Consider the following 509,075-nt stretch of genomic DNA (forward strand, 5'->3'; position numbering starts at 1 on the left):
TTTAATATACTCCACATTTCACTGACACACATATGAGAAATATAGTCCTCATCCACAGCACAATTCAGGAATCATTAGGATGCAAAGGTCTGTACATGTAGACTGGGATCCTGTAAAGGACCTATGAATATGGAGGAACAGATGCTTCAGGGAATTACCATATGAATCCATGGCATACACAATACCATATTAAAAATGCCATTTATGATGATTATGTCATTTTTGTTGAAACAAAATCTGCAGCAAATGGCTAGAATACTGCTATTCAAACCCCTAAGAAAAGCAGAGCTTCCCTAGCATCGGTTGCTGGAAGTCTGACCTTTTTGCAATGCAAATACTCTCTGGGAGGATAAGAGGTACAAAATATGGCTCCAAGTCTCAAAGTTTGCATCGAGAGTCCCAGCTAGGATTAATTAACATTCCTGCAAATTGGATTCCAGTGACAGAGAAATGTTTAACATTCAGTGCTGTAGGTTACCTGTGCTAGATGTTATCCAGCGAATGTCTGCCCTACAGCAGGCTTCCTTACGAGTTTCCTGGCAGCCATGCTGTTTTCATTGCTCCTAAGAGCTCACCCCCCGCAAAAAAACTGAAAAGCTGTGTCAGGAGAAGAAGAAATCCTTCTTCCCCATCCTTCTCTGTGTGTTTGCCTCGCATTCAGGTTCTCACAAGCCCATCACTTTTCCATCCTGCTCAGCAGCGCGTGCTGTGGGTACTGAGTGCAGCCGGGCAGGTCCTACAACCCCATGGAGCATCCTACTGAGCTCACCTGCGACCGGACAAGTAGCCTCTATGGACACCAAGCAGCACACTGAAAATGAAGTGGTGATGTGGAATCCTGGCTTTTTGCCCTCCTTGGCAAAGCTCCAAGAGACTTCAAGAGCATTTGTTTCTCTGCAGTGAGGCAAGAATGCAGCGTCTTATCTAGCTTCCTGCCAAATGTACGGCAAGAAGGTAAATTCCTAGAAGACATTTCAAAACCAATTTTCAAGTGTATATTTTCCAATCAACCCTACAGGATTTATTTGCTGAGAGCAATTGTTTGCCATTCAGTGCAACATTTTTTTCAGGCTCCAGTGCCTTGGCTCTCCCACTCAGGGACTCTGTCTCAGGTATTTTCCTCTTCAGAGCAGGTCGGGCCTCACCTGCTGAGGGCTGGGCTGCTCCCTGCAGGATGCCTTCAGACTGAATCCCAAGTACATTCCTGAAATACTTGTTGGGTGGATCAAACTTATTCTGGGGTCTGTCCTGCTTGAATATGTAAAGGATTCCAGTGTTATCTGGTATATCTGATAGGGCACTGGCCTATGCTCTCCTCTTGTACCTTATCTTTCCTCTCTACGATCAGCCAGAAAATGCTGGTGCTGCTGTTACTGAGGGTAATTCCTCCCTCCACTGCTCCCCAGGGTGAGACGTGTCCACCAACACAGGCTCCTAACACAGCTCACCACATGCAGTCTGCCAAGGTTTTATTAGCCAAGTCCCTTTCCCACAAGAACAAGCTGTAAATATTATTTTTTCTAATGAATACTCAATATCAATAATTTATTTCTTTGCAGAGTATAGGAGAAATTATCCTTTTGGGGGCGTGGTGGGGGAGAGGGGAGTTTGTTGGTATGCACACTGTGGGAAGTCTGCACATACTCAGCACCTGCAGCAGACTCAGGTACCGTGTGACTGTGATTGCAGCCTGCTAGTAACCTGGGAAATCTTTACTTTTCCTGGGAAAACATAGATGCAAATAAAGTAAAAATGCATCCTAAGAGGGGGCGATTAAAGAATTAGTCATTTCAGACAAAAGTATTGAGGGAAAAAAAAAAGAAAAACAACTGTTTTTTTTGGTTGTTTTTACTTTTCCAGTTAAAAATCAACAACAAACAAAGCAAACAAACAGGATTCCCAGTTCCAAATAACCTTTGCTTTCACAAATCAGAGTTTGCTGGATCCTGGGTTGTTTTGTGCAACATTTGGGCTGGAAGCAGCCCTTAAAGATCAGGAGGCCCAGGTCTTCAGGAGCTCCAGGGCCCTCTTCCTTCTCCGCATTTTGGGCAATGTCTTGGCACTGAAGCTTCAGCAGAGACTTTCCAAGCTGGGGGACCTCTTTTAGAAATTGTGTTTGAAGGGAGAGAAAGAGAAGCATTTTGCATCCTCTTAGTGTGAAAAAAACTGTGAGTAAATGGGCAGTTGGTGTGGAGCTGGAGGAGGAGCAGAGGCAGGACTGACACTGGTGCCCTGCCACATTGAGCAGGACATCCCTGGGATGAAGGGTGAAGATGGGGTGAGGGATGGTGGGAATGGGCAGGCAGGACAGGAATCAGTGAACAATCAGCCTTGCAGCTGTGTTTGAAGGATGCTGGGACAAAAAACTAGACTGTGAGACAAGGAGATGGCCTTTATCAGATTAGTTGGCACATCTGGAAAAGGCAGAAGGTGCTTCTGGACTGCAAGCCCTTCTCCAGGCTACTTGCATGCCTACAGGTTGGTATGGTTTACCCATCTGCAGCAGGTGGAAATATCTCCTCTTCCTGCAGACTTCATATCACTTGCATTCAGAGACCTGAATGGATGTCACTTCTGAAATGACACTGACATTTGTAGCTAGCAGAACTTGTAAGAGCACTTTTCCTACCCAACATGAACACTCCAGCACAGCTACACATGAAGTGGTGCGCTTGCTTCCCATAGTCCTTTCTTGTTTATTTATTTATTTATCTCCTGAAATATGCCTGAAAACTCAAATGGCTTACAGTTGAAAACGTTAAGCATCTTTCTGCTGCTGCGTCTTTGTGGGAAGCCACAAAAGGGGTAATCCTCTGGAACCAAGGGATGACCCATCTGTCTGTACCAGCGATAATTCCTCTTTTGGAGGAATACAAAACCTGAAAGAGCTGCAACTGCAGCACTGCTGTCCTAGCTTTAGGGTTGTTCTTCAGAGGCAGTCAAACAATCAGTTCAGTAAATAAATCTTGTGACTTGCTTTCTCCCACTCACACTTGCCAGAGCCAACAAAAGATATAATAATATTCATTGTTTTCGTTAAAAATAACACGGGGGAAGTAATACTTCCCCTTAAATGAGTCAGCCTGAGGCAGCTTTTTTTAAAGAATGGTGAATCTTGTTACAGGACATTTCAGCTTCTGAGAAATGCCAGTGCAAGGTCTCCACAAATGTGTGTCCACTCCCAGCAGGCCCGTCAGCAAAGGTCAGTGGAAAGACCAAGCATCTGTCTAGGGTTTCAAAATGCTGGTGTCCTTCAGAAAAGGTTAACTTTGGTCAGATCCTGACAGTTTGAACAGGATGATGGAGCCCCTGTAGGCAGTGCTGTCCCAGTAGACAGTGCAGTTAAACAGTTCAGTTGAGTAAGCAGTGGGGGCTTTTGGCTACAAGCTGATGTTTATTTGCATTGTGGCATGGACACTGACCGATGCTGACCTGGCTTCTGCTCAGGCTGGAGAACATCTGACCTTGTTTCCTCCCTTCTCCCTTCCCAGATCAGGTCCTGGGGTGACAGGGCCAAGTTCCGGCACCAGTGGTTTGAATTCTAGCATTTAGAAATCCAAACTATTTTTTTTTTCTATCTTGCTCATCCTGCTCAGTGTTGTTATTGCACAACTGCGCATTTCAGCACTGAGCGACGTGCTCCCTGCCTACAGCTCTGTGCAGTAAGCTGGGTTCGTTGCTATTATGGCCATTATTAAAACACAAAGGAGAGATAAAGGCATGTGTTTCAAAATGAAAAAGCAACAGGATGGCAGATGCACACAAGTGGTTGAGTAGTTATCATGTTTCTGTATAGAACTTCTTATCTGAAGTGAAATTTTCATGTTACATTTTGAACTCTCATAAACACCTGCTGAACAGAAGGCAAAGCACAGTAAAGCAGTGCTTAACTTCAGGATGGCATTGACCAGGCTTCATCATATCCCTGGGTAAACAGCATCAAGAGTGCCCAACAGTTCCCTTAGCACAATAATCTATTTCAAATGATAACGAGAATTTAATCAATTAGTGATTTCCCGGGGGCGTTCATCAGGCATCGCAAATCACCACTGATCTTTGCTCAAGCACACGACTGGTCTGAATAAACATATGCAAGGAAGTGAGTCAAGGTGTGATAGTAGGCAAAGTCTCCTCAACAGGGGGTTGTTTCCTGGTTGGTATCAAGATGGATAAGTTTTATTTATCAAGCTCTATTTCTGGAGCTGTATAAGTAGAAATCAGCAGACATTGGGCTCAAAAGGATGATGCCCAAACTTGTGGTTAGTTTTGTCTCCATCACAAGTTCAGTCATGATCTCAGTCAATTCCTATTCCTTTTTGCACAGGTGATTTGAGATAAGGTTACAAACCAGAACCTCAAGAAAGAGAAACTTTCCTTCCTTAGAAGTAGATCTGGGTTTTGTCAGTTCTGTTGGTTTTCATCATTGATGCAAGTCTGGTTCCTCGTTTCCCTTGTTCAGTATTTTTTTTTTCTATAACCTACCGCTCTCCCCATGCTGCTTTTCCTAGCATTGCTCACCATAAACACGTAATGTTTATTCTGTCTCCCTTTTCAGCATGATGCAGTGGAAGAAGCAGCAAGTTGGGATCAAGGAGGCATGGAGAACTGCTGCAAGCAGCTTGAAGATGTAACCATATGTGAAAACACCACCGGTTCTGAAAATAGACCATGGATTTGCAATGATTAGTGGAGCAACCAGAACGGAATGGAGAGATACTGGAGAGCCCTCCCCACCATCTGCACACTGGAGCCCTTTGCACTGTTGGATTCCCTAGATTCTGGTATTACAAAAATAATCAACACCAAATGAAAAAGTATTTACTCTCACAAATCTCAAAATAAAAGGAACCTCATATATGTGACCCTTTCTCCCCCTACGTTTATATATACTTCCATAATGCTGAACTGATTTCTTCATTTCTTTGCCTTCCATTAAAACAAACAAACAAGCAAAAACAGTCCAGGTTTTATGTAAAGGACTTGCTGCATAAACTCCATGACTCACCATCTTGGTGGGCACTGCATTCCCAAATACTAGCCCCAATAGCAGGAATTCTGGTAAGCTGAATTAAATAACTCGCAATAATATCTTGCTACTGCATTTAAAACATCTCTTGCGTAACTGGCTCTTTTGGTGGGATCTTTACTTCAGAAAAGAAAACAAATGTATGCATACATATTCAATTAAGAGGTTGTAATGTGCTGCTACGTTTGTTTGGCCAAATGTGGGGTGCACTCCATCACGCTGAGTGTGACCAGAGTAAGAGGAGTCAGGAAAGAAGGGCTGCAGACCCACATTTGCATTACCAGCCCAACACTGCCCAAAAGCAGTCTGTGTCCCGGGTTTTCTTAGAGTCCCTCTTTGGAGCTTTAGAGCTGCTTCTATTTCATCTTCTCCAGACCTTTCTTTTTCTCTTATACAGCAAAGCCAGGAGAACACCCAGGCACCTTTGCCCTGTGTTTTACACATGCCAGCCATTCAGATGGAGGTCTCCTTTTTGGTTCTCTGAAGCCTTAAGACAGAATGGCTTTTATAGGACCGCCCTGTTTTGGTTTGCAAACCCATAGGGAAGAGTAAATTCTCAGGTTGCTGGGAGCAAAAGAGGGACAAGTGAGCAAGGCTGGTTGTTATTTGCCAAACCCTTATATTTCAGCTAATACTTCTGGCCTTGAAAGGACACTTGGAAAGGCACTGATATGGCCTCATGGGCTGGGGAAGGACCTTCCCCCCGGCTCTCCCATAGGGGTACAACTGCATCTTATCAGTATCTTGAAGGAACACTGCCCAGCCCATAACACTACAAATTATCTGACACATTGGGCCAGATCTTGCTCAGTTCAAACACTCACATAGCTCCTTATGCGAGCAGGAGTCCCCCATCAGCAGCCAGGTCATTACTGAAGCTATTTAAACACTTTCCACTCCCTTCCCCGCTCCTCCTCCTCCTTCTCCTCCTCTCGCCTGCCTCTCCACTCCCAAAACCAAACAATTCCCCCTTTCCCATGCTATATTAAGATCCTATGCAGAAAATCCAGTGCATTATCCTCAGGATTAAGTAGCATTAGAAGAACATATTAACACGTTGCTGCTGTGTTTTTATCAGCGGTATATTTATTCTCCACAGGCACTAAATGTTCTCAGAGATTCCCTGTGAAGGGAAGGTGGATAGCATTCCAAAACCATGTACTTAGAGGCTGTGGAACCGTTTAACTACAGATATATTAAGGAATTTGCCTCAGGAATGTAAACAGATCCAGAAGATTTTGTAAGCCAAGGCAATTAATTTTAAGAGTTACCTTGCATGCACACACGTGTACACACAGATACTTGCTCACACTCCTCTACCTGTACCCCTACATAAATAGACACCAAAACCAATATTTCTAAGGAACTAATAATAGTAAATGCTTCTGCCACAGAGACAGAAACTTCATACCTATTTGGGGTGGAGTGGAGGGTCATTCACTGGTCAGACAAGGATGTATCCATTCACGATACAATACTAACGGCTGACCTGGGTTTAGCTCCAGTGCATAGAAATTGTACATAAAATATATCTCTGAGGATGCTAATATGGTTAAATAAATTTGTCAGAACTAAGAACAGCTTGACCTCAGGAAAAGAAAAATAAAATCTAACCTTGTCAGGCATTTATTGGAGCCTTGGGTCATCTTAATCTTCCAGTGTAATTTGTTTACTCCCTATATTTTTGTGCAGCTCTCAGCCACTCAAATGAAATTCTTTTATACAGTTCAGTAAGTTAATTATAGCCTTAAACTCTTCCATACTCACCTTTTAGGACTGGACTGTTTCAAAGATACAATCAAAACCTAAAACTGCACCTAAAATTTTTGACAGACAGTTTTGCAAAAAAAGGATCAAGGCTTATAAAACAGCACTTCAGTAACTGGAGATGTTCAATAATCCCTGAGAGCCACCCTGTTAAGCAGTTGACTGCTCAGATTCTGCACATGCATGAACTGACCTGCCCAAGCAGTTACCTACTGCCCCATGTTTAGCCACAGTCTCGAAACTACATTGTGCACTAGCTCAGTGCCCTGAGGATCCTGCTCCAGCTTGTGCCAGGTTAGGTCTTTGTCCATCATCTTGGAAAAATCAGGTGCCTTTTAAAATCAAAATATGGCCACTTTCTTTAAAAAGAAAATTACTGGTGCTCTTGATGTCTATATTTACATAATACTTTGTGGCTAAAGTATTTGCCCAAGAAGGGCCACATTTTTGCCCAGCTGAGGTTCGATCTTGGATGGTACAAACCAGCAAATGCCAGGATGGCACAGGATGGCCAAAGCCTTAATGTGAAAGTTCAGAGCACTAGAGCACATCTAACTCCAGTGTGGTGAGAGAACTCCCACAGAGATCTTCCAGTCAAAACACAGAGATGCTTTTCGCTAGAACAGGTTGCCCAGAGAAACTGTGGATGCCTCATTCCTGAAGGTGTTCAAGACCAGGCTAGATGAGGCCTGGGCAACCTGGTCTAGTGGGGGGCATCCCTGCCCATGGCAGTGAGGTTGGAACTAGGTGATCTTTAAGGTCCCTTCTAACTCAACCCATCCTATGATTCTATCCATGATTTCAGTTCATGTCTATCTTAAATTTTAGTTTGGTCATTTGAATTCTTACCATGCTTTAATATTACTGTTTTTCTGTAGTAGACTAGGAAACTCACCATATTTAATATATTTTAAATATAACAAATTAGCTATTAAGACAAAATATACACAAAGGCTAAAACTATTAAAGAAAAAAATATTTTGTGATAAGAATTGTTTGAAGTCTGTTCCTAAAACATGACACATCACAAGTTACCAAACTGCCATTCTTTCTTGTTCAAATTTGTTCATCCTGTTAAAAGTATTGTCAGGAAAGTTCTTGTTAATTTACAAACTGGGATAACTTAGAGGAGTGTCTTCCTTTGATTTTGTACAAATAAAGATATATATTTGTTTTCTTTTTTAAACTTCATTGACATTTTAAGTAGTGTTGGGTGCGTTTCTTATCAGGATGACACCTAACAAAACCTTTATCTCAAGGATCCTTGCAGTGACCATAGAGAGAGAGTGAGAGGAAGAGAATTCTGTTCTCCCTGCAAAAAGAAGGAACAGAAAGATGCTTCTGCTCCAGAGCAGCAGCATCAGAAGGACTCTTAGCAGCCTCATCCTAGCCACTTATCTCAGTGTGAGTGATCCAGAAGTTTTGCATATGCAGACTTTTATCCTGTGGTGAATATGCAGAAGCTCATCTACTTTTCCCTGGGTGGTGGGTGGCTTTGCACTTAAAAGAACAATTAAAACAAGTTTAATTTTTTTTTTTTTGAAAGTAAGTTTCCATGCAGAAACCTACATACACAAAAATCCATGAAACTCCTTACTCCATAGGCAAAACAGTCCAACTTTTGGCAGCCTGTCAGGTAGATTCTGTTTTTTCTTGCCAGTAGCAATACATGCACAAACAGGTATTCGTATCATCACGGAGTTTTTTCTTTATTTTTCTAACTTTATAAAATAAACGTTTGGTTTCTGTGTGAGACACTTGGAACCTGTGGCTAATTAGATCCTGATTTGTAGTTTGTACTCAAGTCATGCTTCACCGTCCTGGTCACAACCCAAGAGCTGGCTTTCTAAGTTGTGACAGAAATGCAGAACAATGGGACCTGCAGGCTGGCACAATACGGCTCTTCACTACAAACATGCAGAGCAGGACCTGGTGGGCTTGACTCTGTTCTCCCCTTGTGGCATGGTCAGATTTTTTAGGCCAAAACATCCAAAGGGCTTCCACATACCTCTCATAAGCTATCTGCTAGGTCTCACTCTATCTGCTCTCATAAAAGGGGTTCAGATTATCTCCACCCATAATTTATAGGACTCTAAAGGATGGGATTATCCAATTTTTGCCTACCTAAACATGTGATATCTAATGCAAACAAATCTTTTACTCTCCCTCTATAATCAGTGGAGAAAGTAAACACCTGGGAGGACAGTTCAACCCCTCTTAGACACTCCTTCAAGGATGAGATGGATTATCTTGCATACGTGTCTCTGCACTGCCTGCAAATGACTGACCTCAGTCAGAGATTAATTCCACTTTTAAGCTACACAAAATGAAGTCCAAAAAAGAGACCATGCCCATCTCCCTTCATTTCTCCCAACATTGCACTGCAGCTCAGCTCTCCCAGCAGTACAGGGGAAAAATATCTGATCCTGTGTCAGTTGTCAACTTTACAGCTCCCCCATTGACTCTGCCCTGGTGAGAGCTAAGCCCTTTGCCTCTATGTGAAATTTTGCTGAGTGTATATCCATTGCTGTTATTCATTAAATGGATTCACCTGACCATAGGGCTGCCACAAACAGTTCATTCTTGGTACTGTTTTGTAAAGGGATGGTTGATAGCAAAGCTGTTTATTTCATCTACAGTAAAAACCTCCCTCCAGGATTGTGCAACCACAGGTTAGAGTGCCTACTGATGTTTTTTAAAGTTAAAATGTCCTTTCAACTTATTGATTATGAAGACAAAAGGAAACAACAGTCCAAGTGCCAACAGACACTCAAAATCTGCATCCGAAAGCACCTAGAACTACTGGCACTTTATGCTTTCTCCATGGGGTATCAGCTTCCACATTTAAATTTCTGCTCAGAAGAAGCTCAGTGTCATTTCAGATCTGAGTATCATCAGGATCCTCAATGTGGCCAACCATTTGCTGTGGGGTTTGACCATACAGGTGACAGGCATTCATTGGCAGGTTGCAATGGGTCTTGCCCAGCTGGTGTCCCTGGCCTCTCCACTGTTGATCCTGTTACTTTGCCCTGTGATATTTTTTTGGAACATTGCAGTTTCCTGTGGTTTTGCACTGTCCGTTTCCTGATGTCCATTCCACTTCTTGTTACCCTGTTTTGCTCTTCCCTCCCCCTCATTTTATCGCTCTGTTTCATTTCCTTAAAACCAAAAACAAACTAACCAATAATAATAATAAACACACATGCACACACACCGAAAAACCACTATGAATCATCACCTTGAAGTATCTTTCTCTTTTGTCCTGCTTAGACTCAATGCCAAAAGCTGGTGAAACTCAGCTGAAATGAATCACATCTGAGCTGCCATTGCTCTTTAACCAGTAGCACACTGATCAGTGTAATCTAGTCTTGGAAACTTAGGCTTTGTGACCCTGTTTTCTTTGTAAGAGTTCACCCCTGCCCAGAGAGTATTTTAATTAGTAGTCTACAGGATATTCAATTGTACAACAACTCCATTTATGTTTAATCGGTAACACTCTGGTAGAGCAAATCCAAAGATGATCAGGGGCTGGAGCACCTCTCCTGTGAAGGCAGGCTAAAGGAGATGGGGTTGTTCAGCCTGAAGAAGAGAAGGCTCCAGGGAGACCTTACAGCGGCCTTCCAGTACCTAAAGGGGGCCTACAGGAAAGCTGGGGAGGGACTCTTTGTCAGGGATTGGAGTGATAGGACAAGGGGAATGGCTTTAAACTAAAAGAGGAGAGGTTTAGATTAGATATTAAGAAGAAATTATTTACTCAGAGGGTGGCGAGGCACTGGCACATGTTGCCCAGAGAAGCTGTGGCTGCCCCATCCTTGGATATGTTCAAGGCCAGGCTGGATGGGGCTTTGGGCAACCTGGTGTGGTGGGAGGTGTCCCTGCCCATGGCAGGGGGTTGGGACTAGATGGGATTTGAGGCCCCTTCCAATCCAAGCCATTCTGTGATTCTATGATTCAATGATCCCATGATTCTATGATTCTACATGCAATAATTAGCATTAAAACAGAGAGAGCTTGACATGAGTTTAGCAGTCTTTGGTTCACTATCCCACTATTTTGACTTCTATATTCTATGGGTCAAATCTTTTTTGAGAAGCTGGTTCAGGATGTCAGGGAGCTTGAATTCTGTTCTAGTAATACCTGTACTTACTTTGATACCCAAGACCTCCATTTATCAGCACCCCAAGTCTGTTCTGAAGATCATCGGAGGCTGCAGAAGCCAAACGAGGAGCTTGTCCAGGGTAGAATGTGACATTTTGCAATGTGCTTAAACTGCTGAACAGCCAGAGGAGAGGTGGGGTTTGCCAGAGTGACCGTGTCATCAGTGCATGGAGAAGAAAATGAGGCACATCACAGGCTGTGCAAGCACCCGTCCTCTCCAAGAATGGCTTCTCATTTCCAGTGCAAAGAAAACCACAATAAACACACCCAAATATGAGCCAGTCACACAAGCATTACCACATCTCAGCCCAGCTTCGGGACGCTTCCTTGGCTGCTATCCACAAGTGCTGCTCCGCTGTTAAAAGCGGAACTGTCACTTGACGGGACGCAAGGTGAAGGACCTTGTCCTTTCATGCCTGGTCGAGAAGCCTCAGCATCACGTGCTAGACACAGTCCTTGCATAAAAAGTGAATTGTCCTTCATCATCCTATGAATGGACACGTGGAGAAGCATGAGGGAAAAGGTGAAGTATCACAAAGGAGTATACAAAACAATTTTTGTCTTGCTAATGAGAAGCAATGTATCAGCAGACAGTTTCATATCGTGAGACAGGAAAAAGGGGTCTAGGATACCTGAATATTGTTTTCTCCCTCAATTTTGTTGTGCTATAGCTCTTCTTTACCACCAGTACTCAGAATGTGCCAAGAAAGTAGAAGAGAATAATGGGCTTTTGACACCAACCTCCTCCTCCCCCTTCCCACACCCCCCCCCAAAAAAAAAGAAAAAAAAAAAGAAAAAAGAAAAGAAAAGAAAAAAAAGCAACAGGCTTTTTCCTTAAAAAAAAAAAAAAAGAGAGGGAGGAAAAAAAAGGAGAGGAAAGAAAAATTAAATCCAATTTTGCCAGCAAAAATAATTGCAAGCCTGTAGGGAGAACCATGATAAAAATAAGAATCTCATATTCCCTGTGGCCTGGCTAAAACAATATTCTTTCCTTAATCTTCATTATAAGCACTGTAAGGAACAAAATCCAAAAGAAACAGAATGACATATTGATGCTTCATGTAACAAATACGTCTGAGCGAGTTCTTCCAAGTCATGATATTGCTGTGCAGGAGTTGCTCTTCTGGTCAATGCTGGACATTGTCTGGCCAGCTCTGTTCCCTCTTCCAGCTATGTTATGATGATTGAGGTAATTTAAACCATTTACATCTTCAAAAACTGTAAGAGCAAAGTGCTCATAATGTTTCTTGTCCTGTTGTGCACATAATGCAGTCGTCAGAGCCTTGCAGCATTTGTTTCTGGTATGGAAAGAAATTGCCAGGAAATTCTTGGACCTGTTCTTGTTTGTATTTCACGGAGAGGTGAACACCTGACTCTCAAAACACAGGCAAACAACATGAAAATCTCATGCTCAGGGATCCCTTCTTTCCCCTAGCCCAGCAGCCTCTGTGCACAAGGAGAGCTCCATTTGAGACCCACTGAGCACAACCCAGCAAGGACTCAGCCAGCAGCAGCCTGGATCCATACAGCACAGTGAAATGCCATCTGAAACTGTCAGCACAAACCTACATGACATTTCAATATATTGGCTGAGAGATACACCCAGCCTCCAAAACCCTGGAAGTGAGGAGTTGAAGCAAAGCGCCTGCCCATCTCAGCTAAGGCCAGACCAGCCTGGCTTGCATCCAAGCACATCAGAAGACATCTCCACGCTCTCCAGCACTTCCAGGTTACAGCAGATCTAAAATACAAAGTTTTGCTGGCATGCTGTATTGATTTAGAGTGGGAGAGAATCATAATATGAACTAAAATAGCAATAAAGCCCTTAAAACTCTTCATGAAGAGGCAAGATATATAAGCAATAGGAGCTCGTTTATATATATTTTTATTGCTGATGTAATCTGGGAGGAGATTTGATCAACTTTTATTGTCAACATAAGCTGTGTCATCACTGGCTAAATGAACCGAGTCTGTGTGTGTAGGCTTTACTCCTGCTCTTCTTTAGAAATTATCAAGTATCTCAAAATCATGAGCTTTAAAGAAGCAGCTGTGAATCTTTGCAAGAGCATGTGGTGTGCTTTTCTAGGTTGAAAGTGTTTACTGTTTGGTGTCTGACTAACTGAGCTGTAAACAAATGTTATGGATTTGTTTCTACTCTCTTTGTACAATGATTGAATTGGGACATATAAGACAATGCAACTCCCATTGATATTACTATTTTTCCCCAGGGTGTCTGAAAACTGAGCTTAAAATGTATATTCTTTGTATTAATATTATTAGTTCTGCACAGAAAATGTATTATGTACTTTTCTATGTCCCTCTTTGGCTCCCTGAAGATGGTAGGAAGGTGGGTAACCACCCAAGGACTGCACAATTCAATCTGCCAGCAGCAGTCAGCCCCAGCTGCGCAGCTCTGGGTTATAGGGATCCACCATTTTTGCCCCATTTATCATGTAAATCCAACATTGCCGCCTGATTACCCTAAACAGCACTGGCAATAAACAGTAATCTGTGTCACATTGCTTTTTATGCTTTTTTTTTTTTTTTTTTCTCAAATACATATTGTTAGGTTAAATCTTACTATCCTACTTTCTGTGGCACCGCCATAGTCATCCATGAAAGATCCTAAGCGGACTGCCAGTGTCAGTCTTCAGCAGTTTCCTCAGGCTGATCACAAACGTGTTGCAGAACAGATACAACATAATGCTGATAAGCAGATCTGACCCCAAAATGCATACATACTTTCCGTTATATTTGCTTCAATAAAGTCATGAAAATTACTCTTTGGGATTCCGGAATTGAAAATGAAGTCTTTTGGTATTTAAGAAGACAAAAACACTGAAATTTTTTTAACCAAAGACATGTGAAGGAAGGGAAAGGAGGTTTTATGGGATTTTTTCATTGGAAAAAAATGCAGTCAGCTTTACTACTAATAATACCTCCGCACACATGTGATCCTTTTTCAGGAACCAGCACTGAGGGGAGAATGGAATAAGAGAGTAGGAGCCTAACCAGACCTCCCTGGCCTTAGAGGGAAGGTTTCCACGTGACGGCAGGTTTGCAGTGCCTGGATAAATCTTGCTATTACTTGGAGCAGGTCGAGGGAAGTGCCAGCAGGTCGAGGGAAGTGATTGTGCCCCTGTACTCGGCTCTGGTGAGGCCGCACCTCGAGTACTGTGTTCAGTTTTGGGCCCCTCGCTACAGGAAGGACATGGACGTGCTCGAGCGAGTCCAGAGAAGGGCGACCAAGCTGGTGAGGGGTCTGGAGAACAAGTCTTACGAGGAGCGGCTGAGGGAGCTGGGCTTGTTCAGCCTGGAGAAGAGGAGGCTCAGGGGCGACCTCATCGCTCTCTACAGCTACCTGAAAGGAGGCTGTAGAGAGGTGGGGGTTGGTCTATTCTCCCACGTGCCTAGTGACAGGACGAGGGGGAATGGGCTAAAGTTGCGACAGGGGAGTTTTAGGTTGGATGTTAGGAAGTACTTCTTTACCGAAAGGGTTATTAAGCATTGGAACGGGCTGCCCAGGGAGGTGGTGGAGTCACCATCCCTGGAGGTCTTTAAAAGACGTTTAGATGTAGAGCTTAGGGATATGGTTTAGTGGAGTACTTAGTGTTAGGTCGGAGGTTGGACTCGATGATCTTGAGGTCTCTTCCAACCTAGAGAAATCTGTGAATCTGTGAATCTGTGGAGCATCAGCTGCCTTCTCCCGAGTACATGGGGAGCCTGAGAAGAGGCAGTTTTACCACTCTTAGTGGCAGTTCAGCAAGAGGAGCCTGGCAGAGAATTGCAGAGGTTGAGTTGTGCTGTTTGCTCACAATCTGTTCAGCAACTTCCTGTCAGCCCTGGCTGAGCTGGCCATCCATGCCTTCCATGCCTGTGTTTGCAGTGGCCGTGGGGCTGTTTCCACTCAAATCTCAAGTAGAGCATCTCTAGACACCTTTGAGGACTGGTGGGTGTTGTCTGGTGTGCTCTGTTTGGCATCCCTCTGTGGTGCCCTTCCTACCTCCCTCCTGAGCCATCAGCCTGCACCCTCTTTGCATTTTCCTGGCGTTGCCCCCATAATCAGCAGTTTTTCTCTGCCTCAGTTTCCACGCAGAAAAGCTTGATGGAAAGTGCCAGTGGACCCACGGTGGTGTGTGGGACAGAGATACACATGAGAAGACAAGTGCATAGGGTTAGCTTGTGCAGTGGGAGAAGTTTTGGTATGAAGGATAGAGTCTGTGCAACTCCATGAGTGCATGGAAGGGGTGGGTCTCACCTGCAGCACACTGCCCCAGTCCCCCTCCGGCTCAAAGAGATGACACCCTGCATGTGACTCTCTAACCAATTAGTCATGTAAGGTGCCCTGGGGTAGCTGATGACCTGATTACAGGATTCATTAGCTTGGTTTAACAGGCTGAGAGCAGGGTGTGGTGCTGCAATGCTCTGTGGAGGCATGACAGCATGAGGAAGAATCCCATAATCTTGGATAATCTTGGAGCCCAGAATATGTGATTTGATCTTTTTGTTAGAAGGTGGGGAAGACTTGAGGACCACCAACATGCAAGCACTTTTACAGTACTTGCTGACAAAACTCTATGTGCATAGCCCGATTTTTACGTGTGTTGTGCATGGACACAGACATTTACTAACATACCACAGCTGCCTTTTTAGGCTGACAATTACTGGTCTGTGGCTCTAGACGTCTTCCACAGGATCAGTGTGTTTAGAAATGAGGTATTCCCAGAACTTCTTTTCCTCTTAGTAAATTTTGGTGAAAATATGCATTGGTAGGGAGGCTTGCAGAGGTGGTGCCTGTAAAAAGAAGTATTTGCTGTACTGCCTGGGCTTAGCAGGGTCTGCATTTCTGTTGCATGCATGCATTTGTGTATGCATGTGAAATGTGATCGCAATATATTTTCAAGATAAGAAACCAAGACACTGATGTCCAAATGATTAGCTTTAGTTAATAAGTGTCTACATGACAAACAGCAAAGTCTGATGGAAAAGACTGTTATACATGAAAAAAATCGAAGCAAGCAGTAAGCATAGGATAAGAATGATAAGGTGCAGAAATTAACTGTCATACTTTCTGCTTCACCTTCCCAAGTAAAAATTAGGCAGCTTGTGTGCCAGGTGACCAGACCCAGCAGAGCTGGCATTTCAATCATACCGCCTGGAAACAGTGATGGGTCGAGCTGGGGCCACTTCTGGATGTTCACATTGACCTGGCATCTTGGCTCTAAAACCTTCTTTCCAATTACTGTGAATGTTGCTAAATTTGAGGACTGGGCTGCAATTTTCCATGCTGTTTCCATGCCTTAAATGAGTCTGAACCTTGAGGTTTCAATCTTAAGACTTTTTGTTTGTTTATCTTGTGGTTTTAGGTTCCTCTGATTTTCTCGTAGAAATGTTCAGCCAAAACTATTCTCAAAGGCCTCAAAAAGGGAAGGAAGGAAGGAAAGGAACAGAAAGAGAACAGGGAGGGATAGGCCCGCCACACACAGAAAGGGAAGGGTCCATCAAAAACAGAAAACGAGGAAAGATCACTGCAGTGGATGGAGTACAAGGCTTGCTGCGAGAGGAGGCTGAGAAGAAAAATGCAGTGTGGTGAGGCAGAGAAATAGGAGTTCCTCCATCCTTTGGCTCTGCTAGAGGCACAGGGAAGATAAAGCACATGAAGTATAGAAATGACCTGTCTGATTTCTTTTAAACAGATCAATATCCAGTTGCAACATTCCCTTACAGTAAAGGTTGCATTAATGTTAGGAAATAAAGCTAACCTACTTAATACTGGAGGCAAAAGGATGTGTGTCCAGGGCCTGCAGTGGGAAGGAGAATGTGGGAATAATAAAACTTCTGTTGACTGCTTTAGCATGGGTGTGTAAGATGATCCTGAGAAAGTCATCTGCAAGAAATAAAAATTAAAAAAAAATGTACTTCGGTACCTCACAGGAGGTCTGTGAGGCCTTATGGTTACCAGTTTCAGTTACTACCATGTTAAACTCCCCAGGAAAGTTTAAAGCAACATTTCTCACATTTGTTCTATAGCTTCTTTTTTGCTTTGAAATCTTTCTGATCCCCTGGCCCTCACACTGCAGCTGCTGTAGGATGCTCTGCGGTCTGCTGGTATCTCTGGAGAAGATCTAAAAAGCTGAGGTGCCCTCACTGAAGCCCTCACGTGGTGCCTTTGTCACAGAGCACCCAGTCCTGACCCAGAAGATCTTATCAGCATGTGCAAACCTCTGCTTATTCTGCAGGAACAAAACCTGCCACAGCCCAGAGGTCCAGGCCGAGGCACTGAACAGCTCTGATCAGCTCTGGATCCTCTTTTGTTGGACCTGTGTGGTTTCCGACAGTGGCTCTTCACAAGCCCTTTCTCCTGGCTGTAAGGGGATCTAGCAAGCAGCCCTACCACACAAGTGAGAAGAACACACAAAGGCAGGATGACCTACTTGGGTTTCCTAAGGGTGTCCCCTAGCCTCCCTGGCTGCCCAGCATGCCCTGTCCCCCCAGAGAATAATCTGCCTTTGTCAGGTCACAGGTTCCTCATATTAGCACATGAAAGTTTTCATCTGGGGACACCCTCAGGCATCCTCAGGATGACATCTCCATCCAGACCTGGGGTTATGACACCAGTGGTGTAAAGAAACTTCTCACAGAGCCTCTGTATGGGAGTGGCTTTGACTTTCCTTCCCCAGAAGACTGCTGTATTCAAAGCCTTTCTGGGATGATTGCCTATTTTTTTTACCTCCCCCATCAGCGCAGGACCCAACCTTTCCTTCAAAAGGCATCCCTCGTGATGAGATTTCCAGCTGAAAGTGGGATTCGGTTCCTTTGCCGGAATTGGAAACAAAACATGCTTCATTGCACCTAATGAGTTCTTTCAACATACGCATCTTGGGTTACATGTTTATGTTGCTGGACATGTGTGTCTGTCACCACGGCAGGGGAGAAGAGAATTTCCACAGATGTAAAGTATGGTGCTCTCTTTTACCCCGATCTCATTGTTAAACAAATGAGCTGCCTTTAAAAGTACTACAACATTTATTTGTGCCACTGAAAGGGATTCTTTTCACTCTTCTCAGTTTACTCTTTAAGTAGAAACCTTTTTATGGGTACTGATAATTAAGCAAAATAACCTTAATTTCAGTTAGTAAAATTGCTTTGTGTATATGTGGGTGTGTGAAAATAATACAGTATCTTATTTCAGACCTCACGGGGTTTCAGCAATTATTCCTCTAACAGAAAATCACAAAAATCACCGGCCTTATAACGTCTGATTCTTGGGAACCAGAGTAAGGGTAAATTAAACATCCATCTTTGAGTTTAATGGCTCACAAATATGTCCGTAGATAACCTCAGTGCTGTGCAGAATTCCCCCCTGCTGAAGTACAGAACCCCAAAATCTCACCTTGCCCAGACAGGATAAAGCCAGATCCCACAGTCCCCACGTGCTTGCAGCAGCCTGCATGGGAACATCACACGTGGGGAGGAGAGTGGGCTGTGTGCCTGGGCAGACACTTCCAGGTGCAAAGCGGCACGTCCCCAGGGAGGAAAGCCTCACCCACTTCTGACTATGCCTTTCTTGGCTGCTGCCAGATCATCCCGCCCTTCTTCAGCTCCCAGTCACTTTTTTTTTTTTTTCTCTTTGATCAAGGATATGCAAATGCTGCTCTGAGTCAGGGCTGCTGCAAGAGTTTCATCCCTTCAGTAACGGCGCTGAAGGAGTGTGTGTATTTCTGCTTTACGTGATTGTCTGCACGTCCCTTGGCAGACAGTGAGCATGTCTCCCAAACCATGGCTCATATGTCTAATCACTTCCACTCCAAAATCTTGAGGCTGTGTTAGGGACAATATAATAACCAGTTTCTAGCAGGCTGTGTTCTCAGGCAACTGGGAAATGATCCAACCAAAAAGTACAGTGAATCTGCCATCTGACATCTAATACTTCTGACATTCAGGTCCACAAGCAACCTCCTACAGTCTCACGGAGAGGCAAGAGATTCAGAGAGACCCTACCTTCTCAGGCTCTTCTGCACTTGGCTTGGAAGGGAATCCAGCCACCCAGACTCTGAGGGAACAGTCCCTGCAGGGCTGGTTAGGTGCTAGGACAGAGGATCTGCCCACTTTTGGAGATGGAGAGCCTGTGACTGACCTGCAGTTGCCAACCAGACCACTGTCATTTGAAATTCACAGTCTGCTGTCAGCAGATAACCTTGCATTCAGGCTGACAGAGATATCAAACTCTTCTCATCCTGAATTGCTATCTGTCAGTGTTTGCACATAGCCCCATAATGGGATCTGGCCCTGATTAAGGCCAGTTGTATATAACATGTAAATATCAGCAGAGACCTTTTTAGAAGAGCTACTAAAAAGAACCAGCAGCGTGTAGACAACATGGACACAGGCACAGAGACCGGTCCCACAACCTAGTCCTTTATACAGCTGGAGGGTCACAAACCAGACAGTGAAGAGGATTAAAGTGAACTGAAAGAGAATCTTTCCTTCCTTCCCCATTCCCCATTTTCTGCTTTTGCTGAGTCCAGCAGAAGCCATAAGCAGACATTTATCCAAATTTAGCACATTGCATTCAGAAGGAGTTTATTTGAGCAGGTAATGCAGTACCAAGCCTAGAAAACCATTTTCACACTTCACCTCTCCCCAGCATTTCAAAATACCCATTCACCGCCAGGCAGCAGTGGCAGAGAGGGTGGGACAGGTATGGCCAGGTATGTGCTGCAATCTGATTTGGGACCTTTAGAGCCACCCAAAGCTGAGTGTTTTTAAAGTGAGGGTGTGGGGCAGCAACATTTCTGTAGAGTCAACATGATAAACCTTCCTCTAGTTCTCCACCACACCAAGTATTATTGTGTTTGCACAGTGTGCTCTAGGCTGCACTTCTCTACTAACCTTAAAAAAAGCTTATTGAGTCCATGTGATAGGAGGCCTTATATTAATATATTTTCACATAAATAACATTTTGGCTATTTTATACTATTCTAAAGTGGTTTAGTATTAAAGGTTTCATTCTTGTTTATCTATTTTCTTGTTTCCTTCATTTGAAAATTCTTCCCTGCTTAGGAGCAAGATCTTGTAACTTTTGTTAGAACTAGGAGAAACAGTCATGGCAGAATTGTGCTCTGTTGCTAGTGAGGGGATAGAGGAAGAAAGATTGGGAGTGCAGAATATTTTTCATTTGATTAGCTCACATATTACTTTGGCTTGCAATGCCCACTTGCAGGCAGAATTGGCCAGTTCGTTGGCACCTGAGTTGACTAGACTGCATCCACAGCTGTTAACCAGCACTTCACCTTAGCAGAGGGAAGAAGAGACAGGAATGGGAAAGTCTTGTTGGAATAAACCTAATGAATAAGCAAAAGTTTGTTTAAAAAATCAGTGGGAGATGTCTGTTATTCACCAGGTAGCTCAACACACAACTCAAGGACTTGGGTTGGTGCAACAGTAGGTCAGAAGGGCTACTTGCTCCAACTTCTCTTAAATGGGGGCAAAAAGAGCTACGTCTACCTAGTGGTCTTGCTGTTGGTACCCACTGCAGGCAGAGGCTGACAGGGCAGGACAAACGTGGGTTTAGAGAGGAAAGCATGGATGGTGTGCTGGCACTGGTCACCAAAAAAAGAAGATTCAAAATACAAAGGAAGAAAGAGAAAAAATCAGGACTAATTCACTAGTCATCTTACAGCAGGGAAGAAAAGAAAAGGAAAAAAAAAATAAAGAGGTGGAATAAGTCCAAAGATTCTACAAAAGATACTTGAATTTGCTGGTGTTCTGAATTGGGTAGGGAATGTTATCTGTGGAAGTCATTTTGCTTAAGGCATTGCTGGATGTCACAGGCAAGGAGGTTTCTTGTATGCGATTTTTTAAAGCATTCCTTACAGACTGAAGTTGGGACGCCTGTGAGATGCAGCAGAGAGTGAGAGTAAACTCAGTCAGGATTACAAGCATTTTTTGCTGAAAGCAGAACCAATATTCATCCATGGCAGCACATACAGATGTGGATCTGTGCATGCCTCCCTTGAACACCCCACCTTGGGTGGCCCTGCTTTGCTGTTTTGGCACAGATGTGTGTTATTGAACAGATGTCAGCTTGTAAGCTCCCCTAAGCAGCTCCATTTTCCAATCAGAATTGTAACTGGAATTATGTACAGCAGATAATTACAGCGTTTATAAAAGGGGAGTCTAAAAAACTGGCCTTGCAGCTCAGCGAATTGAGGTCACCCATCAAGCTGCTGCCCTCCCCTCCTGCTTTTTTCCAAAAAGCCAGATGACTTTATTAGAATCAGCCACTGAATAGATACCATTGATACAAGCCAGGAAAGACAGCTAGAATACTCCTTTGTCATTAACTTACTGTTTGAGCAGGGAACAAACCAATGCTTGCTGTATCGTCAAACAGGTAATGGTCTCTTGTGCAATCATAACAAATTATTATAATAGTTATTATAATAATTTGTCGATATTTGTCCCTTAAGCTAGCTCCATCATCATGTTTATCACTGTCTGCTCTGTGACTGTATTGTCGAGATCATAAGCATTTTGGGAGGGACTGTCTGTGTTGTATGCAGCACTGGTAACCTTACTCGTGCCTAATGAGCCAGGTTCTGCTTCTGGTAATTATATCGCATCTCTGAAGTCATTTAGTAGTAACAAGAGAAAAAGTTGTAGCATCTTGATCACTATATAATAACTGTAAGGAATCACAATATTATTTTCCCTGTCCTTGCTGTCAAGACTTGTACAAACATGTGAATACATTGGGACAGAATTCGCTATACAGCTGTCTAATGAGATGTTGGCAATTAGTTTAGGCCTCAGTTTGTTATATACAATGACCCTGCCTGTCAGCAGGTGTAAATCAACATAAAATAGCTGTTGAAAAACAGACCCATGATTAAAGACAGCTATATCTGAAGCCAAGAAATAATCTTTGGATATAGCATGCCTGGTTAAAAAATGCTTTTTGGATTTAGTCTTCAGTATACAATACTAATATAACTTCAGAAAAAGAAAGGATAAAACTTGTTAAATAAACATCTCTGGGACAGCAAGAACAGAACATTTAAATAAAACAAAATAAATCTTTGAGCCAAACAAAAATCTTCTAAAAGGCAATCCGGAGTACTTGTCTTCAGTTTTAAAGTTTCTTCATAGTTCCTCTTCCGTGTTCAAATCATTATAGGGAGATGACTGTCTGATACCAATATCAGAGCATGGCAGATAGAGGAGATATTACTCTCTAGATATGTTTGTGGTTTGGCTAAGGTCCACTGTTTTTGCAAGAGCTTCAGCTCTATGCATCTTGGTATGTACACTTGATTGCAAAAGGTCTGTAGATGCAAAAGCATGTACATAAAATTTGGTGTTAAGATCTAAAAGGGGCACCACAAACCCTTGGATAACAGGCCAAGAAACTAAAATGTGCAAATAGTCGCAGCTACCCAAAGAGCCTGCAATGGCAGAAATTACGTTCACACACACAAAGTTCACTGCAATAACCAGATCCGTGCCAATATAGAATGCCAGCAACGCTTCACGTTCAAGAAACAGATTTGTCTGTTGCAGACTACATAGTGCATATCATACATTAACATGTTTATGTGCTTACGAACTTGTGTATATAATCTATACACATGCACACGTAGAATATATATACAGTCTTAAGTAACAAATATGCATATTTTGAAAGCTGTTGTCTCCATCGTTTTAGTACGTTTTCAATTTCTCTTGTCTTTGATTTCATAGTGAATCATTCTGACACATTTAACCTTATAAGCAGTCAGACCAATGAAGTTAAACCAGCTGATTTTTGTTATTCTTTTTAAACAAGCTAGTAAAAGATGATGCTGGTAAAAAGGATAAATGTTATTCCAAAATATTAAATTTGGAAAGCCAGTGGTGGTGGGTGTGTTGTGAAAGCTGGATGCACCCAGCGGACACACACTGGCAAATGAGCAGGGCTCTGTTGATGCAGGTCTGCAGATTTGTGTGTGTCCATGGAGAGTTCATGGTGATGCTGTAGAGCTCTGTTGATTTGATTGAAAGGCAGACCTAAGGGATAAGTGTTCTTAAAGTCCTTGTGGAATGCTCTGAGATCTATAGGTGATAGGAGGCGTATTTTCCACCTGAGATCAGAGGGAACTAGGACCAGGATTTCACCCATGTCTGCTGCTGTCACTATGGGCAGCAAGCGGCTGTGTCCCTGCCCTGGAGCCAGCATGGGGCGGAATGGCTGCCCTGCACAGAGCTGGTTTCCTCCCTGCAGCATCCTGGGAAGATGAAGCCAGGACCATCAGCTCCATCGTCACAGCAGGAGACACGCAGGCTTTGTGAATACCCTGATGATGGAAACATGGAGGGTGATGGGGCAAGGGGAAAGATGAGGAGCGGTTTGGCAGAAGTTTGGGAAAGAGACAGGTGGAAATTACACAGCAGAGTCAGAGCAGAGCTCAGCTTTTAGTGGAAGAGGAAGGGAGGCCTATCTCCTAAGAGTGGAGGCCACCTTATTGCTGCCCAAAGGCTGTGTTGTGACTTGTTAAGACACAAAACAACTTTGGGGAAGGGAGCAGTTCTGCTGCTTGAAACAGAAGAGAAACCAGTCCCTCCCCTCCATGCCCTTCCCCACCCACACGGCCTGCCAAGCAACCTTCTGGAGGTGTAGGCCCACTGCCACTTCCCAAACCTGCGAGGCTGCTGAGGCAGTGGGAATTGAAACCCCCCTCTGTGTCCCGCTGTGTTTCCCTCCCCAGGGGGTGGTTTGGATTGGTGTGACATTGTAGGAAGGCCCTTGGGTGCATACGGCTCTGCAAGCCTGCTCTGTGAGGCAAGGAGGCTCAACAGCAAGCAAGACACAAGAAATAAAAGAGGAGTCAGTGCCAGGCTGGCCATCTGTGGTCAGTGAGAGAGCCCTGGCCTCAGCTGGCAGCCTTGAAATGTGTCAAAGCTTCCTTTTACCATCCCAAAGAGCCCTGGGAAGTACAGCCCCGGGGCTGGGGGATTTGTTGCCCTCCACAACAAGTCACCCCGGACACAATAAAGGCAACCTCCTCTCCATAGCAGCCAAGGCGATTGAGAAGAGCGAAGGAAGCTCTTAAACATTTGTTTTCTGGATTTTGCCAGCCAGATCTCTCAGGAGAGGCTGGATTCCTCACAAAAATGCTTGACGGGAAGAAACTCCCTAGGAAGGGATTGTTTTATTTTGTTTTAAACTTGAAGGCCTCCAGTTTGCTTGGGACACTGCCACCAGCCACCTAAGGAAAGCCTGAAATCCTTCAAACACAGGGTGGGGTGAAGTCCTCCGTGGGTGTACAAAAGGACTTCAGAAGCATGACTTTGCCTGGGACATAATCTTCTTGCCACACTATATTTTGTGGTGGAACATGAACTTAGTGGTTTGGTGCTTTTAATGACAAAATTCTACTGAGGTTTCTCTCTCTTTTTTTTTTTTTTTTTTTTTTTTTGTCCCCCTCAGAGGCTTTCACTCCAGGTTAAGATGAGGTTTTCCCTTAAAAATCACTTTCTATGGGTCCTACGTGCCTGCTATGATTTCTTTTGTCCAAAGACTTTTTAAAAAAATAAAAATAAAATAAAAAATGGAACACTGGTTTCCCTGCTCAGGGATGGGAGCCCTCCTCGTCTCATTCTCTCTCACACTCCCTCTTGTTCCCTGAATATTACATTTTAGGAAACACACCTTCAGGAGGACAGAAGCTGCTTTCCTCCCTTCACCTTATTTCCCCTGATCTGTGCTTTTAAATCCCTTCCCATGAACATATCCTCCCCGGTGGGGATGCTGGACTCCTCTGGGGCTAGAGAAGCAGTGAAGCCCACCAGTCCCTCTGCACTCACCATGACACTGGGACACGGGGCCAAACAGGGGCTCATACACATTCAGTTGGGTTTGGAAGGTTTGGAGTGCTCATGTCTGCAGCTGTCCCACTGGGGAGTTCAGCAGCCCTGGTGTGTGAGCAGCATGCAGGTTTTGGTGCTTACTGCCTGTTGCAGACACCCTCAGTGCCACAGTCATCAGCAGCAGCTCTGCAGAGAGAGCTGCTGCACCTAAGGTGCATGGTGACTGGAGGTGATTTCATGGAAATTCTGGGCTCAGAGTGATTTGGTGGTTCTTTTGTGGATACCTGCTTGGGCTTAGCACCTAATCTCTTTCTAAATTCCCTTTAGAGGAGCCAAGTGCTATTTTGGAATATTGCTGTTAGGCTTAAGTATATAATGGAAGTAGCAATATTTTCCAGCCTCTCCAGGTTATTGTGGTGATGCATAAATTTAAAACACTTAGCTCATAATGAGATGAAATGAATCTTCTACATATTTATGATAAATAACCAGGACCCCAGTCATTCTGCCTGTTTACTAAAAGACACTTCTGATCCAAACGCTGCAGCCTGAGTGGCAGCTGTAGGAGCTAGCTGTGTGGAGTGCAGTAAAGCAGAACAGGTACATTGCTGAGGCTGCTAAAACTCTGGTCTAAGTGCCAGTTTCTTTAAAAACATCTTCTTTAAAGATAAAATATATGACAATGTAAGAGATTCTATCCTGTAATGAAAATTTCCCCTCTCCATGGAAGGAATAGAGTTGATTTATTACCCCATTGACACACAATAAACACAGACTCGTCTACCATTTGCAACTCCCACAAGAAGGCCACAGCATGAATTTCCCTTAAAGTTGACTAGCACTATGAAATGAAAACACAGAAGTGTGCAGAAAACTTTTTTATTAATATATTTATTTATTTATTTATTTTTATTTTATCTGAGTAAGCAGATGCACCACAGTGATTCAACTTCACCGTAGGGCTGGGAGTTTGACCTCTCCAGGTCACAATGTACAAACTGTGCCCATGTCCTGTTTAATTGATGTTCTACTTACCACTCTATTGAACACCAGATCTGGAAAGTCCTTAGCTGGTATGGAGGAACAAATGCAGTTTGCCCTATTTACCCCTTACTGCTCACAGAAAATGGCAGAGTTTGGCTCTCTGTTGGGATTTTAATGATTACTTTTCAAAACGGGTGCAGAGCATTTATGATTTTCTTTCTGCCTGTCACGCATTCAATGACATTAGGACTGAACTATGAATGGAGTGAGGAAGTGGTGAACTGCTCTCATGCAGCCCTGGAGTTGGGCACTATCTTGTTTCTCATTTGGCACGCATGATGATGACAAGTTTTTAAATAACATGTTGAAACTTCTCAGTGAAAGATTTGGTTTATTCTGTGTCAAATACATCCTCCTTTTCAATCATAAATTAGTTTTTTTCTGTCCCCACTGTGCCTGAGAGAGATTAGCTTTATATTCTTTGACTACAGAGAAAATATATATAAATAAAATAATATATAATAACATATATGTGTGTGAGCTAGTCAGCCAAACTAGTTCTGGCTATCACAGTTTGCTTTAAACAACAAGAATTGGTAACCAGCATATGTAAGGTAATGTACTGACTGGTGATAATTCACATACAGAATCAGGTTGCTCACAAACAGCTTGTGAACAGAGGGAAAAGCTAAATTTGTTTAATGTGTTATTGGCCTGTAGATATTATCTCTATTTACAGGTAGACAAGCTGAAACCCATAAAGACTGAATTGATTGCCAAGAAAAGACAGAAAAAGGCAATGGCAGGTCTGGGAAAAGACCTTCGATCTGCTGTGACCAAATCATCAGCTCTATCAAACAACAGTACCTCCCTTTAAATAATTATTCATTGTTCAGTGTTAAGAAGCAGCTGAGCAACAAGCACATTACTTTAAAAGATATCTCAGTGGCATCTTTTTGGCCATGCAGGATGTGAGTTAATATTCCTCTGTTTTGGTGCTGAGAGCACCTGTGTATGGGTAAAGAGCAGCTGTGCCTAGTCTCCATGAATGATTGAAGGTGAACATTTGATTATTTTTGCCAAAGATCTCATTGGCAATCATGCAAGATGTGAATTGCCTACTTGTTTTTGTTGCAGTAAATGTAGTGTTTTCAGCAGGATAAATTATTTTATTCACATACTTGTCTCTCTGAAAACTTCTGCCTAGCCCTGTTGTGCTAAACCATCACATCTCGGTAGCACCGATTGCCAGATGTTTGTAAGGCCTCCATGTGGATCAAGGTGCCTTGTGCTTACGGTCACCCCTGAAGCAGCTCTTTAAGAAGGGCACAAGTAGTTCATGTCTTGCAAGCTCCTGCATTCTTGCCTGGTTTGTTTGTGTCTGCTTTACACACAACCACTGAACAAACTGCATCTGCCCACTGGACATTATAGGTTGCTTACATAGTAGTCTCGCTGCTTCAGCAAGACTATTTTGAGCATTTATTTGATCTAAGCATTATTTGTGTGCCACATCTCTATCCATTCTGAAATTACTGTCCATGAGTCCACTTCCTCTCAGCCATTCCAAAGTCCACACAACAAGAGAAAACAGAAAACATGTCCCCGTGTTGGCCACCAGTGTCAGCTGCCCAGATTCCTGCACTTGCAAAATATCTCTGGTGGTGTGCTCCCAGGTACACAGAGAAATTACATGCATCCTCAAATAATGGACAAAGTCCAAATGTTTCCTTCTTTTTAACCATCCTTCTGCCCCTGCTCTCAAGGCTTTTGCTCTAGTTAAGTTCATTGACCTTGTCAAAGTCTTTCCTGCATTTCCATCCTGTCTCAGCTCATGCTTTCCTTCTTTTCCTTCCTGTTCCACCCTTCAACTCCCAACAACACTGCTCTAGGACCCTTTTGGGAAGCTCCCTCATGTGGGACACTGACCAGTACTATGTCATGTAGGCTCTGTTTTCAGGTGGCCACCAAACCTGCCTTTTCTCCTTTACCTGGGCTTCTTCACCTGGCTGAGCTTCTTCACCTAAGTTTCATGCTTGGTAACTGCAGGCAATGTTTCACACTATAAGTCTGTGGCAAAGGGGATGAACCTCCTCTCACTGGAATAAATAAGACTAACTCTAAATTTGTTTATGTCCAAATGGAAAAAAAAAAAAAAAAAGGTATGTGCACAAATACTGCAGAGCATGAAAGTTCAGTGTGGCGTGTCACTGTGAAAATCACAACCTGTGCATGCCATGTGACAGCATTGCTAAATGAGCTTTGAAAAGAGAATGTTTTCTAGTGGCCTCTTAAAGAATGTGGGTGGTAAAACAGCTACAGTAATCAGCAATGTTAATTGCAGTCACACACCAGTTTTCATTGGTGTTTACCAACTTTCCATATAAAAGACATTGTTATACTTGAAAGCTGAGGTCAGGTTGGCTAATCATTCATAGCATGTTTACTTTCTCCCAGGATTGTCTAGTAGGAATTGTACCTTGTGTTTTAAAATGATTTCAAGCAAAGAGCCTAAAGTGAAATTGTTTAATTGATTTAAAGATGTTTATAGCTGACCTGCCAGTCAAACCGATCCAGATAACTGGCTGCTGTGCTGCATGGCGCGTTAGACTCAACTGTGCATTAAACTGATTGATGTGTGGAGTATCTCTGACAAATTGATTTGCTTTTTTTCTAAAACAACAACTTCGGTCAAACGGTGTTACTGCATATTTAAAACTGTCCACTATGCCTGTTGCTAACAATCATGGGACTGTGAGTCAGTCGTCTTGGATGACTTACGGTTCTGTCACTGATTCACTGAAAATGAATGTCTGTACTTCGCTTAACGTGAAGCAAATGAAAGCTTAGGCACAAGAAGCAATCTAACCAAATCACCAGAGGGTTTGTCACCAGGTAATTAAGGTGAATTAAACTGTTTTGTAAGACCGTAGTGTTTCCAGTTACTGTGCTTACACGTTCAGAATGGGCTAGTTCCTGTGCCCAAGGTTATCTAACCGTACAATGGGTGAATAATATCGTTTTCTAGCTGAGAAATGCACAAACATGTTTAAGTGTTTTGAAAGGAGTATTTTAATCATTAAGTTACTGTGAGTTTGTTATCTTCAAGTTATGGAACATGTCTTTAATAGATAAATGGGGGAAATTAGGCTGTCAGTTATAATATGTCTGTTTATAGAGCAAATAGAGAATGGCTTAAAAAAATGAACAATTACAATTTGTGTTTAACTATATGACCTGGTACAAAACTGTTGTGAAAACAATTGGTGGTTCAGCTTCATCACTAAATTATGCTTTTTCCAGCCTCATTAACAACCCAGACTAGCTAATGCCACCTTCTGCAGACAAAGGTAACTTTGTCCCAAATTTGTCAGCCAGTCATCAGAAGTCATCGAGCGTTGGAGAGCTCCTGCCCACAGGACACTTCCAGCAGCTTGGCACCAAGACTGGTTGTTTGCCTCTGTAGAGGAGAGAGCTTTAGCTCAGCCTGGATGTTCCCAATCATCAATGAGGCAAGGTAAACCTTTAGGGTCTGCTCTGCTCTCCTGTGCCACCCATTTCCAAAATGCCTGGTGCTGTCTCAGTGGAGCAAGAGGTACTCAGAGGAGCCGTGGGTGGCTGCAATAGTGGTGGCACTAAGGCAGCTCTGCAAAGAGGTGGGCAGCAAAGTACTGCCAGGAGCTCCTGCAGCTGCCCCTGCAGCTCCTCTGCATTGGGGGCACTTGTGTACTTGCTGCTGAAATTAAATTCTTAAGAGCTGCCTTGCTTTACCCTCCATATAACTTGCCATTAGGGAACTGGCTAGTTAGTTGAGGGGACTCCATACCTCATCATGCAACATCATGAAGTTGTAAGCACTCAGTGATGGGGTAGAATTTACACCAAATTTTGGAGAACTGTCTCTTGTCAGGACACAAATAAAGATGACCTTTCACGTCCCTTGCAAAGTTCTTATTACACACTGTGTCCTTTGCTCCCACAGCGATACCTACCTGCGACACTGTGCTGCCATCTTTTATGAATGTCCTATATGGACTGCCATGGTCATTGTAGCATCTCTTCTCATGCCACAGAGGAGCAGGGGGCTCTGTGCTAAAGGTTGTCTTTATGTAAAGTCATCAATGCAAAGGGAATAACCTTTGATTTTGGTCAGGTTGGAAGGGCTGACTTCCAGACAAGGTGCAAGGTGACTAAATGGGCATAGCTGAAATTTCACGTGCCTTCTTACTCAGTATTGTGATAAAAGCTTTCCTTATATGTTCGTGTTCAACCTTCATTGCCACTCTCAGGTTTTCCCAAGACAGCGTGTGTGTTGTTGCTGATATCACCGTAGTGCTGATAGGGCACTTGTTATTTACAGCTGCTGTGCTCTGCTGCTGTTTCGCAAGCACTTGTCACCGAACAAGTCCTGTGGTCAGGCTGACTCAGGAAGCAAAACATTGCTACTACACACATCTCTTTGTGTCTGTATTCGGTACAGCCTTCAGTCAACTCAGCCTCTCCAATTGTTTTTTCCCTGCACCTTATTTTTAATGCATTCTTCTCCTCCTGTCCTCCCCTCTCCCTCCCAAGCCTTTGTTCCTCTGTTTCTAGAGAAAAGAAATCATCACTCACATCTTGAATTGAAAAGATACTTTTGTAATGCTGGTATGTTTACTTTGTTCATTGCCAGAAGTCATCATGCAAATCATGGAGATGTTGGAGGTTCAAAGGGAAAACCAAAACACAGTGTTTATGTTACAGGAATCCTTTTTCACAGGTAGTGGAAGGAAATCTACAGTGCAACCACCTCTGGAGATTTGCAGAGAAAATAGTATGAATGTTCATCTCTGCTCCCAGATATTCCCTCAGGAATGCTCTAAAAAGAAAATTATACAGGAAAGTGACATGGCTTGTCCCCTCTGCTCATACTGGTCTCAGAAATGGACTCCAAATTGCAATGGGAGAGGTGCCGTGGGCTCTTAATGCCTTGTGGTTCCCCTTATTGAATCATTTTGGCCATGAGGATACAAAAGGCTTTGTTTTGCTCAAAAGAGAGAGGGGGGAGGAAAATTCTTGCAATAGGCAATTTTAAGCCAACAGTGCTAGTTTTAGTACCCGGTGCAGTGGACAATGCAGGGCTTTGTGCAGACTCCAAAGAGAAGAACATATGTGTATATTTAAATGGGATCTGAAAAGAAATGTTCTGTTAACTGCCTGGGAATTGGGATGTTTATGGATCAGTTTCCTAAGAGAGTGTAATAGCATGAGAGCAACTAGTAGACGGTTAAGATTAACATGCATATTAAAGCTCAAAAGATCTCTTTCTGAAGTAGATTTGGATAACTAAAACATAATTAGGAAAGGATCTCTTTTAGGCTTTGGTTCTCCTGGAAATACATCCTCGTAGGCAGAGGAAAGGTTAATAGGGAAAGTATAGAGGTGAGCCATGTATATATAGTAACAAAGGTGCATAAAAATTAAACCAGGTAGGCTCTGACCATGGCCCAAATCCAAGGAAAGGATTAACAAAGCTGACATGTCACTGACAGCCAGGATACCAGGGGAAAGAAGATGGGAACAGTAGAGTCCAGCAAGCAGATTTCAAGAAGATGTCAAACAACCAGCCTTAGAAACCCTATATTCCCTCACTTCACTCAGACACCGTAAGATCCCTGGAGCCTAGTGCCCCAACCTCTGAATTGCTACAGCAAGGTGAAAAAAATCCCCGGTGATCACTGGGATCTAGAAACTTGGTAGTTAGAGGGACACCCCAAGTTCAGCTTCGAATACAATGGAAAGAAAGATGGGATATGCAAGCAGAAACTCTTTTGTACAGTTTCATAACTCTTCTGCACAATTCTTGCCTGCACCAGCAGTACTGATATATCATGACTAATGGCAGAACATCTCTTATATACAGCACCTGTCTGGAAAGTGACAGACATTTCTGCGTAGACCACTGCTCCAGTCTTCCTCTTGAAGCTGGGTCATGGTATGGACAAGAGAAGAAGGTGCCTGGGCCAGAAGGACAGCCAGCACAAAGCAGTCATCTGGCTCCTGGGAGAAGGTTCTTCATCCCCAGCAGATAGTGGTAGTGATAACTCCATTTCTCTTCTGCTTCCAGCATATAAATACAAAGCAGGACAACTGTTCATCAAGCCCATGTGTCTAATGTTTCCTGTTGGGGAGCTCTAGGCACTACTTGTTCTGCATGTTTAGATCATGTTTATGCACTATTTAGGGAATCTTTTCTCTGGCCTTCATTGTGAGGACAGTGTATGTAAAGCCTAGGGCTTGGAGTTCCTGAGGGTTGGCCAAAGTCTGGCCACAGAGAGATTGGTTTGTTCTGTTGCAGGATCACTGCTCACTGCATGATGAAATGTGCTTTTGCTGCCATGTATTCAACACTGGAAGTTTTATATGCTGGTCGTACCATGGAGTGTCATGTTTTTGATGGGAAAAAAGAAGGGAATTGAACAGAAAGTAGAGCATATCTCAGCGGGTGATTACAGTCCATTACTTTTCACATTATTGTTGGTGTGCATGCAGCAGTCTTTGTCCCTGTGCAGCTGAAATATTAAACAGCCTAACGAGTGACTCCTGGCCTTTCCTTACATGTAGGCACTTCTGCCCACCACCTCTCCCAGCAGTTAGCCATTGTAAAGGAGGACTGGTTCCTTCACAGAGAGCCCACCAGCAGGGAGGCCAACCTCTCCCCAGCGCAGCTGAATGAAAGAACCTGCTCTTAATCCTCTTTGTAGCAGCAGGGGGTATGCATATTAAAAGAGAGATAAACTAAGCTGGCAGAAGCTGTCTTTCACAATTTCATAACTCTCCTGAGCAATTCTGCTTTCTTGCAGCCGTCACCAGATCAGTCGTGCCACTGTGATTGCTGAAGGAGCTGAATGAGAACAACCTCTCCTTCCATTTGCTGCTCACCTCAAAAAAGGGCTTAGCGGGTGAAAATAAAGCACTGATTGCCAGTGGTTGCTCCCACTTTGTCTTCACAGCTTTGAGCTCTTTAGGCCTCTGGGCCACAGTGATGTTGCAGTACTTACATACTCAGTAGCTACACCACCAGATAAGGTATACAAGGGAAAGGGTATTTTTAAACCCTCTACCAGCTGCTCTTTCTTCCCAGGCTAGCACATTACTGATTAAACTATCTTGAAGCAAAACTGAGAAAAACATGTGTTCTGCATGTGTATCTAACAAATAAACAAAACCATTCCTCTGCTCTGCTTTCTTCCCTGTCCCATTGGAAATCTGTCCCTGATTTCCCTTAGTTTTCTCACGAACATTTGGAAACATGATGGTGGGTCCTCTGAGATTTGTGGTCACCCAGTTTGGGTAACCTGAAGAGTTAATGTCAGTCCTGTAAACTTTGTTAACCTAACACATAAAGAAGTGTTTTATAAATTTAACACCCAGATTTGTGCTCAGGTGCTTTATGTAATTTTGTATTTTTGTCTGAATAGAAATTGTAGGTTATTCTTACAAGTCTGTGCACCTCAAAGGCATGTACACACAAAGCCCACCCTAGCTGCCTTCCCTTTCTTTACTTTTAGAGGACCTTCTTCCTTGCATGTCTCTTAGAAAACCCTCTGTCTGATATTAGATGGTCAAACTATTTGTTAGGATTTGTCTTTCTGCCCTTAAATTACCGCAGTTTCACTGAAATGTTCACCAGGCATCAGGTAACCAGCAGTATCGTCCCGTTGTATTTACACCACTAAATACTTATCCATTGTAGGAAGCGATCCCTTGGTCCTACCACAAGGTCCACCAGGGTGGTGATTTTATAGCTGGAAGCTGAGGTCACATATCTGGGGAAGAACATGGGGACTTGGGAGTTCAAAGTTGGTGTGAATGATGATAAAGGCACTGCAAGGCCTGAAGAGACAAATCTGGTTGGGCTGTGCCCTCATTGCTAGTGGGGAAAGCTACTTGGGGAAGTATCACCAACACCAGGTCAGGGCTTTGTCTTAGGTAGCACTGGCTGGATTGCTCCAAAACAGATCCCAGGAGAGGAAAAAGTGGTTTTGTATTATTGGCAATCAGGTGTTATTTGCCTCAATTTCTTCCCTGGATGTTTTTTATTTAACAAGGTAGAGATAAGGCCAGAGCACAGCCTATTCTACAGTTCTTTCTCTCAGGAACAGAGAAGACATAGTCATTAGTTTCTGAAAGAGGCTTTCCTGCTTACTCATCCTTTATGCTTTTCGGATGCAGAAAACAAGTGCCAGGCATTTTTGTTTGTTTGTTTGTTTTTTACTATAAAAAAGCCCACCCTGAATGTTGAAGATGCTCTTCACCAAAGGCTTTTCCCTTCCTCCCCCTTCTGCAGCTGGTAGACAGAAGGCCTTAGAGATTAGCTGCATTTCTGTGAGCTATTTATACTGAAATATTTTGTGTTGAAAGATGTAAGCCCTTTGTTTCCTCTGTATGTACACAGTGATCCCTGAGGGCAAGCAAATCCTGCTTTGTTTTGGATCAGATACATTATGAAATACTGTTGTAAAACAGCCTCTAGTGCTCTTTTATGAGTCAGTCTCACCTATACATATTCACATGTCACCAAGCACTCTCAGATGTGTGCCTTTTTTGATTCCAGATTACCCTAGTCGAAACAAGAATAATCCCCACTTGGGATGATGCTTCCAAAACATTTTCTCTGAAACAATATTTCTTGGTAATTTTTCCAGGCAGAGAGAATAGCTCCCTGGTTGAGAAAATTAGGATCATAGAATGAATCATAAAATCATAGAATGGTTTGGGTTGCAAGAGCCCTTGAAGATCATCCAATTCCAACCCTCCTGCCATGGGCAGGGACACCTTCCACCAGACCAGGTTGCTCAAAGCCCCACCCAACCTGGCTTTGAACATATCCAAGGATGGGGCCCTCCAGGAACAAGAAAACTCTCTGGTAACGTGGCTGGCCAATTTGGCTGGCTGATGTGCTGGTTTAGGAAATCTTCATACATAATGTACATTGATTCCTAAAAACAAAATGCATAGGGCCATATGGTATTCCCCACTTCCAAGAAAGTAAAAGGACTGTGCTTCCACGGATCTCAGCTGAGAGGATCTGAAAAGAAACACAGAGGTGCAAATACCTGGGCAGGTTAATAGACGGATAGGATTCACTGTAGATATCCTTTCCCTTCTTCCCTTCCCATAAGATAATAACTCATCTGCAGGAGTGTGTATAGTCAGGCTTATGTGGGATGAGCAGCCTCAAGGATGCGGCTTCACAGAGGAACCCTGGCACAAATGCCCAGGTGGGGATTTATGTCTGTCTCTGCATCGTGGAGAGCACCTGCAAAGATACGGATCTGAACAATCAGCCAGCTCCATACCAAGCCATCTTGGTGTGATGATGAGACTCTGACCAAAATGTCCACACTTTTTCCAGACCCATAAACAAGGACTTTGTTATAGAGAAACATCCAAAAGTATGGAGTGTGATAAGTAATAAGACAAGGGGAAATGGCCTCAAGTTGCACCAAAGGAGGATTAAGTTGGATATTAGGAGAAATTTCTTCACTGAAAGGGTTGTGTGGCATTGGAATAGGCTGCCAAGGGTAGTGGTTGAGTCACCATCCCTGGAGATCTTCAAGAAATATGTATATTGTGGACTTAGTAGCATGGTTTAGTGGTGGACTTCAGTACTAGGTTAAAAGTTGGACTAAACGATTTTAGTCTTTTCCAACCTGAATGATTCTTTCAGTTTAAGTCTGAATATTGGGTTTGGAACAGAAGTCAGTTAGCAATATGACACGGCCTTTCTTCTCTCCAAGCCAGGACACTTCTCATTATCCCCTCAACTCTGCAGCAAATCTGTCAATACAAGAGGCAATGGGCAAAGAGTGGAACACAGGAGGCTCCACCTGAACATCAGGAAACACTTCTTACTGTGGGGATGATGGAGCACTGGCACTGGTTTCCCAGGGAGTTTGTGGCATCAGCTTCCTTGGAGATCTTCAGGACCAACCTGGACATGGTCCTGGGCTCTGGATGTCCTTGCTTGAGGAGGGGGTTGGACCAGAGGGCCTCCAGAGGGCCCTGCCAGCCTCAGCCATTCAGGGATTCTGTGAATCCACTGGAAAGGTCCCTTCCTAGGATATCCAGCATGCTGTGTGGTATCAGGAAAGCTCAACATTAGCAGCAGCCCTCAGCTACAGTCTCTTACCAGGGAGCCAGTTTTATGTGATCCAGTATGAATCACTGGGCTTGTAGGTCAATGGCCAAATTCTTCTTTTTGTTACACCCATTTAGTCCTGTGGGCTTCGCTGAGTGGGAGGGTAATGGAACCAGTCCAGACGCATTTTATGAAGCAAAAATGCATTTTGGTCCAAGCTGTTTCAAAAGTGCTCAGTAAACAAAACACACTTCAATATGATGCCCTGAAAAGGTCACCCAAATCCCTTCCCTTTGGGAAAAGCAATAATTTAAACAAGACTTGATTAAGGAATAATACCATCCTGAAGGGGATTTTTCTTTTTCTTGCACAGTATAAAGGGCCATTACTTACTGAATCCTTCCTTGGTTGCACAATTTAGTGATACAAACACAGAATGCTGCTGTGTACTGGACACTGTTTACCACTGCTAATTCCCTTTAAATGAAGTTTTACACACTTCATTGGACTCTGTTTTTCAGAATTTAAATGTGAAGCTCTGAGTCAATGATTTTATTTTCTGCTATTTGCAAGTTATCAATACCGTATTTAATAGGTATGCTGCAAGGTTTCTACAGAGCAATTAAAAGTACCCTGAATATTTTTCCACTTTTTTATGATATCTTTTTGTGAACCTATGCTTATTATTTTCTGAATTTAGAGAGCAATATGTACCAAAACAAGCAAGTAAGTATACAAAAACAAACCAACAGATAAAAACAAAACCAAAAACCCTGTCTATAACTGAAGTTTTGTTATACTGTCTTTTTGAAATTTTCTAAGACCAATATCTATTAAGGCTAACAGCTGAATCAGGGCTTCAGTGTAGTGTTATTCTGGTCTGTAAAACAACAATAGTGTTGGAGGAAACATCACTATTTTTACAAATTTTTGTTCAATTTAACAAAAGTTAATTGTGATCAGTAGAATCATTAGAATTTATTTTTTTGTCACGTAGAACTCTCTTAGGGTATTGCTGTTTTTTTAAACCAAATATATTTGTGGAGAGTAAAGCAAAATATCATTTGCAATTTTTGTTTTATTAATTGGAATATTCACCCTCGTTAGATTTCTGATTTCTATTGCCAAAGGTAAATATTCCACTTTTAAACATAATAAAACATCTATCTGTATTTATCCAGAAACTAGACAACAATTCCGTATTTTTATCTTTGTTTTTCATCTAGCTTCTTCCTACCTCTTATGCTGCATAGTTTTCTCTGTCGATCAGCACTGATTGCTGGGATTGTGTCTGGCATTACACGCTTAACAGAGACCTTTTGTTTCTAACTGCATGGTTATGACAAATGGTAGATTGTTAAAGTAGGAACTGTGTTATCAAAAAGCAATCAAGAGTGTGTCAAAAACTCTGGCTCTTTGTGCAGAATTCAAATGTGGGATAGGCATTATCTCAGAAATATTTTAACCAAACTCTGGTTAAAATATCTAGACTGGAGGATGAGATAACATATATATCAACCAAACTAAAACCTTGGGAAGAAAGAGGGACACAGATGAACACAAGTGAAATCAACAAGTGTGCTATGAATTGTGTTCTTTACCTACATTTGCTAGAAAGATCTTTAAAAGAGAGAACCTTTACATGTTAACAGCAGTGAGGTGGGCTCTGAGGACTTGTGAAGGGGGAATGGCATATTTGCTTTTCAGGTGGTGGAAGTAAAGAAGAGGAACAAATCCAGGGAATTCAGCTGAACTCAGAAAGCTACTGGAACAAATTATTAAATAGCCTGTAAGCACTTGGAAGATAATAGATAATACTGTGCTAAGAAATGGCCAGTTCAGTTTTGTCAAGAATAAAGCATGTTAAGGAAATTTAGTTACTTCTTTGACATGAAAACGCATCCAACTGATGAGAGGGAAACAACAGACATAATTTATTGCATTTGTAATAAAACTTTGGGTACAATTTCACTATAACATTCTCATAAGGAAAGCAGCAATATACAGGCTAGATAAAGCTACTGTAAAGCAACCACAAAATTCAGAGGTGTGACTGAGAGCAGGTTGCAATAACTGCTACCCAACAGGGATGACACATTAAGTAGCCCCCTTCAGCTAGTGATATTTATCACTGTAAAGCAGAAATAGAACTTACAGTAAGCATTTGGTACCGACCTGTGGGACAAGTTCAACAATCAAAATGATCACATGAAATAGAAGGAATGACTTATATATATATATATATATTATTAACTTAGATAACTTAGATAACATATATATTATTAACTTAGAAGGAAAAAATCATAGCCCAAATGGGAAAAGCCAGAAAGGCAGCAAGAACATAGAAAAAGGTATACAAAGTGAACATGAAGTAAAAATGAAAATAAAATAAAAAAAAAAGTAAATTTTGCACTTCATTTAGCCCCTTTGAGTAATAAACCTATAGATAGACCCATCAGTAGTTCTAAGGTCTAAGGGTTCAGTGACAGCTTTGGATACTGCATGTTAAAAAACAATAACAACAAAACAGATGTAAAGAACACAGAGAAAACTTGAGAGGAAAACTATGATCCTGGCAAGCACTTCAGGAAACATGATTTATGAGGAAATGTTTTCAAAATTAAGCTTGTTTTGCTTTTCAAAAGGCTGCTGGGGAAGACGATCAGTAGAAACACCACAGAAATATAGAGAAGGAAAACCCCCAAACTGCTACCTCTCCTGTGCATGGAAATGTTTCCAAGAGTGTTAAATGCCAGAAGGAAAATTTGTGCCTGAGGTGCCCTCAGCCTATGATAAGAAAGAACTAATAAGAAAAAAATAATATTTTCAAATAATATGTCTCTGAAGACATTACCAAGAGAATCCTCAAACTGCATTGCTGGAGGATTTTAAAAGAGGTTAAATAAACTTCATAACGGGTGGCAACTTTTACATGATTCTTTTTCTAAATAGGAAAACATTTTCCCGTTTCAAGTCCCCTTCAACACTAATTTTCTACAATTTGATATGAAAATACAGGTTATGTTCTCTCCTCGGGAAGCTGCTTGGCCGCCTTCTCAATTTAAGGGGAAAAAAAATAAAAAACAGTAATATTTGGAAAATGCTGAGAATTTCTTTCCAACTTTGGTTTCCTATCAATAGAATAAATCCTTGATTTCTACTCAAAGACTTGAGGCTACTAGCCTGTTTTGTCTGTTTGTTTGTTTTGTTTTTAATGTATACAGTAAGTCTTTAGTACTTCCAGTAGTACCAACATCTAGTATCTTTTCTGAATCCCCTTTATGTTTCAGTGCAGTCCTTTAGGTCCACCATTTTGAAGACTTGTGCTGTTCAGTGGTTATAAATACAAAGAGCTGCCTGAATTTCTCTGACTCTCCTTCCACAGGAATTTGGCTCAAAACCCTTTTTTCCAGTCTCTTGCAGGGTCACATCCCTTGTTTTCCGGGATGCTTTAGTCTCTCTTCTCTACATGCTTCTGTGATGCTTATGCTGCTTTTCTTCTCCAAATATTTGCACTATCAGTAGATTGAGCACAAAGCAATAAACAGAAAAAGACATTGTTCAGTTTCCAGAGTTACTCAGTTTGTGTCTTTGCATTGTACAGTGATATATGACCATCTTGACCCCTTGTCTTCTTGTCTACTTGCTTCCTCAGCAGACTTTCCTAGACTTAAAACTATCTTAAAAGTAACTAAACTTTCTCAAAAGCAACATCTATCACTTCCATTTATCCTTTAAGTGAAAAACAGCCTGAATGACAAGAAGGCGAGTTTTATGCCAGCTACTACAGAATCACAGAATGGTTGAGGTTGGAAGGAACCTCTGGAGATCACCTAGTCCATACCCCCTGCTCAAGCAGGCTCAGGGATCTGTCTCCATTAAATAAATAAATAAACAAAGATTGAACGAAGCGCCCTTTACAATGCTTATTTTTTCCTTCTAACTGGAAGTACCATCTCAGTGGAAATAAATCAGGCCTGAATGGCATTTAATTCCTCTTCCACTTTTGTAAGCAAACCTCCAACATAAAGGGACTGATTTAAGTTTAATAATTTGTGAGTTAATACAGAATCAATAATGAGCAATTATTGTTATTTAACTCTGGGAAGGGTTTGGGGTGTCATAGAACATGTGAATATTTATCAGATGAAAGTGTTTTAAAATAGTGGCTAATCCTAATCTTAAATATTTACCAAATCTGCTGGCTCCACTTTTCTGCAATACCAGGGAATGTACTAACTGAGGCTCCTGAAGATTATTTCAGGGGGGTTTGATATTTAGCCAGGAAAACTCTTGAGTACATCATTGATGGGTGTTGGCAGTGGGCATGGAGACTATGTGGCTCTAAAAATGTCTAATTCAGTACCCTGCAGCTGCTGGAAAAGCACACTTCCCTTTTTGTTGAAAAAAATTATGTTCCAACAAACTTCTAAGAAGAGGCACTGGCAACTGCTGAATTCAGGATACTTTTGGTACCAGCAGTTACCATGAGCCACTTTTTCTTTCCCCTTGGGCTTTTAGTGTTTGGCTGGCTCTGCATTATCATCCACACAGGGAGTACAAATTACTCTGTAACACTCTAAGTGGTTATTCCCCTACAGCCAGCCACTCCTTTGAAGACACTTGGATATAGGTGAGGATGAATTTTCTGTAGCAGTTGCCCTAGACCAACAACTCTGACAATCTGTTCTGCAAATTAGCGTAAAAGAGGGTCTAAGCCAAGGCTGTGGATTCTCTCTTCCAGAAAGAAAGCCCTGAAGGATTTAACCTCATGGTGAGGCTGCTCTCCAGTAGCAGAGGTTACAAATCTCATCCATCTGGAGCAGAATCCACCTAATTCCCCCACCACCTGATCACAAATTTGTCATTACACAAAGTCTCTCCTGAGCTCAGGGAGAGCTGGTGGATCAGAACTAGGTGGGCTTCTTGCAGGTAGTTCAGAAGTCCTTGGGACCCATCCAAGAAAATCATCACACCCACTGAAGGAAGGGCTGAGGGCTTGGTTTTTATGTCTGCATCTGGAGCTTTCTGCTTGACCAAGACCAAGGGTTAAGCAAAGGACACCAACATAATGAAAGACAGTAGATAATGGGCCTCAGGCAGCTCAAGTCTTTCAGTCTCTGTCTTGAGTTTATAATAGAGACAGACAGAGAGAACCTCCAGAAACTTTTCACAGCTTCAAACAAGCTGCTGTAAACCAGCTCCTTAGCTGTTTGGGGCGGGCAAGAACTGTCACTTCTCCCAGTTTCTGAAAACCAGCTTCAGATGATGTAGATAGAATATCATATTAAATTAGGTTCCTGGGGAGTCTATGTTTTGAAGTTAATGAAAGTGATATGATAAGCCAGTGGGAAGAATCAGGTATGCCAATGGTTCTGCAGACAAAGAAACTAGTAAATAGTCTTCAGTTTTGTCCATGCTACATAATACTATTTTTAAGGCGTGTTTCCCAATGGACTATAACTCATACTGTTCTAAATACTGCAGCAAAGAGTTGTATGCTTTTCACAATGTGATATCTAGCTATGGTCAAGGTTTCCTTTCTGGGTTAAGAAAACTTTTCAGCATGTTATTTAAGATTCTACCAAAATGGCTTTGAAGTTCTGTCCAAATATTTCTGGAGATACCACATATAAAGATTGGTCATATAAAACGCAACAGATTTTTGTCCTCTTTTAAATTCTGATAATTTTTAAAAAGCTTCTTCTGAGAAGAAAATAAACTGTGATGTGTGGGACAAACAAAGCAATAAATGCATTCCAGCAGGGAAAGCACGCTAAACAGGAAATCTTACATTCAGAAACTAGTGTTCTTCATGTCATTCCTTATCAGTTTGCTCAGGGTCTTTCTGAGCTGAAGGGACACGAAGTGTTGTACAGGCAGTCTTTCCAGATACGGGGCCTCACAGATCAAAATGTTTTGTTTCAGTACATTCATATTATTCTCCCAGGATGAAGTCAGTATTATTCATGCTGTTAACAACAACGTGATCTTGTAGCTCAGATGTGTTCATCAACAAAGGTGAGGCAATCCAGTGAAAACTTCATGACACAAGGCGGTTTTCTGGTGTTTAGATTCTCCCCTTTTGCAAAGCTCCCTGGAACCACAGTAAGTGGATGAATACTTTCAGGTCTTTCTACAAAGTGTATCTACATGCACTCAAAATCCACTCATCCCACAATACTAATATTTGTGTTAGCATTAATACTTGTAATTACTAATAACCTGCAAGCATTCAAGGCTTAGATTCTGGCCCTAGTCCCCTATCTAGAAGATGATAGGGAACGTCCTCACCATTTCAATAATGAGCGATTTTGCCACGAACTTCTCTGAATATTTATTTTTACTAAACTGTAGCAAAGCAGGGTTCCTAACCTTAGCTCTATCCAGCAATGTAATAGCAATGCTAATGAATAATAATTAGACTTATTTGTAAAGCTTTGCTACCCTCTATTAAACACCTGTGGCCTTGCATCTCTAGATGTTGTATCTCAGTGCTGGGTGATGAAAACCTAAATTAAATCCTCAGTTATGCTGGCAGACGGAGAGTTCAGTAAGGGACCAGGGCTAAACACAGCCTTGCTGCCCAGCATTTTGAATAGCTGCTTTTTGAATTTGATAACACTGGTGATCAACTGACAGGCCAAAGGACACAGAAAGCAACAGCATCATGTCCATATTTCATGTGTACTTCACCACAGACAGAGGGAGATCATGCCCACAGAACTGTGATTGCTGCTGGCCATTACCAGCTACATAGTAAGCAATAAAGTAAAGAGACACGTGATATGCCTAAGTGCTGTATTTTCTAACAAGGTTATCTTAGGACAGAAACTGGAAGTGCTTATACATTCCAGCTAATAAACACAACTTACATATAAGATGCAATTTTTCCAGTGCTACTGTAAACAGTGGTTTTGGTTGTTCCTACAAAACCTGCTCTACTTGGCCTGTACTTTTGGTAAAATGACAAGCTTTGGGTATTATTGCTATCTCTGTTCATCGCATACCCCTCAAGACAGCCTGAAGACTCTTCAGTGACTGTGTCTTTCCTGTACTTCTCAGCATATTTAGCTCAATTCTTCCCTGTTCCAGTTAGTGTTCCGTGGTATGGTGTCTCAATCAAGTTCTATTCACTAGTGAGCTCCTGCCTGGAAATAGCCTATGCAGCCAATCCCTACTAATAATTTTAATCAGTTGTGTTTTTTTGTTGTTGTTGGTGGTGTTGTCTTTTTTTTTTTTTCCCATCTAAGACCACCACTGTAGCTCTGCCGGTGTTGTTCCACCATTCATTCAAATCAAAAAGCAATGTGTGCAGCTTTTAAGTGAGATTGACCTGCTCATATTAAACCTGAGGTGTCGGCTCTATTCGATACTTATTCTGAACTTTAAGACATGGGTCCACAATGACTAACGTTCTTCAGAAATTATCTTTGATGTTTAATTCTGAAAATTGTTTTCTGATTTATTATTAATATAAATATAAATATAAATATAATAATAATAATAATAAGGGCTTGTTTGTTCAGTTTTATAATGACATTAAACATCATATGTACTTGTTTCATGTAGATAAAATTCTGGACTTTTCCATACCCAGAGCCAAAACATTCTTCACTGTTACTACCAAAACTCTATTTGTGTTTACAAAATATATCTTTGATCCTTTTTTAGAAGAGCACAAAGTCAATCTGCCCTTTGGGCATGGAATATAGCCATTTACTGCTAATTGTCTTGTTACAGTGTCTCAGAACTTCTGCTTCTTCATTTTCTGTATTGAGCTTTTAAAATTGTTAGCCTGCATCCTATATCCAGATGACATGCTACACTGTAGCATTTCAGGCCAGTGACTGGTTATTTTGGCTAGTAAGATGAAGACATCAGAATACCCCTTTTTAAGCAGTCTTGGTACCACTCCTTGTTCACTCTCTGTTTTATGGTGGTAGTTCCAACCTCGCTGTGGTCTACCCTACCTATGCCTTCCGGTGACAACTTTCCTTTCAGCCTGGTAATTTCACTGAGCAGAACTTATTGTTGTTTTCTTAGCTTTATGTTGGTTTATTAAACTTAGAGCTGATCTCAACTTCCCAAAATGCGCTTGTGGCCTAATTATACTCTCTGCTACTACTGAAAGCTCTTTGCCAGGCTCCTTAAGGTTCTTGACATCCTGGTAGATTCATAACTGGCTTCACCAGAGATGAGTAAAGGAGGTAATAATTTCCCCTGATTTCCCGGGCATGCTTCTCCTGACGTAACCCGGTGTGCATTTTATACTATTTGCAATGAGAGCACACTCTTGGCTCATTTTCATTCTGACATCAACTAAAGTCTCCAGACCCCCTTTCATTAAGGCTCAGCAATTCATTTCCCAGCCTGTGCTGATGTGTGGGGTTATTCTACCCCAAGACACTGAACTTCTTCTCCCTGCTGGATATCATGAAGTTCTTAGCACAATCACGTTTCTCAAAGCCCTTCTGGGTTAAACCTTTGCTTCTTGGTATAACAATCACTTTCCTTGACTGAACATCATCTTGAATTTTCTGCAGGGTGCAGGAGATGATGGTGATCTCATCATCCAAATCATTGATGAAGATCTTGATCAATACTGGACCACCAAGACACTCTGCTTGTTACTGACCTTCTGTCATTGATTTTGAACGTGGCAGTACGTTCATTTTTAAGACACATTCATGCATCCCATAACTCCTCAATTCGAAAAGAATACTTTGGGTGATGATGCCAAAAGCCTTACAGAAGGCCAAGGTTTATTATATCCATCACTCTCCCTTCACTCACATAGTCTGCCTTGTGCTGACTTCCTCCTGACTGTTTCTTAAAAAATTTTAGAGTTGATTTTGAGTTAAAGCTGTTTAACACATCAAACTTTTCAGCTTTTGTAAGAAATAAGGTTGCTTTCATCCTTTTGGAAACTAATTTCAGAGAAATAGAGTGAAATACTTCTGAAATTTCCCAGTGTTTTCCACATGCACAGTTTGCCAGTGGAGGTGGTGCTTTACTTGCCATTCTTCATTAGTGAGACAATTTTGAGGAGCACTCAGAGAGGGTTTCAGGTGTTTGCAGGGACTGTGCTCTGTTCAGCAACACCCAGTGTCACCCTGTGTTCAGTGTACCCAACTGGAGTTTGGATGCATGTGATGGTAAAGCCTACAGAGGAGCCTGCCTAGTTTGTCTGGGTATGTCTAGGCTAAAAGAGAACAAGACATGAGCTCAACCCATACCTTTGACAGCCCACACCACTTAACTGCTGTTTGCTCCCTTGCTCTGGTCCAGCCTCATCCCAGAAGCTGTCACCAAGCAGTATAGATAAGATTGGCCTATGCAGTCCACCCCAGGGCTATTCCATGGGGCTCTGCATCCTCCAGTATACTCCTATGGTGTCATGCATACCCTGGGGTATGCAACACATCCCCTCAGCTTCATGCCATAGAAATTTCACTCTTGTGGGTTGGAATACCACCCTCAGATTATTTCAGATCTTTTGAACTGAAAAAACAACAAACAAACAAAAAAACACCAAACAAACAAACAAAACAAAACAACAACAAAAAAAAACATTAAAAATGATTATGTCTGAGGACTATTGGGACATCACTTACAGCACAGAAGAAACCCAGGGCCAAGTGCCATACAACGTATATGTGGTCAGACTGTCATAGAGGGCTTGTCGTAAGACATGATACTCGAGCCAGTTTGGGCCACTTAGAGTCAGGGCCAGAGTCTGGGTTTTGGCACTTCTATATTTAGCAATATGGACATAGCATCAGTTCAGGTTGAGATTTTGCTCATGAAGTCCAAAATTTAACACTGAAGTGGTGGTGGTGGTTTTTTTTTTTTTTTTTTTTCTGACTCATTCAATTTGCTAATCTGAAACAGATTTACCATGTCCTGTTTAATAGGGAACAGCCTTTAAAGTTATTAAATGAATGAACTGTTGATTTAGAGCTATCTTTTGATTCTGAGCAACTGCCTTGAAATGGCTGGGGAAAATAATAAAAAAAAAATAGTCCTGTTTTACTGAAAGAACTCCAATCAGCTTTTCTTTTGCTCTCTTCTCCTGTCCATACTCCATTATTTCCTCTTAAAACTGCATACCTGGTCTTTGTCAAATGATGCCTAAAGAGACCCTGTAAACCACATTGCAATCCGTAGTTGCTCTCTGTGTCCTATCTCCTCTGCAACACGCTTTTCTTACAACAAAGTCTCTTCCCTGTAAGAAGGGAACCAACTTCCATCTTCTCTACCTGAACACAGGACAGGGAAGAAACATGAGGTATTTGTTACACAGGTGATTGTGTTTTATGCCCAGAAGCCCAAAACTATGAACGTATAAAAGCATTTGGTCCCAGGCCTGTTGGTGTGGTCAGCTGTGAGGACATGGTGCCACAATAATACTTTGCCTCCTTGACCTTGGGTTTAAAGCTATAAGAACAGCATTTATAACCAAAAGAGAGCTGTAGTCATGTAACTGATTTCAAGTGATACATGCCATTTAGGAGATTGTCTTGCAGAACCAGGCTTTCTTTTAGTTAATTGCTTGGCTGTGTTATTGCTATGTAAATCTATGCACAGGCCAAAAGAGCATGTATTTTTAAGTGTATTTTCAAGCAGAGGGCATGTTACTACTGTGTTAGGAAGATTAGTCAATGATCAGGCCTTTTTACCAGTTCTTCCTTATCGGACCTAAATAAGGAGAGAATTCTGATTTGTACTTACTTAGGTGCTCCTTAAACTGATGGGCACCACCCAGCCTGTTTTGCTTGATTTCAAAACGTCTTGGGCCTGGTGGGTTCGAAAGTTCATCTGAGATATGTATTTGATATTACTTCAGAGAAGCTGTGAATAAGAAAGCATTCTGGTTACACACATGCATTTGTGCCTCTATATTTGTGTGTATAGCAACGCCCCAGCAAGACTGAGTGGGAGGTGAGGTGAAGGGGAGGGAATTATTTTCCAGATTTATAGCTAGTAAAAAAACTTCTTTCAAAAAATAATCATGAGAGATGGGGTCTAAAGGGAGAAAGGGGAGCACTGGCACTTCAGGTTTGGAACAATTCTTCTTAGCCAAATAACGATCACAGAGAATCAAAAAGACATCAAATCGCATTTAGTGTCTTCTGCCTGGGTCAGTAGAGGAGTTGTAGACTGATGTGACCAGCACCAATGTGTTTGGATTGAGGAGGTTTTCTGGTGGCTTCTAGGTCCTATGATCTCTTGGTCTGAATGGCCTAACTTACCATGTTACTTAACCTATCATGCTACTTAACTTATCATGTTACTTAACTTATCATGTCACTTAGCAGACACTTATACCCTGCATCTCCCAGGTCACGTCTCTACTGAAGAACAAGTCTCTGCAAAGTCTGTTTTACATAAATGCGTGGAAATCTCCAGGTTTGCCACATACTGCTTGCACTGACCACAAACGAGCACAGTTTGAACATCCTTAATTCTCTGCTTCTAGGGTGGATATGCACAGGGTTTTTCTCTAAATGCTCAAGTATATAGAATCCCTATTTCCTAATATGTGAAATCAGCTTTTCTGAAAAGGCATGTGCAACTTAAAAGTACATCTTTAAACTTGGCATTGAATTTGCAGCAGATGAGAGCAGTTGCAACTGATGTTCAAATTCTTCCTACTCAGTGAGTGGGGATAGAGGTTCCTGGCACTCCAAGACATTGGCCAGGTAGATTGAAGGTGGATTACTGATGCTATAAATTGTAGATGAGTAACCGTTGGCATCAGCTGGTCTCTGTTAAATTCTCTACTTATCCAGTGCTTCAGAAATTAGTGACCTGTGCAGCCTATCTTCTTGGAGATCATTTTTTTGGAAGAGAAGTAAAGACGCTACTTTTAGATAAAGAATGGAAAATGGTAGTTGTAAATGTTGAAGTGAGTACTTTCTAATTGGATTTTGTTAGCCAAAGTATACCCATTCTTATTAATGCAAAATTTCTTGCTGGCTATGGGATGGAGAAGATTATCTGCCTTTGAGAGATGAGAAGAATTTCTGCTCATTTATAACTTGCAGTATTTCATTCCTCCTACCTCTGACTGCTGTGTAGGGTTGCAGCACTGCTTTTAGTTCACAGTTAAAACAGACCTCTCTATTTCCTTGCCTGCTCATAGTTGGCCTGAAAACAATCAACATGAGTAAGAGAAGAATAACATGTCATGCCAGCTCAGTAAAGCTATACCTGCATCGGAACTAGTACATTCATCTGTGTACTTAGCCTAGATCCCTAAAGAAACAAATGCTATATGATTGTACTTACAGGTGTGTATGTTTAACACGTAGACAGGTCTTATGACTGCAATATTCCTTCAGCAGGCCTAAATAACCTCACAAAAAGGGCTATCAGGTACCCACAAAACCAATTTTTTAATCTCCAGAAGCCCCAGATAGCTTTCTGTTAAGCCCACTGGGCAAACAAGAGGGCAGTTGTATAGCTGGTCACCACACATTTCCTGCTGGGGCCATCAGCAAACAAACAGCTGCACAGAGGACCGTGTGAACAGCACTTTGCTGCTTCTTCAGTTCAGCGAGAAGCAGGTGACAAAGAAGAGAAACACAACAAACCTGCCTGAGTAGAAAACTCAAGATTAAATCAGGCAAGATAGTTAGTAGCAAAGAACCTGCCTGAGTAGAAAACTTGAGGTTAAATCAGGCAAGATAGTAGCACTGTATTGCACTCCAATTGTGGTAAACATGCAAGCTGAATTCATCTGAACCTCTTAAGTCCAAAACATAGGTATCACTGAAACCTTTAAATCCCTTATTGGACTACCACCAAATCCAGGAAATGCTGGTCTTTAATGCTTGATGTGTGTGAAACCATTGTCATCCTGGGAAGAGGAGTTGTTCTAGATGTTAACTGAAACCCCGGTTGGGATTTGCTCCCTTTTGTCTAACTGTGTACAAGTTTCAGAGAGTCCCTGCTGGCTTAATCTCTGCACAAAAGACAGCTTGGAAAAAGTTAACGCGTCCTTGGTGTGAGAGACATGCTTTAATGTGGACATTGCAATCTGAGCCCTATTTAAAGGAGGAGTGGAAGTATCAGCGTATTATGCAGCAAGTCTTTCTAACTGTAGTAGGGATATGGAGCAATCTCCCTGCCTTTGCAATGACATCTGTGAGCTGCAGAACAAAATATTTCTTTTTTTTTTTCCCCCATCTGGTTTGATGAATTTTTACAAAATGCATTAGCTTCAACAAGAGAAATTGCAAGGAAAATGTTATGCAATGGGTATATAACTACCAGTAGGCTGTGGTTAAGACTTTTTCCTGGTAAGCAGGAGAACTGTGCTCAAACCCAACTGGATGAGTATGGTATCTGAAACTGAGTCTCTCAGATGCCTGCGCTATCTGTAGGTTATGGACTATCCAGCAGTACTGGAGAAAGCACTGACTAACAGACTATAGGTATTTTTTTCTCAGAGACAACTCAGAGCCAAAAACCTTATGTGGAAATAAACACGAAGTCTATTTTAGATCTTGTCTTTCTTGGCACTTTCTTTTGGCTAGCTTTAATATTTAGCACTCATCATGTTTACTTCTCAGAAAACCAGTTCTTAGGCACTTAGTAGTTCCCATACATCGAGCTGAAAGCGCTGAGTGCTGAATGCAGAGCTAGGGAGCCCTGTCACTCCGCAGCTGAGTCCTGCTGTGAATTTTGCTCATAGGTCCCACCCCAATTCACAGAATATCCTGCAAAAAATGCTTCTCTTAGCAAAATGCTCCACTAGAAATCTCTTGAAGGTACATACCGATTGAAAACAAAACAAAACAAAAACCAAAGCCAGCCACTTCATTTATCACATTAATATGCAGAGAAAACTCTGGTCTTCTAAACAAATATACCCGCCCCCCCCCCCCCCAAAAAAAAATAAATTAAAAAAAATAATAATCTGCTACTTCCTTTGCAAATGGTAGGAAATTCATATTGCAAGACCAATGACTCACCCCACATCTATGCTCTTACTGAACCAGATAAACCTGCCAAAAGCTGTTTCCAAACTGGAAATAAGTACTTATGTGGGGATATGAATAATATCAGGGAAATCTGTGACAAGGGCATGTGAATCTGTGATCTGCTGTGATATTTATTTATAATTTTTATTGAGGTCAGTGCCCTGATTCAAAGCTGCATTGGATAATTTTTGGAGAACAACTGATCCATATGGCTACATGTCAACAACATCAAGGGATCCAAAGACAACAACAAAAGGCTGCAGTAGAATAAAATTCCCCCTGGATGAGGTGTGATATCTGATGGGTCACACAGGGAATTCTTTTGACATGAACCAGCAAACATCAAGTATATTTTTCATAAAACATGTAACTTAATCCAAAATTATCCCTGCTGTATTGTTAGTGAGAACAAGGGAACACCCAGTTACTCTTGCAGTGACTAATAATATTACCACTGCTTAAATGTAAATGGCGTGCAGAAATCTTTCTAAAGAAAAGGGCTTTAAAAAAAATAAATAATAACAATAATGTTGTGCTCCTACTTCATTCAACTCTTTTTCCTTCCTTGCTGTAGCAGCACAACCACTGAAATTTCCTGTGTTAATGTTGACATAGCAATAAATATAATGTCTAAGGAAAGAAGAACAGTCTCATAATTAAAATCTGTTTTCATAGCATTGAGACAGATTATATTGCTATCTTTCAGTGGCCTTTGGATTAGGTCTCTACTCTGGTCTTTCTTCATTTGCACCATCCTCTTTCTCCTGGAGCCTTGTAAGCATTGATTAGTAAATGGCTTTAAAGTGTTATCTGAATGCTAAAATATTGTTACTTCCAGGTATTGGAACACATAGGCAGATTTCTGCTTAGCGCATATGATTATGTACTGAACAGGAATCTTTCTCTAGCATGAAAGTATTAAATTTCCCTTCTTTGTGCATATGTGTCTTCAGGTGTGCAATAGCCCAGTTTAGTAAAACAGTAAATCAATGACTTGTTTACTTTACTTTTAAAAATCTTGGAGATTGGTGTGGCTATCTCAAGTGGAAGTCATAGACAGAACTGGAGAGCAGTGGTGCTTTCAGTCTAGTTTGAACAACCTGGTTGATCTGGTAAAGGAATGAACACCAGTGACTGGACAGCTGTCTCTTAAAGAGATGCTCATTTGAAAAGGGCAAGTACATGCCAGCTACATAAAGCTGTTTTATTAAATAAAATAACATTTATAGTAGAAGTGCTCATTAGCTTGCCAGTTGGCCCACGTGGGTGGCAGCTTGTCTGTCTCCCTAGCACAGTGGTTCCTAAAGTACATGTCTTTACATGTTCTGCTAATGGCACGCGAGCCATTCAGCCACTATGGGAATGCAGTGTGAGCAGTTATGCAGCCCAACACAGGGCGAAAGCTCACCCAGGCAGTGGCTACTGCATTGTCAGCAGTGCCACTCAAGCAAATTAAGCCTTGAAATTCCTTTTTTTCCCTACCTGTCTTCTAAGTAGACTGTCTGAAGCCAAGGGAAATGATGATCCCCAAGCTTTAGCTGTGCTCCTTTCTGGCACATTGCAGGATTTGGCTCTCTGAGTACAAACTTCAGCAATTACATCTTCACATAGTAAAATACTTCCTAACTTGGATTTTTGGAATGACTTCATTTTCTTTTGCAATCCACCAATCACCCTCAAAAGACATTGTGAATCACTGTGTTATTCTCAGTCTTATAACTAACAAAATAGATAGGAACAGTGCTTGAGCTAGTGAGGGCTCAGTCTGGATGCACGCATTCACAGGCTTTCCTACTCACCTGGGCTAGCAGCTACCAGTTCCTGGGGGCTTCTGCCTGTCTGTCTCCAATATTTTTGAGAGTCCAACACTACATCACTACATGTGTTCTAAATAACAAACTGCAAAGGTCAAAGCAAAATAAAACACTTTGTGCCAGTTCTCTCATTCATTCCAAGCTCAGTACTTGTTTTTACTGCAGAAATCTTCATTTACTGCCCATGGAATGGTTCATTCCATTTGAATCTCTGGAGCTTTTGGCCCCTTCCCTAAAAAGCAGCCAAGCACAGCAGATTGAAAAACTGCTTGAGGATAGGCCAGACCACATAGTTCAGACACTGACCCAGATCTGTTTTCTGAAGGACTGAATGCTTCTGAGCTAGGATTTTGTTTCATGATCAGATGAAGGAAGGATTAATCCCTTGGAAAATTAGTCAAGCCCATCTTCTTGTTCTAGCATTTGCACTTGTTCCACAACTTTAAGAGCCACTGAGCTAGACAGATCTTCCATAACAAACACAGGGAGCCAGTGATTAGATGACTTCATTCTGAAGATCTGACTTCAAACTTGGCTCAGTTATAAATTATTTTTCATGGTTTCATTGGATTCCTGGCCTTGTAGTTTAAAATGGGTATGAAAAAGGTTAGACCTTTTATGAAAAAAAAAAAAAACGCACAAAGCAGCTCTGTTTGTCTTAGAATGACAAATGCTTCTCTTTTGTTGTTTTAGAAATACTTTTAATCCTTGCATACATTAACTAATCAAAAGTAAGAAAAGCTGATAAGAAATTAGATTTATTAAACAATAATATTTCATAGTTTGAGCTGTACAACATGGTGAAATAGGAACCAGTTTTCCAGGGTTCTTTTTCCAAGGTCAGCACTTTTCACTCAGGTGCAGAAGCTGGGTTAGGAGGAGAGAAGCTAATATGCATTTGAACAGCAGCAAGCTTTTGTAGACTAGACTTAATAAGCTTATTGTGTAGCAATAAAACAAAGACAGAGTTTACCAGAGTTTCAGGAATTTCTGATTTTGTCTTCAAGCCACTACATGAGGGAGTATGATAACATTCTGTGGATTTCATCAGTTTGGGGCAGAGTAACCTGTCATAAAAGTGAGGCTGTTAAGTAAAATCACACACATGGAGTAAGTGTGCTTTACAGAAAGTCACAGAAAAAGCAGCCCAGGCTGTCACAGTTTAACCTGTCCCTTTGCGGGTAGTTACACACAGAACTGTGTATATGAAGATATTCTTTACTCAGCCCGCTAGGGCCCCTTTTTGGAATAAACGATTAGCTGCGCTTCTTGCCAAAGAGCTGTTCTCTGGGAAACTCACACAGCACTTGTTGCTCCCATTGTACCCTCTGAACTTCATCAGAAACATAGGAAGGCATTATTTTGTTTCTGCTGAGATCAGTGTTCATTCCTAGTGGTGATGGTAATGCACAAGCATAAGTTTTGCAATTCAGGATTTGGTAAACAGACTTATTTTTATATAGTATTACACACATCTGCATGATTTTGACCACCTGTGCCAGGACACCCCAGTTGTAGTCCTTTTCTCAGCTTTTCCCAGGAATGCTTCTCTTTGGGCCACTGGGAAAACCTCCTGTTTAAACTCCCGTCTCCTCATCAAACTGTGTGCAACACTTCACACCCTGCGCAGTAAACACTTCGTGAAGCAGGGCAGAAGGTCTCAGCCGTTCAGACATCAGCCTCCCCCCGCCTGGGCTGCATGACCCCGAGGAAAGGGGCAGACGTGGGGTTACGACAAGGGGGCAGCTGACATATAGAGACCCTGCGCGGAAGAGGCGTGCGGGCTGTAACCGCTGCAGGCATCGGCTGGCGGCGGGGGGAGCCCTGGGGCGCCGGGCCGGGCCGGGCGGAGCGGCGGATCGGGTGGCGGCCCGCCCCGTGCTCCCGGCGGGGAGGCGGAGGCGGCGGTGGCGGCGGGCAGCGCCGCCCGGCGGGCGGGGCGCGGGCTATAAATCCGACCCGCGGGGGAAGGCAGCGGCGGTCGGAGCGCGGCGGCGGCGGCGCACGGAGAGCAGCTGTTGCGGCAAGTACCGCGAGCATCTATCTATCTATCTATCTATCTATCTATCTATCTATCTATCTATCTATCTATCTATCTATCTATCTATCTATCTATCTATCCATCCATCCATCCATCCACTCAGTCACTCAACCTTTTTCTTTTTTTTCTCTTTCTCTTTTTCTATCATCTTTTTCTTTTCCTATCTTTCTCTTTTTGTATCATCTTTCTCGTTTTCTTTTTCTATCTTTCTCGTTTTCCTATCTCTTTCTTTCTATCTCTTTTTTTTTTTCCTATCTCTTTTTTTTTCCGTATCTTTTTTGTTTGTTTGTTTCTTCTTTTTCATTTTCTGTCTCTTTTCTTTTTCTTCCAAAGAGGACTTTGCTGGCTGCAGGCTGAGGAGGTGAAGGAGCGAGTGGCTCTTCGCAGAACAGGGGCTGTGCACTGGTGGGTGGGAGTGGCGACTGGGGCAGCTGCTGGATGCTGCTGCCTCCCGTGACAGCAGCGGGCTGGGCTGGAAAACAGCTGTGAAGCGAAGGCACATACTTTCTTACGGAAGTTGACTACTGGCGCTTGTTGCTTCTGTTTCTGTGCTGTCGCAGCTCCACGTTGGATTTGGAGCAGACGACAGACTTGATTGGTGTCCAGCCTTTACTAGTCAGTTGTTTCTGTGGGGTTATTGTCTTAATATGTGATGCTAGGTGCAGTTTACTGTGAGCACTTCCAGGCACTGCTAAGGTTCATAGCACTTCACTGCGGTGTTTGCAGCGGAGGCAAAGCCTATGTACTGGATCTCATGAAATATGAGATTTCACTTCTGCTAGTGAGGATGTTTTGGTTAGTGCTTTCCACTGTATTATGGTTTTCTTATGAAACGCTTGTATCACTCCATATCTTACTCACTGTTTTATGAAGCCCCCAGTGCCCAATTTTGTACCCCATCCCCAGAACTGGACTACTTTTACTTTCCAGATGGAGGTATTTACCAGCTATGTAATTTGGATTTTTTTTTTTTCTGAGTTGTCTATTTAAATATAAACTGTATTTTGAACCTGAAAAATGCAGTAGTAGAGGCATGGAAGAGGTCAAAGACCAAAGCTGTATGTCCAGATACTCTGTTAAGTGTTACACTGTTATGATTTCTTCTGAGTTTTTGTTTACTTTTTTATTATTATTTTATATACAACTGTGTCAAAGATACAGCTGCTGAAAAAACACCACTGGGGCAAGCAATAGAAATACTCTGTAAACAAGAGCTATCAAAGGCAAACATGTAAGCCTACCTTGCTGTTTTTAGTCTACTCTGTTACTGGCAACTTACAGCAAAACTTCACCTGTTAAGCTGGTGCAGTCTGAACTTGGCTCGGGGAGCATGCTTTTAAAAATCTCATGTTCTCTTAACTAAAGTCTAACAAAGTTTGACACACTGTTTTTATCACCAGTACTCATGTAAACAGCAGGTACTCTGTCTTGCACACAGCAAGAACTTAGTGATGGTGGATAAAATGGTAAAATAGGAGTAGATGCTACAAAACTAGTGTTCCTTAAACATTTGTACAATCTCCCGAGTACTAATAAGGTCTGTGGCCTTCAAGAATAATTCATGAATGGATTCAGGAGGAATTGGTATGTGATTTGACATATACAGGTTTCTGGATAATACTGGTGCAGTAAAAAGAGGCTTTAATACATTAATGAGAAACTACTTAGGATGTGTATGGTTTCCATACTTAATATTTTTCAGTATAAACAGAACAGATGCTATGTCATAAGTAGGGAACTAGAGGCCGCAAGTTCTGAATCTGAGTTGCTTGCACTGCAGTTACACAAACATCTGAACAGGCTGGACTTCAACTTTGGAAACTTTGAACCAAAATTTCAACAATAAGTGAACTGAGAGGTGCCCTTGAGAATGGGCATGCTCTAGACTAGCTGGCCTCAAACCAAGCTACTGGAGAGGGGTCTAGAAAGTCTTGAAAGCTGGGATTTTCATTTATTTCCTGTAGGAAAAAGGGTTTATATATCAATTCCCTTCGTTCATTGGTCACTTCACCCGAAGTGACAGTAGGCTAGAGATGTTAAAATGTGAGGTGCTCAAGGAATTTGACAATAGCAGAAGTGATGTGGGTGCCCCTGCTGAGGGTGTGCTGCCACATGTGCACACCTGTGTTTGAGAATCAGCATCCTCACCATGGAAAAACAGACTCCTTACGTTTTGTTGTTTCTCCCATGCACAATGCCTTTTTTGTTCTTGCCAAAATAAAAAAAAAAAACACTAAAATCATTGCAGATCATTTGGGTAGATCAAATGAATGCTCAGTAAAAACAGTAGGATTCCCCAATTTTCTTGACTCCGGTGGAAGATATTTTACTCTTTCAAGGTTCCTTTTTACACTATGACAATTACATGGGAAGTTCACAGCATATCTTGGGAAACAGTTTGGCATGGTAGCCTGGTCTTTAAGAACAGTTATAAGCAGTTGACTAATTTGCTCTAGTAGTTCATGTGGGGATATCAAAGAATCATAGAATGGTTTGGATTGGAAGGGACCTTAAAATCATCCAATTCCAACCCCACTGCTGTGGGCAGGAACACCTCCCACCAGACCAGGATGCCCAAAGCCCCATCCAACCTGGCCTTAAACACTGCTAGGGATGGGGCATTCACAACTTCTCTGGGCAACATGTGCCAGTGCCTCACCACCTTCACAGTAAGGAATTTCATCCTTATATCTCATCTAAATCAATTTTTTTTAGTTTAAAGCCATTCCCCCTTGCCTTATCACTCCAATCCCTGACAAAGAGTCCCTCCCCAGCTTTCCTGTAGGCCCCCTTTAGGCACTGGAAGGCCGCTGTAAGGTCTCCCCAGAGCCTTCTCCTCTCCAGGCTGAACAACCCTAACACCCTCAGCCTGTCTTCACAGGAGAGGTGCTCCAGCCCCCAGTCATCTTCATGGCCCTCCTCTGGACTCGTTCTACTAGGTCCATGTCCTTCTTGTGCTGGGAGCCCCAACGCTGAACACAGTACTCCAGTAAGAATCAGTTCAAAATAAGAATCAGAACACTGTTAATCGGTGAATTGATGTGAGAAAAATGTTTGATTCATATATTTAAACTGAAGTGATTAATTTCTTTGGCTGAAATGCAACATATATCTTCTCATGACCAGCTTAAAGGATTTTGGCAAACTTCTAACTTCCCACAGAGAATACTGTTCTTTCGCTTAACCTCATTAGAGCCTATGAACCTGTTGCACTAAATATGGAGCATATATGTAATGAGATATTTCCTGCTTTTATTGTCTCAAAATAGACAGAGTGAAAGAAATTATACAGATGGGTGAAACTGGCTTGAAGTTCTTCAGAAAAAAGACAACTAGAAACAATAAAATTCTCAAAAATACTAAAAACTAATTATACTGGATCAGCAATGTTTACATCATGCATATAGCTAGAAGTTTAGGGCAGCAAAACCGCTTTTGCCATCAGTAGAGAGAAAGCCTGTGAAACTGATGGTCTGTATTAGGTCAATCCCATCAGTATGCAGCAATGGTGACTTCTCTAGTTGCACTGATTTGTCCAATTGGAAGGTAAACTGCAGGAACTAGGAGATAATGACAGATGCAGTGACTGCTTGATATTAATAGTGATTATATATTGTTTCTTGAGACCAAATAAAACTTCCAGATGGCAGGTTTTTTTACATCTAATTTAGAAATTTCAAAGAAGTACAGAAGAGCACATTCTATACTGTCAATAATGCTGTTTGACCAAATAAATGGTATTGTATGTAGACTGCCCTTTAGCTTCGGCTTTTAGGTGTGCATTTGTAAGTTTACCAAATGCATGAAGGTGATGTCCCTGTAGCCTTCTTGGTGAAGAACTTTCTAGAATTTTGCACAGGGACCTCCAGCAGATTGAGGAAGCAATAGTTACCCCTGTGCTATATGTCAAAAGCTCTGTCTCAGAAGTTCCAAATAAATTGCTTTCTACTACTGGAAATACTACATGGGAAATACTCTGAAACTGTTTAAAAGGCTTAGAATAAGGAAGTCCTGATTTCAGATTTGGTAATGTGTGTTGCTATGGATTACTAAAATCTGGGTTAGGCCTCTTGGAAATCAATGGCTATGAATAAAATGGCTATTGAACTTGTTGTTTCTCTCAAATGGTGGTGTTTTTTTTTAATCTGTGTCACTTCCAGAGCCCTGGATAACTTCAGTGGGGCCAGTCAGCAGGAGGTAATCCCTATTGTTAATTCCCTTTGGCTGCAGAGTTGGAGTAGCAGTAAGAAACCATTCAGAGCTTCTCCTGGATATGTGAACATGTTTCATTTAAGTGTTATTATGACATAATTAAACCCAGTTCTGAGCATCCATGAGAATCAGTACCATTATCTGCCATTTAGTTCAGCACAGCAAGTGGTTAGAAAGTAAAGCCTGCAATTATCCAATTTTCAGACTCAAATGTGCAAGCTCCTTTGTTAACAATGAAGATGAGTTTTACTTCTAGCAAAGGGCTGATACAGGATCAGGCCTGTTTTGTTTCCCAACTGGCATGAGAAAGTTGTCTTTGGATAATACCCAGCAGTTTGTTGTCAAATGGGACATTCTCCATACAGAGGAGATCCACAGTGTTCTTGTGGATGCACAACTGGACTGCCCATGCTAATGAAATTTTCCACAGCTGTATCTGTTTGTACAAAGCAGGATGTATGTCAATTTTACTGCTCTAATTTTGTGTGGCTGATCACGTTTCCTGTGTTTCTTTTGGGTTTTGTGCTACTTCCTTTCAGTTAATTGTCACAATTTTAATATATCTTTTTCATCTGCCAGTCAGGTTTTTTTTCTCTTTATAGCTGGAAGTCGGTCCACGCAGATCTTCCTTTTCAAGCCCTGTTTTTAAAATTGGATAATCTCTACTTTTCCAAGCTTTTAACTGGCTACTTCCTGTCTGAACTAAGTATAGCTTCAAAAGTATAGCTCTTGTAGCTTCTTTTCTACCATGGATGTGTCAGACCAGTCTGCTAGTACCGTATGGATGATGTAAAAGTTAGTGGAAAGAGCAAACCTTAGAACCTAGTGCAGCATGAAAACCTAATTGACTAAAACAGTTTTTTCCATGTGCTTTTAAGGGTTTTTTTTTTTTTTTTGGGGGGGGGGGGGGGGTTGTTATTTATTTATTTCCTTGCCATTTGTCTTGGTTTCAGCTGGGATAGAGTTAATTTTCCTCCTAGTAGCTGGTATGATGCTGTGTTCTGGGTTTAGGATGAGAATAATGCTGATATCACACTGATGTTTTAGATGTTGCAGAGGAGTACTCGCACAGAGCCAAGGACTTTTCAGCTCCTTGTGCTGCCCTGCCAGTGCTGGGGGTGCATCAGGATCTGGGAGTGGACACAGCCAGGACAGCTGGCCCAGACTGGCCAAAGGGATGTCCCATACCGTGTGGCGTCATGCTGTGCAATAAATGTGGTTTGGCTGGCTAGAGTGGGGGGGGACTGCTGCTCAGAGATGGGCTGGGCATTGGTCAGAGGGTGGTGTACAATTGCATTGTGCATCACTTGGTTTGTACATGCTATTATTATTACCATTATTATTATTATTTCTCTTCCCTAAAAAAAAAAAAAGGCGATAGTTTTACATACTTAATCTGTACTGCACCTGAATAAGATTATGTAGATGGAGAACTGAACATAGCACTCCAGATGGGGTCTCGTGAGAGTGGGTCAATCCCTTCCCTTGACCTGCTGGCCATGCTGCTTTTGATGCAGCCTAGGATACGGCTGTCTTTCTGGGCTGCAAGCACACATTGCTGGTTCATGTTGACCTTCTTCATCAACCATCACCCCAGGTCCTTCTCAGGGCTGCTCTTAGTCCATACTCCGCCCAGCCTATATTTATGCTTGGGATTGCCCTGACCCACATGCAGGACCTTGCATTTGGCCTTGTTGAACTTCATGATGTTCGTACATGCCCACCTCTCAAGCCTGTCCAGGTCCCTCTGGATGTCATTCCTTCCCTCCAATGTGTCAGCTGCACCATACAGCTTGGTGTCATCAGCAAACTTGCTGAGGGTGCACTCGATTTCACGGTCCATGTCACTGACAAATATATTAAGTAGTGCTGGTCCCAATACTGATCCCTGAGTAACGAGTAACCACTCGTTACTGATCTCCACCTGGATATTGAGCCATTGACCACAACTTTCTGAGTGCAACCATCCAGCAAATTCCTTACCCACCAAATGATCCATCCATTAAATCCATGTCTCTCCAATTTAGAGACAAGGATATCATGGGTGACAACATCAAATGCTTTGCACAAGTCCAGGTAGATGTCAGTTGCTCTTCCCCTATCCACCAATGTTGTAAACCTGTTGTAGGTCACCAGGTTTCTCAGGCAGGATCTACCCTTAGTGAAGCTATGTTGGCTGTCACCAATAACCTGCTTATTTTCCGATGTCACATATGTATGAATGTATCAAATGGTAGGCAATGGAAAAGTAGTTAGGAAAGTAGAATAAAACTTTAAAAGGAAACCTTATTTGTTAACAGAGTAAGCAGACATCCAGACAGGAAACGTACTATTAGAGGAAGGAAGGATTGCTCTTGCTGTGGCTTTTTGGTTTGCTACCTTCAGGAAGCTCCGATGCACCTTGTCAAACTAATTTTGTCATTTTTTCTATTGCTAGAGTTCTAGAGTGCTCTAAATACATTTTGTATGTAACATATACCTATTAAATTTTAGGTTGCATTTGTATCCTTGTACAAAGTTGCACCATACTGGGGTATTCAGTGAAATAAAGGCAGCAATGAGCTTTATGATGACCCTTTATTTTTTAGCATATTACGAATAGATTTCTTCTTGTATTGTTTCATTTAAGAACATCACATATTTTTCTTCCATTCAGAATACCCTGTATTTTTTAAAGTTGCGTGTAAAATGCCAAATAGCAACATGTGCCTTGATAACTCCAGCCTCTCTTACAAACGTGTGAAAAGTGGTAACTTAAATTTCACTTCCTGACGTAGCAGATGCTGATAATAGAGCATAGATGGGTGAGATTTTTCAAAAAGTCTTCTAAGGAAGAAGAATTGCCTTTTGTCCATCTTGAAGGAATTTGGAAGTCTTTGTTTTGATAAGCAAGGAGTATTCTGGCACTGGATAGCACTAACTTAGACACTTATCTCACCAGTCTCTTATGTTGTGATACAGCGAGGAATGTGCTCAGCCTTTAGGAAGATTATATTGTATCTGTAGATGTTGAGGCTTGCAGGTAATATGACTGTTACCCAGGTCTAGCCTTGAGTAGTTCAGCATGTGCAGATGCTTAAATTTGAGTAACAATAATGGGAATTTCCTGGGAGGAATTAGAGATGTGTCCTTAACGCAATGGCCATTTGTGCAAAACCTGAGTCATGATGAAGTTCAAGAATACTAAAGTTCTTCCCAGAAAGGTGGACTGAAAGTTCAGAGGAACAAAACGATGTCCATCATTTAAACTTTTCTCCTGAAAATCAAACAAACCCCATCAAGACACTTGTCATGGAAAACTTCAGCCTAGACATTTTGGCAAGGGTTATAAAGAACAAGTAGTCTATGAACTCAGAAGCTGTAACCCATATAGTATGACCTAATGAGTAAACGTAAATAAAGATATATCATCAGCCTTAGTTTTGATGTTTTGCAACATGATTACTCATCTTTGCAACATCAAAATAAAAATGCAAAACAAATAAAAAGAAACCACTATGTACTTGCAAGGGTGCAGACTAGAGCTTGATAACATTCTTCATCTCTGAGTAGACTATGAGCCTGTCCCTTCTGGAATAATCTCAGTATGTTTTTGCCTCTAACTTGCACAGAACCACCCACTTTTTGAAGTAGTTGCAGCTGGGCAGAGGCTATGAACTGTTAAAGCATGGCAGATTAAAAATAGGAGGGGGTGGGGAGAATGGCCTGACATTGGTGAGCTGCAGGAACAATAGCTTGTTTCTTGTCTGTTTAGAGTGCAATCTTTGTGGCAGAAGCCGTCTCTTCCATGTTATGGAATGCTTAATGTGTCTTTGCGGTATTCATTATTTAAACTGCTCCCAAAATCCAGCCTAGTGCCCAGGTGCAGGGGGGTGTCAGGATTTGAGCCACTATATTGCCTTTAATCTTTGCTTAAGACCTTTATGTTTGCAGTCATTCAAAAAGGAGTAGAAAGGATATGAAGGATGTTGAGAGGATAGTAGGAGGGTGCTGGGGCAGTGAGAGGAGATGTGCTATCTTGGTGGTATAAGAAAAAGTCTAGGAAGACATCTGATTGCTCTTCGCTCTTTCCACCCTATGGTGCCACCACCCACAGCCTGGAGTTGTTTTTAAAGAAAAAAAAATGTGTAAAAGCACAATTTTGGCACCAGAACAAATGGGCATAATTAATCTTGAAGTAAACTTAGGCTGCTATTTAGATGTTGAATTTCTTCTCACAAAAGCCCTGGATTCTCCTACCAATACATTGGTTCATCACAGTCTGCAAGGACTTTTTGCAACCGTGTCAGCACTAAACAATGGTTGCTTGAGGAGGTGGGTTGGGATGACAGTGCTATTCATAGCTAAAAAGTCCTGGGCAGGCAATAGTATTTTTAATCTCCTTGAAAAAAATTCATATTATTGGAGATTTCACTTTCCACAAGTTTCCATCAGTTTCAAATGCCAGATGCTAAAGAACTGTGAATTTCAAGGTTTGTAGTCTGCCCCTTCTGGAGTTGTGCTGTTATACTCTAGGTAATATCAGGGACTGCTACAATGGAGAGAAAAAAAAAAAGGCATTAAAACATTGCAAACTCTCAATTTCTGTGCCAACTAGAACTATGGCAGAGGCCCATTATATTGTGGAAGAGGTAGGGGTGTCCAGCATAGGGGAGAGGGGGATGGAAGGCATGTCTTTTGGCTAGCACTGTGACCCTTCCCAGTGTCAGTTTTTACTCCCATGAAGCATGGGTGGACCTCAAGCTTTCCAAGGAACATTTTTCATTGCATCCCCCAGCAAGAGTATTGTGCAAACAGCACAGTTGCAACAGTTTTCTTCAGTTTTGCTCAACATCTGTGGAATAGAGAAAGGGGTTGCTTCCAGTTAACTTTGTTTTGATTCCCTTATCAGTGCTCAGCTGCTGGAGCGTATCGTGCATGTGAAGAGTAACCAATCCCTGGTCTGAGGAATTGGCAGTTCAAAGGCTCTGTCTGATCCTAGAGTGGTTGTAGCAGAACAGCTCTGTGCCTATACAGGTGCCTGTGCCAGCCACCACACAAGTGAAACAGCCAGAACAAAAGGATTAAAGAGTAGCCTGGAGTTTTCTAACCACTGGGGTATGATGAAGCCACAGGCAAGTGTTAGCTGCAGGGAGTGCCGTGGTCCTGCACCCAGGTGGTGCTCACAGAAGCCCATCAAAAGATCAGTTTTTGGCTCCATCATCACAGTTTTCTCCTTGTGGCTTAACTTGGCTATTACTTGGCACAGGACTCAAGCTCTTGGCTAAAGCATCTCAGTTTCCTAATCAGATTGATTAGCACACAGCATAAATCTAAATGTTAAAATGTCTAAAACTTTAAGCCCTACTTATTTTTGTCTTTGAAAACTGTTGTTATGCTCCATTATGCTATTAAGAACCTTCCTTTTTTTTTTTTCTGACATCATCTTGAGCTTTAATTTCCACTAAAATATGATTGTAGAGTAACTCACAAAAGGGTTTAAAAAAGAAATAAAATCAAATAGGCTAGAAACAACAAAAATAATTAAATTGAAGGCCAGCAGTGTGCTGTGCTTTAAGAAGGCTGGGTAACAGTGATGCGCAGGACATCTTTGAACCAGAGTGTACCCTGCCACCCTGAGGCAGCATAATTGGTTCAGTTTCCTGATATTAGTACATTTAAAAATATGCTTTAGTTCATCACCTTTTTTGATTTGAAAGTTTAAGTGTTGTAAGGGTTTCACTCCTAAGCTTCCTTTTTGTCAGGTTATTAACTTTTAGTTGCAAATCAAGAAGATCATGTAGTAACTAAAGGCTAAGGTGAAGCAGCGATTCCCAGGTAGCTGAGTAACTTCAACTTTTGACACTTGCTGTTCAAACTTCTTAGTCGGATGCTATGTAACCCTCAAAAGTCATGTTTTTTTTAAAGGGAGGATCTCTCTGTAAGAGTCATTTCCATTAAAACCTCTTTCATGATTTATTGTGTGAAACTATGTCAGAGAAAATCAGTAGTCAGACAGTACACAAAGGACCTCGTGACACCAGAGCCTGTAACAAAGAATAGCTTAAACAGGGCATAGTGTGGGCAGATGCTTATGCATGAACTGTTTTGGATGCTTGCAAGATGATTAATTTTCAAACAAATGATAAACAGGAAAATTAGATTTGTCAAGTTTATTATGAAATATCTGAAATGTAAACCATGCTTAATGAGAGCATGCATTGTGGAGCATAACCATACACTTGCTATTAAGTGAAGTCCACTTGTTCCTGTGCAGTGGAGACATTTTTTTTTCAAGTTCCTCTCCAATTTACAGTCAGACTAGTTTACAGCACTTAGTGTTAATCACTGGAAAAAGTCTAATTCAGCACATGTAAGGTTGCAAATGCTTTTTGAAAGTCACAGTAACTTTCTTTGCTTAGCTGTCAGAGGCCTGAGCTGCTTGGTTATTTTTCTGACCTGGACTCGATGGGTGTCGTTGCTAGTCACCTTTTTCAGAGCTCTGGAGATGTTAGTTTTCTACCTCCTGGCCCCAGTCCTGCTTGTTTAGTAAGGCTTTGAGCTGCTGCAGAATAACAGAGCCCCAGATTCCTACCTGCTTTAGTGCTTGAGGACTCTTTAGTGCCTCTTAGGACACTTGGAGCTTTTAGATGTTGAAGCACTGAGTGATGTTGCCAACCTGGAAATGCCTCCAGCATGTGGCCCTGGGTCCAAGTCTTACATTGTCCCTCTCTGTCAAAAGAGAGCAACGCCAGTGCTTGGGGGCCATCACCTTCAGAGCCCATGGCCTTCTCCCTCCTCTCTTTGCCATTAAAAGCTCATGAGTATTTAATCCTATGTGTAAAGTGATGTCCCTCCTGCTTGCTCAGCCTGTGGTCGAAATGGTGTCAGGCTGTTGTGGTGAGGTTAGCTTTTTGTACATCAGTATTATGTCTCAAAAGGAGAATAATATCTACTGCCAGTGTTTAAACAAGCTGCTTTGAGGAAATTGCCTTCTTTATGAAGCATTCAGGCAGGAGCCTTTTCCTGTTCTTTGTTTTCCACAATACCATGGAAAAAAACAAAAAGGTTGGATATCAGTGCAGAGGTAAGTCCTATAGTGCTTGTAGTGGTACCCTCAGTCTTCCATGGATGTGAGACCATCCTGCTGGTTGATGCACCTTGTGGCATGAACATCCCTGTGTTTGTCTTTAGCAGAGAAATGTTTGAAGTGAGGGATTTTTGAACTTGTTTGGTTTCTGTGCTTGGAATGAGATAAATCATGTATATTACGATTATCTAGTGTTTGGTACGTATGATTGCACCACTGATGGTGTCTGAGGATGGACGACCTGGCATGTGGCTTCTTAGCTCCTTTGTTGGGATCCCTGTTGTGAAAAGCCAGACTGCTCATCAATCCTGTATCCACTGCTGCCAAAACAAGGCTCCAGCAATGGTATGGAGGGACAGGGGGTATATTCTGAATTGTTAAGAGCAAAATAACCAGGCTCAGTAAAATTATTTCAGAGCTACTAGCCTTAGTTAGGACAGTCTGGCATTTTCGGAGCAGTGGGTTTGGGCTGGAATGGGTAAACATAAGTCTATTTGAATTAAATTAGTGAACACGGTATTGCACAGATGACTTCACCTTTCCCTATGCTCCCCTTGCTTCCTTAGGCTTGTTTGCTGCTCTTCCTGCTAGTTGGCAAAGTCAGATATGCGATCAGTTTTAAAGCAGTTTTCCAGTTGCAAAGGTGTCTTAAACCTTTATTTTTTCTTAGTCAGAAGAATGATTGCTTTAAAACTTAATCCTCTGAGCTGCATCTGTAATGGATTCAGCTGACAGCTGGGTACAAGGTAGTGGTAGTTCACTGGGTGGAGGTGGCTCATCCAGGAGGGGAGAACTCAGGGCTTCTTTGCAGGCTGAGTTGGCCAAGTGGAGTGAAAAAACTTGTTTTTCTCCAAGTTGGCAACTTTACACTAATGCTTGCAGATATAAATGAACTTTGTATTTTGAATACTTCTGTGAGACAAGTGCTTTTGACATGGGTATAAAGGAATGCTTGTATGGTTATCTATTTAGGAAAGTTATGCAGTTACAATAGCTTCAAGCTACCCTGTCACATAAGGGGGGAGCACAAAGCACCTATTTAGAGATTATAAAATTTGTGCTGAACATGGTTGGTATAAAAACCACTTCTCCAGCATCTTTCTCTTTGGAAAATAAGATGGTTTTTACAATGGTGTCAGATAGCGCAGAGCTTTGCTTGCCAGCTCTCATGGACAAATAATGTGCTGTTGTGCTGGCTTATCACAAAGTTGTTCCTTGGTGGGAATGTTTCAGGTATTCCTGATGCAGAGGGAGAATCCAGGGCTTGTAAATGCCTGATCTGAAAACATAATGTGGCTTGAATATCTGGTATCGTTCCAAAAGTGAGAACGTGGTGCACGTTGGGCTTTTGTTCAGCAGGCTTGATGGCAGTAGTGTAATCTGCTGGTCAGCACTTCCTAGTGCTGGTTCTTTCGGAAACATAGAGCAACAACTTTGAACTATTATGAAAACAGGATTGTTTTTTAAGGCTATAAAAGGCATCCATGTTGTTCTTTTTGGCACAGTTTTTTGGTCATTTGTAGTCAATGCTGTGACTCCCTGAAAATCTGAAGCTGTCCTGGGTAAACAACTTTCTTCCACAAACACTAGCTGTGGCTTTGTTCCTTGAGCCACTTCTTACTGGAAAACTGCAGGGAGCCTGGCTTCTTACTTTCCTCCTGCACAGAGAAAACATGAAAAATCTCTTGTACTTCTAGCCTGTATTGAAGAGTGAAGTGTAATCTTAAGGTGCTATTTCTATATTCACATAATTACCAATTCAGGGAAAAAAAAAAAAAAGGCAGCTAGTTGCATGTAAATATTTTTGAATATTTTTGACCTCAAAATACTGCAGCAACATTCATTTTCCTTTTCTGCCATACATAATTGCTTACTGTGTAGAATGCTACACTGCATAGATAGCTACAATTTTAAAAATATGTAACACTGTTTCTAAAGTGTCACTTTCAGTTGCTTGAAACTTTGGCAAACTTGGTTTTGCTTGTTCTTTATGATTAAAAGCTTTAACGGGCAAAACTTAATAGGAAACCTGGAGAAAAAGGGTGAACCAGAGTGAGTGCTGGGGAATTAACTCTGTCTTGAATTTCCTGACTGTTTAAGTAGCTCTGGTGCCTTGTTGTAAATTTGGATTACAAATTACTGGGGATGGGGACAGTTTTGCTTCTGCCCCCCAGGCCTCAGTTGGTGGAGTTAAATACCCATGAAGTATTTCTCTAAGCTTAAAATCCCCATCCTAATTCTTTGCCAAAAAATTCCTCCAGTTGTACAGCTTCCAAGAAGGTTTCCTAAAATCTGAAGCCATTTGTGCATTCATGGACACCAGTGTTTGTTCAGCATTCTCTCTTAATCAATGCCTGCTGCTGCATGGCTTCCTGCAGCATCCCAACATCCTGCAAACTTTCTCACTATAGCCCAGGAAAAAATGCATGGAGTAAACCCATAGGGCTGGGTAAAATGGTACTGCCAGCTCTTGAATCATAAAATCATAAAATCATAGAATGATTTGGGTTGGAATGGGCATTAAAGATCATCTAGTTCCAAGCCCCATGCCATTGACAGGGATCCCACCCACTAGATCAGGTCACCCAGGACCCCATCCAACCTGACCTACCACACCTCTAGAGGTGGGACATCCACAGCCTCTCTGAGCAGCCTGTTCCAGTGCCTCACCACCCTCATAATAAAGAATGCTCATAGTAGAATGCTCCTGGGAGCTTCACAGCCCTTCCTGAGCACTAGGTTGTTTATGCAAACAGGGTTGATTAACTTAAGTCAGTTTTAAATCAGGAGGTGGGAAATCATGGTTTAAAGAATCATTTTTATTATTCTGTATCCCTCTTGATAAAAATTGTTAATAATTGAAATGTTTACAGTTGCACTTAGTCAGTAATTCCTAAACATGTTAAAGACTTCCGCTTTGGTTTATGAGTACCCATTCGTACCCTTCGGTTGAGATGATTCTAAACTTTTCTTAAGAAATAACGACACAAAAATAAAACACACCAATATTTAATAAAATTACCATTGTATCTAAAGATGCACAAAAACAACATGGCATTAATTTCTCCAGCAGGCAAGAGGATATGTAACAAATATTCATCGACTTCTGTATTTGTCATTTTGCTGTTAAAACACTTTCAGTATCTCTTTTGAGAACTGCTTGTGGTCATTCATCTGAGCTTCACAGAGAACAGCCTTCTGCCTCTGCCCTTTATCTCTGTGAATGAAAACATGCCATTCTTCCTTAACTCCCTCTTTGGACTGATACATTCACTGGACTGAAGTACAGCTTGGTCAAAATGCAGAAAGTGTGCTACATCTGCAGAAGAGTTTGCTGCTCCGTTTGTCTCAGCAGTCGTCTGCTCTGGGGCTATAGTGGTTGTTTCCGCCCTTTGGCAGAAAATTTCCTAAGCACTTAAATATAAGCCTTGTTAAAACACGAATTTAGTTCAAACAGTTACATTTTAAGATTAAGGAGGCGTCTGGCCAAAAGCATGGAAGTGTGAGCTAGAACCTGAGGTCTGTCTGCACACTCAGGGTGGTGCAAGTGTGCTGGGAATGTGGGTGCAGTTTAGTCAAAAGATTTCTATTGGCAAAATATATTCAACATCTTACATCTGACTACATAAATGAAACTGTAAAAAAGAATTTCCTCGACTTCACAGTCCTTCAGGTTCTGCCACATCCATGTGCCCTGTTAAGCTTTCCACAGACAAGGCCTGGGTAGTGTGTTGCTGTTCCTTTCCTAGGGCAGGATACAGTAGTCTTGTTTCCTTCTTTGAGTTTGAAAATAGTGTTATTGCATACATCTTGTTGGTGTGTAATTAAAGGAATATTGGTTTTACTCAGTACTTGCTACTACTTGGTTTGTTTAGATTAAGGAGGATGTTTCTGTCCCAAAGAACGGAGCACACTGGTACAAGAGTAAAATTGTGCTAATGAACAACCAATTCAATTTGCTTAAAGTAGAGATCTTGGAGATGGAGTCTGCATCTAAGAAAAGAGTTGCAGAGATGAGTATTAAAGCTCAAGAGAAGGCGTTTGAGCAGATTTGGTTATGCCACCTTTCACCTGTGAAACAATAGTTGTCATGTGATTGTATGCTATGAGTTGTGCTGGTCCCTGCCCCATTTTCTTCAGCATCTTCAGTTCTGAAGCTGCCAAAGCTTTGTTTCGATCTTGCAGCGTTAACTTTTTTTAATCTCTTGTTCTGCAGGAGCATGTATATAAATAAACCAGGGAGGCATTTTACAACAGATTCATAACCTTCTTGCAAAGGTCTTTTAAACTATAACCTGAGATATCAGGTGGTAGTGGAGGTGGATGGAAATTTATTTGTTTCTATATTTAATCTTCGGTGCAAGCTGAAAACAAATCTTATTTCGTCTTAACAGATACCAGCTACTGACCATGTCAACAGAGTTCCAGGATGCCCACCTCGCAGAGGTGAAACCTCTGGTGGAGAAGGAAGAGGTAATTACTTTAAAGCTCTTTAGAGCATGTCTGTCTTATTTCAGGGTTACTGTTGGAACTGCACATGTATTCTTAGTTCTATCAAAAACTTTTTTTTCTATGGAAAAATAGACAAGAGAAACTGAAAATGCAAGGAGAGGGGTGTTTTAATAATAAGGCAAAATTAAGTTTTATTTATTGCTTTCTCAGTTTTTGGTTTTGTGTTTCTCTAATCAGATCTAGTGATTTTTTCTTTTTTTTTCTTTTTTTTTTTTTTCCGAATAATGACAGCTCTGAGTGTCTTTAACTATTTTGAACAATTCCAGCTGGCCAAACTCATCTATACATGTAGACACCTCAATGCAGAGATACAAGCTTTTCTCTATCTGCTGTCTGTCAAAGAGGTGCAGATACGCAGAGAGTGCCTTTACATTTCCTCTGGGTACCTCTGCCCCATCTAGTCTGCTCAGGTTGTCCTGAGCTATGAGTTGTTACAGACACACTCTTACCAGGTCTGCAGCCAGCTGGGGGTGCACAAGCTATGGCCATGCCTCTGGGACTGCAGCACAGAAATATCTGCAGGGGGTCTTTTTTTTTTTTTTTCTTTTTGTCATAACTCAATTTTGCATCTTTCCATTTGTTTTTTGCAATATTTTTCTCCAAATCTCTGCCCACAGTGTCTGGGGTCACTGGCCGTCTGACTCTGTTCAATGGTGGTCATACCCTGTGCATGTTCATTGCATATTAATTCAGTGGAATATTTGAAGGAAACTCTTAGCTTTTTTCTTGAATCAAAGCTAAGATATTTCTTTTGTTCTCAATGACTGTAATTCTCAACAATGTTGTATATAAATATGGTGAGGGTTTTTTTCGGATTTCTACACTTGGGTTGCTCATTGCTTTATCTACTACTTTCAGTTTTTATTTCCTGACTCTTTTTTGGGTAAACACTTCAGAAAATGATTTCTACTTATGAATGTAATGAAATGGAAAGAGAAACTTTAAACACAGTTTCTTTGCCAAGAACATTGCATGAAAGCAGAGCTTGTCTGGATAGCAGTGAAAGTACCACTCAAACTTCAGAAACTAAGACCCCTTTTTAATGCCAATGTTGTTCTGTAGCCACAACATAAGGGAGAAGTCCTAATATTAATGAAATGTCTTTGCTTCAAAGTTCAGAAATGTCTTAAAACACTGAAGAACTTTCTGGGTTTCTGTAGCATGTAGATGAAAACTTGGTATCTTGACAAGGAACCCTGTATGCTTTTATTCACAGTTGCCTTAATTTTTGTCTACGTGGAGAGACTAGCAGAGTTACTCTGGTTTGATCACCTGTGAGGCCATTCTTATCACAGAGTGAAGGAAGTTTGTTAACGTATTTTGAGGAAGTGGAGAAAAAATAATTGCCCTGAAGGACACTCAGCACGGGCTAGGGTTAGTCGTGGAGTTGGTGTTGAGTGCATGATGCTCTCTGAAGTTGCATCCTGGCTTATTGTGTACTAGGTTTCTGAATGGTGATGGATTCTTATTTCATACACTGTCTAGATGGATGCCATAAGTCAATACATTGTTCAAGATTAAAAACAGTCTGTAAAGAGTGAACTTCAAGTCTTGTGTTCAGGCTGTGTAAAATGACTTCCACAAGCTCAGTCAGCTCCTCAGATACCTGTTTGCATATACATGATGCTACTTAATTACCTAAATCTCATGGCTCTAGAGATGTGTCGTAATTGTGGGTTGTATTGCAATGCTTTGAAGTCCATCATCTGAGATGGTATTAACAGCAGTTACATTGCTTCTGACATCTTTTGTCCTTAATTTATGTGGGATTCTGGGACTGCATGATCTCCTTGCCAGGTTTCTAAACTTTTGTTTTTATCTCTGTACTACTTTCTCAGGCTTTGGCTTCCCTGCCATAGTCTGCAGCGTGAGAAGTGCTCTTCCTACTTTGTTCATACCCCCACTGAAGCTAACTAACTTCTTACTTGCCTTTTAATAGGTGGAGGTGACTTTAAGACATTTCTTCCTTGAGGTTATGGAGGTGGGGAGGATGTTGCGTTACTCCTTTTTTGGTGGAGATACAGGGCAGGCATAGGAGCTTCTCAATAACAGCAATGGCCACTCACAGGTTGGAATGGAATTCTTCTTGTCCAGCCAGCCTCCCGAGCATAAGAAGTTTTAATTTTGGCTGGGTAAAACCCTTCCAACCTTCCACATCACACAACCAAATCCCAGAAACAAGTGCATCTTGCAAGAACACAGGGCATGTTCAAAGACTTTCCATCCTAGACAGGACCTAAGTGAGCTGTTGGCAGTCATGTGGCTACCACAAGCAACAGAGAAATGTTCAATTTTTATTGTTATGACTTGTCCAGTGACTCCAGCAATAACTTCACCTGTACCAGTTTTTGTACTTTATTTTACTCTTCTACAGACTATTATTTTACTGCTTTCATAATCTGTGGTGATGAGTGGGTAAAGCTCTTGGGTGAATTTTGATATTTAGCAAGAAAACTATTCATTGAGTGAAGGGTATGTGACAGAACTCTCTGCTGCAGAACCAGTGGGTTAGAACATGTGTCAGATTGTATATGCAAGTGCAGATTTTTGTAACTGCAAAAGTTAAATGAATTAATGTTTTAAAATCTCTTCACAGGCTATCACTCGCCTCCTACCAGACTTTGACGTTCAGGCAAGTAAAGCTATTCTTTTTTGTTGTTGTTGTATAAAGGGAAACTGAATTGACATTTGAGAAAACGGCAAAATGTGAGCAGAAATAAGTGACTGCTCATCAAAAGTACTGTAGTTGTGAGACAGGGTCTGAATGGGGTTCTTACGCAATGATATGAAGGGGACTGCAGGAGGTCTTTTCAAACTAAAGCTGGGAAAGCCTCATCCAAAAGAGGTGAATGAGTTGCAAGCAGCTCTGTTCTTGCTAACAGAAAGATTCTTTAGCAATGACAGTGAAAGCAAAATATACTCCTCCCACATGAACACACAATTTCCCCAGTTAATTTGCTTTCATTAGTGGTGTGCTTGCATTTCCTCTGAGGAAATGTCCCTCTCAGTGTATCCCATTATGCCATTAAAAGTTTCCAAAAGATTCCTGAAACGTGGGGACTGGGGGAAGGCACTAAGCAATCAGTTTTGCCCATACCAAGAATGACGGCAGTTTCCGTATATTTATTTACAGCCAGCACATAAACATGCATAAAGTGCACTGCCAGGTCAAATGGTAGCTTTCCATTTTCCTCAGATGTCTTGTTTTTGAGAGGTGACTTTATAATTCTTTTAGCTCCCTCTTTGCATTATTTTATCTCTGTTTGGGATTACAACTGAGTTTTGTTCTTGATGGTTCTTAAACTGCGAATAAGGAAATGCATTGGTGTTGGAGTGAGGCTGGTTTGAACTGAGAGAGACAACAGTGAACATGTACCTGCCTTGACAAGAAGAGTGAGCACTGAATTCCCATCACTGGGGACAAGGAGTATGAGTTGAGCAATGAGGCTTGCTGGTTGTCTATCAAAGGGGTGTAAGGAGGGAGGTAGATCATGCAGGAATGAGGAAAGCTATTGAGTTTTTCTAGTCTCTTGTATGTGCAAGTGGAGGTCCTTTAAAAATAACCCTGTTGAACATTGTGACATGTTGCGCTTTATTAATACTTCTCTATTTGTTATTCAGTGCTGTGCAAATTGGTTAAAAATCTAGCAGAAATGCAACAGTCTTTTCCCTGGAAACCAGGAGAGGCAACTCTCTCAAACATCTCACCGTTTTTCAATGGCACTTACTTATGTAGCAAAAATACAGTTCATATTAGTCCTGCATTCATCCTTTCTAATGACGAAATCCACTGCCTGAAGTCTTGAAAAATGTAAGTTAAAATTCTCCTCATCAGACTTCCTGCAGGACTGATCACAGCTTGGGAGAAGCTCACTGTTTTGTCCCAGATTGACCACTTGTTCTAAATAAATCTGAATCACGGATTAAGTCTGTGAACAGGAATACTCCAACATTTTGATTAAAATCAAGAAGTGACCTGTATTTCATTTCTATTCTTGGAATAAATTTGCTTGGCTTGTAAACCATGTGTATATATAGATTTTTAACTTGCAAGATCAAATTCTCTAAGCCATTTTGTTTTTTTTCCCCATGTTTTGGATTAAATGTCGCTAATCCTGGCCTGTGGTTCTTGTCATTTAGCCTTGCTCTGCCAGCTCTTGCTTTTTTAATGATCTTTCTTTCTTAGACTTTAATCTTTGGTTGTTCTAGTTCAAGAAGGAAAAATGTGTGAGAACAGCCTCAATCTGTTATTTTAAGAACTACTACTGGAAAGGAGCCTTAGCTTTGGTGCTTAAAACCACAAAAACCCTACCTATGTGTCTTTAAGTTTCTTTGTGGTTGACCTATGAAAAAAGTGGTTTGAAGCTGTTGTGAGTGCTTTGAATGCTTAGTTCATTAGATAAGCTTTTGGGCGTCTCTGGAGGATCCAGGTAACTTAGGGCTGACACTGAAACTAACAAATGAGCTTAATGAACAACCTGTCTCATGAGCCATGTTTGGGAGAAGGAGGCACCTGGACAGGACAGGACATTCTCAGGACCTGGTAGAATGGAGTTTCTCATATAGTATCTATGTGTCTATATATGTATGTAGATGTCCACCGTATCACTTGCTTGGTCCTTTTGCAGAGAAGCTAAGTAATGTTCAAATAATTTTGTTTCTGCCACTAGTGAAAAGTAGTGGCTGTCCATCAGGTGGTTTTGTTCCAAGAATACATTTCATCTAGTTATTCAGATTTGGAAAGAAGTAGGCTCTTATTTCGCATGCTATTTTAGACAGACTTGAGTTAAAACATACTTTCTATTTTTGAAGTCACCCACTGTATAACAGAATATCATCCTCCAAATTGCAAGATATGTGTGCTTATTTTCTGGAGGAAAGCTTTCACAGAGTTACTAGGGGATGGCCAAGACAAGAGGTGAATGGAAGAACTGACAGCTCCGATGTACCACCAGTCCATACTCTCTGTCAGTATTTCTGTCTGTGGCACCTACCTAAAAATGTGAGTGAAGTTACTGCCTCCCAGGAAGGGGAGTGTTCCTCACCAAACCTGTTCTAGCACAATTCATGATCCATTAGTGCAGGGCAGCATGCCCTGTGCTGTTTTATGTTGGCTTAATGCCAAGTACATTTTTATTGTATTTGCATTTTAATATATTTGCCTGTTCTCTTACCTGGTAGTATTGGAGTCGATGGAGGACTGAGTCCTTATCAGTGTGTGCATTCCCTTGGCTTTATATTTTAGAAATGAGCAGTCAGTCAGGAGACTGCTTTCTAAATGACAAAGCAAAAGTTTGAGCTATGTGGCAGCTGTAGGTGGCAGAGATGAGTTTGTACCTTGTAGTTCAGGGCTCATGGTCATCTGTATTCATTGGCATGCAACAGCCATTTCTGCTTTCCCTTGTCCTCCTGCCTTCAAGGAGAGAAGGAAAGAGTCACCTTGCAATGGGAGACAAGTCGACTGGTCCTCATGGAATGATGGCTGTAGTTTTGGGGGCTTTTCAGTTTATTGGATGTGGGTTTCTTCATTGTTTCAGATCTCTGAAGGAAAGGAAGGGGGGACAGTGGAGGTTTTGCGTTTTGCAGTGTGACCCTGTGCTAAGTGGACTAGGAAGAATCCCTGTGCAGAACTATTACAATCATCTACTACAGTTCCTGTACCAAAAGTTTTTGTTGCTTGTGTAACAGGTACATATAGAAACAATCCAAAAAACAATCCAAAAAATGCCCTGGCTTCTACCTTAACAGAATTGCTTGCATTTAAACCTAAGGTCGTGATACTAAAGTACCCAAATCACAACCCAAACTGGAGAAACTTTTCATAATACTGTTAATTTAAAATAAGTTTTAATTAAGTGTAACGAATAAATAAGTACCTGGAAGGGTGGGCATTGGGATTTTAGCAGAATTAATTCAAATAATTGTTTTAGAGTAGAAAAAGCTAGAGAAAAAATAACTAGGATAAGGGGGATTTGAAATACAGCATTGTAATTCCACATTAAAAGCTCAAATGCTTTTCATCTTCAAGATATGAAGGGAAAAAAAAGTGAAAAATAGCATAAGCAGGTATTAGTATATTAAATTTCTCAAGTAAAATGCACTTAAAATACACTGTCTCCTACCAATTTTTAAAGAGCTCTGAAGCTTTTCTCTCAGTTCTGAGGTAAGACAAGGGAAATGTATTTAAAAGGCATAATATAATTTAAATTAAATAAAAGCATGAGACAATAATTGGGGATTAAGTATTTTTGAAAGCTTTAAAATAATCTTGGTGGAATACAGTATTTTATTTAAAATACAAAATACATTGTTTTAACAAAATGGGCCATGTGTGTGATTTTCCTTTTTAGAGAGCTAAAATGTTTTGTTTGAGTATCCCATGCTTTAGAAAATAGCAACCTGTTCATAAACGTGTTCCTCAATCCATGTTTTCCTTAGCCAGGATAAAGGGGAGAAGGAATAAATAAACTCTCTTGTACTATCAACGTTTAAATTGTTTCCCCCTTCTAATTGCATGACAAAATATCACTTCAAAAAGAGAAAATCCACTTTAGTAGGGAACAACTCCTTTCAAACTAAAATAACCCCTCTTAAACTGCATGTATCATGAGTATTTTTGTGTGCTTTTAGGGCACTAAGGAAAGGCTGCACCTCTGTTAAAGTGAGAGATGTGAACAGATGGCATGCTTGTCTTTATCCTTCTATCTGATTAGTGTACCTTGGATGTTTTTCTAAGACAGTGTTTTAATACAAATCAGTTGGTGAAGAGCTTCTTACTACAATGTTGACGTTGATTGGGATGTGCTGCCATCTGTTTTCAGTGCTCTGTGTTTTGAAAACATCCATCCCGACATCACGTAGACAAATCTCTTGATCTTTAATAGGATCAATAGGGACGTGGAGTTACTGTTTTGACATCACTGAAGAAACTGGCTTGAATTGTTTTTTAGGAGAACTTTCTGGGTATTTGTAGCTAAGAATTCATGCTAACGGAAAACAGCACAAGACTCTTGAATTACAGAAGCCTTATTGTGAAGATAATGAGGAATTAAACCAATTATTAAACTGACGGTGCCGGTAATTAGGAGTACGGTCTCCAGTTCATCTCTGAACTATTTTTAGTTGACACTGAATTTGAACTAGTCTCAGGTTTCTAGTTCCAGAATGATTAGCTGTGGAGGTCAGTGGGATGTGCAGGTTCAAGTGTCTGGCTTTATCTGGCATGAACAGATTGTTTTTCACATGCAAAGGATGAAGAACCCAAATCTTGAAAGCTGGGCTCTTCTCAGAAAAACTGTTCTAGGTTTTTCAGTGCTGGAAAGGCCTAGCATTCACAACAATAAAAACCTGACAACATGAAATGCTCATTAGACTCTGACTGAGGAGGAAATAATTTCAATGTTCCACATTTAGTAGAATGTGTGTTACTCTCCTTATTGGTGTTAAGGTTCCCAGCCGATCAATTCTTATGCTTTGTATTGAAATTACTAAATTACCTAGGTTGGACTAGATGATCTTTTGAGGTCTTTTTCCATCTGAAATGATTCTATTGTTCTATGATTAAATGCAGAAGGAAGGTAGAATGTTGAAAGTATTAATTGCTATTTTTATTAATTGCTGTCTGTTGCTACTGCAAATACATTCTGGAATATTAAATAATGAATATACCTACAATATGCTATTTTCTACTAAAAGTGAAACTTACATTAACTTTAGCATGACTGAAGTAGCAATGCTGTAGACTAAATATTGCTTATCTAGTTTGGAAAATACTAGATTTCAATTACTTAATGTCAGATTTTTTCTTCTTGTGCTGTTGTACAGAATCATTCTGACTTACAGTAAGCTTTTAAAGTCTGCACTTTTGTGTTCTCATTGGCAACTTTACTCTTGGCTTATAGGAAAGAACTTGCTACTGATTTAATTCAGAATATTTTTGATGTCTTTTAGTTTTTGAGTTAACAAAATCTGAAATGAATCTAAGCTTATCAAAGCGTAACTGAAACAACAGCAGGAAAACCAGTACTAATAACTAATTCCCAGGTTTGAAAGTTGGCAGTTTGTACATTATGTGGCAGAGACTTAGTTCATCTTTGATGTCTGAGCTCTGTTGAATAAGCACTTCTCGTGGTCAAACCTGACTCAAATCCTATTTAAGAATGACGTTGTCCTGAATTAGTCTGTTTTGGTTTTTCTAGCTAGGCATTATGGGAGTCATAAGCCTATGCAGAATAGCAGCTTGTCTATATAACCCAGTTTCCTGCTTGGGCAAATTAGAAACCAGCTACTGTCTTCTGTCTGACTTGCTGGATTTATCACCCTGTTTTGCTAAAGATGGTACTGGATATGGAAGATACAGCTTACTTGCTAAATAATGCAGTGAGTATGCAGAGAAATTAATTTCTAAGGAGACATAAAAGCCGAACATTAGTTATAGTATAGTTCAGCTAGCAGAGATACACAGCTCACCTGTTGTTCAAGAGAAGGGGGGAGTCTTTGTATATTTGCAACTCAAAACTGATTTGAATGTGTAATTGCAAGGAAAATAGGTGAAATGTGGTGTGGTGCTGCCTAGTATCCTTATTTTCAACAAAATGTATGGTATATTTCATGTATGAAATGACTGAGCCAAGATTTAGATTGAATCAATACTTCAGATCTTTGAAGAGCTTCTGGGTTTTCCTCTGTAAAGGCTTTTGCAGAGGCTGTATGCTGCTAATTTCTACAGCATAATTTGTAATAGATTTGAATTTAACTTGGACTTTGTCTCCTGGCATTGTTGCACAGAGCAAGTCAAGTAAGCACAGAGCAGACTGTATACTGTACTGTGTACTGTATACTGATGTCTGTATCCTATACAGAAAACATTCTTATGAAATGTTAAGGCTGGCTACTAACTACATACTGCTTTGATAACGTGAATGTGACAGTACTGTAAATGTGTCATGGCCAACTGTTGTTCTGTGATTCCCTTTAAACACATTGACAAGCTAACAAATTGTTTATACCTATCTTAAGAGCAAGTGTAAAAGAAACGAAAACTATTCCATATGTTGAGGATGTTAGTATGCACCAAGTCTCTCTAACCTACACAGACATCCAGTAAATAAAAGATGGTAGTGAGGGTGTCTCTGATTTGATACTAAATGTGTTATAATCTCATTAAATAGTACATAATCCAGTTATGTCAAATAATAGCACTGGGCTTTTAAAGGTTGTTTCTGTGCTAATCACCACATCAAAGGTGTAGCCATGCTATTCTGTAGCAAACTTTATTCATTTGGGTTTGTGCTTAGATCTAAACAATAGCAAGCCATAAAGCTAACACATGTAGCTGTCATGTTTACTGGGGAAGGCTACTATAACCACAAGGCCCCGGAGCATGATAAGTCTTTATGGTGAATACAGGCTATTTAATAGCCTGTTCTTTAGGGAAATAATAGTTGCTTGCTCAGTTAAAATCATTTTCCTAGAAAGCAGAAGTGTTTTCTTTTGGCAACCTGCACCTTTGCAAATGGTTGCTGCTGGCCATAGTTGTAAGCTGTTGTTATTTTAGGCATCATAGCACCGAACTGCCTTTTTTTTTTTTCCTCTCCGCCTTTTGCTGTGGTCAGAAAGTGTTTCCTCAGCATCTGGTTAGAGCTTGCAGCTTAAGTGCTTCTGTAGTTGTCTGCGGACTGCAGTAAATGACAGCCACGTGTAAAACGTCAGCAAAGAGCCCACACCGTGGAGAGGCATGGGGTGCGTTAGCACAGGAATTGCAGAGATCCTGGGGCAGAGGGGCTACAGACAACCCTGGGATAAGGCAGGAGCTCTACTGCTGTGGTGGGTGTTAATCAGAGCCCTTGGACAAGCTGCTGACAGATTCCCCTTGTTCTTTACCAGGAGCAAGATGTGGAGACTGTGCATGGCTCGGTCCATGTCACCATGTGTGGGACTCCCAGAGGGAACAGACCTGCTATCCTCACCTACCACGACATTGGGCTGAATCGTAAGTAGGCTTTTTATTTTATAGCACAGCAGTGGCCTGGTTACTTAACGCTACTACTGTAGTCAAAGGTATGGAAGCTGCAGAGGTTAGGAAACCTTTCCCAGGTCCTTGCTAACTTGCGTCCATTGCAACCTGTTAGATGGCACTATCCTTTATATACAAACGTGCCTAATCTAATATTTTTCTTACAGACAGCTTAATTCTCAGTTTCTGTCCTTCCAATGTAAATAATTGGAATCTTTCACTTAAGGGAGCAAAACAATCCCTAGTAGCGTGTAACAACTTTGTATAAATGCTGTAAAAATATCTGTAGAGAATGGCTGAGGCTATGTTAGCTCAGGGGAGGGACTCTGTCAGGAAGTGCAGTGATAGGACAAAGAGTAATGGTTTTAAACTAAAAGAGGGGAGATTTAGATTAGATACGAGGAGGAAATTCTTTACTCTGAGGGTGGTGAGGCAGTGGGACAAGTTATCCAGAGGAGCTGGGGATGTCTCATCTCTGGAAGTTTTCAGGGCCAGGCTGGAAGGGGCTTTGGCCAATCTGGTCTGGTGGGAGGTGTCCCTGCCCATGGCAGGGGGGTTGGAACTGGATGGGCTTTGAGGTCCCTTCCAACCCAAGCTGTTCTGTGATTCTATGTTGCCAGCAGGATTGATAAGGACATTGCCATTGCTTTGGCTTGTAGATTCCTGTCTGAAAACCAGTCTTATGCTGCTGTGCATTTATATGAATTGCATGTCAAATCAGTATTAATAAAATAACTTTGTGCCTTTTATCTTATCCAGCATATTTAAGAATATAATGACCTATATGTCCAGATCTGCTCAAGTTTGTTCTTTTCACAGTACTGTTTGCTTCATACAACTTGCTATTTCTTAATGAGATATGAATTTTAAAATTAAAAATGTCTGCAAATCCTTAAAGCCTGGATTGGAGAGGAGAGGGGATGATATTGCTAATAAGAAAAAGATCTTTTTCCCTGTTTTGAGTAGACCTGCCTTACTTTATTTTGGTTTTCCTGTGGATCACAGAAGAGCTTAATCTGGGTCTCATCTCTGAATAAGACATTTTTCTTTCTAGAGACACAAACTCTGTATGGTGAATAAACTTTCTCTCTTTCTAAAAGGCAAGGAAGCTTTATCCCTAACTCATATATTCTCCTAAAGCTGGATTTTAGCTAAAAATATTGTATGTTCTCTAATGATTTTGTTTGCATGTTGTGTAGTAAGAGGACATTCAGAAACACATACAAAATACTGAGCTGTTTTCTATGCATCTTAAAGATGGTGCTACAGAGTTCATGCTTTCCACTCCAGGAGGAAAGTATGCTAACCTTCTCCCTACATTCATATTCATTAAACATCAGAAATCAAATCATCTCAGAGTTGGGTCCTACAGCATTAAGTATCCCAAAAGGACACTTTTGTCCTGAGTTGCCTGCCTTGAGAGACATGAATATAATGTTTATCTTGTAATATTTGGGCAAAAGCACAAGTCACGATCTCAGAGTTGGATACCTTTTCTCTCCATCTGTTTTGACATAATCCAAAGAAAAATGACTGGACAAGTAAATGGATAATTTTACCTAAGCCAAAACCCAGGATGAATATTTCTGATGGCACTTTATGACTATTTTACCTTTGCATAAATAATGATTTCTTTAGATTTTGGGGTACCAAGCCAATACTTCTGGCAAGGACTAAAATAACATGGATAAACCTTAGCTAGCCATGAAGAGAGAGCTTTTCATTTTTTTTTCTTCAAGGAATTAAAACAACTTTGCAGAGGTTGCTTTGTAGCGGGGCTTTACTGTTTTTTCCTCCTTAGAAATTAAGGATTGTCACTTTTTCCAGGCTATAACATAGCTCAGCTGATTGAATAAACTTTTCTTAACTGCAGGCCAGGTTTCAACAGAGATAACGTTAATGAAATAAATGATTTTATTATAGATGCAGACTTACTATTGAACATATTTCCTCTCAGCACAAATATTCCATGTTTTCTTTTCCTTTTCAAGATAAAACTTGCTTCAATCCTCTGTTCAACTTTGAGGATATGCAGGAAATCACTCAGCACTTTGCGGTTTGCCATGTGGATGCACCTGGTCAGCAGGATGGCGCACCATCTTTCCAAACTGGGTGAGTTATCACAAAAACAGCCCATGTTTTCAGAGTTATCTTCTTTCAGTGGCTGGAAAAAGAGCATTGATCAGCAATTTAATTGAAAAGCAATTGGAGAAAGAAGAGTAGTTGGCTTTTGAACACTGACACATTCTATTTCTAATTTTCTGGAGCTCTGTTTTGTTTTATCAGTTCACAGTAAACTTTGGGGCTGTAATTTTGTGTTTTATTGCTGATAACGACACTGCTTATAAAGCAGTTCCGTGACAGATCTCTACATCTGTCAGTTTAAATATTGGGTTACCATGTTTTGTAATGACATCCTGAATGTAAATACAAAACTAAGTTGTTTCTATAAACAAGATAGGCATTAGTACTATATCATGTCTTTCCTAAGTCTGTGGCTTTTAGGAAATATCAGCATGGTAGATGTTGATAAACAGACTCAATAAGCTTACTGGAAAGTCCAAGTGGCTGGACAGTAACAAAGTGATGTAACCCTTGGGATATTGTAAATTACTGCATCCTCCTGACTATGTATCATATATGATGTTGTAACTCTTGGAAACTTGAATGTCGTTAAGTGCTGTCTTTGCCAAAATACTTGTCCCATTTAGTCAGATGAGATGGTTTGCCTGAAGATGCCTCTTGGACAGGAGTCAGCTTGAGGTTGAGGAAGGAAGCAGCCAACGTGCCAAGGGAGGGCAGAAGTCAAGAGACAGTTGTTCTGTAAGAACTAGGTATTAAGGAGCTTGTATGTACCCTAATGCATGAGCCAGTCTTTTTACCTTCTTAATTGTTAAGCTAGTCTGGCTGAGGAGGTTATCAAGGGCCAGGTGCTCAGCATGTGTTAACTGCAATGGCCCAGTTGTCTACCCAAGCAGGTGACAAAGCTATTTTAGTCACTTCCCTTTGTATTTGTTTGAACCAAAAGCTTTTAAGTGTCTTAACCCTCATGTCCTGAACAGGCGTTAACACTTCGGGGTTGTCAGCTGCATAGGGCAAAGATCATGGTCTATGCTAGTAAAGACCACTACTTAATCATCATGATGACAGCACAAGAAGCTGTACTATCTCTTAGCCCTCCAGCTGAAAGTCATGACAAGCTTTACTTTCCCAACAAGAAAATCTAAGAAAAAAATGTAAAGTAGTTTTGCAATGTTCTTTCTTTACTTTCTTTTTGTTTTTGGGAGTGGGGGGAGACTAGAGAATCATTAGGTATAGTCCTGATGGAAAGCAGAAATTTGTATGCATCCTAGGCAGATGTTCTGCAGCTTCTTAGGGTAGATTTTTTTTTCCATGTGCTGCTCAAAGTTTTGTTAAATATATCCTCTCAGACTTCTGTTGCCACTCTGCAGAAGACCAGAAGCATTAACTTACAGCTGTTTGTCAAACTTCTTCAACAGCTTCATAGACCTTTCTATGGCTTCATTTTCTCCATGAATATTAATAGAAAGTAATCCTAATTTTATAGCTGCAGAAATGCGTGTCCCTGAAAATATGCATGCAAACTATTTGCCAAAGATCTAGATTGCATTGCTGTAGTCTGTGATTCTGCAACATGGGGAAACCTTTTTGTGGTGAACCAAAAGTACAAATGTGGCGAATGTGGCTGGAAACTCACCTCTCAAGTTCAAACTCTTAAATAAATTTTTAATGTTAACTTTTATTGGAAGAGATTCATTATGGTCTGTTTTGCTTTTAGCTGGACCAGACTATCATCCTGTAACTCACATAAAGTACCATATTGAGTACATACATATTTCTGCTAAATCACTTACTTGTGCTTGCTCCTGATTTAAATTCAGTTCATGCTGTTGATGATCTGGTAATGGGCACATTTGTTATTAAATCTACAGTGACCACTGTGTCTCTAAATACACCAGCCTACTCTACTGAATGTGTGTAGTAACTCCACAAACACGTATTTGTTGTAGGTACGTATATCCCTCCATGGATCAGCTGGCTGAAATGCTTCCCGGAATCCTGAAACAGTTTGGGTGAGTGCAGAATTCCTGACTTATTTTCCTCATTCTTCTCTATGTGGCACAGTGAAAGAGCAGGGAAGATCAGGTATTCCTCTGTTCTGCCCCTGAAGCTTCAGCCTGGCTTCCTGGCATTTTGCTATAGTTAGGGTTGTGGTTATTTTTTTTAACTCTTCCATTACAGTTGGCTCTTTTGCCTTTGTTTCTGAAGAAGCCTATTTTTTGGCCTTTCAATTTTTGAAAAGTCTGTTTATTTTTAAACAGGAAGCAGCTTCGAGTGAAATCACATGTGCATAATTTAGGGGTTTCCTCCAGTACTTTTTGTGTGTAGCCCTGACAGAGATAGGACACAGACAATCTGTTCTTCCCACTGTAACAACCCACGTTTTCCTGTGTGGTTAGTAGAAAAAAATGTAGACCCATCTGAAGACACTTAATGTTTTGTTTCTGTGGCTTGAGTGTCTTTAGGGGTCATTCCTGCCTCTTCAAGCCTCTTGTACTACTAGTACAGATGCCAGACTGCTGATGCTGAGCAACCTGGTGGCAGTGTTCCTTTGCTGTGTACCTGCAGCAAGTTTAGTCACGTGTCCTCCTTCAAAGCTTAGTTTTAGCAGAAGTTATGCATGAGAAAGGTGCCTTCTCTGAGGAACTAATGCTCCTGATGTGTAGTGAAGACTGCAAGTAGGCACCTCCAGTGGGTTTTCAGACTAAGGAGAGAAAATCTGACATTCAGGGTTAGGCAGTCTTGGAGAACAGATAGGCTGGGCTGCTGGTGGAGCTTTTGTCTCGGACCAGCACATGAATTTAGACATTGTTCAGCATGCAAACTAGTTGTTACAATACTTTGGACCAGTTTACTTTTCTGGTCTCTCTAACTTTTTAAAACAAATGTATTGTTTGAAACATTTTTTTTTTCCTTAAACCAAGGCACATTATTGGCAATTCTGCTGTACTCTTAAAAAAATATGCTAACATAATGTCAATATCTTGAAAATCAATTAAGCTGGAGTGTACGTACAGAACCTCAATTTAATACTGTAATGAGAAGGAAACCTTTCTCCAGGCATTTTCCTAAAAGCATTGTATAACATTGTATAACCTGCTTTTCTGAGTGGTTTTGTCTAGTCTCCCCTTCCATGTATTTTCTAAGACCTTGAAGGTGGTGCTTTAAATCCAATTTCAGTGAATGCAAATATTTGGTTTGTCTCTGCCCTGCTTAGTTATGAAGTTTAAACTTGCTTGCCCCAGCAGCTGGATAGCATAAGAGGTTTCCCTGCCAGCTCCCTGCTAGAGAGGAATCAGCATCACAGTTTGATAGCTTTGTCGTGGAGGGCAGGGGAGCCTGGGGTGGGGGGCCTTGTGTTTTGACTGCAGACCTCAGGACTGTATCTTAGAAGTTTTTCAGGCAGAGAGTAGCCATTTCTTTCCAGAACCAGAACAATGCTGTGGTTGCTCAGTGTATTTACTTAAAGATAAGTGAGGATTGTTGCTGCACTGCGATATACGAGAACCATAGACCCAAGAATTTGCTGAAACCCAATTTGCTCTGCAAGCTCCTTACTGGGGCTAATGGCATTGCTGAGGGTCCACAGCTTGCCCAATGTGCAACCTGTCCTTTCATTGGCATGTGCAAGAGGAAGGCTGCCGACAGGGTTTTATTTATTTTCAGTGCACCCTTACTGATTTGTCTCTTCCATTTCATGACATGCGACTGCTGTGCAGGCTGAAGACTGTTATTGGAATGGGAACTGGAGCTGGTGCCTACATCCTGACCAGATTTGCTGTAAGTTTCATTCCATGGAGCTTTCTTAAAGGCTCAAACCTGATTTTCTAGATGTATCGCTGCCTCCATAGGGTCTGCAGAGACTTCCTGCTCTACTGTGTCTATCTAAGTAAGCAGCCAGGCTTTTAAGTGAAATACCATGGTCTGCGGGATAGCTAATCCAGAAGACCTAGATTTTCCATTTTAAGGCCTGTTAGTCTGCAGAAGGTTTTTTTAATGGGAGTTCTCTATTTAAACTGAGGGTGGAGAAGAAGTTAAATCTTAATATTCTCCAGCTGCTCCGTTGAATTGCTTTAATGATTTTTTTTCCATACATATGCTTGTTTTGTGCAAGATAAAAGTAGACCTACCACCTTCCTTCCCAGGAGATAATTTGCTAATTTAAATTTTATGCTGACTGTCAGCTTGCTAAGGACACAAGATAAATCTTAACTCAAAGGTGTTTTTTTCTTTCTTTCTTTTTTTTTTTTTTTTTCAGTTAAACCATGCAGACATGGTGGAGGGATTAGTTCTCATTAATGTAAATCCTTGTGCTGAAGGTTGGATGGACTGGGCAGCAACAAAGGTAAACGTTTTTAAGTTAGAAAAATAAATCATACTGTGAACCTGTCCAGCATGAGGAGCTGGGCAAGCTTGTGTGTCAAGGTTTGGCTGCAGACACAAAATATCACAGGCTAATTCCTTTTGGGTTTATTTTTTCCATTTACAAACATACCTCCTGTAGGGCCAGTGATTAAAAAATAAAAATAAAAATCGGTACTTCTAGGAAGTAGATACCTATGGTATAATGGAGCTACTGGGTACGGACAATTCTTAACAGTTGGTAATGAAAAAAATCTTTTATCTTGGACATGGAATAGTTTTGGAAACAATTTTCTTCCAATTAAACTTCAATCTTAGTGTAACATCTTTTTTCTTGTCTGTGGCTTTGTTTACAAGCATAGTCCAAGAAGTGAATTGGAGCACAGAAAAAAAAATTCAAAACAATATATTCCTGGTTTTAGTCATCTAGCTGAATCTTAGATGCTAAAAAGACTCAAAAGGGCATTAGCTACAGTAACAATGGTCAGATTGTCTGTACAATCAGACTTTTAAGTGATATTCACAAACAAAGGAGCCCCTGTACACTTTATTCTTTTGTAGTTGTAAGATTACAATGTGGGAAAACAGGTTAAGAGCTGGTTTCAAATGGCCTCCTGGAGCTAATGTAGAAATAGGTATAATTGATACATTACATGTCACTCACCCTGAAAAAAATGTTTTTGTAAGTTAAGCTGATGGAATACACTTATTGTATCATTCAGGGTCACGTTTTGATGAATGGAAGTTGTTATAAACACACAGAAGTTCAAAAATTGGTGTTTTGTCTTTTAACCACATACGATCAACCTACTCTAAGTGTCTTAAGGAGATATTAAGTGCAATGACAGCCTTGTAATACTAGGAGAAACTTTCCAAAGCAGGGATGTAACATTTTTCAATGTTGATTACTCTTTAAAAAAAAAATAGTTTAGCATACTAGTTTATTTTGGTAAGTTTGATCTGGAAGTTTATGTATTATCTCTGCCACAATGAGATACACCAGTTGACTCATTTTAGTTATCTCATCCAATATCTCACCATAATTAAATTCTTTCACATCTGTGTCACTGCTGTCCACCTCTCCTAGCTATTGGCAACCTTAGGTGTACAATGTGCCCCCTGTATCCTTCTGTCCTTCCAAATCAAGACCATGTGCTGTGTGAGCACCAGAGCTCCATGGTACTTAGGGACCAGCTCCAAAGTACTCTGTGTTGATTGCTAGGGACAAGATTGGTTAAATTACACGTATCTGGCTGATTTGCTTAATATTCTTTCAGGGAGTGATTCTGTATATACTCATGCCACTGGTAGTGTGTTCCCTACATAATCACATTAGTAAAGACGTCCTTGAAACTTAAACGATACCTGATGGTCTTATAGTAGGATTTGAGGGAAAAAAATCAGTCCAGGATATTGTACATAAGAGCAGCAGAGAAATATCTATTGGTCTACTTATGGGTAATTAAAAGGTTTGAATTGTTCAAAGATTGTTTTAATATCAGATACTTAGATAATCCTGCTGTTCAGATTTCAGGTTGGACAAATGCTTTACCAGACTTGGTCATTTCACATCTTTTTGGAAAGGTAAGCATGTTCAAAACATTCCTCTGACGTATTCAGTCATCTATATTTACCTCCTAGAGCTGGGAGGAGGGGAGAACGTTTTGCTTAAACAACAAAATACAAAATTAAACTGTGGGATAGGATGAATACTTGTGTTCCCAGCACTTTGGAGTGCGTATACTGCCGTGAGGCTTGTTGAGTCCCAAAGACTCAAGCACACTGCATTTATAACAACTCTAGAAGTGGCAGCTCCCTGTTTAGATAGTTGATACTTAAGCATGAGTAAAGCATCGTATGTGCTAACATTCTGAGAAGAATTTGCCCAAAGACTTTTGTACCGTAATATGCTTGTAACTCTGAGAAAAATGGTTACTAGGAGAAACGTTGCTCTTCAATGCAAACCTATTTCAACACTATTTTATAAGGCCATATTGCTGGGCTTGAAACTGTTAGTAAATGCAATGGAAAACTCCATCCCAGAAGAACAAGGAACTAATCTGTAAAGACTATAGAACCAAACAGTTTGAAAATGTTAGTGATTTAAGTCCTTGAAGCGTAGTTATTTATTATTGTGAAAATGAGTTCCACATTACATATGTTTGTAAGCTTTGAAAATCAGCTTTATCCTGGAAATATTTATGGAGCTTCTTACCCTGAATCTTTTAAAACCTCACACTTGTTTGACTGTAACCATCTGCACTACAACAACGTTTTGCAATTGTATGATTGTGATATTACAGCACACTGATAACTCAGATTGAAAACTGTAGAACTACAGTCAGAGGCTAATGTTAACTCTGGGTGAAACCACTGAGTGTTGCAAGTTGTCCCTTCCCTAAGGGTGCACTCCTGTTGTGTGGAGATGAGTCTGATACACGACTGCTGTGCCATGTCTTCAGATCCTTTCAGAAAACAGCCCCTATTCTGAATGATTCTGTCTCCCCTGTAGGAAGAGATTCACAGCAACCCTGACCTGATCCATACTTACCGTCAGCATATTATTAATGATATGAATCAAACCAACCTTCATCTCTTTGTCAACTCTTACAACAGGTAAATACATTTACCTGATTTCTAACTGGAAACTGTTTTAAGAGTCTGTCCAGCTCTTTTTTAGCCAATACTACTTGTGTGGTGGAGTTACTTGTTTTCCCCCAGTATAAAGTTGTGCTTGACAACACCTTTAGGGATCTCAGGTGGTTTGCTTATGGGAGAAGGTCCTTGTGTGTTTGTGGGGAGGAAGATGGTACACTTGGACTGAACAAAGATATTGATGTTTCAGTCTAAAAGTGGTTCTCCATCACTTATGGAGGTTACAGCATATATAAGATGAACATATGTGAGTGCCCATGCTTTCTGTAAATTAGAAGATGGACATATATGTTCAATTTCAGCGTATCAAAAATGTTTGTCCTCTCCATTTTTTTTCAGTCGGCGAGACCTAGAGATTGAACGCCCTGTTCCTGGAGTAAATGTTGTTACCCTTCAGTAAGTATTTTATTTGCAATCAGTTCACCTCTACATGATGTGAGCAAAGAGATGTGATCTGGGGGTTCAGTATACACGCATTACAAAGCTGTTGCTGAGTTGCCCTGCTTCCATGCTAGAAAAGGGTCTTGTAGCTTCACCTTGGACGTACATTGTTACCGTAGTCAGGGAAACCCATTAAGAAGACTTCTCCTCTGCAAAAACTTCAGACCTGTAGTAACCGAAATGTAAAGAGAAGCAGTGCCGGCCACTTACTGTGCACCGGAAACTTGGGCTTACAGACTAAGTACTTGAAAGTAGAGATACTTAGCTTAACCTGGGAGTTTGTCCTAATTAATGGAAACTATGGCTCTGGACGCATTGAAGCCATGCCTACGCAGCCAAAGAAACATGACCAGAACCAATTAAAAAAAATAAAATAAAAATTCAAGAAGATCACAGAATCACAGAATTGTAGGGGTTGGAAGGGATCTCAAGAGATCATTGGGACCACCCCCCCCGTCCCGCCAAAGGAGGTTCGATAGAGCAGGTTGCCCAGGTAGGCATCCAGATGGGCAGTTGGAGCAGTTATGGTGGAGAATGTTTATCTAACAGATTTTCTGCTGATGGCTTTTCACTCATGCTACAATTTGTAAACAAAATAGTTGTCCAGTCCATTGCTCAGCTGCTGATGTTTAAACACAGGAGACTTTGAGACTATTTTTCTGCCAAAGGTTAAAATTGGCTGACATTCCAAAAGTTGGAGCTGGGAGAGGAGCAAGGAGTAGGGTGAGACTTTGGTGCTGATGCCCACATTCAATTTCTTATAAAATAAGGAATAAGAGCAATGGGGAGGGCCGATTGCCACGAGGTGGGGAAAAGGACAGGTTCTAATGCAAGGTATTAGAGTATGTCATTTTATCTGTGCTTTTACTGTATGGGTGACTGGGCACTGCCATAGGTTGCCCAGAGAGGTTGTGGGGTCTGCATCCTTGGAGATCTTCAAAAGGCGTCTGGATGTGCTCCTGGGCGACCTGCTGTAGGTAGGCCCTTTTGAGCAGGGGGTTGGACCAGATGACCTCTAGAGGTCCCTTCCAACGCAACTATTCTGTGATTCTGTTATATGGGAGATTTAATGTATCCTTAAAGTGTCTGGAATACAAAACAAACAATTTACCCACACCTAACCATCTCATCCTTCCCTGGACACAAAGTAAGGCTGAGGGCAAGCCTGGGCTGGACCACAGAAATAACACAGCTTTTGTGTGCTTCCTTGCAGATGCCCTGTCCTCCTGGTGGTTGGCGACAGCTCCCCAGCGGTGGATGCTGTGGTGTGTATATCGAACCCTCCTCACCACTGTGCTAATGGGCAGGCAACCCGAGATGCTGAGTGAGCCCAGCAAATCTCGCCAGCTATCAGCCCAGCCCAGATGGCTATCCTCTTTCAGGCTGCAGGAGAGCTGCCATTATTTCTGGCTGTTTGTACCCTCTCTGCGCCACTATTTAATAGCTACTGTGTTAGGAACAATTGCCAGAGCAATTCCAGTGAACCACAAATATTTTCCTTCGGAGAGGAATCTGCTGCTGGCATTTTAACTTGTTCTGTGGTGTTGGAGTTCTGCCCTGGGCCACTATGGAACTGAAGAGCTGCTTTTTGACCATTATAACTCACCCCAGATGACTGGATGACTTGTGTTGTGCCTCAACAGGCATGCCCGCCTGCTGGCTGTCGGCCATGTGGCTGCTCACCACTTGGGACGCTACCAGATGACCCCAAATCACAAGATAAACAACCCTTGTTGCCACTAGAGTCCCAGAAACACATGAAAAAAATCTAATTCCCAGCGAATGGGTTTGTTTGTACATGGAAAAGAATAGCCATAAGTGTTAACTGACCTAATTGATCCCCTATAATGATGCATATATGCATACGTAAATAAAGTCCTTATACAGAAGACTAAGATACCCAATTTAGTCTGTATTAAGACAGAAGATTAGGTATTTAGTTTGTTTTCATCCAGCAGTTCATAATTAAAATCTTGCATACAATATCTTATGTTGCTCTTCTTTCATATAGGTTGAATGCAATTCAAAGCTGGACCCAACAAGGACAACGCTTCTGAAGGTAATAACAAAAGTTGTTTCTTTAAATAAACATTCGCCTCATGTAATATTATCTGTATTAACTATAGAAGCAGAACCAAACCAATGTGCTACAGTACTGGTAACATGGTCAAAATTCAGTTCTGATGTGGAAGAGCAGTGTCTTCATGATAAGAGCATTTTACTGGGATAAACCAAGCTGCGGGCTTTTTGTCAAAGTTAACAACAGGGAATTTCTCAGCTCCTCTATTTTGAAACATTAGAGGCGAGACTTGAAATGCTCAGTATTTTACATACCAATAATGAATTTGACCAGAGCCAACAAAGTTGATGTTGGTGTTTGGAAAGGTTTGAAAAAGCCTTCAGCAGTGTAGAATTGCAAAACCATTCTGTTTCTGTCCTTGTCTTTTCCTCAACAGCAGTGTAAGGTGAATAGACAACTAATCTATCCACCACGGTTCTGTCATCCTGCCTTTTATTTGGACACAGTCCAGGACAGCTTACATTTGGAAAAGACTTTTGTGTTTTCTAAAAAGTTGATAAAATGTACTGTCAAAACAGTAAAGAATAATGCAAAGTCTTTGGCTGTTTCTTGGCATTAAGTATGGGTGCAGTCTTCAGTTCATTAGTGCAGTGAGTGTAATAGCATACAAACGGTGACACAAATTTTGTCATGCTTCTACTGGGACCTTCTACTGTATCTCTGTTTACTGAACTGGCCAGTGATAATGATAATAAAGAATGAGTATTAAGTACTTTTTTCTCCTAATGGTGAGGCGGTTGAGTGCTGACCTATCACATGGCCATGGCAGACTTATTCTAAGGAAAAATCTGACGCTATCTCAAACGCTTATCAGTGGCCAACTTTTGCTCAATCAGGGTTACAGCTGATGCCAGACCTGTTACAGGCCTGTTTTGCTGCTAACTAATCCTTGATAGGATTTGGGGGTTTCCTGTAATTCACAACTTAACTGATTTCACCTTGTGGTGTTCCTTGGAACAGGACTGTTTTTGTTGGGTTGACTTTGAGGGGTGGAGTGGCAGGAAAAATGAAGTGCTCCAAAAATACTGCATGCACTGAAGATACCTTTTTTAATTTGGCTTTCCCTGTTTCCCTTGCCAAGTCAGGCTGATGCTTGCTATCCACAATCTCAGCAAAGCATTTTTCCCTCTCAGCCTTGAGGTTTAGGTGTTTGTTCTCTCTTTGTCATTCAGGTCAATACTGCATCACATTATTGTAATTCAGAGCTGAACCTGTAATGAAGACTAATGGGCTAGTTTCTAAGAAACTGGTAATCACTTTCTATCAAAAACATTTATTTGTAGCTCCAGCTGATGCTTTGCCAGGGGATCAAGACACTTTGGTGTTTTCTGAGGTGCAGTTGTAGCTTTTATAAATGCTGAGCTACTTCGATGCACTCATTTACATGAATGTTATTCATACAACAAAGTTTTTCTGTCAGATAGTTAAAAAGGTCATTTTAATATATCCTGAGCATAAATGTATTTCTCTGGCAATACACTAACTGGCTGTTCTCATCCCTGTTTCAGATGGCTGACTGCGGTGGGCTCCCCCAAGTTTCCCAGGTATGATTTGGCTGACAGAAATCCTACTAATCCTGTTCTGCAGCATCTCAGGCTGCAATAAATGGGTGTTTTCCTTCTGGGTACTTGCTGTTCCCAAATGTCAGCCAAAAGGACAGTTATGATTTCATGAGTAATGAAGTCAGTCGGTCATCTGAGCTTTCTTTTTTCTTTAAAGCCCAACGAAGCTCAAAATTAAGATTAGAAGGGGATATTATTTCCACTAATTAAGTCTTAACCAAGTAAAGGTCTGAGGTGGGAATGCAGAGATATTATTTTATGCCTGTCTACTAAGCTAACATGGATTAAAACTTCTGCACCAGCATTTTAAAACCGTATTTTTATTTGGACTATTTTTAGGATAGATCAGGAAAGTGGGAGGCAGGAAATAACTGTTCTGTGTTCTTACATATGCTGACCTGGCTTGACTGAGAATGAACTGGAGTTTCTGAAATATACTTAGGCATACATTCCAAGGCTGCTAGTAAAACCAGGCTGGGAAAGTTAAAAATTTACCTTTTGTTCTAGTCTTGCTTTACTTCAAGAGCTGACCCGTAAGTCAGCTTTAGGATGTGATGTTTTCTAAAGAGATTTCTAAGCAATATAATGTGGTGATAGGAACTTCTGAATTACTGATCCGGTGTAAAATGCCTTGTATCTTTATGAGGCTAGTTGTTTTACTTTAGCTCATCTTCCTAAGTAACTGCACTAGTAGAGTTTGGGCATGGCTTAGACCACTTGCAGTCATTTCTCCAAAAATCTCATTCTCAAATGCTGGTGACCGACCTTTTGTTAAAACAATGGGGGCAGGGGAATAGACCAGGGAGGGCAGTGGTGGAATTTTCTCATGTAAATGAAAATTTCAGACACATTTAGAAAAACCCAGAGAATATTTAAGATGTCCTTATTAAGATTGGACATCTATGGCATTACATTGTAATGAAACTAAATTGCTGATTATCATGTATAGTAATACTCTGTTTCTTTCGCAGCCTGCCAAGCTTGCAGAAGCTTTCAAATACTTTGTTCAAGGCATGGGATACAGTAAGTACTGGCATTATGGAATGGTTCATGCAGCTTCCAAAGTCTGTTGGGTATCTAAGCATGCAGAGAGCCTTCTGAACCCAGACGTGTTGTCTTTTCCCTGTTGGATATGCATTTGCAAGGGAAACAAAAACAAACCAAAACGACAAAAAAAAAACAAACTGTGGTGTTTGGAAGAGGATTTTTTACTCCAGATCATGTTACTAAATAGTAGACAGTTTTACAGATAGACTTCTATCACCAAGTAATTCTCCAAAATAAAGGTGAAGCTCTTTTGCCTTTTCTTTATTTTATTTAAGCAATTGTCTGTAATTCCCATGCATCTCATCTAAGCCATGTTTTCTAATACACATTACTCATGTTATTCTGTAAGTTCTTTAATGACCAGTAGGTCATGGAATGGGATGCCTCCATGCTTGAGAGAAGGCATAAAGGTATCCTTAAACAAAACTGCTTCATCTCAAGGAAAGCAGCAGGCAACACTTCATAAAATTGCATGTACTTCTGACAGCTGTTGTGTAGGTGCATTTCTAGCCTGGGCTGCCAGCAAAGATTAAACACCTGAAAGTAAAAGGAGGTCTAATGAATCTCCTCAGTTTTCCTCTGGCTTTTTGCAGCCACAAAAGCATGCCACAAAGCTGTCTTGAATCCCTCACTGCTGACCACCAATTTTGCCTTAGCAATTTGGGTTCATTAGCTGTATGTCTGGAGCAGTGCTACTACTTCCATACATGAAGTTACCATGAAAAGTATTTTCAACCCTGAAGGCTTCTCCAAGGGTGGTTAGGGCTGGAAGTAAGAAAGGGGTTTCTTCCAAGCCTACAAAACAAGGAGTTAATGCAAGTCTCTTCTTCCAGTGCCCTCTGCTAGCATGACCAGGCTGATGAGGTCCCGCACCGCTTCTGGCTCCAGTGTAACATCTTTGGAAGGACAGAGGAGCCGGTCTCACACTGGAGAAGGCACAAGAAGCCGGTCTCACACCGGGGAGGGAACTAGGAGCCGATCCCACACCGGGGAGGGTTCCAGGAACCGCTCCCACACAGACACGCGCATCGAGCTGACGCCGAATTCAGCAAGCAATGCTGAGCAATCAGGCCCCAAGTCCATGGAAGTGTCCTGTTAAGTGTGTGCAAGAGGTTTAAACTGGTCACAGTCTGGAAAAGTAAAGGATGCCCCCTGTGTACTACAAAAACATAACTGGTATTAATCTCAAGCTATTCTGTAAGATGAGCTCTGTTCACCAGGGTCTGACGGGGACCAAAGAAAAGAAGCATCTCATTTCCTCTATCGTTACTCTTGTAACTCAGACAGCTGCTGCTATTGTGCCCTCCTTCAATGGATGCCAAATTCTAAAGGAAACTTGCCAAAAGCTGATATGGTTGTAAACACTTCAGAGTCAAACCAGACATGCTTAATATCCTCCTTTAAAATCAAAACTATTCCACGTCCCTTTATCTCTAATTCTCTTGAAGTAAACTGGCACAATTTGAGATGAGTTTCAATGAGGGGGAGAAAAATTACTATTGTGGATGGCTTTTAAAAAAAGGAAATGAAATAAATGTGTTACGGCCTCATGTTGAAGCTGGAGTTGAATGCATTGTATATAGCTTGACTTCAAATGATAGAGAAGTTAATGTATCATGCATTTATAGATCTTCTAATTCATTAGTATTCAAGCCTGTTTTCCTATGTATAATAATATACTACTAAAATAGACAGATTTAATGTGACTTTAAGATGAACTAAATCTTTAAGCTTTTTTTTCACTTTTTTTGAGATTTATTTCCGGTCTTCCTTTCTTTCACCCCTCCTAGACCCTAAACCCTGCTTAGCCAAATGAGGACAAGATTTAAATTTTATAAGCCAGGTATCATCTCCTCTTTGGGATCTTGGGCCAAAGGGTTTACAATACTGCAAAAGTTGGTGTAGTTTGAACACGTAGGGTAGCCATACATGCCAAGCAAAGCAGAAGCAGCTTGATTTTTACTTCAGACGGCTTCTTATCTTTGCAGCTCAAGTTTTTGTGTCCAGCACAATTGTAAGAAATTCAGAATTCTGTAAGCAAAGTCAGATCCAGCTGTTCTTTGTCAAGAGAGATGAATAACTGTGGAATGGCATGTAATTAGATACTGTACATTCAACTGCCACTAATTACTAGAATTGAAACTGAGTTCTCACTGGTGCTGAGAAGTATATTCCACAAAGTGATGGAGCGGCAACACTGTAACTGAGAAATAGTGTTTAATGACTGCATAAATGTAATGATCTGCTGGTTCCGCATCTTTGCATAGCCACCTGATACCTAGGGTTACTTGTGTTGATGCTAGTGGTTTGATATCTTTCCACCAGTCAGATTTTCACAGTTGGGTGTTCTTAAGTTTGTCCTTCCATATGTAGTGGGATGGGATTTCCTGAGCTTCAATGCATACCTGCTGCATTGCAGTCCTTGCATAAACAAGAAAACAGTTAAATAGCAAATGTTAATACTTTGGGATTGCTTGTTCAGAAGAACACTGTCTAGGTTACTTTATATTGACTAACTTCAGCTCTTGTGTAGAATATCCATAGTGGTTTGTGGGAAGAACAGACAATTTCAAGAAAGAATAAAGCTATTGTGTAAAGTCTATCAAGAAAAGTTTCTTAATGAAGTATTTGTATTTATTACAAAACAAATAAATTTGTAACTTTGCAATGTCTTGTGTGTGCCTTCATCTTTTACCAGGAGTACAATGATCTTTCTCAATGGGGTTAGTATATTTCTTGTCATTGCTTTTTAGCAAAAAAATCTTTTTTCTTGTGCTCTTGTCCCTGCCCTTCCCTACATTCATGCTGTGAGATTATTTTTTTTCCACTTTTTTTTTCCACTCCAGCCTAGAATCATAGAATATCCTGAGTTGGAAGGGACCCATAAGGATCATCAAGTCCAACTCCTGGCACCGCACAGGTCTGCCCAAAAGTCTAGACCATGTGACTAAGCGCACAGTCCAATCTCTTCTTAAATTCAGACAGGCTTGGTGCAGTGCCTACTTCACTGGGGAGCCTGTTCCAGTGTGCAACCACCCTCTCGGTGAAGAACCTCTTCCTGATGTCTAGCCTAAACTTCCCCTGCCTCGGCTTCACACCGTTCCCACGGGTCCTGTCACTGGTGATAACGGAGAACAGGTCACCTGTCTCTCAACTCCCCCTCGCGAGGAAGTTGTAGACTGCGATGAGGTCCCCCCCCCAGCCTCCTCTTCTCCAGGCTGAAGAGGCCTAGTGACCTCAGCCGCTCCTCATATGTCTTCCCCTCTAGGCCCTTCACCATCTTCGTTGCCCTCCTCTGGACGCTCTCCAACAGTTTCATGTCCTTTTTGTACTGTGGTGCCCACAACTGCACACAGTACTCGAGGTGAGGCCGCACCAGCGCAGAGTAGAGCGGGACAATCACCTCCCTTGACCTACTAGCGATGCCGTGCTTGATGCACCCCAGGATACGGTTGGCCCTCGTGGCTGCCAGGGCACACTGCTGGCTCATATTCAACTTGCTGTCAACCACAACCCCCAGATCCCTCTCTGGGGCTGCTCTCCAGCGTCTCATCGCCCAGTCTGTACGTATAGCCAGGGTTGCCCCGTCCCAGGTGCAGGACCCGGCACTTGCCTTTGTTAAACTTCATGCGGTTGGTGATCGCCCAGCTCTCCAATCTGTCCAGATCTCTCTGCAAGGCCTTTCCACCCTCATCTGAGTCCGCAACTCCTCCAAGTTTGGTGTTGTCGGCAAATTTGCTCAAAACACCTTCTAGTCCTACGTCCAAAAGCCTACTTTTATATTAACAAAACACAATGTAGTTCAGTATCAAGTGTTACTGGCTATTCAAAAAATAATTTTGCTCTAACAAATGCATTAAAAAATTGAGCCTCAGTACAGAGTACTACTTATCTGAAGTTAGAAGTCTTCTTTGTATCCTTAGATACAATCCTGTCTAGCACATAGACCTGCAGTTTGTATTCTGACTTCCTCACAGGAACTGGATTTTACTTCTATCCTTAAAGCAGATGTACAGGTTTCCTTTCTTATGTTAGTCTGGGTTCTGGTAGACCACCCTGGTTGCCTTTTTACTTGGTGCTCTTACCTAGTGACTGATTTAACGTATTGGCAGTTTCAGGGGTAGGTGGGTTTTGTCACTTTGCTGAAATTATTTTGGTGGCTCCTTCCTTCTGTATTTAAAAAAAGAACAAAGAAACAAACAAATAAAAAAAACACAGCTGTGATAGGAAGAGGCAAAAGCAAATATTTGGCCTGTCAGAGCCCAGGTTCTGCTAAATGTGATTATTCAGCAGTTGTCACTGGACTGGTACCAGCAATTGGCTTGATTTGGTCATCCACAGCCCGTGCCACTGCCAGTGAAAATGCGAGGGATCTCTTCCAACTCATCTTACAAAAGAAGGGCAAAGTTTTGTTCTCTCTGAGCTTTTCTGGGAATGGCTAATCATTTCTTCCACAAGGACACCATGGTGTGCCTGTCAAGCCTAGGCAGTTTATTTTTGTTTAACAGGGAGGAATGCATCCAATCCTTGCAGCACAAAGGGATCTGCGAGCACTTCTGAGCAGCTAGGAGTTGCTAGGACCACTATAAATGTCAGCTTTGTAACAAAAAAGTATTCAATGGGCAAGGAACAGTATGTACCTGTACAGAAAAGCTGGAGGACAGTACAGAGGAGTAATGCCTTACCTTTTAAAAGGAGTTACGGCTCCTTTTTCCCCACAGTACTGGTCTTCTGGCATCTTTAATTGGTATTCAAACTGAAGAGATGTAAGTGGCTTCCAGTTTTATTAGAATTTATTTTTAAATAACTTCCTTCCTACACTTTGGAAATGCTCAGTTCCTTGTTCTTGGAGACTGTAGTGTCATTAAACTAGAGAAGATGAGTTGGATTTTCACCTTTTCCTGAAAGGATGAATGGCCACTAGGGAGCAAGGAGATCTTACGGCAGAGAGGAAATTCCAAGTGGCTAACAGGAGGCTTCCAGAAAAGAAACAGTTCACCTTTCACAGTGTTTTGGGGGTTACTAAGAGGAGAACGGGCTTCCCAGGACCAACAGATTTCCTGATGGCTCTTCAGAACCACTAGCACACAGGGTGTAATTGCTGAAATCGGTTCTTTCCACCTCTGCCTGGGTCTTAAGATCTACTATGCAAAAATCAACTGAACTTAAGTAGAGCTTTCCCTCTCCCTGTCCTTGCAGAGCAGGAGTGGAACTGGATGTGCCAATACCATGTCAACACAGCAGGACTTTTGTGCTGAAGGATGCTGCTTTTCTCTTTAAAAGTCTCTAGAAACTAAACAGCTGGAAACTTTAACCTAGATGTGTTTTGGGGGCTTATGATTAATGTCACGTGTTGCAAGTGATGGACTGAGCTGGAGAGAAAACAGTTTATAGAAAAGCTGCTTATTTTTCTCTCCAGTGCTGGAATCCTCTTCCTGTCTGTTTTTGCATCTTGGGCAGAGTATCTGTTGCAATCCATGGTGTGTCAGTAAAACGCTATTGTTTTCACCACAACAACACATCCAGCAGTGTCTCATGAGTAATTTGGCCCGCCCCCTTCCACATGCCAGCTGCTTTTTTTGCACTGTTTTTCACTGTGTTGCACTATCCCACATTCGCTGGACCTGTAAGTCTGTCTGGGTCTGTATATATCAGCAGCTGTTTTGATGTGTGGATTTAGTGTTTCCACAGAGCCAAATATAGGCTTTATGTTGATAGCTGATAACTGTTTTGTCTGATGTTTAAATAACCAAGAGAAAGGATGTCAGGGTATTTTAAGAGATCAACCCTTCCCCCTCAGCCCTTTGCAACAGACAAACACAGCCTCTCACTGTTTCTATCTATTCCTTCATTAAGGGCTCCATTCATTTTTTAAACAACACAGCTGCTGACCAGTGTTGGGGAAAGAAAGAAAAAAAAAAAAAGGCTTTTGATTGCAACTGCCAAACAGTCTGATGTCTGTTCCCTGCAATCCAGCGTGGGGATCTTTTGCTCACCCAGCACGTAAAGGGGGCTGGAGGAGAGCTGTTATTTGGGTGTAATTAAAGAGGCAACCCCCTACTCCTTACCCTGTGTATTTTTGACACTAGTGGCTGCATGATGCACATCAAACAGTGGACGCAAACATCACTGAGCATCTCCAGAAGAGCCCAAGGGTTGAGACAGGGGATATCAGGCAGCAATTCCTTCCCAAGCAGCACATAGCACAATCACTGCCACCGTGGTGGGCCCTGACCCACAGCAGAGCTGGAAAACTATCCTTGTTTGACCTGCCACTCTCTGCTATTGCTTATGGCTGAAGTGGATTATGGTATTCAGGTCAAGGTCAGCATGTGAGGAGAGCTGGGGGCAGGGAAGAGCTTTTTGCTGGGTGGTTGCACTCACAGAGACCCAGGGCAGCTCCATACAAAGCCTACGGCCATGACTGATGGCTCTTGAGAGAGCAAGAGCTGCAAGCATCCTGGTCTCTGTTCATGTGAGTGTACATCCCTGCGAGGCCCAGCACCCTGCATGCAGCAAGCTGTGAAGGGAAGGTGGGGCTGCTGAGCTGTGGTTTCATCCCATGGAGTGGTCCTGGCATGGAGCATGGCCAACCTGCCTGTAGGGCTTGGTAAGACTGCCCTGAGCAGTGGTGCCACCCAGACTGTCACACACCGGTGAGACTCATCTTGGCCTCTTTGCCTACACTTGCATCTCCTCACCTGCAGAATAGTCTTAACCAATTACCACGTGGTTTCATTTATTATTAGTGGTAGCTAAATAATAACTCCAAGAAGTCTTAGCTTTTTACCATCAGCTGCCAATAAACCTTGATCCCTCAGTTCTTCCCTCCCCACTGCTCAGAGGCTTCGGGTGGGGTTTCTTATGGGAGCAGAGCCCAGCTTGGCTGTCAGGACTTCATTTGGAAAGTGCAAAGTACTTAGGAGGTGATAGGTTTCCAGATGAGTCCAAATGCAGTGGCTGTGAAAGCATCCAAGACACTCTTCATGCAAGACAGTGTACTTAGAGGCTCCATATGTGCAAGCAGAAGAAGCATCAGCTAGATGGGACTTCTGATGCCTGTAGAGGCAGGAGGGAAGGGTGCTACCTTTGCTGAAATCTATTCTGGAGACATGGCTGGCCAGAAAGTGTTTACATTGCAGAGGACTTCCCAACCAAAGCAAGGCACAGAAGGCTGGAGAGGTGGTTGCTTTCTCACCTAATGCCCCAGCAGACATGAGCAAGCCCAGGACACAGACCCATCATTGCAGGAGGCCACAGAAAGTGTTTTAAGTTCCTACTGAGGTGAGTAAAACAGTTCAGGCTGAAAGACAAACCTGGTTTTTGGGAAAACTCTGAAAACCTCAAGATGACGATAATTTTCCTCTTCTAGAACTAAATGGTAGAATCCTTACTGGGGTTAGCCCTAAGGATTTGTACATGCTGGGGTACGGAATAATGAATTTGTAATTTAAATGTGTTTCCTCTTGTCATCAATATCCTTGTTTGAATAATTTCTGTCCATATGGTTGCTGCAAACAGGTTATTCTTGCAGACTCTCAAGAGAGATGACAAAAAAGACAGGTTTATGCAGGTTGAGTAACACACTCAACTTTGCTCTAACAGTCTAGACTCTTAGACTAATCTAGTAAGGATGCTGGGGGAAAAATGAAAGAAAAAAGAAAAGAGCTAGAGACAGACCATCACAAAAGGACACAAGTTGGAGAACACCTGGCATTCTCAAGCTGCCAAAATATTCACAGTAACAGAATTGCACTCAGAGCTTTTTTTTTTTTTTTTTTTTTTTTTCCTTCATACTACTGTGTCTTTGTTTTCATTTGTACGTGTTCTTCAGCTCAGGGCTTTGTCACACATTGCAAACCCACACTTGGACATTGGCCAGGTGAGGAGATTGGAAAAGGAAAAAGAAATGTCAGTGGTAAACATACTTCACCTTCTTTTGCTTGCCTAAGCCTCTACATGAGGTGTCAGTCATAGATGCATTAATCATTTACCACTTATGAGGTTATTTAATATATTTAAAGCATAGCAGCAGCATGCCACCTGCAAAACCTCACCATGATGCTGTATGAACAAGCTAAACACGTTACATTGTTGGTGTAACTCAGACTGACACTGCCAAACCAATCTGTTTTTCCCATTAATATTTCATATATTTCAGCATATGAAGCTTACAGAAATAGCTCTGCAGGACTGTTAAATTAGGAAAGTAACAGTTTGAAAAGATACGTGTATGGATATGTGCTTGTAGCTAATGAGAGAACTCTGCCTCCAACAGTTTAATAAACTGTCTTAAAACTTCAAAAAACTGGGGGAAAAAATCACAGGGTTTAATTTACTGGATGACTCAGAGTTTCTGAATGTTGCAGTCCTGCTGTATTACATATATACAGCACGATCCTTGTGAACACATCAAAAATAAAGCAACTGCACCACACCCTGTTTTCAATTGCATGCACATTGAAGTTGTTTTAAATTCTAGTCAGAGCTCCAGTAAAAGGCATCTTTATAAGCTACACGATTGCTTCTTTTCATCCTTCAGTGAGTAGACTCTTTTCTGGTGTTCCCAAACAAAGCAGCTTGAGCCACCATACTGACACTGGAAAGCCCCTGTGGAAAGCAAATACAGCAAATATATTTAACGTGAGCTGCCCCTCAAAATCCCATCCTCCATCTTTCTCCCAGCCTACTAGACCAACATGATGATCGGCATGAGTGGGGTGTGGGTCAAACAGTCTTAGCTTAGCCTGGACTGCAAAATCATCACTCTCATCCTTCCTCAAGTCCACCCTGGACTGCTGCACCAAAGGGATCTAGCACCAGCTCAGAGCCTATCTTCACAATAGGATTATTGTTGTTTTTTTTGGATGATGGTACCACTTTCAGGTCCCAGCAGAGACCTGGACCCATTGTATGAGGCACTGTACAATTGCACAGTGAGCAGCAGTTCCTGCTGATGGAGGAGTTTTCACTCTCACCAGAGGCGATGAACGCTAGGGCTTTGTTCTTCTGGCTCCACTGATAAAGAACTGAGGATAAGTGAAGCAGAGGGCTGGATCCATGAAAGTTTTTCAGGGTCTAGCTCCTCAGCACATTTAAATAGTAACCACAAAGGTATACTTGTAAAAATTCATGACTTGCTCAAGCTCACATGGAGACAAGGAATTGAATCTAAAGGCTAGTTTCTTGATGTAGACCTAGAGTTAGTCTTCCTGTAAATGTCATCCTTTAAAAGAAAGGAGCTCTAAAGCACCATAAATTGCAAGTCAAGTTCACTGGTTATAAAAGTGTTACTCATCCCCTTTCACTGTCACTAGAAAGACAAGCAGTTGCACTATCAGCAGAGCTAACAAGGCTTGATCTCCAATGGCTTTTTGTCCCATGTCCCCAGAAACTCCCTTACAGCACTCTAACAACAAATATTTCCTGTCCATGATGCCCTCAGCATTCCCTTCACCATGGCTGCTCATTTCCCAATGGTGCATCTGTTCAAAATGCCTTAATACTGCTGTTGTGGTTGGGCCACGCTGCAGCTGTTCTGGCTTTCTGGCAGAGGTGCATGGGCTTGGTATGAGCAATGTGCTGGGCCTTTCCTCTGTCCTGCTATTTTATTTATTTGTTTGCTTGTTTGTTTTTATTTCAGGAATCACAATGCTTCTGAGATCTTTACTTTTCTGCCTACTTTGCTTGAAATTTCCCACCAAGGGAGTGACTGACAGATAAACAAATGGACAGCATGATTGCATACGCCTTGTTCCCTAAGGAAACCAGGCGAGAAACAGAAACATCTTGGATGCGTGGGGGAAGATCTGTGGTTTCTAGGCATTCACTTCACTGAAAACCAACACACGCTGGAGCTGCTGGTCATGCATTAGCTTACAATAGGTTCTTTTATCTCTCAATGAAAGCTGTGTGTTTCAGCCACTGCAGCATTTGATTATGATGGTTACAGTGTTAGCTAATTGCAAAGCTACGCAAGCATATTAAGTGCCACAGCTTTGGGTCTGTATTTGTATCCTGTTTTCTCGCTTCTCAATGTGTACTTGTAGGAGTGACTTATTATACATATAAATACATGTTATATATGCACTCTACTTTATGCATCACAGACTTCACCATGGGAAATGTATATATAAATATACACGTATATATACATGGACATGTTCATGTGTTTTCTATATAACATTATAAAATATTTTATATACAATATTATATGCATGCATACATACAGTACATATATATATATTTACACATATATACATCTACATATATAGATATAAACAAACATATATGTATATACATGTGTGTATATATATATATATACACATTTTTTTTTAAGTGGTCCAAATCTAGAACACGATATTCCAAATCATATTTAGGGGTGATCTTATTGAATTCATGGGCTGGCCTCCCTACAAAGCACCTCAAAACAACTATTTCTTCTTTTGGAAAGCATTGTCAACTTCTCGGCTAAGGCCTCATTTTCTTATGTCTCCATGGACCTTTTTTTCCAGGTGATGGAGTTTAAAATGTGACATACTCAGTCTTGCAAGTGTTGAGCTACTGTCTGATTTGAGATGAATAGATCAGACGTGATCTATCCTCTCATATCATCACAGCCAAAGGCAGCTGGGAGGCTGAATATTGCAAAGTGGCAATGTCTTAATTTCTTGTCACCCGAGGAATGAGCAGAACAGGCATTTTGCATATATGCTGGAACATGCAGACAGGGATCACCATTCTTTTCTGCCACTGGGGAGTTCTGAGAAGCTTCAAAAGAATTAGTAAAGAGCTTTGGATTAAGGAATAACCCAGCTCTGTGAAAAATGTATGGGCCAAATCCTTGTATACAAACAAAGCTTCTCTTGAATTCCAGTTTTGAGGATTTACAGCATTTCTCCTACAAGTTTTACATAGGAATTGCATTATTTTCAGCCTACTCACAAGAAGCATTAATTTGTCATTAGCCAGAAAGATTTATGTCTCCTGGGAAGTAATCTAGCTTCCTCTGGTTTATCAAGATGAAGTCAGACTGGAACTAAAGCTAAATAAATGACTGATTTAAAAGCAGTTTGCATCATCTGAAGTTCAGCCCTGTGTGGGTCAATCTCCAGCCCATGTCTCACTCAGCAGTTCTCCTGTGCCCCAGGGAATTTGCAAACAGATATAGTACTTTCCCATGCAGAAACACATTTCTACTGCTCAGCTCTCCCAAGTGAAGCACTGGTGAACGTGCCCTGGTGCATGAGGGCTGTAGCTACAACTCAGTGGAGAAAAACTGTCTCCAGCAAGCTTCAGTGATGAAAAAGGTATTGCCTAAAATGTCAACAACTGCGTTTTTCTGCTCTTATATAATATTTGTGTGTGAAATCACTTCTGCAGAACACTTTACTCCAAGCAGCAGCCCATTTGTGACTGATGCACCAGAGGCTATGACCGCAGCTGTCCCCTCCTTTCACAGCCACTCACCCACAAAGCTGCTGGGAAGCCTAACACCTGCTTTCTCATTTAGCACGTGTCTCCCTTCCTCTACCTCAGCCATGTAAAACAAAGGTACGTGCCACTGACAAGGTGCCAGTAGGAAGCAGGACCTGCCTGCTGGTAACACCACAGGGTAGAAGAGGTGGTTTCCAGGCACAGACCACACCATTTCTATGTGAAGAAAGGAGCATGTGAGGCATTGTCCTTCATCTCTCCTCTGGCTCTCTACAGCTCCTCCTACAGACCTGCAGATCTGCATAGATAGCCTATGAGCAATGTGGAGTCCCTGGGCAAGAGGAATCCCCACAAATATGAGCTCTGAGGTGGGCATTTTGGATTCAGAGCATTCAGGCTGTAAGTGAAACTGAAAATATCCCAGGCATAATATACTCCAAGAGACTGAGAGACCAAGGAGAGCAGGACGCAGAGGATCTTTCACCCATCCTAGTGCAGTGAGGCAGGGACTCCTCCTCGGCAGAGATTTCAGGAGAAACCATCTTCGCTGCAGGGCTTTCCCATGAAATTCACCATGGCATGGAATCTGAATGAGAATGATAGAGGAGGATTTTCTAAGGACTATTGTCAGTGTGATAGAGAATGGGCCTAGTTCTGAGGGTCACCAGCATCAAAGACTGAAGTCTGCAGTGGGAGGTGAAGTATACGTCGATGCTAATTTTCCAGCTTAGAACACATTAGTCAAGAAATGATAGTAAGGATGTCAAAGCTACTGACAGCCATACTTTTGCCGTCATAGCAGTATAATATTTTTTCCTTTGGGCGATTAAACTGCTGACCTAATAAATGCTAGTGCCAACAGGACTGTCATTTAAGTCCTGGAGTCTGTGCATAGAGGAATTTCTGGCTGCCATTAATAGATGGAGGTCTGTTAGTGCTGAAAACCCTGTTTGTTCAAGGCCTCTCCAAGAACAGTGTGTCAAAACAAGGAGATTTAACATCCTAACTCAGGAAAAACAAATAAATAAATAAATAAATGAAATTGTACATTGGCACTGGATGAAAGATTCTCCTTTTATTTTAAAACCTCTGTAAAATCAGAGCAATGGGTCAATTCCAGCATTCAGCCAATTTAATTAGCAATTTCAGAGTAATCGTGATAATGAGCCAAGTCGGCAAAGATGTCATTGGGGTTCTTGCAGTTCAGGTTGCAAAAACAAGCATTGATCCACATGATTTTCCAGGAAATCTCAGTTCCATCTGGGCACTCAAACCTCACTTCAATAGTCTTGGACTTGTAGGGTGTGCAGCACCTGTTGTCTGTGCAGACGCCACAATATTTGGGTCTATAAGGACTTTTGCTCACACATCCTGAGATGGTGTAGTTCATTGGTTCGCTGGCCCTGTAGACAGCCAGGCATTTCTTCCCAGGCTAAATCAGAGAACACAAAAAGAGTCAGATTAATTTTCATTGCTTCATGCTGACACAGGTAGGTGGGACATGCAAACCACCTTCCTGATATTTAAATGTTGTGAAGCTGCTAGAAAGCATTTTACAGACCTGATCTAGAGGTGTGACAGACTGACACTCTTAGACCTACGAACCAAGAAGCTGCAGGTAGGATACTCGCATAATACAGTTTATAACTATGACCAGCAGTGCACCGTTGCTTTTCTGCTAGCTGAGTCACAGGTCTGTCTGCACAAGCAGCAAGCACAGTAGGCAGGCTTGGCTTGCCTTTCCTTGTACGGAGCATTTTTGGCTGGAATTAAAGCTCTCAGGGGAAGATTTTCATACCGGTGTGTGGAAGCACAGGGAGGAGACATTTTGACCTCTCTGCATCACAGTGAGTCCACATGCGTTTGCTAATGGCCTCCGAGTTCATAAGTGCAGCTCTCAGAGGCCAGAATGCTGCCAAACATGTCTGACCCTGTGTCCAGGCAAAGCTCAGGGGATGCACAGAGAAACAGCCCCCACCTTAATGTGCTTGGTTATGTCCACCTCGCAGGGCCGCATGTTGCACAGGCGACTTTCCTTCATGAGCCGGCACTGGTCATTGTCGTTGGAAATCCGGGTGGAGATGCCCAGCCCGCAGGTCTTTGAGCAGGGACTCCAGGGCGAGGTGTGAACAATGCAGTTCTTCTGCCAGGCTTCATCCTCCCCCTCGTACGCTGCAGAGACCAGATCAACCGCACATTATTCAGCTGGGCAACTTTCCTTATTAAACACCCTCGCCCCAGCTCATTACACATTCAGGCCACTAACCCAAATAATTAAATCACAGCGTAGTTGCTCAGCATCCCTGCGAACCTCCGCTTGCTTTGTTACCTCCCCATCCCACCCCCTTTGCCGCTGACCTACTTGTGTCAGACCCTCAAGTGCTCGGGGCTGGGGTTCATTTATTTTTTTCTCTTTATAGCCTCACATAAGGGGGTCCTTGTCTGGGGCCCCCAAGTGCAACCACAACGCAAACACTTCATTACAGAAGCCTGCACCAGTTGATGCAGAAAGAGATGAGATCTAATCTCACCATGAAGGGTTATTTAAGAGCCCGTTCAATTGATTCCCTCTAGCAGAAAGTGGTCAACAGTCTTTGATGGACGGCTGAGGGGTTTGGGAAGCAGCCACTGCCTTTCATTGGAAGGAAGAGCAGCTTGAATAGCTCACAGGGAGCTCGGGAATCACTTGAGAAAAGGGTGGGCTCTGTTATGAAAGCAGCCATCAACCCCAGGTCAGGTTCCTTCACAGCCTTGTCAAAAGTCCCCATTGGTCTGTACTCACAGCACAGCCCACAGGCACAGCTCTGGTAGAAACTGCTGGGCTGAGCTTGCTTGTTATAACGTTAATCATCAATATTAAATACTATATTTATAGTTATATTAAATACTGTAAAAACTATCTTCACTTCTACTTTTAAGAGAAAAAGTTAGGCAAGAGAAGATGTATTGTGCTCATTTGAGGCTATAGTTCATGAAGAGAAAAAGACAAATTCAGTAATAGATGTTTTGGATTTGGACTTATTTTCAAAAGCTACCAGAAATAGTAATGAGAACTAAACTCTGGTGGTTTTAACCCACAAAATGGATTTGTTTTTTACAACGTGCCCGTTGATGGAGAAAATCAAACAAACAAAACATACCATTAAGGAAACAAATCCTGGTTCCCTGTTCAAACACCCTACATCTCCTTCAGCTCTGCTTTTGTGAGGTATTCTGTAGAATGGGGCTAATGTGACTAGCATCACTACATTGCATCACAGTGCTTTGAAGATAAATTTATCATATATGGAAAAGCACGCACATCCTAAAGTTTAGGGACCATGTGTGAGGCAAATGGTACCACCTCTATGCAGACAGCTAAGTGATCCTCACTGTGAATATGGGTGTGGGGGAAGAAGATAACATATGACACGTAACATAGGTAGTTTAATAATGTCGTCAGTCCAGTTGAACGTAATTGCTAAAAAGCAATACAAACACAAAGACAATTTAGCCTAATTTTAAAATTGTCAGTGAAACTTCTACTACAATAACTGTTTGCAAGGTGTGTCTGAGTTTGGGATTATTAAGCTACAGGAGCTTTAAAATCATATGACTAGCACAAAACAACCCAGACAGAAAGCCCCAGTGCCAAATTAAAAAGAAATAATTTTGCTTTCCAGAGGAACTACACTGATGAAAAACTGGTGAAGTAAAAAGGACTGGTCACATCTTAAAAGTGTCAGCAGATGTGTGTTTCAGAGGGGCTTTTGTCACACAAGCATGTTTAATGCGTCTCATACTGTTGCACCACTGGTGTTTGCACCTTCTGTGCTTCACTACACTCTATATAAGAGTGTCTGTGCTTTGCTCACACAAAGACAAGACACTTGCCAAGTTTGACAGTGCAAGATGATGCTTTGGTTGCAGACACTGACTTCAGCTCCCTGATGGCCAAGGAGAGGTCCACCAAACTCCTGCCGTACCTGCAGAGGAGATGTGGCGTGGAGATGTCTTCCTGATTTTCTTGGAGTCATCGCAAACCCACTGCTCGCAGCACTTCCCCGCCATCTTAATCAGCTTTGGGTTTGGGCACCAGACAAGGGGAGGGCGTGAGTTTGTGCACATGGGAATGCAGCCCACAGCCCCATTAATGCATGTGCAGTTGTATTTGCAGTTAGGCTGAAATGTATCCCCATTATTATATCTGACTCCGTTGAGGACGCATCCTACACCGACAATCTCTGAAAGGAATGAAAAAAAAAAAAAAAAAAGAGAGAGAGAGAAAGACACACAGAGCACCATTAAAATAATGCTGTCAACAAACAGTGTTAAAGTGTTTCTTTACCAAGCTGCTCCCTGGGCTAATGGAGCCAACGTGGAGAAATGACAGTGCTGCAGTGATGTGTTCAGCATGACACTGAGCCAAATGTGATCACGCCATCTAGGAAACTGTTTTGGTTCTGAATCACAGCAAAAATGAATCTTCTAATGCATCATGGAAAAAAAAAAAGAGTTAGAAAATAAAACGTTTCATGCATAAACATGATAATTTCATGGCACGCTGTTAGAAGTTGTTTGCAACAGGAGCAATCCAAGTAATTTAAACTGACATCGAGTGAAATTTGACATTTTTAGGGATTTATGAGAGGACTACATGCAGTTGCAAATATGGCATAGTTCTGTGTGACATTTGTACCCTTCAGAAGCAGCAGTAGGAGGACAGCCAAGGTAGCAAAGGAGCACCTCAATTGGCACAGACTATATTTAGGTAACAAGAGCCCTACCACTTTATCATAAAACAGTTTCCTTAGAAAATGAAGAAAAACATAGTAATGCTATGAAAATTATTATTTGATGAATATTTGTAAATAAAAGCATGAAAGATCAAGCCTTTTCATTGCCCCTGAGAAGGAATCATATTGATCCAGGAAATAAGACAAAATTTGTATTAAAAAAAAAAAAAAAAAAAAACAAAAACAAAAAAACTTTTTTTTTTTTTTAAAAGTTATGAACAAGGATTTTGGAATCAGTGGCAGGAATCTAATGGAATTCAAGCTTCAGTTTCTCGTTTGGTCACATGGAGGCAGTGTGCACGCACTGATCGGGTTGCTCAAGTTTTATGTCTGGTCGGAAATGGAGCTGCAGTGCAGTTGTGCTTCAAGGCCAGCACAAATTGAACTGCTGGATTAAAATCCGCAAAAGCTGACTATTTTTATAATGAGCTGAATGAAAGTATCAAACACAAAACCCTTCATTTGCACAAAATAATTAAAAATAGGCTTCTTGGAACTTGAAGCACAGATCCAGATCTCCAGTTTGTGCTCAGCTCCAGTATTGATAATGCTTCAGCCTTTGTATTAAAAAGCTGTCACTCGGTTCTGGAGCCAGAGCAGAGGGCTCAGTTATGCTTCTAGGTGCACACATGAATTATGACAGTTCAAGAAAATGCTGGATTTCCTGTTGATTTCCTATTTGTTACAAGCATACCCCTCCAGGATTGTGCTAGCTCAGCCTCCTGAAGGCCTCACACATCAAGATGTTCACCGTGAGAACATCCCCAAACGTAGACATAGGCGTAGTAGAATGCCTTCATGCAGAATCACACTGAGTCTGCAGTAAATTAGGCAACAGGGGAGCACTTCAAAATTGCCATCCCCACGTGCACAAAGGCTACCTCCCCACCTGAATGTGTGCTCTGCACCCTGCTGTCTCTGCTTCCGGGCAGAGATAATCCAACAACATAAGGAGAGCTGTAGTGACTCCCAGCAGGTTCCTGTCTCATGTCTGGGCCATACTGCAACATGCCAGTCCACATACATTGTGTATTTCCCACAGTTTCACCCCATTTCGTTTCCTGACCCTGGTTTCTAGGTCTTTCAAGTTCTTTATTGTCCACAAATTATGTTGGTCCTGAAGTCCTGCATGCCTTGGATTCTCTAGAGCTAGAGTTTTTGGCATCCAGCTGCAAAGTAAATTCCTCAAAGCAGTTAGCTCCCAACTCCCAGTACAGGAGTCCCACACTTGCCTTCAGTCCCCCTGCGGTCAGGGCAATATCTGGTGTACTCAGAATGGAATGATGCAGCCTGTATACAGCCCAGGGTATGGGAAAGAACATGTCAGCACATCCTGTCATCTGCATCCACCCACATGCTGAAAGCAAGGGGAAGACCACAACTTTCTGTGGCAGCCAGAGATAAGCAGCTTCACCTTCTAACGTAGCTTCTCGTGTCCCTCAGCTGTGCACACCACAAGACCCTTCACCATACAACCAAATATGTCATATATGGAGGTACATTGTCATGACAGTAAGGATGTGAACATGCATGGGATTGGGAAACCTTCCAGACCTCACTAGGGAGGCTGGGGATCAACTCTCCTACATCACAGTGCTGTTGCCACAAGCGTACCAAATGTCTGGGATGTACTGGAGGACTACAGATTATGAAATCCATCTAAGAAAGCAAACATAAAAGTAAGTAAACATGATGCAGCATGAAGGTCTTTAAAGAAGCCTAGGAAGGCTGTGGTAGCTTTGAGACAACATACAGTTTATCTTTTTTGTTTTGTTTGTATCCTACAAAGTGTGCTCTTCTTCCTTTGAATCCACTATTGGGAATAAGCCATAAGACTCTCCTTAGTGGCATGCTTTTCATGTAGATGCCCATACTGCTTGTTGTTAAAGCCAGTTACACATCTATCCTTCCTACAGCCCCAGCCCACTACAGCACCTCCTCCTGTTACAGGAAATATAGAATAATCTACTTGCAGATCCAAAGACCTTCCAATGCTGGTTGCTCCTTGTTCTTGGCAACAGCTAACCCAAAGAGTAAGAATACAGATGCCATTTCTCATCCAGTCAACTGCCCTGAGAATGAAGACAGCTATAAGGACATGGAAGAAGAAGAATGAAGGAGCTGACGAATTTGCAGTCAGGTATTTAATGAGATAAATTTCAGCTCAGACCAAGGGGAGCTGCCAAGGTATATCTAAGTCAAAAATATATGTACATCACTTACGTGCACATACTCCTATTTCGTACCTAGGTCTGTCTCCACTGTAGTCACAGTACAGGCCCCTGTGAAAATCACAGGTATCGGCCTCAGTGCAACTTTCTCCACGCTGCTTGGCACACGTCTTGCAGCAATCGCAGCCGTCTGTGACCAGGCTGACTCCTACCGAGCACTGAGGTGGGGACTTCGGACACTCGCACGGCCACTTACAGTACTGAGTCCGTGTGTAGGCCTCTGTCGTGGCAGGGACGGTGGGGGTCATGGTGGTGGATGTCTTGGCAATGGCCTACAAACAAAGAAACACAGCTTGGAAACTGTTCCAGAGAAAAGGGGGCTGTGAACCCTGTGGTGATCTGTCCTTAATAAAAATCCCATCGGATTCAAAGAGACTACAAGGAAACCAAAGAAAAAAATTCAAAAAGCCATTGCTTTTCTGTATAACCCTTCTGATACCAGCCAGGGGCAAATACTCTGCAGCTTGGACTGACATTCAAACCACATAGGCCCAGTTTGGTGGTATTCAGCCTTTTCCAGACCTCTGCTCTCTGAACAGAGGTCTCTTTCCCCGTAGGAACATAGGCACACATGTCAAGACCCCTCTGATACAGAAGAAGAAATTGTGATATGTGCAGTTTGTTTTACCCTGGTTGTTTGGCTCTGGCAGAGGGGTATGCCACTCTGTAGCTGTTGTTGCCTGTTCATTGGCAGATGGCTCTAGGGCCTCTTTCCAGCTCAAAGGCTTCCTCAGGCACCAGTAGTTGCCTTTTGAGTCACCAAGCAAGATAAAGGTCATGGTGTTGCAGTGTGAAAGCACATGAGATGAGGCCCTTTTATGGCCTCCTCCTCCTCAGGCTTATCCACATTTGTGCGTGTCTTGTATCCAAAACAAGGCATCCCATAAATCCATGAGGAGACAGGGAGAAGGCCTGTGAGCCCACCATCTCCACGTGCACCCAGTCAGGACCCTCTGTGCTATGCGGATGATCACAGAATCACAGAATGGCTGAGGTTGGCAGGGACCTCTGAAGATCACCTAGTCCAACCCCCTTGCCGAGTAGGATTGCCTAGAGCACATTGCACAGGATGGCATCCAGGCTACTTTTGAGTATCTCCAGAGAAGGAGACTCCACAACCTCTCTGGGCAACCTGATCTGAAACCTGAAACCAATCCCCATCACGGACCTTGTTAGGATGGCTTCATCATTTTGTCTCTTCTTGCAATATCACTAATACCACAACTGACTTCTTACAATAACCCAGCCCTTCGACTTGAATAGGGACAAGGTTACAGAAAGGTGAGCAAACCTCTGAAATCAAAATCTGGCTAACTGGCTGTGAACATTTTGATGCACAAGGACACCCACCTCTATCTGAAAAATGTTTTGTTCATCTCCACACCTGTAATAAAACATGCATGCAGTTCAGCTCCCTGACAGATTCCCAGTGCTAAGCAATGAAGCTATACAATGTCTATAACAATTAAAAAAAAAAAAAAAAAAAAAAGACATGCATTTCCTCTAAGTACTGTGATGAACTTCCTTATCCATCCTTTGTAGCACCTAAACAACCACATACTAAGGTCGTCGTGAGGCTCTTAGGTCTTTCCTTTGTCTGTGATAGCTCTACAAAGTCTAACACTGTAATTCACATGATTTTGCCTTGGTCCACACAGCTAAGCAACTGAGATATTTCTACAGTGATTTACCACCTGCACCTTTTGGCACATTCTTTTGTTGTACATGGAGTCACTGTGGGCCATATAAGTTAGATGAGTGCAAATGAAGCTTTATAACTTTAGAGTTTCACCTGTTGGAAGTGCAAAAATTTTTACCATCATTGTGAGCATAGAAGAAAAAGTTTTATGGGAAGGATACTGCCAAAATTCCATTTTCTGATCTACATTTCCTCATCAAATTAGAAAAACAAAACCAAAAACTATAATATTAATGCAAAATATGAGAAGTTCTATAGTAAATTGAGGTATAAAAGGGATTTCATGTAATGAAATGCCACTCCAGGACACAGATTTAGGTCACTATTACTGAGAAAAAAAAAAAAAAAAAGAAAAAAAAAGAGAGAGAGAGTTCTGGGGTATCTTAGCTCATAGGAAAACATACAGAGGGCAAAAGTTAATTACCTTATGCACTCTGCTTTCTGCATGATATTTAACAGCACCAGCCATGCTCATGATGCAGGGAGGGTGCAAGTCAAATCAGTAACAAAGCAAATATATGTCTTTTCTACCAGGATTACTGCAGAGAAAACCTGAACTGCACATGGGCATCAAGCAGAGCACTCTGCCTGGACCCATGTGGTCCAGAAACTCTTTCCAGTTCTAAGATTTGAGGGCTGCAAAGAATGAGTGTATAACGCGACAAAGTGCAGACAAGGAAAGTCAGAGTCTAGAAACTGCTAAGGTATTGTCTTCTATTCCTGGCTAACGCATACTGTACTATATATTCCCTAGTTCCCCAGTGTTTTGTCTTATTTACAGTTCCAGATGAATGAAAAAAAAAAAAAAAGTGTTTTTTTTTGGTAGCTGTCCATGGAGAAAATACACCAACCAAAGTTTCTGTTGGGAAAAGCATCTTCAAGAATAACCATCCCACAGCCCATAAGCCATCCATCCATCCATCCATCCGTCTCTCTGTCCGTCAGGATACCTCTGCACAGTTCTTTGACTGTCTTCTACAGCTTCTTTGCTAGCTGTCTCAGGTTTTACTAAAAATAAATAAATAAATAAATAAAAATTCTAAACCTGCTACTGCTGCATTTGAAGATGTATTTAAGCGTCTCAGTAATTAGTTATCTTTTATTTAGAACACTAAATTGTTAACACATTGCTAATTGCTGCCAAATAGGCAATGTGTTTGCTCTGGGCATCATTCCCAATTCCATTAAGGCCTCCAGAACTGGCCTTAAAGTTAGCTTAAACCACATTTAAACTCATGTTTAAACTAAAACATACCAATATAATTTACTTCCACTTTAAAGCTCCTTGATGTTGCCAAAGTTGTTAAAAGACGAACATTTAGATCAATGAAAAGCTTTGGCTCTTTAATAGTAACATTTTTCATTCCACTCACAAAAATTTGAGTAGGTGCAATAATCTGTCACTTGAGAAGAGAGGCCTCTTCAAGTGCAATAAACCTATTTACTTTGTTGATGAGTAAAAAAGTGCTCAATAATCAAATCCAGATATACAGACAAAAGTCACACAAGTATTTAAATAGCCCATTGCCATGACCCAACCCCATAAGTAAATCCCTTCACAGTCCCTTGTTTCTATTGTTAATATGAGCAAGAAACAGTTCCCATCCTGTGAAGATATGAAAATGTCTGTGAATCAACACATGTAGCAAAGAGGAACCAGTAAGTCCTGACAGTCCAGTGATTATAGATAGTTTGTGAGGACTGAGACTGCATTCTTGCAAAGGTCTGGGTATCTGGGAGCCATTTGGTGGCTCATGATAAACAGGAATTAAAAGTAAATTATTTAACAGTCCTTCCACTATGGCTAAAGCCTCAGGTGACCAAGGAAGCTTTTCAAGGGTCCTTATAGCGACTTGTAGCTGTTGTGGCTGTTGGATATACTTAGATATCCAGTGGTGTTAGCTGAGTAAGCCATAGGAGGGAAACTTAGTGTAGGTTACATGAGCATCAGTGTGAATAGGTGTCAAAATAGGGTGACTCCCTTATTTTACAAATAGAGAAACCATGGAGAGATGGAAACAACATCCTGTCCTAGGCTCCATCACCACCAGATCTTCTTTGGAAAATGGTGTCCACCAGGTACCAGAACAAGTGTACAACATGCACAGCTTCAAGACCCTCTTCCTCTGCCCTCCGAAGTCCCTCAGAGCTTTGCTATAGAAGAGGCAATTGTGCAAATTTATAAAATTCTTGGCCTTTTCTCTTCTGTGTTCTGCTGTCACCACTGGGATATTTAAACCCCTTTGGAAAAGCCATCCAACACCACTACTACAGTATCTCAAAACATTTTGGAATACTATTACTTTTCTATTAATACACTGTAATGGTTCTCAGCAACAGCCATCCTTAGGAAGGAAAACAAACAAACAACAACAAAAAAAACAACAGCAACAACAACAACAAAAGTCACATATAAGTTAAGGTTTTGTGAATCACATCTTCAGTGTCATTATAATGCATAAGAGGACAATGGTTTTCTATGAAAATCAACATGAGAATGAAGAGAAAGTTCAACATGATAATAAAGGCCAACACCAACAAAACACAGTGCTGGGGATTTGACAAGTAAATTTTAAAATGTCAGAGAAAGTAAAAAAAGTGTCTACTGTGATTTTTTTTTCCAGATATTGGTAATTAACACGTTTTCTACAATTACTCTTCAAGCTTGGAGTCTGCAGATTTATGGTGTATTTATGCTCCTGATTTGTGCTGGACAAGTTCCCAAATTACTTTCTTTGTACATCTACAGATAATATTTCGGTAGCAACAATTCCCTGCAAATTTCTGTGTTCACATTCAAGAGGACAGAAGGAGAAAATAAAAAATGACTGACTGCCTGACATAGCCACAAAATCGGTATTTTTAGTAGCCATGAGTTTTATTACATAAGTCTTTGGGATATTAAATGAATAGCAGCATTTTTAGAGCAAGTTCTGCCTACTAGTAAGGTATATTTTTAATTTGTTGGAAAATACAATAATTGTAAGTTTCTTTTAGTTTTGAAAACTGGGAAGACCAAGTTACAGTGTTGAACTTAGTGTACACACTCCAAATTGCAAGCCAGCCAGAGATAAAGCACCACTCTTACATAATGCATGAGGAAATCTCAAGCTCTGTTTTTAAGCATTAAAGCCCTACATGCATTGCAATATATTCCTTCCCTTCCAGTTCATTAAGGTGTTTAAAAATACATTTCTGTGTATTCATTTCACTGTTTCAGTACTGTAAGATCTTACTCTTAAAACCTTTTTTTTTTTTTTTTCTTCCCCCCCCCCCCCCCTTCCCCCCAGGTATTTTTCTCATCAAGTTGAGGAGGCAAAAGATATGCATGTTCTTCTCCTCTGCTTTACCGATGGAAAAAAAAACTCAAAAGGATGGTGACTTCTAAATCCATTTCGCCTGGCTACTGGAATTGCAGGAGAAAGGGTTATGAGAAGATGGCCTGCAGAGCTCTGCTCAAACTATGCTGTGTTCTCCTTGACAGTAATTTGCTCTAAAAGGACTCTTGAGCCAATCCTTAGCTGCAAAAGTATGAGCTGTGGTTTTCAGGACACATACTGTTGAGTGGACTCCTTTTAATTTCTGACAGTAAACACTTTAAATGAGTATTTTTAAGCTACGTTTCTGATGCTGCCTTTCTGGGTGCATGCCAGATATTGTTGATGGAGGGATAAATGCAATCTGGATTATTTCCTGTCCTCCATCTCTGACACATTTATAAATAACAGTTGGTGAGAAAACCTTTATTAAATATCCTCCTTACTACAAAAAGGAGATTATGTGTTCAAATCAGCTGATTTGCAGACTGACCCAAACAGCCTTAACAGTGGGAGATCGTTCAGCAAGGCCTGCTAGCAGCAGCTAATCACTCTTTAGAAATGCCTCTAATTTTTGCAGATTGACTGTCCTAAATCTGGACACGGTGGCTAATTACAAATAAATAAATAAAATTTAAGTGGACACCTAGGGATGCACTTCCAGGAAAACGGTTGTAAATTTGTGCTCTTCCTCTGCCAGGCGATGCATCTGCTTTCTCCTGGTTACATTTATTGGCTGAACTATTTAGCCAGCCCAAGTAGATCTACACCTGTAGAGCAAACTCCAATACCATGTAACTCCAATTGTTCTCAAAAACAAAAATAATTTTAAAAAGCAGCCCAGGAAGTTCCCACTTACATTGACAGAGTTGCAAAGAACTTAATACCAACCTGATGCAGTGCTGTTCCCAAGGGAACTCAGGGATTGGAGCTTAATAATGAAGTTAAAATGAAAGAAAAAATGAAATATAAACAATGTATTGAATGAAGCCACATAACTTTCCATGTCTCCGTGTCATCTCTGGGCAAGCACATAGATTGCTTAGTGTAATCCCAGTAGAAAAAAAGAGTTTAACAACTCAGTGTATAATCCTGTCTTTTCACCTGCTTTAACCACATCTAAGGTCTAGATTTATCTTTCCAGTCTACGGTCAAAAAGGGAGAAGTGTTGTGTGGATATCTGAATGGGGGGCACAACCCCAGAGACAGGGAAGTACTTTATCAGCCTCTCTAAAACAAAGCTGTGAAACTCAGGCCTTCAGACACTGCAAACCAAAGCATTTTCACCCCATCCACAGAAAATGTGAATGCCCACTGTGCAACCACTCAAGAGAAGAGGCAAGTTTGCATTAACCTTGACAGAAAGGTAAGAGCACTGTTGAGGGTCCAATCTGAAAGCCTTGAGAATCTTGCTGCTCTCAAACATATGAAGAGCAAAATTTTGTAATATTTTTTCTGTCCAAATTAATTTTCCCCAAAATTACAAGACACTTTCCTGTTGAAAAAAATACTCCTAAGTCCAGTTAAGGTAAAGAAAAGTGAAGGCACAGAGGGACAAAGAAAAGGGATAGCTTTTATTTCTCTGTACAATAGGTAACATAGAATCATAGAAAGGCTCAGGTTGAAAGGGACCTTAAAGATCATCTAACTCGAACCCCCCTGCTATAGACAGGGATGCCACCCACTAGATCAGGTTGGCCAAGGCCCCATCCAGCCTAGTCTTGAACACCTCCAGGGATGGGGCATCCACAGCTTCTCTGGGCAACCTGTTCCAGTGCCTCACTGCCCTTACAGTGAAAAGTTTCTTCCTAATATCTAATTTAAATCTATCCTCTTTTAGTTTAAGACCATCGTCTCTTGTCCTATCATTGTCTACCTGAGTAAAGAGTCCCTCTCCACCCTTTTTATAAGACCCCTTCAAGTATTAAAATGTTGCAAGGTCTCCCTTATCCATTAAAATGTTAACGAGGTCTCCCCAGAGCCTTCTCTTCTCCAGGCTGAACACGCCCAGCTCTCTCAGCCTTTCTTCATAGGAGAGTTGTTCCAGCCCTCTGACCATCTTTGTAGCCCTCCTCTGGACCAGCTCTAACAGATCCACATCTTCCTTGTGCTGGAGGCCCCAAACCCAGGTGCAGTGCTCCAGGGTTGTACTCAGGAGGGAAGAGTAGAAGAGGACAATCACCTCCCTCGACCTGCTGGTCACATCTTTTTTGATTCAGCCCAGGACAGAATTGGCATTCTGGGCTAACATAAGAAAAATAATCTAAAAGGACAAACTGTTTGTGGTGTTTACACTGTAAAAGTTTTTTCTGGTACTTAGATCCCATTGCTACAGCAAAGGCACCAGTTTATGGAAACAACTGGTTATCTTGTCATGAAAAAGTACTGATTTCTAAATATTACACGATTTCCACACAAATGACATTACATCTGTCTACAGTCCTCTAAATGCCCTGAGATATAAATGAGAAGGGGAAAGAACAGGATATATCTGGAATTTGTGACTGTACATGTAAGACAGAAGCAGGCATGCCAAGGAAGGAATATTTTGAAGGCTAATGAGTTCCAAGGGACTGCAAGATAGATGCTGGGAGCAAGGAAATAACGTAGAACAACAGGAATTTAGGCGTAGCTCAATAGAGTTTGTATCTCACTATACATTGCTGGGGTGTGATAGCAGGAGCATTGTTCAATATAAGGTCAAGTCCTGAGTCTCTGATGGGCATTAGTAATGAAAAGCTTACATCAGTGGGCTTAAACCAGGCCATCAAGGTGGAAGTTTGTTTTTTGGTCTTGCCCACTTCGAACTTTGGAATTAATATTGCTGAATATTTGCATTATTATCACACACAAGACAGATGGGTTGACAAAGAGTCAGTTCTAACAGCAAGATCAGTAGTAATCACAGTACTATCAGGCCTTCCTCACTTTTACGCTCTTGCTGCAAATCTCAGAGTCCCCGTGAATTCTCAGAAACTCTATTACAAGATAATACTAGTGACAAGTGAGCTAGCATTAGGACAGAGATATAAGTCAGATTCTGCAGGACATGTAATGGTAAGTGGAAAATATGATTACTGGGGTCTCAGCTTCCATAGAGCAGAAATGAATTTCTAGATACATTATTAAAATTGATCTCAGACATGAAATCTCCATAACATATTGTAAAATAAGACTCTGAATCCAGAAAGTGTACAAAATAGTTTTATAGATGTCAAGTGCCACTCAGATTTATCCTTCCTGTGCACTGTAGGTGGAGAAGAAAGGAACATTCTGCATGAAGCATACCATTCAATATCTTAAGAAAATAAAAAATCCACAGTGAGTCAACTGTTAATATTTCTAGAATCTGAGAGTGATGAAAAATCAACTTCCCATAACATTATTTCATAAAATATATTTGTGGGAAGAATGTAGGCAGATGTTTGGAATAGCCTTTTTTAACTTAGTTTAGACAATTGCAGAGTAAAGATTACATATATTCACTGTTTTGCCAAAATATTGCTTATACTGGCAAACTCAGTGTGGTCTTTCATTTTCTTCACTTTTTTTTTTTTTTTTCATGGAGTGTTTAGAACAAAAGAACTTCCCTGTTAAAAAGTGACCTGATGATGTTTCATAAGTGTTCTTCTAGTTAGAGTAAGACTTTCTAAGAGTACAGTGACCTAAAAATATTTGGACATCCTTAAGAAATTGACACTGCCACTACATACTCCACTAATTAGGATATTAAACAACATATTTTCTGTGTTCTGAGAACATTTCAAAGTCTTGTGCTGCACATGTTCCATCTGTGCAGCTAATGAGCTCATCTGGTAAAAACAGATTGAACTAGAGTTAGAAAACCATCAGAGAACATCTGGAGAAGCAACAGAGTAGAGTCTCCAGAAGGGATGAATAGACAGACTTAAATTTTTGGAAAGTAGAGTGCAGGCAAAAAAAAAAAAAAAAAGAGAGAGAGAGGGAGAGAGAGAGAGAGAGATTGCATTTGGATCATCCAAGGTCATAAGGTTACAAATAACCCTAAAACTGTACAGAACAAGATGTTGACATATGAGTCATGGGTTGGGTGACAAAAGCAGTATCGTAGGTCCAGCTCCCAAATAAGATCATACTTCTTTGGCGTTTTACTTTGCAGTTACCCATGTTCTGCATTTGCTTATCTCGTACTTTTCAGTCATGACCTTGAAATCAAAGGGAAGATGCATTCTGTCCTCTAACTCTTACACTCTGTCCCAAGATGGACAAAAAGCAAAGTAAAACAAAGACTCTCCTTCCCCTCCCCTATTTCAAGCATAGTGCAAAAGATTTGGTGGCATTTTTCCAAATCATATTGGTTTTCATGATTATTCTATTCAAAATAGAAGTCTGCATTTTTAAATATCAGCAGTTTTCTACCAATATTTCCAATGGAGAACATCTTGACTTAAAACAACTTTTCATTTCAAAATTTCATCGTTATTTAAATTCTTAAATCTGTAACATTTTTCTTGACCTAATATATGCACTTTCCTTGAGCTGCTGATGAACTGATGAAGCTATGCATCCCTACTTTCTTTAAATAGAAATTTTCCTCTCAGGTCAAGCTTCCACTGCTGTCTCCCCTTAGATTTGGCTTTCCAAGTTGATCTTTTGTTCTTTTCAACTTTCAAAGTGTTTTTCTCCTTTAAATACATACTAAGGGCTAGAAACTTCTGCAAAGCTTTTGACACTGTCCCCCTTGGTATACTTGTCCCTAAATTGGAGACGCTTGGATTTGACAGGTGGACCACTCAGTTGGTAAGGAATTGGCTGGATGATTGCATTCAAAGTGTTGCAGTCTACAGCTCAATGTCCAAGTGGAGATCAGTAACGAGTGGTGTTCCTCAGGGGTCAGGATTGGGACCAGCACTATTTTACATCTTTGTCAGTGACATGAACAGTGAAATTGAATGCAGCCTCAGAAAGTTTGACGATGAAGCCAGGAGGAAGATGCTGAGGGAGGTGGGCTTCTGTAGTCTGGAAAAGAGACTAAATGGTATCGGCCCACAGCTACTTGAAGTTGAGATAAAAATGTCTGAGACAAATTCTTCTCAGTGGTAACAGAGGACATATAAATGGGCAGCAGCCACAAACCACAGTTAGGGAGGTTTAGTCTGAATACCAGGAGGGCAACTTCATAAGGAGATAAGTGCAACTCCGGGTCATTCTGAGTGTCTGAATTCTCCATCCTTGCTTGTTGGACTAGAGACCTCCAGAGGGCACTGACGACCAGTGTTTCTGGGAATGTATGACTGCATACCTTGTCAAAACCAAGCGTGGAATATGCCCATAAACCCAAACAACCAACAAGATATCTTCACCAGTTCAGTTCTGCGTTTAGCCAAATAAAGTCTGGGTCTGGCACAGATAAATAAATAAATAAATCCCTTTTTGTTATACAATGTATTTAATGCAGAATAAAAAAAAGATTCCTATTTTGTAGATCCATCTCCTCTTATATCATGAGCACAGCCAAAAATGCTATTTGGCAGCTAATTATTTTATCTGATAACAGGAAACCTTCCATACATCTGGTTTTATAGCAGGAGGACTTCAAGACAATAGAGAGAAAGAGAAGCTGCTACTACTGCTTTAATGGCCCCTTTGGAACACATGGCATGTGCAGATTCATCCAAAAAACCATAACTGCCATTTAATGTAGTGTCATATCATTATATCAAAGCCACCTCAAGACTTTCAATGAAAGATGAGCAGTAAGACTGCATTGCTAAATCCTTGTGGTTAAGTAAAAAACAGATGGAGTCTACAAGTTGTCTGAATAAACAGCAGCATTTCCAGGCAGAGTCTCACAGTGAAAGGATATTTTGTCTCCAAGAATGGCATATTCTGGCAGCTCTAGCTCATAGTATTTGATGAAATCTGTTAGACAGAAAATGAAGATGAAAGAAATCTGGGTCAGTAGCATTCTTAGGACCAACAGAAGATGCCAAGCTTTTGTACACTCTAGAAGGACCTGAAGCTATTTCCAATTGCAGAACAGAATCATCCAGCTTGAAATGTCTTATCTTGCCCTTTTCCAGGAAAAATCATGGCAAGAATCTTTTGTAGCATCTGAAGTGAATTAGCTCAGTGTGTGCAGAGAGATCAGTAAGGCAGCATTAGTAGGTTTGAAGCAAGGGCATCCGTAACAATGTCTGTCACAGCCTGATCATCTGAGCTGGATATAGTCTGATCATACTCCTGAGAAGAAAGAAGCATTTCTTGGCCAAGACAACATCCCATTAAAACCTAACAGAATGGGAACAAGGGATTAGGGGAAGGATGAGAGATGCAGAACCTCCCTTACATACCCTGGAAACCTCTCTGACCCTTGTTCAGCATGTATAATGATACCGCTATACTAGGAGGTCTCGTGATACATTCACATCTGTATTGTGAAACGTTCAGCTGAGATCACCCACCATGAGATCCCCTGAGAATAAACAGATACTTCCAGACACCAGGGACTGATGCTTATCGCACTGAACTTCCTATACCCAGGAACATCTGTGCAAGAATCTATGAAATCATCAGTGCTCATTGCTTGCAGGTAGAAATGAGTACATGGCTTATCAGAAAATGGAAAAACAAGTTCCTGTGATTGCTACAGATGATATGAGGTTACTGGCAAGTATAAGGATTTAGCTTTCTTTTATAAGGCTATGGCAGAGTAAAGCAACCTTAATCTCTGTGTAAAGAGCTTTAATGAAAAACTGACTCTTCTTTTAAAAACTGGGCTTATTAGGTAAATGGTTTTGATTACACTAATTTGGACATATATAAGGAAGACTGAAGAAATGTCAAGAGCTGCAACTCTCCCTAGCAGTGACTGCACACAGTGTGCAAAGACTGACAGAAGATTCAGGGCGATAAAGGAAGTATTTATGGTATTAAAAACGTATTTAGCTAGGAACAGCAGCATTTAAATTAAGGGATGGAAACAGGAGTTGAAGATGATGGGATGCGTCCAGACCACAAGAGGTTGGCCTTATGTTCTAAACAGGTGCCAGGCATCTGGAAGTCTCTGAAAACAGAACTATAGGTGTGCTAAGATGTGTGCTCAGGGGCAAAAAAGACTCACATTATCAGGAGATAAATCACAAACAGCAACTGCCATGTAAAGACATATGAAATGGTTAATAGAGTGGGGGGAGTTTGGCTGTGAACACAAAATAACAAGAGTGCCCATGTTGTCACAAAGAGGGAAAGGGAACTGAATAACTTCTACAGCCTCTGCTGACAACCCTTCAGACTCTCCTGGCACCTCATTACATTGGCAGTGGGCATAGCCAATGCTACTTCCAACAGTCAAATTTTCTGTCTTCATCATAAATCTAAGTCCTCTCCACCTACTGCAAAATCCTAGAAAGCATTCCCGTTACATTTCTCTGAGTGCTATAAAATGTTTCACACAAATAGACATATATCCAAGTAATCCACTTCAGGTTCAGGGATCTGAAAGAAAGTGTACAACAGTGCACAGCACAGAGCAGATGCTGCTTTTAATAAATTCCTCAAGGAAATGAAGTATTGAATTCCCTGAGGATGCATTATCTTCCTAATTGTTTTCTTCCTGAAGCTGATATCAAGCCTTTAGCTATATTACGGGCTACCAATGTCAAACAGCTGCCTCTTAAAATCTCCCTCAATGGATTTAATTAGGCATTTTGTCACTGTGTTTTAGAATGTGCCAAAAAGGAACTCTAAAAGGAACTCTGAAGACCTTTGCTACAGTGATGCCTGATGTTTACAGGAGGAGTAAGCAGCAGAATGTGAAGCACACACTTCTGAGCATTTCTTCTGCTGACTTAAAAAGTAAATATCTACAGAACAATAACAATAACAACAAAAGACTAAAGACCTTTAAATAAAAACAGAAAAATCAATAGAAATGTAGCTGCCAGCACTGGATGAGGTAACATGCACAGATCCACTCAGAGCAGAGCTGCAAGGGAGTCTGTGCACACGTACACCAGGTAGACATCAAACCAAAACCATGACAACCCACAGGCTAGAGAAATGATGAAATGCTGTATGCTCATATTAGAGGTTAAAGAGAGACTGTCATAAACAACCTTGCCAAATTAATGGTGAAATCTTTTAGCAGGAGTGCAGTGATCAGCTAAAGACCTCCTCCTCAAAAGCTTTGCTGATCTTATATGCCCTAAATCCCTGGAACAAGCCCAGTCTAAGAGAATTTACTGGCTCCACGTGTGGAGCAGAGACATTACTTGCCAAAACATGTGTACAAAGACCCTTCACACAGATGATATTAGAGATCATGAAGACTAATGCTACAAGGATGAAAGAAACCAGTAAACAAATCTGGAACTTGTTAACTTTTCTAGATGATAGTCAAGACCCTGAAGTAGATTGAAGTATGGGTTTTATAAGCAGAAGGGAGAAACTGCAAATTGAGTACACTCAACCTATTCATCGTAACACTCCTGTGCCCATTTTTTATCATCTGTTACGAGAGACAATAGCATACCCAAATAGTTTATGGTCTACCAAAAACACTGGTGGAATGAAGCATCCTATTTCTTTAACATCTGGGAAAGTGAAATCTATAGATATTCTCACCCAGCTCCTCAGGTCAGTCTGAGTGCTAGGTGGGTGTGCAAAGCTGTATGGTACCTGGGCCTAGGGGAGGTACACAAGGACATTGGGAGTCTACATAACTGAATGCCCCCTATTATGAAAATAACACTGGCATCAGTCTGGTAAAAATCTGCTCTTCAGGAGAGATAACCTATCTGGGAAGCATATCAGAAATCACACTCATCATTGTTTTCAGTCAAAACCCAAAATAATGAAACAATTCTTAACAGGGCATCTACTAAGACAAAGGTTTACTAGCAGGGAAAAACATTAAATACTTTAGTATAGAATCATAGAAGGGTTTGGATTGGAAGGGATCTTAAAAATCACCTATTTCCAACCTCCCTGCCGTGGGCAGAGATACCTCCCACCAGACCAGGTTGTCCAAAGCCCCATCCAGCCTGGCCTTGAGCACCTCCAGGGATGGGGTACCCACAGCTTCTCTGGGCAGACTGTGCCAGGGCCTCACCACCCTCTGAGTGAAGAATTTCTTCCTAATATCTAACCTAAATCTACCTTCTTTTAGTTTAAAGCCATTCCTTCTTGTCCTATCACTACACCCCCTGACAAAGAGTCCCTTCCGAGCTTTTCTGTAGGCCCCCTTTAGGCACTGGAAGGCTGCTGTAAGGTCTCCCCGGAACCTTCTCTTCTTCAGGCTGAACAACCCCAACTCCCTCAGCCTGTTTTTATAGGAGAGGTGCTCCAGCCCCCTGATCATCTTAATGACCCTCCTCTGGACTTGTTCTAATACTTCCATATCCTTCTTGTGCTGGAGGCCCCAGATCTGGATACTGTACTGCAGGTGGGGGTCATGAGAGTGGAGTAGAAGGGGAGAATCACCTTCCTCATGTTGCTAGCTACACTCCTTTTCACAGAATTGTATCACAGAATTGTAGGGACTGGAAGGGACCTCGAAAGATCATCGGGTCCAAACCCCCTTTTGATGCAGCCCAGGATATACAGTTGGCTTTGTGGTCTGCAAGCACACGTTGCTGTCTTATATTCTTTTTTTCATCCACCAATACCTCCGTATCATTATTCATTTTTTGAATGCTGCTATTAACTTAATCTGATCTACAGGCTCAAACAACAATCAATCTAACCTCCGCATATTTATTAAGAAAGAAACAATGTTGTTTTCAAGACAAGTCCATCAGGAGGGCAAAGCTTTGGCATGAGTAACAATATGAGCGTCAATTCATCCCATTAAAGGCACAAAAATAAACTTTTTCTTTCTGCGTGAGTGTAGAAGTTACTCAATTTTTAGAAAACCAAGAGGGTATCTGACCAGCTTTCTCTCAGAAAAGGCCAGAAAGAAACAAGCCCTCTCACAAGACACATGCAGTTCTGTTTATCTATGAACATAGCTGGAGAGCGAAGGCGAGTGGGAGGAAATCAGATTTGACTGTGACCTAGAGCTGCTAATACAATACGACATGGATACAAATAAGATTACTATAATGGGCCAATATAAGCAGCTAGCTTTTAAGAGCAGTTGCTTAAGAGAAGGGAGGTTCCTTTCTAATGCAGACCACATAGCCACTCTGTTATTGCACATGGATGTATCTTGTTTGGTTCTTGTTGTCATTGCAAAGGATAACTGGCAGTCAGGACAGCATGACTAAAATATGAATGCTTTAAAAGAATATCAACACTAATGAAAGTCAGATGATTTACACAGGAAAGTTAATTTAGAGCTAGTCAGAAAATAAAAAACACCGAGAATCAAATGCATATACACAACGGCTCCAGAATTGTCCCTGCACAACTCACCAGCTTATTGTTCTGCGTTGTAAAAGACTGTAGAGCTGGTCAGAAGCAGCTAACATATTTGTGCGACACTCACTCTTGCACTGGTAAGATTATGTGTAAAAGGTCCCACTCTCCTTGGCTTCTTTGTGCAATTAGCAGCACTCTCAGCTACAGAATGTGAACCCCAGGCCCCTTTCCTGAGGGCAGAGGAGGAGACCGTTGCAGTGACTACACAAGAGACTTGATAGCTGCTCTAGGCAAAATGCCTAACTTCAGGGCAGCTCAGGCTAGAGAAAGTGAACTCTAGATTGAAGGAGTAGGGCACAACTTCTCTATTTGAACTCATCTTTCAACCTCTCTGTGTCTGAAGAACAGGGGTGGCAGAACTTCTTTGGCTATAAGAAACAAACTCTGAAGGTTGTGAGCCACCCAGACCATGAAGGAACACACAGCTGCCATCAAACCGGATCACAACCAGAGAGTAAGGTCAAGGGAGACCCTAAGAGAGTTCCTCTATGAAGATGTCAGTGTTAATAGGAAGAGAAATGAAAGCCAGAGCTGCTAAAGGGGCTTTACACCTGTTATCAGGCCTAAAACAATCTTGGTTGTGTGTCTGGGAAGAACAAATCTCTATCGACTCACCCACAGAAAGATCAGGAGTTGGTAAATATTTGCTGAATGTGACTTACAGAGGTCTGGTGGATTTCGAGTGCAGGGGGGAGTATCTCAAACCCATTCATTTTAGCAAAAAGACAAGGTTTCAAAGTGAACCATTTTGTTCACTTGAGATGAATGACTATGTCATATCCAGCATGTTCCTCAACCTGGGTATACTTGCAGCCCACACCAGTTACAGAAAGGGTTTGCTCAGGTGGCTACAACAGGATTCAGCCAAGTCACCACCAACAAGTGGGATACCACTGATGTCATCAATTGAAGTACCCATTGCAACAAAAGAAGGAAAACAGAGACAGGTGTGATCTTGTTCTGATCTGAAGGGCTGAAATACCCTTATTATGTATTCTCTCCCAAGATGAAGTCCAACACACACTTTCTCAAAATGTACAGGCAAAATTCTCTTTATTAGGCTTGGTATCTTGGTTTTCGCCCATTTCCAGGGAATTTATTTATTGATTTATAATTACTTTAAAATAAAATAAAAAGTTGTAACTACTTTCCCCTTCACGAACACAACACCAGAAAGTGGGGGTTGCAAGGGAGAGAAGTGTTTTCACCAAAAGCAAGAGGAAATCCTGTTCTTTCTGAATAAAGTGTTAAACCACAACAGGATGTGAAATGTGTGGGACGTGTGAAGAAAAGAAAAAGCAAAAAAAGGCTGCCCTGGATAGCGAATAGAGGGGAAATTTGCTTTAAGGAGAGAATCCAGAGATGCTGAAGCAACACAACCACAAGATTTGAAGAGTTAAACTGTTCTCTGTTTACTGAACCATTGAGTAGGAAACATGCAGCTGAATCAACAGGAAAGTGGAACATGGAGTCAAAAGTGCATTTTTTAACTTGTCCTTTTCTTCCCTAAATCTACCAAGAAGATTAACAGTTGAGATTTAATAACAAAAAGAAAGACTTCAACTGCATATGTTCTGCAGCAACAAAGTGGAGAGCCTGCTCCAGTGTGCTGGCAGCTGGACAGTGCTTATCAGCAAGAGCATCCACTTCCCAGGCCACAGCCAAGAAATAAAGCCTATTCAAGGTTTAAGAAAGCTCACATGATGGCAATTTACTGTCTGGAGGATGACTGCCAGGCCCCGAGGTTGACCTGAGGCAGAAGCAGCCAAAGCTGCCTGGACTAGACCTCCCACGACTATCCATCTCTCAGCATACACCCCCACATTCTGCCTGGTCTCCCCTCTCCCCTAGTCTCCTAAGCTAATAACGCTAGAATGTTATAATTTTGATTTCCATTTTTCAGCCACGCTCGTAGCCTCAGAGGAGTGTACAAGTCTCATCATTTTGCATTTGGATTCAGATGCACAGTAAAGAAAAACAGAGAGATACTGAAATTTTAATGTGGATCCAGTCTCAGGTTCTTGACCCTACACAGAGTTCCCATTAGCTTTCCAGGAAAACAGTTGAAACTAGTATTTTGATTGTAACACACAAGGTTTAGATTTTTTGTGGGTTTTTGGTTTGGTTCCACCCCCCCCCATTACTTTTACAGAAACTATCAGTTAATGTCCTGTGCAAGCCTGAGAAGACATTCATTGTCTGAAATTCCTCTACATCATCAACAGGATTAAAAAATGCAAGAAGCACATTTGGCTTTTTCAAAAAATGAGCAAAAAAGGTATGAGTTTTGTCACTCACATGGTATTTGGGCTATCCTTCCTACTCGGCCTCTTTTATTGAGACAAAAACAAACAAACAAACAAACAAAACACAAACACACAGGCAAGTGAACATTTTACAAAGTCTAATGCAAAATGAGAAGGAACAATATTTTTTCCCACTAAATACATTCACTTTTTTTTATGCCTTTGACTAATAGTTTTAAGCCTGCTACAAACTGCAGTTTGGTTAAGGGCTGACCCTTGGGGACCAGGGTCTCATACCCCATATTTAGAGAGCCCACAACCATTAACTCTCCAAAATAGAAGGGAACAGATGCTGCTTGCTTTTTTAGTGGCACTTCAGTAAAGGATGACTGGGCTTTAAGCTAACTTTGCTACATTTTTGTCTTATGTTTTGTCTTTAAGAGTGATTTAGATCCATATCTGTTTGTTTTTTGTTTTTGTTTTTTTTTTTCCCCCTATACGATTACCCTATTCAGGGTAAATATTGATCTATCATTTCATCCAGTAGACCTTAATAGCATCAGATAAATGCTATAGGTATCAGTTTGGCAACAGATGAATGAAAATGATAAGGAATGTACAACACTGTAGTTTTAATAGGGTTAAAAGGAAATAATATGACCAGAAAAAATTTCAGAGATGAAAGGACTTTAAAAAGCACTGGGGCTTTCCACAGGCATAGTCTGAAAAGCCAGGGAAACTGTTAGGAAGCAGCGGGTACATTCATAACATTGAGATCATTCAGAATGATTATTATTAAAATACCTCATATATATTTACTTGATATGAATAAGGAGATAATAAAATAATGTTTTTGTTCCAAAACAGTGCTTCTTCAGCATGGAATGGGGGTTCACGCAGAAGTTCCCATCCGCAGATGTACTGAGATCTTCTTTGCAACTCTGAGTTTAAGAGAAGCTTCTTTTTAATAGTTTGGCCGTTTGATAGCATTCCTTAAAGAAAACCTTGATTTCAGTTCCAAAATATTCACCTTGGTGTTCTCTCACAGTCATCAATTTCCTTGCCCTCTGCACTCTTGCCATGGACAGTTTCTCTACTTCTTGTCTGTTTTGGCCCGGATTTCCACGGAGCTCCACATTTAAAATCCTGCAGACCTGGCAAGGGAAGGATTCTCCTTCCTTTGGCTCCTACCTCATGGCTAGAAGCACAATTGAAACACTGAAAATGAGCATGGCTTGGCCCAGAGCATTTGGCATATGAGACTTGCAGAAAGCTTGTAACACCCTTATGTAAGTTTGCAGGACCTTTGCATTGCAGCACACTTTTGCAGCAGGCATTTGCCCATTTCATGGTGTTACCTTTATCAGAAGGATGCCACCTGTCTTGTCTTGGTTCTACTGCCTTGGCCATCCCTGTGCTGTAGCAGTGGGAAGCAGTGTGCCCTCCATACTGACCAGATAACAACGTGGGGGCCTTTTACATGCTTTTTGAGTGCCTGTAGCAGTGGCTGAGCAGAGCATTGAGGCTGGGGAGCCCACAGGATTGCAGGGAGCAATAGCAAAGGCTGGCTTGGGGATAAGACATAAGTCACTATGAGAGGCTTGATGGCCAGGCTAATCCAAAAAACTTTAAAGGGGTACTTGCTTTTTTTTTTTTTTTTTTTTTTAGCAAGAACCGCAACAGAATAGCAGTCAGTAGAGCAATGGCTACAAACATCTTGTCCATGTGCTATGAAAAAGGAGGACGGGGTGGTGAGGGGAACAGGCTGTTCCTGAAGAGCTGGCTCAGAAACAGCAAAAGGAGCAAACAGGCAATGGGGAGGAGGGAGGCATGGGAGAGGACAGAGCCAGCTCTGAAATCAGCCTGGGCTTTGCATGACAAACGCTATTCCAGACACATTTGAAGGTCAGATCCTGTTTTAATATGCAACAGAAAGCCCCAAAAGGCAGCTGTACCTTCCCTCCAATCCCCAACAAATGAAAGCTGACACACTGCAAATGGGGAAAAAAAAAAAAAAAAAGAGGCCAGTAGATTTGCCCTTGGCTTGGACAAAGCTTTGGGGACAAAACTGTTGCTTTCAAATTAAATACAATGGAAACTACAAGTGGGGAAAATAGAATACCTCCTGGCATGAATTCATAAAGAGAAGAGAAGAGAAGAGAAGAGAAGAGAAGAGAAGAGAAGAGAAGAGAAGAGAAGAGAAGAGAAGAGAAGAGAAGAGAAGAGAAGAGAAGAGAAGAGAAGAGAAGTTATTAGTAAAGGGAAATTATGCATTGTGCTGGAGAATGAATCCTCTTGCCCCTTGAAGTTAGTGGAAACAGAACTGAAATACAGGGCTTTGGTAAAATAAAAAAGATGCCAGAAACAGAATGAGAAATAACTGGTGCAAGCAGTAAACGTGCACACTGATAGACTCAGAGGTCTCTGCTCTCTGGATGGGAATGCACGGACTGCACTTGCAAGGGCAAGAAGAGCAGGAGGGATTGCTTATGGTGGAAAGCAGCACCTTTTGCAAGGAAAAGAGTATCGAATAACCCTGTTTTAATCTGGGGCCCAAGAGATGAAGTGACTGTCCCAAAGGCAGACAGGATGTCTGTGGCAGAGCCAAAAATAGCAGCTAGATTTCTTGTTCCTACACTGTAACCATACCATGATCCTTCCTCCTACACACAGCTAATAAAATAAGTTGTTTAGTTCGTATAGGATAAAAAAAAAAAGAGAAAATAAAAAAATAAAATAAAAAAAAGAAATTGTTCCACTGAGCCAACTCTCAGATGCTGTCTGTTCAGCAAAATCAGTTGCTTTGTTTTTTATCTTTCAAACATCACATGCACCTGATGCCTGCAAAAGGGCAAGACTCTTTCACCTCTCCAATGCCTTCACATCCAACAAATCAGTGGTGATCAGCAGCTTCCAACTCACTGTGCTGGTGCAGAGCGATGTAAGGGGTCTTACACACTCTTGCTTGCTGTGATACCTGCTGGGGCTCAAGTCTAAACCAAGCAGATGATAAAATTTCCTTTTCTCATCCAGAGACCTCCTGAACTCAAATGATATCAAACCAAAAAAAAAAAAAAAAAAGAAAAAAAAAAGCCACAAAACCAATGAACCAATGAATGAACGAACAAACCCTTGCTCAGGGTACTGCTGCAGCTCCACTGCAACACACAGACGTGGGGGGGTCCTGCACCCCAGCAGTGAAGTTCCGTGGCAGGTCACGAGGAGAAAGTCGCTGAGATATTGTCATGTCCATCAGCACCCACCCATCTCCCCAAACCACTCCATGCAAACGTTGCCCCTTCCCCATCCTAAACAACCCCAAACTGATAAAAACATTTCAGCTCTTAAGCAGTTTGTGCTGCTGCTTTCCCACAGAGGAGAGGACATCAGCTAGGCGCTTTGTCTCCAGGGGGCAAAAGATGAATTGCTAGTTATATGGGTACTGACATTTTTGCTTGTCTCTGGAAAACTGACCTTGGTGTTGGCTGTGCGTTGCCTCCAGCAAGCCAAGAGGCTGCTGCGAGCAGAGCAGAGCAGGCACAGGGCTGGTCTCCCAGCTCCCCGACACGTGAGGGCAGTGTTGGTGCACAGATGACCGGGCTGTGGTGCTCCCCTGCATCCCTGCACAGCACCCTGCTGCTGAGGCTCAGCATCCTCCTGGGCCAAGGCTGCTCCACTTGCACAATTCGTGCCAGAAAAACAACCAAACAAAACAAAAAAACAAACAGGTTTGTGAAGTGTATGGGGAGGGGGGGTGTCAGGCCAAAACATTTGTATGCACACTGTTCCCATCGTGGAGGTTGTTTTTCTAAGAAAGCTTCCCCTCTGTATGACAGGATGAACAATAAAACCATGATCAGCACCTTTACAGGCATATAATGACATGGGGAATGGGACAGATGTAAGTCTTTAATGATGTCTCTATAGAATAGTGCAATCATCAAAGATGGAGAGGTTTTTAAATGATCTGAACTGTGCCGCTGTAATATCCATTTATTCCTCTAATCAAGTACTCCAGCCTCCCAGACGACACTCTGGAAAGCATTTTCATGCAGCTGGCATAGGGGGGTGGGGGATCAGTCAAAAATACGGCACGGTCGTCTCCTTGACTGAAAACAGATAGCTTATATGATACATATGGAACAAGTGACACAAACGACAAAAACGCAAGCGTGTAGGTTATATATGTGCGTGTTATATATATTTATGTGTACATAAATCACACAGAATTAAACATATCATCGAAAAGAAGCAGAAGCTTCTTATCTGAGCCTGAAAGCAGGCACGGAGTGCATCGTCCCACTGCAAGCTCAGGAGCCCACCCACACTCAGGCAACTCTGACGAGCGAGGAATTCACCAGCCTGCATGAGCACGGTCACACCACCTCCTGGGGGAACTCCAGCACACCAAGGAAGCTAAGCACAGGTTTTGATGCAAAATCTGGAAAAACAAGTCAAGTGACCCCCAGATATCCACCAGCTCATACGTGTCAGCTTCTCTGACCCCCTTCCGAGGCCCACAGAGAGCTGTGCCTCACAGAAACGTTCAGTTAAATGTAAGTTTTTTAATATGTGCAATTGGCACTCTAATAAAACAATGAGAATTAATAGTGAATGATCTCCATAGATTAACTTCAGTATTAAATATATAGTGACATCCCTGCTATTTAACTACAGTAACTGCACTATCTAGGGTCAAATGTGACAGAAAAGCTCATAGAAAGAAGGCAGCTGAATTTGCGCCCATATTCTTATATCAATATATATCAGCCCACACACAGCTGCTGTGGGCATGACCTAGTCCTCCAAGACCAAGATCCAACAGGAAATACTGCCAGCAGTGCTTATAAATAAACCACCTGATGAGTGGCCAAACTAGTTAATGGAACGTGGATATTTTCCTAATTAATTTTCCACCATTTTTTTTTCTCTCGTAAAAATGTAACCAAAGAGTTTTATAGTGCAATCCACTTGCAGATTCTCAGCACTGGCTGCAGTTTTTGTGGTTTGGTCCTTCCTTGCTAAACAGATAAAATAATCCAGCTGTTACTCTAAAACCAAGGACTTGGTTGCCTGCAGGCAGCCGAGTACATGTGCCAGCCATTTGGAAGAGAGTTTTATTCCCCCCATATGGATTTTAATGCCTCTGCCTTCTTATCAGCCCAAATGCAGAAGGTTCCCTCTGTCAGAGCGGATAAAATCTGGTGATCATAAATGTGAGATATAGACTGCTTGGTTATCACGCACGTCCAGGAATGTTTTGGTGGACTTCAAAACTCAGAAGGGAGGATCCACAAGTCAAAAACTAACAAACAAACAAACATATACAGAAACAAGAAAAAAATTAAAATAAATAAACAAAACGCTACAGAGTAACTTCTGGCACTACAAATATGGGAATGCTAAGAACACCATTTAGCAGTGACGATGACACAAGTGTTCAGAGCACAATCAGGAGATGCTTTAAGACAATGCTACACTTTTTGGGGTAGTCACCAGTTTCCTTACAGAGTCCTGGTACAAGGTGATCCTGAAGGTCTTTTCTAAATCAGACGATTTTATGATTCTCTGATTCTGTGAGTGTCTGCTCAGTGCAAGGCTGATCCCTTCAGTGAGATCACTGATTCAGGTGCTTAGTGTTGTCCCCAAAAGGCCCCAAATAGGTTTACAGTGAAACCATGCTTCCTTCTTTTCACTGGGCCTTTTCAGTATGCCCTGTTTCAGTATGCCCTGGCCAAGTAAAAGTTTATGGAGATGAAGAAACTTCAGCAAGAGAAAGAAACAATCACCCTCTCTTGCTGTCTGTCATTCCTTGAAAAACTTCAATGAGAAAACACAAAAAAAAACAAAAGGAGGAAGGTACTCTGGAAAGCTGCTAGAGCACAGAAAGGAATCAAAACTTTTAAGCAATTCAGAAACTAAAGTTTTAGTTGCATTTGTGGGTTCTAGAAAGGGGAAAGTGATATTGTGCACACAACACAAAAAATTGCTACCTTCTAACGGAGAAAAAAATCCCTATGTCACCCAGAGCAGTTTTGGTCAAAGAGTTGTTAAATCTATGTGGGTTGCACTGCTCCTGGTGGCAGCAGCAAGTTTTGTGTCAGGTATTGTACAAAACTTGTTTTCTATTCTTGACTTTACTATGTTCTTTCCATTATATGCAGGTGCTCCATATAGTAGTTGCAAGTTTCTGTATCTAACACTAATAACTCAGTCAAGTCAATGTTGTGTGCTAGAGATAGAATAATCCAACCAAGGCTTCATATACACTTGGAAGCATTTCACTGGAGGTGATTTCAGTAAGATCAGAAGGGAAAGAACAGATTCACCTTAAATATCAGTGATAATAAAGTGAATAGAAAGAGTTTGATCCAGCTCTGCAAAAAAGGTGTGAAAGCAACCAGTGCAGAACAGGTATTGTAGTTCCGTTCATCCAACCATTGATGAAATGCTGGACCAAGCTACTTTGCAGTGCTGCTCCATCACCAAGCACAAGCTGGTTTTTTTCGTTTGTTTTTGTTTTTTCTCCTTTTTCTTACAATTTCTTCCAAATATGCAAGAAGGCAAGCTCTTAGGAGAAGGTGCTTTTGCAGGGCTGGCATTGATCCATGGTAGCAAAGTCCTAACTGAACACATGTCCAGTAATGTCAGGACCCAGGTATGCTCCTCTGACTCACAGCCCTCTGTGGATGATGCATGAGCCCACATTTATTTCTGCAAATACTTCTCAGGTTTCCTCTTGGGCTCATTACAAGCCATCCTGGAGTTCATGAAACTTGGCCTTCCAACTTGCTCATCTCTCATTTGCTTTCTAGGTTAAGTAGAATGACAGACCCAGACTAATAAAACAGAACAACGTGGGAGCTATTGAGAAAGAGAAGAGGAACACAGCGATGACCACACAGTCCTGGAATGCATTACCAGCCCAAGTATTAGAAATTCATTGCTCAAGTTGTGCTGCAAAGCTTAGCCTAAATGTTATCTTCTTCACAGCTGTTTCAGCCTAATGGCTCTCCTTTCCTTTCCATCCACAAGAAGAACTACTCGTAGAGTAGAGCCAGCTGTTGGCATTCAGAGAGGTAAAAATGCCTTTTCTCCCTTCTGCTTTTCCACACCTGGTCCAGAAGCAAGGATTACAAATCAGAGGCCAGCAGCAGTCTATTGGAAGGTACAAGGGATTAAGAGGACTCCAGAAGCTCCACCCAGGATTCCAGAATAAGCAACAGCCAAGAGGGAAAAAGGTAAGTTTTTAGTATGGATGCACTGAATAGCAGAGACAGTGAGTAACAGAGGCACCAACAGAGGTACCTCCCAGAACCGAGAGATGAGATTACAGGAGAACCAGTGGTCCTCACCCACAGCTCGTAATCCCAGAGCAGCACTGGAGAACATCTGCACAGAGCTGCTAAAGCAGCAGACTTGGAGACCCTCGACCCAGGGACACATCTGTAAGGAGATCTGTGATCTCCTGGCCAACATGGAGCAATGGGAAGGGGAAGGTAACCCATCTCTGAAAGCAGCAGCTTCTGGGCAGGACAAAGCTTAGAAGAGGCACTGACAGGGAAATTTGGGTGCTGTGAGCCCAGGCCAAGGAGCTAGGGCTGACCTCTTGGTAAACACAGAAAGAAAAATAAATGGGTAGAGTTCATTTGGGCCCATCACCACCAAACTGATAGCTGTCAGTTAAAGTTTTTGCTTAATAGACACAGAAAATTCTGCTTTTAACATAAGTGCTCTAAGACTGACGATGATGGAGTTATATTAGAAGAAGCCAAAGGGGAATTCAAAAGGACATCTTAATCCAGGGAGCCTACCTTCTCCTTCTAGTGACAAACTCAAATTAAAAAAAAAAAAAAAAAAAAAGGAAACCTTATCTTGGTTTCTGGTCCCCAGCTTGAGCCACTGACAGGCTTGATACCATAAAGTATCTTCAGCTGAAGCCGTGCCGTGGCTGTGGCTGTTCAACTTTTGCCAGGTCACAGCTGCCAATGTTCACATGCATAATACTATTTCTTTGCCTTTTTTTTTTTTTTTAGACAGCTTCATATCCATTCACACATGAGAGCCAAGGCTGTCCAGACAGGAATGCTCAAGACCCCGCTGGGACACTGAGGCCATCCAAAAAGAGCAGTTCTCAGTAAGATGAGCATTGGCAAGATGCTAAGCAACTCCTAACTCCCCAACATGGGAAGCTAGAGCTTCCGAAGAAAGAAATCAAATGTTTCGTGTGGATGTGGAAGACTTCTGAATTTTTGGCCAGTGCCTTTTCCCAGCACCTCGGGAAGGCAGAAGAACCTAAACAAGTGTAACTCTTTCACAGGACAGACACCCAGCACAATCACATAAATCTCATGCTTTTGCTAAACCCCACAGCTATTATCTTTAAGTAATGACTTTCCCCAGAGAAGCCCTGCTAGAGGAGTACTTGCAGGGCTGCTGCAGAGGGAAACAGGTACAGGACCTACCCAAGGTGACACGAACAGGCACAGGCACAGCTGCGAGGGGAGCAAGGAGGCCAAGCCCTCTCCCTGGTTCTCTGTCTTGATTAGTGTTGGCAAAGACACTGTCACACATGGGCACCTCATGGCTGTCAAAGCAAATTTGGAGGCTCGATAGGAGAAGTTATAAAGAAAATGCATAAAAGCAGACATAGGGGGTATCTTATAAAAGATTTGGGTCTGGAGCTCTGATCCATCTGAAGCGCCATCCAGTGCTGCCTTCAGGATGTTGCCTCCAAAATGGCAATGATTTTGTTATGCCTGGGGATTTGTGAGGGGGTCTGCTGAATTAAGGACCAGCTTTGGGAGAGCCCACCCAGCCATACCCACAGGGATGCAGCTTTGAGCTGCAGGACGCTCACTTGTATGGCTCTTCAGCCGCTCTAATCAGGGTAATTTTAATTGTCATCCACAATTTAGGGAAGTGAAGGATAGAGACCCTCCTAAGGAGAATCATAGCCAAACTCTCTTTGGTAAGCAGCTTCTGTTAAGCAACAGGGAACAGTGGGAAGGTTAGAGGTACAAGAAATATCAACCTTAAACCTAGGCTGCCTAAGATTAGCCATGCACCATTATCAGTGTTGCAAGCCTGCAGTCTTCCATTATAAAGCACTCAGCAGACAAAACTCAGCTCACCTCCCTTGGAGGGCCACAGGATTTTTGCAGGTAAGGATAAAGTCTTTTGGAGCCTTTAATACTAAACTGTATGGGAGCTGCTAGCAAAACAAATAGATAAATTAATACATCAAACTGTAGATTTTATTTCATTCTTTTTGGTCAGAATGTGGTTTCTTCTGGAAAAAAACAGAGAAATGTAATCATTTTTTCCTGCCATCAAATCTAAATATTTTGCAAATGAAATTCTTGGCCTTGCATCTGTGCCAATATATAAAAGAGGGGAAGGAAAAAAACATATTACAGTTCTCAAACCACCTTCCACACAACCTGTGACAGCCCCGAACTCAGGTCATTATCAGTGACTATCTAACGAAATCAATGGTCAAGCAGAGAATGTGCCTAGGTAAAACTATCTTTGAACATCTCTCTTCTCCCTCCTGTCCAGTATAGCCAAAAGACCAGTGTTTGTGTGCCATGACTGCCAACACATCAAATAAAAGTGTCAAAACCTACCTACTAGTCACTCTATAGTGAATCAATAAGGTTGGAGAAGACCTCCAAGATCATCTGGTCCAACCGTCCCCCTCCCACCAATATTACCCACTAAACCACATCCCTGAGATCAACAACAACACCTCTCTTTCACATCTGACCTGCTGTTTACCAATGTCATTAAAGGAGAAGTCTGCAGGACTGCATTCACTTCTTACCTGATCACTGCTCATTTCCCCACTTCACATGTTTTAGAAACTCTCAATGCTGTTCTTCTTCCCATATAATCTCCTTTAATAATTTTCTACAAAATGCGGAATTGCGTTCCTAATCACCCTGGTCTGGGATATTTTGTCCCATCTGAATGACGAGTCTCATATCTGCAAAGTCGTGAGGGCTCGGACCAGGAGGTCCTGGCTCATAGCACTGAGAGGGGCCAAGGCACCCAGACTTACAGCCCTTGCTGCAGAAATGACTCAGGCACTGAGGAATCTCAGCCGAGCTCACAGGACTGGGGCTCCCATGGTATCTGCTCGTATATCTATGAAAAATATTTCAAGTCATTTGAAAACTTATGTATGAAATTACAACTATGCTCTGCTGTTTTTCTCTTTCCCAACCCTTTGCCTGTACCATTAGGCCCCACTACAAAACTTCATCAGTAAAGCTGTTTAAGAGCTCAGAAACTGCCTGTGGCTGAATACAGTTCTAGGGCTGATGGTCTGCCCTGCAGAACCTGAGAGCTGCCTTCTGAAACGCACATTAAGATATACCTCTTCTTCCCATATCCCCCATATCCCAGTGTAACATCTTTTTTTTTTTCCCTTTCTTCATATTCACATCACTCTTGAGGATGTCACAGGTCCCCAGGGATACCACTGAGCTCTGTATGTGCACAGTGGCTCATGTGGTGCTATCGCTCCATGGATGCATGCACAGTGTTGGGAAGATCTTTATTGCTGTTGGGATTGTGCTACCAAAGACTCAATGCACAGTGAGGTGTGGCTGTGTCGGGGTTTTATCAGCACTCATCTGTGATGACCTGGGTGACTTAGCAGGGTTATCTCTCCTGGGCAGGGTGGTCATGCTGGCTAAATACAACACCCCACACCACTTGCAACATCTCTTGCACCTTCAGACATCCTTCTCGTAAGCAGACCAGACCAAGCCTGGTCTTCTCTAGAAAGTCCTTTAAATATTACACAGGCTAATACTCCCTCCCAGTTGCTCTCCCCTACCTCTCTCATCCTTCCATCCCATCACAGGATTCAAGCACAGCCTTCTAGGGGCCAGCTCCTCAGGCCAGTTCAGGAGGTGACAGAGCTCCACCTGCACTTTTAGATGGAGGGCTTGACCTGAAAATGGTCCAGAACCAGGACTCTCTGTAGGCTATTTTTGACTCTTTCAAACTCTCTTAAATGATCGTCAGCCCAAACATACTGCCAGCAATATCTGGAGTGCACTTACTTACTCATCCCCACAGCAGGCGCATGTGTCTGCATGCACTCACACATACTTTCATGCTACAGCTGCTTTTTTGACAAGTGGCTTTGATATCAAAGGAGCCCAGGATAACCACGCTAAAATTTCCAGGGCTCACATACGTGTCCTGGAATAACACTTGTGGAGGGGTAGGGGCAGGAGTTGGGGTCCCCCTTCTCTTTGGGTGACTTTTTACTTGCTCAACAAAAATCAAAGTTGATTCTTACCTGGGAGAGATGCATTTTGTTTGTTTGTTGCTAGCTTTGTGGCATTTTTTTCTTTTTTTTTCTTTTTTTTTTTTTCTAGGAGGGCACCGTATCAGTCCATCTCCACATTCAAGCAGGACTTATCGCTCTGCCATCTGCTGTCACACAGGTGCATCTGGTATACCACACCACGCGTGCTACTTTCCTACTTTCTCGCTTTAAAGCCCCGCTTTATCTCTCTATAAGCAAGCCAACCCTGATGCCAGCAGCCCTGCAAAGCAAAATCCTCCCTGTGCGAAGCAGCTGATTTCCCCCACCCCTCCGAGCAGAAGAGATGCTCAGACACAGCCTCACAGCTCAGGGAATGCACAGCCTCGAGCTGGGCAGTCCAAGCATGTCCCTGGGATCCACCCTCTGCACCCCGGCGCTCCGGGGATGAGGATGAGGATGAAGATGTGGATGAGGATGAGGGGACACATGGCTGCTCAGTGGCTCTCCCGCTGGGGACAGGCACTCCCCGCACCCTCCGCCTCCCTGCCTTGATTTTCACCTTCTGAAACTCAACTGCTTTTACCCCCGGGGATTTTACACAAGCCGCAAGCATGCACTGGGAAAAGAAAAGCAAAACGCAAACACCTCCAGAAATGAGTGGCTCTCCCATACACTTTTTTTTTTTTTTCCTCCAAAGAGGAGGTGAAGGAAAGCAGCTACCGCTCTGCCCAAACCAGAAAACAGAGATCCAGCAGAGGCAGGAAAAATAAATAAATAAAATAATAATTTTCCTTCCCCGGCCCCGTGGCGGCTCCGGCAGCCACACACCTGTGGGGAGCGCCCGATGCCGGTCCCGGCTGTGGCATGGCTCGGCACGGCTCCAGCCCCGGTCCTGGTACCCCCGGGGAGCTGCACTTTCCTCCCCAAGCAGCTACCCTCGCAGCCTGACCCTGGCTGCTTCAGACAGCAGTGGGTGATCCTTCCCTCCTTGTTTCGTTCCACAGTAAGAATGACAGTGATAAAAGCAAGAAAGCAAACAAACAAACAAAAAAAACCACGGTTTTCTGTGCAGATCCACCTGGATGCTGAGTGGAGATGGACTCAGTTCAGAGACACTTCTGCGATTTTCCCTTTTTCCTTTCCTTTCATTTCCTTTTCCCTTCCCCTTCCCACCTTTCCCCCCTCTCCCATCTCCCACGCATTTACCCGTGCCCACGCTCTGCCCACCCCGCACCAAACCCGAGTGTGTTTGCAGAGGACGAGTCTCTCCTGCAGTTTCCAAACTCACCTGCAAAATGCTGCTTGTTGCTAGAATCCAGGGCAAAAGCCACCTCATCCCTGGAAGCCGGGATTAAATGCATTGATTGAACCCAGATTTAGAGCCGTTTTGAACAAAAACACCACTTTGGGGAACGCAGAGCAATCCTCAACTGGCAACCTAGCCGAGGCACTCTGCCTTTTTCTCTTGGCTCTTTGGGGATTTTATTAAAGACAGATCTGACGTCAGGGTGAAGGACAAGCCCTGCATTTTTCCTCTGGAGAAACTTTTCCTGCCTTCACTTCTTCATTTTTGTGTGTGGTGTTGTCCCACCTCCTGCATTTCAGAGCATCGCCTTAGCCAAAGGGCTCTTAAAGGGAAAGCTGCAGCGCAGTGGTCCAAGGCTCAGAGCCTGCCTGTGGCATTCAGGCTCTTGAAACTCAGCTAGGACAAGAAACATTCAACTAGGCTTTCCTGATTGTGATTAACGAGCTTAGATCTATACAAATATCCCCAGATGTTTGATGTGTGTAATTGCTCACAAGGAGTGGCCCCATTTGCAGTGCAGAAGGAGGTTAGCCCTGTGAGCACATCCCATGGAAAGCAGTCTGCTGGCTCCTTGGGGCACCCCATTTTTCCAAAAGGAAGGGCACACTGTCCCCTGCCATGCTTTGTATCCCCTCTGTGATTTTGGTGGTGTGTATTGGAGTCTGTGCCAGCTCCAGGGCCGTGATATTTCTATCCTGTGCCAGCAGCAGGGATAATGAATATTGCCCAGGTACAGGAGTGCGAACCCCACCATAAACAGAGCTAAACCCTGATCACTTGTATCCACCTTAGTGCATATCCTGGTCTGGTTAGAAGGATCTTACCTGTGTCATCTCTGATTTTTTTTTTCTCTTTTTACCTAGATGCAGGTACACTATTTTCTCCCACCCTTCTAAATCTGCATTTGAAAGAATTTAACATCTCTCCCTTAAACAGAAGTAGTTAGGGATAAGGAAAATGAGTGCTCCCAAAGGAAAGAAAAATCATATTAAACAGCATTACATATCTCAAACCCAAGACAAAAAATCAAGATCTAGGCTGAAAGAGGTATCAAGGAAATTTTAAAAGCAGACAAACCCTCCTACTTTGCATGGCAGGCTGGGCAGTGATGGGTGGGTGAGTGTTTTGGTGGCCAAACTAGAAATAAACCAGTGTCTAAACCTCTGCTCACCCTTGGCTACCCCCTGTGATTGAGGTGTGCCAGCTGTGATTGGGGTAAGCCCCCCACAGCCCCAGGCAGCCATCCCAACCCTGCGGGGGAGCTGGTGCTGTGGTGGGGTTTTCTACCCTGCGGAGCTCTGAGGGATATATGGTTGATGGTGGGTGGAGAGGGGAGAGCAAGGAATGCGTAAACTCCAGTAGCTTGCGCCCTCGCACCACCTTTCATGCTTCCCACTGTGATGGGCAGCTTAAAGGTTTTGCACCAGCCGGACCAGGGAGCTCTAGCAGGACCAAGTTTTCCTTGGGACAGTCTGGACATCTGGCTGCTCTGGGAAATGATCCAGCCAAAGCTTGGCTGCAAACCAGAGGAAGTGTCGCCTCCTCTCTTGCTCCTCCGGCATCTTCAAGCCCACCACAGCCCTCTCCCAGATGGCCATACCTCCCTGGAGGTCAGGTTCTGTCAGGTTCCTCCAGGGCTGTTTCTGTTCTCCTTCCTCTATAACCTTCTCCCTCTTTCCTCACTTTCCCCTCTGTTCATTCATTCCACATCTCTCCATTCCAGTAGTTCTCTCTCACCCCTCTCTGCCACCAGCACGCAGGGCAATAGGCTCAGATGCAAAGTGGATGACTGTTACCTCTTACAAGTGGTGCTTGCAGGCTTGGACCTCAGACTTTCCTTTCCTTTGCTAGCAGTCTTAGCAAAAGTAGCTCTGCTTTGCAAATGCAAAAGGAAAAAGAGTTCAAAGCTCCAAGGTTATCAGACAATCGAGGGAAAGGACACTTTATGAATGACACCAGAAATGGCAGTGTGTTGAAGATTTTTTTTTTCTGTGTGTGTGTGTGTGTGTTTGGGGTTTCTGTTTTCACAAAGCAGTTGGTTATGTCATTCTCTTCAGAGCACTTTCCCTTCATGTTTCATTCCCCTTAGAGAACGCCTTAGCTATTGCTGTGGTCAAGTGCTTCAGTGAGGATCGAGTCTTTGAGATGTGGACATCTGGCTTCTTGCAACTCCACAGCTCATCTTATGTTAGTTGTGGGATTTTGTCATGTGGTGACCATAAGCCAGATGCTCTGTCTCAGCTTGAACGAGACAGGGATTAAGGAGTGGACCTGCAGCTCCAGAGTAGGGTGCTGAGACATCCAGCTACCTCAGCAGCCTCTCTAATAGTGATTTCTGTATGCATATGGCAAATCAGCGCACTTACAGGTGTGACTGGGTGTACAGTTATGTCATTGTCTAATGTGCCAGGGACGTTTAGGTTTTTGTTTAACTCAAGGATAGCAGCAGTCCATCCTGGGCTCAGCTCCTTCCAAAGATGACAATGCTAAAAGAGATCTCTGCAGTCGTGTCTCACTCTGGTTTAATCTTGGGGAGATTTGCACTGACCCCCATAAATGTAGGTTCTAAAGACACTGCTCTACGTAGTTCAAAAATTAAAGCTTAATTTAAGATCTTCAAGTGGTGGAAAATCTACTTCATGTTTCAATAAGTTCAGCTTCATTTACTATTAAAAATTTGTCTTGCATTTTCAGTCTGTTTGCTAGTTTAATCTTTCTGCCAATGTCTGCTTGGCTGATGAGAATTCTGTGCCTCCTTCCAGCGAATACATTTGCAAAGGTGCAGTAAATCACTGCTGAATCTTCTCTTCAATAAAACAAAGATGACACATTGCTTTTCACTTGCAGTGTCTGATGGGTTTTCTGGCTTTTTAAGTAATTTTATAGTTTTAATGACTTTTGTCTCTTTACCTTTCACTTTCCATGGAGATTGTGTCTGTGAATGCAACTATTTGTCACTCTGCAGTCACAGCGAACATCCACAGTGAACTGGAAACAGGTAGCATGCCCCAGTGCAAAACAGCTCTGATTCTGTAAGCCCAGCACTTTAATATCACTCCTTCCTCAGTACGTCCCTCTTGGCCACATAAACATGCTTCTCAATTTGACTATGTTTTACAGTCTTTTTAGACTAAATAAACTAGGAAATGGATTGATTTATTTTATGCTGTGTGATGTGCCTGACACTTTTACTGAGGGCTGTAGTTGGCCAAAGAACACAGAACCTACTGAGAGTAGAAAGAGGGTTCAGGGAGGATGGATGCTGCTCTTGCTTGAAAATATGTGGCAGGAATAACTCCTTGCATGTAGTGGATTTACCCTGTAATAAATGAGATCAGAGTCTGCCTGTGAGTCCAAGGGAAAAAAAAAAAATATAAGAGTACCTTGGAATTTCCTGACTCATAAAAGGTAAAGGCTGAGTCATTGAGTCATGAATCTACATTTTAAACAAGCCAAATAAGTAGCTATGTTAGTCTTCTATCAGGGTACCCATGTTTCAGGCAGGGTAAGGGAGGAGGTTCCCCCCTCACACAGGATTTACCTGCAGGACAGCAGAGGCTCCACTGGGCCCGAGAACAGCAGCAAGGCTGGCAACACCACCACCTTCAAGACGGGTTATGGAATGGGAAACGAGATGCAGGAGTCAAACTGCACTTTCTATTATTGCTGTTGTCATTATTACTGAGGTGATAGGAAGGAGAGTTGCATCCTGTTGCATTCAAAGCCTGTGCCTTTGAAATATCAAAAGAGCTTGAGAAACAAGAATGTGAAAACATCTGGTTTAGCTGACTCCTGATAGCATCAAGCGTCTGAGCACTCAGCCAGCCCCACTTCAACACAGGTGAGCATCTCATTTCCACAGCCTTTGGAGATGATATGACACCACACAGTGCAAGAACCTGCAATACAGCAGCAGTATCACTCTTTGCTTTTTAAGCAGTCTTCCCAGAGATGAAAATGAACAGGAATCACAATACAGATAGAGATCCAAGAGCTCCTTTGGTCCCGTTCAGCCATGGTAACATGATGCAGAAGGTACCAGCTGGTATTTTGTGCGTAGAGATGAGCGAATGTGGTAAAGCCACTAGTGGATTCCCTCAGTCCCTTCAAAAATACCATGAAGTGAGATACCTTGAAATGTTATTCAACACAGGTTTCCATTTCTGAGCAAGCACACATAGTTCTGTGGTTTGCCTTCCCCACGCTGATGTACATTTAAGGCTGATAATAGACCCAACAGCTAATATATATATATAATTTGGTTCAGGTAAACCAGTCTGAGAGGCAGCACTTCAGGACTCCAGGACTGAATGATTATTTCTCCAAAGAGCCTGCAGCCAAATCTGAAAAATGGAACCCTCAATATTTAATTCACTCATGCAGCCAAAACCATTTATATTCAAGTGAGAATACTGCCTTGGGGGAGACATGACTGTGGTTTCAGCCCCCATAAATAGACTCAGACTATTAGGACTGCTCTTCAGCTGGTGTCAATCTGTGTGACTGTTGATTTCAGCAGTATTAATCTGGCTGACAGGGGTTGAGCTGTTCCACTGTGAGTGAAAACATCTAGGGTTTGAATGGCAGTAGTGAAAAAAAAAAAGAGCCATTGAAATATTACATTCTTTAAGTTCCTATTTAAAGACAGTGTAGAACATTTTATCAATTTATAAATATGAGTCATATCAGATCTTCAGTGATTGATGCAAGCAACTTCAAATTTTTTATTTTCTTCTATAATTCCATGGCTTTTTTTTTCCTCTTAGATTTTCCCCTCAAAATTAATGGCCTGACTATTTTGTTCATTTATTCTTAAATTTTCATAATTTCCTGTTGGACATTTATGTGGCCAATATGTGGGCAAAATTATATTTTGATGTTTTTGAACCAGTACCAGGCATTCATGAGAATGGCAATGGCACTTAAGGGCACCCAATGTTTTCCATGTGTCTCAATATCTGCTCTGAAATAAATATCGGTTTCTTAATTTAAACTTTTAAAAAAATAGAAGAAAAAAGAAAATAAACAAACAACCACAACATAATGAAAATGCCAATCACCAAGAATAATTAATAATCAAAATGAACAGGCCACAGAGAAACACAAACCTGCCAGAAATATGAACAAGCTCTGAGAAATCCTTGCTGTAGAAGAGTTGTTTTCTGGAAATAAAGATTAACATAATATTCACTAACCAATAAAAGAAGCTAGATTAATAGCATATATTGAGTCTGAGCCTCAGCTGGTATAAAAATGAAGTCCTTAGAGTTGATTTGTGGCATTCATGGGTGCAATGCATTATTCATAAATATTAGTTCAACTATTTGAACAAATGCGAGAAGTGCAGGGGAGGAATTAACCTTTTGGTTTGCCTCCTGCAGATGTTCTCCTTGAAGCACATGAAGAGAGAGGAAAATATATTGACTAATAAACTAAGAGAGGATAAAAGGATGAAGAATCCCAGCAAATACAGCACACATTCCTGAAGTGGCACAGTCTGCTCCCTCCATAGTTTGGCCTGCTTCATATCATGGTCTTGACAAGTAATTTTATGACTCACTCGAAGAAATGACTTCACCCACTGTGGATAATGTTTACACCCTGGTATTTCTATTCTCTAGATCAGCGACCACAAAATTACACAACTATTCATTCCTCTGGGGCTTTTTTTTTTTTTTCCTTCTGCTAACGCAGCAATATTCTCCAGTCCTTGGGATGGAGTTGGCCATATGAGGAGGGAAAGCTCTTCAGTCCTGCTGGAAATTCACTGTGACCAGTGTCGTTGCTCCCAATTGGGTTTAAGTAAGATTGGAATCAAATCTGACCTTTTCAATCACACACTGAGGCTTCCCAGCACTATAAACATGTCAGCATATTTCCAAGTTTGGGTTACATTTTAAGTATCTCTGGTTGGAAAAAAATAAAATAAAAGAATAAAACAAACCAATGAAATTGTATTAAGTGTAAAAGAATGAATGTTATAAAGCACAACAATCTCCTATCTCAGACGGGCTTGATTTTTCTGTTGGAATGCAGATCTAACCTTCTAGCCCATATGTCATTTTTTTTTTTTTTTAAATTTGTATGACTTGTCTCCATTTATTTACTTATCAAAAGTTATGATCAGACTCTTGAGAGATCCAGCCTACCTTAAACATGAAACATTCAAGTACTTGTTTTCCTTCTATGGTCTGAGTATCCAAATTCTATGTTCTAACTCTGGCAATATTTTATTCAAAGTTTCCTTTGGTATTTGGTTAGTAAATGTTTCTCTTTCAACACAGCGGCTTTCAGTCCTGGTTTCCTGGGGAAATGGAGCTTATGCAATCACTTCGTACGTGTTCATGTCTGTCTCTGTCCCCTCCCGGTAATTTTTGAGCCTCTTGGCCAAAATCAAGCCAAACTTGACAAAAAGATCAAAATCTCACAAATGATCACATTCCTGTGCATTTTGTGAAAAGAGGCACTGAGGAAGAGAGAGGCTGTAGGTAGGAACATCTCACCTTTGGGAAAAGCAGAGTGTTTATTCATGCTCTATTAGAAGTCAGAGAAGCCACACAGCTGAGACCTCTCAGACAACCAACAGCAGGAAAACAACTTCAGCTGGAGTTTGCAGTCAGCCATCAGACACAAATCTGCAGGGAAAGCGGCTTTATTGATGTAGTGCTCACAAAAATACTTTTACTTTAGGCACAGGCAGTCCGCATGCTCTCAGGTTCTTGTGTTTTTATTTTTTATTTTTGCAAGCAGCACTTTAAGTCTCCTCTCCTCCCAGCACACATCAATATTTTTTTCTGAATGCAGTCTTGGTTATAGAACCAAAACAGACGAAAACAAAGGTATCCACTTTCACAGTACCACCTTCAGAAGCAAAATATTATATCCCTCACAAATTCTCACCTGGACTCTTTCAAAATGTCAGGACTGAGTAACTTACCAGTGTATATATACAGGTTCTGCCTCAGGAAGGTGAATAAAAATGAGGTTCTGATATGGACTGTTTTAGAGGAGACCTGAGAAGAGACCTATGGTGAACATTCAGGATATATGTTTTCATTACCACTGATAATTGCATCTGAAGTATTTTACTGAGATGGTAATGAAGATAATAAACTACATTTCATGTCCCGGAGAGTGTTGACCGCAATTCCTGTTAGCATTAGTAATCAGTTTTACTAAATTGGAAGCATTGTGATTTTGTTTTCTGATTTCACTTGAAACATCATTCTTTGCCAACCCAAAAGGCAGTCCTGAGGTAAAGAAAAGGAATGGGACATAAGAGGTAATGTATCAGAGCAGGTCACTTCGCTCAGCTCTGTCCTTTGTGGTCAATGTCCACCTTGCTCCATCCCTGCCTTGTAAGATAAAACTTTCCACCCTCTTCTGAGGCAACCACAGAGAAGAATCACCATTTACTTCTAGCCTTCTTCATCCAACATCTTTCTCCTGTCAACATTTGGTGCAGACGGGATGATACAGGCTTGCTTTCAACCTGAGGAAAAGGAGCAGAACTGGCTGCCCTGGAAGAAGGCCCTGAGCCCACGCACTCAGAAAAAGGGTTGGTCAAGGCCCAACAGTTGATGTCTACCTTGATCCAAGAGCAGGAAGCGGGCAGTTCCCCTGTGGCTGCAAGTGGCTTTCTTGTGGGCCTGGGAACACTCAACCAAAGGAAACAGTAAATGTTTTTCTTCTTACATCAAGCAATAAAATGGTTCACAGGGTCTGGCAGTACTTCTTTCTCTTTAACATGGCTTTGGTCCATCTCCCTTTAATCACGCCTGAAATTGTTGAGTCCACGAGCAACTTCTGGCCTGCACACATTCAGCCAGGGCAGGCTTCCTGAAGGGAATCTGGAGGAGGAGGACTTGTTTCAGGACACTGAGGGAGACAGACACAGCAAAAGAATGGGGAAGGAATGAGGAGAAGATCCCCACGTTGGATCCATAGGACTGCTCCTGAGGCTGCATTAGTTATTCCTGGTTTTAAGCACCAAAATAAATAAATAAATAAATAAATAAATAAATAAAATAAAAATAGAGTGTAAAATCGGTACACTCCATAACTGGAAAAAAAAATGTAGCCAGCATGTTTGTTTGTTTGTTTGTTTTAAAGGAAAGCTGAAAATGAAACATACATCCATCTGCCTTGAAAAACATCCAGTTTTACTGAGATGGTTGCACCTATTATTCACAAGTAGGAATTCAGTTTGATGTTAGTAACACTGTGAGATGCCAAAAATGAAAACTCTTCACCATGTTCCACAAATTCATTTTCTTCCCTAATACTGTCATGATACCTACTCCTTACCTGACAAGGGAGAAGTTTGCTGTCTCACAGTCCAGAAGGGTCCAGCTTGACTTTGGGTATCATAGGCCAAGGACTTTGGGGACTGAATAGTGAATCAAAGGGCCTTTCTCACTCTGTTCCTACTCCAGTCCTACTTGAGACAGTTGTTCCTTTCTGCTGGGTCACCAGCTATAGTCGATAGGTTTGCAGAGCTAAGGACTGTTGTTTAGAGCCTATCATAACACAGTTTCAATCCCTTCAGTCTACAATACAGTAGGAACTATTTTAGCTTCAGTGAAGCTGTCCTCCCTCTTCCCACAGGGGTCTTCATCTCCATGGGGGCTGCTCTCCATCATTCTCACTCTCGCTACCTGACCTCCATTCTGTTTATCACAACGTGGCCCTCACATCTCATACTTGTCCTTTGGGGCACCTCACAGGAACACCTCTCAGAACAAGTGCAAGTGCTCAGCTTTAAAGGAAGAACCTGGAATTTCAAGCAACAGTGGTCATTTTTGACCATTAAATTCCAGCTTGATTTGGTAATATTTTTTTTCTGCTGCCTTTTTCAACCTGATCTGTTTACCTTTTCAGTCTCAAATGCATCTCTCTGCCATGACGTCCTTACCTCCTAGTGGCAGCCCACGAGTGACTGGCTGGCTGCACTCCCAGCACCTCACTGAGCAGGAATCAGCATGGAGCCAGGAAAATGCACAGCTCGCCCCCACACCTGAATACCCTTGTAGGTAGCTAGTTTTCTTTATTTTCAGTTACTTCAAGTTGTTGCTGGCCATGAAGGTGAGGGGTCTCCCAGGAAAGCCACCTTTCTCTTTGCAGAGAGGGGAGTGTTGTCCCCATCGTGTGTCAATTCCCAGAGGCACCTCAAGACAAAAATCTCTGATCCATTTCAGGCCTCAAGGTTGCTGCTGAGACCAGAAGTAAGGTGTCCAAATTAGGAAATCTTTAATGTGTTAAAAGTCTCTTAGCTTTATTCATTCACCACATGCTGGATCAGATGTACCTAGGGGATGTGTCCAGCCAGGTGATAGAGAGGGCTTGCATCCCATAGGGATCAGTGCAGTGCTGGAGTGCAGCTTCTGGCAAGGGACCTCCTTGGGTGGGAGTCACTACAACCCCTCTCCTTCTTCAGGACCCCAGGCTTGTCGGCTGTTGGAGCAGGGAAAGACCTGGGCTATTTGCAAGGCTAAGGCACTGAGCCTCTAGCAAGTGGACACAGAAGCTGAAGAAGGGTAATGTGAGAGGGAGGGAGGCAAGGGAATATGTCTGAGGCACAGTCAGAGGGAAAGAAGGGCTGGAAGAGACACATGGGGACCTCCTGTTCCTCCCTTGCTCCAAGGCACAAACCATATTAACTAAACTCTTCCTGACAGATGTTTGTCTAACCTTGTCTTAATAGCCTCCAGTGATCAAGGCTCTTCCTTCCAGCCACCCTCCAGCAAATTACTCCAGGCCTTCACTGTTCTCAGAGCTAGAACATTAAGTCTAATGTCTGACTTAAATGTCTCTTGCTGCAGCATAAGTCCACTATTCCTTGGACACAGGGGAAGAATTATTTCTTTCCTTTTTATTGAAGCATTTAACCTGTTTCAAGACAACAATCATTTTCTCTGCTGCAGCCTTCTCTCCTTTCCTGATTCTCCCACTCTTTGCTTGGGCATCACAATTTCCAGCTCCCTGATCATCTCTACTACCCTGCTTTAATTTATGAGCTGCCCAAAACCTGGAATATCACTGGGACTAGAAGGAGACCTCCTGTTTACACACATGCAAGACCTTACTTCTCTTCCCTGCTGTTATTTCCCTGTGTTAGTCTTCCTACGGTAAAGGCAGGTTAATCCTGTTTCCTTATCCTCAGAGGAAAAAAAAAAAGTCAGTGTTGCCAATACAACTGAGGATCCTGAGCCAACCCCATGCCTAGTATTGTCCTGAACTCCCCTGTGAAATGACTCTTTCACAGGCTATCTCCAGTTTCGTTTTGTTTTTAAACAGGTAGCCAAGAAGGCCAACGGCATCCTGGCCTGTATAAGAAGCAGTGTGGCCAGCAGGTCGAGGGAAGTGATTGTGCCCCTGTACTCGGCTCTGGTGAGGCCGCACCTCGAGTACTGTGTTCAGTTTTGGGCCCCTCGCTACAGGAAGGACATGGACGTGCTCGAGCGAGTCCAGAGAAGGGCGACCAAGCTTGTGAGGGGTCTGGAGAACAAGTCTTACGAGGAGCGGCTGAGGGAGCTGGGCTTGTTCAGCCTGGAGAAGAGGAGGCTCAGGGGCGACCTCATCGCTCTCTACAGTTACCTGAAAGGAGGCTGTAGAGAGGTGGGGGTTGGTCTATTCTCCCACGTGCCTAGTGACAGGACGAGGGGGAATGGGCTAAAGTTGCGACAGGGGAGTTTTAGGTTGGATGTTAGGAAGTACTTCTTTACCGAAAGGGTTATTAAGCATTGGAACGGGCTGCCCAGGGAGGTGGTGGAGTCACCATCCCTGGAGGTCTTTAAAAGACGTTTAGATGTAGAGCTTAGGGATATGGTTTAGTGGAGTACTTAGTGTTAGGTCGGAGGTTGGACTCGATGATCTTGAGGTCTCTTCCAACCTAGAGAAATCTGTGTGATCTGTGTGTGTGTGTGTAAACCCAGACTTGCATAATCAGCAGATGTAGCTCACAAAGGAAGATTTTGAAAGATCCCAGAAGCCCCACTCCAGATATTCTTCCAGAGCAAGAGAGCAGCATGGATATCACCTCACCTCCCCCCCGCCCCAGGATAACTCTCCTACCAGATAACCACCACACTAATGTATTTTAATCTGGCCTAAATTCCCAACTCATTTTGGCAAATTTCATGTAAGACAGTGCCAGAAGTTTTACCATGGTCAAATCACATCACAGCAACTTCATCATCTTTTGTGGTACATACTCTGTCTCCCATATCCTCAAGTTCTGTCACAGATCTAGCATTCTTCTAACCATGTTTTTTTTCAGAACAACATATGCTTGGTGTTGCCAAGCTCGTTCTGATCTTAAAGTATTTGGAAATGGTCTGTTCTACTTTTTGTATCAATATGTCTTTAGGCGTCAAAGGCAGACTGATAGGTTAATAATTTCTTAGCACTTTCTTTTTCCTCTGCATCAACAGTCCCATGTCTACCTTTTTCTCTCTTAAGCCTCACATATTCTTCAAGATGGTGGCTGGCTGGCTGTAGCCAGCTCTCTGATTTGAACAAAAATTCCATCTTTTCAAAGAACACCCTTATTCTGCCTTTTGCTTATTGTAGGCTGAATTCTTTCTTCCCACTCATGGGTGTTAGTGTATTAGTCATTGGCTCATAGCATGTTTTAGTGAAGGCTGAGATGTGAAGGGCATTAACCTCTTCAGCCCTCTAGGCATTATTAGGTTTCCTTTCTCACTAAGTGGAGGACCAGCTTCTCCCTTGGTCTTCCTCTCTGCTGAAATATTAATAGGACACTCTCTGTTACCTCTCATGTCCCTTGCCAGTTGTTCATTTTTTGCTTTAGGCTTTATGATTTTGTCCATACATGCTCCAGCAATTCTTTTATCTGCATCCTTAGTAAACTGACCTAGTTTCTACCTCTTGCATGTCCTCGTGGACCATCTGTCTGATGTATGTAATTGCCAGCCGTTACCAGCACAGGCTGTGTTTCACCTCCAGTCTGGAAACTGGGGGAACTGGGATCATTTACCAACTCATTCTCACTAGGATGAAGTTACAAAGAAGAAAATGTTGTAAGATCATTGTTTCTGTGAGGAAACTGGAGAGTAAACTCAGTGTTGCACTTGTCTGGAGAACCAGATGCCTAAGAAAGAGTTGTGCCATCAAATGGCAACAGCTATCAACCCGTTGTGTTCAATTATCCATGCCCCTTATTTACACACTCTTCTTGAAAACAGAAAGAGGAGAAATTCTGAAAAGGAATAAGATATTAAATATATTGATGTCCATGAATCCTCTCCTGGCTTTTCTTTAAAGGTCTGTTTTAGAAAAAGTCAAAATGGCAGCACACGTACCAAAAAGCCCAAAGCCTGCATTTCTTTTGCCATCTCCTCTTCAAGCATTCCTGGGAGCTGCATGTGGGATATGCTTACTGAGGGATAGCTGTTTCCACTGTACTTTCCTATGGAGAAGCACGGTGAAGGAAGTGCTGGAGAAAATTATCTGTTGTTTGAGTTATTGTCATGAATGATAAAACAGATGTTTCATATGCATGAACTTCTTGTGATCTTGGGCTGCAGGCTCAAGAAATGTGAAATCCTATTACAGCATGGAACAAGGAATTGTAGTGGGCATTTAAGTCCCAAATCTAGCTCCTGATGAAACAGTTTTTTCCACAGCTTATCCCTTAAACCACACACGTGCTAGTCCTCACACATCGAGTAGCATTTCTGTACCCATTCTTACCTAAAGTGAGACATTTGGCAAATTATTTGGAAAACTCCATAAAATATATATTCCTGCTTCCACAGCTAATACTATGCCCAGTGCCCATCAGTGCAATAGAAGCTTTCTGGGCATGATTGTTTCTGTTGCCTTCTCCCAGGAGAGAATATTTACTCTTACACCTACCATTAGTATGCCATAGGCTTTGCAAGAGAAAATGCGTCACATAATTTGCACTATCCCAGAGACACAAAGCAGCTACAAAGCAAGCTAAAGCAATTTATAATTGCTCTGCTTCCCCAGAGCAACATTAAGGATTTGGAGTGCCCTGAAGAATCTGCCATTTACAGAGTAGTTTTGTTGCATAAAAGACATCCTTAAAATCACAGACACAATACTGAAAGGGATTTTGGACATCACTGAGGTGGGCTCAAGGTTAGATATAGATCACAACAGATGATGTTCGCTTACGTGTTTTTTAAGACTGAAGTTGATTACCTAACCTATCTCTGGAGACAGAACTGCACATGCAGGAAGGCTAAGGTCTCAGAAGAGATTTACACACCAAATCCTCAGTCTATTCTTTCTGTTTGCTCTATGATTTTCATACCTACTGTAGAGTAGCTGACAGGAAACAGCACTGGAGACAGCAGCAAAACACTCTTTTCTCAGCAGTCCCTGGGACTTGAACCAGGACTCACAAACTTTTGGTCTTGTCCCCCTATTGTGACCTCACACTTGGGAACCAGGCAAAGCCTTCCTCCAGCTGCACTGGTGGAAAAGAATGATGCCTGATTGACAGAGGCCTCTCAGGTGGGTCTGAGCACATGTAGCAGAGCTAAATATCTAAGATCAACCACAGATTATGTGATTGCTGTATTCTCTCTTTGTAAACATGAATGAAATGTGATGCAGTTTTGCTATGACTGGCTCTGACTGAGAGTAGTTAGTCCCTTGAAGCACTCACTCATATTCACCCTACTAATCATGAGGTTAGGGAAATATTGCTTGAAAGATGTGGTAATGACATAGAGCCTGGCACAAGCAGAAAAATATTGCTTTGTTTTAGGAAATATTGTCACTATCCCATAAATACAGCTTATCTGCATAGTCTCTGCCTTAGCACATATGGGCCATGGAGAGGAAATTATATTACATCATCACATTGTCATGTGCATTTGGCAGGAATTCTGAGTGTAAATCCTTAACTTCATGATCAGACGAGTGGAGAAAGAAACAAGTGTCAGGTAGAGCTGTGTGAAGGTAGAAAGTTTAATTTTTAATAACTTCTTATCTGAAACAGATAGTGCAATGATTGAAATATAAGCCCTTCTTCCCCCAGCATGGCCAAAGTTTCTAATGTGATGAAGTCCTCTGCATGTGTTGAAATGGTTTGTTTGGCTGTGTCAGAGAGAGAGAGAGAGAGAGCTAATTTAATGAAGTAACAGACATAGCAACACATGCCACAGCACTACATTCAGTTTGGCTCTATATGCTACCTACAGCAAAGTCTTCAGCAATAGCATTAAGGGAAGATCTGTGAGACCACGAAAGGTAGGATTCATCAAATATGCCATTGTAGGAGGTAGACCTGAGCTGGCTGTCTGGCCTCCCATGATAGCCAGTTGAGTCAGTGGAGCTTATGGTTCAGTTTATCTACCCACATATAGGTGTGCTTCAGGAGGTGAAACCACTTCCTAAACTCCTACAGTACTGAATGGCTTTCCATTGACCATAAAGGGAGCCTGGGTTTGTTTGGTCATGGACTTCCTGCAGAGACGTACACTACATGATGACAAACCCACTCACTAAATTCTACAAGAATCTGCAGTAGTCATTCTTCCATAGAAGTGCATAGGGTTTTTCATTTGTTTGTTTTGTCTGTTTCTTTATATTATCTACTTATTTATTTATCTATCTGTTTTAGTAGGAAATTTGCTACGTGGTTCAAGTGCAGTGCTGATGGATATGCAATGTTAGATGCATACACTAAGGTCTGAGGGACCATCCTGGTTTGATATGCCGGACTGCCACCATTAGACTAAGACAGACAGACTGAAAAGAGAAGAGAAAAAAAATATGGAGGAGCTGTCATATACCTTTCTTCTTGCAGAAGCAGGCCCCGGGCCGGAGCTGCAGCCCGTGGAGAGGAGCCCACGCAGGAGCAGGGGGTCTGGGGGGAGCTGACACCCATGAGGGACCCGTGCTGGAGCAGTTTGCTCCTGGGGGATGGACCCCGTGGGACGGAGCCGTGTGGGAGCAGTTCCTGAAGAGCTGCTGCCTGTGGGCAGCCCCCGCAGGCTCAGTTCGGGCAGGACGGCATCCCGTGGGAGGGACCCCATGGAGCAGGGGCAGAGAGGGACCGTGAGGGAGCGGAGGAGACGAAGCGTCAGGGACTGACCGCAGCCCCCATTCTCCATTCCCCTGCAGAAGAGGATGGATGGGGGAACGTGTTTTTAGTTTGCTGTTGCTTTCTCACTGTTCTAGCTTGTTAGCAATAGTCGATAAATTATATTAATCTCCTTATGCTGAATTTGGTTTGCCCTTGATGACAATTACTGAGTGATCTCCCTGTCCTTATCTCAACCCTTGAGCCCTTTGCATCATATTTTCTCCCCTTTCATTTTGAGGAGGGGGGGTGAGAGAGTGGTGTGGTGGAGCTCAGCTGCCCAGCAGGGTAAAACCACCACAATGGTAACATAAATACCTTGTGCATTATCAGCAACAACAACAAAAAAATGACTACTTTTACAGGATTTAAGATGGCCTTCCTTGTTTCCTGTGAATTGCAAGCCACAAATATCACCCAGTTGTCTGCAATCAGTTCACGTTAAAGGGTCATCTTGAAAAGCATTCAGCCATGGCTAGATAATTTACTAGTCTGCCAAACTTTGTGTGATTTGGAAACTTTAAATTCAACCCCATTTTACTGAGAAATAAATTGGATTTTTTTTATTATTTTTTTTTTACAAATCTCTGTGAAAGAAGACCTATTGCTTGACAAAGTCCACTTATGGAAAAAAAAAAAAAAAAAGTTCAATAGCTGTCAGGAAAATGGTTCTTTGATCCATCCAAAAATGTACTTTGATATTGTAGAGAGCACATTTTATTTTATTTTATGTAGAATATTATGTGCTACTAAAAACCTTTGCAAACATTTCTTGAGTATATTCAAGCTATACAGTCTCTTTAATCAGTCAGTTTTCTGGCATATGCAAATGTCAGTTTTGTTAGATAAGAGCTGTTTCCGTATCAACATGTCATTAATTGTAGTCCTAGTGTTTAACCTCCATTGATTTACGGAGATGTCTCTTTTTGATACAAATGGCTGGTTACCTTTCAGCCTACCTTTGCATTGTCTTGTTTGTTCTCAGAAAATATTGGCACAGAATTAACATTTTCCCAGTCATCTGTAATTTCCCCATTATTGTAAAACTAAAAGGAAGCACCAGGAAACCAGAGACCGCATCAGCTTCACTTTAAGATGCCCTAGTCAAAGTTATCCAGGCCTGCTGATTTCAGAAAGAGTTGTTTCATGTCCTCCTGAACCACTAAAGGCTCAGAAAGTAGACTATCAACAACATGTGATCATGTATCATTCTGCTTGTTTCCAAACATAGATTAGAAGCACGCTACTACTATTGCTACTATCATTTAATTTGTTCCTGATATACTTAAAAAAACCTCTCTTCCTGTCTTTGGTCTTGCCAGCTCTGGATAGCGTCTGTTGTCTTCAGCTTCCCTTATCAATTGCTTAATTGCAGAGAAATCACAAAGCAGATTTCCATCCCTCTCATTTGTTACTCTTATTTTTAAATTATTTCCACTTGTTGCCTTTAGTTACCAAATGGACTTTTAACTAAAACCATCTGTTTTTTTTTCCTTTCTTATTTTTCTTTTTTTTTCTTTTTTTTTCCTTTTCCTTTTTTTTCCTTTCCCTTTTTCCTGATGTTCTGATGCAATCTTCATAAATAAGATCCAATGTTATTCCTGTTAACACTTAATGTTCTTTCTTTTAACTCATTTTAGTGCACTTATGGTTGCAAGCTACACATTTATAGGCAAACTTCACTGCTTCCATTTCAGGGTAATGCTGAACAAATGATTAAAAGAGTTTGAAACTTCAGTAGGAGAGTCCTAATGTACGGACAGACTTATCTGTGAATATCAATTAAGTAAATAGACAAATATAAAATAAAAACAAGTGCAGGTGATCAGGAGTAGTCAGCGTGGATTGAACAAGAGGAAATCATGTTTAACTAATTTGATAGCCTTCTATGATGAGATGACTAGCTGGGTAGATGAGGGGAGAGCGGTGGATGTGGTCTAATTTGACTTCAGCAAGGCATTCGACACTGTCTCCCATAGCATCCTCACAGACAAGCTCAGGAAGCGTGGCCTAGATGAGTGGATGGTGAGGTGGATAGGCAATTGGCTGGATGGAAGAGCTCAGAGGGTTGTGCTTAGTGGTGCAGAATCTAGCTGGAGGCCTGTAGCTAGTGGTGTTCCCCAGGGGTCAGTACTCAGTCCAGTGTTGTTCAACGTATGCATCAACAAACTGGACGATGGAACGGAGTGCACCCTCAGCAAGTTTGCTGATGACACAAAGCTGGGAGGAGTGACTGATATCCCAGAGGGCTGTGCTGCCATTCAGAGGGACCTCGACAGGCTGGAGAGATGGGCCGAGAGGAACCTCATGAAGTTCAACACGGGCAAGTGCAGGGTCCTGCACCTGGGTAGGAATAACCTCATGTACCAGTACAGGCTGGGGGCTGACCTGCCCTTGTGGCCAAGAAGGCCAACAGTATCCTGGGGTGCATTTGGAAGAGTGTTGCCAGCAGGTCAAGGGAGGTGATCCTGCCCCTCAGCTCTGGTGAGGCTATACCTGGAGTGTTGTGTCCAGTTCTAGGCTCCCCGGTATATGAGGGACATGGAACTACTGGAGCAAGTTCAGAAGAGTGCTACTAAGATGATTAGGGGACTGAAGCACCTGTTGTATGAGGACAGGCTGAGAGAGCTGAGCCTGTTTAGCCTGGAAGAGAGAAGACTGAGGGGAGACCTCATCAATGTGTATAAATATCTGAGGGGAGGGTGTCGAGGGGATGGAGCAGTTTCAGTTGTGCCAGTGACAGGACGAGAGGCAACGGACACAAACTGAAGCACAGGAGGTTCTGGCTCAATATGAGGGGGCACTTCTTTACTGTGAGGTGACAGAGCACTGGGACAGGTCATCCAAAGAGGTTGTGGAGTCTGCTTCTCTGGAGATATTGAAAACCCATGTGGATGCCATCCTGTGCAATGTGCTCTAGGTGATCCTGCTCGACAGGGGGGTTGGACTAGATGATTTTCAGAGGTCCCTTCCAACCTCAGCCATTCTGTAATTCTGCAATTAATATATCGACAATTTTGTTAAAGCACCTCCATGATGACATCAGAGCAGTAGACTAAGCACCAGCTCTATTACTGGGAGAATTATGGCATAGGTTGACCTCTACCACTGCCTGGCTAAGTGGCTGCTGTCAACATTTTTCCTCTCTATTTGTCCTTACAGGTAACAATAAGGAAAGAATAGGTAGCAATAAGAAAAATGTATAGTAAATATCTACACCCAAGAAGAATTCAGTGGAGGTTGCAGATGCAGTCATAAATCTGGTATTACTAACTCTTTAAAGACTTGATTTGCAACAAAGTAATTTGCTCCTATGAGTGTTGCCTCTTGTTTGTTTGTTGTTGTTTTTAATATGCTGTTTCCCATGGATTAGTGTTTTTTTACCGAGGGAAGAAAGTTGCTTTCTTTTCCTACATCTTTGTTTGTTTGCTTGGTTTTTTAATCTGCTGCTCCCATGGATTCCTCCTTTTTTGTGGGATGCCAAGAATCCCACAATGTATTGCATCAGTCTCTGTACTATGTACCAGCACCACAGCTTCAACCACGTCTTCAGCGCCGCAGCGGAGAGCAGAGCTAGAGCTAATATTAACCACTAGCAGGAAGTGTCTGTCGGCCACAGCCAGCCAGGTGTTGAGAAGCGCTCTGCTGCTGAGGCTGATGTGGTAGGCACAGGTGAGTTTACAGAGAGATCTTGTCTTTCCCCTTTTACCCACTCTTTTATGTCTCTGAACTACTGCCAGTGTGTTTTTACTGGCAGGGGCCCCGCTCTGTAAAGCATGAATACATATAGACGCAGATTCATACTCCAACACTGTAGAAGGCTCACAGTTTTCTTGAGAACCAGCCACGAAGGAAAAATGCTGATTTTGTTATGAATAAATGCAACTACAATATGGCTGGATTCCACACAACAAAGGAAAACAGGCAAATCTCTAGACTCTAGGCTTTCTTGCGGTGAAATTTCAAAGGCTACCAGACAGCAAGGCTTTTTTGCATTTCTCAGAAAGATGAGAATAATTCAGGAAGTCTGCCGTGTCTTTATATCTCTCTCTCCCTGTGTTTTGACAAGGTCAACATAAATATTTGTGTTGCTCAGTTCTTAAGCTGGTTCACAGTTATGGATATTTCTGAGCGTGCTGTGAGCTACCAGCTCTGAAGGCAATGCAGGAGACACAGGGACCAGAGGAGGAAAAATAATTTACCCCCTTGGAAGCTACTGAAATCTGTGGAGGATTCCTTTACGGATGATGGGATTGCTCCTGGCAGGTCACGCTCTTCTCTGTAGAGCAATCACTGGCTGATCTTTTGAGAGCTGAGTGACACCAGATGTGCTTTTCTACTCTGGAACACTTTTTAGGAAACTTAGAAATTGTGATCTCTGTAGTCATTCAAATTAATTGAAGATTGAACATTTGTATAGGAAACATGAACTCATGGCTGTATTTCATTACTGTCCTCAGCATTTTTATGAATAGTTTTTCTCCTGAAAATACCAGAAAATAAGTTTTTATTGCAAAATCTATTGAAAAGTTGCAAACAACATGTAATCAACTCAAAGTCCTGTTTCCAGGCCATTTATTAGTTCCAGATTTATTATCTTGTGTTGATGATTTCACGGAGCAAGATGCAAAATATGAAAGGGCACCAGCACAGGTCAGCATGATCTACTGGTTGACCCTAATCTCTGAGTGATGCGTTTGCCTATTTCTATACTTCTATAGCAAATCTTGGGAGATACAGCAAATCAGAGAGATACAATGTCAGATAACGTCCTCCAAAATTTAATTTTAAGTCTACTCCCTTATCATTAACATTGCCTAAATATTAATTCTTACTTGTGATTTTTTTTTTGGAGTGAACTAGCTCTTCATCCAACACAAAACCTGTCTTAATGGATAGTTCAGCTCAAGAATCCTTCCCAAAAAGCAGGATGGGTAAGACTCTAGGGTATGTGGCTGTCCCTGCCCTTGTCTTCTCCAACACAGGCAGTCCTCCAAGGCATGTCATGTATATCCTCAGATCCACGCCACCAAAACACCTCTGGGATTGTTATAGAGTGGTCCACAAATTGTTTTAGACAATTAAAACAAAAATAACTCACATAAATGGATAATGATGTCTTTCAGGCAACAGGCACACAATGCCTGTAGGAGACCAGTGCTAATTGCTACGCAGTGTGACATCTAGAAAGCACCAGACTGAATGATGTGGATACACATTCTCTGCACCATTTGGCTGTTGGCGCATGTTCACTCCCTGAATGGTTATAATACATACATTTAACAATACAAATGTTGCTTGAAGAGTCTTTGCCTTGGCTATGCAGCTTATAGTCTTTGTGCTTGACAGCTTTGTGTCCAATTCTTTAGGCCTAAGAAAGATTTTACCCTTCTGCTCTTCTTAAAATATTCAGAATAAACATTTTAAAGTTGAAATATCTAAACAACATGCTTCTATCCATCTCTAACACACACAAATAACCCACTTGACTTTTCGCTAAGCAGTCTTCCAGTGCTGTTGAATATACCAGTATCCATAAATGGCAAAAACACATTGGAATCCCCAGAAACTCTCCAAAAATAAAGAAATGATTGATACTATCACAATGTGTAATGGAAATGCTATTTGACATACATCATACGCCTTACACACTGCAAGAAGCATTCTCTGGTGCTTAAATCCCATTACTTCCCTTGGAAAAGGGTCATGGAATCAAACCCACAAACCTTATATTTAAATAACATTACAGGCCTGGCTATGACCCATGACTAGTAATGAGAATACTCAATTAAGGTTTCCAGTTTAACCCTAATTCACTCCACATTGCTTAACTATTACAGCATATGTCTCGTGTTGTGCTTACAGTGAGGTCTCTCAGGGATTGAAGAGTCTCTACACCCAAGCAGTTTGGATGAATTGAAAAGGTTTTACCTTAGTTCTTGAACTTTATTACTTCTGTGGCTTTCTGAGTTAACATTATTTAAATACTGCAATTTGATAGTATTATCTATTTTTTTGTTTTTCTGGCATTCAAATAATTCAAGGGGAACCTAACTAAAGCAACCTCTTTAGCAAAATTATGAGTCTGCTGCTTTCTTTTTCCTTCTATCACTATACATTTTTTTCAGCAAGATGAAAGTATTTGAAGATAAGGCACTACAAAAAGGTCTTAGGAGGCAAAGCTTTCTCACAAGGTTACTAGGTGACTTTGGACATTCACTTAGGTCCAGATTTAGCCCATGTAGCTTTGATTCTAAGTTTCCTATATTATCAAAGGATAAGAAAGATAAACAGAAAATGAGGAAGTAGGGAAGTAGAGACTTTCTAAGAGAAGTTCATCCCACGTTAATGAGGATTGTCCAGGTGAACTGACTTCCTTTTTTTTTTTTTTTTTTTTTTTGGAAATTGAGGAAACCGTGTCCAGCTGTCATCCTGACTGAGGTGCTTCAGTCATCCTGACTGAAGTTAAATAGGATACACATGTATACATATTTGGACATACATACCCAGGCAGCAGATCCTGAATTTGTAAATGGTTCACCAAATTCTGCATAGAAGTATGGCCTACCTTGAATTCCCATTGCAGGTTCTCTACTGCTTGTAACGCTATTCTGCAGGAAGTCTTGGGACATCGTGCAGAGGCACAGCAGAGTTCTGCAGAGTGGCTCCAAGACTTACCTGCCTGACTCCAGGTATTTCTGTGATGACTGCTATATCCCAGAGAAGCATAACAGATAGCTGAAGACAAACTGAAGCTTCACAGCTGCAGTCCCTGTTAGTGTCTGGTTCACCTGGTCTGCTCTAAGATTACAATTTATTAACTAGATTCCCCCTGTTCATTGTAAATTATTATTTACCTCATGCATAGTTCTTTAATAATTAGCCAAGTAAATTTAATACAGTCTAAATGTGAGACACGTTTGCCTTTGAAAAGTTATTTCAGTACAATGTTGACTTTTATTGACAACAGCATTTATTTTTATTGGGATATTGTTTATCCTGTTTTTCATATCTTGCAACCTGATTAGAAGAGAGGCAGAAGACTAACCTTTCAGGCAATTAACCCTTGTCAGGCAATTAACCTTATCAAGGCAATTAACCTTATCAAGGCAATTAACCCTTATCCAGGCAATTAAGATGCAAAGCATATCCAGCCAAGCTGCAGAGCCACACACTGACTCTACCAGCCTTTTGCTAGTAGAGCACCTGTTTGTCCCAACACCCATCACCAACAGAACTGGAAACAGAGAGGAATGAATTGCAGGTGTAATGCAAATCTAGATGAACATGTTTGAAAGACAGCAGGGTCTATTCAACCTGCTCCTTGGTAGAGGGCAGCCCACTGACAGTGAGGGGCAAGATGGCTTGGATGGGTAAATTTTATCCCCTTTCACTGCTGTGCCAATATCCCTTTCCCATCCCAAACTGTGCTGAAGGAATTCAGGAACACAATTTCATTTTTTTTTCCTCCACCTGCATATAAACAGACACTAGGAAGAGAGGGATTCTGCAACAAGCGAATTTAAAGATGTCAGATTGTCCATAACTGCAGAAATGACAGTCTTTCTTTTCCAACGTCTCTGTCAGTCAATAAACTCACTGCCCTTCTCCAGGAAAAAGAAAATAATAAAATAAAATAAAATAAAATAAAATAAAATAAAATAAAATAAAATAAAATAAAATAAAATAAAATAATGGATATTGCTCTGCAGCACACTTCCTACAAAACTGCCTCTATATCCTCCTAGGTATTTTCCATACCCAAGTTTTGTTACTCTCTGAACACTTATTTGCTCTCTAGGCACTATCATCTCATAGATTGGCTTTAGTAAAGGAAAAAATATCAAAATAATCCCCAAGAAAAAAAAACTAAACCAGAGGGGCTTCCCAAAACCAGGGGCATTTTTGCCTTTGCACAGGGAGGACACGCTTCAATAATAGAAGCTTGTTCCATTAGCAAGCACAACCTAGTGGACTACTGTTACACCCAAGATTATCATATCTTGGCTCTGGCAACTTCCTCGGTCAGCTGCTTGGCCTAACAGAGCCCTTTTGAGCCAAGAAACTAATTTCAAGTCTGAAGAGGTCTGTAAACCATGTCCACAGCAAGCAACAGACGTGTAGCATATAGTTGCCCACATATGTCTCAAACTGACTTGGATATGTATCAAGAACTTTAATGTGGATTTGTTTTCCACAGATGAACCCTTAGGCCATGGACAAGCTGATTCTAACATCTGAAGGGGAGTGCTGATTGGCATGGGCCAAAACTCTACCACCATTTGTGCTAGCAATTAAACTGTATGCATGATGATAGCATGGTTAAGTCCATCCCCTTATTTTAATACTACTCTTGTAGCTGTACAAACAAGTCTAAAATCTAGCTTGACGTTCCTAATGCTGATGAATGACTACAAGTTAGCACAGACACAAAGAAAGGCAGAGGGTCATACTTTATTGAGACCGCATATTTTTTGATTAGGCAGTATAATTTCATGACAGTGGAAGCTCACATTTTTATAAGACATAAGACAAAAAGAAGTCATTTTGCCAAGACTGGATGTGTTCATTACCACTCCATATATGTATCACAGATGTTTCACAAGATAAAAAGCTATGAGTGCTGCGCAGAGGCACTGAGAATTTACATTCCTTTTCCACAGCTAACTGTTCTTCCATGATTACAATATATTTCCTTCCCTTCTTCTAAAAAGAAGGGGGGGGGGGGGGGGAAGGGGGGGGGGGGAGGTTGCTCAGAGGCCTGGTAAGGATGCTTGGTGGAATGATGGAATGAATGTCTGTTATGTTGCAAAAGGAGACTGTGTTGCCTAAAAGTTGATGTGTGGAGTGTAACTTCTGCGTAACTTGTCATCTTTAAACATTTAACAGCTGCTCCTCACACAGGATGCCCTCTTTCCCTGCAGAACGAGCACACAATGAAGACAGTGGTACATTTCACATTCTGGAATGTGGTGGTTTTACCCTGCTGAGCAGCTGAGTTGCACCACAACAGCTCTCTCAGTCCCCCTCCTCAAAGAAAAAGGGGGAGAAAATATGATGGAAAGGGCTCAAGGGCTGAGATAAGGACAGGGAGATCACTCAGCAATTGTCATCATAGGCAAAACAGACTCAGCATAGGGAGATTAATATAATTTATTGCCTGTTACTAGCAAGCTAGATTAGTGAGAAACCAACAGCAAACTAAAAACACCTTATCCCCATCCATCCTCTTCTGCAGGGGAATGGAGAATGGGGGCTGTGGTCAGTCCCTGACTCTTCATCTCCGCCGCTCCTTCACGGTCCCTCTCTGCCCCTGCTCCATGGGGTCCCTCCCACGGGATGCCGTCCTGCCCGAACTGAGCCTGCGGGGGCTGCCCACAGGCAGCAGCTCTTCAGGAACTGCTCCCACACGGCTCCGTCCCACGGGGTCCATCCCCCAGGAGCAAACTGCTCCAGCACGGGTCCCCCACGGGCGGCAGCTCCCCCCAGACCCCCTGCTCCTGCGTGGGCTCCTCTCCACGGGCTGCAGCTCCGGCCCGGGGCCTGCTCCTGCGGGGGCTCTCCATGGGCCGCAGCCTCCTCCAGGCCACATCCACCTGCTCCACCGGGGGCTCCTCCACGGGCTGCAGCGTGGAGATCTGCTCCATGTGGGACCCGTGGGCTGCAGGGGGACAGCCTGCTCCACCAGGGGCCTCTCCACAGGCCGCAGGGGAACTGCTGCTGCCTGCCTGGAGCACCTCCTGCCCTCCTGCTGCACTCACCTTGGGGGCTGCAGGGCTGCTTCCCTCTCATTTCTCACTCCTCTCTCCCAGCTGCTGTTGTGCAGCAGGTTTATTTTCTTCCCTTTCTTAAATCTGCTCTCACAGAGGCACAAACAAGGTTGGTCACTGGCTCAGCTCTAACTAGCAGCGGGTCCCTTTTGGAGCTGTCTGGAGCTGGCTCTGATCTGACATGGGGCAGCTGCTGGGTTCTTCTCACAGAGGCTACCCTTGTAAACCCTCCACAACCAAAACCTTTCCACATAAACCCAACACATGAGATCTCTTCTCTTAGGACAGGATACAATAAAAAATTAACTCATGGCTTATTAGGAAGTGTTCAGCAATGATGGGAAGACAGGAAGCGTTTTTGTACTCAACTGCACTCCTGTTACATGACGGCTAACATGCTTTTGGCCTGAGATGAAATGCAGTCTCAAGGTTCAAAACAGGAACGCCTGATGCCAGCTTGCATTTCTGAGATAAAGCATTGGGGATTTACTGGGACTAAAGCAGGTAATGCCTTCCAAAATAAAGGACACGGAAACAGAGCAAAAGTACGAGCCTAGTCATAATGTGGAAAGTCCAATGTAGACTGAAACCATGAAAGGATCTAATCAGCCTCATATTCTAGCATTTTTTTCTCATGATAAGACCAGTTAAGGGCAAACCTTTTGTGCCCTCTTTTTTTTATTCTTGGTTCTGTGTCACTGTTTATGGGGAATGGGATGGAGAGGCTTTATTTTTCTTGGGTTTCAATTTATTTGGGCAAGTTATTCATCTGTAACTAATAATATTTGTTATGATGCCATGGACATAGTGTACTAGAAGATCTTTTCTCTATTTTTTATTTCTTTCCTGTGTGCTGAATATGATTTTTCCCTATAAAATCCTGGCTCGAATCTCACTGCTCTTATTTCTGAGTATTTGTTAATCACAGTAATTTGCCCAGGAACCATGGATAGAATTACTGTCAGCTAAATATCATATATACCCTGACATGAAAAAGATATGACTCCAAGAGATTGTTGTCTATGTGCCAGGTGCTGCTCTTTAACAACACGTTATCCTAGGGAAAGTATGGAGGATAGGCATGCTACAATAAATAGAGTCTTTCTCTGATCGTTCTTCACCAGCAATCCCAGTTCCACCAATGATGAAGAAAACACAGGACAAGGCCTGTATTAAAACTGCTCAGCACTTAGGATTTTTGACTGTTCTTATTTTCCTTCCACATTTTTATACAAACAGATTTTGCCTTTGCAACCCTTTTCAACCCTTTTCATGAGAGTTAGAAATGTACTTTTATTTAAAAAGAACAGGCAAACCTTGCAAAAGGTTTGTTTTTTGAAGAAAAATAAAACTCATGGTCTTTTTAATGAAATCATGCTCCTTCCATTTTTATTCTTACCAATTGCCAGTTATTTTAATCTTATGTCTCTTACAAAACACTCACAGGAGAGAGAGCGAGAGAGACAGAGCTCATCAGTGTGACCACAAAAATGTTAAGACATCCAGTCAGTGGAAAAAAAAAAAAAAAAAAGAAAAAAAGATAGGGATAGAGGATTGAGCCAATTTATTTTAAACACCTATCTTAGTATGAGAAAAATTTCCCTCTGCGATTGACCATGGAGGAAGCCTAGCTCGCTGTTTGGAATACATGCATAACAGATCCATAATCTACTTATTTTAGATGACCTTGATTCTACCCTAAGAGCCTTCAACAAAGCCCAAGAAGTCATGGATCACCTTGCAGTATAAACGTGTTATGGGAAAATCCCAACCTTTGCAAAAGGCCAGAGCAGCAAACATACATGAAAGAGGGCTTCAAAATAGCCTTGAGGTAGCCATAGGCAATCATAGGCAATGCATGTCCTCTGTGCAGGGTGAGTTCTGCTGTTGCGTTGCTGTTCTGCTGCCAAACTTTGGATATTGCAGCCCTCTAGAATCTGATAATGTGGCTCACATATTTCACTTATGAAGTTAATTCCTGTAACACATATCATCATCTTTAAAAAGCCCAAATCCTACGGAATGGTACTGGAGAGTCATTATACACAGGATAGAAATGTCTCTAAGATAGTGTATTGATTTTCTACCCTGTGCAGGTAATTCCCACTTACAGTATACAGATATATTTAGAAAACAGAAATACACCAAAACTCTGCAGAGGATCTTCAACTCCATCTTTACCACAAGTTTCTCCTGGTCTTGCTGAGGTATAATTAGAACATATGCTTTCTTTTGTCACATAAACCAAACCGCAACAATGTGCAGTAATGGGTACTTCCGATGTTATTATTACTGTGGGGCCAACAGGGTCTAGCACAGAAGCATCATGGTGAAAGAGTGCAACCCTAATTACCTTGAAATTGGGTCTAAAGGGATCAGTTTTCCTGTCTAAACCTGCAGTGCTAATTATAGTCCTCCGAAAAGAACATGAACTTTGACCCAAGTTTGCAGACATAGCTTGAAGACAGCCCTTGGACCAAAGCCAGTCACAACCTCCAGACGGACGGGTCCCGGCCCTCATGAATCATTACAAAAGCAGATCTTCCATGTGTACATTGAAATAGATTTAAAAAAAAAAAAAAAGAACCTGTTGAACAAAGAGATTATAAACATAATCCCTAATGCAAACAGGGAGGGTGGAAATGCACAGAGAGTAAAGATGGCAGATGGAACTTGTGAAAGTGTATTTGTCTAGCGAAGCCTGAAACATAAACATTTTTTAGAATGAAGATATTAAATTGAAGGGAATCCAAGTTCAAACTGTGTCTCTTCTAGACACCTGTTTTATATTTTTCATCAAGTCACTGATAAGATCCTTCAGAGCTAATGAAGACCTGGGCTCCAGATCTCCTTCTCTCTGCACAATGGAGATCTTGTATTTCCTCTCACTATGTCTTAATTTTTGCAGAAGCCCAGTCCCCCATTTTGTAATCCCTATGAAGAGTAGTTTAACTACCCATAGGAAGGCTAGTTAAAATATGTAGATGTAGCAATACACTTTGCATTCAGAACTTGTAAATAAAGACTGTCGTAACAACTAAGACTCCAAAATAAGAAAAAAAAATGTGAATAATACTTTAGAGAAGCCATTTAAATGTGTCAAAATTTTAAATTTCTGGGGATATTTCAGTATTAACAAAATGACCTGAGCCTTCTTGGATCTCAGTAATTATCAGACATTCTGTAATGGTAGTTCAGCCAATGTTTTAGATTCATCAGCATTTGCTGAAATTCTATATTTGGAGGAGAAATATGAATTATATACTAGAGAGAATGAATGAATGGATGAATGAATGCATGAATGAACGAATGAATGAACGAATTAGTGAATGAATGAATGAAGTGCACATTTTTTGTCTGGCAATGCATAAGAAATGTGGTTGTCATTTATGTCAGCAGTGATGTATGAAGTCACTGAAAGTATTCCATACATGAGTGAACAGACAGGCTAACATATGCATAAATACCGAGTGAGGGTTAACTGATCTTCTGATTCTTCCTCTAATGTACTCGTAGTTTACATCACCTCTTGTCATGTCAGTCCTGTCTCTGCAATGAAATTTATTGATGTGATTTGTGATAACGGTGTATTGCCATTGTGTTAACGGCAGCTACTCTGCATATGTAGTCCTATGATTAGCTAAACACTAGGGTAGGTTAGGAGACCAGGTAAACTGAAGACACTCAGAAGCTTTAGTGGCCATATCAAAAATGGAGGTTTTGATGAAACACATCTCCATTTTCATGGCCTAAAAGTCCAGGAGCTAAGGCCAACCTTTGTCAGATGTTGAACCGTGACGTTTGAATCTAGTAAGATAAACTGTCATTTGATTTCTCACTGTGCCTGAAACTCAGACAACCCTTTCAGAAATCAACAATACCACTGTGAGGTGATAAGACATATAAACAAAGAAAATGGGGAAAATAAGGTAAACTATCCTAAGCCATCTCCCCAAGGAAATAAATAGATAAACAAACAAAAATGAGTGCAACAGGGAAATCATCATTGGAATTGTTCGAGAGGATCTTGGGAAATGGAAGGATTTTTATAAAGGATCATTTGTAAACAGGTCTATTCATGCTCTGTAATCAATCATAAATCCCATTTAGTCTTCCTTCTAAGCCTGGCAGCTTGCAGGAGGTACTGTAACTGAGATTGCATGGTGAGCTCTTGAGTATTAGGGACACTAGGCTTTTCATTAAGTAAGGTTTTCAAAAGCATCCAATTTCAAACGTGTTCTTGAGCCTCTCTGGTACATCTAAAATGCCCACAACTTGCGTAGGATCACATATTATTGATTATTCAATTCCAGCCAGAAGTAACAAATGAAATGTGCTAAGTTAAAATGAGGGACTGCCTTAAAGTTTTCAGCCTTCAGTAGTGTCTGATCATTTGTTAGCAGCCTCAGAAGAGTAATTGGTATTCAGTTCCAAAATGGATAGCATCAGTAAAGTCTGAGTACTTAGTATTTATCAATGCACTGTATTAAATCAATCTGACAGTGGCACAAGATTTTGAAAAATACTTCAACCAGGGCGGGATTACTGTTACCCCCAGGTAATGGGGTGGAGTATTCAACACTAGCAATGTGATGACAAGGGGAAATGTCCAGAAGTGAATCTCTTTTAGAAGAAGGTTTCCTGAACCTGGCTGTGTAAAAACCGGAGTAGAGGGAACATTTGTTCAGATTACAGGATTCCAGGTTATGTTAGTCACACTGGGATGAATAACACTTAAAAACAAAATGTCTTCTTGCAGAAATACAAATTTAACTTAGTTAAAAAAAAATATTTTTTTTTTCACTGATGCAGGCACTAAACATACTCCAGAATAAATCTATGTTTCCCAAATGAGAAGAACACAAAGCACAAGTAGTCTCCAGTACCTGCATTTTCTGGGTTAGGGAGCAAAAGGAACATATTGCTATAGGCATGGTGGAATTTCCATCAGAGCAGACCAGAAACCCATGTTTTCTCATCTCAACGCAAAAGAAAAAATAATCACATGCCTTGGAATTATGAAACTGTGGTTGAATTTCCAAGAAAGCTTAGCAGCTGCAGCTGATCCAAATGCCTCAAGCCAGGAATCTTGGTGTGTGCACATTAGAGGAGAAGGCGAGAGTGTCTCAGAGGCTTATGGCAAGCAACATCTTCAGGCTCAGAGGTCAGAGGGGCTGCTCAGAGGGTGGGACAGGCTACTGTGCAATGCTGGTGCAAACTGTGGAACTGGGTCTCCTGCCAAAGGGACAACAGAGATGGATGTTTCACTAAACAAAACAAAGCCGCCATGACATTTCACACATTCAGAACTGAGTGATGCTGATGAGCTCTAGAGTAGTCAGACAAATCGGGAATCCTGAGAAAGAGGATTCTGAAGAAAAGGCCCTAAAATTGAAAGATGGCTGTGAAATGAAGCCTGACCTTCAAGAAAAAGATCAGGTTGGAAATATATCTTTCAACTGCCCTTTAATGCGTCTTCACTTCTTTATCTACCTCTCTGTCTCAGATGTAGACATAATGAATATTGCAAAAGATAAAATTAACATTTTTCATTTTTGCTATCCATATTAAAAAAAAAAAAAAAATAACATGCTGACATAACCCCAGAAGAATGGGTCCAGGCCATGTCTACAGCACCCATCTTGCATATTTATACACTTATTGCACACATTTATTTATTGTGCATCCATGATGATACATTATAGTAGCTCACCAGTCATCAATTATCTGTTTTGAGGATTTTAGGTAGCAAAACAAGCAATGTTTCCTATGTTTCCAGGCCTTGGATTATCACCATCACTTCACATCATCCTCCCTTTCAGAATGATTAGTTTTGAGGGACTGTAAACAACATAAGGCAACACAGGAAGAGGCAACAGAAATATTTTTCGAGAGGAGAAAACAATTCAAAACACTCTGTAGATGAAGACTATAAATGGTTGAAATCATCCAGACATTTGGAGTAATAATGTGGTGAAACACCTGGTCCCAGCTTGTCTCTGCTTTTGGGGGGAGGGTTGTTTTTTGCAGGAGGATTAAAAATGAAGACCGCTGGGCTGCTTGCAGAAGCACTCACTTAAGGAAAAAAGAAAAAAAGAAACTTGCATTTTCTATTGTTTGCTGCTCTTCAGAAACAAATAAAGTATTCTTCTATTCAAACTAAAGGTTTGTAGATCAAAACCTTCTGCCTCAGCCCTAATGGTTCAAATGTGTCTGGAGCCTCCACAACAAAATCTCCTCAAACAGCCAAGTGTTTATGCAAGAAGTACATTGCCATATCCTTTTTTTTTTTTTTTTATCGACATTTTATTTTTATTCATGGAGAAATAACCATTAATCCCAAAGGACCCCTGAATGGTAGCATTTCTGACCTTTAAATGTTTGGATTCCTTAAGCAGAGAAGAAAAGTGAAAGAAACCTTCATCTCTTCAACTGAAAGTACTGTCTGACTCACCAGCTACTGGATGACAATCTGGAAAGTTTTAAGCTCTCCTGACAGTTTCAACCATTAATAGCTGAGGTGACATACACTTTTCTGGATCTATCAGGAACCTCATTTGTCACAAGCCTTAGTCAGGACTCCGTAGGTGATTTTTACGTCACTTAATACTTTTTCTGCAGAGGATATTTTGCTTAATAAAGTTAGGACCCTGCAAAATGGTGTGGAAAAGTCGACAGGTGTCTGTGGAGAAATGCCTGGCTCCACAGCCCTTATCTGTGTTTTGGGATTTTAAAATAAGTTCTGTTGCAGCTCTCAGTGTCTGCAAGTTATTTCTGTGCTCATCCTACCTGCCGTCTGTCTGCAGGGATTTCCCCAAAGCTGTAATAAAAAATGACATCCCTAACATGCCACTAACTCCACAGGTTCAGATTACAGCTGAAGAAATTGTACCTAGTGAAGACTGCGGCCACTGGGGCAAAACAAATATATATGACTATATCTGATGCCTTCATGTTGTGAAGGATGCACTGCTGATGATGATGCACGAGAAAGCCCACAGAGCATTAGTGAGGTGTTAGCTGTGCATCTAAGAGTGGTGTGAACACTTCATCTGTCGTGGGGACGGATTTGTGCCGCATGTATCTTACTAGTGTTAGAAGATATTGTGTGTATGAGTTTATATATAAAATATACTTTCTTCTAAGAGAAACTAGCACACTGCTTCTGCCCAGGATTTGCTGGAAATGCTGTCTTGGGCTTTTGTTTAAATGACACGAGCAAGAGGCAAGAAACATGCACTGCAGTCGAACGTCGTACTTGCAGGGTGCCTTAGCAAATAGCTAATTATTTTTGTCCCCCGCTGTGATTATAGCAATGAGATCGTATTCATACCCTCAGTGGGAGGCTTGTTCTGACAAAGGGAGTCTCCGTGGTGCTGGGCAAGGCTGCACTCAGCTGAGCACCCCATGTAGCCCTAGTCCTGCTCCTCCTCCCCAGCACAGATGTCTGGTGCTGTGAAGAGTCCCCCTGTCTCCGCCTGGGGCAGTCTGTCCCCCTCTCATGGCCTCTGAGGATCTGCGGTCCCTCCTCTTGCAAGAAGCCATCACCTGATTTGGTTATCAAATATCACGATCTGGTACTTGATGCTTTTACCTCTTGCCCTGGCTCTGTCTGCAGTGCAGCCAGCAGGGTTTTGGGGGCTGTGGAGTTGAACCCCAGCCATTTCTAAATTAGCCATAGGGCATGCTTAGCCCTACCTCATGCCCCTCTTTATAGCTGGGGCTCAGTGGCCTTGCGGTGCCAGTACATTTATTTTCTTCCGTGTCTACTCATCAGGGAAGCCTTTGATTTGAAGTCAGAGAGCTTTGCTATTGATTTCAGTGGGAAGAGGCTTCAGATATGTTAGACCCTCTCTTTCAAAGTACTCAGCTTTCTTTCAAAGTACTCAGAACAGAAATTCAGGCTGCTTCCAGGGCCAGACACTTTTCTGGCCGATTGCAAGAAGACTTCCTGATCTGGCTGTGATACAAGTGGTGAGAATTTCACTTGGATAAATTGTTCTCAAACAATGTCTCCAATGTGTTAGACAAAAAAAAAAAAAAAAAAAAAGCTTTGCTTTTGATGTCAGCTGTGATGCAGGATTGCTTTGTTTTGTTGTTTTTGTTTGTTGATGCTTGTTTTTAAATCTCAGCATACTTTCTTCCACAGATTTATTTACTCTGGTGGATGGGTGAAAATGCTGAATGGGAATTAACCATATTTTGTCTCAGATGCCACTGCAATGAAGTTTTAATTTATTTTTTCACATACAATTACCACCAGATTTAATCTACTGCCCTTAAATGTTGCTCCCCGGGGCTGCGAATCAACCCATTTCTGCAAAATGCCACTCTTAATTAGCACTAAACTGAATCCCCAAGTACCTTTTAATAATATAAACACTATATTCTTTTTTATTTCTTTCTATATATTTTATTTTTCTATTTAAAGTCATCAGAAACCGCAAAGTAAATTTCATGAAAAATAGAAGTGGAATAGCTCCAAATTCCCCACCGTCCCAGCACAATGAGAAGCAACTGTTCAATTATAAAGCATAGTGGGTAAAAAAGTATTCTGTTACAGTTTGAGGTAGGTAAGGACAGCATCCCCTCACGAGTCAAAATAACCGGGCACTGAATTCCTTGCTAAGTGCCAGCCATCTGGAGAGAAGAGGGGTACCTTTCTGGGAGTTTGCAACACTTCCCCACTGTTGGCTTTGCACCATGGGCTCAGATTGCAGATAGGGCAAAAGACTTGCATGAAGTGAATACGGACAGTGAGAAGAAACAGGAGAGAGTGGACATAATAATTAGGGTTTTAAAAAAAAAAAAAAAGAGAGAGATAGAAAAAGAGTATAGGACAGGAAGAGGTGAGAGCAGGAAAGAAACTGTTCTCAAAAGCTAAGCCCCAGCAGGTCAAGGAAAGGCTGCAGATATAGAGCAGGACTCCTCCAGGAGAGCATTTCCCACTGACTGAGGGGCTGTGACTAAAGCAGAATCAGCTGGGGAATTTATTTTTTTTTTTAAAAAAAAAAACATTTCAGTACTGGCAAAAGCACCACTGTTATAGATGAAAACAGCCTTTTTTTTTTTTTTTGAGTCTCATGAGCAATAACAGTGCCTCTTCACTAGTACAAGCTGGTTTGTGTAGAAGGGTCTACAAGGACTAACTGCCCCTGTTCTAGTGATCTGGCAAACCTTTTCTACTATAGACCTAAGGCAGCACCAAGAGCAAGGTGGGAGTGCGGCTTTTTCTAACTTATCTTTTGTTTTCTTTTGTTTTGTTTCTTTATGAAAAGTAGATAAATGTTCTACAGTTACAGAAGTTCTGAAGACAGAGCATCCACCTTGCTTTACACACCATGGCATGTGTAGGCACCATGTTAACTGGATAATATATCTGATATTCCATGAGGCTTCATTTATCCCTGGCCTGTGACTTAACAGCCTTACCAAGAGCTAACTGTGGGCCAAGAGGTCTATTTTTAGCATGCTAAAATATTCCTTAAGGTGAAAAAAGGGTGTAAATCTGGACCTTGATTCCAGGGTGGAGGGCTATGTGTTGTTTGTTTGTGAAAAGAGTTCTTAGAGCAACTGCTGCTACAGGAGGAAGGAAGTTTATGGCATCTTGGCAAATAATTTGGTCCCTCATAAACACAGCCACTGCTCCAAGTGAACTGGTATAAATCAGTGTAGCTTACAGCCTCTGGCTATGCTGGCATGTCTTACTTTGGCTGCAAGGTAGGCCCACAACTTTTGATAGAAAGATCATTGCCAAATTTAAGACGTTCAGCCCTTGTTCAAATATTTATTATTGGGCATGAAAGGAGTGCAAAGCAACATGCAAGTGATGTGAAGCAAATACATCTGTCAAGAGTTTAACCTCTCTCAATCTGTCAGCCCTCTGCTGCCTTTGAAAGCAGTCAGGCTCGTGACTGTATGTTTGACTGTGTTGGAAACAATTTGTCAGGCTGACCCTTTAAAAGGGCTCCACAAGACTCTGTCTCCTGAGAGCATCTGTCTTCCAGGGCCCCCACACATCCAAGGGGCTTGGTACTTGGCTCACAGCACAAGTCCTCACAGCCCAGGAGGCTATAACAAAAACTGAAATAACAGCATTAGAGTCAAAGAAACAGAGCAGTCATCTACAACTCTGGATAACCCGGGAGGCCTCATTTAGTATCTCTGTCTTAAGTGGGCACTTAACAAAATATTCCTCTGTGAAATATTTCCCTATTAATTATTTCAGAATTAAAGACCGGACAACAGGTGTAGAAATGTGCAGTTCCTATTTATTTCACTCACTTCATCAGCCAATTCCTTCAGGACCCGGGGATGCATGTCATCGGTCCCCATAGACTTGTACCTGTTCGGTTTCATCAGGTGGTCTTGAACCTGCTCTTCATTTGCAGTGGGTAGGACTTTGCTCCCCTAGCAATAGTATAATATAATTAATATAATATAATGTAATGTAATGAAAACTATTATTATAATAATATATTAATATTATAATATAGTGATATTTCAAATCATTTTATCTGTTTGTTTTTGACCATATTTGATTTTTAGCCTTTCAGCCCAGTGGACTACATTTGCTTTGCTGTGAAAAGGCAATACTAGCTTATGTACATGATGTATTGATCTACGGGGGATGAACCGAGAAGCAATGGCAAGTTTCTTTGCTCTTCAGCTTAGGCTCTCGTTTCTCTTAAACTGCCTGACACACACAGACCAGTTTACTACCTTCAGTGGCACATATAAAATGGTGCTGTAAACTGATTGCAACCCCATTGACTCCTTTTATATTTTGGTTTCAAAAAAGGGTATGTAGGTTTGCATTATTCCTGTATGTGAGAGAGTATATATGTGTTAACAACTGTCATGAAAAGAGCTAGTTACCCCTGAAAACTGGCCAACTACTCACATGAAACAAAAATAATAGGCAAACTTCTTTTGATCTCTCTTGCTAAACATCTCAGTCTTCATCAGGGAAACCAAGCAAAAGGCTGAATTGTCCCTGTACAAGCCAGCAGGAATTCTAACAGCTGCCAGTTGCAATGGTGCTTTTCAACGTGGACATCCGCTCATTACAAAAGGGCCAAGACTCCTGAATAAGCACTGACCATTGCACAGATGTAGGGTGGGGTTTCCAAAGCCATAATGGGAACCGGGCATTCAAATTCCCTACAGGTTAGTGGGATCTGACTTAGAAAATTCCTTAGGCAGCTTTGAAAAACAGCTGTAATGTTTAAAAATATCCAGTCCAGTGGCCTACAAGATACTATCAGCTTCGCTGACTTTTCCTCACTGGCTTTTCTATAGAATGATTGTATGGGAAGCAGCCAAGATAAGCTACTGAGATGTTGGCTTTGGTAGCACGATAGCATAATACATGAGGAATAACAACTGTAAGGAAAGAGAAATCTCCTTAAAACAACAATGTAACAGCATTTGTAATGACTTAGAGCCTCTGCTGTGAAACGTGGCATTTTCCACACCATCAGCACAGCCAGCCTCCTAAAGTATGAGTAAATCGGGCAGGAATCCTGATGCGAAACTGTCTTAATTCTCCTTGACGGCACGAAGTGTGCTGAGTTTCGGTCACTGCTGGAATCAAAGCATCTTTCTTGGGCAGCTGGAAAACTGGGAGACGGAGCTCACATTATTGTGACCGAAGTCCACACTAGAGGATTCACATCTGCAGAGGCAGGAACTAGTGACCTCTCGGCCTTGGGCCAGACCAACATCATGGGAAGAGAAAAAGCTTAAAACACTGACTATCACACTTCCTATTAAACAAATTCTCTCACCACCTGAAACTTATATAAAATCTCTGCTAGGGGGTGTCTATGTTTCAAAGACCAAATGAGAACCATGTGGAGGAGGATCTTTGGCTTTGTGATCATGTTTATTTTTTTAGCTTCATGTGAGGAGGAGCAATGGTCCATAAATCTATAGTTACTACTGTATAAGCCACTGCTATATACTGTAACTGGAGCAAGTTAGAGATAATAGGAGCCTTTCAAACAATAAAGAGCATTGGCTGTGATGCTGCGGTGGCGAAAGACTGAATCAGTAAGTTTAGCCAAGAGAATTATACGATGTGGGTGCCTGCAACAGCAGGAAAACACCGTGATGTTCCAGCTGTATGTGTCAAATACTTATGAAAACAATTAATGTTCCAGTGTTGACATTTAGTCGGTTGTTTTCTTTTCAGCTCTGCACGGTAAAATATTTCTAATACAATACATTTTTTTTCCTGTTGCCTAATATCTCTTGAGCAAAAGGATCACATAAAATGTTGTAGGTTAGATAGCCAAGCCTTAAAATGTAACATAAATCAGCTCTGTACTGAAAGGTTCTGGTGGCTTGTCTTTGAATTAAAGTTTGAATTAAATGACTTAATTGGCATTAACTTAGTTTGTCTGTGTGTGTGCTCACAAGGAAGTTTCAAAGGATCCTTCACTTTCCATAAATAACAGCTTTTTCCAGCAGGAGGGAGGAAAGCATGGGTCTAGTCAGCATGCTTCTGTGCATTGTTTCACTACCAGATCACTGAAGACTTTGGTATTTCAGCTTTAAGCACCATGACCTAAATAGTCTGAGAATGTAATTTTCTTACTAAGAATTATATGTGGGAGCAGACTTGGCCTCTCAGTATCATTAAGACTAAAGTTGCATGACCTCTGTCAGTCAGCCCACCCTTATATTATAAGTCTCCCTATTGGATTTGACGGGGCTGTTTCCATTGGTGTGGTTCCCCATGAGAAACCATAATAAAAGCAGGAAGCAGATTTAAAACCAAAGACTGGATAACTTGTGCTGCTGCAAAAGTCACTTCAGATTTCAAAGAAGTTTGAGCTTATGGACCAAAGATGAAAGAATGGTGAAGTGTGAGATTAGATGAATATGTGCGATCATGAGATTGCATTTCCCTGCATCAACATTCACTGTGGCACAGGGGAGTTAAAAGAGATATGGAGAATGTAGGACTAGCATAGGGGAAAGAAAGGGTGCAGACAACAGGGAAAAAAATATTGCATTTTTAAAAGAGGAAACATATATTGCACCATAGAAAGGAGTGTGAGTGCATCTAGAAAGCTGGGAGAGAGACAATGGACCAAAGAGCTGCTTTCAGTACAACAGGGCGGATTTGGAGCAGGCAGCTACTAATGAAATGAAGAGGTTTTACAAAAAATCTGTACTTAAAAAGTTCTTTACCAAACTGAGAACCAAGCTGAATACCTTAGGAAGGGTGATCTAAGAGTCCGGTCATACATACCTAGCAAGCCTACCAGATGGGTAAGACTGTAATTAGGAGGCTATAAGGCCAAGCTGCTGAGCTGCTAGCTGAAAATTTTCTCAAATTCCAGAGGCATATCCATGTTCAGGCTGGAGTGAGTGAGGAAAGATTATATGTTTGGTTTTTTACAAACATGAGTCAGTAATGAAGTATTTTAAATCTGTCCTCTGTTTACCAGCTCCAGGGCAGCAGATTAATACTGGGGTTGCTGAGTTTAATAGTTAGTTCTCAATGGTATTCAGTTTTGTGTATATTATGCTTTAAGATATTCTGGTGCAGAAGACAGTGAGCTCACAGAATTATGAAAAGGACCCTAATGTTTAGTTGAGCATTTCCTGTTACAGTTATTAAATTTATTTTTTATTTTTATTTTTCTTTAGGATTTGATGGTTTAGAACTGAAATTAATTACTTTTTGCAAAACTGTCTTGTTTGGAATGATGCTACCAAAGCTGTTACACACAGAGAGGAAAAATAAATAAATAACAAAAACCTCACTTATTCATTTACAATTATATTTCTAAATATCCACCTACATTAGAAAAAATTATATATATATATGTGCTTACGGTTCATGGGGATTTGAATTATTTAAGTATTATATTTAGGACCCCGATGTCCATACAATAGCCTTTCAATGTCTCTTTAACAGTAGCTGTGGGATTTTGGGTTGATTGATCAAAACTGTTCGTCTGATGGCCCATTTTTCCCCAAAGTGCTTACTTGACTCAGTGTGACAAAACAGCCAGGCATATGGCAACGCCAATCCTATTCTCCACAAACAATACCCCATTGAATGTCACTAACTCACAGGGATTTGGCTGGTGTTCTGTAGAATTTGATTTTAGGGGACAGTACAGTGCAGGAACAAAGAACATTAGATGGGAGAAGTTGCCTCAGCATCTGGAATGAAAGACAGGAGGGGCATTATAGAGAGCAAACAGTGACCCAGAATACTTTTAGATGAGTTATAATGCATCTGTGTAATGGATGAAAAAGAAATTTTCATGTTTACTGAAGATTGAATATATATATATATATATCAATAAACATGATATGTATATCAGTAAATATTTACAGAACTGTTAGGGTTAAGCCAAGGGATGCTGGTGCTGTAGAAATTAGTTAAGAGCACTGGAGAGACCCACAGTTCTTTAACCCATGTTATTGTTAAATAAATATGAAAAACTGAAACTCAGCTCTGGGTCTTCCCGAGGCTGGAGACGTGTGCATGACGGCATATTTGAATGCATGCAAATTCATACCTTTTATTAATATAAGAAGTTTTGGCAAGGTATGGTAAGTTTTAAATAGAATCTGTCAGGCATCCATTTCCAGGAGCAGCCACAAAAGAGGAAAAAGTAAACCAGCCTTGGCCAAGGAATCACAACTGCAGCATCTATAGTTAGTGGAAAGAAAGCATGCTCTGTTGAGCTAGATGATTAAGATCTGGGATTTTTTAAAAGGCCTTAAATCTTTTATTTTTTCCTTGCCAGTTAGCTATCATATAAAAAGATAACAATGGGCAACATAGTTTAATTGCCACATCTTTACTTTTTTGTACTTAACAAGTTAGCAAGCTCCTTGATTCTTCCGTTCTTTTTAATGTTTATTGAACAGGGTGCAAGTATAAGAACTATAAGTGTTATAGAGTTTTTCTTCTAACTAGGTAAAATCCTTGGAAACCTGTGTTCATGGCAGACAGCAGTTAACAGTTCGTGCACTGGCACAGGTCCCAAGCACCAAACAAAACCTTATGAGTTGTTTTATTAAATCCTTTCAACACTGCAAAAGAAATTTGTGTCCTACTGAAATCAATGGGAATTTTGCTCTTAGATTTAGGGCAGACGTAACTTCATTTCTTCTCAAGTATCATGAACAAGTGTGTGATATACTGCCAATTAAGGATTATCTGTTGCCAAATGATCCCAGCAATGGATTAACAACCTAACCCAAACTACCTTCAGAGCTTTTAGAGATGCCCATCAATATGCTTTTCCTTTCACTTCCAAAACTATTCTGTATCTCACATTCCCTTTACAAAAGATAAATGTTCCAAGGGCAGGATATTCTAAACTTTAGTTGAAGCTTTGCTTTATCTCTGTTGTGTGCTGTGTTTTACCCAAATGGTCTTACACATATTTCCACAAGTGTTCGTGAGCTGAATATAGCACATGCATATACCTGATTTCATGTGAACACACTTAATTCACTCTCTCAAGTTCCTCTTAAAACCTTCTTCCTGGACCAACCCCTCCCTATTCTGAAGCTTTTTAATTTTCTCCAGAATGCCAAACCATGGTCCCACTCCTACCTGCGGCTTGTGATAAGGCAAGAAAAATGGAACAAGTCAGATATGACACAGATATGAGCAAATTCAATCCTTATCAACTGAGGGACTTCTCAGAGTTTCAAAGTTCATCCTTTTCTGGCTGGTGGTACTATAATGTATAGGCATTTGTCTGTTGGCAAGAAATAGAGTCCAAGAACTTTTACTTAATTTTTGAAGTTTTTATTGATATTCCACTTTGCAAATTTCAGTTTCTTTTGACCTAAAATAATATCCATTGTGCCATCTTCAAAAGTTTTCTTGAAAGACTACTTTCTTGAAAGCTCTACTTTATTTGTTCAGAGCGTTAACTAAAGGAAGAAGTTTGTTTATCTGGTGTGACACAGTTGTATGGATGTACAATCACATGGCAAACCCATCCAATAGGACAGTAACGTTCTATCTGCTGTAAGCCACCTTGTCTCCCACTGGCTGGCTCTCCTGGGAGGTAACTCCTTCACTAGGGGCTTGACTAGAGCTGTTTTCTGCAGATTGTTCTCCATTACTTGCACTTCCTGCAAAGACAATATAATTAAGATTAAAATATATGTAGCATCCTTTATGCAGCAAGCTAGAAGGTATATGCGTTATTAATGGCACTTTAATAAGAGCCTTTTTATACAGCTGTAAATGCTCAAGAAGCTATTTTTCTCAGTTGCAGTCCACTTGCAAAATGCTTTAGGGTAAAGACAGATCAACTAATGGTAATTAATTATCATGCTTCCAGCATGCTTTAAATAACTGCCACTGAAGATAGTTTGCACTACACCTGTGCAAGACTTGTTCTCTTCTTTTTGTTTGATCTGATACTTCCTTACCAGGCAGAAATTTTGGGGAGCTTTTTTTTTTTTTGTCTGTCTGGAATGCATAAAGCCCCAAGAACTCATCTCTAATAGACCTCTTCTTCCTTACTCTTTGCGTTCTGTGATTTTAGTCTTCCACCCTATTTCAGAAGTGCCGTTGCCTCTACAAGACCAAACTGTGCCAAGAAAGTGCACTGATGGTGTTTATTTAATGTAACCTAGCCAGAGTGCTCTCAGTGCTGCACAGATGTCCCTCAGACTAAAGGAATCTGTTTTCTAGAGGAGACTTCCAAAGAGAAGGTGTGAATAAAATGAGTAAAAGATGAATGCTAACCACAACATTCCTGATTCGGCCTTGACTGAAGTCTGAACTATGAATACTGTTGCTTTGTTTGGACTCTTGCATGGCTACACATAGTGTCTTAGAGTTAATGGAGAAGTCTTCAGTTTTGTTAACCTTTGATTTTTCTAAATGTACAGGTGGGGTCAAGTCTGGCTAATTTAGACACAGATGTCTACATTTAGGCACATGCATTAGGCAGACAAGATTTCACATCGGAGGCATTAAAGGTATCTCCTTCTCCACAGTGACATCACTGCTTACACAGGCACTTATTTTAGGAGGACTCGTTCTACTTAGATACTAGTTAGATGAGTAAGGGATATGGATTGGATCCCAGCTAACCTGTTTGGGATGCAGTGAAAGGCCCCTTGTAAAGTGACTCACTGTTATGCAGTGCAGTCCACCACACTATGCAAGGGGAATTTTTGCATTCAGACATACTGTCTGAGTATCCATAAACACTCTGGAGTTCCTGTTTTTAACTGAATTTCAAGTTGTTAACACATTCCCTGGAAAAAGACATCCACAGCTTTTTTCCACAATGGCCACTCTTCTTGTTTTTGGTTTTGATCATCCCCATGGAAACCATCGTGATTTAGAATATAAATCATGTCTTTGGATTCACGCTGAAATGCAACCATGGGAACTCCACTTACTAAATCCAAACCTTTTCAAGCACTATCTCTTTCATAATTCTCCAGGTGAACTGCCCCCCAAATTGCCAAATTTGCAAACTGGTTTCAGACAAAATTTCAACAGATTTATAAAACATCTGCAATGAAACAGATTCAAACTTTTCCCCATAACTTGTAAAGTCACTGCCAGGAAATACAATGAAGAATCATTGCATTTTTGAAATTACTTTTGGTAAATTACCTTCAATTACAACAACATCTATTTCAATTATAAGCCAGGAATAAATGACACATTCCATCATTAAATATTACAGTCTGATCACATAATGAAACACCTACTTAACCTTGAACAATATTTTTACATAATGGAAAGAAAATTACAGGTAACAGTTTAGCTGGATATATATATACAACAGAATCTAGATCTAGCAGTGAATAACCTAAAAACCATGTAACTTCATCTGTACAAGAGATTCTAAATAACAGAGGTTTTATTCCAAATACCTGAATTTAGGAGTTTGGGTGTAGCTCACTTTTCTATTGGACTGATACCTAGGGACTAAGGTATGGTGCTTTTAGCCTTTAGTCATCCCTAATTTGTCATTTTTAAGTCAAGGCATTTCACATGGTAGTAAATAAAGGATCAAGTTTTTGAAACATCAGTTGCAGTTATATTTTATGGCCACCGGCTCATCCAGTTCATCTCCATTTTACTGAAATATATTACTTTTTTTTTTTTATGCTTATAAATTACAGGCAATATATGAAGCTAGAAATATATTGATTTGAAGGAAGTGTTGAAATGGAAAAAACAGGAATCATCACAGTTGGTTGAGACTGTATCAGAACAGACTCTCTACAGCTTTGCACTTGGATGTGAAACCTGGCTTGTTTTATCAGCAGTGCCTCGTGCTGCCATGCTTGTGAACATCATCTATTTGGTGTGAGACCACAAACTGCAGCCTAAAACAACTGGGTCTCAGTGGTCAGACTGGACAGTGTATCATGCAGCCCAAAACACTATCACAGAGATTTATAATTATTGAAGGGCAGGAAACCGCTCATTTTTCCAGTAAATATTTGTTAGATTTGGTCTCATAGTATCTGACTGCCGAGTAGTCCCCCTTCAGGACAGAGTGCCAGGTGCCAGGTGCATCAGCCAAAAATGGTTTGCAGCATTGATGTCTGTAATCTATCATCCAACATAAAGCAAGGGTCCCGTATGATGGCTTGGCAGCACTCCAGGAACAGAAAGTCTGGAGCACTCATGTAAAGACAGAATGCAGTTCCTCCGCTCTGAAGGGAGGTAGAGCAAGCTACCCCTTGTACAGGAAAATGACGCATAGTGATTTAAAATAATTATAATAATAAAAATCTGAAGACCTTATTTCTCCTGACCGAACCGACTTGGACACATTTTACAATCCCATTTGTCCATTCCTGCTGAATGTGATTTATAGGATCAATGCAAGTGATCCCATACTTGCATACTGATGAGCTGACACACCTTTGACATGAATTTCAGCACAACCTCCTCTCAAAAAGAAGTTGAGGGCGTTCAGCAATCAGCATCTGAAGTTCATACAATTCTGCTAGCTGAACTGATGGACATTAGGAGTTGTTTTTTAATAGGGAATTGGGCTTGAAATATTACCCAGATGCCCACATCAGGAGTTTCTTTAAGTCCCCATCTTGTACTGAGGTCTTGAGCTGAAATGGACTTGATGAGATGCCTGTTTAAGTAGAACTCATAGGAGAAGTTTCAGTATTCCAGGGCAAGATAAGATTGAAGATGACCATAGAAGCAAAGTGACAAGCCAACGTTGCTATGAGATGGAATTTAATAGAAGTGAACTGTTGTAGCCGCATTACCATGGTGCTGAGGCCAAGCAAACACTGGCTTGAAGAGCAGGCAGGGCGTACTCACTTCTGCTTGCAGGATAACATGTTGACATGTACTTTCTAAACCTTCTCCTTGATAATATGTAGTACATAAATCTCACACTGTATGTGTTGTTTTCCAAAATTTGACTCATTTTTGTGAGCTCTTTCAGTGTGTTTTTTTTTCTCTCCATCTTTCAATATTTAAGTATTTGGCTTTGGTCACTGATGAGGGCAGGATATTGAGCCAGACAGACCTTTGGACTGACCCATACACAAATGTCTTTGTGTTCTCATGCCAGTTTGGACAGTTTAAAACCTTCTAGATCTCAAAAACAATCTTCCCTGGTAGATATTTTCCCACCTTTGGGGGATTTCCTGTAAGGGCTTGAGAGTAGCCTCTGTCCGTGGTGCTCAGGGACTTCAACTTGGCCTAGCATTACACAAGCAGAATGCTGGAAAATTAAGTCCCAAAAGATCTAGAAGCTCTACTCAGGGCATCAGAACAAGATTTCAACCTTGTTTAACGTTGAATAATCAGAGTGAAGGTTTACAACCTAGGAATATCTTGACCAGCAGAAAGCCATTGGAGAGATCAAAATGGCCCCTCTGAATTTGAAAGACACTGAAGGATACCAAGAAACTGATGAAAAGGCCTGCAGTAAAACGTTTAGTTCACTTTTGAAGAAAGACCACAAGTGATGATTTAGGCTGTCCCTTGAAAAAGAACATTTATTCTTTGTGTTTGTTTAGAAAGCACTAATTTGATGGTTCTGAGACATTATAGTTTTATGTCACTTAAACATCATTCTCAGTCCATTTGAGATGATTCAGAGATAGCCTGGGCAGCTCATTGTCTTGGAGAGAACATTTTGTTCACCAAAATGCAACTGCCCTTCCAAATCAGAAAGGATCTGGACTGTGTTCACTGTGAAGATGAGTCCTTAGGACATAAAAACACTTGTAAGCTTGCAGACCTTCAAGAACAGCTCAACAAATCTGAGCCTGCCAAAAAGGGATAGTTTTGTTTGCTTTTCTTGAGGCTATCCAAATTTATTAACAACACACACAGTCATGAAGAGAAGTTTAGTTACCAAAATAAATTGAGAGTTCAGTACAGGGCAGCAGACTGAAATCTCAACTGAGTCCTACTGTTCTGAGAAATAGGAAAAAAATGGAGGAAAAAATCTTACAGCTGCATGGAAATTTATGGATACAGAGGAGAACTACGAGGGGTGTAACCAGCACAACTATAACAAAAAATCCAAAGGAACTTATCTAGTGTGAAGGCAAGACATGCAGAATCCATATTAAGACATATCTAAAGCCTCAGTTACAACTTTGCAGTGTATAGAAGTTATTGTGCTCCCTCTCAGTTATCTAAATCTCACCACTCTTGTGTTACCTGCTTCTAGTGGACAAAAGAGGCCAGTCTTCTAGTTTAGGCAAAGTCTATATTATGACTGCAAATAGGGAGCAAACTATAAGAAGGTATGGCTTCATCATTTTAATCACTGCAGGAAGACTTCTCTAGCTCTAACTCCAGGACAATGTAACTTTATTACAGACTAACTACTGTGAAAGAAATATGTTCAATATTGCATGCTTTCCATGTTAGTATAGTCCCAAACATATACCCTGGACAGTGTAAGATGTTTCATCTATGAAAAGTCTTTTTCACGCTGACATAACTGTAGTGTTAATGGGAATACAGACAAAAGAAAACATTAAACAAATAATTTATCTTTATTTAATGATGGAAAACACTTTGCTCACCTGTGGATTCTTTCAGTCTTCTGATATAATCAGACCAAAAAGAACAGTCCTCTTTTTTTAATCCTTTAAGAGTTGGCAAGGAAGCGGTGAATTCTTTGTAGTTATCACCATCATCATTTGGCAGAAACATTGGCCAGAGTGGCATCAACCCTGACATTCTTCTTGAGAAACTGTGAGGGTAGTTTGGATTTCTAAGGGAAGGGGAGAAATGACTATTAGAAAACAATGATGTGAGCAGTAGAAGGCAGAAGGAGATCAGCTGGGTCAAGGAAATGTGTATCCAGTCTCTGGAAAAACCAACAGGCTTCAAATTCAGCCCTGACTGGTGAATTGTTCACGGTGTCTCATCTGACAGCCTTTTGTTAAGGCTGGTTCACTTCCTAAGGTACACAGAGCCTGTATAGACACAGGATCATCAGCACCCTCAACGGCCCTTGGTCACAGAGCATCCCAAGGTCATCGAAAGAGCATGTAAAGTTGTAGTTCCCACAGTAGCTTTCCAGAGATACTGCTTGCTCTCAAGTATGGCCACTACTCAGTAAAGCTGAGGGTTACTCTCAGGGTAGCTGCCAAAGTGGTCACTGTGTCTTCATGTGCTTTCCTCCTTCTTTTGGGAATAAGGGAACTCTCAGCCCAGATACTTCAGAACTGGGGTCCTAGAACTAGGCTCTGGAAACAACATTGAGGCCTTTGTGACCCTCATATATTTAGGCAGAATTTGCATGTGCTCCATGGAAATAAATTTCCTACTACTTCTAGCTACAAAACATACTGCTGATCTTCAGTATCTGCTTGACATCTTGGCCATGACTTTCCAACACTGTTGACCAAAGACTCCTCAGCTGGAGTACAAATTGCCAGAGGAAATGGAGACTACCTGAATAAGGGCAGGAGCTGACCTATATTCTCTCTACTCCTTTCCCCCTCCCCAACCATAGCAACTCTTAAATGTCACATACTTACCCAGAGTTTACAAAATTGGAGATGTACTGCATAATTTGCAAGGAAAGGCGCTTTTCATCCAGAGTAAATCGTTCGTCATACTTTGGGTAGAATGGCAGTCCAAATGCATACTGAACATCAAGCAAGAGCTCCAGACCTGAACTAAAAAAATATATTTATATAAAGATTATTAAAACCATAATTTATGTATTTGGGGGAGAAACAGAGCTAATTTAATTCAAGGAATAAAGCAAAGTTTTAAATAATTAATAACCATTAATTACTATGTTCTGAGCTGTGGGGCTTCTTCAAATCAGAACATAAAAGAAGAGCAATCAATAACATGGAGAATTTGCTGTAAAGGGTCTTTAACATATGTTATAAGAGGAAATTTTGGACAGCAGGGCACCTTTGCTGAATTAACTAGGCATCTAAGAGAAAGTGATAGAGCAAAACAGTCACTTAGTTATTCAGATTTTGGTTGTACTTGGTTATACAGATTTTCACTAAAATTAAATTCAAAAAGCAGAAGTAAATGGTGACATGGAATCTGGCAGCCATGATGGAAGGTTAATTATGGTTTATTTCACAAACTTGGAATAAAATCTTGGCCCTTCTTAATGGCAATTGGAGTTTTTCCATTGATTTCATTGGGGCCAGGATTCTGCCCCAAGTCTTTGGATAAGGAAAGATGTAATAGGAGATGTTTATGAAGATTTGTCTTAGAGGTACTTTTAATCTAATTTCTGTGGTGGCTGGGTGGGTGGTTTTGGTTCATGCAGTCTGTTCTTTCCAAGTTTTGTACGGCAGTCAAGTCAAACCCGCTTGAAATAATCGCCTAGTTCAGATTTAAGAAAGAACCATTGTTGTTTACTTCCAGCTAATGATTAACACAAAAAATAAGTAATATTTTAACAATTCAAATACAAGACTGGAAAAGCAAGACAACAACCTTTGCAGGACATAGTAGCAAAGGTTACACTACTCAATATACTGGAGTCCTGCAGAAAAAGAACAGACAACTTCTGTTAATAAAATTAAAACTACATTATGCTCAATATATAGCTTTGCACCACAACTTAGAGCAAGATATTTGTGGTCTGGAGTCCAGTTGTGTTTTCAGTATCATGCAATTAAACAAAGATCCAATTGACTTGGTTAAATGCTGCATGAAGGCAGACAGGGCCAGGGGACCTGGGAGAAGGAACAGATGTCTGTGAGGCAGATACAAACAAATCCCAGATCCACTCAAAAGGATTTCATCTGCAGTGGCTGCAGAGGTTGTTGTTGAAAGGTGGCACAACTGAAACTATTTTATCTTTGGACATGAAATGCAGCAGCACTGATATGACCCAGATAGTGCCTCTCACAGAACAAGCCTTGTATTTCAAGCCATCGTGGTCAGGTGGACTGGAACCAAGATGACTCCTTCACATTATGAGTGGTGGGACTACCCTTTCCTCAAAGCCTCTATTTTGAAAAACAAACACACAACCCTCTAAATGAAATACATCTTTGGTAGTATTTTCCTTAGTCTTATCATAATACCTCAGTAATACTTTGCATCTGGAAAGTGAATTATTCACAGATTATTCACCAAAAAAATGCAGAACTGAAACAAGATTAAAGCATATTTTTCTTCCCCAAATGTTTATAGAAGGATTAAGCAAGATCATAGTTTAATAATTTTTCTTTAAAAATAATTTGCTTGGCCCAATATATTACAGCAATATTTAACATCAGCATTGCAGCAAAGGTATTATGTACTTAAAGGAGCTATTATCTTTTCAATAAAAAGTCACTTTTGAATAGAAAGATGACATGAAACTAGTTAAGGTGGATGGAATGAAGGGACAAACCTACCCATTTAAGGAAGTCATATCAAGGGTGACTTTATCTCTAAATCTAAAACAAGTGAGCTGTGAGTGAGGGTGTCCACCCAAATGCATCTGTGTTCTCAGAGTTTCTAGAGGTATTCTCAGGTGTTTCTAGAGGTGAAATCTTATAAAGTTATGGCACAGATTAAAATTCTGTAAACTCCTGTACTGAGATCTTAATAGGAATAAAATTATTTGTACAACTGTAGTGGGTTTGATACAGAGCACAAAGTGGTACAGAACTCCACAGTTTGATGGGCTGCTTTCAATGTACCTGGTTGGTGGTACCATATCCTGTCCAGTATCAGTAGTAAGAGAATGAGAAAGAAAACAGAAGCCTAAGAGTGGAAAGAGGCACATGTATGCATGCACAGATCAGCAACAGAGTTAAGACAGCTGTGAAAGATCTAAACAGCAGCTAGACGGAAAATATCACGGGAACTTTTCTGATCATCATCTATTAGTACCAGAGGGGAGTGCAAAGTGGCCAGAGTAACCCAAACAAGGATTCTGGGTAGCATGTAGGATTTCTGAGCAGACAGAGAGATCTCAAGGTAGCACCAGCTAGTGACGGTGTTTTTGTTGGAGTGGGAGAAAGAGAAAAGTGACAAATAAGCATGTCTAGCTTAGCTGTGGTACCCTGCTAGCTCTGCATGGAGGCTGTTCTTTCCTGAGCTTCTCCAAACTGCACTCCCAATACTCCAGGGTGCCACATAGTTGACTCATCGGCATCAGCTCTAAATGGGGAAATGCAGAGCCCAATGACTGGTAGAGGACAGTTTGGTAAAGGGAAGGACTGCAAAGACAATGATAAAAGGGATTCTTAAAGTGTTTTTAAGGAAGAAAAACTAATATCAACTAAAAAAGTCACTTTTCAAGAAACAGATCTCTTTAATAAGAACAGTGAACGTAATTACATGTAAGGATTTAGTCTTGGCTTTGGTGACTTCATGGAACTAGTACTTAATGCAAAGGTATTGCTTCAAATCTTCTGTGTATATATATATATAAAGGGATGTCATAATTTTTAGAAACAGATTCACAGTTCTGATGTGCCCCAATGGCAGACTGGTAAGATAAACCATGGAGAAGCTGAGAGCCAGACCCTGCCATTTTGTTCACACTAAAGTGAGTTCCCTTTGAAGGAGAATTATTACTTCACTTCAGGATTCACTTCTGCAGGTCATTTATCCAGTACACAGCAAACAGGTGGCAAAATCCAAAACTGTGAAATCCATAGACAACGATTTAACATCAGACCCTGCTGTTGGGCTCATATAAATTCTCTTTGTATTAATACTAGCAGATTTGCAGATAGAGATCAAGTATCCAGAGCTTTTAACGGATACCATCTCAGCAATGTCAGGAGGAGCAGCCTGCCAACACTGCAGTGCATTTTGCCTGGACTGAAATGTTCATTTTGAAGATAAGCAAAAATATTAAAGAATAAATTATATATAACCACACATCTTAGAAAAGGAAATGGTACATGATTGCAGGGTGAAAAAATATATATCAAAGGATAGCTAGATATTTATAGAAATCTAATGAGCCAGTGTAAGGCCTGGTGTGAACTCTGCAGTTCTGGGGATACATTCGGTTCATTGTGTCTCCTCACATTACAAAGTCCTGCCAGACAAATGGGGGAAAGCATGTGAAAAACAGATGAACACTTTTCTTTCTTTCTTTCTTCTTTTCAGGAAAATCAGGGCATATGGAAAAAGCTTAATTCCTAGTGGTACTGAACTGCCAAGTTTATCCCCTTTTGTACCAAAAATGTCCTATAGATACGTGTGACTTGCAAAAGTATCCTGGAGTTTGCTGTGTCTTTTCCACTTGGTTTATTCCCAATACACGCAAAGTTCTACTTTGCACTATGGCTGTGCCAATGGAAGAAAATAAAACTGAGGCAGCAGACAATAAATTTAAGAACTTGAAATCTCACGCTAAATGAGAAAAATACACATAAATCATTGATCTTAATAAAGGAAGGAAGCGTTGTTATCATCTCAGAACTCCTAAATAACACATTACAGAATTTTGCCAGGGAATTACTGTATTAAAAAGCTAGCAATAGGCTTGCTGACACTGGAGTGTCTTTTGTGGTGGGGCAGTATGCTGAATGAATGGATGAATTTACTTAAAAAGTGGATGTGTTTATCTGAACCCCCAGAGCACCAAAGGTATCTCTACATATACAGACTCTGGATTTATCTGCTAGATTACATTTTCTGGAAAGATCCCATTCCATTGCAGCACATGCAGTTCCAAAAAGAGATTTGTACTTTTTTGAGTCTGAGCTGAATTTTGCTTAACGTAAAGCTGATTTCTGATGCTTCTGAGTTTGGTGCTTTGTACATTTACGTCTACCTTCCTAACTAAGATCAGATCCAAGTACTGAAAAATCTGCTGAATGATAAAGGCCACTAAGCCACTCTGTGGGAAGAAAAAACAAGTTGTCTAGACCTCAAAACTTCGGCAGCAGAGACACTGTCTACAGACATGAGAATGGCGTGATGTGTTTGATTTAGTGAGTGTTTTCATAGCTGCAGCAGTCACAATGCAACAGATAAAGCCAGAAGGATGAGAGGCAATTCCAACAAGAACAGCAAAACAATTTTTAGGAGATGAGAGGGAGGACAGCTTTATAGAGAACAGTGACAAGCTGTTGTTGCAGCAAGTGTACTACCTAAGGCCATTGTGTTGCCTGCCCAGCCATGGAAGCAACGGGCATCACATCTGTGCTTGTTACCACCTCTCTGGTGCCTCACCTGCCCTCTGTGGTTAGGTGAATTCCTTTGAAGCCTGAGACCTGATCTGTGCTTTTCTGTCTGCCTCCACAGCACCCTGCTCAATAGTGGTCCTCCATACTACGAGGTGTTGCTACTCATGGACTAATAGCCACAGTCATGGGGAGAGCCTCAAGTGGACAACACGTGGAGGGCAGATTAAAGGACTGCAGAGTAATCTGCACGGGTTATGTTTATTATGAAAGCAGAAGAGATCTCCTTCGATTAAAGTGATATTAAGAGCAGCCAGAACTAGTTCAGCATATCAGCACATAGAAAATGAAAATACTTCACATAGTTAATGGATTTATACACTTTTTTTTTTTTTTTTGTCAGTCAGGAGTTCTCATCTTCAGAATTACAGATTCATATAAAGTGTGACTGCAATCCAGCCAGTTATGTTCACCTTGGCATGGAGCAGTCTTTTAACAGCTCACAATAACATACATAAGAGTGCATAGTCAGGAGGTGAAGACAGCCCTAACCAAAATGACTCAAAATAGACAGCAGCTCATTAATGTTGGAGGAATCTGACCAGTGCACAACAGTTTAAGAGTTTTGTTAAAGCTTTCGTGTCAATCATGATGGTAATATTAATAAGATAGAGCCTCTTTAAGTCTCAGTTTAGACCCCTCCATTGATAATAATGATGCTTTGCCATCCTATGCAGCTGATGATCTGGTCTCCTCAGTGAGCAGAGCACTGAATTTTATCCATCATCATATTTAAGACAGCACATCTGGCACCACAGTGTGACTTGGAAACTATGCTGGCCCAGAAAACAGTGCTACTTCATATATCAGTAACATGCAAAAATCACCCAGAAACCTCTTCAAGGGTTAACAAGGCAAATCTTTGTACGGTTCATAATATTATCTCTCAAAACATACTTTCTTCTATCGCATATTTCTTTACTGTAACTAAAACTGTACTCCAGCCCTTCCCACTAATCCTAGGCAATGCTGAGCACTCACATTCCTCCTGCATTGTTTACAGTAAGTGTTTACTCCAAGGCCTAAGTGTTCTCAGAAAGAGAGTGACAAAATGGCATCTGGTCTACATATATTTTTGCCACAGATCATTAATGCAGGAGCTGGCGTTGCATCTCACTTCATTCAAACAGGAACTGAAGAGTAAAGCAGACACTGTGCCACGCCAAGCTTGGGAGAATGCTACCACGTGGAAGAGGATAGCTTGCTGTCTGCAAGATCAATTTATCTATACGACAACTGTCAGTTTATGGTTTTATGTGATTTTCCACATATGCCATAGACATCAGTCTAGAGTGGGATGTTTAGTCCTGCCCTTGCATCTGTGCATGTCTGAGTGTGTGTGTACATTTTAGAAACATCCAGTTGTCACACAGGCTTTTGCTAATTGATTTGTACTCCTAAAAGTTCCTCTGTGTTTAATAACTTTTTGTCTACTTTGTATCACTGCCGTTGGGTCTGTCTTTACTGGCTGACTTCTCCCTCCCTTTTGTTTATCTTGCTGTGAATTATTAAGGGACTGCTCCATGTGAAACAAGAGGAAATACCAGTACTTTTTCACCTCTGCATTTTAACCCTGTCTTCTGTTACACATTTAGGGTGACACACATAAAGAAGGAGAGAGGTGACAGAGTAGAAATGAGTCACTGTACTGTGCAGTAGCCTAATTAGAAAATGGCCATTTCCACAGTCAGGATATTTTATCTAACAATAAATAGTCTTCCATTGCTGTAATTACATTATTTTAGTGTAACCACTCCAAAACCCCTGTGAGGTGGTTAGTAGTAGTAGTCATTATAGATATAATAGATATTATTAACATTATCATCTTTATGATATAAGCAACACACACAAAGAAGAAAAGGCCCATATCCTGTGTAAACTGAGATCTTTGAAAGAAGTTAGGCTCCTAAGACGTCAGAAGTGTTATTTTATCTCTTATGTTGTCCCATGGACATAATGCTGTAGATGCTTATATTTATACAAACAGAGGTTATGGCAAACCTAGATGTGATTCAATATCAAACAGGTTGAGAAATTATTTTTCTACCAAATGCCTATGAGTGATCAGAATATCTAGTGAGGTGTTCCTCCAGCCACATTCACCAGTATATGTGCCCACAAAATATCCCATACATGCCTACTATGTGCAAAACGTACTATTGGTTATTGCATTCATTGACACAAAGAAATGGCTGTAATTGTGTTCTTTTATTCAGAAATGTAATATCTGAGTGTTTGCAGGGTCTCTGATTCAATTTTCACCTCTGCTGAGAGGTTCAAACCCACACATTGTACCTTCTAGCCTAAGCTGATGTCGCTCTGCAGAGTATCTGTTCCTCATCCTAAGGAGAGTCATAATTTTCAAGGAAGAACTTGATAACTGGCAGCACTAATTACTCTAGTGAATATGAAGGCCCCTTGGGAGTTGGTGACATGGTTGACAGATCTTTCTCTAAGATACCCATGTACATCATTGGTTTTAATCCCGTAGGGCACATCACCAATAATGTTGCCAAGCAGTTCATTTTTTTTGGTTTCAGATTACTAGCGGTTTCTTGCAAATTTTAGCCACTGTCCCATGTGAAGCTGCTGGCCCCCACAGTGCTGCTGCACCGGCTTGCAGGGAGGCTGCTGGGCAGCTTGCAATGCACGTATGCTGTATGGAGGGGGGAATGCCGTAGGGAGATTGAGGAAGGGAGGTCAAATGGCAGAAATGGGATGTAGAATAAGAAAGGATTCATTTAGAAATGAACAACAATAATGTTTAAACAAGAAACTTGGAGTATATTCAGCAACAGACCTAGTGGGAGGTTTTCAGGAAAGTTGTGAAAAAGGCCCTATGGAAAACTAGGGCATCACTTCATAAATAGTGGCTGTAGGTATATGAACAAAGTGAATTCTGCAATTTGTTTTTAAATGCTTGGATTTGCAACCTAAACTACATTATTTCAGCAATATTAAGCAATATTAAGCATTATTAAGCATTTTGGTCCATTTCTTCTTGCAAGTGGCCTAGCCTACAGCATCTTAACTTCTGCCTGGTGTTCCCACAACACATTTCAGACAGTGTACTGGTTTTATTGTTTGTTTGTTTGTTTGTTTGTTTTTAAAGAGGGTTATGTGAAAAAGTAAACCAGCAAGTTCCGTACCAAAATGTAAATTAGCTTGGAAGACCACTGACAACATAAATTTTACTGAAATGCATAGCTAAGTTTTATGTAAACTATTACTGTCCTGGAGAATGTGAGGAGAGGTAAATAACAGGAGCATAAGAAATATTTTTAATAGGACTAGATAGAAGAGGAAATTCTCATTAATTCAAAATCACTGCCTCAAAACCAGTGACTCTACATTGTAAAAGGACTATTTCATCTACATTCAAATAAGATGTTATCACAGATGACTCGGTCAGTATCATTCTCCAAAGCAAGAGAAAACTTGCTAGCTTTTTTTGTGAATACTTCTTTCTGTGTGGTTAGATGTTTGGCATACCATGGCTCGGCTCTTTTTGGAGCCTTGTAAAAGTCACTTATCTCAGCCTCTCGGTAGCCAAACAGAGCACTGTGAACATTCCCACTGGAGCTGCCAGCGAAATAATGGCTCCCAGAGGACTGAGTTCTTCTCCACTAAAAAGAAAGCCAGCCTGTGTTACCACAGCATAATAGCCTTCATCTGTAACCTAGATCTTGGCTGGCTTCTTTCAAATGCTTTTTCACTACACTATCAGGAAAGGAAAGAAATGCACAGTATACAGGCAACTTCTCAGTATCAAACGGTGCCAACAGGAGCATGCTGACCCCCACCTCCCCAAGGTCTTCCAAACAATCTTGGCCTCTCATCTCTCCAGAGAACGTCTCAGAAGACAGAAAGGGTCTCAAAAATAATCTTTTTTGGACAGAGAAATGGGGAAATACAGGGTGCAGAGGGCAAATACTGCTCCTTTGTAAGGAAACGGCAGATCCCCTGTGCCAAGCATCCCTGTGGGCTTTTTGCTGCCCTGATGTGTGGCTCTGGGGGACAGGAGGGGCTGCTGTCACTGCAGCTTCTGCACACTCAGGCTGCGAAAGGAAGGGACCAGGAGCTACTGTGTTGTGTCACATAGCAGCACAAAGTGCTAACCACTGCCCACAGACCTTGATGTCTCATCCGGACTTCTAGGAGGAGCTGGGTTTAAATAAAGCAGGAAAAGACCACCTTAATAGTCTCTGCCTACCAGCTTGTTTTAAGCCCAACAGAACAACTCATTTACACCTCTCACTAGCATTTAAACCTTTCCGTCTAAATCATGATACAACTTCTGAAAATTTTCCAAGCAAGCTGCTTGAAATGTGAAGGATGACATAGAGCATCAGTCTGCAAATGCTCGTGTTCAAAAATATTTTTCCTCCCACGAGACAGTCTGCCAGCTGATCAGAAGTCATGATGTTAGAGCGGGAAGGAATAAAACCCAGACCCTGACCACAACGAAGACCAGTCAGTGCATCTGTGATGCAACTGCATTGACCTCAAAAGGGGGCAGTGTTAAATTAATGTTCAGTCCTTAGAAAATTTTACCCCACTTACCTTGAAAACTGTGAACTCCATGTGACTTAGACAACATTCTGGTTTGTTGTGGAGGATTTATCAGATACAGAGAGGAAATCTAAAATGCTAACTAAAACCGGCAAAGGTATGTAAGTTGGAAAAGCGAAACCTAATTTAGACATCTTACTTGAAGTGCATCAGTTGAGAAAAGCTTTCCTATACAGTCAACAAAGAGGAATAATCTACCAGAGCCCGACACTTCCTTTGCAAATATAAATTGTTCATTTGAGGTATATGTATTTACCCATTTACTCCACAAGGTGCCGAAACAAGCAGCCATGTTTCTGCAAACTATAAATCTGAGAAAACCAATGACACATATCTCCTTACCTGCTCTGTGAGTAGCTTTCAGGTACGTGGTACATGAAGACATTTCCTCTGGAGTTAGCAGCCCAGTGATTTGCCATGTTTATGATGGGACACGTGATAAACTGGTCACTGATAAAAGAGGAGGAGTGGGGAACAGACAGTCACATAACAGAAAAAGAAGACTCAAAAATAAAAATAAAAACACAACTATCAGGCATCTCTCTGTACTGACAGCTTTCTTTAAATCTTCCAGAACAGCTTATATCTCTGTCTTCAAGTGAGCTGAAACAAACCACGTGTACTCTATGAGCCCTGTACAGTTTAGAATTCAGTACAGTTTATCCATGGTTGCAGTTTTATGGAGTGTTGAACAACGGTAATACTAAATACATAGAATCTGTCGTGAAAGGAGCGTCTGGCCAAAAGCAATCTCTTTTCAGTCTAGTTTATGGTTTGTAATAGTAGAAAATTCCTTCCTCTGGCACTGGTAGGTTGCAACCATATCCAGTAAAAAAGACTTAAATATTTTTGGGTTAAGGATCAGTGATAACACTTCAGCAATTAGTTCTGTGTGATTTTTTGCAAAGTTTCCAGAGCTGGCAGAGGGAGGTAAGAGACCACTTTTGGAGATGTCCTGCAGGGCTTCTGACAGGGCTCAGCAATATGGAATAGCTGCTGCAGCTGCATGTCTGGGAGATAAAGGTTAAACAAGAAGAGTGCAAGGAAATTGTTAAATGATCAGTTCATCACTATGCGTTGCAATACAAAGGTGTGAGTGAAGCAAATACATCCAAAACTTCCTAGCTGCCATTGAGTCAAAAAGAAGGGCTGGGTGTCTGGAAGGTGTGGGGAGCAGTAGCTGGAAAGAGCACAGGAGATTCAAGAGGGGCAGGAAGACAGCAAGGCACATTACTGCATGATATCTCATCATGACTCCTCAGGGCAACATCCTACATACAAAAATGTATCACCACTTCTCATTTTAAATGCACATCAGGACCCTCTTTGGATGTTTATATATCCATAACTACATGAGCACACAAACGTATCTGCTGCAGAAGTGGGAGGTTTCATTTCTCAGTTGAGTGACTCTGAAACACTAGCTGCTCGTTCAAACTTGGTGGGTAAAAAAAGAATGACTGGTGGCAAGAAGCACCAGAGAGGCATAAAAACATGTTGCTATATTTAACTAATACGATTCTGAAAGCCACTGTTTGGGTAGCTATCTTGGTTCAGCAGAGTTTATTTTAAGCCCATCTCTGAGACCACAAGCTATGGGCCGACTGACCACAATGTTCTTTGACGGTTATGGTTGACAACACCCATACGAAATGAAAATTACCATTCTTCGCATACCTAGCAGCATGAGGTTTTACAGGAGCAGATGGCCTTCGAATACTTGGGAATCTATGGAGAGCATTAGTTCTCAAGAAATGCTTTGAGATACATTCACTATTTTAAACTGTTTCTCATTTGGTGTTATGAAGGGAAAAAAAAAAAAATGGTCAGCTATTCTGGGCAAATTAAAAAAAAAAAGCACAAAAATGAAATGTCTGTTTCTTATAGGCATGGGATACCAGAGTTTAAAAAAAAAAAAAAAAAAGGAAAAAGGAAAAAGAAAGTGAAACTAATTTTATACCTGGGAAAAATATCAGAGAAATGTAGCTAAAAGTGGAAATGTTTTTAAACCATAAAATATGCATAATGTATGTAATTTATAACAACCACTTACGTTGCTTTCTTCTTAAACTTGTTAAACTTGCTAAAACCTGAGCAACTAATAACTTCTCAACATAGAACTTTTCTGAGATTAAATATCTATGCTGGTGGTAAGTTTTTTGTTAAAAAAAGAAACAAAACTATTTTCTCTATTCTGTACATGATACTGACGTAGGTGATTGTAATTCTGTAACTGCTGTCTCCCATTCTGCTGTAGCTGGAGTTATTTCCAAATCGTTTAAAGAAAAAAAAAAAAAGGGGGTTATCTTCAGATGTCGTGGTTTCACTTCTGGTCCTTGTGCTTGTTCAGGGTGATTCTTTAAGCCAATCACTTCTTTTCCTAGCAAAGCCTTTTCCTTCATGTTGTAAATAAGCAGGTAATTAGGTAATTCCTACATCCATGAGGCTGCTGTGGGGTGCTTACAGGCTGAGAGCCAGAAGAGCTCTTTGTATAGCACATCCCTGCTGCAAACAAGTGGTGTGCTACCTGCTGTAGCTTTGCAAAGGTCATCACTTGTACCACACTGAGCCCTGGGATGAACACGGATGACCAAATGTGACAGCCCTGGGTTGTAACAGCTCCTTATAGAGGTAAGCTCTGGATGGGAAGATCACACTGCAGAGACTGGTGTCCTGTCCCTGGGCGGACGTGGCACAGGGCAGGACTTGAGAAATGGCACACAGCTCAACCCACAGCCTCCTGGGCTTGTTTACTCTCTGACCACAGTCCACCAGCACACCTGGACCACCCAGAAGCCTTTCCCAAACAGATTTAGTCACTGCTGTCTTAGATCAGATGTTTCCAAGTGACTCTTGGCTCCTGTTCATCTTCCACTCCCTGAGGCTCCCCTGGAGAAACTGCCTGCGATTCTGGTGGAGGACAAAGACCTACTGAAAGGAAAGCCTCGTCTCTGAAGTCTTGTGGAGAGGCCCATGGTGTGGCAGAAGGCTGTAATGCTGAGAGGACAGCTACTAGGAGCTTGTAGTTGTGGTGCCTCAATTGAAAACAGAGGTGAAACAGATTGGGTTCAGATCACCAGATTATAAAATATACCACCTTAGAAATGGAAAGAGTTTTCGTAACTAATCTGCATGCGAAACAGAGAAAGGAATGAGGAAAGTGTTTTCTGTTTTTTTTTTTTTTTTTTCTGAAGATCTGTTCCAGTTAAACATTCAGCCCCAGAGTTTGCACAGAGGCAGGAAAAAGGGGGTAAGATTTCCTCTCAGTTTGCCTCCTTTCAGAGAAATGATCTGAGACTGCTTGGTAGCTCTCCACCTGCTACCGGGTAAAGCATATCAAAGCCACCATGTGACCCAATCTATTCTTCTGCTATGGGTAAAATGGAGATTAGCAATGCACAGAATTGTGCTGAGAGACAATTTTCTGAACATTCACAAAGTGCTTTATGTTGGAGACTCACCTGTAGAAAGCCTAACATTGTGAAGAAATGTATTTTCCAGGTTTCATAATATAAGGCTTCACACAATTGTTGAAATCAAAGTTTTCAAACTTGACCACCAAAAAAAAAAACTAGCACATACCTAAACAAGCACTTAAAATAATTAAAAAAAATACTGTTTTTCAACATTTGTTTTTTTCTGCCGTCTACAACAGCAGGTGTCATGTCTCCAAATTTCAAAAAAGTAGGAAAAAGCAGCAAAATGTATAATTGGGTGACTGTTTTTGAATAAAAGTCAGTTTGTAGAAGACTCAGGGAATAGTTGATGCAGAGTGTGCACACCACCAAGACATCTTTAATGTGAAAGAGTAAAAAAAAGAAGCACTAGTAACTTGAATCCAATATATAGTTCAGGAAAACCAACTCAAGCTTTTCACAAAGGATAAAAATCAATTCAGTTGCTGTTTAACAATGACTTTAACAATGGAAGCCTCATAGAAAATGAAGTCCTGTTCCCTATTTTCTGTGCATTTGATTAAGATTTTCTCAAATTATTCAGAATATAAATGCACACTGAAGATAACCAAAACAAACCTTTCTTAACCCTCATCATACAATTGTATGATTGCATATCATACAATCATACAGAGGATGAGTTTCTTACCGGGTTGCATTTTCCAAAGCTCTAGAAAAAGAAGAATAATCATCGGTTGAGTGTTCAAGGGAGTAATACCATGTAGCTGCATCTTCAATGAACTTATTGGAGTCTTCTCCTCCAAGAGAATTTTGCAGAGCTTGATAAAATGCTGTTTTGCTATTGGCTCTTCCTTGACTTTCTTCAAATTTCTGGGAACAAAACACATGGAATTTGCAAACAAAATAAACATTTTTTTATGGAAAAACGCAGGCTCAGATCTCCCTCTGCTGGAATGAGTCCTCTGTACCATGACCTCTGATTTAGGGGAGGAAATAGGTGACATTCCTACATTTGCTTTCCCAAGACTGTCATGAGACAGCAGGATTGGCGTCCTCAAAGCATACTATAAGACCGACTCCCTAAGCAGATAAACCCAAATTTTAGGTGCAGTGCTGTGATTATGTAGCTCTAATACTACAGAAACTCAACTGACTCTCACAGAAATAGTCCACAGAGATAGTTCCTTAGTGGGGATGCGCCCAATGTCATCTTTTTTGAGAGCTTGTGCAGGAAACCTAAAGGGAAGACAGGGAGATACTGCTCCTTTCCTTTGGAAATTCCAGAGTACTAACATATGGCTATATCACTCTGACTCTTCAGTAAGCACCTACAAAGAAATGTGTTATGTTTATTAGGGACATTATTTAGTTCTCTCCTGGAATAATATCTGCCTTAGCCTTGGAAGAGAAAACCCACTCCTCTAAAACCCATTGCAAGTAGCAGACATGATGTTCAAAAATCATAACCCCTATGCCTTTCAGTGAGTGAAATGCCCTATTCATGAGTCTGAGAGACTGAAACCGTTCTTGACATAAAGGCATTTCCCACAGAGCAGGACACGTCACTGCAGAATTATTGATAGCAGGGGGACCATCTCCTATGCCAAACTGTTTATCTGACCCTATTTTTACCAAAGTTAAAGACTGTGGGAAGTTTTCAACACATCTTTCTATAAGGAAGCTTTTTTTATTTTATCAATTTTGACTCTTCAATTTATTTTTTTAAACAGATTTTATTTCAAGTTCAGAAACAGAGCAACTTCCTTAAAAAGAAACAAACCTGTAACCTGAACATTCCCATGGATTAAGTCTTTTCTAAAGAGAGCACCTTACAGGTGAAGGCTGGCTGAAATTTGATATTAGAGCTCCAGAGAGAAAGATATAATAAACCATCTATATTATTTTGGGCAGCTAGTCTGAAAGAAAATAGACCAGTGTCTGCCCAGTCCAGTTACCAGAATACTTATTGAGTATATTATTTTGATGGTCCACAGCTGGTTTTCATCATGCAGCTAGAAGGTCTTTCCACAACCCTACACAGAAAGTACAGAGGGAATAATTACTTTTCAACAGATTCACAGAAATGAAAGATGGAAAATAAGTCCTCCACTGCTGATGCCTAGGCCTGTCTTTACTGATGTGCTCTAATGTTTTGTGCAGTGTGATTAAATGACTTTACAAGGGATTTCAAAACACTACCAAATATCCCAATGCCCAAAAAGATCTTGGCAAGTTTCTTTGTAATAAATAATTCTTTTGCTAGATTTTGGCCCATGCAAACTGAAGAGTCATGTGGTGCCAGTTTTAGTAGCATGGCTGTATTCTGAAAAAGATCTGCAACTCAGAGCTGATACGGTATTTCATGTGCACAAAAGCCACATAAGAAACTGCATAATACACTTGCCTGCAAAATCACTCAGTTTGCATATGGCATGGACACATATATTTTTCTGCAAGAAATGGAAATTATCTCTGAAGACCTGACTGCAAATTCACTGATTTCAGAAGCAACTTTTCCATTGGCTTTGGTAGATTTCAAATCATGCTACTAACTAACCACTGGAAGCATTGCTGCTGTCTAATTAGGAATCTCTCATTTGGTGACTGGGACTGGTGGATTTGACTAGTAACTATAGTTAAAAACACGTGCTTTTCTGTATCAATGCAGAGACCAAGCTCATAAATGTGAAGCAATTTTCACGAAATTTCATGTTTTAAATCAACTTTCATGCTTTTATTTTGTTTGTTGGTTTTTATTTTTGTTTGTTTTTAAAGGATTTGCTACATTTTTTTCCCTACACCTGTCATGGATAATTAAAACAGAGAAAGAAAGAAAGAAAGAAAGAAAGAAAGAAAGAAAGAAAGAAAGAAAGAAAGAAAGAAAGAAAGAAAGAAAGAAAGAAAAGAAAGAAAGAAAAGAAAGAAAGAAAGAAAGAAAGAAAGAAAGAAAGAAAGAAAGAGAAAGAAAGAAAGAAAGAAAGAAAGAAAGAAAGAAAGAAAGAAAGAAAGAAAGAAAGAAAGAAAGAAAGAAAGAAAGAAAGAAAGAGAAAAAGAATACTTGAGGTTATTGACTACGTATCCTAGGAACTGATCATTCACTGCCTCATCAACTACCAACCATCAAATAAACAATATGGTTAAAAAACAGAGAGAAAGGAGACAGATAATCATACAACACATGGTTAAGCTGAGGAACTCCTTGTTTGTGGTGTTGGGGATATCAAAATTGGTGAAGATGAAGTCTCATGAGGAAGTTTATGGGAAAAAAAAATAAAAGATCAGCTGATGGTTATTAAATACAGAAAGACCAATTCAGGTTAGGAAGTCACTAAGCTACAAAGTCTAGAGGTTCAGAGAGCATTTACCAAAAGTATCGCATATGCTTGCCCTATTCTTACAAACATCCATGTCTTAGCCACTGCTGAAAACAGAGTTCTGTGCTAAATAGGCCTTTGATCTGACTCAGTGCGGTTGCTTTTAGGTTTTTAGTGTGCCTATGTACTAGTTTCTGTGATCTTCAAAATGCCCCAAAAATTCTGGTGACCTTTCTCAGCAATCATTAACTGAGTGGGGTCCATGCAATGTGACTAGTCAGCTGAAAAAGGACTCAACGGGCAAAGACGGATGAAAAACAGAACTGGCAATTGTAAGACATTTTGAGATTTTCTTCCCAACCAGCACTAACATTGCACGTTCTGAAATATGATGTTTCAATACGTGTTGCTTCGAATACTATACAATGTAATTTAAACATCTGACTTTAACATATCACCAATTAAAGCAATACAGTCAAAATAAAATCCATGAAACATTAAAAAGACAAACCATTTTAACTGTTCAGAAATTGTTTCAATTTGACCAATTTTCCATGTCCAACAAATGTTTCCCCTTTGAAACTATATAACCCAGGAACAGTTTTCAAGCAGATACAACAGCTACTACCAGATTAGTAGAAACAGCTGCACATTATGTAAAATAATTTACACTCTGCTAACCTTTAAAGAGGTATGAACAACAGACCTCAGAGTTATAATTGGGGTTTATATATTTTTTTAGAAAGTAGTTAAGAAAATAATTAAAGTCAGCAGGCACATTGCTTCTCACTGCTCTGGTCATGCAAAACACTCATAAATGCCCAAATAATGAGCTAAATAATGTTTACTGTTCTTGTGGCTGAAGGAGCATATGAGCATATGAGTGAATCTGGTCCAGTGTTTTATTTAAAAAGAAAGTGTAGCAGTTTGGTAAACAGATGTTTACATCTTCCAAGGGGCAAAACATACTTTTCTGAGAAATTGGAATAGTGATAACACTAACACAGTACGTAGAGGTGTTAGGTCTTAAGTGTTTTGTTTTAATGTCATCACAAAAGATGCTGAAAAACCCTGCTAACCATTCAGCAAAGTGTTTCAATTACTCCAGCTAGTTGCAAGATGAAGTAAAGAGCTGATATCAACCCATTCTCTTCACTGATGGAATTTATCAGAACACTGCTCCCCAGGTCATTACAGCTGATATATACACATCTGCCATCTGTTGAATACCTTTACCCGTAAAGAAATTAACTGACTGTACTATAGTACAGGACGAAAGATCTGGTCTGCATAGATCCATTTGCTTACATGGGGTGAATGAACTGTATTTCTGTCTATCCACTCCCATATGTCCTGGTTCTGGATCCTGCAGCCAACTAGATTTTTACTAGGGAGAGAAAGAAAACACACACACTGCAAACTTAGTCTTCCAGCTAAAAAGTAAGTCAACAATCTTTGCAATATGGAGATTATGTTGAAGGTACAGAACATATGGAGGACATAAACAGGGCCGTACTAACTCACATGCATATTCAGACAATCACAGATATAGATCAGTATGAGAGAATCTGTACATTTAATGCCAATGGGAACTATTATATCCTCTCACCTGAGCATCACATTTAGCACAGTGATAAAATTTTGCCCAGCTGGGAATTGAAATAAAAATTTTTAGAGTTTTCTGCTCAGCTGTCCTAATCTATGACTGTACACCACTAATATCCCTGAAGGTCTGCCATAGGATTTGTGATAACAGGTTCAGGCCTAACTGCTCCATATGCCACATAATAATGCATTATGGTACCACTTGCTGTTCCCTAAACAACCATTGTTTTGTTTCTCACTTAGTCTTAACTATCAGATGGCTGTACTGGGGATAAGTACAACATGCTCCAGGAAGTGGTAAATCTATCTCAGTTCACATGAAGAAGCGTTTGGGTGAATGCCGTAAAACAGTCACTTCCATGGGCAAGACATTAGGCACGGATATTCAGCATACTCTCTGATACAAGCATCATCAAGAGACCTCAGCTTTTAATTAAAAAATAAAATAAAATAGAAAAGCACTCTAGAAAACTTGAGTTTTGCTAGCACGTAACTGGTTTCTCACGTACCTTCTGTCATTCTTTTTCATTTTTAATACCAGAGGTCTTAACAGTCATAAGTGTAGTCTTATAGCAGGATTACAGATGCACACAACACAACCAAATGCCAGTAAGCCCCCACAGAACAACATGGTGCCAACTGTGTTTCCCATCTTCAGGTCTAGTTGCAGTCTAGAGGTTTTAGTCTCACTCCTAAGACTTGACTGCTAACAGTTTCTAAAATTTGCATGCAAGTTCAATCTGAAGTGATAAGATTTGCATCTTGTCTCAAGCTTGCTTGCATCTAAATGGGTAAAAGTGTCTCTTCACCATTTATAGGATTAAATAAATCATCCTAAAACAGATAGAAAAGAAGGATTTTGCCAATTCGATACACCTGCCACAGTACCCTTTAGCTGTGCCGTTTATCTGCCCAGATAAATGCATGGTTATTTTCACTATGGAATTGGAACACATTCACAGTCACAGGTGGATTTTCTCCTTGTTGCAATACTGATTGATAAGAAGGGATGGCTTTACCCCAGGGAGGTTTAGTACCCTCTTTGTAGAATAGCTTAAATAACTTCGTTGTAGTCAGAGGCAAACTAGGAACTGTCTTGGTTATCTGAGTTGAGTTCAGTGCTCTATCCATTAGCCATGCCATCCCACCTTCCTTAGCATATAAGTAAAACTAGCTTTGGGTTTTCCCAGAGAGATGCAGGTCAGACTGACATCAAGGGAAGCCTTCAAATTTATAAAGTAGAAGAGCAGACACAGTGTGCGTAGTTGCAAATCCTTCTTGTTGGTTTATTTTTGGAAGAGGAGAGTTAGGACAGATGAAGTATCCCATATGACATTATGACAGAGGAAACAAAGCACAGACTTCTCAGTAACAACCACCACCTGCATTAGCTTCTTTCACTGTAGCTAAATGTGTCTGTGGCCTACTCAGGATTTTATCATCTGACTTTGCTTGCAACCATGCATGGTCAGAGCTATGATGTAGCAATGCTCAAATAGCTCAGCAATGGAGGAAACATAAAAATTTCCTAGCAATTAGTAAAGTAAGTCCATGCACAAGGGAAGAATCAGGAATCTTTAACCTCAATGTATATCTTTAAGTAAAAATCTGAAGATAGAAAGACAGACCATTCAAAACTGTCATATTCCCTCAAGCCCTCAAAACACGAAGACACAGGAAGACAGAACTAGAGGAAAATGTGGATTAAAAAATCAGCAGTTTTCAGTAAGAACAAGAAAAGAGCTTAAGGAAGTCAAATTGGAGAAAACAAAATATAACGGCCTACCATGAATATTGTGAATTTTTTGGAGCAGAGATGGAATCTGACTTACAGCAGTAAACCGAATGAGGTATATACTATTATAATAGCTAATAAAGAAGGTAACTAACCTTCTAAGTAAGGATAGCTAAACACTTTCCAAGGGAGATCAGGCGATCTCCAACAATAGATTTTAAAACAGGCCTCTCGGGTTAAGGTAGTCATAACCATTTCTTAGGGCAGAGTTGCACCAACTTTGAGTCCCCTTTCAAAAGTATTTTCTGCAAGCCTTTAAAATAAAAAGAAGATACTCTTGATTTTCTTTTTTGAAAGGCAACATTTTACTACTGAGCTCTGATTAAAGGCTTTTTTTTTTTTCTTTTGCTTTTCATTTCAATATGACAGTGCTGGATGTTCACAGTTGTGGGTTTCATTAACGCCATGATTTGCTGCATAATTTCCAGTACACCAAGGAATTTCATTTCTGTTTTACAAACAACTGTCACATGTGGAAGTAGTGGTAAATGAAAGAATTTCACTTCCTAACCTTATCACAGGACTTGTACTTGGCTTACTGAGGTTTATTGCCCTTTTACAGGGTCTAGATCAGTATCTGCAGCCTCAAGGATCACAGTCCATTTCCTCTGCCTGACTTCCACTTTTAATTGGTTTCAAGAGAGAATACATGAAATAACAGCAGAAAACTTCTGATGGAGACAAAACAATCGATATCAACTTTCTTCGTATGGATCAAAAAGCTTTCTTTCAAAGGGGTAATTTTGTGATTAATCTTGAAGTAAATTGGTCTATCTGCTACTGATTACCAGAAAAGAGAAGCTAGGATTGACCTTTCATTGAGAGAGAGATTAAATCCCCAGAGTTACAGAAAGATAGCAACGGATGTGCAGTTCATTTAGATAACCTTTAAAATAATCCCAGCCATGTTACATTCTCCTATTGATTTCTTTAAATATATCTGAGCATTTTGTGTCATTTAATTTAATTTAGTAATGTTAAATGGGAAGTGCTACAGTTCCCATTGTAGAGATGTGCAAGTGAACTAGAAGAGGTTGATATGCTGTCTCAAGAACAGATAGTGACAAAGAGTTCACAAGAAGAAGTGCAATTCCTTAAGGAAGAACTTCAAGCTTTTGAGCACTTATGTCCAAAGTACAGCTTTGTAAGTACCAATTATTTTTTATTTCACCAGCTTATGGCCTGAAATCTCAGCTCTTATATATCAGTCAAGTGCTTTTCTTAGCCATACCTTGTCCTTATTCAGAAGCACCTTTACAAGAGAGCGTATATCTTATGAACAATGGAGAAAAAAGGTTATCACTGAAAAAGGTTGGCATGGAAAAATTGACTTTGCTGTGTTCCTTAGTGAGGAACCTACAAAATAAGTTTAACATGAACCTGCTTTCCTCTTAGTAAGGTACAACTGACATTGAAATACTAATAGGATTTTAGAGACACTAAAACATACTGCTCCATATAAATACATGTTAAATCATTGCTGATTTCTCACATTTTCATATCTCCCCCAGAAGCGTTTATCAACAAACATTATAATTCCTTTAATCCATCTAAAGACTAGCTGGTGATGGACAATACCTTCACATATTTCCATAGAGTATAACAAACTGTGGAAGCTAAAAAGCATCTGCCCCGGCTGCATATGATTATTGTCATCACTAAAATAATAGCAATACCATCAGTTTCTTAGTCTCTTCCTACCTTAATTGCCTTAGCTCTGCTGATCAGCCCATCTTGCTGAGCACTTCCAATGAGCAGATCTACTTTCCGAAGTTGAGAGCGCTGCAGGGATTTAGCTAAAGGTTCCCGGAGGTAAACTCCATCCATCACTGGACCCCAGTACTGGAACGGGCCGCTTATCGCTAGGAGCTAGGTTATCAAAAAAAAACCAAACAATAATAGTGCAGTTAAATTAGCTTACTCTGGTCATTTTTGTTTTAATTATGTTTCAGAGAACTGAGCTGATAGCCTCAAAGTGAACAAGTGATGTGTTAATGTAAGCACAAACTCATCAGTGCAAGAAGCAATGCTTTTACTGACAGCCTCAGTAGGTAAAATGAGCTGAATAGGCCAAGAGCATTCATGGTCTTATAGTCATAGAAATAGTATTTTAAATTAGGGATGGGCTCTCTGCTAGTCCTGATTGAGTAATGTATTGTCAGTGGGTGTTTTAACCTGTGGGTAAAGGACCCATCTCTGGAATTGCTTGTACTGCAGCTTTCACAAGCCTCCCACTTAAGACACAGCACAGATATCCCTCCCCCCTTCCTTTTTCTGCAAGAATGCAATTACTGAGCTGCAGAGACATGATTCTTCTCTAGAGTAACACCCACGGGCAGATTAGAGGAGACTGAAAGAAGGAAAAAACTATACTGGGATTAATTTTGGAAGACTTGTAGTCTTCCAAGTAGTGTAAAAGGATTTCAGTCTGAAGGAGAACCAAGCTGTGAGTATTCGTAGGTCAGAGACAGATGTCATGGACATCACCACCACTCCACCAAAGACAGTACAGTTCCTCTTTCACAAGGATTCAGCCCAATTTATATTTTTAGGTTCCTCAGTGCTTTATGTCAGTGGAAACTTCTTGTTGGTTCCTTACACAATTGCATATGTATTGCTGTGGTGTACCTTAGTCTGTGCATCATTGAGGACATGAGCAGGCAACTGGCGAAGGCAGGCCATGATTTCCCCATTGGTGGGTGAAGAGCATCCCACTTCCTCAGCCAGGACTGCTGCTTGGGTCTGGGCTCTTCTCTTAGTAATAATGGACGCTGGAGAAAAAGCTGAACCTCCCTGGAAAAAGAAGACAATATCAGTCACCACATCCTCTCAAAACACCTGGACCCTGGTGAGGGTAAGAAAGATGAGGAGCAAAATCTACTCAGTTGCAGAATGCAAAACACTGGTATTTAAAAAATAAGGAGCAAGTTGTAATGATGAAGAGGGGAAAGGAGAGGTTTGGCTGTTTCTCAGCTCTGTCATGGTCATTTCAGAGGACCTCTGAAAAGGCTCTAAATTATGGCTATAACCAAGTCACAGATCATCCATGCAATAATTTTCTGAAAACTTTGCTGGAAGAAGACACATTTAGAAAGGAACAGATAAAAAGAAGGTACTGTGAGGCATATCAGAGAATGGAGAGCCCATCTTACAAGAGGAGACTGAAGAATTTGGCTTGCTTAACTTTTAAAAACAAGGACTGAAAGAGCTTGAGCATGATCTTTATAAATGAACCAGTGAAGAAGAGCTACTTATACCTTAGGACAATGCTGGTACAAGACCAAATGGTCACTGACTATTTGTATTGACTGTAAATAAATTTAGTCTAGGAACTTTAAGATAGCTAATTCAAGGAAGACTGAGGATCTAGAAGAACTGTAAACAGAGGTAGCAGGATCAAAAGCCTAACCCATTTACACTTGGACTTGAAGACATCAATAAAGTCAGTATTTGACATGGTATGAACGTTACCCAGAAACTGGACCCAGCAACTGGAACCCATCTGGTTCCATGTTTCCATGAATTTATTATTTACTTAGACTATGGGCAGAGCTTTCACTGACTAGGAAATGTGACTGACTAGGATTATTGTGATGCACCATGCAAACTTCATATGTGGCCACCAAATATGTTTCCAGACCTTACACTTAGTTCTTAATTCCATTGGTGTTTTATATCTCTCATCACTCCCAGAGTTAGCTACGTAAAAGGAAAGTGAGCTTGTGTGCTTTACTTACACTGCTTTTTTTTTTTAAAAAAAAAAAAAAAAGAATAGAGTTTAATCTTCACATCTTAGGCTGAGCATCCCGGACTATTAATAGAAGAACACTGTTTGGTAATTTATAGCTAGATCTTGATTTCAAGCTGCAGAAGATCACCCAGAGCACACTGAAATCAGAGCACGTGGCTACAGTCCAATCTCCATCCCAGACTCTTTTCCTATCCTTCTTACAGCTGTGACAATGTGGGAAAGGAAATGATGGTATAACATTGCTGAGTAACAAAAACTATTTATTAAAAATGCAAATAAATTAGCATAAATCTGATAAGATTTGACCTAGAACAGAAAGGCTGGAATAGTTCTGACATGGTTCAAATGACTAATTTCCAGACATTTATATCAGTTCACTATACTAACTGCTAAGATGAGCTTCCGTCTTCTAAAAAACCCTAGATTTATGATATGAAAGACCCTGATCTATTCAACTGATTAACTTATTTTTTACTGAATCTGCTCAAACTGTAACTATAAGTCTGAAAAAGCATAAAAACAGGGGCAAGTTAAAAAGAAATAGAAAACATGGCAAAGCCTCAATTTGAAATAGTCTCAAATCTCCAAGCCCAGAGATCACTCAGGATGTTTTTTACACTTTGAACAAGCAGACCCATTGATACTAACAGGACACCATAGCTCACAACTGTAGAAATTGGTTTCAAAAAAATAAATAAATAAAATAAATAGAAAGAGGTTATTGTTTAGATGCAGAGACAGGGGTTTTAGTTCACAGTATGCAAGTGCTACTGCCTTCCTGAAAGGTTTCTCTTCCTTTTTAAGGGATCAGGGAAACAAGCACAGTTATTTATTAGCTTAATGACTGAGTTGCAGAAGGTTTCAGATCAGCAAAGGAAAAAGCTAAGACTGTTGGTCCTAGGGCACTAGAAGAGCCATCTCTGGTTTTAAGAGAACAGAAGGACTGAAAAAGAAGGAATAAAACAACACTTGGTCTTATTCTTCACTTCTGTCCACAATTTAGATGAGAACTTGAGTGAGCAATGGGCTTTATCCTCACGTGGGACTTGTGGTGGCCTATTTTGTGTTTGTAAGGCATGATATTAGCCAGCTGCTGACTAGGTGCACTGACTCAGTTGATCATGAGAGAGAAAGAAAAATATCCTTTATGAGAGCATCTGTGTGTGTGGGTGTGTCCCCAAGATGCAGAATGAGAATATTGTTTTTGTGCCTGGCCTTTGGAAGAGCACATTCACCAGAACTGGGATGGGTGAGACTAGAAAAGGGATAACACTCTCCCCACATTGGCTTCTCCCAGAAAAGCAGCTTCCTTGCTTTTCATTTGGAACAAGGAATAGCATGCCTCCTTGGTAGAGCAGAAAAACCACATATAGGATTGCACAGAACTCATCCATGAACTTTACAAATGTATTACTTAACACTGAATCTGAAAGTGCTCAGCATGTTTTATCAAGTACCCAGTATCTTTAAGCAGCATTCAGGAAAAAATAAATAAAAAAGTAGAGGGCTTTAGTTCCCAAATTCTGAAAATGGAAGAAGTTGATAAGTTAAATAGATAAAGTGAGCACTGAGAGCGGATGACACACAGAGTCCAAAAACTCATAGGGACTAAGCAAAGATTTCTAGTGAGTGCTTAGTTCTGAACTTCTCAAGGACTTTCTAAGCTATGCAAAACTCTCCTCCTCTCAGATCTCCACAAACCAGAAGACTTAGGTCTTGTACTTGGGTCAAGTACTGAGTACTGTACTTGGGTCAAGTACTGAGTCAAACAGCGATTGATAGAAGCATCCCACAAGTCACAGAATCGCAGAATCACACGATGGTTTGGGTTGGAAGGGACCTTAAAGATCACCCAGTTCCAGCCCCCAGCAATGAACAGGGACACCTTCCACTAGATCAGGTTGCTCAAAACCCCATCCAACCTGGCCTCTCTGTGGAGGGAGAACTAAAAGCCTGGGCAGGCAAATCTTTGACTGGACATCTATGGAGTAGCATTAGATATGGCCCAAGCTCTACAAGTAAAAGAAAAATGCAAAATATCTGTGAATATGTTTGCAGGATGAGGGAAATTCAAGGGGAACAAGACTTGTTTGGAACCTTATTCTAGCTGTGGATGTTTTCCCTTCTTTGTGTGAGTGGTTAGAACAGGCTAACAAGCTCTACTTATTTTTTTCATCTATTTTCCATGGTAATGGCCACTTCCTCAGTTTGCTTTTTTTTGATAACATCCGCATTCAGGAAGAATGTCTTGCATTCAGGGTTTGAAAGAGATGTGGTTTCCAACTACTGTTTTTCATATTTATTTTGTATTTTGACTGGACACAGGCAGTAGAGGAGCTTGGGGCATCACTCAAGCAGTATTTGGAAAAAATAGCATTATGTTCCCCCCACCCCAATGCATCTGAAATACATTTCACACTCTGGAAACAAGGCTCCTCGTACCACAGAATTTAGGTAAGTAAAACCATACAAGTTGCCTGACTAACAAATTTATATCACAATTCAGCTTGTTGTTTCCTGATCCTCACCAAAAACAAAAATCAACCAAACAAAAAAATGACTCAGGAACAAATAAGTGAGAGCAGAAGCTGGATACTGCCCAGAATTAAATTTTTTCCTTTTTGAGTCAACAGTTTTTACATTAAGCAGAAATATTCCCTAAACACGGGACCCACATTAGAGGCAGGATTGGATACAGAGGATAACAGAGTTGCACTTAGAATTTCTTTTGGTTTCTTTCTCTCTAAAACTATAATTCCTTTGTGTGATTAGTCCTAGTATCCAGTAATAAAGGTGTTGTGTACTTTAAAAAACAGCACTGTTCAGACAGAAGCAAAAAAAGTGGAGGGACTGTTCATTTCCATTACATGACACCCATATTACCACCAACATGACAGAATCATGAATCAGGAAACCAAAAATCATGAGATCAGCTCAAAAAAAAAAAAAAAAAGGAAAAGAAACAAAAAAACCACTGTGTTCTTTTTGTTAATTTTCTTCTTTTTAACTCTTTGGGAATTCTCCTGTACCTATAAACACAAGAACTAATTTTTACATTTAAAGCCAACATCTGAGATCTTCACATAATCCTGCAGAGCAGTTTTTATAAAGCAAACCTCTAAACAATAAAAAATATACAGTAAAATTGTGAAAAATAGCCATCCTGTCGCCATGGGGTATTTCCTATCTCAGCACCGTTTGACCCCATGGAGGGGGCTCCATGGAAGTTGACACATGAATAATTCTTGTTTCGGTTGTCCTTACAGACTGACCCACTGCCATCAGAGGAAATTCTGATGACATTTTTGACAGTGACCAGACGAAAGCACTCAGTACTGAACTGCTGAAAATGTAGCCACAGCTATGTTGTGCAATCCCAAACAGCAATATTACGCTCTTCCTCTAAATTTATAGATTACTGGGAACATTGCAGAGAGTGTTGGGCAACAGCACATAATGTAACAAGCGATGACATTGCAAAAGAAAGGCAAAGCTTTTAGTACTGTTTAGTTCAGGGACCAGCAGCTTTGCAAGCATTCTCTTTTCATAATTAGAGGTTCAGCTGGACAGTAGAAATGGAGATGCAAAGAAACGCTGCAGCTTACAGTGGTGAAAAGTTGATGAATCAAACCAGTATCACATGAAGACGAGTCCTTGCTTTGATGTTAGGCTGTGATCAGCTGAGCGGAGGCTGGTGTCTCTTGCAAACCGCTCTCTTGGGACACTGCAGCTCACAGATCTGCACAGATATTATCCTGTCCCGTCACTTGTTGAGCACATCTAACTACTCCTGTCTATGCAAGCCAAGTTTTCTGCTTCAGTTTTCTGACAGTTCAGGGGCTTTTAGTTAAATAGCACCCCTTGCTGCTATTCTGATGAGATTATAAATAAAAATATATAGACCATTACTGTGAAGATGTACCTCTGTCTCCCAACATACCAGGAAAAGAATATTCCCATACATTGTGCAGAGCTGAACCTCTTTTAATTCCTCATTTACTCTGGAAACTCACTTCCGCAAAGTTTTTCAAAACTGATTCACAACAGATCTAATGATTAGAAACTTTACTGCAACTAGTTATCACCCACACTCTGTAAACCCCAAACCTTCTTCCTCTCCTCACATCATGATCTCTGCAAACCCTGCTTGAGCCAGGTTCATCTCCTTAATACTCCCTTCAAATTAACGCAGTTCGGGTGCTTGTAACACTGCGGAGTCCTTTTGAAGCCCACTTCATTTTTGCCCGGAGGCATACTACGGACAATAAAAACAGCAGTAACAGTTACATCACCCAAAAAGTTAGATTGAAATATATCTAATGAAAATAGTCAAACCAATGAAATGTCCTGATGCTTCTTCTTTCCTAAAAGAGCGAGCTGTACAGCAATATTTTGTTTGTTAAAGATTGTGTCCCCATAGAGCTAGGCACTCTCCAGGCTCAGATGCATGCAGTTCACAGCCAGAAGTATCTGTCAGACCATCTGCTTTGACCTCCGGGATGGCTGAAGCTCTTCCATTTCCTGGCTGCTGAGCTCAAGTGCTTCCTATCACTTAACACAAGGCTTACATTTGGCTAAAACCTGATCTTGCATAAGCTGGCTTCAGAGCCACCAAGAAATGGACACTGCAATCTTCTCCTTTGCAGCTTGTGCCTGAAGATAATCACTCCATTGACAGAAAACGGCACCTTATTTCTGTTTGAGGATGTCTTCAGTTTCAGTTAATGGCTTCTATTGCTTTCACTGCCAGATTAAAGAGACTGTTTGTATCCTGTTTTTTTCTCCTGCAAAAATGAGCAAGCTGCAGCAAACCAACCACTAACTCTTTTTTCCAATTAGCTTAATAGATTGTTCTACAAAAGACTAAATTTAAAGTATTTTCAGAAGTTGTTTTCAACTTGAGGCTTTTTTTTTTTTTTTTCCTTGCAGGGTTGTATTTCAGTATCCTGCATTTCTTTTCTTTACACATCTAATTCTGCATGATGGCAGGTGCTCCAGAGTCACGCTTACAACACAACCAGGTGGCAGGGCTGTATGTGAAGACATTACTGTAATTTTTCCAGGCTTTCACACAAAGTCTGTCTTCAAGAACCTGGAGGAGTAGAAAATTTTGGGACCAACTCTGAGATCCTCTATCACAGCTAATGAACTATCTGGGAAAAATAACTGGCAGATGTGTGGCAAACACTAGTGCACAAAGTGTGATAGGGCATCAGCAGGTCAGTCCAGCAATGGAAAGAGGAAATAAATATTTTCTTCCTCTATAGCCGTCTATTAGAATGGTGAATTCCAGACTAAAAAGGGGGAAGGGGGTAGAGAGGGAGTCTCTGTCTTTCATCAAAAATAACTTTTTGAAGATTTTCTTTTTTAGATATGATGCTTGCAAAACCCCTCTTTGCTACAATAGGAGGGAGCCTTGCAAGCGCAGTGCTCCCCTCTCTTAAGTGACTCACTGAGTGCCTGCCTAAGGTTAGTGACTTGAATAACAGGATATGAACACTTTTAAGATGATATGTAAAGCCCCACTGAATTTACATCAAAACTTTCTTCCATTTAGATATAAACATTACCTTATCAATTATCTTATCATTTAAAACAAGGTAGCTGAATGCATCAACAGTGTAAACTGGCTCCCGTCACCCGTAAGAGTAAATAGCTACCAGAAACAGGCAGAAGTAACAAGGAAACGGATAATTTTATTTACTACCCTTCACTGCAAACTCATCTGTTCCTCTAAGAGCTGGAAACAAACCACAGATGAGATTTATCACGTTTATAATGGAGCATGTTCTATTAAGCAAATCCAACTTCTTTAGTGTTCCAACTTCTTTAGTGTGAGTGTCTCATCCTCTCTTTTCTGCTGAGGCCTGCCCCGTTTGTCAATGCATGGCGGCACGTAACCTCACCTCTTGTAAAGGCACACAGACCACCAGAGCCAGCCTAAGGCAGGTATGGGTGGAAAGGTTCAGGGAAAGGCAGAGTTCTGCCCCAGCCTATTCCCATGTCCGGCACAGACGTCCCCCAACCCTTGCTCTTTTAGAAATTCCAGAGACGTTAATACATCCATTTGGTGAATGCTGTTAGGGTCCTAAACAAAGTTTAACTGGCTGGGATAGTGATGTTGCATTATGGTAAAGCCAACTCCCCAGAGCACTGGTTATCACTTTTAGTTGTCATCATCAAACAGACAGGCATTACAACAAGCACCTGCTCAGAGCTGCTCCAGTGTGAAGCAGGAACTTGCGTGTGTTGTTTTTGTTTGTTTGGTATTTTATGTTTTTGTTTGTTTTTAATTCACCATACAAAATAACTTACACGAGTTTTTCAGAACACATCTAGATCATAACAGCAAAGGGCAAACCTCAATAAATCGCTCTGACATTTTCATTCACGCCTGCAATACTCTATTCCCAGGAGGCTTTAGACAGATTCATATCTTGGTTTCCCCACCTCAGACACTGAGATGAGAGAGGTCCTGGGGCTCCTGCTTCGCTTTATACAACACTGATGTGAAGGTATGCTTCACAGAGAGGCTTTTAATCCATGTTCTTCCATTGCTGATATTGAGCTTCAATTACGTGCAGACAGAGGTGTTTCAGGGTGCAGAGTAAAGAATAAAGCAAACCTTGGATTCCCATTCAGGCTCAATAAGAGTGAGAGACAAACTTTTTTGCCTCTTCCTGTCTGTCTGGGAAAAAGAATAATAATAATTTTAAAAAAAATAGCAAAGCTACATAAAACAAAACAGTTGGGGACTGAACACGACTGGATAAATAAACTTTGGAAAAGAGAAAGAGAGAAAGAAAAAATCCCTTTCTGTGTAAGTAAGGTAAAGCAGGTTATTTTGCTCATATATGTATATATTTATATCTGATTAAACCAGTCCTGACGCAATATGCTGAAAACCTCCCTGTTTTCCTCAGCCCATGGCGTCTCGAGTAGTGACTTGCAACAGGAACCTCATCTGTTGCAAACACTTTGAGCCTTCCTTATTTCTCAGAGAGGAAGTATGTGGCCTGTTTGGCAAATGCTGCTCTACATGACAGCGTGAACTTCACAACACACTCATTCGCCCGGCTGCTCCTCGCCTTGATCAGCTAAACCTTGCTGGCAGCGTGAGAGCAGTATTATGACTACGGCTTTTTTGAGAAATACTGCAACCTGGAATATCATGCCCAGCATTTAAAGGTAATCATTACTCTGATACATTTTAGATTATCTGCATACAGGACCAAATCTTCCAATGTTTATTTATGTAGAAGAGAGCTTTATTTCCGTAATAATGACAGCATTCAGAGCATGGATTTCAAGTACCATCTAAGGTAGAAAAAGAAAAGCCTGCCTTGATCCTTTTTACAAGGACTGGTACTAAGCATAGAAGGCAAAATAAGTATTTCTACTGAAAGCTGGCATTAAGAGAGATGCATAGGACCTTCTGCTGAAGCAAACTGCAGCTCTCTATAACACAAAACATGAGAAACGTCTCAGACAGATTAATGGGCTTTTTATTCGAAGTGTTAAAAGTTTGCATAATGTGGTATTTGTGTTGTTTCACAGTACTCAGATTTTGCATGTTTCTGTGACTTACCTTGATTGCAACGTTACCTTGCTCTTTCTAAGTGCAAAGATACAAGTGCCTCAAAGCTGAAAGGATACTCATTTTGATTAATGACAAATTAAGGGAAATTCACCAAAAATACAATTTACTAAATCAAAACTGATTTTTTTTCCCCAAAATGAGAAATGACAGGCTGTTGGTGTTTAAATGTTAAAGCTAAATGGGATTCAGATATTACCTGTGAACATTACTGAGAACTAAATTCTAAGACCTTGAAGGTATAGATGTCATTGTCAGGTAGCAAAAATAAAATCAGGTATAACACCTCAGGAATGATAAATTTCCTCATTTTACTGGGCTGCAGTATTCTTTGTAGGATGGCTTTGCTCAGGTGCTTTTTTTGTCTTTTTATTTCTTGTTATTTATGTTTCTTCAATATTTACTAATTTTCAGTCATTTGAAATGAAACTTTGACAAAGTTCATACAAAGCAATGGAATTTCCTCTATGCCATGATATGTAAGCGCTCCAGAACCACATTTTCTCACAGAACAGATTCTGAGAGAGGAAATTATTGTTACGTGCACTGCTTGCAGGAACGGAAGGTGTAAATTGTACCACAGGTTTTGAGACACATGGTTTAGGTCAATGAGATTCCAGTCTCAAAAGGTGATGGGATCATATTTGCCGATAGCTCTACCCCTGACAAATAGGACACAAAGCAGGATTGGGGCTGTAGATTTTTCCTCACCCTCCTTTTTTTGGTAGCAAAAATAAAGCAGTAAAGACAACTTAGTCGCAGTAGTTGTGGGTTTGCAAACAGTTATGGCAGCAGCAACCTGATTCCATTAAACATCATATGTGCAAAAGGGCCAAAGCTGGAGAGATTGCAAATGTGGTCTTAATGGTTAAAATCAAGTTTCCACACAAGCCTGAGGAGGTGGCCTGTGAGCGGGCAAAGCTACCCTTACACCTACAGGTAGAACTGGGCTTGGTGTGCAGCCCAGCTGCTGCACTCCTCTGTGCAACGCCTGCGGTTTCTAAGACAAGAAATCTATCACCTCTCCTTAGTTCTTCCCAAACAGCCATCATCAGACGGTTTTCTTAGGGTCTGGCATAATTATCTGTTTGTACAAGAGAGGATGCAACCTCTACTTGTATGCCAAACCCTGTGAACCCAGCAGGTTTAAGTGAGATGCAGTCCCTGGAACAGACTCTCCATTTCAAAAGAATATCATCTATAAAACTGCCATTGTTCTTCTATTTACTGAAATGATTAAAAATGGGCTCAACCGCAAGATGCTCTACAGTTTCCTGTAAGTCTATTTTTGCAGAGTATCTCAAAATTTGAGAAAACCACCATACAGTTTATCATATAACGATATAATGAATTTGGATTGTGTTGTCAATACTCACCACAAGCACAAGATACTTAAATGATCGAGATCTATCACGTACTTAACAGTCACATGCAGTGTTGCTTTAGAAATATGTAGGACACTAATTCATACACTGTTACCCTAAAAACAGTGATATGAAATTGTCAGCAGGCAAGTAGAAACAACCTTCCCATCTGCCCCACTTCAAACAAAACTTCCCATTTCTTCCATTTCGATTCCACTTTCTAATGTCTCAGAGTTGAGCCATACCTCAGGGTATTCATTCCACCACCTTTGACTGGATAATAAGCACTTTTACTCTGCCCAAATATATAATGCCAAGTGTCCTTGGTAGGAAAACTAAGTTTGACATGTCATTTTCCTTTTAATCACTTCGGATTAGCAAATCAACAGCAGCAGTCACAGCTTTCTATTTGATTTTTTAAAAATATTATTATCGAATACTTCTGCCTTGAGTCTAGAGAACATCTTAAAGTTTCTGCCACCTTCAAGATTTTATGCTGCCACCAATGGTAACTAGTGACAGTGAAACTTGGCATGGAAAATGTTGTGAGGCACAGTCTGTCACGCTAGTGACATCAGAGTCCAAAATGCCATTGCTCTTCACTATTACTGTAAGCACCTTATAACATTTTTGTTTTCCGTAAGTCAGATTCTTCCATCTCTAACATAACAGCACTGAGCTGCGTGCTGCTTCATCTTGTTGACTTCAGAGGTCCTTTGAGGGGAGCAAGATCATATAAAGCAACGATTCCTACAACAGAAGTGAGCAGTTTAGTTTTGGGTGTACTCTTCAAAAATACGAAGTAGGCACATGTTTTTGTCCCAGACTTCTAGTCCTTCTGGACTAGACAGCAAGCAGTTTAATTCCCAGCAGCATATCAGCAAACCTTCAAAAGCATATCAGGTATTTTTAAAGTAACATTTAGAGTTTAGGCACCTAAATACTGCCTAGGAAATGAAGGTGCCTTGCTCAAATGTGCCATGCTTTTAGGAAGTTGGTAAGTACAAGGTAAATTTTTCAGAATTCTTTCCATCATGTACAAATGCTCCATCTCACTTTCCAACGTGACTCAGGCACCTTTGAAAATGGTATCCACTGGATCTTAAGAGCATGAAAAAAGCTCTTGAAAGCACTCTCTCACAAGCCTGATCACTAGTAGGATGCCTTGCTCTTCTGGCCCTCAAATACCAGGAGATCCAGAATAAATGGGCACACAGAGGTAGGACTGCATTAATTTTACTTGTGTGTGGTTTTGTGACACAAAATTCAAGTACTCTTCTCATCTAGATAACAGTTGCATGTGTTAAAATTCTAATCAGGCATAAGATATCCATGCTGCCATGCTTGGCACCTATCTGGAATTGCACAAGCCTTTGGTAACCGTGGCTTAGCATCAGTTTAGCTAGAGCTGAACTGCCCTTTTAAGTACTGCAAAAATATGGTTACTACAGCACAGATCTCAGTGAAGGTTATCTGTCCAGGTATTTATCCCACTTCTCTGGCTGAGCTTTTCATCCCTGCTGAGCTCTCTATTGTTATGCCCAGGAAATTTTGCTGGCTAATTTGAAGATGCATCATGAATGTCTATAAAACCATTCTATGATTATATCTGTAGCTACTGTACTGGCTACACTATTTCTGTCTGCACTTGTTATTTTTAATGGTATATAACTGAGGGAAATGTTGAAGAAATTAAAATTAGGTCTTGTAGAAAAGATATTCAGAGTTAGTTTGGGAAATTATAAGCCTGCAGGTAGACAAAGGTTGCCAAAATGAACTCTGGGTTTAGCTTTCAAAAGTCAGGTGTATTTAAATGGAGAATAAATAATTTAGTGTTTTCTACCAAGGGAGACCTTTTATTATTTATCCAAATACTTTATTTAAATTTTAGGTTACTCTTGTAATATTATTATTCAGCTTCTAGATTTCCTATATCAAGCAATGGAAGAGATTTTTATTCTTGTGAAAACACATTTCAGTCATGGTACAGCTTTATCCTACAGATGTGTCACAAGCTAGTACCTGAATGCATGCAGTGAAAAGGAGAATTTGCCATTTGGTCAGTGAAATAGAGACTTTTAGCAAAGAAACTTTGGGAACAGAACTAAAAAGCTTGAAAACCGTATGAGGCAGAGTCAAACTGTGCGCTACCATCTGTTTTAGCGCTGATCTACTTGCATTTGATAAGAGGCAAATTATTTTTCTTTAGAACGGTATTTTATTCTATAAGGCATCTCCCTAAAATCGCACTAAGATATGAAATATGTATTGTACTAAGAAATATACTCAATTCTGCTAATCTTATTCCAAAAGACAATTAATGATAAAGTACCATTGTTTTCAGCAGTACTCCTTCTCAAGTTAGACACCGCTGTAACACTGCCAGGCTCTCGCCTGTCGTAAGCAAAGAAAGACATCCCAAAGGCAGCAATCATCTTTGAAACATCTATGCTAAAAGAGATGTAAAGATACAGATTGCACCTGAGTTTAGTAGAAATGCACAGGATGCTGCCAGATCTCCTGTTATCATTTTCATGGGGCAAATAAAAGAATCTTTAAAAAAATCATTAGTTATTAGCTAGTGGTGTTGACTTATTTTGTTTTAAATTACAATTTTGAATAGATACAGCTTATTTGCCTCTTCAAATACTCAATACCATATGACAACTTCCAATCCAAAGGCTATTTCTGTCTGTTCTTGGACAGGGAGAATTAGGACAGGCAGAGGAGAATGAACTCTCCCTGGCACTAATTAGTTTCATGACTGTCTGATGCTGCATTTCTTGTACATCCACCCAGACTTTGAAAGACACAATTTTGAAGAATTTGCACCACTCGCTTGACGCAGGGGTGTTTTGAGATCAAACACTTTGAGGCAATGTGTTACTTTTAAGAAGGAAAAAAAAAAAAAAAAGGAAAAAAGGAGGGTGGGGGGGGAAACATTGCCCACATCTGCTGAGATCACAACTGCATCAGAAGAAAACCACTGAGCAACATTGTTACTGCTCGGCAATAAAGCAACACAGTAGCCAGGACTGAAAAACAGATACGTCAATCTAATTAATTTCTTTGTACCTTAAGAGCTCCAAATGTTGTAAAGAACATTTTGTATCTGAAGTGACTGTACAAGCATGGCTTTGCTGTGACTTCCTATTGTGCTGAGGTACTGGTAATGGAAACTTTTACTACACTGCGTTCTTCTGAGCAACTTCCCTAGCTGTGGTTTTCTGCTATTCCCCTGATAAAAGCACCAAAGTGGTGAGAGTTTAGCAAATATGTAAAACTCTCGCATGAACTTGACACAAGAGTTCTCAAAAACAAAACCGTATAACATCGGAGACACCAAAACTGGGTCATTTCTTATGTGTTGGCACAGCAGGTGTTATTCTGAAGTTTAATTTCAATGTCTCCTTTGATTTAGTTCTGAAAAGCTTTGACAGAAGTACAGAGCACAATGGGAAATACTATGAAAACGACGAGAGCCTCCGCGGAAACAAATGTGGCGAGCCAAACAGGTAAGCACTCATTTAATTTCTTTCAAGAGAAAAAAGATGTTCAAAATATATGGTACAAGCATCTGTATGTCTTCCTTCATCAGCCTGACATAGAAAAAAACAAGTGCATAACTTTGCTTTGGGAGAAGGAGGGCATCCTGTAGACAGTGTTTGTTTTTACGTATATTCCAGCGCATTTTCTAAACACTTTAAGTAAAAAAGTAAAATATGTTAAAACTATTATTTGCTGGTGCACCTTGAAAGATGTTCCTTCTGATTCAGAAAAAAGTGACATGCTTTGGAAACAGACAAACTTCCATGTGATATTTTATACATTTTTTCTTGAATTTTGGTTTTGCTTTTTTTTTTTTTTTTTTTTTTTAAGGTTAAAAGCCTTAATAATGTCATAATTGCACTGAACCTGAAATCTTAGACAGTTGTATTAAAATTAGCGTGCAGCCAAATTTCCATGTCACTATGTTTATAAATAAAGGTTAAGGGAAATTATGCATTTCACAGGCCAAGCTTGCAAAGGGGCATCTAAAACACTTGCCCCATGCATCCACACATGAAAAAAAAAAAAAAATCATGTTGTACAGCCTCCTGTGGGCTGGCAGAGATCATGTGTGTGAGTGGGAAAGCAAGAGAGTTTCATTGATCTTTTACTCCCAAACAGCAAGTGAGTAGGTGGAGAGTAAGCACAGCCTAAGATATCATACCTCAATTTGCCAGAGAGGTGGTACAAGAGCTGCAATAAATTACTCCCCAGAGGCATGGAAGAGAACAAAGTTTTGTCTTTTTTTTTTTTTCTTTTTTTTTTCCTTCTATTTTTTTTTAAGTGACAGGAGGAAGGTGTTAATCAAAATCTGGGGGTTCTCCATTAGGGATGCTCCAGTTGTGCTGCCTGGTTTTGTAAGGATAGAGAATCAGGCTGGTTTCATCACTGCATGAAGGAAATCCATCCCTGCTTCTAGCATTGCCAAGAACTAGCTGACACAGGCAGCTGTATAGCCCTAGGTGCTAATAAAGCATAGACGAAGCACCGATAATGACATAAAACATGAACCGCCCATTTATTAATTATGTAGAGAACCTATGCTGATGTTCCCAACAACTGCCGTCAGAAATACCACAAGCATCAAAACAGAGATAGACACCCACTCAGAGCGGAACCTTGTGGATGATGAATAGGGGTATGAGGGCTTGTTGGCATGGCCGAGACCTGAAGTTTGTATTGCTCCTGTACGTGGTGAAAGTCATGATTTAGCAGGGCTAAAGCCAGCTGCTTCCCTTCCAATTATATAAATAAAACCTGTCTCTAAAAGGTAACTCAGTAAATGTTGATTGTGCAGTGATCTCAATGGGAAATTACCCACACAGGAATTAAGAGCTCGATCTACTTGTGCTCTCCTACACGTCTAGCACTTGTAGAGATTTGCTTTGTCAGATCTCACCCGACCTTTAGCTGCCTGCCGCTTGGGGAGGGAGCACGTCTCCAGTACCAGTGACACCTGCCCAGGCCACACAATGTCTCAGACACTCTCACCCAGCTGAAATTGCACTGGATACCTATGCTTAATCAACCAAAGACAGGATTAGATGCCTGCATAGGTCTTGTGATCTCTTAGTCTGGATCAGGCCAGTATCTTTCATAATGGTTTAAATGTTGTAATTGAAGTCAGGCATAGAAGTATTGGTACTGTCATCCAAATCCAATGGAAACAGATTTTTGAAACAAAACACAGTACTAAAAGCATCTATTGTGGTTAATCCAATGAGTTTGTATCTATTTGTCTCCCTGAGCAGACCCAACTCCAAATCTTATCACCAAACACTGAAGGTTTCCCTTAGGTCAAAACCAGACACCTTTGCTTTAAGAGAGGTGGAGGATCCAATCCACAGACTTAGAACAGCAGCCCAAGCAGTTATTGGGAAAAGCAGGCTTGTTTCAACAGGAGGGAATTAAATGAAGGACTGAAACAGAGGGGAAAAGAAAAGAAAGAATACAACAGAAAGGAAGAGAAAAGCAGATAACTGGAATTGACCTGCAGTGCTAATGTACTTGTCAGACCCCTGTAAGTCCCTCGTGCCACCTGAGAGCTGCACTGGAGGCATAACCTTCTGCTTTTCTCACCTGCAACACACCAGTCTTGGTCATGGAAAAAAGGAAAAATGCGTAACATGCATTTCCCCAGGAGGTATTTGGACTCCAAATACGACTGCAATGCATCTGAAAGCACACTGTGTGGGCATCCCTGACATAACTGAGGTACAGACACCAGGGTAGTTGCAGCAGCAAGGCGTCATCAGGGGTTGCGAGCTCACCCCCTCATTTTTCCTCCCTTGGGACCCTGAATCAGGGGTTAATCCTTTTCTCAGCTGCATACGGCTGCACCTGCATAACTCTCAGTTCCCGAGCTGGCTGGTTTTGAACTAATTTGGGTACACGCCAATGCTACCCTGCAGCCACACCTTGTGGTTGCTGCAGCACAGGCAACCACCCAGACACACATGAGTGCCCTCTTTTACCCTCTCTGGGATTCGCCATGCCATAAATCACAGCGTTCACACTGTGGGACTATGCAGGGACCTGGGTTTGGATGCACTGCCTGTGCTCTCCCTCCTCTCTAAAAGTGATTTGTAGCCCATTCACAGCTGGCCTCTGAATGAGTAATTTGGGGCACGCAGTATTCAGTCTCACACCTTTGTAAGACATCTAGTAATGCAGGTATCTAAAACTACTGAGTATTTCATACTCATCTTTTACTGCTCAAAAAAAAGAAAAAAAAAGAAAAAAGAAAAGAAAAAGAAAACTGATTCAGTGGAAATGATGGTACTTCGATCTTTCCATTCTAACTTTTATGTTGTTCCATTTTACCTGTAACATACACACTCAAACTGTGGAGGAGAGGTTGTGTTAGAAAAAAACTCAGTCAATTCTTTTTTCCTTTGCAAGTTAAAAGTGTGGGGAGCTCATCAGACCAAATCTATTAGATCGGTGAAATTTAGATGTGGAGAAAGAGGGTAATTTGTCTAGTCCCTGCTTTGAGGCTTTTGTCTTTGAAAGAAGCTCGTATGGGTTTTGTGAAACGTTGTCGAGTGCAGTGGGGTATTTCACATGACCAAAAAACCCAGTGAGGTTTGATTTAAATACCAATTAAAATGAGGGCTTGTTTGTGGAGTGGAACACGAAAGGTTTTGGTTAGTACGTTTACTCTAATATAAGTACACACATTTTAAGAGGCAGGGTTTGTATGGATGCTGCAGCCAACACTATGATTAATTCCTTCCTTTTCAGAACTACAAATTAACATGCAAAATTGAAAGAAAAACAGATATAAAGATGAAAGCGTAAGCAAAATCGTGCAGATCTTCCTAGGGTAGAGAAAAAGTCACGTACCCCCCAGTGCGTAACGAAATGCAAACCACCACATACACAAGGAAGAAGGGCAGAAAAAGCACTTGTTTTCCACACTTTCAATATGGAAACAAAGCATTTATAAATAAATAGCATAAGTTTTGTTTGTTTGTTTAAAAAAAAAATCTAAAGGCATTTTCATTAAGTTAAAAAACTGACATTGAATTGAACAAGTCTCTAACAATCTGCAATGAAAAATTAGATGATGGCATTTATCCTCACTCTGCAGGTCTTACAATGTACCTTCTGGCATTTATGTCTTATAGTCCTGGGAAAACAAACCACTGTCTTGAAAAACATTCAGCACCAATACTTAGGTACCATAAGCCTCAGGTATTACCATGCAGTTTCATAGACAGAGAAGATGTTTAAGTGTGCATAACAGGAAAGCAATTAAAGACACATTTAGCAAAGGATTTCTTCATGATAGCTGAACTAGTTACAAACTGAGTTACAGTAGACTAAGCACATCAGTTAGCTGATTAATAGAGGTACTGGACTAGTTCTCTTCACCTCAGTGATGCTAATCAACTAAGAAAAACATGGTAATAGTAATACTAAACACACTGACAAACTAATCCATGTCTACTCTAGACTCTACGCATCCGTCTATCTATAAGGATGCTTACTAACTGTATCATGAGACTACTTCCATGGACAACAGCCATCAAGACTAAACAAGCTTACAGTCATTTGGAATATGTGTTAAATCATCTACTACATTGTATAACACTGGTCCCTACTTCATAACAATGAAAAACTACTCAAAATTAACTGAGAATATATTACTTTTTACTACTTTTAAACCACAGATGTAGAATATTTTCCTTATCACATATTCTCACTATCACTACTGTAAGGATAGCTGGAAGTGTTAAAATTCTCATTTTGAAAATGTTTATTCTCTGAAGCCTTGAGTGTTTCCTTCAGCCTTTAATTATTATCATTATGAGTTACTTGTAAGGTCCTAGGACACGGATGCTGAAAGCACAGAGCCAGTCTCAGACTTAGTTCTAGATGTTCTTCCTAGGTTTCACTTAAAAAAAAAAAAAAAAAAAAAAAGACTTCCTTAAAAAAGACAAGTTAATGAAGTACCTATATTAAATGAGTAAATTAACAAGATATAAATGTGTATCTATATCCCTGAGAAATTTCTTTATCTGCTCCCTTTAATTCATTCCTATTTTTGCACATGTTGAACTGCTCAGAGTGGGCAAAGACAGAGAGCTGTCCACCTCTGAAAACATACTGCTAGATGGCATTACTAAGGCATGGGAAGCTGATCCTGCTCGTGGCAGAAGAAAAGCTTTGTCTCCCCATGTGCTGGTAGAGGGATGTATTTATTGCTCACCTCCAGCGATAAATGTAGGCAGTACATTACACGAACCCTCTTGCTAGGAGGGCTAAGAGCTCAAAGCACACAGCATCACACATTTCTGAATCTCCCACCTGTCAGCATTTCCTGGGTACCACAGGCTCCTGCTGGATGAGGAGCTCTTGAACATTTGATAGTCCCAGTTGTGCCCATTGCCCAAAGTGTACTTCCCATCCCTCAGGATCCCAAGGGGCTCGGCTCATGTCCTATAGTGTTGTGTGGACCAGAGTCATCCCAAATGATGTAAAAGGCCTTCTTATCTCTTTACTGACCTCAGTTCTGCAAATTGCAGTTATACAATGATTAGTTATAAATATACATTTTCTCTCTCATTAATGGAAATGAGCATCAAGTGGCACCTCTAGAACAGTTTCCATACAAGGAGGGAGAATAAAGATCTGTCTGTTCATTAAACTGATGGCAAATGGGCAATAATAGCCATGCTCTCACTGACCTTAATTTGAAATAATTTCATACCTTCAAAAACTACCAGAAGTGAATTGAAAAATTCAACATACATCTTCCTTTCCTTAAAAGAAAGCATGGATCAAAATTGTAGCTGGTGGTGTTTAGAGACAGGGACATTAATCAAACTAGGTTTCTTCCTGATACTATAAATACTTCCTCATTTTGATAGTTTCAGACTGAATATGTCCTTTAAATATGGTAATTACTAGAAAAAGTGGTCTAAAATTATGTAGTTATAATTAGCCAAATGCCCTTTTTAAATTTCTAATATCTTCATATTCTTCTCCAAAGTTATAGGCTCATCTTTAGCTCTCTATGTTTACTAAGTGACATTTCAGAGTGAGATTTTTTTCCCATGTTACTTTCTATAAAATACAACATACAAAATGAAAAATCTATTTCTGTTTCAGAACTCTATCATCGTTGTAAGTGACATTTTCTTCCTTCTTCAACAGGTCAGGAGAGTGATTTCCTTGCTGTCCTCTATGACTATCCCTCAGCAGACATAAGCCAACCGATATTTCATGTCGGAGAAAAACTGCGTGTGCTATCAGAGTAAGTTGATCCATTTTTTTCAAATTAGGTTTTATTACAATTGATGCAAAGCTATGTTTTATGTAGCTGACCCAAAGCGGATACAGTTCAGCAAAACAGAGTTCAAAATCTGCAACAAAGAATGCTTAGCCATAGTGTAAATTTTCCTAGAGTCTAAAGATCTGGGATTTTAGATTTTTCTTAGATACTTGGATTCTTCTGAAATGTCTTCTCAAGCTGGATTCCTTAAAATAGGAATCAAAGCAGAATTCTGCTTTCAAAAATGATTTTGAGCAAATAACCTCACATTAGTGGGAAACAGAGTAAGAAAAAATAGTTTGAATCAAGTAGAAAAGGAAAATGGTTCTGAATTTCTTCACATCAAGTCTCTCTCTCTTACCATTTTTAATCTAATAGTTCCTTCATGATTAGGCCCTTGAATTTCACTCTACATTTGAGACACCTCTAACAAAAATAAAATCATATATATATATACACACATTAATTCAATCTGCATTTTCTTAATGGGAATAAATAAATAAATAAATGGTTTCCCAGCTGGTTCTACTAAAAAAAAAAAAAAATCCCAAAAGGAAGTAGGCTTAAGAACACTAGCTTAGACTGACCTTATGTACAGTGTAAATATTGCCACACACAAGAATAAGCACAAGTTGAAAAATGGAAGGCAGTGGCCCTGGTATTCTTTTATACATAACTTGTATAAGCACACAGTGACCTCCTAGGAGTCACTCAGCCCCACAGCCCCTGTTTTTACAGCTTAAGAAGAAATGAGAGATTTCAGTTTTGCAGCTGGCAAAGCAGATGGATTCAATGGGAAACCGAAGGCATTCATAGCAGAGAAATCCTCTGAGGATTTCTAAACTCACAGCAAACGTCTCTGGGGAGGTCAGAACATCAAAAGGCTGGAGGACAGAAGTACTCAAGAGAAGTGTCACAGATGCTTCATGAATTCTTAGTCTTCTCCAGACCACTGTGACCTCCTATGGCCTTTGTCAGCAACAAGATACAGAGCTATACGGACTCGGAGTGGCTGAAGTTATGTTCTGCTGACATGCTGCTTTTCCTAAACCTGGAGATCACAAGGCTCACGCAATACCACCAGTAGATTTTATTTTGCTGATGAGAGCTTCCCTAAATCCGGGGTGTTCTGTTATGGTAATTTCTAGCCAATTAAACCTTGCTTATGCTTGTGTAACATTTAAGACACAGTACAATTGCCTTACCTTGGAAATCCCAGCTTAAGGCCTCACTCCCAATTTTCATCAGCTGTGGCCCCTCATAACACCACAGAACTACATCTAATCATGTCGATGTGAATGACACATGCCGCATATCATACGCATACATGTGGTGTATAGTATGACCTGCTGGACATACAGCTTCTAAAAGAACTAGCTATTTGCAGCTGCAGTTTTTATCGTGTTTGTGTGTGGTGCAGCCATCCTGAACTTCTCCTGGTAGCAAACAAAGGCCAAAGTAAGCCTTGATGGCAGTTTTCCTCTTCCTGATTTTGACCAGCTTGTGCACGGAAGAAAAGATGCTTCAATGCTCAATGCAAAGCACAGTGTCCTAGTGAAGGGCCAGTGCTAACGGGAACTATTTGCATACAGGCTCTTGCTGTACATAAGCTGTGGTGTAATTTTTCTCCCAAGTCATTCAAAGAAGCAAAATACAGTGGAAGAGAAGAGCACCATGTCAATACCAGATGTACAACTGGATTTAGTTTGCACTAGTTGGACCAGCTATCCTCCAGTGATATGCCCCAATCTACATAATTTCTGTGGCTTCTGCCCCAGGAGCCACTCTGGGACTTTTAATAATCACAAGGACTTTACAGCATTAGTAGTATTACAATTTGTAAGAAGGTGGATGCTGAGTCTCTCAGATTTTTTGTTCTTCCAGTTCTTGGTTCTGTCTGGGAGAGTTGTGTGAAAAACAAACAAACAAACAAACAAAAAAAACCTAAACTTCTCATGGGTTATTTCAAGTCAGCTAGAAAGCTGCAAACAAAGCTTGCATGGCCTGAAATTTCCAGCTCAGTCTTCTCCTTTTTCCTCAGCACATACATTCTTGACCACAGAGCCAGCCACTATAAGCCAGGAAGTTTAATTTAAGTGTTTTCAACTCAGCTACCTTGACCTAATATAACTGAGCACTGGGTCTGCTGTGTGGGAATTCTTTGGGAGTATTTACATGAACTGCCACAAAATGAGTATTTAAACACTACTATTGGATTCAAACCCTTAAAGAAAAAGGTGGAGAAAAAGCCATCAATTATTGTAACCGATCATTGCTATAATACCCTTTCATTAGTCACTAGAGCTCTGCAACATCCCTGTGAAAATTGTTACCCTGCCCTCCCAAGGGACTCAAAAGCAAAAGCCAGTACTCAACTCAGCAAGAACCTAAGACAGATCGATGAAAAAAACATAGCTGGTCGCCTACTTTCAGCTATAAGGTCTTTTTTATTGGAGCTTGGTCAGCAACTGAATGAAAAGGGAAAGAAATTCATGAAGTAGTTAGATTAAAAACTTGTTTGCAGGCAGAGTTCATTTGCTGATACTACAGGAAGAACTACAGGGTCGTCTAGACACAGCATACTCGGCCATAATCTGAATGTCTTGGATACGAAAGAAGTCTAGCTGTGGGAAGACAGAGCACAGCATGGTTTAACCACTGAGTATTTACCCTTCTTTTAACTACAGAAAAAATATTTTATTACTTACGCAATTGAAATAGAACAAAAGCAGCTTATTTCTGTGTCCAAATTTAATCCTAATGTAGGATTAGAAGTGGAACTACTCTAAATGAAAGAAACTCAGGTCCATTTCTGAATATGTAGATTCAAGAACACAGACAGAAGGCTACAACCTAGCCTGTATGTCTTACCTCATTTCTAAAATGAGGACAAGTTCTGAAAGTACATCTGAAAATATCTGTTCTCTTGCTTTGACACAGTGAAGGAGGTTGGTGGAGAGTCCATTCCCTTACAACAGGTCGAGAAAACTATATTCCAGGAAAATATGTAGCAAAGGTTTATCACGGGTAAGTAAATGCATTTCTTGTAGCCTTTCAACACTACTTTTGTGCATGTACTACACTGATTAGTCCTATTCAGTGTCATAGCAAAAACAATGTCAAGAGTGACTAGGCTGAAATTTTATTGATAGCCTAATATAATTTCCCACATCTCAGTTCCCATGAAAACTGACATCAAATTAATATCTAGGTTTAGAATATATGAAAATGAAAATCCTAGTTTTGAATAACTGGAAAGATCAAAAAGACATATAATGTCATATAAGATACTCAAAATATTTCTGTTGTGTGGACTGGTCTTTAATTTTAAGGCCATGGATAAAGAAATTCCGTTTACAAAGAACCTTTAATATTGACAAAGAGTATAATTCTAAGCCACAGATGCTTATTAAAAAAAAAAAAAAAAGGAAAAAAAAAAAAAGACCAATAACCTTTCAAGAACATAAACTCTCACACAGGAAGAGCTAGGACTGGTTCAAAGGTTTCATGTTGCCCTAGACACCAGTCCAGAAAAAAAGCATTAAAGCATACACTTAAAGCTTTTCTGGAAAAGGGTTTTAATAGCTGTTTAATTTTAAGCATATGAACTGTGAACTTCACTGGAATTTATACGTGTTTAATTTTTAATATATTCTATATCCTCTTGGAATAGAGATGCTTTCCAAATTTTGGGGCACAGATATGGTTATGGAAAAATACTGTCTGAAGTTTCCCCAAGACCAGATCAAACAAAACAAAAGAACAATTTTATTTTAAAGTACTAATAACTCCTACACCAGCATGGCAAGCTCAGCTACATCATTACTCACTAGCTGTGGCAAAATACAGTGGTGCTCCAAGTTATGAAGTAAAATCAGTAGGACTAATGCCACTTCCCTTTATCCAGAAAGCCAATTAATTTAGAAGATTGGACTGAACCCTAACATAAGCTGAATAATTGTATTTTATTCGTTGTATATAGATATATAAAATACAATTAATACAATACAATAGAAGTTGCTTAAATGAAAAAGGGGGATTGAACTAAAGTATCTCTAATGCCACAGATATGCCATCAACATACCATACAGGTATGTCCCTACCAATCTAAAGACATCTTGAAAAGTTTCCTTTCCCCTAGTAAGTCCAAACCTTATTTGTTCTTGTCATAGTCTCACAAAAGTTGTTCAAACTCAGCACATGAAAAAGGAGAGCAATATTTTCTCCATAAACTGAGGAAATATGCCTGGACATAGTTGAGAGAAAACTACAGAAAGCACAGGGTTATTTTTGCAGTCACTTTCCTGGCTAATGCTGCACTTTCACGGCCACATGCTGCTCTCTGCTTCACTTGTGCCCAAATTTCATAATTTGTGTTTTCCTGCTTCACAGATGGTTATTTGAAGGGCTGGGAAGAGAAAAAGCAGAGGAACTTCTACAGCTTCCCAACACCAAGGTTGGCTCCTTCATGATCAGAGAGAGTGAAACAAGGAAAGGTGAGAAATATTTTTCCCCTTGATCTCAGGCATTAATAGTTTTATAACCTTTAATTCTATCCCTCTCCCGCTCCACATGGATCGCCTCAAATCCTGAAAAATGCATGTTATGAGAAGGCAACGGCACCCAGTGCAGCATGACAATCTTTCACCAGTCACCTATGGCACAAATGGTGCCGTAAGCCGGGTTGATGGCCGTGGAAAGTTCCACAGGCACCAGCACAAACAAGACACAGTTGTTTAAACATTGTTATTTACTTTGGTTGCATGCAAAGTTTATTAAGCAGTGGGACTTTTCAAATGGAGGAAAAGTCACAGTTTTGCCTTGGTCTGCAAAAAATTGGCTGAAGAAGCCATAAAATACACACAAATCAGAGACTATGTAAACAGGTAGCTCTTTCACGTACATTTCAAAAATTACGTCTAATATTATCAGGGCTGCTTTCAATCCATTCTCCACCCAGCCTGTATTTGTTCTTATGACTGCCCCAGCCCAGGAGCAGGACCTTGCATTTTGCCTTGTTATATCTCACAATGTTCAGTTAGGATGGCCTCTCTGTTTTTTCAGAATTTTGTAGGACCTTTTGAATTGTTGTACCACATCTGAAAGATACATTGGTTATGGTCACCAATCTCCATGCAGAATTAGGACCCTACTTCGTTGTAATTAGTTCTCTTGTTTCTCTAGGATTATATTCCCTGTCAGTGCGGCACAGGGAAGTGAAACATTACAGGATCTTCCGCCTCCCAAACAACTGGTATTACATCTCTCCACGGCAAACCTTTCAGTGCCTTGAAGACCTCGTGAATCACTACTCAGGTAAAACTACTACTACTGCAACTGCAGAATAAATATATTTTCCACTAGCAACTTTAAAACTATATATTAAAGGTCCAGAACATGAAGTTTTCCTTATGCCAAAGACTTGCAGCTACTACCATAGAAAAAGCTTAAATCTAGATCCAGCTATCATTTATACCAATATCAGTCTGGTGGATGCCACCTGTTTTAATGACTATTTTCCAGATTTATGGCAATCTAACCTGTGTCAGAGATGCATTGGCAAACAACACAATTAAGTGGCTGCAGTTATCATACATTAATATGAGAAAATTCTAAGATGAAAGAGGAAGAACTGCAATAAATTAGTTGTATAAGAGTTACAAGAGAACAATAGGTTCTGTTTTAATTAGTAATGTGTACTCTGTAATTTAAAAAGTTTAAAGCCACAATATTTGCATGTTTCATGGGTAAGTGAAAAAGCACATTGGCCAAAGAATATGCTGATAAACTGGAAAAAAAAAAAAAAAAGCACCATACTCACTTGCAAAACGTGTAAAAGGAAATTTCAAGTCCAGTGATATAAAGTGAGGAGTAAAAATTGAAACAGGATAATATTTTTCTATACATTTTAGTTACCTGGCACTTTTCTTCATTTAGAAAGAAGTAAACAATCAAACCCTATGATTCTCGAAGAAAAACACTTAACAATTTACATTTTTACTTGAGTTATATCTATAAGAGCAGACACAGTGAAATTCAGCTCTCCTCCTTCCCTCACCACCAGCTGATGCAGAATCTCACCCTGAAACCTGAAATAAGGCTAAGACATCTAAAATATCAGCAGTTGCCATAACATTCTCTACTTGGGCAGAAGAACATATGTAATTTTCCTAGTGGGGCAAGGAGGAGAGAATATAGAGACGAAATACAGATGAAAGCAATCTGAATGCAACGTGAACATGCAAACTTTGATTCATTTCATAGCTATGTTCCACAGCAAAGTAGGTACACATACAATCCAATCTGAGTGGTTGTATCTTGCATCTATTTTGTACTGTGTTTGCATGACTGTGATGGTGGGAAGCAAAAGCAGAACTGACTAATTACTCAAGAAACTTGGTTTTAAGTCCCTGCTCTGTCAAAAACTTCCTTCTAGATTTTTGGCCAGTCACTTAATCTTTCTGTGTCTCAGTTCCTCACTCATACTGTGGGAAGTATATCCCTTGTTAAATTAAAAGGCAAAGGTATGAGGAAGAGAAGAAGTTAAGCCTGTGTTATAGTGTCCTTGCTGAGAATACAACTTTTATTGACTACTACTACTGTGTCCAAAACTTGAGCATGCACCAGGGAAGTAAAACAACAAAGAGAGCAACAAGCAACGATTAACTTTACGTGTATCCATTTTCCTGTTCAGAAGTTGCTGATGGCCTCTGCTGTGTCCTTACAACACCCTGTCTTACCCAGTGCACTAACAACAACAGCGTAATGAATCCAGTTCCTCCTGTGGTCATGCGGAATAAAAACTTCAACTGGAGAAGCATTCACAGGTACCACAAGGAACACTGCCATAAACAACTAATTCTTTTTCCAGCCTTGTATGTACTAGCACTTACAACACAGGAGAAACAGCCATTTGCTTCTCCTAAGGCCAGTTTCAAATATTCCAAGTTGCTGATAGCATATGAACCCATGAGAACTGCATGTCCAACTCTCTGATAATCTTAGTGCTCTACCTTTTGAAAGTACAGTTAACATTAACTAATTTCTCCTATCCAGACATTAGTATGGCTGCATATGCAGTCCCACTGGGATTCTTGAGTACTCTCCACTACAGGGGCAGGAGTAAGAGACAGGACATAATCCACCACTAAAGGCATACAAGCCCCTGTAATCAGAAATTTTTCCACCTTGTTCACCTGGTGGCCATACACAAAGCAGCACAATTGTAATGAACGTTTTGTCACATCTTTCCTGTTGCCTCTCATTTCACACACATCCCAAATGAAGGTTCATGAGATTTTTTGTCTTGACTGCAACTAGAGAAAATAGGTCAGGTTTCAGAAGCTGGTGAAATAACCACTTCCAGAAACAAAAGCACCTCTTACTTCTGAAGTGTAAACTTCCATCCATTACCCTTCATTCACAAAGCATTTTCATTTGCATACAAATGCAAGAAAATTTTCTGCAGTATTGAGGCCTTTTTTCCTACAAATTAAGAATTATATACGTGTTATTTTCCTTTCAGCAGCTCAAAGATAGTCAGATGCTACTGTTGTACTGTTTCAGAAAATCACTGAGACAGAAATGTCGGGTTACTTATGAGCCGGGAAATTTCTTATACAAAATTAACATTGTTTGGTTTAAAAATTGTTAGTATTAGGCTCCATTTAAGTAGCTGAAACAGTAATCAAACTTCATTCTTTTAAAGGCTGGAAATGACTGAAGATACTGAAAGCACACTGGCAGCAATAGATGATTCTTGTCTCAGCTATGGCCTGAGGGAAAGCATTGCTTCCTACCTCTCCTTGACAGGGGATGACAACTCTTCTTTTGTGAGTGCCAGAAAGAAGAAAGCCCAGTCTCTTATATACACGGGGAGCAAGCATAAGAGTGCCCTTCACTTGCCACCTACATACTACGAAGACTGAACCTAGGACAACCAGAGGGGTAAATGAAGACTGAGGGATTAAAAACAAACAACAATCAGAGCACCCTGTGGTCTTGCGGTCCTTCAGCAGCTGAGAGATGCAAGTGCACCAGCTGATGATCAAATGCTGATTAGGCTTCTGCATTTCATCTTCTGAACGTTAACCAGAGACCTCCTTAAGGGCACCGTCTTAGCTATGGCAAAGACACCTTAGCCATGCTAGGAGTGTGCCCAGCATGCCTGAAATAAGAACTTGCTCATGAGCAAGATAAACTGAGACAAACTGTAAGTCAAGAGTCAAGTGAGGCAGAGGACTTTTCAGTAAGGGTGATGCCCACCACTGTACAATGGTGACTGCATAGGAAAGGACTATCTACAGCTCAAGACCTTAATTTACGTCTTAGTCTGGTATTTTCCACAAGGCTAAACCATGTTTACAGAACCTACATACACTGAGAGAAAGAGCCTTTTTCTTCTCCATTTGTAATCATTCATTACTAGTGATACTGGGTTGGAAAGTCTCCAAGAAAATAACAAATTACTGGTATCCAAGGGACGCTTCATTACATTGACTCGATACATCATTTTTACGTATATGTGTATATGTCCGTCATTTTTACCTTATAGGAGAAAAATGTAAAGTTACTGAATCTCCAAGTGGCTTTTAATTCAACTGGTGGGAATGGCCTGCAGTATCACCAAAAGGTCACAAAATGAAAAACAGACTTAACTCACTGAGAAGAGCAGTTCCTGCTTAGCCCTGAGATGGGAGTACAGGCATATCCAAAAGCAGAATTTATCTGGTCATAGTCTAGAAGATATTCATCAAAGAATAAAGTGTATGTTTGGGTTTTTTTTTGTTTAAGTGAAAAGTAAAAGTTCTTAATATCATACCCACCTGCAAAGGTAGGCTTGCAAAAGTGTGACCTTTGAAAAGAGAACAAGACTTTAACCTGATCTCCTGAAGGCACCTCATATTTATGTATAATATTTATATTAATATCAGATTTTTAAATAATTAAACTAAGTGAGCAAATTAGAAACACTGGATGTTAAAGAGTTTTCTGAATTTGTTGTCTGAAGAGAGTTATGTGAAATAGTAATGACATTTCATCAAATTGCTTAAAGACTTCTTTAGGCAACTGGGTCGTTTAAAATCGTACAGATTAGAACATTTTTTTGTATATATGTACCCTTTGTTAAGTTAAAAAGAAGCACAATGCATGGCCCTTTGAACTTTATTTGTGATTGCTTTCTAAATCAAGTAATCACTCACACCTGGGGGTATAAGATGCTACAGTTTACATACCCGAGTGGAGATCTTTTCAATCCATTGCTCTGCTATACCTTTTTGCACAAATCTGAGTTTAGAGACATAGCCAATTGGGTATGTGTGTATATATTTTTATATATATATTTCTTCTGTAAATATCTTTCATCACAAATGTGTGCTCTACAGATCTTATAATAGATCATTTGCACTAGCAAGAGAGCAAGAGAAGTTCAGAGATCAAAATAGTTCACAGCCTATTTAAACATTTTTCAGAATTTAAAGGATGAATGTAATTTGGCTGATAAACCTCGAACAAAAGGTTTGAACACACAGCAAAATGAACTCAGGAACTCTAGATGTTTGTATATTCTCATTACTATTACTGATCATTAATCTGTTATTGTGGCAAGTGTATTTTAACCAGTGAAATGTATTTGGGGAGCATTACAGATTTCCAAGTCACAACTTGTATTTATTCATTAAAATAATATCTAGTAGCTACTTTGTCTTGCTTTTAGAAAATCAAAAACTGGGAAAAAACTATTACAAGCTCCCAGTCTTGCAATGATACAGCAAGAAGATATCTTGGATTCTTCTGTTGTGTTCTATCAAAGAGTCGATGTAACTGGGCAGCACTTTGAAAACACTTCAGTCTCCACTCAGTAGGAAGGGGATAAGATGTGTTCTGATGACAGGTACACAGACTCACAGAATGGTTAAGGTTGGAAAGGACCTGAGGAGGTCATCTGGTCCAAGCCCCTGCTCAAACAGGGCCACCTGGTTGCTCAGAGCAGGTTGCCCAGCTCCGTGTCCAGGTGGCTTCTGAATATCTCCAAGGAGAGAGACTCCACAACCATCTCTGGGCAACCTCTTCCAGTGCTCTGTCACACTCACAGTAAAAAGAGTGCTTCCTGATGTTTAGACAGAACTTCTTGTGTTCTAGTTTGTGCCCGCTGCCTCTTGTCCTGTTACTGGGCATGACTGAAAAGAGCCTGGCTCCATCTTCTTTGCACTATCCATTCAAGTGTTTATAGACATTGATAAGATCTCCCCTGAACCTTCTCTTCTCTAAGCTGAACAGTCCCAACCTTTCTTCATAGCAGAGATGCTCTAGTCCCTTAATCATTTTTGTGGCCTTTCACTGAACTCTCTCCAGTAGCTCCATGTCCCTCTGGTACTGGGGAGCCCTGAAGCAGACACAGCATGCCAACTAGATTAACTAGACTTTTCTGGATAGAGATAAAATAGATTAATTCTGTAATCCTTGGTGTAATAGTGTCTACATACAGCCTAGATATACATCTAGATACATGTCTAGCTGTACATTCACAATTTCTCCACATTTATGTGACATTGTACCAGTGTGAGTCTTAGGATGAAAATGTTTATCTTCTGATTATTTTACAAGTGCCTGCCCAGCAATACAGTAAAGCATACATGTTTATATTAATCACATGCTCTAGGGCATACGGGAGCTCATGTCATAACTGAAAAAGGATTTGTGTGGTAGAGGGTACATGCCATTTGATTACATGATGACCATTTATACAATCACTTTGTACAAGAGAGACTGGGGTGGAGGGGAAGCTGGCAGAGAGCAAGCTGCAGATTACTGGTACAGTACACTTTCCTTTTCAGACTATGGTTTGAGGTATCCTTGAGTAAGGTAGTAGAAAGAATGGACCTTAGCTGGATGAATTTTCCTAGCAGGTAAGCCATCTGCATACTAAGATGTAATTAAATACAAACAGAAGACACCCATAAGTTTTCTCCTTTACTCAATCTAGGAAGGACTAATGTCACCTAGTCTAATCCTGACATACTTTTAGCTTGTTTCTGAAAGCTGCCAGTCATGACATTGCAACTGCAGGCAGATTCCTGGGCTGCTTCTAAGACCCCAGCCGAAGATTAACACAACTATAAAGAACATGATTAAATATGGTACATGGCATGAGAAACTGCTGGATGTAAGTAACATATAACAAGATGAGAAGGTGACAGAAGTTATTTATGAACTGTGCTGTACGGTATCTTTAGATTTCACAGTTGATTATGGAGTTCTGCAAGCTCTGGCTATTTCTCACATGTAACTAAAAATGCATATTGGGGACCTTTCAGGAAGCACAATCTTGCAAGGCCAACAGCACCTAGATGATTCCATATGTCTGATATTTCCTTAAAAAAAAAAACAAACATCAGAAATACTAAACTTGAGTATGGATGTAGCAAAACTGGGACTAATGGAGAAAAAGTAATCAGAAGTGGTTGGTTTCTCTGAGAGGGAATGAGGCTGATAAAATGAAAGAGAGGAGATGGGAAAATGAAGATGAATCATAGAATCATAGAATATCCTGAGTTGGAAGGGACCCACAAGGATTATCAAGTCCAGTTTCTGACTCTGCACAGGACCATCCCAATATCAGAACAGATGTCTGAGAGCGTTGTCCAAATACTTCATGTACTCCTGCAGGCTTGGTGTTGTGACCTGGGGAGCCTGTCCCAGTGCCCGACCAACCTCTGGGTGCAGAACCTTTCCCTGACCCCCAGCCTGACCCTCCCCTGTCCCAGCTCCATGCCGTTCCCTCGGGTCCTGTCGCTGTCCCCAGAGAGCAGAGCTCAGCGCCTGCCCCTCCGCTCCCCTCGTGAGGGAGCTGCAGGCCGCCATGAGGCCTCCCCTCGGCCTGCTCTGCTCTGGGCTGAACAAACCAAGGGACTTCAGTCATTCATCTTACATCTTACCCTCTAGACCCTTCACCATCTTTGTAGACCTCTTTTGGAGACTATCTAACAGTTTTATGTCCTTCTTTTACTGTGGTGCCCAAAGCTGCACACAGTACTTAAGGTGAGGCCACACCAACACAGAGGAGAGTGGGGCAATCACTTCCCTTGACCGACTAGCAATGCTGTGCTTGATGCACCTCAGAATACGGTTGGACCTTCTGGCTGCCAGGGCACAGTGTTGACTCATATTCAACATGCCATTGACAAGAACCCTCCACATCCCTTTCTGCAGGACTGCTCTCCAGCCTTGCGTCCCCCAGTCTGTACGTGTAAGCCAGGGCTGCCCTTTCCCAGGTGCAGAATCTGCCACATGCTTTTGTTAAACCAAAAGTTGGTCCTCCAGCTCAGGTCACCTGGGGTCCCAGAGCCCATCATCATTGTTGAAGACAGAGATGAAGAAGGCATTAGACCTCTCTTCTTTGTCTATGTCCCTGTTTGTGAGGTGACCATCTTCATCAAGAGACAGACCAGTGTTTTCTCTGGTCCTCCTTTTGCTGTTAACATATTTAAAAACAAACACACACCTTTTTATTGTCCCCAACAGTACTGCCCAGCTTCAACTCTAATTGAGCTTTGGCCGCGTAAATTTACTCCCTACAAAGGAGAACAGCAACTCTGGAGTCCTCCCATGTTGCATGACCTTGCTTCCAGTGGCCATACACTTCTTTTTCTGACTAAGCACTAGAAGAAGATCCCAGCTCTGTCAGGCCGACCTTCTGTTCCCACCTGCTTTACTTCCAACATTTTGGAATTGCCTATTCCTGTGCTTTTAGGAGGTGGTACCTAAAAAGTGACTAGCACTGATGGACCCCAATGCCTTCAAAAGCAGTTTCCCAGGGGACCTTACCAGCTTGTTCCCTGAGCAACAGTTGAAAAATATTAACTCTTAGGATCAAGGATATTTAGGGTCTGCGTAAGACAGCGCCAGTAGGACAATAAACCTGCTCTCTCCACCATACACGTCTGACCTGCCTTCATTGTCAGGAGGGACGTGGCATCTTCATTTCCTTGGGTGAGGAAAGCCTGGAAGCTTTCCTCCCTATACCCATTGGGGAACAACTGGAGGTACATGTAATATATGTACCCTCCACAGCCACCTGCAAGAAATGGAGGCAGTCCAGGAGATCCTTTTATCTACCCTTTGCCATTAGAAAGACTTTTTCCTCGTATTGAACGAAAATCTTCCAGCAGGCCCACAATCTTTAGGGCAGGGGAGAAGAGAATGAACTGTTAATTGAAGCCTAGTATTAGGTGGAGCCGAGGAGAATCAGGTGATTTCATCCTATTTTCAGACATGACACATGCTTCCAAATACAAAAGTCCCATAGTAAGTCAACAGCCCTCCCAACAGCTTTTTTTTTTTTAACATAAAAATTGCACTCATATGTAAATCAATTAATCAAAAGATGAAGTCAAAGCATGTTAATATTCTTATATTCTTAATTTCATTTAAAACAAGACCATAATCATTAGACTATTAAAAAAAAATCATACTAATGAAAGATGAGATAATTTATTTAAAAAGAGTCTTCCTGACAGTTTTGCATTGATTTTGTACAATCTATTTTCAGATGAATTCAAAACAAAAACCATTACAGGACAGGTATAGGAAACTCAAAGACCTTTTGCTATTTCAGGGGCATCTCTTCCTGTTGGCAAAGCTTCCTAAGTCACACCTCTCTGAATACTAAGATACAGTTTCGGGGTTTTATTAGGCAAGACAAAGAACCAAAAAGGAGCACAAAATTACCTTCCACAGAAAAACGGTATTGATTCATGGGATTTTCCCTCAGGAAATCTATATCTGTTATATATTCTCAGTTTCATAATTTGTTGTCTGTGTGCATCTCCTTCTCTGCAGTAAAATTAGAATTTTTTGTCATCTTGAAAAAAAAAAACAACAAAAAAAAACAAGACATCCATTTACAGGAGGTCTAGTTGAGAAATCTGAGTAAATTAAAAGTTGCTTTATGCATCATTACACTAAAAAAAGTACATATCTGAGCTGCTGCTGTCATTTTTACTTTTTATTTTATCAGTGTATTTCACAACTAAATCCATCGTGACACTGTGTGGATGAATTCTTAGGAATGCTTTAAAATAAATGGGTAATCCTGCTTTTGCTGAGACAATGGTCTTCACAGTTTCAGAAAGAAAATTGTTTTTGCAGACACTTAATCTATGGAAAGGAATGATATATCTGCCTGCTTGCCACTGTTTTTCACTGTTCAATGTTCAATATCCTGCTGTAGTGAAAGGAGGAGTTCAAAACTTATTTTATAAAAAAATGTAATGTGGAACTCCAGCAATAGTGTTAAGCAAAGAGGTTCTTGCACTTCCCTTTCATCAATTGCTCAACTTGTAAATTCCACTACATCCTGTTACAACCCTTACCAGGACCACATCATAGCCTGTTTTAAGTAAAGGCGTTTTGACTTCAGAGAAAGAGTAGGATGGAACCGTATTCTGAGAGAAAAGGACCCTACTAGCAAATTACCTGCTATGCTAAGAGACAAGTAAAAATCTATGAACTGTGTGAGGAGTTACCTGAGACTGACATTAAATAAATAATAATAATAAATAATAATAAAAAACCCAGCTACTACTGTACTGTAATTTTTAACAATTTCCCTTGTCTCCTCCACTAGAGTGATGTAATTAAAATAATCTTATAGAGACATATAGATGAAAAAGGCAAGATATACTTCCTGGAGCAAAGGCACACTGAAGAGAAATCAAGTAATAAATAGAGACATCATTATTTTCAAGGCAAGATTTTAGCAAATTAGGCTATACGTTTCCTGGACTAAGAATTCTTTTCCTCTGCTCACATTTCCAAGTAAAGACTGCAAGGAGATAGATCATTTTGTCCATGTACAGTTTCTGCCGAATATATAAAAATCTACTGAAGATTAACCCTCAGTTCACAGCACACTACTCTCATTTGAGGCTGTAAAGATCAATGGTAGTATTGAAGCTGATGGAGCTGACCTGAAGTCCTGAAATTTAGCATGGGAAGGGCTGTAAAAGTAGAGAACACTTGGGGTAACTGTGAAAAAGGCCCAAGCCAGCAGCAAACAAACCTGTGGGTGAACAGATTTTTGAGTCTCTAAAACTTGCATTTTCTTTTAAATGAAATTTTGCATCTGTCACAAGATCAGATAAGGACTGGATACTTTAAATATGCGGATGTTTGGCTCATCAGTTCTAGAGTCTAAAAACCGCTGATCAACAACTGTATTTATGGAACAGAAACTACTGTTGTCCCTGTAAGTTATGAAACAAGACTATTTATATAACATAAAAAACCACAGTGACGAAAAAAAGATTCTTAATATGACTAAATCAATCATTGAGTTGCATCTCTTGTACATCCTTGTGAAACACATAGCTCCTGGAGATAGCAATCACAGGTGAGAGGAAAAATAACTAGAGCAATAACAGTTATATTAGTACTGCCAAGGTATGAATGAAATAAAACCAGCACCCTAATTCTACATCATCCTTACTCGTGTAACAACATGCTTTCAAAATGAATTTGAAGCTTACCATCAACAATGCCCTCCTGAAGAGATCCGTATCAGCTGTGTCTGTGAGTAGGTGAATACTGACGATGTCCGCCCCGCTGCGGTCAGCTCCTATAGACACGCGGCTTGCATCTCCTCCAAAGCTAGCAATGTTCTGCTGCACCCACTTCAGAGCTGCCAACTGATCCAAAAGGCCAGCATTTCCACTCGCCTCAGAAGAGCCTGTTGTGGGAAATAAATAAATATGAGCAGAAATTAACCTAAAAACATTTGAATTTTTGGTTAAATGTTACATTTTTAACAGCTCTTTCAGCCATAACTTGATACCAGAATGTAAGAGGCAGAAGTAGTCTCTTCTGTAGTTTAAGTCTGTAGCAGTCTCTTTCAAGGTCACAGATTTATTTTTTTAACAAACAAACAAAAAAAATCAAACCAAAACAAAAAAAGCCCTCCATGCTAGCATACAATGCTCTGGGCCTTGTTCAGTTAAGATACAAATCAGGTATAGATCTGGTGAAAGCAAGAGATGATAGACGCCAGAACTGCAAACCTAAAATCTGAACTCATCTACCAAACCAAAGGTAGTTACCATGCATCCTTATTCATTAAGCCCCTGAAATAATCATCTCTCCAATTTGTAAGCTTCATTTCGATGCCTCATGGAGGAGACATGAATCCAGGCTCAGGCTTAAAATGAATTAAAACCAAACAAAAATCAGTGTTTGCTAAACTCATTTGACTATTTCTCTGAAGAACATCTTATTGCATCTTTCCTATATCTCTTTTGCACCTAGCCTGTCTGACCAATCATTTATGTCACATCATCTTTGATTTCTTTAACCATACTTACAAGTAATATTTCTAATTTATAATATCTCAGTATGTATACTTTGAGATTGACCTATGTCCAACTGATAGAGGTATGAACTATAAGTAATCATATTTTTGTTCCCTTGAAAATAAAAATAATTGTGTATTTTCAATATTTAGCCATCACCACTGAAAAGACTACTTTCTTTTCAAGACCACCCAGTGGTAACCTGATATTTCAATTAATAGAAAACGAATGTTGAAAACATCTAGTTATGCAACCTCCCTAGTCCAGCTGAAGTTTATATCAATAAAAAGCAGAAATAAATAATTCCTACACAGTCTCTAAGAAAGGAAGACAAAATGATTATTCATTCACTATCTACTTCTTTTTAATCCACAATGAACCATTCCTTCTTAATGATTCAAAATTATCCACAACTAAAACTAGAAAAAATCCAAGAGAAGAAATAAAAGTCAGGAATAGAAGCATAACTCAAACTATTTGTTTATTCCATTGCCAAGATCAAATAGCACACTTTTAAGGAGTAAACTCAAACTAGGGAAGGAAAAGTACAGATAGTGGAATGAAAAGCTGACCTTTGGTGGACAGTTAACCCTTTCTTAGGTTAAGAATGATAGAAAGCATATATCCTGTAGAAGATATCTGCACGACTACTGTAATGAATTACTGAGATATCACAGACTAATTTAGAACAGAATACAGAGGAGACCAGATGATTGACATCCTTGCAGATCTTAAAGATACTCATATCGCAATAGCCATCGCTATAATTGTCCTTTCAGTAGGACAGACAAGAAGTGAATAAATGGCCCTGGGAACTACAACCTTCTGCCTATAGCCATAGTTCCAACTGATTAGGCCAAGCCACAGCAGTGCAACAATGGAGGAAATACTTTCCTCGCCTTAGTGCTTAGGGGTTCTTTGAGTTTGTTCTGCCCACAGTGATCAGTTCCCACAGATCTCAGTCCAGCAATGAAGCCACTCTGTGCTGTTAAAAAAAAAGAAATCTCATTTCAAGGGCTTGCTGCAGGCCTCACAAGAAATCCCCAGAGGAAGTGAAATCCATGTAAATGTTTTAGCCATATTTTGCCTTGCTACCAGTATGCTAAACAGCAAGACCAAGGAGGGAAATATAAATAGCTCCTTCTGGTTCTGGAGAAAAAACACAGGTTGTGAAATTACCATGCTGGGGAACTGATGCATGCACTGGCATTCACAGTAGTTAGAGCAAAAGAAATGTCTTTTTACATCTCAAGTGAATCTTTTTCACTCCTTGAGCGATAGCCCTGGATATAAATCTCTTTTTGCAGGAAAATATCACATTCCTGGGACCACAGGAGAATGAAAAGAAACTGGTATTCAGAAGGAAGCAGACAATGTCAAACACATGCATTTCTGTTATTACTGAACTAGAGAAAAACAATAGTGCTAAATTGAAGCAAGAAGGTCCTGTTTTATATGACATCACGGACTCTTTTACAAGAAGTAGACCTAAAAATGTGACCACTTTCTCTATACCCTTGCCATCCAAATCACTGGCAACTCACCTTAGCTTTTGTGGATGCAAAGCTAGAGGTAAAAACACTAGTAAGAATGTGACTAGTAGAATAGTAGAACTATTTGCAGCATTAATGGGTGACAGCAAATTAAATTAAACTCTCAGTATACTTAGAAGAATGAGTGAGTTTTAACTCCCTGCAAAAACCCTGCCCATATGAGACCAAAACCATTACAGAAATAAAAAAAGCAAACAATTCAGCACTTTGGTTGGTTGGACAATGAAATCTATATTGCTTAGAGGACCATAACTTTTGTTTGTAATTTCAGGACCTTCTGACAGCCCTATTCCTAATGTCCCCATAGTCTTAAGGGTGAACTCCTTCCCCCTTGAAAATGACAGCGGAACCTCCAAAGGGCCAGGATTTGCCCAAGACTTTCAGCAAAAATGAAAACATCCTTGGAATATCATTAAGGGTTTGGTTTAAATCTTGAGATTTGACCCAGCTTGATAAACTTCATTGAAAATCCCCAGTGGGTACTAGTCACGTCCAGAGAAGAACTCAGTGACACTCTGTCAGCCTGCAGTGGAGCAAAGAATAAAAATTGCAGTGGGAGCACTGCCTGCTGGAATGGGTATGGCTGAAAATTCACGTTGACTGTGAGCCTGGTACAGATATACCTACCTTGTCTAACCCCACATAGACTAAAGGGGACATGGGGAGGCTGGAGTGTGGCACTGAAAGAATGTTTAGGGCTTCCCACGAATGTGGTGCTTAGCCTGTTCCTTGAAAACATTGTCTTGCTTGCTCCACTTCCCTCGGGACCAACAGGGTTTTCCTAAATGCACACCAAGGATTTCCCATAGGGGAAGAGAACAAAAGACTGCACTTGTTCTTGGCCCCAGATCAACAGTTCAAAGAAGGAGAAGGTTCCTGAATCCTCCTACCCTACACACCGTCCAAAGCTGCTGTAACAAGCCACCTCTGTCTGACGGTTTGCAGCAATGTAAATTCAGTACAACAAATGCTCACGCGCTGACTTTTTGGGACATGAACGAAGATTCCCATGAAAAGGAGGTTAGAAAATTCCTCCTGCTCCCTACTCTATGGACTTCAGTATAAATGCTGCTATGAAATATTCAGCCCAGCTAGCAGTTTCCACTTAGGAAGAAAGCTAGGTGAGATTCACAAGGTTGAAGGAGGTTAGTGAGTAACGCGTGGGCAGCGCTGCGTAATGGAAGCTTGCAAAACATGCATCCACACTTCATTTGGCTCTAGCCAGAATGTAGCCACAGTATCACTTTCATAAGCATCCGCTTTGCGGTGATGAAAACTGTGATTCTTTCCCCAGATACGCCTATTACCGGCTTCATATCTAAATGACAAAGGAGTTTGTAGTTCCAGCTCTCTACTTACTGAATGAAGAACAGGCTTCACTGGGAGTGAGCTTTGAACAAATCTGGACATCACAGAAGGGAAACAATGGCAAATAGTTGCAGCAGTAACCCCATGCAAGGCAGAATTCACCCAGTGTCACCAACAATGAATATTCAAAAGAATTATGCAGCAAGATATGCTGATCTGGTATTTGCAAGCATGGAGAAAATAAACTGCTACAGGTTATAAAGCTACTAAAGTGTCCACTGGAGAGAACAAGGATTGCCCACCAGACAGAGGAAGTCAAACTCCCCTTGCAATTGTTGTGTTTTCCCACTATGGTTCTCTACCTTATATTCCCCTTCCCCAGCCAAAGTTGGAAAATGGTAGAAAGAAAAGCATTCCCTACTTGCTTAAACAAGTATATCTAATAAAACACACACACACACAAAAAAAAAAAAAAAAAAAAAAAAAGGACCAGATATCACCACCAAAAAGGTTTAGGGAAAAGTGAATATGCATTTTCATGTGTATGTACCTCTTTGCACAACACAAAATCCTCTGTACAATGGGAATTTTTATTTTTTTTTAATAGCAATGGGTTTTGGTTTTAGCAGGTAATAGGACAGCAAAATTGTCCTTTACACTGGATTATAGGAAAAGGGATGGAAACATAGAAACTATGGATTTGCAGTCACATCTGGGATGGTAAAAGGGTCTAACAGAATTCACATACAGCAAATCCTTCAGGGGAGATGTCAGGGTGAATTCCTAAATATGAGTATGATGTACCTGGAGCACTGCACTCAGCTCTGGGCCCCCCAGCACAAGAAGGAGATAGATGTATTAGAACGAGTCCAGAAGAGGGGCCATGAAGCACCTCAGGAGGCTGGAGCACCTCTCCTAGGAAAACAGGCTGAGGGAGTTGGGGTTTTTCAGTCTGGAAAAGAGAAGGCTCCAGGCAGACCTTACAGCAGCCTTCCAGTGCCTAAAGGGGGCTACAGGAAAGCTGGGGAGGGACTCTTTGTCAGGAGGTTCAGTGATAGGACAAGGGGGAATGGCTTTAATCTAAAAGAGGGAAAATTTAGATTAGATATAAGGAATAAATTATTTACTCTGAGGGTAGTGAGGCCCTGGCACAGGTTGCCCAGAGAAGCTGTGGGTGCCCCATCCCTGGAGGTGTTCAAGGCCAGGCTGGATGGGGCTTTGGGCAACCTGGTCTGGTGGGAGGTGTCCCTGCCCAGGGCAGAGGGGTTGGAATTGGTTGGGCTTTAAGGTCCCTTCCAGCCCGAACGATTCTGTGATTCTGTGATTCTGTGATAAAGTATTAGCATAATGTCGTGAATGGAAAAGCTGAAAGTCAGAAACCTTGAAAACCATATCCACAGTGACACGCCACTGAAATTAGAGGGAAATGTAATACCTAACCTATTTCTGTGTGTCTCCACAATACCTGGTATCCACAGTTTCATTTGCAAACAGAAGTCTAGCTCGTGCTTTGATATAGATGTTTATTCTTGTCTCTTTGTCCCTTTGTCTCCATCCTCGCTTATTTCTCTTCTGATCAAGTCCCCATAAACTTTTGGCCATTGCCCCCCCCCCCACCCCAATACGGTCAAAGACACAGGTTTCTGAAAAGTCCTAAGTAACTTTTTTTTTTCCTTTTCTTTTTTTTTTTTTGTTTAACAGAAGCATCACAGAATGTAATTTATTCCACAGTTGTGTTTATTATAGAAATCCATGACTTACCCGTACTGAGGAAGCCGAAGACACCAACCCTGTAGCTTGCCGTCACAACAATGATGTTACTGATCGCAGCGAGGTATGAGCCATCTATGGTTGTCTTTCCTGCTTCAGTGTTGCCACTCCCTCCGTTGTGGAAGAACAACAGCACTGACATGTTTTTGACCTGTAGTGATAAACAATCAGGTTGGTAACTCCTTTTGTAGGTGACTGATGAGAACACAATCTTCCCCTTAAAATTATCTTAGCCATTCATAACTCTTTAACAATGAGCGCAATGAGAGGATATTTGGCCGTCTATCTGTAACTCTAAGACTTAACTGTCCACAATGAACTACACACCATTTAAGAGCATCCTGAATGCTATGCCCAGTATAAAGAAGACATAATGGCACAACTGGGTTGTCCCAACAAACTGTTCTACCAGGTTAGCTCAATGCAAACCATCCCTTATTTGGCCACTGAACACTTGGTAGGCTTGTCTTTGATGTAACATGTCTACTTTACAGAAACACTCATGCTAAGTAAAGACAACTGAGAAACTGGAGAAGGAAAAGACCTGTTGGGTAGATCCTCTGTGTGCAGGACCAACTCAACACCTGTGCAGGGCTGATTCCTCCTCTCCAGTCTTCAGCACTCAAACATTCAGCCTAGTCTCAAAAATATCACTTGGCAAGACCCTAGCCTTGTCCCTTCACAGTTCCCCATGGAGACTTTCCCCTCCTAGATATACAGATGGATCCTGCAGGGAGGACTTCGTGCCTGCACTGGAGAGATCCACCTCTCATGAAGCACCGAGGGGTTTCTGCACTGAGAACCCAGCGGGACTGCCGGCATGGGAAGGAGCTATAATGGGCTGCTGCTCCTTGCAGAGTTAGCCAATTTCCCTCAGAAATGGAGGATTTTTCCCAAAGCACCACCACATCTGCGTGCACCCTTCTCATCACATACAGCTGGGCTGCCGCTGCACGACCAGCACAACAGCAGAGCTGCCCAGAAGGCCCCACCAGATTACAGATCCACCAAGATGACACTTAGAAGAAACACCAGTGAAACATCCTAAATTTTACATCCAGCACTTTCAACCCCTATTACCCTCTTTGGAACCATCCCGAAGGAGGCTCCTCTGCTCAGCAGCACCATCATACGCACGTACACACGTCCCGCTTCCTGCTTTGGCAGCTGGTGGTGTTTTTCAAAGAAGGGCTGGTGGCCCCTGCAGCAGCATCAAAGTACATCTGAGGTTTGTTTTTCCCTGCAGCTAGAAGGCACTGAGCTCTGTTGCTGTCATTTTCTGGAAGGAACTTAGCTAAATACAGCAATCCTGTCTGCTCTGGCAAAGGAGGTTTCCAGCAAAAACGCGACTGGCTGTACAGGAAGAGGAGCAGCAGAGAAGAGATGGTTGCAGCCTCCTGCAAAAGTACATGAGACGAGCTGTCCTCAGCTGCCCTTAATTTGTCACAATTCTGTGTGCTGAAATGGCATCCCTACCTCCCCTCACTCGTATATCTGGATAATTATTTTAGAGGCTTCTTATGAACACCATAACATAACGAAGAAACCCCCAGAAATTGCAAGCACTGAAATGTGCTGTTCTCAGGAACTTCTGATTCTGAAGAGAAGTTGCCTAATTCACTGCACCTTGCCACTGGTTCCCATTTCTGCACAGCACACAGCGTGGACAGAAAGTGAGGATGAATGAAAGGGGGAAGCAAAGATGAAAGAACTTGTTTTCACATGGAAATTCATTCTAAAATGCAATCACATCGAGCCACATCAGCAGAGAGTGTGGTAAAACGTGATGTCAAGCCTGCTCTGTCCCCTCAGCTCACCACGGTTAAGCTTGAGTTTGGAAATAGGCATTTCCTGCATGTCCTCATCCTGCATAACACCCTGACCTCCAGCTGCCCTGTAAGGCATATATTACAGTATGCTGGGCAACTTTACTCAATGCTGTACTGAAGAAAAGATAAGAAAGCTGAAAACAAGAGAAAAAAGTTAGAGGGAAAAACAAAGCCTGCTGTAACATGCATGGAGCAATTTAGGGGAAGATGCAGCACACGGGCTGTACCCTGTGCTTGGAAGTAGCATCCCCATTTTTAGTTTGCATGGAGCAATGACAGACCCCTCTCCTACATAAAGGTAAATTTTCATGAAAAATAATTTGAGCTCTAGTCCCAAGGGACTGCAGTGTCAGATCTCATGAATTTGGGCATTTTGGATGAAGGCTTCTTAACATGACTGCCTTCCCATTTCGTTAGCCATTTTAACAGCATAACACAAGTATTTTTATGCTGTAATTGAACTGTGCCTCAGACAATGAGATATTTCATATCTCTCTCTGTATATATTTGGTAGCCTATATATATATATATACACACACACATATTTACTATACATTAGCTGCTGGATAATTTATTTTGAATGCAAGTAGATTTCCTCCAGGTTCTCAACCAAAATTCAAGCAAGCACTGCAATTAAATCTATGAGGTGGATAAGCTATCAAGGCAGAAGAAACCCATGGCCTTAACTAAAGCCTGCTGACTTCTGCTGCAGCTTCTTCACCCACCATCACTTGGTTACTAACTCAGATGGAGCACCACTAGTGGCAGTGCAAGGCTCCAGTGTGACCCATTAGCAGCTGGGCTGAGCAGGGCCACCATGTTCCTCACAGACAGGCCATGGTTGCCACATGGCTACTGCTCAGCACAGCGTTTTGCTTGGTACTTAGCGATGAAATGCAGACAGACGCACTTTGAGGCGTAAAATCTGTGCAAAGACTTCCAGCTGGGACACGGTCAGATGCCTCCTGCTCGCTTAGCTAGCAGGGGATTTCTTCTGGGGAAACCGGCAGCCCTGCTGCAGTCCCGTGCCTGCAAGGGCTTAGGCTACACGTGCTACCCCTCAATGGGGAGAGAGGCTGCAAGTCAGCTCTAAATCTTTAGGCTAAGGCTTTATGACATTCAGAACCATCTTCTCTGTCCTTCTGTAGAACACTTAATGAGCGATAATTAATGCAGGGATCGATATGAACCAGGCAACCTGCAGTGCTTTTAACAGTCTACAATATCACTCTGTAAGGAATTGAGTGCACAAGAGAAGATGCAATAAGGATGGGCATAACATATGAGGTGGACAGGAGAAGGGGAGAGGTTATGGTTTCTCTTCTTATTTAGTGAAGAGTTTCAAGCCTTAATCTTGCATTTGAAGCCTTTGCACACCAAGCTGAAATGCAGCTTTGCTCTAATAGTGTGACAGGTGGTAATGGTTATAGGCGGAAAAAAGTACCTCAGGAGTGCCAGTTTTATTTGGAAGGTTGTGTGGTACACGTAGCTATGGAAGCAAAATGAGGTGATGTTATTCGTCTTCTCCAGGGCTTGACACTTAAAGAGTCCTTTGGTGGCAGGGAGTAGTGCCCAGACTGAGCTCTTGCTCAGGCTCAAAATGCTACTGAATGACCTCCGCATTTGCTGCTCTCCAGGAGATTTTATATTTGATATTTACTAGCAATTTAACTTTCCATGAGCTGAAAATATAAAATTATAGCTCTCCATATGCGAGTTAAAAATGGAGCTCGCCACAAAAAGAAACAGGAAAGTGCCATGCCTTTTGCTCCCAGCTACTTCTGCAAAAACAGAGGTTTTGGTTCTCTCTTAGGCTAGACTTACACATGTGAAACAGTGACTTGACCAGACCTGCTTCTACCTCACAACTGTACAAAAGAGAGAAGGGATTAAGTCCACATTACTGCTAACGAGAACAGAAATGCCTATTTATTCTATCAGATGGTAGAAAATACAGTGCTCTCAAATAAGCTAAGTGGAGATGGCAAACTGCCTGGGACAGTGACCCGATGTTTTCAATAAGCAGTGACTGCACTCGACACAAAATGACAGTCTGGGGCTGCAGGGAGAAAATAGTTGGTCTTGCTAGTGATTAAACGGGTCTGCACTTGACTGCGCTCTGTTGTCAGCTCAGTAGCTAGACCAGTTCTTTCCAGACACACAGTATGACAGACACACACGTTTCTGTCACCTTCCGAAAATGACTGCTACTACAGAAATAAAAACCCCATTCCTGTACTCTGGGCCTACTCTTCAATGGGATTCACATGTTATTCAGTGTCCTTCGTCCCAGTCCTCAGGGATTTGGCCAATCATCTAAGTCTGGCTCTAACTTGAAATTTTATTTTATATCTGTTTAGAATGAGAAATTCAAGCGTTTTCACACGACAATTTCTCATATTGCATCATTAACCCAGTCATCTTTGAAAGATCTGTTTTTATGCTATGTGGGCAGGACACAAATTTAGCATTGCTTGCTACCCTCATTCCTCACCAGAGCCCCCATGGATGCAAGTAGGGAATGGTAAAGATGAGGAGAAAAACCACCTTGTGCTGCCACTCACCCGGTGGTAAGTGTTGGTGTGACGTGTTATTGTCCATGGGACAAACAGCACCATTTCAGGGACATTTCTGTCCCTTCTTTCTCCTCCTTTGCTGCCACTTTCCTCTTGTGTTTTGTTTCCCTTTTTGTCTCTCATTTCTAGCCTTTTAATTTTCTACCCTCCTCATTACCCAACACAGCTAAGTGAAAGCCCATAGGGAATAAGTTTGCACCAGTAAAAACATCAGAGTGTTTAATTTAACTTTGCAGTGCTTTGTGAACATCCCATGAAAAACATTCATTCATGCCAATGAAAAGTGCTCTGAAAAGAGACAATGCTTAGCTACAAAAAAAAATTCAACTCGTCTCCTACTTACTGTGGTGACAGGAACAAAGACATTAAGATATAAGCAGTCTTCACTGACAGAGTATGATGACGCCTCTCCATCCCCTGGCTGCCAGCAAGTTGACCTGCAGACACAGATTGAGAAAATTGCAACAAAAAGTCTTGTACTATTTCTCCACTGCTGCTATTTCATTATATTTTGATGGATTGTTTAAATTCACAAAAAATCTTCAACTTTGTAGATCTAAATCACATTTACAATTATGCCCCCTTACACCTCAGAAAGAAATAGGCAGGTTGGTATACAGATGTACAAATACAAATCAAACAATCAACATCAAAAAAGACGTATTTTTATGACCGTAATCCTTCCCTAGGAATCCAGAACCATTTTTAAAAGATTAGGACTTGACAATAAGCCATCAGAAAACCCACTTTTAATAGCCCATGCTTTAAACTGCAGAAAATTGCCCCCAGAAAGAGAAGTTCTCCTGAGGTAGACTGCACACCGATGTAATCCACTCTTTTGCTCAAATGCTTTTTTTTTTTTTTTTTTCCCTAATGGTCTGTAGCCTACATATGTGAAAATATGGTAAGATTAAAATTTTAAATCATTTTTAAAAATCTGTTTGTCCAGCAATGTTAAAATAGCCTTTCAACAAGAATTCAGCCAGCTGGCCACATGCAGAAAATCATTTTCCAGCCACCATCCATATGATATTCATATGCTGAAGATCACTCCACAGCACGAAGCAAGTGGATGACTTTTGCAGTCTAAATGCAAGCTATTTTGAAGCCAGTTCCATCTCCTTCACAGACGTATTTATATCACATAATGAATCATGTAAAAGTGTCATAAATTATTAGGGAAGGAGCCAACAAGAGGCTATGGAAAAGACAGTAGTATCTCACAGAATTATTTCTAATCGTTATTTTTGATTCCCTTGTAAAATGTCATACTGAAGGTGGAATTTAATAGAAAATTACAAGGAAAAGGACAAGCTTTAGTTTAATTCTACAAAGTCTTCTATAAGGGAGATTCTCAGGAAGGTGATGTCACTCAATGACTCTCACACTGCCATAGAGAAGCACCTATCTCCAACCAAAACTGCTCAAGTCATTTTAGGCAGACGAAATACAAATCCCCAGGTAGGACCCCAGCCAGGATGACCAGTCTTGTGCTATTAATTGCACAGTGTTCCACAGTGCAGCAGAACTCATCACCTGTGCTTTTTTGGCATCTCATCAGGAGTCCCAGCACTTCCAGCTCCCAGGACCAATTCATGCCAGGACTGACTCCGAGGAAAGGCTGCCACCTGCTGAGGCAGGTCCACAGCTTTTCCAACAGCTGCACATTTTTATTTTTTATTTTTTGGAAGTCTTTGATCAGGTCCAGGTTGGTAAACAAATATTTCTCTTTTGTCAGTAATGGCAATATTCTAACATGAATTTCTTGTACAAAAATATTGTGCAACACTGATATACTCAGAAATAAATTTTTCAACACTTTTTATACACATAGATGCTGAAGTACCTCTAATTTCCAAGCTAAGCTCAAATATATATGTTTTTACATCTTAAATAAATAATACAAGAAAATGGCCACGTGTTCCACTGGCCTAAGGAAGCACTAGGAATTTAATGGATAGAAGCAGACTAACCAAGGTCCCTAAACTGCTCCTCACTGCAACACCAGGCATCTTCTTCAGAGAGACCACGTAGGCAGATGAGTCTTACCAAAGTCCTGGCAGACACCACGGTGTGTCTGCATGCACAAAGAGCTGATGGTGCATGTGTTAACATAACCGTGCAGCTGAAGAAACAAAAGGCCATGGTCTCACCAGATCCCTCCAACGTACACAAGGCTGTGTGCCTACTGTGGTTATGCTTTTAACACCCCCACAACTCAGGTGCAACCTGAAGGATGAGACCACCAAAGGGCAAATGCTCTTTCAGCTCCCCACGATAAGGTTGTAGCTCTTTTCACTCAGTCACAGGATTTACTAGAAGCTTCTGGTGACAAGTCCTGAGCAGCGGAGGGACCAAACAGTTTCCATGTCTCTTAAATCTGTAGCCTCATCAGGGTGTGTTTCCACCAAAGCAGGTGGTGGTTTATGTCAGGTCTACAGAGTGCCATCCTCCTAGCTCCCTTGCAAAATCTCTCTCTTTCTTAAGCAACTAAGCTCTTGGCCAGATCTGCTAGCTCAAGCAGCTTGTCACTGACTACATAAGCACGCCTCTTGGTACAGGGATTTGAGCAGGACCGCATGGCCAGCCGTGGCTAGAAGGATAACAGAATCTCAGTAGACCTCAGGTTAGTATTCGCTGTCTTGGAAGCACTCAGGTCACTAAAGCTCAGCTCTCAGCCCTGACTTCTGGAATCCCCTCTAAAAAAATGTCCACCGAATCCTTCCATCTGCTTCTCTCCTTTTCACTGTTTTGCACCTTCAGTCTCCTGTGTCTTGTTTTTTGTTTTTGTTTTTTTTATTATTATTTTTTTCCCTTGCAGCTCTTCACTCTTCAAGCCTGCTAGGGAACAGTCAGCTTTTTAACCGATAGGAATGTGATGAGCTATCAGCTCTCTTGTATCAACTTCCTGTGTACGTGTACAGCATAGCTTGCTCAGGAGTGTTTCGTATGCTCTGTATTTTGCTTTCTATTAGATGCACCATGAGAAAGACCCTTGTTCCTAGCTATTGCTGCATTTCTGTTTGCTTTTTTTTTTTTTCTTTTTGTTTTTAATCCACAGTCCTGACACATTCCACAGTGGATATATTTTTAGTAGTGTCGCTCAAACCATGTTTTCTTTCATCAAGAAATACACAGTCACAATTTGTCATTTTGGTTTACCAAAGCAGCAATGTTCAGACCCATATCATAAGACTAAACGAAACACAAACATGCACACAAATGCCATTTCCATAGAGTGCCTCCAACCTAAACTCTGTAAAGCAACTGAGCTGTGGTGTCTGTATAGCCCTGAAAGGCAGGGCTAACCACCAGGAAACATGCGACATAGGGACTTTGGAGAAATTTAGCCCTTCCATTAACATGGTTCCTATGTCTTGTTTCCTCTTAATGCATTACATAAAATGTTCAGAGCTTCAGTACTTCCAGCAGTTTTTGGACAGAAAAGTCTATTTGAGTCCTGACCTAGATAAAACAAAGCTGAAAATATCTTCATTAGACCCACAGCTTCTGGTTAAACCAGCATTAAAGTGCCCATTTGATTCAATACTCTACAAATTTATAGCTTAGCAGGACCAAAATTTACTTCTTTGAATATAATACGTACTCAGAATTAAACTGAATTGACACTATACAGTATGTATGGAGTTATGCATAGGTTCAAGTGAATGTACTAAAAGTTGTCTTTTTTCTTGAGTTGTTTGCATGTGTTACCATATAGATAGAGAAATTATTCTTTTTGCTAAATGTAGTCCCAAAGTTATATTTATCTGTATGCTACAGGTTCTTTTTGCAGGAAAGAACATGAATAACTTGATCATGACTCCAGCTCCCTTCCTACACCTGGGTGAAACAAGTGCTTCTGCAGATGCTTACGGGACTTCCTTACCGAGCCACAGTAGCGTTCCAGGTTTGCACCCAAGCAAACGGCTCTGGAGGATTGAAGCGCCTCTCTGCAAGGGGAGGTGCAGCATAGGGAATCCCAAGGAACTGGCTGATATTTCTCCACTCTGAGCCGATGCGCGCCACCTGGGATTTGCCGATCAAGTCTCCATGGGATGGAATGTACACGGATGGGGTTAAATCCGATTCAGAGATGGGCAGGAATAAATCTGTTGGGGGGTGGCGAGGAACAAAGGAAAAAAATCATTCACTTATTTAAGTTAGCACTGTTTCAGAAATGAAAATGAACCGTTTTAAATTCAGGCAAATGGAATTGAGTGTCTAATTCACTTCGGTAAATGGAGCACAGATAAATTTATGTTGTTCTCTCCCTGTAAAATACTTCATACTGTGCTAGATGCTAGCTACTGGATACAGACATGCAACTAATGTGCTTTCCAAACACTTTCTCAAACATTTCTTCCAGGTAAGATATCGCATTAGTACATATACCTAAGAATTTTTACCAAAAAAAAAAAAAAGGAGATTTTCAGATTCTTCCTCACTCCTAACAAGCAAGACACTAAACCTCTAAATATTTATTTCAGGTCAGAGAGAAGAAAGATTATTATTCGTTTGGGCTGTCACCAGGACAGATTTGCATTTCAGTCTCCTTATTTTTTAATTGCAGAAAATTAAGAAATATTCCTCAGTTTCATCTATTTTGTTTTAATATATGGATTATGTCAACCATTGTCCATATATACAAAAAATAAAAAGAAACTTTTCCTTAATGCCTTTTCTTAAAACAAAGCTAAGTGATACCTGGTATTATTCCACTCTCAAAACAATTATTTGATAGGCAGGAACCAAATTTTAAAGCACATGACTAAAGACAAAACTGTTCATAAATACACCCAAGCTAGCTTTTGCAACTCAGTCTGTGATTCTGTTTCATTTGATAATGATAAATCCCTTTTTCTCTCACTGAGTTTGAACCTAGAATCTTCTAATTGATTGTCAGTTCTTCACAGAAACCTTGGTGAGCAGGAAGAAAATATTTCTCCCGTTTCCCCTTACTGTTACCTGGTTTCTCATAAAAGAAATAATCAGTGTTATACCAGAAGAAAGCATTCAAAAATATCAGGGAAAAAACAAAACAAACAAACAACAAAAAAAACACAGAACTTAGAGCTCCAAATATGTACATAGCTAAACAACAAAACATTTAGCTGTCCAGACAACTTCTATTTTTCTCTGGAACTATTTTCAGTTATGTAAAAACATTAGTTGAACTTGAGTTTTTTGGGGGCGTTATTGTTGTTATTGTTTTCCTTCAGAAATGGTACTTAAGACTTTCAGTTAACAGTGGGTTTTCAACATTCTTTGTGTTATTCACAGATCTTTAAAAGGAAGAACATAAAGAAACAGCGACTGCAGATGACAAGGAAGGAGCTTGACTTTCATTAATTTTTTTTTGGTTGGATGGCTGGTTTTACGATTCTCCACTTTCCAAAACCTCTTGTATAGACTAAACTATTTTATGCCTCAGCGAGTAACATTTTTTTAATAAAATCTATTTGGGGACATTTTTCCGACCTGTTTGGCTATAATTCCACTAAAACAGCAATGGACACCTGTCCAGGAGACTTCCATAATTCTTTATGTTTACTGAGTATTTCCTTACACTCTCATTCACAAGAATTGTGCTCAGGCCACCACTATTGATTTCCTTCCATAACCTTAACCTCCTCTTACCTTGTCTCCTGTAGACGTATGTAGCTGGCTCTTTGAGTAAAACCTGACAGCTGTGCCCTTGCAGGCCATGTAAACATATCTGAGTATCAGGGTAAAAAAGGCATCTTATTGCTGAAGGCTCGATTTCCAGTGTAACAACTGTACACGTCTGGTTCTTTGAACATGCTGTGAGGTGAAACATGAAGAGACAGAGCAAACAAAATGTGTTCTCAAAGTGTTTTGTATGACATTTATGAGATGCTTAAAAGAAAGGTTTCACAACAGGTCAAGCAACAAGGATATGACTTAATTCTAAAGTATAGCAATGGGAGATAAAATGTCCCCATAATTCCCAAACGTTTTCCAAAATAGCCAGAGGTTATATCAGCTTTAAAATCGAGCATTACTGCAAGAGAACTGCTTTCATGGGTTTAAGGGAAGAAAAAAATCTTCTAATAAAGTACTGAGAATCTCAACTGAATTCTTACTGTCTGCAGGGAGCCCCCAGTGAAGGTTTCAGGATAAGGAAAATGACCCTCTTGCTCAACCTACCTTGTACTTTGTTACTGGAAAAGGAAAAACAAAAGTTACACTGCTCACCCTTGTAGGATGAGGACCATTTACTGCAGAATGTGATATTATGAGGATGATCTTCACAGAACTATCTTCTGTACTACATGGGAGCAATAACTTGACTTTTTCTTGTTTCTATCCTTCTGCGGTATTTGAGGATTTGACATTTATAAAAAACTAAAACACTCTGCTCTCTAGCCAAACTCCTGATTAAAGAAACTCCCTTTGTTGTTACTACAGTCCAACCCGTGCTTCATCCCAGCTCTCAGTTAACCTGCCCTCACACGCTATAGCTACAAGTTACTTTATATAATGGTAGATGGTTCTACCATCTGCCTCACTCCTGTGTCCAGTTACACAATAGTATCCCTTAACTATTCTTTAAAAAATAATGGCATCACCCCTTAAATCATTTGCTATTGTATTCTCCAAATTGCCCAGTGCCTGAAGAAGAGCTCTCTGTGCCAAAGAGGTGTCAAAATCATCCAATCACTGTATGGCATTTTATGTTTATTGTAACTTTCATTAGATAAACTGTTTAAGTTCCTACTCTAAAATTCAAAACCACTTTGACGGTCTTTAAAATAAGTAAAACGAGTATTTCTGTGTTGGTAGGGGGTTGAGGGGAAAGAGGGGTAAGGGAGGAAATATTCTTAGTGTTCCATTCTCATTACCCAACATGCTCTGTAAAGCTATGGTGATCTGTTTCTTACCAGATAGACAAAAGTCTTTGGCAGTGGCAAAGTCATTGGATATATCCCTGCTTACTTGCACAACTTCAAAGTTGGAGATAGATGAATCCACGAGAACAGAGGTTGCATTTAAGGATTGCCATATATCCAAATACTCTGTAAAATTAATTGTATAAAGAATAATAACTAGAAAATAAATAAAATAAAATAAAATAAAATAAAATAAAATAAAATAAAATAAAATAAAATAAAATAAAATAAATAAATAACAGAGGAAAATAATATAGAAGTAAAAGCACTGGGAAGTTCTCCAGTGAGCGATTTTCACCTTTCATTGTACCAACAGGGAATAAAATAAATATAAAATTAAATGGCTTCCGATTGACTAGATGGTCCTGTCAAATTTGCAGAAGTAATGTACAGTTAGGTTTACAAAGGTATTCAGTTACTAAGGAGGTAAACTGGGAGCAGTTCTGTCCAGGACTTATGCACGCAATTCCCAGTGATTTACATAAAAGGTATCTGATCAAAACTTACAGGTATAATTACATTAAAGGGCACAGGTCCTAATGCTGCCACACAAGTGCCAGAGCAGGCACAGCACCTAACTCCTTTGAAAGCAAGTGGACATTCTGCATGTGACGGGGCACTACCAGAACGCCAAGCAGACATCCAAATCTATATCTAAAACAGGAGCTTGGGTCCTAAGGTAGTCTCAGTCCTGATCACCTACAAGGTAGGTGTCTACATCTTAGTTAATTACACAAGACTCCTTTTATTGTGAGGAGGAACAGGTAGTTTTAGGATACAATAGCTCCATCCTGGTTTAGATGTCCATGATGTCTGTAGAGGGAACCTCACTTTAATAGCTGAACAGAGATGTCTGTGTTGCCTGTATACATCTACATTCAAACAACAAGTCCTGACCTTACAGACTAAGTGAAAATAAGACAAGAGTTTTTGCAAATGTTATAGTTCATCTTTTCTTCCTTTACAAATGATCAGCAAAACTCCCAGAGAAGGACGTGCAATTTTCACAGATTTACAGGGGTTTCTTTTTAAAGCCACAAGGATTATTTTGATCATTTTAGTTTGATTTCCTAGACAGTTAAATTAAATTCTATGAACTGTTCTAATGTCACATAACAGCTACATAATTAAAATTTCATTCCATTTCATGTAGATACGTTTATATACACATGTATATATATACACAGACATGCATATTCACAAATACACATGTACATATACATATATATGAACATATAGATTGACACTAGTATTCTTCAAATTCATCATATTCTGACTCACAATGAATTTCAAAAGAAAAAAAAAAGACAAACATTTTCTCATACAAAAGCAGATAAAATTATCAGCAGGCTTTCAATTTTGTACACAGAAGTCAAAAAAAAATAAAAGAAAGCTCAGAAAAGAAAGTGTCTTTAATTATTTTAGTTCCTCTCATTTCAATGTATTTTAAAAGCCAAAGGGCCCTACAGTGTCCTCCTGAGTCCTAAACAGGAGGTTGGCGTTACCCTCTGTGTAATTGTAGGGTGAGGACAGAGCTTAATCAGCTGCTACCTTGCTATTCTTGGTGAGCAGACCTTGTCCTGTTGCTTCAGTTCATTTACCACACAGATGCAAAAGTTACGATGGTTCATTTCATTAAAGATTTCTTTTAGTCCTGTGAGAAACGGGTACCTTGCAAAGTTTCCTTCCTCTCCTCACAGAGACAGCTGTTACCATACCACTGAACACTAAATCTGAAGCTGGGGTCTGAGATTAGAATGGAATGGAATAGTTCAGGTGGAAGGGACCTTCAGAGATCACCAAGTCCAACTGTCTGACCACTTCAGGGCTAACGAAAAGTTAAAGCTTATTAACAAAGTCATTGTCCAAATGCTTCTTGAACACTGGCAGGCATGGGGCATCAACCACCTCACTAGGAAGCCTGTGCCAGAGCCTGACCACTCTCATGGTAATGATTATTTTCCTGATAACCTGAACCTCCCCTGGCTCAGCTTGGCTGTTCCACATGTCCTGTTATCAGCTACAAGGGAGCACCTCCCTCTGCACTTCCCTCCTCAGGAGTTGTGGGGAGCACTGAGGTCACCTCTCAGCCTCCTTTTCTCCTGACTAGACAACCCAAACGTCCTTGGCCTCTCCTCAGAGGGCATCTTCCAGCCCTCTTACCAGCTTTTTTTTTTTACCCTCTGGATGTTTTCAAGGACCTTACTACCCTCTTTATTGTGGAGCCCAGAACTGCACACAATATTCGAGGTGAAGTTGAGCCAATGCTAAATATAGCAGGAGAATTGCTTCTTTTGACTAGCTGGCTATGCTGTGCTTCATGCATCCTAAGATGTGGCTTGCCCTCTTACTCACACCATCAGGGCTGTGGCATGGACTCCCTGCAACTTGGAAATCCTGGTGTTGACATACTTTTCCAGCTGATGAGAACCAAGACTGAAAACAGACCCCAGAGAAGCCGGGTTGTATCATTTCTTGAGCAAATAGGCAGAGAATAACATGGAGTAAATTAGATTTGGAAAATATTTTGTTCCAAATAATTCATGAAAACACAGGGGAACTGCCACAAACTAGGGCTCTACACTGATGCTATAACTCTTTGCTTTTGCAAGAAAAATACTTCCCGAGGTAGTGTAAGCCTGAAGTAGTAAGGAGGCAATGACCCTGCAGTCAGAGCTTGACTGGTGCAACAGACCTACTGCATTTAATTATTTTATTCCTCTACGATAAGTGAATAGTCCATGCTCAAGAACAGAGCGGTTTTAATCACGTGGAAATTACTACATTCCATATTGTCAGTGGGTTCCCTGTTTTAAAACACGTTGAGTGACTCATTTTCAGAAAAAAATTAACATGATTATCAATACAACAAATTATGTTTTTACATAAGAGCAATGTTGCAATCTTGCATGTTGTACAATACTAATAATCAAGGTCCTACTGCTGGAACAAGTAAACTCTCTAGGTTCAGACAGAAGGCTTCATATTACTGGTTTTGGTTCCTTGGGAAAAAAAAAAATAAATAAATATCTGGATTTCTTTGAAAATCAGCAAGCCTGGGTGCATCAGTGGTTTTGGAAGATATTTCAACAGACTAACTCTGATCCCATAGCTTCCCTGACTCACCAAATGACCTTAGATAATGTTATGTAATCTTAGTATGCCTCAATTTGCCCATATGTCAAACATTCAGAAGCATTCTTTCTAAGCTAAATTTATATTTCCTGCTTCTGTGTTAAAACATTTTTATTTTATCCCTTTATGTGGGATAGAGCCAAATTAATAACATTTATTTTAAACGTACATAAAGACACAATGACCACTTTCCAGCCCATGCTAGACACAGATCAGTGATTGTTCATGATGTGAACATCAATAGATCATTCACTCATACCTAAAATGTAATTTCCTTTGCTTATTCTTTGCCCTGAATCTCACAGGGGCGACCCTTGCAACCTCCTACTATCCATGCGAGCTTTCTATTCATTTGCACTCTTGCTCCTGGAGGGAGCACTCATAATCTCAGACCAGATTCATACTGATGACTTCTAGCGTTGCCCCTTTCCAATCTTCTGGCCCACTGACCCCAGATGCAGATAAATGCAGAAAGACTAATGCTTGTTTTGATGATAGAGCAGGGCTCTTTGATCCAGAGCCATCCATGGCACCACCGGGGGCAGATACTTGTTGCAAGAAGACATTTTACCCATCGGTTGTTTCCTTCCTCCCTTTCCCCCATCTAGCAGCAGATACAGCAATGCCCACAGGCCATGCACACCCACTTCATTATGTGGACAAAACAGAGCTTTTCAGACAGCTGACCTAAACTTGCCTCATATAGAAGCTGCTTTCACAAGGCATACAGCTTCAGTCTGGCACTGCCGTACTGAAAATGCATAATGCACCTGATGGGCTGGAACACATTTCTGGTTTATATATAGGTTCAGTTCTGCCCTTCCAAACCACATTTTGGCAATTGCTTTGATTGGATAATTGCAGTACTCTGAATCCAGCCAGCCCTGTAACTTTTATTGCAAAATTATAAATGTCCCATAAAGAGAACTTCTCTCTTCCAGATGTTCTTGTTTGGATAGGCAAGGTTTAAGACTGGATTTGCAAAAGGACTCACACTGGTCTTACTCTCTCCCCACTCAAGTCAGAGGATCACAAGACTGAAATAGAGTTCCTGGGGGCACAGAGTCCAGCCTCCCACTGTCACAAGCAATTACATTGCAAAATCCCCTTCATAAAGTCAGAAAAAGTTTCATCACTGACTGAAGTGAAGGCAAAAAAGGGTTAGTTCTCAGTTTGCTGGAAAATCTGACATTTCATACAAGGAAACAGAGATACAGAAGTGCAATAGTATAAGTTAAACTTAGAAGAAAATTCATGAACGTGAGGAGATACATAAGTCAGACTAGGTTAACATGAAGTTAAGGAGGTACATAAATCAGATCTTTGGGTCTACTACGCCTGATTTATTTTTGAAGATAAATTCTGATCATAATTCTGAAGTTTGTGAGCCATATTTAATAGCTCGGACTTAAGTCAAAAACATGCTCACAGACTGAACTCAGTGCTTTATATCCTTAGAATTCAGAGGGTTTATTTTCCAATGAAGGCTGCTACCCTGTCTGTTTAGCAACAATCTCTAGAAACCGTGCATTGCCAACTCAGAGTGGACCTGCAGACAATATAATTTTAACATATAGTCGCTTCCCATTTTTGTCAGTCCACTGAGATTTGAATAATTCAAAAGGAGTCATTTTCTTAAAACTACCGCATAATAACTATAATCACACTTCAGACAAACATGTTCTGAACTAACAAATGAGTTATTTATGGCCTTTAGAGGCAAGCAATTGTGCTATGCTGATGTGAAATGCAAACTTTCTCCCTCCTTCGGTACTGCCAATTATAGCAAGTGGTATAGAACAGTAATATAATAATATAACTGTACCAGATATTTATCTAGGTTTAAAATAAACTGTTTAAAAAGGTTAAAATCCTCTTAGTTACGAACAATAAAATCAAATTTAAGACCAAAGACAGAATAATTCTACACCAGAGTTCCAATATGCTATACATAGGCACAACAGACCAGTTTCTAGGAATGGATGAAAAAGGCTGTCTGTGTTTCAACACCAAAGACCCCTCTGATACATCCCCAATATTGTGGGGAAAACAGGAAAACAAATAATGCTATTAATCATCATCAATATCAATACTTATTAGAGAAAAAAAAAAAAAAAAAGAGAGAGAGATTTCTTAGAGTCTCCTAGGCAAGACACAAGTTTCTGGGCAAGGTAGTCCAGTACAAGGCTCTCCACCTTAACTGCAAGTAGCTTTCAGATGTTAATCCAAAGAATAATATTCATCTTTGAAGCTTTCAGACTGCTCCAGAGCTCTGCTTCTCTAGGCAGCAGTTGGTCACAAGTCTACTTGTGGTCTCAAGAAAGCCACAGGGAAAAGAAAAGAATGGAAATCTGTTGTCCTAAACCCTCCAAGCTTTCCACTGTCCTCTGTCACCTCACTGAGATTGGTATGGATCTTCAGGGAGAGTCCAGCTCAGCTGACCGCATGCTACAGCACCTATACTACTGTGAGCATCCCTGTTGAGACTGGAAATACCGTATGTGCTGAGATACCCTGATGGGAAATTTATTGTCATGTGGGAAAATCCTGTAGCCACCATTCAGTCCTGCATCAAGGGAATTATGATAATCATTAAGGGATCACAGAAGGAAGAAACAGAAAGGACCTAACAGATCATGACATCCATATGCCTTGGTGGTTTCTCAACGAATTACTTAATTTGGGCGGAGTGGAAACTGAGCCCATATGATCCCTCCACAGGTTTCGGTATACATTCTCCGGTCACGTGCAGAGATCAACGGTCATAATCTAGTAGCAGATGCCAGATCTAAGAAAAGTAGCCCTATCCGATTTAAAACTGAAGAATCTGAAGACACGGTCATTAAAGTTTAGATAAAATCTGATAATAAAGTACAAAAGCAAAAATTATACAACAGTCCCATTCCTCCCTTCTGCATACTCATGAATATTTGCAGACTCTTCATTTTAAGGACAAGTCATTTTCTAAAAATCCAGGTAAGAAGGTTCACAGACCCTTTTACTTCTTTCAGTCATAGTTATAAAGACATAAATTTCTTCAGCTCAAACACCTCTGCCAAAGTTGTTTGAACAATAGTACTATACGACTGTAGGATACCAAGTAATATAGGATTTATCTAAAAAAAATAATAATTCTTATCTTTCTGTATCTTCAACTGACTGCAGAAAGTTCCATCTCACATCTAATTATGAGACCTGGCTATTTTGTCATTTACTATAACATTTCTCCATATTCACAGAACTCAGCAGATTTCTTACATACTAGCATCAGTAAACCAAGACTGCAGCATGACTATCTTAGCATTTTCAGCATGGGCAATCTTAAAATAACAGCTGTCCTCCAATCTTTAAAGGTCACAGATCATACCTGAAACTAGTCACAGATGGTTCCATACTCACTGTCATCACAGCACATTAGCTTCTTTAGGGGAAAAAATGTTCCAAATGTAACAAGTAGGACTTTCCCAGCATGCTCAATATATGTATTTTTCAAGCATTATTTCTCAGCTAACAGAAACTGTGCAGTAATCACCACACAAGAGCCAGAGCATGCTCTGCTCCATATGATACAGAAATCAAAGTATACAAAACAAAAATTTATTATTTAGTTAAATATAACACATTCTGTTAGATATACTACAGATTAATGATGAATGTGACTTGGAGAGTTCATCCTGATATCAGAAACAGTATTGCAAGAAGACAGGCAAAGGATGAGGAAGCAATAACAAAAAAATCAGGCAAAAGGCACAAACCAAACCTCAGTGTACACCTCGCCTGCCTCCTGGCAGATAGCACTGACTTGCAGGCATGACTTTTGGGCCATAAACATTTCTTCTAAGGAGTGTTCTCTAGCCTGGCTATTCAAGGGAAAAGATGGAGAATTTTGACAGGTTTTTTGTTTGTTTGTTTGTTTGTTTGTTTTTAAATCTAAGAATGACACTTCAACACCTCCAGGGCAAGGAGATTCTACTGGCTCTCCAGAGATGCTCAAATTTGAAGTGACATCCTTCCATAAGGGTAGAAATGGAGAAACTGATATTCAACAATATTGCCTCTGGTGGGATATCCAGAATTCCTCAAAATACCTTCTTGCAGATACATAAGCCAGCAAACCACCAAAGTAAAGACAGAAAAGGAGCCAATAGTCCTATTAATTTGAGCTAGAAAAGCTGAGGCATATGTGAATGTGAGAGAGACCTTTTTTCAGGATGAGTGTTAAAACAGCTTTTCTGTACAATTACTAAGTGAAGGTCCTAGCCAGTTTTCAGATAGATCTAAAAGACAACTTGATGAAAGACAGCTTGATCCAAGATGCAAGTCTGCCCATTTCTCCAGCCTGTTGAGGTCCCTCTGAATGCTAGCACACCCATCTGGTCTGAAAGCCATGCTTTCCAGTCTTTTATCATCTGAAAACTCATTGCAAGTTGACTCTAACCCATTGTCCAGGTCATTACTGAAGATATTAAACAATATTAGCCCCAGGCTTTATTAGCCAGAGGTATAAAAGTGACTGCCCTTCAGCTGAATTTTGTGCCACCGATCACAACTTTGTACCCGGCAGTTCATCCAGTATTTAGTCTACCTCATTGTCCACTTATCTAGTCCCTACTTCACCCATTTTTCCAGGAGAATGTTATGTGAGGTTGCATTGACAGCCTTGCTGAAGTCAAGATCAAGAGCATCCACTGCTCTCCCTTCATCCACTTAGACACTCACCTGATCATAGAAGATGATCTGGTTGGTCAGGCATGATCTACCTCTCATAAAACCACACTGACTACTCCCAAGCACCTTCCTATTTTTCACTTATCTGGAAATAGTTTCCAGGATCTGTTGCTCTATGACCTTCCCAGGGACTGAGGTGAGGCTAACTGGCCTATAATTCACTGGGTACTCCTTGCCCTTCTTGAAAACAGGAGTTTGCTTTTCTCCTGGCCTCAGGAATCTCTCCCCATCACCAGGATTTTTCAAAGAGAGTGGCCTCCCAATGACATCAACCAGCTCCATCAGCACGCTTGGATTCATCCCATCAGGCCCAAGGGGCTTGTATGTCCAGCTTGTTCCCTAACCTGATCTTACCCCCCTAAGGGTAACTCCTCCTTGCTTCAGTCTTTCCCCCTGGTCTCCGCCTGGGATTGCTGAAGCTTGGACTTACCAGGAAAGACTGATGTTAAGAAGAAACCAAGTACTTCACCCTTTTCCATATTCCTTGCCTTCAGATCCCATTCAACATCAGACCTGCATTCTTCCTATTCTTTACACTGCCCATAATACTTGTAGAATCCCTTCTTGATAAGACTGTTCCCATTGTTCTATGCTCTTACATGCCTTTAACCCTCTGTCAAGAAGAAAGACGAATAAAACAAGTGAAGCATGTACTTCCCATGAGACTGAAAATGAGCCTGCTAATTTGGGTTTCTTCATAACATGTCAGACACTGAAAACACAGCAGATTTGGAATGGAGGAGTGCTCTGTACCCCGACTCCAAATGTGGGGAAGCAAAGTGCTGGAAACTCTGTCCTGAGCACTGCAAGTTGGATACCAAGAAAGTGAGGTAGCCAAATGCATTAACTGTCCTTCAAAATATAGGCTTTACCTGGGTTTCAGTAAACTTGGACTCTACATCAGATACAACATTAACTTAGATATTTCACAGAACCTTCTGGTAAAGTATTCAAATTTAAGTATCTTTCTGATCTTTTGATGGAAAGTTTTCTCTCTATATATATGCTTTAATGCACACGCAAAACATACACACAAGAATGTCATTGGACAATGATATTTTCTTACACTCATCATCTGGCTACCACACTCACAGGGACAGTAACAGGGACAGCCACCTGCCTCTTCATGAAAGGCTCTATTGACTTGGGTGGTTACACAGACTTTTGCAAACCACAGACTTCACAAGTTGCTTTGTATTTGGAAAGATGACCTGGAAATGGGTGTAGGAGAAAGGTTTTTACTAAGGGTAAGATGAATACCTAACTTGTTGTGGCTAAGTTCTGGACAGCCTCAAGTGAAAATCAGATAACAGATAAGGCTTAATTTCCTTTAGTGTTACTTAGGTCACTGTTTACCTGCTTAAGCACATAAGAAAAACACAAAAGTAAAATCACAAAATGTGTACTAATCAGAGTGGGAGGAACAAGGCTTTAGTAAAGCAGGTTTCTTTTTTTCCCCCAATTTGCAAAGGAATAGAATTGTCCACCCTACATGCTACCCTACTAGCTTTTCCCAGCATTTCTCACACACAAAAAAAGCTTTCTGCCTACTTATAAGAATAGGGGTATTCCTTTTACTACATTAAAGTGATCGTTATAAAAGCAGAAATTCTACTAACAAATACAAATTGTCTGAACACGAACATAACTGGTAATCATAGATAAGATGATAAAATAGTCAATAATAAATTCTGAACTTGATGTTGAAAATGCTTTGCAAATATTAACCACCTCCTGCAAGCCCTGTTGCAGCTGGTTTAAGGAAAAAGAGAAAAACAAGAGAATTAGCAAATTAAAATATTTGTTCATGATAAACAGGTAATTAAGGGCAGAGATGGATGAGACTCTGCAATTTCAGTCTAACCCAAAGATTAAATCAAGTTGTATAATGACTAGTCAACCTGCTTCCTTTCTGTTAAACATAGCATTTAGCAGACATGCTGTGTATTTATGGAAAGGATGCATCAGGGAAGCGTGTAGCTCTTGACAATTTGCATATGTTTTTAGGGTGCAATAAACACACAGCCCTGAAAGAGAGCGGTTAAGTTTCATTTATTAAGAGGATCCACCCACTTTTAAAATAACACATGCAAGTATCATAAGATGTACTGCAAGACTGAAATAAGTTTTCTTCCTCATAAAAAAGACAGTACCATAGCAATTTACAGCATCTCTTCAAAAGTGGGACCCAACACATATATGAAATACAACATTTCTTGTTACCCAGTTCTGAATAAACTTTGAGATAATATTCTCACCCTTGTGCAAAACTGTAAACAAGGACTAGAATTTATCATTCTTCTACATCAATTCTAAAGTGGTGCAAGCCTGCCTTAATTTCTGGAGGAATTTTTCCTGTCATCCTCTTGGTTTTTAAACAAAAATTTTTAAAGGAGAAAACTAGATTCACTAATTTTGTCTTTGCATCTCTACTGCAATTGTTTGCATTAATCTGAAAAGTCATTGTCACTCCTTCACATTCAGGAAAATCTTCAGCACATATTTACAGCAATTTCTGGCAATTTGTCTAATCTGGCATCCTGCCCTTGCCATCCTGGCAAGCACCAGATGCTTCAGGGAAAGTGTTAGAAACCCCACAGCAGTTGACAATAACGCAATAACCAGCTTTTTAGGAGGTTTCCCTTGACAGAGCTTTTCTTCATTGGCCACTGAACTACAGTGTGAACACACACATCCATTGAAAGTCATGTGACATCTGCACTTATAAATGACAAATTTCTTTGCCAATCCTGCCAAATATTTTGGCTTAGTGACCTTATGGCAGTGACCTTGAGATATATTAAACCAGCAGTCAGGCTGGAAAAAATTCTTCCCTATAAATGATACATGACTAATAAAAAGAATACATACAGCACCTGAATGAATAAAGTCATGGGAAAAACAACCACCACTTCATTATAGCGTGATTTTTTAGGAAAATGTACAAAATAGAGGATGCATCCAGTGTTTTTTTTGACTTAATACAGGAATACACTTACCACTTTCTGGCCTGAAAGGTAAACTAACAGGTGGACACAGGTTAGGGATGGTGTTCGTCAAATCAACTAAAAGTAAAAAACACAAAATATATGAACAAAATTGCACTTGAAGATTTAAAATGTAATCAATACCTCAGTATTCCCCATATCATTTCCGAGATATGAATGTTGCATCTTCTCACCGTAAGCACCAAGAATAAGAATCTGAGCCTTTTCTGCTATCTAACACTTTTTGTTTATACGTGAAATCAGACATCCCCCAATTTATATATTTATAAACATTCCTACAAACACTTTACAAAATGCAGTTATTTATGAATAACTCATTTCAGTAGTTTTGCTTTTTTTTCCATGCCCTACTCTGTATTCGGTTTCTTGAATCGGAAGAGACATGATATTTTCTGTTTCCTGATTAGCAAACTGGAATTTCTCAAAAGGAGAATTAGGAACAAGGCAGTTTCCAGCAGGAAACTTTTCAAATTAAAATTCAAATAATCATTCATATTTTCCACATATGAAGCTTCTCAGTTGCTAACATTTCCCTTAAACCTTTTGCAATCTTAAATAACAAATAATACCTTGCCCTCATGCAATCATATTATGCAAAACACTTCAACTAATTAAATGAGTTATAAATCCTCTACTATTACCATCCAACAGATGCTGAAGATGAATCTGATTTTTTGTTTGCTTCTTCCACTTTGTATTGTCCATGCATGCAACCAATATAAATGTCTAAATGCTCATGATTTTTACCACTCTCATTGACATTAGGATCCTGGATATAGCCCTAATTCTTCACTATCTCTTTAAAATGCTACCATACATTCACCATTTATTGGACTGCAACCATGACTATACATACCTAGACAAATTGCTCATGAGCAGAGCTGCACACATGTAAACATAACATATTATAAAATGCAGAGACACAAGCACTTTCCTACAAGCAGAAGATGGGGACTAAAACTAAAGACCCCACCTCATAATAACTTCCCACTACGTACTGTAAATTCCTCCTTCAGATTTCACTCATTCTCCCTTTCAGCCTGAGTCTTCTTGTTCCTCTTCCTGGTTCCCAGACCCCCAACACACCAGCACAACTGATACAAATTTTTGTCTGCAAATATCTTTATTTGCATACACATCTGTGCCTTGGTGGAAAAACATCTGAACCTTCCTCACTACATAAGGAAACATCACCGTTTCTCCTAACGCTCCCCCTTTTGCATACACCATGGGCTCCTCTTCATCATTCCTCTGTCTGTGAAACAAGAAGCATCCTTTATTTTTAGATGCTTCTTTATCAACGAGAGGAAAAAATATTCCAAGAAGTGCAAGTGGATCTACGCGTCTGCCGACTCATCCTCTTTAGTTTGCCTTTCTACCGCTCTTCACTCTTCTCTCCTAGTTGTGTCTCAGCTCCTCCTGCCCACAGGCTCCTGACATTGTCTACCTTATCTGGCCTGTTGTTTCCCTCCTATCATGCTAGACCCTCAGACCGCCCTTTGCAAGCCCACACATTGAGAATTTAACAAATCCTGTAAGCTTTCGTGACAGCTTCTCAACTCTGTGCTGCACCTTCTCTTTAGCAAGGGTTGCACCACTAGAGGAAGAAATGGATGCTCTAGTGGGCAGAGTGCCACCGTGGGGCTTGAAAAGTTCCAGAAAAAGTTCATATTTCAGAGACTTCCAGTGTGAATTAGGGTTTTATTTAAGTTCCAACACTGAAAAATGCAGTGCATTGCAAGGATATCTGATTTAGCCCTACACAACTTCAACAGGATATGTATTGGGCATTATATACCCACACTATATGCCTCCCCTTTCTACTCAGATATCAAAATTCTTCTCAACTCTACAAGAAATCAGGGAATTTAAAAGCAGTAAAAAAATGCTCCTGATTACTGTCATTTGGCTCAAATTGTCTCCCTGATTCTGCCAATGTCACCAGACCTGCCCTCATGGGGCCTCCCTGCTTCTAGTGGGGTTCATCTATGAGAGGTAGGAAGTCCAGTGTTGTTCAGTGGACTGTCCAGCCAACCAAAGCTTTCTATGTGTTTCTTCTCTGATCTCTACAGCACTCATTCCTCTCAGTGTTTTAAACCAGAGACATTTCAGAGTTTCTGAGATTTTTCATCTAAATCATCATTTCGATGTTCCAAAATGTCTCCCACAATAACTAAATAACATTCTCTTATGCCATATTAGGCCAAGTATAGATTCTGAAGCCAAAAAAAAAAATCCAAAAAAATAGGAGCTGATGTGATACAGACCTGCACTAACTATTGCAGCCCTCTTCAGAATACCAATTATCTTAATGAACAGTTAAATAGTTGTTCTGAAATGCACATTGCCTTCACCCTATGCTCTGCAAGATGCTATGATGTTTGTTCTGAACTATTCTTTTGCATCAGAGAAACAATAAGATATTTCACTTTGTAAACATCTTTCATTTTCTTCACCCAGTACACAAAAAGATGTTAATCATTAGAATAGTAACTCGAAAAAAGGTAAGTGAAAGCCATTTAGATATTTGCTGTCCATGGAGGTGGTAGCTAGAGAGGACAGGAAAATAAAATTTGTACTTCATCCAAAAATGTCCATTCTGCAGATACCATGGTTACTGCTACGGACAGTCTTCAGTTTGTGCTCAGTTCCAACATGGAATGTGATGAATTTTATATAGGTGTATATACATATATTGTTCTCTTAGCGCAGATGAAATAATGGCTTTCCTATTCTGAGATATGATAAAAGATATTTTCATGACAGCTCTTAGCTTGGAGTTTTGACCCTTGCTATTAGCAACTAAAATGTGTTTTTTCATTCACTTTGATGAAATAACTTCTTGAGTTAATAAAATTACCTCTTGTTTCAGTATGGAAAAGAACATTAATTTTGACTAGATCTAGTTTTGATTCCACTTCAGGAAATAACCTAATGTTTCATAACTTCTCTTCAGTTTAAACACATGATGTCTTCTTGTTGCCTTAATAATACAGTGCTACCTTAGAATATGGCTGCTTTGGTAAAGCAGCGGAATTTTAAATTCTGTAACAAAACCAAACCTTTGAAGCAACCCATCCACACACATTGTTAAACCATAAGCCAAGCAGAGAGAAACAAAGATTGATTTCTTGACCAGGACTGCAAAACAGAACAGAATATGTCTGGATTCCTTTATTGGCCACAATTCTCTCATTCAACCTGAGAAATTCTATAGAGGTATTTCTATTCCTTATCTTTAAAAATTGAGATTAAAATACACTTTTCTTTCTCTCAGACATACTTGTCTGCCTTGTCTGTTTTCTGTGTTTGCAAATGGGTCTGTCACCTGAAAGCTGAAGCTTCTGTGCATTGAAGCTAATTAAGAGGATCCAACATGCAGATACCAGTTGGTAGGGCCACATGCCCTGCAATACTTACCAGGCTTTTGATACCAGCCAAATGGATGTATTCTGACTTCAGCATCTGGCAAACTACAACTTGAAATTTGCCAAACACTTCTTGATTCCTCAGCACATGTCTGAATTCCTAGGCTGTTCAGAGTCAGGCACACAATCTTTCCTCCTGCCAAGGAAATAAATAGTTATAGAAATGAGGAGAAAAAATTCCCATGTTAACAATTTGCATGTTAAAAGAAATTCCACTGACTTGGAAATTAAATGGAAATACCTTAAAAAGGCAGTTTTACCATTAGTAAAAATCCTGTCCCAAAGTCAGAGTCTCTCCTTTGAGCAAGCAGCCCTTTCTGATTAATTCAATCTTGAAAATTAAAAATCTGTATGTATATTGAAACATAGCTCCTACTTAAATCAAAGATAAAAATTATGCCTTGCAAAGAACTAATACAGATATTTCTGTACCTAAGAATTGTAGGCTTTGAAACACAAAGTTTAATTTAAGATTTATTCTAATTCATGTGAAAATTACAACTGAAATTCATCTTGACTACAGTACTAGATGTCTGAAATGCTATAGACAATAAATATTAATCAGATTAACAAAAAGGTGTCAATTTCCTATGTTTAATGCTTTAAAATCCTTAATTTATTTTTAGAACTATTTAAAGAAACTTAAAGTTGTACTCACTAAGACTTCAAATTTCACATGATCATATGGAGGTATGACATTTGTCAACTATTTTTTATTTGCACAGTAATTCCAATGTGGAATACATTGGATTAATTTTTCAACCTACTCTTTTCTGTCTGTGTGAAAAATTTGCCTACTTGCCAAAAAAAAAAAAAAAAAGAAAAACATATTTGAAGTGTTCCAAATTCTCAAGTGAATCATAAAAACAGTACTTTCTAATAAACTCAGAGAGAGTTGGTTAAAATAGAAAGGATTGGGTTGGAAGGGACCTTAAAGATCATCCAGTTCCAACCCCCTGACATAGGCAGGAATGCCGCCCCCTAGACCAGGTTGCCCAGGGCCTCGTCCAGCCTGGTCTTGAACACCTCCAGGGATGGGGCATCCACAGCTTCTCTGGGCAGCCTGTCCCAGTGCCTCACCACCCTCTGAGTGAAGAATTTCCTCCTAACATCTAATCTAAATCTCCTCTCTTTTAGTTTAAAACCATTCCCTCTTGTCCTATCATTATCTGACTGAGTAAAAAGTTGCTCTCCATCCTTTTTATAAGCCCCCTTTAGGTACTGAAAGGCGGCAATGAGGTCTCCCAGGAGCCTTCTCTTCTGCAGGCTGAAGCATGCAACAGTTCTGAAAACAAAGTTGACCATTTTAGGTGCCTGAATCTGAATTGGGAATAAAATATTAAAATTATTTCATTGACTTTTACCTGGAAAGCATCCAATTTTAAACACCTATTGAATACTTTGTTTTAAACAGAGTAATTCCTTTAGAGTCAGTGGAGAGAAAGAAAAGTATCTCCAGAATAGATCTTAGACAACCAAAGCTTTAATGATCCTATAAGTTGTGTTTACGCATGCCTCTGCTGACTATAGAGAGGGCATAGGTTGACAATACCGTTAACTTAGCCATCTCAGGTAAATAAAATATGCGTGTTTGAGTTTTCAAAGACTCTCAGGTCACACATACTTTTAAAGATCTGATTTCTTCTGTCTAACAGAAATGCTACTTAAATGTTACTTAGATGTCTTAAGACTTAAGATAACTTAAATACTAAGGGGTAGAACATAAGCAAATTGCATCCATCCCCAACCACTCTTCCTCACGTAGAGGACCAAAATTTGGAAGCAGAAAAGTTCAGAAATACAAGAAAATGAAAAGTCTAAGTTACCCCAAACTGCCCATGGACATTGTGTGCTTAACCTGCATTTAAACAGGAATATTTAGGTTTCTAATTGAGCTGTCTTAGGCCTTAAAAGAAAAAAATGAAACAACAGAAAATTTCACAAAAAGTCAACAAGCATATCGGAAGAGGTGCTGATAAATAAGAAATAACAGTTTCGTACAGTTTTATCAGTTTGAGCATCATGCTTTTGGAACTGCAGCCTCTTAAGGACTCATTTTCCTAGTAATTTCTGCTATGGTGAATGTGTTATTGGGCTGAACTTCTAAGGAACAGTTAAGATCACTCGAAAAGATGTTAGGAAGGGTTGGGTAAGATTCACTAAGGTTTTTAAAGTTGCAGTTCATAGGAAAAGGATGGTAAAGTTTGGAATGCTGAAGATTTAAAATATTTATAATAATAATAATAATAATAACAGTGAAAAAAATACCTGACAGCTGAGAGTCATTAAAAAAGCCAAATCCTGTGCAACAGGGGTCAGCATCACACCAACGCTCACACTCAAAAAAGCTGGGAATAGAAAAATATTATTACTTTTATTATCATTAATAATTTTTCTCTGTCCTAGAGAAGGAGAGATAGGATATTGCACAGGGAAGAAACACCAAGAACCTGTAGAGAAGCTCTGCATGATAAGACTGCCTCATGGTTCTTCATACTTCAGAGATACTTCCACATATTTCCGTTTTTTAGATGAAATTACATTCAATCAGTATACATCTACCAGATTACATCTAGTAATTTACATGAATATTTTGATAACTGCCTTAAAAGTATCAGCATAAATTTATTTTCTGCTAAGAGATTTAACTGGCCAAGCAGCAATTTAGTAGAAGTATAAGTACTAAATCACACATATATAATTTATAATTAATTACACACCTTATCATTTATACCTCAATTACAAATTTCCTTTAAATCATATGCCATTTTTGTTTGTTAAGTATTCTCACATAATGCTGTTCTTGTATCATCTGATCCTGTTCATCTGCATAACATTGCCTTGGTATTTCAGGCACGGTTAAAATTCCAGCAAAAGCAAAGAAATAGTCATGTCCTACCCATCTGAAACTGCTTTTCTGCTCATGTCGGTCTTATTCCTCACTGAGATTCCCATTACTTTCTGGAATGGTACACGTGTGTAGAAGCTCTTCACAGAACTTTTCAGAGTAACTGGCACAAAAGAAAACCAAAATCAGGAAAAAATCACCTTTTATTTCTAATTTATGTATGCTCGTCAAGTAACAACATGGTAAGTATAAAGCTTACATTCCTGTGCTACAATGACCTTAGTAAATTAAAAGACATTTTTACACTGTCACAGTAAACGTAGGAGAGTTAAGCCTGAAGATGCACAAAATTCCAACAAGTGAAGTCTCTAAAAGCTGATCAAAGTACTCTGCCAAGGAAAGACTTCTAACTAAGGACTTTGGTTTTGGATCTGTATTGACAGGAATACATCATTTTGGTCCAAAAAAATGGATCACAGCTCCAGATGGGAAGAATCCAGTATGTATGCTCATGTATTATTGTATTTTTGGCACCCCCAAAAGTCACAGTTTAATCATTGCATTCAGTGGATCTCTATGCTATTTTGTTTGCTTGTTTGTTTTCAGCAAACGTATAGCTTCCTGCACAGCGATAACAGGCTTATTTGTCTCAGTTTCCTCATGTGAGCAATATAAGAAAACCACTGAAATCCCCACACATTCAAAGAGTGGAGATTAGAATCCTTGTCTATAACACTGGATTTGCTCTTTTTTTAAAAAAAATAAAATAAATAAAAAATTACACTCAACAAGAATGCATTTAGATAAATATGCTTTCACTTTTTAACTACCATGGAAATTTTGATGGTAGAAAATGGAATTGTTGCTATCCCTATGACTGTCTGGTTTCACCCACATTATAAAACCACCTAATACCTGAGACAGATTATTTGAGCTACACTTGGCCTCTCTGAACTGGGAATAACCAAGGCAGAGAATTAAACTTGTAGTTAATATCACTGAAGTATAATCACCAGCACTTTGAAGAAGACACCACTCAAAGAATTGCTAACTGCAGAAATGAAAAGTCACACCAGGACAGCCTGGCCTTCACTTGCAACATCACATCCCAGCACTAATTTATACATTCAGACTTTTTTTTTTTCTCAGAGTCAAGAGCCAGCTTGCATTGCCAAGGTTACAGCACACATACATTCAAATCCCATAACTTACCTATTTTTCGATACAATGCCTGTGGTTGCCAGGGTAGGACGGTACGACAGTTTTCTGGTAGCTGGTCAATGCTGCCATCACAAATTTGTGCTGCTGGATACAGGGTACACACAAAGTATGTGTCTGTGGCATTTTGAAGATCTGCCATTTGACAAAATTCATCTTCTTGTGCACAACCTAGGAGGCAAAGTCACTAAACTTTAGACACACTAGGGTTTCCTTCCTCTCTCTTCAATGTACTTCATGCTATCAATCAGCAAATAACTGAAAATGAGAATTTCAATATTATCCTATTACAGTGCAAGAGAAATGGGGACAGATTCTGTTTCTAGTTACAATGAAGAGCAAATTTACTTGGGGAGCACAGAAAAGGAGCTATACCACAGCTGATTGGAAAGATGTTCTCCAGCTGTGACAAGCATTAGTTCAGTGTATTGGTGCCACTGACACTGTGACTTGAAGATCTGTATTTTTTTTCTTTTTAGTAAATTTGACATACAAACTATAATCAAGAAAACCTCTGTATCGCTTGTTGGTGTCTTACTTTAAAGAATAAAAAGGACAGTAAAGTTAAATATTTTCTAAAATGTTTTATGAATTGTTTGCAAACAATTTCTGAAATGTTCATACATAACAAAAATAACTTTTCCAGAATCAACTGTTCAATGCATTTGCTTGCAAAAATTTGCATTGAAATTTGCTCCAAGGTAATAAAGCACTTTCAGAAAAGAAACGGAGTAGTCAAACCCATTTCTTAACTGCTGTGGCAATGACTTCTGTAAATGTGTGCGTCAATGCTTAATTTTAGACAGGCATATCTTTACTGACTTCTTACAGTGATCTTTGTGCACTGTCTAATGCTCTCACTTCTGCCTTCCTGGTAGTCAGAGCTAGAAATTCTTCTCCATTTATCATGTCAAAATCTACTTCATCATTAACCCCAAAATATCTGTATTTTTCACTAGTTGGAAAACTACATTTCAAGAATAGCAAAGTATTGCCTATGCTGCCTAATCTTCTACTATTCTTGCCCATAACATATTTATAGAATATTAATAATTATTATAGAATCATAGAACCATAAAGGTTGGAAAAGACCTTCAAGATCACCTAGTCTAACCATGAATGATGGGTACCCTTTCTGCCACAGTAGAAGATGATCATGAGGGGGCCCCAATAGCAAATTCAATATAGCTGGCTTCCACGAAAATTTTGTGGTTTTCCCCTGAAAAATATCTAGGTCCATATCTAGGTTTTATTATTATAATTATTGTAATTATATTATAATAATTATAATTAGTATTATTAGAATTATTATAATACCTATATTCTGTAGAAAGATTTAGGTTAATTATCTCCTTACTATCTTACAAAATAACTGTCTGCAAGATATCTTACGTGTGAGACACCAAAGCACCGCTTCCTCCGCTGAGTACTTCTGCCTGAAAACCCAGTACTGCTGGTAAGGAATTGAATAGTTTGGGTTGCTTCGTATCTGGCTGTTGTCCATTAGGTAGAAAAGATCCTTTGTGGAATCTGAGATTCAAACAAACAAACAGCTCAAGCCCACAAAAGTTATGGTCTGGAATAAATTAAATTTATTTACATATAAAATTTTGTCTTTCAAGTAAAGCAGCTGCAACAATTTTGTAATGTTAACATCACCAAAGGTTCCAACCTTTGGTGGAATAGTCCAACCACAATTAGTGATGTTTGTGTAGGCAATGCTTCCTTGTTGAACTGCACTGAACAACACGGCATTGCCAGAATATTTCCACCACCAAAAAATAAAAAAAATAAAAAAATAAATCACAGCTTCTAGAAATAAGAAGGCTCTACTCTGTCATGCAACACATCTGTCTAACAATGAAGTATGATTCCTCAGAAGATGTTTATAATATCTTGATCAATCTACTTTTATTGATCCAAAATGCAGCAGTTTCCTTAGTTTCCTTATATTTCCTTGGGAAGCTATTACACCTCTCAATTACATGTTTTCTTAACAAGCTTAATATCTATTTCAGATATTTAATGGTATTTCTCCTAATTCATGCTACCACTGACCATATTAAATATCTCCTTTGTCTTCTGCCTGTGATCTTTAGACATGTATACACTGCTCTGCATCTCTTCAGCTCCCTCTGAAACAATCACAGGTAGTTCAGGCTGTTTTAAAATTAATCCCTTTAAATAAGGGTCCTAGAGCAATATTCAGAGAAATGGACACTCTTGCAAATTTCTTCATAAACACCTTTCTATTTATGAAATGTCATCAGCAGGTCTCATCACCAGGTACTCTGGCATTGTGAGAGTTTCTTGCTGTTTAACCACAGATGAATTGAAACAGCCAGACAAAAATGAATATAGAAAATCAAAGACAAATAACTGCAGCTGAAATGCCAAAGAATGTACTGACATGCTGTGAGTGCACAATCATTTTGTATTTCTATCAGAAAATAGAAAAGAGACATTACCATGTGCTCTAAGCACGATCACCAAGTAATTAAAAACTCTATAGACATTTTCCCAAATGTATCCATAACTTTTCCGAGAAGGTGATTTATAAGTCTCATTACCTTTCAAAGCTCAACGTCAACCTTCAGTTTCCCTTAAAACTATTTTTGTCATGACTAAGCTTAAAGCATGGAGAAAGAAGATGAATACCTTGCATAACTTTGAGTTTTAATGATATCATCAGCCACAGCAAGGAAAAGGAGAGCCCTGAGGGCTCCGCTCATGCCTTGGCAGGTAAATGCAAGAGAATTTCACCCACTGTATTAAGTGCAATTATTTCTCATGTTGAAGTCTAGACTTTAAAAATACCACTGATTGTATAGGAATGCCACTAGATAAACAGACATTTTTGTTTACCTTCCATTCAAATTACAGGTTTACTTTCCATTCCCTTCCATTCAAATTACAAAATCATCAATTCACTTTGTGTTATGATTTTACGTGTAATAAGCCATATGCTCAGGCATCCGCCAAGGCTCCTCAGCAAAGATTTAAGTTCATCAGAGACAAACCAATATGTTCTCATCAAACTCCACTGCTCTCCTTGTTTTAGGATAGGATTGCTGAAGGCCCAGAGGAATGCTATTAAAGTAATACAAATTATTTTGTACATACAAATCACTTAGTATAACCATGAGCAGACCCTGGAATAACAGAGTCTCTAACTTTGAAGAAAGACTTGTGATTGCAATTTTGTCCTTACTTCCTCTAAGTGTTGCATTTACAGTCGTATCACCAGTAGAAGTAGATATGCCCATGTACCCAGGCTAAGGATTTGATCCCTGGGTTTATGCCTTTTTTTTCCTCAGCCAAATAATATTTCCTATGTCTTTACAGTTTAATGAATCTAAGAAGGTTTTAACTCTTTCTCATTTCCAGACTGGCCTGTGAAAGTAGAAAACCAGAAAGACATGAGGTCCTTGCAGGAGTCAAACTTTTCAAACATCATTCCCAAAAAATGTATCAGATTTTCCACCCAAAAGAAGTCCCTTTTACTTAAATACCTACACCATTACGGTACATATATGACAATACGTGATATTCTCTGGTTAAATTCTGCACCTCCCTCTGTTATCTTCTCTATCTGCCTTTACTATAATACCTGATAATGTTAGATCATTCTCTGTCTTCAAAGCAGTAGCATCACACACAGAGGTTTTAGGCCGGGTGACCATATCGGAGCCTGAAATGCAACAGGAATTAAAGAGCACAATAATTCAGTTCACCTTTCTTCCGCAAGACAAGCTCATCCTTGGTTCCCTAACTTTAGCAAACGTTTTAGAGTAAAGCGCACTGATTAGGAAAACTCCTTATTTAGTTTCTCCAACCTATGAATCGAAAATGAGTAACAGCATCTGCTTGTAACCTTATAGGCAGAATTTAACCCAAAATACCCTGTTTGGAGGATAAAAGCAAATGCCATACCCACAATCACTATGCAAAAGCATTTAGATGCTGTGTGTGTTTCTAGGGCAGTAGCCCAAATAATTTGTGCAGGTCCTGCTATATATGCTGTGACATTCAGAGAGTAAATTTACAAAAAACAACACATACAAAATGATCATGCTAATAAAGGTAATCTGCCCAGTTACTTGTAAAGGTCCAAATTATTATGGTACCTTGGACACTGGTAGGTCAAAGGCAAGTGTTTCCACAATACCATTTTTCACAGTCATTAAAAGCAATAAAACATATCCTCAGACAGCGGAATTTACCCAAATTTCATGAAAGTTATTGTAGTAGAATTACTCTAGATTACACCCACTCCTACTGGAAAAGACTTCCAAGTAGTGTCTGATTTTGAACAGTACAAAATAAAGCAAGACACTTCCAGTTTAAACAAGTGGTATTCATAGAACAGACAGCTGCCACTGCCTGTAGTTCATTATTAGCTTTTATAACAAGCCCTGTGAGATAACTCACCTCTCCACAGATAAACCTGTTGAAAAGTGGTAAAATTTCTCTCTTCCTCTTCTGCCAGCTTAGAAGCTAATAAAGAAAAAAAAAAAAAAGGAAAAAAAAAAAAGTGTGTTAGAACAGTTGTTAAATAGGTAGCACTGAATTGCTCAGAAATTACATTATAAAAACACATTACTAGACTACATTTCACCTTATTTACAGTGCAAGACCCTAAGAAGGATTCAGGTGTCTGAGTGCTAATCTGAGTCATGGGGACCAAGGTTTTATCTTGTTTTCTATCATTGCTTTTTCTTGGGCATATCTCTTTCTGTCTTTGCTCCACGGTTTACATTTCTTTAAGATAATTGACTTGAATCTGCCTAAGTTAAATACTGGAAGTGTTACAGGGTAACCTATTAGAAGCAACATATTCTTGACTTTCCTTAATATTGCCACAGAGAAGTGTAAGAGGTCCTTCTAACAATGCACCTTATTAGGGAGGTCTTATTCTCTTATGGTTGTACAGGCAGGGATTTACTTGAGAAAAAAAAAAAAGCACTGAAGTACAAGAGCAGGCTGGTGGAACAGGCAGACTCAGTAGAACAATTAAATAAAAGTAATGTAAATTGAGTTAATTCACTGACATACTTCCACTGAACACTTGCCCTCCCAGGGTGAAGGAAAACGTCATCTCTTTTTTGTCATAGCTCATGCCTTCGCATATTCCTTCTACGACAGAAGTTGGATTCCAGCTATTTTCATTGCAGATCAGCACATCTGGGGAGCTCATCAAACTACAAAAAATGGTACCTAGGTTCAGAGGAAGAGAGAGTTGTGTCACTGCCGTAACACTGTGCATCTACACAGAAGTTTTCATCCAAGCATCCCAACACTTTCTCCAAATGCCAATTGAACCTGCATCACTGAGAGAGCTACTCATTAATATTGACAACTAAAAACAGAAAATCAAAAACAAACTTTCAATTTGGAGTTCAAAGGTTAGATGTTCATACATAAAACAAACATTTGTAGCCTGTGTTCCAGAGAGTTCAAGCACATACTGTTACCACCTAATAAAATATTACTATTATCTGATAATATTCAACAGGGTTGCCAGCACTTTGAAGCGCCACAGAGATATGTTCAATCCTTTGGCAGTCTTAAAATCTTGGGCTCTGAACCAATAAAGTACTTCATTAGTATATTTTTACTGGGATGGTTTCCTGGTTTGGTGCCTGAATTCAGTCAGTACAGCCTGAATATCCCCCAGCATCGCAGCACAAGTCAGGAGAACCAACGCATTCAGAGATGAGGTCTTCTGCTTGTGATCAGTCTGTCACCATAACATCTAGACAACATCTAAACCCTTGCTTTGTTCTTGCTGACACAACTTACAATGCAGTGTTGTTGGGTTTTATTTTTTATTTTTTATCAGCTGGGTTCTTGAGATATTGATTTTTTTGTTGTTGTTGTTCGTTGTTTACAAAATGCTACTTCAACTAATGCATTCACCTGTATTATTGATCCAGCTCTATAACATTTATGTTTCCACACCTCATTCTATGCTCACAAAAAGGGAAACTACAAGCATTTGATGGTAACTGTATAGAAGAACATGACATTACAAGATCAGATAGAATATTTTGATGGAAACGAATATGAGATGTCAAAATGGAAAACATTTTCCTGGAAAGAAATCCATGATTAGCTGCCACACAAAACTAAAGTACTTGCCACACAGCAGCCAGTAGCACATGTTTGGGTTTGTAAGAGCCCATCTAAAAAGTTGAGACAATTAGAACTTCACCTTGAGACAATTAGAACTTCACCTTTTCTACAACAAATGCCCCTTCAGTGGGAAAGCTGTATGATCTAGAAAAGAAGCTACAAAAAGTAAGCACTGAAATTAAGTGCTTAAACTTGCTGGCAGAAATCTGGGCTCTGCCGAGGTCCCATCTCTGCCAGGCTCTGTCCATCCAACTCCCACTTGCTCTGTATCCTAGCTAGACACATGGATTTAGGAGATTATAGCTTTTTTGCATGTAATAATTTGACATAAAGCTCTGTTTAGCATCCTGTTTTCGTGCTGTAAAAGGGAAGCTGATTTACATTTACACTACAAGCACTTTGTAGGCACCATATTAATTCTCCCACCAGCTGAAAGGCACTAACTCTCAGCAACAAAGCTGTATGAAGTAAGGAGAGAGGCATTTTCAAAATGATTTATCTCATCTGAATACAGATGCCTAAAGCAGGTCAAAAGAATTATCCTTTCAAAATGTCCATTTCTCTCCAAGAGCAGCTTGCTACTTCAGGCCTTTATCTGTACTGCTCCAGGCCAAGTCCTGGGCATTACTCAAATCTGCCAACAACAACAAAACGTGATGCAGAGGCATGTGTAGAGCATCCAAAAATGAGCTCTACCCACTGTTGGTTGATAGTTTTTTAACCTACTTGTTTATGTTGGTTTTCTACTGCAGAATTTTTAATTTTGCAGTGTTTAGACAATACCTCCTTCAAGGGCAATCTGACTCAAGATGAAGCCATCACAGCAAGAGTCCCTGCTGCAAGTCTGCCGGCAGAAGAGCTGAGCATCCGTCAGAGATGTGCTGGCTGCTGAGAGCACCATGGACTGATACACACCAGAAAGCACATTCTGAAAACTAGTCCTTTCGAAGGTTTTGAGTCCAGATGAGTTAAATTCTTGTGCTGCATAGACAGAAGAGGAAAGAAATGTTCAAAAGAGCTCAGGAGGAGATGTGATGATTTCAGATTGCCTGCTGACTGGAGTTAGTTGAAAGTTTTATGATAAAAGTTCTGCCTTAAAAATCCTGTTCTGGACTTTGAGTTTCAAATGCAAGATAACATTACCGAACAGTTTGGTGCAATTACAGTTGTGAAGCTAGCCAGAATATATTGCCATTGAGGAATTGTACCAGAAAAGGTCTCCTAAATCAATGTACCCAAGAATGCTGGTAATACTCCAGTTTCAAGTATTATATTAATAACTCCCAGGTATAAATGAAACAGACTTATTTGGGTAAAAATGTAAACTGGTATTTCACCAGTAGACCTAAATCTGCAATTAAGGCTTCTGTTGAAATGTCTTCTGTTGAAATGTCACATACATAAGAGGACAATTCATTTTATCCTGAACCTAACTAGCAATATCAACAGAAATGTAGAGAAGACCTGATATCAAGATGTTATATTGATTGCAACAAACTCAGAGGAGTTGTCTTTTTTCAGGTGAGACTTAGCTCTCTACTTACATTATTATTAATAAATGACAACTCAGAGATTTGGATAACAGTAAGAGGAAACCAGTGACAGCAGAGTTCTGACTCAAACCCTACCGCATCAGTTGTTTTGCATTCAGTTGTTTTTGTACTGCATTCAGTTGTTTTGTTTCAAATTTGGCATGAGGCTCAAAGCTGGACACAGGTGAGCTGGGATAGTCAAAGGTATCAATCACACAAAACATACATTGTCACTTTCATTATTTCAGATGAATCACTGAGATTTTACTGGAGAGCAGGGTATTTCTAGGCTGGTGTATTAGTAAGACAATTTATAGAATCATAGAATCATAGAATATCCCGAATTGGAAGGGACCCATAAGGATCATCAAGTCCAACTCCTGGCACCGCACAAGTCTACCCGAAATTTTAGACCATGTGACTAAGTGCACAGTCCAATCTCTTCTTAAATTCAGACAGGCTTGGTGCAGTGACTACTTCACTGGGGAGCCTGTTCCAGTGTGCGACCACCCTCTCGGTGAAGAACCTCTTCCTGATGTCCAGCCTAAACTTCCCCTGCCTCAGCTTCACACCGTTCCCGCGGGTCCTGTCACTGGTGATAACAGAGGATAGGTCACCTGCCTCTCCACTCCCTCTCGCGAGGAAGTTGTAGACTGCGATAATCAAAATGAATATAAATTGTTATTGATATAGAAGCTGGTCAGTAATAATACCTTATATAGTTAAGCAACAAAATGTTTAATAAACAATATCGCAATGATTTATAATAGAATAACACATTGGATACTCAGCTTTTTTGTGGAACTCTCTGCTGAAAAGCCATTAAAGCAACTTTCGAAAACTACATGCACTACATGATTTCAAAAAACTACATTTCTAGGGACCAAGCCATGAAGGGAAGATTTACTGAGTTTTTCTGGCTACCACTTAGCATTAAGCTCTGAACAGAAAGTTGTCATCTTGAACAAAGATGTTCCTCCATGCCATCATGATTCTACACAGAACTACAAGCTTCGGCACAGCAGTCTAACATCAGATCGATTTGCATCTGGTACCTTTCTTCAAATAGACCATCACTGCATCTCCTTCTGGGTTCCTGATATAAAGCATGCAGCTGAGACGACCAACACGAGTGGCAGCAGGGTTCCCCAAAACACCTTGCACCTGGGACAAAACAGGCAAGCACAATAAATGCAATGTGACCAATTTTCTCTACCACAACACATTTTCCTTAGTTGTAAACAGAGGGAACAATTAGCATACACAGTTTATAACCACCACAGCTTGCTGTGGCCCAGTGTGGATGCTTTTTAGTCTGCAAAACTGAAATCCCAACTGATCTTCAGTGCCACTTCACTGTGTTTACAAAGTAGTGAGTAGGAAGCTGTTAAAGTGCTGAGGAGCAGATGACTCAAACCCTTGACAAGTGGAAGGGACTAATAAATGAGGACTGCCTCCGATGATCTGATTACTGACCTGGATACTTCTAGTTTTGACTATTCAGATAAAATCCCTTTTAAGTTAGCCTGATTTCCAGACTGTGGGCGCTCAGCAGGTTTTAAGAACAGAAGTGCTGTGTGGTGTTTCATGCAAACACTGAGGCATTCAGATGTCACTTTTAAGACCATTTGGGTCTAGCTTCTTTACCAACTTGCAGAAATCTATTACTGCCACAATGAAGAACAACGTACAAGGAGTCAGGTAATGGTCTGCCTTTCTTCTATGATGTCTTCTAATTATATTGAACCTACAGTTTTATGACAAACACAGATTTTTAAGTATCATCATTTTTACCAATCCAGAGGTGGTACAGTTGAAGTTGACTTCAGTGGCGCTATATAATTCACATACAACTTCAGAACCAGCAGGGGTTACAGTGACAAAACTGCATGCTTCTTCCTTCTCACAGTCTGAAAAGCAAGAAATAAACCATAAATTTCCTAGCATTTCATGTGTATAATTTCTGCGCCAGTTTCCTGTTTATTGCCATTTACCCAATTTTTCATGCCTCTATCAGACTGCAAGCACATGAATTTCATTAGCCAGATGAACCTTAGCTTTTAACCATTTTAGTATAGATTAGATTTTTAAGTTAAATGCTGCAAAAACTTGTTTGGGCATTCTTCACCTGATGATACAAACAGATGAGTTAGGTCTAACCACCTAACCAAACATTTATTGTCTGCTGGATAATTTTGCCTGAGGAGGGCAGGGAAGACTTATACAAACCACTTAGCATATCTGCTCAAGACAGTAACTGCATGGCAAAGAGGTTGTGGTCAATATTGGCGTGATAGGAAGGAGGGAAACACTGAATTCTGAAATCATGATGACCAGTGTAAGGGACCAAGCAGCCATCCCCTTCTGTGGTTAGGAGTGGTTGAAGATCCTTCTTCTGCCCATACACTTATCAACCCAACACCACTAATGTGCTCCCACAGCTCTGCTCCTAAAACAGGAGCAAAACTGTTTCCTTTATTTAGGAAATAAAGATGTTTTCTTTAGTATAAAATCAAGCAGCTTAGACCAAAACACCATCAGAATGAGGGCTAAACTGTCTGATTTTCATGGGAGCAGAGAGGGGAGGGTTAACCCCTACCCTTCAATGAGAATCTCAACAGTAATATTTTAGAGTAGTGTTGCCATTTGACAGTGAATATAAGCACATATGCTAATTATCCACAAAGGCTTTGCTGCCCAATTTTATATATATATATATTTTTAAAAGGCCATCACATAGCATAGTATAGCTCATAATGAAAATACGGACTACATGCACTGAATTAAATCACTTGCCAAAAGGGCATCTTTTCCTCCCTAAGTTCATGCCTGGAGTGCCTTGTTCACTGGCTTGCTTTTAAGGTTCTCCAGTTTCAAAGGAAAGTGCAAGAAACCTTACACTAACTAGATAGGAGATGATCTGGTGGATGAAAATCATTCTAGTAGCACACACAAGGCTTCACAGATTCACCTCTTGGCATGAGACGACCACTCCAACTAGACCAAGGCATGTGATACAAAGCCAGTGACTATGAGATTTCTGTGATATTTGCCCAGGCCACCTGTAGTATTACAGCCAGGGTGCTTTTATTTTGAATGCAACACCTCTGCCTCTCTTGACAGGCCTGAAGCACTAGGAGACACAAGGCAAGGCACCCTGAAAGCAGTGCACTGATTCCCTGTAGTTTTAGATGAGACTTTGAAAGACTAAATTTTGAATCAATATAAACCAATAATATGATGTGTCCAAATGCAATACAGTACGTACACTGTGAGAATTGACAGAGGAATACTTCTGCACTCCTTACTATATCCTTCTGATGCAAGCAAGGTTGTTTATTCCTCTTTTATATGTCAATCAGTTAATTTGGAAAGAAGCAAAGATCTTGGTTTTCACATGTGCTGAACACCTAATCCTTTTCTTGTCTGCACATCTGGAAAATCTGATGAATGTTTCCTGGTCTGAATCTTGGCTCTCATCCATATTGTAAACTGGATTTAAACTCAGATGACTTGCCTAAAGTGGTACATAAAGTCAGAAGACTTCTTTTAGAAAAAAGAGCAACCTCTTCACTGAAACAAGGTTAGCAAAAGTTGTAAATACTCTGCAGCGAATTGGCACTGAACTGCAAGAGACATAGTTCATCTAGGAATTAATTATAAGTTCATCATACAAAAGGATTATAATTTGCTACGGCGGGTTCTGTTGTCCGTACGGATTTTCTGAGAGTTTTCCTCACCTGAAATGCATTGAAAAGCTGGACTTTGCAGGCCTCTCCTGAATGACTGAGGTTGAAGAATTTGAGCATCTTCTGACCCATAAAGAAGTTTGGAGGCAGGAACTCTCTCAAATCTTCTGAGCACTTAAAAAAAAAAAAAATCAGTTTCCATGATGCAGAGATACAAAGAGACTTTACCTAGAAATAAAAATTCAAGACTTTTATAGGGGAAGACATTTGCTCGTAAAACCATGTACCCTAACTCCAAAGATAACACAGGAAGCACTAGGACTGAGGATATAATTTCTATTCTGCAAAAACAGCATCACAAGATCTTTCAAAACCTGTTAGCCAGAAGTGGCCTGGGAGTTTATATTCAAGTGAGACTGTTCTGCCAACAGCAGACTGGTTATCTCCCATCTCCTATTACTTGTTCATGGCACAGAACCAACTATTGAGTCAACAGGGGAACCAACTTTCTGCAAATCAGTCACTGAAATAAGAGTCAGATGTGACAGAACTTGGCTAGAAAGGAAATCTAGGAGCTTATTATTCATGTATAGGAGCACATCATCAGTGTTCTCTCCTAACTTTAAGCTCAGGGATGCCTCCCAGGTAATATAGCCAGCATGCTCCTTTTTCACTCCTTCACCAAACATTTAACTCTGGACTGTTGCTTGACTTCACTCTCTCTGACTTGGATCCACTGCACATGAGTGTAAGGAAGTCCAACAAGCAACACTGTTCACAAACTGGGAAATGCTCATGGGGTCTACAGATGCAAAACCCAAAGGTCACCAAATGGGGCAAGGTATTCAATTTAAGCTCCAGAAGGTATGGCCCTGGATGTACCCTCAAGAAGATTATAGCCTAGTGAAGGGACACAGAGCAGCATCACCAGCACCCTGCTCAGACTGATATTACCTCTATTAACAATTTTTGGTACAGTGTGTCCTTCAGCTGAAAAACTAATACCTTTCAATGTGCACAATACACTAAGGAGAAGGGAAGAATGTGGTGACTTAGCTTCAACCCTGTATTGTCCAGGCTTCTGCTCAAAATGTCCCAAAATCATAAAGCCATAGAATCATCTATGTTGGAACAGATCGTCAAGATCATCAACTCCAACCAACAACCTCACATACCAAGTCCTATCACTAAACCATTTCCCTAGGTGCCATGTCCACGCGTCTCTTAAATACCTTCAGGGGTGGGGACACCACCACTTCCCTGGGCAGCCCATTCCAATGCTTGACCACCCACTCCATGAAGAAATTCTTCCTGGCATCCAACCTACACCTCTCCTGGTGCAACTTGAGACATTTTGCTCACATCCTATCACTTGTCACCTCAGAGAAGAGACCAACACCCTCCTTACTGCAGCCTCCTTTCAGATAATTGTAGAGATGGTGTCTTCCCTTCAGTCTCCTTTTCTCCAGACTAACCAAATAAATGCAGACCTCTGGCTCATTGCAATCAACACCTGGGCTAGACCTTAAAGAGATAAGAAACAGGAGTCCTGGTTTGACCTCAGCCAATTGGAGATGTCTGTAGGTAGAAGAGCTGGAGGCTCAGACCTTCACTTCCCTGAACACACAGGTGCAGAGATTCAGCCACAGGATCCCAAGCCTCTCTCCTTGAAGCGTCCGGATAAACCACAAAATAAAAGTCAGGGATAAGTTCTTAGAACAATAATTTGTACTCCTACAGCTAAACAGTCAGACTAAATCAAAAGCAAATGTCCACAGTTGTCAGGGGTGAGTCAGCAGGTGCTTTTGATAAAACCATCATTTCTTCTCAGAAAGAACATGAGGGCTAGCCAAACTCAAAAAGTTCTTGCACTCCAGCTCAGCTAGGGAGAGGAGTGAATGATTGTGTAAACAGAGCTGGAATTTTTTTCTTCCTACGAATACAGGAGACCAAAATATAAGTAATAGTTTAATTTTGCATTAAACTGAATTCCTTCTACCTCTGCAACCTTCAGTGATGTCCAGTTGAGAACAGAGTTCACATATTTTCATAAAACTGAAAAGCCATATTTTTGTGCTGTTTACTGCCCTCATTTCTAATGAAAAATTGCAAGCATTTTAAACGTTTTTATTTTCTTCTGCTTTTTGGTTTGTTTTTAAATCCCGATACTCCATCATCCTATCCCTCTGTTTTCCCTCCTTCAATAATATGGGAGAAAAGTAGAGAAGAGATAGAAAGTGTAACTAAACATTAAACTGAAAACACTGCTAAACTGAAAGGTTTCCTTCTTTTTTTTTTTTTAATTCTTGAATTTTTGTCTTAACAGGAAGTAAGAGGAAACTAGAAATGTGCTCATAAAACTATTTTGTCGAAAAGTACAAAGCTGTTTGATGAAAAGTATTCTACCAGCTTGCATTTTCACAAACTTGTTACTTGACATTGCCCTCTTCCCAACAGGCATATAAGTACTCATTTCACAAGCTCAGTGAGTGGCAGAAATTCTCCTTCATCTCACACATCACTAGAGAGTAAAGCTCTAGATCCCATCCCTGCTACTGCAACAAAGGTTAAGTGTGGCTTAAAATATAACAAGAATGAGAACAACAAGAATGAACACGTGCTGTTAAGGCTTATTACTGTGCATTGATAAAAGGAAATTCTTCCTCCCACTACAGGCTTGAAAAAACAAAGAATAGGCAGATTATTTACTGACCCAGCCCAATTGCCAACCTCCTGTCAAAGCAAGATCAGCCTTCAGACCCTTCTGTCTTGTAGCATCCTGAATTCATTTAAGGGAAATAGAAGGGACAGGGGAAAGTAAACTTAGAAATAATTGGTTTCAATTTAAATAGTGCTTTCTGGGAATGCAGAAGGAAAAAAGGAAATTAAATCAGCCTTTCAATCACCATAAAATAGGATTTCTTGTGTGTTTGTTGTCTTTCTATTTTTTTAACTCTTAAATTGTCAAGACTTACAACGTTATCTATCTATTTTTAATGATCTCTTCTATTATGATCCACCAAAATAAGCACAGAAATCTGCAACTGCTCCTTCCTGGACAAAGTCAGAAATGCTCATGCAGAATTGCTCAAGGTAAGTAACAGCTGCTTAATCCTCCTGTTGGTGAGTCCTCTGCCCAGAGAAACATCCCAATTACCCAGTGTCAAAGCACTACAGGCTAACAGTTCATGTTCATACCTACAATCAGTTTCCAAGTATACTTGGAGAAAGAATAGCTAGTTTTACTGAAAATAGTTTTGCAACCTCTTTACAAACAAGGGCTTTCATTTCACACTCCTTTTATTGATCACACTTGTCTGATTCAGAGCACACCATGACATCAGTTTCTAAAAAGAATATTTCATTAAATTTGATACCAATTGTATAATGAGTAATAAAACCTTCTGGAAGGGTAATTTTTGGGCAAGGCAAAAGCTTTGGGGCTGAGAAGCATAATTAGACCTTACTTCAGGCAGTCTGGGGACTATTTGATAGATGACTTCTGTGATAGATCGCTAATGTATGCTTACATGTACTATACCCAGCTTGCTGAAGCATTTATTTTGCATCAGTCTTCCTTTGGACTTTCAACAAATTGTTCTCTACCTTGACTTTGTGCCAACTGTTTTATTTCATTTTGTCTGAAGCCCAGTTCCACTGTTCCAAAGGCTCCCCCAGAAGTACTGAAGTAGTAAGGAAATGCTTTTAAGCAATTTCTAAGAAAATCATGGTTGGTTTTGTTTGTTCTTTTGTCATTGTTTTTGTTTATATACATATATATTTTACTTTGAGGGATTTTGTTTTGTTTTCCAAAATTATTTATCTTTGAGAACTAGCATTTCACAACTGTGTTCAAGCAGAAGTAAGTTTTCCCAGTTTGCAAGGATATGTTCACCAAATCAGATACCATACAGTAGGAGCCCAGACGGTGATATTATGCCACAGCTATGAGGTCATTGTAAAACAGTCTGTTTCACAGGAACACACTGACGAGTGATAATTTTACAAGGAAATTCATCATTCTGCTTCTTTCCCATTAGCCCACTCATTATTCTTGTTGGGTTTCCAAGCAGAGAGCAGGAGAGCAGCATACGCTAAAAGCTGCCAGCCATCTGAGAGCACAAGACAACTTTTTCTCTTCCCTTACAGGAAACAACTTCCATAATGCAGTCAAGAAAAACAAAAGTGAGGAGGAATGTGGCTTAAGGCAGAGGCCACAATTGTGGGAAAGTAAGTTGGCAAGCCAGCTGTGGAGCATTGAGTCTTTTCATAAGCAGATTTCACTTATGATGGATGACAACATATCCAAGTACTCTGGCACTTACATAGGCACTGGTAGTCTGTAAGGAGATCATCTGTTTCAGTCCATTCCAGTGCTGCTCCGAAGTCATCAACACAGAAGGATTTCTTACTGTCAGGGTCTTGCTGGGAAGGTCTGTACTGGCCTTGTTCATCACACTGCAAACCCTGCTCGTTGCCTTGACAGTAAGTGATACCTGTTACGAGTAAACAGGGAAAAAGAAGGAAGCCTGATGATGCTGTCACTGGTTTTCAGTGCACCAATAGGACAAAAAGCTCTAAGTACAGCAGAGACTTTACTGAAAATTAATTTTCATAGTGTTTCATGCTTCAAAACATGTTAATTTCACTTCCTTTTTGTTACTGCAATTCACATTCCAAACATTTTTAGGATTTTCTGCCATTGAACCAATCTCCCTTGTTCTAAGCACAGAAAAGAAAAAACAAAAGTAAAACGAAGTAATACAGAAAAGGAATTGTATTTTCATATTGGTTTGTTCAGTGTCTGTTGCAAAGGATTCCTGAAATGTAATGACAAACTGCGCAAGAGCCATCACATCAATTTATCTGCTACTAGAAATAAAAAATTCTCCCTGTCAGTGGAAAGTATCATCCTCACTCTCTGTTCTTAATGAATGAAGGACTTTGATTTTAATTAGCAGCATCTTCCTAACCACTTTTCAACACAGTTTACAATTTAGAAATTTCCAGTAACCAGGTATCTGGGCTTTGTAGGGAAAGAAAGCTGGAAATGTGAGCAACATCAAAGGCAGCAGCAGAAGATCCCAAGTGGACTAAAACTGGCAGGCTTAGTTAACCACTTTCATGCCTTCCATGTTCTTTGGAGATACTACTGAAACAAGTGTGGCTTATCTGTGTACAAAGGAACTACCAGAGATTAGTCTGGCTTATCAAAATGTGCCAGCATCAGCATTATTTCACTTCAATATATTGAGCTAAGAGCTAAAATAGTTTAGGAAACACTTCTCATGCATCTCAGGCATTCTTACCACAGAGGCACAACATCTGGGAGGAAAATAAGGTAATAAGCAGAAAGGAAAACACTTCTGTTCTCCAATTTTCCTGTGGTATGTTTGTGAGTCAATATTTTATTTATTTATTTTTAATCTGACTGTTAATTCAGTAAACCTTTCAGGTTTTGCATGACAACAGCAAAGAAAGAAATAGAAAAGAAAGCTAAATGTGTACTACATAGCCCTTTGCAAAGGGCTGAGACTCAGCACACAGGTAAGATGAACACCAGGCAGAGGCTTGGCTTTTTTCCAGACACTTGCAGTAAAGAAAACTACACTTAAGGAGTAAACTATAAAGCACCTGAGACCAATACCTACACCAGGAACACAGATATGGAAGTGAAAATTTACTATGCAGCCTGATGTCTTCTTTAGGCAAAAACTAATTCATGTCAGGGTGCATTAACATAAATCCGTATTTATATTTCACCCAAGAGAATAGATTGAAACAAAACAAAGCAGTTCTGGTACTCACCCATATTACCATGAAACCCTTTCTTACTACTTACTTTTTATTTTTATCCATGGGCTTAACAAGTGATATTCTTTATGGGACTGCATCCAAAAATAAGTAATTTAAAATAAATACACCAACTTTAGTGAACATATTAATAGTTACTCAGAGAAGTATTTGTACCAAAACAGGGTCTTGAAAAAGCTGGAAAAAACTTCTTTAGTCTTCATGAAAATGCCAATAAATGAACTATACAAGATGTTTCTCACTGACTGAATACCCAGATATCATTCCTCAGGACAATGAACTCATTTTAAGGAACCACAACATCCTGAATGAGATTGACCACTCATTTTTCATGCATTTTGGGTCAAAACACCAGTTAGTTTGTTCTGTCCTTGAAAAATGTCTTCAAATATGTACAGAAGGGATCATATTCTTTTTTTTTTTTTTTTTTTTTTAATTTACAGATGAAAAATCCATTATTTATTTGAAGGCAGAATACAAAGAACAAGGACAAAATTAGCTCAACTTACAGTGATCAATGCTGAATGCCCCATAAGAGTTGGTAGTTTTACCCGTTGGACACTTGATACAAGAGGAACGTCCTGTCTGGTACTGGTAGTAACCAAGAGGGCAGGGAATGCATTCACCATTCTGGAAATGACTGCCTGAAGGACAAACAACTGCAAAGAGAAGAACTTTATTATTTTTTTGGAATCCAATCAGTTCAGGCTTTTGAACACCCATGTGTGCAAACACCATGTATATATCAGGCTGGTGGACTTGCCAAGACTTCAAGCTTTCAATATATGTATTTCTAAGTGGGATAATATAGGTAAACACTTAAACATTTATTAAACTCACTGATGACTGGAATATGGCTGAATACTGTCAAATCCTTTTGTAATAAGATAATACACTTTGTGGATGGGTTGTGAAAGAAAACAAAGGAACCCAAGCTACAAATAGAGTAACTTCTACAAACACTACAGACAGAAACAGGAAGACTCCAATGACCATAAATTCCCAGAACATCATACAGAAACTCACCGCGTGGTAACACTTTCATTCAGAATGCCTGGAAATGAAATTTTTCGTAAGTGCTTCCAAGCTAAATAATAATGGCTGGATTAAAAGCCACTAGTTGTGCACATGACAACTCAAATACAAAACAAAAAGATATTCTTAGACTGAAAACACAGTTATTCTGAAAATATAATTTTCAGAACAAATCAGAAATAATATTTCCAGATGACCTGTTACATATTACAAAAAAACCTCTTCGTCTTTTGGAAGGTCATGCAATACTGTCTTTCCATCCAGATCATTCAGATGATCATTAAAGCAGAAGACTCACAGACACAGTTGCAGGACAATACCTTTAGTTGTTATTTCACAGCTGCTTTCCAGACATAGATTTCCTTCAAAACAGTATCAAATGTATATTTTGGAACTTTGACAATGTACAAAACTTCATGTTTGTTCTTGTCCTACGTCTTGACAGCAGTTTAAGCTTGTCTTAGAGAGAAACCATAATGGAAAATTGGCCATCTCCACTACAACCCATATGATGAATTGCTGCTCTGGCCAGCACACTGGAATGTAAATTAATTTAACTTATTGGAGCACCTAAATTTTAATAGACTAAAAATAGAACTAATATAAAAATGATCATATCTTCCTTCACCTGCTCTAAATGGTCCAATGGGAAAGTCTAGGATGAGGCTACAGAGAGACTGAAATTTTCCTCCCAGCTAGATATCAAGGCAATTGCTCTAGGTATAAAATATCTAAAATCTATTACAGAACCAAAAAAAAAAAAAAAAACCTGGATGAGGCAGGATTCCCTTTTCTCATGCATATTACCTAATACCCAAGTGTGTCTGATACATTTTAAAGACATTTTCCAACACATGCAAGAAGGATCATAAGCATTGCAAATGAACAGCAGTACAAGAAATTAAAATGAAATGAGTAATACATGCCTAAACTGAAGGCAAACTACAAAGAATGAGAGGGACTAATTAAGCAATTGAAGTTTTAAAAGGAAGAAATCAAGCGTTTCGAAGCACCCTCCTCTTTTTGTAGTTACAGTCATGATGCAAATATAACAGCTGTATCTCCTATCCTCTGTCCTTCTCCTTAAGGAAGCAAAATTGCCTTTTGTCTCACACATTAAGTTAACAAAAGGACACAAAGAATAGCAAAAAATATCGTGCAAAGAACCATGTTTTCTAGAATCTATAACTCTTGAAGGCATGTGTCACATCAGCTATACATTACACTCAACACAAGTATGGGTAGGTTAAGCTTGGCTCTGGAAGTCAGACAAACCACCACGCTCAACTCTTTCAGGCTTTCATTTGCTTTAACTAGGTAAGAAACTGGAGAATAGCCCCTAGGCAAAATCTCAGAGCTAACAACCGGATCCATACTTAATTTTCCTAAAACAACGGGGGAAAAGAAAAGAATAAAATTAAAATAATACAATAAAATTAATAACATTTAAATTAAAAAAATATATATAGTAAAAAAAAAAAATCTCCTAAAATAAATCCCTAGATGCTGCACATGACCTTCACACTAAGCATGCTTATAAAGTGTTGCAACTTATCATTACCTAATGCTTGTACTACTCTTTCCTCCCATCAGATACTGGAAACTTTTGGAATATCACATTCTTGATTCATATAATTACTAATGAAGTCTTGAGCTGCCAGCGTGGCTATAAATCTAGCATTGTATTTGGTTTGGGTTATGCTCTGCTCAAAGCACTTCTGATAGAATTTACCCAGAATTCCAAATAATAAAAGAAACAAGCATAAAAAAAATATAGTAAAACAAAGGAAACAGCCTTCAGCTTTTCCTCATGAAATAAACAGGGGGAGAGGGGAGGAAAAGAAGAGAAACAGACCAAGACAGGATAAAAGACCAGATTATGTATACATCTACACATACAGAATGCACACAATAAAACTAAACCAAACAAAAAACCTGCATCATAGAGGAACCAGAAACAGAATTCTTGAATCCCATGTTTAGATTAAAAACCACGGTCCTACAACATAAAACAGCATTCAACAGCATGTCCATCATGGCATCTTTGAATAGAAAATCTCTGCCAACATGTGGAGCAGGAACTTCCTCCTTTCCACTTTTCTATGTCTGTTTTACTGAGTGCCTTCCTCTAAAGCTAGCTGATGCAAATGTCTACGAACTAACAAACGAGGCAAATTAATGCGCTGCTTCCTAGAGGCCTCTATCCCTGGCAGGAAATATTTGGCACAAAGATCCAGTTCACTGCAAGTTCTTTTGCCTTAAATGATGGATTCTGCTTAATAAATAATGATACCTTAAATTAATACAACAGTACATCTTAGTAAGTAACTGAAAGTTTTTACATATTCTGGATTCTCAGTAGGAGTTAATCTTTTTCTGCATGGCATGTGAAAATAACCAAAATCTGAATTGTTTCAGACCATGGAGATGAACTGAAACTGCAGACAATTTACACTTAAGAGTCCAACTTGAAAACTGCAGCAGTTCAGAACCGATTCATGGGTTAATCACTCTGAAGCCCTTGCCTTAAAAGCATGTGTTCAGAACTAAAGGAAAGAAAATGACTAGATAAACCAACAAAATCTCCTGTCCAGTTTTCAGTCTTTGCCTGTCCAAAAAGCCATACCTGATACAAGGCAAAGCAGCTCATCATTTAACCTGGACAGACTCTTGTCTCTAAATTAAGGTTTTACCAAACTGAGCACAGCACACACCAACCTTCATATCTGCTACTGTTTTTCTCTTCTAGCAAATTCACGTTAGTTAGAAATTACATCATTACATCATTTAATGCAAATCCACAAAATTCATGTATGGGATGTATGGGAAGATGATTTAACCACTCCACAGAATTACTCATTCTCCTATGGACTATCAATGGACCTAGAAGGCACCTCAGGAATCGTACAGCTGAACCCACAACACATATCGTACTCATTCTCCTAAGGGAAAGAGAAAAGGCAGAGAGGCTGAGCACAGACAAGTTCTTAGACTAGGGGGTTTCCATCTCAGCATCTTTTGTCAGGATTCAAGTCACAACATATTTTGAATAGCAAAGAAGAAAGTTTGCCAATATCCCTGCTGTTAGCAAGGTAAGACCTTCAATGCTTCACTGCACTATTGCATTTCTCTTCTTCTCCTTTTTAACCTATAAGAATCAAGAGTGATGACTTGTTTGGGAATTAAAAAAAAAGAAAAAAAAAAGAAAAAATCCAACTTGTTCTTATTCCAGCTACCAAGTTAGAGTCATAAGGTACTATTATTTCACTTTTAATAATGTTAAACAGAACAATATGATGGTGAAACCAAGGGAAGATATTTTCAGTGGTATTTTCTGTAGGAAAAAATAACACTGTCACTTTTTTATGCTGTTCTCTCTGAGATCATTCCTACAAGGTAGTAATAAAAATTACAGCTGAAGAAAGGTGCCACTGAGCTTTGAAAATAAGATCTCCTACATGATGGTTCTCCTCTGTAACCCTTTTCCTCCAACACAGGAGCCTTCAAACAAAGTTTTTGGTGGAAAGCAGACAGGCTTATGCACAAAGTGGTAATTTCACTTTGGGTACATCAGCATTGCAGACACAACAATTGCAATGGAGTTTGAAAACATATGAGTTGTTTTTATGCTCACTTTCTGTTAGCTGCATTGATGTGTACATGAATGTACATATCTGCAAAATTTACAAACATGGATAAACTCAAGCTGAGTTTCCCTAAATTGCTGCCAGCACTTAACACAGTTGGTTTTAAGTTTGCAGAAATACTTTTAAGCCAGAGAATAGGTCTTTCCTCTTTTCATTATTATTCAGATCCTTCGATGACAGCAGTTGAAAATCATTTATTTTCACTGTTGTAATCAGCTGAGCATCTGAAAGCTCTCCTAACTTGAAGAGAACCACTGTACCAGGCAAAGAGCTAAATTCTTTTCAGGTGCTTTGAGTTTTCCTTGGGATCTCTAACTGATTAGTGTTGAAGGTTCACCTATCTGAAAATATTCCCTGTTTGGGAAAACTTATCCCACACCTGTTGCTCTTACATGTAGAACTGGCACATCCCTCTTCTGTGCCCCAGACATAATTAATATATCTCAAACTGACATCAGAAATGCACAGAATCACTGGAGGCTCATTGGGCCAACAAGGACAACCAGGGTTGCACTATAAGGGGGTCGATGTAGGTAGAAGTAAGAGTGGGTCTGTCAAAGCAAAGGCTTTTTGGCAGCATGACCTGTACGCAGCTGTGCCAGGCACAGCCCCAGGGATCCTGTGAAGAGGCAGGCTTGGCAGCCCCAAGCAGGATGTTGACAGAAAGACAGCCCATTCCAGGGAAGCAGACTAAACAGAAGGAAAGATGATGAAAAGAGGGCAGAATTTAAATCAGGTCTGTGTGTTGGCCAGCACGGAGAAAGCTTCCATGTGAGCTGGCTCAAACTTGGCCCAAGAACTGACAATCTCAGGACTTTTGACACTTTCGTAACTAGGTTTCTACCCTGCGTAATGTAACATCATACGAAGTACTAACTACATTATCTTTTCAGAATCTTCTTATCAAGTATCATGTACAATAGAGACAGACCTTCTAACACCAGACAGGTCTAAAAAATCCCAAGAAGTGTTTGTGAAACCTTCCATTCAATGTCATTGCCATCTGCAATGCAAAGACTGAACAGAAAGCAAAGCAGTAATTCCCATCTCTCCTCAGATTTTTCACTCACAAAGATGCTTTATGCCTTCCACCTATTAAACATAAACATAAGTTCGCTGATCATTTTCTAACTTTATATTGATTCCTAACATCATCAAAAAAGGGAAAGCTAAAGTGAGGCATACCACATCCTCGTGCATTTGGGGTGGTTTTCCCAGGAGTTGAAGTTCTTCGAAAACCACTTCTACATCCTAGCTGCACGCTCGGGGACAGATCAAATTCTTCATCCCGAGGAAAATCAATGAACGAATCTGCTAGGAATTGCTTGGAGTCCAAATACAGCTGAAATCCACCATCCTCAATCTCTTTAATAAATGCTCCAATGAGATTTTCTCCAACAATTGCTTTTTCTAAAGGGAGAAATAATACAGCAAAATAATGTGAGATTCCTAATAGGGAAATGGACAACAACATAAAGACTGGTGAAGTTCAAAATTAAAAACATAGGTGGATACAAATACAAAATACAAGCATGTTAACAAACAATGGATGAGAACGAATCTGTGTAGTGTCTATGAGATTAAACTACTAATCTTAGCATATGTGGAGGGTGCTAAAGAAACAATCGTAGAATCACAGAATATCCCAAGTTCATGGATTCATGGGACCCATGAGGATCATCGAGTCCAACTCCTGACTCCACACAGGACCACACAAAAATCAAGCCATTGAGAGCATTGTCCAAATGCTTCTTGAACTTCGACAGGCTTATAGAATCATGGAATGGTTTGGATTGGAAGGGACCTTAAAAGAACATTTAAGTCCAACTCCCCAGCTATGGGTGCAAACAAAAAATAGCAAATTCAAAAATTAAAGCATTGAAGAACAAAATATGATTTTTGTGTTAAAAACACTTAGCAGATGGATTGTCTGATATTCAGATTTGTTCCTGTTGTTTCAGTGTGTATCACTGACTTCTTGTTTAGCATTTTATATATTTGGTTTTGAAGGCATCTGTAATAACATAATAACCAGCTTCTGTGACACTACTGAAATTCAACATACCCAACTATCCACAGTTGCTGAAGCTGGTGTTTAAAGCTGGAAAATAGTGAGGACCTTTCCTACTTTCTATGTCCCCAGCTGCCTAGGCAGCTTCTCTCTCTGATGATTTGCTCCAGGACAGTTTCCAGCATTAGAGAAAGAGCAAATTCCCCAGTTTGGCTGCACAAGAAATGCTACAAGAAACAGTATTCCCAGAGGATTTTGTTTGTTATCATGTTCTGTTTATCCCTGCAGACTTTATAGCATAGAACTAAACGTTGTATGGTTTCTGAGGACCTCCTGTAGCTACAGGTGATGTACAGCCCAGTAACCCAGCAAATGGGAAGCCCTACACTCTACGTACTTTGGGTTTTGCAAGCACACCGATGACCTTGGATGTTGAATTTTCACAGGGAGGATGTTAAATACGTAAAGAGAATGCGAGGAATGTTACACCTCGCACACTGCACAAAGCTTATTTATGCTGTGACTGATGTGTCCAAGGCAAATAGATGAGCATACTGCTGCACTCTCACGTGGCAAGTTTCCCAACTTTGCTCTGAAGCCCGTGGGCAGCTTCTCACTTCTCAGAGCAAGGACAGAATTTCACAGCTAGGTACCAGGCTCTGACTATGCAGTGCTGCCCACCAGCCTGCGCTGAACGGACCACAGCCCTACCGTGCTTTTTCTGAAAGATCATTCCAGACTTTTAGCACTGACAGTGCAGGTGCCCTCTCTGTCTGAATGTTGGTCTGTAGCTGCTTGCTGTCATGCAGGTGTTGTTTCCCTCTTGGCAAAGGAGGAACTTGAGGCTTTTACACTTATGGGCTAAAGAAGCGAACAGACCTTGTGTAAAAGTAGACATCTGTGTCCTCGTGTTCTCTGTTCTCTGTTTCCTTCAGCTTTAAGCAACTTATCCTTCTGCTGCACTGGTACATAATACAATCAACAAAAGAGCATTCTATTTTGTTCAACCCCAGGCCAAAACGATACTTAGCTCCTGAGGAAGTAATTGGAGATTACCACATAACCTGTAACTATTTGCAAAGGTTTTACCAGAAATTGTCTCGTAAGTGGAAGCAGGAATACGTAGATTAGCCTTTTATTCAAGCAAATACCCCTCTGAATTTTCTAGTAACTAGCTGTAAAAAAAGCAAAAATAACCTAGAAATGACAGCTGGAGGGAATTCATGTGTAGGAAAGAAGCAAAGAGTCAAGCCAGAAAGAACTCACTGAAGGAAATGAAGTTCCTTTAGTTAAGAATATTTCCCTGTGTTAAAATATTCTTAAGACTATCACTAAACGTGACCCTCCTGTGAGGGTCCTATTATATGTCTATGTCTATATGGTGTCCATTGCAGGCACAATACATAAACAAGTGTTTAACTACAGTAAACATGTTCATACGCAGCAAGCAGACAGGTAAGTCTTGGAATTGTTCTCAGGAGAGAGCAATCCAGCACCGTGCCAGACATCCCAGCCACAGACTAGCTGGTGACATTGTACACACATCATCCAGAGCCAGGAAAGGAGAAGTCCTGAGCTGGGACCCAGGTGCAGCACAGCTGCCTTGGTTCAGCCCTTCCAGCAAGGCTGGCCAGCCTGGCCACGCTTCCTGGCTGACATGGGACCTGGCTTCTAGTCCGTGAAAAGCTTCCTGGGACCTTCAGCATGCTGTAAAGCATGGCAGTGCTTCCCTGGTTTTGTTCCCGCTTTGCTGCACCATTTTGGCATTTTAAACTACTAAGCGTCTCATGTTAAATTTATTGGAAGTCCTTACTAAGCATTTCTTCAGAGCCTGGTAAACCTTTAGGGACTTGGACTTCCACGATGACAATACATCTTTTCTCATACAGAAATGTCCTGCATAGGTACATCCTCTGTTGTGCAGTGGGAAGAAGTCTGATTTAAGGTTTACTCCCATTTGAACAAATAATGATTTTAACTGGAAAAGGATGACAGTTACCTAGAGTTCATATTGGCCAAATGAGAAAGTGGCAGACCAGAACAAAGAGAGGGAACAAAAAAAAATAAATCTTTAAAGAATACATAGAGGGGAAAAAAAAAAAAAAGCTTAAAATTTTGGCAGTATAAGGGACAGGGATTGATTTCCTCTAATCTCACTGATAGAAACTGTTTACTTTATGTTCATCCAGAAAAAGTTCACTTTTATTATCATTAGGATTTTTGTTTGTTGAACAGAAAAGAGAGAAATTGCTGTAAGTCCTCCTCAATTTTTTTAGAACTGAGGTCTAAGCTATCAAGCCAAATAGCATAAGATCCCTCAGGAAGGGATTTCCATAACCTCAGAATTTAATACATGAAAAGATCTGTGAGAAAAAAAATGTAACGAAGAAGTCATGAATTATTTAGATTTAAGGTTCTTCATTGGGAACACATGCATGCTGTGCTTCTGTTTAGCAATTAGTAATTTTTTCTCAGCTTCTTCACAGGGGAAAATAAAACACACACACACACACAAGATTTATCCTTTATCCATAGAGAAGCTAGGAAAAGATCTAAGCAATTTTAATAATGCAGATTTTCAATTGAGAGAGCAAATTTACTCACTCATTGCGCACATACACCAATGATGATGCAGACAATAACTCAAAAAGAAAGACCCAAAGCTGTTTTAAAAGGTAATGGAAGTTGATGGTGCCAAGAGTATACAGACAGTGTGTTTACAGTTGTCTGATCTCCCCAGACTAGACTTATACTACCTCTTCTGAAACCATACAGTCATTCCCTGAAAAGCAATTTTAAATACTATGGGAAAATTATAGTGTGGAGAGGGTCAAAAATGCAACGTCCTCAATGCAGAATGGTTTCAGAAGTAAACTGCTATATAAACCCAGAAAAACTTGCACTTTGATCCACCTTCTACAAACCACTTAATATCCATGTTTTCTTTATGATCTGGTACAACTGAATGGAAGTAAACACAAACAGACACTATAGCCAGGAACCACACGACCACTGCACACTCTGTTCAGGTCCTGAAGACTTTTGAACTTGGTTCTGATCAGGCTGTATGGCACAACTCTCCTTGCCTCAAAATTAGAGGGAAGAACATGTGCAAGCAGAGTTATTTATATTTAGAGCTGGGAACATCATTGCAAAGCTGTATAACTAGAGAAAAGCTGGCATAGAGGACATTTCAACTTCGGATGTGTCTTTTACTTCTTTTATTTTAAAGGGAAATTCCGACTCTTTTGAAAGTTCTTTACACTGTCGCTAACTCATTTTAAACCACAGTGAAGATCTACCTGTCTATGGACTCTGCATCTTTGCTCTAGGACTTACAAGGTAAAGGTAATTCTTTAGTGTCAAAGGTAATGTAATAAAAAGAAAAAGAAAAGGAACCAAACCAAGAAAACCACATTTTGAAGAAATTACTTATCTTTTTGGCAATATGTGAATTGTGCTTCTCTGAGTACAATGAAATAAGTAACACAATCTGCCCACTGGAAATTAACTTCCAGGACAGTTCAGCTGCTGACAGATAAAGTAATTTTCAGTGACAGTTAAAGAAGCTGGGAGAGGCAGTGCTATCTGAAAGAAATACTCAATTATATCTGCTTTTCACACTGCAGTCACAGCCTGATAAATATAACACCAAAGGTTCAGAAACACACCTCCAGTGTTATAAAGAAAGACCCTGTCAGTGAGCATTTGCACTGCCTTTTTAGTGCCTCCCAAGAGCAGACAGGGGGAAACCAAACAGTTAGGAAGCAAAGCAGGCTTGATTCACAGAAACATCAGAGATAAACTTACCAATATAATGTAAGTCAGGGAGAGAAGTTGCTGGGATGTTTTCCAGCTGAGTCCTCCACGTGACATTCACTCCCAGGCGGTCCGCACTCAGACATTCAACATAGACAGAGGAATTGTCACAGACAGGAACTGAGACAGTATTTCCAAATGCATCTACCTTGAATTCAAAATTAAATGAAATTAAGGTTAGTCAAACTTAGAGCCTTCTAATCATGTCTTTCCATGCTCATTTGCACTGTGCTATGCTCAAGGCAACATTTTCAAAAGGGACAGTAAGAACAGAAATAGAATTAGAAGAATATAATTTTAGCAGGTTATTTACTCACTATAAGAAGAGTCAGAATGTTCACTTCCATCAAAACGTATTTTAATAAGTATTGGGCTGATGTGATATGACTTCTATGGCTACAATTAAACTGATCCGTCGACACAGGCAGTGAGTCTAAACATCCTGTTTTCCTAGTCATCCATATAAGAGATTTCATAGTATTTTCAGCTCTTCCCCCTCTTTCAAAGATGCAAAGTTCTATTCTATGTCTCAACATTTATTTATTTATTGAATAACAAAGGATAAAGAACTGAAATTACCTGGAGGTGACAGAAACCACGAGCCTTCAACTCATCTAAAATAAGTATCTGGAATGCCTCGAGTAATCCAGAGTAGTCAGAACTACAAGTCTTCTGAGGAGGTAGCAGTAGTTGAAAGTGTGTTTGAGCTTGGACTGTCTGAAATAATTGGAGCTCTAAAAAATAAATAGAAGGGCATTTATTAGCCTCACTATTTAACATAGAAACTGACTTTTGAAGTTGCTTTGAGGAAAAGATGACATTGATTTGCATTTTGATCTTTCATCAATAACATCTCCCCTTTACTAGCTGAAAACAATGGAGTTGTCCACAGTTAATAATAAACAGAAAGAATGCTCGATAAATATTTTGTGCGCTACAGAAAAAGTCCAGATTATGTAGTTTTATAATAATAAAGATATATTTTACACTGGAGCACTAACTCACAGAGGGATAAAGAAAGATTTTGACCACTCTTGATGACTTTTTACAAGCCTTGGCAGATACGAATGTCCAGAAAACTAGATGAAAGCTGGCATTATGCCAATAATCAGAAAAGAAACAGAAAAACAGGAATTATTGTTCTGTCAACCTTCATTTCTCTCAGCCTAAATCAGGAAAGAGCTGATACAGGACTTCTATTTAAAAAGAAAATGAATGGTTAGAGCAATTAATACTAATTCAAATGGGCTTTCAGAAACCTAGCCTGTTAAATTAACTTGGAATCAAGCTTTGGGAGAGAATAAATTTGACTGCAGAATAACGGCTTTGACATGGACAACTAACAAGGGCTTTCTGATTTTTTGAGAGCAAACCAGAGTGACTCAAATCACACAGACCATTGAGAGACCCGTGAAGTCATCAATCTCAAAATGGAAATTTATCAAAACAGTTCTTAGACAGGAGGAGAAAACAAAACAAAACAAAAAAAAAAGTGAACATTTCTTATCTGAATTATGCTGATCACAGATGTCTTGGAGACTTTGTTCTCTCAGATTCAGCACAGCTTATCCAGCAGCCTGGAGAAGTGGCAGAGCACTCCCTCACTCCCTAGCTCTACAGACCTCACGGCATTACACACAAGCATGGTTGCTGGAGCACAGTTCCCAGTCCCTTGCTCCCAAAATGAGTGTGGAAAAGTCTGAAGAAAGTCCAAGGAGAGTGGTAGGGAGGACCAAAGGACACAAAAGCCTGCTTCCTCCTGAAAGGCACAAAGCCCTTTATCTGTTTAGTTTATCATAGAGTAATTAAGAGCTGACTTAACCACAATCTCTAAGTGTACACATAAGGAACAGGAAATAAGGTTTTTAAGAGTGTGGGTAATTATCCATTGGGACAAATTGCTAAGTGGTGTGGTGAATTCTCCATTACTGTGATGTTCATTGAATGACCATCAGATGTATTTTTTTTTCCTCCTCTATTTCAAACACAAATTGCTGAGGGAAGTCTCTTAGCTTGCATTAAACAGAAGCTCGTATTAGGTTGCCACACACTCCCCTCTGGCCTTATAAACAGTTATTTGGGCATAACAAGAAACCATGAAAATTACCTCATAATATGGTACAAAAACTTACCAAACATGTTTAAGGGCAAACAAAAGCCTCAATCTGAAATTCAAAGTTTAAAATTGTTTACATTGAGAACAGGAGACCTTGGGTACGAGTAGAGATGTGTCAATACAGGAGTTTCTAGAAAACACGTGTAGCCCATTCTGGAGATGAAGATCTGTTGCAAACTTGACATCAAGACCTGCATTTCTCAAAGTTAGGCAGTGCTATGATAGGGTGTATTGATTGGAACGTATCTCTGTTTGAAATAATCGAAAAGGCTGACATTAAAACTCAATTACACGCATTCTGAATAGACAACTGATTCTTCCAAGATTTAAAAGGATGTGTTTGTTTTGTTTTGTTTTTATTGAAAGAAAAATGGTTTTAAAAATGCTGCAAGTCATCTAACAGAGAGATTAATCCTAAAGAACAGACTGCTACAGAAAGATGCAGAAGTAACAGTGACATGATTATGCAAATAAACATTCAGGTTCTGCCAAATTCAAACATCTGGTGCTCATCTGTTCCTCAAGGGCTAAGTGTTTCCATCAGAATCACTTCATGGTGCCAGCGTCTTTTAACTTGCAAAGGAAAATCTGCATATAGATTGAATATTTATAACTATGCTGTTACAGAAAAACAGGACTGTTTCTGGCATAGCCAGTCAAAAGGCAGCGATGAAGATGGCAGAAGACAGGACTAATCTACTGCACCTTAATTTAGAAACTCCCATATAACTGTGTCCTATCACTGTAACTCACAATATAGCTCCATGATGATAGGATTTTTGAACACCCATTTACATTGCTCTGTGCCCTTCCCAACCCGTGGCAGCCCAGACGTACTTTGGCAGGCCTGGTAGAGAGGGGCAGCTGAGACCCATCGATGCTGCAGCAAATCGCACTGAAACGACGTGCTGGAGTAAGCGCTGCGGAAGCCTTGGCGACACACCAGCCGGCACTGCTGAACGCCTGACGTTTGCTCAGATACCTTTTTGCAAATCACAGCTCCGTTGAGAATAGATGAGGCACCAAATGGCAGAGCACACTGGGGACCTTTAGGCAGGGGAGGAAATAGATATGTTAGCAGCTTACTGTGAAACACTTGTAGGAAAATGTCCTCATAACCCTCATATCAACAAAGATAACCTAGACAGCACCCTGTGCATTTCTCACACATATCAACTTAGATCTGGTTTGACGTCAGCCTGGTCCGGTTTACTAATACTGATGAAAAGACTTGTACTGATTTTGATGGGTAATGCACTGGGTACAGAAAGATACATGCATGGTTTATAAGAACAAATAAGTTTTAAACAGTTATGAATAGATTTAAGCAGGAAATGATAAGAAGGGTTCTTACCATCAAACTTCACAAAAGACATCCAGTGGAAACAGGCAGGGCCAAAAAAAATCTCGGTTTTCTTTAGAGTGGAGTTTCAAGATCAAGAACTCATGATTACGGTGCCTTCAATAGCACCAGGATGTTTCTGGTGACCCAGCAGATCCCTAGCTGTGATACACAGCTTTGGAATTAGAGTGCGAAATCTACCCTATCAACTCACTCTGTATCAACACAGTCATTTCAAACCTGCTAGCCCACTATAACAAACTATAGGCTAACTACCATAATTGTTAACTTCTACTGACAAGTACAAACCAACTGCTTTGTTCAACGTTAGCCAGATCCCAACCTACTTCCTGAATATATATAGTAATACTTAAGCACACTTCTCACTTCCAGAACTACAAAACATGAAGAAAGAAAGAAAAATGACTACCTCAGTTCAAAATAAATATAAAGAAATAAAGTTCTCATATCCCAAAATTCATTTATTTTCTGTATATCTAGATCATTTTCCAAACAACAATGCCCAGATCTGTCCCAACCTCCCTAGTTGCTGTAGGACTATTATTTTTGTAATAACTCTGTAAATGGGGACTCTATGTTCTTCCTTTTCACTCCTCGACTCTATATCCAGTCTTTTTACTTTTTTTTTTCTTAGTAAAGTTGGAAACCTGCCATCCTTCCTTTATGAATATGAAGTGTTAATAAACCTCCAGAGATTTTGGGACTAAAGGCTATCATTGTAAAAGACAGTAATACTTATCCTGACCAATGCAAACTACATTCATTACACGAAAATGCTATTATCTTCTTATTCAAAATTAATAATGAATAAATATTAATCAGTCTGTGATCTCCTTGTTACTCTAACAACTTTTTTTTCTTTAAACCCAGCAAAGAAAATCCAGTCTCAGCCATATGCTGCTTAGGTCTTGTACTGCCTGTCTCAATAAGAGTTGGCGTGTAAACTAAGAAAAGACAGCCCACCAAACACATATGGGGGATGGATGGTTTTCTGGTTTAGTTCACAGTTTTCAGTTCAAATCCCTCACCAACCAGTCAAGACAACTGGCATTTTGTTCATTTATCCCTCTACAGTTATCACCTTCCTTATTATCATTATCAAGCCTGCACCATTTTTTCATTCTTTTCTTTCTGACTCAGTTTCTTGGTCCTGCAGGAATGAACCAGAATCAAGTTGAATATTGGCACTTCTTTCACAGGTGTTTCTAAAGATTTCCTAAAGGAAAGTACTTTCTCTAAAGGCTCTCTCCTCTCTGTCTCCACTCAGAGCTGTGGAAAGTGGGCCTGAGGATGGGAGGTGCGTGTGGGGACTGCTAGGATACTTGGCATCAGCTCCCTGGTGCCTGTCAACTAGAAGAGCTTGGATTCTATCTCTGATGGAAATGATTAATCTAATGAAAACCTCATTGCAAACACTGGGCACTCTGAAGTTACTACTTGCTGTTTACAGCTGTCTCTTCAGATGTTGCAGGAGAAGTTTATTGTATTCTCCCACCACAACAGCTTCTTTTGCTGATAAGATATCCAAGATAGTGAAATAATACTCCCTTTTCTTTTTCCTGAACAATTATTAGTAGTTCCCAGGATGAGGATGGACAAACTGAGGGGAAAATAACTTTTTCTTCTTTATTTTTATCCTGTAACTGTTGTTTAGCATGAAGAAGTTTCACTCCTTTTTCAAAATCCAGAAAAATCATTAAAGATTATTTCAGTGGTATATCTATGCACAAAATAACAAATGTTTCCCAGTAAAGCCAAGTTTCCACTACATTGTTGAAGCAGGTATCTCTCTCTCTCAGTTCAGTCTTTTAAACAATGAATGTCGTTAATCATTCAGTCACTATTTCCTCTAGGAAAACTACAGCATTACAGGATCCCAAGAAACAGCAAATGTGCAAACAGACTGCAAAATCGTCTGAGGGCCCTATCTCAGTGTACGCCTACACCTTCTTTAAATCGTATTTCATAAGAATCCTTCGGAATTTAGGAGGAAATCCAAAAAAATGAGCTTTTGTGAAGATGAGAAGATATGAACGACTCGCATTTAAAATTAATTCTGACTTTTCTCTGGCATACTACAAGCTCTTCCACTTTTCTCTGTTCACTTTCAGAGTTTATCAGGAAGTCAGTCTGCTCTACGGAATGCCATGCATCATGTTGATTTCCTCCACCTGGTCCAAACAAATTGGTAAATAACTACTACACAGTCCAGTGTCTCACAGAAGTCCTAGCCCTTAATCTGAAGGCAGGATGGCAGCAGCACTGCATTTGTTGGACTAATAAACTCTGTTTCTCCGAAGAGCTAGAAAGCTGCACGTGGCTGTACTGCCCTAGCTCTGGAGCTCATTTCTTCGGAGCTTGGTTGGGCACCTCCACATAACACCACACTGCATGGGGCAGACATAACCCTGTGATCTCGTTGTGGCTTCTCAAACAATCCTATCCTCAAAATTGTCTCTTTGTACAAGAGAGTTCAAAGAAAATGATGTTGTAGGCTGTTTCCAAATTGGCTGAGGTGTTATCTAATTGATTAAAATGCTTTACAGCCTGTCAGGCTGACACCATCAGCTTGAGATGCACATTTTGCTCATTATATAGCATAATCACAAAAAGAAACCTAAGCAATTTCTTATTATGTGGCCTCATTTTCCGAAATCTACCAACAGCTCTCATTTAAAAAATGTAAGAACTATGGAAACAGTGGTGTCCTGCAGGCACTGGCTCTTGAAGGTTTTCTTTTTACATCTTCAGTTTCAATTAATCATTGCACTTTGGAGCATGGCCTTGTAGAAAATTTCATTTGTTCTGCTTCACTTCAGTGATGGAGAGATACATAAAGACCATTGGAAATAAAAGTTATCCAAATGTCTGCCATTTGGACATCTCACTGGAAACCATGAGTGAAATCCAGTACTCTGCAGCTCTCATAACACAGGAAATACTCTATGAATATGTAGTGTTTTGGCACATCCATTTCACAATTCTGACCACTAGCCAAGAGTAGGAATGGCAGAAACATACATTTTTTAAATTTTATTTTAGTCAGTTGAATGGCTTTTAATCCCAGAGCCAGCTCACACTGGAACAGGTTCAAGTTTGCAGCAAACTGTTCAGGTGTACTTTTAGCTAAGTTTAACAGCCCTTTGATTTACCCAATTTTATGAACAAGGAAATGTCAAAGATCTAGACCCTTCTCCTTCTCCATGACAAAGTACTTGAATAAAATGGGACATCATGCCCAGATAGGTCTGAAATCTGCTATAATATAGAAATAATCATACTAACAGCAAAAAATATAACGGTCTGAACAAAGAAGCTTAAATACAACTAAATACTGGAAAAAGTTAGGATCTGAGTCTAGTTCCAGACCTGAACTTGCATGGAAGCAAAATGCCTCAAGCATCAACTCACTTTCACATGCAGGTCTTCCTCCGCTTACTCGTGTCCCAGGCACCTCTTCTCCATTGTCAAACACACACCAGCAGCTTTCTTCATCCTGGCTGCACTGCACGGGTGAGAACATCCCCTTGTCCCCTTCACACTGTGGGATGTAGCCTTTACCAGCCTCTCGTAAACTGGTTTTGGACTTCAACATATTACAGAAACTAGGACCTTTAAAGAGAGGAAAATCATTGCAAGATGCAGAACAGAAGGCAGCAAACTGATAATCTGAAAAAAAAATAAATTATAGTAATAATTTAGGACGATTCTGTTCTGTTTAGGATAGTAGTTAATTTCTAAACTATTCTGTACTACAGTACAGAATTGTCCTAGACACTTCAACAATTGTGCTTTTAGCACTACTAAAAATAAAAATATAAGGGGACACAAAATCACAATTAATGTGTATCATTACAGAAATGTGTGAAATTTTAGTTCCACTAGGAAACGTTTTTTGTTTGTTTGTTTGTTTTTGTTTTGTTTTGTTTTGTTTTGTTTGTTTGTTTGTTTGTTTTGTAAAGACTAAAGTGCATGATATACGAATTTGTACCGAGAAAATGGTGGAAAAACTACAAGATGCAATATTGATTTATTTTGCATTAACATCCTTTCTTGCCATAAATTTGACAGTGCGTCACTTAGAAACTCATGTTTTGAATTTAAACAAAATAAAATAAAATAAGCATTCTGTTTAGTAAGAATTTTTGAGCAAGGTCATTTGAAATATAGTAATACTATAATTATTTAGCATTTTAAAATAGTCCGAACGTCCCAGTTTAGTACCTTTAGAACACAACCCTATATATATGCAAAATCACACAAACCAGCAATATTTATGGTTTCCCACAAACAAAAAAGACAGGGTCACCTGCTTGAGGAACTATCCAAACACAAGAAGATCCAAAAAGTTCAACCCCAGCTTGCAATGAAGTTAGTATTTACTAATTTTGTTCATCCACAAGTGCTGGAGTAAGCTTTTAAAATTGCGTGGTGATTCAGGGAACCAATGTACTTGTTAATTCCTCAGTGAACGTGCAGTTACTTATCCCCCATCAGGTCTGCTGCATGTCTTTGCCAGACTCATGTCATTAGGCCATCAATAAGAAGAGACAGCAGACTTGCTGGGTCAGACCAAGGCACCATCTAAACTTGTTATCCTATCTGAAGAAGTGAAGAAATGAGCACTGCAGGCTCTTGAGCTGCCTGTACTGCTCAGAAAAAGCAGAGCCAGGGCATTAGCTTCATTTGGGCACCTCAATTTCTATAAGCAGGAATTCTTCAACCTTTTGGAGGACCCATCTCTGATGACACCTCAACAGTGCTCTGTCTTTATTTGAAGGCAATATAAAGATAATATAGATTTAATCACATTCCACAGAACAGTTGTGGACTGTGTAAAATGTCCACATTCTGTTTCAGGCTTCAAATAGTTCTGCCCGGCTTCCTGTAACAGTTACCTGTCTCACTCAGTAGCTCCCCAAAGTCTAGCTTTAGGCACAAGAGCTTGTTTTCCTAAATGCTTTCTTCAGCAATGTCTGTCTCTGTCAGTTGAAGGGAGACATATGTTCTTAAAAATTAATTAATTTAGGTCCCAGAACTTAATTCATACCACCAAGTCAGTACTGCTTGTCAGTGCTAGGTTAGAGGTTGAACTAGATGATCTCAGAGGTCTTTTCCAACCTGAATGATTCTGTGCTTCTCTGACTCCCTTACTGCAAGTGGATCGGTTCCTACAGCTCAGAAATCACCCTGAAAACCCATCCACGAGCCCAAAGAATTTTCGTGGCATGAAAAAGAAGGGAAAACAGCTTGCTCATCACTTTGTGTAGACTTTGTTTCTGGTGTTGTGAAAGTAAAGGGTAATTATTTTCAGCTAGCTTTTCAAAGGTATGTGCTTGCACTTGTCGCTGAAAAGTTAAACCATAAGTCCAACCATGTTTTCATGTGCATCATTCCATTTTGCTTTTTACTCAGGCAGATAATGGTAGGACAAGGGGGAATGGTTTTAAACTAAAAGAGGGGAGATTTAGATCAGATGTTAGAAGGAAACTCTTCACTCAGACGGTGGTGAGGCACTGGCACAGGCTGCCCAGAGAAGCTGTGGATGCCCCATCCCTGGAGGTGTTCGAGGCCAGGCTGGATGGGGCCCTGTGCAACCTGGTCTAGGGGATGACATCCCTTCCTATGGCAGGGGGATTGGTGTTAGATGATCTTTAAGGTCCCTTCCAACCCAAGCCATTCTATGATTCTGAGATGTTACTACTGCCACAACACGCTTCAGGTAAAGCATTACTCACACTCAGGATTGCCATCTGAATCTATGCTGCCACGCTGAAATACTTCTCCTGACACAGGATCTATGCACCAAATGTCTGTGTAGGATCTCTGTAGCACAGCATATTCTCCTGTCTAAGAAAAATCAATTACATGTCACTGCATAGCAATCAATATTAACAGCAACACTCAGAAATCCATATCTCAAAAGCGTGTTTAAAATATTTATTATATACACATTTGTCCATTATAATACATGTTAACGAGAAAAATGAAATATTAAAATATAGGTTACCTAGTATAAGACTGAAACCATGCCCTGAGAGAGAGTATGTAGACTGAAAGCCCACTAAAATGAAGTTCTGGTATAACCTTGATTTGAAGTGTTTGTTCCTTGCTCATCTCAGGGCTCTACCCTGCTCACTACCATGTTTCAAATATCATAGACCCCATTTTGGGATACCCGTATCCATCTCCCTCTCATCCTCACATCATTTCATAGCTCAGAAAGCAAAAGTCTCCCAAATGCCAGTTAATTAAGTTGTGCCTTTTAAATTCGGCCCTGTGTAAGTTCTAACCAGTTCCACCTTGTAGGAAGGAAGTGCAGGCAGGAACAGAGCTTGCTGTTCCGTTCTGTTTCTGGTCTTCATCTCAGAACTGTTTAAACTCTGCTTTATGGAGGGCATAGCCCCCTTTTTGTTTTGTCTAACCCTTTTCTGTCAGGTTAATAAGAATGCACAGGGGATGCTTAGTGAACGTAGACTGAAATTCTATGGGCCTTTAGCATGGTGTCAGCAAAACCAGGAAAGTTTTGTTTCTTCTTCCTTCATCCATGCTAAATTACCTCAAGGCAGTAGGGGACAAACAGATATGCTGCAGAGGCATCCACCTTTGAGCCACTCTGTCTCCAGCTGGAAATTAAGGCATTGGCTCGAGATCTCTGACATGATGTCTGGCCTGTAAGAGAAAAAAAAAAAACCATACACATATATTAAAATAGAGTTCTCAAAGCTAACCTAGAGAAAGGGGTACATCTATCTCCCTCTCAAATCTACTTGAGGTTTTGCTTGAGCATCAGGCAGGGAACACCTGATTGATATTTGGTAACAACAGCAGAGGGTCCATTCCCAAATCATGCAAGCTGAATTCATAAAAACTGAAACAAAAACTTAAGCAAAACAAGCATAAAAGGCTCTTTGCTCTTTTCCTGCAGTGGTTAAAAACAAGACTTGTTTCTTGCATATCTTACTAGAGTTTTCAATATTATTTTTTTTTAAGAACAAGTGAGTACAGACATTTAAGAAGAAAAAACAACTGACATTTTGGAAGTTCTGCTGAGCGCGAGACCAAGGAATCCATAACATAATGTCCTCTTTCATCCACACACCAGCAATGGCCTGCCCAGGGAAGAAAAACAGACTTATTGTAGATGTTGTATTGCAGTATTCCTAGTTAACTTTGTTGCATTCTTGGAGGATTTTGATCCCCTGCATCACTACAGAAAGTGGTCAGTAAGTCTAAGACAGATAACTCTCATTTCCAGAGATAAGTAGACCATACTTCGGAGTGGTGGTGTAAATGGAAAAGTAGCAGCTCTGGTGAGAATCCTCCATTGCAAGCCCTGTTATGCGGTGTATCACCTATTCCCAACAATTTGGTATAATTCACAAATTTGCTGAGAGTGTTTTCTGTCTCATTGCCCTGGTCATTAACAGAAGCATGAAAATTTCCAGCCCCCAAAATGACCTCTTAGGACCACTACTAGCAGTAAGTAACTCAACACTGACCAATTTTTGAGCCCCTATGAGTTGTCACTTGAGTCCCTCACTCCAGTCAATCGTTCACCAATCATGAAAGCCCACCTATCTACCTCTCTACAGTTTGACTAAAACAATACAGGTTTCCCCCTTTTTTTTTTTTTTAATTATAATTCTACTTAGATTTTCTGTGTTCAGGCAAGGTGGAGTATTTTTCTGGTGACTGCTCACCTGTGCTCTCATAGCACTGAGTTGGCTCCCAGTTTCCCAGGCCATCGCACTGTGGGATGTAGGGATGAAATCCCAGCTCTGTTGCTTCTCCAGCAGAACCTTTCACAGCAAAGTGACTCCGCCAGTAGAAATGCAAGACTGTAAAAGATAAGTAAGAGAAAGATATTGGTGGCCAATGCTAGAAGAGATATTTTAAAAGTACGTGTTTACAAACACCTGATTGTTCCTTGTACTTTAGAAGGGAAAATAAACGCTGCAGATGTATATCTGACCTATGCATGGTGCCAAACATATAAGAAAATCTGAAATCAACTGAAATCAGATCTTGGGTTAGGTTAATTACACCAATAAGTAACACCTGCTGAGTTGCACCTATCTTTCAGGAAAGTTGAATTTCTTGTATAGCACCCTTGCACAGATCCTGGTCATTAATCCCTTTAATTAAAAGCTCTCATCTCCCTCTCACTTACCTGATCGTGCAGCCAGTTGGAGGGAATAGTCACTGCCCGATAACAACTTTTCAGAGACCATCACCTCTGGCTCATAGAGCTGAGCAGAACGTAGGAGGTCGCTGTCTGTGAGCTGTATTCCCTTTGCCATCAAGAAGCTCTCTCCAAAAGGGAAATGGGAAGTGTTTGATGCTCGGATGAGTTGCTCTGCTTCCTCCGTAAATTTCATGGCTTCCTGCTTAACACCTTCACATACACCAGGACCTAGAGAAGGCAGAGGAAAGCTGACACTTGGCCTGTCCTTTACATACATCTGCAGACTTGGACATGGCAGTTCAACACACAGAACCAACGCAATGAAAACTTTTCTGCTAGAATAACTGCTAATCTGCTTTATCCTCTCTATTTCCCATTTGCTCACAGAACAGGCTTCTCCAGTGCTCCTTACCCATATGGGAGTTTGCAATTCATTGTCCTGCTTTTTCTTTTCAGCTAGAAAATTACGATGTGACAAGAATGGTTTTAGAGACTACATTTATAATATAGTTTGTCTGCTGAAATAACCCCTAAAGAGGACCAAATAGCTTTAGTGGAGATGCTCCAGACAGGGGGCTTACCACCAAACTTCAGTGCTGGTCTTAGTGACTTGCAGGGGATCTCTCTTACTCTTGACTGAATAAGAAGAAACAGTAAAGAAAATTCCTCCTGTGTCATTTTAAGGTGTTCTTGAAAGTCATTTCCATCAGTTAGTGTAACTGAATTTTCCACAGAAGTCTTCACAGACCGCTTCTAGCTTTAAAGTGTCATTTGGTGTCTGGCTAAGTACCTTCTGAAAAAGCATTATATATCCATGCTCCAAATTATAAGTCTACACAGCCTTGACACAGAAATTTATTCTTCCATACTGCCAAAGCTGAGACACTACTTGTTTTCCAAAAATGACTTTCCCTACCTCTGGTGGCCAGTAATAATGGCAGTGTGGAATAATTAGTGGAGGTGACTTATTGAGACTAAAGGTATGCCCACATCTTAAGAGAAGGCACAGCACTGAGGAAAATTCCAGGGCGAGATGCAGTAGACATGCAAGGAATCTGTTCCATGATAGTCCCCTTCGTAACATAACCTACAGCCTTAGATATTGGCAACAGCAGGGTAGCTTGGTGCGCTGACTCCAAGAGAAATAGCACAGAGGGTGGAGCACGGTGGAAACACCATGGCCAGTCTCTGTGATATCACTGCAGGGATGGGAACTTGATGGCACTGTGGAACTGATAGACAGCATCACCGTTACCCTAAACCAGCCCTGAGCCCAACTGATAAGCTGCAGAGCCAGCCCTGAGCTGGCAGTTTTCCATTTTCTGTTGAAATCATGTCCTCTGGGTGAACTTTGCCCATTATAATCTCATAATAATGCCAAAACACACCTCCATCCCAAAGGCTGTCTGTCTGCAAGGTGTAACCACTCCTCACTGAGCATGTGCTCTGAATTTCTCTCAGCCTATAAAGCCTCTCACACCAGTCTTCAATCTACTAGACTGAAGGTGTATCATGCTAGTTGTGCATCCGTGATTGTGGTAGTTCAATGTATTGAATGTGATTGGACTTGTAGTGCAAACTGGGCATCACTCAGAATCTAAGACCAGCTGCTCTATCCCCTCTGATATCTGAGGACAAGCTGGAATATGATGGGGTTTAGTTCCTGCCAAACTTCTTTACCCTTTAACACAACAGGCAGTATTAATGATCTTTCCTCAAGCCATTATATGCTACCTCATTGCATTTAAAAGCACTTTTTTTCTTGTGCCAGCAATTCCACTACTTACATTTTGGAACCTGGTTCACTTCTGCCCTTGTTCCTTGCAGCTCTTCTCCTTTGCTATCAACACACCAACAATCACGAAGTTCAAAGTGGCTTAATGGAGCGCTGAAATCAGTGTAGGGTCCTGGATAATAGGTTAGCTGCTCATTCAGAAGCTGCCAGAATGTATATGGATCCAATAAAACATTCTCAGATTCGTAGGTCACATTTCCTTCCAGCACTTCACGTGGAAGATCAGCGAAGGAGGAATAGGTGGTGAAAGCTGGGAAGACATTCTGGTGCCCAGCTTCATACAAAGCTTTAATAAAACCTGAAAAGCCTTTGGAAGAGACATTTTTATATCCAGTTATGATGTTCAATAGATCAGCAGCAGGCAGAGGTTTGCCTTCATTGTTCTCTGTCATCCACCTTTCATACCACTCGAAGGCTTGCTCAGGAGGACCGGTGCACTGCACCTGCCTCCAGGCACCGTCAGCATCGCACTGGGGCATGTAAATGCTGGAGGGCTGAGACAGGGCACTTGGATCTGACAGCAGGACTTTCACAGTCTTTAGAAACTCCTGACTGGCTTTTACTTGGCAAGCACTGGGGCCTGGGGAAAAGAAAAACATGCACAGCACATCTTATGAATGCACTGAAGACATACAACACCCCTAACCTGAACATCGTTGCTATTATACTATCAACACCGTTTTTATTTCCCGTTGGACTTCACCAGAATTTTCAGTTTATGTTGTCCTCTCTTCCTACTCCGTAATGAATATTGCAGCTGGATATAAAAATACCATCCTACAAGATGTAGGAGTAAGTGAGTTTTCTTTTGGAAGCTTTTTCTGACACCTCCAAAGCCAAATCTCGTTTTGCCACCAAGCAGTTCTACAAACATAGCAAAACATAGGAGTTCACCTCCTTCTGCACACCACAGCATTATGAACCTGTTTGTTTTTGACTGCACTCCAGATGGGTTGCTAGGAATAAATCCCTTACCAATATAGAGCATTGTGATGAATTCTCCAGTACTTCTGCAAACTGCTGCTCAGAAGAGCTCCTTTCACTATGTACCAGTATTATCTGCTGGATACCCTGCTAAAATGAGAAGCAGGTTCTTCTCTTGGCCTGTTCCTACTGTTAATGTGTTGTTTTCAGTTCACAGAACCATAAAAGACAAATATCCCCAGCCTGTGTGCTTCCTTCTTCCTTTGTATAACATTAATAGAGGAGCTGAACAGGCATTCCATAGAACCATTGAATTATTTAGGTTGGAAAAGACCTCTAAGATCATCAAGTCCAACCTATAACCTAGCACTGCCAAGTCTACCACTGCACCATGTCTCTAAGTACATCCACAAGTCTTTTGAATACCTCCAGGGATGGTGACTCAACTAATTCCCCTGGGCAGCCTGTCCCAATACTCCACCACCCTTTCAGTGGAGAAATTTTTTCCTAATATCCAAACTAAACCTTCCCTGGTGCAACTTGAGGCCATTTGCTCTTGCCCTATCACTTGTTGCTTGGGAGAAGAGACCGACCCCTACCCTGCTACAACCTCCTTTGAGGTAGTTGAAGAGAGTGATAAGGCTCCCCTGAGCCTCCTTCTCTCTAGGCTAAATAATCCCAGTTCCTGCAAGATGCAATGCCAAATTGCATCTGACAAGTCGTTTGTGACTCACAAGACCTTTATGAGAAACCTGTTAGTCTTTTAATCCATCTTCTATGTTCAGTCTCCTGTGATGGCCTACCAAGGTGAGAATATATTCTTGAGCTAAAAGACTAAAAGAAGTCCACAGTGTAAGACAATGAAGCTCTTCAGTTCTCAGGACAAGAATGAGCCAGTGACTGCCCAGGTTACTTGGTCCTGGAAGCAAAAGAGCTTTTTCAGTTGGCAAGAGCACACAGATGCTCCAGGTCTCATGGGCACCAGGGGTGTTATACACGCTATACTACACATTTAAGTAGAGACAGATGTCAATGACACACCCATTAACAAGGCAGGACCTCAGGGTCCTCAGTTGTGAGTGTACCTACCTCACATTCTGAAAGAAATGGGACTGTTTTTAAGACTTGGGATACCAAGGTTTATGTACACTGCATTTCCCACTATTCCCCTGCAACTGTATGGCTGACATTCTTATCTGTTAGGGGACAATATTGTTTGTATACACCATCTATATATTCCCAGAAATAACCAGATATGAAGAATTAAATCATGAAATTCCAACAAAATGAGGAAGCATCTTTATACTCCCAGTTCCTGGAACTTACATTGCATTGGTTTTCCAGTATTTCCTCTTATTCCTGGAATAGTCTTGCCATTCAAGTCAACACAGAAGCAATTTGTCCCATAACACTGGAGTGGCAGAAAGTCTCCATCCTTGGTACAAGAGGGAATAAAAAGATCTGATCCTGCAGGCAGGCTTTGTTTCAAGTTTTGCAGGTTTCTCCTTTGCTTCTCACAGTCAGTGGGACACCTTGGACGTTCACCTCGAACTCTTGAGCCTGGAACTTCATTACCTGAAGGGTCCAAACACCAGCACTCTCCTGCATAGCACTGAACTTCCTCATACCTCCCCTCTGTGGTGCATGTTGGAACAAACAGGTCCTTTGGCTCCTCACCACAGTCTTTGGATCCCAATGCTATTTTCACCACTTCACCTAAATCTTCAGCAATGCTTCCAGGGACAGAAATCACTTGTTGAAGAAAAGCAAAGAATGCTGGTAGTTCCAGGACAGAGGAAAGGAATTTCATCGTATTCTGATTGTCCTGCAGAGTTACCGTGCGGCCAAAGCTGCCTACAAGAGGTTGGTTCAAAATGGAGCTCCCCTTTGATACTTCCAGTGAAAATGCCTCAGCTGATTCCAGAAGGCCTTGGCCATTATCCTTCCCTGCCACATCTTTCTCTGGGAAAAATTGGCCAATGCTATATTTGCCACTAGTGCCAAGTGCCCCTGTGAAGTTAAACTGGATCATATTCTTCAAGAACTTTCCTCCAAAGAGATTTTCTTGGAAACGTTTTGGATTGGCAGTAAATTGCAATGCCACATGAGCCAGTTCCCTTGATGGGAATATTCCTCTGATGGCTTCACTAAGGATGGATTCTAGCCCAGGAATCTGGTTGGCATATGGGCTTTGCATGACTGGGGATGATAGTCCAGAGACCTGAAACAGCTCCTCGAAGAAGGGAGAGCAAGGTCTTGAGTAGCCAGCTATTTTCTCTGACTGCACATCTGGTGTGGAAAATAAATCAGGCTGACTGAAGTACCCAGCAGGGCCATAAAAGATCCTTGACAATGCTCGTCGTCTCTCAGAGATGCATATTTGTTCTTCACCTAAACAAAGATTAAAAAGTACAAACTTCAGAACCTCCAAAACCTGCTATTTTAAAGATATCCTTCAATCAGTCTCAGCAGAAACCACTGAGTGTATTTTAATTTGTCTCGTTCCCCAACTAAGCATCAGGCACACTGATAAGGAAACTTAAACTGTTGCTGAGTGTAACCTATAAACTTCTTGTTGCTTAGTGTAACAGTAAACTTCTCTATTCAAGACACAAACTGAATGGATACTTCCTCCAGTATGTCTGAACTTACTGCTCTGTGACCTTTTTGTAAATCTATTGTTTTTCAGTGCAAATCCTCATTCCTCTTCCTATGGTTGAAAGTATGAACTAAGTCTTTTTCAAACACATTAACTCTCTGGTAGGATGCCTGCTTCTAATAAAAAGCCCAGATGATCCAGGCGCAATATGTGAACACAAGAAAGGGAAATAGATTACAGAAGAAAAGAAATAGTCATTTTCACCAGTGCTCTCTAATGGAAAATTTATGGAGGCTTCCTAACCAGGCCACCCACATCCCGGGCCAAGCTATGCCATAGGTGTGCCTGTTTCCAGTCCAGTCTCTGTATGTTCATACAAAGACATCAGAAAATGAAAGACTTCATAGATATAAAGACTTAGATATAAAGACATAGATATAAATGACTTCTTCAAGGAGTGCTGAACACAATGACCTGGGTTCAACCTCCAGTTTGGGGATTGCCTAGCCTGCAGGCAACAGGAGGACATATGGAAGAATCACTCTGCATTTCCCATGTTTCTCACACTTTCTCCTCAAGCACCACTGTCATCCCTGCTGGGGACAGGATGGTGTATGAGTAGCTTTGGTCTATTCCAGCATGGCATCCAGTGGGCTGACCCCCATCTCCATCCATTCTACTTCCAGGCAATATGATAAAATAGTCATGAATCCTGCTAACAGTGAGGATAAAAGCTGGAAATCCTAAAAGCTTCTCAAATAGGTTAGCAAGTAATCTGAGGCTCTGTACTCAGCATCTTGCTCACTCCTCCTTTAGAGCCCTTTCCTGCTCCACATTTCCTGGCATGCACTCACGTCCCTCACAGTGGTTCCTTCGTGAAGGCATTTTCTGTAGGATGGGCCCCTTCTGTGTTTAGTGTTGGCTCTTGGTAACAGAGATGAAGAACATCGGTTTACACTAACTTATTGGTCCCTAGAGCACAATCCACAAGTATACAAATCCAAAACAAATGTAGGATCACAGACATTGAATGCTCTCCCCTCCTACTCATTGTTGAATCAAATCGAAGTAGAGTGAGAAGGAAAAACAAATAAATCAAAAACCAGAAAAGCACTGCTGAGGTGAATTTACTCTAGAATCTGAAAAGGAGCACATCCCCATCTGAACTGCCTGGTGCTCCAGGTCACAAGAAAACCCAAGATACTCCCCACACCTACACCTCTGCCTCCTCCAGCATGAACATTGGTGTGGGTAAGAGCTGAAGAAATCAAACAGAAATAAAACAGAGCAGTAGAGCAGGAGACGCACATGGCACGTATCTGGCTGGCAACAGGCTCCAGCTATATCCTCATGGAATACCTTCTTGGGAGTTAGTCTGCAAAACCCGCACAGAAACTTTCCCTGCTTAAATTTCCTGAGTCCGCCAATAAAAACTGCAAGTAGCCTCATGTTGCGCCTCGCAAAAAAATTTCAGGAAGGCTCAGCAAAGCACACGCAAGGAGAAAACAACCAGTCCCAACACAGGGTGAGTCCTCCCAGAGGCTCCCTTGCAATATCCTTGGTGATCAGCCTTGGAGCCATGCGAACGTTTTCATTTTACTGTAAGCTTGTCTGTGCCTGGGGCATGCTGAGTGACTTGGAACCATGACACCCCGGGTAGATTCCTCCTTTCTTTATCTGCATGGTACAACTGTGTCTTGTAGACAGAGAAATTAACTCCCCTGAAGGCAACTTTCATTAAGACCTCATGCCCCAGCCCTCCAGCGCAATCCTGAATATTTAGGTAGTGCGCTTTGGAGTCAAGGTTTTTAAACTTTCCTCCTCCCCTCTGGCCCTTTGACATTTCTGCTGTCATTTCCATTTGAGACACAGACTTGATGGTGTATTCTTAATGAAATCCCTCTCAGAGTGAAAACCCAGACACCTTCTCTGAATTGTTTTCTACCAGATTTGACAATTTTCACGGTCAAGTATGCAATGGAAGAAATACAGGGGAAAAAAACATTCAGGATAAGAGAGAGGACATCTTTGAAGCACAGCAGCATTTCACCAAAAGAAGGTGGTAAAACCCCAAAACTCCATCACCAGCTTCCTTACATTATCCCAGATATTGGGACTTAATGCTCAGCTCCTGGAGTCAAGAGACAAATTTCATGGGTGCAAAGGAAAGCCTCACCACATGAAAAACTAAAAGGCTAAAGACAGATTGTAAAGGAAATTAAGATAATATAATATTTAATATTTTATTCAAATGTGGTTCTTAACCCCACGGAGGCTTTTGGATCCCAGGTTTTGAGCACCACAATCTGTCAAAGCCAAGAAGGGAACTGGTCCTTTAGGGTTTGTTTGTTTGTTTGTTTACCAAAGACAAAATTCCCACAGCAGATGAAGGGTTTGGAGAGGGAAGGTGAATGGACCTGGCTTGAACTGGAAGTGTACGTGGATGTACAAGGCAGTGGTATTTGCTAGCATTTTTCCCTTTTACTTAACACGTACCGCAGGCTGGAGGCTGTCCTCGTCTTTTGGTGCCCTGGACCTCTCTCCCTTTGGTGTCCACACACCAGCACTGCCCTCCCTGCTGACACTGCACCGGTGTGTAGCCCCCATCAGGGTCACAGGATGGCACGTAGGCATGCTGGTAGCGCACGGCTGCATATCGCTCAACCTCACATTTTGAGGGGCCTGGAAAAAAAGAGGGGGGAAAACAAAGTTTCAGAGACCATTTTCCAGCTGTAGTCATAGGTAGACTGAGTTTCTCACTCAGTGAGCTGTGCCAGCGGCTAGGTGAGTTCCGGTCCTTAATGCAAATGCAAAAGTGGTCAAAGAGACAAACGTGCTGCAGTGTTTCTGGTGAGAAGAGGTGTTGCTCCTGCAAAAGGCTCCACACCTGTCTGCAGAGATTTGGTCTGGGACCACCAATTACTTTTGTATCCTTCAAGGAGGAACAGAAGACCCCATTCCTGTCAAACTGGCCAGAATTGGTGAAGAATCTAAAACTCCACAATGCAAATCTTCTGAGCTACGATTTCTCCCATACTAGACTCAACCCTTGTGATAGAAGCTTTCCCTGTTTATATAATCCACAATCCCACAGCCTAAACTTTTCGCACCTTCCAGAACATTCCAGCTTCACTCAGCTGAGAGACGGAGGCAGCAAGAGCATCACATCAGAACAAACCCTTCATCCAGGGAATCTGACAGCTTTCCTGGCAGCACCTAGCGCGCACGGCTTCAGGTGATGGGTAATTCACCAAAGTCACTGCCAGGGGCTAAGGAGCGTGTTCGTGTCTCCATCTTGTGGCTGTTACAGCTTCATCCCTGCTGGCAGCCACCGCCTCTAGCTACAGTCGGAGCCTGTTTCACAGCACTGTGCAGTGGGAGGGGAAAGATGCTTTCCAGACCCTCCAAAACGATCAGCTCTTCCCAGAAACAGAGAAACTGCGTGACCTGTGTGACTGGTATCTGCTTAATATCTCTGGTGACACAACTCCTCAGCAAGGGTCAGATACCAACGTCAGAGTTTGGATAGGAGGATGAAGAATCACAGCAGGGGATACAAACTCCCCTCATGCAAGGCAATTCTCTTGGTCTCTGGTGCAGGAGAAGGAAACACCTTACCTCCTGTCCTGCAGAGTTCATTGCCCATAGGCTGAGAAACACACCCCATTTGCCTGCCCTCACCAGGGAGGGAAGGGACCCAAGGGCAGATCCAGACGTTCAGCCTTGCTGGCTCAGGCTCTACAACCTCTTGTACGGTCTCCTGGGGATGGAATGGGCTGTGGCCAATGTAAGATTCTTCTGATTTCTGACTACTATCGGAAATTAGGGAGCATTTTCTCAGGCTTTTAATATAATAAATCATCAGATCCTTCTCCAGAATCTCAAAGCAAAAGACAGGGACAACTCACAGGCTTTCAACTAACGCAAACCTCAAGTGCATGGGAAAGCTTTCATCAGAGGATAGGTACACTCTGCTGCTAAAAATCTACAGTCCAGAGACTAAAAGTCAGCTGCAATGCAGGGACCACGATTCTTGCACCGAAACTGTGATATTATATGCCTTTAAGTACAGGAGACTATTAAAACAACTCTTCGCAATTGCAGCTGTCATAAAGATCTCAAATTATCATTCCTTTTGCAGGGTGCTAATGTTACTGGGTGTTACTTACATCTGAACCGGCCGGAGGTAGCCAGCTGCACCCCCAGAAACCTCCTCTGCAGGATCCGATAAATGCTGGTCTCTGCAAACGTGCGGGCAGGCTCCAGTGCAGAGAAAATTGTGTCGTAAACTTCATCAAGCAGCAGCTCCAAGCCTGGGAAAGAGAGGCTTTTAGCACAGGGTCTTATTTTAAGACTGCAGTCGAAAACCTATCTGGAAAAAGAAAGCTAGTCCTCTAAAGTGACCCGAGTGTGACCTTATACTGCATAACCCTAATGCCTTGCACCATAAACCCTGCTGCTGAGTGCCCAGTCATTGGCTTTGCACTTTGACATGCACCAAAATGAGCAGAAGGAGCATCCAGTAACCCGGCACTGGGCTGTGGTTGTGTTAGGTTCAGTCTGCAGTAGCGCCATTGATACTGTGCAATTATATCACTGCCTGGTGTTTCCAAAAACCAATTCCTAACCATTTTGGTTGCATAACAAGTAAATGAAAAGACATGCAGTAGTTCCTCTGAGTGCACAGATTTTTGGAGAATTTCTCATAGGAATTAACTACTGAAGTTCTCATCTACCATGTAAATTTTAAGCCATCATGCTCTGCATTTTTCCCAGGCTTTTTTTTTTTTTTTAATTTATTTATTTTTGGCTTTAGTTTTTAAGCAGCAATATCTGAGGATGAGGATCTGGAAGTGTTCTGCCTCCTCTTTCTTGGGGAACAACAACAAAAAAGAACCAAAAAACAGCCTTTCTTTTTTCTTTATTCTTTTTTCTTTTTTCTTTTTTCTTCTTTTTTTTTTTTTCCAAAATGTCCCAATGTCCCATCAACCATTAACATGCCTGAAAGGTAACCTTAGGCTACGACAGAAAAGGATGAACCACCTGAGCAAGAAGAAAATAGCTCATCCTCTAGGTCCTTTATATTCCCCTGCATTTGCTGATTGGACATTGAATAGGATTCAGCTTTCTAAGGTGGATAGAGGATGGACTTTCCAAAATCTTATTCCACCATTCCAAAAAGGACAGGGTTAGTTCCTGGGCAGTGCCTCCACTTGTCCCTCCTGGAGCACTGCTCCCCAGGGTGGGGTTCACCTTGTGTAAGCAAGTGTCATGAGAGAGCTCCAGCCTTTCCCATACTCTGGTCACATCGGCTGCTCTGTGCCCTTACATCTTGCAGAAATGAACCTGGAGTCCCAAAGGAAGCTGAACACTGACACTTCTTATCTGTCCTTTTCCCTGGGAATTCAAAGCTGCTGAAGTTGACATGTGAGGTGCAGGGAGGTACTCACCGGTGTCTGCTAGCTCTCTCCCCAGGCTGTCCGAGCAGTAGCAGTACCCAGAGACCTCCGGGAATGTCTCCCGCAAGGAGCTGAAGGTTTGGAAAGCTGCCGGGAGCCTGGAAGAAAAACAGCCTCCTGTGAAAGGCTCAGGGAAGGCCCATTGACAACAACAACAAAGCATTTGAGCTTCCCTCACAGATTTGTATGGCAAGGATGTTCTGCCCAGCACAAAGCCATTGGGCAGTCCTTCGGCCTGCTAGAGTCAGCCAGACTCTGACATGACCCAAATCAGCTATTCCATAGGCTAACAGGTCTCACGAGTTCCTTTAAACTAAATACAGGACAATAATATCTCCCTTCAGACAGTTTTCGGATCCTTCCTATGCACACACCCAGTCTCTAACATTCATTTTCAGTTCAGTTCCTGCCCTCGAAAGCCTGCCAAAGAGTGTAAAATAGAGGCATGTTGGCCTAATGTTATTACAACAGCCGTTCATTAACTCCTTCCACAAATCTGCACAGGATGGCAGAGTGCCTAAGCAAACAGGTTGCTTCCTCTTCCCTCCACGTTATGTATGCTTTCTGCACTGAATTAAGCACAAAAGCTGATAGAAACCTCACTAATCTTTTTCGTTCAGAGAGCACAGCTCAACGGATTAAAGAGAAAAGGTTTTTAAACACATTACAACCAAGATTGACTCCTACTTCTGGAGATCAAAGAGTTGCTAGTTCCCAGTGTAATATTCTAGGGAGTGACAACAGCCAGATTCCAACAAAGCAATCATTTAGGAAGGAAACTTATTAATGTCAGAGTTGGAAAAAAATATATAATAAATGTGATCTTAACTGACAGACATTCTAGGGCTTCTGCAAACAAATAGATTTTGTTTTCTTGATTCAAGCAGTATGGTTAGTGGGACATGTTCATTAACCATGTTGCAAAAAACATGTATTATTTTATAGAGACATACCCTTCCCCTGATATACGATAAAGGCTTGATGTCCCGGCCACATGTGGCTTATTTGGAAATATCTAGTAGAAGGGAAGTGCCACCTCCTGCCAGCAGAGCTGGGGAGGTTGCTGCTTCCTCAGTACCTGGAAGCACACCCTAGGGTGGCTCAGGGACACACGCAGCGATAGCAAGCCCTGGCAAAGGAAAGGACTGGCAACCTCTGGGGTTATCCCAGCAGCACTCCTGTCCCACAGCCTGCACATCACTGCGTAGTGCTGCTCCTCTTTGGTACTTTCCCACGTCTTCAAATTAAAAGCCTACTGACTCCCTCCGCTTTGGATGGCCAAAGTCTGCTCCGCTGCTGACACTGGTGTGCTAAAAGCAATCAAAATGTCATACTTCAGAACATAAAGGGACTCGTGTCAGCATTAAAACAATTCAATTTAAGTTATAAACAACTAAATACCATCTTCCTAAGGTTCTCTGTGGATATAAATGGCTTAGTGGATTTCAAGAGCTTTCTGGTACCCCTGAAGTATGCACTGGTCATTGCTCAGTCATGGATGTGATCTTGTCTCTTAGCAGAGCAGTGCCCCTACAGACTCAAAGGCAGCCTCCTACACCACCCATGTCCTTGAAGCTCATCCCCTCAGCATCTCGACATCCAGCTTAGTGACACAAGCTGCTATGCAAGATAAATAAATAAACAAAATAAAATAAAAATCTGCATGCTTCTTTCTTTTATCCTCAATGTTAAGATGCCATATGCATAATTATACCACTTCTGTATGAGACAGATGTGCAGTCATATCCTGCCATCCTGGTTACTTTTGTTCTAAGTAAAGAATATAGCTAAATAAAGTGCAAAAGGATATAAATTAGGCCCACACAAACAAGACGATAGAACTTCATCCATCATGTTTGGAAAACTCACACCCCACTGCTCCTTTTCTTTTTCTCAGACTCCTTATAATCACAGTCCTAGAGGTGAGAAGTCATAACTCAGAAGACCTCATCTATCAGGCCCAGTCCAAAAAGAAGTGAAGCAGGATGAAGCAGGGATGACTGCTTAAGTTGTGGATAAATTCATTGTGTATCCATGTGTTTCAAGAAGAGTGCTTGCACTTAAAAAACGAAGTAGATAAATGCATGGTTGCTGACCTTTTCCTCCAACTGTGTATCTGCTCTTGGCTTCCAGCACAGATAACTCATTACTGATCTTCAAAAGCAGGTTTGCAAATAACCCTGTGTTCTGTATGTGCAGCTGAAGTCACAGCTGCCTTTCTTTCTCACTGACTACTCAGAAGTGGAGGGAGAATATCAAAACATGTTTTTTACACTACCAAAAAAACAACACATGGGACATAAAACTATTTGAGAGTGTCCAAAGGAGGGCTACAAACATGGTGAAGGGTCCGGAGGGAAGACATATGAGGAGCAGCTGGGGTCCCTTGGTTTGTCTGGCCTAGAGCAGAGCAGGCCGAGGGGAGGCCTCATGGCGGCCTGCAGCTCCCTCACGAGGGGAGCGGAGGGGCAGGCGCTGAGCTCTGCTCCCTGGGGACAGCGACAGGACCCGAGGGAACGGCATGGAGCTGGGACAGGGGAGGGTCAGGCTGGGTGTGAGGGAAAGGTTCTGCACCCAGAGGTGGTCGGGCACTGGGACAGGCTCCCCAGGGATGTGGTCACAGCACCGAGCCTGCAGAAGTACACGAAGCGTTTGGACAATGCTCTCAGACACATGGTCTGATTTTTGGGTGGTCCTGTGTGGAGCCAGGGCTTGGACTGGATGATCCTTATGGGTCCCTTCCAACTCAGGATATTTTTTGGTTCTAATCTAACACATAATAGAGCAAAACCTCCAGTGAGCTAACCAAGGTCTTTAGTTTGATGAGTATTATAGCAAGAAAGTTAAAAAATCTCCCTGATTTTTGAGCTCTGGATCTCTCCTCCACTGTCTGTTACAGGGGTTTCTATATGGCTGCCTATCCAAGCAAGACCTGGGCACAGTCTGTATAAAAGAACAAACAGCAGTCCAGTCAAGTATTACGGTAAGGCAGGAAATTTGGGCCTGCTTTCTTTCAAAAAGTCTTTGCCCTGGTAATGTCTTAGGCTTAGGTTTATTATTATTATTGTTATTATATTTTCTCCCTTTTTTTTTTAACACACTAATTTATTCTGGAATTGTTGTAAAGGTGTGGGGAAATGATATGGGAAGGGAGTTAAGTGACACATTTAGATTTCAAAAAACAGTCCACAGAGACAAAGAATGTTTTCCCAATGGTCAGAACATGAACCCAAACCTTTTAAAACGAGGGTTTAATCCCTATTTTGCCACAGTCCTTCACTGTGGAACTCATCACTTGGACTCTGCATTCTGGCATCATGCTTATAGGAAAAAATAATGATAATCCAGGCAGGAATACTGTAAAAAAATAAATATATTAATGACCTAAGATACTCAAATCATATGGTTATGGATTAAGCCTATGCCATAATTAGAAAGGTAGACAGCTGGGAGTGAAATGGTCCTGCTGTGATTAATTACATGACATAGACACAAGAAAAGGCCAGTCTTGCAGACCTTTTCCAGACAAACCTCTCAGTGGGAGGGGAAAAAATGTTAATTTAAAGCATTGCTTTCTTCTCTGTAATTTTTTCTTTTAGAATTTCCACACTCCACAGGCGAACAAACAAAATAGCCAGACTATTTTGCTCTTGCCAAAATAACCTCTCCCGAAGCTCTGACAAATCTGTACCGTGCATCTGGGCCTGCCTTTCAGTTTTGCTTAAATTAAAGAAGAAAACCCTCAAAATAGCAAAATTGACGCTTACAATAAAATGCCTTTGCTGCTACAGAGCCAAGTCAGAACGAGACATTACATTTACTCCACTGCCCTCCTCTGGAGAAATGTGCTGACTGAGATGCCAAGACAAATGCACTTCTCAAGACACTAACTCTTCCCTCTGCGGTTCTCCTTTCCCAGCCCTTATTTCTCCATGTGAGCATTAATTCCTGATTCCTCCAAAGGACAATGGCTTCCCGTTCCCACTGACAAGCATTTGATCCAGCATTTTGAAATCTTCCCCAGCCTACTCCAACCCATCAGAAGCTGGCCTGTACATCACATCCCTGTTCATCACTTGCTGGCTCCCCTGTGCAAGCAAATCTGACACTGTGTAGATGAAAAATAGTTTTCTCACTGTCACATAGAACTTGCTCTTCCTGTTGCCACTTGTCTCTCTGTCCTTCTGTTCTCATATTCCAAATGGAATCATCTTTCTTACCTCATATATACATCTGAATTTCTCTTCCTTCTGCATTTACCTGCTGCTTGGTGTCTCTTTGAAAGGTTTCCCTTGCTACTTTTCCAAATACAGATCCAAATACTGAGCAAAGGCACACTGATTAGAGTGCAGGGATTTTATAGAAGAGCAGATTTAATTCAGGAAAAAAAAAAAGTTTTCTTTTTTTTTTTTCTTGGTCCATTGATTAGAAGAAAACAATATCATATCATATAGGGTCACAGAAAAAGAACTTCATGTGGAGAAAAAAATGCAGTAAGATCCTGACTTGAAGCAATGTGCAACACTGTCTCCCAGTTTCAGAAGCCTACATCTTACCTGTTATAATGGTGAACGAGATCAAAAAACATCATGTCTGTAGTGTTGACAAACTTGCACTGGACAGGCAGAAACTCTCCATCTGCCGAGCACTGAGGTGGGCTCTTCTCCCCAACCCCATGCAGAATGCGACGGTCTCGGATCTCACAGGTCCCCGGACCTAACAAAAAAAGAAGTCATATTTATTAGTGCTTAACTTCCCTCAAACCAGGACATGCCTTGGAAGAGGCTTAGATTCATTATGTTGAACACGCAAAACTAGGTGCCTCATATTGTCTTTATAACCAAAGGAAATAGCCACTTAATTTAAATTTCTCAGTTAAGCAATTATACTTCTATAGGATAAGTGTAGGCTACAGTGTCCAAGTTCATGATCTACCACCTTTCATTCATACCAAACTTTCTGTTCACACAAAACTTACCATTTTCTTGAATCTTACTTACACTCTGTTGGCTTTCCTCTCTGCCTGGTGCCATAGATCTCCATTCCTTCCGAATCTACACACCAGCACTGCCCCAGCTCTGTGTCGCACTGCACCACGTCAAATGCCCCTGAATCCGTGCACTGAGGGATGTAGGAGATACTACTGCTGTTGATGTAGCGACTCACCAAGATCCTCTGCTTTTGCAGCTGGCAGAAGGATAAGCCTGTAGTACCAGAGCAGGCAGCGTTAGAGGAAAGTACTTTTGGGGCACTGAATCATTTATTTTTTTAAGACAACAGCTGAGTTTTCTCAGAGGGGGAATCACGACATTGTGGATTTGAGGTCATAAAAACTGGTATACAGAAACCCTCCACAGTTGGGGTTGAAGATCTCCAACTTAAGGATAAATACAATCAGTTTAGCTTACATTCATGATTTACATTATTGTGACCTTCATGAATACAGACCATTCAATGTATCACATTTCCATGATCAGCTTCAAAGACACTCCAGATATTCAGCTAGAAAGACCCAGTAACAACAAAATAGAGTCCATCTAATCCTGGGGTCAACGTGTTCTTGATTTCAACATTTCAAGTGAAGATTTAAGTGGCTTTTTGTCCACTCTGAACAACAGTGGAAACATTTGACTTACAAGATATGGGATATCCATCCTGTTTGCTGCCAGGTACCTCAACGCCATTCTCATCCACACACCAACAGGAGAGACCATTCCTACTGCACTGAACTGTCCTGGAGGAGAACATGAGGAACACATTTTACTCTGTTAGCTCCAGAATCCTCAGTCAGTATGGGACATAAACCATAGCAAGCAGGTTCAAGTATTTTATTACTGCAAATAATGGAACCATAAAGGGTTTTGTTTTGGGTGGCTCTAAATCATTTGGGTCTGCCTGATGAGGAATCTTAATTCTAGTAATTCTCTGGAGTCTTCAGGAGTTGCCAATAACTGACTTGAAGTCATTCAGGAGGCAAGTAAGTTGCACAGAATGCTGATACTTGGTATCTGAGATTTAGCTTACATTTTGAGATCTTTTCTAACTCAAATCTAGCATGATCTAGGTCCCCCATCCAAGGCAACAACAGCAAGATACTAGTGAACGTTACAATTTGTGCTTCCCCTCAGCTTTAACTTATTAGCTTCTTGCATCTTCAAGCAATGTGCTGTTTTCTAAACCACTGCTGTCCATGTGTTATTTAGTTCCTTTACTGTGTTTAGGAGGAAACTCAACTGTGCTACTTAAAGCAGTGCGAATAACTTCTCCAAGTCAGCTTGGCTCAGCTATGTCAGCTGGCACACTGATCCCAGGTCTCATGCCCATGAGTGTGCATAGGAAGATAGCACTTGCATTACACAGCAACCTCTATCAAGTATTTAATATGCAAATGATGCCACCACCATTATCCTATTAGTCTTTGATTAAATTGTAAACACAGAGATTAATTCCAGTATTAAGTTAATATTAAGTTGTGGATGCCCCATCCCTGGAGGTGTTCAAGGCCAGGCTGGATGGGGCTTTGGGCAACCCGTTCTGGTGGGAGGTGTCCCTGCCCATGGCAGGGGGTTGGAATTAGATGGTCTTTAAGGTCCCTGCCAACCCAAACCATTCTGAGATTCTATGAATTCACTCAGGAGAGGCTGAATCTGCAATATAGTTCAATGAGGTCCATTCAGTCCAGTCCCCTATGCCACTCATCCTCCAGTCTATTGGTAGGGAGGCTCTTCAAAACTGAAGCTAAACATTTAAATAGCAGTGAAAACTCACAGGGTAAAACAGCCGAATCAGAGCAGGGATGACTTACCTGAACTGGCCATCTTCTGAGCACTGAGGTACATAGGTGTCGCCTCCTGCAAAAGCCTTTTCCCTCTGAAGCTCACATGGACGCAATGGCTGGGAATCTGTCTGGTACTCTGAAAGCATCAAGAAGGTAAACGCTAAGTGCAGTTTCACTGTGAGCCTGTTTTTAACAAAACCCCATTAAGTGCCGGTGCTGTGCAGTGAAAGCCCCAGGTTCACGAGCTCTCCCTGCATTTCTACACGGGACAGCACCAAACAAACTAGCTGGGCTGCCAGATGCAGGATAAGCATGTGACGGAGGTCTTTCCCAGGCCTGTATTTAATTAATATCAGCTCTGTCCTGTACTAATACAGCATAATTTTCTGGTACCTGTGTAGTTTTCTTAGAGTTAGCTGTGTTTACCTCCACAAAACAGTGTTTTGCCATAACCACAACTATTTCTCATAGGGAGGGACATCACTGTTAATGCTTCTGTGAAAAAATAAAGCTAAATAATTACTATTCTATCAAAAGGAAAGGTATTTCTTCTTAATCTCATGAAAGACTTCTTAATCTCATGAATTCTCTAAAGGAATCAATGCCTAGCAGGTAGTGTCAGACTAGGAGTCTTAATTTACTTCTTAATTTTTACCAGTACTTCTTAATTTTTTACCAGTACAAGTGGTTAGGTACTGAAGCCACCAAGCAAGAGAACAGTTTACTCTTCAATTCTTAATGCATTCAAAACCAATTTTTTAAGGAGTTTTAGGAGAACAATGAAATTCAGTAGGTTCTTTTTTTTTTTTTTTTACAGAACAGATTAGTTGATCTGACAGTTTCCCTGTCCTCAGAATCTGAGGAATATCATGCTTTTCATTCTGTTGAACAGTTATAAAATAAATAAATAAATAAAATACAATGAACAAAGCCGTAAATGCAGATTTAGACCACAGATCCACTAAGTGCAATATTTGATCTGAGTGCAACCACATGTATAGCAGTGTAAATACTTCATACGTATTCTGAATAATTTCAGCCTCTGATTTGCAGCTCTGGGACTTGAGCCAGAGGTGTTTTCTGTACACTTCAGAACTCTCGGTCATTTTTGCTGTGAGTTTTTACTGTGTCCCCTTAAGCCCATGTAAAAAATGCCATGAGACTCTAAAGGGATTTTAGGTTAGCTCACCTATAGATATCTATATGCAGACAAACCTCACACCACTTCATCTCAAACATGACTCAGGCAGTTGCTGTAGGGTGTGTGGAGATCTCTTTGTACAGTGCCAGAGACAGCCTACTGAGGCACCTGAGTTAAAATGTTAGTGGGTGACTCAAACTGCTTATCATGCAGGACTAGCAAACTTGGGTTCTTTAAACAGACCAGAGTTGGCGACAGCATTCGTACTATCCAATATCTTAAACTGAGGATCCAGCCTAAATTAGATGATGGGACACATGAGTAGAAAATATAATCTGATGACCCTTGCTTTGCTGCAGCAGCACCTTTTCCTATCCAAGCTTCTCTACTCCAGCCTGTTCTTCCAGAAAACTTTGTTTTTCCACCCAAAGTGCAGGTGTACTTGAACTCAGACTACCCTAATCACAGTTAAATCCTCACAGCTCAGGATTTAACCTGGAGCCCAAACTCAGTCTGCACAGCACACAATAATCATCTGCCAACAACTCAAGATCATTATCTACATCTACCAATGACTTAAGATCATTATCTACTTAGTTGGATTAACGCAAAGAGCAGCACAAAGATCACAGGAGCCGTCACTACTGGACACGAGCAAAGGAAAAGGACAAGCATACTTACCAAATATATTGGCTGCTGCTATGCTAATAAAGCAAAGAAGGGTGCAAACTGGGATGGAGCCCATCTTGCGATGGGAGAGCTCCATCCCCTGGTGTCACTGAGGCAGCCCTGCACACCACACGTAGCCCCCGCCTGCCTTTTTATAGCAACCACTGTTCCAATAAGTTCCCTTATGTGCTGGTAGACTGGCCACAGAGATGGACGAGTGACGCATGTGATACTTCTGAGAAAACCACAAGGGGCCCCTTCACCTGGAGCTGCCCTCGTGGTTTCCATCAGCGAGCCCTGGCCCCTCTGCAGGGAGCACTCCTGAGCCCAGGCACTGGAAAGGAGAACGAGCAGCAGCAGGCTCAGGGGGCGGCTGGGAGGACTTCGTTAAATCGCCACGCACATTAAGCAGATTGACATGGCCTCGGCCAAAGATACTCTTGTCACCTATACAACCATTGGCACTGAGTTAGAGATCCAGCCCCTTGCCCAGGAGCCTGATATCCCACTGAAGTCAACGGCAAGTTAGAGATCTGAAATACATCAGGCAATCTTGGCATGGGGCAGGTTTGTGAAGAATGCTGCCAACACTGAAAAAACATCACAGATCAAAATATGTGTTTAAATATAATCGTTAAGTATTATATTTTGCCTTTGTTAAGACTTTGTGCCCCTTATTAGAAGCACATTTTTTTGTTCTAGAAAGCCTAGCACACTGTGGGGAGAGGCAAGACGTAGGCTTCCAAGCAAGGCAACGCTATGAGCAAATACACCTTGTGGTGCAGTTATTAAGCGAGAAACAGGATAGCTGCAGCTCCACTGACTGTGAAGGGAATTGAGGGTCAGAGTCAAATGCATTCAACCTTTTTCTTCAAATTCCACTTGCAACAAGCACTTTATGCAGCCCAATATCTGGCTGGAAGTAGCTTAGTTTCTGAGGCTTCATCCTCTAGGTGTTATACGTGTATGGCAATTAAGCACGTTAACACAAGTCAGTTCTTTTGTGAACTTATTACATGCAAGATCTTCAACCTAAAACAATTCAGAACTATTATTTTCTTGATTCTAGAGTATCATTTCTTACTTGTCCGCCTCTTATGGCTCTCAAGTAGCATTTACCTGCAAGAGGAATTATAAGAACTCACATTCATGTAAAGCTAGCTCGACAACCAGTCCCAGAACAATTAGCTAAATAATAATAGAAGTACACATCTGAGGATGGACTTAGGCTGATTTAATTAAAAAAAAAAAAAAAAAAAAGTGACAGCAGCACTCTTATTTGTGATCCTTGGGTACCAGAGAGTCTAGAAACAATTCCATCGATACCCTCTTACAGACCATGACTGTGCCTGCGCTAACAGTGATTCGAGCATCCTTCTGTCTGAGTTGTAGACCTCTTAAGTGCTACAGCATTTGATATATATGGTAAATGTGACCTCAAACAGCAGTACAAGCTTGCTTTACCAGGATTAGTCTTTTTAAAATGAGTGGGGCTATATTTGGACTTGATTTTCAAGCAGTCTATTCTGGTTTTAAGTCAGTAGTCAGCAGAAAGATCAAGCTGGGAAACAACGAAGAACATGTCCAGTGTAGAGGGCAGGCTGAAAAAGGCACCTTCAAAGGCATAAAGAAAATTTCTGTAACAGCCCGGATTAAGCAGACACAAAAAGAAAATTAATTTCTGGATTAGTAGAGTGTATGTAGGGAAATATACATGCAGATCAAAGCCATCAGACCAAACAAAGAACAGCATTAGCACTAGGGTGGTTGAATTGTAAAAGATTTTAAGTTTGACCATGAAATATATTCCACGCTTTTCTGGATATATGCTTCAGGGGTCTCAGGTTTGTGTCTGACCCCCATTCCAGTGGGGCAGTTACAGAAGAGCAACAAGAGCCAGCACAGCCCCATGCCGTGGGCTCTCCAGGGGCAGCAGGTTCTGTGCTTACATGTAAAACGATGGGGCAGAGGGGGAGCAATACATTTATTTAACCCATTTCCTAAAGTTAGTCCAGAACTGTTATCCAGGCAATTGCTTTCAGGCAATCCTTGCACAGCAAATGAGGAGAGAGAGGCTTTTTATGGTAAATGTTCACTTTCCTCCTCCTCCCTTGCTGACTACCAAAGGTCATTAGTAGTTATAATGGAATAAGGCAGACAGGAAACCAAGGAGGTCTCAAAGGGCTGTTATTAACAGAAAGAAGCACAAATCTACAGTATCTGCATACTGTTGATTCCCAAGACTGCTTTTATTCCCTTCAAAAACACTCAGAAAACAACCTCTGAACTATGCAAGTGGGAAGAGCAGCCAGGTCTTAAAAGTCTCTTCAAAAGCCAAGTGGGAGAGAGTGCTGGCAATCTGTATCACTTAAACCACTTCTAGATGTGCATCACGCCACAATGGGCATTTTGGTACACGCAAGTTCAGTGGGATGCAATAGCCCATGGATCCAAAAAAAAAGTTAAAGAAAAAAAAAAAAAAGGTAGTTTACAGAGCAATATATGCAATCCACATTCTTTAGAGAAGAAAAAAAAAAAAAGACCCATGATCTGGTGAGACAAATTAAGAAAATGCTCAGTGCATAACATTCCCTTCAGTAAAGGGACAACGGCATTGAGCTCTATTTTTACCATCTGGGAAAAGATGGAAAAATATCTCAAATTAGCTCATCACTGATGGTAAGCAAAGAAGCAAGTGGAAAATGTCCCTGCAGCCAATATGGCCTTAAAAGTAGTTTGTCTTCAAAATCATTGCTTTAGTGCTGTAAACGAAGGTTTTATTTGTTGTATAAACCATCGAAAAGCAACTCAATCTAAATCATAATTGATTGGGAGAAAGAAAAAATGTCAGCGTGATGATACATTCTGTTGAAATCTCAGACCTGAAGGGAGAAGCAGACCATTTACCCAGTGTTCCAGTTTTGCATTTACTTTCTTAGCAGAAAAATTGCACAGATTTGTGTAAGTGCCACGATTACATAGCAGAAAGCCCAAGGGTAAGTGCTACCTCTATAGGTGTACATAAACATCTATATCCACAGAAAAGTTGCTTTCATACAAATAAAGCTTGAGCCTAAAAAACCTTATATTAATGAAAGAGCTTAAGGAAGTCTCCTGAACATGGCAGCAATTTGGAAGTAAAAATTTTAAGAACTCTAAGCTTTGTCAGGTTATGCCCATATCATGTATTTCATTTATTTTTAAATAACTGCTTTTCTGTTTTAAATAGGAATCAAATAATGGCCCATCCTCTCCCACATTTTAAGAAAACCACACAAAATCATAGACTCGTGCTATTCCTTAGCAGCTTAGCTCTCCTTTGTGAGCACAATAAGTTTCACATTCAGAACATTTCTTCTCAAGCATGAGACTCTTTCCCAGCTTCTTCACATGATTTTGGCACAGACAGCAATAAGTAGATCTGTGAAGCACTTATTATCTCTAATTTAATTCTCAAAAGACGACAAATGTGACAAAACAACAAAATTAAAAGATGAAGAGCATACACATGTTCTTCAGATTAAAAAAATGATGGGGAAGTATCAGAACACTAAAGTTGGCTAAGTCAGAAAAGTAGGCAGAGAACTTCTCAATTTTATTTATTTATTTATTGTATTATCATTCACCAGTTGGCAAAGTGCCTTTGGTGACAGAAGAACCTAAAGAAGTCCACTTAACAAAACCTGAATTTACTTTTACTTCTCCAGAAACAAACCATTCCTAGGATAGATGACATGGCTTTTTTTTTTTTTCTTACATATTCATATGTAAGAAACAAATCTTACGTATTTTCTTACATAGCTAACAGGATATAGCACAACCTTTCCCGTATATGTCTAACATGTCTAACCTTGGCAATAGAAGGTAAAAAATGTTTATTTTAATCTTATAGCATGAGAAACGCAGACTATTTTGAACCCCCAAGCAGAACTCAGGTCTGCAGTCAGCAGTGGAGTGATGGATGGGTCTGCACGCTTCATAGATTCAGTATCTGGCAAATGCAAACTAATCAGTGTGAGAGTAGACATCCTTAGTCACACAAGGACATCGACAAGGTGCTGAATTTCTGGTGTTGGTAGGCCAAAATTATTTGTGGTCTTTTTGACAACGCAATACTTAACCTTCTTTGAACTGAACGCAAGAGTCTAGGTCAAGGAAGTCGGATTTCTCCTTGAATTTGCTTTTTAAGTCCTCCTGCCACACAAGAAAGCTGTGGAATTCATTATGTCACCTGAGGGGGGTTGTGGTCTAAAAAGATAGAAATTACTGAAAAATGATGGATTAAACAAACTCATAGAGACCAACAAAACTGATAAATGCTCATAAAGATTTTGTTTGAGGAAACATTTGTTTTCTAGAACTGAAAGTTACATTAAGGGAAAGACCAATTTGTATTGGTCATCAATATATTTCTCTTTATCGACAATATAGTTCTCTGGGTGCTCAACATTAGGCTTCTGCCTAACATAAGATACTGGATAGCTAGATCTTTGATCTAACTCAGGGCTAGAAAAAAGCGTTTCAGATCTGAATTTGGCCACATATCTTTTAAATTTAAGAGAACATTTTGAGATGTTGTCTTCAGTAACAAAGAAAAGATCTTCTGCATTAATTTTTTTTTTTAAATATGTTCAAGATCATAGCAATTTTTGCTATGTGAACAACTAAACTATTTCTGTGTATCAGTGACTTGTTTAAATACTGCCTGATTTCATTTATGCCCCAGTCCACAAGACGGTTAGGACAGGAATATTCTCAGCATTGCTTGCTCATTTCCTACTACAGTACAATCCTGAACAACCATTTATAGACAATATTAAAATACAAGAAATCATTAAAATAAACTGAAGTTATTTTGTAATGACATCACACAGAGACAAAACTATAAAAACGCTCTTAGAAGGCAGACATCAGCCCACAAAGAGATACCATCACTGTGAATAAGTTGTTAAAAGACCCTTTCAAGAACCGAGTGCATTGCAAAACTCAACACTTGAAATTGTTAAAACACCAGAGCAGCTCAGGAACAGAAAAGTCTTCTAATTACTTGGTTGCACAGTAAGAGAGCATTCGTTACTGCAAATAATTTATTGGTTACATAATTCAGCTACAGGCTAAAATACAACTGAAGATTCCCTAAGGTTTTGAGATGTACACAAATAAAAGAGTATCCATCACTGTATGTAGTTTATTGACTACAGGCTAAACACACGAGTGAAGATTCCCTACTGCTTTAAAACATACGCAAATGCTCACCCACTCACTAAGACTAAAGTCCACTGAATGGAAGCCCAGGCACATAATCTCAACAGACCTTTATTGTATTAGAATGCAGTCAACATTATTGCTATTATAAAAAGACAAATCACAGAAGAAAGTACTTTGCATCGCTCGTAGATTTCTTCATAGTGCACTGCTGCCTCTCTCAGCGTGGTTAGTGGCAACTCACTGATGCACAGGGCTACAGCTGAACACAGTGGCTCTCGCCAGTTCTACAGAAGAGGAAGCTGCTGTTTGAGCAAACAGCAATTGAACCGGCTTCAGTTACTCAAGGCTGGCTCGTCTACAGCTTACACACAGCCCCATGTGCACGTAAAGGGAAATCCACTCCTGAATAATTTTTCATGCTAGTTCATTTTCTCCACACGGTCTCCAATTTTTCATTTGGGTTGTTCAGGCTGGTGCAGAATGGCCGCCAAGTGCTCACTCTGCTCTTTGTGCAGGTTATTTTCACAGTCGTTACATGCTCCGTATTTATTTTCCATATATAAACAGATATACACATAGTGTATAATAGTTATTGCTAAAGACAGATCCCTATAACCGGCGCCCAGGACATAACACGGTATAATAAAAAATCATTACTGAAGTATTTCAAAAAAATTGTAAAGTGATCACCTATAGCCACATAAGTCTTAGTAAAATGAAAGAACAGTAGCAGCTAATTGAATGCAAAGATAGCGATGGATTAGAGCCTCTGGTTTTAATAAGCACTGTGAAATTAAGGCTGACAGACTGCAACTTTTGTAAGCAGTAGACAGAAAACACAAGGTTCCAGTCTGTTAAACTGACATGGCAAAGGTGATTCCCTTTCGCAGTGAAGGGCATAAGTGCAAGACCCCCTTCACACATCAGCACCTCCGGAGAGCCGGTAATAAGGCGAGAATCTCAAGATGGATGGGCTGCCCACTTCTTGTTATGAAGCTCCTGGTTGCAGTGCTTCCCATCTCTGATTTTGTGGCTGATTTTAACATCACGCTCTGGTTATCTCAGCACAGGATCTGTTTTCTGTCTTTTAAAGTCTCAGTGAAAAAAATATTTGCAGTTTTCCTTCAAATACAGAGGAAAAATATTCTGTTTTGCAAGCATTAAAATACTTTTGTAACTTCACAGCAAAGCCCAAGTGACTCCTGTACATGAAAACATCCATCTTGGCAAGAGCTGGAGTGTAGGTTTTTTGTTTGGTTGTTTTGCTTTTGTAGAATTAATTTGAGCCCAGAAAATCTAGAAGCCAGATGGGAGCAGGAGATCAACATTTGCACGTGATCAGACGATGTGTACTAGAGGAAGGCAGCAAAACCATCTGAAGATTTTGTCACGGTACAGACAATCCGACCATACACAGCTTGTAGGACACTTAAGATGTAAGAGAGAAGAGCAGAGGAGACCTTTCCCTAGAACCGCTTCCCCCAGCAGCCAGAAAATAAAAGCGGACAAGATTGAAACCCTCCTGGCATCACAAAACAGGGCAGAGTGCAGAAAACTGAAGAACAAGAGGAGAGTCAGATGCAAGGTGGAAAACAAACAGCCAAGGAGCACATGTAGAAACTTAGATATCAGGTGAAGAGACGGGAGGGTGTCAGCTCTACAAGAGGACTGCACCCATGGAAAAACAGCTTCAATTCTTCGCAAGGCAGCAAAGAAAACCATCAGGAAACCAAAACTCATCTTCTAAATAGGATTATGGACTTCTGTGGCTGTAAATTACTCTATACTTGAACAAAGATCTATGCATCTAAGGCCAGAATAGCCAAAATATGGGCATTACCTCCCTACAGCTACCCAAGAACAGAGTTAGTAGGAAGTATCTTCCAACCATTCCCTGCCCTACAATTTGAAGCAACTCTCATTTTATAACTGAAACATAGGCAACCCCTCATACACGTTATCTGATAACACCACCAATACTGTTTCCTTTATGACTGCAATACTGATGTCCTGCTGCCACCACTGCAACTGAAAACACAAGATTTCTGATGTGGATGGCTGTTATGGGTACAGGAAGAAGGGTTTGAAGCAACTCATTCCTGATACTCTCCATAAGAAAAAACAGCGTGGATGAAGTCCAGACAAAAAGCTAGGCAGTTAAAGGCCCCACAAATTTGCCATTTAGCCCTGTGGAATCACAAGAAGTCCAATGGCATTTCCCTTTTGTTTATTACTTAAAATCTTGTAAGTTAAAAGAAGGCTAAAAACTTACATTTGTTTTACTTTTCTGAGCACAAACATCAAAAACTGTCATTACAGCACCACATACTATTATTTCCTCCTCGAAGACAGCCTCCTTTGTCATAGAGCACAAGAAACTGCAATTCATATCCAGGTAAGTGATGTTGCTAAGAGACTGTGTATAGATCCCTGGATTATTTATTGAAGAAGCAGGAAGACCAATGGAAAATGATGCCTAGAGAGAAAAAAAAAGGATTCCCTTGATGTCAACTAGAAGACTTACTGGTATGCACCAGATCCCATCAGGTTTGACTGGCACACGAGCAAAGCAATCAACTGTAGGCTACACTCTGCAAAACACTTAAGACTTTTATGGCACTTGACTTTTAAGTGTTCAGAAAAAAACTTCAAAAGCATCCCATACATCTGAGTACTTGAGAAACTGGGGCCAAAACTAACGTACATGTGTCACAGACTAACGTCACAATTTGAGAAAGCAAACCAAGACAAGTTTGTGAAGCATTCAGGCAACACACAATGAATGTATCATAACACTGTCCTTAAGGAAACTATCATAGTTTTTACAAGACATGAATGCTTGCAAGATTTTTTTCTCTATCTATAATGATTGACTACACAAGAAGCGAAGATAAAAAAATAAATATTAATCAGATTACTTGTTTTTGTAAGCACAGTCCACCCTGAATAAGGTAGGATCCTGAAGGATAAGGTTACGTACTCATGTAAATTTAGAGACTGCTGCAAACACAAGTAGCTACAAGGGCAACTTCGACTATGACCTCATGACGTCCTTTCCAGAAAATTCTTCCATCCCTGCACTTCCTTTCCTCCCGCCTGGAATCTCTCCGCACACCTCCACCTTCAGTAACATTTACAGTTATATTACATCACACACCTGCACACACATTGCATAATATTGCTACAGTGTATGCCGTATAAATTAGCTAAATACACTCCACTTTGTTTCAAAGTAATTCACCGGGATTTACACTTCTCTTATACAGTACACACAGTACCACATTCAGGGATATGCAGCAAGTGAATAATATATAAAAGTCTCACATATCAGAAAGCAAGTAGGTCACTCAGCTACTCATATTGGTTTAAGCGGTAATTTAAGCATCCAACTATATAACACAGAGTGCTTTATTTATTAACAGTTGCTATAAAAACGTCAACAGCTCCTCAGCTGCTGTATTCGTTCTGTATTAGGAAGTTGCTGATCATGATGCTATAATTGACTCCATTATCATACAGCTCTGTAATATCTCCTATAAGCTTGACATGGCAAGACTTGAAATAGCAACCACTCTGTAACACAGGCTTACATTTTGTTTTCGACATCAAGAGTGATAACTTACTTCAGACATGACAGACAGGAGATGTCAGGGTAGGTATGTTTTAGCAATGAACCAGCCATGCTACTTTCTCAGTTATGGATTTATCATGAAAGTTCAATGTGCAGGTTGCAAAGTCTTTCCCAGATAATCCATCTTTGGCACATTTTTCAATTTTATGAATCCTCAAAAGGCAGTCCAAAATTTTTTGATTTTTGATGGTCTGTACATTATTGTAATCACATTTTACACTTGTATGTAGATCAGGAAGAAAAATGGAAAATGTAGAGTATGCAGAATAGTTTTAATAAACAGTTTTACATACAGTACCTTACATATAGAACAGTGTGTTTGCAAATTTAAATAATTTTTGAATGTACAGTGGCTTGTACTCTTATCAAAAGGTAAATTCAAGTTTACTGTCTATCGGTTCTAAAATGCATTTATACAGATAACTAGAACTGATAAACAGATGCGAGGCATAAAATGTTCAAGTATCTTAATGTCATCAGTTAAATAGCCTCCTTTTAACAGTCATATTTTACAAATTTCAAAACCTGTACATACATTATTTTCAATTTTAGAAACTGCTTGTTAAAAGGTAACATTTCATGTTAACCACCAGTTCTTATAGTCTATTGTAATAAAACTAGACATGTAGATATAAATGTATATAGTATGTATATATGTACACGTGTATCTATACACATATACATACACATACAAGTATGTATGTAGCACTGGGTACAGCGGCAACTTATAAGCACAGGGAAAGTCCTGGGCTCAAAAACCAGCAAGAGCTAACAGAGCAACTAGGTTGCCTTTGGTTTCATGATGTTTCATTCACTGAAGCTGGAAATTTTTATAAAAAAAATGTATAATGTATCTTGTGATATTTATCCTAGTGGTTTAGTATATTCACAGCCACAGACAGTTTTGCTTATCTTGTCATTCCTCATCCCAGCTGAGGATGGTAAAGTTTTAGAGGGCACAAACCAGAACAGAAATATCCAGGACAAAAAGGGTACTTTGAACTCTGAATACTGCCACAGAACATTAAAAAAATAAAAATAAAAACAAAAAACCCACCTACATACAATTTGGGGTGGATTGCTGGCACCAAGTAGGACTTTGGAAAAAACCTTCATGTAAGCCATAATAAAAATCTCATCCCAGTGGTTGTAAATATTATTTGGCACATCTGACCACTATTTGCCACTTCTGTTTTAAAGGAGCCTAAGGGTGCTGTAATAAGGATTTCTATTTAAAAAAATACTTTAAAAAGGAGACCATGACAAGTAGTTTCTTTCAAAATCAAAGCTAGTATGCTCATTTTCCTGAACATTCATGAGAGAAGGAAATAATCTATAAATTTTCTTGTAGAGAGGATACAGATCTCTCTGTGTCTATCTTTCACTAGCAAGATAAGAGGAATTAATTGAAAATACAGTTCTCAATAACTTTTAGTCAGCTGAATACTGAATTTAGAATTTTCTGTCAAAGGTTTCAAAATAGTAGCACTGTTCTTCGCAGAGTGTTCAGCTTTCTTGTATGCAGAAGTTTCCTTGTTTTTCACGTTAAGATCAAATCAATATTTCTCAGTATGCAATATATTACATTTTGAGGTTTGGACATTGAATATTCAGATTTTCAATACAACAGATTTATTACTCTAGATTTCCTCTCCTCTCTCTAAAGCTTCAGGCTATTAATGTAATCAGCAAAGAACTATATAAATGCTCAGCTTTTTGCTGTCTTCCTGTCAGTCTTGTGGCTAGTAAGAAAATTCACCGTAGAGAACCTATTTTCATTTCTTTATTCTTCCTTTTGTCATACAGAGCAAAGCGTTGCTATTTGCTGTACTTTCCCCATGTCGATTAAGAGCTGTTTGATACGTCGCTTGAGCTGAGGCAATCTTGCCAGAGGATCTGGTGGCTCCAGTTCTCCAGTGAAATCCAGCCAGCTTTCTAAAACTACAGAAGTAAAACGGAGAAGAAATTGGTTAGAATGAGTCTCTGATAAATACTTCTCACAAAAATTAAACTTTTCTTTCATATCTTATCTTTAATAAGAAGGGAAAATATACTGAGGCTGTGACTTCTATTTTACAGAAAAAAATAGGGAAATCACCACTAATTCAGTGTTTCACTCAAGCAATCTAAACATATCTTCTAATTTGATTGTTGTTATAAAAAGGTGCTTGGGAGCAAATTATACCCTTAGCTGACAACTTACTGTCTACACACACACAAAAGAAACTTAAAGTTCAAAGCCTTCTAGCTATGACAGATCTGCAACAGGAAATGCAATCCTTAACACAAGGATCAGAGAAATTCTAGGCTCTCTTCTGTCACTTTTACAGGTTCCTAGTTGCAAGGTCCAGACTACAGAACAGCTTTCCAGTCTTCAAACAAATGTTTTTGAAATAATTTTTAAGCTTCTAGAGACAAACAAGGGAAAAGATGAACTTAAATTCTAGAAATACTGCCTAGTATGAGCAGAAATACTGAAAGTAAAACTGCAAATAGGAGTTAGATGACTATTTGTCAAGAGGCAATTAAGGACTCCTATTTTTTTTTTATATTTTCTCAATATAAATTGATATTTTTTTCTCAATATAAATTGATATAAAAAAATATAAATATAATTGAGAAACACTCAAACTCTCCTCATTTCTAAGTTTCTACAACTGGTGAGTAAACTCACGTGCTGTAATATTTACACCCATACTACAATCTCACGCATGTTTTCCCATGAAGCCCAGTTTAATGAAACCAATTACGTGGTAATATAGCAAACCAAAGATGAAGGCAGAATGAACACACTTTTCCTGAATACTGTCCAGTACTAGAACAATCAAGCCAAAAGCCCTCCAGTTGCAGAAAATTCCATCAAATTTATGATCCATATCTGGACAAAGACTAGACAAGTTATCAAAGCCTTCTAAAGTCTAATATCACAGACTTGAGCTAAATTGTCAGGGGTCCTAAGCACTTACGCTACTTTGATGGACAGTAAGAACCCGTGGAAGAGACCTGAAGAACCACGGGTGCAAGCTTTAGTTATAGTTTTAGGTGCTGAAATTTGAATACAATACTTAAAAAAAAAAAAATCAATCCTCAGCCTCTCATGTCACCTTCAACACAGACTATGAAATAAGCTGTTACTAGTATTAACAAGTATCTGTAAATACAGTTACCATCAACTTCCTTTTCAATCAGGTCCATTCTGCTGGTGACTTCGTTCTGTACATTCTCTATATGGGTAAGGAGATTTAGCTGCCATTGAAGATGCGTGTCCACTTGTTCCTCTGAGCCTTTTCTTTCATTGCAAAGAAACACAGTGTTTCCTTCAGCAGAATTCTTCTTCATAGGTGCAACAGAAAGAAAAAAATTGCCATTTAAGAGTGTCTATTTAATTTCTGGTGCTGATTTTGACACTTGAATCACGATACACTATACTGTCTTAGAACTGTACTTCTGTCTACTTGACAAAAAGCATACTCAGCCACGTACCATGACACGTCAATAGACTAAACCAATCAAAATGCAAATTCTATACAAATGAGCACGTATAGCATTGGGGGAATGAGGGGAGGTAAAGTTTACCAGCTCAAGCACTTTGTTTAATGCAGTAAGACAGACTGCATTCCTGTGCCCTGTTAATACAAATCGTGAGTCAATTCATGAAGTGCTGAAATGCATATGTGTACCGTCACCAAACATACGAAAAACCCTAAGATTTGTTTCCAATTTAGCCAGAGAATGAAGGAATACTGCCCAAAATACACTAATACCCAAGATGTCAGAAGTAATTTTTGCATTAGTCATCTGGCCATTCAACTGCAGATTAAAACAGAAGATTGCTTCCTACTACTGCTGCGATCCCCTGTAACTTACCACCACAGGTTCTGGCCAGAATTAAACATGTTTGGGATGGTTACGGGGATAATATCGTCCAGAGTTGTACAAACATTTTATGCAACATACTATCTGAAGATCATCTTTGAAATAATGAATATCTTCACTGCAAGTCAGAGATGGCACACAGGCACCTCATCTTCCTGTATCTCATGTTTCAGCTAATGGAAATGACCAAAGTAAATGCACCAGATTGAACATGTTAACTGAAGCGTTCAGTATCTTTATTAATTAGCAGGATTTGCAGTTTCAGTTTTATACCCATTATGACTTCGTATCCGATGAAGTTACTTCACTATTGATAATTCTATTTTAGGGATTTAATTTAAGGAAAATTCTGGATACATGTGCTCACAAATGTCAGATGTCACAAATGTCACTCATGGCAAATGTCAGAGCAAGGAGTGAATTTTATTTTAATACACTGATTTGACGAAGTGTTTAGTTCATGTTCTTTCCTTGTCACTGACAGATCTTTAGTCACTTCTTAAGCAAAAGTTAACTGTTTCTTTTGAAGACTTGACCCCCCAAAAAATCAAATAAATTAAACTTAGACCATCCAGGTGGTAGCTTTGTGAGCAAGTCCTGGAGGACAAATATTGTTAATATTCACAATATTCATTAAAGAAGTTATTTACCAAAGATAAGTTTTTGAAAGTCATAGAAGCCTCTAAACTCTAACACTTTCCAGATACAATCTTTCTCCTTGCAAGGTATCAGGTTTGCCTCTTTAGTGCTTTCACTATTCACATTATGTCACTAATCTTTATATAGGACGCCTCCAATGTAAATACAAAATGTTCCCTTTATGACAACTTTCAGACTCTTGTACACCTGCAAAAGAAGAATGTTGTTTTTCCCTTGCGGGACGAGAGGGAATGGGCTAAAGTTGCACCAGGGGAGGTTTAGGTTGGATATTAGGAAGAACTTCTTTACTGAAAGGGTTGTTAGGCATTGGAATGGGCTGTCCAGGAAAGTGGTTGAGTCACCATCCCTGGAGGTCTTTAAAATATGTTTAGACATAGAGCTTAGCGATATGGTTTAGTGGAGGACTTGTTAGCGTTAGGTCAGAGGTTGGACTAGATGATCTTTGAGGTGTCTTCCAACCTAGATGATTCTGTGACTAATAAGAGGCTAAAAAGTTTCAGCCCTTTTCCACGATGTAATAGGTTCAAACACTTAATGCAAAACTAAGAAAGAGATGTTTACTGAATATAATCCTGACTAGAAGTCTGAAAAAATTTAATTAGAAGAAATATGAAATATAAGACTCAGAAGTTGCACACAACTTTTAGCTTAGTTAATCTGTAAATCATTACTCGTGGAATTCTAGTTAGTATTGATATTAAAAGGATATTGATACTAAAAGAAGAGTACAATAAAAAACACTATTACAAATCTCAGTTTAACAACAATTAAAAAACAAATAGAAAACAGAATTGAGAGAAAAAAGGAAATTCGCCCTGTTTTCCTCACCTCTCAAAAAACACTGAAGTTCTGTTTCAAGACCCCACATGTTAAGCATGGGATATTTTTTTTCCCTTTGAAACATTGGAAAGGAACAAATACAAACAGTTTTAGCATAGGCAATACTTTAACCATATTTTTCATTTCCTTCACCAATCTAAATACATATTATTTACCTGAAACTATTTCAGTGATCCAACTTTGCTCTTAGTGATTTCCACTGACGTATTTGATAAATGCTTTTATGTACTTGAACTTTGTAAGATTGAACATACTCTTCTAATTAAGAAACTTCCCAGATGAAGAATGATACTTACCTGCTCATTCATGCCATCATCTTTAAAAGAATACTGTAAACAGTTTTTATTCTCTGAACAAAATTCCTGGTCTTCGTCAAAACTACTTGTATCTTCATCATCTGAGCTCATAGGGTCAGTGACTGCTTTGCAGTCTTGACCAAAACTCTGTGGTTTTTGGTAACTGTGCTCACTTGTGATGTATGTTTCCTCCATCTTCTGGGGTAAGCTAGGTGTCTCTTTATGGTTTTGACTGTGACACGTCCTTTCAGTCAGATTAACAGCATCTGGCAAAGTCACTATCTTTTTCTCTACCCCAAGAGTTATTTGTTCCTGTTCTTTTCGCATCCCTGAATAAGCCCAGAGATGAAGGTCTGGGTGATGTTTATTTCTACAACAAAGGGGAGAAAAAGAAAAACATGTTATACAGAACTACCTCCTACAGCACTGTACTATCAAGCATCCACTTCTGCTAGACCACATCTTTTGATAAGTACCATTATCCAACACGTAAGTGAATATTCCTAGGTTACTTATCAATTCAGGATAAAACTAGAATGCCCCTTTAACACAAAGTCAGCTATTAAAAAAAACACCAATAACAGTGGATCTTCTGAGCACCTAACTCCCACTGAAGCTGAGGGTACTCTATATGTTGCACTGAAACTATTTAAAGTATTTGAGAAGATGTTTTTTTAATATGACAGAATAACGCATATGGAAACAGCAGTTTCTGTTCCCTGAATATACAAAGATTGAGAATAGACCCTGGACTGATACTTACTTCAATATCCCAATCTTCAGCTGTAGTCCATGCAGTATTTCTGTTACACCATATACATCTGCCAGTAGGTGATGGGTTGACACAATCTTTTTGGCATTAAGATGAGAGTAGTTTTCTTTCAAAAATGATAATCCACACATGTGTCCGTTGTTTAGCCAGTCTTTATCATAAAGATATTTGGCACTCCACCTCTGACCTGTGTGTAAGCAATAAACAAATTGAGGACCATCTAAAGCCACACTGCAATTGTATTTTTAAAACTAGAGTGTTATAATTATATGCTCTACTCTCCCCTAAACGCCTAACACTCATGAGAGAATGATTCAGTATCTTGTTATTTTATTGAGATTTTAAAACTTAGTTTTCATGGCTTTAAAGGGAACACATCATTTTGAAAACAAAAGTAAAGCTGGAATCTCATAATCTCTGTAAATGGCATTTGAAATGAAAACTTAAGTTTGCAATTAGAGCACAGGATATAAAAGAAGTTTAGTATTGTCAATCTAACTGCAAAAAATCGGTTTAAATTGACATCTTAGTTTTCCAGTTTAAGTTAGCTCCGAGAGTTAAAAAGTAACTACAATACTGATAGAAATATTATAGAGTGGATTTTATATGGCTATGTCCAAAAGACCTACTTTGTTTTTGTAAAGCCAACAAATATTTTGCTTTAACAATGAATTCAGTATCTATTTATTAGAAGCTGGGAGAAGGCTTCATGAAAAGCAAACATCTCAAAGCCTTCATGAGAAATAAACATCTCAAAGCTACCTGACAGCAGAGTTCTTACCCTCTCCTTTGAGGGGTCTTTCACCAGACACTATTAGACAGGATATCAAAGTAAGCGGGCATTAGGTCTCCCACACTATGGCAACATCTATAGATTTAACCCAACAGGCGTTAACAACTACTTAGCTAATGCTTCTACAGTAACTTAATTATGAAAAAAAGACATATACTACTTATTCCAATATTACTGTTTACAATGAGGTACCCAGACAAACAAACTGACTAAGATCGCAATATCTTACACTCAATTTCATATCAGACTATCATCATATACAGAACAAAGAACAGGTTGATGGAAGCCCTTCATACCTTTCAGGAGAATACCCTGTCTATCTCCTTTCTGCCCATTATCCCAATACACTTTAAAATACTGACATTGTGAATGACCTTTTTCTCCTGACATAGAAAGAAAAGAAGTAATGGTTAGGAAGGGAGAGAAGATAAAAATTAGGGACACAGTCTCCGTATAGCAGGGGATAACGAAGTACCTAGTACAGTGCAGGGAAAGAACACAAGACAAATTAGTTGTTTTTAATAAGAAAAGGCTCGACTACTCAAAGAGTACACCACATAAGGAATTATCAGACATGACTTTCTACCATCATCAAGGTTCAGATTGGGACAAATCGAAAAAGTCACATCTGTCCAGCTCTAGCTAATTTCTAAATTTGCTTCTCAAAATAATTAAAGAAACCTTATTTTATAATTTTACATACAGGCATTAGATTTAACTTCCTAAATTCAGAATGAAAGTAAATTTGGAGTTGTGGTCTCATGGCCCTCTTGAAACAGCTAACTGTTAGATAAATCACCAGAAGACATACATGAATTTGTATCAACCGTTGACAAATATTAAAAACTTTCCAAATCATATGGTTTTCCTTCAAACAACCGGTAGGAAAAAGGGGCTTATGGAAACAACTATTTAACATCAACAGCTTTCTAATCAAATATATTCGGTTCATAAGTAAATGGAGTTCTCAATTTTTTTTCTGTTTCAAAATTATCCTAATAATCTTAAATTCAAGATGTGCTGTTTGTACACTATTGTTTAACATAAGTGCTAGGTTTTGGCAAAGACTTTACATATTCAATTCCACCTTTAGTTACACTATTCTTGGCAAAGACAAAGACTATGAAATCACAATTAATATGAAATGACATCCACAGTATATTCCAGTGTAATGTGGTAGTAAGTCCTTTTTCTCTAAAAGGATATCTAAATGAACAGATGTGATTCCAAGTATATGGAAAACAGGTTACTGAACAAGGATGTTTAGTTTACAAAGACTTTTTAGAGTATAATGACATTAAAGGCTTGGGGGCATTAAGTTTCAACAACTGAAGTTATGGTAATTTAAATCACATAGAAGATTTAGCATAGCTGAACAAGACATTACTGACAGGAAAGTAAGTCTCTGCTCAGGGCAAGTCTCTCCCCAAAGAACTGTAACATATAAACGCAAAACAGACAGAACTTTAACAATTTAAGCAACATACATATATCTGCCTAAAAATCCCAAGCAGACAGATGCAGATAAAGGAGGTTTACTCATACCTGGTGGGTCTCTGCAGATATAACAGATGTACTGCTCTGGAATGCTGTCCTCTAACAATCCCATGCATACACTGTGCTGCCAACACAAGCACTCTTCACACTGACATCAGAAAAACAAAAGCGAAAACTAAAACTAAGATAAGCAGATTCAAAAATCAGAAGCTCTCTCTTGTATCATCACAACTCAAAGGGCAGTTTAACTTAAATAGCTGACAAGAGTAAAATAATTTTATTTGGGCGATTTGTGTTTGGGTAGGCAAAGACATCAAGCTAAGAAGTAGCTTTAGTTCTGAAAATTACCTCAACCACAAATTCCAGACTGGAGAAAAAAATGAAGACGCAATATTTAATAGCATTTTATTACAACATTATAACAATTTAGCACCTAAATATTTAGTAGCAAAACATAAGACAGGAGTATAATATTACAGTAAAGTAGAAAGATAATGTAATACATTACAGCATAACAGTGAAAAGTAGAAAACTCTTCAGTTTAATTATTTATATTTACAAAGCATCTCTCCAGTGCGCTAGAAAGATGTGTTTTTAATATCGCACCAATGGAAAATCTAAAAGAAAAAGAAAATGAAGAGAAAATGAAAGAGGAGAAATAAGAGAACAGGAGAGCAAAAGAGAAGTGGTAAGACATGAAGGCCTAGAAACAGTAAACTGATTGCTCTCAATGAGGCAATGCATGAAGAGGAGGTAAGTGATCAACTTTAGGCTGTCAATGGACTTCAGAAATGGGCAGGAAACTACCACTTGTAAGTACATTTTCCTCCTTTCTCAGCTCAGTGCTTGCCTATTTTCTAAATATCTGCTGTTTTACTACTGAAAATCTCTCCTCTGTTTTGACATGCATTTTGAACATCAACATATTCAGAACACTGAAGCTGCCTTTCCTCTTGTCATACCACTATAGCCACAGTTTCCTCTCCTCTCTCCAAGAATTTCTACATCAGTCCATTTTTTCCATGTTATTATCGTTGCGGAATTCTTCCAACACACCACTGCATTTCAGTAATGCGTTCCCAGGGACAGTTTGTGTACTTGTTTTTCAGATCTTTCTTTCTTTTCCAAAAGACTACAAGTCCATTAACCAGGCAGCCAATTCTTGCTTCCTTCAAATCTCAATTAAAAAGGCTCCGTATTTTCAACAGAAACTGTACCACATTGATAGCTGAATACCAACCTGTCCTCTGAGTCCAAAAACCACAGAAGTTCATCAACTTTTTAAAGTTATTGACAACTGACTTCTTCCTCGCTTTTGCTTGCATCTGATCTTATCACACACATTCCTTGAGACAATGACTTTAAATTATTTGTTACTAGATGAAAGATGCTTCTTTCACTGCAGTACAAATACATAAGCAGCAGCAGCTGCAATCTGTCAGCAGCTGACACCATGTATTCTTCAAATGGCAAGTTTTCTCCTATTTTGCCCTATTCCAAATAATATTTAAACTCTTAGCAGCTTCTAAAATGAGCTAGTCATTTCTTGTTTGAGAACTGCTACTCTAACGATGAAGCACGTGCATCACAAGACAAAGATACTAACAATATTAACATCCGTAAGGCAGAGATCTATACCAAGATTCACCAACCTTGGATAGAGCTGAGGTAAATTTACAGCGAGTAGAGTGGTGTCTACAAATAATATAGTGTGAAGCGCAAGGACCAAACCAGAAGTGCTGGTATAATTGGAACTGTCTATAGACAGAAAACTATCATTTGTGTGTGGAAAAGCATACATTCTTCCAACTTTATCAACTGTCTATATGCAAAAAGATTACCTTTCCTTACAAACCTGTTCTACATATCAAATTGTTAGAGGAAACCCATCCCAGAGAAAAAATTCTGCATACACTGGAGAGAATCACATGAAGTGCACAACACAGAAATAACTAATAATAACAAAATATTTCTATTTACAACTCTCTACTTAACTTCGGTCTCCAACACCTTAGAAGGGTATCTTCCCAAGCACAAACTTCACGTCAAAAATATACCCCCTCAATTTCTTTACCTGAATCATAAAGCCATTTTCTTCATCCAGTTCACAAATGCATCTAACTATTTCATTGAGAGCATCATCTTCATCCTGAGACTCTTCAAAGTTAGTTGAATCAAAATCCTGATTGTATTCATCACCACTAAGTAACAAACTCTCTGTAGAGGAATCATCCAGGAACTCAACATCTGAAAGATCTAGTAAAAAAAAAAAAAAAACAAATGTGAAATTGTGAGTGCAAAAATATGCATTTAAAAAAAAACTATTCTTCTATCAATTAAAAGTCTTAACCTATATATACCAAAAAAGTCACCCTCAAATGAACTGCTGGTATTTTATGATTTCTTGATGACCTCTGCAAAATGCCTTTAAATGCAATGTGATTGCATCAGAAGCAGAGTAGCAATCTTTAACTAAAGCAAGCACAATGCAGAACAGCTTGAGGAGTGCAAACATTTTGATTTAAATAGATGAAGCATAAATTAGCCACCATATTTATAGCTACAATCAAAAACTTAAGATGCTTAAAAAAATCGAAAAATTTTATAGATAAAATCTATTTATTTATTTATTATGTTTCCTAAGAAACTAAACCTACAAACTGAAAGTTTCCGCTCAGCCAACCTACTTTCTCCACTAAGGTCAACAGACAAGATAGCTCTTGGATACTGGTACGATGTATTCTTCTCTGAGAACATGCTGCGCAAAGTCAAAGAGCTTCCTGAGGACCGCGTTAATGGAGAAGAGCACCTGTCCAAGAACTCAACAGAACTATCTTCATAATCCGAATAATCTGAAAAGTTAACAACAGGATTAGCTGATGGTACAAAAATTTGTGACAAATGAAAAAAAAACATAAGAAAACAATATTACGTTCAGACGTAAAGAGCATCAACACTGAGGTATTAGATGACAAAACTGAACATGAAATGGCAAATGCTTTTCAAGACAGTTTTTCCAGAAATTTCCAGTAAGAACCATAATGAACCATAATGTATATTTATATATTCTCACTTGCAGACCTCCATCCTGCTCAACCAGAGAGGGGAGCTGGATGAGGCTGTTGGTTGTATGTGTTCGTGTGAAAACTCCATGTGCTTGTACCCAGTGGTAATCCATTTTCAGCCTTGCTACCGGTTGGATTTGGGGACAAGGCGCTGCAGCAGCCTTGCCTCTCGCTGGTGGCCAGAAGCAGCACGATCTATTTTTCTCTAACACACAGCCTATTTTGTAACAGTCTCAAGGAATGTTTCTTATGTTCTTAATCACAGTAACTGAAGAAAGCACCCAGGTAAGTCCAGCGGTAAGTAAGAGTAGCTATCCATCTACTCCTCTTAAAACTTTGAATACAAATGGTCATATTTCTGCATCTTCATCGTTCTGTAGAAGCACTACTGCTACCACCTGTGTTCTAGCAATGAGTTCCACAATCTGCTGCTCTCCTAAATACTTTCCATTAAGCCACTGTTAATATTTTTTCCTCTGTCAAAACCACACTATCACATTTCCTTAAGCATTGCGGAGTCAGGAACAGATCTGAAAATATGGTCTTCTAACCCACTCATTGATTATGTTGTATTGCTATCAACTTCACTGAAACAAGAGGAAGTTACCTACTTTCCACAGGCTTTATATGAATGAGTGTGACTGAAAAGGCATGTAAGTATTTGCAAAGAGACAATAGAAAATGCTGGGTATACAAAAGAAAACAAAAAAAATAAGCAGTCCTGACTACTTCAGCTATAGCTAGTTATTAAAACATGACAGAATTAATATGCAGTTTTCAATGTGCCATCACTTTCTGTACAGCAGCATAAGTCATGTGTATACTAAGAGAAAAAAAAAGTTTGTTTTCTTTTTTTTAGACCTGCACAATACTCATCTGAAGCATATAATGTGCCCCCACTGTCTTCTTCCCCTAAATGCCTCATTTTGACTTGAAAGGCACGGAGCATGCCTCACACACTTTTTCTGCCCATACCATGAAAGTAGGGTAAGTTAGTTCTGGAGAAAGAAAATATTGCTTCTTTTGACAGATCATTTTTCAGTGAGCTTTTTCAGGGTCAGACACTAGAGTCAGGACCTGCCAAAGCATTTTTCTTTTTCTCTCAGTGAAAAAATCCAGACAGAATGCCTCTGGATTGCTTGAAACAGTTTTTCATGAGATAAATTTGCACAGGAGAAAATGCTGAAGTTCTATTCACACTGCTTCTGCATCTGGATTTAAGATCTGTTTGTTGGGAGACTGGGAGGTACATAGTTTTCTCTTAATATTTACAAGCATTGGATATGGCCCCTAAAAGCTGAAACCTAATCATGGTACCTTTGTTAAGCTTTTAAGTATCACGACAAATTAGCCAAAGCAATAAAGAGAGAGAAATAAACAAACAAAAACCTTACAACCTCAAGATGGTAAAACAAAAGAACAATACTGCGGACAATGGCTCTGATTTAAATTTGCAAGAGGTACTTTATCTCAATCAGTTTGAATCAATAAGGTTTTCAGAAACCACTGTGTGTTGGAACTGTATGGAACCAAAGAAACACACATACCCTCAGACAGGGGGAAGCTGAGGAGTATCTCAAGCACAGCCCTTTGCAAAACTGCAAAGTATCACATGCTCACTGGGGTAAAATCAGTCTGACCAACTCCTCAAACATTTTATATTGTATACTACATTTTTTTTTCTGTTGATTCACCTTAATTCCAGTATTCAACACCAAAAATGTCAGAGGACTGCTCTGCTTACCTTTTTTTGGAAATATGTGAAACAGAAGTTTCGGGGCAATACTATGCAAGAGTTCTTCAGCTACAGAAAATGTATTTGTAGTTTTAAACACAGTTCAGATCTGTATCTTCACTTGGTAGCTGACTATTAAACCACTTGTGTTCCAAACACCTGTCTAATGCTTGAAGCATTATTTTCCTTACTTTTATGCAAGTTTGCTTTCCAAACACTTTTATACCAACACTCAGTCTGCCATATACTCAAAAGATAGAAGAGCATAAAACATTTTTCTTACTCTTATCAAACTTTATTAAGAGTGCTCCTACGGATATTGACTTATACAAGGTACTGACACATTGCTTTTGAGTATTTTCTAAAAATGGAGCCTGTGGAAAGCATTGACTTAATTTGCCATGTTGTAATAGCCACAGATGAAATAGACAGAACTGATAAGGTGTTGGATTTTTTTTTACCCCCCTTTGACTTTTGCATACCTAGATTTTCCTAGAATCTTTTTGAAAATACTTAGATACTTTTCGAGCGTAGGTAAAGGAATCCCCAATAGTATTCAGGTAAAATAAGCAACCGAAGTTTATAGTTGAAAATTATGTTACTCCAATACCAAGATGGTAAAGTATTTGAAGCTTAGATTACTATAGTTCAAGTACTGCATTACAGTACACGTTTTAGATAAAACATTTAATCACTCTAGAGATTGGTAAACCATCTTTTTAGTCTGTGGTCAGAAGCTCCTGTTAATGCCTAAGATTCTTCTACATGCTTTTGGGGAAAAGTTTATGGAAAAATCCATTTAATAGGTTTTCAATTTTCACCTTCTCATATTTTAAGAATTTTAAATCAAAGTTTCAACTGATATCTAGCAAAACCCTCTCAAGGTACACAAAAGTAGAGCCAACTGGATAAGCACAGTAAATCTACATTTTTGAATAAAGATGTTAAAAAAAAACAAAACAGAGAGAACAGGAGAGAGAAAAACAAGTAGTTTAAGTCCTGAAACACTTTTTGAGGCAAACAGATATAGAACAAAAAATAAAGTTTAATCTTCGGCTAGAAGACAGAATGAGCCTGCATTTGCCCATGCAGTTATTTACGTTGTCATAATTCTGCAACCGAGGCTGCACTAAAATGCAAAAGATTTTATGGGAGATGAAAAGAACCAGAAGAGGGAAAGAAAACAGGAATAAAATACAAGAAGGGAAAGAAATGTGATAAAAGAGACAATACTTGTCAGCAGGATCACTTTTTTTTTTTTAAATAAGAAAAATTGTCCAGTTTTTCCACAAGAATCACACCAAGGACAGTTACAGAAGGGATGGTATCAAAACTTTTAACCTCATTCTTATGGGTGTTTCAAGGAAAACACCCACAGAGGTGTTTTCCTCTCACCCATGAGAGGTTTTCCCTCTCAACCAAGGAGAAAAAAAAAGATGTCTAAAAGATTTGGTTTTTACTACCAAAAAAAATTGTACTTTTTAAATGTAGAAACTGTTACGGATTCATTATTAAGAACAGACTGCAACAGGCTGAATACTGGAATAACTGCAACGTCCAAACAAGATAAAGATTTTACAGAGCTTCAAATGAAGAGTCTAACGAGACTAAAAGCAAAAGCATTATCATCTGCATATCCTTTCAAGAACAAATGTCTATGAGAAGTCTACGCCTATCGCATAGAGACGACAGGCCATAAATACAGAAATGAAGCCATAGACTCATGTCCTTTCAACATTAAGGCCAAAATCTATTAATTGAAATTTATAAATTTTATATTTATATTGTTGAGAAACAAATTTTAATATCTTATCCCCAAAATACGCCAAGTGGTTTGGCTCACTTTCAAAAAATGCAGATTGAACTCACCGTGCTGTTTAGATTTCTTCTTTTTTTTCTTCTTCTTTTTCTGTTTTGATTTATGATCTTTCTCCTTTTTCTCTTTTTTCTCCTTTTCCTTTTCTTTCTTCTTACCTAAAGTAAAAATTGAACATTTCAAAACAGCAGTGCCACTCCAAAATACTTGCTTCATTTGTCTTACCATAAACATGACATATAAATTCAAGCTAATCCTAGCAAGATTCACAATTCGATTAATTTCTTGATATGCTGGGTGTGTCTCTTATTAGCTGATGGTAGAACAGTTCAAATAACACAGTCTCTCTCAACAACTTTAAGTATTTCCACATCAGATACCAGAGCAGAAGAAGGTACAACAAAGCACATGAAATAGGTGGTGTTATTTAAACAGTCTATAACAGCTATTTAACTTACAGTTTATGACAAAAAGGTTTGGGCATGAGAGAAAGCTTTCAGAAGTGCAAGATTCCAAACAAAAAGATAATGTCATCTTAAATTGCTTTCTGTAAGGGTGAAACACATTTAAAGGAAATTTCAGTGTCACAAAACTCAGAACTGCTGATGCTGTCAGCACTTTCTATTGCACAGAGGCACCCTCATAGAAAACTGATTCTGACTTAAATTTAAGGTATGTTTTTTACCTTAAGGTTACCTAAGGTTTACCTTAGGCTTTTACCTTAAGGTACGTTTTTTACGCTGCAGTTCACTTACAAGCACTGTTGACATATGCATGAAGATAACTACTTCGTTTTAGAAAAATTCTATCTATCCTATTAATTGTCCCCAGAGAAAAGGTATCCCACAGCACTGTCACGCCATAATTATTTTATAAGCAACCAGCAGCAAGGTAAGTAATGAGGAAATTGACTTGTTATGGAAAACATAAGATTTAAATCAGTGTTTAAGGATTATTTCCTAAACATATATTGAGTCTTATCTTCTTGTGGAGTACAAAAGCACAGTTTTTCCCCACCTGGAAAACCCAAGGCAAATTCACATGTGAATTCTTGTATGTCTATAACCATAATTTTTTAAACCAGGGCAAACAAAAGTCCCCTTCCTTCTGATTTTCTTTCAAGAATTAACAAATGTTTTGTTAGTAACACTTATTTTTTTCCCTCTTCTCAGCAGTCAATACAAGGAAATAAATGCAGTATCGCTAATTCAACTGAAAAAAAAGTTTTGTCTTGGGCCTCCCACGGGTACTATCCAAATCCTTGTTACAGGAACTTTAATTTTCCTCTTTTGCAGTTATACCTTTACTATAAACTTGTCATATATATAAAAATGGCTTTTAAGATCTAAACTTTTTTTTTTAACTTTTAAGATCTAAATTTTAATCTTTTAAGATTAAAAGACATTAAGCTGGACCCTAGAAATGTTTTACACTGTTACACCTATACTTCAGAGACATAAAGCAAAGACTTTTCCTTTTTCCATAAAAATATTACTGCTTTGTACATACCATATGTTGTGGAACTCTTCTCTTCCAGTTTTCCTTTTCTTTCTATTCTCACCGCACCTGCAAGTTTAAGAACATGAGACATTAGTGCGATGTCTGGCTGATGACCTACTTTCTTGTAAAAGTCATTAGACAGTAAACAGCTCTACTGGTATAAAATAAGACACATACAAGCAATACAATGTTTTAAATGTCACTTTACAGTTACTTTTAGTCTCTAAAGCACTGGAAACAAAAAGCATTGTAGTTTACCAACTTCTGAATGCTTGTCCTTCTCAATCACGTTCTTTAATATTTTCTCCTTCAGACTCTCAAAACTTTTCTCCTTTATGGGCACAGAGTACTGTATCTCTGTCCCTTCAGAGCTCACTGATGTGGAAGACCTCTTTTTTTTACTACTCCCTTTGGGTAACTTTAGACTACTGGTTAAAGGCATTTCCAGATGTAAGGCATGTACATGGGACGAGGGTGCTGAAAACAAGAAGACAGATTACTAGGCATTCGGTAAGGATTGCAGCCAGATCACTGGCTGGGTCAGATCACTGAAACATCATGTATTGGTAATAATATCATCACACTAAACACGTAATTACTGCATGTGAATGCCTAGACCATAGTCTTATATACAAGACGATACATGCCACAGGTTTCTTTGTCTACTTCGACACTTGCATTCACTTTTCAACTATTTTTATTGCTTAAAACATACTTTTGCTGCTATTTTTAAGCCTTTTTGTTTCCTTTCATTCCACTGTAATAGAAACCCATGCCAACGCTAAGGGTAAAAGTACTAATATTATCAACACTATTTAAGTTACTGGTCCATTATGTGAACAGAGAATGTATGTTCTCAAACATTTTTAGCACTATGCATTTACACTTTGGTTTATTGCATTTTTCATTGACTCTAGTAATATTTAAATTATTTAGTCTTTCATGCTTTTGATACATATTTGAATTACATGCAAATTACTATGCTGGAAATCAGAATCATATAGTGACAATTCTTATTGCAAGGTTTACTGATTAGTGCAAGATATTTAGGTGGCAGTTTCTTTACCTCTGTAGATGCAAATGAGAAAATAAACTTAGTAAAATAAAGCTCTATAATTAGAATTTCATTGCTGATATTTATAATCTAATAGGATAATGTAATTTTCAGATAAATCTAAAACAAATGTTAGTTGTAAAGAACATTACTGATATTGCAAAAACCTCTGTATTGCTGTGTTCATCAATATTGTGAGAGTGTTAAGTCTCATCTAACCATAATTAGGAAAGCCTAATCTTCATCAGGACACTGAGAATATTTGAGGACAATGCTGTACAAAAACACAGCTCTCCAAAGTCTTAAGGGGCTTAATCTCCCCCCTCCCCCCCAAAAAAAAAAAATCCCGAAGGAGACATGCTAGTAGTCAGGATGTTAAGCCAGGTGAAATACAAAGCTGATCTGATAGGTTCACTGAGTTTTCTAAACTGCCTTATTTAAAAAACAAACAAACAAAAAATATTTGGTGAAAAAAAAAAAGCATTTAAACAAACATTGTTAAAAATAACTTAGTAAATTCATCAGTTATAATTCCGTGGGAAAAGGTAGTTAACAGCTTGGTGGTGGCTCCAAAAAGCTGCTTTCCAGATTTGGACAAACAAACCCAATTGGTCTTACACTTCACATGAAACTTACTCCAGCTCCTATGCAGCCTCCCCAGGAAAACAGTCAAAATTCCACAGAGGGAGAAAGTTGCAGGAGGAGCAAAAGCAATAGCAAGCAAAATCAGACCACACAGCATTTTTAAATGCCAGATGTTGCCAGCTGTAAGAGGCAAGACTTCACTATGCTATGCAATCTAGCAAGCAGCCAAAAGCAGCTGCTCAATTGCGTGCTGTCTTTGAAGATAAGACATGAGCTGCAGGACTACTACCTGAGCCTGTCCAGTAGCTTCAACCGACCATCTCACATGAGACCATAATCCTTTTTAGCCTGGTCTACCACCTAAGCTTTGTCTTTCTCTATTCCCAAGGCACTTAACTCAGTGGCATACACAAAACACTGTACCAAGTATTTCTTCCTTTGGTTTCCTAGTAAGCATTTCTCTCTCTTGCAGGACTGAACTGGTTTGCCACCTGTCACTAGTGAATATATTTTAGCACCTCAGTAAAAGACAGAAGTGGCACTTCCCCACATCATGATGCTATCACCGTCTGGTCTCCTTTCTGAAGGCGACACAAAAGGATCGCCCAAATGAACATAACTTGATTAGGTCACTGTTATTTTGATGAAAAGTTCAGCTCAGCTCCCTCTGAACAATTTCAAGGGAAAATTTAGTGCCAGATTGTATATTTTGAATAATTTAGTATTTAACTTTCATTACTGAAAAGAAATCCTGATCTCAGAAAATCAAACATGCTCTGATATTACTAGCCACAAATTTTAGTATCTCAATTTTCAGCTCAGACATGTCTGAGAAAGTAGTCAGCTAGTAATTAAATAACTGTTTGAGGGAACATTCACGATGGGCAGAAATCTGCTAGTCACACAAATATCCACCTCGATAACACAGCTCTCTAAACTGCCTTCCTATAGTTGCCTGAAAAGCGAAATTACTATTATGCCTGCATACGTGGCTACATTATTCTCGTCTTTTACTTATACTAATACTACAGAAATCATTATAGGTTGAGAATTCCTAATTTCCAAATCCTAACGAAATGTTAAAGGTTTGCAAACTCATTTTTAACCATGTAATTATTATGCCTTATAAATAATAAAGACAATCATAGTCTGAAGGGCAAGTAACAAACACAACATGGCAAATACGTATTTATATTTTTAAAAGTCCCTGCTGGAGATGTTACCATATATTTTTTAACTGTTATTTTTAATTGCCATTTTATCCCTGTTCAGGAGTCTAGTCAGGCACCTCCCACGCAAGTGAAGCGTGGGAGGTCTGCAATTAACAGCAGGGAGACAGATACTTGGAGATGACACTCGCCAAACTAATGATTATGTCGTTGCTCCAAGATCACAAAAAGACTGATTTCAGATGAAGAAGAACTGCAAACCACAGCTATTTCTAGTTTGCTTTTCAACACGCCTCCGATGCTACTTCTCCTAGGCTAGCATAGTAAAAGCAGCACAAGCCTCGCTAGCGAGCGCAGGCAGAGAACAGAACGCAGTGGTACAAACGCAGCAGCACACAAGTGCTTAGCGGTGCTGCTTTTGCCAGTCCAGCAAATTAAAATAAATTACACCTATGTGAAGCAACTTATTTTGTTGCATGATATTCCACTGTGTGGCTTGTGATCTTTCAACTTTCCTAGAAACAGAAATACCAACATCTGCATTAATGTGCGACTGAAATCATACCATGGCCAGCATAATTCATGGTTCCATCACAGGCAGTTTCATGTTTTGAACTTCCAGCGCATAGGATGCTGAAGCTGACATCAAACTACACTTTAAATAATACAATAGATAATACAAAACCCTGCAGAAAGCAATCCCTCTGGGAAGGATGAGGATGTAAGCGTTCTTGCCTTCACACAGCTACCCCACAGAACCCTACCCCACAGAACCAGCTGGGAACTTCAGGGCAGCGAGAATGGCAGAAGTCCAAACTACGGAGCAAAACTGACTGACAGTGGATATTTGGAATAAAACAAACAGTGCTTGTAACAAGAGGTCTAGATCACTAGGTGCTTCTTAAAAGCAGCGTAACCAAGAACACTGGCAAGAGTTTTTAATTAAAAAGTGACACCTTTTTCTGAAAATCATACATATCTGTACCTTCTTGTTCCTACTGCAGTGAACATATTAATAAAACTATGCAACAGTATAGTGATTTTTTGGGGGGGGGCGGGGCGGACGGGAGTGGTGAATTTTTCCAATACAGTTAACCTAATGCTACCCTGAGAGCAAAGTCATCTAGCCTGAGCTACGACAAGGGGTAACAGATAACAACAACATTGTTATATTCGTACTGTTGTATTGATGTAACAATTTTTCTTCAATGTAAAAATTGAAATCCAGATTGCTTTTTTAAATTATGTTTGCTTAGTATGTAATAGGTGAACTAATACAAAGGGCACAGAGGTACAAAAAAATATTATAATGAATTTAAAGAAAAGTGTCAACTGTAAAATGATCTGAACTTCATCTAGTCAGAACTGGAATGCCACAGTGTTTTGCTTCCATACAGACTGACTGCGAACAGAAGGTCTACAAAAGACTAAGACAAAAAAGCGAGTTAGCTACAGTTAGCTAGCAGACTGACAAATGAAAAGAAAGGATTCTTAATTGTATATGCACACTAGTAGGCAATCACAAGTGGATCCATATACTATTTTAGCCAGTGCAGTACCTCGGTTCAAAAATTAAACAGTAGCATATCAGCTACTGAAGAACACAGCACTGTCACGTAACCTAAAGACTGCAGGAATTGATCGGTGCTTTTGCGTTGCCTTTGTGAAATGGCAAGCTCTTCATTTTGAGCAATGACTTCGTGAAGGAATCTACAGGTTAATACTATGAGTTTCCACTTCTGTTTCTGTATTTCAGCATATCTCATCTCTTCCCTCCCTATTATTTTTGATAAGGTAATTTTCTTTTTCTTCAGTTTGCCCAGCTGATAGCCCTTCAGATTTCTGAAATTCCAAAGTCACAGATTACATTTCTGGGTCTAAACTGTACCTCCTTACAGCTATGCTCAGCAGGGTCAGTTATCATAACAGGCTATTTCAGGGTAAATACTTACCTCCGTAATTTCTGAAACTAACTATCGTTATTTACTTCAATGATTACAAAAGACAGCAGGTCCAACTTAAACACAGTTTGCAAATTCGACACCACTGGCAAAATCTAGAAAACTAAATCTGTCCAGACTGCTTCAATAAAATATAAACAGTATAAACACCGTAAAAGGACAGATTTAAAATAGTTCTTTCATCTTAAAAACCAAGAAAAATAGATAATTACAGAATAAATTGGATTTTACACCAGAGTTCTCAAACTGTATAGTCACAATATATATGGCTAAACAATGCAATACATTAAATTACACTTATGCAGGCAGATGTTCTTGCATTATTCAAATGAACTTTGCTCAGTACTTTGAAGCATCGCCTGGAATGATAAATGAAAGCTTTGGGAAATTTCTCCTTTACATATTAGATTGCTTAAAGGCTACAGGTGCCATAGCTTAAAGAGGTTCATTGGAAATGGAAAAGAAGTGATAAGCAGGGTAGACTCTATCCACTCTCTTGAAGCAGGAAAGAAATTAGTGTAATCATGTGCTTAAGTAACATGAATTGAGAACCATTCAACAGTGTAAAGTTTAACTTCAGCAGTTTCAAACCCGAACATAAAAGCTACATTTGTTTTCATCTTTCTCTGAAAAGAGAAGGATATTAGAGAAATGGGTTTCACCGAGGCTAGAAGCCCAAGATGAACTCTAAATAAATATGAACTGCTTCTGTCAGTAGTACCTCTAGAATTACCTTCTGTATCTGATCTCCAGAACTTTCTGTAAAAACTCTGAATTCAAGATACTAATTGCTTATGTAAACCTTTCAACCCACAAAGATCACACTGCTCAAGTGGCTGCTGGCTTCTATACTTTTCAAAGCTTTTAAACATTTGGACAGAATATGAAGTCCATGTGAAAGCTCAAGACAAAGTCCTACTGCATGGAGAAAAACTCAAAAAAAAAATTTGGAAAAAATATAGCTCTGTCTAGAAGACAAAGAGGTAGCTGGGAAATCAATTTCTTGAGAGCTTATGACTTTGAAAATTACATAGAAATAGGACAAACTGTATCCCTCCAGCACATGTTGCAAGTGCTTCCGTTTTCCAACTCTAGACTCTATTAATACTACCAGAAGCTGTGTCAGGGCATGATTTTTCACCAACATAAAGTATATGGGCATATCACAAAGTTTTGAGCCATAAATGAAGGTGGCAACAAATTAAATGTTATTTCTTTGGTTAGACTCAGCTGTGGCCAAGACTAAGACACTGCCCAATGAATCAACTGGTAGAGGATACTCATTGATGCAGAAGAGAAACGGGGTTTAAAACCAAACTACTCCATTCCCAAGTCAGTCCCATGCTAGTAACAAAATAAATGCCAATCACTATTACTAACTATGCACTAAATGATCCAAAAAACATGTCAGGAAAAAAAATACCCAGAAGTTAAATTCCTAGTAACTGAAGTGAGTTCTTATAAATGACAAAGATAGTAGTTGGAAGTGGTTGGTTTCTTTTACGATCTTGTATGAGCGGCCAATTATACATCCACCAGAAGCATTTCTCCTACTAGCCAAAGGCATGAGATTAAAAAGACTTTTGCAGAAGTAATTTTCGCAGGAACTCATGATTCTACCACTATACAGTATGTCAAAAGCACACCAAGATTGTCACAGGGTTTAACTTGAGAAATTAACTAGCATTTTTTTTTTATAGCTTTAAAGATTTAAAAAGTTTTTAAAGCAGTTCATTAGAAATTCCCATAGCGCTCATTTTGACAAATTAGTTTAAGAGATTAATAGATTTTGTTGTTTGAAAGAGAGAGAGAGAAGGGATATTTATAATCACCTACTTTAATCTACACAATATTGATCCAAGAATCCTACTCAGCCTTTTCCGCATCGGGTTAAGGAGCTATGCTGGAACTCAGGAAAGCAACCATCTTACACAGAGTCAATGGGCAGACACCCAAGAAGGGGCATACATTGAACAAGATGTTTCACTGACCTAGAGTCAGCTACACTGGCAGCTTAACACAAAGTTGTTATGATTTATTTCTTCCCCTTAAACAAGACAGTTATATTTTCAGAATGGCGTAATTATATGCTTTTTGGTCACAATGCCCCTCCTTTATTATTGATCACATTTACCAAGTAAGTCCCCCAAAAGTACGTAATTATTAATTTTTATATAATTTCCCTCCTCTTACTTGATTGATTAGTTTTTGCAGTAAAGTCAATTAGAACATGGTATGATACTCACCCATGTAAGAGGCTTGTTTACGAAAAAAACATATGGATACCTAACACACTGGATGAAAGGACCCATTTTTAGGGTCTGCAAATCACAATGCAATCCCTTCCCCAAATCTCTTAATCGTCTCTGTCCAAGTGATTCGCTTAAACCACAGCACCCACTAAATTGCTAAAGAGAGAGATGTAGCCCTTCATCCCAGTATTGGGCTCTACGAAGGTGAACCAAATCTATGTAAACTTTAGAGGATTTTTCAGAAATATTTTCAATTAATATTTCCTAGCAGGCAAATGACAAAATTTCCACCGCAAACAGAAGCAAAAGTAGAAAAATGCTGACTGCCTCTGAAAACTCTACTATATTTAAAGCTGAAGCCACAACATAAATGAGTATATATTTAGTATATATTAGTATGTTAGTAAACAGCTATATAATATGTAATTATTTTTTTTACAAGTTTTAACAATAGAAAATATTTTAGAAAGAAATATTACATCTTATATTCTATACTTCCTCTGTAGGGTTAAATCAGATCCGCCTTAAGGCATGTTAGGAAAAAGTGCTAAAGCAGCTCAAAGCTAGTGGAAGACAAAGAATATCCAGATGGATGGACCCCAGGAAGAGCGGTAGGTTTGCAAGCTTGCAGAAAGAAAGTTTATCTCCTTTTTGTGTGACTGAACACATGCATGTTTTAATCCTGCAACTATAAGCCTAACTGGTTGTACACTGGATCTTTTTACCTGACGCTGTTGTAGCTACTCTTCCATCAGTTACTGCTTTGGAAGAAAGATATGTAATCATCTGAATATCTTCCTTGTCTTTACTGGGGTATTCATTACGGAAAGTGGATTCTGTGGATAATGGTGCTGAAACTTCCGAACTACGGCTTAAATCAAGAGGGAGACAGGGTCCACGCTTCTCAAGTGACATATGAGCAACATCGGGTACTACACAAAAGAAAGAATGTAATATTAAAAAAGGTACAAAGGCCCAACAAACAACAGTTTGGGTTGCAGTGTTACATAACATACGAACAGCATTCAGCTTTAGCGACAGTAAGTCAAAACGTCCCATTAGATGAAAACCATGAAAGGTCTAATTTTCATGATTCAATTTCTCTTGGGCAGTTCTTTATTAGATTAAGATACATTACCCTCCAATTTTGATGACTGTTGGTTTTGAGCACTGATGGAGAACACTTTTCCATCAGTAACTGAAGAGGGAGAAGAAACTTTTTCTACAGAATCATCAGGCAACGAGCAAGTGGCTAAACGTTGTGATCTTCTTCTCCGTTGACTATGTTTGTAGGATCTAGGGGAATTCAGTGGTTGTGATGGACCTAAAAAGAGATCTTTCAATGTTCATGAAGCAGAGAGAGATATGATCATCTTACCGCAGTATTTTAGAGTTCTAAAGATGGGAAGTGCTTTAAATAGCTCTTATCTGCAGAACTGGTAATCACAGCAGGACTGTTAAAAGTAATTAAAAACTGTGACTACCAGAAAAAGTTATGCTTGAGACATGATTCTGCTTTTTGCTTATTCAACATTAATAGGGCATCTACTTCCCCACTGATAAAGACTATTGTTTTAGGCAAACGGTGTATTTACCATAAGCAACTCCCCCATAGAAACCATGAGAGTAGGCTTATAAAGGAATTGAGCATCAGGATTTTACAGTAAACAGAACAAACGACCACAGTTAAAAGATCTAAAAGTCACGGATACTAGTAACATAAAGCTTAAATAAATAAGCAAAAGCAGAGGTTCATTTTATAACCCCTCTCCTGACCTGATATCAATACCCCAACTATCTTTAAAACGTTCACTGCCAATGCATGGCATAGTAAGAAGGCTCAAGAATCTCACAAAAACAAAAACAAACAAAAAAGAATGGGGGGATTGATATAGGATAATATGGGCCTGATTCATTAAAAACAAAAAAACACACTCCCCTAAACTTCTTCACTTTAGTAAAGCTTTACAGACATTTGCCTTGGAAAAAACACGTGTAAGTCATCATTACACCATAAATCACTATTCTCTCTTTTTCTTTAACCATTTTTCAAGTAAAGGGTTCACAAATTTAAAAATAAAGACACAAAAGACAAGGCTTAAATTTCCATCAGAGGTGGTAAAGACTTGGAAGCCAAAGATTGAAAGACAACACTAACAAGATCTAAACTTAAGTAACCAACTTTTAAATTGGTTCTTTTTCAAATATAACGCTAAAAACATCCTCAAAGAAAACTACTTACCATCTTGAGGGAAAGAGGGGAAGGAGAAGGGGAAAGACATGTCACAGTAATTCGTGGGGGGTAACTAGAGATACAATTTAAACCAATGTTTCCTGAGTAAATAAAGATGGCTGAACTTGTACACCTTGCTCTCACATTCACTTAAAGCTATCTATGAGAAAAGATTGGAAGAAACTTATCTCGTAAGGGGAAACATCAAATGAAGGTTAAGGAAAACATGATGCAGGTATATGCTTCCATTCTTAAATCACTGTCCTAAAGCAAAAGAGGTACGAAGATTTTGACTTCCTATAACCCACACGTATTTTAACTCTTGGCCTCATCATCTAGTGCTCTCCAGGCAACAAACAGCCTGTTTTACAAGGTCTGACCCTAAGCAATAAAACTGTCTCCGAGAAATTACAGAAATATTTCAACATCCACAAAAATTAGCATATTGAAGGAGGCATCATAAATCTTTCCCTGTTCTGATGAACAGCATTCTAGTACTTCGCAAATCAATGCAACTGATGCATATATATCTCTGAGGCAATGAAAACTGAGTTATGTACTTCCCCACCCCAGATCCTGAGCACATCATTTCTTGAATTTTATATTTGGGGGAAATACCACAAAAGGTGAAGAACGTCACCGCCAACAGGTATAGCACATCAGTCTGCTGAAGGCAACATTTCTCAGAGAAGGAAAGATCCACAACCCAAGTGTACGTCTTTTCTTTTTAATGAATCAGGCCCCTTCAGAAGAGAGGTTTGACTTTTCCTATATCACTCCTAACACTAATGTGGAGATTTATGCTAGAGGGGAAGTCAGTCAACCATTAAAAGCTGTAACTCATACATAAATGTATTATTTCTTTTAGAGAAATTCATACGCCTTATTATCTAACTTGACTTTTTAAAAATAGTGAGCTACCCCTAATTCTCCCGTTTTGACTTTTTTCCCTATTTTAAAAGCAGATTCATTTTTAAATGCAATATCCATTTACAACCAAAAGTTATTTTCTGTATATCTCTTAAAAGTAATTACGGTATGTTTTTTAAAATGTCTGTGCTCACTAGTTTTATTTATCACAGAAGAAGGAAGCTGAGAGACCAGCGTCAAATCCTCGACTTGTATTAATTCTGGGGAAAGTGGTGATTTAGGGGGCTTTATACACCCAGAAGAATCTCCAGATTCTTGTTTGCATTTCTTGCTGCGAGCCTTTCCTGAAGACAAAGTTGAGGATAACAGTGCAGGTTTCTGAATGTTGGCAGAACTGCTAATATCAGCTTCATTTTTTTTCTGACTTTGTGGTTTAGGTGAAATCTCCTGAATAAATAATAAAAAATTGATACTTTTATTTCAGTTTCTTCACTGTAGTTCTTGTATTCTATTTTGATCGATTTAAAGCAACTTTAGTATTCAAAATACATTTTAAAGAAATGTTATTTTCAGTACAAATGAAAAATATTTAAAATGCATCACATTAAACTTATTTTTAAAGGAGCAGTATCAATTATTTTCAGTATTCAGGACACCCTCGTTCCTTACTATTTGAAATACCAGCAAGAAGACAAAAAGAAAACTATTTCTGTGGATTCTCATTTCAAAATCCAACATCATTTTAGCTTGTCCCCTTTATCTTCAGTATACTGGGACCATGAAACGCTTTATCACACTGTAATTTGGAGAATACCTGTCATAAGCTGGAATACATGTACCGGTCTGTGATGGTAAAAGCAAATAATTTAACAGTTCCTTGGGAAAACTTTAAAATAAATTTCATTTTGAGAGAAGAATCTGAAAAAGTTGACAATGCTCCTTTAAGGAAATGTCTGAAAACAAAAAAGAGTTTCCAAATACTGAACACACTCTCACACAACCCCTTTCAGTGCTGGGAGTCTGGATTTCACCACATTATATGCTTGTGCAAACACATGAAGAAATCACAACTTCTAGCACCACAGGGTTAAATAGATTGCTAACTGTGGGAGGAAAAAAAACGAGCAGATAGAGTTAAAACAGTTTTTGAAGAAAAATCAATATATGATGCAGCTTTCCAAAATTATTAATTTTCACCCTTAGCACACGTACTTAAGTATTATTTTTAGGCAATTCACATGCATTGACAGACATTAGCATTTTAGATTTTTAGCAGGAAGTACTTTCTGCATTACTGAATAAACTGTGCGTGTTACACAACTTGCCCAATAAAGGCAAATTACAGTATCTGAACATAATTTCTTAAACCTGTCCCCTCTCTCATCCCAGTTACAACACTCAGCACATTATCATCTTATAAAGCCATAATTATCAAAGTAGAAAGCTATTTCTAGAATGTGCACACCACTTTATCCAAGCTAAAAAGAAATGTCACATCTCTGATTATTTGAGGGCTTTGGGTCTGTTTTTTTTTTTTTTTAAATAAAAAATTACTTTCCACTGGAACATGGAGAGTTCCAGTGGAAACAAACGTAAGTGCACATTCGATGCATGTAAAAGGGCACCCCTGAATGCTATATCAATAGCTGGCTGCAAGTACCATGTAAAGATCCAGTGCAAAATGTCCCATTCAGCAGAAATCAGTTCTACCTTGAATAACTCCGTAATACACACGTATTAAGTGCAGTTTATTCATTTAAATAAAAAACTCCATGAACTGAAGAGTATACCTATGCTGGTTATGAGAGGTATTACCAGAAATTAATTAGAGTCGTAACTTGTAAATAAACAATTTTATTGTTCATCTTCACAGATGTGAAAGACATTAATTACTACAGCATCCATTACTTTCAAATTACAAAGTTATTTAAACAAGATTAAAAAAATTAAATTAATATTTTGATAAGGTGCTCAACCTCTTAACAGGACAAATTAACATTAAAAACCTTAACGAATTAATGTTATTCATCTAAGCAGGTCTTGGTCAAAAGAAAATATAACATGACATACCCTAATACAGTTAAATAAACTACTGTATCTGCAACTAATTGTCTGAGGTTTTGGGTTTAAGACAATTGTAAACTAAAAATATATATATAAATATAAATAAAATATACTTCCATCAACAAAGTAAGTTTTCGGCTATTGGCCTGAATACTTCTACCATGTTCCGTATTACATCATTAAAAAACCCTACTAGGTATTTTACCCAATTTTATAGCAGTAGCAGACAAAACCTCTAATTAAGGGGTGCCGGCTTTGCTATTGGAAAACTTTTTGGGGAGGTTTATAACTCGGCCATTTTAATTTGGATTTGGACAAGAACTTAGTAAAAAATAGCTTTAAGCTCAAATTTTCCTCCCCTCATTTGAAAGCTTGTGGGGTTTCTCTTTTTAGTTAGAAGAGAAAGCATATGACATTTTGGGATTTTGATGCCTCTTTAAAAGAGCTTAACCAGTATTTCAAAAGAATTATTTTTTTCAGACCATTAGCATGTAAACAATGACAGAGACATCTTTTTTTTTTTAATATCTAATCAACAAAACAGAAACAGCCGAGTTACTATGTCTAAGTAGTAACAATTTTTTTTTATATTTTTTTTTTTTTTTAGTAAATATGCACTGTAGTTTATACTGTTGCATACACAGTCTATGTAAACCACAAAGTCCCATTCATCTTAACGGGATTCTGCATGGTAAGATTTACATTGTAATGATTCTTCCAAAAACAACATGCTGTAAGCCATTTCACAGTTTTTTGCACATTGAAGATATCACACACAGTAGCAGTAAAACCATAGCATATTTAATATGCAAAAATTTGAGAAATGGAATGTCATGTCAATACACTGTAAACCTTTCTGCAAAATATCAGTCAATGCATTGGCACCGTAGTGGCTCATACAGCCGTTACGGTGACAGCATTCAAAACAGAAAAATCATGTTCCATTGACAAAACTCGCATCCAATGCAGCATCAATGGAAAAACCACAGCAATGCAATTATGTTATCAGCTCTAAAGAACCAGTACAACCAAAATATCAAATAAATTTTGGGGTAGGGACTATTCAGAGTGTGCCGGGGCTTAAGAACAGAAGTGCTCTTTTAAGAAGTGCGGGCAGCAAGGCTATTTTATTCAAATGCTACTTCTAAAGAAAAATTAATACAAAAAAGGTGTATTAAAACTACATTAAGGCTCTGATTTAAAACCATTGGAAAGCAAAGATGTCCTGAATCAATACTACCGTTCATCCTTAGCTTGCTTTACCATGCTTAGGCATTCAGCCCTTTTAATGTGCAAGATAATGCACAACTCAGAGTCAAGCAATGCCTGAACAAAATGGAATAAGCCAAAGATAAAATGGCAGCTTTCAGGTCCTGCAAATATGCAGGTTTAAAAATCAGACCCTTAACATTATTTAAAATGTTTCTTTTTTGTATTTATTAAAATACACACCCTTGCAAAATGTATGGCTCATTGAGCAGTTCATAAAACACATACAAGCCTACAACACCAAATTCTTACAATATAAAATAAGCTTCTTATAAAAGAAGTTCTACTTGATGTCAAAAACCCTGTTTCAAACACAAATTAAATTTGTGTAAGGGCCTTCTCCTATGCTAGTCATGGTTCCAGCTACAAATCTGGACCTTGGGATGCTGGCCTCCTAGCATTTGCTGCACGGAGGCTCCACTTTTGTTGCAGAAAACTAACAGAATCTCATTACTAAAATTCAGATTAACGCTGCATTTTGAGACAATTAAATTCCATACTTCTGGCTCTGCCAGAAATGTAAACATAAGGTCAATTTTCAGTTCCCTATTATATCTGAAGGGGAAATTTTAATGTTGTAGGTACTATATCTCCATGGCACACTCCAGTGGGAACCTTGCAAAAGAATCAAACTCTACCATTTCATACCTGCTCCAGGACTGGAGCTGTTTCTTTGTTGCCTTCCTTTTTTTCAGCACCATCTGCAACAACGGCTTTGGATGCCAATAAACCTTCAGAGAAAAATAGCAGAAATGTTTAGTTAGAAACTTGCAATAAGGATTTGTGGAAAACAGAGCAAAATTATGAGACAAGAAATATGGTCTGCTTGTTTCTACAACATAATTCTCCCTGAAACAGCTCAACACAAAGCTAAACACTTTAATTAGAAGAAACCAGGTTGCTAACGTGATGAAGTGTTTCTCTGGCACTTCCACAAGCAAGATGAAAAGCAATCAATTCTAAAAATAACGTCTTACCATGCACTTAAAGCCCAAGTGCTTGAGCTTTAAAACCAAGGCTATGTTACTTAAACTTTGAAAGATGAAAATAATTTATAATCTTCTTCTACCTCTCCCTTTTCCAGTCTTTAAGAAATTCCCCTCAGAATTTTTACTATGTCTACTTAACTCTATTAAATACATGCAAACCTTGCTTAGAATAGAACAAGGGATTCAGTTTCCAAATTAATATTCTTGGCAGTGGAGCTCTCAAGTTACCTCAGTAACAAAAACCATATTGGGAGCAAATATATCAGCATATGATTATTTCCTTAATGAATTCCTATTCAGTATCACTACTACTGATAAAAGGGAAGTTAACATCAATATGAGAATAATTCTTACAAACAAAAATCTGTTTGTTGGCTACATAGAATCATAGAACATCCCGAGTTGGAAGGGACCCATAAGGATCATCGAGTCCAACTCCTGGCACCGCACAGGTCTGCCCAAAAATTCAGACCATGTGACTAAGCGCACAGTCCAAATGCTTCTTAAATTCAGACAGGCTTGATGCAGTGACTACTTCACTGGGGAGCCTGTTCCAGTGTGCGACCACCCTCTCAGCTAAGAACCTCTTCCTGATGCCTAGTCTAAACCTCCCCTGCCTCAGCTTGACACCATTCCCTCGGGTCCTATCGCTGGTCACTGAAGAGAACAGATCAGCACCTGCCCCTTCACTCCCCCTTGTGAGGAAGCTGTAGGCCACGATGAGGTCCCCCCTCAGCCTCCTCTTTTTCAGGCTGAACAGGCCAAGTGATCTCAGCCGTTCCTCATACGTCTTCCCCATCTTTGTAGCCCTACATGTGTAGGGGTAGCTAGTTCTACTTCACACACTAACTTCAACTATTTGACTATAAGTGAAAAATTCTATGTCATAAGACAAAGCAGAACTGATAACCATCTGAAAAATAAAAATATAAATTGAAGTTGCCATTATAATCCCTGGGAACATCAGTATCAGGGGGGTGGAGGGTTTAAGTCCTCAAACTTGAGCTGAAAGATTCTAAGGGAGAGAAGGAAGAAATTCTGTTGCATTCCATGAAAAATTAGATATGCCCAAAATTAATTTACAAAATACAATGGCCAAGAAGTTACACATTAGTGAAGCCAGGGTTCTTGGGAAATGTGTATGACACTGAAACGTGTTAGCTCTCTATTGAAATACCACACTGTTTTCTATGGGCATGTGTGTTTGTTTTTTTCCAGTGTTCCACAAGAATACTAAGCACTTCTTTTCATTTATTTTTTACATTCCATTAAGTCATGCTTCAATGTACCAGAAAGCAATGATGTTTTAAGTAAACTTTTCCGAACACCATGTGTATAATAAGAGACGAAAACTAATTGACTTTACAGCTAAATAAGTTAACTGCAAAGTAGAAACTTTTTAGCCCCATTATATTAATGCAAACATTATCAGTTAAGATTTGACATCAGGCCTCATAAAAGCTTCATAACCTTTGCAAAAAAAAAAAAGGAAAAAGATCATTACCCTGCATGTCATACTACACACATCCTAAACCATTTATAATTAGTTCCCTTTCATAAGGTCTTTTTTGATTTCTGTCCGCCTTAACAAAAATCCCCAAAGTATAAAAAAAAATGTATTTTTAAGAAAACAACTACTGCTTAATTCTTTTAAAAGTCTTCTTAGATGAATCAAAATACTGTCCGTATCAATGTAAGTCTGAAGACAGCTTCCTGTCTGACAGTGCTTAAATGTGTCAAAAGCAAAAATAACTCATGTTATGGGATCATTTTTTTTCTAGCTAGATGCTCAGTGCTCAGCAAGTAAAACCATGAAACCAACTTCAGTTGTCAGACTTGTGAATATATTTCCCTTACTTCCTTCTTCTCTACCCCATTAGGCATCTCTCTAACCAGTCACCAGGCCTGTACAATGACAACTCCACAAGCCTCTAGAGCAGCAGAACTAACTGCAAGTTCACTGTCTCTGGTCAGTAACATGTACAAAAAAAAAAGCATGAGGTGGCAGAAGTGTTTTGTTCTCACTGCAGATGTTCTTTTAGGAATCAGTACAGCAGCAGGAGAGGTGGAAGCAGGCACTCCATAGGCAAAAACTAATTAGAGAAGACATTAATACATGCTTAGCAGAAGATATCCTTCACCTTTGGGAAATGTAATTTCCCTCAGTAGCGAAAGAAAAAGAAGCACAGGGAACAATTTTATTTTGTTAAACAGTGAACAAAGAACACCAGGAACCGATGCAGCCCTTGGGGCAGACAGAGAGATCCTCCTGCAACAAATACTGACTGCTGAGTTTAAATTTAAATTCAGAAAAAGAGTTCCCTTCAAGCAGCTGCTTACAGCCACCTCATTTGCTCTATGTTCCCAATGCAGTCACATAAGCCACTGCATAAGGAATGTTTTCGTAACAGCTACAGTGTTTTATTATTCTTTTGTAGCCACTGTGATAGGTATGCCTGCGTAACCCAGAACCTTCCTTCAAATCATACACTAAAGCTCATCCTAGAGACAAATGACTATATACAGATATTCAAGCACTGAAAATAAGCAGGTAGGCAAGAGAAAATTTAGTCACCAATAGTTAACAGCTTCAAAATACTCCATTATAAGCAACAGTAAAAAAAAAAACACTACTGTATGAGCTGCAGAAGTACGTTAATTAGAGAACAGTTAAACAGAGTAACTATCAAGAATGACAAATTTCATCTTATAATTAAAGAATTAATTCACTTCCATAGAATGAGAACATTCTCAACTAGAAGAGTACACTTTCACGGCAACAAACAGGAACTGCTTTGGAACTAATGAAGTCCATGGCAGCAAGGTATACTCTGATTATTAAGTTCAGTCTGTATGAGTCCATTGAATTACAATTTTTCCTTACAATGTTCCTTAGGAAAGGGAAACCTTTCCACTGGCACAGAAAAATATCATTTCTAGAGCTACAGAAGTTTCAGCTGGTTTTGGTATCTTCTGCTACTAATGTTTCAAAGGCTATGGAAAGGAAATATATCAGGGCTGTGTAATTCTGTATATCGCCCTATATACAGAGAGAGGGAGAGATAAAACGTAATATACCATTAGTACATAACTTAGCCTTCTACTGCTCAGAGCAGCAATTAAATTGGGGCTTGATTCAGTGTGTACACAGTATGGGCAAAGGAGAGCAGAAATCTGGCTGATTGGTCAAGCATCCGTTAACTAAACTCAGTACTGAATAAGAAGCCTTCCAGAAAAGGGAGTTCTGGAGGCTATGATTTTTTTTTTTTTTTTTGAAGACCACTTCCTTTACGTGTTCCATACTGGGCCATTTAATTTATTTACTCCTTTAGCTTAAAATATTGATCGAAAGACACTGAAATAGAACTATACTCATAAGGAAACTGACTAAACATCCTCAGCAGCCGATCTGTGAAAGGTTGCAACAGCCAAAACAAGTCAGAAAAAAAAATGAATCCCTCATCGGGTTTAGTAAACCAGGTTAATTTTGCCTTATTTCTTTAAATACAACTTCTTACATAAATGACCTTGCCACAACTACTAACAAATAAAAAACACCTCACCTGTAGTGTAGAACAGTTTGTCAGACTTCACACAAAATGCTATTTACTCAAAAAACTGGAATGCATTTCTATCTTACCATCTGTCCAAGGGGCACTCTATTAAGATGGGTGTCACAAATTTTTCACCTAGTTTTTGAATGTATTATGATACTCTCCCAGCCCAGGCACAAAGATATTACCTCATTCTAAATACTGACAGAATCAATACTGGAAATACACTTTGCTTATGAAGAGGCCTAGGGAGTGAGGTACACAAGTTGATATAATTTTTCTGTATTTAAGTTGATTTCCATTGAACTTTGGAATAAAGATCATTTTTCAAATTTTAAAGATCATTTTTCAAATTCTAAAGATCATTTATCTAGTATATGATTTCCTGTTGTATAAAATGTTTTTATAGCTATATACATTTTCCTTTAATTCCTTTCAGTAATAAACATAGAAAGTGTGTTCCTTAGACATTGAAAAAAAAAAACCACAAACCCAAAACTTTTTAGCCCTTCATTGCTTCAACTAGAAGGTTACCGCTGCATACTTTTACAAAACATACTGCAAACTGTTCAGCAACAGTTTTACTTTATGGCAAAATTGAACTTTTTCTTTTTTCCAACAGAAGTGTTAATTTACAGTGGAGCTACGTAACTCAGGAAAACGTTAAGAACTTGTACAAACACCAAATTCACCCGATAATACAGATAATTGTGTGGCTGGAATCAAAACAAATACACATACTCAAGAAATTTAGAAGTTCAGAATGGTCTCCTTCTCATAAAGCTAAAATCCCACACACCAGCTCAAGTCAGAGACCATACTCTGAATCTATGAACAAGGTCGATTTTTATTACTTTATAAAAATTCCTTTAAAATTCTAAACAAGTAAAAGACTAATGAATACCTGCTGGATGAATATGCTTTTGTGGATCTACTTTAATACCTTATAAGGAAGCATTTGTATTTAACTACATTAAAACACACAAAAAATATCAACAACAAAAAACATTTTACCAGTGATCTTGTTAAGACGAGCTCTCTTTGCCTGAAATGAGTTGCCTAGATTACTTTTCCTCTTGTGTGATAACGTGCTCTCTGCTTGCACAAAGGCCATCTTTGGAACATCCACTACAGGAAATCCTACTTTTAAACATAAAGAGAAATCTAAAACACACATTTCATTAACATGCAACAAAACATGAAATATTTAGTATTTTGGAACTGGTATTTGAATTAGAATATTGGAGTTAAGAACCTTTACAGCTATTAGAAAATTGAAACTGGCATATTCTAAAGACTTAGTATTATACACTGATTCATTAGATGTGGATTTGTCATTTTTACTCATTGTTGTAAGAAATGTAGTGGTTAAAGACTTAAACAGATTCTTATCAAACCAGAAATCATTTCAGCCTTTCCTGAATATGGATAAACCATCAATACTGGATTTTTTTTTATTTTTTTTTAAAACAGCATTGAGGGTTCTCTCAGAAGTAACAGAAGATCCAGGAACATGAACCGGGGCATACAACAAAGCCATTCAAAAGCCTGTGTTGTCCTCATTAGAGGTGGTCAGAATTTGTGCACAAGGGATAAATGGTGACCTAACTCGAGTTAACTGATAAAAATTACTTCCTGATTAACATCGGATATCATACTTAGCATCCTACTAACAAATGATACATACTCTAGAAATACGAGTTATTATTTCATTGCAAAATTAACAATGTGAACTCTAGCTCAATGGTACAAAATAAAACAGCCTTATCTTTTAAAGAATCTCTTTTTACCAAATGTGTCACTAGATGTAGGCTCCTCTTCCTTTTTTTGGACTTCCTGCATGATTGTAGAGGTTGAAGTTTCTTCCTTTTTTGAAGGAACTTTTAGCCATTTTCGATCCTCTTTATCCTTATTGCTGTTTGCACTGGTTCTAGGTTTACTTCCTGCTTTGTTCTTGGCTGCTGCTGCAGCAGCAGCTTTGACCAAAGCTATCCAATCCTCCAAAAAGGAAAAAAATGGTTAAATAAGTATTAAAAACTGTCTTAGACTTTAAGAGAAAATACTTATAAACCCCGTGGAACTTCATTTAGAAGTGTTCATAAACAGTTGAATTTATTATTATCTCTAGTACTCAAGGAGTGGTAAAGGTGAAAACGAGTTTCCCAAATTGCCTAAGTAAACCTGAAGTATTATCAGTACGCCACATGGATAAAAAGCAAAATACCTTCAAAAGAACATTGCATAGAGGGCTGCCGGCGTTCTCTGCTACCTATTTTGTGTATCATAGCTTCAGAAACCCAGGAGCTCCCACACCCAAAACACTGCCCTTTTTCTGATACCTCTAGGTATGAAATACACCATTGCCATTGTTGCTCAAATTTATGTTATTCAAAACTAAACTCAACTCAAAGCGTAGTCCAGCCAGCTCCAGAACTGGACAGAGCTCTTCCTGAATTACACTGATAAAGCAAGGACAAGTCTTTTCTAACTGCATCTGCACTTCCAGAGTAGCTGTGGACAGCACTCTTTTTGTATTACAAGTTTCATTCAGTAATTTCAGTGCTCTATAATACAACTGAATTTTAGAATCCATTTCTAAAGATAATAAAGTATGATTTTGGATGATGTCTTATCTGACCGTATAAAAACATTCAACGAGTGAACAGCAGAAGTCGCAGCCCAAATTCATCTACTTTCCAGCACATATATGAAGTTGTTACCCTATAGTCAATGGAGAGAACCTCCAAGGCTCAGGCAGCTCTTTCCATTAGTTTGAAGTGATCAGACTCCTGTCCTGTGTCTCCTGAGTGTCAGGGATCAATCTGATTGCAAAAATTTTGTGTTGACCTTTCTTAATAAAGTACTCTTTCAAATATTTTAACATCAAGGTATAGAGTTCACGTGGAGAAATGACATGTGAAATAAAAATCAATAGCAATGTTCATCCTCCACCAGTAAGAATTACGCATATGAATGCGGTGTGAACATTAATGATTTACTACATTGCTACAAGAGCATTTTCAGATTTGCACTGACAAATATAAAAAAAAGGATTTTTTGTCTTTTTTTTCCCCATGAGTTTTACAAATAGTAGAAGTTTTCTTCCAACTTTAAATTAACCGTATTTTACTCTGGAATGTTTCCTTGTTATGTTAACATATGAGGCACCCAAAGCATCTTGACTTTCGTAAATCAATCTTGTTTCAATGCAACTTTTCTGTTCTACTGAGGTTTCTTTGTCTTCTTTGATGTATGAGAGCATAACACAAATTACGAAAACATTAATTTTTCTTGTGTTATGTTCTTCCTTTTCCATAACTCAGTATGTTTACGTCATTGAATGGTATGCATTGTGTCAAGCTATGCACTTAAACACCAGGAGGTTCGATGCCTCTAAAATAATGTCTTCCACATCCGAACTGCCAATGCAAGATGCATACACTCAATCATGTAGCAGAATAGTTTGGAAGCACTTTAGCAATGCTTGCAAAAAACAGGTAGCTACCAAAGCCATTTGGTGACATGCCAGCCACAAATAGCGTCTCAACTGCCAGCTGCGTACTCAATCAAAGACACACATACCTCTTTTTTGGCCAGGCAAAAAGAGCACACACATTAGCTCCAGTCCATCCAGAGCCTTGCCCATCCAGCAGGACAAAAAAAGGATTGAGCTATTTGTGCTGGTGAGGAGTTAGAAGACCTGAGAGTGGAAGTCTTACACTGTACTCTGGCCAAGGGATGAAGAGGATCAGTAAAATGGTTGGAGCTTGGATCTTACGATGAAAGTGCATGAAAATAGCTTCTAAACAGTCTTTTCATTTCCAGTCATGCTAAAGCACCCTGAAATCAGAAACTTTCCAAAGAAGATTTCAAGCTTTGAGGACCACACTGGCCTAAGTAACTTGTTTTAATGGTAGCTGTTCTAGTGCAACATGAAGGACTTTTGTTTTTTATTTCATTGTTTGGTTACTTTCAAGACATAGAGCTTACAAAGGGTGGCAGGACACAACTATGAAACAAACAAAGGTTAAACATTCAGAAGCCACAGCAGACATTAGTTGGTGATACATATTTTTACAGGTTAATATTTAAAGATTAAACTCAGTGGAGAGAACCTTGAAAGGGGGAGTGGAAGAGGTGATCTCAAGAGGTCCCCTCCAACCTCGATTTTGTGATTCAGAGTTGGCTGAAGCTCAGTGGATTCACTCTTTATTCTGGCTTTGCAGTAAACATAAGCACTGAAGTGACACAGGTAATTCCTGGTTTTTTTTTTTTTAACCTTGAACTCCAGCTGAGCTGCAGCTGTTAGGACTATCTGAACATATGAGATGCTAAGGTAACTATTTCTTTTGAAGAGCCCAGTAATTCCTACTTCAATAAGATGTTTGTTTCTTTTTCAGACCTTTTAGAGAAAAAAAAAAACAGTGGGAGCCTAATGCAGAGTGCATTCTGAAATCTGTCTCAAGGCTGTCGTAAAGAAAACTACTCAGTCAATCACAAGAGCAGACCATTACGTATCATAAATATCACACGCTAGTCACCAAATTTTAATAGCAGGACTTGCTCCTGGTGCATTCAGTTACACACAAAGCCAAGGATCCAACAAGAATATGTTATAAATGAATAAATAAGCTCCTGCCAATAAAAGTTTTTTCTACTTGTCCCTGGTGTCCTGATTTTATCACTTTACTGACTATGGTTTTGTAACTGCACCATCCAGCCCAGTTTCCCCCTTCCCATGGTATCTCACTCAAGTAAATGTTTTTCACTTACATATATTTTTTTAAAAACTTATATTTCCTGTTTTTTTATTCTAAGATTCATCTTTCAAGTAAGCTGAGACAACTGCAGGAGAGAAGTAATGGGACACTGTAGTTAGAAGAAAAATCAGTACTTTATCACTAATGAGAAAAACTGTCATTATACTAATTAGATTCACTGAATCAAAGCACAGGAAATTGCACAATCAAGAAATATGTTAGTAGAAATTACCCAACAGCCTTGCACATTAATTGGCTAGAACGCTTGCATTTTAAAGTATTCCCTTGCAAAAACCTGCAAAAGTGGGAATTAAAAAACAGAATCACTTCTAAAATCCAACCCTTGTGCCAGTAACAACTCACATACATCATTCTCTCTTCGCCTACCTACAGCCTAGGTGTAGCCTTCTCTGCAGTCCTACAAATTCAGCTGTTTTCCCTCTCCTGACACACCACAATTCCCAGCTGCCACACATTCATACACACACATACAAAAAACACCATTAACCTAGTGACTGGCTGATTCCAAAGCAAGACTGGATTCCTTACCCTCACCTTTCAGATTCTAAAGGGTCTGCCCCACCTAGATCTTGGCTCACATTGTCTCCTGTCATATCTTCTTTTTTCCTCTGTCCCAATTTCAAATCCATGCTTTTTCCTCAGCTTCCTCTTCCTGCGTGCCAAGTCCCCTCCCTCTCCTTCAAACCCCTCCTCAAAACTCACTTCTTTTGGTTCGATTTCCGTCACTAATCTCAGCTCCGGCGCTATCTGCTCCCTCTCGCGCGCCTAATTACATCAAAGATAAAACAAAAAACATGAAACAGAAAAATTAAGTTATCTGAATACTTTATACGTGCTCTAACAAGGGCAGTCTTAATATCCCCATCTTTTTTTTTTCGTTTATTTTCCTCTCTGTACTTCTTTATCCACATTTCTGCGTGATTTCAATAAATTTGAGCTTCTCTGCAGAAGAACCTAACCTTCAGTCTCGTTGCACAGCACTACACAAATATTTTCTACTCTTCTTTGAAAATGTTGGCTTTCCAGCCTCACAGCTAAGTTTTATAAAACACAAACATCTACTATAGCTTAAAAAAATGGAGTATGAGCATTAGTGTTTACAGTCTCTTACTTTAAGACATGCTAAACTCAAACTATGTTTCTTGCTTTTGAAAATAGCATACTGCCATTGGCACCAATACACTTAAAATTACTGACAGAATAAGTGTGCTCGGCATAGGCATTTGCCTCTGAAGAGGATAACCACTGCTGCTGTTCTGGTTCTGTTCAGTCGCACACTTTTAGTTAGACAAAGAACAAAAATATTTAAGAGTAATATTCACGTAAAAATGGATCTTTAATATCTTCTTATAAGTACGTTCTACCATGAATACTTATTTGCAAAAAAATTAGCCAGTCCCTATCTCTTTTCCTCCATCTAATCCAAATTCTGCATGCTTAGCATGCACATTCCAAACAGATCTTATATTTGTTAAACTTGCTAATGTGCTAGATCTTAAAGTAGTATCTTAAGCATATACTCGCCTCCTGAAATGAAACTTTTCTTTCGAAAAAGACAAAAAAAACACAGGTTTATATTAAGCATGAAGTGTTTAGTCTGCCAACTCCATTATGTTCCAAATCAAATTCTATTCCTGACCTTTTTTTTTTTAAACTTAAATCATTTCCAGTAAACATCATCTAAAAAAATATGCAATGCATAAAATCAAAAGCCTTCATTTGAGTTCTAAGCCTAGACAAAACTTGGTTTCAGATTATTGAATTTAAAAGAACTTAGATCACATTTATCTTCTTAAATACCACAAAAATATCGTGAAAGAAATTTTTGTCATAGCGTAATGATGAAGTAGATGTTGCAGAAAGTTACTTTCGCCTTCAAAAGCTACAGCTTCATGCCTACCTTGAATTTTGCAGAATAAGATACTAGAACTAGAATCAACTAGCAGTACAGAAAGCTTGCTTGTGTTGTTTTTACTTCAAGATAGCCTTAAAAATTCTTAATCCTTCTTAAGAAGTATAAGTTTAGCTCACTTATTCTTTCTGAAGACTTCACTGAAGCTACCTATTACTGAGATGCATGAGACTGACACTGTAACTCTCAACTATTATGCAAAATTAGAGATAATAGATAAGCTGGACTGACACTAAGCATGTATGGACATCGAAGTGGTTGCTAACCAGCATCTGTAATAAACCAATTTTAATTTTTTTAAAGCTGAAAATGCCTAGTGGTAGTACCCTGGGACTAGACTTGGCTCCTAGGATAAAGTGCAGGATCGAGTAAAGGACTTGATCACCGTCAAAGAAGGACTGTTTTAGTTCAGTCACAACCACGTTACCCACGTTTGCCTTTTTATGAAGGAAAATGAAATACTCTTGCTTCCTAACTTACAATCATACTGAAAACTTTTTTTTTTTTTAATATTTACACACAGCTTCAGTAGTTATTGCAACACTACAGCAAGAAACCTGTGGTAGCGCGACCATGGATTTCAGTTTAATCTCTTTAAGTAAAGGTAGTTTAAATGGCGCAAGTGTTGCTTGCACAATGTTATAATATTCTGCGTAGAGATGATCAACTCAAGTATACATCCACCTGCAACATGTAGGCCAGAAATACAGAAACGTTTTCAGGCCAATTATATTATCTATCTGCCTTTATCATGTGACCAAAATACAGATAGTTACAACAGTAATTATGAAATACTGAATTTTGATCCTCAAGTTAAAAGTTATATTCTGAAGAAAATTGGGAGTAAATAAGAACAATCTTTCTACATTTTTTTTTAATCTCCAATTGTTTCAGTGGAGTAATTTCACATTAAGGATGAGAACACAAGATAAACCCAATAGCATTTCCACTGAAAGCATGTATCAGTTTTTGATGCTGTTTTTCTTTTATGAATAAAGATATGCCTAGTTATTGAATCATATCCTCTGCTTCACAGCCTTCCTCCGCTTCTGCTCAGCATCTCTACTTCAACAGTGACAGGGCACTGTTCAGAGATAAATATTTCTTTATCTGTTTGAAACCCTAAACGTTTTGATACAGGGGGAAAAAAGCACCAAACAGTCATGTTAATAAGAACACGTGGGCAAGAGTCTACCACTGTAGCAAACAAGAGGGTAAAAAAAATAATTAAAAAATAAATCACCAGCACAAACTACTGACAAGTAAAAGCTTTTTCCTGAAAGGCCACAAGACATCAAAGGAGAATGTCTCTGGATGTCCCTGCTTTTGTGAACCGTGCAAGACAAAACTCTGGGAACAGATTAGTCAGCAACGGAGTGTACAGCAGCTAGACATATCAGATAAAGGCAAGACTATGTGAGCAGCACACTCTGAGATATCATCCATAAAAATGGTGAAGCAAGACAGTACAGGCCCTAGAATAAATACTAATCTAAAACTTGTTGTGCTAGACAACTTTCTTACTACCTCAAGATACAAAAATCACTACGAAACCTAACAAAAAGATGCCTAGTATTCTTACCTGCCCTTTTGCATCCTCTGGCATAGATTTGATATGCATCCTCTTAAGACACCGAATAACACCATCATAGAACTGTACTGTGAATGTTCCTAGAAGAGGATTGATGGAATCACTATGAGTAGTTGAGAAACAGACAACTCGTTACTATGAAAGCTTTATCAAAATACTTTGCAGGCTATACGAAAAAGGTAACTAGATGTTATCTACAGGCATAATCAAGAATTTTAAGAAAAATAAAAGACAAGCCCAATGAAGCCCTGCTTTTACATTGACACTCTTTCTCCACTTAGACACTTTCAACCACGTTTATGCTAACGTAACTCTTTCGCTCATAATTCATTGAAAGAATCAGGTAATATTTAAGCTGCAGCACTGAGGAAAAAAATCAATTCACAATCAAATCCTCATCTGACTTTTACTTATGTTCACTAGAGATATTACCCCATTAAGAAGTACTGCATATGAATTAATTTGTTCTACTTCCCAATTCCCATTATTTTTACTTCATCCATTGAACTTTAAAAAGACCATTTCCTGAAACAATTAAGAAAATTTAAATCTATTGAGAGTAGACCAAATCAGCACTAAGTACACTAAATAACACTGTGCAAAGGATGTTCTGCCCAGCACTGAGCAAGCATTGAGCATTTTATCTTCCAGGATAAATATTCTAATCTCAGGTAGAAGACGAACATATTACATTTGACAGAACAGAAACATTTTCACCACAATATTGAGGCAGTGAGGAAAACTTTACATGCATGCCTTTTTATTGTTGATTTTGTGTTTTGTTTTTTTGTTTGTTTTGTTTTTAAGTTGACCACAGCAATGGCATAGCATATGCAAACGATCCTTACCAATGGACCACAAATGAATACATACCCTCTTTATTAATTGCTTCAATCTTTGCTGGGTAATATCGACAGTCTGTCCAACGAGCTAGGACTTCTTCTCCAGGTTTAAAATCCTATTTTAAACAAATGTTGTTATTAATATTTTGAACCTTTAGATTTTTTCCAAAAAAGACTTAAACATTATATGCTAGACAGATTTAATGCAGGAAATCAAGTAGGACAGCTTACTAAAATGAGTCAAAAACAAAATACATGTGCCACTTACAACAAATTCTTCATCATCTTTCAGCCCTTCTTTCCTTAATGCCGGTCGCTCCAAGGGTCGCAACCTGTTGCTGTCCCAGTAAATCCACTCATCGTAGCGATGACTCCAACGTTCAAAATGGACCAACATCTTCCCCTCCTCATAATCTATCTTCTCTATACGAGATGGATACCTTGAACAACAAACGTACACTGGTAAATTCAGAAGTTTTTTCCAGGTTTGGTTGGCTTTTGTTTTCCCCATTTATTTTTCTTTTTGCATCCATCAGCGCTTACATGACTATCCAAGAAGTTATACTAACACCTTGGACTGGGAAATCTCCAAGCCTGAAAAAGATCAAGATACTAAGCTACCTGCCATCCTACTATCAGTTTAAGAGTCATCTATACACATTAGTGATGTCTTCAGCTTTATCACAGGTGATTATACACAGATGTTAACCTAGAGCACCCACACCAAGACTGACTGAAGTGGGCTTTAGCAGTTAATGTTTTATTACCTGTGTTTTTTTTGAAGCAAAAGCCTGTAACAGTTTTTGTTAACTTGGGGATAGGTAGGACGAATTCTTTGAAGAGTACGTGCATTGCTTTTAACATATGAAGTGCTTCATTACACTATCTGATTGATTTCAGACAAATCTGAGCAACTAATCAAACCCAGAGGTCAACAGAACATTCTTACCTAATGTAAGCTACTTATTAATTTGCAGATCAGCTTCAGTGATTGCTGCCATTAGATTTGATTCACATCAACTATGTTTTAGTAGTCAGCTCTCTGCAACTGCGCATGCATTAAAATAAGTATGTCAGTTGAGGTATGGATCTTACTTTCAGCAAAGATGGTATGTGCTCAGCAGAACTTACCAGGGCTGAGCTGCAAGTCTTAAGCATCTAATTTGGGGCATGGCAAAGATGCAACCTGGATTCTAACAACCTTGTAATTTAGGAACCATCATATTTGAGATTACATTTTAAGGAAAAAATGGTGGTGAATTTCTCTAACTTCGTCAACTACTGTTTTGTCCATTTCTGTTTCAAAGTGATTTATTTAATAAAGCTGTAGTAGGACAGCAAGTCACAAACTGTTATTATATTTTCCCCACCAAAAATCATTAGATTCCCTTACTTCCACTGTGAAATGCAGAGAAAACTGGAATGAGGCAGAATTCAGATCCTCCTACCCTTAACAAGAATATTGAGATAGATTCAAAAGTGCAAAGAATCTGCTGAAAAAAAAATGAATTAGTTTATCAAATTTTCTCCAGAATTTATATTCTGGGTACCACAACAAAACGAGAAACAATTTCTGGTGTTCAAACAGCAAATAAAATAGTAGAATAGAGGAAGTCATGGATGGCCTAAAGGTAATAAAAAAATGCATTGAAAAGAAAGGCCACGGCAAAAGGACAGCTGCCTTCCACTTTCATTAAGATGCAACCTGTTTTTCCAAACAAAATGCTGCTGTTGAGCAATAATAAAAAGGCAGAGCTTGAGCAACCGATTTCCAGCGCTACTGCACATTCCATTAGCCAGAAACGCATCTGACAGATACAGGAACCCTGTCAACATTTTCCATTTCAAATATTTTCTCTCCTAAATACTAAGGATGCTGATAAAGGAATGTTTAACACTATGTTCCAATTAAAATAGAGACATTTTCAGAAAGTCCAGACTTTCCTTCTTTCCTGGTAACTACAAGGGAAAGGGCAGTTAATGCGTGTCAAACTCAATTTGCTCCTTCAGCCTACTCATTTCTCCAGTCCTGCTTTCTCAGCTGCACCGATACATACAGCTTCCCAACATATAAACTTCTCAAAGTAGCAGAAAGAAGAAAACTGATTTTCTAGGTTGTCACTGCAACTACTTCAGCTACATCTTACTCTCAGATCAGAATGCATGGACTGTCAAACATCTTGTTGCATCTGTCTCATCCACACATTTCAGAAATGCAAAATATTTTCAGAGCCATTTCTCCAAGCTCCTAACTTAGTTTTGCTTAAAAAAAAAAACACAACACCAAGATCTTAGCTTTAAACTTCAGACTCATTTCCCACCCCACTAACAAAAATCTTTTCACTGATAAGAAAAGAATTCCAGTGGATGTCTTTCAGGGGAGCAACGTGATCAGCCTCCTTTCACCTATGAAGTAGGTTGACAACAAAAAAAGAGCCGTGAAACTGGTAACACATTTTATCAAAGCAGAAAGCAAAACCCATAGGTCAAAATAGGATGCTGTTAGGGTTTAAGGAACTTCGTTATGATAAACTAGCATTCTGGTTTAACTTTTCTATTCTTGAAGCCATGTTCAAAGCTAACCACACGACAGTTTCCCTATGCCCCGACTCTGGTGATTCTTTCGTCTCCCGAAGATCTCCAAGGAGGAGACCCCACAACCTCCCTGGGCAACCTGTGCCAGCGCTCCGTCACCCACACAGCACAGAAGTGCTGTCTGGAGTTCAGCGGGAGCCTCCTGTGCGCCAGTTTGCGCCCACTGCCTCCTGTCCTGGCACTGGGCACCACTGGAAAGAGCCTGGCTCTGTAATTTTGTCAAGTCAATTGATAGTTATCACAAGAAACGTATGAGTAGCAATGTTACCTGAAATAGTTCAGCATAGAAGTAAAAGATGATACAGAGACTATTTAGTAGATTGAAGGAAGGAAAAACCCTGTAAAAGAGGACAGGGAGCTCCCTTTGGAGGGATCAAAGACAAGAGCTGAAGCACACAAGCCCTGAAGCCGCAGCAGTGACACAGCAGACATAACATTGCCGCTCTCTCTCTACAGTCCGAAATCGCATGTTTACCAAATGCCAGCAAGAAGGGGATGCAAAACTATGGTTATTTTATGAAATTCAGGGACCATCAGCCAAAAGTCAGGATTCTCCTTTTTCTAGGCATCTACACAGTAATAATTCCATTATGGCACTGCGCTACAGCAGTTCTACTGCTATACTTTTTGTATGGCCACTAAGTTTAACTGTTCATCGGCAGTAGAAATGCCACTCCAAGTACTGTGTGTAAATGAAAACAGAGAGGAAAAACAAGCATAATATTGTATACTGTCCTGGAAAGAGAAAACGGAGTACGAGGGGAGAAGCAAAACACAGAATATAGCTTAGAAACAAATATGTAAGACTGAAGATAGTTTTAAGGAAAATTCAGCAAGCCAAGCATCAAAACATTAATATATTGGACAGACAAGGAGGTAAAAAAAAAAAATAAAAGAGAGCAAAGCTAGCATCAGTTAATAAAAGAAAGGATGCAAAATATAAAGTCTCATTAGAGATCACTCAGCAGAGGAAATCCAGCACTAGGTCTGTTCACCTTTAAGAAATATAATTTTTCCTAACAAAGACTTCTAAAAAACTCAGCTTTGCACTTAAGTCCACAATAATGGTTTTACAGAGCTGAAATTTCAAATAATCATACTATCGCATGGTGACTTTATTCCAATAATTTATGCTTCTTCAATGTATGCTAGGATCATAGGATCATAGAATGGTTTGGGTTGGAAGAGACCTTAAAGATCATTCTGTTGCAACCTCCTGCCGTGGGCAGGGACACCTCCCACCACACCAGGTTGCCCAAAGCCCCATCCAGCCTGGCCTTGAACACCTCCAGGGATGGGGCACCCACAGCTTCTCTGGGCAGCCTGTGCCAGGGCCTCACCACCCTCTGAGTGAAGAATTTCCTCCTTATATCTAATCTAAATCTCCATTCTTTTTAGTTTAAAGCCATTCCCCCTTGTCCTACCCCTACACCTCCTGACAAAGAGTCCCTCCCCAGCTTTCCTGTAGGCCCCCTTTCGGCACTGGAAGGTTTTTATAAGGTCTCCCTGGAGCCTTCTCTTCTCCAGGCTGAACAACCCCAACTCCCTCAGCCTGTCTTCACAGGAAAGGTGCTCCAGCCCCCTGAGCATCCTTGTGCTCTGGACTCATTCTAGTACATCCATGTCCTTCTGGTGCTGGGGGCTCCACAGCTGAATGCAGGGCTCCAGGTGGGGTCTCACAAGAGAACACAGGAGGAGAACCCCCCCCCCACCCTGCTGGCCCTGATTAGTGGTTTCAAGCTGAATAAATCCAAAACCTGCATTCAACTCCAGCCCTCAGAGATGGAAGATTTAGCAAATCTCTGAACTACTCAAGCTATGTATGATTGGTCATTAGGCAAACCAAAAATAACTTTGCATGGATTTAGCAACAAGACACTATCCTTGATATTCACTAAATTTAGCCACACAATGTGCCACACACGTGTATAAACAGTAATATTTCACAATGCTGATCCCACAGTGGAAAAAACAAAAGCATACATATTACAGAATTTACTATTGCACGTTTTATGTTGCACAGAAAGTCTTCTGGTATCACAGCTTTTGTACTTTCAATGAAAAAAATAAACTCCAAAATTATACAAGTGTTTCGAAGGCAAGTATGTGTTTCCTGCCCATAAGGGATAAAATGGCAGCAACATTTTCAATACCAGATTTTTAAAGCAAGCACTCCACACCGAGGGATCGGAATGAATTTGATATACAGAGCAGATTTGCCAAAATTCATCCAGAACAAACTGTAAGAGTGCAACTGAACTGCAAAACACACTCTAAAATATTGAGAAGGTGGTCTTTATTTTTACAGAAAAACCACCACCACACTCCAGTTCATTAATGAAAGCGTTGCTCCTGTGGTAAGGAATAACCTGCAAGGCTTGTTGGTTGGTTGTTTTTTTTTAAATAGCGTGCAAGCATGCTGAAAGTAGCATTTCATAATCCTGAATAAAGTTTCATCCAATTATTTTTGTTCTCATTTTTTAAAGACAGAGCAGGAAAACCATTGTCGGCTAACGACCTCTGCACAGTTTATATGTTGCATGTTCTCCAGGCTCAGGTTCCAGAGATTCCACCTTGTAGGAATTATCTAACATTTCTGTAAATCTGTAAAAATTATATGGCTTACAAAACTTACATTATGAAGCACAGGAAAGAAAACAATAATGCTCCACTATTCAAATACAAAAAAATGATGGGAAAACTCCTAGATTTCATTTCCTGACAGTATAAAAATTCTCATTTTTTCCAATCCACCCAACACATCAATGGCCACAAGGGCAGTGTTTTTCATTTTTCTATCATCTTCCTTTTCACCCTTCAAAAGCGACCAACAAGCAGCGAATTACCCTGCGAGGTGAGAAAACTGTTATTCCGTACCGTAAATATGGATGCAAAAATACCGGGTAATTTGCCTAAGTTAAATTGCTTAAAGAAAGTCTAGAAACAGACACATACTTCCTGCCTTCACAATAATGGTATAAAAAGTGTTTCCTTCTGCTTCATAGAGGATAAAATAGCAAACATGCTCCATTCTGACCTCTCCACAAATAGTCTTCCTGCATCTGAAAAGTCTGCAAAGCCTATTTCTACCTCCCCAGCTTCTAGCCTATGTTATGACAATCCTTTCAAATACCCAACCTTTCAGGTGTCCCAGTCAACTGAAATCCAAAGCAGGGACTGAAAAATAAATTTCTCAAAGCCTTACAGGTAAAGGCCTTCATATTGGGGGAAGAAAATAAAGTAAAAATAAGAGAAATAATGAAACATACCAAGTCAGATTGCAGTTATTCTGATAACTGACCTATCTTGGTGAGCTGTTTCTACTCCAGATCTGCTATACGGGCTGCACACCCATCCCACCTTCTTCACCTTTACAGCTTAGATTTTTACATTAAATTAATGAAAATTATGGTCTCAGAAAAATAACTTTTTCAACGCAATACCTGGCACTTACAGGACAACCAGTAAAGAGCTGGAGCAACAGAATTCACAAGGAAAAGAAAGATCTATCTTCAAATACATCAACTTTACACATACCGTGTCCTACTCATGGGAGTTGACAGCTTAAGAACCGTTCTCACAGGTGGGAACATACAGAGCGGCAGCTTTACTGCTGTCCCGTTTGTCTTGGCCGCGAGAGGTGCAGAGCACTTGCCCACGTGTCACTGTTTATATGGGTTTGTAGGATAATTCAAGTTGTAAGGAACCTCAGGAAGTCTCCAGTCCAACCACCCACCTGAGGCAGGGTGAGCTAGAGGATCCCAACAGGTTGCCCAGAGTTTTACCCAGCCTTGAAAACCTCCACCCCTGGAGACTCCACAGGCTCCTTGGGCAACCTGCTCCACTGCCTGAATGACCTCATGGGTGAAAAATATTTCCTTGTACCTAGGCTGAAACTTGAAATGAGAGTTGTCTCTTGTCTTCTCACCATCTGCTACGGCTGAGCTTGGCTAAGTCTTCTTGATCATCCGTGTAGGTACAGAAAGGCTGGCGGTGGGTCTCCTGAAGCCTTTTATCCTCCAAGCTCAGCATGCCCATGTTCCTCACCTTCTCCTCACAGGTCTTATCCTCCAGGTCTCTGATTATCCTGAATCTATCTAATAACTTTCTATTGACACTCAATTCCATCTCACTTACTACTTGCCGACAGATGCTCACACGGATTTTGTTTAGAGCTGCATTTCGGAGCTTGCTTTACCAAATCCAAATTTAACAAGCGGTACAAATTCATTATCTCAGGTGACCTCCCCTGCAATAGCATACCGTGTTTTTTGGTTTCTAAGGAAGCTACTGCAGTTACCTCCAAAATGAAGCAAAACACCACCAAAAACCAAACACGCTCACTGACAGTCTGCCTTTGCTGATTTTTTCCCATGCTTTCCCCTGCTTGGTAATTGCATATGCCAAATGACATTGGTGACCCAAACACTTCCTCATTTAAAGGTGCCTTTTTTTTTTTTAAGCAATGTATAGTCCAGGTACACAAGATCTTCTCCAAAATTTAAGGAATTCAAGCACAACACTGGATTTCATGAGGTAAATTTCAACTCCTAAAATTTACAACCTGCAGAAATGTCTCAGAAAGCAAAATTCATACAGCAAAACTTTACTAATTCTGCTCCTCTAGAGGCATTTCTTGATTAACGTTTAAAATTTATTATTATGAACATCAGGTCTTTACGTGACAGAAGGCTTTCAGAAAAATGAAAAGAATGAAACCCCTTTTATACACTATTTTTGAGCAAGTGTTTTTCTCACTTTGCTGCTTGTACAAAGAAGAATGAGCTAAGCTATATTATTGCTCTTCATTTTTTTGTTTTGTTAAAAAAACCACTGATTTCATATAAGCCAAGCAACTTTGTTTTCTTTGGAGTATGTTCTATTTCTGCATGCAGATGAGGGGACTGCATACAGCTTATATATAGAAAGGATTTAAAAAAACATCCACCACCCCCTTATGCAACAGTTAAACAGCTAAGAGTGTGTCACCCTAATAACAACACGACAGTAAGCCTTCTCTAACAAGCTCTTTGGTTATGTGCGTGAATATTATTTCAGTTGACAAAGAGCCCTGTTTTAATTGCTACTGTAACTGCAAAAAATTAATATTAACTTCCAGCTCCCATGGCATCACAGATGTTTACACACACACAAAACTTGGCCTGCCTACCTACTGGTCCAGATGGCAAATCAGTTCCTAGAAAGTTCAGAATAAATCCTACTCTGCCTGAAAATAGCAAGCACTCAGCTGTTTGCCACAGGTCTGCCACATGGCCATGCAAACCACGCACAAAAGTACTCCAGAACTGACTTGTGACCCACCCTCCCTTGTGGAAAAGCCGGACAGATCTGACACAAACTACAGGCTGGGGTTATTCAGCATCTACCATTGATACAATCAAGCTGAAGCTATTTCTACTTCTTCTTCTGAAGCTATTTCTACTTCAGTTTTTCAATATTGCTACTTCAATAACTTTTGTCATCTTGTTATATTAGCCAGTTACTTTTGTCACAGGAGATTTTAAAAAAGGATCTAATAAAGTTATATTGTTTTTATAGCACTATTCAGATAGTTTCGTGACCTTGGCATCCAGTTAAAGAATCAGTCATTTGAAAACCCTCTCTATAGCAACAAATAAGAACAAGAACTGTTCTTTAAACCATATTTTCCTTTAGAAACTGCTTAGTAAACCAAATGCTTCTGCTGTAATTAAAGCCTTACAAATAAACATTTAGGCCAGTAGTTATATGCTCTGTATAAAAAAAGTTGGGTTAAACGTGTAAATAATACACAGACTTGTCTGTCACATACTTCGGAGTTAGCAGGATCAGATATTTACATGAACATGAGAATCCTCAGTTCTCCAAAATCTTTCCATCAGAGAAGTGGGGACAGGCTCTTACATCTCCTAGCACCAAGCAGTCATTGACAGCAGCTAACAAAAAACTTCTGTATCAACTCCCAGTGTCGTTAACTTTAACCAAACCAGAGTTTTTTTTCAGACTGAAACAGAATGGCCAGCACGTCATGAAACTTGCATTAAGTAAAGTTTGGCTAAGAATTCGTCTTTCAAAAGAATGACTCCTTTGACAATACATATGCCATGTAGTGGGGTCCTTGTGCCCCAGTACTCTGTGTCCTACATTTCCATTTTATACTCTTGACTTTTACAAAATGCCTGGATGGTGCAGAGGCTCAGTTCTAAGCACGTTATTCCTCTGGCTGACTAATACAAATACAATCATACTTTACCTGTTCCATGAACTCTGTTTAAGGATGTTTTCTTTTTTTAGTTTATATGAAGTACAATAACTGAACATGAAAATTCACTTGCATGCCTTCAAACTTAAAACAAAGGAAGTCTTTAGTGACAGAAGTTTGCCACGTTAACACAGGGGATCACCTTGTGCACGACCCTGGCATTCCATGCTATGCTGGAAATGCTCTATGATTACTGTGGCTGCATGAACAACAAAAAACAAACTAAAAAAAAAACACATAAAAGTTTTGTTTGATTTCTGAAGAGAGAGAATATTTTCCTAAAGCCTAGTAGTTCTAAACAATATCCGGACAGTCATAAAGTTCATATGCGAAACAGGCAGTTAATAGGTGCACCAGTCAGTTAAGCATTAAAATATACAACATTAACAAAATAATTTTCCTCTTAACAAGTACTGTGCAAGATCTTCCATACCATTTTTGTAAATAGTCCAGTGCCTCCAAACGAGCACCAATCTCAAATGTGATTCCAGGACGATTTGGAGGCTTTTTACTCATCTTGATACTTTCTTTTTCACTACCTTCGGAGGGAAAAAAAAATAATCATATTAAAGTACGTACTGTTGTCTAAAATATGTCACTGACAACAAACACATGGCAGAAGTTGGAAACAGATGTGAAATTTGCATCCAGAGTTTCCATTAACTCACTTGGTTTTCAGAAGTGTAATCAAGTACAAAAGAAGGCACTGAAAAAACGAGCGTTTTTATTAAGACTTTTTCCCCTCCCCTAAAAACAATCATCAACCTTTAGTCTAACTTAAAAAAAAAATAATAATACTTTTGTCCATCTCTGAAGTCGTACTACACTGTAACTTCTTGCTGTGTGTTTTGGAGCTTATCAGTTACATAGAGTCTGTGTGGAAAATGACAAAAAGAAACAAGCAGTTTACAGGGAATGTAAATGAAAAGATAAACACGGCCAAAAAGATGAAAGTCACAAAAACAAAAGAGGGAAAAAGGGGGGGGGGGGGGGGGGAATCTATCTTCAACCTTTTTATGCAATCTTGAGTGTCATCCTTACCACTACATAAGTTTCCCTCGCAACTGCCTTTTAGTATTTCTGACAATTCTGTCACTGCTAGGAAACATTTTTCTGCCCGACTACTGTTGTTGTTATCGCGACTCCCTGACCTTACTGCTTTCAAGACCAAGCTGGACAGGGCCTTGGCCAACCTGCTCTAGTGTGTGGCATCCCTGCCCATGTCAGGGGGCTGGAGTTAGCAGACCTTTAAGGCCCCTTCCACCCCGTATCACCCCATTACTTATTACCACAGAGCAGCAGACAAGGAGGCAGCCTCCTGAGGGCTGCCAGCCTGCAGGGCCGGATCCCCCTGCAGAGAAGCAGCCCCGGGCCCGCAGCCCTGAGCTCCCCCCTCAGCAGAGGGGCCCGGGGGAGGGGGATCCCTGCCGCTGCAGGCACAAAGGGGGCTCGGCAGGGCGGGCCGGGGATGGAGAGGGCTGAGGGAAGGGAAGGGAAGGGAAGGGAAGGGAAGGGAAGGGAAGGGAAGGGAAGGGAAGGGAAGGGAAGGGAAGGGAAGGGAAGGGAAGGGAAGGGAAGGGAAGGGCCGCCGTGAGGGGCCCGCAGGAGCCCTGCGCCCCCCCCTCCCTCCTTACCGCCTCCTCCGAGCCCCGAGGCAGCCGGCGGGGCTCCGGCGCCGTCCCCCTCAGGCCTCGCCCCCCGCTGAGGTATCCGGAGCAGCGGCGGCAGCCGCCCTCTCCCTCGCCCTCCCGCCCTCCTCTGCCTCCCTCACGGCCCCAGCCCCATCCTCCCCGCGCCCCGCCGCCGCGTCACCGCTCCGCGACGGCACCGCGAAGCTCGCCTGGGCGCCGCCATCTGCACCCCCCCTACCCCCGGCACGTGATCGAGGAGCAGCCACCGCCGCGTGATGAGGGAGGGAGGGAGACAAAGGGAAGGAGCCGCGCGCATGCGCGGAGGGGGCGCGGTGATTGACAGCTCGCTGCTCCCTCCCCCCCCGAAAGGAGGCAGAGGGGGGGAGGCTGAGGGTTGAGGCTGGGGGTGTGCTCTCCTTCTTCACATTTTTGCCCCCTTTTTGCCTTTTTTTGTCCAACTTTTTACCTTTTTTCTCTCTCTCCCCGTCCTACGGGGGTGGGGGCTTGGCTGCTGATGGCACCGACCCACCACAACGCCCACCATGAGGCTGGGGAGGCTCGAGGCGGTGGCACATTGGAGCCTGCCTGGCTGGATTTATACCCAATAAAGCTGGATTTTTACCCAGTAAAGCTGGATTTATACCCAATAAAGTTGTTCTTGCTAACGCTGGTCGCAGCACTGGCTTAGTCTCTCACTTTCATGGTGTGTGTTAAACTGCAGGGCTGCTTGGAGGCTGCTGTCAGCTGGTGCTGTGCTGCTTATCAATTTGTTTTGCTTTGCCTGGGAGGCCCCTGATAAAAGCACCGGCCCTGGGGCACCGGCCCTGGGGCACACCTGGTGTTTGGGTCCTGTGTTGGTGCTGCCCCAGCGCTCCCGCAACCATCCTGGGGAGACAAATCAGCAGTTCCACCTTCCTCCTCTGCTCTGGGATCACAGAATGGCAGAATGGCTGAGGCTGGCAGGGCCCTCTGGGGTCCATCTGTTGCAACCCTCTACACAACCAGGGCTACCCAAAGCAGGTCACCTAGGCCCATGTCTAAGCGGGTTTTGAAGATCTCCCGGGATGCAGACTCCACAGCCTCTCTGGGCAGCCAGTGCCAGCGTTTCGTCACCCACACAGCACAGAAGTGCTGCCTGGTGTTTGCAGGGAGCCTCCTGTGTGCCAGTTTGTGCCCATTGCCTCTTGTCCTGGCACTGGGCACCACTGGAAAGAGCCTGGCTCCATCTACTTCGCACCTTCCCTTTGGGTATTTGTACACATTGATAAGTTCCCCCTCCAAGCTTTCTCTTCTCGTGGCTGAGCAGTCCCTGCTCTCACAGCCTCTCCTTGTAGGAGGGATTTGCTTAAGTCTCTTCATCATCCTGGTGGCCCTCTGTTGGACTCCTTCCAATACGTCCATGTTTCTCTTGTACTGGGAGGCCCAGAACTGGACACAGCGCTCCAGCTGCAACTTCACCAGTGCTGAGCAGAGCAGAAGGATCACCTTTCCTGACCTGTTGGCGATACTTTGCAGTCAAGAATACCGTAGCCTTCTTTGTGGCAAGGGCACACTGCTGATTCACGTTCAACTTGGTGTCCACCAGGACTCCCAGGTCCTTTTCCGCAGAGCTGCTTTCCAGCTGGGTGGCCCCCAGGACTTTGCTTCGGGGCTTGTTGCAATGGCAAAATTAGCATCATCACATACCTGTTGGCGTGTTCACATAACAGTCACATTCCCACAAACTAACGAAAAAAAAGAAATGCATGCTTTCCTAGGCATAGTGGGTTTCTGGAGAATGCGTAATCTGGGTTACAGTCAGTTTGTGAGACCAATCTATCAAGTAACCTGAACAAAAAACTAGTTTGAGTGGGACCTAAAAAGCAACAGGCCTTTGAATAGATCAAACAGGAGATAGTTTGTGCGGCAGGCCTTGGGCCCATCAAGATGGGACCAGCTGTAAGAAACATGATCTACACCACAGCCAGGGAGCCTGGGTCACCTGGAGCTTCAGCAGAAAACACCTGGAGAGACATGAAGTCTGCCTCTACAATTTTGGAGCTGGAGTATAAAGGGATTTGGGCTACTTCAGAAATAGTTGGTACAGAAGCCCAGCTCCTCTTGGCACTGTGATTATCTGTGGTGCAGTAGATGCTCATAGGACGGGTCATACTCACTCCACGTAGTGCAACATACACTACATGGAGTGAGTTGGTCATTATATGGGCTCAGATGGGAACCCCAGCTGCCCACGAATCCTGGAAGAAGCGGTGGTCTGTTCAGAAGGCAAATATTCCAAATATTCTAGAGCATTGCCTGAGGAGGTGGCTCATGCCTAAGAGGCCTAATGAGCCTAAGCATGTGGGCTCTGGGTGGGCAAGAGACTGGGAGGGGACCCAAGCAGGGCAGCTGCCCTGAATTGGCCAAAGGGATATTGCACCCCACATAACCTCAACTTCAAAAATAAAACCTGGGGCAGAGGAAGAAGAATTTTGGGGCTTTTGTCTTCTGGAGTGGCTGCTACAGGGAGACTGGCTGGGTCTGCTGGTGGGAGGTGATGAGTGATTGCCTTTGCAGTGCTTGTTTCTTGTTGTTGATTTTCATTCTTTTTCCTTCTTTTATTAAATGTGGGTCATCTTGACCCACAAACTGTATTGCTTTTGTTCTTCCTATTCTCTCCCTTGTCCTGCTGCAGGGGGAAGTGAATGAAAGGCCGTATGCATGCTTGGCTGCTGGCTGGGGTCAACCACCAACTTTTCTCAGTCCTTGTGAAGCTGCCTCCTATTTTAAGAGTTCAGAGAAGGGCTACAAAGCTGGTGAAGGGCCTGGAGCACAAGTCCTGTAAGGAGCAGCTGAGGGAACTGGGGTTGTTTAGTCTGGAGAAGAGGAGGCTCAGGGGAGACCTTAGTGCTCTCTGCATCTGCCTGAAAGGAAGGTGTGGGGAGCTGGGGGTCGGTCTCTTCTCACAGGTAACCAGTGATAGGACCAGAGGGAATGGCCTCAAGTTGTGCCAGGGGAGGTTCAGGTTGGAAATGAGGAGACATTTCTTCCCAGAAAGAGCAGTCAGGCACTGGGACGGGTTGCCCAGGGAGGTGGTGGAGTCACCGCCCCTGGGGGTGTTCAAGGAGAGGTTGGACGTGGTGCTTAGGGACATGGTTTAGTGGGTGATAGTGGTGGTATGGGGACGGTTGGACCAGATGATCTTGGAGGTCTTTTCCAACCTTAATGATTCTATGATTCAATGCTGTGCCTCTGGGCATCCAGCCCCTGGGGGCAACCTGGGCCTGCTCTTCCACCCCAGAGGGTTCCCCCATTGCCCCCAGCCATTGCTGTGCCCTGACACTGGCTGCAAACAGGCAGAGAGATGTCCTGCGGGGACCAGCAGTGTCCCTTTGGTGTCTCCCTGTAATGAGGTGAGGACGATGGCAAAGGGGACCCAGCTCTCCATCCTGCCCAGGTCAACATGTTGCCCAGGGGAGGCTCCTCAGCTTGTAAAGCCAACAAAATCCACTAGTGTGTTCCTCTGTAAAGCCAGTGCGGAGTATGACCAAGACCTTTTTTATTTTATCACAAAAAAAAGTCTCAGATATTTAGTCTCGTCTCTTAGGAAAACAGGGCTGACATAGCTGTGTTGTCTGCTTTCCCTTTCTCCTTTTACTTCTGAAACTTCTACCTTACTTCAAGCTTGGCAGAGGGACAGAGACCTCCTTTTATCATACTACCCCAACTAGTTCTGTTGAAATGGGCAGGGAAGAGCGATTGTATTGACCTCACTCTAACAGAGAGGCTCAGTGCCTACACTCCTTCAGACACCAGAACATCACAAGACAGAGGGACACACAACGGTGGATTTTATTATCTCTGCTCCTGACAAAATTTGGTGTTCAATCTTTTCACAAGGCACATTGCTAGTGTGGTGAATAGTATACAGAAGTTGGAAACCAAACTGGATAGGAAATTTTATCTTGCCAGTCAGTGACTCACAGACTTGGAGGGGGAAGAGAGGATTTCATAATCAGCTGAGCATGAGCTCATGGTGTGCTGTGGATGCTAAAAAGACTAATGCAGTCTTTGCAAAGCACATGCACATGGAAATACTGAGTAGGAGTAGAGAGGTGACTTTATCTATGTACTTGTCACCAGTATATTGTTATTAAAATAGCCTACTGCTTAGAAAAGCCATCCTAAAACTGGAAGGGTAAAGAAAAGACGTGGAAGAATGAGCAAACATCTGGAAAAAAAAGTTGTTGCGGTGAGAGACCCAGACATCAGGTTGTTTATTTTACCATCTCTTTTACATGTGGGCAATTGATTAGTCCATAAAAGAGCTGCTTCAAATGTCAGATATTCCAATCACAAGGTGACAGTCAATGGAATAAAACTTCATCTTTGTTTTTACCTTTATTATTTTACCTAAGACATATTTAAAGTGACTGTTGGTGCTTCTATTTTAATGATGCTTGCATGGCTTCAGTCTAGCAAACGTGCAGCAGTACCTATCCATTTGTGTAGGTGGCTTAGCTGTAGCCTGGCTCTTCTCTGTCATCATCTGTCCTTTTTCTGCCACTTCTTTTGCCCATTTTAATACCATCTGTCATTAGTTACTCTGTACTCCTCTTCAGTTTCTCTATCCTTTTTCTTTCATCCCAGAGGCACTCCACTCTCCAGAAATTCCTCCTTCATTTTGTGAAGATTTCCACTGTCTCATCAACCATATATTCTCTTTTTCCTCTTAAAGCCCTAAATTTTCCAGATGCTAGGAAGTAGGTGGCTGTTTTGGAGCACCTGACCTTGTATGAGAAACGAAAGTTGCCAACAGCCATTGCCATGGACACCAAACAAAATAGTAACCCCATGGGTCAGGACACCAAACCCAGCCTTTTCCACTTTTTAAAGACACTGAAGTTGGATTTTTTTTTCCCTTAATTACTTTCTTGTTCTTTGCAGGATGTACGTAACTCAGTAAATGATTTCTCCCAGAGATCTGGCTATTTGCTGTACAGGTATTGCAGCCACAACACTGTATTTTCATGCATGTTGGAGAGGTGACATGAAGCTATAAGCCAGGAATCAGGTTCCCTTGTAGCAATATTGTATGTGAACTATGGTAAGATGAGGATGCTCAAGAGTGAGTACTGCTAAGGCCAGGTTAGTAACAAAATTTGCACTCATAAAAGTAGTAGTAATATGAGTGAGAGTCCCAAATTCACAGAAAGGGAAGGGAAGGGAAGGGAAGGGAAGGGAAGGGAAGGGAAGGGAAGGGAAGGGAAGGGAAGGGAAGGGAAGGGAAGGGAAGGGAAGGAAAGAGAAAAGAAAAGAAAAGAAAAGAAAAGAAAAGAAAAGAAAAGAAAAGAAAAGAAAAGAAAAGAAAAGAAAAGAAAAGAAAAGAAAAGAAAAGAAAAGAAAAGAAAAGAAAAGAAAAGAAAAGAAAAGAAGAGAAGAGAAGAGAAGAGAAGAGAAGAGAAGAGAAGAGAAGAGAAGAGAAGAGAAGAGAAGAGAAGAGAAGAGAAGAGAAGAAAAGAAAAGAAAAGAAAAGAAAAGAAAAGAAAAGAAAAGAAAAGAAAAGAAAAGAAAAGAAAAGAAAAGAAAAGAAAAGAAAAGAAAAGAAAAGAAAAGAAAAAAGAAAAAAAGAAGAAAAGAAAAGAAAAGAAAAGAAAAGAAAAGAAAAGAAAAGAAAAGAAAAGAAAAGAAAAGAAAAGAAAAGAAAAGAAAAGAAAAGAAAAGAAAAGAAAAGAAAAGAAAAGAAAAGAAAGAAAAGAAAAGAAAAGAAAAGAAAAGAAAAGAAAGAAAAGAAAAGAAAAGAAAAGAAAAGAAAAGAAAAGAAAAGAAAAGAAAAGAAAAGAAAAGAAAAGAAAAGAAAAGAAAAGAAAAGAAAAGAAAAGAAAAGAAAAGAAAAGAAAAGAAAAGAAAAGAAAAGAAAAAAGAAAAAGAACAAACACAGGCTGTTGGTGGAGGTTAAGGGAAAACCTGGGAGGCAGGTGTAGCTGGAAGGGAGCAGCTCTGGATGATGGCAGCTTTGCTGAGCCACGTTACATCCCAGCTGAAGCACTTTCTGTGCATCCGTTTGATGTTTCTTGTGGGCACACTCGACATTCGCTGCGCTATGAATATTGTTTTGCAATGAATGTTAGACCTCTTGAGATTTAATTGTGTTTGCGCCTTGGAAGCAGTGCTGTGCAATGTGTTGCTTGCTTCTGCCTTACATATTGCAGCCATATGTTTGGAGCTGTGTTATGGTTTTGGCGGGGTCTATAGATTGGAACACATCAATAAATATTGTACTGAATTTTGTGAAAGCTTTGGTGAGAACTGTACCGAATGGAAAATGTGCTAATACCTGCTCTGATTGTACATTGATTTCCTAGGTTATTTCGCTGTGAGATTGAAATTCAGCATATAATTTGTGGTAGATGAGCAGAGCACTTGACTCACAAGCATATCCCAGTGGTAAATTTGTCATGGTCTGCCATTGCTGAGAGTTTATCTATGGTGGGTGAGAGAAATGGACAGAAGGAACGTCCTGCCAAGACGTCAACTGTATTGGAGTCACTGTTTGAGGGCTCAGCAGCCGGATTTTTATCTCAGTCATGAAGATATTGGGAAGTGCTGTAAGAGAAAAGGAGAGACGGCTAAATCACAGCAAAACATGCAGTCTAGCAAGGAAAGTTTTGCAGTCAGGTTGCCAATACAAATGTGTAGAGAGAATTTGCAAGTTGGAGCAAAGGAAAGTATAACTCCAAAACTCACATCCATCCAACCAGGTGGAGGCTAGGATTGAGAACGAAAACAAATATGCCACGTCTGCCAGCATGCACTACTGATCGCTTTGTAACACTGTTGTGATGTTTTCCTGTCTCCTTTGTAGTCCTGGGGTGTCTGTAGGGGCTGAAGGAGGGTTGCCAACACAAAGACTAGCCCAGAGTGTCCAACCCTGCCTGTAAATTCTTGCAAAACATTTGTTTATGGGAGAAATTTCTTGTTTCTTGATACTTGGCCATTAGGGCTATTCTGGCATCCCATGGACATGTTCCTGGAAGTTTTGGTCTCTGTCCTCAGTTGCCTACTAAGTCACATTCAAATTCTTGATCTTTATGCAGTGCTGGAAAGCTTCCGAGCTGTAAACCCACTCCACCTCTAGTGTACCATAATCCTCCATGGCATAGCAAACCTGCAATGTACCTTTTGCTCTCTCTAGCTGTCCAGGACAGCACTTGTAATTCAGCTGGAAATGTGACAAGTAAGTATGGCACAGCTGGAAAGATTGCCAACAATTCCAGAAAGTCCTGTATGTTCTCTGTACAAGCTTCACAAATTTAGATTTTGCTTAAATACAGGCAAAAAGGGACTCTGTCACCGTCATTCTACAGTGGTTATTTACATATAAATAGACAACTGAGGAGGGTGCTGAGTAAACCACCATGTAAGACAGGAATTTTAAAGGGCATTATTAGAGTAACACTGCCAATTGCTATCTGTCTCCATTTGAGCATTCATCAGTACAATTTATTGTCGAAACGACCATGACATCAATACTATGAGTAATCAGTATTCATGCTTTAAGAACCAATGGTACCGACACCTTCTCAACTATATATTTTCAGTATACATTGAGATTACTAAGTCCTTTCGAATTGCATGATATCCAGAAGACATCACTGCACAGCGGTACAAGACCTTCCCCTATTGTTCCATTCCAATCACATCAAGACTGTCACAAAAAACAGCTAGGAGCTCAGGGACACTGATCAGCAGTACATCACCACCTCCAGAGAAACATTCGTTTTCACTGTGGGACTCATCAAGCAGCAAGGAAACTCCCTACCAAAGATTCAATTGTATCTGTCTAGACAGAGCACCTAGGTGGTACTCTAAAGATGTGCTTATCTAGGTAAACTGTTCAGCTTTCAGACACCAAGATGCCACTACGCATATGGTCTGTCCACCATTACCCGAGGAGACGTGGAAGACAAGGAATGAAGGCAATCGAGCCTTCGCCACCTCTCTAGGTTTCTTCCTACTTTTTGTACTTTCATAATCCTTAATTAAATTAAATCAGCCAAATGTTAGCAGAGACTTGTTTGTTCATTACCTGCCTGTTCAATGATGGTCACTGCTCTTTGTAGATTGTAGCCCTTCTCGTAAGGAAGTTTACAAAGAAGTCTGATGAGGAACTGTCATTTCTTTTAGGGACATTGACTAAACTCTCCTTTGACTGATGGATTTCAGTATTAGCATTTCTCTGTTAAAATAGTTGTTAAAGGATCAGTATTTTTGGTTGCAAGGGGAGTTACAGATTCTTATGGAAGAGCTTCTCTCTCCCCATTTATGCTTTTCCACTGCTCTTGTATATTGAAGTGATATTGTAATAAGTTCCTCTCAAAAGTATTTCTACATCTACATCAAGTTACATATCAACCAAATTTGCTTCTGATACCATAAAATCAAAGAGCAAGGAGATGCAGCACGGAGTAGTCATGGCTTTGCACAGAGAAGTATTATTGTGCATTAAAAGTTTGATGGATTTGAATCCTTTCTAAACACTTTTTTTCTACCTGGGCTCTTTGTGTAGGATAATACAAAGGTAACTGGCAGGTAAGCTCATGTCGAGATCCAAGCAGTGTGGATGTATCAGCAAGCTCAGAGCTAATGTATGCACTGTACTCCACCATGAAAATAGGAATGCCCTTTTTTGCTTGTATAGCAGGAGCAACTAAGCTAAAAGAACTAAGCTGGAAAAAAAAATCAAGCCTGAAAGTAAGGTTTTTAGTTAGCTGGTGTGGGATTTCCATCTGATAAAACTAAAAATGAATTTGTTCCTCTTTTCAAGCAAATTATTAAAGTCATATATGATGTGACAGTTCTGTAAACTGCAATGAAACTCTAGCTTTTTGAAGGAACAGGCTCCTCTTAAAACTGCAATAAGATAGCTGGATTTGTGGGAATTAGGTTTTTCAATTACCAGGACAGTTCAGACATTGCTAAGTGGTTCTACTGCATAAAGCAATACGCCTAGCTTAAAATGTGATGATTTACAAAGGTGAATTAAAATGAGTCTCAGTTTTCTCTGCAGCAAGAATACAGACAGGAAGAGTTTCAGGGAAAGGTGTAAAATCTCATCCTGTTCCTTACGCTACGTGTCTGCTTTTGGTGCCTGTCTGGGACAGGATAGTAGGCAAGACTGATCTTCAGTTGGACCCCATGTAGCTGCTCTGTGATTTTCATTACCACCCAATCCTCTCCTAGTTTTCTGAATGTTTCGATTAGTTCTTAGATATCTCAGAATCTTTTTTTTGCTTGTTGAATACTCTATAAAGGGCATTATCGAAGAGCTGTGATTTGGGACAAATGGTTTGATATGATGGTCACTGGAATATGATGAAAGCTGGAAAATCTAAACATTGTGAACTTCACCTTAAATCAATAAGCACTCTAATCCCTCCACGACGTTCACCTAATTCACTCTACTGGGCATCCCACTGCTAAAATACCGTTTCTGAGAGGAAAGGGCATGAGGGCAGGTGAGAACATGGTGTGAGGACTCAGAAGAAGGGACACCCTGTCTGGGGCCCCGGGGCTGCCCCAGGAGAGCCTCAGCCCCAGTGTCCAGGTGTGAAACCCACCCAGATGGGTCAACGCCAGAGCATCTTTGGGACTGAGGGGGCTTGCTGCCTGGCAGCATGGGACACGGTATGGGGTGCAAGGGGGGATCATTTGGGGGTGGCACAAGATTTATTATGTGATTTTTAGGTGAGAGAAGAGAGGTGTGGAAAGAGATGGATTTAGGTGATTTAGGAAGAAATGTGGGAAAATGCAAGGGTAAGGATATTAGAAAGGCCAGTTAATAGCAAACGCTTCGCTGGTCGGTATGCTGGTCTGACCATGCCCTGCGTCTGATCAGCACAGTCTGTCCTGTCTCCTTAATAAAATCTTTCCTCGAAAAGGGGCTCGACACTGTGGGCAGGTATGTGGGGTGTGAGTGCAGCAACAGCAACTGGGAAGACTGGGACCCAGGGGCAGCTACTGGGCAGATCGAGCGCCTGAGCCCTGCAGGTGGAGGCCTCCCTCAGGCAGTCAGACCCAGCATGATGTGTTTTCTGCTGGCAGTATGTTTTCTGCTTTATTTGTAGCGTTGTCAAAGGTGGAGTACGGCTGGGAGAAGAGCAGAAACGTATGTGGTACTTAGTGTTGTAATTTCACATTTCCTTCCTTTTGTAGGTTGAACTTGCAATGTATGCAACTGACCTGAAACTACTGTACAGCAAGACTGTTGGCATATTCATTTCCTTATAATTTATACCGTGAGGCTGAGATGCAGCTGGGGTGGGGTAGGTATTTTGAGGAACAGCAAGGAGGGCAATAAATAAGCTATATATAAACATTTATTTGTTCATATAAACTATAGGATAGCACCTACCTGTAAAATATTCACCAGTGCACAAAGTACATGCATCAAAAGTCTGTGGGACAGTGGCTTTCAGATATGAATGCTACTGAGAATTTTCCATTACTTTGCTATCAGTGGAAATATTTTTCCTTCTCCAAAGAGAAAGCTGTTATTAAAGCACATCAGTCATACTTTACTAGATTTATGCTTTCTTTTTGTCAGTGATGCGTGCACGCATCAGGAGAGATGCAAACCAGCATCTTTTGTCTGTTTTTCTGCAGGTGAAGTTTTTCTCCCTACAGCTATATAATTCATAGGTGTCAAGTAGTCTGGTTTAAATTGCTTCTGCATGTAACAGTTCTGCAGCCAATCATTTTTTTTACCAGGGCATCTTAGATAATTCCTTTTTTTCAAGGGAATTTATCTTAACGTTCCATGATCTGTATTTGCAATAATGTTTTTGACCACAGAACTTAAACAATTGCGAACTCTTACCAAATGCTGCTTCTGTATAATAACACTTTTGCGAAGTATCTTGTTACTGTGCATGGATTTTGTGGCGGTTGTCTCACTTTCCTACATCAAACAAAGCCTGTCAGGCTCACAAGTAAGCTCCCTGGCTCTTTCACCGAATACCTGGGCTGACTTGGGTATACCACTAAAGTTTTCTGAGTACGATAGAAAAGTAAAGCTGAAACAAAAATCTGCGCCACTTTGCTTTACGAGAAAAGGTTTTGTCTTTCTTCTCCATGTCATAACTGGAAAGAAATGTTGTTTATCATCGGTGTGCCCGTGTTTCACAACGGTCTGCAAGAGTGTTCCCCCAGCTAATCTTAATCTTCGGTTTGCTCTTCAAAATGAATGCTTCTGGTGTGAGGCTACCATACAGGAAGCATGACCTCATTCTGCCTCTGTGCTGCTGATTGCACGGGCTGTTTTCAAAAGGAAACAAGGGACTTCATAGACCTGCCTTTCTGAAGACCCAGTGCCATTCTGCTCCAGGAAGCTGCAGAAAGAGCACCCTGCACTCACGTCTCAGAGGCTCTGGTGTTGATGAGAAACTTTTTTGCGTGCATTTGTTAATAGTGAAATGGCTTTTCCAGGTTTGGAAGATTTTACAAGTATTTATCTCTTAATATTTTTGGCAGCTGAGAAATAATTAAGCTTCAGAATCATTTATACTCTGCTCTACGGGAAGTTTTGTATTTTTCTGAATGTTTTTCTCATTACTTGAAGGGAAAGAAGACTAAAATGCTCTTCAGTAATGACTGATTTGTGTGAACAAATAAAAGTATTTTTGTAGACACTTACCTTTGGTAGGTACTGTAGAATAAATCTGGTTGCCTGGGCTTCAGCTATTTTAATAGTTAGCTCTGTATTTTGGTACATCCTAATGTAAATATTTACAGTGTAAACATGCACAAGGGGTTGCTGGCTATCAATTCAGGACATAGTTGGTTTAAAGATTAATTTAATTTGGGGAGGGAAAGATCTGGTTTGCACAGTGACTTTTTCTTTATATTATGACACGCGCTTGCAGGTGTTTTGAAATTCGAGGGGGTGTTGCCTTAAACTTTGATTTGGATTCTTGCCATAATATATTGCCATATTCATGTTAGATTCACTTTTAGTGAATTTTCTTAAAGCTGTTGGCCTTTTCTCATGCTGTGATAGCTTCTATATTGATGCTCATTTCGTGATTTACATATACTGCTGCTTAATTGTAAGTGGTGGTTCAAATGCTTTGTTTTGGCTTGCTTGTGTTGTTGCTCTAGCTTCTCACACTGTTAATAGCCCACAAATGGAACTGAATATTAAATGCAGCTAGGACACTATGCAGCATTGTCTACAACATAATGTTTACGTGCTTTCTCCAGCATTGAGCTAATTATGACTTTCAAGAGCCCTCTTCATTAATGCATAAGCCACAGATTTTCATGATAGTGAGTGGAGAAACAATTTGTTGGACCCCCTGTTACATGACTTTTTATAGAAGCTTGACATTATCATAACTTAAGATAGGTTAAAAGCAAATTGCAACTGCTCAGAAACTGTTCTTTGAAGGAGAGAAAGTCATCGCCTCCCCAGTAATGTATTTACATGTGTATAGCTCTCACTTCGTGTTATAAGCATATATACACGCTATATTTTATCTAAAGTTGTACTTCTGTGGAAGCTTGCAGCCCTGCAGAGCCATACCTCACATACCTCACAAATTTATGAGGCAGTCCAAATTAGCAGCAGAAGGACTGTGGTTTGCTCTGCTGCTTTCTTCAGTCTGTGTCAATGCTTTCTAATGACAGCACTACCCATCTGTAAGCTGCCATCCTTACAGTTGTTTGTTAGTGGCTGCTACTCTGCGTTAGCATAACTGAGAAAATCAAGTGCAATACAACCGTGACATAGCTGTCGGTAGCTGGAAAGAAGTTTCGCTCTCAGATTATTAGAGAATTGCAATACATTTAGTTGATGAAGTTATTCCTTTCTAACCCTTTTTAAACACATTTGCCCTAGAGCCAAGCAGTTTTGTCTGAGTGAGAATATTCAGTGGCCTGTATTATAACTAATACTGTGATACATGTTCATGATATTATCCTTCCTGATTTTAAAACAAAGCAAAATAAAACATACCTCTCTTTCTTTTTAAACTCTTTTACAGATAATCTGTATTGCCTGTTATTCCTGGGTGCATGAACCTTTTCAAGATGTATGGAATATCACATGTTGCATCAACACCGAGAGCAAGTAAGTTTGTACACGTTTGCCTGGGTTTTTGATTTAAAAAAAAATGGTGTGGAGAGGATCCTGGGAGACTGACAAAATTTGGGATTTATCCCTTTTTAGTTTACATCCAGATCTACTAACCACCTGTTGAGTTTTTGCTGTTTTCTTTTATTGTTCAGATATATTTCTTTTTTCTTTTTTCTTTTTTTTTAATAATATTTTTGCATAATTGAAAATCATGATCCTATGCATAATTTTGCCTAAAGTAAGAGAAATCCTTTCAGGAGCCGGCTGTGTGTGTAAAGTAGGTCTACAATATGTCAGTGAAACACACACAACAATCATTTTGCTATGTGACATTCTGACTGATGCTGCTTTACATCTTTTACCCCCACCAAGTTTCTACTAGTTGTCTCCTCTGCAAGTTGTTTTTGCCAGGGTTAGAGCATGATTTTCCCCACAGAAAAGTGAAATGTGTTTTCTTGAAATGTCAGAGAAACAGTATCTATGGGAGTAGGGTAACAGGACTAATTTGCAAAAAATACCCCAGAAAGTTTTACTTCCCTCTTTGGCAACCCTGCTGGCTCCCAAGGCTCAGTATCCAGGCTGTGACTGACAACCGAGCTGCAAGTGAGGGTAAACAAGACGGGAACACTGACCTTATTGTCTTTCCTTTGCTTCAGCTCATAACTGAACATTAAAAAAAAGAGAAAAAAGTCCTCTTAGGCCTAGCTTCTCTCATAGGTGAGTGACAGGCATTTACTAACAGTGTTGTAAGAATGATGCTCTAAAGATACCAGAGGTAAGGTTCTATAGGGAAAGGTCATATCTTTTATGATTCTATGTAACAACAGATATAAATTCTCCCTATGGATAGCCATTGCTCGCATTTCGTTAGATTGATTCTGGCAGCTGCTGAACATCTGGCAGCGCTTTGCAAACTTCAGCCGTAATAATCCAGACAAATCCTATTTATTTCCTTAATTTTCTGCCACAGTATTATTGTCAATTTTTTTTGGCATGGTCTCTTTCCCCATGCCTGCTGTGCCATGTCTGGAAATTTTATCCGAAAAATGTGTTGCAATGGTAATGGTGGCTCTTCCTTTCTACTCTATAATTATTGCTGGTATGCGTACTATTTTCAGCATGAACCAGATTTCTGCGAAAATACCATTAAAATTACTAATAACCTGTACAAGTGTTTGATTATGGCTGGCTCCGATTCTGTGTTGTCCTGGTTGACGTGATATTAAACAACCTTCCTGTAGTCACCCCATCTTTCCTATGCTCTTTATTTATTCATTTATTTATTTTTTACCTCTTTCAACCTCTCTCTTAATTATTTTTTCATTTTGTTTAACTTCTTTTATGATTTACACAAAGTACCTGTCAGTGAAGACCTGTCAACTGTTTAAGCTGTCAGTGGATACGATAACAACTCCTTCTTACTTGGCCTTTGCCTCTGCAGGTTCAACAGCGTTTGATGGAGAGCACAGACATAGCATATCAGAACATATTTTGCGGAGGTACTGAGGAAAATTATACTTGTTTAATTTTCTTTTTATTTTGTTGGAGATATTGTAAAAGCCCCCTTGGCCACATAGAATTAAAGTGCTGATACTAATTTAATTACTAATTTAAAGAGAAATTAGAAGTACTGCAATGGAGCATTAGAAGCACTAGCTTTGCAGTTATGAGGTTTTAGAATACCTCCAGTCCACTTTCTTCCCCACCCCTACTGAAATCCTGCTCCCCCTCTGTCACATTCTGTATGGGATACTGAAACCTGCTGCTAAAGCCCATTTCAACCCCTCGGTCAATACAGTGTCTTCCCTTTCTTTCATGGATGTCACTGCATGGCCACTTGGAAAGCAAAGTTGTTGAGGAGAAAGGGCTCACCATAAGTGAAAAAAAAAAAAAAAAGTAAGGAGTAAAATTCCTATCACAGAAAAACTTGTACATGTACCTCTTGTACCTCTGTCACTACTCACTCCTTACTTAAAAGATTTTATTTCCTGTAATCTGAAGCTCTGGAAAGCGTGAGGCAGTCATGCCGTAGCTGGCTGAAGCCTCCTAGGTCCAGAAGTAAAAGCATTATCTGCATATTTTAAATCCATCTCTCATTGCCAGATCCCATTAACTGAGAGTTGATGGCATATGTAAATTTGTTATTATTAAATCATGCTTTTGCACTGTCTAGACATTCACTTAATTAGAGGCTTGGGTTTCTCTCCTTTTCAGTTATGCTTGTGCCTTTCTGGATGATGACACTGCCTACGGGTGTTGTTCCACCGACCCTCTGAGAGGCTCCCTCTTCACATGTCGCCGCAGCCCCCGACTGCTTTCTAATGGTTATTACGTCCTGACAGAAGACAGTTTTCTGTCTGATGGAGAGGGCAACATAACGCTGACACCATCCCAGACAAGCGTTACATACAAAGAGAACTTAGTTCGGTAAGTGAACTACATGCAAGTTTTACTCCGTGCTGGCGATTGGCTCAACATCTCTGGACTTATCTGGAGATACCTGCATGGCTGCCTACATTTTGCTTGGCTTAAGATAATTTCTTATTTTTTCCTTTACTTATGTATATCGGTGTTGTTTCTTAATGGGCATATCTAAAGTGATTTAGTTTGGAGAGTGCAGTGATTAAAATCATTTAATTTTCAGTCATACCCAATTTTATTACCCCAAAACTGTTCAGTATACAGTTGCTATAACTGGAGTTGTGTGAAATAAAGGAAACTGAGGGTTACAACTGATTTTGCCAATGGGGTGTTTTCATGATAAGGAATAAAATAAAATAAAATAAAATAAAATAAAATAAAATAAAATAAAATAAAACAAAATAAAATAAAATAAAAATAAATAAAAAAATAAAAAGGTCTGGTCCTTTCATTCCTCATTGGGAAAACGCCCTCTCGATTTCAGAAGAAGCATTGGTTTAGGATGGGATATAAAATGCAGTCCAAAAAAAGTACAAAGTACAGTGGATCTGGGGATCCAGGCTACACCACATGAAACTTATGGGGAGCATGAGAACACTGGGAGTAGTATCAAAGTCTGTCAACAGTAATATCATTTGGTACTGTAATACCCAACATCACAGTAGCCCAATGCATTACTATGCTGCTGATACATCCTTGGTGACATACCCAGGGTCAACAACGGAGCTGGGAACCATATCCAAACTTGGTTCTTCCATCTCAGTTCTGCAAGCTTCAGAGCTCTGTCCCTGCTCATTAAGACTAATTAATTCTATCCCTCGACAATGTGTCTTTTCTTTCTAGCATATTCAGGCGGAGGAAGAAAATCCGTCGCTCTCTTGCCAGCTTGTTCAGTCTCAGTGCCTCCAGCTCGTGGCTCAGCAGCGCTGTCCTCACCAACAGGGAGTCCTCCCATGGAGATGATCCTTGGCCTGATGGATGCAGTAAACTAGAGGCCAGTCAGGCTGATATTGGTAAGCTCTGACCAGCTACAATATTATAGCCTATATCTACCGGGAATTTGGTATCTCCTTCTATAGGTTTTGTTTGGGTTGCCTCCCAAAATGTGAAGGTAAAGGTTAGATGAACAACGGAATTATAAGTGGTGAATTGAGCTCCTGGCATTAAAGTTCGCAGAATGTGAGTCCACAAAGTCCTTTGTGTCAAAAGGGCATTTTTAGACTGATCTTGAATACAAAGACATCATCAGTGACATTTATCTTGGTGCAATTAATATCTGGCTCTGGATGCTTTCACCTGGCTCTTTTAATAATAACATCATTGTGTTATGCTCTATGCAGCCTTGTCTTTGCTCTGAATATTTTCTCTTGCATTCATTGAACCTGCCAATTCCCTACTCCTAAGAATCTGAAAACCTCCCTATGATTAAGTATTTTGCGTGTGTGTGTGTATAAAATCTATTACCACTAATTCTCAAAGCTCATCTTTTGTGTGGTCTCATTTACACATGCACTTTTGGCAGGCGATTCAGACTTTTCCTCTGAATATGATAGCCATGTGCCACAAAGGCAAACTCCAGCATCTATTGGAGCTTCTGTCAGCAAAGATGAGGAGTTTATTCAGCCTGGGAAACCATTTTGTGCTTCACCATCCTGCGCTCAGTTCATGATAAATGCAAATGAAGAGACATTGAGCAAGGCAGGTATGTTACATTTTTATCCCTATATACTGCATTTTTAGACTGAACCAAAAATGTGCACATTCAAAACGTTGATATAGATCCTTGCAGAACAGAATTTATTTCAAAAACATACATTTTAAATGACTCCTTAATAAAATCTTAAAATCAGTATTGTTCACTTATCCCTGCTCACATCTTTTCCTCTCCTACCTATTTTCAGTGACAAATGTAAAAAGAAAAAAGTGAAGAGAAAAATAGAGGAAAGGGCACGGGAATAAAAACTGAAAAGGGCAATTATTCCGAAACGCTTGTTTTCTGCAAGCATTGAAGGGCACAGTGTCTCTATGGTCGTGGGGGAAAAAGACTCCTGAGAGACACCCAGCGCATGAAAATTAGGTTTCTGGTTTGAATCACCCTAAGCGAACTCTCTTAAAAACAGAGAGAAACTGAAGAGACTGGCCTTATGGGCTGAAGGTAGTCATTGCAAACACCTCCTATCATGTATTTATTTTCCTGTAAACTCATGCAAATTATTTTCCATACTTTTATTTTAGAATCCAGCACAGTGCGAAATGTTCTTGCTCAGATGGCTGCACTGATCTTGTGTTTAATCATTTCAATATGTACAAGGTAATTCTTTTTTTATTATTGTTTGTTTCTTCTTATGTTAATACGCCATTTTACCTGGTGAATAAAAGATAAAATAAGGGTCTGATTTTCAAACTTAAATGTACCTTACTGTGAAAGTGTATTTTCACATGATAGCTGATGCAGGCAAACATCTCAGCTATGTAGGTATGCAACAAAATAAGAAATGTGTATGCAGATGAGATACCTACTTTGTCAAGTGTGTTTGGATAAGGGTCATGGAAGCCTGAGAAGAATCAGAATGGATCCATGTCTTTCCAAATGACCAATATGGGTGTTCCTCTCAGTCTGGGAATGTTGAGATCTTTATTTCTAGGATATTACCTACAGTAGCTTAAGTAACTTAAAGTTTCAAATTGCTGTTCACCTAGGATAGTTTTGTTGGTTCATCTGCAAGAACCTTCTGTTCTCCTCCCACCCAGTGTTCACCTCTGTTACCCCAATATGCGTTCCTTGCTTTTTTTCTAAACTTTCTGGGTATTATATTCTCAGGTATTTTCTGGGAGGATTGTCTGCCACTTTGTTGCTGATAATTTTAGTTTGTAAGTACAGACTTTCTTTCTACTTAACACACAATCTTTTACTGAGTCACATCTGAGGACAGAAAAATGTCCTTAGATGTAAATCTGTGGCTCTTATTGATGCTGATAAGAGCAATATGTGGGCATATGGGGACAGAATGTAGCCTTCAATCAATTACAGGATTTTGCATTTAAACTTCACAGTTCTTTTGTCCCAAGATGCTGCTCTGTCATCTTTTTTCAGTCTTGTCACATCTTTCAAAACAGCTAAGTTTTGGTAAGTAGCAATAATGTCATGTGATAAATAGAAAAATTTAGGAATTTTATATGGAAAGGAAGGAGAGATTCCTTCTGTTGTTTTCATGTCAAAAGATAGAAGGCATGATATGAAATTTTTGATAGGGATTTGGCTTCTCCTGTTACTGATTTGTATTCATAGAAATTTTCAATTTATTTTGGAAAACCTACCTCTAATAATGTGCAATAAATTTTGTAACAGTTAACTGTTCACAGAAAAGGAAGGTGAACCTAATATGCTATAATATGAACATGCAGAGACATGAACATAAGACATGCCTCACTAACCCAATGCACCATTAGGTTCATCATAGAGCTTTGCCTTGGGCTCATACTTTAGTCTGATAAATGTTTTAGAAATATTAAATCTGATGAGTTGAAGAATGGTGCTAATGTTGCTCTGTTTCAGACTGCTTTATTTAAAAGTTTTGCACAGAGCTGTAGCTTCTAATTCCTTCTGGAGAAAAAGACTTGCAGAGACATAGATCTGAATTACTTCTTCAGAGCAGCTTGTGCATAGGCCTCTGTGCTGCAAGCATGTGCTTGGCTGATGAATTATTATTCTTTCACTTTCTATACAGCAGAAAATTCTTCTGAATGTGTCTAAAATGCTGCTAAGATTAAAAACATTTGGGCTTATCTGAATATGTGGTGAAAGTGAAGCTCAAAAGGACACTGCTTGTTTCTCATACTGTGTCGGGGTTCAAGAGTTTAATGTATCCCAAGGGCAACAGGACAAATCTGGCAGATTTGCAGCATTTGAACTGAGTAAATGGAAGTTAGTAAGCAAAACCTGGAGAGCGATATTGCAGTGATTGGCTCAGATTTTGATCAACCAAGGGTCTTAGCACAACACCTCAAATACCCGAGGATAGTATGTTACACTTTGTCACTATGTCCTAATTCCAAATAAAATCAAAGCCACCAAGTTAGGACTAGCATGTTGCAAAGCACAGCTTTCAGACTTCCTGAATAGTTTAGTCCTGAGTCATAAACACAGTTCCTCACAAGAGGCAAACAAACACACTCTGAGAGCTTTCTATTTACTGGGGTACAAACAATACCTCTTTTACCCTCATCACATAAGAAAAGATACCTGTTCAAACAAGTAATCCAACAGCATAAGGAAATTTGGCAAACCAGAACCTACACGATATATTGAACATAACAAACTGTTGTGTGAATCAGGACGTACAAAAACGTATGCATTTTATTTTTATTTTCCCCCCCTAGGAGTAATTGAAAAACAGGAATCATTGGTGAGTATATGTTTAAGTTTGAAAGAATTCCACACATTTCTGGGAGAGCCCCATTACAAAACAGGGTTCAAACACAGCAGAAAAGTTCCCTGAACTTTTCATTAAAAGCAGGCTTAGCTGTAGGACCTTTGCCAGTTTCCACATTGAATTATTCCACTTTGCTGTCTAAAACTCCTCTCTGATTTTATGTGGATGAAATATTTGTTACTGTTTGACAATAGGTGTTAAGCTATTAAACAGCCACTGTGCATGATCCCAGAAAAAAAATATATCTTTTCAGTAATGAGTAAAGTAGGTCCTCTTTATCCAAGGTTAAACTGAGCAGTAGGGCCAGGTGCTGTACTGCTCTAGTCTGGTACCACTCGTCTGGAATGAGTGAAGCAGATCAACATGTATCTGTCCAAAATATTTGAAAAACACTTACAGTTTCTTCTCTTCATTATTTTTCAGTCAAGTTTTATTCTCTGTCTCCAGTTTCTGTTTATCAAGCATTTCTAAGTCTCTTAAAACAAGAGCACTGACTTCTTTCTACTGCAAGTTGGCCATCCCAGTCCTGGTTCCCTCATTTCTTTCATCTCTCTAAGTTGAAAAGACAAAAATGAAAAGAAGAACTTAAGTAGAGCTCTGCCCAGGTCTGTGTTCCTCGTCGTGTGGATAAAACAGCCTTGTTCGTCAGTTCTTGGATGAGTGCAGCTCAGCTTCTGAGATCTAAGGGCAGCTGCACAGCTGCGGATGCAACCTTGGAGTCATTCCTCAGAAAGAGGGTGTTCAACCCCAGAACAAAGCATTTTAGAAGTGCATGGAGGCACTTGATCACTTTGCACGGTATGAAAGCCTATGATGAAAAATGCCTACTGCTCATCCACAGCCAAGCAGCGGACACTAGTTATGGCATTTCTTACAGTCAGTGGGACTGCTTGTCCATGGGCTACAACACCAGAGGTTTAAAGCTGACTGATTTTGAAAGCCAGCATCAGTATTAACCAAAGCAGGTACTACAGGATGGAATGGAGAGCTTGGGACTTGTTGCCTAGCAGAAGTGAAATACAGGTTGCTCCAGGACACTGGAGGCAGCGTGCCAGCATCTCGAAACAAGCTCTTCTGCCTTTCACAGGAACTTAAAGGCAGAGTGGTTACTTCTATACATTTCACTATCAATTCACTAACAGTTTTCATTTTTCTTCCTCCTCAAATTTATTTTCCTCCTCATCAACCTACTAGATACCTCCTTGTGGCCACTGTTACACATGTTCCCAAGGAAACAAACAAACAAACAAACAAAAAACAACAAAAAAAATCAAGGCAATCAGAATTGTTTGTGTTCTTCCTTTAAAATACAATTCATTTTAGCTTTATTTTTATTCTGGTCAAACTACAGGTGATGCCATACTTCTTGGTGACCATCTGCAAGCAGTAATGCAAAATGATTGCAGTACCTCTAGTCTCATGGCAAGGAAGCCCTGCATAAGCATCAAGTCTTATAAGTACTTTGATAGTAAACTGATGGTGAAAATGTTTAGCAATCCTCGTTAGTTTTGCTTTTAGTGAACAGCTAATGTCTTCAAATACTTTATTAATTTATTGTAACGACACGCTGTCAAAAATAATTGGTTTGGATAATGACTGAGTACATGTAATATTTCAGAAGCATTATTCTATCCTGTGTGCACATTGTCTTTTGGCAGTTATACCTAGCACTGTAAAAAGAGAAAAGAGGAAGAAAGAAACATCACAAAAAGTAAAAATTAATGATGACAAATTAGTGCCCAATTATTGGAAGGAAGGGATTTTTCAGAAAACCAGCAATCAGTATGTGGAAAAACAATAATTAATCTGAATTACCTGGGTTATGATACAAAACAAAACAAAGAAACGATAAAAAACAAACAGACAAAAAACACCCTGCAGCTAGTAACTGTAATCTGGAAACACTGAGCCTTATTTTTCAACTTGCATCTTTGCTACCACAGAGACTATATTACACATAGATCCTGTGGGTAACCAAAAACTGCTGTCTTGTGACTCCAAGCTTTTAATAATCTGCTACTTTAAATATCTCCCTATATGCTAGTTTAGCTAGGACAGCACAGATTTCATTTTCCTGTGCAACAAAATGATGATAATGTTTACCACCAAATCAAATGTTGACCACCAAATCATTCTATAACTAGTGCTCCTTCTAGTCTACTTGTCCCCTGTTGTGCTAAAAGTGATGCTAGCACAGCCCCAGCTGGTAAATCAGATGTGAAATACCGGCTGTGGAAGAGCTCAGGCTGCTGACGGGATACAAACAGGCTGGCAGACATAATGACTGGGATTTCAAAACTGCGACGAAAGCACATACACTAAAGGTTCTGGTGGAAAAAAGAATCTGTAAAACTGAAACACCACTGTCTGTCCAATTCTATGTCCACGCCAAGATCAAGCACATTATAGCCATATTTCTAGCATCAAAAATCCAAAGTGAGGCAATGAAGAAAAGTGTACTTCCAGCAATTTAATATGTATGTTTCTCTTTCAAAGAGTAAATAAATATATGCTAGCAATATTTTGAAGTGAAGCACCAATAGCTCAACATTAAGAGCTCAAACAGGGAAATGTCACCCAAATTAACAATTTATGATAGTAATTTACATTAGCTCAGATTAAGACATTAGTCTTAAGTGAAGGCAGACTATCCGATGTAACAAGACTTGGGTTTACAGTTTCAATAAAAGGTGAGAAGGGAATGTTCTTTTCATAAAACTTAGGTACTGTGTACCTAGAATGGTTGTTTTAATACTCATCCTCATGTTTAGTTGTAGTTAATGCACTTGAGTATTTTTGTCAGTATCATTCTGCTTCATTTTGTTTAACTACAGAGAGCACTGAGAGTGTCATTTATGTGATATTTATATATATGCTGTGTTATCTATTTTATTGCTAGTTATACCAGGTCCTTTACTAAACCTTTTTATTTTTTTATTTTTTTATTTTTTTATGAGGATTAAAAGACCTTTAGTATTTAAATATTTTCCTGGAAGAATAATCTAGAAAAATAATATCCTGTACTGAGACAAAAGTCTAAGACTGCAATTACCCTGCAATTACAGAAGTGATACACTGAAAAGCAGGAAAGCTTAAATTCACTGTAAGCTAGTTAGTGGACATACAATAGCAAGTTAAGAAGAAGATGATTTAGCTTGCTAAAAGTTTGGTGTAATATGAATTGCTTTAATCTGTCTATGAAAAAATAAAAGCTGTAAATTACGAGTGTTCTTATCAGGAGAGGGGGAAGCTCTGGAGCAATTTTGCAATTGGAGTTCACGGCTAAAAATAAGATGCGTGGGATCTGCTAAGAGATGCCCTCTGTGATATTCATTAACGTTGAATTAACTAAGTTCTCTTCAGTTACCACACTGATTGCCTTTGACAGTTCCCTGCAGTATATTCCAATGGACAGAAAAGCAAACCTTATATTGTTTTCCTGAAAAGAAGCACAATACTGTGCTAAGTTCAATCCCATCGGAAGAAAAATTGAAGTCAAAATCTATCTGATGAAAAACTGAAGACAACATTTTTTAATCTAAATGATTAAATCTGGACTGTCAGATGTAATTAGTATTTGCAATTTCTGTTAACTAGGGAATAAATCATAGAATAATTTTGAACAGTAATTCTCATAAAGTAAAACCATTTGTTGATTGGTGATTAACCAACACATCTACAAAGAGTGAGGACTACTAGAATTTTCTTTCTGTCCTCAGTGATTAAACTCTTACTCAGTTGTAATATATCACATTATTAAAAAAAAAAAATAAAAGGAAATCAAAGAAGAAATTCAAGATAGAGATTTATAACTCCCTGTACATTATCTGATATCTTTCCTTACAATTATTTTTTATCATTATGACTTGTCTTATATTTCTTGGTGTGTTCAGCAGAATTTCAAGGTTATTCTTGAATATATATCACATAGTGCTTAATAGTGTGGATGTTCATGTTGAACTGAACAGCAGCAAGCAGAATGATAATAGTTATGGAGTCCCTTAGCTTATAATGTTCCTAGTGTGTCATCAAGTCTGTTTTGTATTTATCCTGGAAGTATTACAAATAGAACTCAAACCATATGGACTAAGATTAACATTTTGACTTAAATGGTATTGAATTAACCATGCTGATACAGGAAATAGGTATGGCCATTCAGCCTAGTTGTTCCTTTTTTTGTGAATTAGCTGCAGAATTTTGTAAACATCTTTGTATATTTTAATATATACTGAGCAAAACTGCTAGTTCATTTTGTATTATTCTTTTTGTACAGTTTCTTATGCTGCCTTTTGCTTGTTCTCTTTATCATTTACATTTATAGTGAAGTTGTTCTTGTTTACGTTTTTCCTATATTTATGAGTGTCATCAGTACTGAAGTTGTTTATTAAGAATTGCATATATTATGATTAATTTTTTATTTGCCATTTTCTGTCTTGCCTTGTAGGTTATGTGCTCTTTGGACAGGATTTATTGGTACTTTGGTATGAAAATGAAAGCCTAATTTCATTACAGTTAGTTACTAAGTAACTGTTAACACCGTAGTATATAATGATAATGATAATAGTAACAACAAAACCGACAACAGTAATTACCGTAGAATCAAAGAATCATAGAATCACAGAATGGTTTGGGTTGGAAGTGACCTTAAAAATCATGTAATTCAAACCCTCTGCCATGGGCTGGGATGCCACCCACTAGATCAGGTTGCCCAGGGCCTCAATTAAATAAGAAATAAATAGAAAGACATAGTTCCAGATTCTGAGTGGGTATCAGTCAGTTGATTTCCATCTGAACCTCTGATCTGCAGAATTTTAGCAGCTAAAATTTGTCCATGGACATCAATTCTCTAGGGCTATAGCACCTTACATGAGTATATTCTCATGGAGTGAGCACATATTCAAGATATTTCTGATGCACTGTGATAATAATGCTGTAAAGCTTATTTTGTTATGACATGGAACGATATTTTATATTGTACTGTTTTATGCATTTAACAAATAAACATGTAATGTATTAAAGCAGTAAAGTGAATTTATCCAGGGAATGAATTCCAGATGGAACTCTTGTTCTTCTTACTCAACTCCATTCTCCTGTTTGTAATGTGGTTTATTACATTATTTGTGCCATGGACATTGTCTCATGCTAAGAATGCAGACTTGCGTTACTTGAAGCTCTTAGTACATAATTAGAGTGAAAAATAACTCATACAGTAATGAACACAATAAGTGCTATAACCTCCAAATTACGTTTTTTTAAATACATACATTTTGTTAATGTCCTACAGATGGCAAATATTTTGTTGCATGAAGCATATAGTAAGAAGCAATCCTCATTCTGAAGAGCCTGCAGTTTTAATGAAGACAAGAAAGTCCCCAGTGTGACTATCCTAGTTCAGCATCTAGTATTAACCCACGTGTGCTAAGTAACAGTAGTCAAAAAAGCCAATGTTCTGTGCAGTTAAGCAATCCTTTCAGGTTATGGGATATAAAGTTCATCTCCACCACAAAGAAGCTCGGAGGCACAAGAGCAATGCCAGAGCCCCATTAACGCAGAGACACGAGTCCCTGCCCCGGCCCCTGCTGTCCCAGGAGAGCCTTGGTCCTGGGGACTGTGCGTCATCAGAGCAATCTGTTCTATCTTCTCATTAAACTCCATTTCTAACTTCTCCTGGTTGAAGGCCTGTGTATTGGGTAAGCATATGTGTGTATGGGGAGTCCAAGTGCAGCAGCTGGAGTGAGACCAGGGGTCACAGGACAACTGGAGCAAGTGAGGGTGCTCCAGCATCAGCAGGAGTCTCAAGGCAGACCAGCCAGCAAGAAATTGAAATGTCTCCCAGGAGCTGGGCATGTGTGTGTGATTCTCTGAGAGCGAGATTCTCTGAGAGCTTCACTTGTGTATGGTGGAGTTGGCTCCCAGAGGGACCAGGAGGGCCAGGACAACTGCAGAGACACCTCTGGGGATCAAATGAGAGGGGGGTGTGTGTGTGCGTGCACAAGTGTGATGGCCAGTACCAGCAACCGGAGTGGGGCTGTGGCTTTTGGGCTCATGTACCCAGGTATGATCAACTGGGGAGACTGTGATCCGTGGGCAGCTACTGGGCAGAGTAAGTCTGCATCCAGCCACTGGAGGGATCCATCCTGTAGAGATGTATACACATTTTTCTACCCATAGACATTTATCTTGATCTACCAGAGAGGGAAACAGGATGAGGTCATTGGTGGTGTTCGTGTGAACGCTGAGTGTTTCTGCCTCTGTTGATCTGCGTGGCAAGCCACATATATATGTGGTATACATGTGTGTTTTCCTCTGTGCCTGCTGGGAATACATGCTCAGCCTCACTACTGCTTGGACATGGGGGCTGTAGCAGCCTCGCAGTGTCCCTCCCTTCTCTAAAACTGACAGAGTTGGCAACTCCCAAACATATTCCAAGAAGATAATTGCAATAATGGAATAGTAAAAGAAAAACAAAATGAAAAACAGTGTGGTATAGACAGGGGAAAATATCTGTAATTTTACCCCAATTCACAAAGTAGACTCTCTGGACACATTTCAGCCTGGTTTACTGGTGAGTTACTTTATGATCTGAAATATCCTCAAGGAATCTGCTTCAACACTCCCACTTCCACAAAGGTCTTGCTAGAACTCCTCTTTGCAATCCCCCATTTATATTTCTTGCCATGCTGGTTTAGCCCTGGCTAACAGCTGGACTCCCACCCAGCCAATCTCTCACGCCTCTTCCCCAGCAGGACAGGAGGATAAAATAGCATGAGAAAGCCTATGCAAGGTAAAGACAGGGAGATCACTTACTACTTATCGTCATAGGCAAAACAGATTCAAACTGGGAGAAAACGAATTTATTGACAATTGAAATTCATTCACGTTTGAGAAACAATGACAAAAAACATCCATAGGTAGCATTTCGGGTCATGGTCACCTCTGGCTATTACTCTCATTTACAGGAAGATACACACCCATCTAGTGCTCAACATTTATTGATAACATGAGAAAACAGTAGAGCCCAGTTCTAGAGCTGCATAGATCTGCTCTGATATAAGGGTATTTAACTAGCGTTCATATAGACAATTAAGATATTGAAAATGAAAGGAATTTAAGGACCCATCAGACCACTGAGAAAGTGAAAAAATTACTGTCTACATCTGCTTCAGGCAAAATGGGCCTCACCACTTCAGCAGCGGAGATACAGCTGCTGGCCTGGTCTGTCACCACGTGGGGCCACCCAGGTGTGTCACCACCACACAGACCAAAACCTAACTTAGCAGTGCAGCACAGATTTGGCAGAGCTTTAATCACATCTGCATGTAATGCACTCTCCCCTCCTCTGCAAAGACAGACTTTCTGGTCCTAGGCTTACTAAGCAGTGAGCATCCTTTGATCTTCTCTGTTGAAGCGATTTAATTTTGCATAAAATGAGTGCATTTTCATTGCCAAGAATGACTGAACTTGGATATTCTTTTCCTTAAACGAATACATGAACTTTAAAGCTTTTAATCCAATGCAATATTAATCACTTAGACATACGGAACGAGGGGCGCAGAAGACACTAAACTGTCCCGATATGATTTCTCCTTCCTGCACCCATGTAGCTTGTAAAAGACTACTTGAGGTCTTCCTCCAGGGCATGAAGGTATTTATTCTGAATCTTTAGCCTCTGGATGAAGCTTTTATCTTGCTGCTTCCTTTCAGATCTGGCTTTAACCAGGTACTGAGAGTACAAAAGTCAATCTGCTTTCCCAATATATCAGCTGGTATGTGAAGAGATAACACCTATTTTAAAAAAACTTGTTTCCGTATTAAAAAAAGGATTGAAATTTCTAAAATTCTGTTTTTCTTTTAGGGTAGAATTTGACCTGGCATTGATCAAACCTTGTCTTAATTTTCTGCATAGAGATCATGAAATAAATGTTTCCCTTCAGTATATTGCAATTGAATCCATTGCACATTTTAATTTCACTTCTTCAGAACTATCAGATAGACTCTCCGCAAAAGGATGAAAGAACAGGATTTCAGCGTAACAAAATAATGGGTATTTCTGTGCAATACAATGAAGACACAGTACTTAAAATATTGAACATAGCAAGAATGAGCTATCTCTTCTTCTTGACATTGATTACCTCGATTGCGAGTTGTACTCTCAAGTCAGAAATTAATAGTCCTAGTACAAGGAGCAGCTATAAAAGTCATTATTTGAAGGGGCCTTCAATTTAATAGAAAATAAATGAGTGGACAGCAGAAGGCCTCGCCCCCAGCCTCATCTCAGTGGCTTTGCAGTGCGGATCTGGGCCACAAGGTGGTGCCGTGCAACCAGCTCTGTCAGCATCTTTGTCCTCGGCGTGGGTTGGTGACTGGCACAGCCGGATAGGACAAACACAGGGGGGTTATAAAGCGCATAAACTACTTTGTGTCCCGTTATGTCCACAAAACTTATTAGCTTTAACTCAGTGACACCTCCTTTCTGCTATCGCCTAAACAGCAATAAATTAGGAAGCATTCTATATTTTCATGAATTACATCCTAGGTAAACGACTTAGTAAATTAACGTTTCCAATAGATTGCACAGTCTTTTTTAATCTTATAAAATACGTGTGAAATGTCTGATAGATAACCTTTAGGTTTGATCGAGCCTTGAAACACGCAACCAACCTCCCCAAACCCTTCATGACACAATTCCCAGTGGGAACACCGCGGTGCATTAGGTGGAAGGGGACAATCCCCGGCCCTGAGGGGTGGCAGCCCCTGGCCGTGCTGAGGGGAGCGGGGCAGGGACCCGGCAGCACCCCGGGGAGCGGGGACCACCCCTCGGGGACCCGGAGGCCCTCCGCCCGGAGCTGGGCTTGGGGGCACCCCGGCCGCCACGTCCCTCCAGCTCCCGTTGCCATGGCAGTGCGGCGGCGTCCTGTAATGGCGGCGGCGTGAAGCTGAGGGCAGCCATGGTGCGGAGTGAGTGTCACCGAGAGTCGCTTCCCTTCCCTCCCCAGGGCCCCGTCCCTCCTCTCCACGACTTGACCCGCTCCCCAGCTCCCATATTCCTCCTCCCCGTGCTTGCCACCCCTTCCCCCACCACCTTGTCCATGCCCTGGCAGCCAGCCTCTCTCCCCTCTTCCCTCCCTCTTATTTACCCAGCTGCATTAATTAGCTCCCTGGGAGTAACAACCCGTATTATTTTGCCAAGCACAGCACAGCCTTGTCCCCCTAAGTGATCCCTGAGAGGCCTTGGCAGCAGCACAGCCCAGGCAGGGAGCCCTGCATGTCAGGGATGTCCTGCTGCAAGGGGAGATGCTTGACAGGACGGTTTGTGTTAGGGGCTAGAGCTGTAAGCCCTGTTCTTACCCTGTAATTACAAATTTTCCATTCTGCATTGTATGTTTTTAATTACTTTTTTTTTTTTTTGGTAGAAGTAGCTAAAGCAAGTACTTTATAAGAGCTGTAAAACAAAACAAAACAGAAGCGTTGAATAAGGTTAATATCTACCATACCCTTACTTACAAATCTGTAATCTTTTAGAGGTAAAGCGGTGTGACCTAAAAGACCGTGTGCTCATACATATCGCTCAGGAAAAAAGCTACGGAGGAATTCCGTTCGTCTGTGATTTTCCCTGTGATCTGTTTTGATTGTACACCATCACAGGTCCGCCAGTCCCTTGCTGGGCTAAAATAATGCTTTGGAAAGCAAATCCTTATCTCTGCATGAAGCTGGCAGATGACTGCTTTGAGCAGGCACTGCCTGAAGGAGAATGGCTTCATCTCCGGAGCAGCATGGTATGAAATGAGTCTTAAAATAGTGGTTGAATACTTCCCTTCTCTGAAATGCCGTTTTCCCACATTATTTCTCAATATAACAGCTTATTCTATCAATTTATTTAAAGCTTTCCTTTTTATCTGCTAAATCTTGAATAAAACAAAGAATTTCCAGAAGCCCAGCTGCAAGATCTTCAAGATCTGTTTTATCTCCTGCCTAGTGATGCCCTCCCCTTAATTCCTCCTGTGTTCATGGGAATGTGAGAGTAGCTGTGATCTCTCAGGTCTCTGGTCCACTCTTCTGTTACAGCACACAGCAACATCAGATAATCTAGTTAATATACTTTTTATCAAAAATTCTTGTTGCAATGTGATTTTTCAGTACCTGGAAAAAAAAATCAGATCGTTTTCTCTTGCAGGTTTGTTTCCCTCATTCCTCTTAAATGCAGTAGGTAGCGTACAAAATGTCAAACATTCACTCATTTCCCTAAAGCAGGTCCCCAAAACAGGTCAATAAAGCCCCACTGTAGCTTCTATTGAGAATTATTGTCTCTGCCTTGCAAACCATCTGGTAATGAAAATTAGCATCTTTGCATAATCATTGCAACAATCAGTTCAAGTTTCTTTTCATCAGCAAATGGAAATCTGACTGTAATAAAACTGTCAAGAATACTTCATATGAATTCCTTTTGTATAAATAAAGGGTATAGAGCATAATGCTGTCTCCAAAGTGTAAGTCTGCAGATTGTGGAATACTGTTCTCTTGCTCAGAAATACCAGTTTGCACTGGAAATAAGGTCACTAAAAGATCTGTCACTAAACAAATTAGTAAGTATTCTTACTTAAGGATGCTTCTCACTTAAGAACTAAACACATTAGTAAGTCATTCTTTTTGTAATACCAGCATATTTGCAAAGTACTTTATTAGAAATAGTGATTTTTTTTTCATATTTTCTGTGAAGACTAAATTATTTAGTCGTGATTATTGCCATATTTCTATTTTCTCTAATAATTTAATCAGGTTTAATCAATGGCCTGTTGAAGAGAAGATGGTTGTTCAGATGCAGCAAACCAACCCACAATGACTGAAAAATAAAAAGACACCTTTACCAATATGCTTTGTATGCAGACAGGATCTCCACTTCCATCAGTATCAGTACCACTATTATGTAATTCTGTCAATCAGACGAAACTTGGGTGAACAGATGGGAAATTTATCCCCGTTCATCTGTAAATAATATAACATACATATAAAGCCCATTTCACACCTTTCCCAAAGGCTGTGGATCGACAAACTACACCAACATGCACGTGTATGGACTGTATTGGTGTGTAGATTACCCAGCATTTACCAGCCCAGTCCACGAGAAAGTGTGCAACAATTTCAGGACCGGTAATAAAAACAGATAATTTGACAAAACCTCCCTGAGATAAAGAAGCAACGAAACAATGTATTTCATTAATGTATGGCAGACCAACTTGTTTTCATAGAATCATAGAACAGCTCAGGTTGGAAGGGACCTTAAAGATCACCTAGTTCCAAACCCCTGCCATGGGCAGGGGCGCCACCCACTAGATCAGGTTGCTCAGTACCCCATCCAACCTGGTCTTGAACACTTCCAGGGATGTTTTCGTAGATCCCTGTATTTATATATTTTTCTTTTTTTTTTTTTTTAATTATTATTTTTCCTCAGGGAATTTTTGAAAGACTTGCTAGGCTTCTTTAGGCTTTTGCGGTCATGAAAATACCTATGCTTATTTGATAAAATCCAATTTTTTAATCGGTACTTCCCTGTAGTTCACTGCTTATCAAGGAGATGAAAATGCCAGTGCTTTTTTTGGTGCAGTGGGCTGGAAACAAAGTAAAAACATCTAGCTCAAGAGTGAGCACTGCCTTCATTATACAGAGCCTTTTCACTGTTTGAAAGATTGCCTGGCATTAAATATTGGTACATGAAAATTCTTAACCCCAGATTCTGATGAGTTTCAGCCACTGAAACTCTTTTGCTTGCTGCTAATGAACTGCTAGTTCCTAAGAAATACCCAGGATTAATTTCATCCCATCATAAACATTTATAAGCATGCATTAGTTATGGCTTTGCCTCAAGCATGGAAAAAGTAGAAAATATCTGCCCACTTTCAACATTGATCCTGCATATTTCTCAGCACACTGTGCTGGCGGAAGAATATGATGACAGTGTAGCTAGTTTACTTTGTTTTTTTCCTGCTACCTCTGATGTGAACACGTGTCACCAGGAAATAAAACACCCCATTGCTTGTCTTCACGAATCACTTTGCAATATGAGCTATGCCAAAAACAATGCATGGTGGATTAATTTTTGCAAGGTTTGCATTATACTTTTATGGAAGACTCAACAGTTTTCATATTTATTTTTCTAAATGTTACAGGGGATGTGATTGTGTTTTACAAATCATGTTTACTGTGGCAGAGCGAGCCGAAGTTACTTTGCATTTGTTGTCTTTTGTAGCAGATTCTCTTTTAGTTGGTGTTAATACTGGATATCTATTTTGTATGGTGGAATGAAAGATTTTAATGATTCTGTAAGTTGTTCATAAGCCAGGTGGAGCACATCTTGAAGGTCTTTTCTAGCCTTAATGATTCTATGGTTCTATGATATATTTTCCAATGACATCAAATATTTCTTTCAGTCACTGAAGATCTTGTTCGAAGACGTGCAGAACATAATAACTGTGAAATTTTTTCACTGGAAGAAATCTCTTTACATCAGCAAGAAATAGAAAAACTAGAATATCTTGACAAATGGTGTCGAGATTTGAAAATTCTCTATCTTCAGAATAATCTAATTCCCAAAATTGGTAAGTGTTTTCTGGATATGTTTCTTATTAAATGGATTTGCATGCATAATCAGAAACAAAACAAACAAAAAAACTTTTGTGTTATACTTTATCGGAATATAGAGTAAGTAACCACAGAACAGTTCTTTGTAAATCTGATCCTACAAGCTTTTCTTTCCCTGTCATGGAAGTAGATTTCTAAAAAGCTCAGAAATTTGTAAGAGAAATTTTAAATGAAAAACTTAGATAGTGCTGAGATACAAGATGTGAGATACACTCACTAGAATTTGAATGTGGAACACCTTCTTATTGATTTAAATCTCATATGTCAAGATACAACTCATATATCCTGTTTTCGTGGTATGAGACAGTTTAACAGTTTAAACAGAGAGATCGTTTAATGCATACCATGGACCGTGACATGAGAAAACTAGCTCTCCTCATGCTTGCTTTTCAGTTCAATTTTTGTACATACGGTAGCTTTTCTTAACCTTGAAATAATTTTCATTCAGATACAATTATTGCTTTTGTGCGTAAAGACAAGTTTTTACGGAGAAGTCTCAATGATCTTCTTGCACCACAGGAGAAGATATAATTCCATATGGTCTGTGTTTTGTGGTGTTATGGTGTAGCTTTAAGTTTGCTAGGTACACAGAAAGACATGACATCAGGCCTTGGGCTGGAAAAGCTTAAACGCTACAGATATTGTGTAGGTAGGTTAGGATAGGATGGGATGGGATGGGATGGGATGGGGTGGGGTGGGGTGGGGTGGGATGGGATGGGATGGGATGGGATGGGATGGGATAGGATAGGATAGGATAGGATAGGATAGGATAGGATAGGATAGGATAGGATAGGATAGGATAGGATAGGGTAGGATAGGATAGGGTAGGATAGGGTAGAATAGCATAGCATAGAGTAGCATAGAGTAGCATAGAGTAGCATAGAGTAGCATAGAGTAGCAGAGAAGAGAAAGAAAAGGAGAAGAAAAGGAGAAGAGAAGAGAAGAGAAGAGAAGAGAAGAGAAGAGAAGAGAAGAGAAGAGAAGAGAAGAGAGAAGAGAAGAGAAGAGAAGAGAAGAGAAGAGAAGAGAAGAGAAGAGAAGAGAAGAGAAGAGAAGAGAAGAGAAGAGAAGAGAAGAGAAGAGAAGAGAGAGAAGAGAAGAGAAGAGAAGAGAAGAGAAGAGAAGAGAAGAGAAGAGAAGAGAGAAGAGTTTGGTTAGAAGGGACCTTCAAAGATCATCTAGTCCAAATGCCTGACCTCTTCAGAGCTAACCAAAAGTTAAAACATATTATTAAGAGCTGTATGAAGGTTGGAAAATCAGAAATGCTCAGGAATGATATTAGCATATTTTTTGAAGTTCCTTGAGAGGTAGAAAAAAAATCTAAAGTTTTAGGATGAAATACTGTGGTTAGGATCTGTAGGCAATGTCTTTAAGTCCTTTCAACTCTGTCCTACCCTGAAGGGTCTTGTCAGGGATTTCCTAGGGAGTGTCTGTATTGATAAAATATGCATTTCTTAGAGAGGAGAAATCTTCTCCAAGAAAGAATATGTTTTTTTTGAAACTACTTTATGCTGATCTATTCCATCAAAATTGTACCAAAATAAGTTGTTTTTCTCACTGCTATTGTGTCCTTAAGGCAAAAGATTTCATCTCATTTTTTGTCAACACCCATATCTTGTAGAGTTATAGAATCACAGAATGGTTTGGGTTGGAAGGGACCTTAGAGATCACCTAGTTCCAACCCCCCTGCCATGGGCAAGGGACACCTCCCTCCAGACCAAGTTGCTCAAAGCCCATCCAACCTGGCCTCGAACACTTCCAGGGATGGGGCATCCACAGCTTCTCTGGGCAACCTGTTCACTACCCTCATAGTGAATAATTTATTCTTAAATTCTAATCTAAATCTACATTATTTCAGCTTAAAGCCATTTCCCCTTGTCCTGTCACTACACTCCCTGACAGTCCCTCCACAGCTTTCCTATAGGGTCTCCTTGGAGCCTTCTCTCCTCTAGGCTGAACAATTCCAAATCCTTTAGCTGTCTCCATAAGAGAGGTGCTCCAGCTCTCTGATCATCTTCATGGACCTCCTGTGGACCGACTCTAACAGATCCATCTCCGTTAGGTTTATGTGGTGTATCACATGACCTTTCAGATTATTGGTTTTTGGATACCAGATTTATTCAGCAATTTCATTTTTAAGACATTCAGTTTTCTTCTTAACTTAATCTAACAGTAGGAGCTGGAAAATTATGCAACTTCTAACTTTATATATAAAAAAAAGAAACACTATATAAATAATGACCAAAAGGTTTGCTGGTGGGGGTTGAATTAGAAAATACTGAATTGAACAGGTAATCCACTGGGACGTGGATGGCAGTGTGTCTGTGCAGAGTACACACCAGATAGATGACAGTTCCAAGCACACTTCAAAATATCAAAACACACTTCAAAATATCAAAATATCATAGGTGTATGGTTTATATTGCCTCTGTCAGGATTAGTCTCTGCTCTTAAAGATAAACCTTTACGCAGCCCTAAAAATCAGACCCGCCTCCTGATCAGATAGCAAGTTGCAAGGCATCCATATGTACAGAAGGTAAAACTGCCTGGCTGCTGTGGCTGTAGATGAGTCCTGGTTCTTTCCTATAAATGGGAAAAAAACACAAGATACCATTGGCTTCTACACCGCCTCTCTCATATCATTTGTACGGCTGTCATTACAGAAATACCTTAGGAGAAACATACACCCAAACTAAGCTGCATGAGTCCTTGCTGAGAAATTCATTTCATCATCCGTTTGTGAATTACAAAACTCTCTCTCCAAGGTCTTAGTAGGCTAAGTGGTAGAATTCATGTCACCTAAATTTTGGACATTCATATCTTAGCCAGTTACTGTAGCCTCCCTTATGAAGAAGGCATATTTTTGAGCATGATTTAGTTCACTGGTTTTAGACAGCCAATTTAAGGTAAGACAAATTGCACCTTGAAGAACCTATTTCTCTTTATTGATTATAGAGGAGCCTAAACAAGTAGCTCAGCCATGGACATGATCTGTGTGTGTTAGATGAATTCTCTGCTTGAATTTTCCTTTTTGTCTCTGCAGGGACAGTATGTACAGCAGTTTATCAGTGCAGCTTGTAAATTAGACTGTGAGGTAAACTTTTTGACTTCATTGGATGTGTTTTCCAGTCAAATCTTCAAAAAATGTGGTGACTGGGGAAAAATTGGTGAACCGTATCATGAATTACACCGTGTATCTTGTATCAGATTTGTGTCTCAGTCACATCTCAAATGACATTTGCATTTTCCAGTCACTTTTGAGACAGCTAAAGTTTGTTTACTGCCCTATTCCCTCTTCACCTCCTTTGTGTATTCAAAGGAAGAAATGCTAGCCATTCTGACAGAACAAACCCAGTCACTGTGGACCTGCAAATTTCAATAGCTGATGGTGAAAATAATACATTTTAGATCCTAGATTATAGAATGCTCCTATCCTTGGCTGAGAGCTGCCTGCTATCTTTTGTTTGGCCTGTACAGTCTAGTAGTGTTCTTGGCCTAGAACAGTCTAGTAGATTTAAATAAGTCATTTTAGGTATTCTGGTTACATTACAGTGATATTAAAGATAAATTTGGATCGCTGTATTTAAAAAAAAAAAAAAAGAGAGAACCTTCACTCATTCTGTCAAATGGTCTTAATCGATCAGGGATCATTCCTGAAAATATTATTTACTAAATTTGTTCCTGGCTTGAAGCAAAGCAATATAGTATCTCCCCTTGTGCCCTGTGTACTACTCTATTTTAACCATTCTTCTCTCTAGCACATTTTCTATGATAAAGCAAATTTTTAATTCTGTTCTCCTCTTAGAACAAACATCAAGCATTATCGCATTTCTTCAATGATTTCCACTCTGAAGAGAGGTGCATTAGATATCGCAGGTGATGCTTAGATTTTACATAATGCTTGCCTGTAGCAATAAGCCTAAAGCTAGTATAAAATAATGTAGAAGAAAGCCTAAAATTAGTATAAATCAATTTTTTGCCTAACTAATATTTTAGAATCCAGGAAAGAAATTCTCCCGTACAGCAATGGTAATTGTGCCGTGAATACTTTTGACACAAAGCATGGTCGTCTCAAGGACCCTAGCTTCCTCTTGGTTAGCCAGCGCCATTTAGTTGAGCAAGCTAGGCCTCTCTGAAGAAGTAGGCAAACATTCAGGATCTTGACCTTTCAGTTTTGCAGATCTTTTGTTTCTCTGCAAATGGCTTTACCTTCCAGCTCCCGAGCCACTAGCCATCTACGCAATCGTGTGACTATTTCATTATTCACTTACCTCTGTTGTGCCTCTGTAGCATGTGAACTAATGCTGCCTACTATGCCACTTCCACTCAGTACATGGACTTATAGCACCATAAAGCTTTAACAGTATATTGTGGGAGGAAGATCTGCAGTGAAGGACAGTGTGGCTGACACTAACACAGCACTAGCAAACTTTCTAGCGCAGGAACATGAGCTCTGAGGAATGAAACTGGTAGATAAATTTTGTATCCCACTAGCACATGCCTGGTGGTCGTTTTTCAGGTTTATGGCAGAAAAGCATCTTAGTTTGAAGTTGATTATTATTGCACTTACCATTACTTTTATTAGAATTGTGTGTTCTTATATTCGCTATGACACTAATGAAAACACAAAAGGTAATAACTAACCTGTAATTGTGGGCCATCCTGCTACTGCTTTCTCAGCTGATCGTGTATATTTGAAAATCCTAGTTGAAAATGACATTTTCTTACCTAATTTCTTAATTCCTCCATTACTTCCTATTGTCAGGAATTTAAATAAATCCTAAGAGTTTTTTGTTTGTTTGTTTGTTTGTTTGAAAACTAAGTTGCCACAAAAACTCCAGAAGAAAAGGAAGTTTCCTTGACCACATTTGTGCCAGAATACACCCATAGCATTTTATAGACAACACATACATTGTAGGCTAAGCAAGTCTATGTTATGTAAAAGAGTAGTTCTAAGCTGTATTTCAAAACAGCATAAACTCTGCCAGATATAATATAGCTATATGGGTTTGTTGATTATTTAAGTTTCTTGTATTAACTGTGTAGATAAAATATCTTTAAAAATTCAATATATACTAGAAACAAAAAACAAAACCAAACAAACAAATGAAAAAAAAACAAAAACAAAACAACACAATCTTTGTTATATAAGTGAGTGTAAAACTCAAATGTTATAAAGCTTGACTAAGTATGGCCTGAACATTCCCGAGTTTCATGATGAAAGGAATATTTCACTGGCTTTTTGGCCAGTCCTCTCGCGTTATATACTTGTGTTATAGAATTTTTGATAAAACGTGTTTATAGCCTTCCCTATTTTGCTATACTATTTTCATTTCAATTTATGCTTTACAGAGAATTTCTGTTTTAATCTTTTTATTAGCATTAAAATATTAATGCCTGATAGTCTATTACATATTCAGGTTTGTCCTTCCAATTTTTCTGCTTTATTGTTTGTTCATAGTCAAGTGAGCAAGTAAAATGATAATGCCCTTCCAGTGAGGGAAACTGAAATAATGGATCTGTGTTTTGTTACAGAAAATGTGGGTAAGTTAAAGAAGCTGGAATATTTAAATTTAGCTTTGAACAACATTGAAAAAATCGAAAATCTGCAAGGTAAGATTTTTAAATGAACTATTTTACCTTTTCTTATTGAAACACTTGAGTTGTAACTGATTTTAGATTAAGTATGAGGGTGGAAGCCATTGATTATGCCCACCAATAAATGTACTTTATTGATTGTCAGAAGAAGGAGCCAGCTTGTGTGCAGTGTTTCAACAAGTGCTTCTTTGTAATAAGTGGTTCCTACTGCTGAAGTTCTGTCATTGCAGTTTCTTAAATGTATTTTAACTTGCTTTTTACGTATTCTCATACCAGTGTTGTCAGCTATGACAGCTCTATTCTTTAATACTTTACAAAATAGGAGATCAAAATTTTCAGGAAACCCATAGAGAATTGGTATTTTCCCACTGTAAAGTTAAGATGATCTGCTAGGTAGGTTAGCTAGAGCAATGCGATATTTTTTTAATGCTATGCAGGATGTAAAGAGTGTCTCTTGTAATGGTTCAGCAGTCATCTTCACTTCAGCAATCAAAAGTCTCACAGAAGAAGGTTCTACACTGTGCACAGTTTGCATTGTCAGTCTGGAGTATTTTTATAGAGTTTTTCAGGTGATTCTTTCTTCTGTCATTACATGGAGTCTTGTCTATCTTATCTATGTTTAATCATTTATCTTGACACTATAATTGCATGTGCAAAGATCAAATCCTAAGACTTAAAGCCATGCATAAACACATTCCATATTATCTGAATAAATTCTGACTTTTGACTTATTTCATTCCTTTTCTTGCTTAGGCAAGTTGCTGAATATTTAAAATGTCCACCTTGGCAACAGAACAATAAAAAAGCTGATTTGTTTTGTTTTGTTTAAACAGTGTGCAAGCTGTTTCAGGAGGATGGTTTAAATCAAACAGAAAAATAAACAAATTGGCTAAACAGAAATTTGTAAAAGTTGAAGAAATATGTAGTACATTACATATTTGGCAATTTGCTGAGAAACTTACATCTGTTTTCATGCCAGTAAATTTTAAGTTCCTCTATCAGTCTGCATTATTTATTACTGTGATTTGTCATTTACTTAGAAGTCAGAACCTTTGGGAGTTAGCTGTGCAAAAACCGAGGTTATTTAAATCCCCTAATAAATCATTTTGCGTTGTTTATGCTCTTTCAGTTCCATTATGCATAAAATACTTGCCAAATAGACCTGCAAAGGAAAAGAAGTGATTAAAATGATGAGCACAGAAGTTGAGCTTGCTCTTAGCTGAACTTTTTTACTCTTAGAGTCAAGGTTATGACTCACGGACATATTATGATAAAAGGAGTGGCTAATGAATTCTGCATCCAAATTTCCCAGAGCATTTTGTTAGCAAATTTAGTGTTTTTGTTTATAATGAATTCTTCTGGTTAACATACCATTTTCTCACCATGTTTTGCAATTTAATCAGTAATAAAATCCTCACAGACGTTGAGTCCATAAAGCGGAAAACCTCTTATTGACTTGGAGTGGATATTTAGAAAATATTATCTCAACACTTCAAAAATGATAGTGAAGATTAACATTACAAAGAAATGAAACCCATCAGGATTCTGCTCTCTTGAAGCTATTAGACAGCCTTTAGCCACGCGGAGAAGACTTAGATGAGATGGGGTACCAGGGCAACCAAACTCTTAAAACTGATGTCCAGCTTACCTGAAAATGAAACATTCATTTAATTTTCCACAAAGTCTTGATAGTGGTGAAACCAATAGTAAGTTTTGATATTTTCCATGTTACCAATATTTTTTCTTTCTATGAATATTGTAGCCTTATAAAGCTTAGCTGTTAGTCACTCTTCTACTAGTGGCTTGGAACAGATGTATCCTTATAGAATGAAGTTATTATACAGAAAGCAAATGCAGACACCAGTTTTAGTACCCAAGTGCATGTATGTGTCTGTGTGTTTGTATATGTGTGTGTATCATGTACATTTATGTTATGGACAAATTGAATGTGTGGGTTTTTGTTTGTTTGTTTGTTTTTTCAAACAGGCTGTGAAGATCTGAAGAAACTTGACCTGACAGCAAACTTCATTGGTGAACTCTCTAGTATTGAAACCCTAAAATATAATATACATCTGAAGGAATTGTTTCTAGTGGGTAACCCATGTACTGAATTTGAAGGTTATAGACAATTTGTGGTGGCAACACTTCATCAATTAAAAGTAAGATTTTTAAAGTTAAATTTATGTCCAGATCAATAACCAACTTTGTTGACAGAACATAGTAATTCAAAACAAAATAACTGCTTGTGGTAGGAAAACTAGGAATATTTTTCTTACTGTCCACAGGAAATTAAATTCTGTTCTGAATAAGTGACTGTATTAAGTAACGTGATAATAAATAGTTATAGTAAACCACATGCATTTGTTAACTTTTCTGTCATTTTTATTGGAGATGCTTAAACAAAATTCTGAAAAGATAAATACATGGTACAGTTCTGGCTTTTAGCTTTATATATATGTCTGTATATATACATACAGTGTATTTTTAAATTATTACTCTGATTTTAGAAAGTTACCAGGTCATTGGTAATGTACCAACAATATATACCATACCAACAACATAAGGTGGGAGAACAGTAGAAATTGATGCAAAAATGCTCTATATTGTAAATAGGTACTCTGAGATGGAGGTTTTGTACAGTGACTGATCTAATGATTTTCTGTCATTGAAAGAGACAGTCAGAATCCTGAAATATGCTCTTCCACTTTCCCTTGGAGAAACAGACACTTGCTTAACTTCTTAAGAGTAGATTCAACTCATTTTTGAGTTAAATGAACATATCTAAAAAAATATTTTTGTAATAGTTTCATGAGCTGAATAAAAGGCAGACGAATATCAGAAATGGCTGAAGGGACTCTCTCTACTACATAGTAATATGACTAACTAAAATTCCAGGAAAATGCAAAAGGCAGCTCTCAGACACACAAACATTTTCAGATCTAAATAGCAACCTACAGTTAATTCTTTTTAATGCGGTACAACTTACATTCTGCTTTTGAGATTTGAAAGGAATATTAAATTAACCTGCAGTTTAATGGATGTATTGATTTGAATATGTTTTGAATTTCTCATATATTTATATTGCTTTTTTTTTTTTTTTTCCCCCCCTTTGGGAAGTATTTGGATAGTAAAGAAATAGAACGTTCAGAGAGGATTCAAGCACTTCAAAACTATCCAGAAGTGAAACAGAAAATCAGAAAACAGGAACAATCTTACCTTCTCAAAAGAGCCAAAGAAAAAGAAGAGGCTCAAAGAAGGATGCATGAAAGAAAGGATAGGAAAGAGACACAAGTGGAAGCTAAGCTTGAATTTGACAGGTAAGAGTAATCAGCAAGAGTTTGTAAATAAACATCACTCGTCTCTTTCTTCATTAAGAATTTTGTTTTCCCTTGTTAAATGTTGTTAATATAATTCCACTTAAACTCTTTTGTTTACCCTTATTTCTGATTCTAGCAGGATTCTAGCATTTCTCCTATGGTCTCTAATGAAAAACGTAATTAATTATAAACATAATTAACTACTAACCTGTAGACGGTACAACAGAATTTCTGTTAAAGAACTCCAAACTAAATTTTCTAGGTTCCAAAATGGTGTGATTGATAGCTTCTTTCAAGACAGCTGGAAATTGTTATTTAAGGTAATACAGTGGTTTCAGAGACAGCAGATGTTCATATATATTTTCTTTTGCTTCAGATGCAATATATATTAAGAACGAAACAGTATTTGCAGATCTTTTGAGATGTAAATGGCTAAGGAATGTTAACTCCTACACTTCTGCTACCTAATACTACTAAGATTATGTAGACAGCAGAAGGATTTTTCCCTTGTGTCATCTTTCACTGTACATGTAATTCATCATTTTTTTAGACCAATAGAGTCTAAGTTCCATGGAGAACATGGCTATGGAACTTTTTTTCCACACAGATCACAGCTGTATCATAAATTTAGTTTTCATTCTATATAGATAGAGACTTTCTGAACATTACAGAAGCTTAGGTCTAGGGGGAAAAGTTATTTGGGTTCTAAAATGGCACTTGAAGAGATGTGTAAGTAAAAAGTTGCTATCTTATAAATTTCTAACCTGCTGCTCTCTGATTTTGGGAATACTTAAACTTAACAGGGACTGAAGGTTTTCTTGCATCTGAAGGTTGTAAGGGCATCTGAAAATTCTGCTCCTGAAATTAAATCTGTTGAACTATCTGTCAGGGTTTTCAGACAGCTAAGCAAAACCATAGTATCACTTTTTAGTTAAATCAATGAAAAGAATTCTGTTGAAAAATGTTTTAATGATTGATGAAAGTTGCAGAACAGATGAAATTATCCAGATCTGTAAGCTATTATTCTCTGTAGGAATTATGCAACTAGTAGTATTGAAGTAAAAAAAATAAATTATTGCAAGAATACATTATCAAAACTGTTACTCTTCATTCATTTCATTAAAATAATATTTCTTGTGATCTTGTGTAGCTCAGGCTCCCTACAGGACAAAGAAAACCATCGGTCAGAAGGAGAAATAGAACAACAAACATGGAGAACAGTTGAAGATGATGAAGAAGACAGAAGATTTTGGGAGGAGCCTACACCTTATACTCCAGAATCTAGATTAGAAACTCACAGATATATTGAAGAAAAACGGAAAGCAAAAGACAATATAAGGTATCCTTAACTTCTTGCCGTCTTCTTCTCTTTTTTTTTTTTTATCTATACAACATAAAATATGAAAGTGTGAAATTATAAAACATTTTTCTTTCTGTCTTGTTAAGGGATCCAAAAAAGAGAGAGAAGCCTCTTCCAACACTGGTCACTGCAGAAGGAAAAGTTCTAAATGTCAATGTGCCTAAGTATGTAAGGAAGCAATGCTGTGGTTAACTTCTTTTTAGTTGATTTGGGCCACTATTTTGACATACGGGTTGATATTAAGAGAACTGACAAGTTCTGATGTGTAGTATTATATTCCTGATGGTGAAGCTGACTCCTGAAATTATATTTTGATCCTGGAAAAATAATTAATTACTTTTCAGTAAGTTAAGTGTTGAAGGTTGTCTAACTTAATATCTTGGTGTTTGATGATAGAAGAATTTGTTTTTCTGTAAATGACATAAGATGCTTTACTCTTATTACCTTCCATGGTAAGACTCTTTCTTAGAGCATCTTGCTAATAGTGGAAAAAATTTAATGAAAGCTTGACTGCTGAAGATAAATGTGTACGAGTAGCCACTTTAAATGTGGGAAAATATGTCCAAATAATATTTCTAGTCAAAATCATTCTGTCCTCTGATAACAGATGTAAACCTGGCAGAACTGACAAGGTGACAGAAAAGCAAAAGAATGATTTTTTAAGTTCAAACAAGGCAAGCCTTAAATAGTTTAAATCTTACCTTAATATAATTTAATTATGCCTCTAAAAAGCAGAGACATTTAGAACAAAGCTGTAGCTATCTTTGTATAAGAAATACAGTCACCTAGAGTTCATTGTTTGTAGCAGTCCTGTTCATATCATCTGAGTTTTCTGGATTAGAATTTACTGTGTGGATGTGCTCAAGTAAAGTCAGATCACGGAGCAGTTTTTGTCATTATGGCTTCAACAAGAATATCACAGCTCTTCACTGCAACCTGAAAGAGTTGCTAGTAGACAGATGGTGCTCTCCAAAGTTATTGTTTTATTGCAAAAGTCTAGTATCCAATGCAATGTCCAAGTTTATCTAAGGTTCTTTTCGAACATTGGTTATTGAGAGGAATAGCAACATGCTGCTGTGAAAAGAAGACTATTTCTCTTCCTCGTTTCTGTTCAAGCTTTCACCTAGAAAATTTTACAATTCTCTTCTTTTTTTTACTGTTAAAGTTTTAGTGAATTCTCAAAATTTGTGATGTAGTAAAATAAAGAAGTGTGTACAGGAAAGAAAGCTGTTTTCTGTCATTTGCAGTTTTCCATTCAAAAATATCCATTAACCTAAAATTCCCTAAGCTTTCTTCCAAGCTGACTGTATCAGAATACAAGAGAGCAAGGAGTTATAAAGTATATCTGGCAGATGTTTTTCTTGCTGAAAGAATGTATACAAAGTGTTAATATTTGAGCTTCTTTCTATTAGCTGAACCCAAAATATCTAGGTATTTTAATGGCACTGAAATGTACCAGATAAATTAAATTAAGCCAAACCCTCTCATTTTAGACTTATACCTAATTTATAAAATCATCTCATTTATAGGTGGGTTTTATTTTGTCTTTTCTCTACTTTAATACTTGGGAATGTTTGAGAGCGTGAATAGAACTAGTAAGTCTAGAATAGATCTCCTTATTCAAGATCTGTTCAAAAATTTTAGAACTCAGCCAGCAGATCACAAACACACAGCTAATAAGCTCTCATTTTTAACAAATATTACAGAATCACAGAATCATCTAGGTTGGAAGAGACCTCAAAGATCACCGAGTCCAACCTCTGACCTAACACTAACAAGTCCTCCACTAAACCATATCACTAAGCTCTATGTCTAAACGTCTTTTAAAGACCTCCAGGGATGGTGACTGAACCTCTTCCCTGGGCAGCCTATTGCAATGCCTAACAACCCTTTCAGTAGAGAAGTTCTTCCTAATATCCAACCTAAACCTCCCCTGGCGCAACTTTAGCCCATTCCCCCTCGTCCTGTCACCAGGCACGTGGGAGAATAGACCAACACCCACCTCGCAACAGCCTTGAATCAAGGATAGTAAGCAAATCGTTTTTTACTTTGGAAATGCACATGTAGATATTTATGCTACAGGCAACTTAATTGCTGTGAACAAGCACGCAAAGCCTTTTTTTTTTTTTTTTTAACAAATGATTAAGTTAGAATCACTGTTTTTCAAACCGTCTGTGCTTTTCATGTACTGTTTTTTTTTTTTTTTTATCTATGAAGACATCAACAGAACAGACACTTTGCCAGCAGATGTCTCTCTCTGCACTGACAGACTGATCTTAATTTTAACTGACCTTCAGCACTATTTTTATTTCTGTTTCTTGAGTGTTGGGTGGAGAGAATAGAAAACAAATGTTGAATGACTCTAGCTCAAATGTTAGTAGTTTTTCCTGTTCATGAGGAAAAGTGCAACTGTTTCTAAAATGATCATATGACTTTGTCTAAAGTGTATTTGTGTTAATCTAAAATTGCTAGCAGTTGAATTTGAAATATGCCATAATGTTTGTTTTTTTCACCCCAATTATGTTGATCCTGGAGATGTTTCTTGTCCTTATTATTAGGCTTCATTTCTCCTTGAAAGACGATGAAGAAAACAACCAGTTCATTTTGGATCTTTCTGTTTACAGGTCAGAAATATTATTTATTTTTCCACTTCATTTTTGCCATTCGTAAGTTCTAATACACAGAATTTCAATTGTACTCCTCCTTGTAAATGGGGAGTTTTCAAGAGGAAGACGAGTAACATAGGGGTTGATAGAATCAATCTTGAAGCCTCTGCCAAAGAAATGGAACTGTATAAAATAAAGACCCTTTGGATCGTTCTGTTACTCCTAAATGAGCAGTGTGTCTCAATAGTCCTTTTTTGAATTGATGATTTCTGCAGTCCACAGGCAGGTTTCCTCCAGTGCTGTCCCCTTATATTTATATAAAATATTTTCCATTCTTCATTGGTAGGTTAGGATTGTAGGGAATGGGGTTTTATGTCCATTCTCTGTCCCTGGAAGTGCTCCAGTACAATTCATGTCCTTGTATAGTTAAATTCTCCTTGAAACAGAGTAGGGCAGCCTTGTCCATACTGCTTATTGGAAGGAGTCTATGGTCTGTCCTATTTCCTAACCTACAGCACAGCATTACCTGGAAGAAATGTGGATGAAACGTGCCAAAACATGACAAGAATACTTTATAACTCTTATGAGTTAAATTATAACTTAATTTGTAACTGCTAAGCACAACAGTACCCTTGCTCGTGGTTCAAAAAGGGGTTAGAAATCCACAAGCTTTTTCACCTCTGATAGGAAATTGTTAAAGTTGGAACTAGTTTCATAGCACAGAAATAGTATTCACGGCAGTTGTTCTTCACTTCAAACCTATTAATTTCCCACAAAACAGGCCTGTTCCATTGTTTCTGAATTATAAGAATTAGTTTTCTTGGAACCTCAGAAAATCTGTTCAGGTGCAATAAAATACTGGATATAGTGTTTAGTCTGTGCTCATTTATAAGAAATGTAAACTAGAAAGTTTTAAAAATTCACCTGAGAAGTAATGTTATAAAGGCAGGGAAATAGGGAACATGCATTTGCGCTTTCACTAGCAGGTCACAAGAACAAGAGCATATGTATCACAAGATGAAGAGCAGATGTTAGAGTGGAGCTTTTACAGGTCGCAAACAGTGACCTGTTTGCCAGTACTGAAATGTAAAAAGACTGTGTTTTCTGGGAATACAATGTGTTTTTTTTCATTCAGTGTAAAAAAGGAACTTTTATTACAAAGGTACCATTTAAGCCTTTAGAAAGAAAAGTAGCAAAATACTTTTACAATTTTAAATAGCAAATAGATGAATTTTCATGTTAAGACAAATCACTAAACTAACAGAAAAAAAAACTTTTCACTTTCCACAAGGATTTTGAAACATTGGAGTTATACAATAGTTGTAGTGAAGGACTCATGTGGTGGACATGACAGAACTTAGACATTATTTTATTTCACATTCCCTAAACATATAGGAATATCATATTTTTCTTCCAAAAATATTAAATGCTAATAATATTTCATTTAACTTAATAACTGAAATTGAAGCTGTAGTTTACAAACTGTGAAGTTGTAATAAAATAATTAAGTACTCTTAAATGCTTATATACTGGACTGTATCATAGATTGATTCATTTATTTATATTTCATTTTGAAGACATCTGGACACTTCTCTGCTTGATGTTGATGTCCAGACAACTTACATACGAGTACTGGTGAAAGGAAAGGTTAGTGTTTTCCTATTACATTCATTTCAAATCAAGACTAAAAGTTTACAATGGTTATTCAGTGAACTCTGGAGCTTTCACAGATTATGAACTTCCATGCACCTATGCAGAAAAAACATTATTTCATACTTGCATTATTCTGAAACACATACATGCTGTTGAAGTCCTAGCCAGAAGAAGCGTAAGCCTGAAATTAAATTCCATTCTCTGTTTGTCTCCTTATTTCTTTTTATTCCCTCAATACAGTATACAATAAATCACTGAGGAAAAGAGCTTGTTAGTTACCCTAGGCTAGAATTTAGTAATTTCACAATCTGGAATTCATAGTAGACAGAAACAAATGGATGTATACTCTTTTGAAAGGGTGTTTAAAATTCAAGTTTATTTCCTTCTCAGTGGTTATAATTTTATCATCAAATATTTGAAAAATTCTTAGTACTTAATTAGTAAACCAAAATCTGTATTTATGACTGTACCAACTGCATAAATAAAACTTCAAAATTACTTTATGTTTAAAATAGACTAGATAATCTTTCTCACTTAATTGCTAATATAAGTCAAGCATCATTTTACAACCTTCGTTAGAAATGTCACTTCAGAAATGACAGCAATTCAGGAATATACATATAACCATAATTCTAAGTAAAAGCTGTTTAGCATGTTAATCATTTATTAGGATTAGTAATACTATATTTATAGCAATAGGATTTAGACACATACTGTTCTATAGATCAAAGGATGTGGTAGCTATATTTCCGCATGGGTTTTGTCTAGGTCAAATAAATAAATAACTAAATAGATGTTTTATCATGACACATTTCAAACCCATATTTTCTCATAGCCATTCCAGCTTGTGCTCCCTGAGGAAGTGAAGCCAGATAGCAGCTCTGCTAAAAGATCACAAACAACTGGTCATTTAGTTGTCAGCATGCCGAAGGTATGTTAAATAATCTGAGGAGGCATCATAGAAAGGTATTTAAATTATTGTGAGTACTTTAAGAATATTTCTGAGTTACAGGTAACATCTGAGCAGCTAGTTATTCAGGCTAGCCTTTCCCATCAGGATGTATTTCTTAAAGAAAGAAGGAACATTCCAGAATGACAATTTAATCATAGAGCCAAACCATTGGATTTAGGATTCCTTTAAAGGAACACTATGGAAAACAATATTAATGGAACTGTTTCTATTTCCTATATTTTCAATAGAAACAGCTTTTTATGTATGAAAATATCCTCTGCAAAACCTACCATATTGTGCAACCACGTAAGATGTATTTTTAAAAGAACTGAGAATAAGCAGTTTTTCTACCTGTTTGAGATAACAAAAACAAACCAGTTTTTCAAAAATTGTGTGGCACACACCTGCATGAAAATTACATTATGGTTCAAGCATAGGCATTATGTACTACTACTCTCACATCTCAGGTGATCAGAACAAGAGTTGCTTAATTCATTTTCCCTTCATGCTTTCCCTAGGTGCAAATGATACACTTGATCAGCTCTACAAAGTATGTGTACTCACAGAGTAAGAGGGCTGTGGCAACATGGTGCTTCAACTGAGAAATGCTACACAGCAGGCCTCAGTACTTAAAGAAGCCTGGGCAGAAGTCATATTCCCCTAATATTCCTAACTCTGTGTTCTCCTGTCTCACCTGTGCTCTGATTGCCTGTATGGAGTCATGCTGTCCTTTGTGGCACTAAGGGATGTGGTGGTTTAGTGGTGGGACTCAGTAGGTCCCTGCATGGACAACCTCTGATTAAATCACGAGCTGTCATTTTAGCATCAAGCATACAGTTTCACCAAGAGTTTGAGGAATGCTGAAAATTGTACTCATTTGATTAAGATTCATATTTAATTAATATTCAAAATTTACTCATATGAGAATTTACACTTTCCTACACTTATTTATTTGAAACTGAGGCCTTGACAATTGCCATTTTGGATAATGTTATTTTCAAATGCTTTTGAACAGAGTTTTGTTTATTACTTACCTGTCTTTCACATATTTTAAGTACCATCAGTTTTCTATCTCATAACCTGCTTTTATTAGACTTCGATAGTGTTTTTGTGGATGAGCAGTGCCCTAGAAAACATAAATATTTTAAGGAGCCTCTGTGTACATTCAAATCTGCTATCTTCCAAGAAAGCAGTACCTACATGAGCAACGTGAATATTTCCTCTTTCTATTGTGATTAAGAATTGCCTTTATTCCATGATTAAATTTATGTTCTACCCATGTTTCACCTATCTTGATATTTTACCTACACCTATATATTTTACCTAGACTGAGGGTCTGGAGCCTGCCTCATCTCAGAATGTCACAGTTCAGAGATACTTGTGAGACCTGAGGAGGTCTCTACAGAATAACCGAGGTCATGTTGTTCAGCCTAGAGAAGAGGAGGCTCAAAAGGGTCTTAACTGACTGGGGTGTGGTAGTGGTGGTGAAGGGGGAGTAAAGAAGATGGAACAAAGCTCTTTCCAGTGGTGTGTAATGACAGGGCAAGAAGCAGTAAGTACAAAGAGAAACACCAGAATGCTCTGTCTAACATAACGAAACATATTTTAATGGTGAGAGTGATCAAACACTGGAACAAGTTGCTCAAAAAAGTCATGGAGTCTTCACCCTTGGAGATCTTCAAAAGCCACCTGGATGTGGTCCTGGGCAACTGGTTCCAGGTGGCAGTGCCTGAGCAGGGGTTTGGACTAAATGACCTCCAGAGATCCATTCCAACCTCAACTGTTTTATGATTCTGAGATAACGGCGAGCTTCGTGGATTTGTTGAGCGAAGATGGATCTGTGCTACTTTGCAGCAATTCTGCTTAGGAGGTGCAAAAGAATTGTTCTGTGTTACAGTCACGCAATCTCTTCCGTTCCTTCAGAACTAAATTGGAGTGCACAAGCTATATTTTTGGGGATACATATCCTTTTCAGACGTTCTCTATCCATACATATTGTATTGGTATTAACAGGATGTATTCTAGGAAGCTAAGTATAATGAATAAAGGTTAGCAGTAAGTGGAATGCCAATAGTTATTTTTCTTTGAGAACATTATGGCTGAAGTTATCAACAATATTTGAGAATACTAATTTTATATCATCAACTTAATATAAATTCCTTTTTATAAGATGATAGGAGGAACCGAATTCGTGCAACTTCTTTTCAGTTTATATCAGTGATGAGACAAACCTAATGACTATATTGTGCTGTTTAACCTTTCTGTTCCTGATAAATAATTATTCTCAAAATAAAATTATTTGCAACTAGATAAATGACTTAGCACATTCCTTAAGTAACTGACATTTTAAGAATACTATTAACAAAAAAAGTAAACTTCTGCAGTAGGGTTCTTGCAATACTGTCCTGAAAATACCTCTCTCTTCTCAGGAAGAGAACAGGAAATGAACTGTATTCAGTGTTTTTTGTTTGCTTTAGGGAGTTTCTGATCAGGTTGCTAGACCTTTCAGCATATATCTTCCAGCCTGTTCATAGTTCCCTAGCCTTTAAAATGAAAAGTAAAACCTCTTCAGTTTTCTCTCTGATGGCCTTGCCATACCATAGATGTTAGAGATAGTAAATTGCACATAAAGGAAAAGAAAGTAAATCATTTTCACCATCTTTTCAGAAAACATTTTTTTTGAAAATGTACTGTTTATTGCACAGCAAATCATTGCAGAACGGGTGTCTTTCTAAGGCACTGTCTACCAACAGATTTGGAAGGTCATCAAAACAAATTTGAAGGACACAACATTCAGTGAATTGTGACACTTTTCAAGTGTGGTGTTTATACTGTAATAACCGTAATCGTCTGTACAGAGATTTTGTATGAGTAAGGGGTTGATAGCAAGTACATTGTAATGCTTCATTTTCTGGGAAAAATATCTGTGACATGAAGCTTTTCAACCTTTCAGCCTCTATGCTCTGGCAGTGTCATCTTTGCAGATGATGCAGGAAAGTAAAAAAATGAACTTTTCTTTATTGGCTTTGACCAAAATTGGCATATTAAATCAGTGATTTTGCAAAATGCCATCAGTAGGGTACACCAGTAGCATGTTAATTACTGTCTGAGAAACAGCATCAAAACCAGTGTTATTACCAAACAGTTTTTATTTATGGCTTTGAGACATTCTGTGTCATGTTTTAAAACTTGACTTTCCTTATTTTAGTGAATCAGAGAAGAAAATTTTGACTTTTTGATTAATCCTTTATTATATAAGCAGTAAAAAATTAATTCTGACAGCTTTTTATAGCCTGGGCCTTTGAAAGCATTTAGAAACTTAAAGATCAATGAGAGTTAGATTCCTTAATTAATTTAAAAATAGAGGGGTATACATTATGCATGTCAGTGTAAGGGTTATTTGATGGAATTTCATTATAAAATTCTCACTTATCTAGGTGTGGCAAATGCAGTAATATTTCATTACTGTCAAAGGCATATGGAGACATACAGCTGTGAAACCCTAGAAATCTTTTCTTCCTTCAAAATAAATGTGTTTCAGGGAAACTCTGTTACTCAGTGGAATTCATGTTGCAGAAGAAGAAAGCCATGGTAGGAATAAATTGTAGGCTGAAAAGATGACTCAGCTTAAAAATATTGTTTTCACAAATTCCATCTGTTTCCTCAAATATTCCAGATTCTACTTAACACATCAATTTCTAGACTTCTCTGCTAATGTTCTTAAAAGATGTTTCCTTTCTGATTTCTGATTACACTAAATACTAGCAATAGTTTCATAGAATTACTTCCAAAAAGCTTCATTATATTCACTTAGTCCCTCTTCCTGTATATTACAGAGTTTAAATTTCATTCAGTGAACTTGCTACTGAGCCCAAACTCTTATATTTGTCCACAGCTGAAGCAGTGGCTGTTCTGTTTTCCAGATCATTTGTCCTGACTTGATTGACATCTCCAAGAGATCAATGTGCAATCACTGTCCTGGTGAAGCTCATGTGCCATTATTGCACATTGTTTCAAAAGCAAGAAAAAAGAGAACATCACTTATGATTTTTCTTGAACAGAGGTAGGAGGACATCTTTTGAGCAAAGGAGCTTTTGAGTCAAATGATATTTGACAATAATAGATGCTCCAGTACACAATTCCTAACCCTTCCCTAATTTGAAAGCCCCTTGACAGGATCACATCCCATCAAGGAGCCATTTCTGTTGATTGCAGAATCAGCAATTTTCCTCACTATCCTTGATGATGTGCTCTGAAGGCAAAGCAAGGAACCTTAGCTTCAGAGGGAGCAACAGAATGAATGACTGTTACAAGAACAGAACACGGTACAGCCTACTGAGAAGAGGGAAAGTTCAAAGAAAAAGACTTTTCTTCACCAGAGGATATACAGAGTCAGAAAGGATCAGCCCTTTGACAATGCATTTCAGAATTGAATGATAGAAGCCACAAGATTTGTCTTATTTCTTGAACATTTTAGAGCAGGTCTGGAACAGCATGCTTTCAAACCAATGTTACTAGAAAACACTAGATACTCTTTGTCATAGTTCCTGTTCATCTCCTTCCTTTCAAACCTTAAGGGGTCCCTCTCCCTTGATGTCACTAAGTAGGGAAAGAGATAGCTTTTGCCATAAGAAATAACATACATGTTATTCACTCTAAAAAATGGTGATGGACATGTTTTCTTTGAGAAAGGGAATTCACTTCGTCTTCAATCTTGAGATTCTGTTTTCAGCAAAATTGCTGAGGGAGTTTGTGGACATTTGTCTCTTTTACAAAGAGTGAGAAGTCCAGAGGGCAGCAGACTCTTTAATAAAAATATCTGAACTAGCATGTGGACACTAAAACTGAAATATAAGAAGGAGACACATCATGAACAAGTTCATTAGCTACAGAGAAAATCAGTAATGTGCATTATTAACATTGTGCTAAACAAGACAGCACATATATATATGTATATATTTAAATATTTAAAGATATATATACTCATATATATAACTGAATATAATTCCTTTCAGATGATTTGGTTAAAATGGCTTTATTCATGTTTCACGCTGAGTGAAGAGTGTTAAAATCTAACAGAAAAGTCACACGAGAAAATTTATTTGCATCTTAATTTTTCTTTTTTTTTTTTTTGATAGATTATTTAAATGCTTTTGAGCATAAATGACTTCTGTGGGACTTATTTTTCTGTATATTTTTATTTTAGGCTAAAGAAATAATCCTGGCTAAGCAAAAATTATCAACTTCAATCAAACCTTCTGACACAATGCAAAAAAATGCAAGAAGGTAATTCCTTTTTTCTTTCACATTAGCGTTTTTTTATTTTATTTTTTTGGTACATTAGTTATTCACTTGTCAGAATATATGTTTTTTATTGAGTATCTTATTGTGGAAAGTACGAAAATATTGATTTGTATAGAGTAAAACTATGTATGAAAGCTTTAGACTAATGGCCTGTCTGATGCTGTTTATAAAGTGATCTGCTCCAATAGCAGAGCCAAAAAAGCACTTATTTCTGCAGATCGGTTCTGTTTCATCAGCTCATTCAGATATTGATCTAGTATACACTAAAACCAAATCACCTACTGAGAATTGCCTCTGCAGAGCTCCTTGCTACATAGCCTAGGTCTCAAAACCATTTAGAAAGCAATGATTTTGAACATCTCAGGAATGTATTTGCACAGTGATACAGTATATATATTGAGCTACTGCACCAATAAGTAGTTTCAAAAAGCAGTTCTTCAGGGTTTCATAACATAGCTCCATACTGTTACATGTGATGTAAACTCCATCTCTTGAACTCTTTCAGTTAGTGACTGCCAGTAAGAAGTAAATATCAGGGCTGCACTATTATTTTTTTTTTCTCTTACCAAGTGTTACTAGCCATTATGGTAGACAGACAGTAGGGCTCATAGCCACTTGGCCTTACAAAGTACAGATACCACAATATGTATTAAACTATTTTGCTTTTCCTCTTGCTATAGGCAGCAACGTTCATACCATTATAAGATATGGTAACAGCAAAGTTTGTTAAGCATCTTACCTATTTGTATTTTAATTGTTACATTTGTTTCTTTGTGTGTTTTCATTGTGGTAACATGTTGATGGAAAGGCTAAGTAGTTAGTAAAAATTAGCATTATTGATCACAACTGTTCTTCTTGGTCTCAATGTTTAGGACACTGTTCAAATGGCACTACAAGAGTCACTGATGTCATTATTTCTGCTTTTTATTTTGTAATTTTAATAAGGATCGGTTGTGTCTTTTCTTGAGTGGCCTGCTTAATGAGAAGACAATAGGGTGACTGCAAGACTTTGTCGAGATTCCTAATGAGCCACAACCACTGCACCCTTACCTTAGGCAGCAGTGCATCTTCTTAATTACTGAGTATTTCCATAATTTTTCTTTAAAAGGTCCAAGCCAAATGGTGCAAAAGTGATGGTTCTTTCCAGCAGAAGCACAGCTAAAGCCTTAGAAACATTAAAAGAAATCAGTTAAATGTCTGAACCTTTCTCCAGGATAAAACTAGATCTTCCTTCTGTAGATACCTGATGTTATCTCTCTTCCAGATTCTGCCAAACAGCAAAAGAGCTAGCAACTACGGGGTTAGGAATACATATTTCCTTAGAACTCTGTGTGTATTTAGTTTTGGCTACACAGTAAGTGATTAAATAGCCATAATGGGGACATGTCCCCTTCCCTGCCAACTGATGAACTAAAGGTACCCCATGGCGTAACAAAAGAACAAGAAGTTGTGTTTGATTTCAGCTTTAAGTAATTATGAAAATGCTCACTGAAGATATTGAAGGAAAAATACAAATTTTACTGTTAATATATTACCGGAATATGTATCGCAAAAACAGAAGTAGGAAAGAAGCATTCTGAGTTACAGCTCTTACTACAAATAGTAAGTTTTGACCTCTTTGGTTGAAAAATTGCTGACTCGCCAGCTGTTAAAAATTTGCTGAATAGTTCTCTTAGATTACAGAAGAACATTCATTACAGTGGTTACACTTGACAGGTACAGATGTCTTAGCTAAATTCTGTCAGACAATCTGCTAAACTATAATATAGTGCTTTAAATCTCTTAACTTGTTAGCTAGATTGCATGATGATACTATTATTACTTCTGCCACATAGGAGAGATTTCTTCTGTGACTGTATACAAAACTGTACTTCAAACCTTCAAAGAGACAAGTTTCCATAGCAGGAATTTGACATATTTATTTATTATGCGTCCAAAATTTGTATTTATATAGTAGCTGATTATGTCAGTCTTTACTGTGACTGACCTCATTCATCTATGAGGTACAGAAGTAGAGTTTTCCGCAATTGCATAAATGAAGTATATAAATATATAGGTAGAAATAAAGTCATACTATAATTTGTCAGAGTAACAGTTACAAAAGTAACATACCCTCAGCTTGAGTCTGTTCCTCCCATATCATTGGAAAAGAAAAAAAGAAAATAAAACTCAAAATGTCTTTAAATGTTAATATACACATACTTGAAATCTTCCAGTAAAAGATTGAGGAATACATGGGAGATTCCTTATTCTTTGTTTTGTACTGTAGTTCTTTATGTACAGAGGTAGAGAAATACAGCCAGAGAATAGGCCCATTTAAAGAGGAGAAGGAATGGAGCATCAAATTCTATAATACTTCACAACATAGAATTAAAAACAAATCAACAAGTTCAAACATTAAAATATCAAATATATCTTTCATAATGAAATAAGGAATGTAAGGTAAAGGTTATCTTTTCTACTTAACTAGTTCAAGCATTGCAAATCCTACTACCTTTTAGCGAAGTACAATTGCACTGGTTAACTAAGCCAGTAGGAGCTATAGAAGATACTGCATTAGGTTAGAAATCTGATTTACATTGTACTGGAATCAGTTCTTAGTAGCAGTATGAAATTTATAACTTTTTTTTTTCTTTTTTTTTCTCATCTGGATTCTTGAGAGGAAAAAGAGAAGAAAAATATATGCTGCTGGAGCATCCACCACTATTTGCTAGTACACTCATAAATGCTTTTGAACAGGTTATCCAATTCAAGCCATATTTGACTTGTTGGGAGATACATCAGATACCTAAAATGTTTGTAAGTTTTGTTGAACTCTAGGCCAAGAAAACTTGGATATTTTAAATCACTCTATTGGATTTTAATTCCACCCCTTTTCTAGCAAACGTTATCATAAGTAAGGAGTCCTAATTTGAATCCTTGAAAGAATCCTTGCAACATGTGGGAATACCCCTCTCCTTTCCACAGACTTAATGGCTGAGGATCTCCCACAGTACATTTCTAAAGTCCACAGAGAGAGATAGAGGTGTGACAACTTGGAAAGGAGAGAAATTCATGTTACAAAGAAAAATACAGTAGAACAAAATTAATAATTTCCATTCTGGGAATGTGAGGTAAGATAAGGCCTAAAGTTGAATGGGTCTGTAGACAAACTAAACTGAAGGAATTGCAAGAGGATTTATGTGATTTTTCAAAACCCAAAGTCACCATCATTTCTGCTCCTAAACCAAGAGCAAATATTTTTAACTAGAAGATAGGTAAGTGCAACTCCAGTGTGGCTTGCACAAGAGATGAATGTATGTATGGAAAGATCACACATAGCGAATCAGTTATCAGTTCTACTGAGATGTCATGTGTGCCATCTACAGAGACCTAGGAGTAGATCACAAATTTAGAGAGTTGAATAGATTTGCAGAAATAATCTTTTCAGTCTACATAGTTTGATAGCTTTTATGTAGATATTGAGAATTCTTGCTCTCACTGCAAGTTACATTGTCTGGAATAGGAAGAATTACAGGAGTTAACTGACTTTTTAAACAGAATGTAGATCAGCTATGACTAAGCAACATTTAAAAAAAAAGCTTTTTATCCCAGTTAAGGTTAAAGTATAGATTGAATTGCATTCTCATGAAGACCTGGAGCTAGAAGACTGGAAAAAGTGGCTCTCCAAAGCTGTTGCTCATACCTTGTAAATACCTTGCAAATATCTTTGGACATGCTGATGCCAAAAAGGAAACTTTCAATCACGTGTCAGAGAGTGCATTTTCTGGATAAGAAGTATGAGAAATCTTTGGCAATCTAAACTTTTATAGAAATTCAGAGGTTGAAACAAGGAAATGTAACTGTCAAACCATTAAAATATCAAATATAGGGATTAAGAACTGTGTGAACAAAAGTGTAAATTATAAAAAAAATCAAATTATCAGATATGTGTTCTGTCACACACCAGACTGTTCAGCAGGCTGCTATAGTTATGCAAAAATGAAGGACTAACGATCATATTTTTTTTATAGTGTAGTCTTTATTTTCTTTTTTTAAAGCATTGTTGAACTATGTAGAGATAGAAATAGCCTTTGTAAGGGAAAAGAATGCCAGAAAAAAATAAATAAAAAAAGAAAGCATTGAATTCAATATAATTTATTTTCTATGGTCATCTAGTCTTTAGGCCATAGTTTTCCCCTGACTGCTCAACAGCAGGTAGCAGTGCCCAAAACTTTGAACTTTATTTATTTATTTATTTATTTTACCTGAATTTGAAATCATTTGCAAATACTGAGGTTTCCAGATGTGCTGTAGTTGGTCCTGCAAGAAACATTATTATCTTCATCACTATTGTTTTACCATTGTTCATGGAAGCGCATTAGCAACAAGATTATTTTTATTCCTCTAGGTAGACCTACATGGAAAAAAATCTTTAGGTGATATAAAACTTCAATTTTTCTTCCAAAATTCTATTTTTTCCTCCAAAAAAGGCAGTTAGGTAGGTAGTTAGGTAATTAGCCTTGACATCATCAATACTCAGCTCTTTTTGCACAGATTACATGATGAGAGGAGCATATTCCCTGGAGATTAATGCATGATAGCTACACTAACTATCACAACTAAGTCTTGTCATCAGCCAAATATGTGTATCATAGTAGTTAGTATCTGTCATAGATATCTAGTATAGGTATCTAGTAGTTAGTATCTATCATAGTAGTTAGTACTATCATAGATAGTACCATGAGGTTTACTGAACAAATATAGAATATTTGACCGTGCATATTTAAGTATATAAAAATCTACCTCCTTTTTGGAAAGAAAAAATCATCTGTACTTGATTCTATTTTTCTTATTGTCCATTGCTAATAGATACTTGTTGATAACGTGCTGATTAATTTTTGAAAATGACTGACGTTTATAATCCTTTCGTAGCTTGCTGATGTGGACTGTTACTTATGACACTCACTGTTGCTGATGTGGACTGTTACTTATGACACTCACTGTTAATTAGTTTTTGGTGTATTGAAGTTTATTCTGCTACTAAGCAATAAATTATTCAAATGCCATAGAGTTTACTATATTTTCATGACTAGCAATTTGTACAATTTTAGAGCTGTTGAACAAATGTAAATTACAACTACTAATTAAAATACATCAAACCAAGGAAAATCTTTTCTACTATGTGAACAAAGCACACACTGAGGCTAATTAATTTTCATATTAATGGTTTTTAACTTTTTCTGAAGTACTTCAAATCAGTGATTAGTCATTAGTGATGAGATTAGGATTCTGGACAGGTGGTGCTTTTTTTGGAATCTCCCCAGTGGCTACAAATAGAGTCACTCAAGGTCACAGCACATTTCACAAATCACAAAGGAGATAAAAATGTTTCTTACATCTTGGGGATGAACATTTTCTGGAATGTTGCCACAAAGCACATCCACTTTTGTTTCAATAAACTGTGTAATATCATTAAAAAACTATCCTTATAAATTGAAGAACATTCCAGGTGAAGAAATAAAAGTTTTCTCATACCGTCCTTCATTACCCATAAAATTCTTTTCTGAGTAGTTTTTGTTTGTGCCACTTGTGGGAAAAGGTTATTTGGATCCTTAAGGCAGCAGGCTTCTCAGGAAAATGAGCAAATAATTCCCAAGAAACTCCCAAGAAAAACCTAGTGGCATAAGGCTGAAAGAGGTGGATAGGCTGATTAACGCCTCTTCTGTTAGTTATGCTTTCCTCGGCAGAGGAGAGGAAGAAACCTGCCATGAATCCCTCTGCATCTCTCCTCTACATGTACAGAGATCTTACGCAAAGGAGTGAGCTGGGATGTCTGCTCAGGCCCCACAGGAGCCTTGATGGAGAAGCAGGCTTTGGCAGCTCATTGGCAAAACTCTGGATTTTTAACAAGTAAAAATGGTGTATTTTCAGTTTGAAATCATTTAATATACTTTATTTACATATTTTCATTACTTACATTGTCATCAAAGCAATGCATTCTTTCATCCAGTGGCTTTATTACTTTTTCCTTTGTTCTAGTCCTAATAAGTCTTTCTGATCTCCTGGGTAAGCAGGTAGTTTTCTCACATCTTTGAAGAGTGATGTACTGTCATCTGTAATGCTGAGCTTGGAACTTAGACCCAAAGTAACATTCAATATAAAAGGAAAATTTGTTCAAAGATGTACAAATCATGTTGGAATATGCAGAAATTAGAACATCATTGAACAATTACATTTCCATTTTGCCTTTTTTTTGCTGTAAACTGCTACAAATTACTTGAAAACAGGCTAGGTTTTTTCCAGTTAAGTGTTTAGTTCCTTTATTAGAAAACAAAATAAACAAACAAAAACCGACAAAATGCCTTCAAATGCTGCAAGACAGAAATTATAGGAGTATTTCAAATCTTTGATCATCATGTCATATTGCTTGGTTGCCTTAATGTGCTGACTGTACACATTTCTAAGTGTGATCTGAAAGAATTACCTTAATAGTGAATGAATCTGAAAATTCTGTTATGCCTCAGAACTTTCTTATATCTTTTTTTTTTTTTTCATAATACAAACATGGTTAGGATTCATATTGACAAAACATAAGAGTTAGCTGATATAAACAGATATATTATTACAAATAATAAGCACTCTTATTCTTCATTTAATTGTAAATTGTAAATTAAAAAAAAAAGTGAAATAAATCTAGTATCAAGTCTCACTTTGAAGTCAACAGGTTTATAAACAGTGACCCAGAATTGTGCTATTTGACACTGAAATTAATTTTTTTTTTTTCATTTACTTTCTTCTTATTTCAGGAGTGGACAAGTTGAGAAATTAGAAGTGGATCCTAGTAAATATTCATTCCCTGATGTGACAAAAATAATCCAAGAAAAGGAACGAATTGGACAAGGACCTATTACACTACAAAGAGAGAAGATTACAGAGACTAAGAAGAATTATGTTGATTTTGAAAATAATGAAGATGTTCCTCCCTTAATTTGAAATGTTCTTAAGTAGTGTCTCTATATGTAGCTTGTATATCTGAGTCGATTTCATGATCCTATGTGTAAAGTAAGTATAATATAGCTGAGGTTGGAAATATTATTTACAGTTCTTATCATAAACTTTGTTATGCCTCTGTTTTCTGCTGTGTTTTCTGTTAGAATATTGCTTCTATAAATTCTTTCTTCTAGTTTGTTTACTTAGTAAATCCCAATTCAGAATGGGAGCCATATAAGTGAAATATTGTCATTTCTTCAAATAATTTATTGTTTAGCTTAAAAGATGACATATTACTGAAAAAGAAAGAGAAGGAAGGAAAAAAGCATTTGGATAAGACTTATGGTTATTCTAACTGACATAAAGATAACAAATCTCTATGTATTCCAGTGTTTTCTTTCTCATGAAGGACAACAGTAAAGGAAAGCAATGTATTCTGGAGATGAGAGACATTGCTGTAATCTACCATAAATGAGTGAATTTTTCAGCATAAGGCAGAGCTCCAGGATTCTGGAGCTGGTATAGCAATGCCACTCCTTGAAAATGTTGGGAGAGGATATTGAACAAGGTATCTCAGACTTGGCACTGTGGGGCAGCTGAGAGAAATCACTAAGGCCATTCTTGGTTCTCTAAATGCAGCTACTCTAGACAGTTCCAGATTTTTCAGAGTCCCTTACAAATACCAAGGTTAATTTTTAGCTGTGATTAGCCTTACGGTGAAATAAGGGTGGACAGGAGGAATAGGATGAGCTGTTCCTTCCCTATGTTTTAGCCTGTTCTTAGCAACCAGAGACTCCATTATCTTATTTTCCCCTCAGCTTTTGAAATGCCCCAGAAGTGAAACAGGCAGCATCAAAGAACAAATATATGCTGGGTTACCATTTCATTATTGAAAATTATTGCAATTTGGTAAGACCAAATTTGCTTTCCTCCCCCTGGTTTCCTGGGAAAACAAGGCTCATGTCATTCTTAATCTCAGTTCTGCTTTCAAAAGTCATTTTGGTTATTATTACCCTATTTGACAGCAGAGAAGGGTCCCAGAAATATTCAGATCCTCTAAATTTTAAATCCTCAAAATGGTCACTGACTAGTAAAAAGGGATTCTCTTGACACCTCCGCTGCTGGGAAGACAACTCAGCCACTGCCTATTTGGACAGTAGCCACTCAGTTAATCAATATGTCAGTAGCCCTGTGTGCATGTTATCATTCTTGCTTAGGCAGTAGTTAAAGAAAGTAGGAGTCATGATGGTGGGGCTCTGGGAACCTAGGGGAAAGCCAAGGGGAGCGTGGGAAGTATTTAGGAAATATGCTTAGACCTTGAGTAATTATGGAAAGAGTGGATATTGAGAAGGCAATGAAATTTTGTAGAGGGAGGATCACAGAAAATATGTCTAGGTTGGGAGGTTGCTGAAGTGAGGAATACATAGGGGACATTTGACAAAATCACAGGAAACCAAACCTCATTAGCTCCATTGTCTACCAAACGATTTAAGAATGTATGTGCCTGAACGCCTCTATTTTCTTTTAGTTGGGGAATTAGCATTTGATTCTATATTAAAAATCAATACCTTTTTTCCTTTTCTGTACACTAATTTTAAAGCCATTTTTATTAAAACAAATGAATAAACAAACAAACAAACAGAAAAGGGATACTCCAGCCAAATAAATAAATAAATAAATAAAAATCCAGTGATCTACATTACCTTGCTAATGAATCTGAAACTTTCTCTGTAAAGGAAGGCTTCATTTGGCCCTGCAAAAAGAAAATGCTTCTGATTCAAAACAGCTTTTGCTTCCAGCCAAATTGGCTATAAGGAGCAAAAGCAACTCTGAAAGTATCAGAGGGTATTTTGTGGTTAGATCTTGTTTTCATTTTTAAGATAGAAAATTAATAAGCTGCACTTAACTGAAACACTAAAACTGCACTTAAAATATGTTATTTAAGTAGCAATCTAGGTTCAGATAATGCCTATCTATGATACTGGTCAGTACATTGTAAACTTCATGATACATTCTTTGAAAGTGCTATATCCCTAATTGTGAAAAACATAATGCAAAATAAATAAAATAAATAAATAAATAAACCAGTGATTAAAAAGAAAACATTGCTATTGAATTCCACCTTTTTTTAGTCTCGCTAAAGTGCTTTATGGTTCTCCACAGATGTTTAATGTAAGACAAAGATAAATAGTCTTTTTTAAAGAGTTCTGGAGAGAAGCAGAATAAATCCATCAGTTTAGGCTGATGGGTTGAATTCATGCTTTTTCTTCAATTTCAATCTAAGATGGATTAAAATAAAATAAAAAAAAAAAGGAGTTTCATACTGATGCTACGTACACAGAGATGAAAAGAAAATGTATATAACCACAAAGACATTAGCTAAGGTTGAATTTGCACATATTTGACCTATTACAGTATCATCTTGGATAGTTCTTTTCCCATCTTGCATACTGACTTGATTTTTCTAGTTCCTGAGTAAATTATTCCATGATCCAAGCCTCTCAGCCCTGAAATCTACTTAATTATCTCTACCCTAGTAGCTGGAATATAAAAACATCAACTTGTTTTGCAATATATCCTTATTTTCTATGAATTCCTAATCATGCCTACTGACTGAACTATGAAAAAGAATTATGTTTTACCTCTTGGTGTCACAGAATTGATATGCCCATACAGATGAGTATGGATCACTTTCTGGTTTGCACATAAAAACAGCTACGCTTGAGATTGTACAAGGTGCCCGTGCCCAGGTGCTTGTGGGAGGCAACAGGGCCTCTGTGGTGGCTCCAACGTCCCCATGACAGGGCAGAGCTGAGCCCAGCACCAAGCTGGCAGCACCTCGGGGAAAACAGATTTCCGAAAGGGCAGAGCGGGCACAGGCCGAGGAGGAGGCCCAGGGCGAGGGAGAAGCAGCAGAGGGCCCAGGCCCCAGGAGGAGGAGGGCAGGAGGGGCTCCAGGCCCGCAGGCAGCAGGGATTCCCCAGTCTTTATGTTGAGAGAGCAGCTGGGTGGCAGTTCAGCTATTAGAGAAGGTTAACCCATCACAGAGTTGTGAAATGTTAATGTGTACATCAGAAAAGTCATAACTTCAATTTCAGATCTTGGCTGAATTTTCCTCAAGAGCGGTAATGGTGATGACATGTAAAACTTTTTGACTTTAAGCCATCTCAGCTTTTATTGTAAATCATTGCACGAGATGTATGTTACTCTTTTTCCTCCTTCTCACTTGTTTGTAATAATGTGGATTATATCCATGCTAAAAGTCGATGCCGTCTTATGTAAATGTGTAGCTCTGGTAAGAAAACATGCAACGGACAATGTAGTTTTCAGCAGTCAGATGGGCAATTTATCTTTTGATTTCTTTCAAGCCTACTTCCTTTTTTGTGTGTGTGAAACTATGAATTTTGCTGAGTTTGGGACGGATGAGGAGTTCCACAACCACTTTGAAGACAGAAAACAGTAGATTTTGGCAGCAGATCCAGATTTTATTTATTTAATTATCTATCTACCTACCCATCTATCTACCTACCTACCTACCTACCTACCTACCTATCTATCTATCTATGTGTTTGTTTTCCTGTAGCTTTATTGATTGCTGTGAGAATTTTATGATGTTTCTAAAAGGTGAATGCTTTGAAGGCCTTCCTACTTTATTGCTTATTTCTGAAAATCTTATAGGGACAATATACAGTTCAGACCTTATGCAAATTTGAATAAACCTGTTGAGTTTCAGAAGTCATGGAAAAGAGACATCTATACAGCCTGGTCATGTAAGATTATTTCAATTTTCCTATGGAAAGAGAGATAGGAATTAACCTCTGCTGTCAGGCCAAAGGGTAATACAGTTAGGTCTTTTCCATTCCAGCTCAGTTCTTGTTCATCTGGTTCCTAGTGGATAAATAATGTTCTGTTTCAGGAAAAATAAAAAAGTTGTATTGAGCTCCAGTTACATCTCTTGGGGAAATTAATAGCAGATGCTAAAACATAATTGGAACTAATGAAGAAAGAGTTATATAACATGGTGCCATAACCTTGGGATCCAATCTGAGAATGGGATGTATTCTGAGAATCAGCCTTGGTAAAAGTCTCCTTGTGTGTATGGGCTGTGGAGAATACAAGCAGAGGATGATAGCAGAGGAAAGAAGTGTACAAGCACAAGGTGATACCTGTGGCCCTCTAGACCGTAAACATACATCACAAAGTATCAGCTCTTGATCACTAAGGTAATGCAACCTTGAGAAAAGAAGATAGAAGGATCATCTCTTTGCTCCAAAACCATGTAAAGAGACACAAGTTTCAGATTTGCTTGGTTAGCAGAGAGTTTTTTTGCTCATGCACAAGAAAGGAGTCTGTTTCCTTTAGGAGGAAACAGAAAATGGCAATAAAAACACTTGTGCAACAAGGATCAGAAGTATTTTCCCTGCAGGGCTAATGCAGACATAACATCCATGTACTGCACTGAGCTTGTTGAAAAGCAACTTTTCACACAGAGATGTAATACTGCTTTTGTGATTGAAAACTAATCATAGCAGCTGATATCTAACCACCAATCTAATTATATGCACTCCCTTTGTAGGGCTTGGAGCTTTGGCATGAGTGCTGACCATCCATTGACTTGGATTTAGAAGAGTCTCATTTCCAAAAACTTCTTGTGTTAGTGGGCTAGACAGAGAGGAAGGCCAGAATGCCAAATCTCTGGGCCCAAAAGACAAGGTAGATGGATGGAAGTAAATGACTGGAGTGGTACAATCCTTTCCCTTACCCTACAGCACTTAGGTCCTGTTAGTCGTCGTTTAGCTGTAAATGATTTGGTAATAGATGTATTTCTTCTGGTATAGAATCATTAGCAGCAAGTTGAAGCTTATTGTTCTCATTCACATCATGTATGCAACTTGATATACAACTGTCTCCTTCCACCTCTAATACCCTCATAATATCAATAAAATATCAATAAAAGTCTGAGAAAACTTAAAGCCAAGAAAGCACCTTAAAAAAGCTTGCAGATGAAAGGTAAGATATCATTTTAGGAAACAGCGCCTGCTGTGAGAGCGACAGTTTGTTTTGCATTTTAAAAAGCAGAAATTACTATTAGTAGCTGTAGTGCTGCTATTAGTTGGCGGTAATGCGCTGAAACTATCCAATAGCTAGGACTATTGGGAACTATCCAACTGGGATCTCTCTGGGGTAGGTTTTCTACAACCCATTCTTGCACCAAACGTCTTACAGTCAGAGCATTATTAGAGCCATGAAGTACATACGGCCTCAAAACTCTTTACTGTATTGGTTTCAGAATCACCATGAATTAGCTGAGCTGGTTTTAAAATTTATTAAAATTAGAAGAAGCAGGAAAGGAAGGGAAATAATGTCCCCTGCTGATGCAACCATTGGACGTGCTACTTCTGTTCCTTGTTTCTTTTAATATGAAATCAAGTAGACAGACTGGATATCGTCTCTTCTGCTTTTCTGCCTTACAAGCCCTTTCTGTAGACAGCAGCAATTGCTTAACTCCACGCAGCAGAATCTCACAGCAGAAACCTTCAATGTGAGCCACACAGTCATTTACAAAGACTTTACCCCTGCTAATCCCATATAAAAATAGTACTGACTTGGTGGGAATTAGCCAGGGATCAAGAATAAAATATCTGCTCATTCAAAGAGGGGATATAGTACAGGACCAGCCCTACTTTGTCTAGATGTTAGTAAAATAACTTGCCCGTGGATGGGCTCAGATCTGCACACAGTAGCAGTTTTTTGCATGTGTGACAATGTATGGAGGTGTCTCAAACTGTAAGAGACTTTTCTCCTATTTGACAACAGCTTTTCTAGCATGAAGCACAGGAATACTGTAATAACCAAGTTACACTGGACTTTTACTACTGTTACTGGGAATACAACGTTTGGTGCAGTACTGCCTTAGCATCTGGGGAAAAAAAAAATATCTCTGAAGTTACAGCAAGCATCATAAAGCAGAAACACTTAAAAGCTCCATGGTTTTAAACTGTAAACATCTTTCTGCCCAGAAACTTCACAGAAAATACATGTATAGAAGACGAGACTGGTGAACATTTGGTTAGAAAGATGTGAGCTGTGGCTATGCTTTGACCCGTGCTTTTGTGCTCTCAGTGCTTACCATCTGTAAGTCTACTGGCAGCATAATTATGCCTGTTTTACAGTGTACATAAATTAGTGTTGGCTCCTCTGGTGTTGCAACCAGGCAGGCAGCCATCTGACTTTTTAATTAAAGATTTCACTGAGATTGATAATAAATTTCCAATATGCTACCAGATTTAAATGAAAGTGCACCAGCTCTATAAAAAAAATTCAAAGGGAAAAACATCCACAGATATTTTTCAGTCACCTGTGAAGTATAGCTGAAGTGAAGCATGCCATCAGCTATGAAAGAAATCCAAGCTTACCGGTTCTCCTGCACAGAACTTCATTCTGCAGTGGAAATCGTCTAAGGGAATCAAGTTTCTTTTTTTATTATTCTTTTTAAATTATTATTATTATTATTATTATTTTTGTACTCATTTTATTTTAATTTCCATGAATCTGAGACTTTCTATTAGTCTTTTGAACACTTAAATATGCTGATATCCTACAGGATTCTCAGAACTCCCTGTGTGCTTATCCTCAGCATCTAGTTAAATCTTCAGATGTATGAGTACCCTCCCTTATGTCTATAGGAAAAGATGTATTTATTCCACTAAAATTATTCTAAATAAACATACATGTTTGTTTCAATTTATGCTTACAGTTTAGCTCAATCTGGCAATTCATGTATAAAACTATGCAATTTTTGAAGCATTATTAAAACTTTCTTCAAATCTGTCTCCAGTACAGGTCTATAATATTTTAGGTCAATCAATTAAACTTCCTCAACTTCCTTCCCACAAATCTTGAGGTTAGGTTTAAACATTCTCAAAGTGGTAGTGAAGTGTCAAAGACTCCTGAGATGTGTTAATGTGTCCCTTTCAGATATGAATATATGTCAGATTACTCTGTGCTAACTGTTTCGGGGTGATTTCTGTGGGGCTGAAGGTAATCTTTCACTCTTTATCAGCTGTGATGAGACACATAATTACATGTCTGTGATCCGTAAAGCAAATTCTCTCCCCTTATCAGTGTTTGACAGTGGACGATTAACAACCTGGCTAATCAAAACCAGATTATACTGTTAGAATTAATGAGGCAGTGAAGGGGTTTAATGACTAATGGAAGCTTTTTAAAGCTTGTTCCAAAGGGATTACTTAGTTTAATATTTTCTTCCAAGTAGTAGAGAAATATTTGGCATGGAAGTTGTACTTATTCTGTCAAATTATTTTCCCTGGGTCAACTAAACTCTGATATCTCATCATTGAAATCTTAGATCTACTTCACATTCTTTTGATAGATGAAAATACCCTTTCTTCTTACCCATTGTGTCAGTTCAGGATTCAAATTCAGGTGGCAAAAATGATCGTTTAAATCAGGGACGTTACTGTTAAGAATAAGCTGGCTATAATATCTGAATTTTAATATTAAAGGAAATTACTACATACCATTAGAGACCAAGAAGTCTGCCTTTTATGCGAGGCACTGAATTAATTTGTGCACCTGTTATCTCCTGAATTATCAGACCTTAAATTTGTCACTTGTCCCTTGAATCAAGGAAGAAGCACGTGCTTTGACCAGATAGACTGAGATTCCTGGTTTTCCTCCTTGGCTGTAAAGACTTTGCGTAGTGTTCTTTGACCTGGAGCTTTTCTCAGAATGGAGGAGAGGACCCAAAACTTTGTTTAGTCTGTTCAGATGGTTCTAGGAATTCATTGCATTCAAATACGGAAAAAACAAAAAAACAAACAAACAAAAAAAAACCTTGCTTGTATTTTGATTTTAAAGAGAAAGCGATAAAAATTCCCAACGATGCCTCTAATTTCACTTCAAAGCAGGTGGTTCCTGCTGAGCTAAATACAGCTTTAGCTTTGAGCATATTAAAAATATGAATAAGACACAAAACACACCAAACCTAGATCACCCAGGAAAACTGCTAGCAGACTACTGCTCTACCTTGCTTTTTTAGAGATGAACGCCTGTAGCTGTTTTCACCATGTTCCTTGAGACTGATGTGGGCTCAGCTAGACCTGCAGTCGCTCGAGTTGCCTCATCATCGTTTGATTTCTGTCTCATACAGAGCCATTAATGACCTGCATCCCATCTCATCCTGTGCACGGCATTTGGTGATGTTATAGCCAGGTTCACTGATTCAAACCCTTGTTTCACCAGTAGCAGTAAATGGCATTAGATCCACTCCACACTCCTCCAGCAAATCTACCAGCTTGTTTTTATCCCAAAGGAGTCACTTTGCACACCCCAAGGTTGCTGGCAATGCAAGAAAGGACACAGCAAATGGAAAACCATAGAAGACCCACTTCAAAAGTACCATCCAGTTCTGGACTAAAACTCTGATGTAAGCAGATTTGACCAGTCCATTTCCAGTCATCTGTTGCTTGTGTATGTGGTGACATTTTATAACTTTCATGCTGATTTTGGAGTTCTTGTTTTATGCTCACAGGAGCTTGCCATTTGCTTTTGCAAAAGGAATTTGAATAAACAGCCTGACGTGTAAAGTAGCTCTAAAATTCTGCAGATAGTATGACATAAAGTCAAGGTCAGACTCCCTTAAGGTAAAATGCCTTTGCAATAAGAAATCCTCAGCACTCAGATGCACAGGTCTTTTGCTCCCATATGTCAAATCTGAGAGATTCCCAGAAAGATCTGAGCTTTACTGTTTTATCTAGCCTCTGCTAGCTTCCTGAGGAGTCCTAGGAGGTTCCCACACGTAGCTGAGCTTCACTGACATTGAAATTAATGGTGAACCAAGAGTAAAAGCTGGGAAAAGATCTTTATCCTCATCTCACAGGTGAACACGTAAAGGATCTGATATAAAGTAATGTATCTTAGCCACTCAATTCAGCAGTGGCAGAGCTGAGGATATAGCTCAGAAGCCTATTATTTGAGCACAAGAGGAACACACTGATAAATTTCTTAGCCCAAGATGTGGCTTGATACCAAAGAGGATGTGTTGAAGGCCAGCAAAATGTAGGGAACGGCACCATACCCACAGATCTGTGGGGCTGTGTGACTGCCCCTCCACACCTCGTAGCCCTCCAGGGTTGGCAGGACTGACACAGAGGCTATTTTGGACCCTCTAGCCCAGCCTAGTCCCTTCTCACACCTTCTGCGGGAGGCAAAATTCAATTTTACAAACCCTGCTGGGAAGCGCTGAATATTGAGAACAGCGATCCTTGCCTGATAAAATCCCAGACAGTCAGCAATTGTAGGATATCCTGACCTAAGGGCTAACAGGCAATTATCTTCAATGGCACACTGCTCCATGCATCTGTGTAGTCATTTTTTTCATACTAGCTATTCTTATAACCCTCCATTCTGTATCCCGTGGCTACAAGTTTTGTGCTTTAATTATGTGTTTTGTAAATATTGGGCTTTGTTTATTTTAAGCCTATCAACATATCTCTGGGGATTTCTAGTTCCTCTGATCTTTCCTGCCGTCTTTCTCCGAACTTTTTCTACTTTACATCCAGGAATGACTAGGACAATATATAAGAAACGAGTGCTCTGTGGTTTTCCAAAGGGATAAGTTATGTCTTGCTTTTCTACAGATTCTTAACAGTATTTTATCTTTTGAACACTGTCAAACACTGATCCCACATATTTGTAAAACTCTCTACAGGGATCTCAAATTTTGTTTCCTGAGTTTCAATAGCTAGACAAGCACCTGCCACTATGTACTGATAGATCAAGCTGTTTTAGGTAGAGTTATTTTTCCTTTTGCATTTAGAGACATCAAAATATTGTTTCATTCAATCACCTATCCACTTAGGATTTTCACACTTTTTTGTACTTTTCTCAGTCAGTTTGAGATGTGACTACTCCAAGTCATTTTATAACCTCAAAATTTATCTCAGCAAATGCTATCATCTCACTATTCATCTCTTTTTCTTTACTGTTTTGGAAGATGTTGAGCAGCTCAGCTTTGAACACAGGTCTCTCTGGAGATCTACAGATAATCCCCTTACACTGTGAAAACTGACCATTTATCCCACTCTATTTCCTGTCATTAAGCAATTCTTAAACCTTGAGATGATCTTCCTTCTTATCCTGTGACAGCTGAGTTCCCTTCATAATCTTTCAAACTTCTCAAAAGCTTTTTGAAAAACAAACAAAAAAAAAACAACAAAAAAAAATTTTGAGTGCATTATATCAACTAGAACATCCTCTTCCACATGGTCACTAAAATATTTCTATTTAAATTGAAATATTCACACTAAGACATTCAAGTGACTAGTGATTTCGGATGTTTCCATTTTTAATATCTAATCTGAGATGCCGTAAGAGGGCAGTAATTTTCCTCTTTTTTTGAAAAGCACTGAGTTTAAACTTTAACATATGGGATGATCAGTTCCTGCTTAAAAAACTTTGTTTGGCTATGTGGAAATACATGAACAAATAGAATATAACAGCATTTCGGATTATGCTCAGGACAGAAGCTGGTCACGAGACAAAAGAGCAAGGAATTTTAAAAAAAGGTGTCATCCAAAAATTGACACTTTCTTCCCATCTGATTTTATTGGTTTAGCAAAAAATAAATGAACAAGAGTTTTTTTTTTGTGTGTGTGTGTGTGTTTTTTTTTTTTTTCTTCCTTATGCTGGCGGGTAGGATGCGGAAAGGTGCTACCAGTTCCAGAGAGAACAGGTACAAGAGCTAGGGTGTTTTTGTTTTCTGGAGTGGAGATGAGGGGGAGGCAGAACATACTGAGATACCCTGAAGCGACAAAGTGCAAAAAACCTTCTAGCACTTTTGTCCATGTCACTGCCTGACAGTAAATTCCTGGGACCTTTGCCAGTAGGTGCCATGCAACTGCCATCTTTGTTTTCAATAAGAACTGGCAGTAATATGTTTTTCAAAAATGTCATTTTCAACTGGAAAGTCATTCCAGAAAAAAAGTTCTCCAACAGATGGTAGTGCAAATTTTTAATTTTACTTTTAGGAACCCATTTTCAAGTTGTTCCCCCCCACCCACCCTTTTTTCCCCCAAACTTAATGAACTCTTACTCTGCACTAGAGCTGGAAATAACTGAATGTTCTCTTGATCCTTTTCGACTTGAAAGAACATATGATTTGCATGTCAATAGTCTTTAGTTGATCCACTTTGTACATCATTTGCATGCATTTGACTGTATGACAATTAACAAATGAATATCTGCATATGACGTATCTCTCTTGGAAATGGTAAGACGTTGGTGAGAAGTTTTATTCATCATATTCATTGCCATTTCAGAGAGAAGCAATTACAGTAGCTCCACTAAATTTATTGCCGCATTCTGTTGGGTGTGCAGAATTTGACAATTTACCCTTGGATACTCTGATAGTTTAATACAGAGATATGGTAGACTATAAAAATGCAAAAGTTTTTTAAATGTTAGTCGAGAAACTCACTGTGAATTTCATTTTAAATAATTTTGGAGTGAAGTCTGTCTCTGGAGTATAAGCATAATCTTTCAAGTGGCGGTAGTGAATACATCAATGAGAACATCAGTCAGGAGAAAGAGTTGTGGTCTGAATACAGGATCTGAAAACAGTTGCTAACCCTTCTTTCACCATGAGCTTGGGCAGTTTTCATTTGTCTCCTCCTCCATCCTGTCATTTCAAATGAAGAAAGGCTGTGCAGTCAAGAATCCAGCTGTATCACCATGCATAGGTTTTGCATCCTTGGAAATAAGATTTAATACGAATTCTTGCAGTGCTTATGCATGTAAATCCACTGATGCACCACAAACTAGTGCTAAGTGTGCATGTGTCTAACCCATCATAAATAGGACATTGGGCCTTAATCCTGACCCATAACATTAAGCAGAATTTCTCAATTGGTGATTCAGAATTCTGCAAAAAGTATTGAGAAGACTAAAACTTGTAGCCCTGGGAAAACAAAATCTCTGTCTGTCCTCTCTGCTTGCCTATGGACCATTAAGGTAGGAAATTCTCCTGTCTATGTTTCAAGGCACACCCCATCCACACTGTTGCAGTCAGACTTGGGCTCTTGATGGTGCCTTGACTGAGAGCTCACCTATTCAAACCAATCTGAGGAAAACAAGAGGCCCAGATGGAATGGGAGGTGAAGCTATAGCAGGAGCAGATGAGGAAAAACAAAACAGCCTTCCTCATCTGAAAAGAAGAGCACTTTCATTCCTTCTCATAGATTCATTTAGAGTTTAACTGAGGACAGCAGCTTTACCCTGTGCCAGATTAAAGAAATAAAATCCAGCCTGCAGAAGTGAATTCAATCTTTCTGTGATAGATGGGGCCCTGCCATCTTGGCCTGCTTTTGCTCTCATATCTCAAAAGTTGAGCAAGCCAAGAGAAGCAACGCCAGCTAGCTCCCTCCTCCAGTCTGCAGCTGCAGTCCTTCCTAGCCATGACTTGGTGACAAATGCTTTTTTTTTTTTCCATCATGCTTGGGACAAACAACATCCTAACAACAAGTATTGCTGTTGCTATTTGCTGTCTCAGATTTATTGCCTTATTCCTCACATTGCCCATCAAGTGATTAATTTGACCCTTAATGTGGCTCGGAAAGGAGAGGACTGCTGACTTTTCTTTCTCCAACAGGACACTCTCCCCTTCTCCTGACTTGTCTACCCAACCAGCAGAGCTGCTTGAGGCCCTGTTTCTGTCACCAGCATCTCAAATCTCATCAGCATCCCTCAGGCCTGTGCAGGACGGTGCTGCTTGCAGAGCCCTAGGCATTGCAGAGGAAGGCACCCATGCAGAGCTGACTGATTCTGTAACATCTTCAATCTGCTCTTTGTTCCTGTAGCATAGCGTTTGCCTTGTCCACGAGTCAAAGTAGAACTCGAATTATACGGTTTTATCTCAAACTTTTCTGGACTTGGGAGATTTCACTTGCTGAAAACTATGGATTTAACTTCAAAACTGAGGAGGGTGTACGCAACATCACCAAAATGCCTTGCTGGAAGGCTGGTGATGTTTTGGAACTGTGCACCAAAGGCAGTAGTGGGGACACAGTGGCTCAGGAGTTACCACCAAGCTGCCAGGAAACCTGAATTCCTGCAGCCTGGCTCCCGTTCCCAGGCCTTAGCCACGGCAAAGCTGGCAAAGCTTCGTTGTGCAAAGCACCAAATTTGGAGCTTTCTGCATCATTTCAGAATTGACTTATCGCCTGAACCACTCTCCCTGTGCAAGACAGTAAGTGCTTTCTGTTTCAGAGAATTAGACAGGTGAAAATGTGAAGTGTCACCATGTATTTAAGCAGCTTCATGTGAAAATGCATGCCTTTTAAATCACTGTCAGAGTCTTCTCTTCTCCATCGCAAGCTTTGCTACTCCTGTGATTCTATGACTGCATGATGGGGTCTCAGCCCTCTGCCTTACCCTTGCTCCAGTCTGATTTCTGGCATTGTTTTCAGACTCCGACAATGTGGCCTTGTTGAAAGGGTTGTCCCCACTACCACTGTTTCATTTTTCCTTATTTTATTTTATTTAGCTTGACATGTACACTGCAGCTTCCAGAGTTCACTTATACCTGCCTGTTTCTCCTCAAGGACTTACATAATCCTCATAGGATCGATGGGGTTACCTGGTCACAGTCCTCACTCTCTCCGACTCCCATTTCAAAACAGGGACATGTGGGTTGTGAGGCAGCAAAATCACCTGCATGGTTGATAGTAGGGAGCACTGCAGTACTCATGCTATCTGACAAATTCACCATTTCAACTGGAAAGCTTCCCCAAGTTTGCTTTTAAATGAAATTTAGTCCCTGAAACAGAATTTGCAAAATTCCTACAAAGGAAAAGGGTTTGCATGGAATGAAAACTGTCTCAACAGTTTAATAGGCTGCTTTTGAAAATGTGGCTCATTTATTTGCTAATTCTGTGTTTCTTGTATAAACACAGCTCTCTTGTGGCTATGCTCTTGCTCTGCTTTTTCCTACTCATAGGATTTTAAGTTTCATTGGCAGAAGGACCTGTTTTGTACATTTGTTTTCTCTTTTTCTCTCTCTCTCTTTTTTTTTTTTTTCTCTTTCTGGGATGAAGCTCATGTTCTCTACAGATAGTGGTCATTTTGGGATCAAGACAGGGTGTTTTATGTGCTAAGAGAATAAGAGAAAATTTGACACAAAATGTGTCAGTAGTGTGCCAAAGGAAATAAAAGTAATGGTCCAGGAAGCTCTGGCTCCTGCCCTGAAGATCTTGCAATCTGAAGACTTGGTTAGGTGGGAAAAATGACTGCATGTAATCTGTGAATTGATGTTTTCCTGGTTACTCAAGCTAAATGTCATCTAGAGAGGTGAACGCATGCTATGTCTGAGATGCACTGTGCAATAGCCAGCACAGAGTAGCTGCAGAAACAGTTGCATAAATTACTGGGAAGTTAATTTTCTGTGATTTTTTTTTTTTTTCTAATAAGCAAGGCAGGGAAATGTAGATACAAAAAATAAATATGGTCAGAATGGCACTTTCTAAAGAGGGTCACCTTCAATTCCTGCACCATGTCTGGCTTTGGAACAAATAAAGGCTTTTTTTCAGAAAACAAATGTGTGGCTTATCTCACCTCAATTTAAGTGAAAAATCTAGGGTCCTTCTATCAATGGAAAAAGAAAGGAACTTCCAGAAAGTTTTTCTGTGGGCTGAACATGCTCCTAACCTAGACACTCTCAAGTGATTATATGCCTAAAGACTTATGCCCACAAACTCTAATATCGTTTAATGATTTTTTTTTTCCAGTATCTTTACATCAGTTTTCCCATCATATAAAGTTTGCTATGAAAACGTCTGGAGATGTCCATGCTGCACCCTGTGGCCAAGGATGAAAGAATTAAAAATTAAAGATTAAAAAAAAAATAAAAATTGAAGATGTTGTTACAACTCCAAAACGAGCTGAAACTCATTAACGTTCTGCATCACCTTTTGACATTTCCATGTTAGCAAGCTGAGTTCTAATATGGAAAAATGCTGATTGTTATTCTTCCCCATCCCCAGTCTTACAACCTTGTACCAGGAGAAAAAAGATGAGGCAATAGTGGAACATGACCTAGAAAACATTTATTTTGTGTTTATTGATCCAGAAAAGGAAAGTTTTATAATCAATACAATGGTATTTCTCCTCTTTCAGCTATTTTTCAGCCATTAAATCAAATCCTTTACCATGAAATCTTTGTTATTTGAGACATAGCAAAGTGGTTTATGGAACTAAAAGATAAAAAACAAAGACCTCAATTGTTCTGATATTACCTTGTTTTGATATTAGCTTGTGAGTCTGAAGAACAGGTGCACCTCAGTGGAAGGACTGCATTTGGTCATCATTGGAGGGAAAAATTGGCATCTTCTGCAACAGCGGAGAGCACATGATTGAGGAAAAATGGAGGATCTTGCTAACAGTGATCCTGGCAGACTGAAGGACAACTGAACAGCCATAGGGACACCTTTTTAGAGATGGAAAGGATGAGGATGTACGGCAAGGTTGAAGAAAAGGAGGTTGAAGGGACCTGTGGGCAGTTGGGTGTGTGAACATTCTCCACGCAGTGCATGCTGGCACTTATAAGCAGCTTTGATCAAATATTCATGGCTGGTCGCAAGCCTCCTACTGCAACGTCCACAGCATTGCACTCCGATGATGGCACCCAGCCCTCTGGTTTGGGCCTGGAATGAGACTTTCTATAGGAAAGGTGAGGAAAGTCTGCAACATCCCAGGCACTTGTTCGAAGCCTGCTGGCAGGTAGTGATGGGGGGAGTCCTGGCCATCAGGTGGCTTGTCCTGAGCTCCTCGGGCAGGGGGAATCGGCTGGTGAGTGATGCTGGAAGGCTGAATGGAGGCCATGCACAGCATGCAGTATGCAGCTGTTCTTCATATTCATTGCTCTTCGATAAAAAGGGAGGTTCTGCAGGACTTCTTGGTGAAATTAACTCATAGAAAACAAGCCTGTGATTATTAAACACATGCCACATCTCTGCTTGCACATGCATTCAGTTAGCGTGGGATTTGAGGATACATCCAGGGGGAGCCAGTGGGTAGGGGAAACATCACATTTTGTTTGTTTGACATTTTTTCTTTGTTAAAACTATGTCATCTATGTTAAACACCTTATTAGCCAGAGCCTGGCTTTCTGACGTATGAAAATACATCCCTTTGAAACTGAGCTCTCTGGATTATGTAAGACCCAAGAGACATTTCTTCCAGCCTTACGAAGGATTAGTCTCTGTTACCAGCTCAGTGAACAATGACAGCCTTTTTTGTTTGATAGCTCTGCGTATTTAGTTGCTGAGTAAACTGAGGTCCCAATTTCTTTTGCCCTGTGAGTGCAGAGCCAAGGTGAGGTCCAGGTTTTGCTTCCTTTCGATCAGGCTCACAAGACTGCAGGAAGAAAAAGAGCAGAAAAAAAAAGAAAAAAAAGAAAGTAAGAAAAGGAAAAAAAAAAAGGCAAACCTGAAGGAGCTCAGGAGCAGTGTGGTTACAGCTGATACCATGTAGAGCAGACACAGGGTTTGAGTAGTATAACAGTGACATCCCAGCTACTGAAATCAGTAAAAATTTTCAATGGCTCCAGTGCAGTTTCATTGACTCCAGCTCACTACAAATATTATGGTACCTCCAGATGTCTGATTAGCTCCAAATGGCTGAGCAAGTAAAAAGCTATGAAATATAAAGAGAAATGAATGGAACATTAAGCTTGAAATATCAAGCACTCCAGAGACAAAGAGTGACGGAAGACATGGTTCTTCTCAGAAAATCAGCTCTCCTCTAGTGCACTCACCTGGCTATATTTATTCAATCTTTCTTGTCTCCATACATAAAGAGATAGACAGAATGAATATATGTATAATTAAAAGGCAGGGCTGAATTTGTGCTGAAATGAACCATCTCAACTGTAGGAATTCCTGATTTTTATGTGCCTAAAATATCTTCTTTGAACTAAGACTTGTGTTAATCTTATTTTTATTTTTGATTTTTTTTTAATTCTGAAAAATTATTTAAACTCCAGACATGTCTGAAAAAAAAAAAAAAAGTAGCAGAGAATTATATACCCCTCCTTAATATTCAGAAGAAAGAGAAAAGAAGCTGTTAAAACTATCCATGGTCTATGCCAGAGCTCCAAATGTCTTCTCTGAAAACTAATTACATCTTGGCATATGGAGTCCTGGCAAAACTGTTACAATAAAAATAGAGGACAAGAAAAGAACTAATTCTCTCAATTTTAAAAAAATAATTCATAGAGCAAATATCCTTGGTCTCCTGCTGCTTGCAAGCTGTTAATACAGAGCAGTGAGGAACGTTTCCTAATTTAGTCTGGACTTTCTTCTAAGAATTGCCAAGTCTTCAGATGCTGGAGGAGAGCTACACAAGCAGAGCTGTCCAGAATATCAGAATTATAATTGTTTTTGTCAGTCTCCACTGCCCATCACCAGAACCACCAGCAAGTAATCCAACTAAAAGAGGCATCTCTTATTTGGAGATTTGAATCCTGACAATGGAGTCCAAGCTCCAATGAAGGAGGTGGGATTTTGCCATCAACTTTAGCGAAAATAGGAGTAGAAGAGTTGGTCTTGATTTTAGAAATCACCCATAAGTAAGAAGGACATTTGAAGTATATACTTAGAACTAAGCTGTTAATTAAGTTCCGCTGACTCTAATTTGGGACATCATATTGCAAATGTAACTGTCAGACACTTCAGGGAGATTCATTTCATCTACCCTTAGATGTCTACCACGTAGATGTTTCTCTCCTAGTCACTTTTCACACTTTTTTAGTCATGGAGAGAAATAAGCACTTTGAAGATGTGAGTTATCTATTTTTAGTGTTTATGACAAGGTGCCTAATCCTCCAGACTAACTGAAAGAGTATTTTCAGGCTACATCTGATGCATCTGTGCATCAGTGGTATTGATTTTCCATAGTCAGGTTGTGGAAACTGTTTCTGGTGCATTTTTTCCTGGGGCCAACTAACTTTCCCAACTAGTTCCAAATGCGACCCAGGGACACTCCCCATGGGCAGTATGGATGCCGCTATTTTATTTCACAGGGGAAATAATTTGTTCATATAGGCCTGGGCAGTTTTGCTTTGTGTCAGATAGAAGGCATCTAGACATAACCTAAGAAACTTGCTCCAGTGTACTGAGTCTGGCTGGGATGGAATAAATGTTCCCTGCAGCAGCCCATACAGTGCTGTGCTCTACACATGTAGCTAGAACAGCACTGGTAACCCACCAGAGTTGTGTCTGCTGCTGAGCAGTGCTGGCACAGCATCAGGACTCCCTCCAAACCCCCCAGAGCCAGCAGGCTGGGGGTGGGCAAGAGGTGGGGAGGGGACGTCACCAGGGCAGCTGACCTAAACCGACCAAAGGGATATTCCATGCCATGTGGTGTCACACTCAGCAATAAAAGGTGGGAAAGGGGAAGGAGAGGGGGACTCTTGTTATGAAGACATCTGTCCTCTCAAACAACCGCTACGCTTATTGAAGCCTTGCTTCTTAGAACGTGGCCGAACATCACTTGTTGATGGGAAGTAGAGAATTTCTTTCTCTCTGTGCTTCCATGGGCCTTTGATTATTTTTCCCCTCTTCCTTTTCCCTTCAATTAAATTATTCTTATATCAGCCCATGAGCCTTTTTTTTTTCTTTCCACCATACTTTCTTTTCCCCTCTTCTTCTGAGGAGGGGGAGCTGACAGCTGAACATTTCTCAAATCTCATACACTTTGTGTCTTTTATTTTAAATGTATTTTTCTTCCAAATTCCACATAGAAGAAAGCTAATCTTTAGGCATGTGTTTGTGAAGTTCACTTTGAGGTACAATAGACATATATTAGTTTACTTGAGTCCATTGAAAAAAGTCAGCTTCAGTCGTTCTTGTCCCAGATCAGTTTAAAAGAGTGTGATTTTTCTAGAATATGAGTAGATGCGCTATATAAAAGATAAGGAGAATATCTTGACCATCCAAGCAGCAGTTTTATGGAAGGTATTTTCAGAATCAGCCAAGAAATTGTAAACTCAATGTCACTGAAATGAAAAATAACAGGACTTCAAATTACTGGGACCATTTAAGAACTTTAATCATGTTGAGATTTTCTACCTATGTCAGTTTTCACCAGGAGAAAACTGGGAAAGATATTCTGGCATCTTTAAACTAGTTTCATGAAATATAATGAAAGTTTATAATACCAGTATGTTGCTTTTCATTTTGAAGCAAAACAAAATGTACATTCAAGAAACTATTATTGACTGTGCTCTTGGAAATTAAATGAGGCTCTGTTAATCCTTGCTACCTTTGCTGGTTCATGTTTTCTATTATGCAAAATTATAGCATAAGGTACTGGATTCATTTAGCCTAAAATGAAGAGATAGAGTCATACCTGTTAAGCTTAAAATTAAGGAGGTGTGTATCTTATTTAGCTTAACAGTTCTTGCATTAATGAGCATGGCATGTCAAGGAACAATGCCCCAGGGAAAACAACAAGAAACTATCCCCTTGAACTGACTACACAGACACAGACACACACACACAGGTTATTCAAATTTACTAGAATTTTATCAAGATCTTAGTATTTCTACAACTTCACCTTGTATTTCATTGCCAAGGACACTTGTAACAAATAGTCTCACTTGTGCAAATGTTTTCTTTTAATTTTGCTTTTCATTCAGCAAGCACGGTTATACTAATCTACCTCAGCAACAGGAACATTTTGATCTGTTAGTAGATCTACAAAGCAATCGAGGGCTGTTAAACATTTTTCTTATTCCAGTATTAAGCAGTAATAAAAGAGAATAGAAGGTAAAACTTAATAAAAAGTTTTGCAATAACACAATGAAGGAAAATGGTGAGCGCTGTGAACATTTCGTACATACCTAATGCTTTCTCCTTTATTTTCAAGTAGCAGATAAAAAGGCACCCATCAAAGACAGAGAATGAAAAGTTTAAGTTAGATTCACAAATAAGTGAATGAATTGGTTTTTAGTGAGATCTGCACATGGCCATTCAGGGATGAGAAGGGCCACCAGCGATGTTCCAGTGAGAGCTGGCAGCACTCACTGAGTGCTGAGGGTGGCTTAAGGTCTGAAAATCGCACACTGCAGCGAGGGCTCCAGCCCCAGCCTCCACAAAGGGAGCCCACAGGCATTGCTGGACCACTGCCGACAGTCTGTGAGCACCTCCTTGTAGAGCTGACACATAGCCATGGGCCCTCTAATCCAGCAGGTAAAAATACATTGAGACCCAGTGACTACAAACTGAAATTACACTGCCAGGAATGCAAAAATTCAGCTGATGTTTAACCGAGAGGGTAATTTACTATCCTATCTTCATGACTGATCAGATAAATTCTTCATCATTTCAGGCCTTTAAACCATGGCTGAATGCCTTCCATTTTCGAAATTACAGGCCAACTCTAAGTTAAGTTAGATACATGTTGTGCCTCACGATATGACACTATCTGTGTACTGCAGAAATCCCTTCCTTGGTCAGAGCTGGGGATAAATCAATTCTTTTTTTAAACAGGGAGAATTGGGTCTGTGAGTGGAGGTCAGGTCATTCACATTACGATTCTCTGAGAGGCAAATCTTCCTACCCGAGCCCTCTTGGATTATCTAATTTCAGGACAGAGGGGGGTCTGGTGTGAAAAAGACACAGGACCAGTGCCCAGAGGCATGATCACAGGCCAGGGCTTTGTGTCACTTATGAGTTAAAGCTTAGACTGTCAGCGAAGCTCAAAGGCATCTCACCTCAAGAGCGAAATTAGGGTTGTTGTGCATAGCGTTCGGAAATAGCACAGTATGTAAATGCAATTAAACCAGCATCGTTGATGACTCTGAGTGACTATGCCAGCAGAATAAAGCTCAGCAAAGCTACGCCTGGCTCTGAGGCCCCCTTTCCACTTCTCTTGTGGAGCACTGCTCTACTCCCTAGAGAACGAGAGGTCCACAGCCATCGAGTCTGTGGTTATAGTTGCTCAGGCAGCCGTTAGTCCTCTGCCCCTCATCGCTGATGTATCTCATAGGCTGTGTCCCAGTGTGGCCCCACTGTCAAGCCCTTTCTGTGGCCACCCACTCACCATGGAGCCAGTTCCCAGTGCTGTTGCAAGGCCTGGGGAGTTAGAGCACAAAGAGCACACAGAGACCATCTTGGTTCCCCAAGGTCAGAACAGACAGACCAAAAGTTTCTCAGATCCTCGCCCAACCTGCCTTTAAACCCAGTATCTATTGCTGTCTGCTTTTCTTTACCGCAGGTTAAGGCATTTGTTCTGCCCTTAGTGTGCAGAAAGTGTTGCTTTTTCCTTCCACAGCAACCTCACCTGTTTTCCACAACTAAAAGGCTGAACCACCCTCTCCCAATGCTTCTTAGCTGATGCTGAGAAGCATCTAAAACACTCTCCTTCTTTGGACATCTTCATGTATCTACCCTTTCTCTTTCCAAAATCTGGTGTCAGAATTAAATTAGAATTTAATTTGAGATATTATTTTCCCTAAGGCCTATGCAAATGTTTGTGGAAGGCAATCTCACCTCAGCAGCTGAATGTGAACCCACCTGTCATTTTCTCCTGCCTGGTACTAGGCCTTCATTTGAAGTGGTGCCAGGAAGATGAGTAAAGATTTGTCCTATTAAGGAAGATGAAACCAAAGTGTAGGGTGGTTTATTATCGTTGCTGGTAATCAGTAACTGTGTGGGAAACAGAGACTTCCAAAAGCACAGAATTCTGGACTCTGTAGACATCCTAACTGCTTGACAGCCAGTACAGAGAAAAGGGCAGCATGTGAGTAGGGCAGTGATATTGTAAAAGTCAACCTTACCAAGGATACAGGTCCAGACTGAAGAGAAGTGTCCTACTTCAGAAATGACTTTTTAGTACACAGAAGGAATGCAAGAAAGAGACTTTCAATTAGGATGCTCTACTTTCATTACTCTCAATTTGGAAAATGCAGTGATGGCAATTGCAAGTTCTGATGAGATTACAGAGAGCTGGAGAACTGGGAGGCACTTAGGGCCTTGTTGATCCCAGTAATGACAGCTGATAGGCATACAAAAGGACAAGACTTTTACTGGTTAAAGCCCTCTTAGAGGTTAAAAATAAGAGCAGAAAATAGCAAAATGAGACTCAGGGATTACGTAAGTGCCTATATCTGGGGAGAGAGAAATCAGCTGAAACACTCAATAGGAGAAAGACACTGAGAAAGCAATAATGATGAAGGAGGCATAAGGGAACTGCAAGCAGTGAATTAGATATGAGCTTGCAAAGCTGTAGGGAAACTACACTTTTTAAAAGAAGCCAGTATAATTTTGAGCTGGATACTCAGGTTTGTCCCACTCCGGACTGCATGGGATGCAGTCGCTAAACAGCAGCTCCTGACTTCTTTAGTGTTTGCACAATTTGCTGTCTGTAATGTGGTCCTCCTGCTGCTCACCCTCTTCTGGGTTCATGACCCTATTTACACCGTCAAATTTAAGTTTGCACTCCTCCATTTAAAGCTAGTGATACATTCATTGCACTTTAGTTTCTGGTTTCTTTGGGCATTCTTATTCAAACCATTCGTGTATAAATGCTTTTTTCAATGTTCTGTTTGCATGCAAACCATATTCTTATGAAGTTAATATAGTTCATATTTAGAAACTTTAGCTGAAAATTGAAAGACTTTCATGTTCACAAACTGTTTTGAGAAAGGTGATTTTCTTTGGTGCTAACCCTAATGTAGTTCTCACGGGTGTACCAACAGGAATATCTGCAATTGTGAACTGAGCTTTATGTAGTCTGACTTCTGCAGCAGGCAATACGTAGAGTGATGGATAGTATTGCTTTGTCTGGCTTATTGGTTATGAACTTGTATTGCTTTAATTCACAAACTGAGCTGCATCCAGATAAACTTAAAAACTTGTAGGCATGTTGAAAACAAGTAATAATATAACTCTAGAAAGATTTTGGCAGAGAGAAGTGGGTTTTGGAGGAGAAAGCAATCAAAGTGTGAATAGATTGAAGCTGGTGACTTAAAGACAAAAACTGTGAAACAATGAGGCAAATGTTAAATGAGTCTAGCCAGTCCTTAGCATGGCAGAAAAAACTCCAGTGATTTCCTAGGCAGCTGTTGTAACAGTGGGCATTAAAAGAATTTAGGAACCTAGTTTGCTTTGATTTTGGTAACATCAGACACCTAAACTGTTTTTTAGAAAGTTGGGTTTAAGTAAATGTTTTGGTCCAAGGCTGAGTGATAAAAAACAAATAATAATTATAATAATAATAAAGTGGTATATAAAAAATCAAAACTTAAGCCTGGAAGCAGAATTTATCCAGATTGACTTTTTCATACTACCTGTATGCTTGACAGTTATTCTGCACAGTATGAACAACCAAGTACATACTTATATAAGCATATAAATATACTCTAAGCATATATATGCATTTTAAAACACCAACATGTCTGCCAACGTAGCTTCCCAAATCCAAACTCCATTGCAGCATTGTCTATTTCTTCTTCAGGCACCACAAAACACTTGCTCTAAATGATGTCTCTACCTGCCACTCATTATTATCCTTGTTGATAGAAGCAGCAACATTTTTCTCCATTAGACCTGCTATGATATGACCTACTGCCATTCACTGTGCCTTGTACACACACAGAAAAATGGTGATCCCTGCCCTAAAAAGCATCAAATGAGTAATCATAAATGATTCCCATGTGAGGCCTGTAGCTAACTAATATTTGTAAAGCCTAATTGTGTAGCTAGAAGATAATATTAATAAATGCTCTCCTATTTACTGCATTGACAGGTGAAGCAGGCAGGGAGACAGTCTGTGAAGTGGGGCAGAGGTGAGGAAGTCCAGGTCAGATTACAAAGGAGGAAAAATTCGGATGATGTATTGCAAGAAATATTCTCCTCTGCTGCAAGTGGAGCATGCTAGAAATCACAGAGACATTTCAAGAGTTTACTCACTACAGGAATGTTGTATTCTGTCCTCAATCTCTGTGCAAACTTTTGTTGACATCAGTGGGAGATCCCCTTGCTGTTTTTTTCGACTTGAGGGCCATCAGCAAAAAGGACTTTAACAATCAGCTCCTAGCCTCAGTCACTAACCAAACCAGCATCACGCTGTTTAGAAAGTGAACTCAGCCTTCAGCTTTTTCCCCCTTTTTGATGCATCACTTACTGATAGCAAAAGTTGCCAGACGTACCTTGTAGGCTCCAACTCTTCTATTTTTACCCAGAAAGATCATTGGCAGCAGCTGTGCAGATTGTCTTTGCTCTAATGCTAATATTCCTTATTTCCTGATGCCATGGACCTGCAGGTAGCAGAAGGAACTGAATTTCTGCCTTCCCTATATTAGTGTTGCTATTGAAAGAGGCTTATGAACACATCATATCTGGGATACCAACACCTACCTCTGAGAAATGGGACTGTTGGCACAGCTCTTTTCATCTAGGTAGATCATCAGTGAAGACAATGACACTTGTGATCAAACCTCCAGGTTGCTTGCAGCCTTCCTCTGGGAGATGTGTTGGGAGGGAGGGGAAAACCGTGACAACAGAAATGAATGCAGGAGCCTGAGCATAACTTCATGTCTGGGAAGGGGGTCAGGCATAACCAAAAGGTGTTGAGACGGATGAGCAAGCACTGCGGAGGTAACCACCATACAGTGTATGTAGTACATAGCGTGCAGCCAGTGGTCTTTTATCTAGGTCTTTCAGTGACAAAATGGCCAGGTTAGATGGGTTCCCATTCCACACCAGTGTGTTCCATCAGCCATGCTAGTGGGAAGGCACAGAGGAGAAACCTAACCCCCCTGAATCCCAGTTCTCCCCCTTACGTGGTAAATCCTTACCTGGATCCCTTTTTTACCCCATGAACATTTCTTTCGCCATGCTTCATCACTGTGCTCCGGATGCGAGTCTCCATCTCTGCTGCATTCAGGGAAACCCAAAGCCTACAGTTCCTTCAAAGGTCTTTGGGTTTCTGCAGTGGAGGGTGTACACAAAGGCTCATCCTACCAGCATAGAGAAAGCTGTGACCATGAATTCAAAAAGGACCCGATTCTTTTTTCTACAAAGAATATAAAGAATAAAAATTCTACATCAAAAATGTGCATGAAAAATAAAACATTGGTTAGTATGAATGTGACGGGAGGGCAGGAGTGCTGTACTGTGGCTGGAAATGTGAAGATGATCTTGTACTCCAAATGGCAAAGCAGTTTGTTGTGAACAGCCTCCGACAACAGCATCTAAGAGCAGCCCCTTCAGAAAACTGCTGGAAACACATACCTGTGATAACTTAACCAGCCACTGAGTGTCATCTTTGCTCCACAAACCCAGCTGAAAAAGTACTTGTATGACAAAAAGGAAAAAGGATGCTTGACCTTTGAGGAGAGCTCAGATACAGCAACTGTTAGGAACAAGACACAGTCCTTGTTGTAAACCAGAGAGGTTTAATTAACTCACCTACTTTAATAACACAGTGGTCAGCCTCTGTGATCTGCAGTTTCTCTCTGGTATAAAGTAGTTGTTTGAACCTAGAGATCACTGCTTGCTTCTAGAGAAGGGGAAAACTAAATTTCTCTCTACTTTTGGCTATGCTGACATCAACTGTGATAAACCAAAGATGGATTTGACCCAGTGAGTCATAGGGCTGAACTAGTGGGCAGAAGAGCAATGCTTTTATATCTTCCTCTTCATAATTAGTAGCTGGATCTCACAATGCAGCAATAGCTCTGTGTCCTTCCTCATTAATTAATTATAGTATATGGTTCTCCTCATTTGGCCTGTGTCTCTTTTGTATTGCAACAAATATCCTCTTAGATTTTCTGCTGAACTCTGGCCAAAGTTTTCTGTCCAGGGATCAACTCCTACATCATTTGAACCAAGTCTCCCTGCTCAATGACTGTAATTCTCCTAATGGACTCGGCTTCCTTCTCAGCTCCTGCTGGAAGGGCTTTTGTGTGGTCCCATGTCTGCTGTCTGCCAATGCAGAGAATGCTGCCAAGACTTCAGGGACCTGCTACATATTTCATGGCTTGCCAGGAGACATGTTGTCCCAGTTTAAGTTACAACAAAATGACTTGGGACTCTGGGCAACCAGCATCATGTCTCTCCCAGACTGTAGTTATGGTTCTCACATGGGCAAGGCCATGCACAAAGCCAGTTCCAGCTTCTCTGAGATACTCAAAGTCATTTTCATCTACCATTAGTCGTGCTGACTGAAAAAAGATTTGCCTTTGCTAAGCCACAGGGCTCTCAGAACCTTGCTTCTTGCTTCCTAATCCCTCTCCTTTAGGAGATCAGCCCCCCTACTGGGGCTGATCAGGAAATCATTAGGCTGAAGTAGAATAAAATTAAATTCTAGAGGGTATTGTTCTCCTTAAACTGTACCATAAGCATGCAGAAAAATATGGAGATTCATGCAAAAAGAGGGCCCTGGATACCAGAGGAAATTCTCCCCCAGGAGCTTTTGCTAGAAAAAGAAGCAGAAGCATGGCAATGTCTGAGGGTATATTTGCCATTTCAATTTGATCTGTGTTTCTTCCATGCTGACATATAAAGAGTTACTGTGTTGAGACGGCAAACGAATAGTGTCTGCTTTCCCCCAGCAATTTATCCTTGGCTAATTAAAACTGTAAACTCAGAACATCCAGTGGGACTACTGTTCTGCAAGAGAACAAATCTTGCCCAAATCCAAACAATGGCACCTGAAGATCTCTGAGCAACGGGGTTTTAATTTTTTTTTGATGGATAACAGACTAATTGCACAAACGTATTTCAGTGTCAGATACATTGGTCCCATCTCATAGCTGGGGTTCCGAACATAAACTTAAAGACTGGCTTTAATTTCTAGGTCAGCTGTTGGCACACCGTCTCTCCTGTCTTGCCCACTATCTAGGTAAAACAGATTAAAAGTTTTGCGTTAAAGAATTAGGTAACACTATTAGGTGTGCTAAAGATTTGAGCATGTCAGATCCGTAGTACAAGTCCTCAGATCTTAGCTGGGCTGGAGTCAGTGACCTTCAAGTTTGACTTAAGAGAATTTGTTCTATTAAACTCATTTCATTGAAGCACCAAACAAAACCCTCCTGTCACACTTTCTTTTATGTATCTTCAGAATATAAGTTATACATTTATTGACTCTCAACCAAAGAATATGTTAATGCCTTTTTACATCCAGTCACCGGGTGGGTTGTCTGTCTGTATTTCACAGAATCACATAGTAGATGAGGTTGGGAGGCACCTTTTCAGCTCACTGAGTCCAAACCTCTACTCAAAACAGGGTCACCTAGAGCAGGTTGCCCAAGGCAATCTCCAGTTGGGTTTGAATATCTCCAAGGATGGAAACTCCACAGCTTGTCTGTGAAACATATTCTATGTTTAAGTGCCCAAAAGCTTTTAAAAAATCTTTTATTTCAGTTTGTGTCTATTGCCTTTGTCTTGTTACTGGGCACCACTGAGGAGAATCTGAATCTTTCCTCCATCAGGTATTTACACACATGGAGAAGATCCCCTTGAGCCTTTTCTGCTCCAGGCTGAACATTGCCAACTATCTCAATATCTCCTCATAAGACAGATGCTCAAGTCTCTTCATCATCTTTGTGGCCCTTCATTGGACTTGCTCCTGTATGTCCATGTTTCTCTTGTACAGGACCCCAGCACTGGACACAGATATCTCAGCAGTGCTGAATGGAGGGGAAGGATCACCTCCCTCGACCTACTGGCAATGTTCTGCCTAAGGAAACCCAGGAGGCTCTTGGTTTTCTTTGCTGCAAGAATACATTTCCGTTTTGTTGTCACTTTGGTGTCCACCAGGAGGACCCCCAGGTCTTTCTCTGCAAAGCTGCTTTTCATATGGTCAGGTTGGTGTTCCTCCCCAGATGCAGGACTTTTCACTTCCATTTGTTCAATTTCAGGAGGTTACTTTCTGTTGATGACCATCCCTGTGGTGTTTCTGCCACTCCTCCCCATTTTGTATCACTTGAGAACCTTCTGAGGCTGCCCTCTCCCATCACCTAGGTCAGCAGATGAAATGCTAAACAATATTTGCCCCTGTATCAACCCCAGGGATACACCAGTAGTGATTGGCCTCTAGCAAGACATTGTGCCACTGATAACAAACCTTTGAATCTGTCAGTGGATTGCTTCTGACCCGCTGCGTTGGCCCTCCAGACAATACCAGGGTGATTCAAATCCCCTATAAAGACCAGAGTCAGTGAATCCACATTTATCTGACCACTAATCCTGACCTGTAAGCTCATCATCCATTCCTAGGCAGAGCTCCATGCCTTTCTGCTGCTCCCATGTACAGGGCAACTTGCTTGCCTTTCCAGCCGGTCCTTCCTGAAGGGCTTCTGTCCACCCGCTGCAGCACTTCAGTCACTTAAGCTATCCCATCACAGCTCTGTGATCCCAATGATATAGTTTGACAAGTTTTCTACTAAAAATCAAGTATATTTGTTGCATTAAAGTAAAATTTTCAGGGTTAGCAGCCTTCAAATACGTATCTCCCTATTTGTATCAATGCTTAACGAATAAACCTAAATAAAATAAATCACCTGAAAAAAAAAAAAAAAAGAGCTATGAAATAGCACAATGTGGGAAAGACAGAAAGACAGCATCTTAGAAAACCAATATTCCTCAATAAAGCATTAACAGAGTGGGAAAGACTGCAGTCTAAAATTAGACCTCATTAAACCCAGTGGAATCTCAAAAGCCCTGTCAAATCAGAATAAAAAGTGTAGTAGAAAACAAAGGCAGAGGAAGGTTGTTAGCACTTCAGGAGAGAGCCCTCATGGTAGGGCTTGGGAACCAAAAGCATTCATCTGCTGTGGTGTTTACCAGCAGAAGTTGTAGGGTTTTTGTTTTGCTAGGACAGCTACTTCAGAACCAGGGACTGGCTTTTAAAAAATATGCCAAATAGAGCTATGTAGCTATTCCTATATATTGTTTTCCTGTTCTTGGTCAGCATAGCCAACTGGTAAAACTTCTGCCTTGGTGAAGTTGTTGCCTTGCTATGGTGCTCATCTACAAGCCTTGCCACAACGATTTCTTCTGCCAATACTGAGACAATGGAAAGTAGCTCATATGCAATGATGTTTTGGAGTGGTTTCATGTTTGTCTTTCTGCTTTATAGCCATGCATCCGTTTTTGTACAAATTGTAACGCACCTCCTTTATCTTTCTGCCCATATTTTCACATTCTCCCTGTGCATCTTGATGAATGTTCTTTTTTGAAACAATAATAATTTGGGGAGGTTTCCATTAATTATGGTTGTGTCAGTTTGTACCCAGAAAACCAAAAAGAATGAGCCCTTTCAACATGCAGACAAAACAGTTCCTTTGCTAAAAATCTTCAGTAGAAGAGCGATCCCCCAGGTAGAGAGACTGTATGGCATATTGGACAATACCATCACCACACATGGTATGTTATCTGTACATGTAGATTCCTCTCACATCAAGCAGTTCTTGGAAGTAGTCATTGTCTTCAGGAATCCTTCCTTCATGAATGTCGGGAGCTGATGAAGTATAATTAGATCATTTTTTTAAGGGAAGACACAGAGTAATGTCACTGATCAACAGCTACAAGACAGAACGACCCAGCGCAGAGTTAAACACTGCTTGCCTTTACACCCAAGCTGTTTTGCCTGGAGCATTTTTTCATTGTCTCTGATTACTTAGTCATAAAGATTTAAGGAATGAGGACAAAAATCCTGTCTTCGTGGTGTGCCTTAAAATTGGTACAGAGCTTGCAAAGTCGATATTAATAAAGGGTTACAACAGTTCAGCTATTAATACATTTTCTTTGGCAGAGCTTAGCTGAATATGATGAATTCTGGGTAGAGTATGTTATGCTAATTAGCACAAATATAGGAAAGACCTTTTCCCTTCTGAATATGAGATTATTCAAAATGAATACTGTAGTTAGCATATGCACACAGGAACATAAGATTATATGTATCACTGGCAACATCATCTTATTAGCTATGAACATATGGTTTGCATGCGGAAGGACTCTGTTAAAGGAAGGGCAGAATACTGGCATATGAGGTGAGGAGAAAAGCATAAGACAGAACTCTTTGGGTACTGTTCATGCAGACAACCTGGGAGGCTTCTGAGATAGAAAACTGTCTGTTTCTATACAGTAAGGGGAACAATGTCTTCAGGATCTTTTGGAAAAAACAAAAAAACCACCACCAACAACAACCAAAAAACAAAACAAACCCAAACCCTTCCCCCATACATCTATATCAGATAATTAATGCAGACTGTTCCTCCCCATCCCCATTTTAATGAGAGCTATCCTGCAAAGAAAAAGGGAAAAAACAAGCCACCAAAAGATATCTTTTCTGTGAATATTCCAAGTATTCATTTCTATGGATATGAATTGTCTTGTTTGAAATGCTTTCCTATATCATCCTCCAGAATATAATAAATCCATAGGAATAAATGGTTGTGTTTTTTCTTTTTTTCTGTCTTGAAATAAGAGATGGAGAAACTTCCAAGGCTTTTGTGATCAGCCAACAGAATTGGATACTGTGTATGCAACATTTCTTTCAGAAAGATAACCGGGACCATGTCACAGTGAGAGCTACAGTAGGATAATGAAACACAATCCTTCTAATTACAAGACTGAAACAAAACAAAATGCTAATGCTTCTCAAATCACATGTAGTGCACAGACATAGATGTTGTTAAAGTAGAGTTCCTTATATCTCCCCCTCTTGCTTTTAGTGTCCCTCTAAGCCAACAAGAATTTCTCTGCTATTGTTTGTTCATGTAGAGCAGAGTTTGGCTCATGCTTAATGACACTGACATAAAGTGACTTAACCCAAAGTAGGGATTTAATGAGCAGTGTGAGTTTCAGATTTGAAGGCATGAGGGACATAATGTTGGGGAAAGGGTGTCTGTCAAAAGTCCAGGGGTCTTGACTACACACTGATAAAATTTTCCGCTCTTGAAACTGCACTGAGCTTGCTGTGGGTTTCAGCAAAACTTATGGAAGTATCTGATAGAGAAGTCCATTAGGAATGGTGGAATTATTAGGTAGACTTTGGGTCAGACCTAAGGAAAAGATCTTTCTTGTTACTTGAGGTCAAATAGTAATTTCTCTGTGAATGCTTATGAGCAGTTTAATATATGAGTGTAACAAGAGAAAGTAGAAACAAATGGCCAGCAGATGTTCCTTTCATTTTTTCATTCAGAATCTGCCAGAAAAGTCTGCTTTCTTCATCTTAAAGTTTAAAAATGGCACCAGATGCCATTTTCAAAGGATTTTGAGCAAATATTGATGTTATAAACAACCTGATTTGCCAAAGTGCACAGAAGTCAAAGCAAAAATCCACACTCTGACTTCTTAGAGCTGTCCGTGGTGTTTTAAGAGTGAATGTTTCTATTTGACCTGTATTGTGGTGCTGTATCATAAAAAATTAAGATGATACACAATATCTTCTATTATTCAGCATTACTCTGAAGATGCATCAAATGGAGTGTTTTCCAAACACAGAATGGTCTGTCTGCTGTTATGTTGCAGTAAATTCTCTTGGGGATACATTATATGACTCAGAATCACTTTGAAATAGCACAGTCCCACTTGGTTCCTGGTAATCACATTGGAGATGCACTTTGAACCATGTTATGCACAGAACACGGCTCATTCAGATCCATCTTTTTAGACTCTGCTTTCTTTCAAATACGCAAAACATGGGGGCAGGTCAACAGAAGTTCAGGTTCTGGTGAGACAGCATTTGTGATTATGGGTCTAGCCTGTGTGTTTGTTTATAGTAAAAGAAATGGAAGCATATGTACCTACACTACAAGCTCAGAAACTTCTGAATTATCTTTCTCTTACAGGTTGTTGGAGGATGGAAAGGGCAGGCAAAACTTAATGCAGATATTCAGACACAGAATGCTAGATTTTTTTTTTTTTATATTATTTTTTTTCAGGTGGCCCTAGATACCTTTACTTACAAAATGCCTCTATCATCTATTCTTAATTCCATCACTACAGACTTCTACTTTTGATACCATATAAATATGATAAAGGCCAAAATAATCTTGAAATTTTTGTGTGAATTAAAAATCTCTTGTTAAGAGACATTCAATACTGTACCTTGCAAAAGGCTATTAAGACATACTTTAGAGAACATTTCTCCTTCTGTCCCAGAAATAAGTTATTGAAAGCCTCTATTTAGAAACAGATAGTGAACGTCTTGAAGAGGTCCAGAGAAGTATGGCTGTTCCAGTCATATTCTGTAAATTTTTGATTGCCAGAATCCAAGCATAGGACCTGCAGTGCATGGATGCACTTCTCTGAGCTTCAAGGGGGACTCCTGCAGTCCTAAAATCAAGTGGTCTGAGCTGCCTAACAGCCCTTTTGAATGTAATTGCTCAGAAGCCCAAGGTTTTACACACATTATAGAGATGTTCTGAATATTGTACACATTTTTTCTTTACATTTGTTCTCTGTCAACCAGATAAAGTTAAGATTTCCTGTATCTCACTGGTGCACTGTAAACATTGGTTAAGTGAAGAGTTGGAAGTATTTAATTATTGTGATAGTATGAGGCCATTATATCCCATTGATTGTAGGTAGCTGGCTCTAGGGAATGCTCTGTACAAGCTTCTGAAGTGCTTTGCAGATAGTAATTATTGCCACAGGACTATTATTCCTATTAGAAAGTAGGGAAATGAAGGCATGGATCAGTAAGCATCAGGGCTTTCAAACACAGTAACTCCCAGCCTGGACACTAAAATCTGTGTGGAAAATGTCCAGCTGATTGCAGTGTTCTGGTCTTTCCAAGTTTGCTGGAAATCTGTCAGGGAAATATAGAGGTATTCAAAAGACCTGACTGAGGCCTTTTGGTTTGGCTAAGTCATCCTTGCCCTTAGCTTTCGATAACTTACATTAGTGCAGATCTTCTGGTGGTTAATGCACCTTATACCCAGGTGATTTATGGGCAAATGCTGGAAACCATCAGCCAAGTGGCTTCATCCTTGCTGTGCTCTGAGCTGGTGAGGTGAGACCTGGGAATTCCAGATTCAGCCTCCCAGGTCTCCTTCCCTTCCAGCTTTCATCCTTCGGTAGGAGAAAGTCACACTTCTGGTCCAGCAGAGCTATGCCGCAGACAGAAACACAAAAAAGCAGCTGAGGTCATTAGGAGGAAAGAAGGCTTCTCTCCGATGTGCACAAATGTGTAATGCCTTGCTAATGCATTTAAATTAATGCTCTTGTAGTTTCCTGGTAAGAACAAAAATATCTTATGGTGCGGGCACTTTCCCTTTTAGTGAACAGCGATGCTTCTGAAGAATGGAGTCCTGACAGTCAGAAAGAATTAAGTCTCTTTTCAAGCAGAAAGGTCAGCTACAGGCGAAGGATCTGCACCGAAAATACCTTTAAACTGCCCTGTCACTTACCTCCATGATAAATTGCTGGGAGCTCTTCATCCAGGGTTAGATATATTTAGATTTTCTTTCATAGATCACTCTTTAATGGCAGAATGATTGGGCCAAGGTATGAGCAAAACAGCTTTAATATGGCCTGAAAGTAGGAGGTGATCTGGCAAAACAGCTCATCTACAGCTCTTCCCTTTAGCTTTTTTTCCTGTAGTAAATCTGTCCCCATTCACTAACTGGCACCTATGCTACATTCAGAAGTGCCAGCAGGACTCAAACGAACAAGATAATGCCTGAGAATTCATTTTAACACATGCAGACCTCTTGGTGGGATTCAACCATGGGATGCAAGAATCTGCTGAACCGGAGGCTGCATAATGCTTCTCTGCAAGCACTAGCAAAGTCTGGGATGCGCTCTGGCCCTTGAACTGTCCAAGGCTTCAGCCCTGCGGGGGACTGCAATTTCCAAATCCTCACACTGTGGCATTAAGAGAAAGAGATCCTTTCTAAGCAACCTGAAAACATATCTCCCCACATAGACCAAAACCATTAATATTTTTATTATTTTTGAATCCACTTCCCCCCTACTAGCCCATGAAATTAGAAGAGTATTTAAGTGCTCACCTGAAGCTACAAAGAAGTGCTCAGCCTCTGCTCCAAGAAAATGTCCCCACATCACGGGGTTTACCCTTCTGGAATGGTAAATCCCCATGCCAGAAAAGAGAGGGCATCAAAACCCCCAGGCTCTTAACTTCTCTTGAACATTTTGCAACCAACGAAGGACATTTTTTTTTACTTAATAGAGGAATGATCAACTTAGGTAGCCAAAAACTATGGCTACAGCAGAGTCAAAAGTCATTTCACTGTGGGCAGAATTAAGTTTCCTTGTGCACTAGTGAAGAATTGACAGCATCCTGAACTCCAGCTGCTCCAGGAATGCCTTGCGGTTATCAGCTGTCTTGGTTGGGTGGTGTTTTGGGTATCTGAGCCTGTTACAGGGTGTTACAGTCACACTGATGGATTAGGTTACAAACCAGGAGAAAGGAAAACCACACCAGAAAGGGAAAAAAAAAATGGTTTCTGGCTGTTGTTGGTTGCTGGATGCAGAACAGCACCATAAAGAACCTCATGCAACTTCAGCACAACAGCAAGCAACCTCAAGGCATGGAAGGAGATGTAGGAAAAGACAGTGGAAGCAAATTTTTCTGTCTGTTTGAAAATCTGCATTTTGGTTTGAATTTTATTACTTCTGGTTTGAAATTCTGAAAGAGAACTTTGCAATGGTAAAACATACAAACATACTCCTCAAGTGAACCTTAAAATGAGAAAATTTGACTCTGTCTAAACTTCTGGAGAAATAGGTAAAATAAAAATTCCACACAATTCTATCCATGTCATAGTTTTCCCATCCATATGTTTCGAGTTTGACAAAAAAAATAATTAAAAAAGAAATGCCTCTGCTCTGCTTGAAGCCCTATCATGAACTCAAGAGACTCAATCTATTCATCTGATGATGATTTTGTTCTTTTAACCTTCTAGGAGCAACAATCAAAGTCTTCAGCAAGAGGATTTGTAATGAATCTGGATATCACAAATGATCTTCTGCATATCACAGAGGATCAAGCTGGAATTAAGTTTGAGTGCTCCTCAGTTTGTCTTCAAACTCCTTTTACAAACTAATTTCCAGACACATTCAAAGGTCGGGTATGCTGCTGTGAAAATGAAATGGGGCAGATAGATGAACAGATATATGTGCAAGGAAGATTTTATTTTTTTTTTAATCAGAAAGCCGGAGAATAAAACTGATGTTTAGCTTGGGGGTCCAGGAGTTTATAACATCATATTTAAAAGGTGAAACTTTACAAGATGGAATGTGATTTCAGGCTGTCTAAAGATTCAAGCAGGCATATGGATATGTGGCCTTGCTACTGAACCTCAGCTAAAAATGCAGCAAGTCTTCCCAGTTCACAGGGTCCATAGATCAACAAACAGACATTTGACTGACTGAGAACATCCTATTCAGTCCCTGCTGCTCAGAGATGCCGCCATGGCCAGCCATGCATGTCCTCAGAGTCCTTCCCAAGGAAAAAACAGTACCCTGGTATAAACCTCCCCAAAACCCTGGGCATTAGGAACTGCTCAGACACTTAAACTTTGAATTAATGTTTGCTCAGCCTCAGTTTTAACAACTTACTATGAAATATACCTTAAAAGAAAAGAAAAGAAAAGAAAAGAAAAGAAAAGAAAAAGAAAAGAAAAGAAAAGAAAAGAAAAGAAAAGAAAAGAAAAGAAAAGAAAAGAAAAGAAAAGAAAAGAAAAGAAAAGAAAAGAAAAGAAAAGAAAAGAAAAGAAAAGAAAAGAAAAGAAAAGAAAAGAAAAGAAAAGAAAAGAAAAGAAAAGAAAAGAAAAGAAAAGAAAAAAGAAAAGAGAAGAGAAGAGAAGAGAAGAGAAGAGAAGAGAAGAGAAGAGAAGAGAAGAGAAGAGAAGAGAAGAGAAGAGAAGAGAAGAGAAGAGAAGAGAAGAGAAGAGAAGAGAAGAGAAGAGAAGAGAAGAGAAGAGAAGAGAAGAGAAGAGAAGAGAAGAGAAGGGAAAGGAAAGGAAAGGAAAGAAAGGAAAGGAAAGGAAAGGAAAGGAAAGGAAAGGAAAGGAAAGGAAAGGAAAGGAAAGGAAAGGAAAGGAAAGGAAAGGAAAGGAAAGGAAAGGAAAGAAAGGAAAGGAAAGGAAAGGAAAGGAAAGGAAAGGAAAGGAAAGGAAAGGAAAGGAAAGGAAAGGAAAGGAAAGGAAAGGAAAGGAAAGGAAAGGAAAGGAAAGGAAAGGAAAGGAAAGGAAAGGAAAGGAAAGGAAAGGAAAGAAAAGAAAAGAAAAGAAAAGAAAAGAAAAGAAAAGAAAAGAAAAGAAAAGAAAAGAAAAGAAAAGAAAAGAAAAGAAAAGAAAAGAAAAGAAAAGAAAAGAAAAGAAAAGAAAGAAAAGAAAAGAAAAGAAAAGAAAAGAAAAGAAAAGAAAAGAAAAGAAAAGAAAAGAAAAGAAAAGAAAAGAAAAGAAAAGAAAAGAAAAGAAAAGAAAAGAAAAGAAAAGAAAAGAAAAGAAAAGAAAAGAAAAGAAAAGAAAAGAAAAGAAAAGAAAAGAAAAAAGAAAAGAAAAGAAAAGAAAAGAAAAAAGAAAAGAAAAGAAAAAAGAAAAGAAAAGAAAAAGAATCAGCTTTACAAACTATTTTTGGTAAAAAAAGCGATTTACCTTCTTCTCCTATAACTTATTTCCAAGAAAGTAATAATAATAATAAAAAAGGGTTTAACTCAAAATTCACATATTGATCAAAAAGAGATATTTTTCTTCTTTAATCTGTTCTTACCATTCAAAAGGAAGAAAACCCTGAGAGAAGCTTAAACTTATTGCTGAAGAATTCCCACAGGTTTGTGCTCCTGGCAAAGTTTTCAGGTATCAGACCGCTGTCCACTCCTCAGCAGCTCCTGAACAAAATTAGTGATGAAATAAATGACAGCAACTTCGGGCGCTGAAAGGAACCATCTGGTGGAGATGAGACCAGCAGATGTGCTTTCACTGCCAGAGCCTCAATGCACATACTTAAGAACTGCACAGCTATATGAGTTCTTGTTCACCTGCTTATTAATAATGTAGCACTTCTGTTCTTGCAGAACTGAGGGATCCTTCCTCATGCTAGGCCCTGTGCAGTGCCAGACTTTGCAGTCTCAAAGCACTGAACCCCGGTGTTCCCAAGAACTTTGTGCACTGGCCTTGGAAGGAAGTCAAGCACGGGACTGAGTCCTACGGAACTGAAACAAACAGCTGCTGCCTTGGTGGGGCGTGGGGTTGTATTGAGCACAGCCACACGGGGAAAAAATAATAGAAGGAAGAAAAAACAAGATCTTTAAAGTGCTACATCCTCAAAAATCCTGGCATTCTCCTCAAATGCCAAATCAACTCTCCTCCTCCTAAACTGATGAGATCAAATCTTATTCCTTCCCCCTGTATCCACTAGACACGCTGTCTTTAATCACTCTCTTTGGATTTTCCATCCTGCAATCAAACATAGCAATAATGTGATTTAAGGAGTATGCCCATATTGTCAGTGGAAAGCTGTGAACTCACCCAGACCCCTCTTTGCAGCATTCAGGGTGTAGATGTTTCCTCTCCAGAAAAGTGGGGTAGTCATTCAGCGTGGCAGACTCCCAGTGCAGCCATCCCTTCCTAGCCAAGCAACAAGCCTTGTGCTATGGCTGGGCCTGCAACAAGAATAAAGCCACACTGTGCTTCCTTGCCTGAAGCTGGCTTTAGTGATGTGCAGGCTGATCAATTTTTATCTCCGTGCAATAAAATACAGCTTTCTACAATCAATGACAATCTGTTTGTCCTACTGAAAACAAACACTCAGTAGATGCAAATTATGAAGTGGAAAGGAGACATTTTAGAATAATGAAAACCATGCATTTGAGGCCATCTTTCAAAGAGGATATCTGTTCTGGGGAGGGTCTGTTCAGCTGCAAACCAAGTAGAAAAACAAACAAAAAACAAGTGAGCTCCTGGCATTGTGCATCTCTGTTGTTTTCAGCATGAAGAGACTGCATGGGCACGAGGGCTGTGCCTGCCCTGAGAGAAACCATCTGAAAACTGGGATGTGTGTGTGGTGGTGACTTCAAGGCTTTTGCTGGGCCTTCACAGCTGCAGTGTTTGGGAAGCCCTCAAGAAGCTGCTTGTCAGAGATGGCTGCTGAAGAGAGGAGGAAGTCGGCTGTTTTTTTTTGAGATGTTAGAGATAACTGGGCAGGGAAAGGGAGGCTGGAAATAGACTTTTACTTTTACGCTTGTGAAACTAGAAGGTGTCTTAACATGGGGCAACTTCTTCCTGTGCTTGGGGAAGGTGATAAGTGGCATCTTTGGAGGACTGAAATTTACCAAAGATGCTGAACATAAACTTTGCCCACAGGATCATTGCCAGCCCACAGCCTCTTTCAAAGGATGTTCTTCTCTCAAGGGCTGAATGTGAAGTAGGAGTGGGATAGCCTAGCAAATCAGAGTTGGGTTCCACATGTAAAAAAGACTGACACCTGTGAGTAATAGTGCGCTTTTGGGTAAAGTTCCTTGAAGTTAAAATATATGCCAGATCCTTCCATCAGTCCTGTACAGCTGGGCGTTCAGAGGTCAGACACAGCACTGAGATAATGTCTGAAGACCCCTTCCTACTCATCAGAGCTCCCACTGAAGCTATTGGGAGTCTACTGGCATAAGGCTGTTGAGTATTGCAAAGCAGACTGTACCACGATGGCTTGACAGCCATCATCTCCATGTCAGTTTGTGTGATGCTTCATACAACCAAGTTAAGTTTATGATCCTGCCTAAAGCTGATGGTGATTTTGTACCAGTATTCAATCATCTTCACATTTTACCAACGTTGATGAAGCCCGTGCCACAGAGAAGCATCTTTCTGGCATTCGAGACACTCAAAGCACTCTACTAGAAGGAATTGCAATGGGTCAGTTTATATCAAATATAAACTGATTGTCAACGGTTCTTCCCATATGTGGCCACCCTTTCCCCCTCTTTCATTCTTCCAGTTATGTAATGTGACTATTACTATTCTGTATAAGTTTAGAAGCATTGGATTTTTTTCCTCCCAGAAAATACCCAAAAGAGATACTTGTTGGCTAAGCCAGTCTACTTCCTTGTTTAAAAGTAGGAAGTGTAAAGGAAATCAGTGTGCAGGTTGCCTGCAAGACACATCTTTGAAAACACAATTTCTTCAGGTCTAAAGGCCTGAATCTAGGGTGTCCTCATCTGTTGTTGAATCCCCAGCATGATCAGACTTCCACTACTGGCATTTCAATTCATTATTTTGATGGTATGTGAAAGTGTCCGATTGATAGACTTGCTTTAACAGACACTACATTATATTAGGCACAATCTGCAAGCCTAACAATTATCTGAAAAGAAATAGAAAAATCATTTCAGCCAGTAATGAGTCCACTACATATTCCTCGGAGTTGCCAGCTGTAGCAATGGGAGTTCACACGTCAGGATTTCAGGTTGATCCTGTGATGTCCCCACATGTGGAAGTGAGACTCTCACCTTACTTTCCTTCACCTACAGTCAGCAGGGGGAGTGAGAAATTCCAAGCAGCTGACAGAAAGTCATAAAACACGAGACTAGATGACCCATGAAGAACCATCTTTATTTGCTTTCCCTGCCTGAAGAACTTTGTGGTTTTTTTTCAGCCAGACTTTTGACTTTTAATGTCACAGTGCTGCCCTGCCTCCTGTGCTCAAGGGGCATGCCTGAAAGTGAACTGTGGTAAGGCAGATCCAACAGCCTGAAAAGTTTAAACGTGCTCTGCTCAGTGGGTTGAGAAATAAAAAAGTCTGAGACCTTTTTTTTTTTTTTTTTTTTTTTTTTTTTTTTTTTTCCAGGAAAGCCAAGGACTAAGGTAGTCCAAGCTAGAAGGACCCCAGTAGTCCAAGGTTTGGACAAGGTCTCTACAATGCATGAACATTGCTGGGTGAAATCCTTCCTCCTGTCTCACAGTCAAGGACTATGTGAAATGATGGGACAAGATTATGGGCGCACACGTGCTTTCTCCACTGTGCCATGAGCTCAGTAAGGTGCGCATGAGTGAATTATGAATGCTGTTTTGATTGGTTTGAGATGCTCTTTTAATGGCATTGAGACAATGTGAAGATATAGTTTATTGATTTTCTTTTGTCTGTGCCATAATTTATAGAGGTGAAGATTTATTTTTCTTTTCTTTTTTTTTTTTTTTTTCCCGTGAAGCTAGTAGGCAGTGTGGCCAATGACATCTAGCAGTTGTGGCCTCCCATTGTTAAGGGTGCCACAGGAGGGCAGCTCTTGTGCTTGGAGGAACACTGAGTGCTGGAGCTTAGAAAGAGGACAGGTGACACAGGTGATTTATGTGTTGTACTGCAGTTGAAATTCAGGAGTCATTTGTCCTGCTTTCTCTCGGACCAGGGGATCTGGCCCCCAAGCAAGCATCTTTCCTATGGAGATGTTATATATATATATATATTTATTTATTTATTTTTAAATGTGTTTTGCCTATTCCCTGCAGTTTCACCAAGGTGAATGTCATGTTGAAAGGCTGATCTCTTGCCAGCTATAGAGCCTCGGCAATTTCGAAGGCAGTGAAACCACCCCACAAAATTCACAAAGAAAGAGAAAAGGATAGGTCTACAGGCACTGATGTTTTGGGATGCCAACCACAGTTCCTCAGCCCCTAAGGTGCTAATATAGGCTCTGGTTTTCAGCTGCACCTTGTTGCTGCAGAGGAAAGGAAAACAGCTTGAGGCAGCAGCCACTTTTCATCAGGCTTATCTGCAGTCTAGGGAAGGAAGAGCTGGCTGTCATAACTACCTTTTATTTTTCTGCAGAGCTTTGAGATTTCCCAAGCTTCTCCCCCCCTTTTTCCACTGGCAGTTTCAAGGAACAGACGTTGATGTCACTCTCCCCAGTAACACTTTTTTTGTGCCCTTTTGCCTGGCCTGATTTCATGGAGGTCATGCAATGATCTGGAAGCCAGAAGGTGACATTTTGATCACTTGGACCATCTGCAGATCACAGACTGTAACTTTGGGTTGAACTAGGTCACAGCTTTTAAAAATAAAGATCAAACCTGCAACTCTGACTTAAGACCAAGTCTGAGAGTGTTTTGTGCATGACTGTGGGCTGTTCCACTGGTAGACTGCTAGGCTTCATTTTGTGTTAGTTTAGCAGGCAGTAGCAATAGCCATAGCTTAGATTATCCTAATGCTAAGCCTTAAAACATAAGCCCTAAAAATAAGTTTCACATGTAACTGTAGGGAAGGAGGAGGAGATGGATGTGTAGAGATGAGAGAGGAAATACCTGAGCATCTCTCTGCTGCTGAACGCTGAAATTGCAGTATGCAAGCTAGGTGGGTGTTTGAACAGCGCAGCTGCTGCAGCACAGTGCTGTGACTGGGACAGCAACCCTGGAAATCAGCCCCACGGAGCTTCAATCTCTTTTATGGGTAGACTGCTCCTACTGCTGGAATGAGCTGGGTTATCGGTGTTGAGCTCTGTGCTTTGTCTCATTCTTGAGGAGTGGGTGCTTCCAGACTGTGGGCGAGCGCTTTGGTTAATTTTGTGGACATCCCAGTACTGAGTTTTAACAAAATTCTTTAAAGGGATCATGAGGTAAGTTTGTATGTGGCTGGAGACCTCCTTGAAGCCATTGGAACTGTGGAGATGGAGAACATGAGGGTGCTTGATGTAGCTTCTATCAAAGGTTGAGTGGAGGTTGGTGCTGGAGACCAGACAGAAATGGGATTAGTTGGAAAATGAAAAGAGTCCCTGAAGCACTGCAAACATTTTGCTTGATAAGATAGAGGGGAGCCAGCAGAAGGACAGAAAGAGAAGGGCAAAAATATTCAACATCTTCTACACATCACTGACACTGAGATCCCACTTACCTCTATAGATAGCTTCATCCTCCGCACTGGGTCTTGCTGTATCTAGGACATCTAGGTCAAGAGGTCCTCGAGCTCCAGATCTTTCATCCCAGGAGATGATCCCTATGGTTCTGCTCTCCAGCACCTTTCTTAGAGTATGTCCTACTAAAATGGGACATGGCATTTTAACGACCGTTTCACTTGTGATATAGACAGCGTTGCTTTCTCTTCCTGACTCCTAGGTATTCCCCTGCACTTTTTTCAGGTACCAGATCTCTGCCCCCTGCCACTGAAGCTCATGAGCAGCTGGCTGTCCATTCCACTCCCAAATTTTTTTGCTGGTTGTCCATTCGACTCCCATTTATTTTTATTATTTTTTTTTTCAGTGTAACTGAATTTTCCTGAATTTCTATTTGCATTTTTCCATCTTGTTAGCATGATCCAGATGCTCCAGTTGAATCCACCAGATCTATGAATAAGTCAAGACAAACCATGTTATCTTGACCAGCAGATACAATCCCTTCCTGTTTTCCTATGATTTTAGAGTGTAACTTGTCTGACCAAACCAATGTTTCTTTTTGACAAAAGCCAACGTAACCCACTGGAGATGTTTACCACCAGTCCCTCTGCACTCTCCCAGCAGAGCCTGTTGCAGCCTCCTGGCTGCAAACTCCAGCTCGGCAAGAAGCACTTGCTTTTGATTACCAAGACGTCGAGTGTCAGCCAAGGAGGTGGATATCAAACTTGTGCATGTTGGGTGCTGCCAGCAACACATCATAAATAATAGTAATGGAGCATAATTGCTCATCAAGCCAAATCATAGCCTGGAGTGCTCCATCTGTCCAAGCTCCCTTGGAAGTCGGTGGGAGCTATTTGCCAGCAGGTGTGCGATAGGACTGGGGACCCAAGGAGCAGTGAGGTTATCTGGAGCAGCACTAGGGTCTAATTCAGAGCCCCTCAAAACTGCTGGTTGTCTTTGCACTGATTTAGAAGGTTTTATCTAATTTCCCCTGTGTTAAGCTGCCTCCCAGCCAGTGCGGATACATCTGCGCAATAGTTATCCCAGATGGAGCATGGAGGAGGAGAATTCCTGACACTGAGTGATGGGATTTTAAATTTGGAGGGGAGATGGAAACTCATTTCCTCTTTGGTCCTAATGGCTAGTTTGTGGGGGGGTAATTTGGAACTTGAAAATGTCTGAGGGCCTGCCTTTTGGAGGACGCAATTGAAAAAAAAAAAAAACAAAACAGCTTGTAATTGATACTGAAAAGTGTTGTGTCCCTGGTGTGAGGTCTGTAAAAGCCAAACAAGCCGGCGTGCCTGACTATCAATCACTGATTGCTATTTGACATTGGTACAACCCTTGGTTAATGGAAATAATTTACTGCCCCCCCCTCCCCCCGAAAATAATTTACCATCCCCATTTCACATTGAACGTTCACTGTTGTGGTTCAAAACTGTGATGAATTGGTTAGCTATAAATTTTCTTTCCTTCCCCCTTCTCCTCCCGCCTCTTCGCATGCAGTGCTGGATGAAGGTTAAGGCACAGGGGGTTATCTGGATAAGCGCTCTGTTCTCAACGCCCCATACATCCTCGCTAATGCTTACGGCTCCCCTGTGGTATTGGAAAGCATCATCGCTATTGTACTGAGGTAGAACAGGAGCTGGAGAGAGATAAATGGCCTAGTTATCCAAACTTCCTAGCCTCCCACAGCCCTCGTTGGGAATACAGCCTACAAATGCCATTCGGATGATGCTGATAGATGTCAGCAGAGCAGGGAGCAGAACGTGCGTGCTCCTGGTACCACGCTGGGGCCGCTGAGTTCTTGCTGGTGGGGCCATGGGGATTTCAGGAAGCCTGCCCCTGGCTGCCGATGCCACAGGCGTGCAGGTGAGACACCACGCTGCCTGCTTACATCTGCCCATGAACAAACCCCTCGGGAATGTGAAGGCTGGAAAAAGGCTGGTGACTGAGGTGGTGTTAACACTGGAGCTTGCTGGCAGGGTGAATGGAGGGCGGAGGTGGTGGCCGCAGGCTGGGAGGGGAATGGTAGCAGAGGGCAGCTCCGGGCTGTCAGAGCCTTTTTTCTTTGACACAGAAGCTGCTCAATTTTTCAGAAGGTCCGAACACCCGAGGGGATAAAGTCCTTCCCCCCCCCCCCCCACCCCAGCATCTTCTTGCAGTGACAGACGTGCCTGTGACGTCTCCGACAGGCTGCTGTGAAGTGGCCTCTGCAAGCCTCCGGTGGGTCCACCTCCTGGAGCTCCCTTCCCATTTTTTTTTTTTCCTTTCCTGGTATGCGAAAGAGAAGGGACCGCTCAGATCATAAATCCTTTGGGGGAGCAGGAGCTGCTCGAGTAGGTGGCAAATCTGCTTCCCTTATAAATCTGGAAGGGCTTTTGGGTGTCTTGGCATCTCTTCAGGAGACACCAGGAAAACTCCCCCATCTGGAGGAGGGGGACCTCTTGTGAAAACAACCAGCAATCTGTAGGGCTTTGTCTTGTTCTTTTTTTCTTTCTTCTTTTTTTTTTTTCCCTCTCTCTCTCTCTTTTTTTTTTTTTTTTTTTTTTTTTTTGAGATATTATCTGACAAGAAAGATTCGATCAGACCCTTGGTATCCGCCCAAGCTATGTGAACGCAGAGAGGTTTTTCACGGAAAATCACCTCTAGGAGGAAAGGGGATCCTCCTGCTGCGGAAATCCCGGGGCACGCAGGCTGCAGGGCACACAAAAGCTGTCTCCTCCCGGCTTCTCAGCCACGAAACTGAGCGGGGAAGGAGAGTGACCATCACAGCCCCTCTGGATTTAGGGCCGGGGCAGGACCCAGGGGCTGATACACATCTGGGGGAAGGCTGTGGGGTCTTGTGGGGTAGGTTGTGGGGGGTTGCGAGGCCGCTGGATCTCAGCCCCGGAGCCCCGGGGCAGGAGCAGCATCCCCTCCCCGAGAGAACCGTGCCCAAACCCGAGCCCTGTGGGGCTGGGGGCTGCCCGGGCGTGCTGCCCCCAACCCCAGCTCCATGCTTGGGGGCTCGGCTCGGCTCAGCTCGGCTCCGAGCGAGAACTGCTCGGCGGGCAGCGCCTCCAGCCGCCTCTCCCGGCATCCTTCATCCTCCTCCTCCTCCTCCTTCCTGCTCCGCGGGGGGCCGGGGATGCCCTCCCCCTCCCTCCCCTCCCCTCCCCTCCCCTCGGGGGGGTGGTGTGTGTGTGGATGGGGGGGGGTGTGGGTGGGCTGTGATGCTGCGGGGGGATCCCCTGGTGTCGAGAGGGGTCTCCCCCTCCCGCCGCCTGCCGGGATCTCCCCGCTCGGCTCCTCCGGCGGCGGCTGATGGGGGGATGCTGGAGAGGAGGGGGGGGCTGACAGCCCATGGTTTTTTTCATTTGGGGGGGTGATGGATGGGTTTGGGGGGGCAGGGGGCTGAGCAGCAACCTCCCCCCCCCCCCCCCCCGGG

General features: G+C 40.0%; 7 protein-coding genes across 39 annotated transcripts; 4 read left to right on the forward strand and 3 right to left on the reverse strand.

Moving 5' to 3' along the window:
- Positions 1-53,605: 53,605 nt before the first annotated feature.
- Positions 53,606-96,457, forward strand: NDRG1 (N-myc downstream regulated 1). Its single transcript, XM_083827076.1, has 16 exons — positions 53,606-53,734; positions 69,428-69,506; positions 72,142-72,177; positions 79,431-79,536; positions 81,552-81,672; positions 83,592-83,654; positions 85,362-85,422; positions 85,901-85,987; positions 87,532-87,588; positions 88,517-88,620; positions 88,999-89,055; positions 90,314-90,365; positions 91,112-91,159; positions 92,689-92,724; positions 93,714-93,765; positions 94,623-96,457. Exons 2-16 carry the CDS (start codon positions 69,444-69,446, stop codon positions 94,886-94,888), a joined length of 1,209 nt encoding a protein of 402 aa, XP_083683202.1. The 5' UTR covers positions 53,606-53,734; positions 69,428-69,443; the 3' UTR covers positions 94,889-96,457.
- A 9,823-nt stretch (positions 96,458-106,280) lies between these two features.
- CCN4 (cellular communication network factor 4) lies at positions 106,281-142,765 on the reverse strand. Of its 3 annotated transcripts, none has more exons than XM_083827074.1 (5): positions 142,470-142,765; positions 112,224-112,503; positions 109,191-109,448; positions 107,204-107,397; positions 106,281-106,657 (listed from the first exon to the last, which is right to left on the reverse strand). In XM_083827074.1, exons 1-5 carry the CDS (start codon positions 142,515-142,517, stop codon positions 106,358-106,360), a joined length of 1,080 nt encoding a protein of 359 aa, XP_083683200.1. In that variant the 5' UTR covers positions 142,518-142,765; the 3' UTR covers positions 106,281-106,357. The 3 variants fall into 3 exon arrangements, with proteins under 3 accessions (XP_083683200.1, XP_083683199.1, XP_083683201.1); XM_083827073.1 differs by lacking the exon at positions 142,470-142,765 and adding an exon at positions 133,369-133,926; XM_083827075.1 differs by lacking the exon at positions 142,470-142,765 and adding an exon at positions 130,925-131,087.
- Positions 142,766-183,117: 40,352 nt separating this feature from the next.
- On the reverse strand, positions 183,118-349,047 carry TG (thyroglobulin). 2 transcript variants are annotated; one of them, XM_083827078.1, is made up of 48 exons: positions 340,118-349,047; positions 338,323-338,431; positions 337,154-337,251; positions 336,518-336,721; positions 336,074-336,233; positions 331,509-331,615; positions 330,228-330,371; positions 328,555-328,740; positions 324,786-325,850; positions 322,528-323,115; positions 320,726-320,968; positions 320,256-320,393; positions 319,587-319,664; positions 319,112-319,224; positions 318,291-318,402; positions 315,964-316,164; positions 312,027-312,236; positions 309,653-309,807; positions 309,065-309,221; positions 304,429-304,653; positions 299,071-299,220; positions 297,073-297,243; positions 292,799-292,921; positions 290,853-290,968; positions 290,114-290,222; positions 288,310-288,507; positions 286,447-286,608; positions 285,823-285,888; positions 285,002-285,082; positions 282,784-282,921; positions 281,386-281,562; positions 280,225-280,336; positions 279,594-279,673; positions 277,318-277,461; positions 273,889-273,954; positions 263,018-263,152; positions 261,753-261,917; positions 260,002-260,224; positions 256,456-256,549; positions 251,699-251,858; positions 246,261-246,460; positions 211,319-211,483; positions 210,392-210,559; positions 202,665-202,846; positions 198,903-199,010; positions 189,351-189,491; positions 188,388-188,578; positions 183,118-183,464 (listed from the first exon to the last, which is right to left on the reverse strand). In XM_083827078.1, exons 1-48 carry the CDS (start codon positions 340,200-340,202, stop codon positions 183,349-183,351), a joined length of 8,319 nt encoding a protein of 2,772 aa, XP_083683204.1. In that variant the 5' UTR covers positions 340,203-349,047; the 3' UTR covers positions 183,118-183,348. The 2 variants fall into 2 exon arrangements, with proteins under 2 accessions (XP_083683204.1, XP_083683203.1); XM_083827077.1 differs by lacking the exon at positions 340,118-349,047 and having other exon boundaries at positions 338,323-338,604.
- Positions 219,473-239,692, forward strand: SLA (Src like adaptor). The gene is made up of 8 exons (XM_083824741.1): positions 219,473-219,629; positions 224,824-224,917; positions 230,613-230,712; positions 233,671-233,757; positions 235,123-235,226; positions 235,915-236,046; positions 237,425-237,557; positions 238,439-239,692. The coding sequence occupies exons 2-8, from the start codon at positions 224,857-224,859 to the stop codon at positions 238,656-238,658; spliced, it is 837 nt and encodes a 278-aa protein (XP_083680867.1). The 5' UTR covers positions 219,473-219,629; positions 224,824-224,856; the 3' UTR covers positions 238,659-239,692.
- A 150-nt stretch (positions 349,048-349,197) lies between the features above and the next one.
- On the reverse strand, positions 349,198-403,690 carry PHF20L1 (PHD finger protein 20 like 1). Of its 14 annotated transcripts, none has more exons than XM_083827081.1 (23): positions 403,647-403,690; positions 402,211-402,316; positions 393,189-393,360; positions 392,952-393,036; positions 392,070-392,158; positions 389,278-389,340; positions 385,585-385,792; positions 384,809-384,937; positions 379,900-379,982; positions 376,113-376,365; positions 373,954-374,139; positions 373,541-373,747; positions 366,053-366,271; positions 365,804-365,860; positions 364,348-364,452; positions 360,366-360,530; positions 359,753-359,934; positions 357,727-357,826; positions 356,478-356,564; positions 355,380-355,575; positions 354,617-354,986; positions 352,112-352,277; positions 349,198-350,885 (listed from the first exon to the last, which is right to left on the reverse strand). In XM_083827081.1, exons 2-23 carry the CDS (start codon positions 402,291-402,293, stop codon positions 350,743-350,745), a joined length of 3,348 nt encoding a protein of 1,115 aa, XP_083683207.1. In that variant the 5' UTR covers positions 402,294-402,316; positions 403,647-403,690; the 3' UTR covers positions 349,198-350,742. The 14 variants fall into 14 exon arrangements, with proteins under 14 accessions (XP_083683207.1, XP_083683211.1, XP_083683212.1 ...); XM_083827085.1 differs by having other exon boundaries at positions 403,618-403,657; XM_083827086.1 differs by lacking the exon at positions 403,647-403,690 and adding an exon at positions 403,412-403,570 and having other exon boundaries at positions 384,809-384,934.
- An 11,027-nt stretch (positions 403,691-414,717) lies between these two features.
- On the forward strand, positions 414,718-428,394 carry TMEM71 (transmembrane protein 71). 12 transcript variants are annotated; one of them, XM_083822244.1, is made up of 11 exons: positions 414,718-414,874; positions 416,431-416,516; positions 417,964-418,021; positions 418,737-418,949; positions 419,787-419,956; positions 420,466-420,645; positions 421,179-421,254; positions 421,765-421,814; positions 421,998-422,070; positions 423,324-423,349; positions 423,824-428,394. In XM_083822244.1, exons 2-10 carry the CDS (start codon positions 416,462-416,464, stop codon positions 423,331-423,333), a joined length of 885 nt encoding a protein of 294 aa, XP_083678370.1. In that variant the 5' UTR covers positions 414,718-414,874; positions 416,431-416,461; the 3' UTR covers positions 423,334-423,349; positions 423,824-428,394. The 12 variants fall into 12 exon arrangements, 9 of the variants coding, with proteins under 9 accessions (XP_083678370.1, XP_083678369.1, XP_083678365.1 ...); XM_083822243.1 differs by having other exon boundaries at positions 423,800-423,937; XM_083822241.1 differs by lacking the exon at positions 423,324-423,349 and adding an exon at positions 415,008-415,087 and having other exon boundaries at positions 414,727-414,874; positions 423,800-428,394.
- A 3,359-nt stretch (positions 428,395-431,753) lies between these two features.
- DNAAF11 (dynein axonemal assembly factor 11) lies at positions 431,754-465,877 on the forward strand. 6 transcript variants are annotated; one of them, XR_014580603.1, is made up of 13 exons: positions 432,354-433,152; positions 435,802-435,969; positions 441,548-441,625; positions 443,597-443,769; positions 444,728-444,927; positions 446,078-446,266; positions 446,374-446,451; positions 448,846-448,911; positions 450,471-450,540; positions 451,382-451,477; positions 455,422-455,561; positions 456,705-456,784; positions 463,591-463,727. XR_014580603.1 is itself a non-coding variant. In XM_083826415.1 (12 exons), the coding sequence occupies exons 1-12, from the start codon at positions 432,325-432,327 to the stop codon at positions 463,775-463,777; spliced, it is 1,395 nt and encodes a 464-aa protein (XP_083682541.1). In that variant the 5' UTR covers positions 431,754-432,324; the 3' UTR covers positions 463,778-465,877. The 6 variants fall into 6 exon arrangements, 5 of the variants coding, with proteins under 5 accessions (XP_083682541.1, XP_083682544.1, XP_083682542.1 ...); XM_083826415.1 differs by lacking the exons at positions 432,354-433,152; positions 455,422-455,561 and adding an exon at positions 431,754-432,334 and having other exon boundaries at positions 463,591-465,877; XM_083826414.1 differs by lacking the exon at positions 455,422-455,561 and having other exon boundaries at positions 432,617-433,152; positions 463,591-465,877.
- Positions 465,878-509,075: the final 43,198 nt, after the last annotated feature.

This window comes from Anser anser, assembly GCF_964211835.1.
Source record: "Anser anser genome assembly, chromosome: 2".
NCBI classification, from domain to species: domain Eukaryota; kingdom Metazoa; phylum Chordata; class Aves; order Anseriformes; family Anatidae; genus Anser; species Anser anser.

Bases quoted from the DNA above. Each gene is read 5' to 3' on its own strand.
- NDRG1 (XM_083827076.1), top strand. From the start codon at position 69,444: ATGTCAACAGAGTTCCAGGATGCCCACCTCGCAGAGGTGAAACCTCTG. The intron at 85,423-85,900 runs GTAAGTTTCATT...TTTTTTTTTCAG, and splicing joins ACATCCTGACCAGATTTGCT to TTAAACCATGCAGACATGGT. The intron at 85,988-87,531 runs GTAAACGTTTTT...CCTGCTGTTCAG, and splicing joins TGGACTGGGCAGCAACAAAG to ATTTCAGGTTGGACAAATGC.
- CCN4 (XM_083827073.1), bottom strand. From the start codon at position 133,779: ATGTCATTATATGCCTGTAAAGGTGCTGATCATGGTTTTATTGTTCAT. The intron at 112,504-133,368 runs GTCAGTTTTCCA...CTTTGTTTGTAG, and splicing joins AACGCACAGCCAACACCAAG to GCCATTGCCAAGACATCCAC. The intron at 109,449-112,223 runs GTAAGTGATGTA...CATTCCTTTCAG, and splicing joins CGAAATAGGAGTATGTGCAC to AGATTGTCGGTGTAGGATGC.
- SLA (XM_083824741.1), top strand. From the start codon at position 224,857: ATGGGAAATACTATGAAAACGACGAGAGCCTCCGCGGAAACAAATGTG. The intron at 230,713-233,670 runs GTAAGTTGATCC...GCTTTGACACAG, and splicing joins AAACTGCGTGTGCTATCAGA to TGAAGGAGGTTGGTGGAGAG. The intron at 236,047-237,424 runs GTAAAACTACTA...TTTCCTGTTCAG, and splicing joins CCTCGTGAATCACTACTCAG to AAGTTGCTGATGGCCTCTGC.
- TG (XM_083827078.1), bottom strand. From the start codon at position 340,202: ATGGAGCTCTCCCATCGCAAGATGGGCTCCATCCCAGTTTGCACCCTT. The intron at 246,461-251,698 runs GTAAGTCATGGA...TTCCCACAACAG, and splicing joins CTTCGGCTTCCTCAGTACGG to GCTCTTCTGAGGCGAGTGGA. The intron at 189,492-198,902 runs GTAAGGAGATAT...ATATTTTTTTAG, and splicing joins GAAAGCTACTCACAGAGCAG to TTCAGGTCTGGAGCTCTTGC.
- PHF20L1 (XM_083827081.1), bottom strand. From the start codon at position 402,293: ATGAGTAAAAAGCCTCCAAATCGTCCTGGAATCACATTTGAGATTGGT. The intron at 373,748-373,953 runs GTAATGTATCTT...TCTTTTGTGTAG, and splicing joins ACAGTCATCAAAATTGGAGG to TACCCGATGTTGCTCATATG. The intron at 365,861-366,052 runs GTAAACTACAAT...TTAAACTTGCAG, and splicing joins GGACAAGCATTCAGAAGTTG to GTGCGGTGAGAATAGAAAGA.
- TMEM71 (XM_083822239.1), top strand. From the start codon at position 416,462: ATGAACCTTTTCAAGATGTATGGAATATCACATGTTGCATCAACACCG. The intron at 418,022-418,736 runs GTACTGAGGAAA...TCTCCTTTTCAG, and splicing joins TCAGAACATATTTTGCGGAG to TTATGCTTGTGCCTTTCTGG. The intron at 419,957-420,465 runs GTAAGCTCTGAC...CACTTTTGGCAG, and splicing joins GGCCAGTCAGGCTGATATTG to GCGATTCAGACTTTTCCTCT.
- DNAAF11 (XM_083826414.1), top strand. From the start codon at position 433,128: ATGGCTTCATCTCCGGAGCAGCATG. The intron at 444,928-446,077 runs GTAAGAGTAATC...GATCTTGTGTAG, and splicing joins GCTAAGCTTGAATTTGACAG to CTCAGGCTCCCTACAGGACA. The intron at 446,452-448,845 runs GTATGTAAGGAA...CCTTATTATTAG, and splicing joins CTAAATGTCAATGTGCCTAA to GCTTCATTTCTCCTTGAAAG.